This window comes from Hemitrygon akajei, chromosome 1, assembly GCF_048418815.1.
Source record: "Hemitrygon akajei chromosome 1, sHemAka1.3, whole genome shotgun sequence".
NCBI classification, from domain to species: domain Eukaryota; kingdom Metazoa; phylum Chordata; class Chondrichthyes; order Myliobatiformes; family Dasyatidae; genus Hemitrygon; species Hemitrygon akajei.
The window spans coordinates 209,299,760-209,876,475 of NC_133124.1; the positions used below are offsets into that span (position 1 = coordinate 209,299,760).

The 576,716-nt window shown below is 45.0% G+C and overlaps 2 protein-coding genes across 14 annotated transcripts; one reads left to right on the forward strand and one right to left on the reverse strand.

Annotated features, from left to right (window-relative positions):
- Positions 1-20,826: 20,826 nt before the first annotated feature.
- Positions 20,827-30,885, reverse strand: tmem230a (transmembrane protein 230a). Of its 2 annotated transcripts, none has more exons than XM_073059562.1 (4): positions 30,791-30,885; positions 28,608-28,724; positions 26,806-26,928; positions 20,827-25,486 (listed from the first exon to the last, which is right to left on the reverse strand). In XM_073059562.1, the coding sequence occupies exons 2-4, from the start codon at positions 28,704-28,706 to the stop codon at positions 25,346-25,348; spliced, it is 363 nt and encodes a 120-aa protein (XP_072915663.1). In that variant the 5' UTR covers positions 28,707-28,724; positions 30,791-30,885; the 3' UTR covers positions 20,827-25,345. The 2 variants fall into 2 exon arrangements, with proteins under 2 accessions (XP_072915663.1, XP_072915655.1); XM_073059554.1 differs by having other exon boundaries at positions 30,706-30,799.
- A 16,713-nt stretch (positions 30,886-47,598) lies between these two features.
- On the forward strand, positions 47,599-365,786 carry LOC140734898 (transcription factor COE2). Of its 12 annotated transcripts, none has more exons than XM_073059600.1 (20): positions 47,599-47,618; positions 49,026-49,104; positions 54,793-54,911; positions 56,736-56,892; positions 59,201-59,264; positions 63,806-63,861; positions 66,242-66,315; positions 93,382-93,450; positions 244,653-244,734; positions 259,809-259,926; positions 279,560-279,690; positions 281,675-281,801; positions 304,100-304,188; positions 309,513-309,578; positions 321,688-321,865; positions 333,244-333,429; positions 340,037-340,219; positions 354,445-354,545; positions 359,127-359,216; positions 365,495-365,786. In XM_073059600.1, the coding sequence occupies exons 3-19, from the start codon at positions 54,847-54,849 to the stop codon at positions 359,166-359,168; spliced, it is 1,788 nt and encodes a 595-aa protein (XP_072915701.1). In that variant the 5' UTR covers positions 47,599-47,618; positions 49,026-49,104; positions 54,793-54,846; the 3' UTR covers positions 359,169-359,216; positions 365,495-365,786. The 12 variants fall into 12 exon arrangements, with proteins under 12 accessions (XP_072915701.1, XP_072915683.1, XP_072915709.1 ...); XM_073059582.1 differs by lacking the exon at positions 47,599-47,618 and adding an exon at positions 48,250-48,340; XM_073059608.1 differs by lacking the exon at positions 47,599-47,618 and adding an exon at positions 48,594-48,613.
- The last annotated feature ends 210,930 nt before the right edge of the window (positions 365,787-576,716 follow it).

Consider the following 576,716-nt stretch of genomic DNA (forward strand, 5'->3'; position numbering starts at 1 on the left):
CCTTTCTTGAAAAGTGGGACAACATTAGCCACCCTCCAATCGGCAGGAACTGTTCCTGAATCTATAGAACATTAGAAAATGATTACCAATGCGTCCACGATTTCTAGAGCCACCTCCTTAAGTACCCCGGGATGCAGACCATCAGGTCCTGGAGACTTATCAGCCTTCAGACTCAACAGTCTATCCAACACCGTTTCTTGCCTAATATAAATTTAAATTTAATATGTCTGAACAGCAGATTGTATCTCGCATTAGGACCTCCACCATGCTGAGTCGCTCCGGGCCCAGATTTTGCTGCCAAAGAAGCCATTCTTTGCCTCTCCAAATCGGCCCGGCTCCCAGAGCAATCCAACCTCACCCAATCCAATCTGTCCGGGCTGGTGTTTAAATTGTCGCATTCTGAAAACAAGAGTGAAAGCTTTAATGTCAGGGCTTAGAATAATAGAAAAAAAAGACAGGGGCCCCTTCATCTGCAGAGCTGCATTAGGATTTTTAGCCTGGAGTGGCGCAGTTTGGCAGCAGATCCTACTGCCCACTGTGTCCATAAGACCATAAGACATAGGAGCAGAATTAGGCCATTTAGCCTTCTGAGTTTGCTCTGCCATTCCATCAGGGCTGGTTTATTTTTTTCTCACAGCACCATTCTCTGCCTTCCCACTGTAACCTTTTTTTTCTAATTGGGAAACTATCAACCTCCGCTTTAAATTTACGCAATGACTTGGCTTCCACGGCCATCTGTGGCAATGAATCCCACAGATTCACCACCATCTGGCTGAAGAAATTCCTCCTCTTCTAGGCTCTACAGGGATACCTTTCTATTCTGAGTCTGTAACCCCCAGTTGAGACTCTTCCCTATTGAAAACATCCTCTCTGTATCCACCCTGTTTAGGCCTTTAAATATGCAGAAGGTTAGAATAAGCTCCCCCCTTCATTCTTCTAAACTCCAGTGAGCACAGGTCCATAGTGATCAAACACGCTTCCTATGTTAACCCTTTCATTCCTGGATTATTCTTGTGACCCTCCTCTGGGCCCTCTCCGGTAGCAGCGCATCCTTTCTTAGACATGGGGCCCAGAACTGCTCAGGTTACTCCAAAATGTGGTCTGATCAATGCCTTATAAAGCCTTAAAACTACATCCTTGCTTTTATATTCTCGCTCCCTCAAAATAAATGCTACCATTGCATTTGCCTTCCTTACTACCAACACAGCCTGCAAGTTAACCTTCAGGGAATCCTACATCAGGATTCCCAAGTACCCTTTCACATCCAAGTTCTGAATTTGCTCCCTATTTAGAAAATAGCACTCTCCTTTAATCCTTCTGCCAAAGTGCATGACCATACACTTCCCTTACATTGTACTCCACCTGCCTTGCCCATTAAACTGGTCATTTGTTGGTTATTGTCGCATGGAGTCATAGAGAACCACAGCACGGAATCAGACCTTCGGGTTAGTTTCTCACTGTACTGAGATACAGCGGGAACAAAAATAACTTGCACGACATCCAGACAGATCATGTCATAGCAACACACACAAAATTCTGGAGGAACTTAGCAGGCTGGGCAGCATCTATGGAAAAGAGTAAACTGACTTTGACTCTCGTCCCAATAAAACCTTCACAGACTGAACTAAGTAAAAATGGAAAAGAGTAAACAGTTGACGTTTTGGGCCAAGACCCTTCAAGAGTGGAAAGAAAGAGGAGAAGTCAGAGTAAGAAGGTGGGGATGGGGAGGGGAGGAAGGAGTACAAGGTGGTGGGTAATAGGTGAAGTTAGGAGGGGGGGAAGGGGTGAAATAAAGATCTGGGACTTTAATCGGAGGAAGAGATAAAGGGCTGGAGAGGGGGGAATCTGATAGGAGGGGACAGAAGACCATGGAACAAAGGGAAGGGGGAGAGATAAAGTGTGAGAGAGAGAGGGAGAGAGAGAGAGAGAGAGAGAGGGGAGAGAGAGATGGGGAGGGGGAACAGGAATGGGTAATGGTGAAATTGGGGGGGAGGAATCATATCATACATGCGTACGTGGAGACAGCACAGAAAGCAAATAATGACAGAATGCAGAATATCGTGTTACAGTAAATGAGAAAGTACACCATGCAGATAAATAGGCATTACTGAGGTAGATTCAAAGATCGAGAGTTCATCTTTAAAGTATAACAGGTCCATTCAAGAGTTTTATATCTGCAGGATAAAAGTCCTTGTTGACCTGATGGTACGTGATCCCAGTCTTTTGTATCTTCTGACAGATGGAAGAGGGACAGGGGAGCATGCCCAGGGTGGGAGGGCAATTATGTTGGTGTTTTCCTGAGTCAGTGGGAAGTGTAGACAAATTCCATGGAAGGGAGACTGTTTTTTGTGATAGGGTGGGCTGAATTCACAATTCTCTGCAATCTCTTGCAGCCATGGGCAGACCAGTTTTCATATGAAGTTGTGAGGTACCTGGACAGGATTCTTTCTATAGGCCACCGATCCCATTCTGTTCTTCCAACATTCAGAGTTCAAAGTAAATTTATCGTCAGTCCAGTATACGGTACTGTGCAGAAGTCTTAGGCAGACACACGCACACACTCTATTGTGGACTGAGAGTGCGAAGGGGAATCATGGTTGGGAGAGGGGAGGGAGTGGGAAGCACCAGAGGGGCATTCTGTAATGATCAATAAGCCTATTGTTTGGAATCAAATGACCTTGCCTGGTGTCCCAGGGCTGGATGTGTCTTCACCCACGCCACCCTCTGCCCCGGCACTCCTTCTCCGCCACCTGCCCCTCACTCCTCTTGTGGCATAGCACCCTCGCCATTCCCAACATTCTTTGCTCTGGCCAGATTTACAAAATCACTCTCCATTCTACGTTGACATACGCTGTATGCACCCCAGCTATATATACGTGCCTAAGACTTTTGCACAGTACTGGATATTACCATATACTACGCTGAGGTAGTATATTTCATTTTCTCGTGGGCATTCACAGTAGGTGCAAAGGAATGCCCACAAGAAAATTCACCATCAGCGAACATAGAGCCCACCACTCTCCTACACACTGGAAGTAACTTACAGCAGCTAATTATCCTACCAGCCTGCAGGTCTTTGTGTAGCTGGAGAAAACCATTCCTCAATTCACTAAGTGTATCTGTATCAATTCACTAAATGCCTGTTAAACACAGCCGAATGTTTAGGAGGAAGCCTACATGGCCACAGAGAGAATATGCAAACTCCATACAGAAGTCAGGATTGAGCAAGGCACTGTGTCACCATACACTCAGGGGATACCTAATAAGCTGGCCACTGTGTGTATATCCAGTCTTAAAGCATTTTTATCTCCTATTATAGACAATACTTTCCATCCAACGTTTCCAGGGAGGATGCCTGACATAAATTTTGATTCATGGCAATTGATGTGGTCAGTGGGGGGGGGGGGGGAAAGATCACTGTTTTTCTTTCAGGTTTAATAATGCGTCAAACAGTCACAAGGGCAATTATCAGAGTCTGTATCTGTTCTCAAAGTTTTGAAAATAATTCTTTATTTGTGCCCACGCAGCATACCTCAGAGTACTCCAATATATGTCCTTTTTAAAAAAAAAATAATTGATGCTGTACAAGATGAGAAATGTTGGTGCAGAGGACTTACTATTTCAATAGCAACCGGAAAAAAATACACCCACATCCAGTGCAGATGGTCAGATGCTCCTCAATCCAAAACAGCAGGGCATCCCGTTCCTACACTGGACGGAGCTCCCTCTGGTGGCTCACTCGGGCATTTCCCACTTTCCCACAGTCTTCAGTCACTTTGTTCTATTTATATGCGCTCAGCAGATGTGTGTGTTACTGGCCTGGCCCCCGGCTATTGCCCGCCCTCTGGCCGCCTTCCAGGATAATTTCGGATTGGATGGTTAGCTTGCTGAGTGCCAGCGTTTCGTCCTCAGGAGTGACCCTGAGCTCGCCGTCTGCACCATCCTTTCCCCACTCTAAACCTTTCCTTCGGGGAGCCACGGTTGCGTGGCAATTGGCGCGATGCTAGTACCGCTCGGGGCGTCAGAGTTCAGAGTTCAATGCCGGTGCCATCTGTAAGGAGCTTGAGTGTTCTTCCCGTGGCCGCATGGATTTCCTCCCACAGTCCAAAAGTGGACCAGTTAGTAGGTTAAAGCGGCCATTATAAATTGTCCTGTGATTAGGTGGGTTGCTGGGCAGTGTGGCCTGTTCCACACTATATGTCTAAATAATTAAATACATTACTCCACATCTCTTTTCTAAGGGGATGTGGTACTCTGAAGCTGTGCCCCATGGTCCCACACAGAACACATCCTCTCCACGTCCGCCCCATCCGGGTCAATAACACATACGTCAGAAACAAAGCTCATATTCTGACGTGGTGCATGTTGCCATGACAGTGTGCTCTAGGAGGGGAAGGGCACCTTGCCATCGATCCTGGCTGTATGCACATGGCTCCCCAGAAGTAGCAACGCCAGTGCTGAGGCCGGTAAAGAAGGCGTGTGACTCATCTGCCTCCTTTGGCCAGGGTTTGGAGTCAAAAGAGCCAAAACGCCATCCTGCAGCTCTTTCGAACTTCGGTTAGGCCTCACTTGGAGTACGGTGTGCACTTCTGGCTGGCCATAGCAGGGAGGACGTGGAGATTGTGCAGCAGAGGATTCCCCGCATGCTGCTGGCATGCGAGCTATAAGGAGAGGCTGTGCAAATTTGTATCATTTTCTTTGGAGTGTCAGTGCCTGAGGGGGGACCTGATAGGTGTTTACAAAATCATGAGGGGTATAGAACGGGTAGACAGAGTCATTTCCCCAAGGTAGAAATTCCATATACTACAGGACATAACTTTAAGGTGAGAGGGCAAAAGACTGAAGAAGTAATTTTTTCATAAGAGGCACAGAAATATACAGGGAGTGGAGAGGTTTGGACCATGGGTGGGCAGATAGATTTAGCTTAATTTGGCATCGTGGTCAGACCGAAGGGCCTGTTCATGTGCTTTACTCTTCTATCTTCCATACTGCATTAAGAAGAGGGACGCCTCACGTCTTAATAAGCTGGTAAGGAAGGCGGGCTCTGTCGTGGGCAAAGTACTGGAGAGTTTAACATTGGTAGCTGAGCGAAGGGCGCTGAGTAGGCTACGGTCAATTATGGATAACTCTGAACATCCTCTACATAGCACCATCCAGAGACAGAGAAGCAGTTTCAGCGACAGGTTACTATCGATGCAATGCTCCTCAGACAGGATGAAGAGGTCAATACTCCCCAATGCCATTAGGCTTTACAATTCTACCGCCAGGACTTAAGAACTTTTTAAAAGCTATTATTAATGCTTTTGAGATAGTGATTTAGATGCATATCATATTTTTTTTTACTGAGTTAAGTATTGTATGTAATTAGTTTTGCTACAACAAGTGTATAGGACATTGGAAAAAAGTTGGAATTTCCCCATGGGGATGAATAAAGTATCTATCTATCTATCTATCTATCTATCTATCTATCTTGACTATCTTATATGTTACGAGGCCCGTCCCAAGGTTGGGGAACAGCCCATCTTCCGTCTGAGAGGATGCAGCCTTCCAGACTCAATACTCAGATTCCAGTTTATTATCACCGGCATGTGATGTGAAATTTGTGTACTGAATCCTCCAATGCCAGGTAACTTCCTTTCTGGCTCAGTCAGAACTCAGCTCTTCCATCTTTCCTCATTTCTCCTCAGTTATTCTTCTTTTCCTTCCTTGTTAGAATAGTCAGTTCTGCAATGCACATCCCACAGTCTTACCGTCAGCAATGCCCTGCACGGATACACCTGATCCTAACTGCTCCACAACTGGCACATTAAGCTGTCTGCTGTCACCCTATCAGAGATACTCCCAGAGATTCATTCCTCCCCCAGCTTCTCGGCTACCCAAAACTAACTTGTTTTTTTATCTCCCTGTTCAGATGAAGGGCCCTGGATCTGAAGCATTCTTTCACAGATAAAGATTGCCGATAGCTTTATTTGTCACGGGACCACAACCTTGTCATAGGGTTTGGAGGCTTGCGTGCCTCAATGACCTGGAGAGCTACGCTGGCTGGAGTCAGGGCTTTATGCTTTGGCTCTTGGTAGGGCCACCCATGCCAAACAGGTCAAAGGGTAGAGGACAGACTAAGAGCGGTCCCATGGTCCTCCAGGTTCGGAGGTTCAGGTCAGGGCTAACAACCCTGACCGGTCAAACAAAATGGTTATGGAAACAGGAGGAAGAATCCTTCTACATCTGAGTGAGACAGTGTTCCTGAGTCTCCACCTGGGACTTTCATGACTGACAGTGGCGGAAACTGAGAGGAAGCTACTGACACGATGAAGAGAGCCCTGAACACTGCCAGAGATGGAGGAGCTTCATTGATGCCCTAAACACCAGCAGCATAACAGGCAATAAGTAAGTAAATTATTTGCAATATGTACATCAAAACATATAGTGAACATATATCACTGTCATCAAAATATGGAGAAACCATATACCACTGTTGTAGGCCAAATAAAAGGTGGTACTGAATCAACATATAGGAGGGAGACTGAAAATCTGGCTAAGTGATGCCATAACCACAACCTCATTCAATGCCAGCAAGACAAAGTAGCAGATTATTGAAAGAAACCAGAGGTCCATGAGCCAGTCTTCATCGAGGGATCACAGATGGAGAGGGTCTGCAACTTTAAATTCCTTGGTGCTATTATTTCAGAGGACCTGTCCTGGGCCCAGCACGTAAATGCAATTATGAAGAAAGCACAGCAGTGCCTCTACTTCCTTAGAAGTCTGCGAAGATTCAGCATAACATCTGAAACTTTGACAAACTTTTATAGATGTGTAGTGGAGAGTGTATTGACTGGCTGCATCACAGCCTGGTATGGAAACACTGATGCCCCTTGAACAGAAAATCCTACAAGAAGTGGTGGATTCAGTCCAGTCCATCACAGGTAAGGCCCTCTCCACCACTGAGCACATCTACATGAAATACTGTCGCAGGAAAGCAGCTTCCATCATCAGGGAACCCCCACCACCCAGCCCAAGCTCTCTTCTCACTGCTGCCATCACCAAGAAGGTACAGGAGCCTCAGGACTCGCACCACCAGGTTCCGGAACAGCTACTACCCTCAGCAATCAGTCTCTTGAAACAAAGGGGATAACTTCACTCGCCTCATTATTGAAATTTTCCCAGAACCAAAGGACTCACTTTCAAGGACTCATCATGTCCTCGATATTTATTGCTTACTTACTATTGTTATTTCTTTCTCTTTGTATTTGGACAGTTTGTGTCTTTTGCACACTTCGCTCAAGTTGGGCGGTCTTTCATTGACTCTGTTATGGTTATTATTCTATGGATTTATTGAGTGCGCCCACAAGAAAATGAATCTCAGGGTTGTACATGGTGACATATATGTACTTTGTGTCTAAATTTATTTTGAACTTTGAACTGTGAAATACATCCTTTGTGTCAACGGCCAACACAGGTGAAGGATGTACTGGGGACAGCAAGTGTGACCACCCTTCTGTCGCTGGTATGGCATGCACTCAATTTACTAGCGACCTGTACTCTATGCCTTTGGAATGTGGGAGGAAACCAGAGCACCCAGAGGAAACCTACACAGTCATGGGGTAGAACGTATAAACTCCTTAGGGGCAGCGTCGGGAATTGAACACCAATCACTGTAGCTGTATAGCATTGCGCTTGCCACAATGTTACCATGCCACTCGTGGTGTCTGACCTTCTCGGTCTTTGCGGTATTTTCTGTTTCTAAGGGACATTGGCGGTTCTGGATTCATGTCTCGACCAAAGTGAGTAAACAGTATAGATTTCTCTTCCTGAAGAACTTCAGTGAAGTAGATGAATTTCTATAATCCTGTAGCTAACTGTTCACCATTTTGTGCTTCATTTCAGTTAAAAGGTTCGGAGGATTATTTATTGTTAAAGAGCCTTGTGACTGACTGGTAACAACTTTTCCTGAACCTGGTGGTGAGAGTCCTGAGACTCCTGTACCTGGGAGACCATGACCTGGGTGCTGGGAGTCCCTGATGATTGATGCTGCTTTTCGGTGACAACATTTTCTGTAGGTGTGCTCAGTGGTGCTGGGTGGGGCACCTTTACCCATGATGGACAGGGCTTCAAATGGAGCGAAGCCGAGGGTAATGAAGGCCTCAATGTTCGAATGCAAGAATCAATGGATAAAGACTCAGAAACTGCCAATTAAGTCAGAAATGAACTTATTAAGTGATAAGTGTGTGCAGGGCAATACCTTAGACAATACAGTAGTCATGCACTTGCAGTAGGTAAATTTCCAGCACACTCCAGAAAACTGGCAGTAAGTGTACATCCTATACTTTACTTACTTAGGTACTGTCTGTTACACCACTGGTGTTGAGGGCAGCAGTGAAGATCCTCCGTCTCTGGTGGTGTTCAGGGCTTCCTTCATCATGTCAGGAGCTTCCTCTCGGTTCTCACCACTGTCAGTCATGCAAGTCCCGGGTGGAGACTCAGGAATACCATCACACTCAGATGTAGAAGGATTCTTCATTGCTGTTTCCATAACAATTTTGTTTTACCAGTCAGAATTGCTAGCCCTGAGCTGAACCCCTGAACCTGGAGGACCGGTGGACCACTCTTAGTCTGGCCTCTCCCCTTTGACCTGTTTGGCATGGGTGACCCTACCAAGAGACAAAGCATAAAGCCCTGACTCCAGCCAACGTAGCTCTCCCGGTCATTGTGGGACGCAAGCCTCCAAACCCAGACAATGTTGTGGTCCTCTTGGAGGACAGCCGATACTTAACACAAGAATTAAGATGATCAACACCACAGGTTTCCCCTGGTTTGGATGTGACTGATTTCCTCAGGTCAGAGTGCACAAGGAGGGACCACCAGTTGCAAAGCTGGTGCTGAAGGGTGATTTGGAGAATCGGAATGGCTTGTTAGATCACGGAGATCTTCGCACAGTTCAAGAACCTATCATTCCTCTTTCTCACTGTGCATTTATTTATTTTTGTAACTTATAGTAACTTTTATGTCTTGCACTTTGCTGCTGCCACTGAATAACGAATGTCATGACACGGATTATGTCAGGGATGATAAAACCTGGTTCTGATTCTGGGTGATTTACCACAGAGGAAGGTCATTGCATCTTAAATGCTTTTCAGTGAAAGACGTGAGGCTGTAGCGAAGCTGGGCTACTTCTGGATTGCCTTTCGAAAGAGTTATTCCGCAGATGGACCATGGAGAACATTTTGACTCTTTGCAGCAGCATCCAACTTGGGGAGGCACCAGTGCACAGGATCCTAAAAACCAGCTGTGGAAGCTTCATCGTGGGCACTATCCTCTCCAGCACCGAGCGCACCTTCAAAAGACAATGCCTCAAGACAGCACCATCCATCATTGACCATCACCGGCAGAGGTTTATAACACCATGAGGGGCATAGACAGCTGTATAGCCAAAGCCTTTTTTCCCAGTGTAGGGGCGTCCAAAATTAGAGGGGAAATTTTTAAAAGGGAACCGAGGGATAGCTTGTTCCACACAGAGGGAGGTGGGTATTTTCACCCTCAAAGAACATGCTCTCTTCTCATCAGGGAGGAGGTACAGGAGCCTGAATGTGCCCACTCGATGTTTTAGGAACGGCTTCTTCCCTTATACCATCAGACTTCTGAACAGACAATGAACACAGGAACACTACCTCACTATCTTGCTCTCTCAAAATATTCAAAGGTTCATTTGATATCAGAGTATGTATACAGTATACAGCCTGAAATTCTTACACTTCACAGGCATCCAGGAAACAAGAAACCCCATAGAATGAATCAAAACACCAAAGGCCCCCCCACCCTCCCTTCATAAGCAGCCTCAAAAGCATCAACACCCACTCCCCCACCCACAGAAGCACCAACCCCCTACTTTGCACTACTTATTTATTTTTTATATGTCCCATATTGTACCTTACTGGCAAGGCCGAAGAGCTGATTGTGGACCTCAGAAAGGGTAAGACAAGGGAACACAAACCAATCCTCATAGAGGAATCAGAAGTGGAGAGAGTGAGCAGTTTCAAGCTCCTGGGTGTCAATATCGCTGAGAACCTAAACTGGACACAAAGGTCCTGATGCAGCTATAAAGAAGGCAAGGCAGAGGCTATAGTTCATCAGGAGGTTGAGGAGATTTGGTTTCCAACTAAAACACTTGAAAAACTTCTACAAATCTACCATGGGGAGCATTCTGACTGGCTGCATCACCATCTGGTCTGAGGGCAGGGCTACTGCCCCAGATTGAAATAAGTAGCAGAAACTTGTAAAACTAGTCAGCTCCATCACGGGCCTCCGCAGTATCCAAGACAGCTTCAAGGAGCAGTGCCAGAGGAAGGTTGCATCCATCATTAAGAACCCTCACCACCCAGGACATGTCCTCTTCTCATTGTTACTGTTGGGAAGGATGCACAGGAGCCTGAAGGGACACTCTCAGCAATTCAGAACAGCTTCTACCCCTCTGCCATCCAATTTCTAAATGGACATTGAACCCATGAACACCACCTCACTACTTTTAAATTTCTGTTTTTTTTGCATTATTTAGTTTAATTTCACTATTAATAGACTATATATATATTTACTGTAGTTCAGCTTTTTTCCCCTATATATTATTTATCATATATTTCATTCTATTGCTGTAGTAAAGTTAACTGCTGGTGATATGAGTCCTGATTCTGATTTTTATGTACTGCACTTTACTTCTTCCACAGAACAACAAAGTACATGACATACGTCAGTGATTAGAAATCTGATTCTGAACCAACTAAGACAAGTTGAGACAAATAGCCCCCATCTGTTAATTCTAATTCTTAATTCTAAGGCAAAGCAAATGACTTAGCAGCTTAATTCCCCCAGAGCCTTTCCCTGCCCAGAAAGATGGGTTGGGCAAGGTTTAATTGTTTACAGGAGATACTGAGTTAATCAGAATCTCCCAACTTTATCTTTTAGTTTGTGTTGTCTCGAAAACTAATTTAAAGTATTACTACATTATTCACTTCAATTTTGAGAAATAATCCACACCAAGAGAGAGAAAACCTAGCATTTATTGGGTGCCGTGACATCACTCTCACACTTTATTGAAGAACACCCAAGGGAATGGTATCTTCTAATGCAATTGAGGTGCATAGAGTGAAAATCTGTTTTCATCAGTTCAAACTATATTTATTATCAAAGTATGTATAAATTACACAATGATTTTGTGTAATTGCTAAACAAAGATGAACAGAGCTGGCTAATATGAGTCGGCTTGGACCTACTCCAGCTGTTCCAGGGAGCAGATCACAGGAGTCAATCTGGCTCAGAATGTTGTTGTTTGCTTTTATTGTTATATTTTTCCCTCTTTTATGGTCTTTTTTTTATTGGGTTTCTTACTTTGTGGCTGCCTGTGAGCAAACAAATCTTAAGCCGTATATTTCAGAATCAGAATCAGAATCAGGTTTATTATCACCGACATGGGTTGTGAAATTTGTTAACTTAGCAGCAGCAGTTCAATGCAATATAGAAGAATAAATAAATAAATTACTATACATATATTGAATAGATTAAAAATCGTGCAAAAACAGAAATAATATATGTTGAAAAAGCGAGGTGGTGTTCACAGATTCAATGTCCATTTAGGAATCGGATGGCAGAGGGGAAGAAGCTGTTCCTGAATCACTGAGTGTGTGCCTTCAGGCTTCTGTACTTTATAACTGATGGTAAAAGTGGGAAAAGGAGATGCCCTGGGTGCTGGGGGTCCTTAATAATGGACGCTGCCTTTCTGAGACTCTGCTCCTTGTAGATGTTCTGGGTACTTTGTAGGCTAATACCCAAGATGGAGCTGACTAAATTTATGACCCTCTGCAGCTTCTTTCAGTCCTGTGCAGTAGACCCACCCCCCCAATACCAGACAGTGAGTCAGCCTGTCAGAATGCTCTCCACCGTACATCTATATAAGTTTCTGAGTGTTTTTGTTGACATACCAAATCTCTTCAAACTCCTAATGAAGTATAGTTGCTGTCTTGCCTTCTTCATAGCCACATCGATATGTTGGGACCAGGTTAGGTCCTCCGAGATCTTGACACCCAGAAACTTGAAACTGCTCACTCTCTCCACTTCTGATCCCTCTATGAGAATTGGTATGTGTTCCTTCATCTTAACCTTCCTCAAGTCCACAATCAGCTCTTTTGTCTTACTGACGTTGAGTGCAAGGTTGTTGCTGCGACACCACTCCACTAGTTGGCATATCTCGCTCCTGTATGCTCTCTTGTCTCCATCTGAGATTCTACCAGCAATGGTAAAATAATTTATACATTCTTTGAAAATAAAGGTACTTGAGTCTTGAATCCCCAATCTTGAGATTTGTCTCTTTACAGCCCGCCAGAAAACTCGGTAAAAAAAGACCAACAAACACCCAATTGGGGGTAGAGAGGGAGAAAAAAAAACACAAATTATGCAAACAACAAAAGCAAGCAACAGCATTCAGAATGATAGTGAGTCCATAGATATGAAGCCCGGAGCAGGCCCATGGCCCCCAGCCTCAGTTTATCACACAGCAGAGCTTGCAGATGCAAAGCCCAGAGCTGACTCTCAGCCTCTGCCTTAGAGCGGTGGACAGCGGAGCAAACGTCATGGAGGAGTGAGCAGAGCCCACCCATTCTTGCCTCTGGCCCTGATGCCCTGCCTTTTCAATCCATTCATCCTGGCGTCTAAATTGCCCAGGAAGGGAATCTCATCAAGGAAGCAATGCCACTGGGAAACGCTTTAACGTATCAACGTGCCATTTTCAGGAGAGAATTAAAGTCGATCATATTACACTGAGTGTACAGTCATGAATATGCAGGTTACGTAAAGACAACAGATTCTTCTTCTGCCAAAGAATCTCATGAACCAAATGAGTTATTAAGTCAAATAGGTAATTTTGCAGTTATCACGTCTGATATGAATATTTATTCCCAATTTATTTAATTAAATTTACATTTCCCAGAGCACCATTGTGGGATTTGAACTCTTGTCTCCAGTTCATTAGTCTCAGAACCTGTGGATTATGAGGCCGGCAACATAACCACTACGCTACCATATCCCTAAAACATAACTTATAAGTAACTCCTTCGGGGGCTCATTAAACATGAGACATTCTTAGATTCTTGACATGACCTAAAAGCCCTCAAGTGAGACCTTGTCTATGCATTATGTTGATCAGGTTAGGCTGCTTCGTACTTTTGTGATCTGAAAGATTCTGTGGAGAGTACTCTTTATAAGCTGTGGAGTGCTTCACTAAATTAGGAGGTCATGGTGTGTCAGATAAATCAACACTGAAAAATGTCCCCTTTGGCCATCATGGATTTGTAAAAGCTGGAGATTCTTTCTTGCAAAGTATAAAGCTTCAAAGGTTCATTTTATTATAAAAGTATTACACAGAATTGAACTCTGAGATTCGTCTTCTCCAGATAGCCATAAAAAACCACGGATATAATTGAAAGAAAGATATCAACCTCCCTTCGCACGAGAAATTAAATGAAACAAAACTCACAAACCCCTAACCCCCACGCAAAAAAAAACAGCGACAATAAGATCAAACTCCCAACGTCTCTGTAGAAAACAAAAATCTAACAGATCGTTCATGTGGGAAAACATAAAACACCAACAAGAACCTCAGCCAAAAAAAGTAACATATCGCCAACCCACCAATCAACAACAACAAAGAAAACACAGAACAGCTGAAGGAGGCCAACATAAACTACAGTCTGCACCGATAATCACATACTGCATGTCTCGGAATGTGAAATGATAAGCTGATCCTATTCCGGGCGAACCATCTGGGCGTTTTACCTTCATTCCAGGCAGTCCTGAGCTTTAGACAATCCCTTCACACTTTAATGTTCGTTCCCTTATGTACCCCCCGCACACTGATCTATGACTACCTTGCTCTGATTTCGAACTGATCGAGAGGACAGAGGGATGGATGCTGGGTGATTATGTAAGCTGGCCCTGCTCTCTTCAGAATGAGAAGTTTGGGAGGTTGACATGATTGTTGTCTAAGATCCTTAAGGGAATTAAATGGAAAATGACAAACAATTTCACCTTATTCGGAGCAGCAGAATCCAAGAACGTGCCCTACTATTGAAGAGGGTTAAATTTGAAAACATTCATATAATGGGTGAGCAATTAGTTCATAGAACAGAAGGCGCCATGGTAAAATGGTGGTTAGTGTGATGCTACTGTAGTTCGGAGTGTTCCAAGGTTCAGAGTTATATTCCAAATGTCATTCTGTCAGGAGCTTCAGCATGTCCTCCCTGAGGAATGCGTGGGTTTCCCTCGAGTGCTCCAGTTTCCTTCTACAATCCAAAGCCGTACTGGGTAGGTTAATTGGTCATTGGAAATCGTGCTGCGATTAGGTCAGGGTTAATTGGGGTTATGGGGTTGCTGGGGTTTAATGGCTAAAAGGGCTGGAAGACCTAACCTGTACTGTAACTCTAAAGGGGGGGGGGGGAGGAGTAGGAGGAGGAGGAAGAGGAGGAGGAAGGGGGGAGGGAGAGAGAGAGATAATTGAATCATTTATACTCCGATAATAAATCAAACTTGAGATTTGTTTCATAGAACATAGATCAACAGCACTTTACAGTCAGCCACAAAAGAAAGAAATCCAGTAGAACCCATTAAAAAAGGCGGTCAAACACCTAATGTGCAGAAAAATAATGTGCAATCATTAAAAGTAAATAACATTCAGAACTGAAGTTCACAAAAGTGAGTCTACAAACATGAAGCCAGTCACAGCCGATCCAGGAGCTCGTTAGTTGCAAGCCACAGCCTCAATGCAGTGCAGAGTCGAGTCACTTAAGTATCAAGTAAATAAATGCTCAGGGAAGACATTTTTGGGAAATAGTTTATTCATAATTTGGTACATGTCATTGGGAGTTGTGTATCAAAGTTGACTTTGGGCTTTCGTTTTCCAAAACTCTCAACCACTTGATGCATACTTTATCCACAACAGGGTCAGCAATTGACTAACCTGCTAGCAATTGAAGAAATGAGCATCTATTGCTCATCAATAATTTCATTTTGCTGCTGTTAGTGACCATTGGAGTGGTGGGTAGTCTATAAGGGCTTTTGTCTACCAATCATGGTCCAGATTAGTCTTCTTCATTAAGCCAATGGCTTACATGCAGTTCCGATGAAGATGTTCCCATAACACTTTGATGAGGCACTTAAAGAATGTTGTCCCAGCAGCAATAGTGTGTAGAGCCAAAGGTGCACTTACTGCTGTCTTTATCCTTCTTGGGAGTAGGGTTGGATTTGGAAGGGGCTTTGGGTGAGTAACTGTAGTTCATTTTGTAGGTATTACACACTGCAGACACAGTGGAGGAAATGGATGTTTAGTCCAACTGAAGGAATGCCAGTCAAACAGGCTGCTTTATCCTGGATGGCATTGACCTCAATGAGATTTGTTACAGGGGTTAGTTGGGAATATTCCATCAGACTGATAGATAATGGATGGCCTTGAGCATCAGGAGATGGGTCAATTGTTACAGAATACTCAATTTCTGTCTTGCTCTTGTTGTCAAAGTATTGATATGGCCAGATCAATCCAGCCTCTGGTCAATGACTCTCAGGATATTGATGGGAGGGGATTTGCACTTTGGCACTTTGATGGCGACAGGGTGGTGTAGGGGTTAGCGCATGACTCCATTACAGATCAGGGCGTCGGAGTTCAGTGTTCAATTCCGCTGCTGTCTGTAAGAAGTTTGTACATTCTTCCCATGAGCATGTGGGTTTCCTCTGGATGCTCCGTTTTCCACCCATAGACGTACCAGTTTGTGGGCTAATTGGTCTTTGTAAATTGCCCTATGATTAGGCTAAGGTTAAATAAGTGGGTTGTTTGTCAGTGCCGCTCGTTGGGCTGAAAGGACCTGAACCACACCCTGCCTCTAAATATATAACAAATAAATCTGTAATCTCTAAGTAATACATATAAATATAATTTGCCACTTATCAGTCCCAAGCCTGAATATTCATAGAGTAACACAAAGACAGCTAGGTCTTGTTCAACTGCAGCCAGCGGATGTGTCATTTGCTCAGGATTTGCGTACAGACTTAAACGTTGCACAGCTATGAGTGAACATCCCTACTCTCTACCTTATGATGGATGGAACAGCTGATGATGGTCGGACTGAGAACACTGCTCTAATGAACTCTTTCAGTAATGTACTTGAGCTGATGGTTCACCTCTGACAACCACAACCTTTATGTAAGTCAGGGGTTCCCAGCTTATGGCCCACGGACTCCTTTGCCTCATTTTTTAATGCATTTTTTAATGCATTTTGACACTTGCATAAAAAAGGTTGGGAACCTCTGGTGTAAGTTATCATTCCAACCAAGGGAGTGATCTCCCTTTGATAAACATGGGTTTTAGTTTATTATTGTCACATGTACCAAGATGCAGGGGTACAGACAGTCATACAGATCAGATCATTACACAGGGCACTGAGGCAAAACAAGGTAAAGCAGTAACAATGCAGAATAAAGTGTAACAGCTAAGGAGAAAGTGCACTGTGGGAAAACAATAAGGTGTACAATCATAACTATGCTCAGGACTTTAGTTTCAAGCTTTTTGATACTATACTGTGGCCTTGCTGTCAAGGGCAGCCTCACCAACAGCTCCCAACACCTAACCCCTTAGATTGCTAATCCTTTCATACCCCCGCCAACCCTCTCCCCAATCGATCCCGCTCCTGCCTGAGAAGTCACCCCGACCAATTCTAACACATTTAAGATCTTGTATGGAATGATGGAATATTGCTGATGGTATCCATCTTTCAGAGCAGTCAATAAGACCTTGTACTTCAAGTCCACTTCTTCGGCTAATCCCCGTATCCTTTGAATCCTAATATACCCTGATTCAGGTTGGGGAATTTTCCATTCAGTACTTGATGTGTTCCGTTTTGTTGCGTTCTGCTGAGTATTGTGGGCGAGCTATGTGGGCACCAGAATGTGTGGTGACATTTGTAGGTTGCAAGTGCCCTTGGGGGTGCTGTTTGTTAATGCAAATGATGCATTTCACCGCATGTTTCGATGTGCATGTGGAAATAAATTTGAATCTTGAATCAGGCAGGGTCTCATTCCTGACCAAAGTCTTCTCGCACAAAGGTGTTGACTGAGAATACAGCCATGATAAGTGACACAATGCACAGATACTGAGCTGGTTGGAGGAACAGAAGGCCCTTGTCAATGTTGGGGAGCGGCTGGTAACTATGGGATACATCTCACTATGACTTAGCACTTCGGAGGTGAGTAAGATGCAATGTTCATAACTGTCTGCATTATTTATTCATATATCAGCTTGATTTCAACATTTAAGAGAAGTTTGGATAGGGACTTGGATGATAGGGATAGAGAGAGCTATGGTCCCAGTGCAGCTTGATGGGAGTAGGCAGATTAAATGGTTTGGCATGGACTCGATGGGCCAAAGGGCCTGTCTCGGTGCTGTACTTTCCTATGACTCTAACCCAAGTCAAAAATGCAAGTCATCCCACAATGATGAAGCATTACCAGTTCTCAGTGCTTGCACCTGGCCTCTTGCATAGCACAGAAAACCCACCTGTGAGGTTCATTAAAGATGCAAGGAGCTGCTAACAATACATTCTTTTTATTGAATAATAACATGGAATGATGTCAAGCAATAATGAAAGAATAGAACAGACCTGTCACCCTCAGTTAAAAATAGAAGCTGCTTAACATCTGAGAGCCTGCCCTTAACCAACATTGTTTATTGTTGGCGGCAGAATGTGTGGTGATATTTGCCGGCTGTCCCTTGCACACCCTCAGGTGTGTTGATTGTTAATGTCAATGGCACACTTCACTGTATGCTTCGATGGAGAGGTGATAAACTTCAATCTTAAATCTTGAGCAATTCTCTATTCTGAGGCCTTTTCTGGTCTGTCGATGTAAGCTTTTTGAAAACAAGTAGTAAAAAAAACCTGAAGGCCAGAAGGTAGAATTCTGACTGGCTTCTGATGGCGTCAGTCTCAACAGTGTTTGCTGGATCTTAGTGTCCAGTGGCTTGAATAATACTTTATTATTAGCTCGGGTTGGGCCTTTGATGTTGCAGTGTTCGTCGAGCTTGGCATTAGATCGGTGAACACCACAGCATCGAGCCCACTCCTGCGTGTTTTTACACCGACCAATCAGCCAATACACACTACATACTTCCTCCAATTCAGTCACTGACTGAAATGTTAACATTAACAGGAGAGTCAGTTGTCAAAAAAATATTCATCACCTACTTGTTAGAGGATCTAATGTGTTTCAAAGCAGGCTAGCAAAGTGAGTCAGCTTTTGGAATGAATACATCGCTAACCCATCATGTCACTGATCCAAGGCACAGTAGTTTAAGGTATAACAAACCAGGGGTGTCAGGAGTTTGACTGATAATCTGTCAAAGTGGAAATATGAAGAGCTGTTATTAAAAGTGAGAGCTTTAGCTATTTTCTTGTCCGTGACTTATTAAGGCAGGAACAAAACTAAGGAACGCATGAAAATTTTCAAACCTTCTTTCTTTAGCCTTACCAATAAAGAAACTAGGTCAATCAGCAGTCTGTCTTTGTGGAATTTTTCTGCTCTTGAAAAGCAGCTGGTATAACATACACAAAATGCTGGCGGGTCTCAGCAGGTCCGGTAGCATCTATGAAAGTGAACAGTCGATGTTTCAGGCTGACTCTTCAGGACGGAAATAAAAGGGGGGAAGATGCCAATAATAAAAAGCTGGGTGGGGGAAGAGGGGAAGGAGGACAAGTTAGAAGGTGATGGGCGAAGCCAGATGGGTGGGAAAGGTAAAGAGATGATGGAAAAGAAGGAATCTGATAGGAGAGGAGAGTGGATCATAGGAGGAAGGGAAGGAGAGGACCTGGAGGAAGTGATAGGCAGGTGAGAAGAGGAAAAAAGCCAGAGTGGGGAAGAGGGGAGGGGAAGGTGAAATCAATACCAGTGCCATCAGGTGGGGGGCTACCCAGATGGAATGTAAAGTGCTGCTCCTCCACCCTGACACTGGCCTCATCTTGGCACAAGAGGCAGCCATGGACCAACATGTCAGAATGAGAATTAAAATGTTTGGCCACTGGGAACTACACAAAGATAGTCAATATGTTCTCACAGCAGAGAAATGGACTACTCAGCCCAACTGGCCCCAGATGGAATTCACAGATCCTACATCCTCAAACCTCCTCCAACTCCTTTCATCTAACACATCCTTCTCCCTTTCAAACTGATTTAGCTTTTTTCCCTGAAGTGCATCTAACTTTGTTGCCTCTACTGAATTTAGTCTTATAGCCCTTTGGCCCAACTGGTCCACACTGTGACCAACATTCCCATCTAAGCCATTTCCATTGCCTTTAGTTCCAGCAAAAGGGTTCCAACCCTATTTTATGACATGGACCCTTACCATTAACAAAGGAGTCTGTGGACGCCAGGGGTTGTTCCCTTTCCTATCCATGTACCTGTACAATGTTGTTAATGTATCTGCCTCAACCACTTCCGCCAACAGCACATCCTATATACTGACCACCCACTGAGTGAAAAGGTTGTTCCTCAGGTTCCAATTAAATCTCCTGCACCTCGTGTTTTTGATTCCCTAACCTGTGAGAAAGACTCTTATCAATGGCTCTTGTGATTTTATACACCAGTATAAGATCACCCCACATTCTCCTCAGCTCCAGTTTGAAACGTCCTAACCTGCTCAACTCGTATTCACAAACTCAGTACTTCCTTGCAAATCTCCTCCTCTTTCCAGCTACTGGCACCTTCCCTATAGCAGGGCGACCAAAACTGAACATTCATTTGTGACCACATTATACCACTGCCCCAATTTTAGCCTCCCCTGTTGTGGGGAACATATGTGCTGTAAGCTATCCAAAGCAACCCCTTTCACAACCTCAAACAGATCGCAACCTGCTTAATCTCCAACGTACGGATCTTGGCTTAGAGAAGTGTGTATGCATGTGGTAAACAAAGAAATTATCCAAGGATTCCTTGTTCTCAAGGCGCCAGTCTAAACAGCAATAGGATAAGCTGAAGTAATACATAAACAAAATGCTGGAAGCACTCAGCAGGTCAGGCAGCATCTATGACAGTGAATAAACAGTTGACAATTCGGGCCAAGACCCTTCTTCTGGACTGATAAAAAAAAGGCAGGGGGAGAGGGGAAGGGATGATAGCTCAAAGGTGATAGGTGAAGCCAAGTGAAAGGTAAAGGGTTGGAAAAGGAATCTGAAACCTGGGGAAAGTGGACCTTAGGAGGAAGGGAAGGAGGGGAATCCAGCAGGAAGTTATAGGCAGGTGAGAAGAGGTAAAAAGCCAGAATGGGAAATAGAAGAGTGTAGGGGGAGGGTATGATTTTATTTTAACGAGGAGAAATTGATATTCATGCCATCAGGTTGGAGGCTACCCAGACAGAAGATAAGCATTGCTCCCCCACCCTGAGGGTGGCCTCATCTTGGCACAAGAGGAGTCCATGGACTGACATGTCAGATCTGGAATAGGAATGGGAATTAAAACGTTTGACCACTGGGAAGTTCCGCTTTTGGTGGATGGAGCGCAAATGCTTGACGAAGCGGTCCTCCGATTCATGACAGGTTTAAACAATCAGTCTTACATCATCAAAAATCAGGGAGAGATGGGGTCAGTCACAATCCCCACCTTTGCTCCAAGACAAGAATGGAGTGGGCCTGATAGGATCCATCCCTTGTTTTCCCTTTTGTGAGCCTGCACTCAAGGCCCAACTGTCAATCAATATTGGTGGCACTGCCGCACCTTCCGAAGAGATAAGAGAAATGAAAATGATAAACAAAATTCAAACAGGAAACCCTTTATTTTTTTAAAATATATATACCTTGCACTTGGCCCACACACACACTATGTTTTGTCCAGAGACAGCAATGTCATTCACAGAAAATTTCTTATGAATCAGATCTCTGGTTATGCTCACATTTGGTTCTATAAGAATTCTGCAAAGTACTCTGGATTTACACATTGATCATTGTTTATTATTATGAGAGATTCTATAGATGCTGGTAACCTAAAGCCACACACATGATGGAGAAAGTCAGCAGGGTCTCGGCACGAAATGTTGACTGCTTATGCCCCTCAAGAGGTTCTGTCTGACCTGCTGAGTTCCTCCAGCATTTTGATCATTGTTCATGAGTAGGGCAGTAAGATCAGGAGGCTCGGGGGTGTTGGTACATGTTATTTGGGAAATGTGCTGTGGCAGAACCTAAGATCTGAATTAAACCTCAACATTCGCTGCTGCCTGAGTGGAGTCTCATGTTCTGGTGAAAGGTCCCAGATCTGAAACATGAACTGTTTCTTCTTCCACAGATGCTGCCTGAGCCACTGAGCTATTGCAGTACTGTATTCTGTTGAATCTCCATGACACGCTGGTTGGGGTGGCCTAGCTGGCTACTTGCTTCCAATTGAAGGGCAGTGGCAGAATCTGGTGGGAGGCATTGAAATGAGGAAGAACAAAATAGAGTTAGCTGGGTGCTTGATAACTCAACAGTACAATGTTAAGGATCTGCCATACATAGTGGGAATAATAAGCTGCAGAGTAAACAAGCCAGGATCATTGTCACACATTGGGTTCAAACCATTCTATTTGCCCAGTATCTAAAGCAAAAAGCTGCCCATGATATTGTGCTGACCTTTTAACCTACTCTAACGATGTCCTCCTGCTTAGCATTCCATTTTTCTTTCTGCTTAAGAATCTTTTAAATGTCCCCAATGTCCCTGGTACAAGACTCAATAGTCCGCTGACCAAACTGCAGATGGGATCAAAAGATGGAGAATTTGAGCTGATTGAAGCGATGAATTGATGAGATGGGAGATAATTCTGGCCTATCTCCTCCCTTGACGTACGAAACAGAGGAGGGAGAGTTTGCATCGTTTGTTAGCTCCTGTTTAAAAAAGTGCTGCATAGTACAGCATTGCCACTGAAGGTCAAACTGATCATATGGGCCCCTTGTTTAATGGTATTGGTCCATGGCATAAAAAGGTTGGGACTCCCTGGTTTAGAACATAGAACAATGCAGCACAGGAATGGGACCTTTCGCACATGACGCTGTGCCAAATTAATTAAGGTTATGATGCCCAATTAAACTAATCCCTGCACACGGACCATATCCCTCCATTTATTGAATATTCGTGTGCCTGTTGCCCATCCAAGAGCCTCTTAAACACCTTGATCATACCCACTTCCACCACCAGCCCTGGCAGTGTATTCTAAGCACCACCTAAGCCAAGTACATCTTCTTTGAACTTTTCTTCCCATCTCCTTAAATGCATACCCTTTGATAATAGACATTCCAACCATGAGAACCAGCAGTCTGCTCTGTCTAAGCGTCTCAGAATTTTATATCCATACTTCCCATCAGTTCTCTCCTCAGCCTGCACTGCTCCAGTGAAAATAACTAAACCAGGAGGCATGATTTGTGTATCAGTACGTGTGGCGATCCAATGACAAGCATTGGGTTTCACAATACTGGAAGCATTAGGCGCAAGTTTAGTAACAACATAATGCATGTGGCAGACATGGTAGCATTGCAGCTATGGTGATACCATTACAACCTGGGGCATTCCAGAGTTCAGAGATCAATTCTGGTGCCGTTCTGTAAGGAGTCTATGTCCTCCCTGTGTGGGTTTTCCCCAGGTGCCCTGGTTTCGTCCCACAGTCCAAAGGCATATTGGGTAGATTAATTAGTTCTTGGAAATTGTCACATAATTAGGTTAGGGTTAATCGGGGTAGTGAGGTTACTGGGGTACGTGGTTCAAATGGCTAGAAGGGCCTACTCCACACTGCTTTGCTAAATAAAAAAATATAAAACCCTAGCTTGACTTTATAGCAAATGCCTTCTAATCCAGGCAGCACCCTGGTAAACCTCTTCTTCGCCCTCTCCAAAGCCTCCAGATCTTTTCTATAATTGGGAGAGAAAAAGTGAATGCAATACTCCACATGCAGCCTAACTAGAGTTTTGTAAAGCTACAACATCACTTCCTGACTCTTAAACTCAGTGCCATGACTTAATAGCAGCAAGCAGGTCACACATCTTCTTTACCATCTTATCAATGTGTGTGGCCACTTTCAGGTATCCATGGATTTGGACCCCAAGACTCCTCTGTATATCAACAATGTTAAGGATCTGTCATATATAGGGGAATAATGAGCTACAGAGTAAACAAGTGAAGATCATTATCGCACATGGGGTTCAAACCATTCTTGGGTTTTTGCTCAGTGCCTCCGAAGGAGAGTTGCAAGTGTCCGAGCCAGGTGGCTCCTCCAGTGACACAATGGATCTGTCAATTCAGCACGAGGTGCCAATGGGCAGCAGACTTAACTCGGGATGATCATCACCATAAGGTCATTCAGACCTGCCTCTTGACATTCAGGAAGCCCACTGATCACCAGAATGAACCCGGCTCAGTGTCAGCGGTGTAACTCCGCAATAGTGTTGACAAAGACTTCCAAGGCACACAATTCCACATGTCAATCCGTCCTCAGATGGAAACTTCAAATGAAATCTACAGGCCTATTCTGTGAAGCCAGGAGAAGAACATGACGGTGTTTTAGAGTCATGGAACAACACAGCATAGAATCAGGCCCATTGGCAGATCTAGTCCATACCTATCCTGCCTCATCACATTGACCCACAGGTGGACCATAGCCTGGACACATGCTTCAACTGAACCCCCATCCACCACTTCTGCTGGCAGCTCGTCCCACACACGCACCACTCTAAGTAAAGAAGCTCCCTCTCAGGTTGCTCTTAATATTTCACCTTTTACCATTAATTTACGTTCTCTAGGTCTAGTCACGTGTAGACATGGTTTCTTTCATCAGGTTGCAAATGTTCAAAATCTTTTTTCATGAACAAAATGCTATCATCAGGATGTCTAGCTCGTCTTCTCCGTTTAAAGTTCAGACTGTCTTTTCTTGACCTTACAAAGTCAATCATGAATGTGTGAAGTGCAGTCCCTTCTGTCATGTGGGTAAGCCAGCACCCACTCTGTGCACAGCAAGCTCCAAAAAAAAAAGGATAATTATCTTCTTCAGTGATGTTAAATAAAGGATAAATACTGACCAGGAAGTAACTCACCTCTTTGCAAGTGAATGGTACGGGAGGATCTTTTGATGATGGGACAGCCAGGTAGCATCATTTTAGGATCACCCAAAAGATGCCCTTGCTGAATTAGAATGGCACGGGAGATTAGCAGTTAGCATAATGCTGTACAGTGCCAGGAATCGGAAGATTACGGTTCAATTCCCGCTGTGCTGCTGTCTGTAAGGAGTTTGTACATCCTCCCTGTGACCGCGTGGGTCTACTCCGGGTGTTCTGGTTCCCTCCCACATTCCAAAAGACCTATGGGTTAGGGTTGGTAAATTGTGGCCACGCTACGTCAGCACTGGAAGCGTGGTGACACCCACGGGCTGCCTCTGGCACATCTTCAGGTTACGTGGGTCACAGACGTAATCAATGCATTTCACTGTCTCTTTCTATATATACGTGACAAATAAAGCTAATCTAGTTCTCCAGCGTCACATTGGAGACTCAGTCTAAATCTTTCTGCTCAACTCTCTGGAATGAGAATTCAAATCACAGTCTTCCGACTGAGATAGAAAGGCAGATGCTTGTGTGTCTCAAGGGGACTAAATTCATCCACAGAGTTCACACTAACAAAAATCTCTCAAATTTTGTGACATCAACACATCTGATTATACATTAAAATTAAATATGGTGGAATATATATATATGCAAATTCAACAAAATAAAAGTGAACAATATTGAAGAATAGCAGTAATTAATGGGGACAAGGTAGTCCAAAACAATGCTTTTCAAAGTACTCTCGCTTTTCTATTAGAAACTAATCAATTAAAGTTTCAATCGATAGTCTTGTTACGGCCTTTCTTGCCTCAGAGAGGTGCAGTATTGGGGCTATACGCCTTTGGGTTGCTCCAGTGTTGTCACTGTTGACGAAGCGACTGGAAGAATTGGATCAACACCCTTTGCTTCAGTGAGGGTTGACTCAGATAGTGAATATACCAACGGCAGAAAATCACCTGTGTGTCATATTTACAACTAGAGAAATCTTTTATGGAGACTGAGAAATACTTTGGAAACAGCTTCAATATCAATGTTTAGAAATACTTGAATCAGAGTCTCTTGAATTTGATTAGCTACAGAGCAAAGCAACCACTGACAAAAGCATTGTAACACTGCAGTTGTAATTCACTGTGAATAGAAGATCCTTGATAAAGCCATCATTGCTAGATCTAGAATCAAACTAGATGCAGCACTTAGCCAAAAGAAAAGAATCGCTTTCAGTCATCGAAGTCTGGGATGTCATCATAGGAGTAACCTCGGTATCCTCTGGAGGCGTAATATGCAATACGAAGGTGGTAAAAGCCAGGAAGAAAAACCAGAATCCCGATGATCAGCACTGGCCAGGTCGTGTCACTATACTGAAAGGGGATTAAAAAAAAGGGAAGTGATTTATCTTCATAAAAGTTTAGCATTTTGTTCAATAGAGCATCAACTTTGTGGTAACTGATGGGGTGGAGATTAATCTTTTATTGGTAGGATGTGTCTTTCAATCTAACCTCGACAGCAATGAGTCTTTGATGTTAGCTTGCAGACATTTCATTACCTGCTGGCATGACATAATCAGTGCGCAGTTGCTGGTGTTTCTCTCTGGGAATGCTCGTGTTTATTTAGCCCCCCCCACCTTGCCTCGGTTCTGATTGGCTATCACTTCAGTTGACCTTTTAATTCTAATTGCACACCTTTCTTGGGGGTTCGTAGATGGTGTCTATTTTGAAATGCTTGTTTATGGAGTTTGCCATCTACAAAACTCTTAAAGAGCCAAAGAAATGTGAGCCAAGCAAATTCAAGGGTCAACTGAAGGGGGTAGCCAATCAGGACCGAGGCAGGTGAACGGGGGCCTATATAAACACCAACAACTGCGCACTGAGGATGTCCGCTTGACTAGCGATGAAACGTCTGCAAGCTAATTGCCAAGCTTGGTGAATACTGCAACATCAAACACCTCAACCCGAGCTAACAATATTCACCACCATCCGCGGCAATGAGCTTTTGAACTTTCACCTCTACTTTGAGAGCAGATTGGAATTTGAATCAGAATCAGGTTTATTATCACTGACATAGGTCATGAAATTTGTTGCTTTGTGACAGTAGTACAGTATAAGCTATAAAAATTACTATGATACAGTAATAAAAAACAAATAAATCACGCAAAATGGGCAGTGTTCACGGACCGCTCAGAAATCTGATGGCAGAGGGGAAGAAGCTGTTTCTAAAATGCTGACTTTGTGCTTTCAGGCCCCTGTGTTTCCTCCCTGACGATAGTAATGAGAAAAGGGCATGCTCCGGTTGGTAAACGAGGTAAAGTTCCTCCCTGCGCTATTAGGCACATTGGGTGGTAACTTTGCCATTTCTTTAGTGTTTATCTGCATTACGAGACTGAGCTGCTAGCACAACACTCAACCCAGAGTGCAAGGAGCCGACTGGATTTGAACCCGGGACCCCTTGCTCTTAAGTCTGGTGCGGATGGCACTGCACCGCGGGCACAGACCTACTCTGGTTGGTGAGGATCCTTAACGATGGATACCGCCTTCCTGAAGATGCCCAGTTATCGAGCAGCAGACAAAACTCATGTGTTATGAGGATGCAGTAGCTGAGGTTAAGACGGAATGAAGTGACGGAATTGGGGTCAGCTATCCCTCCTCCGTCTCACCTGGTGGGAAGATGTCACTTGACTTACCGAACTGTCGATGTATCCGGTCAGCAGGAGAGCACCAATTGTGATCAGCAATGTGCCAATCAGAAAGAGAACAGCAGCCAGTGCAATAGCCTTGTATGGAACCTTTGGAGCATTCTTCTTAAACTGGAAAAAAACAGGAAAGAAACAAACGCCCTCAGTCAGGTAACCAGTCAGTACTGGGACCATCTGGTTTCAAACTTAACAGTAAATCTGACAAGCTAAGTTGCAGAGGTCTCCTCACAAACATTTCAACACCAATATTTAAACTGTATGAACTGTTCAGGCAACAGCCGGACACAATTGTTCTCACATCATTAGACTTACGGACAGAATGACAGCCTCCTCCACTATAATCTTTGGGTTTGGCCTGTCCCACAGCAGGACAAGTCTGCTAGAAGTGTTAGCACAGTGATATATATGAACCAGTCCGAGGAATTCTCAATATTGACTCCAGACCCAGGTGAAACAAGGCAAGGAAATGTCCACCTGATTACTAGCAATCGCCTTCCTCCAGTAGGTGTGGCAATTTGAAAAGCAGTTGGAAGAAACAATGAAAGCACCAAAGGCACATGATTGGAATGTCAAAGTCCATCACCATGAGTAGCACAGACCACGACGGCTAACCTTCCAGCAGATGTGCAGTTTAAACTGCCATTGTAGTCGGCATAGACATCACAGGCCAAAGGGGCTTTTCCTATGCTGTCGAGTTTTATGAAGACACTGGAGATGAGGGCAACACACAAAACCCTGGCGGAACTCAGTGAGTTGGGCACCATTTATGAAGGGAAATGGACAGTTGGTGTTTTGGAACACTGGACGGGGAATTTTGACCGTCCATCTCCCTCCATATATGCTGCCTGATCTGCTGAGTTACTCTGGCGTTTTTCATGCTGCTGTACTGTTCTACGTTCACTGAAAACTAGTGTCAGACTTCTGTTTGACGACACTCCTGTGGAGCCTCCAAGAGCACTCTGCTTTATTATAAGCTCTATTTAAGCAACGGGGTGTACGGGGTGTCTAGGGAGGGGTAGCACCTCGGGTGAAGGAGTTTGTAATGTCCATTCCAAGGCAGCTCACTCATCTTTTCTCCCCATTCAGACACTCAGCTCTCACCTGTGGCTCCAAGTAGCTGTTTGCATGTGACAGCAGCCACACCCCGGTGCACCATTTCGACTGGGGGCGGTGGGGGAATGGCTAAACCAGGTCTTCATACCCTGGTGAGATAGGGACATTTCTGTCTAAGCATGCAAAGTCAGCTCTGGCCAGCTGGGCGGCTGAGATCTACAGTGAGATCCAACGGCTGGGAAGGTGGTACTACAACGCTCTGTGGAGAGCGAAGAGCATGACAAGGCACAGAAGACGTCATGGTCATCCACTGCAAACAAGACTCCAGTTTGTGACACTTGTTCGTACCACTGGACCCGGACTTCAGAGGTCAAGAAAGTGGAACTGCCCCAGAGCAACGCCTTTCCCACTTTAAAAAATCTCCCACTGAGATTTTTGTCATTGGTGGACATGATGGACAACTATCACTGAAGTATTAATCAGTGTTGGCTCCTCTCTCCAGCAGTCAAAGTGAAACTAACTGGAGTCGAGACTGATCCTCAGATTCAACTTACTTTACATGAACCGGTTATCAAACCGAGATGACTTCTGGTGTGGATAGTCAGGAAGGGCACCGATCAAGGAATTCAGCAGAGCAGAGAGCTTTCAATCATCCTGCCACTATTACCAATCTAGCTCTGGACAAGGAGCCCAAAAAGAACATAGCGTTTGGGAAACCACCACTGTCAAATACCAACCTGCAGGTCAATGTAGCCATCATCGCTGTCGGCGAGCTTGGAGTACTTCACCTTGCTGTTGGAGACCCCAGCAGCGGCATTATTACGTGAAGGCATCATACCATAACTCGTCAACAGCTGGAGAAAGACGACAACGATGTTAGGCTGACAGGGGATCAGTGGTCATCGTGCACAAGAATGTGCTGGAACCTCATCACTCCACAACACAACCACATACAACGTGTGGTGCACTATGTTGGTTCATCACATGAAATGGTGTCCACTGAACCAGCATTAAAACTGGGAAATCCATGGAAGTCCCAAACAGATAGAACCACTTCCAGAAAGTCCCTTCACTCTGGAGCAAGAAGCATTACACTTCTCATTTGGCCTTGAACCCCGTGTTTCTATTGCCTGCTCGTGTGGACCCTTAGTACCCTCACCTTTCACTTCAATTCTCTCCCCTCCACCCTCTCAGTCCTCTCCTCCTTCCTCCCCTCCATGCCACTCCCCCACTTAACTCTGCTCCTCCTTCCACCACTCTGCTTCCCTTACCTCCCCACCCGCCAACAGGCCCCTCTTTCTCCTGCTCCTCCTTCCCCTTCCACAACCTGCCACATTCAACCACATCCTCTTCTTCTTTTGCACCAATGGTGGCTTGCACCTATCAGGAAAGTGCATTACCAATACCTACTGTAATGAGGTATGAAAGGAGCCATGATGGGGACCAGATCCTACCTCCCAAACCTGTTTTAATTTAAAAGTTCACCAAGGTCCTACTTGACTGAACCATCTCTGCCTCAGGTGCTGCAAGCTAGACACCACAGATCTATCCAATAATTGCCTAAACAGCTTTCTATGTCCTAACGAATATCTGTGACACACCATGGTCACATGTTCCAGCCTCTCTGGGACCTTACAAACTCACACCACCATTCCCATGCTTACCAACAAATGCCCACGTGGTGGGCAAACCCGCATGTCCAAACCGCAGTCTCGCCATTTCATCTCTAAGGAGGTCATCTTCCCTCCTATTCCTTCCCAAAAGGCCCCTCCCTGAATTGATGGAAACAAATTGTAATACCACCTCCCTATCCCACAATTTTTGCATTTCCAATCCCAGCCAACCTAATACAATATTTGGCTTCACACTTTCCCATATTAACTATAATATCTACCTCAGACTTTGTAAATGCCTGCTTTGCTATAACATCTGCCCTTCCATTACCCGATGCATCCAACAAAACTGTACTCCTATTCCCACACTCTCTGGAACATATAGATTATAATACACTTCCATCAACAGACCAAGTCTCCTTAAACACTCCAATTCCAAACTCTGCAGTACCGAGGTACAGTCTGAGCAGATCTCAGCTCTATTTGGCTTAACTTGTTCAACCCATTACAGATTAATGATAACGGCCATAAATTCTGCTACAGACAGACAACCCATCTGTCAGCCTTTTCCCACTTCAACATTAAACCAGGGGATATATATTCCAGAGCCCACATGGTTACTAACTGGCTCTTTAGAACTGCCTGTAAAGATAGGCAAAAAAGAAAATATACTGCGTCCGTAAATGACCAGACACCCTCTCACCACCACAGATAAGACCCCAGTGACGTTATCCTCCAGTAATGTTAAATCTATCCCCACATCTGGAAATTTCCAAGGTGGAACTCCTGGCCACGGTTGGGATAATCTGCAAATCCCCAAGACCATACTCCCCCAAATATTCCTTAACTATTCGTACGAAACATTTGCCAACTCCGCTGGTACGTTCCCAATAATCCATTAAAACAGAATACGACAAATGGGACCCTTCCCCCACTACCCTACAAAGAAAGTCCAGTATGCAAAGCTCAATTTTTCTCCCCACAGGTCAAAAGGCATTTTGCCAGGTTCAACCCCCGATGCCTCTCTTGGTGTGGTCCGGACTGCTCCACTGCAGATTCTAAGTGCACTGGCCTGCAGGACATCCAATCTATATATTAAAAAATGAACGAGCTGCCTCCCTATAAATCCTACAACCACGACCCAGATAAGAGCATATTAAAGTGCGACACACCCCTAGAAGCGCCCCAGCCATACAGCTCATAAAGTTAATGACCTGCTTACATTTATCCTTCAAAAACTTTATGTCTTCCCCAAGTCAGTCTCGCACCCAGCCATTGCCCCAAATACTATGAACACAGGAACTCACCCGGACATCAATTCCATTCGCTCACCACAGCCGCTTCCTGTCCGTGCTCCAGAAATGTCCGATGCAGCACAACAGCCAAACACTTTGGTTCCACCTCTCTGTATCTGTGAAATGCCCGGAGACGCTATTTGAACTCCACACAGCGGTTAACTTTCCTTTTGATATTGCTTTGCAAAGGAACAAACGTAATTCCCCCACCGTCAGTAGTACTGAGCGCACATTGCAGAGCTCCTAGGCTCTGTTTTATTTTTTTTCCCATTTTAAATCTTAACAAGCCGATACATTTTAAGTCTGCTTTCAAAATTCTCCCTCCATCTTAAGAAATATTTCACATAGATGGTCACAATTCTCCGCAAACTTTATCCAAGGGTAACAAAACTACCCCAGCTTTGAAAATGAAACAAGAATTGCAGATGTTGGAGATCTAAAATAATACAGAAAATGCAGGAAACTCTCACCAAGTCAGGCTGCATCTGGGCAAGGACTAAATGCTTTGGGTCACAAAAACATTTGTCAGGCCTGATGAATGTTTCCAACGGATCTCTCTTTCTATTTCAGGCTATTTCTGAAGAAGCCTTCAATTAAAACATTCACTGCTTCCTTTTCTTCAGATGCTGCGTGAAGCATCTGCCCGATGAAGGGTCTTGGCATGAAATGTCGACTATTTGCTGTATTTCCCTTCAAAGATAATGCCTGATCTATAAGACCCTAAGACAAAGGAGCAGAATTGGGCAATTCGGGTCATCAAGTCTGCTCCTCCATTACAATATTGAATTATTATTTCTCTCAATCCCATTCTCCTGCCCTTTACCCACAACCGTTGAAGCTCTTACATTCAAGAACCTATCAATCTCTAGTTTAAATATAACTTGGGCTCCACAGCTGCCTGTGGCAATGAATTCCACATTCCTGCTGAGCTCCTCCAGCTCTTTGTGGGTGTAGACCAAGAATTGGGTTCCCCTTTGTTTGTATCTTCCTCCCACTAGTCTTCATCTTCAATTAATCTTCCTCAGTAATTTCTGCCATCTCAATGACAGTCCATCACCAGACACACCTTCCTCCCTGACTGTCTGGGCAATATTCCAAATGAATCATTCCCACCATGATTCGATTTCCAGCAGCACTCACTTCTATTCCCACTGTATCTCCCCACTACAGCTTTCAGAAGTGTGCTCCCTGAAATCACTCCCTTCCTCCAAGGACCCAAACCTCTCAGGCAATTTAACTCTTTCCTTTCCTCTTGGGCATTAGTTTTCAAACTTTTCTATCTTTAGTTCTTGGAGCCGATTCACCAGTATCTTCCGATTGACCAGATTCTTATGTAGGATGCACTGTTGACCATGTTATAGAATGATGGTCATTGTCATACAGAGCAGTAACAAGCCCTTTGAGGAGAGGGTTCTTCTCCAGATCTTCTCTAAAGGTTTTACAGAGAACAGTACAGCACAGGAAAAGGCCATTCAGCCCTCAATGTTGTGCCAAATCAGCTACAAAAAAAACCAGAAATGCCCATGCACTAATCCCTCCTACTTTCATAATGCTCATATCCCTCCATTCTCCTTTACTCCCATGTGCCTATCCAAATGTCCTTTAAAAGCCTCTAATGTATTTGCCTCTACCATCACACCAGGCAGCACATTCCAGGCATCCACCACTCTTGAGTAAAAAACTTACCCCTCACATCCCCTTTGAACCTACCCCCTCTCACCTTCAATGCGTGTCCTCTGGTATTAGACATTTCTACCATGGGAAACAGATACTCCCTGTCTATCTATGCCTCTCATAGTCTTGTAAACCTCTATCAGATCTCCCCTCAGCCTCCGGCACTCCAGAGAAAACACCCCAAGTTTATCCAGCCTCTCATGATACCACATGCCCTGTAAACCAGTCAGCATCTTGGTAAACCTCTTCAGCACCCTCTCCAAAGCCTCAACATTCTTCCTATAGAGGGACGACCAGAAATGTATGCAATACTCCAGATGTGGCCTAACCAGAGTTTTATTAAAGTTGCAACATAACCTCTTGACTTTTCAACTCAATGTCTCCACTAATAAAAGCAAGCATTCCGGAATCCTTCCTCGCCACCTTATTGACCTGTGTGGCCACTTTCAAGGAGCTATGAACTCGGATGCCCATTACCCTAAACCTGTCCCCTCTAGTTCTAGACATTACTGCTGTGGGGGGGGAATGGTTTCTGCTTTTCTCCCTATTTATGACCCACATGATTTTCTATACCTCCATCAGGTCCTACTGTGGTGTCCTGTGCTCCAAAGCAAAACAAACCCGGTCTTTCAGGTAGACAGTGCCTGCAGATGCTGCCTGACTTGCTGAGTTCCGTCAGTATTTTGTGTGGGTATCTCATGTTTTCTAGCATCTGCAGCTTCTCTTGCGTTGATGAGCTTGCTGCCTCACAGCGCCAGTGACCCCGGTTCAGTCCTGACATCAGGCGTGTTCTCTGTGCAACTTGCTCACTTGGGTGTCCTCTGGGTGCTTCAGCTTCCTCCCGCACCCCACTTGTGGGTTGGTGGGTTAACTTGCCCCTAGAGTACAGGTGTGTGGTAGAATATGAGTGGACAAGTTTTGAATGAATGAATGAATGAATGAATGAATGAATGAATGAATGAATGAATGAAATTAATTTATTTTGGTCAGTGCAAGCATAACAAAAAGCATCATTTACAACGATGATTTCATAGGACAAAATTACAACAAAACACATAGATATTCTTTAAAACAGACCAAAAGGGTGTAGGCTGAAGCTACAGCTTATTATGCCCACCCCTCTTACTTATACAGCAACATATTTGGCATCAATCATCACACCAAAAACAAAAAAATCATAATCTTCTAACACAAAATCCAATTCCAAATATAGTTGATAGGAAAGATTCAAATAGTTCTATTATCAAAGAATGTATAAGATTTGTTTCCTCGCAGGCAGCCACAAAGCAAGAAATCCAAAGGAACCCAATTTTTAAAAAAAAATTTCTGGTTTAAGATGGTGCTTCCGAAGGCATGCAACAACTTACTGGTAGTTGGAATTGGGAAAGTGAGGGGAAAAATGATTAATACATGATCAGTGTAAATGGGTGCTAGAAGGTCAGTCAATGGGCTGAAGGGTCTGTTTCTGTGAGAAGAAAAGGAGGCTGCATTTTAGCACAGCAGCTTAACCGTGATCCACTCTGTGTTGGAGAGAATGGAGTGTAGGTGAATGTGTCACTGTGTACAGTAGGGAATGGAGTGTCTTTATGCCTATATATTTTATACTGGTGATAGATGTCTGATGGGATACAGGTGGGAGCACTGTAGGGAAGGGGAGTGGTTTTCTACCTTTATTCTTGGATGCTGAGAAATTTGAAATGCTGCTTTACATAGGTGGGAGTACAATTTTTGGAAACTTGTCTTGTTCATGGCGGAGTCTCAAACCGTGTTCCTCCTGTGCCCCATATTCAAGAAAAGATGTGCTGGCATTATATAGGGTCCAGAGGAGGTTTATGGAAATGACCCTGGGAATTAAGGGGTTAATACGCATTTGATGGCTCTGGGCCTGTACTCGATAGAGTTGAGAACAGGGGTTCCCAGCCTGGGGTCCGGGGGTCCCTCGGTTAATGGTAAGATCCATGGCATAAAAAAGATTGGGAGCCCCTGGCTTGGAATAAAGAAGGGGAAATCACATTGAAACCTACTGAATATTGAAAGGCCTGGATAGAGTGGATGTGGAGTGTATATTTCCTACAGTATGGGACTCTAGGACCAGAGGGCAGAATAGAAGAACGTCCCTTTAGAACAGAGATGAGGACAAATTCACTGCCATAGTTGGCTGTGGAGGTGGAGTGAAGTCAAGATGGTGCTAAATGGTGACTCCTTTGCCCAAGACCATAAAATATAGGAGCAAAATTAGGCCTTTTGGCCTATCAAGTCTGCTCCACCATTTCATCATGGCTGATCCAGTTTTCCTCTCAGCCCCAAGGTCCTGCTTTCTCCCCATATCCCTTCATGCCCTGACCAATCAACCTCTACTTTAAAAGTGCATACATAATTAGCCTCAACATTTGCCTCTGGCAAAGAATTCACCATCCTCTGGCTAACCTCCTCCTCTCCACTCTAAAGGACATTGAGGCTGTGTCCCCTGGTCTTAGACTCTCCCATCATTGGAAACCAACTCTCCACAACCACTCTATCAAGGCCTTTCACTGTTCAATAGGTTTCAATGAGGTCATCCCTTGTTCTTCTGAATTCTAGTGAATACAGGCCTAGAGCCATCAAACGCTCTTCATGTGACAAGCCATTCAATCCTGGAATCATTCTCGTGAACCTCCTTTGAACCCTTTCCAGTTTCAGCTCATCCTTTCTAAGATAAGGGGCCCAAAACTGCTCACAATCCTCCCAATGAGGCCTCACCAGTGCCTTATACAGCCTCAACATTACATCCTTGCTTTTATATCCTAGTCCTCTTGAAATGAATGATAACATTTTATTTGCTTTCCTCACCACAAATTCAAACTGCAAATTAATTTTAGGGAATCCTACACAAGGACTTCCAAGTCCCTTTGCGCCTCCGTTTTTTTGTATTTTCTCTTCATTTAGAATGTAGTCAACCCTTTCATTTCTTCCACCAAAGTGTACCAAAACTATATTCCATCTGTCATTTCTTTGCCCATTCTCCTAAACCAAGTCCTTCTGTAACCCTTTTACTTCCTCAAAACTACCTGCCCTTCCAGCTATCTTCATATCGCCTGCAAACTTTACAGCAAAGCCATCAATTCCATCATTCAAATATTTGACATATAACATAAAAAGAATTGGTCCCAACACAACCCCCTGTAAAACGCCACTAGACACCACTAGTTTAAACCCCCACTGTGCAGCATTAACAAACCTTCCTGCTAGGATATTAGTCCTGCTCCAGTTCAGGTGAAAACCTTCCTTTTTGTACATGCCCCACTTTCCCAGGAAGAGAGACCTATGATCCAAAAATCTTATACCCTCCCTCCTACACCAACTCCTTAGCCATGTACTAAACTGTATAATCTTCCTAGTTTCTAGTTCTGGCCTCACTAGCGTGTGGCACAGGTAGCAATCCTGAGATCACAACCCAGTTCCTGCCCTTTAACTTAGCACCTAGCTCCCCGAACTCCCTATGCAGAACCTAGTCACTCGTCCTACCCAGAAGAAATCTTACCGTGACTTCTGGCTGTTCACCCTCCCACTTGAGAACACTGAGGACTTGAAGTCAGATATCCCAGTCCCCGGCAGCCGGGAGGCAATATACCATCCAGAAATCTCATTCATACCCACGGAACCTCTTGAGCAACAGAGGCAGACTCAGTGCCAGAGTCCCGACCACTGTGACTTTCCTCTGTTAGATCATCACCATCTTCCTCCCCCCAACCCTGACAGAATCCAAGGTGATATACCTGCTGTTGACAGGATGGACCACAGGGGTACTCTGCACTGGCTCCTTAACCCCTTTCCCCTTCCTGACTGTCACCCAGTCCCTTGTGTCCTGCACCTTGGGTGTAACTATCTCTCTATATGCCCTATCTATCCCCCCTTCAGCCTCTCGAATGATCTGAAGTTCATACAGTTCCAGTTCCAACTCCTTAACACAGTTTGTTAGACGCTGCAGCCTGATGCACTTTTCACAGTTTCAGTGGTCGGGGATACTGGAGGTCTCCCTGCCTTCCCACCTTCCGTACGAGGAGCATCGCACTATCCTGCCTGTCATCTCTACCTAACTGAGCTGATGTAAAGAAGAGAAGGAAAAAAACAACTTGAGCTATGCTTTCTCTGAGTGAAGCCTCTCTTCGTGGAAGCCTGGAAGAGCTAAAGCTTTAAGATCATCACTCTGACTATGGCCACTCATACGATGGCCCCTGTGCTTACTCCCGCCTTCCTTTAATTTGCTCTTACTAATTAATCCCAAGTGCTAATTGGTCGCTGCTCAAAGCTCTATTACGCTGCCGTGAACTGCTCCTGCCTTTTATCCTCGGGTGGTGAACCTGACTGAAGTCCCCTCCTCTCCAAACTTCTGAATCCAGTAACGTACCCACCCCTATGACAGAACTTAGCTTTGCCATGTTTGTATTCAATTCCTCTACTATTCTGTTATCATTTCTAATTATTTGTTATATCTGCATAATATAACATTCACAAGGACACCCATATCCCATTGCATCACAGGTCTCTGCAATCTTTCACTATGTCCTTTATTTATTATTCCTGCGGTAGTGGATAATTTCATTCTACCCTCATTATACTCCAATTGCCAGATCTTCACCTATTCACTTAACCTATCTGAATCCCCCTTTTGCATCCTTTTGCCCTCTTCCCCATTTACTTTCCCTAATGATTTTTGAGCACCCTATCCAGATTCATCATGACTTGGTATGGCAAGTCATACCAAGCTCTGCTCAAGACCACAAGAAAATGCAGAGAGCTACAAATGCAGTCCAGTCCATGACACAAACCGTTCTCCTCTCCACTGATTCTGTCCATACTTCCCACTGCCTTGGGAAACCTACATAATCAAGGACACTTCCCACTCCGATCATTGTTTCTTCTCTATTCCAACAGGCAGAAGATGCAAAAGCTTGAGAACATGTACCAGCAGGCTCAAGGACAGGTTATATTCTGCTGTTAGAAGACTCTTGTTTACTGTTATTTGTTATTTCGCTCCATGCATTGTAGCACATCAGGCGGCAACCGTGTCCTTTCTTTAGCACTTTGTCTGTTTTTACGAGGCTGAGTTGCTAGCTTGACATTCAACCCAGCACGGATGGAAAACAGGAAGGAGCCGGCCGGATTTGAACTCATGACCATTCAACTCAAAGTCCAGTGCTGATGCCACTACACCGCCAGCCAGTTAATAACACTCTTGAAGAAACCACTTGTACAATAAAGGATTACTCTTGATCTTTCAGTCTACCTCATCATGCTCTTATACTTCATTTGTCCGCCTGTACTGCACTTTCTGCATAACTGTAACACTCTATTCTGCATTCTGATTCAGTGAGTCTCTATCCAGTAAACAGACTGCACAGAACACTGCTGCATCTGAGAGTGCAAGGGAATGGAGAGATGGAAGGTTATGGCTGTAGGAGAAGGAAAGAAAGAAACGAGAGCAAGATAGGCTTCCATTAACATAAAATAGAGGAAACACTCAGTAGGTCAGGTAGCATCTGTGGAGAGAGAACCAGACAGTCAAATGTCAACTTTATTTTGTTTTTATTTCAGTTTTCCAGTGTCTGTGGGTTTTTTTTGTTGTTTTTCATGTTTCTATTTAAATTATACCTTTCACACTCAATGATTCATAAAGAGCTTCTTTCCCTCTGCCATCAGATTTCTGAACAATCTACGAACTCATGAATTATTACTTCTTTGCACAATGTATTTATTTATTTTTGCAATTTATAGCAATATTATGTCTTTGCACAGTACTGCTGCTACAAAACAACACATTTCACATTGCTGTGTATTTAATGATTCAGTAATCTTGTATACACTGTATGTTGGTTGATTAAGCATTCTTGATCATCTAAATAATTCATTACAAGTTATATGTATAAATATGATAATAGCATATGTAATCACACATACATGATATGTATGTGCCTCACTTGAAGTAAACTTGAAGTTACACTCACATTTCAAGCTCCTGTTTCTTCCTTTGAATTATTTTAATGTTTTGACTTTACAAAATATAACAGTGGAAACAAGGTATTTTTAAAATGAACCCGAGATGGGTATCGACCTGTTAAAGCACAGTAGGATATTCGAACTAAAAAAAAAACTGCAGCGAGAGGAACGACAAGAAAACCACGCAGCCCAGCAGTGCAGAGATAGATGAATTTAAAAAAAGTGCAGCACATGTTCTTTGAAAGTGAAGACATGATTGAGTTTTTAAAAAGTCAGAAAACAGAAGAATTTGAATGTTCATAAAGAGTGAGTACTGGGTCATAATAATTATTTAAAAGAGAAGAAATGGCTAGCTACATTGGAAAGACAGACGTGTTTGATTACACAACAGATAATGGGATTTTATATACTGAGCAAATTCAACAGTATTTTGAAGCAAATTAAATAGTCAATAATAACTGTGTGCATTGGGTTTAAAGGCATACAGTTTGCTTTGAAGTTTAACTGCTCCAACCAAACCATCCAAGTTAAGCTTTGCTGATATTGTGAAAGTAATGGAGGAACATTTAGAACCAAGGCCACTGATGATTGCAGAATGCTTTAGGTTGCATCAAAAGGAAGAGGAATCCATTTCAGTTTCCATTGTTGAGCTGAAGAATTCGTTTGAGCGTTATCAGTCGGTGATGGTCTTAATGGTGCACTGAGAGATCACCTTAGTTTTGAAGGCATACAAAAACAGCTCCTAACTGAAGCACAACTTACACCTAAAAGAGCAGTTGAAATTATTGTTTCAATGGAAACAGCAGAGAGAGATGCAATTGTGTTGCAGTCAGGAATGAAAAAATTGCAAATGTCTGAACAGAAACTGGCCTGGCCGAACAACTTGTGTTACAATTGTGGCAGGAGCTCACAGTCACCAGATCAATGCAGATTTAAAGGAGAAACTTGTAGAAAATGCAACAAAGTAGGACACAGAATTTTGGGCAGACAAAAAAAAAAACTGGAGTTCACAGAGAAGAGAAAAAGCTAAAAAGTCAAGTTGCAGTTTCAAAAAGAACATGTTGTTGATGAAAAATCTGATAATGATGAAAGTAATGCAGGACTGTGTAGTCTTGAGATTGATAACGTGAAAACTAGCAATAGACAAGTAATTTGGCTTACACTAGAAGTGAATGGGAAAGTAATTAAAATGGAATTAGACACTGTTCAGCTGTTTCTGTCATTCAACAAAATGCATTTGTGAGCCATTTCAAAGATGCTAAGCTGAAGCCGGGAGATATCCAACTAAGGATCTACACTAGAGAAAAGATAACTCCCGTGGGAATGACATTCGTAACAGTGAAATGCAGTAACCAACAAGCCACGTTGACCTTGCATGTGGTAAAACCAAGAGGGCCAACATTGTGGAGACATGATTGGCTGAGACAACTACAACTTGGTTAGAGATCCATTAAAGTTGCATGCTACATCCCTTGCAAGCGAATCAAGGTGAAACCGAATTAAGAAAGGTACTAAATAATACTATAACAGTCTGCATGCTGTACGCCATGAACTGTTGGTCAGCAGAAGGCAAACAGGTGTTGGTGTCAACTCTGTGCCTCTAGTTGAGAAGCATATTGGACCAAGGAAGAACTATGCAGCTCAGAGGAATTGCGAAAGTGATGAAAGTAGTAGTCTGACTACAACAGTTTTTGTTGGGAATATGACTGAGAAAACTTCTGATATGTTAATCAGACCATTTCTTGCAAAATGTGGCTTGGTTTTAAGCTGGAAGAGAGCTTAGGGAGCTTCAGGAAAGTGCAAGCATTTGACTTTTGTGAATATAAAGAAGCAGAATCTACACTGCGTACATTAAGGTTATTGCATGAGTCTCAAGTGGGAGACAAAAAGCTGCTTGAAGAAGTAGATGCAAAGACCAAAGCCCAGCTGGATGAAAGGGAGGCCAAAAAGGGAAAGGAGTCAATGGAGATATGAAAACAGATGATTCATCACATGATGAAGAAACCAAGAGGAGAGATCAGATTTTAAAGGGAGCAAGAGAAAGTTTAGTTAGAGAATACTCCAGTGAACAAAATGCACCTTCCCAAGGTCAAGATGCACAAACTAGAAGAAGAAAAAGGAAAGAGTTGAAAAGTGCCTAGAGCTGTCAGAACCAATTCCTGCAATCTCAGAGTCAACTCCTACATCCACCACAGAGCAGGCCACAGTACCTGAGATTGTTTTCACAGCCACATGTCTCACCTGCCAAGTAGAGGGATTCCCCCTTGTCAGAAAAGATGTTATCCCACAAGAGTAAGGAAGCCTCCACAGTGATGAAATCATTTGGCCTGAATGGGACAATTTAAAATTTACTATGTTGTGGATGTCCGTATTATAATTGTATTATATAATATGCTGTTTATATAGTTGAGATATGTTCTCTATTGAGTTGGATCTTACAGTTAAGCAGGAAGGAGCGTTGTGCGTTTAATGTTTCAGTTATATTCGAGTAATCTTGTATCTATGTTGGTTGGTAAAGCATTCTTGTTCATTTAAATAATTTATTATGGGTTATATCAATGATTTAGATTATGGATTAAATGGTTTTGTGGCTAAGTTTGCGGATGACACCAAGAAAGGTGGAGGAGCAGAAAGTGTTGAGGAAATGGAAAGGTTGCAGAGAGACTTAGTTTAGGAGAGTGGGCAAAGAAATGGCAGATGAGATACAATGTTGAGAAATGTACGGTTGTACATTTTGGAAGAAGAAACAATCGGGCAGATTATTATTTAGATGGGGAGAAAATTTAAAAAATCGGAAGTGCAAAGGGACTTGGGGGTCCTAGTGCAGGATACCCTAAAGGTTAACCACCAGGTTGGATCGGCAGTAAGGAAAGCGAATGCTATGTTGGCATTCATTTCAAGAGGAATAGTGTATAAGAGTAAGGAGGTGTTGATGAGGCTCTACGGGGCACTGGTAAGACCCTATTTGGAATACTGTGTGCAGTTTTGGGCCCCCAATCTTAGAAAGGATGTGCTGATGTTGGATAGAGTTCAGAGAAGATTCACAAGGATGATTTCTGGAATGCAGGGACTAACATATGAGGAGCATTTGTCGGCTCTTGGATTGTATTCATTAGAGTATAGAAGAATGAGAGGGGATCTCATAGAAACATTTCAAATGTTGAAAGGGTTGGACAGAGTAGATGTGGAAAGGCTGTTTCCCTTGGTCGGTGAGTCCAGGACAAGAGGTCACAGTCTTAGAATTAGGGGGTTCCCATTTAAAACAGAGGTGAGGAGAATTTTTTTTAGCCAGAGGGTCGTGGATTTATGGCATTCGTTGCCACATACAGCTGTGGAGGCCCAATCATTGAGGGTTTTTAAGGAGGAGATTGACAGGTGTCTAATTAGTCAGGGTATCAAGGGATATGGGAAAAAAGCCGGAAATTGGAACTAGACGGGAGAATAGTTTAGCTCATGGTGGAGTGGCGGAGCAGACTCGATGGGCCGAATGGCCTACTTCTGCTCCTTTGTCTTGTGATATGTGCAATTACAAGAATTACATCATCATGCTTGCCACATTTATATTAAACTCAAAGTTAAACTCACATTTCAGAATCCTGTCTCTTCCCTTGAATTAGTTTAATGTTTTGAAGTTACAAAACATAATCCACATCATCTAAGTCAGTGACAACATATCTGACTCTGATTATGATTCAAACTTTGGAATGTTCTAAAGCACTTTACAAGATGACTAACAGTTTGTTCTACTGTAAAAGCCAGCAAGAGGCACTTGTATCTCTGAGTTTGAGGCTGTTGACTCAATTCCCGTTCCAGAGATGCCTACACAAAATCTGAACTTATAAAGCTTTGAAGTTATAAATAAGGCAGCATGGTAGTGCAGTGGTTAGCACAATGATTTACAGTACCAGTGACCCGGGTTCAATACCCGCCGCTGATTGTAAGGAGCTTGTATGTATTCCCTGTGACTGTGTGGGTTTTTTTTTTTAAAAAGGTGCTCCAGTTCCCTCACAACTTCCAAAGATGTACACGTTGGCAGATTAATTGATCACATGGGTGTAATTGGGTGATGTGGGCTTGTTGAGCTGGAATGGTCTTTTACCATGCTGTATCTCTAAATAAAAAGTCAGCCAGTGGTGTAGTGGCATCAGCACCGGACTCTGAGGCGAGTGGTCCCAGTGGTTGGATCCGGCCTGAGATAAATCGTTCCATCCATGCTGGGTTGAGCGTCAAGCTAGCAACTTGGTCTCATTAAAAAACGGACAAAATGCAAAAAAGATGGGAAGATTGTCGCCCAATGTGCCACAAGGCATGGAGAGAAATAAAACAAAATCTCTAAATGAAAATAATTCGGCCCTGAGAAGTGTTAGGTCCAGCCTTTAGTTCCTGCTTGAGAGTATTTCAAAGACGAACAAGGAAAGAATCCTTGTATTCTGATTAACAACATCACAAAAATGAGAAATTTGTTGTTAGATGTGTTGTTAAATTTGTGTTTCCTGATAACAATAGTGACTGCCAAGTTCTTCATTGATTGTACCGAACTTAACTTGTGAGAATCTGCTGTTTTAAAAGTGCAAATCTTTGCCCTACTTTGTAAGTCTGTGACTTGGTGCAGGAGATCCACTGGAGTACCTTCTTCGTGATCGCATCAACGTGTGGGACCCAAGATAGATCCTTGGAGATGTTAACAACCAGATGTTGTTGTTATCACACAGGGTGTTAGAGGCTCAGGCAGCAGTGCACACAGTCCAGCCCATCACAGGCACAGCCACCCCATCATTGATACCATCTACATGAGGTGTTGCCCAAGAAGCCAGTATCTATCATCAAAGATCACCACCTTCTGGGTCATGCCCTTGCTAGTACCTTCAGGCAAGAGATACAGAGGCCTGAAGTCCCATAATAACAGATTCAGGTGCAGTTTCTTTCATAACATCAGGTCTTGAACTAATCTGCACAACCCTAACCCTTTATAGGCAACAGAACACTACCAACCACATCTTGCACTACCACGGACAAGTCTCTGATTGTGAGGTTGTTTTTGCATTCAGGGCTTAAAAAAAAAACACAGCCTTTTCTTCTCTCTCTCATTCCGTGTGTTGTCTGTACCGCTCTGCCTGTGATCAGAAACTGTCTGCGAGCTTTCTGCTGTACCTACATCTCTTCCCACTAGTGCACATGACCACAAACTTGACTAAGCCTCCCATGTTATATGATGTTATCATCAACATCTCAGCATCTTTGGACTAAGAAGGAAAATTGTTTAGCATAACACTTCATACTTAGCCATTATCCCTGGGGGCAGTGAGAGGTGCAAATCTCCCTGGGCCTGTGTTTCAGCGTTTGCCAATGCTACATGTTTTGACTGGCAGAGATGCTCAGTGTGCTAATCTAAATAACAGGCATGAGCAAAAGTAGGTGCCAATTAGAAAATGGTTCCACCAATCCTGAGCAAGGCTCTGGGGAGATGTATTCCCACCTGCAACACTGTCCCTTGTAGGTTTGCTGCTGGACTCGGTGTGTCAGTGCAAGTCCTGGACCAGAGAACATGGTATGGAATTACTTTATTTTAATAGTCACATTGTTCTCTTCAATTCACTACTTGGTCTTCCTCTCCCCTTTACCCTCCAGTTGAGTATTCTTAGTCACTCCTGAATTTATTAAGACCACCAATGGCAGAGATGTCCTCAACCACAAAGTACAACATAGGACATCCTTCCTTAAGATCTCTTCACATCTCACCTGCAATCTCCCTTCCTTGCATCTGACCCATATGCCTCATAGCTTGGTATAGCAACTGTTCTGCCCCAGATTGCAAGTTGCAGAGAGTTGCGGATGCAGCTCAGCGCACAGAGAAAGCAGACCCACCTCCTACCCCAGAATCTTCTCTCCATCCAGTCCAGCAGAAGACACAAAGGCCCAAAAGCACATGCCACGGGGAGGGGGAATGGGAATGGAATCTTTACCATGTACCTTTCGGCCTTTGTCTTCTGCTGGATTGGATGGAGAGAAGATTCTGGGGTTGGAGGTGGGGCTGGTTGCTCTGTGCCCTGAGCTGCATCCACAACTCTCTCCAACTTCTTGCAATCATGGAACAGAATGATCTTTATTGTCATTATACATAGATACAATGAAACTCTGTTTGGCTTCCTCTCAGGCAATCAAACAAAGTAGTAGGCAAAAACAAGACAGTAATAGAAGAAGAGTATTAAATAGATAAGTAGCAGAAAATAAGTTGCAGCAGCACCAGAATGTCACAGTAATGCACAAAGTGCCGTTAGTGCAGGTATTTCAGTCCCAGTGTGTGCTCACAGTTTCAGTCATTGCTCTGTGGGAGTGGTGTGATGGAGGCCACAGCTCTGGGGTAGAAGCTGTTCCTCAGTCAAAGACCGAAACCTCTTGTACATTAAAGACTCAAAATCAGAAACATGATTATTATCCATCTTACATAACATAAAATTTGTTGTTTTGTGGCAACAGTACAGGGTAAAGATATGAAATTACTATAAGCTGCAAAACAAATAAATAGTGCAAAAACAAACCAGTGAGGCCATGTTCACGGAACATGCAGAAATCTGATCGCAGAGGGAAGAAGCTGTTTCTGAACTGTTGAGTGTGCATCTTCAGCCCCCACCACCCCAATGGCAGTAATGAGGAGAATGTCTGTCATAACGGGGGGGGGGGGGGGCAATGGGAATGGACCCCAAATGCAGGACACAGACACTGAAGTACTAGGAACAGGACAGGACAAAACTAAAAGACAGGACAGGACACAGACACTGAAGTACTAGGAACAGGACAGGACAAAACTAAAAGACAGGACAGGACACAGACACTGAAGTACTAGGAACAGGACAGGACAAAACTAAAGGACAGGACAGGACACAGACACTGAAGTACTAGGAACAGGACAGGACAAAACTAAAGGACAGGACAGGTCACAGACTAGGCTAGGGAAGCAGGACCAGGTTGAGGGACTGGAAACAAGCAGCCTGGGTGTGGACTCCAAGCCCGAGACTGGACAATGACCCAGAACCTGGGTCTTGAGTCGGGCTCAGACCCCAAACCAGGCAAAGACGTGACAAGTCCTGGGTTCTTGGAGCTAGAGGCCAGGGTCTTGAGGCTAGAGGCTGGAGCTTGGAGGCAGACTAAGAACTGTACATCAACATAGAGCCAGGGCTTCTCCCTCAACAAGCCAGGACTCCTCTTTAACAAGACACTAACATGAGACTGGACAGTACATAGACATAGAGCCAGGACTTATCCTTCAACAAGCCAGGACTCAACTTTCACTCCACACCAAGGTGGGGCAGGTCCATCCATCAGGTAACAGCAGAACAGCCTGACTTACCCCACAGAGGCAAAGACAAGACAGATTCCTCCCACAGGGCAACAGCAGAACAGCCTGATTTACCCCACAGGGAGAGACAAACACCAAAGAACAGACAGTTCCATCTCTGCATCAGCATTGCTCCGAGTGGCAGTTACAACCAGCAACCTTGGCTAGCTACAGAAACAACCTACCTAGCTCAGAGTGGCTGACAGCCACCCAGCTGGCCTGGGAAACAGCTGAATCCATACCACAATGACAGCACCAACTACCGACAGCAAGGCTCCAAGAAGCAATGGCTCTCCAATGCAGCCTAAAGATGGCAAGTGTCCATTCCAGCCTTCCACCAGCCTTTTGCTCCCAGGGAATCTTGACAAGATGACTCCCCAACCACACTCAATCCCAGGGCCACTTATATTCCCAGCCCTAAGATGAGCATCAGGTGCTTATGATTAAGTTCAACCGAAACAAGGGACAGCCAGAGGACCTGGAGTCTGGAGTATGTGGACCGGACCGTGACAATGTCCCAGATGGTGGAGGAACTTCGTGATGGATGTCATCTTCTTGAGGCACTGCTTCTTGAAGATGTCCTCAGTGGCAGAGCGGGTTGTGACTGCAATGGAGCTAGCTGAGTTTACCAACCCTCTGCAGCCTCTTGCAGTCCCGTGCACTGGAGATGAGCCCCTGACCTCACAATCTACCACTTCATGGCCTCACTCCTTACTGTCTGCCTGCACTACACTTTCTATGTAATTGTGACTGACATTATATTCTGCAAAAGCACAAGAGATTCTGCAGATGCTGGAAATCCAGAGCCACACACACAAAATGCTGGAGGATCTCAGCAGGCTAGCAGCATCTACGGAGAGGAATAAACAGCTGACGTGTCAGGCTAAGACAATTGGAAAGGAAGGGAGAAAAAGCCAGAATAAGAAGGTTGGGAAAGGGCGAGAAGGAGTACAAGGTGGCAGATGATAGGTAAGGCCAGGTGAGGGGGAAGGTAGGTAGGTGGGGATGAAGTGAGAAACTGGAAGGTGATAGGTGGAAAATGTAAAAGGCTGAAGAAAAGGGAATCTGATAGGAGAGGGGAGTATCACAAGCACTAGAAAATCTGCAGGTGCTGGAAATCCAGAGCAACACACTCAAAATGCTGGAGGAACTCAGCAGGCCAGGCAGCATCTATGGAAAAGAGTAAACAGTGGACATTTCATGCCGAGACCCTTCATCAGGATCGAAATTCTTTTCCGTGGATGCTGCCTGGCCTGCTGAGTTCCTCCAACATTTTGTGAGTGTCGCCCAGGAGAGGAGAGCAGACCACGGGGGAAGGTAAAGGAGAAGGGGCACCAGGTTGGTCAGGTGAGGAGAAGAGAGGGGGCTTTTCCCTTGTACTACCTCAATGGAATGATTATCTTTGTGGACGGCGTGCAAAAGGAAGTTTTACAATGTAACTCGGTACACGTGAAAATCATAAAACAATTCCAATTCCAAAGCTACCCTCGTGATATAATAACGCACGTTATGAAACAACTCGGCACGCTAAGGGCGCTATACAAATGAAAGCGGATGTTGTGGGGACGGTTCCTTCGGGCGAAGGGGAAGGTTGTTCCCGGGAACATTCGCCACGGCGCGGCGCTGCTCGCCCTCTGTAAGAGACTTGCAAACGCCCCCTGTGGGTTCTCAGAACATCTGCTCGAACAAAGGAGCCGAGACTTTGAATTGCGAGCAGAGTTAACCCATGGTGCAATATTGCTTTCAACACGCTGGGAAAGTCACTGAAGTGAATGCACTAATTAGAACGGCGCTAAATCATTGCAAATTGAAGCATCGGGAGTTCAGGAAACTCAACATATTGCACTGGCGCTGGTACGTATTTCTGTATCATCTTCCTGTATCGATGTGCTTCCTTGGGAAGCAATCTAGCGGGCAGCGCGTATCTTTTCAGGTACCTGTCAATTAATTCTTCCCTGACTGCTGGGGAGATCCCAATCTTTTTTTTCTAAGATGTTTGAAACCTCTCCTTCCCTTGACTTGTTCAGAGGTTAAGCCCCCTTACCGACTCGGAGCTGTCATATCATTTTCTGTTTCCTGCTAAACTTATTGCGGGGTGGCCCGTGCAAACGTTGAAATTAACCTGAGTTGGAGAGGAAGGGAGAAGTAACGGGGTTGGGGTTGGGGGGGGGAGGGGGGTTGGTGGTGGAGGGTGCCTTCCAAGGGACGGGGAGGGAGGGGTTAAATTGGCAAGGAACATTTGGAGAGGTGAGACCGCTTATCGGGAAAGGTGTGTCAAGAGTGAATGGGATGGCAAATGGGAGGATGGTAGTAATGGGGAGGGTGAATTTATTAACATCGCCAGAGAGCACCAAGTACAATACTCCCCTCTCCACTCTGACGGAAGGGGGGGGGGGGTATATAAATAATCCGCATTTATAAATAACCCATTACGTTTCGTTGAACTATTCGCTTCTAATTCAATTAAATACTTGCCCTTGTTTTCCGCGGAGATCCTGTGTGTTTATTAACGGTTTACGTCTGTTTATATTTTTTCTTGTCCCCACCTAAGAGGATGACATTGAACAGAAAATGAGGTGGGTTCGTTCTACAAACTTTGATTCCGGCGGTCAAAAATTGCGTATATTTTACGAATAATTTATATACGCCATATAAATAAATAACTAATCGGATCGATGAGTTTAAAAACTGTGTGTAATGAAACTTCGCCCCGGGCGGAGATATAACCAGACCAGGAACAACAAGAGGTCGATTATCTCTCGCAGTTTCAATATTCCGCGTTCCTGCTGGGATATGAACTGATGCTTGTTCATTGTAGGAGTCCGTGTAAAAAATATAACGATTATTGAGTAAGAGTTATTCAATCAATCTATTTATCTGCGTTCCCTGAACGTCTTATCGCTGTGTGTGTGTGTGTGTGTGTGTGTGTGTGTGTGTGTGTGTGTGTGTGTGTGTGTGTGTGTGTGTGTGTGTGTGTGTGTGTGTGTGTGTGCGTGCGAATTCTTAAATAAAATCCCAGCTCCCCCGTCCCAAACTGGCAATTTGTTTCCCTCCTACCTGCACACCGCAGTGGCTAAATAAAATAAATTTGTTCGCTAAAAACGCAAAAATGTTTACTTTGGAAGAAGGCAAGGTTATCCATAAGTAAGACGCAAAGGAACCGAGATCGGGGTTGAATTTTGATAATTTGCATATTAATGCCACTGTCGGTAACGCTCTCTGGCATCGCTGAATTCCGACTTTATGTTATTTGTTTCAAAGGGACCTGGCGAAGCCGGTTTTCTCAAAGTGTCCGGAGATCTAAAATGGGCTGACACGGGAAGCGAACGAGCAAGATCAGGTCAGTTTCGCAGTCCATTTATTTATTTCGTCTACACGGCGCGGTTCCGGATCGGGAGGCTTACGAAATTGGTTAGAAATTGGCAGGATCGTCTTTGGGAACGGGCAGATAAAATATGAATCCTGTTTGGCTGTGTAAACGGGCGCCCTGCCCTGCCCCACTTCCAAAAGGTGCAATTATTAATGAAATATTCATCCACCTCACTCTAAGAACGGTGTCAACATGGTTAACATTACGTAAAGGTGTACTTATTCAATTTATCGTGATGACCTGTGTCTCTCCGACCGTTTACTCCACGTTATGTGAAGGGTTTCTTGGGTGTAATCCGAAATGAATGATTGAACCTTGTTAGGTTTAATTTATGTCCAGTTCCCGAAATTGATGGCGACGACAATTAGACCTTGTTCACAGTTTGCCACATGTCGTATCACTGATATTATACCACCACACAGAGACACGCTATGAAACAGTTAACAAACTTTATTTCATCGGCATTCATTATACAATTCACCAATTGATCTTAAATAAACCGCTGGCGGGCGAACCGACTTATAGAGCAGAAAGGGAGAGATCTGAAGAAGTGAAATATGGTTTTGTGTTTGTTCGCCAGAATTGGTCACTGTAAATTCTTCCAAGAGTGTGGCTGAATTGTAGATTGTGGGGTGAAACGCTGAGAGTGCCAGCAGAGCAAAATTGGATTAGTGTGAATGCGCGTTTGACAGTCGGGCGGGGAATCTCTGGGCCAAAGGGCCCGTTCCTCTACTGACTAAAACTCTGATTATAAATTGGGACTTCAAGGTGCTTAAAGTTGTTAAGTCTGAGAAATAAACGTGAATGGAAAAGAGTTCAAAAAACATAGGGGTTGTGAAAATAGTCTTGCGGAATTTGGAAATATAAATTTTATTTAAACGCACATATCCACTTTGCTGACTTTCTCTGTGAGATCGTAGTGTATACGTACAACTACATACTGTATTGCAAAAAGTTGCCGCAAATGTAAGTTTTAAAGGACGGCGCTTGTTAAATGAGCTGTAGACGTGGGTATCATTGTTCCACGGGTTTTCCTGTGACAGTTGGCCCTAGCTGCCCAGGGGTGAGGGAACTGTGACCCGGGTGAATGTCATTTCCCCCCCACCCCCCGGCCTAATGGCCCATAGACAGACGCTCCCTCTGGCACACGCCTTCCCATTGTCCTCGGCAATACCAACCAGGATTGACTTCAGATCAGCCGGGGAAGAGAAGGGACTGGAGGGGAGAGAGGACGGGGAGGGGGGTTGGGGTGTGATTTGCATTGTCCGTACCCAGGGGGCCAGGGGCAGACAAATCCCATTGAAAACTGCTTTCCAATCGCGACATTGAAACTATTATTTAAACAATGAGAAAAAAAAACACTCAACTGCTGATTTTGAGCAGACTAGTCACTCTCTGTGGCCAGCTGTCCATTTGACTGCGCTTCAGCCCACTGCAGCGCCGAGCGACCACCATTTCGTTAACCGGCAGAGTTGAAGAAATAGTATCTGAACATTAGACAGTAACCACCGATGGCAAATTCGTCAAGAATCATGTTTCATTTATTAAACTTGTAATCAAGACCGGATTAATGAGAACCAGCCACGCAAAATCTACCTACATATTCGAATAGTATTCGGAGCAAAATAATTCATATTTAATCCGCTATTTTTTGATAAACATTGTCCCTCGCATTTAAATAATCTTGATATTTCCCTCTCATTTAAATATTTTCCTCTTATTTAAATCTAAGTGCTTTCTCATTTAAATAATCTAAGTATTTTTCAAACAGTCTACTTGCCCCTCATTATATATTGGCCATTAAATTCATTATTTTTTTAATTAAAAAGTTAAACTGCATTAAAATGGCAGATCGCGGAAATGCATAAGAGGGTCAGCAAAGGGGAAAAGAAACGCTTTAGCATAAAGTCAGAACTTGTGCACTGAAAAAGATCACCAAAAGTATATCAGGTATTCTTACCTCGGCTCCGGGATCAGAGCGCCTCTTTATCTGTCCTAATATTTTATTTTGATTCACTGGATTGTTATTAAATAAGACAAATCTTTATTCTGCCCATATAATCTTTATAACGCAAGTAAGTTATATAAGCACATGAATGTCGTCGATTAACCGATGCTGTGGCGGGCTGAATTAGTTATGTCTGAGTTGCCAAGCCGATTTTCTCCTGTAAAAATGATCAATTAATGATTACTTTTTGTCAAGCACAGTCAATGCTTAGTGGAAAATTTCGTCAGCCGTCTTAGCCCTTACTGTAGGTGGTGTTGTGATGTTAAAGACTGATGCATAATCGCTCTGTTCTCGGGTGACAGCATCTTAGAGTCAATTTGTTAGCTTCCGTCAAAAAATGTCATCTGGATTTGCCCCTTTAAGGGATCCGGCTGACAGCTGAGGGTCGGTCAGGCAGATGGTCTGTGAGCAGGGTTTTTATTGTCTGGGACTAAATCTGTTTACAAATCAGGCGTCCGCTTTTTTTTTGCGGCGCTCCGCCGTTCCGCGTTCAAATCCTAATGGGGAAGGGGGGCAGGGGTGCAAACCGGCCTAACAAGCTCGTATAAACCGCGCCAGTAAAGTTATTTCATCCGCATCCGCTGCAGCAGTTAAACCCTCCAAAACGGGCTGCACTCTGGCCGAGACAAATATAGCGGATGGTAGGGCACCAATATTCCCGGTTCTTCCCTCAGCGTCCCACGGCGGAGAAGTCACATCCCAGCTTTGAACGGTAAATGCCCCACCTCACCGAATCCCACTTTCGTTACCCGCCCGGTGGATTAGCGTCCCGAGACCACCGTCTCCGCATCCCCCAAACTCTCCCTAATTTAAAACCAACAAACTATCACTTAGAACAGACGGGGAATCGTTCACTCCTTAAAACCCAAACCCGACGAAACCATCGATATACATCGAAATAGATCTGTTATCAAGAGCGAAAAGATTATTTCCGCAGCTTCTTTCACAATCAATTTGTCCCCTGCCTTCCCCCTTCGCAGCAACTGCTTAAAACACAAATACGCGAGAAATACGTTTTATTTCTTCATGTATGCACCTCCAAAAAATTAACCAAAATGTTTAACACAACAAGAGAAATTATTTTTGCATAAACAATGACGTGATACGTCAAACATGCGTTTGCCTACATAAATCCATCTATGCTACATAAATTCATTTATAATGTTAGCAATAATTACGAGAACAGTTATATATTACAACTCATCACCATAACCAATTTATTATATTGTTACATATTAATCTGCAGTAACTCGAACTGTTATAGTATACATTATTACTAATCATCATAACCAATATATTATACCGTTACATATTAACATGAAATAGCTCCAATATGTTGCTGATATTGATATATATTTTGAGATATTAACTTTTAACAACGAATTTAGATATTTCCTGTCACTGCTACATATGGTAAAATTTAATATTATATATATTTAACAGATATAATTTTTAAGTCAGCATTTGAAAAATAAATCATTTAGGGAAAAGAAGAACTTCTGTCTCCCAGAAGCTTCGCAATTGCCTAGGTTGGAAATGCTTCAGCCAAACTTGCGGAATAATTATCGCAACTGCTGTCCTGAATTTTAAACTGTATTTGAGTCTGTCATGAAGACGGCGCAGAGGTATAGCGGTAGCTGCGGTGAATGAGCGGGGGGGGGGGGGGTACAGGGGTGCAGGGGGAGAAGCTACCGACGAGACCATAAGATATAGAAGAAGAAATAAAAATTAAAGTCAGCATCAGTTGTCAAAGTGCAACCATTCGATTTTTTTTCTCTCTGTAGCAACTGTCAGCTTAATGGACGTGGGATTAAAATTAGGAAATTGATTTACTCGAATGAGCGGGACGGAACTCAGTAGAACAGGTAGCCCCGGAGAAGCGGAAAGCAAAAGGCACTTTAAAATTGGATGGCACACAAAATGTTGGAGGAACTCAGCGGGATGTAGTGTTAGCTTTCGTGAAAATATCAGCACGAGAGAGGCGGGAGGGGTATCGGGCAAAAAAAAAGGTAACGGAGAGATGCAGACGTACGGGGTGAAAACAGAGATGGGGCAGTTACAAAGACTGACGGGAGCGAGGAGGATACAGTACTGTAAGGGCAAAACGCCACTGAAAATAATGGGGGGTGGGAGAGAGAGAGCGGGGGGGGGGCAGAGTTAGGAAGCCAGTGGACAGAAAGTAGAGGGTGTCAGAAAGAGAAGAGAGAATGGGAATAGGCGAAAGTAGAGGGCCTGGGGAGAAACGGAAATGTGATTGGAAGAGAAAGAAAGACCCGGGATACGGGGTGGGAGTGGGGGTGGTGAAGAGGTGCGTTGAGTTGGGGGGGGGGAAGGACATACACACATACACACAACGCGGCCATAAAAGTGGCGGAGGGGGGGGGGGGAGAGAGAGGGAGGGAGGGAGGGAGGGAACGACAGACAACACCACGGAAAGTAACTGGATCGGAGACAGTAGCCTCCAGTCTCAGGAGCACCGAGGAGATCCGGAAAACTGACAGAAAAGGAGAAAAAGAGAACATGACGGAAAATACAATGTGTCAGAAATAAACAGAGTGAGGCATAAACAGAGAGACAGGGTGGAAGCGGTGGACCCAGGGAGTGACAGGGTCAGAGGCAGTAAACCAGAGGATGACAGTAGCAGGGACAGCGATTGAAAAACTGTGGCCTGGTCAGAAAGACAGCTAATGACCGAGAAAAGAATTGATAGATTGAGAGCGCATGACCTCCCCAAGGCACACGTGCGCACAATAGATTCAACGCCCCCCAAGACTAGATCAATCTGTGTGAATCTTTGGATTAAGATTGTTTTAACTGACTTTGCACATCTTATTCCTGAATCATGGTAATAATGTGCATCTATTGGTGACAGCTGGCAGAAAGGGCGTGCATAAATCAAATCCCTTATCCAATCTGGAAATAGCCGACACCATCCAAAAAATGCGTAGTACAAGGAACCTCCTCCGCGCTCCCGGACCTGTCAGTTACTGCCGCGGCCCTCCCACAGAGAAATCATTCATTACACTCAAAGCTTTTGCAGAACGCAGTGTACCAATCGAGCCGGTGGGAGACGAGGGCCCTCAAATCTGCACCCCAACTACCTTGGATTAAGGACTTTCTGCGTCTGTGCGTGTGACAGTGTGTGCGCGTGTGTTGTGTGTGCGCGTCTGTGTGTGTGCGTGTGTGTGTGTATGTGTGTGTGAGTGAGTGTGTGTGTGTGTGTGCGTGTGTGTGTATGTGTGTGTGTGTGTGTGTTTGTGTGTGTATATGTGATATTTGTGAGTGCATATGTATGCCAGTGTGTATGGGTGTAAATGCGCGCCGATCAATTTCTTCCCAAACAGATGAAGCTTGTTAGACGGTGATCGATTTCTCGCCCGGTTGTTTTTTTTTTCGGCTTGAAGGATGACAACACTTAGAAGAAAATAAATCTATCCCGCACCCCCCACAAAAAAAAACTTCTCTGCTAACGCCTTGGTCATCTCTGCGCTCTGGAGATCTTCATTGCAACTCCTTTCCTGGACGCTGCGACAGAATCATCGGAGCTTTCGATCCTTGGATTTTCAGCGTTATTTATCCAGAGAAAAAAAAAAGAGACAGACTGAAGTGTTAATCATTTGCTCTTGTTATTTTAAATGTTTGGGATTCAGGAACATTTACCCAGAGGAGGGCCTGATATCAAAGACAAATCGACGGGCGGTGGAATGGAGGCGGTTAGATCTTGGGTCCGGACAGTTGGCGTAGTGGCGGCCAACGTTGCGGCTCAGAGGTAAGGTCCCGAGACTGGATGTCATCAGCTTGACAATTATCACAGGCGCGACTGACAGCCTCCTCGCCCATCCCACCTGCCACTGTACCCCGCATTCCAACCATCTCTTTAACTAATATTGACTCAAATAATAACCCTTCAGTTCCCGGTGATTTAAAATTAAGGACTTACAGGGCACAGGGTTATAATTCAGTGCGAGGTGTGTGTGTGTGTGGGGGGGTGGGAGCAGGAAAATATTTGTAGTACCTATGTCAGGAGTTCCATTCACATGTGACACAGCTTCTTCCCCAATTACAATGTAAGAGATCTCTCAAATATGCGTGTTTTAAAACTCTTTTAATACCGAGTCTATATAATAAAAGCTTAATCGCGCGCTGTTCTGTCCAGGGGGCATATTTAATATGATCAGGGCAAATTTTGACCCCAAAAGTGTTTGGGTTAGGAGTTTTGAGTGAGCGCCTCTTTCGTGAATATCCCCCCCCCCCACCCACATGCAACAGACTTGAAAGTCACAACATTGGCGGAATACCTTCTGTAGGATATAGTAGAGGGACGCGCGGCTGCAGCCGGCGACTTGCAATTGATTGATTTACAAGGTGCACCAAGATCGCGCTGACAGTCAGCCTAACACAAAACGTAATGTTTGGCAATATCTTAATCCGTTCCGTGTGCTTACTTAACGCACACACATCTCAACACTCGCCTTATGGGACGAGGGAGAACTGTGAATTACCTGATGAACCCGAAACTGAAACATATATTCTGAAAACTGGAGCTGAAATCAGAAAACGCACAAATCACTTATTTTTTCCCAACGTTTGCCCGACTTAAATTTGAACTTTTCTCTTTACAAAACCATACTATTTTTTAAGTATCTTTTAAACATTTCACATTAAATACGTTTTTATATTTTAAGTGAATAATCATGTTTTAAGGCACTGATACAAAATTATTCCCCTCTGTATTTTTTTCTCTCTTGAGAAAAACACCATACTTCCACCCACTGTAAAACTGCCAAAGCCGTTTAAAAGGTTCCACTGGGATCTTTAAAGTCTGTGTCCCTGCATCCAAGTCCTGATATGACCATTCTCTGGATGTATATTTCCAAGTTATACATTATTTTATTGAATTGTCTGAGCAGCTTTATTCCACTCCCCCCGCGCGCCCCGCCCCCGAAGATTGTTCTGTGCTCTTTTAAAAGAACACTTTCTCCATTAAATATGCCGTACTTCATTATTATATATTCCGGTTTGACTTTCATAATTAGCCACTGAAGGTAGCATGTTTGATTCAGATCTCTTCGGTCCGTTAAGCGTTCCTTTTCTTCAGACGTTTAAGTGATTCTGCAGTCTGCCGAACGACTGTTTTGCGCCGAGTTACTAAACTCGTACAATAGGAAGGGCAACTGTGTAGTTTACAAATAGTAGCAAAGATTACAGCGCTTAAAAGGCGCTAAATACAAATTTATTGAAATTATTTCTACAAACCACGCTCACCTCGGTTTCCCGTGAATTATTTAAGCACGATTTTGTTGTAGAACACAGCTGGCATAACTCAGAGACTAGCGGCAAATCTTCTTGGTCCTTCTTTCTGAGCCCAGCCCGTAGTTCTCGTTAGGGGGCCGGACAGATTACTGACGCTTCACTTTTATTTTAATGTTGGGAACGGGTGGTTGATAAATTACATTTATACGCAGCTTGTGGGAAACTTGGGCGATGGACTTATGCGTGTGCGAAGTTTGATAAGGAGTCACTAACGCGGGCGATTCCCACGACTCCAAGTGGTTGGGGAAAATGATTCCTGTTTTTCTCCCTCTCTTCCCAGCGGCGTAGCTCTGGCCAGAGCGCACTTCGAGAAACAGCCTCCCTCGAACCTGAGAAAGTCCAACTTTTTCCATTTCGTCCTTGCGCTTTATGACAGGCAGGGGCAGCCGGTGGAGATCGAGAGGACTACCTTCACAGACTTTGTGGAGAAAGATTTGGTACGTGCGACAATGGGAAACAGGGATATCTGTGCCGGAAAAAAGGAGCGAGCGAGCGAGCAGAAAGTCCCTAAATTAGTCAGGATCCCGGTCTCCAAACCAGCCCCCACACAAAAAGCCTCTACGGCGGGGTTGACACGAAAAATTCAAGCAAAATTTAAAAACATTGTCGGACCCTTTTGTTAGTTCTGTCTCGGAGTTTGAATGCGACCAAACGATAAGACTGAGCAAAAGTTTGAACTTGTGTGTAGCAGAGCTAGAATTAGCGTGCGTGGTTATGTACGAGTGAACTTGTGCAGATGTGCGAGAGTTTTGCGTGTGATTGTGAATGTAGGTGTGAGAGAAATTTGTCTGCGTGTATCTGAGAATGTTTATATGAATTTGTCAGCATGTGCGTGAGTTCAGAGTGTGTCCAAGTGTGTGAAAGAATGTTTTTGAGAGAGTGGTTATGTATGTGTGGCTGTGTGAGGAAGTGCGCGGGTGTGTGTGTGTGTGTTGTGTTCACGTAGGTGAATGATTTAGTGTGCATGTAAGAGTGTAATTGCGTGAGGAGTGTGTGAATGAGAAAGAAAGACAGAGCTTTGCAACCTCAAGCTACAGGTGGACTTTGCGTTGCGTTAACCGCTGCCGTAATCTGGGAGCTCCCAGCCCCGCTGCTCTGTTCTCCGGCGTCGTTATTCGTCGGGAGGTCGGACCGAGTCAGACGAGGAATAGAATTCGGTCTCAAGTAGGGAGGGTTGTCTTTGCACCACTGAATTTTGACAATTACTCAGACACGAGAAAATCCGCGGATGCTGAAAATCCAAAGCAACGCGCAGGCAACGCCGGAGGAACTCAGCAGGTCAGGCAGCATCCATGGAAAGGAGTGAGGTCCTGATGAAGGGTCTTGGCTCGAAACGTCGACTGTGTGCACTCACTTCCATAGATGCTGCCTGGCCTGATGAGTTCCTCCAGTATTTTCTGTCTGTTCCGTTGACAGTTTTCTCACCCGGCTTCGAGCGTAAGCCCCCCTCCCCACCCCACCCCACCCCATAGCTAAAGGCATTTATTAATATGTGAATGCCTGGCCCGGCGCTGGTAAAGGGACCAGCCAAAGCAGCCGAAAGGTCGTAACCATCCGCAGGCCTAGAAAACTCAAACTTAAACACTCAGTCCAAAATGTTTGCTGGAGACACCGTCCAACTCAATGAGTTCTGACTACCTGAAACGTTCATCCCGCTTCTCTTCCCACAGACGCTGCCTGACCTGCTGAGTCTTTCCAGGGATTTTCATGTCTATTTTAATTTCCACCATCTGTTGTGCTTGTTTCTATTTTTATCCAATTTATCAGATCCACCTTTTTTTGGGGTGGAGAGGGGACGTAGAGGTAATTCCCTCCACTTTTACATATCCCTCTTCCTGGCGGTCAAGTTAACACCGGAAAAGAAAACTTTTTTTGTTTAATGATCATGTCACTGCACCTCAGCGACGAACGAGAATGTCAGAAATAACCATATAACAATTACAGCACGGAAGCAGGCCATCTCGGTCCTTTTAGTCCGTGTCGACGCTTACACTCACCTAGTCCCTCTGGCCCGCACTCAGCCCATAACCCTCCATTCCTTTCCTGTCCATATACCTATCCAATTTTACTTTAAATGACAATACCGAACCTGCCTCTACCACTTCTACTGGAAGCTCGTACCACACAGCTACCACTCTCTGAGTAAAGAAGTTCCCCCTCGTGTTACCCTTAAACTTTTGCCCCCTAACTCTCAACTCATGTCCTCTTGTTTGAATCTCCCCTACTCTCAATGGAAAAAGCCTATCCACGTCAACTCGATCTATTCCCCTCATTATTTTAAATACCTCTATCAAGTCCCCCCTCAACCTTCTGCACTCCAAAGAATAAAGACCTAACTTGTTCAACCTTTCCCTGTAACTTAGGTGCTGAAACCCAGGTAACATTCTAGTAAATCTTCTCTGTACTCTCTCTATTTTGTTGATATCTTTCCTATAATTCGGTGACCAGAACTGTACACAATACTCCAAATTCGGCCTTACCAGTGCCTTGTACAATTTTAATAAAATAAACTGGGCACTTTGAATTCTATTTAAGTCATAGTAAAATATTACTGCATGAGAAGCTTTGTCACAAATATCATAATGTTTGATGTCTGTGGGAATCTCTCTCAAGTTTGCTCGGCGGATTACAGCGGGTTTAATTGCGTGTTTACATCCTCTAAAGAGTGAAGGTAGTGTTTTGTTAACGCAACAACAGCACAGAGTTGAGAATTTTCTGCTCAAATCTGCAAAATTATTCTTTCAGGAGCCGGGGAACGATAAGACGAATAACGGGACGCATTACAAGCTTCAGTTGCTGTACAGTAATGGTGAGTCTCTTAGATAACTCGCAGTTAGCTGAGCTGGGGATAGGTGGGCAGTGGGCGAGGGGGTCTATCAAGACAGCCCAAAACGTCGCACCTCAGCACTTCATCCTCCTTCGGTACAATCTAGTGCAAAGCGCACCGATTAAAGTGTTTGCGTGTCGGCCGTTCAGATAACCTCCTCACGCACCTTTAGTGAGCGGGGTTCGGATCCTGACCTCTGGTGTGGTCTGTGTGGAGTTTGCACGTTCTCCCTCTGACCGAATGGTTTCCCCCGGGTGCTCTGGTTCCCTCCCATATCCCAAAGATACGCGGACGGAGGGTTGGCAGGGCATTGTAAATTGCCGCTGGTGCGCAGGTGACTGTAGAACCTAGAGTACGGCGGGGGCAGGGGGTGGTGGGCAAGGACTGGTGACTAAGGTTCACGAAAAATGAATGGGGAATGGTTTTGCTCCACGAACCAGCACAGACTCAATGGGCCAAATGGCTTCTTTCTCTGTCGTAAGGAGATATGGAAGCATTGGGGTTGAAATGTTCGTGAAGCCCACCACCCCTCAAAATCGAGGGACAGCCTTAGTTCTACCTGTAACTTAGAATCGATCAATTACTTTCCAAATACCCGCGTAAGAAACTAGTCACGGGAAGAGCAAATGCTTCTCAGTAAGGACAGACCAGGGTTAAGTTCGGTCTCAGCAGGACGACTAAGTCAAAGATCTCACTGTGAATCTTTATTTTTAGAAGAGGTATTCGTTTTTCCTCCAAAATCACAATTTTGGAACAGTTTCCCAGTTGTTTTATTCAAGTAACGAATTATTTTCTGGTATAGAAAGGGAGACATTTCAAGATGTATAAAATACTGAAGGATTACTAGCGAACTCGAGTGCAGGAATTACAGAGACTGTGGCGATTCAAACAAAACCAAAGATTTATTACAAAAATTAACTAGAAAAAACTAACAAGAGCTCAGGCAAACAATACACGGTTTCGACGAACTGAAATGATACACAGAAGAGCTTGGTCTGAGTTTCACCCGACAAGGAACCACAACGACCCAACAAAGATAAGTGGCATGCCCCGCCCCCCACACCCCACCGAAAAACACCCTGGAGTACGTAGGAATTCCAGACATTGACAATACCGTGATAATTAAATTAACCCAAATTGAATACAAGACGTATAAAACCGAGTTTAACAACCTCCATTATCCCAAATGAGATACCTGCAAGACAAAGTGAAAAAAACGGAGTTCGTGTAAAGATAAAGAATTAGACGTAAAAGCTAACCAATCGAAGGGCAAAGCATACGCGCGAGAAAAAGGGCAAGTACAGTCCGCATACTAACTGACAGAAACGACCGGTACATTTCAGGCATAAACTGAGGCGCGTCTCAGGTGTGTAGAGTATCTGAATGGGCTAGATAGAGTTAATTGAAAGGAAGGAGACTTTCACTTCTTTCTGCTATTCAGTTCAGTTCTGCCGAAGAACTGAAAAGAAAAAAAAGAAAGAGTTAAAAGAACCGGTGGCAAGTTGTAAGGGACGGGTCTTAGTTTACAAACTTGATTGGCTTTTTTTTCGTGAAGGTGACGAGGGTGACTGATGAGGACAGAGGATGTTGTGGACACGGATTTTTGTAGAGTATTTGACAAAGTTCCTTACGGTAGGCTGCCCCAGAAGAATAATACACATGGGTTCCACTCGATCTGACCGATTGCGTTCAGATTTGGCTTGGCTACAGAAGACAGAGGGTATTGGTGGAGTTCTGTTATTCTCACTGGAGCTCCCTGTCCAGTGGGGTCCCGCGGGCATCAGTCTTCAGACTTCTGTTGTTTTCAGTATATACTAATGACCTGGATGAAAATCTATGTGCTCTGGCGAGTAAGTTGGAAGACAACACAAAAACTGGCGAAGAAGGTTGTCAGAGGATAGGGCAAGATGTGAATCAGCTGCAATTATTGGCGGAGAAAGGGCATTTTCATCGGGCAGGTGTCTGGTGTTGCACTTTGGGAGGTCAAATGTAAGGGAAGGGCCTTCACCACTACTCTGCACTGATTCTACAGATTCACTTTCAAAGACTCTTTACAACTCACGTTCTCGGCGTTATTTATTTGAAGCTTGTTTACTTATGTTTATCTTTTCAGTCTTCGTCTGAAGTTTTTTTTTGTAAAATTTTATTGTATTTTCCCCTAGAGATGCCTGCAAGGGGGAAATAAAGGAATTTCAGGGTAGTATATGGTAACATGTACATACCTTGAGAATAAATTTACTTTGAAGTTTGAGGGCACACAGTAAATGGCGGGACCCTTAAGAGCACTGATGTACGGATGGACCTTCTGGGTCCAAGTCCATAGATCTCTGAAAGTGGCAGCACAAGTAAACCAGGTGGTAACGAGGGCATGTGGGAAAAGCCCCTAGGACATAGGAGGCTATTGAATCTGCTGCGCCATTGGATTATGGCTGATTTATTAAACCTCTCAACCCCATTCTCGTAGCTCCTCACCGCAACCTTTGATGACCTTACTAATCAAGAACCTATCAACACGCGCTGTAACTAAACCCAACGACTTGACCACCGCAGCCGTCTGCAGCAATGAGTTTCACAGAGTCACCACCCTCTGTCTAGAGAAGTTCCTCCTCATCTTCTGTTCTGGGGCTGCGCCCTCTGGGCCTGGACCGTTGGAACTATTCCCCCCACCCCCGCGTCGACTCTGTCTAAGCCTTTCGATATTTGATGACTTTCACTGAGATTCCTCCTCATTCTAAAAAAAAAACTCCAGCGAGTACGGGCCCAGGGCCATCAAACGCCCCTCGTACGTTAACCCTTTCATTCGCAAGATAATTCTCGCGCACCCCCTCAGGACCCTCTCCAATGCCAGCAGATTCTTTCCTAGAGAAGGGGCCCAAAGCTGTTGACAGCACCCCGATCACGACCTTACAAAGCCTCATAATGCTTTAGTCACTTAGGACACCGAGCATGGGTTGGGACATTCGGATGCAGCTGTATAAAGCTCTGATTCAGCTGCACCTCGGGTGGTGTGTTCGGTTCTGCTTGCCCCATTATAGGAAGGATGTGAAGGCTTTGAAAAGGTGGCGGAAGATCCTCACCAGGATGAGAGGGTATTAGCCGATTGCCGAGGTTGGACAGAGTTGAGCTGTTTTCTCCAGAGCGTCGGAGGTTGAGGGGAGAGGTGACGGAAGTTTACAATGACAGGCTCGTCAGCAGTTAGGGTAGATAGTCGAAGTCTCTCTTTCCAGGGTAGTTATGTCAAATACAGAGCATATAGCTTTCAAATGATTGGGGGGGGGGGGGGGGAAGGTTGAGGGAGACGTAAGGGGTGATTCTTTTTAACACAGAGAGTGGTAGGTGCCCGGAAACGCACTGCCAGGGGCGGAAGCAGACACAGTAGTGGCATTTGGGCAGACACATTAACACGCAGAGAATGGACGGATACGGACAGGAAATAGGATTAGTTTAACTTGACGTCATGGTCGGTACAGGCATAGTGGGCCGAAGGGCCTGTTCCTGCGCGGTATTTCCCAAGTTTCTGAGGGAGACCGGGAAACGGAGGATGGGGTGCAGTAGTCGATGATTGGAATTCACTGCTCGAAACCACGATGAAGGCGGAGATTGTCCGTCCACCTGAAACAGTTTACCTCAGCGTTTTCGTTAAGTAGCGTGAACTGCGTGATAAAAATACGCTGCGTGGTGGTTGATCAAACTCAGTGACTCTTTGTCAATGGCCACGGCCAAAAAGGGCCGATTGGTCGCCCGATCTCAGCGCACGCTTTCTGGGCCAACCCAGCATCGTGCAGCACCGGTAAATGCTAATGCTGTACAGCATCGTACAGCGACGTGACCTGACTGTTATCTTCACGGCCCTTTTCTGCTTAGTTGGTTTAACACACGACGTTTCTATTGCTAGCGGGTACCTAACCTGACCTGGACGCATCATATTGATGCAGCTATAAAGAAGGCGAGGCAGCGGGTATACGTCATTACGAGTTTGAGGAGATTTGGTTTATCAACTAAAACACTCGGAAAGTTCTACAAACGTACCGTGGAGTGCATTCTGACTGGCTGCATCACCGTCTGAGACGGGCGAGGCGACTGCACAGGATCGAAACTTGTAAAATTAGTCAGCTCCACCATAGGCACTAGCCTCCGTAATATCCAAAACACATTCACGGACCGGTGTCTTAGGAAGGCGGCGTCCATCATCAAGGACCCCCGTCACCAGGACATACCCTCTTCTCATTCAGGTACAGGAGCCTGAAGGCACGCACTCAGTGATTCAGGAACAGCTTCTTCCCCTCTGCCATCTGATTTCTGAATGGACACTGAACCCGTGAACCACACTACTTTTTAATTTCTGTTTTTTTTTACACTACTTATTTTAACCTAACTAATAGCCATCCATATACTTACTGTAATTCATTATTTCCCCTATATTTATTTATCATGTATTACATTGTACGTAATGCCGTAAAATTAATAACTTCACAACATATGCTGGTGGTATTAAACTTGATTCTGATTCTGATTCTGTACAGGTGTGCGAACGGAGCAGGATCTCTACGTGCGACTCATCGATTCCGTGACCAAACAGGTACTGAGATTAATTGCACTTGCCTCCGCGTGACTCCCAGAATGTTACACGCAATTCTGCCAAACTTTCCCAAAGTCACAATTCTAAGTCAACTGAAGTGATGGATTAACCACAACTAAAACCCGGTGTACACTAACCTTGACTAACAAGGGAAACGGGGAGCTATTACATCGTGTAGGCTGCAGAAGCCGGTGACGACGCGACGGAGACGTTTGATGCAAAGGAGTTTACCCTCTGTAAAGTTGAGACGGTCTTAATTACTTTAGTGGACTTTGTGATCATAGGCAGTTCTATTTAAATTCAGACATGATTTAGAATTTTAAAAAGCTTTATACTTAACACAATCAGTAAATAGTTTTGAAAAGTTACGACCCCAAAGTTAAACCTGCCAAGAGCCAGGTTTAACTTTGGGGTCGTAACTTTTCAAAACTATTTCTCTCTTAGAGAAGTTAGTTGTAACTTCTATCACAGTCGGAGTTACGGGGAAAAATAAAGGTTAACTTGTAAATTAATCTCTCAACGTCCCGAGTACACACGATCATTATCAATCATGCTTTTTGTTATTCGATCTGTGCAGGTGAACTACCGAGTCATACGCACTCCTGGCGGTGGGTAGGGGCGGTGAACGGGTACCACATGTGATTTCTACATTTAAGACTAGAAAGGCAAAAAGCCATCCACTCTTCTTTTCACAGTTGATGGAATCAGGCTAGTTAAGAACCTGGTAGTCATTGCTCAGAGATCTGGAAATGACAAGGTTCTAGAGGGGTGATTTCATCGACAACACTGCCTACCAAACTTTTCCAGAAGAATAAGGCATAACAGGGCGGGAAGAGATATTGTCCACAGAGGTCAGGTGAGTCATGGAAAATGCACATTCTCCATGACAATCATTAGGGAGGGGTACAGGAGCCTGAGGGCGCACATTCAGCGATTCAGGAATAGCCTTTCCCTCTCTGCCATCAGATTTCTGAATGGACATTGTACCTCACTACTTTAAAAAAGTTGCACCACTTATTTAATTTAACCCTTTTAATATATGTGTATTTACTGTAATTTATAATAATGTTATTATTATGCATTGCAATGTACCTCTGCCGCATAACAACACATTTCACAACGTTTGCCACTGATATTAAACCTGAATCTGATTCTGGCGTGAATTGGGAGATGACTATATCCGAATTGTGACAATTTTTTTATATAGTGCCAGAGTGCTGAACTTGTCATTGATGTGAAATAATTTAATAATCGTTTATTTACGGGTTTGTTTTTTAATGTTGGTTATACATTGCCAACATCAATCATTTCTAGGGCAGGAAAATCTGTCCTTTCTCTGGCCAGCTCCTTGGGGCTCATACCTCGGTAGGATAGCAGGAAATTCACTCCTTGTGGCACATGCGCCTCTTATGAGTGAGACTGACCCTTTATGACAGGAACTGCACGCACGCTGGCTCCGGTAGGAATTGGCTGTGACACCCCCAGAACCGTTTCACATGGGGCACCAACAGACGGATCCTCGTTCCACTGGGGGATCGTCGCAGCTGCCGGCAGGAGGAAATCTTCATCCCGTCAGTCTGGGCTGAGTTGCAACCCAGGTCTCAGAGGTGAGAGGATAGCGTCTCACCCACTGCACCATCGAGTCCCCTGTGCTCAATACATTTAACAGCTGCGTACTTTATCCCGTGACGTCAATGCCTCTAGAAGCAAACGTCCCGCCGGGATGCTGCACGGATTAGCCTAGAATAAGCAACGCTTGAGCCAATTAGCAACACGTTTCCAACTCTTCCATCCATGTATTCATTTTACTTAACGTAACTTTCAGACCCCCTTTGTTAACCGCCATTGGCATCAGACGGTGCCGAGTTGGGCGAAGTAATTCCGGGTATCAGGAGAATTGGTGCGTTGAAAAGAAATTGCGAAGTCTGAGATCACGAAATTTTGAAGTTTAAAGCGAATCAAATTTAGTTTGGGAAACGGATAAGTTGGTTACTGCAGTGAAGGTTTCAAATCCTGTCGGATTTGGATGGGAGGGGAGTCAGAACATGGTCATCCAGAGGCCATTTTAGCTGGAGCAAAATGCTAAAGGATCTTCAATTGGAACAAAGACCAAAGGGTCAACGCAAGAGAGTCTTACAGATGCTGGAAATCTTAAACAACACATTAGGGAGGGGAATAAATAGTCCCGATGAAGGGCCTCGGCCCCAAACTTCTCCGGTTAATTCCCCTCCGTAGGTGTTGCCAGACTTAACTGAGTTCCTCCATTGTGTGTATGATAGATTGGCGCTGTTTACCAGTTTGACCAATGTCCTTGTTCCTAACAAACCCCGGTTTCCACGTGACGCCGATCTCATGAATAATTATCAAACTCTCTTTGCAGCCAATTGTCTACGAGGGTCAAAATAAAAACCCAGAAATGTGCCGGGTGCTTCTTACTCATGAAGTGATGTGCAGGTAAGGCCCAGCCAATAGCAGAGCTGTTTCTTGTTGACTTGTCCGTTTGTCTCAACTATGATGCAATATTCCAGAATCTAGAATTATGCAAGATGCACTAAGCATTTCCTTGGGTTAATAGAGAAAAGATTAAGAAATGCAAGTCCTTCAGAGAAACAAATGGCTTTAAGTTTCTTAATTGCATGGTGACTCAGAACCTTCAGATCTATAAGGAATGATTTTATGTTTCATAGAACAGGGCTTCTGGACTATATGTTCCATTTGGCAATGTGATAGGTGAACCTCCCCTCAAGCTGGTTTTCTGCAACCCCATGATATGGTGTAAATTGGGGGAAAATTAAATAATGTTAAAGACAACCATGTAGTCAAAGACAAACAGAAGCGTTGGATGAGCTCACATCCTTTCAAAGGAAATTCAGGTGGAGAACAGACCATTTGCTGCTGTGGTGTGGGGAAATGTGGCATCCAATTTGTGCAGAGCAAGATCCCACAGGATACAATCTTTCTAACTGAAAGTCCCATTACAGCCTGCTATGGTACTAGCATTTAGGGCAGCACTGAAGGTCCCCCATCTCTGTCTTTGGCCATCAAAACCAATTTTGGTCTCTGCAGTGTTCAGGGCATCCTTCATTGTGCCAGTAGCTTCCTCTCAATTTTCACTACTATCAGTTAGGAATACCGTGGAGACTCAGGAATACTGTTGCACACAGATATAGAAAGATTCTTCATTGGTATTCTGTAACATTTTTGTTTTTCCAGTCAGGGTTGTTGGCCCTGAGCTGAACCCCTGAACCTGGAGGACTGGTGGACCACTCTTAGTCTGGCCTCTGCCCTTTGACCCTACCAAGAGTCAAAGCACAAGGCCCCAAAACCAACCAACATAGATTTCCGGGTCATTGAGGCACTCAAGCCTTCAAACACCATGACAAGGTCATTGTCTTCTTTGAAGTTTAACTGAGAGTAATTAAAGAATAATTGGTGAGAATAATATTGAAGATTAGATTTATTTGTCACCTGTACATACAGTGCGACACATCGCTAATATGCTGGGTACACCCCCACAAGTGTTGCGTGCTTCTGTAGTTTTCGCTCAATTTACTATCTTGTATGTGTTTGGAATGTGGGAGGAAGACTAGGCGGTCACGAGGAGAATGTACAAACTCCTTACACACAGTAGCAGGAATTGAACCTTGATCTTCCTGCTGGCATTCTGTAAGGCATTGTGCTAACCGCTACACGAAAGTGTACTGTGCATTATGTTTGGAGTTAAGGAATGGGTAAAGGGTCATGAGCATTTTGAACTTGCTACATCTTTTTCTAGGCAATGCCATGTGATCTGCCTCCGTGCTTTCAGGCGTACAGGTGTAATGTTCAGTGTTTCTTCTAGTCATTCCTTCTGTGTTGATTTGCCAAACCATTACTATCTAATACCAATCTCCAAACTGATTCCATTGTGTACCGGATAACCATTCTGGATTGATTCCAATTTCCCTTATGAAAACACCGGAAATAAGGAATTGTGGGGAGGCAAAGGGGGTGATGGATTAGTTGGAAAATGTACCTTTAACTGTGATACTGAGCTAGTCAAGAGTTGTGAGTTTAGGTCTTATGTTATTGGTGATAGATCAATTGTTTGGAGGTGAGGTATCCGTGTGGACAATGGCTTGGCCTCCACAGTCATTGGATATATTGAAAGTAGAGGTTGATAGGTTCTTGATTAGTAAGGGCATCAAAGATTATGGGGAGAAGGCAGGAGTATGGTGTTTGGAGGGATAATAAATCAGGCATGATGGAATGGTGCAACAAACTCGATGGGCTGAATGGCCTAATTCTGCGCTCCTGTGTCTTATAGACTTCGACATAGAAGACAGGAGCAGTCTATTTATCCCTCTGAATGTGCTCCGCCACTTAAAAATGGTCACAGTTGCTACAATTTGCTGTTCGAGCGATGACTGATGGCTAGATCTAAGGCAAGCTGCCTTGATTTGTACAGGCAGAACAGTCGTATGGTGAAGGGGCAGGATGAGATGGTGCACCGCCATCATTTATTAATCCATTCATAGGCTGTAAATGCCAGCATTCATTGCCTATCCTTAAATGCCCCTGAACTGGCCAGACTTGTTAACGTACTTACTAACACTGCCAGTTACACTGCTGTCATTTAGGGAAGCAACGAGAGTCCTCCATCTCTATCTGTCCTTGGCCACGAAGTTTAGTCTTGGTCTTGGCAGTGCTTCCTTCATCATGCAGTAGCTTCTCCTCTGCTTTCACCTCTAGAAGCCATAGAAGTCCTGGGTGGAGACTCAGGAATACTGTTGCACTCAGATGCAGAAGGATTCTTCATTGTTGTTCCTGTAATAGTTTTGTTTGACCAATCAAAGTTGTTAGCCCAGAGATGAAACCCAGAACCTGGAGGACTGGTGGACCACTCTTAGTCTGGCCTCTACCTTTTTGACCTGGTTGGCATGAGAGACCCTACCAGGAGCCAAAGCATAAAGCCCTGACTGAACTGAAGCCGACATAGCTCGCTGGGTCATTGAGGCACGCAAGCCTCTAAACCTTAGTCCATTTGGAGGGAGATGAGTTAAGAGTTGACTATTGCTTTGGGGCTGAAGTCACATCTATGCAGGGTTTCACAAAATCGTGTAACACGAAAACAGGCCATTCTGCCCTACTTGTCCTTGCTGACCAGCAGGCACCCTTCCATTTTAATCCCATTATCCAAAACTGATCCATCACCTTTCAAAAGGTGACCCAAGTGATAATTTTACATTTTTATGGTTTTTATGGCAACCTGAGAGTTTTGTGATTAAAGTCACCGAGAACAGCTTTTTTCTTTAAAAAACCTCCAGCTTTAGCTAATTATCTAATTTAAATTGCCAAGCCACAATGGTGGGTTTCAAACACCCATCTCTGGATCAAGGCTCCAGCTGCCATCCAGTAACCTAACCACAGCCCTAGTGTACTGCTACCGAGCTAGAACACGGGGAACACAATGGGGGAAGGTGTGGCCCCTGGCATTGAGAAAACAAAGTGAGTTCAGCTCATTCCCCGCCTCCTTTCATTGTATTGACATGAAAATCGCACAGAAAATATAAATTCACAGGTGCAAGGTAGCAATTAGTGATGAGGCAGTGCAGCGGAACTCATTGTGGGTATGCGGCAGCCCAATCAGGTGCTGTATACCTGGAGAACAAACAGAGGCTTCTGCTCTCTAGGGACGGACTACGCCAGGTGCCTCTGTCTGAAATCACACTCGGTTTCAGATTTGCCCTGGTATCTTGCAGGGCTTCCATTTTTTTTTTTGGAGAACTTCTTTCAACTGAAACTGGTTCCGCTCGCCTGTGTTGCATTGACACTACTCAGAAGAGTTAAGGCTGCACGGTGACAGCCTCTTTGCCGTTTGGAGTGAATGCAGTCTCTTTATGGTGTCAGAGGTCGGGGGAGTTGGTAGGAGAACGGTGTTCAGAGGGATAATAAATGGAGGAGAAGATTTCAGGGCTGATTGACACAATTCTAGTCCTATGGGAACAAGGCACCCCCCCACCCCCACCAAACAACAGCCCATGAGTAACCATTACCGAAACTCAGTTAGTCCAGCCACATAAAGTATTGTGGCTGCTGTGGTGGGTTAGAAGGCATGCATCCTGCGGCAAGCCTCTCCACTTCTGATTCTCCAGGGCAATGCTCACAAAATGCTGGAGGAACCCAGCAGGCCAGGCAGCATCTACGGAGAGGAATTAAATATCTATATTTCGGCGGTGACCCTTCGTCACACCTGATCAATGATCTCGGCCTTAGATGTCGACAGTTTATCCCCCTCCATGGATGCTGCCTGACTTGTGGAGTTCTTCCGGCATTTTGTGTGTGTGTTGCTCTGGATCTCCAGCACCTGCAAAAACTCTTGTCTCTGATTCTCCAGAGCCTTCCCACCATATGCAAGGCACAAGTTAGGAATGTGATAGAATAGTCTCCACTTTGCCTTGGTGAATGCATCTTAACTCCTTGTAGGATAAAACTGGAAGTCTCCAAAAATAAAACGGCAGAGGCGTTTTAAGTTGAAGGAAAAACACAGAACGTAAAGTGCGGTTTTTAAAAAAAAAAGATTCGTAATTATGTCATCGTATCAGAGCAGCCTCTGAGAGTGAACCCCAACTCAATGTCAGTGGTTGTGAATTATGCACGTTTCCAGCTATTGCGTTACCCTAGGCAGGACCCCCAGAATTCACTGAAACTGGCATTGTCAGCCTGTCCAGGGCTTGGATGAGCTGCCTGGCTCGGGTGCTGTGTTTCTAGGGTGGAGTAACAGCAGGTGCCCCTGGCTCGTTCAGAGGTGTGTTGACACACTCACTGTCATGTTGCGACGCTAGGGGCACGGTAGCGAAATCCTCCAAATCTTGGTGGGCCGGTTCAAGGCGATCTACCAAAATATATTTAGGTTTACGCCCCATCTATAATAAATTCTTCTCTTATCCGTTCCAAACCACGGACATAAGGGGATGTCGGTGTGCGTCGCGGCGGATGAAAGCATACGAGGCAGATTGTAGGTCAGCAGCAACCCAAGAGTTCATCCTTCTGCTGATTACGTTACCCTACAAAGCACTCTGTTTAAAAAGCACCCATGCAATATCCCATCCCCAGAAATGCTGGTCAGTGGCTGCATTGTGTTCCATATACAAAATGCACTGCAGATTCTTGCCTCGGCTACTCCTGCAGCCCTTGTCAGACCCACGATCTCTGCCACCAAGGAGGCCAGGGGCAGCAGGAACATGGGAACAACGCCACTTGGAGGCACATCATCCTGACTTCCAATAATGTTGCAGTTTATTTTTTGTCCTAAACCTCCCTCCCCAGGAATATTGGGGGACACCCCCCCCCCCCCTCACCAGCAGGATAGCAGTGGTTCAAGAAGGCAGATTAAAGATTAGTTTTATTTGTCACGTGTATATCGAAACGCACGTGGAGATGTGTTCTTTACACCAAATCAAAACAGCGAGGAACGGGCCGGGCAGCCTGCAAGTGTGCCACGCTCCCAGCACCAACAGAGCATGCCCACAGCTCACTAACCCTAACCCTAAACGCACATCTTTGGAATGTGGGAGGAAACCTGAGAACCTGGAAGAAACCCATGCAGTTACGGGGAGAATGTACAAACTCCTTAGAAGCAGCGGCGGGAATTGAACCCTGACCTTGCAGCTGGCACGGTTAAGCATGACACTAACCACTACTCTGCTATGTCTTTATTGGGAAGGGTAAATAAATTTTGGCCTCGGATATCAAAGAAATGATTAAAGAGAAACCTTACTGATGCCCTCTGTGTCTCGGTATGCCACTGCGGCTCCTTAGGCAAGAAATGCCCAGACATCTACGGCTTCCGCTCTCATTTTCATCGTTCCTTTGTGGTTCAAGGCCTAAACCAGGTCTGCTTCAAGACTGAACTGAGGGAGTGGTATCCTGCTGTCGAACCTCTGGATGAGGCACGAACCGAGGCACCATCTGTTCTCTCAGGTGGATGTCAAAGATCCCATGACACTCTTCCAAAGAAGCGCATGGGCTTTTTCCCCAGTGTCCCATCCCACATTGAATGCTCCTAAAGCTGATGTTCTATTCATGATCTCATTGTTTTTGGGAACTGGCAGCGTGCAAATCAGCATTTCCTGTGTTTTAACCGTGACTACACTTCAGAAGTATTTATTTTGCTGCACAGTACCCTTTGGATGACGCGGGGGTTGAGGAGAGAGAGAGTAAGTCCAAGTTTAAAGATTAACTTTATCTGTTACGTACAACATCGAAACATGCAGCGAAATGCATCGCTTGCGTCGCATCAGCGAGGATCGCGCTGGGTAGTCCACAAGAGTCGGCACAGTTTCAGCGCCTTCGTAGCCCGGCCACTGCTCACTAATCCTAACCCGGAGGCCTTTGGAATGAGAGAGGAGCCTGGAGCACCTAGGGGAGACTCATACGGTCACGGTAAAGCCCTCCAAACCATTGAGCGCATCTACATGGAACACTGTCGCAGGAAAGCAGCATCCATTATCAGAGACCCCCACCACCCAGGTCGTGCTCTCTCCTCACTGCTGCCATCGGGTAGAAGCTACAAGAGCCTCAGGACTCGCACCACCGGGTTCAAGAATAGTTATTACCCCTCAACCATCAGGCTTCTGAACACCCTTTTGCCCATCCATTGAGATGTTCCCACAACCAATGATCTCACTTTAAGGACTCTTTATCTTGTCATTTCATGTTCTCATTATTTATTGCTATTTGTTTATATTCGCATTTGCACATTTTATTGTCCTCTGTCCTCTGCACTCTGTTTGATCTTTCATTGATCCTGTTATAAATACTGTTCTATAGATTGGGCATGGGCAATATGGTGGAGTAGTGGTTAGCACCACCCTTTACAGTGCCGGCGACCCGGGTTCAATTCCTGCCGCTGCCTGTAAGAAGTTTGTACCTTCTCCCTGTGGCTATGTGGGTTTCCTCCAGCTGCTCTGGGTTTCTCCCGCAGTCCAAAGATGTACTGGTTGGTGGGTCCATCAATTGGTCCCTGTCAATTGTCCCATGATTAGGCTAAGATTGGATCGGAGGACCACGGCTCAAAGTGCTGTAAAGGCCTATTCCATGCTGTACCTCAATAAATAAAATTTGCCGAGTATGCCCACAGGAAAATGAATCGCTCTGCCTCCCTTTCTCCATGCAAGCCTACGCTGGAAATCTCTCCATGGCCCAAAGACATTCCCATATTGTTCCCATCACTCTTATGTTGGTTCAACACTGTTGTGGGGGGTGGGGTGGTGGCTCTTTCTGGGGTTGATTCAGTACAATGAGATATCAAGAACCAATTTGCTTTTCTCTAAGGCCTCACCCTTGGAGCAGTTTGAAAGATTAAAGCAGATGCCAAATGCGGAGTGTGTGGTTATTTAAGAGCAGGAGCTGGATGTTTGCAGGTGTGTTTTAAAGAACATTATGGCTGGAGGGGCAGAGAGATGGCCCTAGTTCAGGGAAGTTGGCAAATGTTGATAATTGGGGGGGGGGGGGATCAAAAATTAACAATTTCAATTTCAAGTTCATTGTCATTCAACTACGTATGCAGCTAAATAAAATGTCGTTCCTCCAGGGCCAAGGTGTAAAACGCAGGACATCATATACATGTAGTTACAAACCAGCACACACAGTCTCAAAATACTATTTGTGTAATCCCCGGGTGACATAGTCCGAAGATTCACAGGTTGACATAAAGTGTGAGGTGCATGTGTTTGTAATGTTGTTGGCACTATTATAATGAAATAAGCAGTCGTGTAGTATAAATGTGAACATAAGTGTATTTATATGGTGTCTCTATGTTACACAATGTGGCATGATGCTTACTAAGAACATTATTGAGTGAAGTTTGATAACAAGTGAGACAAAGACCTTTTAAGACCGAAGGCCAAAAGCTTGGTTGAAGAGGTTTAAAAACTATCTGAAGGAGGGGTGAGACACAGAAGAATTAAGGGAGGTGATTGCAGGCCTGCAAATGATATGTTTTGGGATTTTGAGCTTCCAGAGAAATATAACAAATTCATAAAACTTTTAACCAGGATTGCAAGCCCCCCCCCACCCATCCCCCCACCTTTCAAAAGAAACGCTCCAAGATTCTGGTTCCCCTGATAAGCTTTACGCATTCCTGGTAAAGTTTAAACAGCACAACCTTCGAACTTTCGTCATTAACATCTGCAAAAAGAATTCTGTGAAGATCCCAAAATTCTGTGAACTACAGCATTTGAAACCATACAAAAGAAGACAACATTCTTCTACTCTCAGAAGAACGCATATAAAAAACTTTTCATTATTTTTGACACATTCTTTTTCCATTTGCATTGATTGCAAAATCCTTGTCCAGTTTGCAGACCTGTCCGCATCTGTCCATATTGCCCCAGTAAAAGCTGTAACACTGCTTTTCCCTCCTCAGTTAGTGACACCAACAAGTCCTGCAACCTCCAATCCTACACGTGTATCTGCCTTATCTCCATAGCTACCTCAAAAAATGCCTGTTTGAATTTACCCTCCCTATTCCCTCTCTAGAGCACAGAAGGTGATGGAGGGGCTGATCGGATAAATCTTGTCAACCTGGTACACAGTATGTTATTGGTTCATTATCATGTTTACTGAGATACAGTGGAAAATCTTTGTCTGTGTGCCACTGATGTTCATAAATACTTCAAGTTAGTAAATAGAAAGCAGATTGCAAAATATACTCAGTGGCCATTTTATTAGGTACTCTTGCTTATTAATGCAAATATCTAATTAGCCAATCACATGGCAGCAACTCATTGCATAAAAGCATGCAGGCATGGTCAGGAGGTTCAGTTGTTGTTCAGACCAACCCGAATAGGGAAGAAATGTGATCTAAGTGACTTTGACCGTGGGATGATTGTTGGCGCCAGATGGGGTGGTTTGAGTATCTCAGAAACTGCTGATCTCCAAGGATTTTTTTTACGCACTACAGTCTCTAGAGTTTACAGAAAATGGGGTGAAAAATAAGCAACATACAGTGAGCGGCTATTCTGTGAGTGAAAACGTCTTGTAAGTGAGAGAGGTTAGAGGAGAATGGCCAGACTGGTTCAAGCTGATAACAGGCGACGGTAACTCAAATAACCACACGTTACGACGGTGGTGCGCAGAAGAGCGTCTCTGAATGCACAACACGTTGAACCTTGAAGTGGATGGGCTACAGCAGCAAAAGACCACACCGAGTTCCCCTCCTGTACCTAATAGAGTGGCCATTGAGTGTATAATGTTTCAGAGAAAGTGCATCACAAGTAAACAAATAAAATGCAATGGCCACACCAAAGTGGTTTGGAAGATTGAGTTCATCTTTAATGAATCAGAGATCTGCTCAAGAGTTTGATACCAGTGGGGTTGATGCTGTCCTTAAGCCTGGTGGCATGTTCTTTCAAGCTTTCGTAACTTCTTCCCAATGGGAGAGGGCAGCAGAGGCAATTGCTGGGACAGATGGGGTCCTTGATTATGTTGGCTGCTTTCTGAAGTTAGTGGGAAGTGTAGACAGAGTGTTGGAGTTCTGGAAACTGCTGCCAGGAAGGGTGTTGGAGATGGAACTCCGAACCACCTTGAAGAGCTACAGATAAGGTCCAATAATCTAGTACACACAGAACTTTGGTGCTGCTGAGCCAGCAGATTTTGTGGACTACTGGATTTAAACGCAGCTGGGAATCAGATCCCCAGTCAGTCAACTGAGAGGGAGCGTGGCAAATATCTCCTGGTGTTCTACTGTGAATAATTAGATTCAAGGTTATTTATTGTCATTCTTCAGTGCACAAGTGTAAAGGAGAACAAAATAATTGTTACTTCGAATCAGACGTAGCATAAAGAACACAATTTTAAAAAAACCCCACAAAAACTGCTGGAGGAATTCAGCAGGCCCTGATGAAGGGCGTTGGCCTGAAATGTCGACTCGTTATCCTCTCCACGGGTGCTTCTGAGCTCCTCTGGCATTTTGTGTGTGTTGCTTTGGATTTCCAGCATCTGCAGAACCTCTTCTACGTACAGGAGGGGAGTTCGGTGTGGTCTTCTGCCGCTATAGCCCATCCACTTCAAGATTCAACCTGTTGTGCATTCAGAGATGCCCTTCTGTTATGTACGTAGACGGAATGTGCGTAACGTGATGCTAGGTGGTGTGTATGTAGTGATGGTGGGGTGGGTTAATGGGTGGAGAATAATAATAGACTTTTGGACCACCTTCGTACACCAAAACTTCCGGCACCACCCTCACAGATTTGAATCTGCTTACCAGATTCAACATTTTTAGCCAGCATGGACCCTTTGGGCCGATTGGCCTGTTTGACTGCTGGAAATCGTTATCCTTTTCTTTGAGCGAGCAACTTGTGCAGGAATGAAGAGCAGTATCAGATTTCAAGCAGTGCTTTACAGGGTTCTTTAGTAGCCCTGAGGAACATGATCTTTGAGAGTGACTGCCAAGTGTTGGCAGGGAGATGCTGGCAGTCAGAAGATGACCTTCCTGTTCCCTCACCCCCCCACCCCCCCAATGTTCTTGACCCCTGCTGTTCTGAATCCTAACCACTGCTCGGGCTGCACACCCTCCGCTCAACCTCTGGGCCCCCTGGCTTACGCTCTAGACTAGCGAGTGAGCCAAATGCTGCCCTGTCGGTGCTTCCTGAACAACTGGGTGCCGGATCGCTGGGGGTTTCTCTAGAGTCAGCAATAAATCCAGTGAGGAAGTGAGGGTAGAGTCCTCACTCGGGCAGGAATGTGGAGTTCTCAGGAGAGCAGCTCGGAAGCTGGGTGAGTGTACTGGGCGGAGAAGGGGATGGAGGAGGGGGTTGATATGAATTGGTGAGGAGGAGGCTTGTGTAGCATTGCTGACAGCAGGGCCCTTGCTAGGGCTGAATGGCTGTAAATCCAAGATGGTGTCTGCAGGGAACGAGGTGCGTGCAGTGTGCTGCCTGGACTCTGGGGCTCACTGAGTAGCAACCACAGACCACTCGGAGTGCTGCCTCAGAGAAAGGACTGGGTTGGGAACACGGAGAATGTTAAAGAAAATATCAGTGATGTCTTACTGATGCGTTTCCCTCCTCTCTCTCGGTCTCTTTCTCTCAGTGACTCCTTTGCTCACTCTCTCCTTAACAATTCCTTCATTTTCTCCTTCATTCACATTTTTCTCTCTCCCTCCTTGCCCAGATTTTCTCACTCTCCCTTGCTTTCTCTACTCACCCCCCCTTCCTTGCATTCTTCTTCATCTTCCCCCTCATCCTCCCCGTGCCCCCACTCTCTCTGCAATGATGCCCCACATTCTCTCTCCTCCCCATTCTCTCTCTGTTCCCATCCTGACTTTTTTCTCTTGCCCCCCCCACTCTCCATCTCACTTTTTCCCTCAGTTCCCCACCACTCTTCCCCTGACTCACTCCATCAATCTCTGCCACACTCTCTGCATCTCTTCCCCTCCACTCCCCACTCACTTACCCTCTCCCCTTCGCTCTCTCCCACCCTCTCCCCCTTCGCTCTCTCCCACCCTCTCCCCCTTCACTCTCTCCCACCCTCTCCCCCTTCGCTCTCTCCCACCCTCTCCCCCTTCGCTCTCTCCCACCCTCTCCCCCTTCGCTCTCTCCCACCCTCTCCCCCTTCGCTCTCTCCCACCCTCTTGCCCTTCCCCTTGCTCTCATCCACCCTCTCCCCTTCACACTCCCTCTCCCCTTCACACTCCCTCTCCTTCTAAGGATGCAGTTTGTCTGTCATTATGCGCTATTTTGTATGATGTAGCCGATCATGGTCCTGGCGTCAGTGGTCGCGTAACCAGGACTTGTGATATGGACCAACTGCTCATACGACTATCCACCACCTGCTCCCATGACTGGGGGGTAAGCAGGTGCTACACCTTGCCCAGGGGTGACCTGCAGGCTAGTGGAGGGAAGGAGCACCTTACACCTCCTTAGGTGGAGATGTATCTCCACCCCGCCACCCTGGATACAGAAGGAGAGTCATCAGGAAACTGGAGTAGCAATCAGAGATCGAAACCACTTCTCGGGGGGTGTGGACAACTGGGGAATTTAAATTCAAATAACTGAATTAATCTGCATTTTAAAGAAAACACAGCAAGTCGGTAACTATAAGACATATATGTCAAACTCAAGGCCCGTGGGCCAAATCCGGCCCGCGGTGGAATTATCTTTGGCCCGCGAGATAATATCTAATTACTATTAAAGCTGGCCCCAGTAATCGAAGCGCCTATGGCGTATGATATGGCTAATGCTGAGTTTATTCAGGTACCAGGTTTTCAGGGTTTTTAGTGTTTATTCGGCAGTCTTCTTCATAAGAAACGGAATTTGTAAAGTGAAACACTTTGTAGTTATAGCAGAGACTGAGACACATGAGAACAGGCTGAAAAAACGGAGGCAACGAAAGCTGCGTTCGCACGCGTCCGACTGATCCGGCCCGCATGAAGCTGCATTTTGCTCAATCAGGCCCGTGACCTAAAATGAGTTTGACACCCCTGCCTCAACTTCTGGCTTACAAAATCTCATCTGCCTGAGGAAGGGAAATGTCTTTCTTTCTCAGTCTGGTGAATGTGAGATTCCTGACCCATCACTGTGGTTGTCTTGTTTCTGTCTTCAGGAGTGCAGGAATAATAAAGGGTGGGCAATAAATCTTGTTGTTTCCAGCAACATCCACATACTACGGATGAATAAGTAATTAAAAAATCTCACAGTAAAACATTGCAGAAAAGGTTCTCATTGACCCTTGTTGTTGGATAAATTCACAATTGCAAGTTTCATTGGTTCCAGGAACATTCTTTATTGTAAGGCCAATAATTCTACTCTCAGAAATATTTTTCGAAAACAAGCATGTTCATATTTTACATTCAAATATGTAACCACTCCAGTGGGAAATTAGAACATTGGACCTTACTGATGCTTTGGCAACCAGGAGTCTCTCTGGCCGGAGGACCTAGGAGATCAACAGTGCTGGGAGAAGTGAGGCCCATGTCCTCCCATTCTGTGTGAATCTCACATAGATTACAAACTCATGACCCCAGTTCCCTCTGATAATGGAGTCTGGGATTTCCCAGCATTCAGTGGTGGCTTTGAAAGCCATCTATTCAATCCGCAAGGCTTCCGAAAGATTTGCAAGTGTAGGGTTCAGAGACGGGAAAGAGGGAGATTTAGAGATGAAGAGGAAGAAATCTGGAAGCCAAAGGAAGAGAAGAGGAGGGAAAAGTTGGTGGCGTGATTGTAACCAACTGAGAGGTCTAGATAGAGTGGACCTGGAGAGGCTGTTTCCCATAGTGGGAGAGTCCAAAACCAGAGGGCACAACCTCAGAATAGAAGGACATCCCTTTAGAACAGAGATGAGAAGGAGTTTCTTTGCCAGAGAGAGGTGAATCTGTGGAATTCATTGCCATGGATAGCTGTGGTAGCCAAGTCACTTGGTATATTTAAAGCAGAGATTGATAGCTTCTGCATTAGTAAGGCTGTCAAAGGTTATGGGGAGAGGAAAGAGAATGGGGTTGAGAGGGAATATAAACTGGCCTCGAGGGAATGGCAGAACAGACTCAATGGGCTGAATGGCCTAAGTCTGCTCCTATATTTTATGGTCTTGTGGAGTGCTACACTGTGTGTATTCAGTCTGTTAAGTTAGTCTTGCAAGGCTCCAGCCCTGGCACAATGGGTTAGATTAGCTTAGCTGTATTTATCACATGTACATTAAACCATACAGTGAATTGTCTCATTTGCGTCAATAGCCAGCACCTCTGAGGATGTGCTGGGGGCTGCCTGTAAGTCTCATTGCGCTTCTGCTACCAATATAGCAGGCTCACAGTTTACAAACTCTAAACCGTACGACTTTGGAATGTGGGTGGAAGCTGGAGCACCCGGTGGAAACCCACGCAGTCATGGGGAGAACTCACGGACAGTGGCAGGAATTGAACCCAGATCACTAATCGCTGGTGCAGTAAAGCGTTATGCTAACTGTGCCGCCCCCTACCCTACCGTGCCATACGGTTTGGCCTCAGGTTCAATAATTATCAGGTGGTTGTTGGTGGGAGCTTGCCCTCCACTGATTGGTTGTGGTACTTCCTACATCACAGCCGTGCCGAGATGCAAACTTCATTGGTTGAAAAGCCCTAAGGTCATTAGAAATGCAATATTTCATTGCTACCTTGGCTGTGGAATTCCCTCCGTAGAGTCTTCCATTTCCTAGCTCTCTCTCCTTCTCTGAGTCTTGACTTGAAACCCTCCACTTTTGAAGTTTGATTACACCCTGAGTGAACTCTCCTCAGAGTCAGGAGGAGACTGCTTACAGTGGACATCAGCTCTCTCTTCGGTCTGCTATTTGTCCCCGGGGTTATTCTTCGTTGGCCCCCTTGGGGGTCGAAGATGACTTGTTCTGTGTGTCCCGAGGAGACTTGAGGTCAGTGTGGGATCTCCATCCTTTGCCGCAGCTGAGCAGGAGCATGGATGCGTGAGGATATGTGGTTTGGCAGTTCTTCTTTTCCTTGGGCTTCCATATGCTTCTGACAAAGATGCATCAAATTTTCATATCATCACGAATGTTCCTTCTATGATTTGGTCGGTCGTAGGTCAGAGATTCCCAGGAATCAATCAGGAGAATACCTTTTTTTTTAAGGAGGCTTTGAGAGCAGTGTGATTAGGACTTCCTTGGCTTTTAGCAGTTGCTTCAAACCACAACTGCTCACCATTTCTGTCAGAGTAGGAAATCCCAGGAGCTTTCCCTCCCTGCCCCAGAAATTAAATTAATTGTTATTGGAGGATCTACAACTCTCTCCCATCTCTTAATGCTGTCCACCTGACGTTACCTCACCAGTACAGGCAACTTTTTAAGCAGAGAAACTTATGAACAGGAGTAGACAGTTTGTCTGTCTGAGCGTGTAATGCTATCCATCAGAACAACAGGCCATTCAGCCCACTGCACCATGCCAGATTTTTCACAAATTCTACCCCGATTCATTTTTGTTCTCCCCACGTTCCCATCAGCTCCCTGCAGATTCTGTCATTTTACACACTTTGTACAAGTTACACCAGTCATTTAGCCTACTATCCCCTTGCGTGTTTGGGTTCTGGCATACAAGGAAAGAGGGAGAACATGCTGTCCACTGATTGTTTGTGGTGCTTCCTACATCACAACAGTGCCAAGGTTCAGAAGTACTTTATTGGTTGAAAGAGGTGCTGAGGTCATCAAAGGTGCTGCAGAAATGCATGACTTCATTGTTGACTTGGCTGTGGAATTTCCTCCGTAAAGTCTGTTGTCACAGGAACAAAGTTACTGGAGAGAAGTACTGGAAGATCTGAAGCTGTCTGCTTACTCAACAAAATGAGACACAGCAGGACCCCCTTTCAGAGGAAAAAGGACTGCTTGACCTAACACTATAGGACATATTATGTGGTAAAGATCAAAGGATAATTTAGGACAATTCCATATTTATAAAGCTTTCTTTGAACTACACGCCACCCTCACACCTCCCTCTTTGCACCCACACTACAGACTCGCAAATAACAAATTAAAATCAGCATTGTCTGGTCTTCCAATTAATTGAGGTGTCTTCTAAATAACTGTGGTTCGTGGTTCTTAGGGACCAATTGGTAGGGTTGCAGTTTAGATTTGTATCAGAATCTGAAGACAGGTGGCTGAAGTGATTTGCTGTATGTGCTAACCCCCGAAAAACACGCTAACAAAGTCTTCCCTCCTTCTCCGGGCCTTGCCCCGAAACTGTCCACATTTGAATTTTGGTTGCACCCTGAGTGAACTATTCTCCTGAGAGTCAGGAGGCGCCTGGTAGCAGCAGAGGCCAGGACTGAACCCGAGTCTCTGGAGCCACAAGGCGACATCTCTGTCCTCTGCGACACTGTGCTGCCATGTGCTATAACCCTGGCTGACCTGCCATCTCAGCCCTGTATTCTCTGAACACGCCTTCCTCTAATCATACTGCCCATTGCAGCGATAGAATGGTCCAGTTTATCTCTGTACTCTTAGTAAAACAGGGCCCCATTAGGGCAGAACTATTATTTAGGAGATTCGTTTGTCCGACATTTTTGTCGTCCTGAGGGATAAAAGCCTGGCTTCCATTCGGCAATTGGCTCCAGCTGTGTGAGTGGGATCGGGAGTTTAGTGTGGCGTGGGTTCACAGGCATGGGACCGAGTCCCACCACCCTCTCCTGCTGCATTCCTCGGGCAGAGCAAAAGCCGGGGAAGGTGTGTAATCCAAAACGCGATTGACGATAAAACAAAGACAACTTTTTGCTTTTGTTTGCAAGTGAGAAGCACAAAACGAGTGAATTTGACATTGTCAGGGTGTTATTATATACTTCTTGACGTTCAAATTACTCCCAGAAGGAAAAACAGTTTCAGAATTAACTAAATTCAGTGCCTGGGCAAAAATAAAGATAGCTTTAACATTGCCAAATATCCTGGTCTGAATTAGAAACACTAAAGATGTCTATTCTAATTTGCTTTTTTGTAACCAAGGTCTGCTGTCTGATTTTTCCAAAAGCTCCATGTCTCAGCCCTGCTCTCCATCTTGTACACATTCAGCACAGGTAATTCAGTGAGGGTAACAGATTAATTTGGAGTTTGCTCTGTATCTAACTAATGGTGTCGCTTCTCTTGGACCAAGTAGAGGAAGATTTACTCTGCATCTAACTTGTGGCATCCCTGTCCTGTGACTCTGTTTGTGACAGTTGGAGGGAGATTTGCTCTTCACTTAATTGATCCTTCGCTGTTCTTGGGAGTGTTTAATGGCACAGTGTAGAGGGGGATTTGCTCAACACCAGCCTGAGTTGTCCGTGGCCTGGGAGTCTTTGATGGGACTGTGTAGAAGGAGATTCACATTTCCTCAGCTTATGCTTGATGCACCATCAATAACTCTCGAAGACGTGAGTTAAGGTAGGCTTTTATTAGCTGGTAGAAAGCACCGTCAGCAGCAAGAGACCATCACACAACATCCTGGAGACTGAGGGAGGAGCAGTGCCTCCAATCGCCTTTATACAGGGGTCTGTGGGAGGAGCCACAGGAGCAGTCAGCAGGGGGGCATGTCCAGACAGGTATATGTAGTTCACCACAGTGCTATCCCTGGCCTGGGAGTCTTTGATGGGACAGTGTAGAGGGAGATTTACTTTACCTTAACATATGCTGTCCTTGGCCTGGGGATCATTGTTGGGATAATGTAGAGGGAGACTTACCTCAGCAGATATTGTTGCTGGTGTGGGGGTCTTTGATGGGACAGTGCAGAGGGAGATTCATGTTGCCTCAGCCTGTGCTGTCAATGCTTTGAGAATGCTTGACGAGGCAGTGTAGAGGGGGATTTAGATTGCAACTAACTCATTCTATCCCTCATGCCATATGTATGTTTTGCTAAAGATTTCCAGCATCTGCAGAACCACTTGTGTGTATGATCGTGCTCTCCCTCTCTGGGACTGTTTGATGGGCCAGTGTAGAGGGAGCTTTAAAAGGCATATAGCCTCTTTTTTTAAAGCAAAAACTTTACTTACTTACTGCATCCTTGATTAAATCACTATCAACTTTTTACAGGATGTACTCCAGCCCCCACAGTGCCCATGGGTCCTCTCAACAGCCAGCAGGCACTGTGTGCCTCTCTCCAGGCCTGGCAGTAGGCATCTTTCCCTTGCTGGCACTGGTTATGTGTGGTGGGACGGATCAGTGCCTGGGCAAATATAAAGATAGTTTTAACATTGCCAAATATCCTGGTTTGCATTAGAAACACTAAAGATGTCTATTCTAATTTGCTTTCTTGTTAACTGAGTCTCTGCTGTCTGACTTATCCAAGAATTCCGTGCATCAACCCAATTCTCCACCCTGTCCACATTCAGCACATAAGATAGTCAGTGAGGGTAACAGATTAATTTGGAGTCACTCTGTATCTAATCCATGGTGTCACTTCCCTGTGACTGTTTGTTGAGATGTTTAGAGGGAGACTTGCTCTTCATCTAACCCACCCATCACTGCTTTGGGAACGTTTAATGGTATTCAGTAGAGGGAGATTTATTCTGCACCGGCCTGTGCTATCTCTGCCCTGGGGACTTTAATGTGAAAGTGTAGAGCAGTGGTTCCCAAATATTTTTGAGTTACCCTTGGCTCCCAAACCACATCTCCAGTGCCACCCTCTCGCTTTCGGGCCATTACATAAAAACTATTTGAAGTATTTTGATTTACGGTGTGCTATGAAAGAAAATGGGAACTGCAAATTCAAAGTATTTTTGCAAACACTTGCAAAAATTATTCAGATCTATTCAAAGCTACAAATAAAATTATTTATTTATTTAATTACAATAAAACAATTTTCATCAACAATTTTAGAGTGTACATTAGTAGTCCAACTATTCACTACTTCATTGCATGTTTAACCTTTCAATAAGATGGATGAGCATGGTGCAATGTTAGCAGCTTCTCAACTTCAGGCTGAATATCACTCAGAAGGAGTCTCAGATCCCCACGTTCAGTAATTTGCCGTCTCTCTTGTTGTTTTGAAAGAAGTTGGGTGACATCGCTCAAACCACGCTCCACTAAGTATGATGTTGGGAAGGCAATGAAGAAGATCTTGACTTTTTTTCCCACAGTGCAGGTCAGCGAGCAGAAATTTCATTCTGCAACCAAAAGTCCTGATGTGATTCTTTTGAACCTCTGATTCAGCTCAGAGTCATTTTGTAGCAAGATCAGTTCTTCCTTCACCCACGGGGAGCATGCCTTGTGAGAATAGGTTGAGTGAGCTCGGCCTTTTCTCCTTGGAGTGACGGAGGGTGAGAGGTGACCTGATAGAGCTGTATGAGAGGATGAGAGGCATTGATTGTGTGGATAGTCAGAGGCTTTTTCCCAGGGCTGAAATAGCTAGCACGTCGGGGCACAGTTTTAAGGTGCTTGGAAGAAGGTACAGAGGAGATGTCAGTTTTTTACGCAGAGAGTGGTGAGTGCGTGGAATGAGCTGCTGGTGGTGGCAGAAGTGATAGGGTCTTTTTAAGGGTCTCCTGGACAGGTACATGGAGCTCAGAAAATTAGAGGACTATGGGTAACCCTAGGTAATTTCTAAGGTAAGGACATGTTTGGCACAGCATTGTGGGCTGAAGGGCCTGTATTGTGCTGTAGGTTTTCTATGTTTCTATGTTTTCCTGTTAGTTCCTTATTACAAGTGGAGTTATTACCCAATCTGGAATTTGGATAGAGAGAAGATATTGAAATCTCTCTGACATGTCTTTACGCAGCTCATTCAATTGGCCACAGTATACTTGAAGATCATAATCTGGTAGTCTTTCTTTCTTTTCCAACTCAAAGAGGCTCGGAAATTGGAGAAGGTCGAGACGGCCAGTGTTGCACTTAAATAGGGTTAACTTGGACAGATATGTGGAAACAACTGATTTGACTTTGATAAGATTCACATCATTTCCTTGAAATTGAATATTGATTTCATTAAACTTTATGAATAATTCTGACAAATAACAATGTCATGCCTAATATTCTTGAGTCGATTACTGAATGAAGCATTCGAGTCTTCAGAGAATTTTATCATCGTTTCAAATAGCACGTAAAAACATCTCAGGCAGTTTCCTTTTCAGAGCCATCTGACTTCTGTGTGTAACTGCAAGCATTCAAACTGTTCAAGGTTCAAAAGTATATTTTATTATCAAAGTGTTTACAAATTATACAACCTTGAGATTCATCTGCTTACAGGGAGCCACAAAGTTTAAAAAAAACCTGAAATAATCCAATTAAAAAAAAAAGACCCAATGTGCGGAGAGAGGAAAAGAAACAAATCAAATCACGCAAACAGTAAAGCAAGAACAAAACTGAGTCCATAAGCCCAAAGCTGGGGCTGGAACAGTCAGAGATGGTCCACGGACTCAGACTCAGTCCATCACACAGAGGCAAATCGCCACTAGCTCGTGGTCACCGAGTCTGCAGCAGCCAGGGCAGAACACAGCCTCAGCCTCCGTGCCAAGGAGAGTGGAGTACAATATTGCGCAGCAACCCTTGCCACCTGTCCCAACACCTTGCCGTTTCAGTCCATCTGGCCTGGCATTTAAATTACCCACCCCAGCCCTGCCACATTGATGTGCTGGGGCTGCGTCTGGCCCGTACTCAACCTTTCCAAGTTGGTGTGGCGCTTAAGTGGATCAAACCTTGCTTCCAGTTTAGGTGGATCAACTCTGCAACCGCTCTGCTTCAGCTTTTCCCCACTCTGCTCGCTCCAGCTATGTCTTCGATTCTGACTCCCATCTTCTCCTGGACCACACCTTGACCTTGCTCTGACTCTGTCTCGCACTGCACGCCTCGACCCTCGGATCAGCCTCGTCTTCCCTCGCCCTTTCATCGTTTGCAGTGGTCATTTACCAAAATTTTCCATATAGAAAGTGTGATTAATAGAGTATTTAGTTAAATTTCTTGCTTTGAGATCCACCAGTAAGCTGTCGCCCATGTTCAGTAATGCCATCTTAAACCTGAGGTCTCATCATTCTCAATACAAAACTCTCAAAATAGTCAAGAAGTGAGAGCATGGAACTTGATTTTATGTACCGTTGTGACAACAGGATTTAATAATTTGAGCAGCTGATCACTTAGTTTTTTTTTGCCAGAAGTTGTTGTCTGTGAATTACTCAGTGAATAGTAAATATGTTAGGTACAGCTTTTTTTCAAGAAAGTAATAACTCCATGGTGGTGTCCTGTCATTGATGGTGTCCCATCTATTGCTCAAGCAAGAACGTTGGTGAGTTGGATGTCCTTCTCTTTGAAAAAAATTGTAAAAACCCAAAACATTGACCCCCCCCTCTTTGTACTGTATCTGTTTCTAGTACCCTTGCAAATAACCTTTGAAGTATGCTTTTATCATTTATGAAGCAAACATAACTAAGAATCAAAGATTCATTGACTCATTGAACTGCAGTGCAAATTCTGTTGTCCTAAGTATGTTGCACAACATGTTTTCCATATTCTCAGACATTTCATCTACTCATCTTTCAACAGTGTTGTCACTGAGTTGAATCACTTTAATTATTTGCTCTCCTGACTTATGCAAAACTGTACTCAGAACTTCTGGCACAATCAGTTCTCCAACTGTATGTGGCTTTCCAGATTTTGCAGTGATCAGTGAAACGTTGTACGAAGCACACAAGCCATCACTATTTTGTGGCAAAGTGTTGGCAAACATGGTTTGAAAGGTTTTCTGTTAAAACCAATTTTTTGTCTGTTTTATCAAAGTATATTCTCTTAAATCTTCAAGGAACCTTGCCTCATTTGAAAACAACTTCTCACAGCAGATACTTTGGCTGTTGTTGGTTGCTTGCTGCTGGTATAAATCCACATTTCTGATACACCACACTATACTGTCTGCACCACTTCTTCGTTTGGTCGGCTTCTGCCATTTTCATTATGGATTAACGACCACAGTCATTCGCCTGTTGTTCAAGTCCAGCCGCAAGCATTGCAATCAATAAAGTGGAAAGTAATCACATCATCATAGCTCTGGCAAAGCCTGACTCTCTGCTTGAAGGTACATCAAGTGGGGCAGCGATATCTTAGTTGAGCCATCGGTTAGGGAAATGTGGTCAATACCACGTTAAATGGCAGATTCTGAACTTGATCATTGTAATCAATTATGAGGCACTGAGGGTCAAATGCTTATAATAGATAACTAATTTCTTAAATTAAACCCATAATCCCTCAGATGCCCCTTGCTACTGAGGGATACCCCCTTTATCTTTATTGCCTCCTTAGAAACTCTCACTGCTCCCAAGGGGGCGATATTACCCACTTTGGGAACCACTGCTGGAGAGGGTAAATTACTATGCTGTCTCTGCCCTGGGAGTGTTTGTTGGGGCATTGGGCACGTAGAGGGAGGTTTATTCTTCATCATAGTGGAAGGTTTATTTTGTATCCAACTATTTTTTAGCCCTAATCTACAGGTCTGTATTTTGTGTTCTTTTTGTTTGCTTTCGGTCATTTCATAACTCGGTGAGTTGGTTTAATATCGTCATACAGACCAAGGTCCAGTGTAGAATTGTGTTTTGCGTGCCATCCACACAGACCATTTCATCGCACTGGTGTATTGAGGTTGTACCAGGGGAAAAACAATAACGGAATGCAGAATAAAATGTTGCAGTTACAGAGGAATTGCAGTGCAGGCAGACAATACCGTGCAAGGCCGTGACGAGGTAGATTGTGAGGTCAAGAGTCCGTCTGATTGTAGAAGGGGACCATTTACTAGTCTTATACCAGCGGAAAGCAATGGAGTCGATTGTAGACCCCTTCTCCAGGCCTCCAGGCCGCCCTTTCCATAAAAACCTCACCAAATTGCCTTGGAGTCAGCAAAGTGCTGGATCACTCAATCAGTCCAAAAACACACCATGAAACTGGAGGTCACAGGGTTCCAATGGCGTGCAGCTTAGTAGTAGGTTTCAGCTCTGCCTTCGATACTATTGTTCTGAAGTTGACTCCACGGTAAACTAATCCAGCTAGCTGTACCCTACAGTACCTGTCAGTAGATTATGAACTTCCTGACAGGAAGGAAGCAGTATGTAAGGCTGGACTCCTACTTGTCTGATCCAATGTCTATAAGCACAGGCACTCCCCAGGGCTGTGTTCCTTCACCCCTCCTGTTCTCACTTTATAAAAATGACTGTGCCTCCACAGACAAGTCCGTTAACATCTTAAAGTTTACAGATCCTAAAGTACAACTTTTTGTAGCTGCTTTTGGTCCTGTGCAGCAGTTTCCTTTTGCCAGTCAGTGATGCGGCCTGTCAGAATGCCCTCCACTGTACATCCACAGCCGTTTTCAAGTGTTTTAGGTGACAACCAAATTTCTTCAAACCCCCCTAATGAACTATAGCTGCTGTCTTGCCTTCGTTATAGCTGCATTGATAAGTTGAGGCCCGGCTAGATTCTTAGAGACCTCGAAACCCAGGAACTTGAAATTGCTCACTCTGTCCTCTTCTGATCCCTCTTTGAGAATTGGTTCGTGTTCCCTTGTCTTTCCCTTCCTGAAGTCCACAATCAGCTCTTCCATCTCTCTGAGTGCAAGGTTGTTGCTGCAACACCACTCCACTAGCTGGTGTATCTTGTTCCTGTACATTGTTCATACATTTTTTATGGAAAGAAAGCTGTGCAGTGCTTACTTTTCTGGTATTTTAACAACAAAAAGACGATTTGTCCTGAGGATAGTAAAGACGTGTTCACCACGTTACTGTGATCCTCATCTGGGAGTTTAATTGGAATAATCAGGATGAGTGTCATTTTCACGATTAGGGTACTTACTAAATCTTCTTGTGGGGAATTCTTTCGAAATGTTCAGGAAAATCTTCATCTTAAGGAGATAGCTCAGTCACACCTAGGATTACAACTGCATAGATGTAGCTGATGTTGAGGGATGGCACAGTTGATAGAGCTGCCCTCTCGTAGCCCTGGAGACCCCCGTTCAATCCTGACCTTGGATGCTGTCTCTGTGGAGTTTGCACCTTCTCCCTATGACAGCATAAACTTCTCCGGGTTCTCCGGTTTGATCCCGCTGCTCTGAGGGGTGCAGGTTGGAACGTTAATTTGCCAGTATAAATTGTCCCTGGAGCGTAGATTCTGAGGAGACTGATGGAAAGAGGGTGAGAATTAATTCGGTGCTCCCGATGCGGCCTCCTCTAATGGGTGAGACCCGTTGTGAACTGAGGGACAGCTTTGTCGAGTACTTCTGCTCCAACCGTCAAAAGCAGAACTTTCCGGTGGCCAAACATTTTAATTCCAATTCCAATTCCCATTCTGACATGTTGGTCCATGCCATGATGAGGTCACCCTTGATGGAGGAGCAATACCTTATGTTCCATGGGGGTGACCTTCAACCTGATGGCATGAAGATTGATTTCTCCTTCCAGGGAAAAAAAATTCCCTTCCCTTCCCGTCTTCTTCTGTTCCCCACTCTGGCCTCCTACTTTACTCACCTGCCCATCACCTCTCCCTGGCTTCCTTCCTTCCTTCCCTTTCTTCTATTCTACTCTCCTCTCAGATTCCTTACACTCCAGTCTTTAATCTTTCCTACCCACCTGGCTTCACTTGTCACCTACTAGCTATCCTCCTTCCTCTCCCTCCCACATTTTAATTCTGGCATCTTCCCCCTTCCTTTCCAGTCCTGAAGAAGGGACTCGCCCCCTAAACATCGACTGTTTACTCAGTTCTCTAGATCCTGACTGACCTGCTGAGTTCCTCCAGCATTTTGTGTGTGTTGCTGAGAATCAAATGGGATCAGTGTAAATTGATGGGCTGAAGGGCCTGTTTCCCCACTGTTCGAAAGGGTTAAGGATTTGAAAGAAAGAAATGCATTGGAATGGCACCTTTTATATCCATTTGTGAGGTCCATGAATGTTTTGCGTTTGGTGAAACGAATGAGAGGATTAGGCCCCGTGGCAATGTAAGCAAGGCTGAAGCTAGCTTACATTAGCGACTCTGCAATAACAGGAAGGTAATCCATTTTCTCTTTTTATAATATTAGCCGAGGGATCTACCATACCCTCGACACCTTTCTTTGTACTTCTTCAAAGTTTTTCTGTGATTACCACCACCTGATGCCTCCTCAGAATGAAAGACGGTGCCCCTGACTATGTAGCACTGCCCCAGTATTATACCCATATAACAACTACAGCACGGAAACAGGCCATCTCGGCCCTTCTAGTCCGTGCTGAATGCTTACTCTCACCTAGTCCCACTGACCCGCACTCAGCCCATAACCCTCCATTCCTTTCCTGTCCATATACCTATCCAATTTTACTTTAAATTACAATACCGAGCCTGACTCTACCACTCCTACTGGAAGCTCGTTCCACACAGCTACCACTCTCTGAGTAAAGAAATTCCCCCTCATGTTACCCTTAAACTTTTGCCCCCTAATGCTCAACTCATTTCCTCTTGTTTGAATCTCCCCTACTCTCAATGGAAAAAGCCTATCCACGTGAACTCTATCTATCCCCCTCATAATTTTAAATACCTCTATCAAGTTCCCCTTCAACCTTCTACGCTCCAAAGAATAAAGACCTAACTTGTTCAACCTTTCCCTGTAACTTAGGTGCTGAAACCCAGGTAACATTCTAGTAAATCTTCTCTGTACTCTCTCTATTTTGTTGACATCTTTCCTATAATTCGGTGACCAGAACTGTACACAATACTCCAAATTCGACCTTACCAATGCCTTGTACAATTTTAACATGACATCCCAACTCCTATACTCAATGCTCTGATTTATAAAGGCCAGCATACCAAAAGCTTTCTTCACCACCCTATCCACATGAGATTCCACCTTCAGGGAACTATGCACCATTATTCCTAGATCACTCTGTTCTACTGCATTCTTCAATGCTCTACCATTTAAGATGTATGTCCTATTTGGATTATTCCCACCAAAATGTAGCACCTCACACTTATCAGCATTAAACTCCATCTGCCATCATTCAGCCCACTCTTCTAACTGGCCTAAATCTCTCTGCAAGCTTTGAAAACCTACTTCATTATCCACAACACCACCTACCTTAGTATCATCTGCATACTTACTAATCCAATTTACAATTCAGTATTGTACTGAAACATCTGCCGAAGTCATTGTGCCCAGGTCTCCAGAGTGAGACCTGACCCCCACTCGGAGAGAGTAACCCACTGAGTTACAGCTCCAATCAAATCCGCTCCTCTTTTCGCACTGAGATCACTGGAGGGTCAATTCTGAGTGGCAGCGGTTACGCTGCTCCCTCTTGGCAGAGGAACAGAAGTTTAAAACAGAGCTGCCGTAGTAAGGGCCGTGATAATCCCTTGCTGAAAATGTGCTCCCTCCCCACTGCTGTGCGTCTGAAACTCTAAATCAGATGCTGGAAACTAGGTGTGAGCATCATAGATGCAAGAGGTTATGCAGATGCTGGAAATCTTGAGGAACACAACCAACCTGCTGGAGGAACTCAGCAGGTCAGGAGGGGAATAAACAGTTGAAGTTTCAATGAAGGGTCTCAGTCTGCAACATTGACTGTTTATTCCTCTCCGTAAATGCTATCTGACCTGCTGAGTTCCTCCAGCACTTTGTGTGTGCTCCTCAAGATTTCCATACAAACATAGGCTCATAGAGTGCTACTGCACTTCTGGCACCAACATGTCGTGCTGACAAACATAGGACGCCCACAATAATGAGCCAGTGCCAACAGAAAATGCCGGAAATACTCAGCAGCTCAAGCAACTTCTGTAAAAAGAGAAGCTGCTGGTCAATAACTCATTATCAGATCTTGCACTGTCAATTTAACTCAGTGACTCTGATTCCCTTTGCATAGAAACATAGATTCATAAAGTAATTAATAGAGTCTTGTGTGAAGGGAGGGGGTGGGCATCGGGACTTTGATGCGTTCTGTGAGGTTTCTTGTTTCATGGTTGTCTGTGAAGAGTGAGAATTTCAGGTCATATACTGTTTACATTTTCTGATATTAAAATGAAATTTTGAACTTTTAATATAGCATCGAGATAGACCATTCGGCCCAACTGCTCCATGCTAACTAAGCTAGTCTCCTTTGTCCATCTTTGGCCCATATCCCACTCATCTTTTCCAATTACCCCTTTCCTATTGTTGTACCTGCCCGACTTGTTGAGTATAATACATAGGCAAATACATTAGAGGCCTTTAAGAGGTATTTGAATAGACACATTGATGTAAGGAGGATGGAGGGGTATGGACATAGTGCAGGTAGGAGGGATTAGTGTTTGGGTGGTTTTGATTTGCTTTTTAGTTGGTTCAGCATCACATTGTGGGCTGAATGGCCTGTTCCTGTGTTGGACTCTTCTATGTTCTATGTATCTCCAACACATCCTGCAGTTATTGTAGAGTGTAGCCAATCCAGTGTTATCGACCATAAGTGCCTGGTAGACGGTGAAGGAGAGGACGACTGGACGCCTCCACAACCTCCATCACTCACCTAAAGACAGCTAATTAGAGCAGCGGCCTCACAACGCCAGGGAGCCGGGTTCAGTCCTGACCTTGGGCGCAGACCGTGTGGAGTCTGAGCTTTCTCCATGCGTGGCGTTCCTCTGGGTGCTCTGGTATCCTCCCACATCCCAAAGGTGTTCAGGTCGGGAGGTTAACTGGCCACCGTAACTTGCCCCTGGCATGTAGGTGAGAATCTGTGAGATTTGGTAGGACTGTGGAGGGTTGGGGGGGGGGGGGGTGGGGTTAGAGAATAAAAATGGAATTAGCACAGGATTAGTGTAAATAGGTTGGCACAGACTTCATTTGGTCGAAGGCCTGTTCCTATTCTGTATGTCTTTCTCACTCTAATGCTTTTCTGCCCGTAACCCCTATACCTCTCCCAGTTACAGGTCAAATTGGAACTGCATGTAGAGTGAGCAGAGGTTAGGAGAAATTATAGTTGTATTGGGTTTTATTTTAAGTTTCATTAGGGACACAGCATGGAACAGTCCCCTCCGGCCCAATGCCCAGCAACCCACCCATTTAACCCTTGGTTAATCACGCTGCTCTAGAACCCGGCTTTGTGACTGGTTGTATTGACTGTTCTCTCTGCCCTCTTCTAGCCGCTGCTGTGAAAAGAAGAGCTGCGGCAACAGGAACGAGACGCCATCGGACCCCGTCATCATCGACAGGTAGGAGGTGCTGTTCCACAATCCCGCCCAGCGAAGTGTCTGGAGCCTTGCCTGAAGGACTTGGCGGAGGGGTGGGGATGGAATGTGTTGCTTTGCCCTCCCGAGCCGTCGACCTGTGGTGAGAGCTGAGCTCCTCTCAGTGGCGTGTCTGTGAGCTGGTGACAGTGAGGCTGGCGCAGAGTGCAGAGTTCACAGAGGAAATGGCGCCCTGTTCGCTGGCGCTTGCAGCAGAAACCCACGCGTAAAGCAGCGCAGTAACAGCCCTACACACGGAGTAAAACCACACAGTGTGCAAGCTGTCCTCGGTGGTCAAAGAGTCAAAACAAAACTTGCGTTGGCTGGAAATCTGAGTAATCAGAGGTATCTGTAAATACTCAACAAGTCGTGCAACTTCTGTGAAGGCAGAAACGGTAAATGTTTCCAGTTGCTGGGGTTGAGACGGATAATAAATCAGCCAAGAGCGAATGGTGGAGCAGACTAAATGGGCTGAATGGCCTAATTCTGCTCATACGTATTATAATCTTATGATAATTATGGCGGCATCCACTTCAGAAGAAGTCTCAGAGTATATTGTTGTACTGCAGTCAAAACAAGTCCTCTGGTTGTGCGGTGGACGTTTCACACCCCATTTTCTAATGGGAGGGACTGCTGAGTCAGATGGTTGGTAACTATGTAAGATGAGAAAGATAAATGGGATGCCTTTAGCTATGTAATTGTATAAAATAAAAGGTTCTGATTAACCATGAGCTACAAGACTTGTTCAAGGAACTAGTGTTGCATCCCACAACTCTTCCAAAGTTATTTTGCCCCAGGACAGTAAAACTCGCTGCAGGGATACAACGATGATTGTTAGTTATTTGAACTACTTCCTGTGTTGCTGCTGCCAACTAGAGTTTCCTCAGAGGAGCTGGTTCAGAGCTTGTGGCTCCCTGTATGAGGTGAAATGATCGACATTGCCATTGTTTCGAGTCTCATTCCTTTTGCTGGACGGTTCCCAAAGAAGATAGTTCTCTTACTGTGTGGAACTGCAGATTAGGACCAAAGGGAGAGCTCCCCAACTGTCTCCTTGAAGTGGTTGGGTTGTGGGTTACGTAACTGAACTTCTCATTTAATAGTTAATGAACTTAAAATCAAACTGCAGATGCTGGAAATCTGGATCAAGACTCCTGATCAACAGCACTTAGCTCTTAACTGGAGTCACCTGTCCCTAGATCACTGGGTTCCAAGGTCTATACAAGACCTAAAAGGTCAACGTGCAAAGGTCAAACTAAAGTTCAGAGCCTGGCGGCTGGAGGTAGATACCTGAAGGTCAAAGACCAAAGTTAGAGGCTTGACAGAGTCACAAGGGCACGAGTCGCCGGGGTTGGAGGTCTGTGCCAATCTGGAGGTCAAGGCCCGAAGGTCAGGCCGTTGATCTGCGAGTCTTGGCGTGAAATCCAAAGTTGGAGGCCGGATGTCTGAGAGTCTGGGGACAAGGAATGGAGGCCCGGAGATGGCCTGTCCTGGGGCTTGGAGGCCTGTCAGTGTGTGTTAGTGGGTAGGTGGTTGGGAGGGATGGGAAAGAAGCTTGTTTTGCTGTTGCTTGTATTGTCTTCTTGAACATGATGGGCGTGCTATGTTGATGCTGGAATGTGTGGTGACGCTTGCAGGCTGCCCCCAGCACATCCTCTGGTGTATTGGCTGTTAATGCAGATAATGCATTTGCCTGTATGTTTTGATGTACATGTAATAAATAAATCTGAATCATAAATGGTCTGGAGAATCACAAAGGTGGTTAGAGTTGGCCAATAGATTCTGGCTTTGCAAATACCAGCTTTACCTAGTAAATGAGTGAATTAGTAGTAAATTAAAATTAAGGAAGGACCTTTGTCAGTGTTGAGGCTGAACCTGCCATTCACCAACACCCATCCAGTTGAGTATGATCATGGATTATGAGTTTTCAATGGAATTCCCTGTTAGTGAGACATTTGGAATGCGTATTGGATCCAACAAAGTTCTGCCCTGAAACTCCAACCCAAGTTGGGTCTCCAGTGGTGCAACATTTAGGGAAAGGGGGTCAATTTGTGGTCAACAGCAGTGACCTTAACTTGGCTGATGTCAACAGGCCCTTCTGTCCACTGATGGTCAAGCACCCATTTACCCCATGGTATAAAAAAGGTCCGGTCGTTTATACTGAGTCAGTTGGCTTCGGCTCTCAAATAAGCGTGGAAACTGGCCCTATTTTTACACTAATCCTGATCTTCTTCATTTTCATCTCCCAACACGTCCATTAGCTACTCCCTAGTATCTACCGCTCTTGTACACTAAGGACAACTCACAGTAGCTGATTAATCTACTAACTTGCATGTTTTTGAGATGTGGAATTAAACTGGAGTGCCCAGACGAAACACGCCCCATATGTGTCGACTCCACACGACAGAGCTGAGGTCGGGATTGAACCCAGGCCGCGGGAGCTGTGAAGCAGCTCCTGTACCCACTGCACCACTCTGACACCCTCTTGTAAAAGGGGACAGCCAACACCTTTTTTTAAACCAGGGTGGCCATGGATAATATGAGAGGGATTAATTTTAAGATGACTGGAGAAATATATGGGGAGATGTCAGAGGTAGGTTCTTTACACAGAGTAGTGGCTGCGTGGAATGTGCTGTCAAGGGTGGTGGTGTGCGGATACATTAGGGACTTTTAAGAGACTCTTAGATAGGCACAAGGATAAAAGAAAAATTGGGGCTGAATGAAAGGTTGGATTGATCTTAGAATAGGTTAAAACATTGGTACAACACTGTGGGCTGAAGAGCATGTGCTGTGCTGTAATGTTCTATGTTCGATGTTCTATTACCCTTCCAATGAGATACTTGTGTTGATGCTGTCGTCTTGTAGGAAATGTGTGTTGCAAGTCCTTACCAACAGGAATGTGATAATTAAAAACACAAAATGCTGGCAGAACTCAGCAGGCCAGACAGCATCTATGGGAGGAGGTAGTGATGATGTTTCGGGCCGAAACCCTTTATCAGGGGTGATAACGTTCATGTGGTATGAGGGGTGTTGAATGAGGAGCATCTTTAGGCAGGTTACAATGGATTGTTCCTCAGTTTCTTTTGCACATTGGTGGTTTATCAGTCAGTGTGTTGTTTCTCATTAATTCTATTGTATTTCGTTGTTCTACTGTGAATGCCTGCAAGAAGATGAATCTTAATGGTGACACCTACGTACTTTGATAATAAATTTGAACAGTCTTGTAAAAGAGAGCGCAGTGGGAGTCAGTAGAGTCATCCAGTGCATAAGGATTCTGGATTGGTCAAAATGAGCTGCCAACTCTAATAGCACCATATAGGAGCAGAATTAGGCCCTTTGGCCCATTGAGTCTGCTCCGCTATTTCATCGTGCATGATCCATTTCCCTCTCAGCTTCAATCTCCTGCCTTCTCAGGGAAAAGTACGAAAGAAATGTGGCAAATGTTTAGGTGCCATTTGTGTGGAATTCTGCATAGGTATGTTCCAATGAGACAGGGAAGTTATGGTATGGTACAGGAACCGTGGTGTACAAAGGCTGTAATAAATCTAGTCAAGAAGAAAAGCTTACAAAAGTTCAGAGAGCTAGGTAATGTTAGAGATCTAGAAAATTATAAGAGTAACAAGAAGGAGCTTAAGAAAGAGATTAGGAGAGCCAGAAGGGGCCATGTGAAGCACTTGGCGGGCAGGATTAAGGAAAACCCCAAGGCATTCTACAAGTATGTGAAGAGCAAGAGGATAAGACGCGAAAGAATATGACCTATCAAGTGTGACAGTAGGTAAGTGTGTATGGAACCAGAGGAAATAGCAGAGACACTTAATGAATACTTTAATTTAGTATTCACTATGGAAAAGGATCTTGGTGATTGTAGTGATGACTTGCAGCAGACTGAAAAGCTTGAGTATGTAGATATTAATGAAGGGGATGTGCTGGAGCCTTTGGAAATCATCAAGTTGGATAAGTCTCTGGGACCGGATGAGATATACCCCAGGCTACAGTGGGAGGCGAGGGAGGAGATTGCTGAGCCTCTGGCGATGATCTTTGCATCATCAATTGGGATTGGAGAGGTTCTGGAGGATTGGAGGGTTGCGAATGTTGTTCCCTTATTCAAGAAAGGGAGTAGAGATATCCCAGGAGATTATAGACCAGTGAGTCTTACTTCAGTGGTTAAGTTGATGGAGAAGATCCTGAGAGGTAGGATTTATGAACATTTGGAGAGGTATAATATGATTAGGAATAGTGGGAATGTACTTTTTCGTACATTTTTTGTACAATTCTTTCATACTTTTTGCATGGCTTTGTCAAGGGCAGGTCGTGCCTTACGAGCCTGATTGAATTTTTTGAGGATGTGACTAAACACATTGATGGAGGAAGAGTAGTAGATGTTGTGTATATGGATTTCAGCAAGGCATTTGATAAGGTACCCTATGCAAGGCTAATTGAGAAGTAAGGAGGCATGGGTTCCAACTGGACATTGCTTTGTGGATCCAGAACTGGCTTGCCCACAGAAGGCAAGGAGTGGTTGTAGATGGGTCATATTCTGCATGGAGGTCGGTGACCAGTGGTGTGCCTCAGGGATCTGTTCTGGGACCCTTACTCTTCGTGATTTTTATAAATGACCTGGATGAGGAGGTGGAGGGATGTGTTAGTAAGTTTGCTGATGACACAAAGGTTGGAGGTGTTGTGGATAGTGTGGAGGGCTGTCAGAGGTTACAGCAGGACATTGATAGGATGCAAAACTGGGCTGAGAAGTGGCAGATGAAGTTCAACCCAGATAAGTGTGAAGTGGTTCATTTTGGTAGGTCAAATATGATGGCAGAATATAATATTAATAGTAAGACTCTTGGCAGTGTGGAGGATCAGAGGGATCTTGGGATCCGAGTCCATAGGTCGCTCAAAGCAGCTGCGCAGGTTGACTCTGTGGTTAAGAAGGCATACGGTGTATTGGCCTTCATCAATCATAGAATTGAATTTAGGAGCCGAGAGGTAATGCTGCAGCTATATAGGATCCTGATCAGACCCCACTTGGAGTACTGTGCTCAGTTCTGGTCGCCTCATACAGGAAAGATGTGGAAACCATAGAAAGGGTGCAAAGGAGATTTACAAGGATGTTGCCTGGATTGGGGAGCATGCCTTATGAAAACAGGTTGAGTGAACTCAGCCTTTTCTCCTTGGAGCGACGGAGGATGAGAGGTGACCTGACAGAGGTGTACAATATGATGAGAGGCATTGATCATGTGGATAGTCAGAGGCTTTTTCCCCAGGGCTGAAATGGTTGCCACAAGAGGGCACAGGTTTAAGGTACTGGGGAGTAGGTACAGAAGAGATGTCAGGGGTAAGTTTTTTATGCAGAGAGTGGTGAGTGCGTGGAATGGGCAGCTGGCAACGGTGGTGGAGGCGGATATGATAGGGTCTTTTAAGAGACTTTTGGATAGGCACATGGAGCTTAGAAAAATAGAGGGCTATGAGTAAGCCCAGTAATTTCTGAGGTAGGGACATGTTCGGCACAACTTTGTGGGCCAAAGGGCCTGTATTGTGCTGTAGATTTTCTATGTTTCTAATAGGTTTCAGTATAACCTCTAGTGATGGGTTTACAGCTCAGTTGACTCGGATGTTTCCACTAGGCTCCAGAAGGAGTGTTAAACACCCAGGTTTTAGAGTTACAAGTGAATGAGAGTGCCGTGGCCAACCACAAATTGCCAAGAGCAGTCGACTGTGCAGAAAGCCGTGAGTGTGTCTGTAAGTCATTAACAATTGCATCCTGTAAGGGTGTTTTGGTTAGTAATGGGTTTCTGGTTAGGAAACAGTGAACTTAGTGAGGCCAAAGGGTTAACGCAACATGTTAACTGGTGTGGTTTTTGCAATTAGCAATCCAAACCATTATTACGCAAAGCCACCATTAGCACAGGCAGTTGGAGTCTACACAGTGCTCGATATTTTCTGTTCAAGTATATTAACTGAAAACACATTGTCCGTCCTGTGGAGCTCAGTGATTGTGTTTCTCGCTCACATTTTTGTACATGAGGATCTTTCTTGGCCAGAAATCCAAGACCCACTTCCCTGTAGCTGGGTTTCAGATTAACCAATGCTGGCCATTAAAGAAAGAGTCAACCCCAACCCTTTCCAGTTGGGAAATGAAATAACCAGATGTCTCACTGCACAAAGTGAACGCTGGGAAATGCCTGAAATGAAGTTTCTGAATATTTTTGTGAGGAACCCTGTGAGAATTACTGTCAACAAGAAAATCTGACCCAACACACTACATCTTTTAAGAAAAACAAGGAACTCTGTTTGACTCTCTACCCGCCCATTAAGAGCTTGGCTGCGGAACCTGGGAATGGCAGGATTTTCATGAATTGGAGTTCAGTCTTCGAAACATACTCTAAAGTACTTCTGCAGATCATCATTATACTGTAAAGCCACCTCAGGAATGAGTTTTATTTAGGGTGAATAATGTTTAACACAAGTAGTGTTTGCATTCATATAGCACCACTTGTTCCTGTCTCACACTCGCCTGACAGACCCCCATGTAGCCCCCACTTAGAGCTGAGGGGTTAGTTCACACTTCATTCAGTTCCCCTGCTTGAGGCCAGCTCTGATTCTCTCCTTGCCAAGTCAGAAATTTTCTGGTTCAAGTCCTACTCTGGAGACTTAAGCCCCATCCTTCAGAAGGTGTACTGATCAGAGACCAGGTTTACTCTCTCAACAAAGTATGGACAATTTACAGTCCTGTCCTACAGAGCAGGGAAGACATTCATGGTAATAGAACACAGAGCAGTACAGACTCGTTGGCACACTATATTGTGCCGATCTTTTAACTTACTTTAAGATCAATCTAACCTGTCCCTCCTACATACGGCTCCAGTTTTCTTTCACCAGTGTGTCTCTTAATGTATCGACCTCTACCACCACCCTAAGTAGTGTGATCAAGCACCCAACACTCTCTTTTTAAAAAAAAAACCCCTAAAATCGACAATCCCCTATACTTTCCTCTGATCACCTTCAAATCACGCCGTCTCGTTATTAGCCATTCCCGCCTTGTGGAAAAATCTCTGGCTGTTCACACCGTCTATGCCTGTTATTTATTTATTTATCCATCTATTTATTTATTTTATTGATTGAGATACGGCATGGAATAGGCCCTCTCAGCCCTTCAAGCAATCCCTGATTTAACCCTAGCCTAATCACGGGGCAGTTTACAATGACCAATTAACCTACTGTGCGAGGAAACCGGAGCACCCGGGGGAAAAAAAAACAGGCAGGGAGTCACAGGGAGAGCATCCAAATTCCTTACAGGCAGCAGTGGGAATTGAACCTGGGTCGCTGATGCCATAAAACATTGTGCCAAACACCATGTCGCCTCAATCATCTTATACATCTTTATCAAGCACCTCCCATCCTATTCACTTCAAAGAGAAAAACCCTTAACTCACTCTTCCTCTCCTCATAACATATGCTCTCTAAACCATCCTCTTTAATATAGCCAAATTTGGACACCATACCTGCAGGTTCCCCTCTAAGATATATTGCCCCGATCTGGAAATGTATCCATGTTCCTTCTTTGTCGACTGGAACTCCATCCTTAAAAGGGTGGCCTAGTAGCTTAGCGGTTAGCGCAGTTGCTTTAGAACGCTAGTGATCTCCGTTCGGAGAGCCTGTAAGGAGTTTGTATGTTCCACATGGGTTTCTTCCACGTGCTCCGGTTTCCTCCCACACTAAACAAAAGAGACATACGATTAGGGTTAGTAAGTTGCGGGCATGCTATGTTGGCCCTGGAAACGTGGAGATACTTGCGGGCTGCCCCCGGCCTGATCCTTGCTGATATGATTTGACACAAATGGTGGATTTCACTGTCTGTTTCAATGTACATGTGATTAATAAAGCTAATCGCTTATAAAGGTCATCTTTAAAAGCACTCGGAGGGGGCGAGGGGGAGTATCTTCACTGGACGGACTGCAATGGTTAAGAGGGTGCTCTCCACCGTCTTCTCAAGGGCATCTAGGGATGGGTTATGAATGGCTGCCGTAAACAAGAGAGGGGAGTAGGGGGCAGTGCCCCCTGCTTTCAGAAGGCACTTCTTGATGCAGTTTGCCTTTAAAGCCTCTGGATGGCACGTAAGCTCGAGAGCCACTGCCTCACGAAGCGTCGGTCGTATCATGTGCTGCTTGGGCCCTCAGGCCTTCACCTGTGCTTCTGCATAAGCCAATCCCCGCGGGCATTCCCACAATGAATAACATGAACCAGATCAGATTGGCACGCGTTGGCAAGCTATTCATCACCGAAGCTCAAATGAACTAAACAGAACAAAATTCATTGTGGCAAAGATTAATGAAAACAAATTCCTGTGTTTCCAGGGCCAAGTGACTTAAATTTCTCCCTTCAGAAATATGGCTTGAATCACAAAACATCTGACTGTTATAAAGTGGAATGAGAATATTGAGTATAACATTTAGGATCCAGTTTTCATCAACACATTATCCCTTGTACAAACATTAAAATATTCAAGTGCAGGTATACTGTGCGGGGTTAACAAACTTGTAGCTTAGATTGCCAGCATGTAATTTCCTTTGAGTCTGCTTGACCCAGTTTTCTCGTTGGCTCTGGCAGTAAAGACGCCACTTGATGGAGCTTTAGGACCTTCAGGCAAAAAGGTCGCTTGTCTTGTTCTCAGGGTCGGGCAGGTCTCATTTGGGGGACGCCGAGAGGCGTTCGTGGCTTGTCCACGCTGCTTTGTTCAAAGTTCAAAATAGATTTTATTCTCGGAGTACACATATGCCACCATATACAACCCTGAGATTCATTTTCCTGTGGGCATACTCAGCAAGTCTAGAGAATAGTAACTGTAACAGAGTTAATGAAGGATCAGCCAGAATGCAGAAGGCAGCAAAATGTGCAAATGCAAATATAAATAAATAGTAATAAATAATGAGAGCATGAGATAATGAGGTAAAGAGTCCTTGAAGTGAGATTATTGGTCCTGCGAACATCTCAGTGGATGGGCGAGTGAGGTTAGTTATCCCATTTTGTTCAAGAGTCTGATGGTTGAGGGGACATAAGTGTTTTTGAATCTGCTGGTGTAAGTGTTGAGGCATCTGTACCTTCTACCAGACAGCAGCAATGGGAGAAGAGCATGGCCTGGGTGGTGGGGATCTCTGATGATGGATGCTGCTTTCCTATGACAGCGTTTCATGTAGATGCGCTCAGTGGTTGGGAGTGCTTTACCCAAATAATTGACTGGGCCAAATCCACTACCTTTTGTAGGATTTTCCATTCAAAGGCATTGGTGTTTCCATACCAGGCTGCTGTGCAGCCAGTCCATACACCCTCCATTACACATTTATAGAAGTTTGGCAAAGTTTTTGATGTCATGTCAAATCTCCGCAGACTCCTAAGGAAGTACAGGCACTTCTGTGCTTTCTTTGCACTTATGTTCACGTGCTGGGTCCACGCGTTGCAGTGGGTTGCGAATGGGGTGAGGGTTCCCTCTGTTATCATTATCGCGCGTGAGCGTGTGTGTGGCCAAGCACATGCACACGTCGGTGTGTAAATGCACGTGTGTATATGTAATTTCTCTTGGTATGCATGTTATTTGTGTGTAAGTTAAGATTATTTTAATTTGTACATTGAAACATAGAGTGAATCACATCGTTCTCCATCAGCGACCAACACGGTGTGAGGATTGTGCTTGAGACAGCCCGCAAGTACTCTCACACCTCCAATACCAACGTAGAATGCCCACAAGCACGTGAAGGGTTAATAATGTACCTCTGTACGTTTTAATGTGTTTACATACACTCATGACAGTGTGTGTACACGCAAAAAATGTGCATGCGCATGCTGAAGTGTGTAAGATGGAGGTTAGGAAACCACCAACCCTCCCCTCGCCCGCCCGTGGGTGGCGAGGTGGAGGTCAGGGACCCCTCGGGAGTGTTGAGATGAAGATCAGGGTACCCAGAAGTGGGAAAGACAGGGATCAAGACCCGTGGGAGCGGCAAGATGGAGGATGGAGATCCCAGGAAACGTTTCTGAAGGCTCCAGGAGTGATGGAAAGGAAGCCATAAGCCATGGAGCATCTGAGGATCAAGTCAGAGACCCAGGGATCAGGAACCACTGTGATTAGCCCACGGTTCCCTGTGGTACTGCAGACTCCTCAGTATGATAACTCAGGTTGGAGGTTACTGATCACGTGTATTAATGATAACAAACAATATGGAGAAAGAGCATTACGGAAGACGGTCCACCATGAATATAGTGCGGGCTTAAAGGGCCGAATGGCTCACGTAAGCTCCTAACTCTGACCATCTTATGCTCTTCAGCCTTTCCTTAACCCACTCTTCTCAAAAGGATGCAGAGGCAGTCCGTCCAGTCTTTGCGCTTAATCCCTTCATCACTCTCATGCTGTTGAACGGCTTCAATGGTACGTTACGTGGAGGAGATGTGGTTTCAACTCTGGTCAGCGGGAGGAGGAAGAGCAGAAGGTTATTAAGGATGTATCAAGGCGTATCGATAACGAACACTCATCCCTGGGTACGTTGAACGCTCTGTGAATATTGTTGAGGATGGTGCCATAGTGACATAGCTGTTGGTGCTTAGTCTCACAGCTCCGAAGAGCTGGGTACAATTCCCATCTCAGCTGCTGTCCCTGTGGAGTCTGCATGCTCTCACTGTGACTGCATGCGTTTCCTCCAGGTGCTCTGGTTTCCTCCCACATCCCAGGTTGGTGGGTTAATTGGTCTCTGTAGATTGCTCCTGGTGCATTGGGTCATCACGGGATTGGGTAGGACTTGATGGGCCAAAGGGCCTGTACCTATGCTGGATGATTCTAAAACATTGAAAATTACTGCAGGTAATAAAATCCACTAACTTCCACAATATTGTCTGTGCTCTGCAATTTTAAAGTTCATCGTACAGTTTAAATTGGGCCTTAATTATTGGGTGTTTTCTTAGACCAGAGACATACATTTAATTGGAATTAGAAGGAAAATGAGAAGAAAACTACCATGCAGTGCAATGTGTTGATCTGAAAGGTATTGCCTGAATCCAGTTCAGTACAGGTTTTACAGATTTGGATCTGATGAAGGGTCTCGGCCCGAAACGTCGACTGTTTACTCTTTTCCACAAATACTGCCTGGCCTGCTGAGTTCCTCCAGCGTTTTGTGTTTGTTGCTCTGGACTTCCAGCATCAGCAGGTTTTCTCAGATTTGGATCTTCACTGGAAAATCATGTAGGATGAATTGATAAAAAAACACAAAATGCTGGCAGAACTCAGCAGGCCAGACAGCATCTATGGGAGGAGGTAATAACGACGTTTCGGGCCGAAACCCTTCATCAGGAGTGAAGTAACATGGGATGGTCGAGGGGGGATAAGAAGTGGGGGGAGGGATAAAGTAGAGAGCTGGGAAGTGATAGGCTGGAGGGAAATGGGCTAGGGGGAAGGTGGAGAATTATGGGAAATAAAAGAGAAAGAAAGGTAGGGCTGGGGGGAGAGATTATAGTGGGGGGGGGGGGGGAAGAGAGAGAAAGAGAACCAGACTAAAATAATTGATAGGGATGGGGGTAAGGGTGGGGGGCAGGGGTATCAACGGAGGTCAGTGAGTTGGATGTTCATGCTGGCAGGAAGGAGTCTAGGCGGGAGATAAGGTATTACTCCATCGACCTGCGTGTGGCCTCATCTTGACGGTAGAGGAGGCCATGGACAGACATGTCAGAGTGGGAGTGGTCTGTGGAATTGAAGTGTGTGGCCACAGGGAGATCCCACCACTGCTGGAGGACCGATTATTGTTGTCATGTGTACCACGATACAGTGAAAAGCTTGTCTTGTATGCTGTTCATTGAGATCAGATCGTTACACCGTGCATTGAGCTAGAGTAAGGTAAAACAATAACAGTGCAGAATGAAGTGTTTAAAAACTACTGGAAAAAGTACAGCTCTGCTAATGTATAAAATCATAATGAGATTACGTTTTGTAACTTCAAAACATTTAAACTAATTCAAAGAGAGACCCAGGAGTCTGAAAATGTGGGTGTAATTTTGTCTTTACGTTTTTTAAACCGATCACTCAAGTATTATTTGAAATATTAAATACACAACAGGGGTAGATTGTGAGGCTAAGAGTCCATCTTATCATACAAGAGGCCCATTCGGGAGTCTGATGACAGTGGGATAGAAGCTGTTCTTGAGCCTGGTGGGATGTGATTTTTGGCTTTTGTATCTTCTGCCCGATGGAAATCTGAATCAGAACCAGGTTTAATGTCTCCGTCAACACACACAAAATGCTGGTGGAACGCAGCAGGTTAGGCAGCATCTATAGGGAGAAGCACTGTCGAGGTTTTGGGCCTCCGGCATATGTCGTGAAGTTTGTTAATTTTAGGCAGCAGTAAAATGCAATACATGATAAATATAGGAAAAAGCTGGATTACAGTAAGTAGATATACATGTATATTAAATAGTTATATTAAATAAGCAGTGCAGAAACAGAAGTAAAACAGTAGTGAGGTGGTGTTCATGGGCTCAATGTCCATTCAGAGAGGAAGAAGCTATTCCTAAACCTTTGAGTGGGTGCCTTCAGGCTTCTGTACCTCCTTCCTGATGGTAGCAATGAGAGGAGGGCAGGTCCTGGGTAGACAGTGCCCTGGGAGAGGGGAGAAGAGCGAATGACTGGGGTGGGTGAGGTCTTTGATTATACTGGCTGCTTTACTGAGGCAGCAAAATGTCTCCGGAGAGTCTGTAGAGAAGAGGCTGATTCTTGTGATGTGTTGAACTGTGTCCACAGCCCCCAGCAGTTTCTTCTAGTCGCGTGTAGAGCAGTTGCCAGACCAAGCCTTTATGCATCCAGACAGAATGCTTTCTGTGGTCCATCGATTAAAAATTGGTAAGAGTAGATGGGGGGGAACATGTGAATTTTTTTTTTTTTTTTTTTAGCCTCTTGAGGAACTGGAGGTATTGGTGAGCTTTCTTGGCTGTGACATCAGCACGATTGGTCCAGGACAGGCCATTGTTAATGTCCTTTCAGGGAGCTGGCGTAGGCAGGATGGGCAGAATGGCCTCCTCCCGTGCTATAAGACCATAGCATGTGGATAGACCAATACTGCAGCATGCAGACGGTTCACTGGTAGAGGCATTGGTGAGCATTGTATCTTCAGGCAAGATTGCCTGTTCTGATCTTACAGTGTCAGTTATCAAACAAAGAACTCGGTACATTATGGCAAATTGCAGCAAGTTGTCAGTTTCCTTGCCTACTGGGAAGTGCGCCGGCTTGAATTCTGTGAGGGGGCAGAAATTAAACAAAACCCACACAAGACCGATCAAACACTTTGCACAAATATTCTGGGAGAAGAAGATTGAAGTGTGGGGAATTGCCCAGTGCTCTGTCTGATAGGAGGTAATAACCCTGTATAATTACTCAGGTACAAAACTAATTGGAAATATTGCAAATGTCAAGCAAAACTGGCATTTAAGCACAAATTCTGCGATGTTAATTGCTGAACAGGTGCAAGTTTGAATCTAAATGAGAGACATGATTAGACGGGCCCACAGAACAAATGTGGCCTGTGATTGAGTCAACTACACAAATTATTTTGCAATCTAGGCGACTAGTAAAGGTCGTGTTGATTTAACCTTTTGTTTGTGACAGGAAGTTAAATATAAATACGTCAACCCTGAACATTGCCTGCCTCCCCACCCTTCCCTGTACCCCACCCTTCCCACCCCAAGGAGCGCTGCCACAAGAAAGTAGCATCCATCATCAAAGACCCCACCATCTTCTCACTGCTACTAGGAGGCTCCACACCACCAGGTTTAGGAATAGTTATTGATTTCGAGATACAGGGCAGAATTGGCCCTTCAAGCCACACCATCCAGCAACCCCTGATTAGCCTACCACCATCTTGAACTTGCACGGATAACCTCAACAATCATTGCTCTGACCTGATTCTACGACCTGTAGACTCACATTCATGGACTCTTTACAACTCATATTCCCAGCACTATTTTTTTTTTAAATTTGCACAGTTTGTCTTCTTTTGCAAATTGGTTGTTTGTCAGTCTTTGTCTATTTGACTAAAGGTTTTTGTAAATTTGATTGCATTTCTTTTTCTTGCTCTCAATACCAGCAAGAAAGTGTATGTCAAGATAGTATATGGTAACATGTACCGTATGTACTTGGATAATAAATTGTGAGCTACTCACATCACTGCCTAGGCCTGTAACAGGCCTTGTTTAGACAAATTCAGAATAAGCTTGCTACTTGTTTCTCTGCATCTTTCTGGAAGGTAACCCTGGTGCTTGCTTGCTTTATGGTCCAAAGTCCAACACAAAGTAGTGGTTTTGGAAAATCCTACAAAAAGTAGTGTATTTGGCCCAGTCTATCACAGGTAAACAGTCCCAACCGTTGAGCACATCTACATGAAACCCTGTCGCAGGAAAGCAGCGTCCATCATCGGGGACCCCTACCACTCTGGTCATGCTCTCTTGTTGCTGCTGCCATCAGGAAGAAAGAACAGGAAACTTGGGACTTGCGCCACCAGGTTCAGGAACAGCTATTACTACTCAACCATCAGACTATTGAATAAAAGGGGATATCTTCACTTGCCCCCATCATTGAAATGTTCCCACAAGCCAATGGACTCACTTTCAAGGACTCTTCGTCTCTTTGTCTCGTTATTTATTGCTAATTACTTATGTTTGCATTTGCACAGTTTGTTGTCTTCCGCACTCTGGTTGAACGCCCTAGTTGGGTGGTCTTTCATGGATTCTGTTATAGTTACTATTCTATAGGTTGAATATGCCCACAAGAAAATAAATCTCAGTGTTGTATATGATGAAGTATTTGTAGCTACAATCTGTGTGTGGACCCCTAGCACGTGGGCACCCAAGTATCACGGTGGACCAAGATTCTGTTTCTGGTGTTGTGAAGGATGGCTTTGGCTCTGTGTGCTGCACTTTCACAATTGCCAGGACTTTGTCGCACTGCCTGTCCTTCATGGAAAAAGTTTTTCCAGACTAACACCTTTGACCACAAGTTTATCAGGCAGTGGTCAGAACGGAATGTCCTATGGACACTGCAGGAGAAGGACTCTATGGATGCAGTGGAGTCATTCCCCGGGCTGACTGTCCAGACCATCTGGCAGAATGCCTTATTCTCAGATCTCAGCAACAGGTACCAAGATCTTGCCTGACTGGTGGTGAGAGTACAGGGGATGGAATGTTATGTTGAAGTTGTATAAGATGTTTCTGAGGCCTAATTTGGAATATGGTGTGCTGTTTTGGCCACCTAGCTACAGGCAAGATGTAGATAAGGTTGAAGGAGTACAGAGAAAATTTACAAGGATGTTTCGAAGTTTGGAGGGCCTGAGTTGTAAGGAAAGATTGACTAGGTTAGGACTTTATTCCTTGGAACGTAGAAGATGGAAAGGAGATTTGATAGAGGCATACAACATTATGAGGGGTATAGATAGGGTAATTGAAGCAGGCTTTTTCCACTGAGGTTGAATGGAACTACAACTAGAAGTCATGGGTTAAGGGTGAAAGGTGAAATTTTAAGGGGAACATGAGAAACTTCTTCACTCAGAAGGTCGTGAGAATGTGTAACGAGCTGCCAGCACAAGTGGTGCATGCAAGCTCGATTTCAAAGTTTAAGAGATGTTTGGGCAGGTAGAGGTTTGGAGGGCTATTGTCCTGATGCAGGTTGATGGGAGTAGGCAGTTTAAATATTTTGGCACAGACTAGATGGGCTGAAGGGCCTGTTTCTGTGCTTACTTTTCTATGACGTTAGGACTCTCTGAGAAGGGCCCTCAATGTTAGGATATCACGCATTTCTGGAACATCACTCACTCAGTGCCCTGTGCATTAGATGACTTTAGTCATGGCAAGATGGTCGCTCACCTCTTTGCGGATGCTGGGTTTGTGAAGAAGGTATAGAGTAAGATGCAAGGGACTGTGTCACATTTTCTCCTGAGCTGAGCAGATTGGCTGATCTGTGAGCTCTTCCCAGGGACACACAGAGGGATGGACTCAAGCGGTGCTGGAAGACGACCAAGTCGGTGAAAGACGCCCATTGGTCTGTCCAAAACTTGTTGGTCAAGATGTCCATAGAGGAATGCTGCCAACAGGCACATGCGAGGCTACAGGAGTAAGTCCTGAGAGATTCACTGAACCTTGTTGCAGCCAACACATGGGCATGGTCAACCACAGTATCGGGTTCTTCCGCTACTGGACAGGAAGGGGTAGGAAGCCCCTAAATTATTGTGGTAGTGTGTCAGCCCAATGCCACATGGGTGGCAACTGTGCTCTTAGCTTTAGGAAGTATACTTGAATACTACTTAATGCTTTGACAATGAATGCAAGAAGGAAAAAGAAATGCATAGGTTAATCTTGTAAACCATTCTTTTGGAGTCATAAAATACTACAGCACAGAAACAGGCTTCTCAGTTCACCTAGTCCAAGCCAAACTATTGCTCTGCCTAGACCTGCTGACCTGCACCTGGACCATAGCCCGCCATATCTCTCCCATCCATGTACTTATCCACATTTCTCTGAAATGCCAATAGGAGTTGAGGTAAGTGAAGTTATCCATGCCGGTTTAGGAGCCTGATGTTTGAAGGGTAATAACTGTTTCTGAACCTGATGGTGTGGGACTGATGCACCATCAATAACTCACTCTGAGACGTAAGAAGTGAGATATCGGCTTTTATTGACTGGAAGAATGAACAACACTACATCCTGGAGAATGAGGCCGGGCTCAGGCCTCAATCGCCTTTATACAGGGGTCTGTGGGAGGAGCCACAGGAGCAGTCAGCAGGGGTCTGTGGGAGGAGCCACAGGAGCAGTCCAGACAGGTATACGTAGTTCACCACAGGGACCCAAGGTTCCTCTACCTCCTTCCCAATGGCAGCAGTGAGAAGAGATCAGGGCCTGGATTTATGGATGCTGCTTTCTTATGGCTGTGCTCCATGTAAATATACCGAGTGATGAGGAGGGCTTTACTAATGATGGACTGGGCTGCACTCACCAATTTCTGTGGACCTTTTTATTCTTGTACACTGGTGTTTCCATGCCAGTCTGGATACCTAAAGAAGTTTGCCAAGTTTTGGATGACATACTGACACAGCACAAACCTCCAAGAAAGTAGACTCACTGCCTTTGTAATGGGACTGCATTCTAGTCCCATGGCAGATCCTCTGAAATGATAACACCTCAGAAATGAGGAGTTTATAGTTGCCGACCCTCTCAATTAGGGGTAACACGAGGGGGAATTTCTTTACTCAGAGAGTGGTAGCTGAGTGGAACAAGCTTCCAGTAGAAGTGGTAGAGGCAGGTTTGATACTGTCATTTAAAGTAAAATTGGATAGGTATATGGACAGGAAAGTAATGGAGGGTTATGGGCTGAGTGCGGGCCAGTGGGACTAGGTGAGAGTAAGAATTCAGCATGGACCAGAAGGGCTGAGATGGCCTGTTTCTGTGCTGTAATTGTTGTATGGTTATATTATCCTTCACAAATTTAGGAAAGGCTGAAGAGGAAATTTGGGAGCCAGATTTGAGAGGGGGAAAAAAAAAACCAGGAGTTGAGTTCCTCCAAGAGATCGCTGCTCTGACAGCACGTCCCAAAGCCCAGACCCTCAATCACCGAGAAGGACGAGAGCAGCATGCCCAGGAGAGCACCCTCCAACTCACTCCGCACCCTGACCTGGGGTTATTTTATTTGGAGTTACAGCATTGGCAGCAGACCCTTCCCTCCCAACGAGCCCACGCTGCCGAGTTCACCTACTGATCCGAGTGCGGAAGGAGGCCGGGGCACCCGGTGGGAGCCCACGCCATCATGGGGAGAATGTGAAACTCCTTACGGGCAAATGAACCCAGGTTGATGGCACTGCAGTGGCATTACACAAACTGCTAAGCTGTCACACTGCCCCCTAATATAGTGCACTTCCTTCATTGTCACTGGGACCAAATCCTGCAACATACCCCTCAACAGCACGGTGGGGGCGGGGGAAGCATGCATTCACCCGAATGACTGCCGTAGTTTAAGAGGTAGAAGGCAGTAGTTTAAGAGCGTAGAAGAATGAGGGGAGATTTGATAGAGGTATATAAAATTATGATGGGTATAGATAGAGTGAATGCAAGCAGGCTTTTTCCACTGAGGCTAGGGGAGAAAAAAAACCAGAGGACATGGGTTAAGGGTGAAGGGGGAAAAGTTTAAAGGGAACATTAGGGGGTGCTTTTTCATACAGAGTGGTGGGAGTGTGGAATGAGCTGCCAGATGAAGTGGTAAATGTGGGCTCACTTTTAACATTTAAGAAAAACTTGGACGGGTGCCTGGATGAGAGGTGGATGGAGGGATATGGGCCAGGTGCAGGTCAGTGGGACTAGGCAGAAAAATGGTTCGGCACAGCCAAGAAGGGCCAAAAGGCCTGTTTCTGTGCTGGAATGTTCTAGGTGACTCAGCATCACCTTCTTGGGCCTCAGTTAAGGATGGGCAGTTAATCTGGCTTTGCCTCTGATATCCTCATTGAACTGAATGACTTTATTTTTAACATCCTTCATATACATGAGGAGTAAAAATCTTTGTTACGCCTCTGTCTGAATGGACAATGTGCAAATTATGGTAATTTGTAATGTATGTACAGTTATATACAGTATACAACAGAACAGTCAATACACATAGATTAGAAATGCAATTGTGTCAGTGTGAATTAATTTGAAAAAGGGGACAGAACTATAAAGTGCTTTGTTGGAGGAAAAATAGGTTGGGATACCCTGAGGTTTGGAGGGTTGAGATATAAACGTTGAGGTTTGGTGTGGTACAGTAGCGTAGTGGTTACCACAGCACTTTAGGGTTCGGGTGACCCGGGTTCAGTTCCTGCCACTGCCTGTAAAGAGTTTGTATGTTCTCCCTGTGACCGTGTGGGTTTCCTCCGGGTGCTCTGGTTTCCAAAGACGTACTGGTTGGTAGGTTAATTGATCACTGTAATTGTCCGGTGATTAGGCTAGGATTAAATTGGGGGATTGCTGGGCGGCGAGGCTCGAAGGCCTATTCCGCGCTGCATCTAGATTACTAAATGGATTCCGCACTTGCTTTATCGGCGGTGAATCAGCAGTGGAGTCTGCTGTCAGTGTAGTGACTCGGTGGAGGAGTGAGATGAAGGGGCTGTCAGGAGTGATTCTGTTTGATGTTCAGGCTCTGTGCCGCTCGCTCGCTGTCTGTCAGCCTCGCTGCAGCCACCAGGGAGCTGCTGGAGCTCAGGTTTCAGTGCCTGTGCATTAACCAGATCCCTCAGTGACTTGCTCTCGCAAGGCTGCCCGTGAAATGAAAGGCTCAGAGAGAATCTTTACCGAGCTAACAGTTTTGCACAGTTTAAACCTCTTTATCTCTGGCAGGGGTCCGCATTCTGTTTGGTTCTGTGTGATAAAGCCTGACTTGTGAGCACCCACTTAAACAAAAGGCTTTTGTACCAGTGACATGGACCTACACTCACACACTTGGCACGTGGGGGAGCATGTATATAAACACACGCATACTTACGCCACAAACACGTGCACACATACATGCGAACACACACACACACACACATTACAGGCCCTAACACATATACACACGCATGTATTCACACAGAAATACAAGCATGCGCACAAATACAAACAAGATTGCATGTACACTCTCACACACTCTCACACACTCTCACACACTCTCACAGTGGGGTAGTGGATGGATAGTTTGTCTCAGGTCAGAAATCTCGACCATTTTTCTGCTCTGAGCCAATAAGAAGAGGGATGGAATGACAAGTGCCAGAAGACTGAACAATTAGTTGATGTTTGGTGTGGGCGAGCCCCTGGCTGTGGTCCACTGAGATAATAAATATATTTTTTGACAAGGTCTGTGAAGCATTCTGAATCTCTCTAGGGCTATGGCTACCTTGACTGAAGACCCCTAGAGTGTGCAAAAGGACTTAATCTATAGAGAGATTCTGGTGGTTTACATGTTCAAAACGGGAGGAATGAGGTAAATATTGGATAAATTAAGGAGGCAGTTTGGTCTGGTGAAGTTTTTGGAGGAAATCACAGGCCAGAAGTAACCAGGACACGGGTCATGCCCCGGACTTAACTGAGGGATTCACTCTGAATTCCTGAGTGTGTCCTTCCGTTGCCAATCTGACAGCCATTCTCCGGAAGCAACTTTTCAATTCCACCCTTTAAGTTTATTTTCTGAGAATATAGCCTGTGAATTCCTGAAGCTTTGAGCATCCCACATGGAACTTGGCCAAACTTTAACATCTATGTTGGCTGCTGACTGCTTCCTCGAGGATGGCTTATTACTGTCTTACGCACCGAGATACAGTGAAAACTCTTTGCCCAGGCAGATTATCTTGTACATTAGTACATGTAGGTCGTAAAACAGAATGCATAATATCGTATTACCATTACAGAGAGAGTGCAGGGTAGTTAGACACATAGAGTGCATGGGCCACAGCAAGGTTAGTTGGGAGATCAAGAATTATTTAGCACACAAGAGGTCCATTCCGGAGGCTGATAACAGGAGGATTCGAAGCTATCTTTGAGCCTGATGCTACCTGCTTTCAAGCTTTTGTATCTTCCGGTACAAAAAATAATAACTAGTCCTCACTACATTCTACTCCCCAAATGGCCAAAATAAAACCAAAAAAAAAGGAGGTTCAAAATACTCTAACCCTCAAAGTGATACTCCTTTCATCATCTTAGTCCATGGAAAAATACAATCCGGGCCTGATCAGTCCTGACTGGGTCACCTGGGCAGGGATGTCTAGTGATTAAAGACCTGAAACACCCGAAGACTCCAGGTTACATTACTGATGATGTGTCCCAGTGCACGCCCGGTTGATTAAATCAAGTGGTGTTGGACCAGGTTAATGAAAGGCAGATCAAAGTGGCAGGATCAAGTGACACTGAATCTCGATTAGCGAGATCAAGAAGGATCATTTTCCCACTGCACGCATGATTGCGCCCTAACCCTAAACCTAACGTGGGTCTGGACACCCCCACAGACCCTTGGAGGGGAGAAGAGAGGATGTCCGGGCTGGGCTGGGTCATTGATTATGTCGGCTGCTTTCCTGAGGCAGTGGGAAGTGTAGTTTGAGCCGGTGGAAGGGAGGCTGGCTTATGTGATGGACTGGGCCGCATTCACAGCTCTGCGGTATCTTGCCCCACACCTCCTGCTACGTCAGGCTCACGGGGGTAATAACGCCAGCGTGCGATAGGTTGGCTCATGGTTCAGCAGTTTATCATAAGCAGCTGATGCTGACAGTCTGGAGTAACACACACAAAATGCTGGAGGAACTCTGCAGGTCCGTGGAGAGAAATAAATAGTCGACATTTTGGGCTGAGACTCTTGGTCAGAACTGGAAAGGAAGGGGGCAGAGGCCAGAGTAAGACGAAGGTGCGGGAGGTGAAGGATTACGAGCTGGCAGGTGATAGATAAGGGCCTGACTTGCTGAGTTCCTCCAGCACTTTGTGAGTGTGTGGTTCGCCAGTCTGCTTATTTACAACGCTGGCACGCGCCCGGAGAATTTTCAGTGACATCGTGTCCTGTCCCATTCAGGAGAGGAAAGAGGGAAATCTGTGCCAAATTTGTACTGCATTGTACACAGACAGGGATCACTTTACCAAAAAGGGCACCGGCAATTAAATAACCCGACCCCCCCTTTCTGTTTGAAAGCCAGCTGGTGCTGGCCCTGTACTGGTGGGATTTCACACTGTCTCTTGCGGGATGGCCAAGTTGGAGGCCTACCACTGTTACTGGAAACAGCTTGTCACTTAAAGGTTAGGTGCGGACTAAGCCAAGCTTGCTAATAACTGGAGGCTGATTGTAGTGATGACACTTGTTGCGTATTAGGCAGGGTTTGTAAATCTAAGAGGCTGGGGGGGGGGGGATGTGCTTAGCACCGTGGCAATCCCCTGCCCTTTCTGCATTCCACTGCCGTTTTGTCTCCCTTCCTGCTGAGCTGCGCCCCCACCACCCTGCCCCTCTCCAGTCTCTGCCAGCTCCTCCTGTGTGAGCCCCATTTCCCCAGCACCTGGGTCGTGCCCTCTGACGCGGCAGGGCTGTGATTTGTGACATTTAGCGGTCAGAGGTGACAGGTCAGTATGATTGACACTGCCGCCCCCCCCCCCCCCCAAAAAAAAAACAAATCGTTCCTCACTGTCCTGCCCCAAAAGAACGGGACCGGCCTAGAGGCGCGAGAGCCTGCATGGAGGTTGTTTCACTCTGCCAGGGCTGATGGCACCCAAAGGGGCCAGAGTTGATGTGGAGTGCTTGGCGGGTGTGAGCCGGCGGGAGGCTCTGTCAGCCGGAATGTTACGGCAACAGGCTGCAGAGAGGCCTGAGGTCAACAGTCTGATGGCCTTCAGCTTCCGGTGTCAGTGGCTCAGAGTGAGAGGTTCACTGCAGAGCTGACGTATATTAACATCCTTCCCTTAACAATAACCTTTGTGTTTGGGGGGTGGTGGGGGGGGGGGTGGTGGTGGTGAGCTGCAGAAACCTTCGAACACGGAGCAGCACAACACAGGACCAGGTTCGTCAGCCCGCTGTCCTTTGCTGATCTAACGAAATCAGTAATGAATCATTTAACTAAACTAATCCACTCTGCCTGAACGATGTCAGTATTCCTCCACTGTCTGTCTAAAAGTGTCCCAAATGCCTCTATCATATTATAGATTCAGAATTAGTTTCATTGTCACTGACTTAAGTCGTGAAACTTGTTGTTTTGTGACAGTGGTACCGTGTAGTGTGTCTCCACACCACCCCTACAGTTCATTCTAGGCACTCATGAATCTGTAAAAAAACAACTTGCCCTTGCCCCTTCTCACTTTAAATGCATGCAACCTAGTACTAAATATTTCAAACCTGGGGAAAGGATACAGCTGTCTAAAGGAGGGTTCAAAGGAGGTTCACAAAATTGATTCCAGGATTGAATGGCCTGTCACATGAAGATCATTTGATGGCTCTGGGCCTGTATTCACTCGAATTCAGAAGAATGAAACCTTTCGAATGGTGAAAGGCCTTGATAGAGTGGATGTGGTGAGGATGCTTACGATGGTGAGAGAGTGTAAGATCAGTGGACACAGCCTTAGAATAGAGGGGCATCCTTTTAAAAAGGAGATGAGGAGTCATTTCTTTAGCCAGAGAGTCGAGAATCTGTGAAATTCAAGTGGCTGTGGAGGCCAAGTCGCTGGGTATATTTAATGTAGAGGTCGATAGATTCCTGATTTGTCAGAGCATGAAGGGATACGGGGAGAAGGCTGGAGACTGGGGTTGAGAGGGAAAATGGACAGTCATGATGAAATGGGAGAGCAGACTCGATGGCCCAAATGGCCTAATTCAACTCCTTTATCTTATGGTCTACTCTGCCTGTGCCTCTCATGATCTGATGAACTTCCATCAGGTCTTCCGTTAACCACCCAGGAAAACTGCCCAAGTTTGTTCAAACCTTTGTATATTTAAAGCGGAGGCTGAAATGTTCTTGATTAGTCAGGGCATCAAAAGTTGCAGGGAGAGAAGGCAGGAGAATGGGGTTGAGGGGGAAAATAAAGCAGCTGTGATGGAAGGCTGAGCAGGCTTGGTAGGCCGAATGGCCTAACTTTGTTCCCATGTGTTATGTCGTATTGTCATATGGTCAACCTCCTCCTTGTTGCACACCGTACTGAATCTTACAGTGTCAATAAAAGCCAGTGACTATCTGTGGGGGCCGCCCTGTTCAATGGGTCCAAGATCAGTGGAGGATATTGATGCGTTGAGGAAAAATGGCGTAGTGCCTGTAACCATGGTAACTCGGTCAGGTCATTGCTGTCTGTGGAAGCTTGCTGTACACACATAGGCTGCTACCTTTGCTGTACTGGTGACCACACCTCATTGTAAAGTGATTTTGCTGTTTCTTTTCATTTACAGCAGCACCTTGTAATCCTTCCAATCTGACAGACAGACCCAGCAACCAGGGTCCCAGCCTGTGCTGGGAGCGTTGGTCGCGTGCCCGCTTGCAATGGGGTATCCTGACTGGCAATTCACTTATCAATGAAGGCACTGATTTCTCTGTAGATATACACTGGCACAGTGGTGGTAAAGGTAGGGCTACTGCCCCACAGCTCCTGCGACCCATCTTCAGTCCCGGGCTCTGGTGCTCTCTGTGTGGAGTCTGTATGATCTTTCTGTCGTCATGTAGGTTTGCTCTGCTTTCTTCACGCATCCCAAGGATGTGCTGGTTGGTAGTTTAATTGGTCACTGTAAGATGCTCGTAGCTTACAGGGAAATAGGGAATTTAACAAATTTATTTTGAGATATGGGGCTGAACAGGCCCTTCCAGCCCAATGAGACAAACTACCCAGGAAGCCACCTATCGGAGAATTTACAATGACAAATTAACCTATCAACCAGTATGTCTTTGGAATGTGAGAGTAACCCACACGCTTCATGGGGAGGGCATGCAAGCTCCTTACAGATGGCATCGGAATTGAACATCGAACACCACCTCAAGTTGTAACAGCATCACGCTGATTGATAAGCCATTTAAAACTGGCATAGATTTGATGGGCTGAATAGCGTCCTTTTGTTTTTATTCTTTATAGATACAGCACAGTAACAAGACCTTTCGGCCCAGCGAGCCTGTGCTGCCCAATTACGCCCATGTGACCAATTAACCCACTTTAACCCAAAAGTCTTTGGGACGCGGGAGGAAACCGCAGGACCCAGAGGAAACCCACATAGATAGATAGATAGATACTTTATTCATCCCCATTGGGAAATTCAACTTTTTTTCCAATGTCCCATACACTTGTTGTAGCAAAACTAATTACATACAATACTTAACTCAGTAAAAAAATATGATATGCATCTAAATCACTATCTCAAAAAGCATTAATAATAGCTTTTAAAAAGTTCTTAAGTCCTGGCGGTTGAATTGTAAAGCCTAATGGCATTGGGGAGTATTGACCTCTTCATCCTGTCTGAGGAGCATTGCATCGATAGTAACCTGTCGCTGAAACTGCTTCTCTGTCTCTGGATGGTGCTATGTAGAGGATGTTCAGAGTTTTCCATAATTGACCGTAGCCTACTCAGCGCCCTTCGCTCAGCTACCGATGTTAAACTCTCCAGTACTTTGCCCACAACAGAGCCCGCCTTCCTTACCAGCTTATTAAGACACATGGCCATGGGGAGAACATACACACTCCTTATAGACAGCGGCGGAAATCGAACCTGTGCTGTTGGTGCTGCAATAGCGTTACACTAACCACTACGCTACTGTACCGCCCCGAATCTTAAAAGGAATGTGAGAAATACACTCAGTAGCCACCTTATTTAGTCCACCTGAACACCTGCTCGTTAATGCAAATATCTCATCAGCCAATCATGTGGCAGCAGCTTAATGCATAAAAGCACACAGACATGGTCACCAGGACCTTGCCACCCAATTACACCCATGTGACCAATTAACCTACTAACCTGTACATCTTTGGGATGAGGGAGGAAACCGGAGAATCAGAAGGAAACCTGCACAGCCATGGGGAGAACGTGCAAACTCCTCACAGACAGAATTGAATCCGGGTTGCTGGTGCTGTTTTAACCTTGCGCTAACCGCTATGCTGCTGCGGCGCTCAGAACATGCGATGAAATGCGTTGTTTTTTGCGTCACCGTCCACGGTTGTGCGGGGGCAGCCTGTTAGTATCATCGTGTTCTTGGAAATCTGCAGATGCTGGAAATTCAAACAACACACACAAAATGCTGGTGGAACACAGCAGGCCAGGCAGCATCTATAGGGAGAAGCGCGGTCGATGTTTCGGGCCGAGACCCTTCGTCAGGACTGAGTCAAGAGTCAGGCCAATAGAAGAGCGAGCATTCAGCAGAAGCAATATTCAGCTGCGCACTGATGGCGTCACCTTGACTGGTGACGAAATATTTGTGACCTAACTTCCAGGCTTGGCAAACAACCTTACAAAAAAACACTGGAGCCACCTTGTTCATTTCAAACTTAGAATCATATAAGTAGCATTCACAAGAAAAATGCAGGGAGATGTTTCTCCGGGCTGGGGCTAGAATCATGGGTCACAGTCGCAAGAGATCAGTCTTTCATTTTAGTGAAGAGTAGCTCCTCTAATATAGGAACATACGAAAATAGGAGTTGGAGTAGGCCACTCGGCCCTTCAAACCTGTTCCGCCATTCAATATGATCATGGCTTTTCTGCTCTAGGCCTCATCTTCTGTTGTGGTTCTTCATAGCCTTCAATTTCATGATCAGAAATTTGTATGCTTCCGCTTTAAATGTCCCCGAAGTTGCAGACTCCGCAACCTTCTGAAATTTCCGGAGACTTACCACCTACCGGCACTCCTTACTTTGTATATGCAGTATAAAGTGGCCAGTGAGTGTACGTTCGTGGTCTTCTGCTGCTGTAGCCCATCTGTTTCAAGGTTCAGTGTGCTGTGCGTTCAGAGATGCTCCTGCACGCCACTTTTGCAACATGTGGCTCTTTGAGTTACTGTCGCCTCTCTGTCAGCTTGAAACAGTCTGACCATTCTTCTCTGACCTTTCCCACTGACCAGGTGTTTGTGCCCAGGGAACTGTTGCTCAATGCTTGTTTTATTTGCACCATTCTCTGTAAACTCCAGAGACTGTCGTGGGAAAATCCCAGGAGATCAGCTGTTTCTGAGATACTCAAACCACCCTGTCTGGCACCAACAATCATTCCACGGTCAACATCACTTAGATCACATTTCTTCCCCATTCTGATGTTTGGTCTGAACAACTGAACCTCTTGGCCACGTCTGCATGCTTTTATGCATTGAGTTGCTACCACGTGATTGGCTGATTAGATATTTGCATTAACAAGCAGGTGTAGCTAATAAAGTGGCCACTGGCAACGTGGTTCAATAACATCCCTCATTTTCCTGAACGCCAAAGAAAACAGCGAATTTATTTAATAACGCATGAACAAGAGATCTCCTGTCAGTTCTGCAAGCCTCAGTACTGGGGCTTGAACCCACCACCTGCTGAATCAGACCCATCCCTTAGCTGGGATGTTGTAGGGCATCAAACGTCCCGGTGGCTGTAACCAGATAAACCTGAGGATGGACAGTTGAGTTTTGAGCCTCCCCACCCCACCTTCACTCCCATCTTTTGTTTTTAAACACACCCCCCTCCCCCGCCACCCATCCGGTGATCTGCTGAAGCTGGGAACCTAAGAGCCTAATAAACACAAACACAGCCACTGCCCAGAGATTAAAATAAAATCCTTTTATAAATTCCATCTGGAACGACATTGTGGAATTTGAGGATTGACCCTCAGTATTAAGCGTGACAACTATCTGGAAACCACGGCCAACAAAACACACAGGGCTGGGACGAAGTGATTCTGACTTGGAACAGAGCTGTAGACACCATTTACAGCATTGTCAAATACAACATGGGCCCCTCAGCCCACTGAGACCGTACTGATCATCCTTTACACTCATCCTGTTCTGTGAGACGGGGTCCAGAGGAGGTTCGTGAGAATGATCCCAGCTATGAGAGGGATCCTGGGTATGCAGAACATATGAGGAATGTTTGATAGCTCCGGGCCTGTACTCATTGGAGTTTATAAGAATAAGGGAAGATCTCATTGAAATCTATTGAGTATTGAATTGAATTGACTTCATTGCTTACATTCTTCACATACAAGAGGAGAAGAAATCTTTACATTTCCATCTAAGTGTGCAATGTGCAATTTATAGTAATTTTAAAGGCAGATAGAGTGGATGTGGAGAGGATGTTTTCTGTAGTGGGGAGGCTGGGAGAAGGTAGCTGTGGGTTCCAGGCGCTTGGGAGAGAACCTCTCACGGTTACATTGAGCTGGGTCCCTGAAGGCCATAATGTTCTGGCAAAAATTGACATGGTTTGGGCTTGTGATGTATTCACTCACTCACTCCCCCTTCCTCTCCATTTCCCTCTAGTTTTCTGTCTTCCCCTCTCTCTCCCTCTCCGTCTTTGCCCCTCTTCCCTTTCCCTCTCTCTCTTCCTCTGTCTCAGTATCGCTCTCTCCCCCTCTGTCCATTTGTCTCTCCCTCACTCACTCCCTCTCTCTAACACTTTCCCTCTTTCACGCTCACATACTTACTCATACTTGCTCACACGCACACTTTCTCACACACAGATACTCACTTCCACCCCACATTCATGATTATTTTCATTTTCTCACTCACACTCAGTTCCCATCAACATACTCGCACTTAATCTATCTCCACCCTGTCCCCATCCCCTGCCCCCATCTTCCCCATCCCTGACCCCGTTCCCCACCCCATCCCCATTCCAATTCCCATCTCCATCCCCATTCCTGTCCCTGTCCCTGTCCACGTCCCCGTCCCCATCTCCATCTCACACATTTGATCAAGGTTTCAGTTACAAAAGCATTATCTCTCAAGAATCCATCTGCAGGTTGGATGGGTTCTAGGGAGGTGTTGACGGGGAGAGGGTGTGTGGGGAGCAACAAACATAAAGTGATCAGGATTTCTGCCCCAGTGAAAAGCTGCCTCATTAGGTGGTGGGATCAGCATCCCCCTGCAACACGTACTGACCACAGTGCCTTGACTGTGACACGTTCAGTGCATTTACCATTTCCTGGTGTGGGTTGTGGATATTCGTGCAAGCGATATGGGTCCAGAACCTCCCCACTCTAACCTGGACATTGCCAGGACCTGTTGATCTAAGTGATGAGGAAAGGTTGAATGGGTTAGTGCTTTATACCCTAGAGCGCAGGTGAATGAGAGATTTTATAAAGGTATGCCAAATTACGATAGGTATACGGCAGATAGGGTGAACGTATGAAGGCTGGGTGAGACTAGAACTAGAAGCCATAGGTTTAGGGAGAAAGGTAAAATATTTACGGTGAATCTGAAAGGGAACAACTTCACTTGGTGGGGGTTGTGTGAGTGTGGAATGAGCTGCCAGAAGAAGTGGAAGATATAGGTTCAATTGTACAGTTAAGAGAAATTTGGACAGGTACTTATAGATGAGTGGTTTGGAGTGGAGGGAGATAGGTCAGTTGTAGATAGTTGAGACTAGCAGAAAGTCAGGAGGGCATGGATGGAGTGGATGGGCCAAAGGGCCTGTTTCTGTGCAGTAGTACTCAATGACTCGATGTCTGATTAAGTCTGGCTTGTGACTAAACGTATCATCTGTCCACCTCTCAGTTGTCTCATTTGGCTTTGTGTATCACAATCATTCATTGAAGGCACCCCTTACTCATCAGGTCATTAAATGTGGATCGTTTTACCATAAATAACCCCATCTGCAAACTCCTACTCTGAGTCAGTGTCAGTAATGTAGCTAGTGACTTTCAGCAAATGCTCATCCCACTTTGGAATTTGTGTGGGACTGTCCTCTGCGGGACTGTCCTGATTTCATGGAATTCACACTGTTGTCACCACCCAGGGAGGGAACCCCCTACTTTCCACAATCCATGAATGGGGGAGCGAAAAAAACAAAAACCCTCTTTCTGAAGGAACACACACAGAATTCTGGAGGAATTCAGCACGTCAGGCAGCATCCATGGAAATGAATGAGCAGTTCCAGGCTGAGATCCTTCTTCAGGACTCCTCTTTCTGTTTAACTCTCTCTTGTGAGCCAAAAGGCCTGTACTATTTTTTAATGATCTTTGTTCTATGTCCAGTGGAGATACAAGAGACTGCAAGTGCTAGAGTCTGGAACTAAAAAAAAACCCAAATCATCAGAAAAACTCAGTTATTTGAGCAGTATCTGTGGAGGAGAAAGGAATCATCAACATTTTAGGTTGAAGCTCAGAAGGGGGGGGAGTGGGTGAGGCAGGGATTGGTTGGGCAGGTGATAAGAACTTCCTACTTGCACCATCTCACTCCCCCCCACCCACCACTCCTCTTTCTTCTTTTTTTGTCCGTTACGCCGCTGGTGTTTAGGGCAGCAACGAAGGTCCTCCAGCTCTGGCAGTGCTCATGGCTTCCTTCATCATGTCAGTAGCTTCCTTTTGGTTTACCGTCAGTCGTGCAAGTCCCAGGTGGAGTCTCAGGAATACCATCACACTCAGACGTAGAAGGATCCTTCATTGCTGTTCTGTAACAATTTTGCTTTCCCAGTCAGCGTTGTTAGCCCTGAGTTTAACCCCTGAACCTGGAGGATTGGTGGACCACTCTTAGTCTGGCCTCTACCCTTTGACCTGTTTGGCATGGGTGACCTGGCCAAGCACCTAAGTATAAAGTCCTGACTCAAGCCAACAGAGCTGTCCAGGTCATTGAGGCATATAAGCCTCAAAACTACGACAACTTTGTGGTCCTCTTAAAGACTCCTCTTTGTACCATCTGTCTATCCCCCTCCTCCTCCAGCTCTGATGCAGGGTCTTGACTTGAAATATCAGCACTTCTTCCCTAATCCACCCGTCTGGAACTCCTCCCCCACGTATGCTGCACAACCAGCTGACCCCCTCCAGCAGTTTATTTTTAACCCTGGGTACATCTTCCCTGATTGTTGCTTACCATTCTAATGTAAGAGATACCAAGTGCTTGAGGATCGCAGCAGGTTCGGCTGCAGCTATGGAGACGAATAAACAGTTGACGCTTTCGGCCAAGGCCCTTCTTCAGGACTTAAATTCTGATTTATAGCGCTTATTTTAAACCCCACACTGTAGGGATCAGTCTTTACCCCTTGGACTGAGGTCTGTAACACAAAGTGTTGGATTCATACCTCTTAAGCAGTTAAAAACTGGAAAATGCTGGTGTTCAGAGGAACCTCAATGTCTTCACTCATGAATCACTGAATGCTAATGAGACCATAAGATGTAGGAGTGGAATTAGACTGCTTGGCCAACTGAGTCTGCTCCACCATTTCAATATGGCTGATCCATTTTCCCTCTCAGCCCCAGTCTCCTGCCTTCTCCCCGTATCCCTTCATGTCCTGATCAATCAAGAATCTATCAACCTCTGCCTTAAATATGCCCAATGACTTGGCCTCCATAGCTGCCTGTGGCAATGAATTCCACAGATTCACCACGCTCTGGTTAAAGAAATTACTCCTTATCTTTGTTTTAAAAGGATGTCCCTCTATTCCGAGGCTGTTCCCTCTGGCCTTAGACTGCCCCACCATAGGAAACATTCTCTCCACATCCACTCCATTGAGGCCTTTCAATATTTGATAGGTTTTAATGAGGTCACCTCTCATTCTTCTGAATTCCAGAGAGTAGAGGCCCAGAGCCATCAAATATGACAAGCCTTTCAATCCCGGAAGCATTTTCGTGAAACTCCTTTGAACTCTTAATATGCAGGTACAGCTAACAATTAGAAAAACAAACTGTATATTGGGCCTTATTGCAAGATGATTTAAGTACAGGAATAGAGACATCTTGCTCCAATTATAGAGCATCCTGATAAGACTACATCTGGAATATTGTTTGCAGATCTGTTCTGTCTACTGAAGGAAGGACTTACTCATGATTGAGGGAGTGCAATGAAGGTTTGTCAGACTGATTCCTGAGATGGCAGGGGGTTAAATAGGCTGAGTTTGTATTCTCTTGAGTTCAGAAAAATGTGAGGTTATCTAAGTAGAACGTACAGCCTTTTCACAGAGCTTGACAGAGTGAATGCATCGGATGATGTTTCCCTTGGCTGGGGAAGGCCAGCAGCAATGCTTTAGAGTCTCAGGAAAAAGACTCAGCACAGAGATGAGAAGAAGTTTCTTCACTCAGAGAAGGTTGGATCTTGACTCTGCGGGCTGAAGGCTCTCATTCAAGATGGTGATCAATCGAGTTTTAGATATCGGGTTAGAACAGGAAAGTATTATGTGTGTGTGGGGGAGGGGAGTGAGAAGATTGACCATGATCTCAACAGGTTGTAGAGCAGACACAAGGAGATGAAGGGCCTTTGAGTCATTGTTATGTTTGTTCTTAATAAAGACAAACTTGACCGTGGCTTTATGTTAGAACATTTTATTTCTGAACTGCTCAACCCAGTGCGTGCGCGCTACCACTGTAGCTTCCAGTTCCGGGTGACCACGTCCCATTAGGAACTGAGGTTCTTTATTATGCACACAAGATAACCCACTCATAGAAGCGTACAGCACAGAAACAGACCCTTCGGCCCACATTATCCATGCTAACCAAGACGTCTGTCTGAGCTGCTCCCACTTGCCCATGTTTGACCCGTATCCCTTTAAAGACTTCCTATCCATGTATCGGTCCAAACGTCTCTTAAATGTTTATTGAGGTAGCGTTCATGGCATGGTTAATTGTTTGCTCATAAATCCTACAGTGGAGAAACAGAGGCCGTTCCTAATAAGTTGAACGTTCCTAATAAGTTACTCCTCTACCTCGTCTCTGATGGGAGTAATAAATAGAGAGTATGTCCCAGGCGATGGGGGTCTTTAATGATGAATGCTCAAAAATGTTGTTACTGTATCTGAGAGGAGAAAGATTTAAGGGGAGTTTGAGGAAACATTTTTCTTTTGGATGTGGAATCAGCTGCCAAAGGAAGTGGTTGAAGCAGGTATCAATAATATCTCTTAAAGGAAAGTTGGATGGGTCCATAGTTTGGAAATGTTTAGAGGCTTATGGGCCAAGCACTGGCAACTGGGGCTTGCTTGGATGGTGCAACTTGGTCATCAAGATCCATTTGGGCTGCAGGTCTGTTTCCATGCTATGTGACTCCATTTCCCAACCACTTCCTCAGGGCGATCAATTCCATATACTGATCGCCCTGAGAATATTTCCAGGGAACTCCTTCTCATATTATTCAAGTACAGGTCACGAGGAGAACCACTTGCTGGCTGCAGAACATTTTATCTTTGCCCCTTTTAGTGTTAATGCCCCATGGATTGTGCTTGGGCCAATGGTTCCATCTCCTCTTTTGAAGCCAGGGACCATACCTTGGCATTGGGTATCTGGGAATCCTCAGTGGGATCCTCTGTCCCAGTGGCCTGTGAGTGCTCAGCTGTGAAGATTTTTCCAAATCAAAGTACTGTACCTCCTCCCTCATTACTACAATCAGGGAGGAGGCCCAGGAGCCTGAAGATCCACATTCAACATTTTAAGAACAGCTCTGCCATCAGATTTATGAACTGTTCATGAACACTACCACCCCACCAGCCTCCGCGTCCAGCACATAATTTTCCGGAAATTCCACCATCTCCGGTGGGATCCCATCATGAAGCACATCTTTCCCTACCCCCCCCCCCCCCCACCACTTTCTGCTTTCTGTAGGGGTTGCTCCCTGACCGACTCCCTCGTCCATTTGTCCCTCCCCACTGGTCTCCCTCCTGGCACTTATCCTTGCAAGTGGAACAAGTACTACACCTGCCCCTATACCTCCTCCCTCACTACCATTCAGGGTCCCAAGCAGTTCTTCCAAGTGAGGCGACACTTCACCTTTGAGCCTGTTGGGATCATATACTATGTCTGGTGCTCTCGGTGTGGCTTTCTGTATATCAGTGAGACCTGACGTAGATTGGGAGACCGCTTCGCCTAGCATCTACGCTCCGTTTGCCAGAAGAAGTGGGATCTCCCACTGGCGACCCATTTTAATTCCACTTCCCATTCCCATTCCGATATGTCAACCCATGGCCTCCTCTACTGTCGCAATGAGGCCACACTCAGGCTGGAGGAATATATTCCGTCTGGGTAGCCTCCAACCTGATGGTGTGAACATTGATTTCTTGAACTTCTGATAATGCCCCCCTCCCCACCTTTCCCCATTCTGTTTTCCTTCTCTCTCTTCATCTCCTTGCCTGGACATCACCTCCCTCTGGTGCTCTTTCCCCCATTTTCTTTTGTCCATGGCTTTCTACCCTCTCCTATCAGACTCCCCATTCTCTGGCCCTGTATCTCTTTCACCAATCATCTTCCCAGCTCTTTACTTCATCCCTCCCCCTCCTGGTTTCACCTATCACCTTGTGTTTTTCTCTCTCTCCTCCCCGACCTTTTAAACCTTTCCCTCATCTTTTTTTCTCTAGTCCTGCTGAAGGGTCTCGGCCCAAAGTGTCGACTGTACGCTTTTCCATAAATGCAGAGTTCCTTCAGCGTTTTGTGTGCATTGCTTGGAGTTCGAGCATCTGCAGATTTTCTCTTGTGTGTGATCACAGTATTTTGCTTTCTTTTTGGACGTATATATTTATTTTTCTATTTTTTATTGCAGCCTATAATAATTTTTTATGTCTTACATTGCACTCCCCCCCCCCCCCCCCCCCCCCCATGAAGCAAGAAATTTCACAATACATGTCAGGGATTTTTTAAAAATTTGGATCTGCAGCACAATAATAGTCCCTCTCAGTCCATCAACTAATTGCACTGATGTGGCCGATGGACTTACTAAACCGTACCTCTTTGGAGTGTGGGAGGAAACTGGAGCAATCACGGAAAGAATAGTCAAACCAAACCTGAAACTGTAGCAGCCAGAGTACTGGGTGCACCAGTGAGGAAACCCACATGGCCACAGTAAAAACAGTCGAGCTCCTTGTGGACAGACGCGGAACTGAACGCTGCAGTAGCAGTGCTCTGTCTACATGCCGGCCCGTAAAGCTAATTCTGATTCCGAAATGGGGCATCCATCATCAGAGATCCTCACCACCCAGATCATGCTCTTTCCTCACTGCTACCATCAGGTAGAAGGTACAAGAGTCTCAAGGCTTGCAAGAGCAGTTACTACCCCTCAACCATCAGGCTCCTGAACAAAAGGGGCTAACTTCACTTCCATGTCCCATCATTGCGATGTTCCCACAACCAATGATCTCACTTTAAGGACTCTTTAACTCATTATCTCATGTACTCGTTATTTATTGCTATTTATTTATATTTGCATTTGCACAGTTTGTTGTCTTCTGCACTCTGGTTGATCTTTCATTGAACCTGTTATAGTTACTATTCTATAGATTCTATAGGTAGTCCCTCAATACCAGCTTCACAGCCAAGAAAGCTCAGCAGGGTCTCTACTTTCTGCGAAGGCTGAGAAAAGTCCATCTCCCACCCCCCATTCTCATCACATTCTACAGGGGTTGTATTGAGAGCATCCTGAGCAGATGCATCACTGCCTGGTTCGGGAATTGCTCCATCTCAGATCGCAAGACCCTGCAGCGGATAGTGAGGTCAGCTGAGAAGATCATCGGGGTCTCTCTTCCCGCCATTACAGACATTTACATTACACGCTGCACCCACAAAGCTATCAGTATTGTGAAGGACACCACGCACCCCTCATACAAACTCTTCTCCCTCCTGCCATCTGGCAAAAGGCACCAAAGCATTTGGGCTCTCACGACCAGACTGTGCAACAGTTTCTTCCCCCAAGCCATCAGACTCCTCAATACCCAGAGTCTAGACTGACATCTACATCATTTATTATTATTGTAATTTGTCCTCTACTGTGCCTATTGTCTTGTTTATTAATTATTGTACTGGCCTGCACTGTTTTGTGCACTTTATGTAGTCCCATGCAGGTCTGTAGTCTAGTGCAGTTTTTATGTTGTTTTATGTAGTCTAGTGTAGCCTTGTGCTGTCTCACATAGTCTAGTGTAGTTTTGTGTTGATAAACCAGGGTCCTGGAGGAACGTCGTTTCATTTTTACTGTCTACTGTACCAGCAGTCTATGGTCGAAATGACAATAAACTTGACTTGACTTGAGATTTACTGAGTATGCCCGCAGGAAAATGAATGCCAGGGTTGTATTTGGGATATGTATGCACTTTGATTAAAAAAAAATGTACTTTGAACTTTGGAGTTTGTTCATTTGTTGAGATAATGCCAGTGTTGAGGCCAGGTCACCTGCTGGTGCCTGCTCTGTCATGCTGTCTCAGAGCAGTCTGCTATGGAGCAGCAACTTTACCCACTTGGCATGTGTTTCACCTCCAGTTCAGTCACTCAGAACTGTACAGATGTTGCATCGTTCTGATGTTAACATCTTCACCCTGTCCCATTCCTCCACCACCTGACCTTCAATCACCTCTACCCCACACTGTGCAGCCTCTTTCAGGGGCCCCAGGATCCATCTGTACGTCAGCTCTGCTAAGGGTCCTGCCATGAACAATGGGCTGCCGTTTACATTGGATTTATAGTAGAGTCATAACATGCAGAAACAGGCCCTTTGATACCTGGCATTTTGTCACTGCTGCAGTCTTTTCTATTCCAGTTTGACTTACTTTATTTAAATTCTTTGCCATAGCCAGCTCTTGAGGCCCAGTCATTGGGTGTCTTTGAAGTGGACATTGATAAGTTCTTGATAAGTAAAGGTGTCAAAGGTTATAGGGCAAGGGCAGGAGAATGGGGTTGAGGGAGATGATAAATCAGCCATGGTGGAGCAGACTCAATGGGCTGAATGGCCTAATTCTGCTCTATGTCTTATGGTCTTGTAGTCTTATGGGGTTTGAACTCAAGGCCCTAGACTATTTGTGCTGCCAAAATCTGGACCCCAGTCATGAGATATGGGGCTAATCTCATTGAAACTTACCAAATATTGAAAGGCCTAGATAGAGTGGACTTGGAGAAGCTGTTTTCAATAGTGGTAGAGTTTTGGACCTGAGGGCACAGCCTCAGAATAGAAAGATGTCACTTTAGAACAGAAATGAAGAGGGTGGTGAATCTGCGGTCTCTGTTGCTACAGACACTGTGGAGGTCATGTCATCAGGTTGACTTAAATTGGAGGTTAATGGGCTCTTGATTAGTAAGGGCATCAAAGGTTACTGGAAGAAGGCAGGAGAATGAGGTTGAGAGGGAAAACGAATCCGACACGATTGTATGGTGAAGCAGAACTGATGGGCCGAATGGCCCAGTGTTGCTTCTTTGTCTTATGGTCTTAGCATCTGTGATCTGAGAGTGAAATGGATCAGCCATGATGAAATGTTGCAGCAGACTCGATGGGCCAAATGGCCTAATTCTGCTCCTATCTCTAATGATCTTGTCTGTGGTTGAGTGGAGGAATAGTTATAATCACGTTGGCTTGTCGGGCTCATTCTGACTTCTTTTGCAGGCCGGGGTGTGGTGGGATCTGAAACTGGAAATGCTTTGTTATAGAATCAGAATTAGATGGAGATGAGGAAGAACTTCTCTAAGTGCAGTGAATCTTTGTGTTTCTTCACCCTGCAGAGCAGAGCAGTGGAGGTTGGATCAGCAAAGGGAGGATAGAAAGATTTAGGACAATGAGGAGTTAAGGGTGATGGAGAACAGCTAGGAAAGTGGAGATGAGTCCACATTAGATCGGCCATGATCTTACTGAATGGTGAAACAAGTATGAGAGGCCTAATTGTTGATTTTTTTCCCTTTTTCTCCCCCGTGTACTTCGTTCAGAGGCGTGTCGATTTTGTGTGTGAGAGTACAAATGTCAGAAGAATTTACTGATGCAGAGGCAGCACCATTGCAGTTTCTAGGACCCACCTTTGAATTGTTCCAGAGAACGAGCCCTTTTTAGGTCACTGGCTTAAAGCACAGCTCCAGAGACCAGGGTTCAATCCTAATCCCTGGTGCTGTCTATGTGGAGTTTGCACATTATCCCTGTGGCTGTGTGGCTCTACAGTCCAGAGACGTGCAGACTAATTAGTCACTGCCCCTCATGAGGTGAGTGGTCCAATCTGGTGAGGAGTTGACAGGAATGATAATTAATGTAGGATCAGGGCAGGAGTTTCATGGACCCCTCTGTTAATGGTAGAGGTCCCTATCGTGAAAAGGCTGAGAACTCTTGGATTGGTGTTTGCTTGATGCAGTATTAGTGGGTTGAAGTCATATTAAAAAGTGTTAATTTGATCTCTAATCAACTTAATCAAAAACACGTGGAGTTCAGCTGTAAAATCCCATTTAGTTGTATTAGATTATCTGTCAATTTCCAGAGATGTGGTGGGTTGATGCTGGTAGTGGGGGGTGTGCTGAGGGGGATGATGCATTTGCTCACTACAACAGCTACTCATAAACACAAGAGATTCTGAAACAACAGATTTTTCTGAACTGTTGCTTCCTCAGTATTTTTGTTTATGATAGACCACCTGAAGCAGAACACAAATATAATTTCAGACTAATTGTATCACATAAGAATTTGGAGCAACAAGAAATTAACTTCTATTGAATATAAAGCATTTAATTGCACAATGGTGTTGATGCTTTGCAATAGTTCAACTGAGCTAAAAATGTTTTGTGATGATTTTCATTTGTACTCTGTGTCTGAGGCTCCTCGCTTAAGGGTCCAACAATAATCAGCCTGCATTAATGGTTTCCAGATGCCCCGATACTGTTTCTCCATGACTGCAAAGTCCTGGTGAAATCTTTCAGCATGGTTGTCACTGATTTGGAGGGAAGAAGTCTAACTGGGAATGCAGAAAATGAATCTTTAGTGACATGTTGCACTTCATGGTTTTGTATGCTTGAAGCATGTTGTCAAGCAGCTGTGTGTTAGGTATCTGCTCTATAGTTGCCAAGGAAAATTTCAACGACATCCTTGAATGTCTTCTGTGTGATTTTTCTTTTTCTGATCTCACTAGAGTTTCTTTGAATTTCCTAACATTGATGACCTGTTTGATTTGTGGACTAACAAAAATGCCTTCCTTTATCTTGGCATCAGTTATTCTGGGGTAACAACTGTCTCAAATATCGAAACCCTTCAAGGAAGTTTATAGCCTTTCTAAAACCTGTCCTGCCATGCAGCATCTGCCCTGCCAAAGCATGCCCAGGCATGCCTGGACAAGATAGAAAAATATCAGCTTACGTTGTGGGAAACATTTTAATTGACTTAACAAATACAGGCAATTTCCAAAAGAAGTGGTGCATGACAGGTAAATTCCATGGCGATTTCCATGATCAGCAGCCCAAGATCTATAAGATTCACCCAAAAGTATTCAGGAAGCAAAACCTTTTGTTGACCAGTGAGATCTTGAGCATCACACATGAAACGCAGGAGGAATTTCGCAAATCTGACAGCATCTACGGAAGGAGATGGAAGTGGATGTTTTGGGCCGAGACCCTTCACAGCATCAGGACAGCTATGTGTGCCTCAATGCCTCCATATTCAGAAAAGCTCCTCTCCACCATATCTTTTCTCTCTCTTGTATGTACCCTGGTTGTTCCAGCAGTCTCCAAACGAGAGTGATCACCACATTTCCACCATTCTTTGGGTGGGAAAAGTATCTCCTGGGTTCATCAGTGAGTCTCTAATCACCCTGGCCACTATTTCTGGTGTCCCCTGTTGGGAACCATCTTCCTTGTACCTTCTCTTCCATCTCTTGCCTCTCACTGTCTTCGAGAGTGGAGCCTCAACCTCCCCACTCTTCAAAGTCAAAGCTGCATTTTTTGTCATATGCTCAGGTACAATGAAAAACGTAGTTGCAGCAGCATCACAGGCATCATATAAGCAACATTCACAAGAAAAAAAACATTTTGTGTAAACAGAAAGACTGCAGACGCTGGAAATTCAGAGGAATATCCACAAAATGCTGGAGGAACTCAACAGGTCAGGCAGTGAATAAGCAGTCGACGTTTTGGGCCGAGACCCTTCATCGGGACTGAAGTGGAAGGGGGAAGGGTGAGGGGAGGGGAAGGAAGCTAGCTTTGGTGAAGCCAAGTGGGTGGGAAAGGGGAAGGAGGACTCTGATAGGAGTGGAGAATGGACAGGAGAAAGGGAGAGAGGATGGAGACCCAGGGGGAAGTGATAGGCAGGCGAGGGGAGGTAAAAGGCCAGAGTGGGGAATAGAAGAAGAAGAGGGGCAGGGAGGGAAAAAACATTTTACCGGTAAGATAAATCGCTATCCACATCATCAGGTTGGGGGCTACCCAGACGGAATATAAGGTGATGCTCCTCCACCCTGGGAGTGGCCTCATCTTGGGTCGAGGCGGCCGTGGATTGGCATGTCAGAATGGAATGGGAAATTATGCACAATTTTTACAAGAGAGTACCGTATACAATTAGAACAGGAAGAATCCATTGGGAGAGCCAAGTGACCATAATGATGCCGAACCGCAGTGATTAGGATTGTGGAGGTCGGTGAAAGGGAACCTCTTAGACGCTCGTTTGAGTCTTACTATTTGTTCCTCTGCCTGTTTTACAGTTTTGGAAACTCGGGGAAAACGGGGAGCACAAGGAAAGGAAATTTTGAGGCATGTCTACATGTATTAGAGGTGGAAGCCAAGCTTTGCTGGTGGATAGATATATCAACTTTCCACCATCGACCCACCCCATCTCTGCTAAACTGGAAAAGAACAGATAATTCAATACAAATAAATGGGATTTATAGGCGAGCTCCACACATGTTTTTGATTGAGTTGCTTAGGGATGGAATTAACACCTTTTAATCTCCCTACAAAGCGATTCTGTTGTTACATGGAACCTGACCGGCAGTAAACACAATCCCGAATTGGAACAGATTGGTGCCATCTGGCATTCCTGTCTCTGGATATTAAGCTAGGACAACAAAGCTGTGAGCAGAGCCCACAGGAAGGAAAGGGAAGGTTGCTGCAAGGTGAGGAGTGTCTTCGAGCCTGTGTCTGAGCCTGAGCCCAAAGCCTCCCTGGGAGGGAATTCAGACCTTTTATTTCAAAACAAAATTGGGTTGTTTTCTCTGGAACAGCGGAGATCTGACAGAGGTTTATAAGATTATGAGAGGGACAGTATCTTTTTCCCAGGGTTGAAATCCCTCTTACCAGAGGGCATGCATTTAAGATGAGAGGGGGTAATTTGAAAGGAGATGTGAGGGGCAATTTTTTTTTTACACACAGAGTCGGGGGTGCCTGGATTGCACTGCCTGGGGTGGTGGTTGAGGCAGATACGTTGGAGAGTTTTAAGAGACATTTAGATAGACACGTGAGTGTGAGGAAAATGGAAGGATGTAGACATTATCTCGGTATCAGTTTAATTGGTCATTTAATTACTATTTTAATTGGCTCAGCACAACATTGTGGGCCAAAAGGCCCGCTCTTGCAATGCAATTTTGTCGAGAGTGAACCCCCGGCAGCCCCCATCTCTCTCTCTCTCTCTCTCTCCCATGAGGGCGAAGAGCCCCGTTCGCTAGACACCAGGAGACATACCATCTTTAATTACCACAAAGTTCACTGAAGACTACACATGAATTAGAATATGATGCACCCCACAATGTAGTTACAATCACATTACAAAATCAACAGAAGTATCTACCTTGAATACATATGCACACTTACGCATCCCCATTACCAAAGAAACGGATTTCTCCACTGTGTCTGGCTGGAAAGGCACCATAAAGCCAACCAGAGCACATCAGCTTGGTTTAGGACCATTATGAGAATAAACTGGGGAAGACAGTGGAATGCGTGCACTCAATGTAACAACGGCAGAATGACAAGCCAATGTTCGTGTGTGTGTATGTGTGTGTGTGTGTGTAAATGCACGTGTGTAAGAAGTGCGTTTACCAAGTGCTCTCTGTCACACTCTCCTTATAGCCCTCCCGGCTGCATCCCAATAAGTCTCGTTTGTACCCTCTCCTAAGCCTCCAGATCTGTCCTGTAGATGGGAACCAGAACAATGGCAGTTGCAGCAGGCTGATTTACTACCTCCCCTCTCCACAGACGGCCACGGAGGCCAAGTAGTTGGGTATATTTCAAGTGGGGTTGGATAGGCTCTTGATTAATAAGGGTGTTAAAGGGAAGGCCGGAAAGTGGGGTTCAGAGAGTTAATAGATCAGCCATGATTGAATGGCAGAGTGACTCGATGAGCGGGAATGGTCCAGTTTTGTTCCTTTTTCTTATTGTGCAGTTGACAGCCCCTTGGCAGTGCCCCACAAACTCTACTCGAGTACAGCCCACTACACAGACTGCACCTGCCCTACTTGTTCATCCTTTCAGGGGGTCGCACCCGTGAGCTGTGGAGAGGATCTCTGTTTCAGTCATTTAACCTTCAGCCTGGCAGTTGGTGGCAAAGTCCTTTGACTCTCCATCCATCAGGCCCCGAAGATTCGATCGGGAGGATTATTGGCGGATTAAGACAAGTGGGATATTGATCTCAGAAGTCTCTGTTAAACACATCCATCACAGCAAGCAGACAAAATCCTTCCAAGACCGATTTTGCCTGTGGTGTAATGAAGCCTGTCTCTTGCATTGATGATACCGGAAGACAGCGGAGACTTGGTGTGACCTGCTGGATCGCTGTAGGAAGTTGGGAGCCAGTGAGGCTGGATTTTATGCTTTTCCTGATGGGTGGCACCTGGCTTACAGGAGAGTTTGCCCGCTCGAGTGCCAATGGGAAGCTGGTGCACATTCGACTGTGGTGCTGCTGGTAGTGGCTTGCCATACTCAACTCCACACTCGGTCAACCATTGTGTGATTTAAAGCCGTGTTTTTACGTCTTCTGATCCCTGAACTGAGGCAGTGTTGGGTTGAGGAAACTGTGAAATTCAGCAAGTTTCCCGGACGTGATCTGGAAGTGAGGGAGAGGTAGATGGGGGAGCCGGGGCTGTATATTGGTTAAGAGTTTTCCCTGCCTGTCCCATGTAACCCCACCTTTTGTGCTGGGCTGCTGGATTCATAATAGATCACAACACTCCACGCCTCTTCCATTGCCAAGTTTGTAAAGTTGAATTGTGCCACAACAGACAGCCCTGATTTCAACTCGAAAGGCACCAAACTCCAGAATTCAATTTCTAAAACTCCCTCCCCCTCCGCCTTCACCTTCCTCTCCCTCTCACACTGTATCTCTTTCTCCTTTCTCTCTCTTTATCTCTCCATCACCTTATTTCTCTCTTCCCCTTTCCCTGTGTGTGTGTGTGTTTCTCCCTTTCTGTTTATCTCACCCTTTTACTCTCTTTCCATGTCTCTTTCTCTCTCTACCTCTCTTCCTTATATCTTGCTCTCACCTCATCTCCCTCTCTTCTTAACTCTTTTCGCCTTATCTTTCCTTCTCCATCTCCTTTTCTGTCTCTGCTCATCTCATCCTACCCCTCCCTCTTCCTCGCCCTTTAAAACCCATGAATGGGACCAAGCTTTCGGCTGTCTACAGTAGTACCTTAAACATCTCCTTATGTGCCTCAGTGTCACTTTGTGATTGACAATACTCAAACATTTGGAGGCATTTTGCTCACATTGAAAACACTTCATGATATAGGTGGCGCTGCAATTTCCAAAATCGATGCAGCGTGTTAACTGAGAGCGACAATGGGGAACGACTACAATGGGCACACACTAATTACCAGACACATTTTTTCTTTAAGCAGACAGTTTTTGCTCCACATCTTTCTCCTGCTTCTCAAAGATCAAAGTCAATTTATTATCAAGATACATATACGTCACTATATACAACCCTGACATTAATTTTCTTGTGGGCTTACTCAATAAATCTGGAATAGAATAGCATGGTAGTGTAGTACTCTACGGTACAGGAGACCCGGGTTCAATTCCCGCTGCTGCCTGTAAAGAGTTTCCACGTTCCCCTCACCACCACGTGGGTTTCCTCCGGCTGCCCGGAGGATCACTGGGGACCCGAGTCACTCCAAACACAAACTGTTCCAGCTGCTACCGTCCGGGAAACGGTACAGCAGCATAAAAGCCAGGACTGAGAGGTTCCGGGACAGCTTCTTCCACCAGGCCATCAGACTGATTAATTCATGCTGATACAATTATATTTCTATGTTATATTGACTGTCCTGTTGAACATACTATTTATTATAAATTCCATGTTGCACATTTAGACAGAGAAGTAACGTAAAGATTTTTACTTCCCATGTATATGAAGGATGTAAGTAATAAAGTCAATTCAGTTCCTCGCACATTCCAATGATGTACTGGCTGCTAGATTAATTGGTCATTGTAAATTGCCCTGTGATTATGCGGATTCAGTTGGGGGATTGGGTGCTGTGTCTCAAAGAGCCAGAAGGGCTCACTCCGCACGGTATGTCAGTAAATAAACAGAATTAATGAAAACTGCACCAATTTGGGCATCCAAGCAGTGCGCAAAAGACAACAAACTGTGCAATGTACTCTTCCCTATCAGCACATTGGCGCCTTGATGCCAAACAAGGATGTGGAGAGATGCTGGCAGGGCTTGGCAGTGGCCCAGAGTTTCTATCTATAGGTAGAGGGGTGTGAGGGAGGGAAGACGATTGAACAGAGCCAAATACGGGCAAATGGGACTCGCTCAGTTAAGCAGCTGGTTGGCGTGAATGAGTTAGGCCAAAAGGCCCATTTCCATGCTGTACAGCTCTATGAATCTTGGATCAGCAGGGCAACATATCTGAAGTTAGTAGTTCTGGCTGTTCTTGGGCGAATAATGGGAGAACCACGAAGTGGTGTGACAGCTGGGTTGGATCCTGACCCCAGCTGCTGCTTGTGTGGAGTTTGCACGTTCTCCCTGCGACAGCTTGGGTTTCCTCCTGGTGCTCTGGTTTCCTCCCACCCTCCTACAGTGGTGCTGATGTTTATCTGGCCGATCTGAGTTACCCCTAAGTGGGGGTGGGGACAAGAAGAATCAGTTGGTGCAAAACGTGGGAGCATTTTGCGTGCCTTGCTCTGGATTTCCGGCATCTGCAGAAACTCTTGCATTTAAGAGTGAAAGTTGATGGGTATCTATGAGATAGAACAAGTTGGAGAGGTACAAGAAAAGAAAAGTTGGAACTAAGAGAAGTTACCACAGATTTAATGACATCCTGTATCATACGAGGATTTTCGGGCGTCACAGTAGTGTAGAGGTTAGTGCAACGCTATGACTGTGGAGTTTGGAGTTCAATTTCAGTGTCCTCTGTAAGGAGCTTTATATGCTCTCCCTGTGGAATGGATTGGTTTTTTCCAGGTGCTCTGGTTTCTTCCCACAGTCTAAAGATGTACCGATTTGTATTTTATTTATTTATCTATTTATTCAGGTACAGCACAGAATAGGCCTTTGCGGCTGTTAGAGCCTCACTACCCAGCAATCCCCTGATTTATCTCTAGATCCATCACGGGATAATTTACAATGACCAATTAACCTACCAACTGGTACGTCAGTGACGGTAAATTGCAGTGTTAAATTGCTCTTTATTTTGTATCCATGTCTCCTTCTTCACGACTCTCCCAGTAGTGAACACACCTCTAGGATATACCCCAGACACCTCAGTCAAAGCGTATATGTTTAGATAATCCCTCATCTTCTGAACTCAAGGGATACCGATTGCCCTAACTCAGGCCAAACTCAGGTTGAAGGAGCAGCACCTCATATTCCGTTCAGGTAGCCTCCAACCTGACGGCATGAGCATCAATTTCACTAACTTCCCGTTCTGATAATTTGTTCCCCCCTCCTCCTTTCTTTTACCCTTCCCCATTCTGGCTTCCCTTTTACCCCTTTTCTTCTCCTCACCTACCCATCACCTTCCTCTGGTGCCCTTTCTCCATAGGCCTTCTCTCATCTCCTGCCAGATTCCTCCTCCCTCAGCCCTTTACTTTTTCCACCTATCACCTTCCAGCTTCTCACTTCCTTCCCCCTGCCCATGTACTTATCTTCCCCCTCAACTGGTTTCACCCGTCATCTTCTAGCTTGTACTCCTTCCCTCTCCCCTGTCTTCTTACTCTGGCTTCTAACCCGGTGGCCACCCCGCCCGGCTTCCTTACCACGCCCGATGAAAGGCCTCGGCCCAAAACTGTTTATTCCCCTCCACAGGCGCTGCCTGACCTCCTCAAGCACTTTGTGCGTGTTGCTCCGGATTTGCAGAATCTCTTGTAGGTTGCTCTTTTCATTCTCTTTTGCCACCCGTATTTTTGACTCCCTTTATGTCCAACCACTGATCAGTTTTAGCCTTGAAGACAGTGTGTGAGTATCTACAGTCCTCTGGGGTAGCGCGTTGCAGAGATTGGCACTCAACTGAAAATATTTCATCTTGGCTGAGTCCTAAGCTGCCTTCCCCCGGTATCCGTGCACTGAGCCCGGTCTAGACTCTCCGGAGAAACTGCCACTCAGTATATAACCTGTCAAGCCCTCTAAGAATATTTTTTTTGCGTTTTCAATAAAATCATCTCTCATGCCTCTAATCTTTGCCAGCTGTGATTAATAATCTCGGCACTGACTGAGAGCAGCTAATTGTTTAAACATCTTCCTAGAGTAACGAAATTCCATCTTCCACTTGGAATAGAGGAGGCTGATATTTCTGATTAATTGTGGATGGACTTCTGTACAAAATATTCTGTTCCATGATAATCTATCGCCTCCACATCTGCGAGAGACATTGACTAATGCCTGGATTTGTTTGAAAATCTCTAATGTGATAATGCCTCTATTCTGGCATCCTTGCAATTAAAAGGCAGTTTCCAAATTTCCTTCAAAACCATGAGGGGATTACAGGATCACCTGAAGAACATAAGTCTTCCTGTTTGATTGTGTCAAAGTGTCACGTTAAAAATTCGGAATTTCATTCAATATTGATTCTCCTGCATGTCAGTTCATGCACCCCAGACATTACAACTGCATAATCTCGGGCATTTGAAAAAAAAAGAGCAGCCTGCCAATATTTCGAGCCAGAGGAAAGCTTTGCTCTCAGTGCAGCGTCCTTTGCCTGTCTAAGAAATTCACTGAGCCGCAGTTCTGTGTATCGCAGGGTGTACCTCTTCCTTTTGCACCTGAGGAGTGTGAACCTCAGAATTAGGATCAGAATCAGGTTTAATATCACCGGCATATGTCGTGAAATTTGTTAACTTTGCAGCAGCAGTACAATCCATGATAATATAGAAAAAAAATAAGTAAATCAATTACAGTATATATTTGTATATTAAATAGTTACATTAAAAATAGTGCAAAAACAGAAACAATAAAATTGAGGTAGTGTTCGTGGGTTCGATGCCCATTTGGAACTTGGATGGCAGAGGGGAAGAAGCTGTTCCTGAATCATTGAGTCTGTGCCTTCAGGCTCCTGTACCTCATTCCTGATGGTAGCAATGAGAAGAGGGCATGTCCTGGGTGATGGGGGTCCTTAATAATGGATGCTTCCTTTTTATAGCACCGCTCCTTGAAGATGTCTTGGACACTCTGGAGGCTAGATGGAGCTGACTAATTTTACAACTTTCTGAAGCTCCTTTCAGCCATACCCAGGTAAAGGGCAGATACCAGGTCAGCAATGTCTATTGCGAGAGACGTCATTTTTGGGTAATGAGAAAAGTGTAGGGGGCATATTATTGTTTTGTTTTATTTCACAGAGTGGTAAGATTATGGAAAGGGGAGGTGAAAGCGGCAGATAACGAAGATACCCTGGTAATGAGCAGTTACGATTTTACTGACATCGATTTTGTCTGTAATGTGGAACAGTACTGCATAGGCTTGCACTGGTGTGCCAAATCGATTAAATGCCTAACTGAACTAATCCCCACTGCCTGCACAATCTCCATTTCCCTCCAGAGTAACACACACAGAACGCTGGGGGAGCCCAGCAGGTCAGGCAGCATCTATGGAGAGGAATAAGCTGTCAACATTTCGGGCTGAGGCCCTTCGTTGGGACACTCCCGACTGTTTCTTCCTCTCCGTGGATGCTACCTGACCTGCTGAGTCCCTCTAACATTTTGTGTGTGTGACTCTGGATTTCCAGCATCTGCAGAATCTCTTTTGTTCTCCCTATCCCGCTAATCTCTATACGTTCAGGTGCCTACCGAAGAGCCTCCGCTGTATTTGTCTCCAACACCACCCCTGGCAGCACGTTCGAAGCACCCCCCACTCTCTGTGTAGAACAGCCTGTCCTGCACCCCTCCTTTGAACTTGCTACAGCCCCTCACCTTAAGTGCATGCCCTCCTGATGTAAACCGTTCAAGCCTCATGTCGCAAAATCCATGAGATATAGTAATTGCCAGTCTTGTATGTCAAAAGCATTGCTGCCATTTACAGGAGCAAGTATTTGAATACGTTGGACTTCTGAATTTAATATTTGGGAAGCTCGTCCTTAAGTAGAGCTTACTGCCCATTACGCCGCTGGTGTTTAGGGCAGCAATGAAGTTCGTCCATCTGTCTGTCTTTGGCCATCCTCTCTCTTGTGCCCTAGGTGTGGTTCAGGGTCCTCAGTCACACTCGGATGTAGAAGAATTGCTCTTTCTGTAACAGTTTGTCTTTGACCAGTCAGCGTTGTTAGCCCTGAGCTGAACCCCTGAACCCGGAGGACCGGTGGACCACTCTTAGTCTGGCCTCAACCCTTTGACCTGTTTGGCATGGGTGACCCTACCAGGAGTCAAAAGCACAAGGCCCTGGTTCCAGCCAATATAGCTGTCTGAGTCATTGAGGCACACAAGCCTCCAAGCCCTACAACAAGTTTGTGGTCCTCTTGCAGGGTTCATGATGTCCATAAGTTAGGAGTTCACAACTAGGGACTAGCCTGTAGTCCCAACATTTACCATTCATTCCAGTCATGTCTGAATGAGGAGTGTAATTGGACTATTTGATCACGGTAGACTATTTTTGTAATATTTATCAGGATGTGGCTTCTATTGGCCATCTGTAATTAACATTGAGCTGGTGATTGTGAGCCGTCGCTTTGAACTGCTACCGTCCTTACTGGTGAAAGTGTGTCATAGGAATGGGAGCTCCAAGACTTAGACCCTGTACAGGCCCAAAGGTTGAGTTGGGAAGATTGGAAGTCTGATTATCATGTTTTGTATATAGTAATAAAAACTAAATTACAGTAAGTGATGTGTAAGTCTGGTTAAGAATGGGGTTGTAGATATTGGAACAAGATTATGCTGGAATGACTGAATGGTGTGAGAATTAAACGTTCAGATTCAGGTTCATTGTATTTATCACATGTATATTGAAACGTACAGAGAAATGGGTTGTTTACATGAATAATCAATGCAACCTAAGGATGTTGCTACACATTCTGGCTCAAACAAAGCATTCCCTCAATGTTCAGCTAAACAACTCAAGCAACAACAACACAACAACAGTAACAATACAAAACAACAACAGAACAAGCCCCTTTCGTTTCTTCCACCCACCCACTCACACCTAGATTGGCCTCCAAACCCAGGACAGGCCACCTCCCGGCCTCTGACTTACAGTCCCTGGCCTGGACTTGCAGCCTCACAAAGATCGGGCCTCTGACTTCCAGACATGGCATCGGGCCCCCGAATTCGAGACACGCCATTGGGAATCTTACTTCTGGACACATCATTGGGCCTCTGACTTGCAGTCTTGTGGATATCGGGCTTCTAACTTCCGGACACACCACTGGGCCTCCGTCTTGCATATATCAGGCCTCTGACTTCCGGACACATCATTGGGCCTCTGACTCACAAACTTGGAGATATCGGACCTCCGACTCATAGACTGTCAGATATCGGGTCTCTGACTCGCAGCCATTGGGCCTCCAGACACATCATTATGGCTCCGACTTGCAGACTTACAGATCTCGGTCCTCTGACTTCAGGACACGCCAAACTAGGGACTTTGACATGCTCTGCGGTGTGTGGTGGGGGGGGGGGACTTTTTTTTCTGAGAGGTACATCGCTGTTTTGCATTGATTTTTGACATTTTCTTATGACATAAAAGGAGGCCATTTGGTACATCTAATCTATGCCAGCTTTCAGAGCGGTCCATCATTTCCTTTCCTCCATGTAATTACATGCAACCTCATTTTCCCTTACACGCCCATCAATTACACCCTAAGGCAGGGGTTCTTACCTTGGGGTCCACAGAATAGCATTGGTCCATAACTTAATAAAGGTTGGGAATGCCTGCCCTAAAGGATAAATTTATGAATAAGAAGTCAAATTCCATTCCAATGACTTCAGTTAATGATAGGATTGGATTTCTGGATTGTCTATTGGTTATTCCAATAAATAGACAATCGACAGTAGGTGCAGGAGTAGGCCATTCGGCCCTTCTAGCCAGCACTGCCATTCACTGTGATCATGGCTGATCATACACAGTCAGTACCCCATTCCTGCCGTCTCCCCATATCCCTTGACCCTGCTATCTATAAGAGCTCTATCTAACTCTCTCTTGATTGCATCCAGAGACTTGGCCTCCACTGCCTTCTGGGGCAGAGCATTCCACATATCCACCACTCTCTGGGTGAAAAAGTTTTTTCCGCATCTCTGTTCTAAATGGCCTACCCCTTATTCTTAGATGAATAAATTTAAATGTAATTGCATTTATATAGCAGCTTTTGTATCCTCAGCACTTTCCAACCTGCTTTATTCCAGATGAAGGACTTCTGAAGTGTGGTCACTGCACAATCAATCTGTGCATAGGAAGATTTCACGAACAGCACAATGATAACGTGCAGATAATCGATCTGAATCGTGTTGGTTCAGGAATATTAGCTGGATCACCTGGAATAATTCCACTGTAATGCTTAAAATAATATATGGTGGGATCTTTGAAATGGGCAATGGGGTCACTGCAAAAGCACGTAGAGATTTGGGTTAAGTCTCTTACGGAGGGTGCGCATCTCTAGCAGTACGGCACCTCACTGGATTTCTGCATTGTGGGGCTTGATCTCAGTCTGGGCATTTATGATCTTCAGGAAAGAAGGGACATAGCCTCAAGATTCAGGGGAGTAGATTTAGGACGGAGATGAGGAGGAACTGCTTTCCCCCGAGAGTGAATCTGTGGAATTCCCTGCCCAACGAAGCAGTGGAGGCTACCTTAGTAGGTATATTTAAGACAAGGTTGGATAGATTTTTGCATAGTAGGGGAATTAAGGGTTATGGGGAAAAGGCAGGTGGGTGGAGATGAGTCCGTGGCCAGATCAGCCATGATCTTATTGAATGGCAGAACAGGCTCAATGGGCCAGATGGCCAACTCCTGCTCCTATTTCTTATCTATGTAGGGCCTTTTATGCAGGGGTTTAGAGTCATAGACCAATACAACTTAGATACAGGCCCTCTGGCCCAAACATTCCACGGTGCCTCACCTATTTACCTTCCCATGGGGAATTAAATTGGGTTTGGAGGTAAAGTGGGCTAGGGGGTAATTGCCCTTCTTGATGTGTGGAACCTTAAAGCAGATTAATTGAGGATGTCACCAGTAAGTTGGGGCAGTTTGTCTAGTTGAAGATCATTCCTGTTGTTACCATGGCCATCTGACTCATTCTGCAGAAAGCCAAAGTCTGTTGTATTTCAGTGCACATCCCTGGGTGCGCTGGTACACAAACAACATGTGTCATCATCTGTTTTGATGTACATGTGATAGGTAAATCTGAATCTGAAGCACTTTGAGTGAAAAAGCTCCAATTGAAGTATACTCTAAACTTTGCTCTATGTTGTAGATTATTTCTCTTATATGAATCAATACATTTTATTTTATTTAGCAATTCAGCACTGAGTTGGCCCTTCCAGCCCTCTGACAAACCCAGTTAACCCTAATGTAATTACCGGACAATTTGCGATGACCAATTCAAAGTTCAAAGTAAATTCTATTATCAAAGTACATATATGTTACCATATACAACGCTGAGATTCATTTTCCTGTGGGCATACACAGCAAATCTGTAGAATAGTAACTATAACAGGATCAATGAAAGATCAGTCAGGGAGCGGAAGACAACAAATTGTGCAAAATCAAATATAAATAAATAGCAATAAATAACGTGAACATGAGATAATGAGATAAAGAGTCCTTAAAGTTGGTTGTAGGAACAATTCAGTGATGGGGCACGTGAGTGTAGTTATCACCTTCTATTGAAGAGCCTGATGGTTGAGGGGTAATAACTGTCCTTGCGAGTCCTGAGGTTCTTGTATCTTCTATCTGGTGGCAGCAGTGAGATGAGAGTGTTGGGGATCTCTGATGTTGCTGCTTTCCTACGACAACTTTCATGTAGATGTGCTCAGTGGCTGGGAGGGCTCTACCAGCGATGTACTGGGCCTTTTGTAGGATCTTGCACTGACAGGCGTTGGTGTTTCCACACCAAGCTGGGATGCAACCTAGCCAATACATCTTTGGACCGTGGGAGGAAACTGGTGGATGCGAAGAAAACCCACGTACAGAGACTCCTTAAAGAACGGCTCCAGAATTGATCTCCAAACTCTGGAACAGCCTGAGCTCTGATAGTGTTGCTCTAACTGCTACGTTGTCGTGGCGCCCATGTCACTGTGGAATATTTAATACTCTTATTGAAAACGCACTGACCTCTGGTCAGTGAATTCGACTCTTTCTGTTGCATGTCTCCTCCCAATTGTGTCACAAATGTCTCTTGTAGTCCTGTTAACAAATTAGGAGGTATGTATCTTTTACATTATAAGTGGGATAGCATTAAGAAATCTACACGGCCTGCCTGTCTGCTTCATTCTCCCATACTGGTTCCAGATATGTTTCTGTATTTGCAGCTACAGCACCGATGAAATATTAGAAATTTAAATGGTAATGACAGATTAAGGAAGTCGAGTTTGTTTTGTTTGGAAGGGTGTAGTATTTGGACTTTCTAGAGAGAGTGCTGACAATGCTGATTCGGGCAAATTGCTCGGTGTGGTAAATGTTTACATACCAACGTGTTCCAAGTTAGAATGGGCAGAGGACCCACTGAAATTTTTTCTTGCCAGTGACAAAAAGGGCTGTGGGCTAAGTTGGAAAGAAGTATTGGACAAGGTCGTTTTAAGGTGCCAAAGAAATGTTGGGAAGATGTTGAATAAGTGGGATGTTAAAAAGCAGTTGACTCATTGGACCTAATCACCTACAGCCATTCCGATCAAGTCCAATGTTCATCTGTGTGGACGGTATGCCACAACAGGAGCACTTTGGGACTATACTTATTGGGGATTGGAGCATGAGAAGGTGAGGCCAGTGATTCCAACCGGGATTGACAAGATGGATGCTGAGGAAAGATGATGTGACAGCGGGAAACCGTCGCTGGAAAGCAGCATCCATCATCGGGGATCCCCACCGTCCAGGACATGCTCTCTTCTCACTGCTGCTCCCAGGAAGAAGGTACAAGAACCCCAGGACTCGCACCACCAGGTTTAGGAATAGTTATTACCCCTCAACTATCAGTTTCTTGAACCAAAGGGGGTAAAATCACCATTCTTCACTTGCCTGCCATTGAAATGCTCCCACAACCTATAGACTTACTTTCAAGGACTCTTCATCACATGTTCTCAATACTTATTGCTTATTTATTTATATGATTATTTCTTTTTGCATTTACACAGTTTGTTGTCTTCTGCACTCTGGTTGAACATCCTAGTTGGACGGCCGTTCATTGATTCTATCATAGTCACTATTCTATAGATTTGTTGAGTATGCCCACAAGAAAATGAATCTCAGGGTCATATATGGTGACATATATGTACTTTGATAATAAAATATACTTTTAACTTTAAATGTAGTACTAGTGGACACAAGCATAGAACAAATTCAAGTCTATTTGTCACGTGTACATTGAAACATACTGTGAAATGCATCCTTTATGTCAACAGCCAACACACCCAAGGGTGGTGTGCTGGGGCATCCCGCACATTCCATCGCCAACGTAGCATGCCCACAATGCTCGGCACGACATTACAGAACTCAACACACGCCAAAACAACCCCGTTCCTCTCTCCCACCTATGCACACTCACAGCCCTCTAACCCAAGGCAGATTGTAGTTTTTGGCCTCCAGTGGCCTGGTTCCTTAATTTGGATTAAGATTTGGATTTTCCTTTGAATTCGGATCCGAACGCCTTCAACACCCCCCCCCCCCCCCCAACTCACGCCCTCTACAAAATCTTCAGTTATCTCCGCTCTGACACCAATGTGTCTCTGTGATGTGAAATAATCTCTCTGTGCGGACATTTTCGGTAGCAGATGTAATATCGTTTGGGAGGAAAAGGACCCCTGATGCAGCTGTGGCTGTGCTGGAAGCACAAGGCAGTAGTTTGTGGGTTTGAGTACCACTCCAAAGACTCGAGCAGCAGAACCAGCTCTGTTTGCACCAGTGCAGTGCTGCGTGGGTCAGGAGGGATCCCTCGGTAATACTCCAGTAGTCCTCTAGCCAATAGTTATTCTTCATCAAAAACTGAGAGCAGATTATCTGGTGAAAACAACATTTCTCTTGGATGTTGTATCTTGCTGTTCTTGGATTAAGCACTTACAACATTACAGTTGCGCCTTATCATCATTATGCGCCGTGTCATATGACGTGGGAGATCATGGCCTAAGATCATGATTGTTCTTGCCAAATTCTGCAGAAGTGGTTTGCTGTTTCCTCCTTCTGGGCAGCGTCTTTACAAGACGGGTAACCCCAGCCATTTTCAATACTCTTCCGAGATTGTCTGCCATAACCAGAACTTGTGGTGTGCACCATCTGCTTGTACGACCATCCACCACTTGCTCCCATGGTTTCACATGACCCTGATCGGGCGGGCAAAGCAGGTGCTACACCTTGCCCAAGGGTGACCTGCAGGCTAGCAGAGTGAAGGAGCACCTCACACCTCCTTTGGTAGAGACATATCTTCACCCCACCACCCAACAGCTGTGATTACACATCAGAAAAATAGTCGTAGGGCTTTGGTGTGCGATCCTGAAAGTTGCTTTGTTTGCTCCTCTCCCCACCCTTCACTTCAGTTTTCTTTTGTTCTTGCTTCGCGAGGGGGAGTCAGATGACAAGGTTGCCTCAGCCTGTCTCTAACCCCTTCTGGGCCCGGGGTAATGAGACTGAGACACAGCCTTTATTCCTCTGGGTGCAGTCTGACGTCAGTAGCTATTGACACTCTTACTTGTGAAAGGAAAATCAGTGAAGCTTTCGGCTTACCGTCTGGAATAGGAGAGAATGGTCTCTCCACGTTAGACCCAAACCCCGGCAGGAGTGAAGATCTGTGAGTCTTAAGACTGCGTGGGCCAAGGAGAGGAGCTTTACATAAATCAGCTCGGTTCATTAAGGGTTAATGGTGGCTGTGAGGGAGCCAGCTCTATACATTGCCTGCATTGTTTTCTCCTTCAGCACTCCCTTGGGCTCCAGGGTGACTTCATTCCACCCCGTGTCTGGGTGTGATTTCACCTCACCTGGGGTGCCTGGTGCTCAGCAGTGACAGGGCAAGGAAATGGTCCTTGGCAACGAGGCCCAAGACAACTGGAGACCGCGCACGGACACATAAACGCAAGCGCACGCGCACACACACTGATGTGTCCACATATACAAATAAACATATACCCACATACACATACAAGTGCAGATATAAGAACACATGTATACATATATGCACACTAATGTACACACATACAGATAGCACAGACTGACAATCGTACATGTACAACTACACACACGAACTCCACACACTCATATATACGTACACACACACAGGAAACCTGTGTGGGAGAGATTTAAAGTGGAAAAGCCACTGCACTGGGGCAGTTCCACTCTCTCAACCTCAGAAGCCGGGCCCAGTGGTACGAACAGGCGTTCCAAACATGGGTCTTGGGTGCGGCGGATGACCTCGTCGTGCTCTTTTGCTCTCCGTGGAGCGTTGCAGTTCTGCCTCCCTGGCCGTTGGATCCCGCTGTAGATCTCATCCACCCAGTCCGATGAAGCTGATTTTACGTGCTGGGGCGGGCGTGTCCCCCATCTCACCGGCTGCCCTCACCTGGTTTAGCCCGCCCGGCGAAGCGGAGTACCGGGGTGTGGTCCCCGTCGCAGGCAAACAGCTCCTTGGAGCCACAGGTGGGGACCAAAGAAGAGTGAGTTGCGCCGGAAGGGACAAATCCCTCCTAGGACACCCCGTACTCCCCAACAATATACACCACGGACGTATGATCTACATGCCCAGACACAGAAGCCTATGCACATTTGCTGATCATGTGCAGACTACATAAAGAAATAAGCACAGGCTTCCCATTCTTACCTAACTTACCGTTCTCCTTTGTTCCTCCCCCATCCCCTGACTCCTTCATTCATCCCTTTCCCTAATCCCCTCTCCCCTTCAGCTCCTTCCCCCCCCCTCCCCTCAGTGACATTGATGTAACATGATTTAACTGGTGTAGATTTTAATAGGAAATCAAATCGTTTTGCAGTCTCACTCGCATTGCTTAGTTGTTTCCTCAGGTCCATTGGTACGTTAGCTGTTCTGCATATGTTTCCTGGTGTAAAACTTCCTAGATGTGAGTATCGCAGGGTCCGATTACAAATACCAAGCTGATGAATGGTGGAACTGGACCAGGACTCCCACTCACTTTCCAATAACCATGTGGCAAAGTCATTAAACTTGATAATTCCTGGAGGGATCAGGCTCCTTGTCCTTTCTAATCTCAGCTTATTTGTTACTTTGACCCCAGCATTGAGTTGGATACTGAGTTCCCATACATACTTGCTTTAATTGAATACAGTCGATATGTGAGAGCGGTGAATGGTTTCCAGGTTTTTGGGACGATTCCTTCTTTTACAATCGTGCCTGTCAGAATGTATAGCTTTCTCCCATTGTAACCAGCTCGAGCAGATAAATAATTCCACATTGCCTAAAATAAATTTCTCGAACCCAGGCCTAGACTTAATTTATTGGGCACTTGTCTCCTTTCCCTTTGCCTTCTGAGTTGGGGTGAGTCATGTCATACATTTCCCACCACCCCAGACCGAGGTGGGAGCGGCCCCAGGGGCGCCGTGGCGGTGTAGCAGTTATTACAGATCCGGGCGCTGCGGTTTCCCCCCACATTCCAAAGGCCTGCCGGTTAGGAGGTTAACCGGTCATTGTAAAATGAGTTGTGATTAGGACGGGGTTAAATAGGTGGGTTGCTGGACGGCAAATCAAAAACACAGGAAAATCTGCAGCTGTTGGAAATCCAGAGCAAGCACACAAAGCGCTGGAGGAACACAGCAGGTCATGCGGTATCTATGGGAATGAACAAACAGTCGACATTTTGGGCTGAGACCCTTCCTCAGGACTTAAAGCTGCCTACTCCCATCAACGTGCACCGCGACCATAGCCTTCTACACCCTCACCGTCCGTGAATCTGATAGAGTCATAGAAAAGCATCCTCCAGCAACTTGCCCCAGATTTCCATCTTCTGCAGAATCTCCTGTGTCTTCTACTGTAGAGGCTCTGGGTTGAGGCATAGTCTGAACGGGGCTCTACACCTGGGCGGATGGAGTTGCAGAGAGGGCAATTTGCAATTCCTCCAGAAAGGAGTGAATGGAAGCATAGACTGGTAGTACTGTGGGAGATCTGCATTGTTGCAGTTGCCGTCTCTCAGAAGAAATGCAAAATCAAAGCCCTGGGTTCTCTCTTGGGTGGGTACAAAAGATCCCATGCACTATTTTATATACAGTGAGTGGGGGAGAGTTTGGGGAGAGATGTCAAGCAGGTGTTTTTACCCAGACAGAGGTTCAAAGGTTCATTTATTATCAAAGTATACAACTCTGCAAATTCTTCTTCTCCAAATAGCCACAAAACCAAGAAAACAAAGAATGGCAGCACAATCATCAACCCCCAAATCCCCCTTCCCCACACAAAAAAAAACGAGAAAGATCGGGTGAAAAACACAGAATATAAAAAAACTATAAGACTAAATAAAAGTCTATAGTCCAAGTCCACGTCCAACACACAGAAAAACCTGGGTAACATTATCCAGGCACAGTGGCAGAGCAGGCCTTTCCCTCCCGATCAGCGAGCGATCCCACCAGTGATTAAAAAGGCAGCCTCCCTTATCCAGCAGCAGAGCGATCTCACCAGCGATTTAAAAAGGCAGTCTGCCCTCTCCAGCAGCAGAGTGCTCCCCCAGCTATAATAAGGCAAGCAGCCGGTGATCACCTTCCACATTTGCCTCGATGTTTGAATCTCCCTCATCGCTATAAACAGCAAAATGGAGTTCAACATCAGCTTGCGCCCCCGTCCCGCAGCCTTCTTGCCATGAAGTTCCCGCACGCTGCCTCTGGCTCCCGGAATCCTCTCGGAGACGGCAGAGCGCTGAAACACCCAAACGATCTCCAAACTGGAAATCGCAGGCTCCAACAGTTCCAGAATCACAATCAAGGTGAAACGCAAACATAAAAGACATAAAAGAAGTGAAATATATGGTTTTGTGATCTATCCAGAAGATGTCGACTAAAGGAGCATTGTACACAGGTGCCATCTTGACCGGAAGTCAGGAGAAGAGTGGGAAATTGGAATGCATTGCCGGAGGTGGGAAGGGTTAGATTGATTGTGGAGTAGGTTTACATCAGTTGACACAACACCGTGGGCTGAAGGCCCTATATTGTGCTGTACTGTTCTATGTTCTATTTTGAGGAAAAGCAGTTGTTCAGGCCAAATGAAAAGTTAAAACTTAATAGCCTTGCTGTTGTAGTTTGTGGGAACTTGATGTGGGAAAATTTGCTGCAGAATTTCCCATTGTCACATTCAATTTTAGATTAATTTGCTGAAAAGAGCAAATTGTACAATAATAAGCAAAACCAGAAAGTACTCAGCAGATCAGGCACTGTAAGTGAGTGGGAACGTTAGCCTTGTTTTTCTCTCCATGTATGCTGGCTAGCCTGCTGAGTGTTTCTAGTACTGTACCTGAAGTATATTTTTATAGATTTTATGTGTGTTCCTTTCACACACACAAAGATATCAGAATTGATAAGTTGGTTTACGAGAATTATCTTTGGAATGAAAGGGTCAACATATGAGGAGTGTTTGATGGCTCTGTGCCTGTACTTGCTGGAGTTTAGAAGATTGAGGAGGGATCTCACTGAAACCTATTGAATATTGAAAGGGCTAGATAGAGAGAACATTGAGAGGATGTTTTCTGTAGTGGGAGAAGTCTAGGACCAGAGGACACAACCGCAGAGTGGAGTGACGTCCCTTTAGATCAGAGATAGGTCAGCTTACTAACTTTACTGATCTGTGTGTCTTTGGAATGTGAGAGGGAATGGGAGCACCTGGAGGAAACCTACGCAGTCACTGGGGGGCATATAAACTCCCTATGGGCAGTGGCAGGAATTGAACCCCAGTCACTGGTGCTGTAAAGTGTTATGTTATGCCACACTGCCACGTTGCCCTGGGTGGACAGCAAGGTCAGCGTGGACTAGTTAGATTAAAGGGGTCCGTATCTGTGCTCTAGTTCTGTCTGACTCTGACTTTCCTCTCCATAACTCTGACCTCATGAGTAACCACACCCCAGACGGCAGAGACGTCCAACCACTCTGTGAGCACAGAGTAGTCTACGGAGACGGGGCTGTCACATCTGGGCCCAGCACGTAAGTGCAATTACGAAGAAAGCACTGCAGCACCTCTACTCCCTTAGGGGTTTGTGGAGATTCGGCATGACATCTAAAATTCTGACAAACTTCGTTAGATGTGTAGTAGAGAGTATACTGACTGACAGCATCCCAGTCTGGTATGGAAACACCAGTGCCCTTCAGTGGACAATCCTACAAAAAGTGGTAGATGGGCCTAGTCCATCATGGGTAAAGCCCTCTCCACCACTGAGCACATCTACACGAAACACTGTTGTAGGAACGCAGCGTCCATCATCAGCAAACCCCACCCAGTCTCCCAGGTCGTGCTCTCTTCTCACTGTTGCCGTCAAGAAGAGGGTACAGGAGCCTTAGGACTCTCACTGCCAGGTTCAGGAACAGGCCTAGAGCCATCAGGCTCTTGAACCAAAGACTGAACTTGCCTCATCACTGAAGTGTTTCCACAACCAATGGACTCACTTTCAAGGACTCCTTATCTCGTGTTCTCAATACTAATTTCTTATTTATTTATTATTATTATTTTGTATTTGCACAGTTTTAATGTTTTCTGCACTCCAGTCGAATGCCCTGCTTGGGCGGCCTTTCATTGATTCTCTTACGGTTATTATTTTAAAGATTTACTCAGTATGCCCACAAGAAACTGAATCTCAGGGTTGGATACGTACTTTGGTAATAACATTTACTTTGAACTTTAAACATCCCCATTGGGGTTCTGAAAAATTTCCCATTGGCTTGGTGAATTTAATAGAAACTCTTCCATATAATTAATGGGAAATTTCGACTTTTGTAGCTCCGGGTGTGCTGGCGGGTAGCGCTGCTGCCCCACAACTCCAGGGTCGATCACAGGTGTAGTATCTGCTGAGATGTATGTTCTTCCAGCGACTTTATGGACGCTTCAGATTGTTCTCATGCCCCAGAGGCATGTGGGATAGTGAATTGGCTACTACTATAAGTTGTCCCTGGTGTAGCTTAATGGTAGAATATTTGTTTAGAGTTGACAACATAAAATACTCTGCAGATGCTGGGGTCAAAGCAACACGTACAACATCCTGATGCGTCCTGACTAAGGGTCTCGGCCTGAAACGTTGACTGCTCGTTTCCACGGATGCTGCCCAACCTGCTGAGTTCCTCCAGCTTGTTGTACGTGTTGATTAGAGTTGATTGTGTCTGAAAAAAATAAGTTGCAGGAAAATAAGGAGGGATGGGAGCGGGTCTGATGAGATGGTTAACCTGGCAGGCGTGGATCCTCTGCACTGAATAGCTCCTTTCCCAGCAATCAATATGGAGTTTTACACATTTCTGGGAGGGATCCTGAATACCTGTTCTCATCTGAGGAAGGAGTGAACAAGATTATCCCTCGGTCTCTGAGTCCAGAGTCCAGCGGTCACAAAGGGCTCCAGGGTTCTGGAGCATCAGAGATTGGGGTTCAAATGGAGGCTCAGGAAAATGATTCTGCCATTGAAAGGCTTATCATATGAGGAGCGTTTAATAGCTGTGGGCCTGTACTCAATGAGGGGGGGATCTCATTGAAACCTATCGAATGTTGAAAGGCCTCGAAAGAGTGGATGTAGAAAGGATGTTTCCTAAGGAGGGGCCGAGTCCAAGATCAGAGGAAACAACCTCAGAATAGAGGGAGGTCCATTTAGAATGGAGATGGGGAGGAATTTCTTTAACCGGAGAGTGATGAATCTATGGAATTCGTTGCCACAGGTGGCTGTGGAGGTCAAGTCATTGGGTACATTTAAGGCAGAGGTTGATGGATTCTTGATTAGTCAGGGCATGAAGGGATACAGGGAGGAGGCACGAGATTGGGGCTGAGAGGGAAATGGATCAGCCATGATGAAATGGCAGAGCAGACATGATAGGCCAAATGACCTGATCCTGCTCCTGTGCTCTATGGTGTTACTGTCTAATTCCTGCCACTGTCTGTAAGGATTTGTACATTCTCTCTGTGACCACGTGGGTTTCCTCTGGGTGCTCTAGTTTCCGCCCACGTTCCAAAGACGCAGGGTTAGGACTAGGATTAGTAAATTGTGGGCATGCTTTGTTGGCGATGGAGGCATGGTGGGCTGCCCCAAGCACATATACAGATACTGACGCAAACGACGCACTTGACTATGTATATGTATTGATGTACGCGTGACAAATAAAACTAACCTTAAGAAAGAAAGGGCCATTGGGGTCCCTCCCCTCTGGAGGCAACATGGACTCCGATGGGCTGAATGGCTTCCTTCTGTGTAATAATAATAATAATCAGATTTCTGCTCCTGATGTCTTTGGAGGGGGCTGTGTGTGGGTGTTGGATGAGGACATGGCTAGGCTCCCGGTTAGGTCCTATGTATGAATGGTGGGCACTGGGACAAGAGCTCTACGAATCCCTTGCTAGTAGAGACTCCAAGTGAGGAAGGGGAAGCAAAAAAAAACTCAGGGAGGAGAGCGCAAGAAAATAACTCCTCTTGCCTTTCTATTTGCAACCACAGCCCTTGGGAAAGAATTTTCCAAGTGACGTGAACATGATTTAAAGTCAGGATTGTCGAACAATATGTGTCCCATTCCTACTCTCATACACATCTGGGGTTGGTTTCCTGTGGGAGATTTGGATTCAGAATTCTCTCTCTTTCAGGCACCTGTATTTGCTCAATCGGCATGCCTGAGGGTGCCGATGAGTATATAAGCTAAGGGGAACATTTATTATGATGTATCCACTCATCTCTCTCTGTCTGCATCTTTACGAGGCTTTGCCAGTTTGTTAACGTTATTTGGCGTGTTTCTTCTGTTTAAGCACTGTCCCCCTTTCTACCTTCTCTCTCTGCTCAATGAGAAGACCAGTTCTAGCACCCTCTTTGGGCGGTACTGGTGGTGCTGTGGTTAATTTATAGAACGCACACTCAATGGCCACTTTATTAGGTACACCTGGGCACCTCGTTGATGCAAATATCTAATCAGCCAATCATGTGGCAGCAACTCAATGCATAAAAGCATGCAGGCATGGTCATGAGGTTCAATTCAAGCATCACGATGGGGAAGAAATGGGATCTAAGTGATGTTGACTGTGGAATGATTGTTGGTGCCAGATGGGGTGGTTTGAGTGTCACAGAAACTACTGATCTCCTGGGATTTTGATGCACAACTGTCTCTAGACCAGGAATGGCCAACCTGTGGCACATTGGATGTTTAGAAGTGTCGCATTGCACCCCAGTGATAATAATAAAAAAGTCAGCCTACTCATGCAAAAAGTATTAACCAAAAACCGATTTGTAGAAAAAAAATCTACAACAGGAATTCAAGTAGCTTAGAGCTAGAAATGGCTTTATAAGAATAAATCTAAATCACAATCATTTTTTGAGATTTTATTATTTCGTGCACATCTTTTGGCAAATGTTATCTTTTTTCACATTGAACATTTTTTTAATTGAAGACAGATTAATGAGTCAAACTAGGAAAGAAGGACTTTTGTTCTGCAGTCGTTCCATAACTGTTCAATACACGTTTGATACTTGTTTGATCCCGAGGCGCCAGGCGTCTGCACCGGCACCGGCAGTGCGTCGCAGGGTTTTGCCAGTCCGTTTACAATTGACGCTCGTGCGCTACGGAGTTGTGCCTTGTTCATCCTTTGTGAACATTTGCAGTTTTGTACTTTTTCAAAAATTAAGCCTTGTTTTTACATTCAGTTACCCATCACAGTGCAAAAGAAAATAAGCTGAGGAAAAGCAGAAAGTGATGGTAAGCGTGAATTCAATGAACAGTGGGAAAATGAGTTCTTATTTATAGCGGGCCCGTCAGGAAAACCGTTGTGCATTGTTTGTGAAAACACTTTCTCACATAATAGAAGACATGATCTTAATAGACACTATAAAACACAACATCAGACTGAAATAGGAAAACTGAAGCTAGTGCTTGGGTCTGAGTTACGGAAAGAATATGTGATTAAGAAAAAGGAAGAAATCAAAAGAAGACAAAATATATTTGTTAAAAGTCTCATTAAGGTAAGTAATGTTTATCTTGTTTGTATATTAAATCAATATATCATGTAAAAATGCTAAATATGTCTATATTAACATTTTTACAAGAATGGAGGTACAAGAGTTGTATAGTACATCTGAACTTGTGCGTGAAAGAACTGACGCATGGAATGTAAAAGGTTGGCCACCCCTGCCATAGACCAGTACCAATAATCGAGGGGTCAAGTTTGGAATCCCTACTCTGGAATTTTACAGAGAATGGTGTGAAAAGCAAAAAAAAATCTAGTGAGTGGGAGTTCTGAGGGGAAGACACCTTGTTAATGAGAGAGGTCTGAGGAGAAGGCCAGACCGGTTCAAGCCGCCAGGAATGCCCAACACGTCAAAACTTGGAAGTGGATGGGCTTCAGTAGCAGAGGACCACAAACGTACATTCAGTGGCCACTTTATTAGGTGCAGGAAGTAGCTAATAAAGTTTGCAGTGTGTGTATACTCCAGCACCAAAAACGAGCAATCCAAAGTTGTGAATTCGAATCCAATCTTGGCAAATATAGAATGTAAACTCAGTTGATTCGGATTCAGATTTATTTATTGTGTGCCTATCGAAGTGCGTCGTTCATGTTAACAACCAACACTACCAAGGATGTGCTAGAGGCAGCCTGCAGTGTTGTTATCACACATTCCTGCGCCAACACAGCAGGCCCACAATGTTCAAAAGCTGCTTAAAGGGAAATTACAGTCTGCAAGTTGGAGTGGGTGTAATTCAGAAAGGATATATTTGGAAGTTTTATAAGCAGCTCACAGAATGTCGCCACGGTTCACTGGTGCCAACTTGGCATTTTCCCCACAAAAGTAGGGATAAGGCTTAGTCCCTCACGGGTAAAGTCCTCCCTTCCGTTGATCATATCGACATGAAACGTTGTCACAGGGAAGAAACATCCATCTTCTGGTGCCCCCATCACACAGGACGTGCTCTCTCCTCGCTGCTGCCATCAGGAAGAAGGTACAGGAGCCTCATGACTTACACCATCGGGTTCAGGAACAGTTCTTACCCCTCAGACATCAGAGTCTTGAACCGGGGGGGGGGGGGGATTAACTTCATTTGCCCATCACTGAACTGTTCCAACAAACTACAGACTCACTTTCAAGGGTGCTTCGATATTTATTGCTCATTTACTTGTTATTATTATTTTTTTCTTTTGTACTGGCACCTTTTGTTGAGGTTTGCACAATGTTTTTTTTGTCCACCCTGTCGGGTGCAGTTCTTCACCCATTCTATTGTGCTTCTTGGATTTACTGTGTATGGCCACAGAAAAAAAACAAATCTCAGGGCTTGTAAATGGTGACATAAATGTACTTTGTTAATAAATTTGCTTTGAACTCTAAAATGTTCAGCAGAACCACACAAGCAGGAGAAAAATACAATATCATTGGGAAACAGAAGTTCTTGTTTAGTAAATTCTCTGGGCTGGGAAGTGCTGAATATTTGGACAAAGAGAGAGGGGGTCCATAGAAGAGAATAAAATAGCAGAACATTCCTTTAGAGCAGAGAAGAGGATTTTCTTTTCAGCTGGAGGGTAGTGAACCTGTGGAGTTCATTGCCACAGATGACTGTGGAGGCTAAATCATTTGGTGTACTTAAAGTGGAGGTTGATATGTTCTTGATTAGTAAGGGTCATCAGGGGTTACTTTATTTACTTAGAATGAGCCCTTCTGTCCTTTCGAGCTGCTCTTGCAGCCAACCCACTGATTTAACCCCTGCCCAATCATGGGATAATTTACAATGATCAATTAACCCACGAACTGGTACATCTTTGGACTGTAGGAGGAAACCCGGGCACCCGGAGGAAATCCACCCCTTCACGGGGAGGATGTACAAGCTAATTGCAGAGGACGCTGGGAATGAACTCTGAACTCTGACACCCTGAGCTGTGATAGCGCTACGCTGACCGTGGTGCTTCTGTGGCGCCCATGGGGAGAAGGCAGGAATGTACGCCTCCCACGGAAGTTTGGAAAACTCTGGGAGAGAAAAAATGAGAGATAGATCAGATAAAAGCGTGAAAAACTGAAATACATTTCAATACTGCTTGAACGTAGCCCACGGGCCAAATGGCTCTTGTGATGCTAGGCAATTGTGTGCAAGATAGTCTGAGAGAAAGCAAGATAGTCTGAGAGAAAGCAAGATAGTCGGAGAGAAGAACGACCTATGGTAAATCAAACACTATTGTTTATTCAGGAGGCAGACTTTCAAACAGCTCTGGTGTCTGTTGTCAAACCTAAAAGGCCAGAACAGCAAGATAATACATAGAAGAAATTCAATGTCACTCCAATCAGTGCAGAGCTTCTAACTCACTTGGGATTTGTTTGGTAGCTAATTATTAGGATACTACAAGTAAATAATATTAATTAAAAAGGACTTCTAAATTAGTTTTTTCACACCTGCTTACTACTTAATTAGCTGCAGGTCTAATATCGACAGCGTCTATCGTGCTCAATGCCCAGTGAAGCATGCCTTGCATTAGCTGAGGGGTTGATAACAGCCCCGTTCACAGTTTGGAATTCAATCATATTTTGACAAACGATGTTTACCAAAACTGGTGGTTTGGAAAACATCATGTGTTACCGTGTTTAAAAAAAAAACAGAAAGGTAAAAGGAAGCTGTTGTAACAGGCCAAAGCTTTGCAACAACATCATAAAGGAGGAATAACGCGGGGCATGTAATTAGCACACCGTGTACAGGCAGCCAGTCTCTACTGTGCAATCTTGTGCTCCCTCACCTCTCTAGTCTGGAAGAATCCCTCTCCCCCTCTTTCCTCCCCCCCTCTTTCCTCCCCCCCTCTTTCCTCCCCCCCTCTTTCCTCCCCCCCTCTTTCCTCCCCCCCTCTTTCCTCCCCCCCTTTCCTCCCCCCCCTTTCCTCCCCCCCTTTCCTCCCCCCCTTTCCTCCCCCCCCTTTCCTCCCCCCCCTTTCCTCCCCCCCCTTTCCTCCCCCCCCTTTCCTCCCCCCCTTTCCTCCCCCCTCTCCCCCCTCTCCCCCCCCTCCCCTCTCCCCCCTCTCCCCCCCCTCCCCCCTCCCCCTCTCCCCCCCCCTCCCCCCTCCCCCTCTCCCCACCTCTCCCCACCTCTCCCCACCTCTCCCCACCTCTCCCCACCTCTCCCCACCTCTCCCCACCTCTCCCCACCTCTCCCCACCTCTCCTCCCCACCTCTCCTCCCCACCTCTCCTCCTCTCTCTCCCCCCCCCGCCCAGGCAAATGGGTTATCGTTGGCATGTTGGGCCAAAGGGTCTACTTTCCTGCTGTATAATTCTGAATCTTTGAGGGAATGACATTGAATATGCACACAGCCACTCATATGCAAATGAGATCGGAGTTTACTGTTGAGTTTAGATAGGAAGGTAGTGTAAGGCTAACCTCCTGCACGTCTTCAGAGTCGACCAATGGAGTCCCTTTATCTCACTTTGATTCAGAGCAGAGCAGACCAAGCCTTGGTTTTATGTGGATGAGGGCATCTGCGGCAGTGTGATACTCTGTGTTACCTGGAGTGGGATGTTGGCCTATTCTGAAAGTGGGTGTGCTCTGTGTGCACTGTGGACTCGATGTTTTGGCCCCCTCAGTTTTACTCAAAGAAGGTGAAAGCTCCCTGAATCCTGACCAGTTCAGAAGAATATTGCTGGGACTGGAGGGTTTGGGTTGTAAGGAGAATCTGGATTGTCTGGAGATAGTGTAGGAGCCTGAGAGGTGATCTCATAGAACAAACCTGGGGACAGTAGACCCCTTGGTTAATGGTAGGGGTCTATGGCATAAATAAAGGTTGGGAACCCTTGTCATAGAGGCATATAAAATCATGACTCCAGTCTTTCAGCATCTACCCTGTCAACCCTTCTCACAAGGAAGATTAGAGAAGGTGCAGAGGAGATTGAAAGAGATCAAAGAGAGAGATTAGCTTTATTGGTCACACATACATTGAAACTAGCAATGAAATGCGTCATTTGCATCAAGTCGTATCACACTTCCTGCGCCATTTCATGCCCACCACCCACTAACTCCTCTTTTCACTGAGGGAGGAAACCAGAGCACCTGGAGAAAACTGAGGTGGTCACGGGGAGAACGTACAGACTCCTTCCAGGCAGTGGTGGGAATTGGCGATCGCTGGCGCTGTCTTGCAGCGCACTATCCGCTATACCATGGTGCCGCTCACTGTGGCGTATCATCAATTTTAAACACAGGAAAGTCTACGGAAGCTGAATAGCCAAGGGAACACACAGAAGATGCTGGACAAGCTCAGCAGGCCAGGCAGCATCTACGGGAATGAATAAACAGTCGACGTTTCGGGCCGAGACGCTTCATCAGGACTGGAAAAGAGGAGGGGGAAGACACCAGAATAAAAAGGTGGGGAGAAGGGAAGGAGGCCAGCTGGGTGGGGAAGGTCAAGGGCTGGAGAAGAAGAGAGTGGACCATAAATTGACCATTCTGCTTTCTGGATTGGAGAACATGTCTTATGAGGAAAGTTGAGTAGGTTAAAAGGTTGACACAACATGGTGGCCCAAGGGGCCTGTACTGTGCAGTAACATTCTCGGTTTTATGTTCTAACACTACGTGCCTCAATGGAATCACTCTTATTCTTCGAAGTTCAGCAACGTGATTTAATCTGCCCTTGAAGGACAACGTAACGAATGAATCTTGTGGATCTTCACTGACTTGAGGTCAGTGTGTCTTTGCTCAGGGACAGAGGGGACTGCAGAAAGTACTGCGGTGAGGTCTCACCACAAGACCGCAAAGGTGCAGGAGAAGGCCAAGCTGCCCTGTGCCGTTCATTAAGACCTTAGCTGATCTGACCCAGACATTAATTCCTCTTCTGTGTCAGTTTGCCTTCACCGTCATTTAAATAATTCCTCCTTATGTACCTCCACTGACCTAGCCCCCACAGGCCCTCAGAGTAGAGAATTCCAATTATTCCACACCTCTGTGAGAAGAAATTCCTACACCTCAGACTTAAGTAAACACCATCCTCACCCCCGCTCTTGTAACCATGTCACCTTGTGTCTCCCACAAGTGGAAACATCTGAACATCCACCATCTATTGTCACTTTCAGGAGCAGAAACATTTCAATAAAATGGTGTTTCTTATTTTTTTAAAGATCCAATTTCTTTAGCAGTTGGTGATTGGACAACTGGGTAGCTGGGTGGAGATATCTCTGTACCAAAGGAGGTGTAAGGTGTTTTTTTCCCTCTGCTAGCCTGCAGGGTAAAGTATAGCACCTGCTTAGCCCCACCAGTCAGGGTCAAGTAAAGTCATGGGCGCAGGTGGTGGATGGTCGTATGAGCAGCTGGTGCATATCACAAGTTCTGGTTATGTGACCACTGACACCAGGCAGACAATCTCTGAAGAGTATTGATAATGGCTGGGGTCACCCATCTTGTAAAGACACTGCCCAGAGGAAGGCAATGGCAAACCACTTCTGTAGAGAAAAGTTTGCCAAGAACAATCGTGGTCATTGAAAGACCATGATCACCCACGTCCTAAGACATGGCAAATAATGAATGAACGAACGAATAGACAACCTCCTCATCTCATGAATTCACTTGGTGAATCCCTTCCAGACTGCCTTTGATACCAGTCTATCTTTTTTTTTATAGGCAAGGGAACCAAAACTGTACACAGTGCAGCCTCACCAGTACTGTACAACTCAAGCAACTGTTTCTGAATCCAGCCTGCCTGCAATGGAGGCCAGTATGCCATAGCATCATTGAGTCATACAGCTCAGATACAGGCCCTTCAGCCCATTGAGTCTGTGCTGTTCTTCAAAGACCCAGGCTCATTTTGTTCTCCCTACATTCTTTTCAACTGTCCTAGATTCAAAGTATTATCTAAATATGAATATGTCACCAAATGCTACCTTGAGATTCATCTTCTTGTTGGCATTCACAGTCGAAAAGAGAAATGCAGAGATGTACGGTTAGGGTTAGTGAGTTGTGCACGTGTTATGGTGGCGCTGAAAATGTGTCGACACTTGCAGGTTGACCACAGCAGAATCCTCGCTGATGTGATTTAACAGAAATGATGCATTTCACTGTGTTTCGAAGTGCACGTGACACACAAAGCGAATCTTCCTCTTTGCTCTTTAAGTTAATTTGCAGGTCGAGCAAGCAATTAGGAAACCTGTGCGAATCAAGCCCCAATCTTACAACTGGTGCTGAAGTAGATTTACGCGGACCGTGCTGTTTCTTGTTGAATCTGTAACTTGACGTGTCTCGTGCTCCTGGCTCCCTCTGCTCACCGGGATTTGAAAACATGCTGCAGTTCAGGATGGAAGGTGTGCGATATGTTTGCAATAACTTTGGAATGGTTTATAATGGATTTTCCATTCCTTGGAGATTCATCCAGAAAGCTGAGGAGTGAAAGGATGATGGCTCTCGTCCAATGGGCCCAGATCCTGTTTTTCAGTGCAAAAGCAGGAGAGCTCACTGGAGGGTTCAGCTCACTGAAACAAGGTTTCTGTTCCTGGATGAGATTACAGGCTGGACTAGGGAAGATGGAGGAGAATGCAAGAAGCAGAAACAGGTGCTGCCTATTCAGCTCCGCAAGCCTGCTCTGCCGTTCAGTTTAATCATATCTAATCCCACTTCTTCAATCCACTTTACTGCTTGAACACCTACCTCTCATCCTGCGGTTCCCCATGTTCCAAAATTCCATTAATCTTAGACGATGCACCACAACTGAGGGTCCAGAAAGAAAGACATCTCTTTTAGTGTCTGTCCTCAACAGCTCACGTTTAGCCCGAGACATTGCTTGCAATGAAACGAGGTTTCTTCATCTCAGTACTTTGACTTTTTGTTCCAAGCAGAGTTTGTGTGTTCATTTAGAGTGGGACCACTACATTTGGGGTTTGTAAATAGGCATTAGACCAGGGGTCCATGCGGACCCCTCGGTTAATGGTAAGACCCAATGGTACAAAGTGTTGGGAACCTCTGAATAGACTGAGGAGCACGCGTCTATTTAAAATGTAAATCCTTTCCTTCTTCAGAGACTCCACTTCACTTGCCCGTGGATGGAGATGTGTTTAAAATTTGGTGGATTTCAGCACAGAAGTCAGATGGGCTCATCGTCCCTCAAGCCCATGCCAAACTGATATCCTGCCTAGTCCCATCAACCAGCAGATAGATCATAGTCCACCATACCCCTCTCATCCATGCAGTTACCCATACTTCTCTGAGCTATTAAAATAACATAATAAAAAATTTAAACAAAGTAAAAATAAACTGAATATTTAAAAAAGGAATAAATAATTTAAAGTTACTGTTAAACTAAAAACATTAAACAATAAAACAAACTAAATTAATTGCCATCTTACCTCCTAAAATGGAAATCTTTATAAGGAAAAATCAAATAGGTTAGGACTTTATTCCTTGGAACGTAGAAGATTGAGGGGAGATTTGATAGAGGTTTACAAAATTATGAAGGATATAGACAGGGTAATTGCAAGTGAGCTTTTTCCACTGAGGTTGGGAGAGACTACAATCAGAGGTATAGATTATGGGTGAAAGGTGAAAAGTTTAAGGCGAACATGGGGCGAAGCTTCTTCACTCAGAGGGTGGCGCGAGTGTGGAATGAGCTGCCAGTGTAAGTGGTGCATGTAAGCTTGATTTCAACGTTTAAGAGAAGTTTGATTAGGAACATGAGTGGTCCCATGGAGTAGGGAGTTTGTGATTCAGCATGGACTAGATGGGCCAAAGGGCCTGTTTCTGTGCTTTACTTTTCTCTGACTTTATGACTAAAATGATACTGCTGTTTAAGAAATCAGAGCACTTTCGTCTGTGACTCTTCCTCCAGACATGTTGTCAAATTTAAGAAATGAACTACTGAAATTGGAGATCTGAATTTATTTCCAAAAGTCTAAAATTCGAGCCTTCTCCTGTGTTTGTTGCTTAACTCATGAGAATCACTCAGACACTCCATCTGTTCTGGGTAGTCTGATGAAGGACTGAGCCAAAAACAATTCATTGTAGGAGCTCAGCTGGTGAGTACATTGAGCACATCTACAAGCAATGCTACCGCAAGGAAACAGCATCCGTTGTCAAGGACCACCACCATCCAGGCCATGCTCTCATCTCACCGCTGCCATTCGGAAGGAGCTACAGAAGCCTCATCCCACACCAACAGGCCAAGGAAACAGGTATTACCCTTCAACTATCAGGCTCCTGCACCAGCGTGGATAATTTCACTGACCTCAACACTGAGCTGATTCTACAGGCTATTGACTCACTTCCAGGGACTTTACAACTCATGTTCTCAGTATTATCTAGCTGTCTGTCTGTCTGTCTGTCTGTCTATCTTTTGTATTTGCATTTTGTCTTTTGCACATTGCTGGTTTATCAGTCTTTGTCTATAGTATTTCGTTGATTCTATTGTACTTACTGTGAATGCCTGCAAGAAAATGAATCTCAGGTAACATACACGTACTTCGATAAAGAATTTACTTTGAATAGCTCAGAAGGAGGGTCGAGTCTCGGTGTGCAGACCTGTGAGTTGATAATCGCGTGGAGATTTTGAATTTGAGTTGTGAGCCTTCCCAGTTTGATTCTTTCCAACTTTATCTTTAGCTGCTCTAGGTCCCACCTGGTGTTCTCCCTCCATAGACTTAAGTGTCAAGATTGTGGTTCAAAGTTCAAAGTAAATTTATTACCAAGCTATGTACGTGTCTCCATTTACCACCTTGAGATTCATTTCCTTGCAGGCATTTACAGGAGAATAAAGAAACAGTAGGATTTATGAAAACACCATACATAAACAATTGACCAATGTTAAAAAAAGACAAATTGTGCAAATAAAAAAGTTAATGATGAGAACATGAGTTGTAGAGTCCTTGAAAGTTAGTCTGCAGGTTGCAGAATTATTTCAGAATTGTGGTGAGTGAAGTTATCCATCCTGGTTCAGGGGCCTGTTGGCTGGCGAGAGAACTAATTCTGGGGATGAAGAGAGATTGATTTGAAACTTAGATGAATTGGACCACATGGCCCCCTTCCTTCGTCCTCAAGAGTTCACTATCGCAGCTGGACACGTAGAGCAAAGAAATGGGTCCTCTCGGTCCATCACATCCACACCAACCCTTTTGGCCATCCACACTCGCCTAATTGCTCGCATTAGGACCAAGTCCTTTGACGTCCTGCCTGTTCTTCACCTGCGCCTCAGTCTAATGTATATTTACAAACCCCACCAGAAGGCTAAACCTAAATGCAGTGGTCCCATTCTAAAGATAGAAGTAAATGAACACACAAAGTCTACCTGGGGGAAAATGTTTTGAGAAGATGTACCTCGTTTTAATGCAAACCATCTCTCAAGGTGAATGTTGGCCATTGAGGCGGACAGTAAAAGAGATTTCTTCTCTTTATGGATGTTCATTTGTTGTGTGTAGTCTAGGAAAAATGGAATTTTGGATAAGGGGGAATCGGAGGATGTGTGGGGGGTGTTGATTAAGCAGTAAAGTGGTTTTTATATTGGTCTCCTTCAGTTTTTCGGTGCTTTCTTTCTTGTGGCCGATTGGCGGCTGCGTGACCTGTTAATTTTTTGTGTGTGAGAAAGGGGGTTGGGAGGTTTTGATTCTATTGTCGCTGTTCTTTTCTGCAAGGGAGGAGGCTGGAGGTTTGATGCTGCTGTTGCTGTTTTTACTGTGACGGAGGGGTTGGGGGTTCTTGGCGTTTGTGAGTTTTGTTTCTTTTTCTTTTTCATGCCGGGTGGGGGTGGGGTGGGGATTAGTTGATGTATTTTATTTCAACAACGCCCACGGTCTTTCTACATTTCATGACTATCTGGAGAAGCTGAATATCAGAGCTGTATTGTGCATGAGTACTTTGACAATAAAATGAACCTTTGAAGAAGTGGGATTAGACATGATAAAACAGAATAAGTGGCACAAGCTGCTACCTCACGTATCGACGGTGCAATCTTAACCTTTAGTGCCGTCCCTAAAGGTCATGTGGCTCTTGTGGGATCTTGCTGTGCACAAGGGCGCTGCTGTGTTTCATTTCAGTATTCCCAAAGTTTGACCCCGCGTTGATTGGCTGCTCCCAAGTTACCCCTTGGTGCAAAGTTAACGGGAAAAGAGTAAGAGGTGTGTCTGCGCAAGAGAGAAAGTAGCGGGTTGCAGGGAAGTGGGAACGGGATTGATGGGAGCACTGTGTGAGTTGGATTAACTGCTGTGCAACTGTGAGAATGGGGCTAGGTGCCCGGTGATCACAGTACGGGAGAGTAGATGGAGGCAGAGGTAAAGATCAGCTTAACTTGCCATCCGTAGATGGAAACATCAGAACATGAAGTGGCATACGTCACTTGCGTCAGCAATCCAAAGATGTGTTGGGGGCAGCCCCTGAGTTATGTCACAAAAACCACCACAACTTACTCACCCTAACCCCAATGCGGGGCCGCTCGATAGTGTGGTGGTTAGCACAACGCGTTACAGTACTGGCAATCCCCGCCACTTCCGAAAAAGAGTTGGTACACTCTCCTCATGACCCCATGGAATTCCACCAAGTGCTGCGGATTCCTACCACAGTCCAATGACCTACCGGTTGATAGGGTAATTGGTCATTGTAAATTGTCCTGTGATTAGGCTGGGGTTAAATCGGGGGATTGCTGGGTGGTGTGGCTGGAAGGGCCTATTCTACACTGTATCTCAATAAATAAATAAAAATAAATAACTGTATGTCTCTGGAACTGGAGCACCCGGAGCCAACCCATATTGTCTGTGGAGAACATACAAACACGTTACAGAATATGGCGGAAATTGAGCCCTGGTGGTGTAATCTGTTGCTTGAACAGCTGCCAGATGATATGGTACAGAAACAGGCCCCTCAGCCCATCAAACCCGTTCTGCCCATCAACCAGCCGTTTAATAATCCAACATTAATCTCAATTTTTAGAAACATTTTCCCACAATCTCACTCACTCTCATCCACAACAGGAGCAATTTATTGCGGATGGCTAACCTACTAACCAGCAGGACTTTGGTAACCGGAGCATCATGGGTGAGTCTGTGAGGTCACAGTGTGAACACGCAAGCTGCACGCAGAAAGTGCCCGAGTTCAGGATTGAACCGGCCTCTCTGTCTCTGGTCCTGTGAGGTAGTGGCTCTGTGTCATCATGCCACCCAGACTGTGCATGAGGGAAGAAAATCTTAAGGCATTTATTGAAAGAAGCACAGTGTAACGAGCTACCACTTCTGTAACCACGGCCAAAATCATTGGGAATGATACTAGTAAACCTTGGAACTATCCAGTGAGGCCAACGCTTATTAATCAGGGTGAGTAGCTAAAGGCAGGCCTAGTCGGGGGTTCAAAGGGGAGGCAGGAACGCTTTTAATTTTGGATTCAAACCTGTTTGGGATCTTCCTGACTGTTAAACTCAAGTCTGGACTATTTCAAGTTTTAAAATCTCCATGTAAGTGACGATGAAGTCTGGTGATTCAGTGAAGCAGCAGAGGACAAAATTAATGGGCTAGCTGGTGTTAAACAATCTCTTCTCTACTTAGAAGCTGACGGAGGAAAGCAGCCTCTGTTGGCAACAGTTGTTACGGAACACAAACAATTGCAAACCACTGGCTTGTAACTAGGTGTTGGATTCCAAGATTCCTCTGTGGGGAGCCGGAATTGAAAGAAGCTGTTCTGCAATGTGCTCCATGCAGGGGAGGATCCAGTACAACACAGCAGAGGCGACACTAGGAAATGGGGACCTGGCGGGGGTAACTATCCGAACTGCTGAGAGGTGTCAGCGATAAGAATAGATAGGGTTTCAGACTCGCTGAGCGAGAGGAAATACTTGCCACCAATATTAGCTCAATGAAAGACAGATGTAGATGCTAGGTAGTGCTAAACCCAGTACTGGCTCATCAATATCAGACTTCTAATAGACTAAACTGCATTTTTTAAGGAGGTTTCAATTCAAATCAGGCGGAAACACCTCATTTAGAGAGTATATTCAGCTGTAGTCAACAATCAGATTTTTAATGTTCTTTTCCTGGATAGAATTACACTCTCTGTGGAATGTGGCACCTCCCGTGAATGCATTCCTCTTCGTTCTAAGGGATTAGGATCAGATTTGTTATCACTGACACAAGTGACGTGAAATTTGTTGTTTTGCGGGAGCAGTACATACAGTGCAGAGACATAAGATGATTATAAAGGCCAGAAACAAATAATTGGTGCAAAAAAAAAAGAATTGGAATTGGTTTATTGTCACGTGTACTGAGGTGGAGTGCAAAGCATGTCTCGCATATTGTTCATGCAGATCAATTCATTAAAAATAGTGCATCGAGGTTGTACAAAGGAAAACAATAACAGAATAAAGTGTAATGGCTTCAGGTAAAGTGCAGTGTAATAAAGTAGTGGTCATGGATTGCTCAGAAATCTCATGGCAGAGAGGAAGGAGCTGTTTCTGAACATTGAGTGTGGGTCTTCAGACTCCTCTATCTCCACTGTGATGGTAGTAATGAGAGGAGGGCCTGCTCCTGGACTGTTTGTCCCACTCCCATCAGGGAAGGGGCTACGTAGCATACACGCCAGGAACACCAGACTCGAACACAGTTACTTTCCCCAAGCAGTAAGGCTGATCAACACCTCCACCCACTAACCCACCCCTCCACACACCCAACCACCACTACTTCATCATTTCCTGTCAGTCACCACTCCATGTACAAACTTAATGGGCATACAGTCAATCTATGTATATAAGCTATCTTACATATTCATATTTATTGTGTTTTTAGAACATAGAAATCTAGAGCACATTACAAGCCCTTCAGCCCACAATATAAGGCCGAGCATGTAACCTGCTCTTGAAACTGCCTAGAATTACCTACCGCATAACCTTCTATTTTGCTAAGTTCCATGTACCTATTTAAGAATCTCTTAAAAGACCCTATTGTATCCATGACCACGGTCACTGGCATTCCACTTACCCACCTCTCTGTGTGTGGAAAAGCTTACCTGTGACATCTCCTTGGTATCTATTTCCAAGAACCTTAAAACTATGCCCCCTCGTGTTAACAATTGTAGCCCTGGGACAAAGCCACACAATCAAAGCCTCTCATCATCTTATACAACTCTATCAAGTCACCTCTAATTCTTTGATAATAATTTTTAAAATTACTATCCTAGTGTGTTTTTTTGTGCTGCGTTGGATCTGAAGAAACAATTATTTCATTCTCCTTTACACTGGTGACATTAAACAATCTTGTCCAGCATGGTGAAGGTTACTCATGATGGGTGCTACTTTTTTGAGGCATCACCTCTTGACCATGTCCTCGTTGGTGGGGAGGACTGTGCTGTGATGGAGTAGGCTGGATTTCAGTGCCATAAGAGGGCTTTGGATCTCCTCAGGCCCATGAGGTCGGTGTTGGGGGTGCTTGGGTTGGCTTGAGGGTCGTATGGGTGTGGATTCATCATCCTCTCTCTGATACTTCCCCAACAGGGGGGCTACCCATTGGGTCTTGGCTGAGTGTTCTCTTTGCTCAGCCACCATGCTATTTCCTGCTTCCTGTCCCCACCCTGTGATATTCCTGAGGGAAGTGTCAGCTCGGTAGTGCTGTGTTGCTCTGGAGTTGCATACCTTCCGATCTAGGCAGTGTCCTGGAAAACCTCCTAATTGGGTAGGCCAGTCCATGGCCTCTTCTACTGCCATGGTAAGGCCATCTCGTACTCCATATGGGTAGCCTCCAACCAGATGGCATGAACATTGATTTCTCCAACTTCTGGCAATTTTCCCCCAACTCTCCCTTCCCTCTTCTTCAATTCCCCACTCTGGCTCCCCTCCTATCTCTTCTCTTCGCCTCATCTGCCTATCACCTCCCCCCATGGCCCCTCCTCCTCCCCTTTCTCCTGTGGTCCACTCTCCTATCGGATTCCTTCTTCTCCAGCCCTTTACCTTTTCCACCTATCACCTCCCAGCTTCTTACTTCATCCTCCTCCCCCACCCACCCGGCTTCACCTATCACCTTCTAGCTTGTACTCCTTCCCCCTCCAATCAACTTCTTAGTCTGTCTTCTTCCTCTTCCATTCCACTCCTGAGGACGGGTCTGGGCCCAAAATGTCAACAGTTTATTCCTTTCTATTGATGCTGCCTGACCTGCTGAGTTCCTCCAGTGTTTTGTATCTGTTGATCCCAATTGGATTCTGTATATGAACCTATAGGTGGTGGGGTGGAGATACATCCCTGCCAAAGGAGGTGTAAGGTGCTCCTTCCCTCCACTAGCTTGCAGGTCACCTTGCAAGGTGTGGCACCTGATCAGGGTCACGTGAAGCCATTGGGAAGAGGTGGTGGATGGTCATACGAGCAGCCGGAGCACATCACAAGTTCTGGTTATGCGACCTCTGATGTCAGGCAGACAATCTCTGAAGAGTATTGACAACACCGCAAGAGAATTGAGAAGGGGCCTTTGGGGGTCACCCCTCTGTAAGAAGGCAATGGCAAAGCACTTCTGCAGAAAGATTTGCTAAGAACAATCATGGCCACGGAAAGACCATGATTGCCCATGTCATACGACGCGGCGCATAATGAGTGAACAATTTGAACCGAGTGAGAAAGGTCTGGCTCCAGCAGCCTAGCTCTACATCTGGCCTGAGCCTGTATTTGGCCTCACACAGAACTCTCAGGATTAACATTAATTATTGGTGGATCCCAGAAGCAGGGCAGCAGGAGGTTTTCCAGGATACTCCCTGGATTGGAGGGCATGCAATATGGAGAGATTGGACAAACCAGAGTTGTTTTCTCTGGACTGGCAGAGGCTGAGGGGAGAACTGATAGAAGTTTATTATTTTATAGGAGGCATAGATAGATATTAGCTTTATTCCAGAGTTAAAATACCTAAAAGTACATAGTGTTTCGATGGTTCCATTTAATATCAGAGATTGTATAAAATATATGTACAACCTGAAATTCTTACTCTCTGCAGACATCCTCGAAACAGAAGAAAAAATCCCAAAGAATGAAAGACAGAAAAAAAAATGTTAAGAACCCCAGGGCCCCCTTCTCCCCTTCCACGCATAAGTAGCATCAACCCTCCCTCTCCCCCCCACCTGTTCTAGCATAAAGCATCAGCTATAAGGTTGCAGCTATATAGGACCCTGGTCAGACTCCGCTTGGAGTACTGTGCTCGGTCCTGGTTGCCTCACTACAGGAAGTATGTGGAAACCATGGAAAGGGTGCAGAGGGGATTTACAAAGATGTTGCCTGGATTGGGGAGCATGCCTTATGAGAATAGGTTGAGTGAACTCGGCCTTTTTTCCTTGGAGCGACGGAGGATGAGAGGTGACCTGATAGAGGTGTACAAGATGATGAGAGGCATTGATCGTGTGGATAGTCAGAGGCTTTTTCCCAGGGCTGTAATGGCTAGCCCGAGAGGGCACAGTTTTAAGGTGCTTGGAAGTAGGTACAGAGGAGATGTCAGGGGTAAATTTTTTATGTAGAGAGTGGTGAGTGTGTGGAATGGGCTGCCGGCGACGATGGTGGAGTCGGATACGATAGGGTCTTTTAAGAGACTCTTGGGCAGGTACTTGGAGCTTAGAAAAATAGAGGGCTATGGGTAACCGGAGTAATTTCTAAGGTAGGGGCATGTTTGGCACAACTTTGTGGGCTGAAGGGCCTGTATTGTGCTGTAGGTTTTCTATGTTTCTGCGTTTCATTCCCACCACCCACCATGCAAGCAACAGTAAGCCCCCTGTGGTGAACTACATATACCTGTATGGACACGCCCCCTGCTGACTGCTCCTGTGGCTCCTCCCACTGACCCCGGTATAAAGGCGATTGAGGCCTGAGCCCGGCCCTCAGTCTCCAGGATGTAGTATGGTGGTCAACTACTGCTTGTTCTTTCTTCCAGTCAATAAAAGCCGATATCTCGCCTTCACGTCTCAGAGAGAGTTATTGATGGTGCATCACCCCCGCAAAGAGAGACCATCATGTGCAGTACATCGAAAACTAACTGTTCACTGCAGCATTTCAATATCACACAGGCCCTCTCTCTCACTAGCAAGGGAGAGGCAGTTATCACTCCTTGCACAGTGATGGGGAAGACAAGCAGTCGCTGTTTCAATGTTACAGATGTGAGGGGTAATTGCAAAGGAGGTGGCAGAGCAGGTTTTGTTTTACTCATTTGCCTGGAGTGCACTGCCAGGGAATATGATGGATGCCCATCTGAGTCCTGGGCTCTGAAAGTTTGCAGACCATTTGCTGTGGGAGAACATGATAAGCCATTCCATCTATCTTCAGGAGACACAAACACCAGCGACCAGTGGGTGTTAATCAGGAATAGGAAGGCAGCAGTTGGGTCAACTGCAGTGTCCGAAGGCTACTCAAGTCCACTTTATTTTTAGTTCCGTCTACAAAATCTCAAAATCACTCCAGTTGTGATTTAAAAATAAAATTTGATCTCCAGTTAAATCATGCTTACTTTATGGCGTCACTTGCAATTTAAATTTTCCCTCTGAGACTAAATTCCAGAAACATGGATAAAGCCATGTGGTAATGATATATATTTGGAATCACAGCAATGGGAACTGCCAGGATCTGGGAATAAAGAGACCCTTTTTGTCACATGTGGGCTTCTGTCTTTAAAGGGGCAGGACCTGTTAGAAGGAAGGCTATCTGCGCAGTGCCTTTAAATATTCCACTGCTCTTTCAGAAGGAGGTCTTTTTTGTTGGTCACTTCTAATTTAAAATGATAGCCATTGCTAAATAAAATAATGGAATAAAAAAAATGTGAACTGCTTTTATTACAGCAGGACCAGGGCCAGTCTTATCAAAGAGAAAATTGTATGAGGCTTAGATAGCTATCTTATGAAATCAAGAGTTCAAAATTCAGTGAATTTATTATCAAAGTACATATATGTCACCATATACAACCCTGAGATTCAATTTCTCATGGGCATACTCAATAAATCTATAGAATAATAATCACAACAGAATCAATGAAAGACCATCCAACTTGGGTATTCAACCAGAGTGCAGAAGACAACAAACTGCGCAAACACAAGAAGAAAGAAAGAATAATAATAATAAATAAGCAATAAGATAACAATTCCCCAAATGTGATTCCATAGGTTTTGGGAGCATTTCAATGCTGGGCACCTGAAGTTGAGTGAAGTTATCGTCTTTGGTTCAAGAGGCTGATGGTTGAGGGGTAATAACTGTTCGTGAACCTGGTGCTGTGAGTCCTGAGACTCTTGTACCTTCTTCCTGATGGCAGCAGTGAGAAGTGAGCATGTCCTGGGTGGTGGGGGGAGATGGTGGATGCTGCTTTCCTGTGACAACATTTCCTGTAGATGTGCTCAATGTAGAGGGCTCCACCCATGATGGACTGGGCTCCACCCATCATTTTTTGCAGGATTTTTAGTTCAAGGGCATTGGTGTTTCCCTGCCAGGCTGCAATACAGCCAGCCAATACACTCTCCACTAGACACCTACAGAAGTCAGTCAAAGTTTCAGACGTCAGGCCGAATCTCAGTAAACTCCCAAGGAAGCAGAGTTGCTGTTCTACATTCTTTGCAATTGCACAGGACAGGTCCTCTGAAATGATAACACTGAGGCTTTTAAAGTTGCTGACCCTCCCAACCTCTGATGCTCCAGTGAGGACTGGCACATGGTTCTCAACAGAGAACAGTTTTGGGATGTAATTCAATTAGAGAAACCCCCATAAGCAAACTGATATATTTTGATCATCCTTCAAGAACAAAACTTGGATTTCACAAGCATCAGCAACACTACAAAAGTTTTCCAGATGTTATGTCATCCTTTAGGAATTGGGATGGCGTTTGAATTGTTTATCTCAACGATAGCATTGCCCTCAAACTGATTCTGGAATATGACTCTTTACTGCTCAAGGGAGATATCAGAGTTTTCCTCTTGCTGGTTCCAGTTTATAGCTCCTATGCTCAGTCGTAGTTCATTGCTGTCTCTTTTGGGGAAAGAATTGCGAGGCTAGAACTTCCTCTCTTACTTTGTAGGACTTAGCAGAGCTGGCTTTGTTTACAGTGCCGACTTCAACATAACAAGCAAAGGTTAAAAAAAAAATTCACAGATGCTGGTAAATGAAAATAAAAACAGAATCTGCTAGAAATACTTAGCAGCTTGGGCAGCATCCACGGAGAGAGAAACGGTTACTGTTTCACGTCCGAGACTCTTTATTAGGACTGGAATGTTAACTCATTTATCTTCCTTCTGACCTTCTGGGTATGTCCAGCGTTTTCTGTTTTTATTTCCAAAATAGCAAGATTGATTAAATATAAAGGCAATATGTCTCCACTTCTTGCTCCAATGTGGAACGTTCTCCTCCATCAGGCCCTCAAATGATTGTGGGACTGCTGTGAGCCAGGTCACCAGTGACATCCGTCATTAATTATCTGAAGGATGTGGGGGTTACGGCAATGAAAACACTTATTGTTCACCCCAGATTTCGCTTGGAGTCTTGAATTGAGCACAGTGGTGTGTTTGGGATCTCACTGCAGCCAGACTGGGTAATAATGACCAATTTCCATCCCTGAACCAAATAGGTTTTTACAAGTCTGGTTATTATTACAGTTATTATTATAAATGATGGGTTTTTAATTTAAGATCTATTTAACTACTAGAATTTAAATCCCACAGCTATTGAGGTGGCATTTCAAAGTTCAAAGTACAAAGTTCAAATTACTCTAAATTTTATTATCAGAGTGCGTACATGTCACCACTTACAACTCTCAGGTTCATTTGTCTGTGGGCATACTCAGCAAATCTATAGAATAGTAACTATAACAGGATCAATGAAAGATCAGCCAGGGTGCAGAAAACAGAAAATGTGCAAATGCAAATATAAATAGATAGCAATAAATAACGAGAATATGAAATAACAAGATTAAGTGTCCTTAAAGTGAGATAATGCGAACATCTCTATAGATGAGTGTTGTTATCCTCTTTGGTTCAAGACCCTGATGGCTGAGGGGCACTGACTGTTCTTGAAACTGGTAGACGTGAGTCCTGAGGCTCCTGTACCTTTTACCTGATGGCAGCAATGAGAAAAGAGCATGGCCTGGGTGGTGAGGATCTCTGATGATGGATGCTGCTTTCCTACAACAGAGTTTCATTTATATGTGCTTAACAGTTGGGAGGGTTTTGCCCGTGATGCACTGGGCCGAATCCACTACCTTTTATTAGGATTTTCCGTTCAAAGGCATTGGTGCTCCCATACTGGGCCGTGATGCAACCAGTCTATATACTCAACACTACACAATCATACACTGCACTACACATTTGAATGTCCATTTGAAAATGGTCTTGTTCTCTAAGTGCTCATCTTTACATAAACTATTATGCTACCATGCCCCATGTTCTTTATATCTCCAGAATTCTACTGGTAGTGGGTCTTTGCCACTACTATTGTATAGTATGGTGTCATGTGGCGTAATCTGTTTAACATGTAATAGTGTGCTATATACTGGGTTATAGTGCGGTAGTTTATGTGTTAGTGTATAATACAATGGTATATTATGGTAAAGAAGGTGGGCAAGGGGAGAAAGAACTGTGGCAGGTGATAGGTGAAACCGGGATAGAGAGAGGGTGAAGTAAAGAGCTGGCAAGTTGGTTGGTGAAAGAGATAAAGTGCTGGAGAAGAGGGCATCTGATAGGAGAAGGCAGAAGACCATGGAAGAAAGGGAAGGGGAGGAGCATCAGAGGGAGGCAATGGACAGGTAAGGAGATGAGGTGACAGAGGAAAACAGGGATCAGAACTGGTGAAGGAGAGGATGGGGAGTGCAATTTCTGGGAGTTCGAGAAATCGATATTCATGCCATCAGGTTGGAGGCTACCCAGATGGAATATAAAGTGTATAACAGAATATAACAGAACTCTGGAAAGTGAGCTTAGGCTATTTTCCACTGGCATGGACATGAAGGGACAAATGGCTAGTATTCTATTCTTTGTGCTAAAGATGACTCTGGGCCTACCTGGATTGGTTCTAGTGTATCCTCAATGGAAGGCAAATGCAAGGTTTGCATTCATTTCAGGAGATTTTGAATATAAGATCTCAAATATGGTTCCATTGTTTAAAAAGGGTTCTAAGAGTAATCCTAGCAATTATCGGCCTGTAAGTTTGACGTCAGTGGTGGGTAAATTGATGGAAAGTATTCTTAGAGATGGTATATATAATTATCTGGATAGACAGGGTCTGATTAGGAATAGTCAGCATGGATTTGTGCGTGGAAGGTCATGTTTGACAAATCTTATTGAATTTTTTGAAGAGGTTACTAGGAAAGTGGACGAGGGTAAAGCAGTGGGTGCTGTCTATATGGACTCCAGTAAGGCCTTTGACAAGGTTCCACACGGAAGGTTAGTTAGGAAGGTTCAATTGTTAGCTATTAATATTAAAGTAGTAAAATGGTTTCAACAGTGGCTGGATGGGAGATGCCAGAGAGTAGTGGTGGATAACTGTTTGTCAGGTTGGAGGCTGGTGACTAGTGGTGTGCCTCAGGGATCTGTACTGGGTCCAATGTTGTTTGTCATATACATTAATGATCTGGATGATGGGGTGGTAAATTGGGTTAGTAAGTATGCAGATGATACTGAGATAGGTGGTATTGTGGATAATGAAGTAGGTTTTCAAAGATTTAGGCCAGTTAGAAGAGTGGGCTGAAAGATGGCAGATGAAGTTTAATGTGATAAGTGTGAGGTGCTACATTTTGGTAGGACTAATCAAAATAGGACATACATGGTAAATGGTAGGTCATTGAGGAATGCAGTAGAACAGAGTGATCTAGGAATAATGGTGCATAGTTCTCTGAAGGTGGAATCTCATGTGGATAGGGTGGTGAAGAAAGCTTTCGGCATGCTGGCCTTTATAAATCAGAGCATTGAGAATAGGAGTTGGGATGTAATGTTAAAATTGTACAAGGCATTGGTGAGGCCAAATTTGGAGTATTGTGTACAGTTGGTCATTGAATTATAGGAAGGATGTCAATAAAATAGAGAGAGTACAGAGGAGATTTACTAGAATGTTACCTGGGTTTCAGCACCTAAGTTATAGAGAAAGGTTGAACAAGTTAGGTCTTTATTCTTTGGAGCGTAGAAGGTTGAGGGGGGACTTGATAGAGGTATTTAAAATTATGAGGGGGATAGATAGAGTTGACATGGATAGGCTTTTTCCATTGGGAGTAGGGGAGATTCAAACAAGAGGACATGAGTTGAGAGTTGGGGGCAAAAGTTTGGGGGTAACACGAGGGGGAATTTCTTTACTCAGAGAGTGGTAGCTGTGTGGAACAAGCTTCCAGTAGAAGTGGTAGAGGCAGGTTCGATATTGTCATTTAAAAAAAAAATTGGATAGGTATATGGACAGGAAAGGAATGGAGGGTTATGGGCTGAGTGCAGGTCGGTGGGACTAGGTGAGAGTAAGCATTCGGCACGGACTAGAAGGGCCGAGATGGCCTGTTTCCGTGCTGTAATTGTTATATCGTTATATAAAAGCAAGAATGTACAGCTGAGACTTTGTAAGGTGGTGGTCAGACTGCGTCTGGAATATTGTGAGCAACTTTGGCCCCCGGGTCTAAGGACAGATATGCTTACCCAGGAGAGGGTCCTGAGGAAGTTCACGAGAACAGTTCCAGGAATGAATGGCTTAGTGTATGAGGAACATTTGAAGCCTGTACGCAATGGAGTTCAGAAGATGAGGGAGGAGGGTGTCAGGGTTCCTGCTGCTGCCTGTAGGAATTTGTTTGTTCTCCCTGTGACTGCGTGGGTTTCCTCCGGGTGTTCCAGTTTCTTCCCACAATCCAGGGATGTCCCGGTTGGTATTGTAAATTGTTCTTTGATTAGGCTAGGATTAAATCGGGAATTGCTGGGTGGCGTGGCTCAAAGGGCCGGAAAGGCCTATTCCAGGCCGTATCTCAAATAAATAAAAATAAATCTCCTTGAAAATGTACCAGACACTGAGATGGCCTGGATAGAGTGAATGTGGAGATTTTGTTTCCATTAGCAGAAGAGTCTAGGATCCAAGGGCACATCCTCAGAAAAAAGGATCATCCATTTAGAGCTGAGATGAGGAGGAATTTCTTCAGCAGGATGGTGGTAAATCTGTGGGATTCATTGCCACAGAGGGCCGTGGAAGCCGCTAGTGGGTGTATTTAGGTACAGATTGACGGAAAGGGCCTCGGCCCAAAACTTCGACTGTTTACTCTTTTCCTTTGATGCTGCCTGGCCTGCTGAGTTCCTCCAGCATTTTGTGTGTGCTGATAGGTTCTTGTTTGGCAAGGGGAATAAGGATTATGGAAGAAGACTGGAGAACGGGGCTGAGAGAAAGTAAAATCGGCCATGACTGAATGAGTGGTCTCAATAGGCCAAATCGCTTAATTGCAAACCTGTATGTTGTGGAAAGCAGATAAGAATATGTTTACTTTTCACATTACATTTTAAAATGAAGGCAATTTGGAACAGATGAACGTCAGGCCGGGCATAAAGTGAGCAAGGTCACAGAGAGATAGAGCAGTTCAAGCCCACACTGTGTACGGGAGCCAGCGTTTTCTCTGTCCATTACTATGGGAGGCATTAAATGGTTATATCTGACTGCAGGTCATAGACACAATGCTCAGGTAGTTGATGGATTGAACAGATGTGGTATGTCTCTTGTCAGGCAGAGTTAGGAAGACTGACAGGAGAAGAAGTAGGTAATTTGATCTCCCACTGATTAGTGCTGCCTCAAGCTGAGCTCTAAAGAGAAAATTAATCTTCTACATCGTCAAATAATCCCATCACTTGCATCTAATGCAATAATAAGGCTGCGGACTAGCTTGCTCACCCAGGCGGTTCACTTGAGGTGGGCCACGTCACCCTGGGACCGGGCTATGAGAGATTCTGACAGTTGATGGACAGCTGGATTCTTTCCTGGGACTGCTGTCTGAAATATCGAGGCCAGATGGAAAATCACAGCTCATGTTTAATATTCATTTTCGGGGAAGATAGAGGTCCCAATTCCCAGGAACGTTTCATAGTTGCACGCCGTGTATATTTTGTAAGCCTCTCTTTGTCATTTTGTTCTTCCTTACATTAGTACATAACCATGTTACATGTCAGCTAAAGCCATGTTCCTTCTCCTTAAAATGCTAACTGGGCTTGTCACACACTTCCAGAATGATTCTATCCAGTGCCAAATATGCCTTTCTATCAATGAGACAACAACAATTTCTATTTATATAGAGCCTTTAATGTCAGCATATGTCCCAGAGGGATGTTATCAGAGGACATTTGCCTTGGTAGTAAATGGCGGTATGATTATACAGCCATACAGTACAGAAACAGGCCCATTGAATCCACGTCAACCGTGAAGTGTTTAGTTATTTATTGATTGATTGATTGATTGAGATACAGCGTGGAGTAGGCTCTTCCAGCCCTTCGAACCATGCTGCCCAGCAATGCCCCAATGTAGTCATAGCCTAATCACGGGTCAATTTACAATGATCAATTAACACTCCAACTGGCACGTCTTTGGACTGCGTGAGGAAACCGGAGCACCCGGAGGTTAAATGATGTGGTCACAGGGAGAACGTGCAAACTCCTTACGGGCAGCAGCGGGAATTGGACTCTGGTTGCCCGCACTGTAAAGCGTTGTGCCAACCACTGTGCTACGGTGCCACCCTATGGCGCCACCGAACAGCGTGACCAATGCTGACAGTTCACGAAACTACTTTCTTTAAACTTCTTCTTTCAGATATGATTCTACCACTGAACTGCACGCGATTGGAACCTGAGGTTTACATTTTGATGGTGTGATTTGGGGCTGATTGAGTGATCTGGCTCCCACTCACTCAGGCACGGCAGCCGGTGGGGAACTGATCCCCAAAGCACTCACGCGAGAGTGTTTTCCGGTGTGGATGCTGTCAGCTTAACATCAACTGAGGATACCTAGTCTGGAACAGTCAGGGGTTGGGGATGAGGAGGGGTGGGGGGTGAATTCTTAAATAAATAACTGCTCAAAGAAATATGAATGTGCTTAGTGAAGGTTCTCTGGGTCATGTTGGTCCCATTCCAAAAGTCGCAGTCAATTTTAAATTGATGTGTTGTACCATTAGAAGAGAAAGGTGCAATATTATAAATATACATTGTTCCTAGATAGTTTCTTATCGTATAACCATATAACAATTACAGCACAGAAACAGGCCATCTCTACCCTTCTAGTCCGTGCTGAACGCTTACTCTCACCTAGTCCCACTGACCCGCACTCAGCCCATAACCCTCCATTCCTTTCCTGTCCATATACCTATCCAATTTTACTTTAAATGACAATATCGAACCTGCCTCTACCACTTCTACTGGAAGCTCGTTCCACACAGCTACCACTCTCTGAGTAAAGAAATTCCCCCTCGTGTTACCCTTTAGCTTTTGCCCCCTAACTCTCAACTCATGTCCTCTTGTTTGAATCTCCCCTACTCTCAATGGAAAAAGCCTATCCACGTCAACTCTATCTATCCCCCTCATAATTTTAAATACCTCTATCAAGTCCCCCTCAACCTTCTACGCTCCAAAGAATAAAGACCTAACTTGTTCAACCTTTCCCTGTAACTTAGGTGCTGAAACCCAGGTAACATTCTAGTAAATCTTCTCTACTCTCTCTATATTGTTGACATCTTTCCTATAATTCGGTGACCAGAACTGTACACAATATGGTATGGAAGGAGGCTATTCAGTCCATTGATTCTACCCTGGTTCTTGGTGCAATGCTGTTTTCTGACTATTTTCCATAAATTTACTTTGAACTGGTAGCCCACACACCAGGAACAACTTACAGCCAATTAGAACGCCAGTGCGTGTTTGGGAATGTGGGAGGAAGCTGAAGCGCGCAGGCTCACAGGTCAAAGTATGTTTATGTCAGAGTATGTATACATTATACCGCCTTGAGATTTGTCTCCTCACAGGGAGCCACAAAGGAAAGAAACTCTAACAAATCCATTTACAAAAAGATCGCCAAACACCCAATGTACAGAGAGGAAAAAAAACCCCAAATCAAGCGGAGGATAAAAACAGGCACATAATACTCAGAACTGAGGTCCACAGACACGAAGCCACAGCCTTAGTTCAGTGCAGAGCCGAGTAAATGTCATGGAACACGTCATGGCCGCCCTCAGGCCCCGACACTCTTCAGTCTGGCCTGGTGCTTAAATCGTCCAGACATCGGGTTCTGTCAAAACCCTCTGGGGCCTGGAGCCCTCCACCGCAATTCGACCTGCACCCGAACTTTCCAATTCAGCCTGGCGCTTAGACCGATTGAACCTCAGGTCTTTCCTCGCTCTTGGGGATGGACCCAGGCTCTGCTTTGACTGATCCTGCCCTCGACTCTACCTCTCCTCCACTCGCCTTGCCTCCTGGGGAGAATGTGCAAACTCAACCCAGTGAGTGCTCAATTAATGGTCGGGGTCCATGGCATAAAAAAGGTTGGGAACCCCCCGTGCTAGTCCTTTCTGGTGATGGTTCTGAATGGCCTTCCTCCAAGTGCTAAACCAAGATTTCATGATTGAATTTGTTGCTGTAGCTACCGTGAACATACCCCGTTTTTAAATTTTGGAGCGACTTCAGTTCACCAGTTAAATCGGACAGAGACAGAACAATATTTCACACTGTGAGACTCACTTGTCTGAGAGAGAGCTACTTTGATATTACTTCACTTTATCAATTGCTTAAGGAGGATGCAACCTGTAGAGTTCAAGGTCATTTTAATTGTGTTTGATGAATATACTCCTTACTGCATTGCAGGAGATATGTTTAGTCAGATTGCCTGGTGGGTGTCTTCCATGAAAATATTGTCAGCTGGGAAGCAATGAGATTTTTATTTGGTGCCCTTCCTTACTCAGTTGCCGTAAGAAGTAGGTTAGTTAGAACTCCAGGCTTGTTCTGCTGTTCCAGTAAGAAACAGAGCGAAGGGCCTTGCGTTTGAATGATCACTCTCTCTCTCTCCCCCTCAGTGAGGTCGGAGGATGGTGCTGGAGCAACGTTTAATCAACATGGTTTGTAGATTGGCGGAGTCTGGCACACTTTCCTTCATTGGTCAGAGCAATGAGTACAGGAGTTGGCAAACCATGTTCCAGGTGTACAAGTCATTGGTGACAGCACACTTGGACTGTTGTGTACAGTTCAGGTCACTTAGCTATAAGAAGGACGTCACTTAACTAAGATGCAGAAAAGATTCACAGATGGTGCAGAGATTGGAGGGCAAAGACTGGATAGGCTTACTTTTCACTGTCACTTTTAATTTTTCTTTTCTTTTCCACTTCCTGGGGTCAACGTCCCTCTCCCAGTTTTCCTTTTTAAGTTTCAAGGTATTGAAATCAGGTGTTGGGATGTTATGTTGAAGTTGCGTAAGAAGTTGGTGAGGCCTAATGTGGAGTATTGTGTGCAGTCAACAAAATTGAGAGAGTACAGAGAAAATTTGCAAGAATGTTGCCAGGACTCGAGGACCCGAGTGATAAACCATAGAAATCTACGGCCCATTACAGGTCCTTCTGCTCACAATGTTGTGCCGACCACGTAACCTACTCTAGAAGCTGCCTAGAATTTCCCTACCGCATAGCCCTCTATTTTTCTAAACTCCGCGTACCTATCTAAGAGTCTCTTAAAAGACGCTATCGTGTTCAATTCCACCACTGCCACTGGCAGTGCATTCCACGCACCCAACACTCAGTGTAAAAAAAACTTGCCCCTGACATCCCCCTTGTACTTACTTCCAAGCACCTTAAAACTATGCCCCCTCACGTTAGCCATTCCAGCCTCTCAATATCCACAAGATCAATGCCTTTCATCATCTTATACACCTCTGTTAAGTTACCTCTCATCCTCCGTGGCTCCAAGGAGAAAAGGCCAAGTACACTCAACCTATTCTCATAAGGCACACTCTCCAATCCAGGCAACATCCTTGTAAATCTCCTCTGCACTCTCTCTATAGTATTAACATCCTTCCTGTAGTGAGGTGACCAGAACTGAGCACAGTACTCCGTGGGGCCTTATACAGTGTAATAGTGAAAGGTTGAATAGGTTACCAGTTTAGTTCCATAGAGCAGAGGAGAATAAAGGGAGATTTGACAGAGGTATACAAAATTATGAGGGGTATAGGTAGTGTAAATGCAAGCAGGCTTTTTCTACTGAGGTTGGGTGAGACTAGAATTAGAGATCATGGGCTAATGGTGAAAGGTGAAATGTTTAAGGGAAACATGAGGGGGAACTTATTCACTCAAAGGGCGGTGAGAGTGTGGAATGAGCTGACAGCGGAAGTGGTGGATGCAGGTTCAATTTCAACATTCAAGAGAAATTTGGATAGGTACGTGGATGGGTGGACTATGGGTGGCTATGGTCCAGGTGCAGGCCGATGGGGCTAAAGAGATTAATATTTTGGCATGGACTAGATAGGCCAAAGAGCCTGTTTCTGTGTTGCAGTCTTCTATGTCCCTATGAGTCTATAATACCTGGAATTCTTCAAAAATGTAACAAACATTAATGTTACTCTGATTCCTGACATCTCATTACCTCAGGAGCAAAATAACATCGTGGTTCAGTTGCGAGGTTTGGCAAAACGTAAGCAAGTGTTAGACAGATGAGTCAGAGTCCAAATGTTACCCAAGCAGCTAGGGAATAAAATTATAAATTCTCAGTAGTGATGACAGTGACCGTGAAATTACTGATCGTTATGTTAAAAAACCAATACGAGTGGCGACTGCTCTTTAAGAAAGGGCTTGTCCGATTAATGTACGGCTTCTGGCCCACGCACATCATTTGGTCAATTCTGAACTGTTCACCAAGTAAACGAGGGAGGACAACGCAAAGCTGGCTTACAATGCACAGACTTTTTCTTCACCACTTTGCGTAGTTTAAGTATAATTTGTGATTCCGTGTGTTGTCTGCACCTGGTGCCGGTGATGCTGCTGCAAAGCAAGTTTTCCGTTGGAGCCGTCCCTCACCGTAATTGTGCGCATGATAAAAACCTCCCTTATATTCTCCTCAGAGACTGGAAAATGCTTTGATTGAAGTGAGAGCAGGTGTTACCATTTACAGGTGGTACTAGGACTAGGTGGAGATGCGTCTCTACCAAAGGAGGTGTAAGGTGCTCCTTCCCTCTGCTAGCCTGCAGGTCACCCTAGGGCAAGGTGTGGCACCCGCTTAGCCCCTTGATCAGAGTAACGTGAAGCTGTGGGAGCAGGTGGTGGATGGTCGTACACATCACAAGTCCTGCTTATACAACTACTGCCGCCAGGCAGACAATCTCTGAAGAGTATTGATAATGGCCGGAATCACCTGCCTTGTAAAGAAGAAGACAATGGCAAACTACTTCTGTAGAAAAACTTGCCGAGAACAATAATGGCCATGGATTGCCTGCATCATGTGACACTGCATTTAACGAATGAATGAACCAGGATGAGGAGACACAAATTTCAGATTTTTGGATACACTTACACAAGAGGATTATTCTTCTGTATATGGAAAATAAAACCTGTAGCACTGGCGGAAACAGAATCATCCAATCAAAGGCTTAGGAAAGGGAACTGGGTTAGGGATTTGGGAAACAATAACTCACAAGGCCATTGGGAGAAAGCAGGATGGGGACCGCTGGGATTGCTAAAGATAAAAGAGAGATTTATTTGTCACATGTACATTGAAACATGCAGTGAAATGTGCCATTTGCACTAATGACCGGCACAGTCCGAGGGGGCAGTCTCCAAGTATTACCATGCTTCTGGCGCCAACAGGAGCATGCCCACAACTTGCTGTTCCTCACCCCTACGCCCTTTGGAATGTGGGAGGAACTGAAACACCTGGAGGAAGCCTGGCGTTGTGAAGCGTGGCGCTAACCTGCGCTAACCACACCTCCCACACTGTACATGTTCTGTGAAAAGCCATCAGACATTAAATGGGCTAAATGGCCTCATGTAGGGAATCTGAGAATCTTACTTCTGCTCAGGCCATGTCACCAAAAACTAGTCATAACCGTGTGCAGACTGAGCTGTCTGTCGCTGCTCTGCCACCTACTCCTGTTGCCTCTCCACTACAGGTTGGCAGGAGGCTATTCCTTCTGTGTCTGGACGCTGGATTGGCGCTCATTTGTCAAAGACCGTTGTCGGTTGACTCTCCCACCGGCTTGCACAAGCACTGAAACAGTTTCCACTCGAGCTGCTGCTAATTAGCACGATCATTCTGATACCAGGCTAATGACTGTCAATTTGCTCTAATGCCATCTCGAACAGAGATCTCCAATTAGGAGCAAACCTGTTCAGGACTCCACTGTAATTATGGGCAAGCCATTTTTTTCATTGTGTGTGAACAAGTACCATATGATGCATTTATGGAAAATCTGTGCGTGATTGTTAAAAAAGCACATTGGAAAAATAAAAAAAGCTGTTGAGATGATGAAATCGATAGTGCCATATAATCTGTCTGGGAAAATAAGAATCCTCAGGATGAGGCAGGAGTATCAGAAATTAAAGACACAGGGTGTGTTTACAACAGGAATATGTTTTTTAAAGAAAAGCCCCTTCAGACATTGTCCCGGTGTTTGATTTTGTATTGTGAGAAGTATTGTATTTACTATTTGCTGGTTAAAGTTGAGTTAGCTTACTGTTAAGCATTTAGTTTAATATTTAATAGTTATGATACAATATATTATTAACTGAGTAATCACTTTATTGGGTAAACCTGCACACCTGCTCTTCTTATTTGCAAATATCTAATCAGCCAATCAAGTGGTGGCAACTCAATGCATAAAAGCATGCAGACATGGTCAAGAGGTCCCGTTGTTCAGAGCAAACATCAAAATGGGGAAGAAATGTGATCTGAGTGACTCTGACCGTGCAATGATTGTTGGTGCCAGATGGGGTGGTTTGAATATCTAAAAAATTGCCAATCTTCTGGGATTTTCACAGACATCAGTCTCCAGTGTTTACAGAGAATGGTGAGAGAAACATTAATGAGCGTTGTTTCTGTGGCAAAAAAGTCTTGATAATGAGACAGGTCAGAGGAGAATGGCCAGAGTGGTTCAAGCTGACAGGAAGGTGACAGTAACACAAAAAACCACACATTACAACAGTGATGTGCAGAAGAGCATCTCTGAATGCACAACACATCGAACCTTGAAGCAGATGGGCTACAGCAGCAGAAGACCATGAACGTACACTCAGTGGCCTCTTTATTAGCTACAGGTGGTCACCAATAAAGTGGTCACTGTGTATATGTATATCCTCCCTTTACCATTTGCGTGTAGACTCTGCGGTTATGATAATATTCAGGTTCTACCTGTTGTTTTCTTGAAAGCTATTCTTACAGTTAATCCATAATAAAGTGTGAATTAGAATTAACTTTTTATTTAAGTAAGGCATACAATGTTGAAAATACTCAGCAGGGGAGGCAGCATCTGTAGGAAGAGAAACAGAATTGATGTTTTGGGTTACACACACAAAATGCTGGTGGAATGCAGCAGGCCAGGCAGCATCTCTTGGAAGAAGTACAGTCGACGTTTCAGGCTGAGACTCTTCGTCCTTGGTCCTGCCGAAGACTCTCGGCCTGAAACGTCGACTGTACTTCTTCCTATAGATGCTGCCTGACCTGCTGAATTCCACCAGCATTTTGTGTGTGTTGCTTGAATTACCAGCATCTGCAGATTTCCTCGTGTTAATGTTTTGGGTTAATAGCCTTTCATCAGCCTCAGTGTTAACTCTGGCTCTCTCTCTCCACGGATGCTGCCTGACCTGCTGAGTGCTTCCAGCATCTACAGTTTTTGCTTGCTAGGTTGGCACCAGAGTGTGATGTGACACTTGCCGACCATCCCCAGCACACCCTTGGTTGTGTTGGTTGTTAATGCAAACAACACATTTCACTGTATGTACACATGATAAATAAACTTGAATCTTGAAGCTTTGACTTGTCAAGTTAAGGAGGAACTGCTCCACTTCCTCACCCACCACTGAGGGGGGTCCCAGTTTGCAATGTTGCAGTCTGGAAAATCCATCAGGAGAAGATCATAGGTTAAATCTCTGAGACTTTTGATGGCCAAGAGATCTAATCGGGATCGGAAGTGTCGCTTCCAGCTTATGCAATGACTAGCAGAGTGAATAAGTCTCTGCAGCTCAGAATGTGCTTGTGGCACGAGCCTGTGTCCACTGGAGGCCTGTCCTGGGGTTAGAGGTCAGTGTATGTACATGGATGGGAGATTGGAAGGGGGGGGGGGGGGCGCTTGTTTATTTGCTGTTATCTTGTTCCCTGTTATGCTCTGTGGTGTTCTGCTGAGCATTGTGGGCATGCTGTGTTGGCACTGGAATTTGTGGCAACACTTGCCTTCAGCATACCATTGGTTCACTTATTTATTTATTGAGATATAGCAGGGTATAGGTCCTTCCAGCCCTCTGACCCACGCCGTCCAGCGATTTCCCCCAATTTAACCCTAGCCTAATCATGGGACAATTTACAAATGACCAATTAACCTACCGACCAGTGCATCTTTGGATTGAGAGAGGAAATCAGTGCACCCGAAGGAAACAGAGAGAGCGTACAAACTCCCTACAGGCAAGGGTGGGAATTGAACCCAGGTTACCGTACTGTAAAGTGTTGTGCTAACTCATATGCCCATTGTCAACACAAACGAGACATTTCCCTGTATGTTTCAATCTGAATCTTGAATGAAGTAAAACGATACCGAAATTTTTTTCCAACAAGGTCAATTTCTTGAACTGTTATATGAAAGGTATTTCCTTCAATCAGTAACCTTTCACGTTAAGTTTACTATACTCTGCTTGAGAGGATGTTTAGAGTAGATGAGGTACACTGGTCAGTGAAGGAATTTAAACCTTTTCATAAAATATAAACTGGGAGTACAATGTATGAAGCTTGCATACTATGGATAGGTGAGGTGGAATTGTGATATTGTAACTTCAGAAATCTTTGCAGTGAGACTACAAACCGATCTCCAAGCACATTGGCAGCCAGCTGTCTTCCAGCCGCTGTTAAGAAGTATTTAAATGCGCATCTGTCTATCCCCACCGAAGCCCCCCGGATGCTCCCAATGCCAGGAGCAAGACGCAGAGTCGAACCATTATTATTTCATCACCATTTCCCGCATGCCTGGCTTTCCGCTCAGTGTATCATGGGTCTCGGGGCTCGAGCGATAAGAAGCAGCTGCCAAAAACGCAGTGCGGCTCAAATGAAGCGTCCAGGCCACAGCGTTGGTTAGCTCAGAGACTCTCGAAGGAAACGGAGTTGGCGGGGCCCTTCTCCCCCCCATTGCGCTGATGACTGCCTCGCAGATACAAAACCTGGTCTGAGTAATTTTTTTAGTAGCATGCTGAATGCCATTCAGCCCACTGAATGTGTGCTATCTCATTCAAAGAGCTTTCCATTTAGTCTCATTCACCAGTTCTTTCCTTATATCTCTGCTCTCTGTCCCCTTCCTTCAAGTGTTTATTTCTAGAAGACTGATATTGAGAACTTGCTTCGTTCGTACTATATAATATACAGTATTTCAGATCCTGGGGAAACAAAATCCTCAATTCACCTCTGTTTCTTTGAAACCAGTCACCAATATCTGGTTTCTGATGCCTTTTCTTTTCACTTGCCCCCCCTTGAATGTGCTATGGCTTGGTAGTGTAGTGTTTAACACAGCGCTTTACTGTGCCAGCGACCGGGGTTCAATTCCCACCACCGCCTGTAGGGAGTTTGTACGTTCTCCCCGTGACCGCGTGGGTTTCCCCTGGGTGCTCCGGTTTCCTCAAACAGTCCAAAGACGTACTGGTTAGTAGGTTAATTGGTCATTGTAAAGATTGTCCCGTGATTTGGCTGAGATTAAATGGGGGGATCACTGGGCAGTGAGGCTCGGAGGGCTGGAGGGGCCAATTCTGCGCTGTTTCTCAGTAAATAAATAAAGTGGGAAGGCTGTGCAGTACAGATCAAAAACAGCATCGAGTTTATTATCACTGACATAGGTTGAGAAATTTCTCATTTTATGGCAGCAGCACAGAGCAATACGTTAAAAATTACTATTATTTACAATAAGGAATATATGAAAAGTAATAGTGTAAAAAAAAAGAGAGGAAAATAGGTATAACATGAGAGGTTCTGCAGATGCTGGAAATCCAGAGCAGCAGACACAAAGTGCTGGAGGAACTCAGCAGGTCAGGCAGCACCTACGGAAACGATGAACAGTCGATGCTTTGGGCTGAGACTCTTCCTCAGGACTGAGAAGGAAGGAGGGAGACGCCAGAATAAAAAGGTGGAGGAAGGGGAAGGAGGATAGCTAGAAGGCGAGAGGTGAAGCCAAATGGGTAGGAAAAGTCAAGGGCTGGAGAGGAAGGAATCTGACAGGAGAGTAAAATAGACCTCAGGAGAAAGGGAAGGAGGAGGGACCCAGGGGGAGGTGATAGGCAGGTAAGAAGAGGTAAGAGGCCAGAGTGGGGAACTGAAGAAAAGGGGAGGGGGAGGAAGTGTCAAGGACCATTCAGAAATCTGATATCAGAGGGGAAGAAGCAGTTCCTAAAATGTTGAGTGTATGTCTTCAGGTTCCTGTATCTCCTCCCTGCTGGTAGCAAGGGGGCATGTCCTGAGTGCAGGGGGTCCTTAATGATGGATTCCACCCTTTTGAGGCATCGCCTTTCGAAAATGCCCTTGATGGTGGAGAGGCTGGTGCCCTTGAAGTAGTTGTCTGAGGTTTGAACCCTCTGCAGCTTTTCTTGATCTGGTGCAGTGGCCCCTCCATATTAGATGGATCCTTCTCGTCAATGAACCTGACGTGTGTGCATCTTTCAGTCATCGGGAAAGGGAAGTCCAGCTGGACTAGATCCTCCTGAATTCGGAATTAAACCCGTACAGTTTATTGCTGAAAGAGTCCTGACTGCTTGCAATGTGGTCTGTTACACCAGTCTGAATGCTCAGCAATTTAAGAAACTGCTAAGAATGGTAGTAGACTTAACCCCAAACGTCAAGGGCACATCCTTCTCCAACTTTGGTGGTATCTACATTAGGCGCTACCTCAAGAAGGCAACATCTTTGATCAAAGATCCCCAGCACCCCAGACAATGCCATTTGCTCATAGCTACGGAGGAGGCCCAGAAGCCTGAAAGCTATTCCCTTCAACCGTTTTCTGAACCAATCCGCGCATCCCGTACCATTTCTCAGTATAGCAACGCTGTGACCACGTTGTGCTGCAATGGACACTTTCTTTCTGTTCTCTTTGTGTTCTTTCTTTTCTCACTTGTGTTCTTCTTTGAATATTGTTCATGCTTTGTACAAGTAAGCCTCACATTGCACTTGTGCATGCATCGAATGTGGAGCGTAGAATGGTACAGCCCTTCAGCCCACAGTGTTGTGCCAGATCAGCTAAAAAGTCTATAAAAGAACCTCAAAATCTAATCTCTTCCACCTACACTGTGTCCATATCCCTTCAACTTCCTTACATCCACGTGCCTATCTAAACATCTCTTCAAAGCCTGTAATGTATTTGCCTCTACCACAGTACCAGGCAGTGCATTCCAGGCATCCACCACTCTCTGAGTAAAAGAACTTACCCCTCACAACCCCTTTGTACCTGCCCTCTCACCTTCAATAGATTCCCTCTGGTATAGATACTTCTACGCTGGGAAACAGATACTCCCTGTCTACTCTATCTCTGCCTCTCATAATCTTATGAAGCTCCATCAGATCTCCCCTCAGCCTCCGTCGCTCCAGAGAAACCGGACTATGTTTGTCCAGCCTCTCATGATAGTTCTCCTTCCTTTTCAAATCTTTTTATTATTATTATCCAAAATAACAAGAGTACATCGAAAAAAGTATGTCTCAAAAGGAAAAAAAACCCAATATTAAGGATTGAAAAATATGGTGACACAAAAAAAAAGAGAAGAAAAGAAAAAAAAGCCCTACTAAAGAAAGCCCTACGGGGAATCTCACCTGGTCCCTCAACACCAGCTCCATAGCAAAGAAAGCCCAGCAGCGTCTCTGCTTTCTGCGAAGGCTGAGGAAAGTCCATCTCCCACCGCCCCCCCCCCCCCCATCCTCATCACATTCTACAGGGGTTGTATTGAGAGCATCCTGAGCAGCTGCATCACTGCCTGGTTCAGAAATTGCACCGTCTCGGATCGCAATACCCTGCAGCGGATAGTGAGGTCAGCTGAGCAGATCATCGGGGTCCCTCTTCCCGCCATCACGGACATTTACACTACACGCTGCGTCCGCAAAGGAAACAGCATTATGAAGGACCCCACGCACCCCTCATACAATCTCTTCTCCCTCCTGCCGTCTGGGAAAAGGCTCCAAAGCATTCGGGCTCTCACGACCAGACTATGTAACAGTTCCTTCCTCCAAGCTATCAGACTCCTCAATACCCGAAGCCTGGACTGACACCTTGCCCTATTGTCCTGTTTATTATTTATTATAAATGCCTGCACTGTTTTTGTGCACTTTATGCAGTCCTGTGTAGGTCTGTAGTCTAGAGTAGCTTTCTCTGTTTTTTTTTTACAAAGTTCAGTCTAGTTTTTTGTACTGTGTCCTGTAACACCATGGTCCTGAAAAACGTTGTCTCATTTTTACTATGTACTGTACCAGCAGTTATGGTCGAAATGACAATAAAAGTGACTTGACTTGACTCGACTTAAAGCAAGAAAAAGATGAGAAAAAAAAGAACCTATTAGGTGTTCAACCCCGGAGCCATACGTAAAACAAAAAGCTTTTAAAGATAAACATCAAACCGCCAGATAGTTCTCTAAACCAGGAAACGTCCTGGAAGCCCTCTTCTGCATCTGTACTTGTGCATCTGATGCTAAACTTGATTTTGACTTTGACATTGAAACACAACCACAACTTGGCTTAGCAGGGGTTCCCAACCTTTTGTACGCCATGGACCCTGACCATTAACCAAGGGGTCTGTGGACCCCAGGTTGGAACCCCCGCTCAGAACAACTGAAGAAATGTTGGTGAACGGACACCTTCTGGTTCAAAGCACAAGCACAAAACTAACTGTGTGCACTGTTCAGAGCAAATTAAGGGAAAATAAAATGATTTACAATTATTTCGTCAATTTACCAACTCCTTCCCTTCATTGCCGAACCATTTGCCGCAAAGAAGACTTTGCCACAATTTGCGATCGAGCCCACTTTGTTAAGTTCCACCGCTGGGTAGCTAGCAGCAGACGCTCTGGTGAAAGTGCGGCTGAATAACTTGGAATCATTGTTCGGGTCGGCGAGCCCGTGCTGCACAACAGATGGGGAGGCAGTGATCTCCAGTGACCACTGCAGCATCACTGCTCAATTACCATCCTCCTCCTTGGAGCTATCGAGGATGCTGTTACTGGATTACTGGCTCATTAACACTTTCACGCCCAGGCTGCGGTGAGGATTTTGCACAGTTTTTGGCACATTGGTTGTCGGTCTTTTTGTGTAGATTTTCATCGATCTTATTGTATTTCTCTATCCTACTTTGAATGCCTGCAAGAAAATGAATCTCAAGGTGGTATATGTGACATGTATGTACTTTGATAGTATAGTTCCTTCGAACTTTGTCCAACTTTCCTGTGAAGGTGTATTTATCGGAATCGGCAGGTTTGACTATGAACAGAGCAGAAATACCCTTTCTCTCTGTGGAATTTCACTGTGCTATCAATTCAGGTCAAGTCAAGTTTTTTGTCATTTAATTCTATGCATGCGTACTGTCAAACAAAGCAACGTTTCTCCAAACCTGGGTGTAAAGAACTGTAGTATACATAAAACACAATAACTTATGAATGTAAGGATGAAATCTACAGATGGATTACACATAAATAGACAAACTAAACTGCATAAATTAAAAATTTCAAGGTACAGAACAGATTAACCAGTGACACTTTGAATGTGATGTGGCAGGGAGTTCCTAGTGGCCTCTGGTAAGAAGGGTTTCCCACCCTGACTGTTTTTGCTTTTATGCATCGTAGTCTCCTACCTGATGGTAGAAAGTCGAAGATGATGCTGCATGGATGGGTAGGATCCTTAATAATACTGAGGACCCTGCATGCACAGTGCTCCTGATAAATGTCCACGATGGATGGTAGGGAGACCCCGGTGATCCTCTCAGCTGTTCTCACAGTCCTTTGTAGGGACTTACGGTCCGATGCTCGACTGCTCCCGTACCAGTTGGAGACGCAGCTTGCCAGGACGCTGTCAATGGCACTCCTATAAAATGCAGTTGATGAGAGCCTGAGGGTGAGCCTCACTTTCTGCAGTCTCCTTTGGAAGTGGAGGCACTGCTATGCCTTGTTGTTTATGGAGGTAATGGGACCATGTGAGGTCATCTGTGATGTGAACTCCCAGGAACTTGGTGCACTTAACTCTCTCAATGGAGGAGCCATATATTCACGGGGGCGGGGGGGGGGGGGAGGGGTGGTGGTTCATCTGCACCTTCCTGAAATCCACCGAGATTTCCTTGGTCTTCTCCACGTTCAGACTTAGGTTGATCGTCTCACACCGGTGCACCAGCCGCTCCACTTCTCTGTACTCCGACTCATTATCATTGTTGATGAGGCCAACTACTGTCCTATCTATCCTGGATGGATTCTCTGTTCAGTGTCTGACATTCACCATGGTGACTTCTGATGAAGTAAGAGGCCCCTGTGACCAGAGGTGAAGAATGTACCTAAAGTGGCTATCCATTGACCATTCAATGGATTCTTCAGTCTTTTCCACTCAGTATTCCAGCAATTTATCTTTCTGGTTAAAAAATAAATTAATTTTCCTTCTCCACCACCCCTCTTCTTCTATTCCCCTCTTTTTCTATTCCCCTCTGGCCTTTTACCTCTTCTCACCTACCTATCACTTTCCCCTAGATCCACTCTTCCTTTCCTTTCTCCTATGGTCCACTCTGCTCCTCTATCAGATTCCTTTCTTCCAGCCCTTTACCCTTCCTACCCACCTGTCTTCACCTATCACCTTCCAGCTCGCCTCCTTTCCCTCCCCCCACCTTTTTTAAAATTCTGATGCCCTCTCACTTCCTTCTCAGTCCTGAGGAAGGGTCTTGACCCAAAACGTCGACTGTTTATTCATTTCCATAGATGCTGCCTGACCTGCTGAGTTCCTTCAGCATTTTATGTGTGTTGTTTTGGATTTCCAGAGGCCACAGAGGTTGCTTCTGTGCGACAAATTGCAGCAACCTATGTCGCTCATTTAGATCCTGATTTTCCTCCCATTTTTGTCTCTGCTGTCAACATTGTCATATACTCTCAACTGCGTGCAATTCCTTGGGATCAACCCCATTCCAGATAGGGTACAAGTCATTAATGTGCCCGCACTCAAGTTCTCTTCTTTGACAGTCACTTGGAACTTCTCTGATCCTGTGGATTCTGAGGGGCTGATGAGGCTGATGTTGGACAGGTGAGGACAGATGGAATGATTGACTACTCGATAGTGAATACATCGTTATGTATTTGGTAGTGTGCATTGAACACAGTACATATCAAAATACATAGTTTGGTCCTGAAGATAGCTTGAGTCCTGAAGAATGGTCTCGGCCTGAAATGTCGACTGTTTGTTCATTTCTATAGACGCTGCCTGACCAGCTGACTCCCTCCAGCATTCTGTGTCTGCTGCTTTAGATAGTCTGGTATCTAGAGTGCTCCCTCCACTCTTTACACTAGTGTCTCAATGGGATTTGTTTTCTCAACCAAATCCAGAGTGCTCTTCCTCCACCTTGAACAGTCATGGAGTCAAAGAGCAACACAGCACAGAATTTGGCAGTTTGGCCCATCTAGTCTATGCCGGCCTGGGGGTTTTGCCTAGTTGCATCTACCTGCACCTGGACCATAGCTCTACATACCCTTCTCATCCATTTACAGTACTGTGCAAAAATCTTAGGTCTTAAATCTTAAGATTTAATGCATACTGTATTATGTCTTTCCAGTTGCCCAAATAACACTTAATACTACTGAGCTAATATAATGTAACCCACGACAGCAGGATTGAAGCTGTCTTTGAGCCTGGCGGTATGTGCTTTCAGGCTTTCGTAGCTGCTGCCTGTTGGAGTGAGGGGAGAAGCAGGGTGGGAAAGGACTTCGATTATGTCAGCTGATTTTTAGAGGCAGTGAGAAGTGCAGAGGGGAAGCTGGGGTCCATGTCCAACTCTGCAGTTGCTTCCTGTTTTCACTGGAGGACGAGTTTGTGAGCAAGGTGATACGGCACCAAACTCAGGGACTGGTCATTTAAAGGTACAAACGGGGCGGGTGCTGGAACCTGGAACAACAAACAACCTGCTGAAGGACCTCGGTGAGTTCTGCAGCATCTGTGGGCGGGGGGGGGGGGGGGGGGCAAGGAATTGTCGACACATCTTTCCCTCCCTCGGAAGCTGCTTGACCTGTTGTGTTCCTCCAGCCGATGGTTCGGTGCACCCATTATCTAAAATTGAGATCCCTCGATGCCCAAACTGCCGATAAGGAGTTTGTATGTTCTCCCTGTGACCGTGTGAGTTTCCTGCGAGTGCTCCGGTTTCCTCCCGTGGTCCAGAGACATAACAGTTGGTTGGTTAATTGGTCATTGTAGATTGTCCTGTGGTTAGGCTAGGGTTAAATCAGGGGTTGCTGGGCAGTGAGGCTCAAAGGGCCAGAAGGGCCTATTCCGCGCTGTATCTCAATAAATAAAAGATCTATCTTCCTCAGGCAGTCGTGATTCTCTGGAATTCCCTGCCCTGGAAGATGGTAGAGGCCAGTTCATCAAATATATTTAAGATTCAGATGGACGTATGTTTGAAAGACTGAAGAACGGAGGGTTATGATACAGAAGAGGAGTTGAAGCCAGCCAGCGTAGAGCGGCCATGATTGTGTTGAATGGTGTGGCCATTGAGTTGAGTGGCCCACTCATGTGGTTGTTTTTCTTATGCACCTATTTTGGGACTGTCAGGTGAAGGTCATGTCTACTGGGCCTTTTAGAGGACAGAATTCACACTGCAGTTAGGGGAGCAGGTCTTTGGCCAATAACTAGAGGCACTTCAGGAGGATCCAGGTGAGGTCACTCTCGCCACTTACAGAGTTGCAATTCTCTTGAAGCTATTCAGTAGTATGGCATCTCCAGCATTTTCTTTTCCTCCAGGAATTCTGAATTTCTGTGCCGTTACGGACACATTCATAGCCAGGCAGCAAGAGTAATGTACCACACCAAAAATAAGATGGCCAACTCTCTGACTGCCTCCTCCATTATCTCTATCGCATAACCTCTATCTCGCTCTCTCTATTTGCATTTTCAAAATAAGCACCAGTCTACACGCTGTTGATGAAAAATCTGATTACGATGATAGTGACGCAGGACTGAGTAGCTTCGAGATTTACAATGTGAGAAGTAACAAGATACAAACAATATGGCTTACACCAGAAGTGAATGGGAAGTTAATTTAAAATGGAATTGGACACTAGCTCGAATGTTTCAGTCATTCCACAAAGTGAGTTTGAATGGCATTTCAAAGATACTGAACCGAAGGCTGCAGATATCCAACTAATAATTTATACTGGAGAGAAGATCGTTCTTGTGGGAATGACATTTGTAACAGTGAAATACAACAAACAACAAGCCACATTGGGCTTGTATGTGGTATAAAAAGATCCAGGAGAGCCAGCGTTGTAGGGCTATGATTGGCTGAGGCAACTGCAACTTGATTGGAGATCCGTCTTCCATTTGCATGCCACATCCCTCGCACCAGAGTCAACTGAAAGCGAATTAAGAAAGGCACTGGATATGCTACAGCAGTGTTCAAGAATGTCATTGGAAAGCTCAAATATATGAAGAGTAAAATAGTGTTAAGTGAAAATGACAATCCAAGTTCTATAAAGCCCATCCCATTCCTTATACTACCTGCAATAAAATAGCCAGTGAGCTAGATTGCATGGTTAAGGAATTCTTTCCAAGCCTGAGTGGAGCCCATGGGCAATGCCAGTGGTCCCGAGGCCAAGAAGGCTGGGCCTGTCAGGATCTGTGGTGATTCTAAGGTCACCATTAACCCAGGACTGAGAGTAGATCAATACTCTCTGCCCAGGATAGAGAATATGTTTGTAAAGAGGAAAACACTTCAGCAAAGTGGACAGCTGAGGCCTACATGCAGATGGAGATGGAAGAAATGTCCAACATGTTTCTCACTATAAACACTCACAAAGGGTTTTTGGAGCAACATCTGCACCAAAAAAGCTATGGACCAGGAACTGCAAAGCTGCCCAAAGTGTTCCCTGGATGACATCATTGTTACCAGTGATAATGACAAGGGACATCTCCAGAATCTCAAGGCAGTTAAAAAGATTAGAAGATTATGGGCTCAGAGCACAAGTGTAAATTCTTTAAACCAAGTATCACTTACTGTGATCACACCATTGACGCACAAGAATTACTTGAGTGTGCTGAAAAATTCAAGCGGTGGCGGATGCCCCCAGGCCAAAGGATGTGTCACAGTTGTGGTCCTTTTTGGGATTTGTCAATTACTATAACAGGTTCCTGCCAAACCTGTTTACTTTGTTCCAACCCTTGAACTCATTACTGCAGATCGGGAGGAAATGGCAAAGGACAAAACAGTGTGAGGTGACTTTCCAAAAGGTAAAGGAAGCAGTGATGTCAGAAACTATACTCACTCATTATGATCCACGTCATCCAGTGATTCCCTGCTTTATGGTTCATGTCGCATGTTATGTGTGATGGAAGTGAATGCCCCATAGCCTTTGCATCACGTTCCCTCACATTGCAGAGAAAAATTATGCGCAGAGTGACAGAGAGGCCATGACTCTGGGGTGGAAAACGTTTCAACCAGTATTTGTGTGGGAGAGAGTTTACCCTCATTACTGATCATCATCCACTAGTGCATTTTCAATCCACAGAAGGGTGATCCGCTACCAGCAGAGTGCGAATGCAGAAATCGGCTGTTTCTTGGAGGACACAATTCCAAGATCAAATTCAAGAGGACAATTAATCATGAAAATGCTGATGGATTGTCCCATCTACCCTTGGAAGAGTAAATAACCTGAAAAATTTACAAAAGAGGACACTCCTCCTGACGTGTTCTCCCAAATGCAAATCAAAGGCCTCCCTATTATGGCAGGGATCATCTAAACGGAAACCAGAAAAGACCCCACACTGCCTCAGGTCCACATGGTAAATCAAAATGGTTGGAAGGTGCAGCAGAAATTCCAGTTTTCCCATTTTTTTTTACCAGCACTGGGATGAACTTGCCCTTGACAGGGGTTGCCTTATGTTGAGATTGAGAATTGCTGTACCATCCAAGCTGAGAGCTCAAGTGTTGGAAGAGCTGATCACCTAGGTGTGGTCAAAATGAAAGCACTGGCTTGAAGCTTTGTCTGGCGGCCTGGGATGGACCAGCAGATCGAGCACTCTTCGGGATGCCAACACATCCAGAAGATGCCAAGAGCAGCCCACTCCACACTCCAACAACTCATCAGCCAAGCTGTTTCTGGATCGTCCCTTGCCTTCAAGTTTGAATCTCCTCAAACCCAATCGCAGAAGGAGTATGCAGGAGAAACAGTTGAGACAAAATCAGCGCTCCGAAAACAAGAAGGTTCAGTATTTAACTCCTGGACAAACAGTCCTGGTGAGGAACTAGAAAGGTGATCAAAAGTGTGGGTACTTGGGAAAAATTAAGGACAGAAACGGACCACTCTCCTACACAGTGGAGATTGTATCTGATGTCATCTGGGGTCATCAGTGAGTCGATTGTTGAAGTCCAGACCTGTCAGAAACATTCCTGCAGTGCCAGAGTCAACTCCCAGAAGCAGCACGGAGGTGGCCCCAGAACCTGAGATTGTTACCCTGCCACGAGTCTCACCTGCTAAGCAAAGTGACCACCCTGCCACCCCCAGTTAGGAAAAACATTATCCTATAAGAGTAAGAAATCCTCTGCAGCAATTAAATTTTCAAGCTTGAATTGGACAATTTAAAATTTACTCTGCTGTGGATGTCTATATAGCAGTTGTATTATTATATAGTATACTGAATATATGTATCTATATATATATTTATATATACAGTATGTTGTTATTGTTGTTGAACACCATTGAGTCACTGTCGGCCCCACTTGGAGTACTGTGCTCAGTTCTGGTTGCCTCCCTACAGGAAAGATGTGGAAGCCATAGAAAGGGTGCAGAGGAGATTTACAAGGATGTTGCCTGGCTTTGGAAGCATGGCTTTTGAAAACAGGTTGAGTGAACTCGGCCTTTTCTCCTTGGAGAGACAGAGGATGAGAGGTGACCTGATAGAGGTGTACAAGATAATGAGAGGCATTGATCATGTGGATAGTCAGAGGCTTTTTCCCCCAGGGATGAAATGGTTCGCACAAGAGGACACAGGTTTAAGGTGCTGGGGAGTAGGTACAGAGATCTCAGGGGTAAGTTTTTTACGCAGAGAGTGGTGAGTGCGTGGAGTGGGCTGCCGGCAATGGTGGTGGAGGCAGATACGATAGGGTCTTTTAAGAGATTTTTGGATAGGTACATGGAGCTTAGAAAAATAGAGGGATATGGGTAAGCCTAATAATTTCCAAGGTAAGGACATGTTTGGCACAACTTTGTGGGCCGAAGGGCCTGTATTGAGCTGTAGATTTTCTATGTTTCTATGACTCATGGCATTGTCCATAGGGTTTTTGTGGCAAGATACAGAAATAGATTGCCAGGCATTTCTTCTGACAGATATTGCTGCTGGCCAGTTTGGGACCCGGTGGGATTCAAACCCAGGACGAACCACCTCGAAGTCCAGTACTGATGCCACTACACTACCGGCTGGCCCAAATATATATATATATATATATATATATATATTCACACACACAGTATATTTACAGTATATACATTAATTTGAGATGAATTCTATATTTAGCTAAGCCAGGAGGAGTGTTGTGTATTTAATACTTTAGTAGTAATTGAGTAATTTTGTGAATATATAGTATTGTTCGGTTTACCATTCTTTGTTTACATAATTCATTATGGGTTATATGTAAAAGCAAGTAAATGGCATTCGTCATTATGCCAGCACGTCTTCAGTAAAGTAAAACTAAGTAAGCGCGTTTTCCTGGGCTCCTATATTTTTCTTTCGATTAATTTCTGGAATAGAGCATAACAGTGCCCTTGTCAGGTTTTCAAAAATGAAGAGGGTGCAAGAGAGTTTCTTGCGCTAATAGTACCAGCATTCAGCTCTCAGCTTTCACCATCAGTTTACTAAAGAGAAGTCCATCGAAGGTTTGGGTCATAGATGAGGCCAGAGTGCCCGATGGTGTTGCAGTTTTAATAACATCTAGGCTTGTATATTATTGCAATAAACTGTCAGTCTTTACAGGGCAATAAAATATTTATTTTGCTGTAAAATGCTAGCCCTTCATTGTCAATAGAACAGTGAATGTACTCCTGGGAGCAGTGCAATATTGGAGAAAATATTGACAGAGGATATGATTACACCACTTTGTTGCATTCACCTCCAGACAAGTAACTTGCTTGTTAGATTCCCACCTCTAATTGGGCATCAGAGTAGAGGGAAACTTTGTTAAGGAAGAAAATGCACTTAACTTACAATAGCACAGGGGATTATTCAGCCCATTAGATCCCTGCCAGCTTCCAGCAGAGCAATCTGATTTCCTCCTCCTCACCTCCCTGTGTCTCCACATATTTCTCTCTCTCTCCCATGCACACGCATGCTCCTCATCCCTCTCCCCTTACTCTCCCTCCCCTCTTACTCCCCCTCTCCCTGTCCCCCTCCCCTTTATCTTCCCCTTTCTTCTCCCTCCCCCTCTCTTCTCCCTCTCCACCCTCTCTCCCCCTTGCTCCCCACTGCTCGCTCTCCTTCTCCCCTTAATCTTCCCCCTCCCCTCTCTTCCACCTCCCCCCTCTCCCCCTCTCTCTCCTCCCTCTCTCCCCAGTTGGGTAAGTTCGTGGGGATCAGGTGGTATCTCAGGAGCCTCATCCTGGCATGACTCAGTGGCTAAAGAAGGCTGGAGCATGGGGAGTACTTGGGGAAAAAAAGTGCTTGGAAAACTAAGACCCGGCATTTTGAAGTAATAGATTGTGGGAGAGAGGGAACAGGAAGGCGTTGGAGATATGCAAGAACTTGTTTACAAAAGTAAATATCTTGGGAGTGCTTATGGGGCAGGGTGGGACTACAGTTATTGAATATGGAACAACTGTCTTGAAGCACATCCGGCCTCTATATTGTCCTGAGTGTAACTCAGTCCAGCCTGTGTTTGGCCTGTATGTAACTCACTTCAGACTTTGCATTGTAATTCAATACAACCTGTATATTGTCCTGTGTGTAACTCACAACAGTCTGTATTTTGACCTGCGTGTAACTTATTTGTCTGTATATTGTCCTGCGTATGTCACTCCAGCTTTTGTATTGTCCCATGTGTAACTGTTTGCATATTGTCCCATCTGTAAGATATTCCAGCCTGTATATTGACCCTTCTGTAGGACCTCCCACTCTGTATGCAGTCCTGTGTGTTACATTGTCCAATTTGTCTATTATCATAATACAGCACACTCTCATCTGTTAAGACCATAAGACAGAGGAGCAGAAATAGGCCATTCAGCCCAATGAGTCTGCTCCACCATTCCATTTATTATCCCTCTCAACCCCATTCTCCTGCCTTCTCCCTGTAACCTTCAATGCCCTTACCAATCAAGAACCTATCAGCCTCCACTTTAAGTATAGCCAATGTCCTGGACTCCATAGCCGTCCGTGGTAATGAATCCCGCAGATTCACCAGCTTTTGGCTAAAGAAATTCCTCCTCATCTCTGCTCTAAGCAGATGTACTTCTTTTCTGATCTTACATTCTCCCACTATTTGAAACAACCTCTCCATGCCCACTCTATCCAAGCCTTTCAATATTCAGTAGGTTTCATTGAGGCCCCCTTCTCCTCCCTGTTCTTCTAAACTCCAGTGAGTACAGGTGCAGAGCCGTCAAATGTTCCTCATAAGTTAACCCTTTCATTCCTGGGATCATTTTCGTAAACATTCCCCACGCAATTTCCAGTGCCAGTATATCCTTCGATACAGGGCCCAAAACTACTCACAATACTCCAAATGTGGTCTGAGCAATACCTTATAAAGCCTCAGCATACCATCCCCTGCATTCTAGTCCTCTTCAACCTATGAGTTTATGTGAAACACAGTCTTCATTATCCTGTATGTAAAAGTAAAGCACGCCATTCTGCCTGTTACCCTCTGTGTAACTTATTTCAGGCTATGATTTGTCCTATGTATAACACACATCATCATTATGTGCTGTGTCATATCAGGTGGGTGATTAACGTCCCATCACTGTGATTATTCTTGGCAAATTGTTTTACAGAAGTGGTTTGCCATTGCCTTCTTCTGGGCAGTGTCTTGACAAGATGGGTGACCCCAGCCAATATCAATATTCATCAGAGATTGTCAGCCTGGTGTCAGAGGTCACATATCCAGGAATTGGGATATACATCAGCTGCTAGTATGACCATTCACCACCTCCTCCCATGGCTTTACCTGATCCTGATCGGGGAAGTGCTACACCTTGCCTAATGGTGACCTGCAGGCTAGCATAGGAAGGAGCGCCTTGCACCTCCTTTGGTAGAGACGTATCTCCACCCCACCACCCAAATAACACACAGTGGTTTATCTATTCTCTTGTAGGTGCGATACTCCAGCTTACATCTTGTCCTGTCTGTGACACACACTCCTCTCTGTATGTTCTGGTCGTAATCAGACTGTACACTCAGTGGCCATTTTATTAGGTACAGGAGTGGAGCCCAGTGCGGTCCTCTGCGGCTGTACTGCCTCTTCAAGTTTCAATGTGTCGTGCATTCAGAGATGCTGATCTGTACGGCACTGTTGTAGTGCATGTTATTTGAGTTACTGTCGCCATTCTCCTCTGACCTCTCTCATGTACAAGGCATTTTTGCCCACAGAACAGCAACTCTCTGGATGTTTTTTGTTTCTTGCACCATTCTCTGTAAACTCCAGACACTGTCGAGGGTGAAAATCCAGGAGATCAGCAGTTTCTGAGATACTCAAACCTCCCCATCTGGCACCGACAACCATTCCACAATTAAAGTCGCATAGATCATATTCCTTCCCCATTCTGATGTTTGATTTGAACAACGACTGAACCTCTTGACCATGTCTGCATGCTTTACTGCTTGCATTGCTGCCATAGGTTTGGTTGATTAGGTATTTGCATTAGCGAGCAGGTGTACCTAATTGTACATTAATCGGTATGTAATTCGCTATTCTCTGATTTATTCTAAGTGTAACACATTTTAGTGCGTGCATCATCTTGTGTGGAAAGCGCCCCTGTCCACATAATACCTGCCCCATGTACCAGCGAACTCCTGTGCGTATGTGTTGCAGTCCGCATGTTATCCTGCATGCAACCCCCCTTCCCCCTCTACACAGTGAATTATTCCCAATAAATCATAGAACACAACAACTTGTAATTGAATTAAAGAGAAGGCCTGAAAGCCCTGCCACCATTCCCCGGGAACAGGGGGACTAACCTCGAGGCAGGCCTACACAGGTGATCAATGGAGAGTCACATTTATATTAAGGGATGGCAAAATGGATTTTTTAAGGTCAGTGCGGACATTTTTTTTAATAACTCATCCAGTTAGGAGTCATCAAAAAAACAAAGCAACTAGTCAGCAAGTGAAATTCTGCCTGTAACATGGTGATGTAGGCACTGTATGTCTTTTTTTAAAATAACGTGGACATCTTCGATTCTAGTCAACAGCGAAACAGATTGATTTTTACACAGATTCCACAATTGCCTAATTGATGGTGTCTCCATGTGGTCACAGTCTCCCAGCTTTATGGAGATCATGAATTAAATATGGTGAACCCTCCGTTGGGGGTGCTTGTCTGCAAAAAGAAAGATTGAGCAATATTTCTCTTAAAGACTTCATACAGTGTAACGAGTACAGGAGAGTTGGTATAAAATATAAAATTCATCCATCACCCTTTATTAAGTGTGAGCGGTGTACCATCAGATTGTATAGATTCCCTTTCTCTTTGTTAAATTGGACCAGATGTGACAGGATAGTGATGTTAATTTTACAGTCAAATTGTGTTCTATTCTGTTGGCTCTCTGTCCAGCATCTGAAACGTTTCAGTCAGGCTTTTGTTTAAATGCTGCTCCTGAATTTCTTCTGAAGCTCTTCGGTGTCTTGCCGGGTGACCACTTCGCTTCACTAATCTGGCCGATTGGAAATTGATCCGCACACCCGGCGCGTTCCTTCAGGTTAATGTCAGTTAACACACAGCTCGGGCAAGCGATTAGGCAGGCAAGTGCGATGTCGGCCTTCACAGTAAGGGTGATGGAGTGTGGGCAAGGAAGTCTTCCTTGCAACTCTGCATGCAGGTCTTTGACCAGTCTCACACCCTGAGTCTGGCGAGATGCCATTTACGAGGGGTGATTGATAAGTTCGTGGCCCAAGGTAGAAGGGGTCAGTTTTAGAAAACCTAGTGCATTTATTTTTCAATATAGTCCCCTCCTACATTTACACACTTAGTCCAGCGGTCGTGGAGCATACAGATCCCTTCTTTGTAGAAGTCGGTGTCTTGGACCTCCAGAAGTGGGCCGCAGCAGGGGTGATTGATAAGCTCGTGACCTAAGGTAGAAGGAGAAGAGTTATTAACTTAAAACACAATCACTCAAAGGGTTGAACAGCACGTGCATGTAACGAGAGTTGTACAACTCATCTCCTTCTACCTTAGGCCATGAACTCATCAATCACCCCTCATATTTATTTACTTAGTCAGCCCTTTTGTCCACGCGGCCCAGCAACCTACCAATTTAACACTAGCCTAACCACAGGACAATTTACAATGACCGATTAACCTACCAACAGTCCATAGTCTGTGGACTGTGGGATGAAACCAGAGCACCCGGAGGAAACCCACACGGTCACAGGGAGACCATACAAACTCCTTACAGGCAGTGGTGAGAATTGAAACCGGGTCGCTTGTACTGTAAAGCATTGCCACTGCGCTGCTGTGCTCCCTGGAGAACGGAGATTGCCGATGCTGGAATACGGAGCAGAAAAAAAAGCACAATGCTGGAGGACCAGTGAGTTGGGCATCTATAGAAGGGAGTCGACTGGGGCAGGGGTTCCCCAACCTGCGGTCCATGGACCCTTTGCTTAATGGTATTGGTCCATGGCATAAAGAAAAGATTGGGAACCCCTGGACTAAGGTCTCAACTTGAAACATTGACTGTCCATCTCCTTTGAAAGGTGATGAGATCCCTAAATGCTCGTGCATTGTGCTGCAGTTAAATTATGCTTCAGCTCAAGAGGTGTGGGTTCAAATCCCAGCTAGGTGGTTGTGAATGTAAATTTGGTTCATCACAATTAACAAGAAAGAAATCTAGTCACTAGGAATGCTGACCGTAAGATAATCGAGGTGCTGTACAAACCCATATCATTTATGGATGTTCTCCAGGGGAGGAAATCTGCCCTGCTTTCCTGGTGTGGACTATCGGTGACTACAGACACACCGATGCTTCGATTCTCAACTGCTTCTCGGTTTAGGTTCAAGCTTCAAGATTGTTTAATGTCACTTCCGTGTAAAGGAGAACAAAATAGTCATTACTCCGAATCTGATGCAACACAAAGCCAAAACACAAGAAGATAAAGAACGCAGAAATCATAAAAAACAATAAGTATAAATTCTTAGGATACCTTACATACAGATTGTATGTCCAGAGGTGACACTAGGCTCGGGACTTTCTGTACGTATGGTGACTGACAGCAAATGATAAATTAGTGGTGGTTGCTTGGGGAAAGTAGCTTGTTTTTGTGTCTGGTTGTCCTGGTGCGGCTGCTATGTAGCCTCCTCCCTGATGGGTATGGGACAAGCGTTCCGTGAGTAGTGTGGGAGGGATCCTTCGTGATGTTACTGGCCCTCTCCTGGCACCTTGAATGCAGGGAGGCTGGTGCCTGCGGTGTGTCAGGTAGTTTCGGCCACCCATTGTACAGCTTGTTGCGAGCAGTGCAGTTTCCATACCATGCAGTGATGCAGCCTGTAAGGATGCTCCCTACTGCGCATCTGTAGCACGGCGTGAGTATGGATGTGTACTGTCCAGCTCTCTTCAGCCTCCTCAGAAAGTAAAGGTGTTGTTGAGCTTTCCTGATTGTGTAGAGTGTGTTCTGGGACCTTGACAGGTTGGGCGAGATGTATACTCCTGGGAGTCTAAATTAGGACATTAAGTTTTGGCCTTGTTGGTTGGCATTCAGATTGAGAAAGTTAGGTAAAATTTTGGTCTTCATACCTTCATCGTTGCCCTGAAATGCATGTGGCCCAGATGTATTGAAGTGATCGGTGGGACAATTGGTTTTCTTAGAGCTTGTACGGCATGGAAATGGGTCCTTTGGCCAACGATCATTCAGCTCCCATTTATGTTAAACATAAACTGTCCCGTCTCATTGTGTTGTCCCCACACATCCTTCAGTGGCCTCGAGATTTTACCACCCACCTACACACCTGGGTCAATCTACAGCAGCCAGATTCCTGTCAACCCACACGTCTTTGGGACGTCTTTGGGTGCGGTAGGAACTCCTGGAGGATCACATGGTTACAAGGAGAACAGTACAGTGGCATAGCAGCTTTACACCACTACTGCACCAGTGACCCAGGTTCAATCCATGGCTGCCTGTAAGGAGCTTGTACGATCTACCCGTGACCACGTGGTTTTCCTCCGAGTGCTCTGGTTTCTTCCTATGTTCCAAATGTGTATAGGTTAGTGGGTTAATTGGTCACCTGGGTGTAACTGGGCAGCACAGGCTCATTGGGCCTGTTACCATGCTATATCTCTGAATATTGTAAGGCCTAGTTAGAGTGGACATGGAGATGATGTTTCTAATATCTTCAAGATTCAGAGTTCATTTATTATCAAAGAATGTATAAATTATACAACCTTGAGATTTGTTTGCTTCCAGGCAGAGTCTAGGACCTGAGGTCACAGCCTCAGTATAGAAGGACGTCCTTTTAGAACAGAGATGAGGAGGAACTTCTTTAGCTAGGGGGTGAAAATCAGTGGGATTCTTTGCCACACAGTCTCTTGGGGTCATATACAGTGTCCGGTGCTCCCGGTGTGGCTTCCTGTATGTCGGTGAGATCCGACGTAGATTAGGAGACCGCTTCGCCGAGCACCTACACTATCAGCCAGAACAAGCGGGATCTCCCAGTGACCACCCATTGTAATTCCAATCCCATTCCCATTCCGATATGTCCATGCATGCCCTCCTCTACTGTCGTGATAAGGCCACACTTAGGTTGGAGGAACAACACCTTATATTCCGTTTAGGCAGCCTCCAACCTGATGGCATGAACATCAATTTCTCAAACTTCCAGTAATGACCCCACCCTTCACCATTTCCCATCCCCTTTTCCCTCTCACATGTTATCTCCTTGACTGCCCATCACCTCCGTCTGGTGCTCCTCCCCCCTCCATTTTTCATTCTTCCATGGCCTTCTGTCTCTTTCACCCATGAACTTCCTAGCTCTTTGCTTTATGCCTCCCCGTCCAAGTTTCACCCATCGCCTGGTGTTTCTCTCTTCCCTCCCCCCCCCCCCCACTTTTCAAATCTACTCCTCAGCTTTTTTTCTCCAGTCCTGGCGAAGGGTTTCGCCCCAAAGCATCAACTGTGCTTTTCTCCATAGATGCTGCCTGGCCTGCTGAGTTCCTCCAGCATTTTGTGTGTGTTGCTGTTAAGTTTTTATTTCAGGTTTGTTTTTTTTTGTTTTATTTTCAACAACTTCAGACAGAAGTTGGGAAAGAATGATTTAACATTTAAGGTAATTACTCTGAGAGGGCCAGTGCATTTGAGATCCAGTTGGACGGACTGATGGCTGTTCTGTTTTCTCTGGATGCCAGTGGACTAAGTGACTACCATCGTCTGTATTTAGCTGTGGAAAGTGGAGGAATCCATCTGAGACCAAGACTAGAACTCACTACTCAAACACACAATTGTACAGATTAGGATCAGGAGTGGACCGGCGACCATTTAATAATTTCCCAGGAATCCGCTGTAACCCAAGCTCTTCATTCTCAGCTCATCCTGGTAACCTTTCACCCCAAAGATTCTGTCTATGCTAACATTAAAATATTAAAAGATGATGCTTCTATCACCCTTTGAAGAAGAGAGTTCCAAACACAGGTGAAGACAGTGCCTGGGTTTAATTCTAAGCTGTACCTCTTTATGGTAAAATTGGATAGGTTTTTTTTGTAAAGTCTATTCCATTTCTTTATTTTCCTGTATATGCTTGCAAGAAATTGAATCTCAAGGTAATATATGGTAACATGTACGTGCTTTGATGAATATGTTTTACTTGGTCAACATTGGCCAATTGGGCCAAAGCGCCAGTTCCCATGTTGTATGGCTCTATTAAGAAGGAATGTACCATCATTAGAGATATCTTTGGATAAGATGTTAAGGTTTGTAGATGCCAAAGGTCTGTATGTTCTCATTTTGGAAGAATGGGTAGAATAAGTTCTTGTTGTCAGACATTTGTAACAGTCTGGCCTGAAATGCTTTATTCCTTTCCACAGATGCTGCCAGCCCTTCTGAGTTCCTCCAGCATCTTGTGTGTGTTGCTCTGTATTTCCGGCATCTGTAGAATCTCTTGTGTTTGTGATTTGTTGACAGCGAATCTGTGAGGCAATGCTTGCTGCAGTGTAGTCAATGCTTTTTCCACTCTCTGTGCTAAAGGAAAGTTCAGAGCTCTCAGATCTTGAGGAACTGGCCATCTTGTTCTGGGAGTACAATTCCCAGCGCGCCACCCCATCCTGGAAGCCTTGACTTGCTTTCCTTCCAGTTTTTTTTTGCTCTTAACAGTCACTTATCAGTTTACAGAACTGGGTAAAGATCCTGTCAACTCCCTCACAAATAAATAAGAGGCTGCTTATTAATTATGCAGGATTAGTCTAATTATAATTCTGCAAAATTAATTTGCAACAGAAGGCGTGCAGAAACATTCTGGGAAATTTGCATGTTAAATGGAGGGATTGGAGCATAATATATGATAATGTATTCACATTTTCTTTCTTTAATTTGAAATTTGCAGCTGCATATGGTATAGGAGCAGGTGAAAAGTCAGTTTATGTTAAATGAAGCTGACAAACACTCGATGAGGCACTGTCAGTGGCAATGTATTGATCAGGGATCATTTTTTTCTCTGCCATTGATTAATCCCAACTCAAAACAACTCCATGTGCCCTGTAAATGTGAAGATTGATAAGATACCTGGTGGTGACATGCTAAAGCGCAGGGAGGATCATCTCCTGAAATTCTACGCACTTCCCTACACTCACTGACTGAGGGGTGAGTGGGGAGAGAAGGATCTGTAAATGGTGGCTGCAGCTTACCCACAAATCCATCCAAGTGCTGATTTTTACGTTGATTTTTATTTTGAGGAACAAAATTATGAGGGGTATGGATAGGGTAAACGCAAGTAGGCTTTTCCCCCTGAGGTTGGGTGGGGCTACAGCTAGATGTCATGGGTTAAGGGTCAAAGGTGAAAGATCTAAGGGGAACATGAGGAGAAACTTCTTCACTTAGAGGGTGGTGAGAGTGTGGAACGAGCTGCCAGCGCAGGTGGTGTGTGTGAGCTCGATTTCAATGTTTAAGAGAAGTTTGGACAGGTACATGGATGCCAGGTGTACGGAGGGCTATGGTCCTGGTGCAGTTTCAATAGTTTGGCACAGACTAGATGGGCCAAAGGGCCTGTTCCTGTGCTGTACTTTTCTATGACTCTATACAGAATGGGAACCGACCCCTCTGGTAACAGGCCTTTCCACGCCATTCAGTTGAACCCAGGTGACCAATTGACCTACTAGCCCGTACCTCTTTGGAATGTGGGAGGAATCCAGAGCGCCCGGAGGAAACCCACGCAGTCATACTCCTTACAGACAGCAACAGGAATTGAACCCTGTTCACTGGAGCTATAATAGCATTATGCTAACCTGTACACTATCGTGCTGCCCCATGTGTGAGGCTGGGCAGTGAGTATTAACAATAGAGTCTGATCCTTTTGCCTAATATTATGAGACTTCTCTATTGGGACTTTTTGGATTCCCATAACTTGTCTGAATGATTGTTTCAACACAGGATCAGCTGAGGAGCTGAAGTTTTTGCATGTCATCTCGAGCAAACAATTGATTCAGAAAGCTACAGAGGGAAGAGAAAAAAAAGACTACAGCAGGGTCTTGCAATAAGTACAGGCTAATTTTTTCCCCAGTGATTGTACGCATAACATCAAGCTCTCAGTCACAGCAGTGCAGTCGCCAGAAGAATTAGCCAATCAGCTCTAATTTTGCTGGTTGGGGTGTTATCCATGTGCGTTACCAGAAGGAGAGGGAGGCCATGTTGATTTTCTTCCTGGTTAGCCAATGGCAGTATTCCCTTGGCAAACCCGGCATGTTTTTGTTTACCGCTCTCCTAGTCTCATTGATACTTGGACTTGATTCAAGATTGCAATCCAACCCACCATTGAGAGGTAGCACTGATACATCCCCACTTTAATTGGCTCTTCATTTGAAGGCAATATTGTTACTCTTTGCTTCCTCAAGTAGCTTCACACAACCCCTTTTAGGCAAGGACAAAGTCCCCGAACCAACTCTCTCTGACTCACCCAATTTGCCTTTGATGAAAGCTTCTGCCTGCCTGATCTTGGAGGTTGGCACTGCAACAATATCAGTTAAAGGGAAAGCAACTCCATTGGTCCATCAATCACCATCAGCGAACACTGACCATTTGTGGGATCCTTCTCTGTGTAACCAGCTGATACAATACCCTATATAGCAGTTGAAAACACTTAAAGTTGAACATCAATCACTTTGATAAAATGACAATACTGATTTCCAACCTTTTCTCTTTCCATTCATGGTAAAGTTCAATGCTACAGACTTTTGGGAGTTTCTGCATCGGATGGCGTAGCTCCCCTGGGGAACTGCAGCATGTTTTTATAAGACCGTAAGACATAAGAACAGAATTAGGCCATTCAGCCCATTGAGTCTGTCCCACTATTCCATCACGGCTGATTTTTTTTCTGTCCTTCATGATTTGTAAAGGCATTAAAGGTTATGGGGAGAGGGCAGGAGAATGCCATTCTCCTGATTTCCCCTGTAACCTTTAACCTCCTTACCAATCAAGAACCCATCAACCTCCACCTCAACCTGTCTTTGGGAATGGATCCCATGGATTATCATCCTCTGGCAAAAGAAATAACTCCTTATCTCTGTAGTAAAGGGTCATCCTTGTATTCTGAGGCTGTCCTACACTCCCACAATATTGGAAACGGTCTCTAGGCCTTTCACAGAGATTCCCCCACCCCCTCATTTTTCTAAACTCCAGTGAGTACAGACCCAGAGCCATCAATTGTTCCCAGTATGTTAACCCTTTCATTTTTTAGTCAAATGTGACTTCATAGTTTACCGAGGACAGAGATGTCAGTAACGAGGCTTCTTGTCTGATGCAGTTAACGTGGTACAGGAGCATCCTGCCTTCAGCTGCAGCTATTCTTTGGCTTGGTAATGGTTGGTCTTTTGCAGAAACCAGTGACTATACAACCCTAACAGAGTGCTAACCTTACTATTTATTGTGTGTTTCCTGCCCTGGGAAGATGCCAGGAATTATTAAGAGGAAAAGATTCTACAAGCTAACATCGGCTCTGCTATAGGAACTCATTACAAAGATATCATCATGTTGATCAGAACTTTTAAGGAGGGGCCATTAGGTTCAACAGGATAAATCAACCCACCTCCCCAGCATACCCCAGATAAAATCTCTTTGCAGAAATTCTTCTAATTGATGCTTGAACCCATTTGTGCCATCTGCTTCTGTGTCTTTCTCTGGTAGCTGAAACTGCAGCTCTATAACTCTTTTCTCGGTTCTGTTCTGCCTGAGTTCTTTTAGATGCCTTCCAAATGCTCAACTCTTGAGCCTTGTTGTACAAGCTCCTGGCTTTAATGAACGGGTTGCCTCAAGTCAGCCATGTCAATTTCTACTGACCTCAAAGACTTCTACTGGGTCATATATAGCACACTGGCCAGCGATGACTCATGTTTTTCTGACAATAAAAAGCTCGAACGTGCACAGACTGTTGCTATGTAGGAAAATGTGATAAGCGTTTTCACTTAATGCAGTTTCTCCCATCTGTTATAACATCCCCAAATCCTCTTGCACCATTCAGATCTCATTTACCCCTTTGCTCTTTTTCCTTCGCTGTCCTTTGTTGTTTTGTTTTCATCTTTCTCGTTTTGACTGTGGGTTTGTTCCCAGCTCTGGAGTGATCCCTGGACTCTCCTTTTCCAGCTGTTCCTTTTTTTTTTCTGAGCAAAGCAAGAGCCAGTCACTTCAGCCTCATGTCGACTCCTCCCTTCCTTCAAGCGCTAGTCCTTTTGCTTTTACTTCCTTACAGAGGTGGCGCAGGTTTGCTGGAGCGACACTGTTGTTGATGTCCACTGATTAGAAACAGATTTGTCTTCTTTGCAACCCCAACACTTTGGAACTTCCGCTTTTCTCTGTAATCATTTTCTGGGAAGCCGGGGCTGTTGTTAAAAGATGCAATTTTGACGAGAGCTATTAAATGATTGCCATAATACTGTCGTTGCCGATTAACTGGTCTCTGAAAACTCGCACTCATTCCTCAATCACACTTTATTTACTTGGGCACAAGGAGAACAGCCCAGCCCCTGTCGCCACACGGTTCTGAATTCTAACAGAGAAAAGCTATTTTGATACTGAATTGACCAGTTTTATGGATAGTGAGCATTTTGTAAAATGTGTATGATTAAATTCCTTACTTGTAAGGTCAATTGCCATTCAGGTTGCAGGTGTTTAAAGCCAATTGAAACTACAAGCTGATAACGGATGATACTTTGAAGGTAGTACAAGAGTTGTCCCTTAGTTGGGGTGTGTGATCACTTGGATCACTTGTCTCCAGGCTCCTGGCGTGCAAAGGGAAGTAATACTCTTCAAACACCTTCCTTGCCCAGGTTGGTCGCACTGTATCAGCAATCGATGTTTGCTTGGGCATTATATTAACCCTCAGCTTAAGGCAACTTCCGCAGTAGTTCTAAGTTGTTCTGCGTTGAGGAGCAGGCCTTGTGACTACGTAACAGGCAAAGCATTATGAAGTACTACTGAGGATTCATTAGCCCACAGAATTCTACATGTGCTGTGCATTACTTTATGTAATGCAATAGTCAGTTCATCCATCTCTCCTGTATCCTGTCAGATCTGCAGTGTTTCTGAATATAATTTGATACTCAAAGTGCACATATCTTAGGAACAGCATAGGGATTTTAAAGTCCGTGCTCTGGTTTAGGTGATTGGAATTTATCGTTCGGTTTCATTTTTAGGAAGCTGAAGACATAAGCTTTGAAACCCTGAAGCTTTGAACCTTTTAAATACTGCAGACGTTGGAAATCTGAAAGGAAAATGAAAGGGAATTTTACAAATGCAAAAGGTTCTGCAGATGCTGGAGATCCAGAGCAACACGCGCAAACTGCTGGAGGAACTCAGCAGGTCAGGCAGCGTCTACGGAGTGCTGAAAGTTCAAAGCACTTTTATTATCAAACTGCATATATGTCACCATATGCAGTACAACCCTGAGGTTTATGTTCTTGTGGGCAGACTCAATAAAACTATAGAATAGTTAACCATAACAAATCAGTGAAAGACCACCCAACTAGGGCATTCAACAGAGTACAGAAGACAAAAAACTCTGCAAATACAAAAAGAAAGAAATAATAAATAAATAACTAAGCAATAAATATTGAGAACATGAGATGACAACTTCTTGAAAATGAGTCCGTTAGTTGTGGGAAAATTTCAATGATGGAGCAAATGAAGTTGAGTGAAGTTACCCCCTTTGGTTCAAGAGCCTGATGGTTGAAGTGTAATAACTGTTACTGAACCTGGTGGTGTGAGTCCTGAAGCTTCTGTACCTTCTCCCTGATTGCAGTAGTGAGAAGAAAGGTGGTGGGTGTTCCCTGTTGCTGGATGCTGTTTTCCTGCGACAGCGTTTCGTATCGATGTTCTCAATGGTGGGGAGGGCTTTACCCGTGATGGACTGGGCTGCATCCACTACTTTTTGTTATAGGATTTTCCATTCAGTGGCATTGGTGTTTCCGTACCAGACTGTGACAATACACATTCCACTACACATCCACAGAAGCTGAAAGTTTTAGAATTCATGCCGAACTTTTCGCAAGCTTCTAAGGCAGTAGAGGTGTTGCTGTGCTTTCTTCATATTTGCACTTATGTGCTGGGCCCAGGACAGATCCTCCAAAATCATAACACTGAAGACCCTCTTAATCTCTGATCCTCCGACACATGGGCTTGTGGTTTCCTTCTCCTGAAGTCAATAATCAGCTCCTTGGTCTTGCTAAGAGGTTGGTGTTGTGGCACCACTCACCCAGATTTTCAGCCTCCCTCCTAAATACTGATTCATCACCACCTTTGATTCGGCCCACAGCAATGGTGTCATCAGCACATTTGAATATGGTTTTGGAGCTGTGCTTAGCCACACAGTCATAAGTGTAAAGCGAGTAGAGCAGGTGGCTAGGACTCAGCAATAATATTAGAAACATTGCAGGAGTATTAAATACGCTAAGCAGGAAGGAGAAACAGAGATAACATTTCAGGATGGTGAGCTTGCATTCTAGTTTTACGATGCCTGTGGTGTCATGTCAGTTCCAACATGTGTAGTAACTCTTTGTAATTCCAATTGTCATTGGTGACCACTGCACAGAGCGCTAAATGTCTATGCATAATCATTAATTCAGTCTGTACAATTCTTTCGTATTAGAGTCATTTTTCTTTTAATAAATCCTTCCATCTGCAGGGTTAGAGGTCCCCAGTTTTGCTCATTTAACTTGCAGTGAGCTTGATGGTGCATTTGTTTACCGTTGTGGAAATCAGTGGTTTTAATAGTAAACCTGGACACTTGAAACTGAGTAATGGTCAGCAAATTTCCCCAGCAAGCTGAGCTCATGACTTCCCGGTGGCCAGACATTTTAATTGTGATTCCCATTCCCATTCTGAAATGTTGGTCCATGGCCTCTTTTTGTGCCAAGATGAGTCCGCCCTCTGGGTGGAGGAGCAACACCTTATATTCCATCTGGGTAGCCTTCAACCTGATGGCATGGATATCGATTTCTCCCTCTGGTAAAAAATATTCCCTCTCCTTCCCCTCCTTTTATTCTCGACTCTGGCCTCTTTCCTCTTCTCAACTGCCTATTACCTCCCCCGGGGTCCCTTCCTCCTTCCCTTTCTCCTATGATCCACTCTCCTCTCCAAACAGATTTCTTACAGTTCAGCCCTTTACCTTTCTCAACCACCTGGCTTCACCTATAACCTTCTAACTATCCTTCTTCCCCAACCCCCCACTTCTTTATTCTGCCATCTTCTCCCATCCTTTCTAGTCCTGAACGAGGGTTTCAGCCCGAAATGTTGACTGTTTATTTATTTCCATTTATGTTGCCTGACTTGCTCAGTTTCTCCAGCATTTTGCGTGTGTTGCTTATCATCAATTTACCTGGATTCCTTTCCTCTATTATACTAAGATGCCTTTATTCAATGTAAAGTGAGGTTTTTTAATGAACTTCTGCTTCAACTTGATGATTATATTGGAAAGATTTCTGAAGAACAATTAAAATAACTATGATGCTCTGATATGGAGTATAACCTGCGTTGGTCAGGGTTAATCAATGGTGTTGTGTCCTCGCTGTCTTGATATGCAAGCCAGGGCATGGAGAGCAAGCTGCTGCCCATGTAGCGACAACACACACAAAATGCTGGTGGAACACAGCAGGCCAGGCAGCATCTATAGGGAGAAGCGCTGTCGACGTTTCGGGCCGAGACCCTTCGTCAGGACTAACTGAAAGGAAAGATAGTAAGAGATTTGAAATCTTTCCTTTCGGTTAGTCCTGACGGAGGGTCTCGGCCCGAAACGTCGACAGCGCTTCTCCCTATAGATGCTGCCTGGCCTGCTGTGTTCCACCAGCATTTTGTGTGTGTTGTTGTTTGAATTTCCAGCATCTGCAGATTTCCTCGTGTTTGCCCATGTAGCGATCTTCCTCACTCCATGCATCTGATGAACCCAAAGGAATGGCAGAAACCAGCAGCGTCATCGGCATTAAAATCAATGTAGGATTGATTTAGGGACTCCAGCTCCACATTTCTCCCTCGGGGTTTACCCTCAAAGCCTTCCCCATGAGTGGGTAAAGCCACAGGGCAGCAGAGATTTGAGTTTTCCTTCCCCTAGGTGAGTTGCTGACCTCGGCTGAAGAGCTAGAAGCGACTGGTTTACGGTGCCAATAACTCGCCTTTGTCGCTTCTCCTGCCAGTAGAAAGAGTTCTTCCAGGCTTAGTTGCTTACCCACACGCGATGGTCAGTAGCTGGACTTGATTGTCAGAGGCTATTTGGGTCGCACGCCATTGGGAGCATTTAATAGGTAATGGGAGCTAATCCATATTACCAATCCAGCTATAAAAACCTTAAGGAACCTGGAGAAACCCTTATATTGTTCCACTGTTACTTGTGAGCAACTGTAGTCTCAACCTGAAAGCAACAAAGTTCAAACAATTTAATGTACTGGTCTGTTGGGTGGTTCATTTTGGGAGGAATGTTGGCCAAGAGAATTCTCTGTTCTAAGCTTTTCTTGGAGGAGTTCAATGGGATCTTTTATCCGTAGAATTCAATTGCGTCATCAGCTCTGCACAGGCTCTGCCCAGAGTGGGAGTTTAGCACAGAATTTGTAATTTGTATAAGATTTGTGGTTCCAAGACCAGCTGCAGTGATGAATTGGCTTTGTGGCTTGTGGACTCGCCTTCATGAACTTTAGTTCTGAACGTTATAAGTTTACTATTTTTATTGTTTGCACGATTTGTTCTTTTTTTTCCACACGTTGGGTGTTTGGAGTTCTTTTTTAATGGTTCTAATAGGTTTCCTTGTTTTGTAAGAAGACTGATTCACGGTTGTACGTAGTATACAAAGCCAGCCAGTGGTATAGTGGCATCAGCACCGGACTTCGGAGTGAATCTGGCCAGCTCCTTGCACGCTTTCTATTGAGCATCGAGCTACCAACTTGGCCTTGTAAAAAACAGACAAAATGCCAAAGAAACGGCAAGGTTGCTGCCCGGTGTGCCACAAGGCGCGGAGAGGAGTAACAAAATGTAGTATACACCCTTTGATAATAGATGTACTTCGAACTTTGAAGAGTCTCTGAGGTACAGAGGTGCTGTCTCAAGGCTCCCGCAGTCCAGGCCGCTGGTGCTGTCTCTGTGGTATCTGTGGAACATGTTGTAATGTCTGTAACTTCAGAATGTTAAACTAATTGAAATGAGGTCTGGGAACCCAGGAATGCAGGTTTAACTTTGTCTTTACTTTAGGCGAGGCGTGCACATGTCACATGGTAGCATGATGACATATGTCATTAACGTAATTATACATATAACCCATAATTAATTATTTAAAAGAGCAAGAATACTTATTCAGACTATATATATACATACTCAAGATTACTGAGATGTTATTGGAATATCAAATACACACCATATATTCTCTGTGTTGTTGTGCGGGTTTCTGCCACGTGTTCTCGTTTCCTCCCACTTCTCAAAAGGGTGCAGGTTGCAGTGAATTGTAAACGGCTGTAAGTTGTTATTATAAATTGCAGGCCATGCGAGTGAATGTCAGAATCGGGGGGGGGGGGGGGGGATGTTGCTACGTATGGAAGTGAGTAAACGTTGTGGGCAATTAAATGGTAGAAAGAGATTGCTTTATGAGTCAGCATAGACACAAAGGGCTGAATGGCCTACTTCTATCCCATAAGAATACGTGGGTGCAACCAAATATTCCGAACTGACACTCAACCGTGGTGGGGTTGTCCACAGTCACAATCTGTTTAATGTTTCTTGGTGGACAACACTTCAATGCACTATCATGTAATACTGATATGTACAAGCACACGTGGATTTCAAAGTTCAGAGTAAATTTTCTTATCAAAGTACAGACAGTATATGTCACCATATACAACCCTGAGATTCATTTTCCTGAGGGCATTCTCAGCAAATCTATAGAATAGCAGCTATATCAGGATCAATGAAAGATCAACCAGAGTACAGAAGACAAAACTGTGCAAATGCAAATATAAATAAATAGCAATAAGTAACAAGAACATGAGATAACGAGATAAAGTGTCTTAAACTGAGATCATTGGTTGTGGGGACATCTCAATGATGGGGCTCTGAATGTAGTTATCCCCTTTTGTTCAAGAGCCTGATGGGTGAGGGGTAGTAACTGTTCTTGAACCTGGTGGTGCGAGTCCTGAGGCTCTTGTACCTGATGGCAGCAGTGAGAAAAGAGCATGATCTGGGTGGTGGGGATCTCTGATGATGGATGCTGCTTTCCTCTGACAGTGTTTCATGTAGATGTGCTCAATAGTTGGGAGGGCTTTACCCATGAGGTACTGGGTTGAATCTACTTCCTTTTGTAGGATTTTCCATTTGTGTATTCTGTACTGCTGAGTAAATACTTGTACTTACATAGCACATTCTCATGCTCTTTTTAAATTTTTCCTTTCTTCTTTTGAAAATTAGTCATTGCTTCCTTGTGGCAGATGTGAGAGATGATCTGCATTCAGCAGTGTGGTAGATATTTATCTGAGACTCTGATATGACAACTTTGTTGTTAGTCATAGGATCATAGAGAGGTACAGCACAGAAACAAGCCCCTTGGCTCATGCCAAACTGTTATTCTGCCTAGTTGCATTGACATACACCTGGACTATACTGTTCCCATCCACACCCTTAACCAAAATTCTCTGAAATGTTACAATCGTACCTGCATCCACAACTTCTGTCGGAAGCTTGTTCCACGCTCTAATTAAAGAAGTTCCCGCACAATATTTTCACCTTTCACCCTTAAACTATGAACTCTAGTTCTCGTTCTTCATTGAAATACTGCACTGAAATCTTTCATTAGTCGTGAAAAAGCTGAAAAGGCTTATTGCCTCATCTGACAAATTGTATCTTCAACAATGCGGTGCTCCCTGGAAGTGTCCGCTGGGTCTTGTGCTCAAGTCTTCAGAGTGGGAATTGACATTTATCCTTCTGGCTCAGAGAAGAAGGAGCTGCCAGTTACACAGGAGCTTACAGTCTTCTGTAGAAGCGTGTTAATTAAAGATCAAGAATCAACTATATTCACCATATACATTTACATAGTTTAGGAATTTGCTGTGGTGCGTTGGTGTGGCAGGTAACCAAACCAACAACATTCAACAATTATTAAGAATTATATAAGAATAAAGTTAGAGGCTAACTTACAGATATGGAATAAAATGTGCATAAATACATAAATACCAGCATGTATTTACAATGTAAACAGCATTATAATAAGGTTTTGAAGTGATTACTGTGCATTGTCGTGACTGAGGTGATAGATAGAGGGGGTTGGGGAGGCTAACTAAAATGATTGATCAGATGAACTTCCTGGGGTAAGAAACTTTTAAGATGGTGTGAAGTCTTTATTTTAATAGCCCTCTGGTGTTTTCATTAGAGAAAAGGCAGTTTGCCGGGTGTGTAGTGCCTGTAATGAATTTTCCTGCCTGCTGCTTTATGCTGGACATATACAAATCCAGCGGTGGTAGTGGGCCGCAGCTTGTGACCTTTCCTGCTGACCTGATGTTTTGCTGTACTTTCCGTACGTTGTGCAAGGATGCAGCGCCAGCCAGGCGGTAACGGTTAATGTGAGGATGCTCTCTGGGATGGCAGTGTAGAATCACACCAGTATGTTCTGGAGAAGATACTGAGAAATACATCCTCTGTGGAGCCTTTTTATTAATGAAGGAGTTGTAGTTCTCCCACATGAGGTACTGCAGGGGAAAATATTAATTCATTGAGATACAGTGCAGAATCGGCCCTTCTGGCCTTTTGAGCCAAGCAATCCCCCGATTTAATCCGAACCTAATCTCTGGACAATTTACAATGATCAATTAACTGATTGTTTAATCCAGTTGGAAGAAACTGGGTCACCCAGAGGAAACTCACGTTGTCACGAGGAGAACATCAAAACTCCTCACTGGCAGAGGCAGGAATTGAACCCGGGTCTCCTATACTGTAAAGCGTCGTGCTAACCACTACACTACCGTGCCGCCCCATAACGATGGCCGGGAACCTGAATGCTGAAACGGTGCTGACTGTAGAGTTGCTGGTGGCGAGAGAGAAGACACGTTTCTCCTGAAGTCCATATGCAGCTCCAAGTTGTAGATCTGTGGATCTTTAATACGTTGCCATAGGGTTCAGTGCTAGATTGCGTCCTGCAGGACAGAATCAGGCCCTTTGGCCCATCTAATTCATGCCATCAGGTACCTGTTTACTCTCTCTACTACTCACCTACACACAAGGGGCAATTTACAATGGCCAATTTGCCTGACAATGTGGGTGTATTTCGGAAGTGGGTGGAAACTGGATCTCCAGGACGGTACCCGTGTAGACAGACCCAGAGATCAGGATTAATCCCAGATCACTGACAGTGTGAGGCAGCTGTTGTATTCATCTGCTGCCCCAACTATTTTAACTATGTTTATATGGGACTGGGTTTTTTTCTATCCCTGTGTAGTCCCTATATAAAATCAACTTCTGAATTTCAGACATACCCTCAGTGGCCAATTTATTAGGTACACCTGTACGTCTGCTTATTAATTCAGGTATCTAATCAGCCAATCGTGTGTCAGCTACTCAATCCATAAAAAGCATGTAGACATGGTCAAGAGGTTCAGTTGTTTGTTTAGCCCAAACAACAGCATGGGGAAGAAATGTGATCTAAGTGATTTTGACCATGGAAGCTTGTTGGTGCCAGATGGGGTGGTTTGAGTATCTCAGAAACTGCTGATCTCCTGGTATTTTCACGCACAAGAGTTTCTAGAGCTGACAGAGAATTAAGTGAGGAACAGAAAATATCCAAGTGAGCAGCAGTTCTGTGGACAAAAATGCTTGTTAATAAGAGAGGTCAGGGGAGAGTGGTTCAAGCTGACAGGAGGGTGACAGTAACTCAAATAACCACACGCTACAGCAGTGGTGTGCAGAAGAGCATCTCTGAACCTTAAAGTGGATGAGCAACAGCAGCACAAGAGCATGGACATACACTGAGTGGCCACTTTGTTAGGTACAGGAAGTACCACCTGTGCCTAATAAAGTGGCCACTGACTGCACGCGCTTTTCAGAATGAGAATCAGAATTAGGTTTAATATCACTGGCGTATGTGGCGAAATTTGTCAGCTTTGTGGCAGCAATACAATGCAATACATGGAAATATAGAAAAAATAAATGAATTACAGTAAGTATATACATGTACATTAAATATTTAAATGTAAAAATAGTAGTGCAAAAGCAGAAATAATGAAAAAGGGAGGTAGTGTTCATGGGTTCAAAGTCTACTTAGAAATCAGATGGCAGAGGGGAGGAAGCTGTTCCTGAACTGTTCACTGTGTGCCTTCAGGCTTCTGTACTTCTTTCCTGATGGTAACAATGAGAAGAGGGCATGTCCTGGGTAATGTCACATTGAAAAGTCAAAAGTCTCTCACCATTGCATACGAGTATCAGTCTAGGACAGGGATTCGCAACCTCGGGTCCTTGGACCCCTTGGTTAACGGTAGGGGTCCATGGCATAAAAATTGTTGGGAACTCCAGGTCTAGGTTCTCTGCTGGACTTTGTGCCATCTATAAAACCTTTACTTGCACTTGTAAAGTGTAATCCTATGAATTCCAATTCACAATGACTTGCGGATTGCTTTCCCTACAGTTGAACGTGTTTCATCCAAGAATGCTTCACTTGCACTTTGTGTACTGCAGTCAATTGACTCAACAGGACATTCCCAGTTTGGGAAAGGTTTCCAAATTTTGCATGGTCTTTATGGCTTCTGTTCTTAGTTAGGAAGATATTGCAATGTCTCAAAGAAAGGGGGTACATTTAGAAACAAGGATTAGCTTGGCTGTAGTGCGCACAAAATGCTGGAGGAATTCAGCAGGTCGGGCAGCATCTAGGGTGAGGAATAAACAGTCGACGTTTTGGGCCAAAGCCCTTCCTTCTGCATTTTGCGTGTATTGCCCTGGATTTCCAGCATCCGCAGAATCTCTCATGTTTACAATTAGCTTGGCTGTAAAAAGCTGCAGAGATTCCCAGAGGAGAGGATCGAGGGAGGAATGGAAAAGAAATTTAAGTGGGAGGCCTCATAATGAGACTTGACCTCAGCTTAGTGAGGATGGTAGGTGGCGGGTGGGGGGGTGGGGGGGAAGATTGGCAGCTTCAATGTGATATAGAAAAACTCAATAAAATGGACTCTGTGGGAAAACAAAGCAGAACTTGAGTGGTTCGAGAGAGAGAGGTAAAAAAAAAACAGCTGAAGGCTAGATGTGAGTGAGGGATTGATAATTAGATGAAAGTATTTTTCAGTATCCAGCCTCATAGGACAAAGGGGGTAGACGATGACCTTTCCAATTGTGGGAGCATCATTCTTAAGCCCAAGAAGGATTTGCAATCTTATATAGAAAGTACGGCTTGCTGTACTTCATCTGTCATACAAGTAATTAGTGGGAGTGTTTACCTGAAGGAATGGGCTCCGCTTTTCTGCAATAAAATTATATTGTTCTAGACAAGATAATTTCTCTCATCCGATGAAGAATTCTCTCTGGACTTTCTTTTGAGAACACTTCATTTGCAATTACAAACTCATACAGTCTTTAAGGTATAAATCGACACCTCAAATCTCAACCCAGGAGCTTTGGAATTATTTTCAATAATTGTGTCAGAATTTAATTTGAATATAAAACCATTGAGATGTCAGTTGAGACATCCATACTGGGACATTCGACTATAGCGAGCTACTTGCTACCAGAAAGAGAATACAACTTAACTCTCAAAAGGCCTAAATTAATATTTCTGCATCGCTGAATATTAGGAAGCAGGAAAAGAGTGGCACAAAAGACCAGAAGAAGATTTTTAATTAACTTGCTGATGACAACAACAGTATTTTAGGAGCTAGGGATGGGTTAATCTCAGGGGTGTTCTGTATGTTCAGAGCCACTTAAAATACCAGCCTCTGTAAAATTGATCTGTTTAACAAACAGCATTTATATAGCACCTTTCACCGCCTCTTAGACGTGGCTAACAAAGCATATTTTAGTGCAGTCACACTGTTGCATTGTAGGTGCAGCGCCAGACAGTGCACAGTAAGATTCCACTGAGTGCAACGTCTGTTCTTCAGTGATGTCGAGGAATAGATCGTGGCTGGGAAGCCTTTTACGATAGTTATGCACGATCTTTTGTGACTGCCTGAATGGGCAAGCGGAGCCCTTGTGTAATGTCACATCCAAAAGACAAAGTTCCCTCACCGTTGCATAGGTCAGGGTTACCCATCCAGGGATCCACGGACCCGTCGGTTAATGGTAGGTGTCCACGGCAAGGTGGGAACCTCTGTTATATTTTGTAACTTCAAAACATATAAACTAATTCAAAGGAAGACACTGGAGTCCATGAATATGGGTCTAATTCGAGTTTACTTTAAGCAAGGTGCACACGTAGCACATGGTAGCATGATGACATATACAATTAATGTAAATTTCCATATAACTCATAATTAATTATTTAAATGAACAAGAATTCTTAAACTATATATCTATGTACACACACACATACAATGTTGGTGCGTGGCCAGGTGGTTAAGGCGTTCTTTTAGTGATCTGAAGGTCGCTAGTTCGAGCCTTGGCTGAGGCTGCGTGTGTGTCCTTGAGAAAGGCACTTAACCACACATTGCTCTGCGATGACACCGGTGCCAAGCTGGATGGGTTCTAATGCCCTTCCCTTGGACAACATCGGTAGCGTGAAGAGGGGAGACTTGCAGCTTGGGCAACTGCAGGTCTTCCACAAAGAAAAACCTTGCCCAGGCTTGTGCCCTGGAAACTTCATGGAAAATCCATGGTCTATCAAGACTAACGGATATATAGTGTGTGTGTGTGGTAATTTTTTGTTAACTGTAAGACCCTTAGAGATAGGAGCAGAATTAGGTCATTCAGCTCATTGCCTGCTCTGCTGTTCAATTGTGGATGATGCTTCTCAAGCCCATTCTCCTACCTTCTGCCCATATTGCTGAACCCTCCTACCAATGAAGAACCTAATGACTTGGACTCCACAGCGCTCTGTGGCAACAAGTTTCACAGATCCTCCAGCATCTGGCTGAAGAAATTCCTCTAGTCTAATTTCTAATGGGGCGTCATTTTAATCTGAGGCCGTGCCCTCAGCTTCTGGACTCTCCTCCTAATGGAAACATGTCCACTCTCAATATCAGCTCGGATAGGTTGTTAGGCAGTGAAGTAATCTGGAATAGTATCAAGGTTAGCTTGCAGACTGTAGGATGAAATATGGTTGGGTAAGTTTCCCTGGAGTCTCATCTCAGCAGAGTCGATACGCGATTTCTCTCTCTCACAGCCCACAAAAGACACCTTAGCTTTCTGCAATATCTTCTGGCAGGAACCACTGCGATGAGTTGTTGGATTTGCAAAGGCACACTTACATCAGCAGTGGTGCAAACAAATGGCTCTGTCAGTGAGGCTGGGGGATTTCGCCCTCTTCCATCATGAATAATCAAGTACATCTGCTCAGCGGCTCACATGGTCCTCTCCCATCAATTTTAAAGACTTCCCTTTAATAGAGATTTGGGTTGAATTTTGTCCTTGATCCACTCTGTGAGCATTCCCGTTGTTAGGCCGGATTATTTACACTTGTGTCTGAGTTTAGGAACGTGCAAAATGAGCAGTATTATTTTTGCCACTCACTCCCCTGTTGAGATGTTGTTCTGAAGGTGCCTCCCATTCAAGCCTGACTGAGCAGGCTAAATCACCTGCAGATGCAGGAAACTTTGAGCAACACGCACAAAATGCTGGAGGAGCTCAGCAGGTCAGGCAGCATCTATGGAAGGGAATAAACAGTCAAAGTTTCAGGCCGAGACCCTTTATCAGGACTGAAAATCTCTGGAAATCTGATGAAAGTCAGTGAGGGCTAAACAAATCTAGCGGGTGCTTGGCGTCTCGTGGTCACGCAGAGGTTAGCAGACTTTGAGAGAGTGCGAAAGAGGGGAGAAAAGAGGAAGGAGTTTAGCACGTTGAGCAAACGGACATCAAGGAAGCCACCAGGTTCAGGAGTGCTAGGTCACAGAGTTACAGAAAAGTACAGCATAGAAACAAGCCCTTTGTCCCAAACCATTTAAACTGCCTACTCCCATCAATCTAGACCGGGCCCATAGCCCTCCATATCCCTACTATCCATGTACCTGCCAAACTTCTCTTAAGTGTTGAAATTGAGCTTGCATGCACCTCATGCATCTCAGAAAATAGGTTCATCGGTCAACGCTTGTTCATGGGTCATAACTGACTGGCCTAGAGCCTTCAACTGCTCTGTGGGTTTTTGATAGCGGAGCAGGTGTCAGGACTTTGGAAGTTCTTGATGCCTCTCCTCACAAATAGTATACTACCTGGCATTCAGTCCACTGGTGTACAGGACTGTATGGTGTTAGGAGCTAGTGGTAGGTATTTCTTTTGTACTTCAGATTCGGGCTAGATTATTGTCAAATTCACCGGGGTGCAATGAAATTACTTGCCTGCGTGAAGCTTACAGAGTAAACAAGGCATTAATAAATAGAATATTAAGTGCATCAACAAACGCAGAGCGGCATAATGATGCAAAGTTGTAGTGTACTCTGAGGCAGTGTGCAATGCAATGCTATAGAACAACTAAGGTAATAATTAAGGGTCTGGTGAGAGAAAGCGACAGCAGCACCAGGAAGGGGATATGAAAGAGGTGAGGATGTGAAAGAGGTGATTGTTCAGGAGTCCGAAAGCAGCGGTAAAGAAACTGCTGTTGAGTCTAGTTGTCCAGGCATCCATCCTCCTGAATCTTCCCCCAGAAGGCACGTGAGAGGGAAGAGTATGGCCAGGGTGTTAGGAGCACTTCCCAGCACTGTTAGCGTTCCTGATGCAACTTACAGTGAAGAAGGACCGAATGAGAGTAAGTGGCAGTCCATGATGGACTGGGCAGTGTTTATTATTCTCAGCATGGTTCCTCAGTCTAGAGGATATGTCCATATTGTACATATTCCATGGCAAAGTCCTACTTCATGAGGGCCCTTCTCCCATGGTCCACTGTCTTCTCCCATCAGATTCTTTTTTCTTCACCTCCTCCACCTATCACCTTCCAGCTTCTTACTTCAAGCCGATATATAGGTTAATTTATCACATGGGTGTAATTGGATGGTGCAGGCTCATTGGGCTGTATCTCTAAACAAATAAATAAATACATACATAAGACATCTACTTGAAGACAGTCATAGCTTTTTACAACCGGAAACAGGCCCTTCTGCCCAACCTATCCATGTTGAATTGCCAATGAAGTTGTAGAAGGCAACAGAACAAGTACGGATAAATGGGATTGATAGCGGATGGTGCAGACATGGGTTAACAGGCTGGCTTTGGCCCTGTTTGTCCCGATGACACGAATATATCGGGTGTAGTTCTACCAGGGCTCTTTAGCCTGGTAAAGAGAGCAAAAGAATTAATTAAAAATTAGGTTGTAGGAGGACTAATGACAGAAAGTAAGATGTTCCATGGTGTTGAGATCCTGGGGGGAGTTGCTCAACATTGCAATGAGTCCTGTTAATAGGCAGGGAGGGAGATGGGGGTATAACAAAGCTGGAGGAAAAAGAGAGTTATCATCATCATCATTATGTGCTGTGTTGTATGACGTGGGCGATGATGGTCTTCCATCTGCCTTTATTGCCTTTGGGAAGACTCTCCTCACGCTGTTGTTCTGACACTTTTCTCAATACATGACCGCGATTGTTCTTGGCAAAGTTTTCTACAGAACTGGTGTGCCATTGCCTTCTTCTGGGCAGTGTCTTTACAAGACGGGTGATCCCGGTTATTATCAACGCTCTTTGCAGATTGCCTGCCTGGTGCCAGTAGTCGCATAACTTGTGACTTGTGACATGCACCGGCTGCTCAAGCGACCATCCACCACCTGCCCCCAGGGCTGATCGGTGGGGGGGGGGGGGGGCTAAGCAGGTGCTACACCTTGCCCTCGGGTGATCTGCAGGCTAGCGGAGGGAAAGAAAAGAGAGTCAGCTCTAGGAAATGGGGCCAATAAGGTATAAAAGTTTGAAGCAAACACAGAGCGAAGGGAAGAAGCAGTAAAGCATTGGAGACAACAGCCCCTGAAACTGGATTGAAAGTGGCACACATCATATTTTAAGATTGAGATTTCCCTGCAACTATAGAATTCTTAAATGTGTCGAGGGAGTCTGCTCACCTCCTGAGATTTAATCCCTTTACCTGTGTAGGTACAAAACCTCTCCCCCTCTCCTACCTTCACCCATCTGGGTAAAGGCATCAGTGGTCCCTTGTGTATCGGGGCAGGCCTGCACTGATATAAATAAGCGCAAGCAGAAATTGTAGGCAACAGAAAATGAGGAAGGGAGGGAGAGATGATAATAATAGAACATAGAATGGTACAGCACGGTACAGGCCCCTCGGCCCACAATGTTGTGCCGACCCTTAAACCCTGCCTCCCATGTAACCCCTCACCTTAAATTCCTCCATATACCTGTCTAGTAGTCTCTTAAATTTCACTAGTGTATCTGCCTCCACCACTCACTCAGGCAGTGCATTCCATGCATCAATCACTCTCTGAGTAAAAAACCTTCCTCTAATATTCCCTTGAACTTCCCACCCCTTACCTTAAAGCCATGTCTTGTTGTACTGAGCAGTGGTGCCCTGGGGAAGAGGTGCTGGCTGTCCACTCTATCTATTCCTCTTAATAACTTGTATACCTCTATCATGTCTCCTCTCATCCTTCTCCTCTCCAAAGAGTAAAGCCCAAGCTCCCTTAATCTCTGATCATAATGCATACACTCTAAACCAGGCAGCATCCTGGTAAATCTCCTCTGTACCCTTTCCAATGCTTCCACATCCTTCCTATAGTAAGGCGACCAGAACTGGCCACAGTACTCCAAGTGTGGCCTAACCAGAGTTTTATAGAGCTGCATCATTACCCCGTGACTCTTAAACTCTATAATAATGGACTTAACATGAACAAGCAAGGAGGCAGACTGTCTAGCTCTCAGGGATTTGCACTCAATATACCCCCAAGCAGCTTCCGCTTGGAAAACCAAACTAATATTGCTCAAGTACTGTGTTTCATTGGCTGTAATCTACCATCTCTGCAAAACTTGTGTGTGTCCAGGACAAAGAAGAGGGTAGGGAAAATCATTTCAGACATGACCCTCCCTGCAAACTGCCTTTTCCAAAGGCTCCCTTCTGAAAAGCGCTATAGGGCCATTAAAGCGAAAACGTCACGTCAACTTAAAAGTTCTTTCCCCAGGTAGTTAAACTGAACAACGATTCTACTTATTCCACTCTTCAGCAATTAAAAAAATAACTCTCAAGAGAAAGGGAGATTTAATTGAAGAATTAAGCACAGAGGTACTATACTGCCTTGATTGATCCTGCCTTGTTCTTAAATCTCTCAAATTTATAGAGGAAAATGGCAGCAGGAGCTTTGGCACACCAAAATCCATATGCACTAAACACATATAAATCCCATTTTTAATGCTCTTGAAGCCCAATCTCACTCCTGAAACCCAAGCTCATCCTGCCCGTCCCAAACAGAGTCACAAGGGACAGCAGATGCTGGAATCTGGAGCAACACTCAGCAGGTCAGGCAGTGTCTGTGGAGGGAAATGGTTCAGATGATGGGCCTCGACCTACAACATTTCTGTCCAGAGATGCTGCCTGACCCGTTGAGATTTTTCCATTCCTATGTCTGTTGCTGCCAGGCCCCTCACCCCCAAAAATTGTTATTAGCAAAATCAGCCAATGTTCCTTCTCCTGATGTCCATTTTGTGTGGTGATGGGAATTGGCCTTGTTGTATTAGGCTCCATTACTGGATAGACCCCTCAGAACCAACTGTCTCCCATAGCAAGAAGGCCTCTCAGGTAAGCTACTGAGGACAACTTGCTTCTCAGAGCAAAGGAAAGGGAACTGAACAAAAGTTAAAACAATGGCCAAAATAAAGATGGCAACAGAACTGTACACAAGGCCATGTCGTGGAAAATGTTTTTAAATACAGAGCTAGAAGGAAATATTTGTTCTTTATAATGTCTTCATCTGGAAGTAGACTCCAATTCTGACTTTCCGACCAACTAGAACTCAAGACCTCTTGATTTTTTGATGCATTTGTCCAAAGTTGTAAAATGCACCAAGATTTTTTTTCTTCTGCTTAGCCTCCCCAATAAACCAGGCAAGGAGCTTTTCTGTTCACAAGTCTTGGGGAATCCAAGCCACTGCCTGTCAGCTGGAGAGCAGGAAGATTGCAGAGCTGTGTTCGTGTCTGAGGTTGTCTTGAGGGGGTTGCAGGACTGCGCTACAAAATGTGGTTGCTATGGTGACTGGAAAAAAAAATGAAACCACTTGGAGTTCACCTGGGACCAGCAGCTTCACATCTGCTATTTTAAGAGCTAGGCTTCTGGAATCTACCTTAACCCTTTCAGGTGATTGTGTCCTTCCTCTGTCCTGGACCCATTCCCCGACAGACTGCCTGACCCCTCCAACTCTCCCAGCCCTCAACAAGCCTGGAGTACCTCAGGTAAATGCCCCACACTGCCATCATAGGGTGGGTGTTGGGGGGTGGTGGACCACCGACGAAAGCAGGGCATTATTCCAAAGAATGAAGAGTGGGTTTAAGACCATAAGGCTAGAAGCAGAATTCGACCATTCAGCCCGTGTCTGCTCTGTCATTCCATCATGGCTGGTTTATTATCCCTTTCAACCCGATTCTCCTTCCTTCTCCCTGTAACCCACTGGGTTTAAGATCATAAGACATTCCTATAGACAAGGTGTTTATCATCCCTGTGGGGCTAACTTCCTAGTTGAGGAGGTTGCCAGGTAAGCGGTCAGAAGCAGGAGCTCTCTATTCTCAGCTTATCCATTCACCAGTTACTATTCTATAAATTTGATGAATCTTCCCTCAGGAAGATGAATATTGGGGCTGTATAAGGTGACATATACCTACTTTAATAATGAAACCTGAGCTACAACTTCAGAGACCTTGGCTCCACCTTCTGGTTCCACCCTCTGCAAAGACCATGTTGGGCTAGAGATCCAGAGTTGGGTGATGGGGGTTTTGATCAGCCAGATAGCTAATCCCTACTGCCAAATCTAGATATGCTGAAGATTGAATTAGTTTGGATCAGGGCTTGAGGCTTTGATTAGTGGGTGGGGAGGGACTGGTTGGGAAGAGGATCAGAGCTCTGGCCTTTGGTTGTGGTTTTGATAGTCAGGCATTGTGGAAGGCAACTAGAACCTGGGCCTAAGGTTGGTATGGAACTGGGAGCCTATGCCTGGCGTTTTTGGGGAGGGCAAAGGCATTGTGTCAATGATTGGCCAAAAACGATGGATGGGAGCCATGGACTGGATGTAGCCTGGAGTTATAAATGGTAGGAATTCCATCTGGAACATCAATAGGTACAGGGCCAAGTGATCAAGAGACTAGACGAGCCTGGAGATTAGATGGAGAGGGTGATAGGGTGATGGTGGGATGATAGGGTTTGGGCTGCAGAGATGGAGAATGAGAGAATGAAGGATGGAAACAGAGAAGGTGGTACAGTGGGCCTGAGTGGAGGTGGTGGGGGGGGGGGGGGTGGGGTGTTTGAAGACTGTGTTGGAATAGGATGCAGAATTAATGATTAGATTTTAATTTGTCACAGGTGTAGGAGCCAGGTATCTATTTTCTGTCTGTATTGTATTTTGTATTGCGCCATTATTACGGGTAACCTGTGTAACACGGGTAAGCGTGTTCGAAGCGAATCAGTATAGTTACAGTTCGTATTCATGTTTGTCCAAGTTCAGTTTAGCCTTGTCAGAGCCAGAGAAGAAGTCGGAATTATTTTTTTTTTGTGAACCACTAACACTACCGCTAGACCGTTATATCGCTAACGCAAATGCTCAGACCGTTTTATCGCTGGTTTTAGTTTTGCTAGTTTTTTTAATCACCACACGATTGTTCGTCTTTGCTGGTTTCGTAATAAAGGATGAAATGTACTTTTCTCGACTTTGGAAATTCATTATTATGGGAAGTGTGTCAATCAGGGTCAACACCCCCCCCCCCCCCCCCATGCTTAGTCTGTGCGGTTTTGGGTTGTTTTCGTGTAACTGCTACAACATGTATAGTGAAATATGTTGTTTGTTTCAACGAGGATGTGCTGGAAGCAGCACGCAAGTGTTGCCATGCTTCCGGTGCCAACACAGCGTGTTCATAACTTACCTACCCCAATCCATACGTCTTTGAGATAAGGGGGGAGTCTGGAGTGAAACCCATGTGGTCACGGAGAGAACGTATGAACTCCTGACAGCCCGGTGGGAATTGAACCCTAATCCATACGTCTTTGAGATAAGTGGGGAGTCTGGAGTGAAACCAATGTGGTCATGGAGAGAACATATGAACTCCTGACAGCCTGGTGGGAATTGAACCCTAATCCATGTGTCTTTGAGATAAGGGGGGAGTCTGGAGTGAAACCCATGTGGTCACGGAGAGAACGTATGAACTCCTGACAGCCCGGTGGGAATTGAACCCTGATTGGTGATCTCTGATGCTGTAAAGTGGTACACCAACTGCTGTGCTACCATGGAGCCCAAGGTGGTGATGGGAGGCCAGGAGTGAACTGAAGGGAAGCTAAAGTTGTCCCATTCCAGCTCAGTGTCAAGAAGTCCTGGTTATCCTGGGTACCCAGTGACAGACACTCCCAGAATAATTTAGAAGGATGAGGGGAGATTGCATTGAAACTTTTCGAATGTTGAAAGGCCTAGATGGAGTAGATGTGGAAAGGATGTTTCCCATGATGGGGGAAGGCTAGGACAAGAAGGCACAGCCTCAGGATAGAGAGGTGTCCCTTCAAAACAGAGATGCCGAGAAATTTCTTTAGCCAGAGGGTGGTGAATTTGTGGAATTTATTACCACAGGCAGCCGTGGAGGCCAGGTCATTGGCTATATTTAAGGGAGAGTTTGATGGGTTCCTGATTGGACATGGTATCAAAGGTTATGGGGAGAAGGCCGGGGAGTGGGGCTGAGGACGAGAAATAAAGGAACAGCCATGATGGAATGGCGGAGCAGACTCGATGGGTCAATGGCCTAATTCTGCTCCTATGCCTTATGGTCTAATAACTCAGCCAATTTCTCCCATGTGTGTCAGAAGGATCATTGCACAGGTTCTGACCCCTTCAGTTGCACCTCTCACATGGAGCAGTGGAGGATCACATCTGGGACTTCAATTCTGACCTCCGGTGTTGTCTATGCATAATATTCTCCATCTCCCCATGACTGTGTGAGCTTCCTCTGGGTGCTCCAGTTTCCTCCCTCAAGACATGCAGTTGGGTAGGTTAATTGGTCATTATAAATCTCTCTTCAAGTCAAGTCAAGTCACTTTTATTGTCATTTCGACCATAACTGCTGGTACAGTACATAGTAAAAATGAGACAATGTTTTTCAGGACCATGGTGTTACATGACACAGTACAAAAAACTAGACTGAACTACGTAATAAAAAAACAACACAGAGGAAGCTACACTAGACTACAGACTTACCCAGGACTGCATAAAGTGCACAAAAACAGTGCAGGCATTTACAATAAATAATAAACAGGACAGTAGGGCAAAGTGTCAGTCCAGGCTCTGGGTATTGAGGAGTCTGATGGCTTGGGGAAGAAACTGTTACGTAGTCTGGTCGTGAGAGCCCGAATACTTCGGTGCCTTTTCCCAGACGGCAGGAGGGAGAAGAGTTTGTATGAGGGGTGTGTGGGGTCCTTCATAATGCTGTTTGCTTTGCAGATGCAGCGTGTAGTGTAAATGTCCGTAATGGCGGGAAGAGAGACACCGATGATCTTCTCTTAGTGTGCTAGTGAGTGGTAGAGAGTTGAGGAAAATGACGGGAGAATAGAAAATGGGTTAGTGTAGGATTAGGGTAGTTAGGTGCTTTATGGTCAGTACAGACTCTGGGATTGAGTCAGGGGGATTTGGAGTCTGTGCTTTAGGTCAGGAAGTGGGAAGCAAGTGGGAGGACCGGGGTGAACAGAAGTGAGATTTATTTAGAGTTGTACCAAATACAGCTTGGTGTCAGAAAGTCTTGGCTATCTTGGGTACCCAACAACAGAAGCTTCCACAATAACTCAGCCTAGTTCTCCCATGAGGGCAAGGGACCCGTTTCTGTGCTGTGAAGATAGGTGGAAGGGCAGGTGGTTTTGAGGAAGTAGAGAGGCTACAGAAGGACTTTCACAGATTAGGAGAATGGGCAAAGACACGGCAGATGGAATATAATGTTGGGAAGTGTATGGTCTTGCACTTTGCTAAAAGAAATAAAAGCACAGAATATTTACTAAATGGAGAGAAAATTCAAAACTCTGAGCTACAAAGGAACTTAGGGGTCCCTGTGCAGGACTCCCTAAAGGTTAATCTGCAGATTGAATTGGTGCTCAGAAAGGCAAATTCAATGTTAGCATTCGTTTTGAGAGGACTAGATGTTGAGTCTATTTACGGCACTAGTGAGGCCTCACTCGGAGTATTGTGAGCAGTTTTGGCTTTCTTATTTAAGAAAAGATGAGCTGCCATTGGAGAGGGTTCAAAGGAGGTTCTCGAAAATGATTTGGGATTGAGAGGCTTATCATAGGAGGAGTTTCTGACGGCCCTGGACCTATACTCACTGGTTTAGAAGAATGAGGGGATCTCATTGAAACTTATTGAATGTTGAAAGGCCTCTGGAAATGTGGAGAAGATGTGTCCTGTACTGGAACAGTCTAAGACCAGAGGACACAGCCTCAGAATAGGGGAATGACAATACAGAATGGAGATGAAGAGGAATTTCTTTAGCCACACAATGGCGAAATGAACGCCAAATGGCCTAATTCTGCTCCTATAACTTATGGTCTTATGGTATCTTTCTAGGACTCTATCACTCTACCTAGTCAAGTGGCCAAGGTAATACAAAACGGGCTTGATGTTATCATGTTTCCACTCCAGATTATTAATCTTTGATTGTATAATAGTGAAGGAAGAAAACACCATCGGCAATTGTCTTATCATTATCTTGTTGCTGTCTGCAAGGGCTCACTGAGTGAAAATGGAGGTGTTTTTGACAATTACAATTGTGGCTTCACAGCTCTCTGGGACATCGTGAGTCAGGAGCACAAAGTAAACACTAATCTTCTGTCCTTTCTCTCTAATCTGAAAACACGCAGTTCTTCACACAACTTTCATCTGGACTTTTTTTTATAAGTTGTAAATGGTGAACCTCAGACACAACCTGCAGGAATCTCCTGTTGGGGTCCACTAGCTGATGTGTATATAGAAAGATGTGACTCCACTGCATCTCCTGTGTTTACTGATGAGTTGGACCTGGGTTTACCGAAAGGGATGGTTTGACTCTGCAACTCAAGTCCAAAAGAAAGGGGTGGTTATGTTTACCATCTTCCAATAGGACTACAGCATTGTTGTGGTTTGGAGGCTTGCGTGCCTCAATGACCTGGAGAGCTTTGTTGTCTGGAGTCAGGGCTTTATGCTCTGGCTCTTGGTAGGGTCATCCATGCCAAACAGGTCAAAGAGTAGAGGCCAGACTAAAAGTGTCCACCGGTTTGGGGGTTCAGCTCAGGGCTAACAACCCTGATTGGTAAGACAGAATTGTGACGGAAACAGCAATGAAGAATCCTTCCACGTCTGAGTGCGATATTATTCCCGAGTCCCCACCCGGGACTTGCGTGACTGACAGCAGTGAAAACCGAGAAGAAGCCACTGGCATGGTGGAGGAAGCCCTGAATATCACCAGAGATGGAGGACCTTCACTGCTGCCCTAAACGCCAGCAGTGTGATGGGCAGTTCAGAAGAACCGAGTGCTCTCAGATTCGGGAGAAAGGAAAGAAGATTAGTGTTTACACTGTAGCATAATTCCTTATGTCATAGAAGGCAATTTTGGCCCATTGGGCCATTGGGTCATTGGCAGCTCTTAGAACATCCCACTCCCCTCTAGTTTCCCCTGTCTCCCAAGCACCGCCCCCCCTCCAAATCTTGCCAGATTTTACCACTCATTTACACACTGAGGTAATTTACAGAGGCCAGTGAATGTTTCAACCCACGCACCTTTGGGATGTGGGAGGAAATGGAATTGTCTGGAAATCTTTCAGGGTTCCAAAACATTTTTCAACCATTGAGCTATTTCTGAAGAGAAGGTATTGTTGCAGAGAAGGTCATAACTGAAGTTAACCAGTGGTGTACCTGCCTCAGGACTGTTAACTGAAATAGTGTACAGGAAGATTTAGAAAGGCAATAAATGGCCGATGCAAGAAATCTGAACTGAAAGCAGGAAATGCTGAAAATATTCAGCAGGTTGGGCAGCTTTTTCGGAGAGTCAAAGTTTATTATCAAGGCACATGTATGTTACTGTAGACCACCTTGAGATTCATTTTCTTGCGGGCATTTACAAGAAAATAAAGAAATACAGTAAAATTTCAGAAAAACAATACACACCAAAGACTAATGAAGAACAAATGTACAGAAATCATTTGAATAATAAATAAAAATGTACATCAATAATATTGAGAACATGAACTATAGAGTCCTTGGAAGTGAGTCTATAGTTTGTGGAGTCATTTCAGCATTGAGGTAAGTGATGTTATCCATGCTGGATCAGGAACCTGATGGTTATAGGGTGATAACTGTTTCTGGACCTGATGGTATGGGACCTAAGACTTTTGTATCTCTTGCTTGATGGTAGAGAGAAATAGCATTAGCAATTCAGGCAGTGAACTTCCATCAGAACGAAGGGAGCATTACTATATAGCAAACCCTTACTATCCCTGCTTTGGGAATGTTTGATGGGACAGTGTAGAGGAAGCTTTGCTCTATGTCCAAACCATATCATATCTCCTGGGACTGTTTGGTGGGACAGTTAGAGGAACCTTTGCTTTACTCCCCAATGCCATTAGGCTTTACAATTCAACTGCCAGGACTTAAGAACTTTTTTTTTTTTAAAGCTATTATTAATGCTTTTTGAGTTAGTGATTTAGATGCATATCATATTATTACTGAGTTAAGTATTGTATGTAATGAGTTTTTGCTACAACAAGTGTATGGGACATTGGAAAAAATGTTGAATTTCCCCATGGGGATGAATAAAGTATCTATCTATCTATCTATCTATCTTTACATGCAAGCTATGTCATATCTGCCTGGGAATGTTTGATGGGACAATGTAGTGGAAGCTTTGCTCTATGTGCAGACCATATCATACCTGCCTGGGACTGTTTGATGGGAGAGGGTAGAGAGAGCTTGACTCTGTATCTAAACTGTTCTGTGCCTGCACTGTGAATGTTTGCTGGGAGACTACAGAGGGAGCTTTATTCTTTAATCAACATGTGCTGCCCCGCTCTGAGAGTGTTTGATGGTGAGACTGATTCTGAACTGTAAAGAACCCCTGTTACAGATATCTACAGGAGGCAAGTAAAATGGCAAGTTTTGTAACTGACAATCGCATCAGAAAGAGATTGCAACAGCAACATGGAAACAGAGTATGTTTTTCTTGTAAGATCAATTTAAGGTTATAATTCAAGCCTGTCCACCAGATATGGATCGAGAGATGCTTGGACTGGTTATTGATTGAATGTTGCCTTCTTCCAGAAGGCACTAAATCGAGCTGTGCTCGGAGAGGTTGAAGTGTGTAGGCTACGGCTCATTTAAACCTCCCGTCGAAACCTGGCACTGACCTCTTCGAGGTTTTCACAATCCATAACAATAGTTCGGCCGGGGAGGTCCAGCCTTACACTTCCGAGTTTGCTGGCAGTACGGCAGGGATTGTGCGCATGTAAAGAGGATTCGGGGCGATATGGGGGGGGGGGTAGGCTCGGTAGCATAGCGGTTAGGATGCCAGTGATCACCGATCAGTGCTCAGGTGCCACCACCGTCTGCGGGATTTTGTACATTCCCCCGGTGACCGAGTGTTCCAGTTTCTCCCCACAGTTCAAAGACTTGTGGTTAGGGTTTAGGTTAGAGCATTCTGGGCATGCTATATTGGCGCCAGAAGTGCGGCAACTCTTGCGGGCTTCCCCCAGCACAGTCTTTGCTGATTTGATTTGAAGAGAACTACACCTTTCATTGCATATTTTGATGTATATGCAACAAAGCAAATCTTCATTGTGGTGTGCGAGGGTGAGGACGTGGCGGACGGGTTACAGAATAATGTGGAAAAATGTGACATTATCCACTTTGGTGTATGTAACAGTAAAAAAATGAATTAAATGGTGAGTGATTTGGTAATGTTGATGTTCAAAGGTACCTGGGTGTGTTTGTACTCCAGTAGGACCATCGTGCAGCTGTACCAAGTATTAAGAGGTATATGAGTATAAAGCACTTCCTGCAATTTTGTAGAACCTTGCTGAGAATGCACCTGGAGTATTGTGGACAACTTTGTTCTCCTGACTAAGGAAGGATGTATTTATGAGAGGTCATTGAGTAATACAGCATGGAAACAGGCCTTTTGGCCCAACTAATTGACGCGGACCTGGATGTATTGGTTTATTATTGTCACATGTTCAAAGTTCAAAGTACATTAAAGCAGGTATAAATGATACAATCTTGAGATTCGTCTACTTACAGGCAGCCTCCAAAACAAGAACACAATTTAAAAAAAAGACCAGCACAGAGAGAGAGAGAGAGAGAGAAAACAACAGATCATGCAAACATTACAGCAAGCAACAGCATTCAGAACAGAATTGAGTCCCTGGACCCGAACCCCTGAGCCTCATCGTCTCAGCCTCAGTTCATCACACAGTGGGGCAAATCACATGTACTGAAATACAGTGGAAACTGTGCCAAGCATACTGGTCATAAGGATCAATTCATTACCCAGTGCACTGAGGTAGAACTAGATCAACAATAACGATGCAGGATAAAGAGTAGCAGCTACCGAGAAAGTGCAATGCAGCCAAATAATAATGTTCAAGGTCATAACGAGGTAGACTGTGAGGTCAAGAGCCATACTGTGGCCAACTGAGCTCATCCCATTTGTCTATACTTTTGTTCCGTATTGGAAAGAACTTCCCCATTAGAACGTAGAGCAATACAGCACAGGACAGGCTCTTCGGCCCTCAGTGCTGTGCTGAGCTAATTAAGCTAATGCCATCTAGTCACTCCTGTGTCAATATGGTCCATATCTCTCCATTCATTATATATTCATGTGCCTATGAGGGCAGTCCTCCAAGAGGACCACAGCCTTGTCGTGGGGCTTGGAGACTTGCGTGCCTCAATGACCGGGAGAGCTACGCTGGCTGGAGTCGGGGCTTTATGCTTTGGCTCTTGGTAGGGTCACCTATGCCAAACAGGTCAAAGGGTAGAGGCCAGACTAAGATCGGTCCACTGGTCCGCCAGGTTCAGGGGTACAGCTCAGGGCTAACAACCTTCACTGGTAAAACAAAACTGTTACAGAAACAGCAATGAAGAATCCTTCTACATCTGACTGCGATGGTATTCCTGAGTCCCCACCCAGGACCTGCATGACTGACAGTAGTGAAAACCGAGAGGAAGCTACTGACACAATGAAGGAAGCCCTGAACACCGCCAGAGATGGAGGACCTTCATTGTCACCCTAAATGCCTGTAGGAATGAGGCCAGTAAAGATTTACCAGATGGGTTTGCTTTAGGAACAGTGATTGAGGAGGCTGGGGCTGTATTCTCTGGACTTTAGAAGAATGATAGGCAATCTTACTATCAACATTTTTATCAGGCTTTATGGGATGGATGCAGGGGAATGCTTACCCAGCTGAGGAGTCTGGGCACATTAGACAGAGTGTCAGAATTGGGTGGAAGGTGAGGAGAAATAGTTTTGCTCAGAGTGTTGGTGAAACTTATGAATTCTGGATGATTGTGGAGACTAAGCCATTGTGGTCATTCAAACCAGAGATGGACAAAAAGGGAATATCAATGGACACGGGGTTAGTAAATGAATATGACAATGACCTAGATGACCATATTGAATGGCAGAGCAGGTTTGAATGGTTGGGCAGCCTTGGGGCAACATGGTAATGTAGCGATTAGCGCAACCACTTTACAGTGCCAGCAGTAGGATTTGCACCGCTGTCTTTAAGGGGTTTGTACGTTTTCCGTGTGTCTGCGTGGGTTTCCTCTAGTTGCTCCGGCTTCCTCCCGTCTTCAAAGAGATCCGGGTTATTAAGTTGTGGGCATGTTATGTTGCTGCTGAAATCATGGCAACACTTGTGGGCTGCCCAGCACAATCCTTGCTGATTTGATTTGACACAATTAACACACCTGACAAGTAAAGCTATAACCTTTCAAAAAAACTTCTTTACTCCTACTTTTTTCCTCATCTCCTCTTCCATCCTTAATTGACCTTAAGATTACAAGTCAGCTATGATGTAGGCAATCATGATTGTTCTTGGCAAACTTTTCTGCAGAAGTAGTTCATTATTGCTTTCTCTGGGCAGCGTCTTTACCAGACGGGTGACCCCAGCCATTATCAATACTCTTCAGATTGTCTGCCTGGTGTCAGTGGTCGCATAACCAGGACTTGTGATATGCACCAGCTGCTCATACAATCATCCCATGGCTTCATGTGACCCTGATCGAGGGGCTAAGCAGATGCTACACACCTTGCCCATGGGTGATCTGCAGGCTTGCAGAGGGAAGGACTACCTTACACCTCCTTTGGTAGAGACAATTCTCCACTCTACCACCCAAAAGGAAATATGGGTCGCAAATAACATGGTTGACGTAAGTGTGGGCAATATTTTAATGATAGGCCTGTTTTACAAATGGGAACCAGACGCAGCTCCTGCTACACAGTCTCATTGAAGACTTGACGTTGAAGTAGATTTGTCACCACATTGTGTAAAATAAATCACAGTAAAAGAGCCGCACATTAATAACCAGATACAGCTGTGTGCAGACCGAAGCAATAGGGTACTTAACCTCAGTATTTTTGCCAGCCCACTCATTATCAACTCGTTTTCAATTCCTGGAGCATATTAGAAACTGAACAGGATATTTTGTATTCAGGAAACATTTAGTGATCTATAAATTCAGTTATTTGTAAAGTAGTTATTGCAGTCTTGAAATGTTGTGGAATATTTTACTCGTTCAGGATGAAGCAGTAAATTGGATTCAGCATTGGCTTAGCAAGTAAAGGCAGGGAATGGTAGTAGAGGGTTGCCTCTCTGTCTGGAGGCCTGTGACTTGTGGTGTGCCACTGGTATTGGGGCTGGTCTGTTGTTGTTTGTCACAGATGATAATGTGGTAAAGCAGATCAGGAAATTTGCAGATGACACCTATTTGGGGGCATAGTGGACAGCGAGGAAGGCTATCAAAGTTTGAATTAAGTTCTTGACCAGCTGGGAAAATGGTAGAGGGAACTTAATGCAGGTAAGTGTGAGATGCGGCACTTTAGCAAGATAAACCAGGAGGGGACATGCACAGTGGTTAGTATGGCACAGAGGTGTGTGGTGGAACAAAGGGATCTGGGAATCTGTAAAAAGTGGCTTTACAGGTAGATAGGGTCATTAAAAGGGGGTTTTGGCACCTTGCCCTTCATAAATCAGAGCACTAAGCACTGGAGTGGCAGCATTTTCTGATTTTATTTTAGATTTCTGGGACGGCTAACGTAGCCGTTTTGTCCCGCTTGGTGGCGCAATAATATCAGCGCCGGACCCCGGAATGAAGGTTCCCGAGTTCGAATCCAAGTCGGGTTGAGTGTCGAGCTAGCAACTCGACCTCGTAAAAACAAGAATAGCTTGCTACGGAAACACCGTCACGACGGTGCCCCGATAACTCCACTGCCGAGTTAAGGGCTATTCTTCTTCTTCTTTAACGTAGCGGTTAGCCAAATGCTATCACAGCGCAAGTGAACCAGGTTCAATTCCTGCCACTGTCTGTGAAGACTTTGTATGTCGTCCTCGTGACTGCGTGGGTTGCCTCTGGGTGCCTTGGTTTCCTCCCACATTCCAAAGACATACGGGTTAACAGGTCACACACTGTAATTAGGTGGTGTAGGCTCACAGGGCCTGTTACCATGCTGTATCCCTAAATTTAAAATAAATAAATGAATTCTAGCATCTCCAGTTTGTCTGCTCTGTCCGCCAGAGAAAGCAGGATCTCCCAGTGGCCACACATTTTAATTCCACGTCCCATTCCCATTCTGATATGTCTATCCATGGGCTTCCTCTACTGTCAAGATGAAGCCACACTCAGGTTGGAGGAACAACACCTTATATATACTGTCTGGGTAGCCTCCAACCTGATGGCATTAACATTGACTTCTCTAACTTTGGTTTTCCCTCCCCTTTTTTTTCTCTCTCTCTGCCCATCACTCTGCCTGTTCTCCATCTCCCTTTGGTGCTCCCCTCTCCCTTTCTTTCTCCCTAGGCCTCCCGTCCCATGATCCTTTCCCTTCTCCAGCTCTGTATCACTTTTGCCAATCACCTTTCCAGCTCTTAGCTTCATCCCACCCCTCCGGTCTTCTCCTATCATTTCGCATTTCCCCCTCCCCCCACTACTTTCAAATCTCTTACTATCTTTCCTTTCGGTTAGTCCTGACGAAGGGTCTCGGCCCGAAACGTCAACAGCGCTTCTCCCTATAGATGCTGCCTGGCCTGCTGCGTTCCACCAGCATTTTGTGTGATCTGCAGTTTTTATTTTGTTTTTCCCCTCATGAGGGAGGAGAGAGAAGGAGGAAGGTTTAGGGAGGCAATTCTAAGCAACTAGAGGCAAGGCTGTGACTGGTGTAGTCACACACAGGGGCGGGTAGAAGGCCTAGATTAGAGAAGCACAGAGTTGCTAATGGATCTCAGAGCTGGAGGAGTTAACAAATTGAAGGGCAGTGTTTGTAGTAATCTATAACAGAGATTAGACAGTAAGAGTAAATGTTTTACTATTGAGGTGCTTCCTAACTAGGTCAGTGAGCTCAGAGATGCTGGGCGAACGGGTGGGAATTAGAACAGAGATTTGGACGACATGAGAGTTATGAGGAACAGATGGTGACAGTGAACTGGAATAACCAAGTCTGGATGTAAGCTATGATGAAGGATCTCGGCCCAAGACTTCGATTGTTTATTTCCCTCCGTAGATACTGCCTGATCTGCTGAGTTCCTCCAGTATTTTGTGTGCGTTAATCAAGGGCTGTTTAACAACAGAGGTAAAAGGGTAGGGGGTGGGCGTCAAAGTCAACTTAATATTAAAAGTATGCATATGTCACATATACTATCTTGAGATTCATTTTCAGGAAAATAAAGAGATACAATAGAATTTATGAAAACTCTTTACACAAATAAAGATTGACAACCAATGTGCTAAAGAAAATTGTTCAAATTTTAAAAATAAAGAGGTAAATAAATGAATGGATGATTCAATGTTTGGATGGAAGAATGGATGGGTGGATGGATGGATGAATAGACGGATGAGTGGACAGATAGACAGTTGGATGGATGGACAGATCGATGAGTGGATAGATAATACTGAGAATATGAGTTGAAGTATTTGGGGTAAGGTAGTGTTGTGATTAGATTATTGGCGAGCACCCCAAACATTGATCTGGAACTGTGAGTTCAAATCCTGTCACAGGAGTCGGGGGTACTTAAACACAAATAACTCTAGAATTTTTTTAAAAAAATAAGAATTCTCAGTAATAGTAGCCATAAAGCTTGGATTATCTGGTTGACTGGTGTCATTTGGAAAAGGTAATCTGCCACCTCAGGCAAGTTGACCCTTCGTGTGACTCGATACCACACCATTGATCCCATCTACACAAAGCACTACCACAAGAAAGCAAAATCCATCGTCCAAACCCCCCTCCACCCAGTCCATGCTCTCTCTCGCTGTAGGCATCAGGAAGGAGATACAGGAGCTTAGGTCCCACACCACCAGGCTTAGGAGCAGTTATTACCCTTCAACCATCAGGCTCCTGAACCAGTGTGGATAACTTCACTCACCCCAGCACTGAACTGATTCCTCAATAATCCTGATTCTGAAATACCTTGGTCTCAGGAACGACACTTTCAGTTTCGAGGAAAGTTGTGGCAGAATACATCCAGGAATTAGAAATGCATGGCGGCCCATAAACCTATTGTAGTCATCGCCCTCCTCCCATCTTAGACCACAGTCTATCCCCTCTACTGCATCCCCGCTTAACTACTAGCAGATCCTTGCCACATCTCTCAGTTTGTGCAACAGAGTGCTGTCTTCCTCCTCTCTTTACTGCACCTTCCTCTCCAGTCCTTTGTTGTGAACTACTGATCTCAGTTGCCAGTGGTCTGCACAAAGGGAGAATACAGTGGAGTAATATAGTGGGGCATAGCAGTTAGCACAATGCTGTGACAACACCAGCAATCCGGGTTCATTTTCGTCACTGTACAGTCTCCCTATAAGCACATGGCTTTCCTCCGGGTGCTCTGGTTTCATCTCACTTTCAAAAGACATATAGGTCACGTGGGAGTAATTGGGCAGTGCGGGCTCATTGCGATGGAAGGGCCTGTAACTGTGCTGTACCTTTAAATAAAAAATAAACAATTAAATTACCTAAGTTGGGTAGAACTGACTTGTACCTACTAGAGTTCGGAATGACTGGAAAGGGTCTTGATTGAAGTATGTAAGACCCTGAGGGATTTTCAGGGTGGACATGGAGAGGATATTTCCTCCTATGGGAGGATGTAGAACCAGGGGTCAAGGGTCAGCATTGAAACACAAGAGGAGATGACCTTTATCAAGGGCAATGATGTGATATGGAATAAATCTGAATTTAACAGAAATGAGGCCAACTTCTTTCTGTCAGAGGGTCATGAGTCTTTGGAACTCTCTTCCTCAAAGGAAGGTGGATGCAGAGTCTTTAAGGCAGAGGTCAATAGATTTTTGATAAGCAAGGGGGTGAAAGGTTCTGTGGGTAGACAGGAATGCAGACTTCAGGTTCCAATCAGATTGAACATGATCTTCTTAACTGGTGGGAAGATTTGAGTGGCTGACCGACCCACTCCCACTGCTGCTCCTAGTTACCACGTTCCCGCAACAGAGAATTCCCAGAGTTAAGGAAATGTGGATTTTATTGCAGGGTTCTTTGCTTCTTGCGGGGCACATCAGTGAAAAAGTATGTTTGTTTTATTTTCAGATTCTTCTTGAAGTTCTTCCTGAAGTGTAATCAGAACTGTTTGAAAACAGCGGGGAACCCTCGGGACATGCGCCGATTTCAGGTACTGTACCGTAAAGCATTCCCGCTCGCTCCGTATCACAGATTGAGGTCGCTATTCTGGTGAGGGTTATATAAGATCCGTGGGCAGGAGGTGATCAGGAATGCTATGGGGTGACCCCCCCCCCCCCCCCCACAAGCAACTTGCCTCTGGCGGAAAGACTGGACGATTTTTTTCAGCCTGCAAACCAGGCAACACCAACGATAGAGTGTGCCACCACGTTTTTGGATGGGGTCTGCTAACGCAGCCTCAAAGGTTGGGGCCAAACCAAAGGCAGTTGAGTAAATTGTGGCACAGTCTGTCGCTTTCTCCACTCCAAGTCAAAGGATAACAGCCCTTCAGACAAGCATGTTCATGCTGATTGAGATGTCCATCAAAGTTAATCCTATTTGCCAGTCTAAGCTAGCCCTGACCTCTCCTATCTATGTACCTACCCCGACGTCTTTTACATTCACTCAGTTAAACTTTATTACGTACACAAAAGGAACTTGATGTGGTCTTTTGCTGCTGTAGCCCATTCACTTCAAGGTTCGACATGTTGTGCATTCAGAGATGCTCTTCTGCATATCACTGTTGTAATGTGTAGTTAATGTTGCCTTCCTGTCAGCTTGAAACAGTCCGGTCATTCTCCTCTGATCTTTCATGAACAAGACATTTTCACCTTCAGAACTGCCGCTCGCTGGATGTTTTTTGTTGCTTGCACTATTGTCTGTAAACTCTAGAGACTGTTGTGCATGAGAATCCCGGGAGACCAGCAGGTTCAGGGAATACTCAAACCACCCCATCTGGCACCAACAAACATTCCACGGTCAAATTCACTTAAATTACATTTCCTCCCCATTCTGATATTTGGTCTGAACAACAACTGAACCTCTTGACGATCTGTGCATGCTTTTACACATTGAGTTGTTGCCACATGATTGGCTGATGAAACATTTGTATTAACAAGCAGGTGTACTGAATAAAGTGGCCACCAAGTTTATGTTCTTGGACCTGCTTTAATAGACTCCCCCGGCAGCTTGTTCCATATACACACCACCCACTGCATGAAGAAGTTGCCCTGGTCCCTTTCTGATCTTTACCCTCTCACCTTGGTCAGGGTTCCCAATCTTTTTTTATGCCATGGGGCCTTATCATTGAGGGGTCGGTGGATCCCAAATTGGGAACCCCTGCCCTAAGTTTTTGATTCCCTTTCCCTGGGGAAAAGACTGTGTGCATTCTATATCCCTAATGGTTTTACACACCCTGATAAACACCAGCAGCTTCTGGGTTCAAGTCCCCCTTCTTGAAGCATGAAAGTGAAATTTTTGTATGACCTTGTGGGAACAACACCAAGGAAAGTCTAAGATGTTGAAAACACCATCCACTGGGTGAGACACTAAACCAAGACCCTGTCTTGTTTCTCTATTGGATCCTGAGGAAGTACTTGGGAGGAGAAGCAGGGGTCCTGATCGATCTTTACACCTCAATTAACATTACACTAAACAAACAAGACAGATTATTTACTCACTGCAGCATGAAGGTCTGTGGGATCTTCCTGTGTAAAAATCGACTGCTGCAATGCTCCACTGGTGGCAACATTTCAGAATGTGCTTCCTTGTCAGTCAGATTCTTCAGAAAGCCCTAAATCAAAGGTGTAGTACTAAAGAGGGGATTGGCCAATGATGTACCTGAACATAAGGTGCATTTTGGAGCAGCTTGGAGATTCACTCCACATCTCACTCACATTGCAGCAGTTGCTGAGAAATGTTAGCCAGTGTAGGACCACTAATCCTGCCCCAACATTTAATATCTCAACTCCACCTCTGTCTACTTACTTGCTGCCCGTTATGCCGCTGGCGATTCAGGCAGCAATGTAGGTCTTCTATCTCTGTCTGTCCTCGGCCATCTTCTCTATTGTGCCCCTGGTGTCGTTCGGGCTCCTCAGTCACACACAGATGTAGAAGGACGCTTCATTGCTGTTTCTGTAACAATTTATTTTTTTGATCAGTCAGGGTTGTTCGCCCTGGTCTGGAGGACTGGTGGATCACTCTTAGTCTGAGATTCTTTTGGCTAGGAAGACCCTGCAAGAGCCAAAGCAGAAAGCCCTCACTCTAGACAACACAGCTCTCCAGGTCAATGAGGCACACGAGCCTCCAAAGCCAATGGATTTTTGTTTTAAACCATTCTCTGTAAACTCTGGAGACTGCTGTGCATAAAGTCCTTGGAGATCAGCAGTTTCTGAGGTACTCAAACCACCCCATCTGGCACCAACAATCATTCCATGGTCAAAGTCACTGAGATCACATTTCTTCCCCATTTTGATATCTGGTCTGAACAACAACTCTTGATCATGTCTGCATGCTTTTATGTATTGAGTTGCTGTCATATGATTGGCTGATTTGATATTTGCATCAACGAGCAGGTGTACCTAATAAAGTAGCCACTGAGTGTAGATTGTAAATAGCTGAGCCCCAAGCAATGATCCTCTTATCTTACCAGATTTTTCCTTGATCTATTGTGCAGTGCTCAGTGCATTAGGCTCAAACACACAGGTCCCTCACCTGTATTACAACCTTTTGTTCAGTTACAGCTTTATAAAATTATGTGTCTGGTTTCCCTTTAGCCAACATCTGAAAGTCAAAATCAAAGTTGAGTTTATTGACATATGCACAAGTGCAGTAAAAACTCACTTGCAGCAGTGTCACATATACAACCCTGAGATTTAGTTTCTATTAAATCCATAATAGAATAATAACCCATAAGAGAATCAATGGAAGACTGCACCAACTTGGGCATTAGAAAGATTCAAGAAAAATATGGATTAAAAATAAATTACATACGATGTTTACAACAAAGAGCACAATTCCAAGAACACAATTAGAACAAAAAGTCTATTTTAGTACAAAGTCTGTGTTGCTGAACTGTAGTGGTTAGGGTTGTGTCAGATGGTTCAAGAACAGAATGGTCGAAGGAAGTGCAAGTTCTTGATCCTGGTGATGTGGGACTTCAGGCTTTTGCCCCTGATGGTAGCTGTGAGAGGACAGCATGGCCTGGATGGTGAGGATTTTTGATGAAGTATGTTGCCTTCTTGAGGCAGTGCCTCCTGCAGACGTTCCCGATGGTGGTGCAGGATGTGTCCATCATGTATTGAGCTGATCCACTATTCTTTGAAGGTTCACATGCTCCCGCACATTCAACGTGTCGTACCAGGCCCCGATGCAACCAGTCAAAATAGCTTCAACAGTACATCTGTGGAAGTGAGAGTGCTTAGTGACAAATCAAACTTCCTTCACCACCACAGAAATGAAAGACTCTGTTGTACCTTCCTTGTTAGTGCAGCTACGTGCTGGTTTCAGGATGGGCCATCTGACGTGGTGGTACCCAGGAAGTTAAGGCTGTTGACTCTCTCCACTGCCAATCCCTCACTGTAGACTGAACTATGAAGGCTTGAACTAATCAAATGATTGCTCTGTTGCTCTGTGCCTCAAAATAAATTTCAGTGCTCTCTTGTCAATCTAATGACTGTACACCTTCTCCCTTCCTCCTGTTGAACGAGGTTATATTCGAAATGATGGAGACCAGTCCAGAACCCCGATAGTTCTAGAAGATAAAAATCAATGTATTCTTGTTCTCTGCACCCATTCATTTTGAAATCTTATAGCATAGGCGAGGAAACGTATAGGATTTCATTTCCATTCTTTTATTTTATATTGAGTTAAATTTTCTTAACGTCCTCATTTTCATTCAACCTTTCATTCCCGTTTTCCAGTTAAATTCTGTTATCTTCTGAGATGAAATGAGGTACAGAAGTATATACACGATGTCCTTGTTATTTCCGTTTCCTATAATTGCTTCTGTCTCTGCATGTAAAGGACCCATATCTATCTACTTTAAAAAAAATAAACCTGTCTCCCATTGGTAACATCTCGCTCTATTTCTCTTCTTCTGGTCATCTTTGTCAACTGCTAAGTCTCCCCATTCTCCAGGGCCCTTTGACAACATTGTATGCCTCTTTCCTTTCGATCTTTAACTTCTCCCTTAGGTCCTAGTACCAGTCCTCTTCTTGTGCCTTTTTTTAAAAAAAATTCCCTCAGGGAATATCCATTTGTTGTGTGTTTTGAATTTTGACCTTGTAAAGTCTGATAGGAGAGTCGAGGGAATGCTAGCCCACGCTACGTCTAAATTTGAAAGGGCAGGATAGAAGGAGATTTATTTTTCTTCTTAAAATATCCTGCTATTTACCTGGGAGTGTTTGATGAGATGGGCGCCATGAATGTTTACTGCCTTATTTTTATACTTTATCTGAATCGATGCAAACTTGTGAAGGAGGCATAATAACTGGCTCAGCGACATCCAATAACGCTGTGAAGTTGCACGAACTGCACAGATCGTGAGATCGTCGCGTGGATTTATGTTTAAACCGTAGCGTTCGCGTATTATACTTCTCTGGCAGAAAATAGATTGCTGCACAAGCAAAGAATGCAGATCATGGGAAGAGAGAGAGAGAGAGGGAGAGGGAGAGAGAGAGAGAGAAACCACCCTCAGTTCCCAAACCTGACCGCTTTCCCGAGATCCAGGAGATGTTGAAGTTGCCAGGATTGATGGCTGGCGTTATGGGGATAGGAGCGGGATTGGGTGCATTTGCGGTTCTGGAAGCCGGCGAGCGCGGTGGGGAAGGCGGCAGGAAATGGAGGGAGGTGTTTCAGGAAGTTGTCGGCGGATGACGGATGGACTCCAGATGGGTCGGGTCAACGCCAGTGACCCAGGACACTGACTAGGGGGACGAACGCTGGCACTGACCAAAGAGCTCAGCCCTCCCTACTGCAAACACATTACGGCAATCTTGTTTAAATGATTAAGTGGAATAATTCGCTCGTTTTACAGATTATGTTACATCCCAAGCATGAACCTTGCACAAATGCCTTTATGCTTGCCAGATGCAAGAAATTAATTTTGCTAATCCTTCCCCGCCTCTCTTGAAAACTGGGATGTTTTTTTCTCTCTCTCTCCTTGAGAAAGCTAGCTGCCCTCTGTAATCTCACCCAAACGGCAATTCCTCTGAGTGCGTGAGGCAATTAATTCAGAATGTGCCGAATATCAAAGCTCAGCCTGTTCGTAGCCCGTGTCCACACGATCAAGGTACAAGCCACCACTGGTTGTCTGCTCTCCGCCCGCTGCAGACAGCAGAGGCAGCTTCTAGCATCAGAAGGAACATTTCCCCAAAGCACAAGCGTTGATATTGAGAGGAGGCACAATTTCAGAAGACCCACAGGCGATGTGAAAAAGTGTTTCATCTACACGTTGGGTTTCTGTGATCAGTACTGGCATTGCCCAAGTGAACAATGACTCACTGACCAGGCCAGACTCATAAACATTAGGCTTTAGAATCTGGTAGACTAATTGGCCACTGTAAAACAATTGTATTACCACTGCTCTACTCTCTATATACACATGACTGTGTGGCTAGGCACAGCTCAAGTACCATTTATAAATTTGCCGATGATACAACCATCGTTGGCAGCGTCTCAGAGGGCATACAGGAGTGAGATATGCCAGCTCGTTGAGTGGTGTCGCAGCAACAACCTGGCACTCAACGTCAGTAAGACGAAAGGACCGATAGTGGACTTCAGAAAGAGCAAGACGAGGGAACACAAACCAATCCTCATCGAAGGATTCAGAAGTGGAGAGGGTGAGCAATTTCAAGTTCCTGGGTACCAATATCTCAATAACCTGGACCTAACATATTGATGCAGCTATATAGAAGGCAAGAGAGCGACTCACTGTGACTGCATCGGTTTCCTCCCCAGTCCAAAGACAGGAAGTTTAAAGGATTACAAAAGAATATATGAAAAACTATACAGAAACAAATAAAGACAGCCGAACATCCAATGTGGAAAAGGAGACAAGCTGTGCAAATAAAAAATAAAACTGAGAATGAGTTGCAAGGAATCTTTGAAAGTGAGTTTGTGGATCATAGAATCAGTGCAGTGGTGAATGTGGTTACCTACGCTGGTTCAGGAGTCTGATGTTTGAAGGGTAATAACTGTTCCTGAACCCGGTGGTGTGGGACCCCAGGCTCCTGTACCTCCTGTCCGATGGTAGTAGTGAGAAGAGGGCATGGCCTGGATGGAGTGGGGGAGGGTTCTTTGGTGATGGATGCTGCTTTCTCGTGGCAGCACCACATGTGAGTGTACAGAATGGTGGGGAAGGTTGTGCCTGTGATGGACCAGGCTTTCTGTAGCCTTTATCGTTCATGGGCACTGGTGTTTCCATACCAGTCTGCGTAACACAGAGGCGTATTCGAAGATCTGGTAAGTGAAACAGAAGACAGAGATTGCAAAAGGGCACATGAGCTATTTATTTATAAATAGTTAATTGGCGTCGAGCTAAAAAAAGGGCTCGTCTAAACAACCCTAAACTACACAGAACTACAGTACTGACCATTCAGTAGTCCTTTGTCTTGGTGGGTTCTCCATTAAATCTTCCCAAGTTTTAAAACTAAGAAGTAAGCGTGTTACAAACGAGTGCTGAGCTAAACAAACACAGGGGGGTGGGGGTGCGTGTCTGTATCTGCAGTGCTTCTTCCCAGTGGTCCCACAGCACCAGTCGTGACTTCAGCTTGGAGTGGTCAGTGAGACAGTGGAACGAGGAAATGTGATGAACGTGATGCTGAATTAAGCTAATTCTCTCCTTCCTGTGTAGGATCCACAGCCTTTCATTTACTGCGTATTCATGTGCCTAACTCGAGGCCTCCGTTGGCCAGGGTTGACCATGGATGTTGTGTCCTAACTGTCTACATGTGCAAGCCAGGGCAGTACAATGCTGAGAGCAAGCTGTTGCCCGTGCATCTGATGGAGGCAAAGGAATGGGAGAGTTCGATACAGTATGGCACAAGCAACGCTGCAGGAGTTGCCAGGCAGCATTGAACTCGACGTAGGGACTCCAGCTCCAGATTTTTCCCTCGGGGTTTACTCCCGAAGCCCTTCCCCATGATTGGTTATAGCCACAAGGCAGCGGAAGTTTGAGATCAGAGTTTTCCTTCTCATAGATGGCTGATGAGACCCAGCTGCCCAAAGCAACTAGTTTTAAGGCACCTGTAACCTGCCTTTGCCCCTTCTCCTGTCAGCAGAAACGGTTCTACTGGGCTTGGTAACTAAGCCCCACGTGAAGGCCAGGAGCTGGACTTGGTCGTCAGAGGCTACCTGAGGCGCGTGCCTTTGGGAGCATTTAATAGGTAGTGGGAGCTTGTCTCCATTACCACCCCTGGCTATAACAACCTTAAGGACCCTCTGCCTTACTCAGAGTGTCTTAAATTGTATCAGCTTCCAACACCACCTCCAGTAGCCCTGATCATGCACCTACCACACTCTCAGCTTAAAAATAAAACTTTGCCCTGCACATCTCCTTTAAACCTCTGCCCTCTCACTTTAAACACACGTGTCCCAGTACTCGGCGTTTCTGCCCTGGGAGAATCAGAATGAGAATCAGGCTTATTATCACCCGCATGTGTCGTGAAATTTAACTTAGCAGCAGCAGTCGATGCAATACATAATAACACAGAAAGAAAAAGTAAATCAATTACAGTAAGTATATATATGTATATTAAATAGATTGAATATAGTACAAAACAGAAATAATATATAAAAAAGTGAGGTAGAGTTCATGGGTTCAATGTCCATTTAGGAATTGTATGTTAGAGGGGAAGAAGCTGTTCCTGAATCATTGAGTGTATGCCTTCAGGTTTCTGTACCTCCTGCCCAGTGGTAACAGTGAGAAGAGGGGATGTCCTGGGTGTTGGGGGGTCCTTAATGGACGCCATCGTTCTGAGGCACCACTCCTTGTGTCTTGGATACTATGGAGGCTGGTACCCAAGATGAACCTGATTAATTTAACAACTTTCTGTAACTTCTTTTGGTCTTGTGTAGCGCTGTTCCCCCCCCTCCCCCCCACCCACCCCACTGCTGCCATACCAGGCAGTGATGCAGCCCATCAGAATGCTCTCCACGGTACAGCTATAGAAGATTTTGAGTGTTTCAGATGACAAACCAAATCTCTTCAAACTCCTAATGAAATATAGCCACAGTCTTGCCTTCTTTATAGCTGCATCAATAAGTTGGGACCAGGTTAGATCCTCAGAGATCATGACACCCAGGAACTTGAAATTGCTCACTCTCTCCACTTCTGATCCCTCTGTGAGGATTGGTTTGTGTTCTTTCATCTTATCCTTCATGAAGTCCACAATCAGCTCTTTCATCTTACTAGCGTTGACTGCAAGGTTGTTGCTGCGACACCACTCAACTAGCTGATGTATCTCGCTCCTGTATGCCCTCTGATCTCCATCTGGAGATTCTACCAGCAGTGGTTTTATCATCAGCAACTTGAAGGATGGTATTTGAGCTATGCCTAGCCACACAGTAATGGGTATAGGGAGAGTAGAACAGTGAGCTAAGCACACACCCCTGAGGTGCACCGGTGTTGATCATCAGCAAGGGGGAGATATTATCACCAATCTGCATAGATTGTGGTCTTCTTGTTAGGAAGTCAAGGATCCAATTGCAGAGGGAAGTACAGAAGCCCAGGCTCTGTAGCTTATTGAGCAGGTCTGCGGGAATGATGATGTCAAATGCTAAGCTATAGTCAACAAACAGCATCCTGATGTAGGTGTTTGCATTGTCCAGGTGATCTAAGGCCATGTGAAGAGCCAGAAGAAGAGTCAAAGGTTATGGTGAGAAGGCAGGTGTATGGGGTTGAGTGGGATCCAGGATCAGCCATGATGGAATGGCGGAACAGACTCGATGGGCAGAATGGCCTAATTCTGCTCCTATGTCTTATGGTCTTACAACATAACTTCCCTATTTCCACTTTGACAATCATTGTTTATATCCTTTAAAGATATCCCGATTTGGCAACTGCTCTCAGCTGGCACAGAATGCAGAGAGGGGTTCAGCCTTTACCCAGGACTCTCCCATCACAACTATTGAGCTGTCTGCAAGCCACTAAGCTGACTCACCTGTGTATTTCCATTTCCTGTGTGTCCTCGCCCACACACGCAATATCAGGAGGTCATTACTTGGTAAAGTCTCAGGTGCCTATTAAAAAATAATTAAATTCATGTACTGTGTAGAGTCCTAACAGACGTCATGTAATACATAAACGTTCCTGATTACAACTTGCTCAGTAATACATTAGTGCGGTATCAGTCATTCAAACAGCCCCTTCCATCTCACAGCAAAATATTCTTCATTCTCCCCTTCTCGAGCAATTTATGTTCTGCTGTAGATCTATCACCTCAGCAGAGTTCTTCCCACTCGGTGGAAGCTTTTCCCTGTGCAGCTTGTATTACAGAATCATAACTGTGAATCACCTTAGCTTTTTATTATGTCTGGTGCGTCAGCCGGCCAATGGTGTAGAGGCATCCGCACTGGACTCTGAAGTGGGTGGTCTTGGGTTCGAATCTGGTGGGGCCAGCTCCCTGAATGATTTCCATCTGTACTTGGTAGAGAGGGTTGAGGTAGCAACTCGGCTTCTTTAGAAAAACAGGCAAATGCTAAAGAAATGAAAAGGTTGCTACCCGATGTGCTACAAGGCGCAGAAAGGAACAATGACAATATCTATTGAATATTGGATAGGAGATTCGATGCAATTTTAGAGGAACCTGTGAAGACCGGGTTAAGCTGGTTTATTGCTGTCATGTGCACTGAGGTACAGTGAAAAATTTTGCTTTGCAAGGCTATCCAGGTAGATCACTTAATTGCAACCGTGATTCGAGGTAGAATAAGGGAAAACAATAACAGAATGCAGAATAAAGTTTTACTGAAGAAGTGCAGTGCGGGCAGACAATGAGGTGCAAGGCCATAACAAGATAGATCATGAGGTCAAGAGGCCATGTATTCCTACAAAAAGTAGTGGATTCAGCCCAGTGTGTAGGTTTCTGTTAGTCTCGATAGACCATGGATTTGCACCTTGGAAAGTTTCCAGGCCGCAAGCCTGGGCAAAGTTTTTTTTAATGGAAGACCGGCAGTTGCCCAAGCTGCAAGTTTCCCCTCTCCATGCCATCGATGTTTTCCAAGGGAAGGGCATTAGGACCCATCCAGCTTGGCACCGGTGTCGTCGCAGAGCAATGTGTGGTTAAGTGCCTTGCTCAAGGACACACACGCAGGCCTCAGCCAAGGCTCGAACTAGCGACCTTCAGATCACTAAACGAACGCCTTAACCACTTGGCCATGTGCCAACACATTCAGCCCAGTACACCGTGGGTAAAGCCCTCCCCACCACTGAGCACATCGACACGAAGCACTGTTGCAGGAAAGCAGCATCCATCAACAGGGATCCCCACCGCACAGGTCATGCTCCCTTCTCACTGCTGTCACCAGGAAAAATGTACAGGAGCCTCAGGACTCACACCACCAGGCTCAGGAGCAGTTATTACCCCTCACCCATCAGGCTCTTGAACAGAAGAGGGTAACTTCACTCAACTTCACTTGCCCCATCATTCCAACAACCAGTAGACTCAATTTCAAGGACACTCTTCCTCTCATGCTCTTTATTGCTATTTATTTATATTTGCATTTGCAGTTTGTTGTCTTTTGCCCTCTGGTTGGGTGGTCTTTCATTGATCCTGTTAATAATTAATGTTCTATAGATTTATTGAGTATGCCCACAAGAAAATTAATCTCAGGGTTGTATATAGTGACATATATGTACTTTGCTAATAAATTTTACTTTGAACTTTGATCTTGTTGTACTAGGGGACTGTTTGATAGTCTAATAATAAGAATTAAGCTATCCTTGAGCCTGATTATACATACTTTTAGACTTTTGTACCTTCTGCATGACGGAGGGGAGAGAAGAGAATATCCAGATTGGCTGACGTTGTTCGTTTGGCTGGCTGCTATACCAAGGCAGTGAGAAGTATAGACAGAGTTTGTGGAGGGGAGGTTGGTTTTGGTGATATGTTGAGCTGTGTATCGATAGCTCCTTCCAATGAACAAATCCATCCCCTCCGATCTAACCTTTCACTTCTTCTCACCTGCCTATTATTTCACTCTGGGTCCCCTCCTCCTTCCCTTTCTCCTAAGTTCTGCTGTCCTCTCCTGTCAGATTCTTTTTCCTCCAGCCTTTGACATTTCCCACCCACCTGCCTTCACCTGTCACCTTCCAGCTAGCCACTTTCCCATTTCCACCACCCCCCCCAGCCTTCTTATTCTGGCATCTTCCCCTTCCTTCTCAGTCCAAAAGAAGGGTCTCACCCGGAACGTCGACTGTTTGCTCTTTTCCATAGATGCTGGCTGACTTGCTGAGATCCCCCAGCATTTTGTGCGTGTTGCGTCAGAACCCCTTGCAGTCTCTCGCAGTCTCAGGCAGAGCAGTTGCCTCACCGAGCCAGATAGGTTACATTTTTATGGTGTATCAATAAAAATCGGTGGGAGTCAAAGGGCCTTGCCAAATTTCTTCAGCCTTCTGTGGAAATAAAGGCGTTATTGCACTTTCTTGGCCATGGCTATTGTTAACAGCTCATGTTTTCTATGACCACTCCTTTCAGAGGTTTTGTCTCAATGGCTTATTCAGCATAACACTCCGCATCTGACTCTCTTTGAGAGCTAGATTTGTGTAAGTGTAAAGGGCTGAAATGTAAGTTTTTTTGTTGAAGGAAAAATCGGTTTATGTTGGAGGTGGACGATAGACTTCACTCACTGAACACAAGGACAAAGGGGAACATCTGTTTTGTATTAGCAACCCTTGTCAAATTTCTGTTTCCCCATCACCCTTTCTCACTCAGTTCACTGGCACTTTAAAAGATACACACTTCACGAGATTGTTAGTGGGATTGGAGGGCTCGGGCTAAAAAGAGAGACTGGCTAGGCTTCCCCCCCCCCCCGGATTGCAGGAAGCTTTGCAGTAACCTTATAGAGATATATAAAATCAAGAGCGGTAGATAGAAGATAGATAGAGTTATTGATCCCAAAGGAAATTAGTGTCACAGTAGCATTACAAGTGCACATATAGACAAATATTAGAAGAGGAGAAAGAAAGAATAAAGAATAAGTTACCGCAAACAGTCGAACAGGAGGGGGGTTATCACTTCCCCGACTATAGACTGACTCATAGCCGAGGGTAAGAACGACCTCGAGCAGCACAGTTATCTTACTCTATTACTAAAAGTGTTCCTCTGTTCAACCAAGGTGGCGTGCAGAGGGTGAGAAACATTGTCCAGAATTGCCAGGATTTTCCGTGGGGTCCTTTGTTCCACCCCAGCCTCCAGTGTGTCCAGTTTGACACCCATAACAGAGCCAGCCTTTCTAATCAGTTTATTGAGCCTGTTGGCATCACCTGTGCTGACGCCATTGCCCCAGCACACCACTGCATAGAAGGTTTTACTGGCAACACCAGACTGGTAGAACATGTGCAGGAGAGGCCTGCATACTCCAAAGGGCCTCAGTCTCCTCAGGAAGTAGAGGCAACTCTGACCCTTCTTGTACAAAGCATTGGTATTGGTGCTCCACTCAGGTCTGTCATCCAGGTGCACGCCCAGGCACTTGTGGGCCCTCACCACATCCATGTCCTCACCATCAATAGTAACAGGGAGCAGTGCAGGCTTAGTTTTCCTAAAGCCCATCACCGTCTCCTTTGTCTTACTGATGTTGAGCTGCAGATGATTCAGCTTGCACCATTTGACAAAGTCCTCCACCAGGGTCCCTGTATTTATCCTCCTGTCCTCCCTTTATACACCCAACTATTGCTGAGTCATCAGAGAAATTCTGCAGTCAAGTCAAATCAATGATTCCATGACTCAGTGTAATACCTGAAGGCTGAGGTATACAGGGTACACAGGAAGAGAGCCCTTGTGGGGCCCCAGTGCTGTTTATAGCCATATTTGACACACAGCTCTGAAGCCGCACAAACTTTGTGATCTGCCAGCCAGGTAGTTCATTATCCAGGATACAATGGAAGTGCCAGTCTGCAGCGAACTGAACCTTTCTCCCAGCAGTGAGGGCTGTATGGTATTGAAGGCACTTGAAAAATCAAAAAAACATGATCCTCGCAGTACTGTCCTGCTTATCCAAATGGGACTAGGCTCTGTTCAGCAGGTAGATGACACCATTGCTAACTCCAACGTGCTCCTGGTAGGCAAACTCAATAGGCAAATTGATAACGTGATTGACCATGGTCATCTTTTCAGGGAAGAGGAGTCTGAAACTAGAGAGCATGTTGTAATCGTAACCATCCCAACTACTTCCTTCAGCACCTTGTCCCATTTGCCCACCTCCGTCTGTGTGAGGAAGTTGCCCCCTCAGGTTCCCTTTACATCTATTCCCCTCACCTTAAAGCTATACTCAGAGGCCACATTATTAGGTATACCTGCAGGCCGAATCAACTAATCAGCCTTTAATCAGCCAATCTTGTGACAGCAACTCAATGCATAATATCATGCAGACATGGTCAAGTAGTTCAGTTGCTGTTCAGACCAAATATCAGAATGAGGGAGAAGTGCAATCCAAGTGATTTAGGACCATGGAATGATAGTTAGTGCCAAATGGGGTGGTTTGAATATCAGAGAAACTGCTGATCTTCTGAGAGTGTACCTAATAAAGCGACCACAAGAGTAGAGCCCGATGTGGTTTTCTGCTGCTGTAGCCCATCTAGGATCGGAGTTTTCTGTGTTCAGAGATGCTCTTCTGCATGCCACTTTGTAACGTGTGGTTATTTGAGTTACTGTCGCCTTCCTGTCAGCTTGAACCAGAAATTCCACTTCAGGTGATGGAGCAGAGGTGCTCAACTTGTTCTCGGTGTGAAACGTCGACTGTTTATTCCCTTCATAAGCACAAGAGATTCTTCAGATGCTGGAAATCCAGAGTAATATCCACAAAAGACAGGGGGAAGTCAGCATCTATAGAAAGGTGTAAGCTGTTGCTGTTTCAGGCCGAGACTCTTTGTCAAGATTGGGTCCTGTTCTGATGACAGGACTCGGCCAGAAATGTCAACTCTTTATTCTTTTCCATAGATGTGCCCGACTGTGTGTGTGTGTGTGTGTGTGTGTGTGTGTGTGTGTGTGTGTGTGTGTGTGTGTGTGTGTGTGTGTGTGTGTGTGTGTGTGTGTGTGTGTGTGTGTGTGTGTGTGTGTCTGTCTTGCTCGGGTTATTGATTACTTCCCAGTGTTACGTTCCCCGTAACTGGGTGACTTACCAGCAAAGATAGAGAGGTCCGCTGAAGTCTGATGGTACTATTTTCAAACGTTTTTTATTTATAAAGGGGCACAAACGTATGGTTAATACAAAACATTCAGATCATATACATCGTCAATACTCAATCTAAAGCACAGGTATAGTAATAATCAATCAGAAATAAGCTCTATCGTTGTCTAGGGGATAATACTGAGTCCAATGGAAATATAAAAGTCACTCAGAAGTCTGCAGGCTTTTCCGTTTGGGAACCGCTGGCATTTCACATGTTGGAGAGAGGGATTGGTGAGAGAAAGGAACACTTGCCCGTTGTCTTTGCGAAGCAAATCCCTGTTGTTAGTTAAAAACGGTTTCTCCATTGGGAGCCACAGACTCCCGATCCGGAATCTAACGCACGTGGCTTCCTTAAAATTGGCTTCCCGCTCTGACAGGAAGCGCTATCGTGTCTTCTTCGTGTGTCTCCTTGGTGCGTCTGAGGGGCCGCCTCGGCAGCCCACCTTTTATCGGGACTTGCAGGGTTGTAGCTGTCAATCAGGGTGGGGTGAGGCAATCTCTCCTCATCTCCCAGCCCACGTTGCCCTGAGGGTTTGCACGTAACCCAGTCCCCATTCCACAAAGGTGTCTCCAAGAGACAATGGCTATTTCCGTGGCTTTTGTCTGGCTGAGAGGCCAGACCACATTCCAAAACCTTGAGGCCTCTCCCTCACTCTCCTGAGTCCAATTCAGCACGTCGCTCTCTCTCTTGGGTCATTGACCCCCCCCCCCCCCCCTTCACTAGGGCTCTTGCGATTCTCACAAAGGAGGGGGCTGGGGTCATAACACCAGGAAACACAGATTTGGAGTCTGATGTTGCTAAAGTCACTTTGAAAGGCAACACTCACAGCAAATCACTGTACTCTGCCTCTTACTTCACAGGTTGTATTATCTACAACCCTCAACGTGGATGGGCACGTGCTGGCCGTCTCGGACAACATGTTTGTGCACAACAACTCAAAGCATGGACGCAGAGCCCGACGCCTGGATCCCACAGAAGGTACTTTCCCATTTTTCCCAGTTCAATATTCATGGTTTCCTTAATGGTGTAGAGCAGTGGTTCCCAATCTAATGTCCATGGACCCCTTGCTGAATGTCTATGGCATAAAAAACGTTGGGAAGCCCTGGTGCATCTAACCACCTACTCTTAAGTGTTGATCCAGTGTGTGTGTGTGTGTGTGTGTGTGTGTGTGTGTGTGTGTGTGTGTGTGTGTGTGTGTGTGTGTGTGTGTGTGTGTGTGTGTGTGTGTGTGTGTGTGTGTGTGTGTGTGTGTGTGTGTGTGTGTGTGTGTGTGTGGTTTACTTATTTGGCAGTCTCTATGTGTTACTGGCAAGGACAGTATATATTATGCATCCCTTGTTATTCTTGAATTGAATGGCTTTCCATTTACCATAAGAAATAGGAGCAGAATTTGGCCATTTGGCTCATCGAGAATGCTGTGCTATTTCATCATGGCTGATCCATCTTCCCTCTCAGCCTCAGTCTCCTGCCTTCTCCCCATATCCCTTCATGCCCTGACCAGTCAAGAATCAATCAACCAATCTGCCTTAAATATATATAAAGAATTGGCCTCCACAGCTGCCTGTGGCAAAGAATTCCACAGATTCCTCACTCTCTGGCTAAAGAAATTCCTTCTCATCTCCATTCTAAAAGGACACCCCTCTATTCTGAGGCTGTGTCCTCTGGTCTTCGACTCCCCCACCATAGGAAATATCCTCTTCACATCCACTCTATCAAGGCCTTTCACCATTCGATAGGTAAATTCCTTGGTAGGTCTGGAATTACATGTAGGACAGATTGTGTAGGCATGAAGGATTTCCGTCCCTTCACAGCGTTATTGGCCAAGGTGCATTTTTGGAGTGATACAGCAAGGAGGCAACACCTTTGGCCCAACGTCTTGTAATTTCTGCCCCTCTCTCCCTTTCTCTTTTTCCAGTCCTCATTCTGGTTACCCCTTCTCCTCTCCTCACTTGTCCATCACCTCCCTCTGGCTCCCCACCACCCAAGCTCCACTGTCTTCTCCTATTAGATTGCTCCTCCTTCTCTTCCACCTATCCCTTCCCAGCTTCTTACTTCAACACCCCACCCTTCCCCACCTTCTCCCCCACCTCTCACTCCCCAGCTTGTACTCCTCCCCCTCCCAACATCTGGCTTTTGCCCCCTTCCTTTCCAGTCCTGATAGAGGATCTTGGCCCGAAACATAGATATTTTATTCCTTTCCACAGATGCTGTCTGACTTGCTGAGTTACCCTGGCATTTTGTGTGTGTTGCCCACCTAAGCCGGTCTCTTTTTCCTACATTGAAGCCTTTCCTATTGATTTTCTGTAGTCATCATGACTAATAACTAACCTTAAATATGAGGTGATTAAGAGAACTTGTTCCTTTGCTGCCAGGATGTATTTGGACTCTGATCACTGGATTGATATTAGCTCAGTGCTCCAGAGTAAATTAATCAGTGTGTAACCACTTTACCTCCAGTCTCAATCAACAAGATATTAGACCATAAGAAATAGCAGCAGAATTGGGCCATTTAGCCCATCAAGTATGTTTTGATTAACTGGAGTCAGGCCATTCATGAAAACCATAAGTTATAGGAGCAGAAAGGGGTGATTTGGCCAATCGAGTCTGCTCTGCCATTTCATCATGGCTGATCCATTTCCCTCTCCGATTTCCTCTCTTCACCCCGTATCCCTCCATCCCCTGACTAATCAAGAATCTATCAACCTCTGCATTAAATATACCCAATGACTTGGCCTTCATGCCCAGCTGTGGCAATGAATTCCACAGATCCACCACTCTCCAGCTATAGAAATTCCTCCTCATCTCTGTTCTAGATGAACGTCTCTCTGTTCTGAGGCTATTCCCTCTGATCTTAGACTCCCTCACCGTAGGAAGCAACCTTTCCACATCCACTCTGTCGAGGCCTTTCAGCATTTGATAGGTTGCAATGAGATTCCCCCCTCATGCTTCTGAGTTCCGGTGAGTGCTGGTCCAGAGTCATCAAACGCTCCTCATATGATAAGCCTTTCAATCCCGGAAACCTTTTTTGTGAACCCTCTCCAAAGTCAGCACATCCTTTGTCAGATAAGGGGCCAAAACTGCTCACACAGTACTCCAAGTGAGGCCTCACCAGTGCCTTATAAAGCCTCAGCATTACATCCTTTCTTTTATATTCTAGATCTAGAGTTATCACCTCTCTTCCTTCCAGGTGTACTAATTCCTCACAATCAATATTATTCTGTATGGGTTTCCTATATTCTGTGGGGTTATAGGGCACAGCCTCAGATCTCTTCAGAACAAAGATGAGGAGCAACTTCTTTAGCCAAAAGCGTGGTGAATCTGTGGAATTCACTGACGGCTACAGAGGCCAAGTCATTGGGAACGTTTAAAGTGGAGATTGGTAGGTTTGTAGGGGCATAGGACATCGAAGTTTATGGGGAGAAGGCAGGAGAACGGGGTGGAAGTCATGATGGAACAGCGGAGCAAACTCATTGTGCCGAATGGCCAAATTCTGCTCTGATGTCTTACGATCTTATGGTCTTAAATGTCTGAATTTCATACCTTTACTGGCTGTAGTTTGGATATGTGGATTGTGGAGCTAGTTCCATGGCGCTGTACACGTGTGGGCTGTTAGTTCCAACAGTTAGTATTACTGTAATGAATACTTACTTAAGCTAAGTATGCGAGTTTAAAAGGAAAAAAGGGAAAGGGAAAAGGGACAGGTTGTTGCCGATTCCCAAGTTGGGGTAACTCGAACGTGCGACACTGCAGACTGTAACATCGAAACGGCGAGCTGTTGGTCTCCCCTCCCACAACGGCAGGAGCGGTACCTCTCTCTCCCTCATTAGAAAGAGAGAGAGAACCTGTGGCATGTCGAGCTGCTGGTACGAACAGTGTTTTTTGATGGACTCTTTGGGGACTTTGCTGACGCTTCCTGCTGGGAAGGCGAAGGGTAGGGTTGATGCTTTGCTGGTACTTGTGCATAGGAGGCGGAAAGGGGTCCTTCGGGGTTCTAACGTTTCTTTTCTGTCATTCATTCTTTGGGATTTTTTCTTCTGTTTCATGGATGTCTGTGAAGAGTAAGAATTTCAAGTTGTAGACTTTAAATATTCTCTGATATTAAATGGAGCCCATGGAACTGTTGAATATATTGAAAGTAGATTTGCAATGTATTTTTGGAGAAATACTTCCATTGACTCCAAGCCTCGACTGAAGGATAATGGCTAATAGATTCAGAATTTGCAGAGGAAACAATTTGACTTGGGGGAGAGGACGGGGCTCTATGCAGCAAAACCCGGGTCAATCACAAACTTGACGTCGGAAAGAGCAGAGGGATAGTGAAACCGCCAGTAGATTGCATAGAAGGAAGGCTCGTCCATGTGTGCGGCTCTTGCCTCCATGTTTGGAGAGGAATTAATTACTTTTGCAGAGCTGTAGAGTAGCCAAACACAGCGTCCAATTTGTACTCAATTAAGCCCCATAGGCATGGAGATAAATAGCCAGAAAATGGCACTAACTGCATAATAAACGTTGGCAAGAATAAACCTGAACAGGTGATGTGGGTCTTGGTTTAAAACCTCGTGGGGGGACTCATCTATCATCAGCTTGGGTGAGTGTCAAACTTCAGAACCAATCCTGCATTAATCCCTCTTTTACTCTCCCCACATCCCTCTCATCTTCCTCCCAGATTCCATCACTCAGTCACACACTAGCGGCAATTCACAATTGTCAATTAACCTCTCATCTTGTATGCCATCATTGGGAGAGTGTACAAACTCCTTACAGGCAGTGGTGAATTGAACCCTGATCTTACAATTTTTGCAGCAAACGTTTATGCTAACTGTTATTCTACCATGCTGTTGATAATGTTTACATAGCATGCCTGTTATGCCGCTGGTGTTTAAGGCAGCAGTTAAGCTCCTCCTTCTCTGTCTGTACATGTTGTCACACACAGATATAGAAGGATTCTTCAAAGCTCTTTCTGTATCATTTTTTTTTTACCAGTCAGGGTTGTTATCCCTGAACTGAACACCCGAACCTTGAGGACTGGCAGACCACTCTTAGTCTGGCCTCTACCCTTTGACCTGTTTGGCATGGGTGACTCTACCAAGAGCCAGAGCATAAAGCCCTGACTCCAGCCAGCATAGCTCTCCGGGTCATTGAGGCATGCAAGTCTCCAAGCCACGACAAGGTTGGGGTCGTCTTGGAGGTCATAAAGTTTATTACAGGATAATTTTCCATTGCGGCCACACTGATGTACTACAATGTGGTGTTGCATCATAGATCCAGTGACCTGGGTTCAATCTTGACCGCTGCTACTGTCTGAGTAGAGTTCGCACTTTCTCCCTGTGACTGGGTGGGTTTACCCTGGACGCTCCAGTTTCCCTCCACTTCCCTAAAAGAAAACATGCAGGTTGGCAGATCTTCTTAACATTTCCAAAGTACAGTGAAAGCTTTACTTCTGGACCATCGATGAAGTCTTTCCTGCTGCCTCTAATGTGCTGGGGAGCCTTAAAAACTTTGCCGTGGGCACTGTGTGGGAACATGCGCCCATCTAGATCCGTCACAAAGATTTGCTTATATGCTGTAAGACCATCAGGTTTGCGTCGCAAGATCTCTGTTGGCTTCCACATTGGAGGAACAATGTAACACATATAAAATGCTGAAGGAACTCAACAGGTCAGGCGGCATCTATGGAGAGGAATAAACAGTCGATGTTTCGAGACAGGGCCCTTCTTCAGGACTGGATAAGAAGGGAGTAGGAGAGGAAAGTATAGAGACTGGCAGGTGGATCCAGCTGAGGGGGGGAGGTAGGTGGGTGGGGAAGGGGAGAGGTTGGAGTGAGAAGCTGGGAGTTGATAGGAGGAAAAGTAAAGGGCTGAAGGAGAAGAAATCTGATAGGAGAGGAGAGTAAGGACAATGCTTGTTGGAAAAAATGACATTGTCCCAAGTTATGCCCTCAAAGACTGTGTGGAGTTAACCAGACTTAATGGCGAAGAAACTCTTCTTGGGCTTCAAGTCGGGTACAGGTATCGATTATAACTGGCAGTTCAATGGTAAACTCTGCTATCTTCTTCAGGGATGATGCCTGGGTAAGTCTAGTCCAGTGGTATTTATACCCATATTCATATGTGCCAGGAAAGCACTAGATCCTTTTTCAAGACTTAATGGGTTAAACAATTGGACCATCGACATTTGACCATGAAACATGATTAAGTCAGTGAAGAATGTGCAGTGGTGTTAATTTCCTGCCACTGGACCTCTGTAGTGAATAAAGTCCCAGGAACCAGAGGAAGAAAACATGCCTTTCTTTTCTCTCTCCCAAGGCTGATTGAAAGTGATTGACTCACAGCTCAGACACGGCTCGAGCGTCTGGCCCTCTGCCAGGTTCCTACACTCTCTCCTCTGACCCTGTCAGCACAAAGTTGGAGGTGATGGATTGAGGCGGGATGCGGCCCTGAAACCATATCGCTTGTGACAGTGTGAGAAATCGCGAGGTTAAAGGCAGCCCTTGCCTGAGCTGCCGAGGAGCGGGTGGAAGCTTGTTCCCGGTGACGTCGTGTTAAGTGGGTACAGCTGAACTTCAGGAAGTGTTAGTCTGGGGATGGCTGCGACGGTGAATGAATGGCTTTTACCTGCCGCTGCTGAGCCTCTTGGTGATTAATCTACCGGCCATGTGGACAGGCACATTTCACCCCCTACCATTAATAATATAAAGGCTAATATAGACACAGTTGTGTTTTTGGTGGTTACAGTAGCAGCTTATTATGTTAGCCTAACAGCAATCCTGATACCTGGAACAGGAGATGTGTTCAGATCTATAGGGTATTTAAATTCTATTAAATAAATCTGGAATAAGAAACCAGCCTTGGTAATGGTGACCACAAAACTATCAAATTATCGTAAATGTGTGTTTGGTTCAGGTGGTGGCAGGGAGCCTTCCATCCCTCATCGGTTTCACCCATACGTGACTCTAGGCTGGCGGTAGTGTAGGTGACGTCTAACCGCCCTGTGAAGTGGCAAGGGAAACTGCAGGAGTGATGAATGATGCCCGTATCTGCTTGGATTAATGAAAGTAAAGTATGGATAAGGCAGCCGGCAGTCGTTCTGTAAGGATACCTTCTCGCTCTCGGGGTAATGGCCGAGCTCAGTCTTCCATCGCTGTTGCTCAGTAGGGTGTAACGCTGGTGACTCCAGGGCTGGCGAGGGAAGGAAGGGATTAGCCACCAGAACCGTGCAAGGATACAATAAACTTGCTCCGTGACTTATCGACAAATAGCAACTCTCCACCCGTTTTTAATGACGGTGCTTCTCAGAGGGAAAAGTTATCTCGGGCAGTGTCTGTGGGGAGGGGGGGGGGGGGGAAGGGATCGTCAAACGTTTCAGCTCAAAAGCTGAAGTACTGAGGCCGAGTTTCAATCTGAGATATCAGCAGTTACTTTCCTCCCGCAGATGCTGCTCGATCTGCTGAGTTCCTCCAGCAGATTGTTAACTTGGTAGGTAAAAACAAATTGATCCTATTTCAGATGCTCCCTCATGAATAAATGAACAAGTAAGACTCACTCGTGGGTAGTGCCCCCCCCACTTAGAGAGCCAGGAATTAAATAATATTAGCTTCAGTGTTGAACAGAATTAACTCCGTCTGGTTGGAGTCAAATTTATCATCGGTATGCACAACCATGTGTTCAAAGTTCAATGTAAGTTTATTATCAAAGTACATATATGTCACCATATACAAGCCTGAGACTCATTTTCTTGTGGGCATACTCAATAAATCCGATAACCATAATAGAATCAATGATAGACCGTGTCAACAGGGCGGACAACCAGTGTGCAAGAGGCAATAAACTGCAAATACAAAAAAAGCAATAAATCATAAATAAATAAGCAATAAGTATCAAGATCATGAGATGAAGATTCCTTGAAAGTGAGTCCATAGGTTGTGGGAACAGTTCAGTGATGGTGGCAAGTGAATTTGAGTGAAATTATCCCTTCTGGTTCAAGAAGCTGATGGTTGAGAGTTAACAAGTGTTCCTGAACCTGGTGGTGTGGGTCCTCAGGCTCCTGTATACTCAGGTGCAATGAAAAACTTACTTGCAGCAACACCACAGGCATGTAGCATCAGAGACACAGCCTTCACAGGAAAACACAGATTAAACATAAATTATACAAACATTAAGAAAAAACACAACAGCAATAAAATAAGTCCATTGTAGTGCAAAGTGGTCATATTGCAGCCACACCATTCCAAGTTGACTAACAATGGTTCAAAACCGAGATCAATACTCCTGGGTCAAGGAGATGAAGTAAATCCCCGCAAACACTGGTCCATGGCCTCCTCTTGTGCCATGAAGAGGCCACCCTCAGGGTAGAGGAGTAACACCTTATATTCCGTCTGGGGAGCTTCCAACCTGATGGCATGAACATTGATTTTCCTTCTGCTAAAAATAATTCCCTCCCCCTTCCCTCTTCTATTCCCCATTCTGGCCCCTTACCTCTTCTCCTCACCTGCATATTGCCTCCCCTAGTGCCCTTCCTTCTTCCCTTTCTCCTATGGTCAAGTTCCTTCCTCTCCAGCCATTTACCTTTCCCGCTTATTTGGCTTCACCTATCACCTTCCAAACTAGCCGCCCTTCCGCTTCCCTCTTCCTTTCCAGTCCTGAAGAAGAGTCTTGGCCAAAAACATCAGCTGTTTATTTGTTTCCACAGATGCTGCCTCAGCTGCTGAGTTCCTCCAGCGTTTTGCGTGTGTTGCTCTAGTTGTTAAGTGAGATGAGTAAGCAAACTACATTACCCTAGAACGTAAATAACTCTGCCTCCCATACATCCCTGCCTGCTCAAATAACCCCCCTGTGTCTTTCTTTACTGAACACTCTCTATACTGCACCATTCCCTTACCTCCTTCACCTTCACTTTCATTAGGAACTCATGGACTTCTATGCTACTAAGATGGTGACCATCAAGTTGAATGCCTCTTACCTTCCAAAGTTTTCTCTTGACCTGGTCCTGAATTCCTGTCCTTGGCTTCCCTTTTTTCTCTAATCTACCCCAAAGGAGTGATGGAGGGGAGCAGCAGGAAAGCAGACCCTTTGGCCCACTGGGTGTATGCTGGCCTTTAACGACCCATTTATCCCAACTCTACATTAGTCTCACACATCTGGTTCTCATCAGCACCCTCCCAGGTTCGACCACTCGCCTTGATACCAAGGACAAATCACTGTGTCTAACTAACCTACCGACACATATTGCATGTGTTTGGTTTGTAGAAGGACAACAGAGTACCCACATCGTCACAGGAAGATCAGGTAAACTCCTGGTTCACTGGAGTTGTGAGGCAGCAGCTCCATGAGATTCACCTCCATGTTTCCAATAGAGGGAGAGTCTAGGATCAGAGAGCACAGCCTCAGAATAGAAGGACATCCCTTTAGAACTGAGATGAGGAGGAATTTCTTTAGCCAGAGGGTGGGGAATTTGTGGAATTTGTTGCCACAGACCGCTGTGGAGGTCAAGTCATGGGGTGGGTATATCTGAAGCGGAGTTTGATGGGTTCTTAATTAGTCAGAGGGTCAAAGGTTTGGGAAGTAGGCAGGAGAGTGGGGTTGAGAAGGAAAATAAATCAGCCATGATCAAATGGCGAAACAGAATCGAAAGGCCAAATGGTCTCACCCTGCTCTTATAGTCTTATGATCTTATTGATACATCTATGTTTGTGGAGCCTTACACACAGTAGGTATATCATAAAAGGGACCTCATTTACTCTAAAATAATTTTTGGTGGATGGAGGTTGTGAACAGCACAGGGAACATTTATGGAGGGAAAACAACTATCGAACTTGTAATGTAGGAAAACCTTAATTATCAAGACCCTATCAGCCTCCACTTTAAATATACCAAATGACTTGGTCTTCTCAGCCATCTGTGGCAGAAGTTGCACAGATTCACTACCCTCTTGCTAACGAAACCTTCCTCATCTCTATACTAAAGGGATGTCCTTCCAGTTATAGGCTGTGCCCTCCGGTCCTAGATTTCCCCACCATATGAAATATCTTCTCTACATCCACTTAATCTAAGCCTTTCAATAGGTTTCAATAAGGTCACCTCTCATTCTTTAATTCATCTATTCTACAGGCCCAGAGCCATCAAACGATCATATGTTAACCCTTCCATTCCCACTATCATTGGCAGATCCACTCCCCCGACCCCCAACAGATGTTGTATGAACCACTGAATTTCTCCAACAGATCGCTTGCTACTCCAGATTCCAACATCTGTTATCTCTTGTGTCCCTGTCTTTCTTTACCATGTTGGCCGCAGCTCAGCCCCACGTTTGATTAGAGTCTTCAGCCATAGCAGACGAACATACACACACTACCCTTCAAGTGGATAATGAAGCGCAGCTGAATTGCTTAAAGACGGGATAATCACCTGCGAGTGCAGTTTCACAAAGGTTCACAGATTGAGAGTGTTTAGAAACAGTAATTTAGCCAAAGCTGTGCAAATGTGCACCTTGCTTTTGATAGCTCCTCAACCTCAATCTGTAGCATAGCAATTAATGCAATCGTTTTTGAGGGCTGGCTGCAAGATTGGGGTTCGATTCCCAGCGCTGTCTGTAAGGAGATTGTACGTTCTACCCGCGATTGTGCGGTTCCCTTTGAGTGCTCCAGTTTCCGCCCGCGTTTCAACGGCGTACGCGTTAGGGTGATGGGCATGCTATGTTGGCGCTGGAAGTGTGGGACACTTGCGCGCTGCCCAGCACAAATCTCCCTGATTTGATTTGACGCAAACAATGCATTTCACAGTAGCACACACAAAATTCCGGAGGAACTCAGCTGGTCAGGCAGCATCTACAGAAGGGAATACATTGCTGACATTTTAGGCTGAGACACTTCATCAGGTCCACATTAAGGACCACATCACCCAGGACATTCCCTCTTCACATTGTTACCATCAGGAAGGAGGTACAGGAGCCCGAAGGCACACACTCAACGATTCAGGAACAGCCTCTTCTCCTCTACCATCACATTTCTGAATGGACATTGAACCCATGAACACCACTTTGTTTCCCCTTTTTGCATTATTTATTTAATTTAGATGTTTTTAAAATATGTATATATTGACGATAATTTCCAGTTTTTTATTATTATGTACTGCTGCTGCATAACAATTATTTTCCCGACATATGCCGGTGATACTCAACCTGATTCTGATTCTGAAAGGAAGGGGGATGAAGCCAGAATACGAAGGTGGGAGAGGGGGACGAATACAAGCTGGCAGGTGCTCGGTGAAACCTGGAGAGGGGGCAGGTGGGTGGATGGGTGAGTGAGGAGGGTGCTGAAGTAAGAAACTCAGAGGTGATAGGTGGAAACGGTCAAGGGCCGTAAAGAAGGAGTATTCTGAGGAGTCCATAATGTATATCAGAAAATTTTGAAGGGTCATATTTTAAGATTTAAAATTGCTCTGTGGGGGTGTCTGAATTGCAGGCACGCTATCCCTCTTCTTGGAATCTTGTTCAGTGGAAAACAGGAAAAAGGAGAGAGTTGGGGGCTGGGGGTAACACAGAGATGATTAAAGGCAAAAGGTACTTTGATGGGTATAAGGATAACATTTTCTTTTACCCAGCGGCTGGAGTTGAAATGGAACTCTCTGCCTGTAAAACAGGATCGAAAAGGCAATTGACAGAAGTTACCCTGTAGGCTTGCAGGGAGGGCATAGCGGTGTGAGACGTGTGTGGTAGCATGAGAAAGAGACAGTTAGGCACTTGATGGGCCAAATGGCTAACTTCTATCCTCTAACAATTCTCCGATTCTGTGAGCGAGAAGGAAGTGATGTGAAAGAAATGCTTAGTGAAGCAGACACATTTTACTGTCATGTGATCAGTGAGGAGAAGTGGAATAGTTTTAAGCGATGTCAGCATTGCAGGGTTAAACCGTACAATGGAAGGTTTTACAGAATAACATACTAACATATCTAGTCTCCTAGTATAAATCCTCACACTGCTTAAACTAAAATACTTCTTAAAAAAAACTTTGCCAAATGCTCTACATGGTGTGTGTGTGTGTGTGTGTGTGTGTGTGTGTGTGTGTGTGTGTGTGTGTGTGTGTGTGTGTGTGTGTGTGTGTGTGTGTGTGTGTGTGTGTGTGTGTGTGTGTGTGTGTGTGTGTGTGTGTGTGTGTGTGTGTGTGTGTGTGTGTATATATATATATATATATATATTTATTTCTGGGTGTATATTACAAATTCTTTCAAAAGTTAAATCAGGATTAGGTTCCTTCTGAACAGAACTGGATCCAGCGAGTTGTATTACTGTTGCAATTCTTCCATATTTATAAAGTAACAGCTCGTTTCAAAATGGATTATCTTTCTAGCCTGAAGTTAGAGTGGCCACCAACAAACCACGTTCGATATCTAATGGTTTTATGCATTTAAATCAGTCACGAACACGACTGTTTACAGATCATCCAGGCCAATCACAGGAGTGAAAACCTTGTGGCCGTGGAAGAAAAACCTTGTACTGACATCCAGAGGCATGCAGAATCCTCCCTTTCCAGATTTTCCTTCCTCCTCCCCAAATCCACGCGAGGTTTAATGCCCTGGAAGTGTCAAAAAAAAAATCAGAATGTTCTGGAGAAAATCAATCTCCCGCCTCCGGCTCTCTCCCTGTGCTGATCCACTGACTCATCAGAGTTAGCCCTTTCCACAGGCAACCGCAAAAGGAAATGCTAGGTTCCCCCATGTCCCACTGCACTTCCAGGCAAACATACCAACACACAGCCTGTTTTGAACCTGTCACTCTTACACTAGTCAGCCATGGCTGCTTGCTCTGATTTGCACTGTATTGTATGACAGCACAGGCCCAGCCAATTCTGCTAATAACTGAGCCTTGAGGGAAGTTTATGAAAATGTACAAACCTTTCTTTTATCAAGTTATTTATTCCTCTGTTCTGGTGGTCTCAGTGGAATTCAGCCTGAAGGCCAAGCAAGTGACTTCTTCCAGGCCTCCATCAATTACCAGTTTGGCAAGGACATTTCCTCCAATGTCTTATGCCCTTTTTTTGGAAACCCTTTCGAGTACGGACCAAGTGGAATACGGTCCCTCTTGGATCCTTTATGGCACAGTCCTAAGGAGTATCAGATGGTCGCATGGATGTGGAGGGCTGAGGGGTTTCTGCTGCACCACTCTGTGACTCTGTATGAAATTAGGTGCCAAATGTCAAAGGCACTTGCCAACTTTAGGCCGTGCAAACAATGTTACTTGCATCTTAGCACTAAGTGAGCTGTTTGTATATGATCCAGATATTATACCACTTTCTCACTCTCCATTATTCCACATTGCACTGCCTCATTCATGACTGTCCAACTGTGTTCCCACCTGCGTTTTCAGTCTAACCCTTGCACTGCACAGCCCAGCTCTCTGTTATGTCATCCATAGCAATTTTAATTTAATTAAGGGTCAACGATATTGGCCTACCATGGAGCAGAGACTAAACCTCTGGCAGGATAAAATGTTTGAGAATCAAACCAATGAGTCAATGCAGGAATCATGTCCTGTTGTTGACAGAACAAGTCACAGTAAACAATGGTTAAGCAAAGTCAAAGTTCAAAGTACATATACAACCCTGAGATTTGTTTTCTTGTGGGCATACTCAGCAAATCTATAGGATAGTGTAGGTAGGCCTCCGTTAGTCTCGATAGACCATGGACTTGCTCCTTGGAAAATTTCCAGGGCGCAAGCCTGGGCAAGGTTTTTTTTATGGAAGACCGGCAGTTGTCCCAGCTGCAAGTCTCTCCTCTCCACGCCACCGATGTTGTCCAAGGGAAGGGCATTAGGACCCATACAGCTTGGCACTGGTGTCGTCGCAGAGCAATGTGTGGTTAAGTGCCTTGCTCAAGGACACACACGCAGCATAGTTATCCCCTTTTATTCAAGAGCCTGACGGTTGAGGGGTAGTAACTGTTCTTGAACCTGGTGGTGCAAGTTCTGAGGCTCTTGTACCTTCTACCTGCTGGCAGCAGTGAGAAGAGAGCATGGCCTGGGTGGTGGAGATCTGTGCTGATAGATGCTGCTTTGTCGAAGTATGTATATTTTGCCGTATACTACCCTGAAATTCATTTTCTTGCAGGCATTTGCAGAAAAATAATGAAATATACATTTATGAAAAATTTTACAAATGCAAAGACTGAAAAGCAACAGTAAACTAATGGTTGAGCTACTGAGTCCGAAGAAATGGACTCTCGAACCCTGAGGCACAAGGTTGAGTCCCATCATAGCAAAACGACTGAATTGTTGTTAAGAAAGTTTCAGAGTTGCTAATATCCTTAAGAGGAAGAGGTCTGCTAAAGTTCCAAGTTCAAAATTGAAAGCAAATTTCATGTGAAAGGATGCATATATTGTAAATATTTCCTTGAGATTCATTTTCTTGCAAAGTATTTTATAGGAAAAGGTGCAATATGTGTGGAAAACTGTACGTAAATAGAGATTTACAAATGACCAATGTGGAAAAGAAAACAAATTATGCAAATACATATAAAAATGGTAAATAAATAATACTGAGAACATGAGTTGTAGCGTCTTTGAAAGTGAGTCTGTAGATTGTGGAATCAGTTCTGTATTGAGTGAGTGATGCTATCCTCATTGGTTCAGGATGGTGTAGGGTAATAACTGCTCTGGTGGTGGTGTGGACCCCAAGGCTGTTGACCCTCCTGCCCAGTAGTAGTGAGAAAAGCGATGGGGCAGAAGTGAGTGCAGTTGGTATTACTAGGGAGAAGGTGCTTGGGAGCTGAAATGTCTGATGGTACGTAGGTCACCTGGACCAGATGATCTACACTCAAAGGTCCTGAAGGAGGTAGCTGAAGCGTTTGTGGAGGCATTCGTAATGATCTTTCAAGAATCACTGGATTCTGGCACGGTTTTGGAGGACTGGAAAATTGCAAGTGTCACTCTTCTCTTCAAGAAGGGAGTGAGGCAGAGAAAGGAAATTATAGACCAATTAGCATGACTACAGTGGTTGGGCAGTTGTTGGAGTCCATTATTAAGAATGAGGTTTCGGGGTACTTGGGGGCACATGATTAAATAGGCAAAAGTCAGCATAGCTTCCTGTAAAGATGGAATTATTTGAGGACAAAGGAGAATCGGTGGATACTTGGATTTTCAGAAGACCTTTGACAAGGTGCCACACATGAGGTGACTTAACAGGATAATGTGCGTGGTATAACAGGAAAGACACTAGCAAGGATAGAGGATTGGCTGATTGGCAGGAGGTGAAGGGTGAGAATCAAGGGAGCCTTTCTCATTGGTTGCCGGTGACTAGTGGTGTTACACAGGGTCGGTGTTGGGACTGCTTCTTTTTATGCTATATGTCAGTGATTCAGATAATGGAACTGATGGCTTTTTAGCAATGTTTGCAAAGGATACAAAGATAGATGGAGGGGCAGGTAGTGCTGAGGAAGCAGAGAGGCTGCAGAAGGACATAAACAGACTAGGAGAATGGGCAAAGAAGTGGCAGATGGAGTACAGTATAAGGAAGTGTATGGTCATGCACTTTGGTAGAAGGAATAAAAGCATAGCCTATTTTCCAAATGGGGAGAAAATTCAAACTTCTGAGGTTTAGAGGGACTTGTGCAGGATTCTCTAAAGGTTGAGGTAGTGGTGAGGAAGACAAATGTATTAATTTTCAGAGGACTAGAATATAAAAGTAAGGATGTAAAGCTGAGGTTTTATAAGGCACGGGTGAGGTTTCACTTGGAGTATTGTGAGTAGTTTTTCTGGGCCCTAAAGGATGTGCTGATATTGGAGAGGGTTCAGAGGAGGTTCACGAGAATGATTCTGAGAACGAGAGGGTGATCATCTGAGAATTGTTTGATAGCTCTGGGCCTATACTTGCTTAAATTTAGAAGAATGAGGCAGGATTTCATTGAAACCTATCGAATGTTGAAAGACCTATATCGAGTGGATGTGGAGAGGATGTTTCCAGTAGTGATACAGAGTAGGACCAGAGGACACAGCCTCAGAATAGAAGAACATCCATTTAGAATGGAGATGTGGAGAAATTTCTTCAGCCAGAGAGTGGTGGATCTGTGGAATTTGTTGCGGAAGTCAGGTCATTAGGTGTATTTAAGGCAGAGTTTGATAGGTCCTTGATTATTCAGGGCATGAAAGGTTACGGGAGAAGGCAGGAGATTGAGGCTGAGAGAGAAAATAGATCAGCCAGCTTGAAGTGGCAGAGCAGGCTCAATGGGCCAGATGGCCTAATTCTGCTCCTATAACTTGTGGCCTGGATGATGGAGTCCCTTGATGGCAGCACTCCTTGTAAGTGTGCTCATTGATGGGGAGGCCTTTGCCAGTGATGGACCGGGCTATATCCTTCACTTTTTGTGGACCCGTTCATTCCTGGGCATTGGTGTTTTTATATCAGGCCGTGACAAATATCTCACCACTGTACTTAAAAGAAGGAGGCCAAGTAGTCTGGTCTATACAAGACTCCAGTTTCCACAATGGATTTTAATGGATGTCGGAGTTAGTTGTGTTTACACAGAAAGAGGTGGGTGCGTGAAATGTATTGCCAGGGATGGTGATAGAGACAGATACATTAGGGACATGTAAGAAACTCTTAGATAGGCTAATGGATTGGAGAAAAATAGAAAGTCTTGCAGGAGGGAAAGGGTTGATCTTAGAGTAGGTTAAAAGGTCAGCAACATGAAGGGGTTACACTGTTCTGTGTTCTAATCGCTATTGGCAAAGACTCAGTCCAGGATTGAAAGTATATTTCTTATCAATGCATGTGTAACTTATACAACCTTGAAATTCGTCTGCCTACAGGCAGCCGCAAGACAAGAAATCCAAAAGAATCCAATTTAAAAAAAGACCAACATCCAATGCGCAAGAGAGGGAGAGAAAAATAAACACACATCATGCAGTCAATAGAAACGAGGAGCAGTGATTCCAAACCAAATTGATTCATACATCAATGAATCCTGAATCAATGAATTCATGAATCCTGGAGCAGCTGGAGTAGGCCCATAATAGTTTACCACAATTTATCTCAGAAAAGGTGTTATTGATAATGTTTTTTTGTTGCATTTCATGCCCTTTGAATTATCAGTAATGGGACGCCCATTTCAGTGGTGCCATCTTAAACTGGCAAGGAGTCTATGGGGCCTTTGGTGTAGGGAGTAAAATCAGACTTCCCACTGACAGCCACATCCCATGAATGGTTGAAGAAAAACGGCTCTGGTTATATTTCAGATAGCTAATTTGTTTGCTTGTGTAAGAGGACTGATTGCTTCCCATAACTCTCCAAACCGTACACAATGTAGAGCACGCTACAAACCTCTTCTTCAGATTTCTCCTGTTCAGCACTGTTTTGGAGAATTAAGTAGGACACTTACTTCAACACGCTGGGTTCATGAAGTACATCGTAAATCAAGCACCATGTCAGATTGTGACTTTGGTGTTGACACCCTTCATTACTCAAAAGCCTTTTTGGTTGCTGTAGGCTTCCTTTAACAACAAGTGCCGTATTTCAAACATCTAACTGAAACGCTTGCCTTCTGTTTAAGAGTACCTAGTACATCATTTTCACTTGGGTTTTCGCTTTGGAAATGTACCTGAGGGTCCGCGGTCCGTGTTACAGCCTCCAGTTTCAACAGAATGAATCGAACAGAGAACCGCGGTCTGTTTGGGAGAGAGGGAGAGTTTTCAGTCACAGAGATCAGATGCCAGGATAGGTTAAATAGGAAAATTGTGCCGAGGAACTGCAAATCATTTCCTTTCTCTGTGAAATACAGGTTTTTTAATATCAAAGTAAATTTATTCGTAATGAAACTTATTTACAAGAATAAACTGTGCAATGCTCTTTCATTCTTGCAATCATAGTCAATGCTTTAAGTTGAGCTCCATTATATTCCTTAAAACTAACAGGATTGTTGCCACTCATGTAGCCCCCTATGCTACTACAGTAATTCAAAGATTCAAAGTATAGATATGATCAAAGAATGTATAAATTATCCAACCTTCAGATTTGTCTGCTTACAGGCAGCCACAAAGCCAGAAACCCAAAAGAACCTAAATAAAAAAAAGACCAACACCCAATGTGCCGAGAAAGAGAGAAAAAAAAACACAAATCATGCAAACAGTAGAAGCAAGCAACGACATTCCAAACCAACTTGAGGGGTTTTCTCACCCAAGATGGCTCCTCCCTGTCCAGTAGTAGAAGGACCCTCTACTGTGGTCCTTTCCCACCTAGCCCTTGCTGTGGCTGCACTCGACCGCAGTGCCGTCCCTCAGCATGCACTCCTGCAGCCTGGAATGTGTCAGTCGCCAGCCTTCCTCCACGGACATCTCGACGTGCTGGCAGGCCAACAAGTTTCGGGCAGACGAAAGGGCATCTTTCACGGGCTGTCACGGTCATTTTCCAGCAGCACTTGATGTCCACCTGGGGAGAACTCACAGATCAGCCTGTAGATCTCTGTCATGGAGCTGCTCGAGATGAAAGTGCAGTGGTTAGCAGAATGCTTCACGGTATCAGCAACCTGGGTTCAATTCTGGACACTGTCTGTAAGGAGTCTGTAAGTTCTCCCCATGTCCATGTGGATTTCCTCCGGGTGCTCTACTTTCCTTCCACAATCCAAAGACGTACTGGTTGGGAGGTTAGTTGGTCATTGTAAATTGTAATTAGGCTCAGATTAAGTTGGGGGACTGCTGGGCGGTGTGGATCGAAGGACCAGAAGGGACTTCTCCGTGCTCTATCCAAATAGATAAATAAGTAAATGATAGTGACGCTGGTCCTAGCATCTTTCTCCTAGGGGTTCCCAAACTTTTATGCCATGGAGTCTTACCATTAACCGAGGGGTCGGTGGATCCCAGGTTGGGAACCCCTGCTCTGCACCCTCTTCTTGATGATCGACCAGCAGCACAATGGAGCATTGTAGACAGCTCTCTTCTTGGGCTGGATGAGTGCTGTTCCAATAGCACGCTACAGCTCTATGGGTGATACCCGCATATTGGCAATTTGCGTAATTAAAATTCACACAGAATTCACAAAAAAAACGTGAGATGCAGAATAAGATTTGCTTTCAAGTAATTTACGATAAATTGATTTGTTATTGTTACAGGTATTGAGGGTCAGTGAAAAACTTTGCTTTGCAAGCCATGCGCACAGATCTTTCAATGACAACAGTGCATCAAGGCAGTACAAGGAGCAGAGGGCACAGCCTCAGAATAGAGGGACGTCGCTTTAGAACAGAGCTGAGGAGGAGCTTCTTTAGCCAGAGGGTGGTGAATCTGTGGAATTCGTTGCCACAGACAGCTGTGGAGGCCAAGTCATAGGGTATATTTAAAGTGGAGGTTGATAGGTTTTTGATTTATAGGTGCCTCAAATGTTATGGGGAGAGGGCAAGAGAATGGGGCTATGAGGGATAATAAATCAGACATTATGGAATGGTGGATCAAACTCAATGGCTTAATTCTGCTCCTATATCTTATGGTATAATGGTAACTAGTGCACAGGGCCACCCACCCACGCTACTTCTGACAGCATCTCGCAAACATTGTGACCTCCAACAACTTGAATGAGAAAGTTAGCAGGGGTTACTACTACCTCTGAGTAACTGACTTAGAAATGCACTCAGTTGCCACTTTATTAAGTACCCCTGTACATCTGCTTGTCAATGCAAAATTAGCCAATCATGTGGCAGCAACTCGATGCATTAAAGCATGCAGACATGGTCAAGAGGTTTGGATTTTCTACACCCCAAACATTCGACTGGGGACAAAATGTAATCCAAGTGATCTTGTTTGTGGAATGATTGTTGGTGCCAGATGGGGTGGTTTGAGTATTTCAGAAACTGCTGATCTCCTGGGGTTTTACACAGAATGGTGCAAAAAATGAGAAAAAAAAATCCAGTGAGCGACAGTTCTGTGGGCAAAATGCCTTGTTAATGAGGACGGTCAGAGGAGAATGACCAGACTGGCTCAAGCTGTCGCGAAGGTGACAGTAAATCAAATAACCATGCATCATAACAGTGGTGCGCAGAAGATCATCTCTGAATGCACAACGCGTCGAACCCTGTAGCAGATGGGCTACGGCAGCAGAGGAGCATGAATATACACTTTGAATCCATTTTATGAGGTGTAGGCTATACCTAGAGAAAGGGCCAGAGTGTATAAAATCGCAGCTTTTTCTTTATCTAACTCTTGCCACATCCAACTGCACTGCAACGTGGCATTCCCTACACGGCACTGCAGAAGCAATTATAGGTTGCCGTGTTCCCCTTTCCCTTCCTGACCGTCGATGTGGCTGGTTTGGGAGGCCTTGGCAGAGCCGTCTGGGTGGGAGGCTGCTTCATGTTGCGGAGGACGCACGCTGGGCGTCGGGTGACTGAGGGCGTGTGCCTGCCGGATGTTAGACGGCGTGCAGTCCGAGCTGAGCGTGGTCTGTTTGACAGGGCTCGGCGATAAATGCCAGCCACCTGCCATTAATGATTCAATTAAAAAAGAAATACATAAAATTCCTGCTTCTCTTCCAGAGAAAAACTGCTTACGTGGATCTCGGGAGGAAGCATAGCCGCAGTGACTATGACAGTATTAATGATAAATGAGTCGTGAAGTACAAGTAATCTCATTTCTTTCTGCTTAGCTACGCCATGCATCAAAGCAATCAGTCCCAGTGAAGGATGGACTACTGGAGGCGCCATGGTTATCATTATTGGGGACAACTTCTTCGACGGATTGCAAGTCCTCTTTGGTACAATGCTGGTTTGGAGTGAGGTAGGTTACCATGGGAACAGCAGGGTAAATAAACCTGGGTGACGACGGATCAGGGTCTGGGATGGTGGAGCCATGGAACCAGGGTCATAAGAGAGTCTGCAGATGCTGAAAATCTAGAGTAACACTCAAGAAACGCTGTAGGAGCTCAGCAAGGGAGGTTGAGTTCCGATGAAGTGTCTTAGCCCGAAACATTGACTGTTTATTCCTCTCCCTAGATGCCGCCTGACCTGCTGAGTCCCTCCAGCGTTCTGCATGTGTTACTGATAAGTTTAAGCTGAGCTCAATAGAACCAATGCCAGGGGAAACCAAGACAGGTCTGCGGCAGTTAGTGCAACGACCTACAGTGCCAGTGATCGGGGTTCAATTCCCGTGGCTGTCTGTAAGGTGTTTGTACACTCTCCCTGTCATCGCGTGGGTTCCCTCGGGGTGCTCCAGTTCCCTCCCACAGTCCAAGATTAGGGCTAGTAAGTTGTGAGCACGCTATGTTGACATGGCAACACTTGTGAACTGCCCCGGCACATCCTTGGACCGTGATGGTTGTTGAAGCAAATGACACAAATTAGCATCAAGGGACCAGCAGCTAGTTACACTTGAGCAACACACGGAGCGAACTCAGCAGGTCAGGCAACAGGCTTTGAAGGTGAGAGGGGGTAGGTTCAAAGGGGATGTGAGGGGTAAGTTTTTTACTCAGAGAGTGGTGGATGTCTGGTATGTTGGTAGAGGCAAGCACATTAGAGGCTTTGAAGAGATGTTTATACAGGCACATGGATGTGAGGAAGATGGAGGGAGATGGGCATTGTGTAGGTAGGAGGGATTACGAGATTAGTGTTTGGGTAAAGCAACACATGCAACAAGCAGGAGGAACTCAGCAGGTCGGGCAGCATCCGTGGAAACGAGCAGTCAATGTTTCGGGCCGAGACCCTTTGTCAGGACTGAAGAGGGAGGGGGCAGGGGCCCCATAAAAAAGGTGGGGGGAGGCTGGGAAGGAGAAGGCCTGGTGGGTGTCAGGTTAAAAACAAGTAAGGGGAAAGATCAAGGGGGGAGGGGAAGCAGGGAGGGGATAGGCAGGAAAGGTGAAGAAGGAATGTAAGGGGAAAGCAATGTGTAGTAGAAGAAGGCAGAATCACGAGAGAGGTGATAGGCAGCTGGAGGAGGAGGCAGAGTGAAACTGGGATGGGTGAAGGGAGAGGGAGGGAATTACCGCAAGTTGGAGAATTACCACAGCATCTGCAGTGTACTTTGTGTTTAGAGTTTGGGTGTTTTTTGATTGGCTTTTTAGCTGGTACAGCACACCATTGAGGGCCGAAGGGCCTGTTCCTGTGCTGTACTGTTCTATGTTCTCTTTCACTGTATGTTCCAATGTACATGTGACAAATAAAGTGAATCTTTAACCTGGATGGGAAATTTACCACAAATAGCGTGTGTGAATGGCCGCAGTCCTGTCTTGATAATGGTGCAGTGTGGCAGCTTCCAGGAGGGCCCTCGGAGATCGGTCTGCCTGCCTTGTGTGGACCGGAGACAGGCGAGTGAGCGAACCCAGCACTAGCACCACCCAAAAACCAGTTCGGTCAGCACGAAGGGAGCAACATACATGCAGTGCTGGAGGAGCTCAGCAGGTCGGGCAGAGTCTGTGGAGAGGAATAAACAGCCGACGTTGAATGGAACCGTTGAAGTCAATAAAATGATTGGATTTGCTCTCAGTGAAATGAAATGGGGAAAGAAACTGGCTTGGCAGGGTAATGTGTTCAGTTGGAGTTATTGGGACAGACGTTGTCGTGGAAGGAGAGACTGGAGGCTCGTGGAGATCAGGCAAGGGAAGGGTGGGGTGTTAGTAAACAAAGGGTTTTTCCATTTCTGTCACCGTTTCTCCCATTCTAACGATAAACAGAAGCATTGCATGCCAAGAAGGTGGGATCGGGAGGACAGGTGAGATCTGTTGAGCCAGGGTCAAACCCCGAATTTCTGCCTCTGTCATGCCTTTCAGCTGATTACTCCCCACGCCATCCGAGTGCAGACGCCCCCGCGGCACATCCCCGGAGTGGTGGAAGTCACACTGTCCTACAAGTCCAAGCAGTTTTGCAAGGGTGCTCCGGGACGATTCATATACACAGGTGGGTGGACATTGCATGATGTTGAAAGGGTTTGGGCAATGGGGCTTGAGAAGGATGGCCTCTCATATATCTTATGCACGCGGTTTTACTGAACTTAACAGTCGGGGCTCGTTCTGCTTTTCTGCACTGTAATGAATTTGCCGTTTCCCGAGTTAAGTATGCAACAACACCCTGCATTTATATAACACCTTGTTAATATAACGCACATTGTTAATCATCCTTTGGCGAGTCTGCAGCCATACTTTCTCCGAGTTCTTTGTTCCAAGCATGAGGAGAGCATATTCAACCGATTCAGCGAAGGCATCTCAACGATGGAGAGCGGTCAGAAATGCTCCATGGGCCCACAAATATTATCTCTCTATTTGCACAATTTATTTATACTGGCTCGAGCTGACAGGAAGGGGGACAGCAACCGAAATAACCACGCGTTACAAAGGTCGAAGTTCAAAGTAAAACTGCATACATGTCACAACATACAACCCTGAGGTTCTTTTTCCTGCGAGCGTACTTAGCAAATCTGTGGAACAGTAACTCGAAACAGGATCAATGAACAACAAACTGTGCAGATGGAAATATAAATAAATAGCAATAAATAACAAGCATGAAGTTACAAGATAAGGAGACCTTAAAGTGAGACCAATGGCTGTGGGAAGACCAGAAATAGAATGAGTGTAGTTATCCCCTTTTGTTCAAGAGCCTGATGGTTAAGGGGTAGTAACTGTTCCTGAACCTGGTGGTGTGAGTTCTGAGGCTCCTTTACCTTCTGCATCGTGACAGCAGCGAGAAAAGAGCGTGGCCTGGGTGGTGAGGATCTTTGATGATGGATGCTGCCTTTCCACGGCAACGGTGACGTGCAAAGGATGGTCTCCGAACCCACGACACATCGAACCTCAGACGTGTACACCCTGCATGGACAGAACAAGAAGTCAGGATTGAACTCATTTGTAGGGAGATTGCTGGTTATTTTCTCTGGAGCAGCAGAGATCTGATAGAGGTTTATAAGATTACGAGAGGTATGGATAGAGTTGACAGGGAGTACCTGTTTCCCAGGGCTGAAATATCTAAATCCAGAGGCCATGCATTGAAGGTGAGAGGGGGTAGGTTCAAGGGGGATGTGAGGGGTAAGTTTTTTACTCAGAGAGTGGCCGGTGCCTGGAATGTGCTGCCTGGTATGGTGGTAGAGGCTTTTAAGAGACTTTCAGATAGGCACATTGATGGAAGAAAGATGGGAGGATATGGACATGGTGTAGGTAGGAAGGACAAGTGTCTGGGTGTTTCTGATTTACTTTTTAGCTGGTTCAGCACAACATTGTGGGCCGAATGGCCTGTTCCTGCACTGTACTGTTCTATGATCTCAGGATGCTGGGGGTGGTGTGAGGTGACAGACCTTCCTTCTGTGCCACGGTGCTGCTCGTCTGTAAGCTGTACAACAATTAGTACAATGCATCTCTAACCGCTAACAGGGACGCCACTGATGCTTTTAGTTGCCAGTGCTGTGATCTCATTTTTACTTTGAGGTAAGGTAAAATAAAGCAGATGGACTGATTACATCAAGCACCTGATTATTTTCTTTTTGTGGAGCTTTTGTTGTTCAGCCTCCCGAGCCGAACGACGGGCACTGTGAGATGAGTAAACTTGTCAGGAGAAGAACGCTGCTGGATGTTTAAACTCCCATGGAACATCAAAGGTTAAAGTGTAAAAAAAAATCAATGGTTTCCACACCTTTCATTTTGACAACCCCCTCATCAAATTAAATGGAAACTGTATCTGAATTTCTTGTCATATTTATATTACATTTTATTTAATAACTGCAGGAGGCATGAAGTTAAATATTTGACAAGCTGATGTGTTCATTGGGGAATTGGGTTGAGAGCAGCTCCATGAATATAGTCAATACTATACTTAGCATCACTTAATCCTCCACGGGGAGTGTTAAGGTTTGCTTTAGGACTTTAATAATGCAAATTTCAACTGAAAGAAAGTCAACTAATCTATACTCGATTGAGCCCGTGAAAGCCTCGGCATTATCCTGAGAATAGGACATTCCCACAACAATCCAGTATTGTTTGCATCACTCTGCATATCCCTCTCTCCTTCCGTCACGTGTCAGATATTAAATTACACTTATACAGCACTGTGCAAAAGTCTCAGGCACCCTAGATTTTTTAATGTGGTTTCAGATGGTATGGCCTCCACAGAGCCTTGATCTCCACGGATCTCCAAGGCTGTCTGGGATTACCGGGAGAGCCAGAAGCGAATGAGACAGCCAAGGTCTGCAGAAGAACTGTGGCAAGTTCTCGAAGATGCCTTGGAACAACCTACCAGCCGATTATCTTACAAAACTGCACGACCGTGTACCTATGAGAATTGATGCAGTTTTAAAGGCAAAAGGTGGTCACCAAATATTGATTTGGTTTAGTTTTTTACTGTTCACTGCTCTTGATAGTAAATTCTTTGATATTTTGAAGTGTTTCATTTCATTTCTTTTGAAAACAGCTTTGCTTTAGAGAATTCCTTTTACATTTGCCTGAGACTTTTGTACAGTACTGTATGAATTAAATACACTCTGAGGGTATAATCTGCCCTTCTGCTGCTGTAGCCCATCCACATCAACGTGTTGCGCGTTCAGAGATGCTGTTCTGCACAACACTGATAATTTGAGTTATTGTCACCTATCTGGCTGCTTGAACCAGTCTGGCCATTCTCCTTTGACTTTGACTTCTCTAATTAAAAAGGTATTTTTGTGTACAGAACTGTTTTTAATTTTTAAGCATCGTTCTCTGTAAACTCTAGAGATTGTCGTGTGTGAAAATCCCTGGAGATCAGCAGTGTCTGAGATAGTCAGATCACCCCATCTGGCACCAACAATCATTCCACAGTTAAAGTCACCTAGATCGTATTTCTTTTCCATTCTAATTTTTGGTCTGAACACCAATCGAACCTCTTGACCATGTCTGCATGCTTTAATGCATTGAGCTGCTGCCTGATGATTGGCTGATTAGATATTAGCATTAATGAGCAGGTGTGCGTAATAAAGTGGCCACTAAGAGTATATCTCAGTGGAGCGTTGTGTTGGTGCGTGGCCAAGTGGTTAAGGCATTCATCTAGTGATCTGAAGGTCGCTAGTTCAAGCCTTGGCTGAGGCTGCGTGTGTGTCCTTAAGCAAGGCACTTAACCACACATTGCTCTGCGACGACGGCCGTTGCCAAGCTGGATGGGTCCTAATGCCCTTCCCTTAGACAACATCAGTGGCGTGGAGAAGGGAGACTTGCAGCTTGGGCAACTGCTGGTCTTCCATTAAAAAAACCTTGCCCAGGCTTGCGCCCTGGAAACTCTCCAAGGTGCAAATCCATGGTCTATCGAGACTAACGGAGGCCTACACGCTACATCTCAGTGGAGATATCTGGCACGGTGTGGTAGTGTAGTGGTTAGTTAATTGCTTTTCAGCGCCAGTGATCACTATTCCATTCAAATCCCTCAACCATCTGTAAGGAGTTTACATATTCTTCGCATGGCCCTGTGGATTTTCCTCCAGGTGCTCTGGTTTCCTCCACATTCCAAAGACATGCAAGGTAGGATTACTAAGCTATGGGTATGATATATTGGCATCGGAAGTGTGCCAACACTTGTGGGCTGCCCAGCACAACCCTTGGACGGCACAGGTCATTGACACAAAGCGACACGTTTCACTGTATGTTTTGACATTTTGATGTTCGTGTGACAAATAAAGCAAATCGGAAATTGAGTCCTGAAAGCTGTATAGCATTATCAAAGTTCAAAATACATTTACTATCGAAGTATATCTGCAGGATACAACCCTGAGATTTCTCATCCTCACAGACAGCCACGAAACAAAGAAACACAGTGGGACCAGTTCAAAGAAAAACATCCACCACCACCCCCCACCCCATGCACAAAAAAAATTGCAAAACCACAGAATATAAAACACAAAATCGAAAGAGTCCAGGCATATTCAGTTCAGTTCAATCTAGTATGTGTTATTCATTATCTGCAGGCTTCCCCAATCAAAATCGCCCAGGAAGGAAGTGACCAGAAACCATAGACACACATAACGTGAACTACAGAGTGCAGTCCTCAAAGACTAAGAAACTGTTCCTCCTTCTTTTTCCATTCAGCTTTATTTGACAGAGTGTTAGAGTCTAAATATAAAGAGGTCAGAGAGGGAGAGAGAAGGAGAATTAAAGTGACAGAAGGCCGGAACTCAAGATCACCCCAGTGAACTGAACAGAGACATTCTGCAAAGCAGTCACCCAGTCTGAATTGTATTCATTCATATAATACTTCCCATGTGAGAAGAAAATGTCAGAAGACTATACAAAGCCGAGAGACAAGTACAAGAACTTATTGGTTCTGATGCTCGAGAGGTGAAAGGGGTCAAAGAAACAGGGAGATGTATTTAAGAGGATTTGGAGGCAGGTCACAGAAGAAAAAAAACTTGATTTGGGAAAAGTAATCCCAGAATATCAGGACTGATTGATCAGTCCCTGGTGGTGAAGACCGGCCAACAGCAGATGAACTGCACAATGCCTGCCTGCTCCCTTTAGTATCACCTCCCTGATTAAGAAAGCGCAGATTGAGGAAAGTGAGCCCCTCCCTACCCCCTCCCCAATCTTAACTGCATTCTGCAGGAGCGCTGTTGACAGCGCCCTGACAAGTTGCATCTCCATCTAGTACAGGAACAGCCGATCATCGGACCAGAAGTCCCTACATAGGACAGTGGGAACGGCTGAGAGGATCATAGGGGTCTCACTACCATCCATCGGGGACATTTATCACGAGCGCTGCATATGCAGGGCCCTTAGTATTATTAAGGATCCCACCCACCAATCCAGCATCCTCTTTGACTTCCTGCCATTAAGCAGGGGATGCCAATGCACAAAAGCATGGTCAGGATGGGAAACAGCTTCCTCCCTCAGGCCATTAGGCTTCTGAACTCCCTGCCGTGTCATATTCAAAGTGTCACTGGCTAATGTGTTCTGTACCTTACAATATTTAATTTATGCACTTCAGTTTGTTTATGTGTAATCCATCTGTAGATTTCATCCTTAAGTGTACTGTGTTATGTGTTATGTGTGTTTAATGGTAAGCATGTACATAGTCAAATGACAATAGACCTGACTTGACTTGATAATGGACCCAAAGCTACTTTAAGGCATTCGCTTCACACGTGGATGTGGCAGTGGGATGGGTGAGAGCAGTCACCCCATTCCCATTGCATTTTAAGACTATATCATTGGTCTTGCCAGCATTACATGAGAATGCAGAGGCATTTTCACCATTAATCACAATGAGATAGCGGTGTGAATTGTCAGTGGTTGGGAGGAGGGTGGGGGGTGAGGAACAACCAATCATTTCCTTGGGGCCTTATACATTTCCATTAATGGGGGAGGAACACATTTGTGACTGCTATGTACGCGGTCACATCTATTAAAGGCACTTTCTTTGCATTCCTCCAACAAAATGCCTAGGTGCAGACATCATTCAAAAGTTCTCAAGGAGCTTTATCCCAGTGCTGTTTACCGCAAACCAATCCCACAATCCCAAAGGCCGTCAAAGGACGAGACATGCACAGTTCGCATCTCACTGGCCAGGGTTGCTTCTGCTCTGTATTTGCAAAGGTCAATGCTCCTCTCCTACTTCTCTCCACTCTCCTTTTCTGGAAACTGGTTGAACGCCCAAGTTGGTGTGGTCCTTCATTGATTCTATTGTAGTTTTTATGTTGTGGTGTTACTGAGTCTGACAACAGGACAAAGAATCTCAGGGTTGAATATGGTGATATATATGTATTTTGATAATAAATTTACTTTGAACTTTGAAGCTAATACAACTTGGGTGCAGAATAAAGTCATCACTATTCTGCTCAATTCAGCCTTGCTGTTTTGGCTTTGAAAGGGAGTTTGGGGGACTGCTCTACCAGTCAGTTAAGCACAGCATAATTAGTAAGTCATATAGTTCACTCTGCACCTCTTAAGTGCCCAGCACAGTTTTGGGCCCCTTATCTAAGAAGAGGCATGCTGGCTTTGGAATGAGTCCAGAGAAGATTCACCAGATTGATCCTGGGAATGAGGAGCACTTGATGGCTCTGGACATGTTATAGCAGGAGATTAGAAGAATGAGGAGAGATCTCATTAAAACCTATAGAATATTGAAAGGCCGAGATAGAGTGGACGTGGAGAGGATGTTTTCTGTAGTGGAAGAGTCTAACAGCAGAGGGGACAGTCCAAGAACAGAGATAAGCAGGAATTTCTTCAGCTAGAGAGCGGCTCCAGGTATATTTAATAGTTTGACTTTAAGTTATGTAGCTGCTGAGGCTGGATTTAAATTCAGAATGGCAAATAGAAAATGTTGAGAAGTCTCAGCAGGTCATTCAGCATCTGTGGTGGATCTGGCTGCAGTGGATCCATGGCACCTTGCCATGCCATTCGCTCTCCACAAAGTGTTGCAGAACCGCCTTCCTGGCCGTTGGATCTCACTGCTGATCTCATCTGGCCCGTCCACTGGAGCTGACTTCACAGGCTAGGACAGGCATATCCCTTTCTCACTGGTATTGGTCCTGCCAGCTATTCTCACTTGGTTTAGCTCGCCTGTCAAAGTGGTGTAACCTGGGTGTGGCCGCTGTCGCAATGCAGCTACTTGGAACACCATAAGACATAGGAGCAGAATTAGGCCATTCCATCATGGCTAAATTAATAACCCTCTCAACCCCATTCTCCTGCCTTTTCCTTGTAACCTTTGACACCCTGACTAATCAAGAACCTATTAACCTCTTCCTTAAATATACCCAATGACTTGGCCTCCACAGCCGCCTGTGGCAACAAACTCCACAGATTCACCACTAAAGAAATTCCTCCTCATCTCTGTTCTATTCTGAGGCTGTGCCCTCTGGTCTAACACTCCCCCCACCAAACCATGGCGCCCCTGAATCTGAATCTGAATATGAATCTGTAGGTTGCTTCTGCTGGCCTTCTGAGGGCTGCTACGTGGAAGCAGATTCCTGGGTTTGGTGAGTGAGACAAAAGACACTGACTATGAATAAGCACCTTAATCATTTATATACAGACAGTAAATGATTTGATGAAACATTAAGTCCCTCCAAGTTATGCAAACTACAAAACTAAATATCCAACAGATAGATACTTAGCTAAGAGTGCGAATCCGGAGCAAAATTTCCCAATGGCTCTTCAGCACTGGTCGCAGCCTCAGTGTGACGAAGGCCCTGTGGATGAAAGGAAAGAGGCCAAGCCTCCTGACGTACTGGTCCTATACCCCTGAGGTGCCTGAAGCTGGACATTGGTGCCACGGCAACACGAGGCAACCAATGGGAAAGAGCTGCTGAAACCCTCAAACAGGCCGATCAGTGACTGGCACAGTAGATGGGGCTTTTGACCAACAAGTAAACTACCCCTCCCCACATGACAAGGGGACAATCGTAGAGCTGATTGTTTCTCTCTTCCTAATTCATGGCACCGTTATTTCGCAATGCTCAGAGTGGAGACGGTAATTGGTTTAATGTTGTCACAAGTACCAAGATACAGTGACCAGCTTTTGTTTGAGAGCCCTCCAGACAGAGCATTCCATACAGGAAAGATATCAAGGTAGGAAATAGGGAAACAGAATGCAGAATAAAATAACACACGCAAGATGCTGGAGGAACTCAGCAGGTCAGGCAGCGACTATGGAAATGAATAAACATTCGACATTTCAGGCCAAGGCCCTTCTTCTGGACTGAGAAGGAAGGGGGAAATTGCCAAATTAAAAATGATATGGGGAGGGGAAGGAGGCTAGCTGGAAGCTGACAGGTGAAGCCATGTGGGGTGAGTAGGAAAGATAAGGGGCTGGAGAGGAAGGAATCTGATTGGAGATGAGGGTGGGCTCCTGGAGAAAGGGAAGGAGGAGGGGACCCGGAGGAAGTATTATATTTACAGAGAAAATGCAGTACAGGCAGAAAAATTAAGTGAAGAGTCACAGTGAGGTAGATTGGGAGATCAAGTCTGTCCAATGATGCTTTGCATTTCAAGGGGGTGGGGATACGGGAATTCTATATCCGTATTGAATCCATCAAATGAGTAAAACTGAGGGAAAATATTTTGCATTGTGATTCTTTGAATATTGCTTTGAACATTCAAATGTTCTTTGAACATTAGACCTTCATTTTTTGAATAATTAATTTCTGTATATTGAGATCAACAAGGGTTTTTTGTTAAACAACTTTCCTTTTCTTTCAGCCCAGTCTTTGTAAACAGTCATCATCACTATTATGTGCCGTGTCATATGACGTGGATGATCATGGTCTTTCCATGACCATGATTGTTCTTGGCATATTTTTCCACCGAAGGGGCTTGCCATTTCCTTCTTCTGGACAGTGGGTCTTTACGAGGCAGGTGACCCTGCAGGCATTATCAATACTCTTCAAAGATTGTCTGCTTGGTGTCAGTGGTCGCATAACCAGGATATGTGATACACATCAGCTGCTCATACGACCATCCATTACCTGCTCCCATGGCTTCACATGACCCAGATCCGGGGGGGGGGGGGTGGTGGGTGCTAAATAGGTGCCACACCTTGCCCAAGGGTGACCTGCAGTCTAGTAAGGGAAGGAGCACCTTACACCTCCTTTGGTAGAGATGTATCTCCACCCATTGTAAACGGTAGCTAATTTTATCAAGACTGCATTTTCTGTCAGTTGGCCATATATTGGATAGAAGTTTTCCCAAATGTGAATTTTCCACCACATTTAATGGCAATAAACTATAAGTGTAACTATGTGTTTAAGAGCCAGATAAATATGCGGAGAATGGAGGAATATGGACCATGTGAAAGCTGCAGGAATTAGTTTAATAAGGTGTTATTAGCTTAATTAGATGCAACAAAGTGGGCAAAAGGGTGTGTTCCTGTGCTGAACTGTCCATGAATGATGGTTCATAAATCAAAACTGATTTATGATTGTGACGTTGACAAACTTAATTGTTGTTGTTCCTTTTCGTGCCACGGAGCAGCATTTTTAAAATGTCTTTAGCATCTGATTAGCTCGACATTCAGCCCAGCATGGATGTGTGTGTAGGCCTCTGTTAGTCTCGATAGACCATGGATTTGCGCCTTGGAAAGTTTCCGGGGCGCAGGCCCGGGCAGGGTTTTACGGGAGACCGGCAGTTGCCCAAGCTGCAAGTCTTCCCTCTCCATGCCACCGATGTTGTCCAAGGTGATGCACCATGAATAACTCTGAGACGTGGGTTAAGGTAGGCTTTTATTGGCTGGAAGAAAGCACAAGCAGCAAGTGACCATCACACAACATCCTGGAGGAAGGGTCTGTGCCTCCAATCGCCTTTATACCGGGGTCTGTGGGAGGAGCCACAGGAGCAGTCAGCAGGGGGGACACCACACAAGGAAAGGGCATTAGGACCCATACAGCTTGTTGGCGCCGGTGTCGTCGCAGAGCAATGTGTGGTTAAGCCTCAGCCAAGGCTCAAACTAGCGACCTTCAGATCACTAGACGAATGCCTTAACCACTTGGCTATGCACCAACACAAGCATGCAAAGAGCTGGCTGGATTCGAACTCGGGACCATTTGCCTCGAAGTCTGGAGCTGATGCCACTACACCACCAGCCAGCTAACACACTTAGCCACTGTAAATTGGTTAAAAATAAGCAGTCACAAGAAGAAGGAATTGAACCATTGACTGAAGCATGATACCATAAGGGACAGAATTTAAGTAGGCCCTTCAGCCTCTCATTCATGTTCTCCCATTCAATAAGATCACAGCTGATCTATTACCTCACCCACATTACTTTGCATTAGCCGTGAACTCCTTTAATATCTCAAAATTGATCGCTGCTGCGAATAACGGAACCTCCACACACCACTTGGGTAGAGAATTCCCAAGATTCGCCACCCACTAGTAACAAAATTCTTCTTGTTCTCAGTCCCGAATGGCTCCTTCTTTGGAGGACTGTTTGAGAAATCTTCTGTTCAGCCATTTCAGGTTCTCAAACAAGCCTCACATTGCAGTATGTTTCCTAACACTGAAAAGGGAGTACTTTCTGTGTTAAAAAAGATGTAGACAATTATTTTCCAGTCCACAAGAAGTATACAGAAACAGTTTTTCTTCAGTTAACAAACATAACCACGGCTTCAAGTATTAGAAAACTGGAAAAAAATCATGTGACTCCTTGAATCCATTCCTCTCTTCATTATAAACACAAGAGATTCTGCAGATGCTGGAAATCCAGAATAACATAACAATGCAGCTTCTATGGAGGGGAATAAACAGTCAGTGTTCTGGGCTGAGACCCTTCATCAGGTCCCCTCTTTCGATGCTGCCTGACCTGCTGAATTTCTCCACTCATTATTACAGCTTATTGCCAGCCTCTGTTCCTGATTCCATCACGCCCTACCAAAATCTCTTGATTTATTTTGTCCTCAAAAACTTATCAGTCTCAACCTCAAGCGGGCTTCATGAGTGAGTGATGGGATTCACAACTCCCTGGGCACCTCAGTCCTGAAGTATCGAGCCTTAATCCTGAGACCATAACCCTTACCTCTGGACACTCTGCCCTAGGGAAACTGACTCTCACCATTTGTCCTGTCAAAGCCGGGAAGTCTTTTATAGATTTGAATGAGATCAGCAGTCATTCATTTAAACTCCACAGGACAGACTGTATCATTGCAGGCAACGTGTGCAGTGTAATATCAAGTGTTAGGAAACACAGGCATACTGTCAGTTCGGGGTTTTGTACTGAAAGGCTTAAAGAATAAGTCGAGGAACAATTATTTACTTGAATTGCAAACTCACACGGAATCTTTAGGGATTCATGCACAGAGAAACAGGGATAAAGATGTGGAAGGTTATAGATTCTGCAGCAGTTGAAAATATTGAGCAACACACACTAAATTCTGGAGGAATTCAGCAAGTCAGGCAGCATCTGTGGAGTCAATGCTTCGGGCTGAGACCCTTTGTTAAGAGCAGAAAGGAAGGGGAAGAAGCCAGAATAAGAAAGTGGGGCTTGGGGGGGGGGGGGGAACGGACGGACAAATTGACAGGTGATAGGTTAGACCATGTGAGGGGGAGGGTTGGTGGGTGGATGGGGAGGGGAAATAAAGTTTAAAGATTGGAGGGTGTATGTGGAAGAGGTAAAGGGCTAAAGGAGAAGGATTCAAATAGGGGAGGAGATGGATCATGGAAGAGAGGGAGGAGGGAAAGCAGAGGGAGGTGATGGGAAGGTGAGGAGAGGAGAAAGGGTGAGAGGTTAACCAGAATGTATAATAGAAAAAGTGAAAAGGAGGGAGGGGGGGGGGAGAGGCTACCAGAAGTTGGGTAAAATCCAGACAGAATATGAGATTTTGCTCCTCTGACCTGAGTTTGGACTCATTGTGGTTGTAGAAGAGGCAGTGGGCGGACTTGTCGGAATGGGAGTGGGAAGTCGGATTGAACTGGGAGATCCTGCCATTTGCAGGATAGAGTTGCAGATCGAGGGAACAGGCCCTTCAGCCCACGGAGCCATGCCGACTTTCAGGAACTCATTTTTACTAATCCCATTGTATTCTTCCCACATTCCCATCAACTTCCCACAGATTCTCCCCCTCAAGTACATACAAGGGACAGTTTACAGTGACCAATAAACCTACCCCTCCCCCCCCACCCTGAGCCTATGGTTAGTGAGTATTGAGGGAAAACCCATACACAGTCATGGGGATAGTATGCAAACACCACAGAGACAGCACTGGAGGTGAGGACTGAACCCACCTTTCTGAAGCTCTGAGACGTCAGCTCTGCTGGCATGCCCTCTGTACTGATAATAAGTGTCTAGTGACTGAGTAGAGAACAAACGATGTAGATGGAGAACAAAGACCCGAACAAGGGAGATTTCTAATTAAGGAGAAGCTGCTTCAGTAGTTTTAGCTGCAAGTAATTACAACTAATATGAATATATTTAAATTATTTTTCATCTACTTGAGCTAAAGCAGTATATATTTTCTGAGTCTGCCCAGCAAAGCTTAAAGAAGTATTAATGACTCAAATATATACTTATCTTAACTCCTTCAAAAGAGCTGAAAGAGATTAGCTTTATTTTTCAGAACAGAATGTGAAATGCATCGTATGTGTTAAATCAAATCAGCGAAGATTGTGCTGGGAGCAATCTGCAAGTTGTTGCCAAGCCTCACTACTTGTTAATCCTAGCCGCATGCCTTTTGGAATGTGGGAGGAAACCAGAGCACCCAGAGGAAACCCATGTAGTGACAGAGAGAAAGGTACAAGCTCCTTGGCAATAGCAGTGGAAATCAAACCACTTTGGTGGTCATTGTGCTAACCATTCCTGGTCAGCATAGTCTGAAAACACCTCTCTGACCTTTTACCTTTTGCAACAGGATGGCCTCCCATCTCATGCAAAGCACTGGTGTTTCCACTCAATGTTTCAATTCATAACCTTCTTTCAGGGACTTATTTTTCACTAGCAATCTGTTAAGATAGGCACAGGGAGCTGATCACAGATTGCAAGGTCCCATCTTTGTGGTTATCAGGACACTCATGGGTACGTTCACTGGTTTCGCGGGTGGATTGGATGGACTTTAGCAGAGAGATCAGCGGGAACTGGGGCCAAATCAGAAGTCTGGAAGTCAAGGCCCTTTGGCTGGAATCCCGGATCTGTGAGTCCACGGGGGTAGTCGAAGGCCCAATATCAGCATCCAAGTCTCTGCATTCGCTGGAGGCTGAGGAAGACAGCCTACCTTGAGGTTAGAGGACTGTGTATATGTCTGAGTGGGAGGGAGAAATGAGGTCTTGTCCTGCTGTTGTTGTTTTGCTGCTTAATGTGTACTTAGCTGTGTTGGTTGTTAATGCAACTGACACATTTCACTGCACTTTTCAATGTGCATGTGATAAATAAAGTTGATTCTTGAATCTAGAGAGGTCTGACTGAGTTATGGACTGGAGAACAAACTCAAGATCCAGCCAGTTTCTGTTTTTATGTAATCACTTGGAGGATGTTCTGACAAGACCAGTATTAATTGTGACTACTTGCCCCAGGAGTTCAGAACCAGTCTCGTAGGTCAGTCTAGAATTACATACAGGCGAGACTAGTTCCTTCCCTGGAATAAACCAGATGAACTTTTACCTCAGTCTGTTACTGCTTCTGTTGCAAACTTTTGGCTCCAGGTATACTTAGTAGCTTGACTTTAAATAATGCAGCTGCCGAGGTTGGTTTGAATTCAGAACAGCAAACAGAAAATGTTGAGAAAACTCAGCAGGTCAGTCAGCATCTGTAGTGGAAAGAGGAACACTGATTCACCGAGTGTTTCCAGCATTTTTTTTTTGGTCAGGTTTTCACCATCTGCAGGTTTGTATCGAGATTACATACCTGCATCAGTTTGACCAAGGCTCTGCATGCCGGCCCGTACTGTTGGCTGTGACATTCTGCGCAGATGTACTGCCTGGTGGCATTTACAACCCCCAAAAGAATGGCCTTTGCGCTATGGGCTGAGAAACTGCCACCCCGGCCTGAGTGAGCTCCTACAGAAAAGGAGGCCAGAGAAAACAGGGAGGAAAGTTCTGAGCATAATAAGACACAAAAGCTGCTTTGAACATTGTAAAACCTGAAATGCTTAAGCTCCACAATCAATCAATCCTATCAGGTTGCCTAGAAACAGTTTCCTGATTTTTTTTTCTTTCCTGGGTTTGGTGGGGGTGGGGGGGGGGGAGTAGGGTAGAGAGAGATGGATCTCCCACTCTCCACACATTCCTCAGCCAGCCGTGGACCTTCCCCGAGTCTCAGAAGGGGTTAAATGTGGTTACCCATTCCAGCTCTCTAATTTCCCACCGGAGTGCAGCAACAATTGTGTTGCCGGGCTCCATCTGCAAGCTCTATGTTTCAGAGGCAGAAATTTATTAGGACAATGGACCCAAGGAGCAGAACAGCACTAAACCCTCCCCCCTTCCCTCCTCCCTTCACCTCAAGCGCCACATGCTCGTGCTCTGGGGAACCCTTTATCACTACGAGCTCTCCTGCAAGCATCTCAAGGAGTATGATGAACATTCTCTGATGATGTAATTGCCACTGGCATTTCCTCTCGTTGGTGAATTATTAAATTACTTGCAAGGATATATTTCTCAGTAACATTAAAATCACCACCTAGAGAATTGTTGGAAATTGTTAGCAAGTTCTTAATGAATAGAATCTTCCCTTACTTGGCTTTTCGTTCATCTTCTTTTCCGAAGTTCGGGCAACCATTCCGCCGCGTGCAAAATGGCTTAACGCTTCAGGAATTTGCCTTTTCCGCAGGAAAGCCTCGGGTTCTCGCAGCTGTTAAGAAAACGGGACAGGGTTTTTGAATGGTGGTGCTTTGATTGTTTTAGGATGAGGGGGAGCCCTGGACCAGAATTCATTGTAATGTGCTGACTTCTCCTCACCTCATATCGTCTACCCCTTCACCCTACCCCAACCCCCCCCCCCAGTCACGTGTCTACTATCAGCACCACCGTCCTCCAAGTACCATCTGACTCGGGCAGAACCCGCTGTCCCTCATCACATCACTAACCCACTCATCCATACCGCCAGCCAACTTTTCTCTGGGAAGATGATCTCGGAAGCACGGTGCTTTTTATCACTGTGAGGGCAGAAGAACTTGAAACTCTCTCTTTTTTAACTTGCACTACTTGGTCGCTGTAGTTCAGGGGCTCCGAACCCCTTTTTTTCAAAGCCATGTACGAATACCATTAAGCAAGGCATCCGTGGACCGCAGATTGGGAACCTCTGCTCTAGTTCGTCCATTCTAATGCCTTCACCTGCCTGGGAGAGAGAAATTATCTCTCAGATAGGGACATGAATATGCAGAGAATGGAGGAATCGGGACACTGTGTAGGTACTAGGGATCAGTTTAGTCAAGTGATGTATGTATTTATGTATTTATTTACTTATTTATCTACCTGTTTATTGAGACCCAGCGCAGACCCTTCAAGCCGCGCTGCCCAGCAGCCCCTGAATTAACCCAAACCCAATCATGGGGCAATTTGCACCGACCAGTTAACCCAACAACATCTATGGACTGTGGGAGGAAACCAGAGCACCCGGAGGAAACCCACGCATTTCACAGGGCGGACGTACGGACTTCTTATAGATGACATCGGAATTGAGCCCCGAGCTGTAATGGCGTCGTGCTAACCGCTACGCTACCCTGGCGTTACTAGTTTAATTGGTTCAGCACAACTTTGTGGGCTGAAGGGACTATTCCTGTGCTGTACTGTCCTCCGAGTGAGTTTGTTTCTGATGATTCTTAATGCAACAATGTTTGTGCCTAAGACTGGTCCCGGTTATGCTACAGTCCTAGCTCAGAGGCTGATTAAAGTTCACATGGTTGTAATAATTCATTTTGAGTTGGGTGAAGTACAAGCTTGAGTGGGTGAAAGGCTTCATTCACCATGGCTCTCACTTCAGAGTTAAATGTGTACAAAGTTCAAAGTAAATTTATTCTCAAAGTGCAATTATAGAAACATAGAAAACCTACAGCACAATACAGGCCCTTCAACCCACAAAGTTGTGCCGAACATGCCCCTACCTTAGAAATTACTCAGGTTACCCATAGCCCTCTTTTTTTCTAAGCTCCATGTACCTATCCAAAAGTCTCTTAAAAGACCCTATCGTATCTGCCTCCACCACCGTTGCCGGCAGCCCATTCCACGCACTCACCACTCTGCGTAAAAAACCTACCCCTGACATCTCCTCTGTACCTACTTCCAAGCACCTTAAACCTGTGCCCTCTTGTGGCAGCCATTTCATCCCTGGAAAAAAGCCTCTGACTATCCACACGATCAATACCTCTCATCATCTTGTACACCTCTATCAGGTCACCTCTCATCCTCCGTCACTCTAAGGAGAAAAGGCCGAGTTCACTCAACCTGCCTTCATAAGGCATGCTCCCCAATCCAGGCAACATTCTTGTAAATCTCCTCTGCACCCTTTCTATGGTTTCCACATTCTTCCAGTAGTGAGGTGACCAGAACTGAGCACAGTACTCCAAGTGGAGTCTGACCAGGGTCCTATATAGCTGCAACATTACCTCTCGGCTCCTAAATTCAATTCCACAATTGATGAAGGCCAATACACCGTATGCCTTCTTAACCACAGAGTCAACCTGCGCAGCTGCTTTGAGCGTCCTATAGACTTGGACCCCAAGATCCCTCTGATCCTCCACAGTGCCAAGAGTCTTACCATTAATAATATATTCTGCCATCATATTTGACCTACCAAAATGAACCACTTCACACTTATCTGGGGGTTGAACTACATCTGCCACTTCTCAGCCCAGCTTTGCATCCTATCAATGTCCTGCTGTAACCTCTGACAGCCCTCCACACTAACCACAACACCCCCAACCTTTGTGTCATCAGCAAACTTACTAACCCATCCCTCCACTTCCTCATCCAGGTCACTTATAAAAATCACGAAGAGTAGGGGCCCCAGAACAGATCCCTGAGGCACACCACTGGTCACCGACCTCCATGCAGAATATATCACCCTTTACTACCCTAAGATTTATTTTCTTGTAGGCATTCATGGTAGAATAAAGAAGTATAATAACCACACACCAAGGCTGACAAACAACCAATGTGCGAAAGACAAACTGTGCAAATACAAAGAAAAATAATAATAAATAATACTAAGATCATGAGTTATAGTCTCCTTAATTAGGTTATGTAATCAGTTCGGTGTTGGGCTGAGTGAAGTTACCCACACTGGTTCAGGAGCCTGATGGTTGAGGGGAAGTAACTGTTCCTGACCTTGGTGGTGTGGGACCTGAGGCTCCTGTACCTCCTGCCCGATGGCAGCAGCAACAGGAGAGTTTGGCCTAGCTGGTGTGAGTCCTCGATGATGGATACTGCTTTCCTATTTCATTGCTTCTTGCAGGTGCTCAACGGTGGTGAGGGCTTTGACCGTGATGGACTGGGCTGTGTCTACTATCTTTTTGTAGGCTTTTCCACTCAGATTTTACTCTGGAGACTTGAGTAAAATCTAGATTGACTCTCTGATGCAGTGACAGTGGGGGCGACCTCACAGGTAGACAGTGTGGTGAAGGAGGTATTTGGCACACTGACCTTCACCAGTCAGGATATTGAGATGTTAAGTTATTTTTGTAGAAAGGTGCACCTGTAATATTAGAACTTAGAACAGTACAGCACATTACAGGCCCTTTGGCCCACGATGTGCCCATCTTTTAACCAACTCAAAGATCAATCATACCCCTCCATTTTCCTATCACCCAGATTGTGGTGGAGCTGTGTTGTCCTGTTATATGGAAGATATCGTTAAGCTATGAAGGGTGCAAATAAGATGTACATGGATGTTGCCAGGACTCAAGAGCTCGAGTTATAGGAAGATGTTAACCAGGTTAGGACATTATTCTTTGAAATGTAGGAGGCAGAAGGGGAGGACTTTACAGAGGTGTATAAAATCATGAGAGGCATAGATGGGGTGAATGCTCGTAGTCATTTTCCCAGGGAAGGGGAATCCAAAACTAGAGGGTATAGGTTTAAGATAGAAGTGGAAAGATTCATATGGGACCTGCGGGACAACTTCTTTGTGCAGAGGGTGGCGTGTTTATGGAATGAGCAGATAAAGAACATGGTTGAAGCAGTTAAATTAACAACATTTAAAAGACCACACAAAATGCTGGAGAAGGTCATCAGCATCTATCTGATGGAGCAGGCTTGGGCAATACTGATATGATGGAACTTGAGGGAGCAGCCCTCATATTCTATCCGGGTAGTTTCCGAGCTCACAGCTTGAACATCATCTTCTCCATCTTCCAGTAATTTCTCCCGCCCTCCCCGTCTCTCTTTTCTCTATTCCCCGTTCTGGTTCCCCTGTCACCCCTTTTCTTCTCAGCTGATCATCACCTCCCTTTGGTGTCCCTGCTCCTTCCCTTTCTCCCACGGTCCACTCCCCTCTCCTATCAGATTCTTTCTTCTTCAGCATTCTAATTCTCCCACCTATCACCTCCCAGCTTTACTCACCAACCCCACCCCCTCCTAGCCCCCTCACCTGATCTCACCTTGGCAGCTTATACTCTCTTCTCTCCCCCCACCTTCTTATTCTGGCTTCTTCCCCTTTCCTTCCCAGTCCTGATGAAGGGTCTCGGCCTGAAACGTCAACTACATATTCCTCTCCATAGAATGCTGAGTTCCTTCAGGAGTGAGTGAGTGAGTGAGTGAGTGAGTGAGTGAGTGAGTGAGTGTGTGTGTGTGTGTGTGTGTGTGTGTGTGTGTGTGTGTGTGTGTGTGTGTGTGTGTGTGTGTGTGTGTGTGTGTGTGTGTGTGTGTGTGTGTGTGTGTGTGTGTGTGTGTGTGTGTGTGTGTGTGTGTGTGTGTGTGTGTGATAGATTTCCAGCATCTGCAGAAGAAAGACATTCAGACGGGTATGTATAGAAAAGGTTCAACAACCAATGCAATTAAGCAAGGGCCCCATGGACCCTAGGTTGGGGACCCATGGTTTAGAGACGTACAGACCAAACATGGCCAAACAGGACAAGCTTAGGTGGGCACCTTGTTCAGCAGAGGGCCCTTTTCCACTATTACTTCATAACTGCAGCTTTACGTGGGATCCTGTTGCTTACAAATCAAATGCTGATTTCCCTGCATTAAATCCGCAGTTCCACAACAGCGGCCCTTCATTATTTCTAAAGTCCACTGGGAGGCCCCGAAGAAAGCTAGAGACTGTAGAAATGCGAGCGTTCCCTGTGATTGTGTCCGTGCCTTCAGGGAATAGGAGAGGAACTGGAAATGGTTTATTATTGTCACATGCACCGAGATGCAGTGAAAGGCTTGTCTTGCATACCGCTCACACAGAGCAGATCATTACACAGCGCACTGAGGTAGTGCGAGGTAAGACAATAACGACGCAGAATGAAGTGTAACGGCTGCACTTTAGGGCAGCGCAGGAAAACAATAAAATTCAAGACCCTAACGAGGGTCGACGGGGACTTTGGGAAAAAAAAATAGGAGCATCTTGGTTTTGTAAAGCATCTTTAAAAATAACCCAGCTTCAAAGCCGAAGTCACGGAGTCAGAATCAGAATCAGGTTTATTATCGCAAATGTCTGTCGTGGAGTTTGTTGTTTTGTAGTAACAGTGCAGTGCATGATGTAAAAGATTACTGTAAGCTACAATAAGCAAGATACCCTCAGTGGACGCTTTACTGGGTATCTCCTAGCCCCCTCACCTGATCTCAGCTTATGATGTTGTGCCAACCATGTAACCTGCTCTAGAAACTGCCTAGAATTACCACTCTGTTTTTCTAAGCTCCATGTACCATTTTATAGTTGCCATTACTGATGTTGGCCTTGGCCTTGCTGGAATAGTAATGGAACCAGAAAAGCCGTAAAAGCATTTCTAGTGCTCTAATGTCCTCCTGCAAACAGCAATATGATTATCACTTTATAATTTAAAACTCAGCTGAAATATGAACCAGGGCACCAAGGCTTCACTCCCTGCTCCCCAGCTACGTTGCCATGGGATTTTCCTCTACGCACCTCAGCCGAGAGAACGGTTCCATTGACAGGTCAGCCCTGCCTTGAGAATGCATCAGAGAGTCAGCCGAGAACAGGGGTTTCCGAACCTGGGGTCTACAGACCCCTTGCTTAATGGCATTGGTCCATGGCATAATAAGAGATAGGGAACCCCTGGACTGGAGAATTGATCTCAAGTTTCTGAGGTGGAAGCTGAGCTCGGTTCCTTCAGGTTCGGGGGAAAAGCGTGATCCCCACTGAGCAACAGCTAGTAGGACTTGTGTATGAGTTCTGGCCTTCCAAACCCAGAACTTCTACTGACTGGGGTGGCAAACACAGAAGTATGACAGGGCTAACTTGTTGAGCGTGGAAGTTCATCATGAATGTGATCATCACAGATTCTAACTGTCAAAACTAGCAGAGCTTTGGGTTGGTACTACTTACCATAGCTCCACGATGTCTAGTTTCCATGGGGTGACATGGTAGTGTAGTGGTTAGCACGACGCTATTACAGCTGAGGGCTCTCTGGAGCTTGGAGCTCAAACCCGGTGCAGTTTTGTAAGGAGTCTCTGTAAGTCCTCCCTTTGGATTGCCTGGCTCCTCCTGTTTCCTCCCGCAGTCTAAAGAACTACAGGGTTGGTTAATCGGTCACTGTAAATTGCCCCGTGAATAGATTAGGGTTAATCTAAATAAACCCTTCTTGGGCTTCCAGCTGGGTACGGGTATCGACTATAATCGATGTTTCAATGACAAACTCTGCCATCTTCATCAGGGATGTGGAGTTTGTCATTGAAACATTGGTTATAATCGATACCCGTATATGCTGGAAGCCTGATAAGAGTTGATTCATCATATACACTGGGAAAGCACTATATCCTTTTTCTGGGTTGATCTGGTTTGTCAGGGTTTGGTGGGGGGTGTGGCTCAAAGGCCTGGAAGGGCCTACTCCATGCTGTATTGCTAAATAAAAAAAATAAATGGTTTACAGTGCAGGTCTCTGACTGAGGCAAGGACTTGGGTTATGAATCCCTTCATGTTATAATCTATGAATGTGTCAGCCAGTCTGGGGAGCATCAGTCCCCAGGAAAAGAACAGGCCCCAAAAATGGTGAATACAGCCCACTCCATCACAGGCAAAGTCCTCCCCACTAATGAGTACATGTACATGGAACACTGCCACAAGAAAACAGGATCCACCATCAAGGCCATGCCCAAAATGACCGCCACTACCATTGGGCAGGAGGCCGAGAAGCCTTTGGTTCCACACCACCACGTTCAGGACCAGTTATCAACCTACAACCATCAGGCTCCTGAACCAGCATGTATAATTTCAATAACCTACAGACTCACTTTCAATTGATGTTCTCAGTATTTTTCATTTGCACGGTTTGTCTTTTGCACGTTAGTTATTTGTCGGTCTTTGTTTAACAATAGTTTTTCACAAATGCTATTGTATTTCATTTCTTTCCTGTGAAAATGAAACCCAAGGTAGTACAGTATATGGCACCATCTTTGTACTTTGGTAATAGACTTACATTGAACTTTGGACTATATTCACTCACTCCTGAGCTCTGTACTGCCTCCCCAATCACAATCTCCAATGTCTGCAGCATCACTCTCTGCCTAACATTCATTTCCATTTCCTAGGTTTCAGCATAATCTAACATCCAACTTCTTATATAAAGGCTCGTTGTCCATCAAGTAGTGTGGCATGTTGTATAGCAGTTTGCGTAACACTATTACAGCGCTGGTGATCACTGCTTGGGGTTCAGTTCTTGCTGCTGCCTCTAAGGTGTTTGTACGTTGTCCCGGCGACCATGAGGGCTTCCTCTGGGTGCTCTGGTTTCCTCCCACAGTCCAAAGTCGTATGGTTATGGTTATGTTTTGGGCATCGTAAACAAAGCACACAGGGCAGACTGCAGTCTGACAAACGATCTGCGCACAATATTTCTAAGTGTGATCTATAAACACATTCTGTGTATCTCCTGACGAAGGGTCTCGGCCTGAAACGTCGACAGCGCTTCTCCTTATAGATGCTGCCTGACCTGCCGTGTTCCACCAGCATTTTGTGTGTGTTGTCTGTGTATCTCTATCCTGGACCTCACCTTTTGAATTTATTTACGTGTTCTTTTCGGAACAGTAATGAGGTGGTTAGCACAACACTTTACAGCAGCCATCTGTAACAGCGGGGTTCAATAGTCGCCGCTGCCTGTAACGAGTTTGTACGTTTCCCCCATGACTGCGTGGGTTTCCTCCGAGCGCTCCAGTTACCTCCCACATTCCAAAGATATATGGTTAGGGTTAGTGAGTCGTGAGATTGCTATCTTGGTGAGTGAAACATGTTGACACATGCAGGCTGCCCAGCACGACCTTGCTGATTTGATTTGATGCAAGACGTTGTATTTCACCGTTATGTTTTGATGTTTCGATGTTCTTGGGACTAATATAGCTACTCTTTATATTTATCTTTAAATAGACTGTGCCCAGTTTGAAAGTGGAGAATAGTCTAGCCCTCGTTTCAGCATAATGCACTATAAAGTCTCTGTGTTGTGTATCGTACAGCATACTTGTATCGACTTGTACGTGTTTAAGTGTGCCAACTATCTCCTCCCCAGCTTCTGTCTCAATAAAATTAAATCCTTCACTACACAGGACAAGAACTACTTCTTCACCTGTCTCCTTTTTACGGTGAAACCTTGTAGTTTTGACGACCCAGGTATTGACAGTGTATAACAACATTCAATTATGCCCGAGCTAACGTGGTCAAATTCTCGCTTGGTTCAACAGCCCTGAATGAGCCCACAATAGACTACGGATTCCAGAGGCTACAGAAGGTCATCCCACGACACCCTGGTGATCCAGAAAGACTAGCAAAGGTTAGTAGAAGAACACTGAGTAAAACTGGTGCATGCATTCAATGTGTGGAGCTCTGTTCTTACCACAGTAGGCACTTGCGAAGGTTTATACACGCAGTTTCTGACAGACAATTACATTTCCTTCATTCCCCACCCGCTCCACCGCCTGCCCGTCTAGTTTGCTAAAAGCTCTGACGTGATGTGATGGGTCATTCTTTAGACTGGAAGCCAATCGATATTTGACCATGAAAGGCATTGCAAATACTGTTCAGTTCAAGATGTAAACACACACATACACACACACACACACACACACACACACACACACACACACACACACACACACACACACACACACACACACACACACACACACACACACACACACACACACACACACACACACACACACACACACACACACACACACACACACACACCTCATGCCCGCGCACACGCACACACACACCCACACATCCAACAGCAATTAGAAATCTCCCTCCTTGCCTGTCCAAAGATGTTGAGACCAAATATGGCAAGCCAGTGGTGGAGATGAGCAAATTAGCTGCACAATAACAGTGGAATTTATGGCTCCTCACCAGTGTGGCACATCATTGCAATGCTTGGTCCATTAGCAGCTAAGCTGCCTGCAAAGTGTTTATAGTCTGCTGTGGGTGAAACCCGTTCCAAGGTACTGCCAGTGCCTTGGAACCTATGCGTATGTTCGCCCAAGGGCAGTGAACTTCTGGTAGCACAGGTCCCAAGGCATTGGTTAGTAACTGCATTCAGTAGGGAGAGAGATTCACTGTAGAAAGTTACACCATTCAATCTGTGCCTTCACCCTCCAGCTGCTCTCTTATGCCCCTGGGAGGAAGGGTGACGCTCCCATTGGGCGGGAAGGATGCTGTTCCTACATGGAACGAAGGGTGGTTCTTGCATTAGGAAGCAAGGATACTGCTCCCACTGGGCAGGAAGGGTGGTGATCCTACTGGACAAGAAAGATGAGGCTCCCACTCAGCAGGAAGGGTGGTGATCCCACTGGGCAGGAAGGGTGGTGATCCCACTGGGCAGGAAGGGTGGTGCACCCACTGGGCAGGAAGGGTGGTGATCCCACTGGGCAGGAAGGGTGGTGATCCCACTGGACAGGAAGGGTGGTGATCCAACTGGGCAGGAAGGGTGGTGATCCCACTGGGCAGGAAGGTTGGTGATCCCACTGGGCAGGAAGGGTGGTGCACCCACTGGGCAGGAAGGTTGGTGATCCAACTGGGCAGGAAGGGTGATGCACCCACTAGGCAGGAAGGTTGGTGATCCCACTGGGCAGGAAGGTTGGTGCACCCACTGGGCAGGAAGGGTGGTGATCCCACTGGGCAGGAACGGTGGTGCAGCCACTGGGCAGGAAGGGTGGTGATCCCACTGGGCAGGAAGGGTGGTGATCCCACTGGGCAGGAAGGTTGGTGCACCCACTGGGCAGGAAGGTTGGTGATCCCACTGGGCAGGAAGGTTGGTGATCCCACTGGGCAGGAAGCGTGGTGATCCCACTTGGCAGGAAGGGTGGTGATCCCACTGGGCAGGAAGGGTGGTGCACCCACTTGGCAGGAAGGTTGGTGCACCCACTGGGCAGGAAGGGTGATGATCCCACTGGGCAGGAAGGGTGGTGATCCAACTGGGCAGGAAGGGTGGTAATCCCACTGGGCAGGAAGGGTGGTGCACCCACTGGGCAGGAAGGGTGGTGCACCCACTTGGCAGGAAGGTTGGTGCACCCACTGGGCAGGAAGGGTGGTGCACCCACTTGGCAGGAAGGTTGGTGCACCCACTGGGCAGGAAGGGTGGTGATCCCACTGGGCAGGAAGGGTGGTGATCCCACTGGGCAGGAAGGGTGTTGCGCCCACTTGGCAGGAAGGGTGGTGATCCAACTGGGCAGGAAGGTTGGTGATCCCACTGGGCAGGAAGGGTGGTGATCCCACTTGGCAGGAAGGTTGGTGATCATACTTGGCAGGAAGGGTGGTGATCCCACTTGGCAGGAAGGGTGGTGATCCCACTGGGCAGGAAGGTTGGTGATCCAACTGGGCAGGAAGGTTGGTGATCCCACTGGGCAGGAAGGGTGGTGATCCCACTTGGCAGGAAGGTTGGTGATCATACTTGGCAGGAAGGGTGGTGATCCCACTTGGCAGGAAGGGTGGTGATCCCACTGGGCAGGAAGGTGGTGATCCCACTTGGCAGGAAGGTTGGTGATCCCACTGGGCAAGAAGGGTGGTGATCCCACTGGGCAGGAAGGGTGTTGCACCCTCTGGGCAGGAAGGGTGGTGCACCCACTTGGCAGGAAGGTTGGTGATCCCACTGGGCAGGAAGGGTGATGCACCCACTGGGCAGGAAGGGTGGTGCACCCACTTGGCAGGAAGGTTGGTGATCCCACTGGGCAGGAAGGGTGATGCACCCACTGGGCAGGAAGGGTGGTGCACCCACTTGGCAGGAAGGGTGGTGATCCCACTGGGCAGGAAGGGTGGTGCACCAACTGGGCAGGAAGGATATACTCCCGCTGGGCAGGAAGGGTGGTGATCCCACTGGGCAGGAAGAATGGTGCTACTACTAGGCTGGAAAAATTGTGATCCCAACGGGCAGTTTGCGTGGTGAACCCAACGGGCAGGTTGGGTGGTGATTCCAACAGGCAGGGTGGGCGGTGATCCCAACGGGCAGTTTGGGCGGTGATCCCAACGGGCAGGGTGGGTGGTGATCCCAACGGGCAGTTTGGGCGGTGATCCCAACGGGCAGGGTGGGTGGTGATCCCAACGGGCAGGGTGGGCGGTGATCCCAACGGGCAGGGTGGGCGGTGATCCCAACGGGCAGGTTGGGCGGTGATCCCAGCGGGCAGGGTGGGCGGTGATCCCAACGGGCAGGGTGGGCGGTGATCCCAACGGGCAGGGTGGGCGGTGATCCCAACGGGCAGGGTGGGCGGTGCTCCAGAGCACTTAGTTGCAACCAGAAGAGGCACTTTGTCACACGAGAAGAATGGAGCCTGATCATGGAACTGCTCTGGAAAGCGGGGAATCTGCTTCATCATATTCCTGACAGTAGGAACCCTGCACTTGTTGCCAAGAATGAACCTCCATGTCCCAGGATGAATAGAGTCTGAAATCCTCTTTGTTGGCCAGTGCTGCTGCTATTTTCAGCCCATTTCCAGTTGCACCCTCTCCTTTATCTTCCACTTCTTCCTCACAGAACATGGAGGAAGAACCCACATCTCAGTATCTGTTCAAACAGGCTGGGAGATCAGGAATTAAATCAAAGATCCTGGAGAAATGGAGCTTCACCTCAGAGCTCCCAAGTAGAGAGGTGTGCATTTTATTTCCCTTTGGCATCAAGGAAACTGCTTCTACTGAAGTGTTCGCCAGCAAAGAAGAAGCTCATTTCACTCACGGAAGTTAATTGGGCAGCCTTGGGGAGCTGCACCTGTGTGTTTCGGCAGTGTGGACAGTTCTACCTTGAAAGTCAGCACATCAGAGGTGCTGTGTGGGCCTCCAATCAGCTTATGAGGTGTTGAATTCTTCCGTCGCTTAATACAGTGCTGTGCGACACAGTTCTCCGTTTATATTACTGCCAAGCTGGGTGTGGGCGGCATAGATTTTCAGTGAGCCTTTGGCATTGATGCATTGGGGGTTTCTGCTCAGGAAGGTCTGTAGGTACAGCTTACACGCTAGAGACTCTGCAGATGCTGGAAATCTTGAGCAATGCAGACAAAACGCTGGAGGGAACTCAGCAAGTCAGGCCGCATCTACAGAAGGGAATAAATGTTTGATGCTGAGAGACTTCATCAGGACTGGAAAGGGAGGGGGCCGAAACCAGTGAAGAAGGTGGGAGTGGGAGAGTAGAGGAGGAGATGAGTACAAGCTGATAGGTGAGTCCAGGCGAGGGGGACGGTGGTTGAGGAGGGGCGGTGGGTGTTGAAGTTGAAGCTGGGAGGTGATAGGCAGAAGAGATAAAGGGGTGAAGAAGAGTGAATCTGATAGGAGAGGACAGTGGACCGTGGGAGAAAGAGATGGAGGAGGGACATCAGAGGGTGGTGATAGGCAGGTGAGAGAAGAGAAAAGAGAAGAGGTGAGAGGGTATCCAGAATGGGAATTGTAAAAAAAAAGAGAAGAGGGCGGGGAGAAATTACTGAAAGTTAGAGAAATTGATGTTTGTGCCACCAGGTTGGAGCCTATCAAGACAGAATATGAGGTGTTGCTCCTGAGTGTGGCATCACCATGGCAATAGATGAGGCCATGGAACAACAGGTGGGAATGGGAATGAAGTCAAATTGAAATGGGAAGCCATCATTCTAGAGATTTATACCCTCTATGACATTCCTGCACAAGGCTTTTTCCAGTTACTACTCCAACATGTAACTGTGTCCCAACATACGAGACCGTTTCACCAATAAAACCCACAACATCTACCCTGTGTAACACTCACTGGATCTTAAAAGTTTCATTAAGATCACCCAGCACTCTTTTAAACTCCGAGGAATGCAGGTGGAACTTTGTTGCCCATTTGTGACAAGTCAGTTATGACAAAGGCTTTGATCAATTTCTAAACAAAAGAGCGAATCTCGTGGAGAGATTCCATTTAAAACATGAGTCACTGAGTGAAGAAAAGGAGATGAAAATGGGATGGTGGGAGGATTGGTAGCTATAGAGCACTATAAAGAAGATACCTGGCGCTCTGTGCTACAGGTTCCACCACTTGCTGATTTAATTCACCTTCAGTCACTCTTGTTAAAATTGTACCTGAATATCATTTTGTAGATAGACTGCACGCTTGGGCCTATGCAGGACCATGTGTTTGTCAGTGAGTAAATATTGTAGCCAAGATTTTGGCATCTATCTAGCAGTGAATAAAATTCTGGGCACCTTCCACCATCTGGCACATTTCATAAGCCCGCTTTTCCCATCCTCAGAAAAACCGGCTATAATTCATGGCCCAGCTACCCCGAGGGTAGGAAACTTGGGTTTGTGGGACACTAGGAATGTCCCACCACTCCCTGACCTTCCAGAGGTGAGATGCTTGAGGAAGCTGTGACCTGCATTCTTCTCTCCGTGTTTGGCATAGGCGTGGGGGAAGGCCCACCTTTGAGCTGCCATTTTGACCCAGGACCCTCACAACATGGAAAATGGTCCCCTCTGCCTGCACAAAGCACGAGACAAGATCAACAGTGAGGCACAGCAGGGCTGGTGTGAAGGTCAGGCCACCCGGAGAAATACTGTCCGGGCCTGACAAGCCTATAATTAATGGGCTAAGGTGCTTGAGTTAAGTTCTGTGATCCTTTTATGACTTCATATCAGAGATTAATTGACTACTTTATCCCACAGGAAATGTTATTGAAGAGGGCGGCAGATCTTGTAGAGGCTTTATATGGAGGACCTCCAAATAATCAGGTACTGCAGAGTGTTTACTGATTGGACTGACTACATATCAATCAAATAGAGCCAGTCCTCAGAGTCCAATCACGACACAGGGTTGGACAAGTTGGTCAGCACAGCGGTGCAGGTCGAGGAGCTGCTGCCTCTCGGCTCCATTTACCCGAGTTTAGTTCTGACCTGAGGGTTGGCATGTCCCCCTTTCGACTGTGTGGGTTTCCCCCAAGTGCTCCTGTTTCCCCCCCCCCCCCCCCCACATCCCAGAGGTGGTTGGGTTGGCTGGTTAATTGGCTGCTGCCATCAAGTTGGAGTCTGTCCGGATGGAATATGGGGTGTTGCTCCTGGGCGCGGCCTCATCATGGCAGTAGGTGAGGCCGTGGAGCAACATGTGGGAATGGGAATGAGTGTGGAGGTACGTGCTGGAACCGGAGTGCCATGGATGGGAATGAAGGGAGACTCAAATGGGTTATTGTAGGATTACTGTAAATATGCATGCTTAATAGAGCAGCCTTGGTGAGCTGAAGATCTGTTTCCTTGCTGAGTCAATTTTTAACTCTTATATTGCTTCAGACCGGACAATACAATTTATAGCTGGGATATCTGAGAAGTATAATGTAATTGAGGCCATCCTCAATTTAGAACTTCATCTGAATTTCCGTAGGACTATGAGACCATAAGAAATAGGAGTAGTGTTAAATTCAATTCAGGTTTAATTGTCATTCAAACATACTTGAATACCCATAAATGCAGCCAAACGAGGCAGTGTTACTCTGGACCGAGGTGCAAAACGCAGTACCAGCAGTCATACACAGCACGACACACACATAGCACATAGAAGATAACAAGCACATGAAGATATCAGTAAGATACAGCCACGCAAAAAAAAATAGTTCAGAACCGAGCCCTGAATGCCACAGAAACCTGCAGTTGAGCACAAACAGGAGCAAATTTGCAGATGCTGGAGATCCAAGCAACACACACAAAATGCTGGAGGAACTCAGCAGGTCAGGCAGCATCCTTGGAAAAGAGTACAGTCGACGTTTTGGGCCAAGACCCTTCAGCAGGATTGTGCAGCTTGTCTTCCACCAAGCAAACACTAGGGGGCAGCACTGACTCCAAACTGGACGCTGTTGCACACCGCCATTAGGCCATTTGGCCCCATCACTTCTACTCTGCCATTTGCTGAATGTTGATTTATTTCCCTCTCAACCTCAATCCCCGTAACCATTGATGCCCTTCCTAATCAAGAATCTACCAACCTCTGCTTTCAGTATATCCGATCACATGACTCCCACAACCATCTGTGCAATGAATTCCAAAGACGCAGCTTACTCTGGCTAAAGAAATTCCTTCTTCTCGTTGTTCTAAAGGATGTCCTCCGACTCTGAGGCTGTGCCCTCTGGTCCTAGCCTCCCCCACTATAGGGAACATCCTCTCAATGTCCACTCTAAAAAGGCTTTTCAATATTCAGTAAGTTTCAATGAGATTCCCCCTCATCCTTCTAAGCTCCAGTCAGTATAGACCTAGGACCATCAAATGCTGCTCATATATTAACCCTTTTATTCCCAGGATCATTCATGTAAATCTCATCTGGACCCTCTCCAATGCCAACACATCCTTTCTTCGATATTAGGCTGTAAACTAAAAATTGAGATCTGAGCCAATGCCTTATAAAGCCTCTGCATTTCATACTTGCTTTTATGTTCCAGTCCTCTGGAATTGAATGCTAACATCGCATTTGCCTTCCTCACTGCTGCAACAGTTAACCTGTAAGTTAACTGTTAGGAAATCCTGCACTAGAACTCCCAAGACCCTTCGCACTTCTGATTTTTGAATTTGCTCCATATTAGAAAGTAGTGTTAATTTTTTATTTCTTCTGTCAAAGTGCACGACCAGACACTCCCTGCATTGTATTCCATCTGCCACTTTGCCCTCCTAATCTGTCCAAGTCCTTCTGTAGACTCCTCTGGTTATATTAAGAGGCTGCAGAGTCTCCTCTTAGAAACTCAATACAGTGATGCACTCTTGTTTTCTGTCTTGTGCACAAGTGCTGTCAAATTATGTATGCAGCCATTTTTGAATTGAATTGACTTTATTTCTTACATCCTTCACGTATATGAATAAGAATATTTATGTCCATCTAAATGTGCCATGTGCAATCATAGTAATTTATAATAAATAGAACAGTCAATGTAATATAGGGTACACTTGAATCAATGTGAGTTCATCAGTCTGATGGCCTGGTGGAAGAAGCTGTCCTGGAGCCTGTTGGTCCTGGCTTCTATGCGGTACCACTTCCCCGATGGCAGCAGCTGGAATAGATTGTGGTTGGGATGGCTTGGGTTCCCAATGATCCTTTGGGCCCTTTTTACACACCTGTCCTGGTAAACATCCTGAATCATGGGAAGTTCACAACTACAGATGCGCCTCTGTCCGCACCACTCTCTGCAGAGTCTTGTGATTAAGGGAGGTGCAGTTCCAATAACAGGCAGTGATGCAGCCAGTCAGGATGCTCTCAATTGTGCTTCTGTAGAAAGTTCTTAGGATTTGGGGGCCCATACCAAACTTCCTCAACCGTCTGAGGTGAAAGAGGCGCTGTTGTGCCTTTTTCACCACACAGCTGGTGTGTACAGACCACGTGAGGTCCTCGGTGATGTGGATACCGAGGAACTTGAAGCTGTTTACCCTCTCAACCCCAGATCCATTGATGCCAATAGGGGTTAGCCCGTCTCCATTCCTCCTGTAATCCACAACCAGATCCTTTGTTTTTGCAACATTGAGGGAGAAGTTGTTTTCTTGACACCACTGTGTCAGAGAGATGGCTTCTTCCTTGTAGGCCACCTCATTATTGTTTGAATTTAGGCCAATCAATGTAGTGTCATCGGTAAATTATGGGCACCTTGGGGAATTCAACCTGAGTACTTCTGAGCATGGCTGACTTCTGCCAGCTACTCACCATGGATCACACAGTTGGAACATCCCTCTGATCTTCTATGCCTCTTCATGACAAAACTAGGGGCAGATCAGGCAACGTCGACGAGAGAGGAGTCGAGCGGAGGGGTCAGTGGTGTCAGGTCAACATCCTGCACACAGCCTCACTTAGCCTCGCTTTTCAATGACCAGCCAGAACAACTCCACTGATCCAGAGTCTTCAGAGACCAGAAATCCCCAGGGCTTCCGAGCAATTCCCCAAGCTACCAAGAAAGTCTCTGTGTTTCCCAGAAGTCCCTGGGTCTTCCCCGAAGTGACTGCAAGTGCAATCTTATATGTGCAGAACAGTATTTATGCAGAAAGTATATAAAAATTGCATTCATTACAAAGTCCTGATTTTTTTAAAAGATTTTTGTTCTTTAAATTCATTTTGAGCTATGTGCAGCTGTTATCAGCTAAAGCTCATGTGGCAGTCTTTGTGGTTGGGACTGGGTTGGACATCGGCTGGTCAGCAATTTCCCTCACTTCTACGGCACCGGGTCTGTCAAGACAGGGGGCAGCAGCGAGCTTTGTATGATGCAACCCAACACTGGAGAAGCTCTGCAAGTCTGTGGAAGGATATGGGCAAGTCAACATTTCAGGTCAAGGCCCTTCATTTGGACATTATGGTTCCTGACATGATTTGCGCTTTTACTGCAAGAACTGGTGTGCCAAGTGCCAACGTAGACTAGTGGCCACTTTATTAGGTACACTTATACTCGTTAATGCAACTATCTATTCAGCCAATCATGTGGCAGCAACTCAGTGCATAAAAAAGCATGCAGACATGGTCAAGAGGTTCAGTTGTCATTCAGATCAAACATCAGAATGGGGAAGAAATGCTATCTAAGTGACTTTGACTGTGGAATGATTGTTGGTGCCAGACAGGATGGTTTGAGTATCTCAGAAACTGCTGATGATCTGGGATTTTCACATACAACAGTCCCTAGAGTTTATAGAGAATGGTACGTAAAACAGAAAAGCATCCAGTGAGCGGCAGTTCTGTGGGCAAAAGTGCCTTGTTAATGAGAGAGGTTAGAGGAGAAAGTCTAGACTGGTTCAAGTTGACAGGAAGGTGAGAGTTACTCAAATAACCACACGTTACAACAGTGGTGTGCAGAAGAGCGTCTCTGAGTGCACAACACATCGAAACTTGAAGTGGGTGGGCTACAGCAGGAGAGGACCCCACTGGGTTCCACTTCTGTACCTAATAAAGTGGCCACCAAGTGTACTTCAATCAGATTTTTGGGAGGCAGAGGTGCAATTACACCAGTTTAGCCCGGCACCGTGGAGGATGAACGCCAGCTTTTTGGGTGTATTTTACCGTTGTTAAATCAGTTTCGCGAACCCCGTCTTGTGAGGTTGTTGCCGCAGCCACGATGAAAACAGAACCCCGAACAGCAGTGGTAAAGAGCGCCTTGCCGAGGGAACAGCAACGACTTGGGCTTGCCTGTTCTTGTCAAACAGCAGATCATAAAAGTTTATTATCTTCTAAACCGCCTGAGAGGTGTTAAGAGTGAAAGAATAAATGGACAAATAAACACGTAGAGAACGCTGGAGGAGAGCAGCAAGTCAGGCAGCATCTATGGAAAGGAGTAAAGAGTCGATGTTTTGGGCCGAGACCCTTCATCAGGGCAAGTAAACCATTTGGTGCGTTCACCTTGAAGTGCACTCTTTCGTTCGTCTGCCTATTCACCGGTTGAACATCTTCCAGGTGAACCGTGATTACCTAAGGGATGATCATAGAAGAAAGCTGATTCATCCTGAGCTCCATAGTAGCTCCCTAAATTCTGCCACCATAAAATTCAAAAGCAGAACCATAAGACCACAAGATATAGGAGCAGAGTTAAGCCATTCCCTCCATCGAGCCTGCTCTGTTGTTCAATCATGGCTGACATTTTTCCCTCAACCTGCCTTTTTCCTGCCTTCTTCCCGTAACCTTTAACCCCCCCCTTTGTATTCTCTGCCTTAAATACAACTATAAATATGCAATGACTTGGCCTCCACAGCCCTCCATGGCAACGAGTTCCACAGATTCTCCACCCTCTGGATGGAGAAATTCTTTCTCCTCTCAGTTCTACAGGGGCACCCCTTTATTCTGAGTCTGTGCCTTCTGACCTTGGAGGATTAGGTTGAGATTGCAGTATTGGCAGCCCAACTGAAATGGTCTATGCTGAGATCGTAGAACGTGCTTCTCTTTACCCCAGGCTGGGTAGCTTGGCTTTTCATCGGCACCTCATGCAAGGATGCAACATTGAGGCCTTATGAAGCACTGGTAAGGCCTCACTTGGAGAATTGTGAACAGTCTTGGGCCGCTTATCTGAGAAAGGATGTGCTTTCATTGGAGAGGGTTCGGAGCAGGTTCTGTGAATGAAAGGGTTACCATACAAGGACCAATTGATGGCAGTAGGACTGTACCCACTGGGATTCAAAAGAATGAGGGGAGATATCAGTGAAACCTATCGAATGTTGAAAGTCCTCGATACAGTGGATGTGAAGGCTATATTTTCTATGGAGGGGGAGTCTAGGACCAGAGGGGACAGCCTCAGAATAGAGAGATGTCCATTTTAGCCAGAGAGTGGTGAATTTGTGGAATTTGTTACCACAGGAAGCCAAGTCATTGGGTATATTTAAGGTAGAGATTGATAGGTTCTTGATGAATCAGAAGCCAGGAGATTGTGCTGAGGGGGAAATGTATCAGCCATGATAATTGGTGAAGCAGACTTGATGGGCCAAATGGCTTAATTCTGCTCCTATATATTATGGTCTATGGTCTTATACTGCCTTGCAGGAGCGAGGACTGAGCCAGGAGTTTGTATCAATCATAGAGCAAGAAGAATGCCCTTCAGCCCATCAAATCTATGTCAACATCAACCATCCAATTATACCAATCCCATTTATTCCCTCTGCCTTCACATCAATTGCCCCAACATTCTACCACTCCCCGAAGCATTAGGGGCTATTTACAATGGCCATTTATCCTACTATTCTAATCTTTGGAACGTGGGAATATCCAGACCAACCACCTGGTCACAGGAGAGCACGTAAACTCCACACAGACTGCGTCTGCAGCCAGGATTGAACCTCGGTCTCTCATACTGTGAGGCAGTGGCTCTCCACCAGCTGTGGCACTGCTCGCAGGCTGCCTGTGTTTACCAGCTCCCACCAGCAGGGGTTACCAGAGAGCGATCCAGGAGATGGAAGGGATGGGTTGTTTCAATGGTGCTTCCGTCTTGTTGTACCTAAAAAGTCCCACCTGAGAGCTCCAACTTTGGGCCTAGATTAAAGCAACTAATCCGAAAATCATCTGCCTATCATTCCCCCTTCCACCAACCCCATTTATCGCCTGCCAGCTTTTGCTCCGCCCTTTCCTCCACTTTTTCATACTGGCTATCGCCTCTCTTTTGTTCCACTCTAGATGAAGGGTCTCAACTTGAAATATCACCTGTCCATTTTCCTCCATAGATGCTGCCTGACCCACTGAGCTCCTCCAGAGCTTTAAATGTTGCAAATAATCTGTAACCCTGAAGACAACAACTCAGACCAGCTAAAGCCTTCCAGCTCTAAGTGGTCTGAACCACTATCAGTGGTATTTTTACCACCAGAGCAAGCTTTATGTATTTGGTGTTGAAAAGAATAAACCTCACTAGCTATAAATTGATGTCAAACAAATGTGTGATTAATGATACATACTTTAGCTGCCTCTGTTCACTTGAGCTCACTGGCATTAAACCAATGCGGTCTTAGGCTTCCATCCAGATGGTTTTGGGCCTGTGGTTTTAGGCCTGATTCCAGGATGGTACATCTAATACAGAGCTGGCTGCTAAGCTACCAGCTTATTCATACTCTCATGAGTAACAACTCCTGGCATTTATGGTGACAGGAATTTTTTTTTTTGGATTCCTCTGGTCTACTCTTGTCCCAGATGGTAACTCATCGTTGATAACTGCAGCCTGGAGGATATCCCAGGGGACTTTGAGACTTAAAAAGTGGAGCTTTGGATGTGGGGACAATGGCTGTTTACAGGACTGGTGTTCAGAAGTCTTGAAGGATCATGAATCAATTTCAAGAATTAACTTTATTCGCCATATACGTACATTTAGACGTAGTAGGAAATTGTTGTGGTGTTTTGATACAACCTGCAGCAAAAAACAACATTCAACAATTACCCAGAATGAAGAATTATATGAAAGCTAAAAGTACAGATATACAGTAAAATGTTTAGAAATACACAGAGTGGATGTGGAGAGGGTGTTTCCTTTAGTGGGGGAGTCTAGGTCCAAAGGGCACAACCTCGGGATACAAAGACGTCCCTGTAGAACAAAGATGAGGAGGAGTTTCTTTACCCAGATGGTGGTGAATCTGAAGCATTCATTTACAAAGATGGAAGGCCAAGTATGTTTAAAGTGAAAGTTGATAGTTGAGGCCATCAAAGGTTTAAAGGCAGGAGAATGGGGTTGAGAGGGATAATAAATCTGCCATGATAGAATGGTGGAGTAGACAATGGGCTGAATGGCCTAATTCTGCTCCTGTGTCTTTAAGGTCTTATACCAGCATGTATTTACAATATAAACAGCGTTATAAAAAGTGGTTTAAAGTGTTTACAATGTAGTGACTCAGGTAATAGAGGGGTTGAAGAGGGGAGCTAAATTGACCAGATTATTGCCTAGGGGAACAAACTTTTAATGTGACGTGAAGTTTTGTTTTAATAACTCTATAGCGCTGCCAGGTCCTCTCAAACCTTTCAAGCCTCAGGTCCCACACAAACCCGGTCAAGGATCAACATTATTTACAATATACATTTCCATGTATTAGGAATTTGCTGTGGCATGTTGGTGAGGGTGAGACATGCATCACAAAACAGCATTAGACAATTAGACAGAATTATATAAAAATAAAGTACAAGCTGTTAATTATGTACTTATGCATATTTTATAGAATAAAATACCCATAACTTCTTCACACAGAGAGTGGTGAATCGGTGGAATTCTCTGCCACAGGAAACAGTTGAGGCCGGTTCATTGGCTATACTTAAGAGGAAGTTAGATATGGCCCTTGTGGCTAAAGGGATCAGGGGTATGGAGAGAAAGCAGGTACAGGGTTCTGAGTTGGATGATCAGCCATGATCATACTGAATGGCGGTGCAGGCTCGAAGGGTCAGATGGCCTACTCCTGCACCTATTTTCTATGTTTCTATGTTTCTAAATACAAGTATATATTTACAAGTATGCGTCATTAAAAGTGGTTTAAAGTTTTTATAGTGCAGTGACGGAGGTACTAGATAGGGGTGCTGGGGAAGTGGGTGACTAATTAGAATGGTCGACACGATGAACCACTGGGCAGAAGAAATTTTGAAGCAATGGCCTGGAATTGCAAACTGTAATGACTGCTTGAAAATTTAAACTCAGCTAATTAATAGAAATTGGGAATGCAATACCAATTATCAATAAGTGTGACCATGGTAATTCCAACTATGAAAGATTATTCGATTCATTGATCTTCTTTAAAGAAAACAATCTGATGTCCTTCCTTTCTCAGGCTCATAGTTTCAGGGGTCTCAGTTTCGTCCTGATTTTGATGCTGTGTGTATGAAGTCAGCACATTCTTCCTGTGACGAGCTGAGCTTCCTCCAGCTGCTCCAATGTCCTCCCATGAGCCAAAGCATGCAGGGTGGCTAATTAGGTTTTCTAATTAGCCCTTGGTGTATTTTAATGGGGAAAATCCAAGGAAAACGAGATCAATTAGAGTGATATTTAACAAAATGAAGAAAGGGAAGAAACTGCTGAAGTATTTTTCTGATTGTTTCCAGAAAAATAGTATGGTGGAGTCCTAGAGTTTCACTGCATGGAAAGAAGTTCTTCATTCCAGCTTTTCCATTGGTGCTTCTGCCTTGTTATATCCCAAAGCCCAACCTAAGAGCTCGAACGTTGGGCCAGGATCAAAACAACTAATGCGAATATCATCTGCTTATCATTCCCCCAACCCCACCCAAACCACAGCTCCACCTATCAAGTTCATGATATCTATCCAAGTTGGATCTGCATATTTTAATTTGGCCCATATCCCTCCAAATCCTTTCTATTTATATACCCGTCAAAGTGTCACATGGAAATGTGGGTGGATGGTATTGCTCTGAGAGCCAGCATAGATCCGATGGGCCAAAAGTTATTTATCCTTCTCCCTTACATGGGAGATATATTGTCATTGCTCAAGACAACGAGATTCTGGTGCTACTCCAATCTGTGCAAAGACAGATATTTACAATACATGCAGTATGGCTTAATTTAAAAAAATCCCATATATACATGCACCAAGTGACTTTGATAGTCCATAACCTTCAAAGGCCATTGGCAAGCTGGAGTGTAGCAGTATTCAGCTGCACAACAGCTCACGGGAAGAAACTGTTTTTCAGTTTTGCTGTCTTGGCTAAGATGTTTCTGTATCTTTTACCAGATGGCAGGAGATTGAACAGACAGTGTCCAGGATGGGATGGGACTTTAATGATGTTATGAGTGTGCCACAGGCATCGAAAGTTGTAGATAGTCTACAGGTCTGGTAGTTGAGTGCCAAGGTTGTGCTGAGCTGTCCTAATCACCCGTTGGCGTGCTTTGTGATCTGTCTTGCTGCAGCTAGAGTACCACACTGTCATCCCATATATCAATACGCTATCACACACCAATAAAAGTTGACGGGCAATTTTTGGGTTAGATTAGCTCTCCTAATGCTCCTCAGGTAGTATAGTCACTATTATGCAAATGCTATCCAGGAGCCATGCATGGTCCTTGAACTGGTGGCCACTATATGAGATTGAAATATTTTGGCCATCTAAAGGTTTAAAACAGTAACAAAGATACTGGAGGAACTCAGTGGGTCAGGCAGCATCTGTGGAGGGAAATGGACTGTTAATGTTTTGGGCCAGGCCCTTCACCTGAAGTGATAAGACATTTTGACTTGAATTGTCAATTGCTTATTTCGCTTCACAGATGCTGCCTATCTTGCTGAGACCTTTCAGCACCTTGTTTGTTGCTCCAGTTTCCAACATCAGCTGTCCCTTGCATCTCCACGATGTTTTAGCGCACCAGATTCAGGAAGCACACAGAAAATAAATCCCACCCTCGCCGTAAACCAACAGATTTCCCTTCACAATTGATTTGTTACTCAAGTTAAGTTGTGTCACGCTCAGAGCTTGGTGATCCGCCTGCAGGTGTTTGACTGACCAGCATTGTCCGGGGCACTTCGATGACCTCTCTTGGTTCTCCTTTAGGGTATCTGAGTATCTGAAAGAGGAGAGAGCCCTCAAAAGCCAGCTATGCCTCACAGCTTATCTGGGTTTGAAAATCGGTGTGGGAGGGCTCAGATGTTTCCATTTCAAAAGCAAGAACCACAATCAGTACTGAGGTACAAGGCCAGAAATTAAAAATGAATGCAAAAGGCAAAGGAGAAGGAGGCCATTGGATGATGTGGCCAGCAGGTGAGGTGTCATAAAGTGAAGGCGAAGCAAAGCATGTGAGACACAGACAAAAACCAGGAAATTTGGTAACAAAAACTTACATTTTGTAGGAGAAAGGGAACACCAAATACAAAAATATTCCATGGCTCCATGTTTATAGAGTAAATAAGGTGGCAGGGTGGAGAAACATCTCTAACAAAGAGATGTCAATGTCAAGGTAGATTTTATTATCAAAGTGCATACATGTCACCACATACAACCCTGAGAGTAATTTTTCTCCAGGCTTCCTCAGTAAATCTATAGATTAGTAACTGTAGAATATTTTACTATTAATTGATCTATAGAATAATTCAATGAAAGATCAATCAGAGTGCAGAAGACACCGAACCGTGCAAATGCAAATATAAATAAATAGTAATAAATAACGAGAACATGAAATAGCAAAATAAAGAATCCTAAAAGTGAGATCATTGATTGTGGGAACGTCTCAATGGATGGACAAGTGTTTTGTTCAAGAGCCTGATTTTGTTCAAGAGCCTGATGGTTGAGGGGTAGTGACTGTTCTTGAACTGGTGGTGTGAGTCCTGAGGCTCTTGTGCTTTCTACCTAATGGCAGCAGTGAGAAAAGAGCATGGCCTGGGTGGTGAGGATCTCTGATGATAGATGTTGCTTTCCTATGACAGATGTGTTTAATAGTTAGGAAGGCTTTACCTGTGATGTACTGGGCTGAATCCAACTACCTTTTGTAGGATTTGCCTTTCAGAGGCATTAGTGTTTCCATAGCGGAGGCGCTTCTTCCCTCCGCTAGCCTGCAGGCCACCCTTGGGCAAGGTGTGGCACCTGCTTAGGCCCCTCGATCGGGATCATGAGGCCATGGGAGCAGGTGGTGGATGGTCGTACGAGCAGCTGGTGCATATCACAAGTCCTGGTTATGCGACCACTAACACCAAGCAGACAATCTCTGAAGAGTATTGATCATGGCTGGGGTCACCCATCTTAAGACCATAAGATATAGGAGTATAAGTAGGCCATTTGGCCCACTGAGTCTGCTCCGCCATTCAATCATGGCTAATCCTTATCTCCCCACCTCAGCCCCATTTTCCAGCCTTTTCTCCGTGTGCCCAATCAAGAAATGATCAACCTTTGCCTTAAATACACCCAACGACCTGGCCTCCACAGCTGCCTGGGGTAATAAATTCCACAAATTCACCACCCTCCGGCTAAAGAAATTTCTCTGCATCTCTGTTTTAAATGTACACCGCTCTATCCTGAGGCTGTGCCCTCTTGTCCTAGACTCCCCCACCATGGGAAACATCCTTTCCACATCTACTCTGTCTAGGCCTTTCAGCATTGAAAAGGTTTCAGTGAGATCCCTCTTCATCATTCTAAATTCCAGGGAGTACAGACCCAGAGCCATCAAATGTGTCTCGTATGATAACCCTTTCATTAATGACTGCCCAAAAGAAAGCAATGGCAAACCACTTCCATGGAAAAATTTGCCAAGAGCAACACTGGTCATGGGACCATTATGCCTACGTCATACCACACAGCACGTAATGGAATGATAGGACAAATGTCAGGAAATGGGACTAGCTCAAGTATATAATTTAGTTGGCATAGATAAGGTGGACTGAATGTCCTCTTTCTAGGCTGTATAACTGTGCATTCCAGTCTGATAAATCCTTGCACGTGATGTATTTTCTACAGGAAATGATCCTGAAGAGAGCAGCTGACATCGCGGAAGCTCTGTACAGCGTTCCGCGCACCCCCAGCCAGCTTCCTGCCCTCTCCAACACTCCCAGCCACAGCAGCATGATGAGGATGAACTCGTACAGTGGCCAGCTGGGTGTCAGCATCTCAGAGTCCGCACAGGGCAACAGCCAAGGTAAGCCCGTACTCGGCCACTCACTGCCATCCTTACTGACAAATAGTGTTGACCAGACTAGCCGGGGTTCTGACGACTCAAGTCGAGCGGTGCTTAAGTCTGGAGGCTTAACTGTAAACCTCTGGTGTCGTTGATTGATTATTTCACAATTCTTTCTTATTTTGGGTACCTGCTGTGGCCACTACCTACCTTGCCAACAGCCTTTTTCTAAAAGTTCCCTTCTGGAAAGTACCATTAAAATTTTACACCATCTTAAAGGTTTTTCTCCCCCAGGCAGTTAATCTGATCACCCATTCTAGTTATCCCATTACGCCGTAGACATCTTAAACCACTTTTTATAATGCTGTTTGCATTGCAAATACATGCTGGTATTTAACCACATTTTTATTCCATATCTGCACTTCAACCTCTAAATTTATTTTTATATAATTCTTTATTCTTTATAGTTGTTGAATATTGTTATTTATTGCATGTTGTGCCCTGACCAACACACTGCAGCAAATTCGTAATACATGCAAATGTCATCGTCATCGTGATGTGCCTCGTTGTATGACGTGGGTGATCGTGGTCTTTGACCATGATTGCTCTTGGCAAATTTTTCTGCAGCAGTGGTTTGCCATTGCCTTCTTCTGGGCAGTGTCTCCACAAGATGGGCAACCCCAGCCATTGTCCGCCTGGCGTCAGTGGTCGCGTCACTAGGACTTGTGATCTGCACCAGCTGCTCGTACGGCCGTCCACCACCAACTCCCTTGGCTTCACATGGCTCTGATCGAGGGGCTAAGCAGGTGCTGCACCTTGACCAAGGGTGACCCTCGGGCCAGCGGAGGGAAGGAGTGCTTTACACCTCTTTTGGTAGATATGTGTCTCCCACCTACTGCTCAGACATTTAAATATAAAGTTGCTCTTTGATCCTGTTTTGGAGCTGAATAGATCCCCTGATGAGACAGACAGCCCTTCAGACCTCCGTGTCTGTATTGGTCCTCATTTACACTAATTCTACATTAATCTCATTATCTAATTCTCCTCACGTGCCCATCACATCTCCCAGTTTCTACCACTTACCGATGCACAAGGGGAAACTTACAGTGGTCAATTGATTTACGAACCCACCCATTACTGGGGTGTGGGAGGAAACCTGAGCACCCAGAGGAAGCTCACAGGGTCACAGGGAGGGCGTTCCGACTCCACCTCGACAGCAGAGAAGGTCACGATCAATGGAAAAGTGATGCAGGGGTTCTACTAGCTACGCCAATGTGAAAATAGATCGGCTTCCTTAATACTGAGTCTGAGGTCTCCGATGGTCAGGGTCGACCATGGATGTTGCATCCTAGCTGTCTAGATAAGCAAACCAGGGCAGAATGACATAGGGAGCAAGCTGTTGCCCATGTAGCAAGCTCCCCATCTCCACACATCTGATGGACCCAAAGGAACGGGAGTTACCGATGGAGTTTGGCACCAGAACCAGCACAGGAGTTGCCAGTCAGCATTGAACTGATTGTCTTAAGGACTCTAGCTCCAGATTTTTCCCCCTTGGGGTTTACTTCCGAAGCCTGTCCCATGAGGGAATACAGCTGAGGGCAGCGGAGATTTGCGGTCAGAGTTTTCCTTCTCCTGGCTGAGCTGTTAACCACAGCCGATGAGCCCCATCTGCCCGAAGAATCTAGTATTAAAGTACCAGTAACTCACCTTTGGCCCTTCTGCTGTCAGTAGAAACGATTCTGCCGGGTTTGGTAGCTAAGCCACACGTGAAGGCCAGGAGCTGGACTTGGTTGTCAGAGGCTATTGAAGAGTGGGAGCATTTAATAGGTATGGGAGTTTATCCCCTTTAACACCCCGGGCTATAACAGCCTGAAAGAACCTTCTTCCTTCACTAGCGGAGCTCTATATCCTAGAAATCTCTCACCAACAGCACAGAGGAAGCACCTTCACCAGAAGGGCCGTGGAAGGGTGACTTACCAGCTCCCAATAGTGATGGGCAGATGGCCTTGCTAGAAACTCCACTAATACCACAGTAAGTTGGGGAAGTTTCAAGGCCCGCACAGTTACAAATAGCTCAAAAGATCTTCCTTACGATTTGAGACAGGAGGTTTAGATGAACTTTCTTGCTTTTAACAGTCATTTTGTGCTCCGAGTAAGTTTAAAGACTGCAAAAGTATTAGCAGAATCCTTGCTGAAGACATCACTGTCCAAATTCCCCTCCCGTGATCTCAGGAAATCATCGTGTGTCATCGTGGCTGTGCAGATGTGCAGAGTGGGCGCAGGGTGCTGTGAAGTTATTCAACAATAGTCTTGTTGTGCTGGGAATGAGTTTAACACACACACACACACACAGTGATTGGGAGACTATTGGAGTAGCTTGTTAGCTGTGAAATCACTTATGAAGAATATGTTGGCCCTCTCTATAGTTCAGTCTTTGTTGTTATTACTCCCACTGAGAAGTTGTAATAAGCTCAACAGAGCCTGTCATTTGATCTATTAGTTTCCCAGTGTGTTCCAGTGCATGGTTTGGTGCCAAACCAAGGCGGATCAGAGAGAGAAGCGGAAAATAAAGGAGAGAGGAGAGTGAGAGAAAGAGGAGAGGGGGAGGGAGAGAGAGAGAGAGAGTGGGGAGGGAGGAGGAGGGGGAAGGGAGTGGGGAGGAGAGAGAAAGAGAGAGGGCGAGGGAAAGGGAAAGAGAGTGGGAGAGGGTGGGGTTGGAGAAAGAGATAGAGAGTGCAGAGTAAATTTATTACCAAAATACAGATAGGTTACGGCATACTACTTTGTGACGATGTTATGATATACTACTTTGTACTGCCCAGGCAGTTACAGGGGGAAAAAACACAACAGAATTTTATGGGAAGCTATACAGAAACAGACAAGCAACCAACGTGCAAAATAAGCCAAATAAAAACAATATTGAGAACATGGGTTGTAAAGAGTCCTTGAATGTGAGCCAGTAGGTGGTAGAATGTTGAGAGAGAGAGCGAGGACTGATGGCTTCACATTTTGCTTTGTGAGCAGGCCAGCAGTGTAACAGATACTGAATTGTGCAGATATTAGTAGAAACTTTTTCTTTCTTCCATGGTCCACTGTTCTCTCCTGTCAGATTCCTTTTCCATTAGCCAGTTACCTCTTCTATCACTTCCCAGCATTTCTCTTCACACACCTTTCTCCTCACCCGGTCTCACCTGTCACCAATCACCCTGCTCCTTCTCATTCTAGCTTCTGCTTCCGTCCTTTCCAGTCTTGAGGAAGGCTCTTGGCCTGAAAAGTTGACGGTTTATTCCCCTCCGTAGATGCTGCCCGATCTGCTGACTTCCTCCAGCATCTTGTGTGTGTGTGTGTTGCAGCAAGATCTCTCTGGGTGTTACTGGCCATCTTAACTCGGAGTGATTGCGAGAAGCAAAAACCTGCCACTGTCAAGTTCACCTCACCACCACACCTTCTCTGTGGTGCCATCAGCTTCATGAACCATTCAGTGTTATTTCAAGCACACTAAAGGAGCAAAGTTCACTGCACAAGTTTGCCTTGAAATGTGTCATACTTCCTGAGGCTTGTTTTCCTTGGCTTGACATTGCGACTGTAGAACTAGGACACCACAAGAAATACTAACTGTAGTCAGATGGCATAGCCTCAGATAGAGGGACATCCCTTTAGAACAGAGATGAGGAGCAATTTCTTTAACTAGAGGGTGGTGAATCTGTGGACTTCATTGCCACGGATAGCTACGGAGGCCAAGTCACCGGGTATATTTAAAGCAGAGGCTGATAGTTTCTTGATTAGTAAGGGTGTCAGAGGTTACAAGGAGAAGGCAAGAAAAGGAGGTTGAGAGGGATAATAAATCAGCCATGATGGAATGGCAGAACAGACCCAATGGGCTGAATGGCCTAATTCTGCTCCTTTTGTACTGTGCAAAAGTCTTAGGCATGTGTAAAAAAAATTCTGTGAAGTGAAGATGCTTTCAAAAATAATAAAATTATAAATTTCGAAATATCAAAAAAAAACTATAAAGAGCTGCAAACAGTAACAAACTAAATTAATCAATATTTGTTATGGCCATACTTCTGCCTTTAACACCACATCAGTTCCCTATGTGTTGTGCAGGTTTGTAAGAAAATCGGCTGGTAGGTTGTTCTTAGCATTCTTGGAGAACTTGCCACAGTTCTTCTGCTGGTTTTGGCTGTCTTTCTTGCTTCTGTCTCTCCAGGTAATCCCACAGTCCTGGATGATGCAGAGATCAGGGCTCTGTGGAGGCCATACCATCTGAAACCATACAAAAATCTAGGGTGTTTAAGACTTTTTCCACAGTACTGCATGTCTTAAGCTCAATTCCCTTTTCTATTCGTAGACCTGTCTAAATGCCTTTTAAATCTTGTCATGCTACCTGCCCAATCTTAATACCTGAAGGCACTGTGGAATTGGCACTGAGCAGGAGCAGATCAACTTAGATATTGGATGACAGAGAGGCCAGGTGACCCATTCCTGCCACTTTCTTGTATGCTCGTGGGTGCTTATTATTTCATGGCCAACCATGGTTCCCATTCAGTTTGTAGGTAGGCTGGGTATTGTTGATGTATCTTCTGGAATCACGAGGCAGTTCTCTGAGTTTATTGGATGGGCCGTCTGCCTGTGACTCAAAAAGAATTGGAAGTTAGACCATAGACCATATAACGTAGGAGCAGAGTAGGCCATTCTGCCCAATGAGTCTGCTCCACCATTCCATCATGGTTGATTTATTAACTCCATTCTCCTGCCTTCTCACCATAACCTTTGATGCTTATCAAGCATCTGTCAATCTCCACTTTAAATATACCTAGTGAATTGGCCCCAGACCTGTCCGTGACAACGGATTCCCATTTATTTATTTAATCTATTTCGAGATGCAGTGTGTGGAAGACACTTTTCCGGCCCAACGAGCCACACTGCCCAGCATCCCGTGATTGGTTTCACGGCACCAGTAATCTGCCTTTGCCTCTTTTCCTGTCAGTATAAAATGGTTCCGCTGGGCTTAGTAGCTAAGCCACAAGAGGAGACTGGACTTGGATGTCAGAGACTATTTGAGGCTCACACCAATGCGAGCATTTAATAGGCAGTGGGAGCTTATCCCCAATACCTTAAGGAACCTGAAGCCAGACATTGTTTCTGTAAAGAGCACAAAGAAGAATTTGTGGCTCTGTGTAAGAGGTACAACTAGTGAAGTGCCACAGTTAATCTACTGGGGGAAGACCGGTGCCGGTTTTCCTGATGAGGCAGTGTTGCCACAGACTTTCACCCCGAAAACCTCGACAATTCCTTCCCTCCCTCGGATGCTGCTCAGCCTGCTGAGCTTCTCTCGTGGATTGTCACTCTAGATTCCAGCATTGGCAGTCTCTAATGCCTCGTAGTGAAATAATCTTATTGATACCACACACACACACAAAACGCTGGAGAAACTCCTGAGCTGCTCTAGCATTTTGTGGGTGTTGTTCTGGATCTCCAGCATCTGCAGAATCTCTTGTATTTAATCCTATTGCTACTTGTTCAATGTTTCACCAGGTGCCTTGTCAGTCTCCAGTTTACATTTAGAGTCATAGAAAAGTACAGCACTGAAACCATCTAGTCCATGCCAAACTATTTAACTTCTCTACTCCCATCGACCCACATTGGGTCCATAGCCCTTCATACCCCTACCATCCACATGTCTATCCAAACTTCTCTTCAATGTTGAAATCGAGCTTGCGTGCACCACTTGAGTGACAGCTGTCATTTTACATTCTCACTGCACTCTGAGCGAAGAAGTTTCCCCTCATGTTCCCCTGAAACTTATCACCTTTCCCCCCTTAACTCAAGACCTTTAGCTGCAGTCCCACCCAACCTCAGCAGAAAAAAGCCTGTTTGCATTTTCCCTATCTATGCCCCTTATAGTTCTGTACTCCTCTATCAAATCTCCCCTCAGTTTTCTGCGTTCCAGAAAATAAAGTCCTAACCTATTCAATCTTTCCCTATGACTCAGGTCCTGTAGTCCCAGAAACATCCTTGTAAATCTTCTCTTTCCTTTCAAGAACCGCTTGGCTAACAGGTTTAACTTAGTGCACGGGCAATCCTGAGACCAAGGCCAACAATTCAGAGACCTGACTTCAAATCTGGAGACCTGTAGAATTTAAATTCAATCAATAATTTCAGACAGTGCCAGCAGCAATAACAAAAACAAGAAAATGGGAGGAACGGTGGTGCCGTGGTTAGCGCAGTCGTTTTACAGCAACTGTGATCACCGATCGGGATTTAGTTCCCACCGCTGCCTGTAAGGAGTTTGTAGATTCTCCCCATGACTGGGTGGGATTCATCCGGGTGCTCTGGTTCCCTCCCACATTCATAAGACGTATGCTTTAGGTTTAGTGAGTTGCGGGCATGCTACATTGGCACTGAACACGTGGCAACACTTGTGGGCTGCCCATCGCAATCCTCGCTGATTTGATTTGAGGCAGATGATGCATTTCACTGTACGTGTCAATGTTTCGATGAGCATGCAACAAATAAAACTCCAGTAGTAATAATGACCACAAAAACTATTGACTCTTCAGAAACCTCACTGGGTTCACTCATGAAGAGCAGGGAAGGAAATCTGCTGTCCTTACCTAACCTGGCCGACTCCAAACTCATCTCAGATGGTTGACTGTTAAAGTGGCCACTCGCACCCTCACAGCAGAGCTGGTGGATGCGAGTTTCATTGCAACATCTAAGAGGGGTTTGGCTAGGTACATAGATGAAAGAATGTTTTACTAGAATGTTACCTGGGTTTCAGCACCTGTTACAGAGAAAGGTTGAACAAGTTAGGTCTTTATTCTTTGGAGCGTAGAAGGTTGAGGGGGAACTTGATAGAGGTATTTAAAATTATGAGGGGGATAGATAGAGTTGACGTGGATAGGCTTTTTCCAATGAGAGTAGGGGAGATTCAAACAAGAGGATATGAGTTGAGAGTTAAGGGGCAAAAGTTTAGGGGTAACACGAGGGGGAATTTCTTTACTCAGAGTGGTAGCTGTGTGGAATGAGCTTCCAGCAGAAGTGGTAGAGGCAGGTTCGATATTGTCATTTTTAAAGTAAAATTGGATAGGTATATGGACAGGAAAGGAATGGAGGGTTATGGGCTGAGTGCAGGTCGGTGGGACTAAGTGAGAGTAAGTGTTTGGCACGGACTAGAAGGGCTGAGATGGCCTGTTTCCGTGCTGTAATTGTTATATGGTTATATGGTTTTATGAAAGGGGCATGGAGGGATATAGTCTGGGTGTGGGTTGATGGGTCTAGACAGTAAAAGAGCTTGGCATGAATTAGATGGGCCGAAGGGGCCTCTGTCTGTGCTGTAGAGATGAGGAGGAATTTCTTTAGCCAGAGGGTGGTGAATCTGTGGAATTCATCGCCACCGACTGCTGTGGCAGAGGTTGATTAATAAGGGCATCAGAAGTTACTGGGAGAAGGTAGGTAAATGGTCGAAAGGGACAGCAAATCAACCATGATCAAAGGACGGAGCATGATAAAGACAATAAGACCTCAGATCTAGGAGCATAATTAGGCTATTTGGCCCATCAAGTCTGCTCTGCCATTTCAGCGTGGCTGGTCCATATAAATGTGCCAAATGTCTCACTTTAGCTCCTATGTCTTGTGACTCTGTGACAATTAAGGACGGGCGATTAGTGGTGAGTCTGCGCTACAATAAAATAGAATAATCAATCATAACCTCTCCCCTTCTCCCTAGAGACTCCTGTGGGATAATAGAGTGATGCAGCGAGTAATTCTCCTACCTCATAGCTGCAGGATCTTGGTTCAATCCTGGGCACTGGTTCTGTCTGCATGAAGTTTGCATTTTCTCCCTGTGACCTTGTGGGTATAGCCCAGTTTCTCTAGTTCTTCCCGCATCCCAAAGGCATAGATCATTATCATCATCATCATGATGTGCCATGTTGTATGTCGTGGGCAATCATGGTCTTAAGACCATGATTGTTCTTGGCAAATCTTTCTACAGAGGTGGTTTGCCATTGGCTTCTTCTGGGCAGTGTCTTTGCAAGACGGGTGACCCCAGCCGTTATCAGCACTCTTCAGAGATTGTCTGCCTGTCGTCAATGGTCGCGTAACCAGGACTTGGGATATGCTCCAGCTGCTCATACCACCATCCATCACCTGCTCCCATGGCTTCATGTCGACCTGACCCGGGGCTGAGCAGGTGCTACACCTTGCCCAAGGGTGACCAACATCCTTGTGGAGAAAAGGCACTCCTTGCGCCTCCATTAGTAGAGATGTATCACTACCCTACCATCCAAAGGTGTAAGTGGCCACAGTAAATTGCCCCAGGGGTGGAATCTTGGGGGAAAGATGATAAACTGTGGGGAGAATAAAATGTGATGAGTGCAGGATTAGTTCTGAATGGTTGGCATGAAATGTTTGAGCTGAAGGACCGCGTTATATGACTCTGTGTGGGACAGATCACACTTGGCCATCGTCACTCTCAATACTTAGTCCTGAGAAAGAAAATAAAAGCCTTGCAGAGACTGAGTTTGAAATGGTGAGAGGGGTTTTCACTTTGTACAATTGGACCAGGACCGGAGAGAGATGATTGGGGTAGGAAGCCTCTCGTTGTATCCAGCTTGTCGCTGTCATCTGTGACCTTCAGAGTCCCACGTCCCATCTGGCAAGCAGTCAGGATCAATCAACAAAATTAGCAAATAGGAGGGAGGCTGCATTCTTTTGCAATAAAAACATTTTTCGTGACTCAGTTAATTTTAATTCCTGTCTATTATTCCTGCAACATGGCTGTCACTGGCTATCCCTGAGGAGTCACTAACTGTAGGTCTGGAATTGACGTGTAGGCCAGTTCATGTAACAAAACCACAAGAAACCAAGTTGTGGATGCTGTTTGGCACATCCCAGAAACCAGAGTCTCCTCCGCAGGCTCTGCCCATGCTTCTCACTGCCTCAGTAAACCAGCCAATGTACTCAAAGATCCATCCCACCCCAGACACTCTCTCTTCCCTGCCCCCCATTGGGTAGGCATTAAAAAAAGCCTGAAAGCATATACCTCCAAGCGCAAAAGCTGCTTCAGTCCTGCTGTTATAACACTACTGAATGCCCCCCCCCATTATGAGAAGATGGACTGTCGAGCTCACAGTCTACCACAATAAAGCCTTGTGCTGTATTGCCTGCCTGCACTGCACTTTCTCCCTAACTTTACTTTGCATTATTTTGAAAGGCCTCTGTAGAGTGGATGTCGAGAGGATGTTTCGTATGGCGGGGGAGTCTAAGACCGGAGGACAGAGCCTCAGAATAGAGCGACGTCCTTTCAGAACGGAGATGAGGAGGAATTTCTTTAGCAGAGAGTAGTGAATCTGTGGAATTCATTGCTGTGGAGGTCAAGTCATTGGGTTTATTTAAGGCAGATATTGATAGATTCTGGATTGGTCGGGGCGTGAAGGGATACGGGGAGAAGGCAGGAGATTGGGCCTGAGAGGGAGAGTGAATCAGCCATCATGAAACGGCAGAGTAGACTCAATGGACCACTTCTGCTCCTATATCTTATGGTCTTATTCTGTTATTGTTTTACCCTGAACTACCTCAATGCACTTTGGTAATGAAGTTATCTGTATGTGTGACACGCAAAGCAAAGTTTTTTTCCCTGTACTACCGGGAGGTCCAGGAGCCTGAAGACACACACTCGGTGTTGTAAGAACAGCTTTTTTCCTTTTGCCATCAGATTTCTGAAGAGGCAGTGAACCAACCCATGAACACCACCTCACTATTTTTGCTTTCTATTTCACTACTTTTTTAATTAAAAAAAATATACCTATTTCTTATAGTAATATATAGTATTTTTATGTTTTGCACTGTATTGTTGCCACAAAACAACCAATTTCATAATATCTAAGTATTGACAATGATATTAAACCTGACTCTGATGTGATGGTATTAACTTAATTTACCAGGCTACAGCAAATTTACTTTCCTGCTCTTCAGCAAGCATTTTGCCTAATTCAAGTAATGTTTCTGTTTCTTGAACTGTTTTGGGCTTGTCAACCAGTTCCATTCCTTCACTCTCTTTCTCTTTGGAGGTAGAGTGTCACATTCTTCTATGGCTTACCCAGCTGGTCTAAATATTCAGTCATGTGATTCACTGGAGAAACTCAACGGGTCAGGCAGTATCTATGGAGGGAAGTCGGCAATTCCTTTCATCTGGTCCCAGAATTCCAGACCTCCTCGAAACCAACTGATTATATTGGCACCTCGGTACACTAACCCACACACCACCAGGGTTCAGGAACAGTTGTTACCCTCAGCATCAGGCTCCTGAACCCATCAGGATAACTTCACTCACCTCAACTTTGAACTGATTCCAAGAACTATGGTCTCACTTTCAAGGGCTCAACAACTCATATTTATTTATTTATTTACTTACTCATTGCGTTTAAACAGCTTGTCTTCTGTTGCACATCTATTGTTTGCCAGCCGCTGTGTGTCGTTTTTCATTGATTCTATTGTATTTCTTTGTTCTACTGTGAATGCCTGCAAGAAAATGAATCTCAGGAGGGTATATAGTGACATATATGTACCTTGATCATAAATTTACTAGAAAATGAATCGCAGGATAGTATATGGTGACCTATACGTACTTTGATAATAAACTTACTTTGAACTTTGCGCTTTGAACCCTGCTCTTCCCCTGTATATGACGATGGCATGGTAGCATAGTGGCTAGCACAACTCTTTATAGTCCAGGTGACTCGGGTTCATTTCCTGCTGCTGCCTGTGAGGAGTCTGTACGCTCTCCCCATGACCGCATGGGTTTCCTCCGGGTGCGTCGGTTTCCCCCCTCTTTCCTACCCCAAAGAGATTAATTGGTCATTGTAAATTGTCCCGTTATTAGGCTAGCAATTAAATTGGGAGATTGCTGGTGCGGCTCGAAGAGCTCGAAAGACTAGAAAGGCCTACTCCGTGCTATCTCTCAATAAATAAATAGATATTATGTTTGTACCTTGGTACATTAGTCCCAGTTTCCTCTGTATACATTAACTGGGTTCATCGGGGCCATGGTACACTGACCGTGTTCTTACTCAATAGATACATAGAACATAGAATAGTACAGCACAGTATAGGCCCTTCGGCCCACAGTGTTGTGCCGAGCCTTTAACCACTCCTCCCATATATCTCCCCACCTTAAATTCCTCCATATACTTGTCTAGTAGTCTCTTAAATTTCACTATATTGACTAGTTAGCCTCAGTACATTAACCCTGTTCTTTGCCTGTATGTTGTTGTACTGCTGACCATTGTATTGATGACTCAGAGCTCTAGTTCTGTTTTCAGTCAGTGTATGCCGAGTGGTTATTTTGATGTCTCGGCACGCTAACGCTAATCTTCCTCTGTTTCTGCGGGCAGGTTACATCCACAACAGCAGCAGCATCTCCCCCCGGGGCTATGCACCCACCCACTCGCCACAACAGTCAAACTACAGCACGGTCGGTGGCAACATCAACGGCTACAGCAACGTGCCGATGTCGAACCTTGGCGTGCCCAGCTCCCCAGGATTCCTAAACAGCTCTCCCGCCAGTTCACCCTATGGGAGTAAGTGTCACTTTCCTTCAGCGTAACCCTACGAGACGGAGGCAGTCTCACTAACTTGTCTTCCTGATGTTTCTCACGTAACAGCCTGATGCTCTGGAGGGGTTTCAGTGAAGCTGGAGTCAATTATTTTAATGTTTCTTGTCAGTAGTGTGGTTTTGTGTCCAGATATTGGAAAGGTTTTGATTCTGGTTCCAAATGGCTTGTGGAGACACAAGAGATTGCAGATGCTGGAATCGGGAGCAAGCCACAAGAGGCTGGCGGAACTCAACAGGTCAAACAGCATTTGTGGAGGGAAGTGGACAATTGGCATCTTAAATCGAGACCCTTCATCTGGAGTCCAGATGAAGGGTGTGGCTTGAAATATTGTCCATTTCTTTCCGTAGATTTTGCATGACACAGTCAGTTCCATCAGTGTCTAGTGTTTGGCTCCAAATATTTCCTGTCATGTTTCAATCTTGGGCTGAGGGTGTGGGGTCTAGATACAGAGGGAAATCATAAGCACCACGAGATCCTGCAGATGCTGGAAATCCAGAGTAGCATGCACAAAATGCTGGAGGACATTTTGGGCCGAGACCCTTCGTCAAGAGCCCCGCTGAAGAGGCTCGGCCCAAAATGTTAACTATTTATCCTCTCCATAGACGTGGCTTGACCTGCAGAGTTCCTCCAGCATCCTGTGAGCATTACTGTGTTTGGAGAAGATCCTAGTTTTGGCTGGTGCTTTTCAATAAGGGAATCGTTCCTACTGTGAATCATTGTCCACTAATCCCAGTCCAGGGTGATGTCAGGCAAGGGCCTACAGAATGACTCTGAAAGCTGGCAAGATGTCACCTTAGGGTTGGAAATTCCTTAGCATGTGACCGGTGGGGTGTTGGACCACGTGGAACTTATGCTTAGCGGGAAGCTGGGCGTCGTCGATCCACATCCCTGTAAGCACCCCCGATTCTTCTTTCAGTTGACTACAACAGACCTTAGGCAAAGGTTCAAGAGTTGATTTATTATCAAAGTATGTATGCAGTATACATCTCTCAGATTCATCTTCTCCAGATAGCCACAAAACAAAGAAAACTGTGGAAGTTGTTCAAAGAAAAACATCAAACCCCCGACCACACAAAAAAAAAACAAATCTCGCAAGCCCCAAATCACCAACCCCTCCCTCACGCAAAAAAACTAACAGATCGCTCCACACTGAAAACTGCGACTAGAACATCAAACCACATACCTCCAAACCCCACCCCCCCGCACAATAAACTAACAGATCGCCCCACATGGAAACCGGCAACAAGGACATCAAATCCTGAACCTCCAGTGTGCCAGTCAGCAGCAAGAAAGAATGGGTGAAAACACAGAATACAAAAAAAAACACATAGAGCTGAAAGAGACCACTCATTACAAATGCTGCCTCTGTTGGTTCCTCTTCATAAAGGCAAGGTGTTCTGCAAATGCAGGAAATCCGGAACAACACACACAAAATGATGGAGGAACTCAGCAGGCCAGGCAGCAACCACGGAAAGGATTAAAGAGACGATGTGTTGGGCCGAAACCCTCCATCGTGGATGCCGCCTGATTTTCTGAGTTCCTCCAGCATTTTGTGAGTCCCAGCCTATGTCTTCTACCACTGGGGAAGACAAGGGCTGCAACCCCACTGCCTTGAGGTTCCTCTCCAAGACACACAGCATCCCAAATTGGAAACAGATCATCAACCCTTCATTGTCACTGGCTCTACCTCATGGAACTCCCTCCCCAACAGCAAGTTCACAAGAAGGTGATTTGTCACCACATTTTCAAGGGTTATTAAGGGATGGGCAAATAACGACTGGTCTGGTCAGCAGTGTTCCAATCCCAAAAGTCAGTAAACACGGTAAAGGAGTAAAATTGTTCATTGCTGAAAGACACTGTAAACCCACACAAAGCTTTGCTTCTGCAGTCTCAGTCTCTTAGTGTGTAGGCATAAGATCTTAAAGATTGAACTGGCACTGTGCTGTAATGCCGACTGCCCAGGTGTGAGGCATTGGAAAGTCAAGAAACCATGGTCATCATCATCATCGTTATGTGCCATGTTGTATGACATCATCATAATGTGCCATGTCGTATGACGTGGGCGATCATACCATGATTGTTTTTGGCAAACTTTTCTGCAGAAGTGGTTTGCCATTGCCTTCTTCTGGGCAGTGTCTTTACAAGACGGGTGACTCCAGCCATTATCAATACTCTTCAGAGATAATCTGCCTGGCATAGCCAGGACTTGTGATGTGCACCAGCTGTTCATACGACCATCCACCACCTGCTCCCTTGGCTTCATGTGACCCTGATTGGGGTTGGGGGGGGGGGGTAAACAGGTACTACACCTTGCCAAAGGGTGACCTGTAGGCTAACAGAGGGAAGCAATGCCTTACACCTCCTTTGGTAGAGATGTTTCTCCACCCGCCACAGATACCACGTTATAAGTGCGAGACAAAACTGAAGAAGGAAGGGTACTTATATTCATTTTCACCCAGGCCCAAAATCCCAGGAAACAAACTTTTCCTCCATCAGTTTTCTGAACAGATTGAGCTGTAGAAAATTAATCACATGTATTTTTGTTTCAAGAAACAAGACTGCAGAGCTTAAGTTGGCTTTGCGTTTAGATAAACCATTTGGATCCTTTCATCTCCTCTCACTTCGCACCATTAACCCCTCAGCAGGCACCTGTCCCCCTCAAACCTCGAGGGAATGACACCATTGTGTAATCTTCATAGGGTTCTCCTGCTCGCACTTTTTCTTCCCCTTCTTCCTTGAACCTCACGCAGGCTGGGATCTAGTGCCTCAAGAGCAAGGTGCCCTCTGGTACCTTCATCCAGTAGGCTCCCCTTAATATGTAATGTTAGAAAGTGAGACTTGGCATGCTGTTCATTCTCAGTGCTGTCCTGAGTAAGCTGTTTATTAACATATTGTATCAAAATATGACATTTGAATACATTTCCTCTTGCAGCTTCCACTGAATATAACATGGTCCTCTAAACCTGCAGTTTAATCCAAACCTACAGTCTGTTTTCCTGTGTGTGTGTTTTTACTTGTTTAAGGAAGTTTAGGAGATATCACTGCAGTCTGATGTTCCTTATATTTAGAGACAGACAGGATGGTCACAGGCTCTTCCGGCCCAATGAGCCTGCATCACCCAATTGCACCCATGAGACCAATTAACCTACTAACCTGTACGCCGTTGGAATGTGGGAGGAAACCGGAGCACCTGGAGGAAAACCCACCCATTCACGGAGAGAATGTACAATCCCCGAGCAGGCAGCTGCAGAACTGAAACCTGTCACTGACCTTGTAATAAGCATTAGGCTAACACCTCTGCAGCTGTGCCTCTCCCAGATATATATCATGGGGTATATAGTTCTTACATCAAGGAACGCTTTATAAATTCATTCCCATCTCTTGCTCTAAAAGTGAACGGAATATAATGGCTGAACAGTCAACTTAACTTTGTATGTGGCAGTCCAATTACCTCTATATATATTCTCCACCACTTTCAAAGATTACTACCCTGGTACAATATGACATCACATCTCAACTTGTAAAGCTCTGTACATTACTGAAGTGTAACCCTCCCAAACATGTTGTTGTAGAAGCACGCTGTGTGTAACTGAGTACCCAGCCCCCATCTTTAGCATATAATGCATATATAACATTGTGTATATAGTTCTTACATTAAGGAACACTTTATAAGTTCATTCCTCATCCTTCGAACTTCAAGAGAATGTAATATAATGGTTGTACGTACATCCACAACTTTTGATGTAGCATTCCAATGACGTCTGTATAACTGAGTTAAGAACAGTTAACCCAATCAATGGGAAACAGATTTCTACTGTGGTACTGGGGTGTAACACAAGTGTACATGTTAAATTATGATACACTTTGTGTTACTGTACTGTGTACTTATGCCATACAAAGCAACTTTCACCTGCATGCCTATAAGCTTTGCTTCTGTTCTATGAATAACTTGCCTTTATAAATTCCTATATCTACACGCGCTACAAAAATTTCTTATGTAAACGTCAGTTGTTAATACGATGCTCTCTGAGTGGTAGCATTACAGAAGTCAACCTGTATTATAAATTAACCTACTACCATGAATCCCAGAATAATCATGTATCTTCTTGATTTTATATACATATATTTGCTGAGGTCCTAACTAAATTATGTTGCAGAAATAGGGAAAATGTTTGCAATTACAGTAAACATGAAATTAGACCCATATTCCTGGACTCCCATGTCTTCCTTTGAAGTAGCTTAATATTTTAATATTTTAAAATATCTGTTTAACATTTTAACATTGGCCATAAAGTACTTTTCCCGGGACAGCTATCAACCTGTTGAAGCGCATTAGTTTAATGTTTTGAAGTTTGAAAACGTAATAGAGATGCCTGCTGCAGTGAGTCCAATTATTCCACGCATCCCTATTTCTGGGGTTCCATTCTTCCCTCAGACCTTTTCCTGGAACTTCTGCCTGCTTATCAGCCACCTTTGGGGCATGCTGTACGCCCAACCAGTCTCAGGCCCCAGGCTTGCTTGTTTCCGCTGTGGATCTTGGGAGACCAACCAATCGCATCCCTCGATTGAAACAATGAGTTGCAGTGCACCATGGGAAGTACAGTGCCTTGCGAAAATCTTAGGCACATATAGATATATCCAGGGCACCTAAGAATTTTGCACAGTACTGTGTATCGAGAAACAATAATAGCTGCAAACTGTGCCACAACCACAATTTAATGGCATAAACCATAAAATTACTGGAGCTGAATTAGGGTAAACGTGCTATACCTTTCAGACACGGCTGATTTTTCAGCAGTTTTCATGCGTTTTTCCAATAACCCTTAACCCCCTTACCAATCAAGAACCTATCCATCTCTACGTACACCCAGTGACTTGGCCTCCACAGCCCTTTCTGGCGACAAATTCTACTGATTCACCACCCTCTGGCTAAAAAAAGCCCTCCTCATCTCATTTCCAAACGGACAACTCTTTTCAATGAGGCTGTGCCCTCGGGTCCTGGACTCACCTACTGATGGAAACATCTTCTGCACCTCCACTTTTCCTGGCCTTTCAGTCAATGTCATGTTTTAAAAACTATTTAAGCAACTTCCTCCCAACCTTTGGAAATGGGCAGAAATAATAAACGTTCATATTACTTTTTTGGAACTTTGTGCATCTTATTGGTAAGTTGGCTACAATTTTTTTTAAAGTTCATTTACAAATCAGGCAGGGCCTTGATAATGAAGATACTATATAAAAAGAATGGAATACGTGACGTTGAAGTATGGGCTGAATTATATTTGCATACCTGATTATTCAATGAATTTTCTATCCTCTAACCTATTCTACCTGTCCTGTGGGAGAATGGTAATAGATTATAGTTATGATCATATGTCAGCGAAGTGCTCGATAGCTTCTAGCTCTGTGCAAGTGAGACCCATTAACGCAAGTGGAAGTGTGGTTATTTTTTGAATTATTTACAATTCACACAGCACAGGAAAAAAGGCCCTTCTGCCCATTGTGCCCACTCTGTCAACTATCAAGCACCCACTATACCAGGGGTTCCCAACCTTTTTTTATACCAAGGACCCCTGCCATTAACTGAGGGGTCCGTGGACCCCAGGTTGGGAACCCCTGCATTATACTGATCCCATTTACCAGCACTTGATATTTCTGACGTTCAAGTGCTCATCTGGTTCTTTCTTAAGCTTTGCGTGTCTCTGCATCCACCAAGACCTCACTGAGGTTCAAATGGTTCAATTTAATATCGGAGAATGTACACCGTATGCAACCTGCAATTCTTACTCTTCACAGACACCCATGAAACAAGAAACCCCCAAAAAATGAATTATCATAACTTCAGAACCCCAAAGCCCCCTCCCATGCACAAGCAGTAGCTTCCCCCCTCACTTAAACCAGCAGAGTCAACCCACCCATCCATGCAAGCAAAAGTCCCCAAAGAGACCTTGATCTAGAGTCTGTCAAAAACTACATTCCATCCCAACACTTTGGTATCACCAGTGAAGAGGGAGGGAGAGAGAGAGTGAGAGAGAAAGATATTTATAGGGGTAAATAAGAGGGCAGCGATCTGATAAGGAATTGTGGAGACGAGGAGGGGCTTTAACCAGGAACCAACATAAGGACTGAGCTGTTGAAGAAGTCGAGGCAACTTTTTGTTTTCTTGCTGTTGTTGTTCAATTACCTGCAGCCCTTCCGTTTGTAGCTGAAAGACAAGTGGCAGTCTTGGCACTTGAGATCTGCATACTCCACTTCGAGGGTGGACGAACCAAGTACGAAATGCAGACTGTCAAAGCGATGGCTGGATGCATTTCAAACGGATGAAACATTTCCTAAAAATACCCTTCAGTTATAATTTCTCTAAATTATAAACTCACAGCGAAATGGTGTCTAGGTGTACCTTCAGAAGAAAAGGACACAATGTATTGCCCTACAGAGGTAGTGTCCCTTTAAATTATAAATGCACCCAACTCCATTAATCCAATACTCCATTTCTGCAGGAGCCGTTGGGTCTTTATGTCTAAGACAGACCTGTTCTTTTCTTCCTCCTTTTTGTTTTATTTTCTTGCAGTTATGCCTCCCAGCCCGACCGTGGCCTCCGCTGTCCCTCTGCCCTGCAGCACCTCTGCCATGCTTCCCTTCTCATCTTCTGTCTTCCCTGCAGTGAAACAAAAGAGCGCTTTTGCACCGGTGATCCGACCCCAAGAGTCCCCCTCCCCAGCCTGCTCCAGTGGGAACGGAAGTGGATTCCGAGGTGAGGAGAACGGCGTTGAATTTGTGCGTGAGAGGGCGCGTGGCACAGGTGTGGAGGACCTGGCGAGGGGGCGGGTGGTAGGGGAGAGGCACGAGGGAGGTGGAATCGTCTCGGCGACAGCGCCCGAGGGGCGTTACCAGCTGCTTTAGCACCCTCCAAAAATCCTCCAAGGAGTAGTGGATAAGGCCCAATCTGTCACTTGTAAATCCCTCCCCGCCATTGAGCACATCTACATGATATGCTGTCGCAGGAAAGCAGCATCCATCATCAGGGACCCCCACCACCCAGGTCACGCTCTCTTCTCACTGTTGCCATCAGGAAGAAGGTACAGGAGCCTCAAAACTCACATCAACAGGTTCAGGCCCAGTTATTACCCCTCAACCATCAGGCTCTTGAACCAGAGGGGATAACTTCACTCACTTGCCCCATCACTGAACTGTTCCCACAACCTAAGATTCACTTTCAAGGACTCTTCATCTTATGGTCTTGATATTTATTGCTTATTTATTTATTATTATGATCTCTTTGTTCGTTTGTATTTGCAGAGTTTGTTGTCTTTTGCACACTGGTTGTTCCGCCCTGTTGGTGTGGTCTTTTATTGATTCTATTATGGTTATTGGATTTATTGAGTATGCCCAGTAGAAAGAAAATCTCAGGGTTGTACTTATACATACATTGATAATAAATTTACTTTGAACTTTGAACTCCCCAAGTCATAGCTTCATACAGCAGGGAAACAAGCCCTTCAACCCAGAATATCAAGCATATACTTAAAATAATCTTGCTTATAATTCTCCCAACACTCCTATCAACTACACTCCCAACATTCTACACACACCGATGCACCGGAGTCAAATTACGATGACCACTCAACCCTCTTGTTTTTGTTGTTATTTTTGGTCCTGTTTTTCTTTTGGTCCTATGGATGTAATTGGGCAGCTCAGGCTTTTTATGCAGGAAGGGCCTTTTACCATCTCTGAATAGAAAAGAAAACACCTACTCAGATCTGGGATGTTGGGTGAAAACCAGAGCAGTGAGAGCAACATTTCCTCTCATTTTCTTTTACAGCTGCGCGGACCAACCGTTGCTCTGAGCAGGAAATTTACCACATAACCTCTGACACCCTTTTACTAATCAAGAATCTATCAACCTCCACTTTAAATGCACCCAATGACTTGACTCCGCATTCATATGTGGTAATGAGTGCCGCAGATTAACCAGAAAGTATAGTCCTTTGGCATGGACTAGATGGGCTGAATGGCCTATTTTGGTGCTGTAGTACTCTATGGCTCTGCTGTAGTACTCTCTCACTCAATGTAGTCATGCATTGTGTGATTATATTAACCTCCCTCGAGCAACCTGTCACCCAGTCAGTAGAAAGTCTAGTGTGCTCTTGAGTGGTTTGAAAGCAAAGAGTCCTAGAAGATCGTGATGCTTATGAAGGGCTGTGGGAAAAGTGAAAGCAGCAAGCAGTTTGTAAGGTACAAGAGAGTCCTGCTGAAGAGTCTTGGCTAGAAATATCAACTGTTCATTTCCCTCCATAGATGCTGCCTGACCTGCCTAGTTCTAACAGACAGTTTGTGTGTGCGGCAATAGATTGTAAGGGGATGCTTGCTGCTGGATCTGAATCTAGGCACCATTATGTCAGGATACGAGGTCATCACAATATGAGGAATTTTTCCTTTCCTTTTTTAACTTAGTGCTCATAATGTAGAAGACCATTCAACCCCTCATTTCTATACTGACCATCAGAGCATTCCATCAGTCCCAATCCCCACTTGTTTCCCCCTAATCTATTCTCTTTCATACAGGCCCATCAGTTCCCTCCTCCGGATCTTCTCCCACCCTACCTACACTCACAGAGAGGCCAGTTAACCCACCCAAACTGCTTTGGAACGCTGGCGGAAAGTGGAACAGCAGGTGGAATCCCATGCGGTCACAGGGAGAGCGTAAAAACTCCACACCAACAGAGCCTGGGGTCAGAACCAAACTGGGCTCGCTGGAGCTGAGTGATGCCACCTGGCCACTCCTATATACACCAAACCCCTCTACCCCAGATGAATGCTCAGTCATCGAGTAGATTCAAGGCTGAGGATGGAGCAGGAAGAGTGCCAGAGGGTCTGGGATCAGGAAGGCAAAGTAGATGAGGCACAAGATTTTACTGAACTTTGGAGCTGGCTTAAGAGAATAGATGTAGTTATGTCCCTCCTATTCACATTAAACTCCAATGTTTCATTGAAAAGCACAATAAAAGTGGCAAGAAAGTGGCAAATGAAATATAATATTGGAAAATGCATGGTCATGCACTTTGGTGCTAGAAATAAATGAGCAGACTATTTTCTAAATGGGGAGAAAATACAAAAATCTGAGATGCAAAGGGACTTGGAGTCCTTGTGCAGAACACCCTAAAGGTTAACGTGCGGTTGAGGAAGGTGAATGCAATGTTAGCAATTCATTTCAAGGGGTCTTGGGTACAAGAGCAGGGATGTGATGCTGAGGTTTTATAAGGCAGTGGTGAGGCCTACAGCACAATACAGGCCCTTTGGGCCACAATGCTGTGCCGAACATGTACTTACTTTAGAAATTACTTGGCATTACCCATAGCCCTCTATTTTTCCAAGCTCCATGTATCTAACCAAGAGTCTCTTAAAAAGCCCTTGTGAACAGTTGTGAACACCTCATCTAAGAAAAGATGTGCAGGCATTGGAGAGGCTCCAGAGGTGGTTCACAAGAACGATTGTGGGAATTAAAGGGTAATCATACGAAGAATCTTTGATTGCTCTGGGTCTGTCTTCACTGGAATTTAGAAGGATGAGGTGGGGTGGGGGGATCTCATTGAAATCGTTTGAATGTTGAAAGGCCTTGACAGAGTAGATGTGGATAGGATGTTTCCATTGGTGGGGGAGTCTAGGACAAGAGGGCACGGCCTCAGGATAGAGGATCTTCCATTTAAAAACAAGATGCAGAGAAATTTCCTTAGCCAGAGGGTGGTGAATTTTTGGAAATTGTTATCACAGGCACCTGTATTTAAGGGAGAGATTGACTGGTTCTTGATTGGACATGCCATCGGAGATTACTGGGAGAAAGCCGAGGTGCGGGTTGAGGAAGGGAAAAGAGGACCAGCCCAGATTGAATGGCGGAGCAGTCGCGATGGGCCACATGACCTAATTCTGCTCCTATGTCTTATGGTCTAAAATGTGAAAAGCATTATGGGATTGCACAGAGAACAGCCAGGCTTCCGAGGACTGAGAGCAAATGTTCCCTAACGCTCCACTGAACGCGGTGGGTAGGGTATGATTCCTGTCTGCTCCAAGGGTGATTCAGGACAGCCCAACCACAGGAGGCTAGATGGGCCAGAGAGCATCATTGCTCTCCGATGTGGCTGCTTTTGTTTCTCATGTAGCTGAACCATCAGGGAAACAAGTCACTGCATGTTCTGTGGCTTTTTCTCAGGTCACTGATTTTGGGCATCGGGAATTTTGGGGGGGTTAATTAAGGGTTTGAAATAATTGCTACACACACACACGCACGCGCGCGAACGTGGTAGTGTAGTGGTTAGCAACAACACTTTATGGTACCAGCACCCTAGGTTTCATTCCCCCCCACTGTCGGTAAGGAGTTTGTACTCTCTCCCTGTTGTCCGCGTAGGTTTCCTCTGGGTGCTCCAGTTTCCTCCCATAGACCAAAGATGTACCGGTTGGTAGGTTAATTGGTCGTTGTAAATTGTCCTGTGATTAGGCTATTGTTAAATTGAGGGGGTTTGCTGGGCACCACAGCTCGAAGGGCTGCAGCTCAATATGTGAGTAATAAATAAATCACACAGAAAAAATGTTTTACAGTGGTTTATGGGATTGAGAAAGGTCTAAACCACTCAAAGAGGGGGAAAAAATGCCCCCTTTATGTCCTGACAGCTAGTTATCCTCCAACCAAAGCACTTCAAAAAGTTTATCCGGCTATGATCTCATAGCTGTGGGATCATGCTGTGTACAGCTGTTAAATTTGCCCTTGTAGTGAGTCACTGCAGTTATGGAGTATTCAGTGCCAATGTTTTGAAATGCTTCAGAAAGTCATAGTACTGTATTCTTGTAGTAAAACTTTTCATTTGTTAATTGATAGTCCGTTTTAATGTGTGAGATTGTAGAGTTTTCATAGGCTGTGTTCAAACCTTGTGTAAAGTAACAACTTGTGGACAAGAGGACACCTCCCTCTTACTGGTCACAATGTCCTGACTCAGAAACTACCTGTACTCCATCATGGCTGATCTATTTTCCTCAACCCTGTTCTCCTCCTTCATCACATAACCTTTAATATCCTTCCTAATCAAGAACCTATCAACCTCTGCTTTAAATACACCCAATGACCTGACTTCATCTGTGGTAATGAGTTCCACAGTTTCAGCAGAAAGTTTGGTCCTCTGACACGGATTAGATGGGCTGAAGGGCCTGTTCCTGCGCTGTAGTACTCTATGGCCCTGCTGTTCTACTCTTTCACTCAATGTAGTCATGCATTGCGTGATTATAATAACCTCCCTCGAGCAACCTGTCACCCAGTCAGTGAAAAGGCTAGTGCTGCTGTTGAATGGGTCAAAAGCTAAGAGTCCTGGAAGATTGAGACGCTTCTGAAGGACTGTGGGAAAAGTGAAAACAGCAAGGAGGTTGTAGGGCACAAGAGAGTCCTCGTGAAAGGTCTCGACCAGAAATGCCGACTGTTCATTTCCCTCCATAGATGCTGCCTGACCGGCTGTACCTTTCCAGTTGCAATAGATTGTAAGGGACTGCTGTTGCTTGCTCTGAATCTAGGCACCTTTATGCCAGGACAAGGCGTCACCACCAGTTTGATTATACCCAATGACTTGTGACTTGGCCTCCACAGTCATCGATGGCAACGAATTCCACAGACTCCCCACTCTCTGGCTAAGGCAGACACTTGATGTGCTCACTTAAGAGAGTATTATTTCTTTATTTTGTGTGTGTGTGTGTGTGTATTATGTCATTAAAGGTAAGTAGTTGGGGCTATGCTTCTGAGATATGCAAAGGCTTTGAACATTAAAAAAGAAATATCAGTCTCATTGTAATTTAAATTTGATTAATTTTAATTTACCATTAGAGTTTGCCATGTGTAAAGCACTTCAACACATGGAGAGCAGTACTCAGAGATGTGAGTTCACTTCCATTTTATCAAGAGATGAGTGGGTAATCTAATATTCAGTGGGCATATTTAAAGCAGAGGTTAATAGGTTCTTGAATAGTCGGTGCGTCGAAGGTTATGGGGAAGAGAGCAGGAGAATGGAGATGAGAAGGATAATGGATCAACTATGATGGAATGGTGGAGCAGACTTGATGGGCTAAATTCTTACGGTCTGATGGGATAGTCTCCTAATCTCCTAATCTAGGTGCTCTCTTGCGCTTCTTCCCCCAATTCCAGATGTTAATATGAGGAACAACCCTACCCTTTTCCGTAACTGGCAGAGTTGTGGTCACTGTCCCCCAAAGAGTTCCCTTACTGATATTTTCATCACCTTCCCAGTTTCAGTTTCCTGAGATAAGGTTGAGTCCTGCCCCATCTCTAGTAGTTGTCATCATTATGTGCCATGCCGTATAACATAGGCAATCATGGTCCTACAAGGATTCTTCATCTCATGTTCTTGATATATTGCTTGCTTTGCTTGCTTATCTGTCTATTTATCTATTCTTGATCTCTTTTTCTCTTTCTTTCTGTATTTGCACAGTTAGTTGTCTTTTGCAGATTGGTTGTCCACCCTGCTGGTGTGCTCTTTCATTGATTCGGTTATTAGAATTATTGAGGATGCCTGCAAGAAAGTGAATCTCAGGGTTGTATATGGTGACATATATGTACTTTGATAATAAATTGACTTTGAACTTTGATGGATGGCGACACATGAAGGGTCCCGAAGCAGGGCCCCGGCCCAAAACGCTGATTGTGCATTTCCCTCCACAGATGCTGCTGAGTTCCTGCAGCGTTGCATGCATGTTGATCCAACTGCAATATAGTGTTGCATGTACATTTACAGAGAAGTGCAGTGTAACTGTAACACTGTTCACAGGGAACTTGTCAGTATGTACACATTCGTACAACTCTCACCCCTTGCCTTGTCACATATTCTATGCAGCAAACAGATGAACATCACTTTTTTGTTTTTGTTTTATACACTTGTGGCCAGCAACGGCGAGAACTTTCCAGAACATTCTCACAGCCTTTTAGGAGGAAAGAGGAGGGTCAGTGTTGGGATACATTAAAACTAAGCAGTGAAGTTGAGAATTATTTTTCACAACTTTACGCATTTATTTGGTTCCTATTTTTAGAACAAGAACAGGGATTCAGATTGAATTATTTTTAATTTATCAGGTGAATTTGCCAGTACTTCCTCATTTCTTTGTTTCTCCCAATTTATTCCAATGGGAATTTCCCTGACAAATGTATTAGGGCAGGATGTCTATTAGCAACGTTTCAGGTACTCTACACTAGCTACAGTAAAATTTCTTTCTTTATTTTGGAGTCATGTCATTAAAGAATGGGAAATTTGATTTTGGGGAGATAATGGAGGGGAGTATGATCTACACTCAGTGACCACTTTATTAGGTGCAAATATCTAATCAGCCAATCATGTGACAGCAATCTAACGCATAAAAGCATGCAGACATGGTCATGAGGTTCAGTTGTTGTTCAGACCAAACATCAGAACTGAGAAGAAATGTGACCTAAGTGACTTTGATCATGGAATGATTGTTGGTGCTGGATGGGGTGGTTTGAGTAACTCAGGAACTGCTCATCTCCTGGGTTTTCATGCACAGCAATCTCTAGAGCAGAGGTTTCCAACCCTTTTTATGCCATGCATCGATACCATTAACTGAGGGGTCTGTGGACCCCAGGTTGGGAACGCCTGTTCTCGACTTTACAAAAAAATTCTGCGAAACGCAAAAAAAAAATCCAGCAAGTGGCAGTTCTGTGGGTGACAACGCCTCGTTAATAAGAGAGGTCAGGGGAGATTGGCCAGACTAGTTCAGGCTGACAAGAAGGCTGACAAGGACTAGTTCAGGCTGTCAGTAACTCAAATAACCACGTGTTACAACAGTGCTGTGCAGGAGAGTGTCTCTGAATGCACAGCATTTTGAAGTGGATGGGCTACAGCAGCAGAAGACCATGAATAGACACAGACACTCAGTGGCCTCTTTTCTAGGTAGAGGAGGTATCTAGTAAAGGGGCTACTGAGTGTATGTTTTGTAAGCAGTTTAGGGCCGTGAGTCCAGGATGAGGTATCTATCTTTGAAAGTTTAAACAAAAGGAACATTCTCTCATTGTGAATGTATCTATCTATCGCTCTCTCTCTCTTTATATATATATATATATATATATATATATATATATATATATATATATCTATATCTATCTATCTATCTATCTATCACTATCTCTCTATCACCTTCTATCTATCACTATTAATTTATTTCCTTCAAGTTGTCATATTAGTTAGCTATTCTCAATATTAATTAAACAGCTTGGCTTCACTCTGGATTGCTTGAAGGCTTACAAGCTGTGTGTTGCTCTATCCGAAATCCCTTAAAAGCAAAGAGAGCTAATGTTCTACAAATCACAAGCTTAAGAGTAGATGAAGAAATAAGATGAAATAATCTGGTAATTATCGTCTGTCAGGGCTCGAAGTTACAATTTGTTTTAGCCGACAGGTTGTCTTTGAAGTTCAGTTATGAGGTCTTGGAGGTACCCAAGTTGTCCACTGCGAGATTCCAAGCAACAAGGGGTTCACTGACCTACTGCGGGTGGAGGGTGGGGAGATAGGAATGTGAGAATCAGGAGAAGGGTGAGGCAAAACACTCCCACAGGTCTGCCACACCAGTCTCTCATTGGACAGTCTTCCATTGTGCTCCTTAGTCCTATTCCCAGATATTGTAGACAATCAGGAAACAGGGAGGACTCCCTTCTCTGAGCTGATTCTTCACATTGATCTCAATGAGAAGATGCTACATCTTAGAACGAATGACTCATGGAGAACCAGAGTCTTCAGTGTGCTGCCCATCAACTGCCCATTTACACTAATCCTACTTTAATCCCATGTTTTTTTGTTCCTCCTACGCTCTTCTCTCAGATTAGCCAACACTCAGGGCAATTTACAAATACTCTATAACCTACCAACCCGCGGGTATTTGAGAGGTACTTCTAGCTAGTCTTATCTACTTACATCATGTCTGTAGCCCTCCATGCCTCTCTCATCCATGTACTTAACCAATCTTTTCTTAAATGTCACAATTGAACCCACAACTACCCCTTCCACTGGCAGCTGATTCCATGCTCACATGATCGTCTGAGTGAAGAGGTTTCCCACCCAGATTCCCCTTAAATATTTCACTTTGCACCCTAAACCTATAGCCTCTGGTTCTGGTCTCACCCAACAAGAGGGAAAGAGGCCTTCATGTATTCACTCTCTCCATACCCCTCATAATTTTATGCACCTTTATAAGATCGCTCCTCATTAGCAGAAGGGATAGAAGAAAGATACTGTAGTTCTGAGTAGAGATTAGGTAAACTTTATATTTACAGAGAGACCAAGGGGAGATCAATAGAGCTGTGGAAACAACCACCTATTTCAATTTGACTTCCCATTCTAACATGTCAGTCCATGGCCTCCTCTGCTGCCACAATGAGGCCACTCTCAAGTTGGAGGAGTAACATCTCACATTCCATCTGTGTAGCCTCCATCATGGTGGCATGAACGTTGATGTCTCGAACTTTTAGTAATTCCACCCCCCCCCCCCACTCTCTTCTGGCACCCTTGTCACCCCTTCTCCTCTCCTCACCTGCCCATCACCTCCCACTGGTTCTCCTCCTCCTTCCCTTTCTTCCAAGGTCCTCAATCCTATAAGACCATTAGATATAGGAGCAGAAGTAGGCCATTCAGTGCATCGAGTTTGCTCCGCCATTCGATCATGGGCTGATCCAATTTTTCCAGTCATCCCTGCTCCTATCAGATCCTTCTTCTTCAGATACCTTTTCCACCTATTACCTCCCAGCTTCTTATGTCATCCCCCCTCACTCACCCACCTTCCCCTTTACCTGGCCTCACTTATCACCCTCTAGCTTGTACTCATTCCCCTCCCCCCCACCTTCTTATTCTGATTTCTGTCTCTTTCAAGTCCTGTTGAAAGGTCTCCTGTTTATTTCCCTCCATAGATGCTGCTTGACCTGCTGATTTCCTCCATCATTTTGTGTGTGTTGCTGAAGATGTAGAGAGTGGCTTTGAAAATCTACTGTTCATTGCAGAACTTAGACTACAGGGACCAGTGAGTTCAGAGTGGTTGACCCAACTCAAACAGCTCAGGAAACAAGCCAGGAACTAGAAGCCAGTAACTGGACTCTGGGCCAAACTCTCCACCTCCTAACATGATAGTATAGTGTCATTTCACCAGTACCAAGCCAATGAGCCCTTCCCAAGAAGCAGGGGCCCATGGCGTTTGGTTTAACTATAGATTGGAAAAGAGCACGGGAGCTGGAGATGGAGGATTTGTTGTGTAATGACTTCTTGGAGGAGGAATGCCTGTGAGATAGTGAGCTTGGAACTGCAAAGGATGAAAGACTAGCTTTATTTGTCACATGCACATACAGCCAAGTGCGCCGTTTGCATCAAGCCAAACCAGTGAGGACTGTGCTGGTCAGGCTATAAGCGTTGCCAAGATTCCGATCCCATCATAACGTGGTCACAATTCACTAACCCTAACCATACATCTTTGGAACGTGGGAGACAACTGGAGCACGCAGAGGAACCCCACACAGTCACAGGGAGAATGTCCTTCCACCGCCCGTAACACCGCTGGCGTTTAGGGTGGCAGTGAAGGTCCACCACCTTTGGCGGTGTTCAGGACTTCCTTCATCGAGTCAGTAGCTCGGTTTTTACTCCGGTCAGGCACACAAGTCCCGGGTGGAGACTCAGGAATACCGTCACACTCAGACGTAGGACTCTTCATTGTTGTTTCTGTAACAGTTTTGTTTTACCAGTCAGGGTTGTTAGCCCTGAGCTGAGCCCCTGAACCTGGACGACCGGTGGACCGCTCTTAGTCTCACCTCTACTCTTAATCTGTTTGGCATTGGTGACCCTACCAAGAGCCAAAGCATAAAGCCCCGACTCCAGCCAACATAGCTCTCCGGGTCATTGAGGCACACAAGCTTCCAAACCACGACAAGGTTGTTTCCTTTTGGCGGACAGACATAATGTACAGTCAGCAGTGGGAATCGAACCCCAATCCTACAGCTGGCTGCCGCAAAGCTTTATGCTACCACGCCAAGTAAATAAAATGAAAAACGTCAGGTCCAGGATAGAGACACGGAATGTGCTCGGTGCCCACGCTTAGAATAAGATCACTTTTTGGACAACAGACGCCTTTCGGGCTTTGTCTAGGATTGTGAGGGGCTTCAAAAGAGCAGCAGTCAAATGCGATCTGGAGAGCTGTGAATTTCTCCAAACCTCCACCCCAGGGACCTTCCTCAGCCAGGCTTTCCCTTTCGCCAGCACGATGCGTCCCTGGAACCCAGTTTGCAGCTTTGCACCTTTCTGCACCGTTGTGGGGTGCTCCATGTCAGCAAAGTCAGCTCATCCACCTTGACCCCAGACTGTAGCCCTCCAAACCCCTCCAATCCCCTCCAATCCCCTCCAAACCCCTCCAATCCCCTCCAATCCCCTCCACACCCCTCCAATCCCCTCCAATCTCCTCCAAACCCCTCCAAACTCCTCCAATCCCCTCCAAACCCCTCCAATCCACTCCAATCCCCTCCAATCCCCTCCAAACCCCTCCAATCCCCTCCAAACCCCTCCAATCCCCTCCAATCCCCTCCAAACCCCTCCAAACTCCTCCAATCCCCTCCAAACCCCTCCAATCCACTCCAATCCCCTCCAAACCCCTCAAATCCCCTCCAATCCCCTCCAAATCCCTCCAATCCCCTCCAAACCCCTCCAAACTCCTCCAATCCCCTCCAAACCCCTCCAATCCACTCCAATCCCCTCCAATCCCCTCCAAACCCCTCCAATCCCCTCCAATCCCCTCCAAACCCCTCCAATCCCCTCCAATCCCCTCCAAACCCTTCCAAACTCCTCCAATCCCCTCCAAACCCCTCCAATCCATGCACTTATCAAAAAACCTCTCTTAAATGTTGCATTTGAACCCAATGTTACCATTTCCATCGGCAGCTCTTTGCACACAAACACCACCCTCCGAATGAAGTAGTTCTCAGTCACATTCCCCTTAATATTTCACCTTTCACCCGAAATCTATGACCTCTAGTTCTAGTCTCACTCCACCTGAGGGAGAAAAGCCTGCATGCATTCACTTTATCCGTGTATCATCATCATTTTGCGCTGTGTCGTATAACATGGGAGCTCGTGGGTCTTTCCATGACCATGATTGTTTTTGGCAAATTTTTCTACAGACGTGGTTTGCCAATGCCTTTTTCTGGACAGAGTCTTTACAAGACGGGTGACCCCAGCCATTATCAATACTCTTCAGAGGTTGTCAGCCTGGTGTCAGTGGTCGCATAACCAGGACTTGTGATATGCACAAATGCTCATACGACCGTCCACCATCTGCTGCCATGGTTTCACGAGACCTTGATTGGGGGGGGGGGGGGAGCTAAGCAGGTGCTACAACTTGCCTAAGGGTGACCTATGGGCCAACGGAGGGAAGGAGCACCTTACACCTCCTTTGGTAGAGACGCATCTCCAACCCGGCACCCACACCCTATCTATACACCTCATAATTTTGCAGACCTGTATCAGATCTCCCCTCATTTGATGATGGCATAGAAGATCTGTGAGAGTTGTCCTCAAGTAACCTCCCCACCCCACCAAAAACAAAACTTTCAATGCAATTTAAAATTCCTTCAAAACCCAAGGGCATAGCTTTAAGGGGGGGGGGGGGTTTAAAGGATTGAGCACAGTAAGTTTTTTTATGTGGAGATTGCTGGATGCCTGGAATGGACTGTCTGTGATGGTGGGGGAAATAAATATGATAGTGTTGTTTAAGAGCCGTTTAGACACATGAAGAAGAAGGGAATGGAGACATATGGACATTATGGTCAGCACATACTTTGTGGGTTGAATGGCCTGCACTATAACCATATAACAATTACAGCACGGAAACAGGCCATCTTGGCCCTTCTAGTCCTGCTGAACGCTTACTCTCACCTAGTCCCACCTACCTGCACTCAGCCCATAATCCTCCATTCCTTTCCTGTCCATATACCTATCCAATTTTACTTTAAAAATGACAATATCGAACCTGCCTCTACCACTTCTACTGGAAGCTCATTCCACACAGCTACCACTCTCTGAGTAAAGAAATTCCCCCTCGTGTTACCCCTAAACTTTTGCCCCTTAACTCTCAACTCATATCCTCTTGTTTGAATCTCCCCTACTCTCAGTAGAAAAAGCCTATCCATGTCAACTCTGTCTATCCCCCTCATAATTTTAAATACCTCTATCAAGTCCCCCCTCAACCTTCTACGCTCCAAAGAATAAAGACCTAACTTGTTCAACCTTTCTCTGTAACTTAGGTGCTGAAACCCAGGTAACATTCTAGTAAATTTCCTCTGTACTCTCTCTATTTTGTTGATATCTTTCCTATAATTTGGTGACCAGAACTGTACACAATACTCCAAATTTGGCCTCACCAATGCCTTGTACAATTTCAACATGACATCCCAACTCCTATACTCAATGGTCTGATTTATAAAGGCCAGCATACCAAAAGCTTTCTTCACCACCCTATCCACATGAGATTCCACCTTCAGGGAGCTAATGTTGTATTTTTGTATGTTCCATGTTAACTCAGCAGGTCAGGCAGCATCTATAGAGGGTGGTTTCCTGATGAAGAGTCTTGGCCTCCCCATAGATGCAGCCTGACCTGCCGAGTTGCTCCAGCATATGGCGAATAACATGGGATTAGTGTAAATAAACGCTTGATGGCAAGCACAGAGTTGATGGGCTGAAAGGCCTGACTCTGAGACTGCAGAGATGAAAGTGGTTGTTGGCTCCACATGCTGCGATAGTGAGCTTAACTTGCTGGTGATACTGTCTTACCCTGGGGCAACATATCAGATGAAATTCCACCAAATGCAAAAAGCCAGGTGAATCCGAGACACCAGGTACGCGCTATCCCTCACAACTCTCTAGAAGTTATAGGAACTCCTACTGTTTTTAGTGGAGTTAGTGAGATGAATCCTCATTAGGACTGGACAAGAAGAGGTCAGAAACATTGTTGAACACTGACCTGCTGAGTTCCTCCAGCATTTTGTGTGGGTTGCTGAAGATTTCTCACTGCCTTCTGTAAGAATTTGTGCGTTCTCCCCATGACCACGTGGGTTTCCTCCAGGTGCCCCAGTTTCCTTCCACCATCCAAAGGTTTACCACGACTAGTAGCTGATTTGGTCACGTGAGTGTAATTGGGCGGCGGCGGTGGCTTGTTGGGCCGGAGGGTCCTGTTGCCGTGCTGTATCTCTAAGTAAAGATTTACAAAAACAATGTCAAGTGAGCAGAAATTGAACCTGTGACGCACTGGGCAGGCATGAAGAAAAAGAGGTTTAGTTTTACTTGTCACGTGGACATTGAAACATACAGTGAGATGTGTCATTATGCATCAACAACCAACAGAGTCTGAGGATGTGCCGGGGGCAGCCAGCAAGTGTCAGCCCAACAAAGCATGCCCACAACTTCCTAACGCTAAGCAGCATGCCTTTGGAATGAGGGAGGGAAACAGAGCACCCCGAGTAAACCCACGTTGCCGCGGGGAGCACGTACAAACTCCCTGAAAAGGCTCTGGCGACATTTAAGAAGTATTTTAGTCCAGCATTTGAATAGAAGACTATCAGACAGGAGTTGATAAGAGAGATTGTTGTAGATGGGTTCTCAGAGGGTAGTACATACCCGATGAGCAGAAGGGCCTGGTTCTGTATGTCTCTGTGCAACTATACTGTCAGACTGCAAATGTACCACTTTTGACACTGAGCAGAGCCTGCTGGGCTGAAGTTGTGGCAAGAGTACAGATTGCGTTAATCCCCTGATAGGAAAATTAGCTATGGACACAAATGTTAATTGTTTATTGACAGAAAAATATTTTATAAACGTTCAATCACTTTTTTTTTTGCTTTGAATCGAACCTCATCTAACCTCCAAAGACAGAAATGAGCAGAAATGTGGTTTATTTCAGCTCGGGAAGTGGGGACCTTGAGCTGTGTCAGCCAGGCAGACTGGGATCATATTACCTGCCCTAGACCTGCTTTCAACAGAGAGAATTCCCATGGGCAGCAGGTCTGTGATCACTCTTCACAAAATGCTTCATGAAATGGAGAACACTTAAGAATTTATTTTACACTTGAATCTTACCTTTTTAAGGTTCAAGATTGTTTATTGTCATTCTTCAGCACGCATATGTAAAGGAGAACAAAATCATCATTACTCTGGATCTGATGCAGCCTAAAAAATACAATAAGAATTTACAGTTAGATTATTTTTAGTAATCAATGATAAACAGGCATATTTTCTTTTAATCCCAATGTACAACCATTGATTAAAGTTGATTATTGCCTCTTCAAAATTTTAACTTGACGTCATGCTCTATGGCATATATGTCAAACTCAAGGCCCGCGGGCCAAATCCGGCCCGCGGTGGAATTATCTTTGGCCCGCGAGATAATATCTAATTACTATTAAAGCTGGCCCCAGTAATCGAAGTGCCTATGGCGTATGATATGGCTAATGCTGAGTTTATTCAGGTACCAGGTTTTCAGGGTTTTTAGTGTTTATTCGGCAGTCTTCTTCATAAGAAACGGAATTTGTAAAGTGAAACACTTTGTAGTTATAGCAGAGACTGAGACACATGAGAGCAGGCTGAAAAATCGGAGGCAACAAAAGCTGCGTTCGCACGCGTCCGACTGATCCGGCCCGCATGAAGCAGCATTTTGCTCAATCCAGCCCGTGACCTAAAATGAGCTTGACACCCCTGCTCTATGGAAACTGGTTCTTCTGTCCGCTTAACCAAATGCTAGGAGTAATTTACAGCAGTCTATTAACCTATATCTTTTGCCAGAGTGGTCTTGTCTAGAAATACAGCACTGCACATGTGCAGGTGAAAACCAAAATTAGGTGAAGTTGGTATCGGGAAGATTGGAAGCAAACCTCCACGGCAAAACCTGTGTGAGAATTGTATGGTTTTGGCTGAAGGGTTCCCTTGTCCAAGCACAGGAGATTCTGCAGATGCTGGATATCCAGAGTAGCATGAAAAGAATGCTGGAGGAACTCAGCACGTCAGGCAGTATTTATGGAGTGGCTGAGACTATTCACCAGGACTCATTCAGGTCTCATCGTCAGTCCTGCTGAAGGATCTCAGCCCAAAATTTCAACGGTTTATTCCTCTCCATAGATGCTGCCTGACCTTCTGAGTTCCTCCAGCATTTTGTGTGTTGTGTCCGAGCTTCACCTCATTACGATTACACTCTGATGATTTCAGTCATCTTGGTTCCCGGTCTGTAGCGTTCTACATTTTCCTTGAATGCTTTTATTTCTGGCAACTTAAGATGTTTGAGTTTAGACCAGTCAGTGTGTGGGATTCCCCAAAAAATCTGGGAGCTCCCAATGTGGAAACCAAATCCTTCTTAACTTTTGCGTTTCTTCACTAAGGAATATTTAATCCCAAGATACGACCATTGATTATACCTGAAGTTGATTATCAACTCTTCAAAAACTTGCATGGAAACTGTTCCTTCTGCCCATTGATGTATCAACCATTAAAAAATCAATAGAAATCATCATAATTAATGAAGTACAACAATGAATGGGGATAATAGGTTTATCTTGATGATAATAAGTTTCGAGCAGGGGTTCCCAATCTGGGGTCCACAGACCCCTTGGTCAATGATAAGGGTCTATGGCAAAAAAAAAGTTTAGCTACCCTTGGTTTGGAGGGATATGAGCCGAATATGGACTTGATTGGTTAGTACCATGGTTGGGATGAGTGAGATTAGAATCAGGATCAGGTGTATTGCTACTGACATTAGTCATGACATTTGTTGTTTTGTGGCAGCAGTATAGTGCAGGCATAACAAATTTACAATATTAAAGAAGTGTGAAGGAGGAATAGTGAGGTAGTGTTCATGGGTTTGTTGCTTACTGCCTGATACACTGCTGGCACCTAGGGCAGCGGTGAAGAGCCTCCCTCACTGTCAGTCCATACCGTCGCACACAGATGTAGAAGGATTCTTCGTTGCTGTTTCCATACCAATTTTTTGACCAATCAGAGTTGTTAGCTTCGAGCTAAACCCTCGAATCTGGACCACTCTTACCCTTTGACCTGTTTGGTATGGGTGACCCTACCCAGAGCCAAAGTTCAAGGCCCTGACTCCAGCCAGCATAGCTCTCTGGGTCATTGAGGCACGCAAACCTCCAAACCCTACGTCAAGGTTGTGGTCCTCTTGAAGATCATGGGGGTTCATGAACCATTCAGAAATCTGATGGCAGAGGGGAAGAAGCCGGTCTTACAATATTGAATGCACATCTTCAGGCTCCTGTTCCTCCTTCCTGATGGTAGTAATGAGCCCCCACAGTGAGGGCCTATAATGAGCCACTGGGTTTTGAAGATGTCCTTCAAAAGGCAGTGGGATGGGTGAGGGGTGGGGGGGGGGGGGGCTTGTGCCTGTGGTGGAACTGGCTGGAACTACAATCCTCTGAAGCCTCTTACTATCCTGTGCGTTGGTGCATCCATACCAGGTGGTGAAGTAACCAGTCTCAATGCTCTCCGCGATTCATTTTGTAGAAATCCTTCAAGCTGGGTCGAAGGATCTGATTCAAGCTGTATTTCTATGGTTCTATTAATTACCACCTCCTGATTCTATACGGATTCCATTTAGTCCCCAACTTTTCCATTATTCCCCAGATTCTTCCCTCACCTATAGACCAGGTGTAGCCTTGTGTTCTCCTATGTTGTGCCTTAAAGGTGCTTAGAGATGGGGCAAGTGGTCTAGCGAAGGAATGCCGGAGCTTAGAAAGAGATAAAGGCATGGCCATGCAGAGCGATGGAAATCAGGAAGGTACACGGCTTCAAAATTGGAAAACTGTAAGATGTGTTCAAGTTGGAGTGAAAAGCAGTGGTTAGGCAACGTGAGTGTTCATTTTGATATTGAGATACTGGGATGAGAAGCAATAATAGGCCAGTGAGACAAGTGGGTAAATGATATTTGGCATGAGTTAGGACGCAAACCTATAATTAAAGACAGGCTAGTATAACAAATAAATCCAGTTGGTCAATCGGTGATGTCCAAGATCCATCTCAGCAGTCTAACATTGTGGTGCAGAAAACCAACCTATTTTCCCTACACACTCAACTCTCCTGGACAAGGACACAAAGACCAGTCAGTGGGATCCCAACTTGTCTCTGCCTTGTCGAGATCAGGCAAGATGAGGGAGGTCGGTAATTGGCCCTGGCATGTGCAGCCCAAACAGTACAACAGGTCCGTCATTTACTCAACAGCCCACTTGGATAGCTAAGAGAAGGACCACAGAAATCCAGGAGGATTTGGTTTCCACATTGGAGGTTCGCAGTATTTTGGGGAATTCAACACACTGACTGAACTGAGCCCAGTCATTTAACTTGCCAGACATAAAGGCATTCAAGGGAAATGTAGGACATTGCAGACCAATTATCAGAGCTCAACTGTAATCAGGTGAAGCTTGAACAAGGATAACAAGCGCAATACACAAAATGCTGGAGGAACTCGGCATCAATAGAAAGAAATAAACCATTGACGTTTCTGGCTGAGATCCTTCATCAGGGTTGGTAATAAGACCTGAATGAGTCCCGGTGAAGGGTCTCAACCGGAATCGTTGGCCGTTTATTCCCCTCTGTAGATGCTGCCTGACCTGCTGAGTTCCTCCAGCATTTTCTATGTGCTACTCTGGATTTCCAGTATCTGCAGAATCTCTAGTACTTGGACAAGAAAATGCTTCAGCCCAAAACCACATGCTTCTCATACAGATTTTGGCCTTGGAGTTTTGATTCCAAGCTCCCCGATGACCCATTTCACTTGATATTTTTCCTCTGGACATGTGAAGTGCTGTATTTCTGGACAAATCTACCCTGGTTTCCTCTCACAGGCCAAATGTATAGGCTAATGTATTACTGCCTGTTATGCCACTGACATTTAGGGCAGCAATGAAGGTCCTCCATCTCTGGTGGTGTTCAGGGCTTCCTTCATCATCTCCATTGCTTCCTCTTGGTTTTCACTACTGTTAGTCTTGCAAGTCCCGGGTGGAGACTCAGGAATACAGTCACACTCAAATGTAGAAGGATTCTTCATTGCTGTTTCCTCCAGACATCCATGACTCCACTTGGTGAGGTCAGGTATGAGTGGATGGGAGACAATGCAACCAGACATATGAGACACATACAAAATGCTGGAGGAACTCAGCAGGCCAGGTAGCATCTATGGAAAGACATCAGGTCTTGTAAGACAAAATTAAACTCTGACAAACTGCATTAGATTCGTCTCTGCCATCTCATTTCTGAATGGACGTTGAACCCATGAACACTACTTCGTTACTTTTTATTTCTATTTTACACTACTATTTAATTTAACTATTTAATATATACTTACTGTAATTTTTCTCAATTATTATTTATTGCATTGTACTGCTGCTGCAAATGTAACAAATTTCATCACATATGCCAGTAATACTAAACCTGATTTTAATTACTCTGTTGTCCAAAGCTTTCATGCTGCCAAAAGTTCTTTTACTGTTTCCAATAGTGCATTTGCCTAAAAGCACAATCATTGGTTTAAGTTAATTAAAACCAACATTACTTAGAATGAAGTTGACAAATGAATATTTATCTTTTTAGTGGAAGTTGGTGGCCCGTTCAAATGCTGGAAATCAGATGTAGATACATCCAGCTTCCAGTAGCACCGTTGGACTTCGTTCTGCGAGACCTGTGATTATAAATTATTTATTTTTCTAACTTCCCACCTTCAAAGTTCTTCATATATTCATGTCCCCAAGTCCATCTTCTTTAGAATTCTATCCTTTCAACATGCTGAGCATAAGATCTTTAGATAACAGAAGCAGTTCACTCAGGACTGTCCCACCATTCTATATGATTGTGGCTAATCTACCACAGGCCTCAGTTCTTCTAATGTACCAGTTTCCCATTGCCCTTAGTACCACAATCTTTCAAATATGTACTTGGGTCTTCTTTAAGTTTTCCAATGTTCCGGCCTCCCCAGATCTTTGGATCAGGGGTTCCCAACCTTTTTTATGCCATGGACCAATACCATTAAGCAAGGGGTCCATGGAACCCAGGTTGGGAACCCCTGCTAGACTGGGTAAAGAACCCCAAAAGATTGCAAAAAGAAATTCACGTGTACCTCAAACACTACCTTTGAACAGGTTCCATTGTTTTCTTTGTAACATGGCTGTCTGTGGGAAGACAAATCTCAGGGTTGTATACGGCATACATACTTTGATAATAAAAGTACTTTGCACCTTTGAACATCCAGATATCTTGTCTCGCAAAGAACACAGAATAGTACAGCACATTGCAGGCCCTTCATCCCACGGTGTTTTGCCCTCTTAACCGACTCTAAGATCAAGTGAACCTGTCCCTCCCACATAGCCCGCTATTTCTCTCTCCTCCATGTTTCAATCTAAGACTCCCTTAAATGTTCCTAATGTACCTGCCTCTACAGCATGGCAGCATGTTCCACATGTAAGCCTTCATGTACTCTCATGATGTTACATGTTTCTGTAAGATGTTGTAACTTTATAAAACTCTGGTTAGGCCACATCTGGAGTACTGCATACAGTTCTGGTTGCCCCACTATATGAAGGATGCTGAGGCTTTGGAGAGGGTGCAGAAGGGGTTTACCAGGATGCTGCCTGGTTTAAAGGGCATGTGCTATCACGAGGGGCCGGATAAACGTGGGTTGTTTTCCCTGGAGCAGCGGAGGTTGAGAGGAGGTCTGATAGTGGTTTATCAGATTATGAGAGCCACAGGCAGAGTAGACAGGGAGTATCATTTTTCCTAGGGTTGAAATGTCTAATACCAGAGGGCATACATTGAAGGTGAGAGGGGGTAGGTTCAAAGGGGATGTGAAGGGTAAGTTTTTTACTCCAAGAGTGGTGCGTGCCTAGAATGCACTGCCTGGTATGGTGGGGGAGGCAAGTACATTAGAGGCTTTTAAAAGACATTTGGATAGGCACATGGAAGTGTGGAAGATGGAGGGATATGGACATAGTGTAGGTAGGAGGGATTAGTGTCTGGGTGTTTTTGATTTGCTTTTCAGCTGGTTCAGCACAACATTGTGGGCCGAATGACCTCTTCCTGTGCTGTACAGTTGTATGTTCTATGTTCTAAGATCACCCCTCATTCCTTTGAACTCCAAAGAGCATGGATCTAATTTTATTAGCCCCAGTTTTTCACATTTCTGTATCAGATTAGATGAGCCATATTTCACCAGCTTTTTTATTGTTTACTTGGTCTCTTACAATCCTCTTTCTTAATAATAAAAAAATTCTGCTGAATTATGATCCAAATTTACAAAACTGGTCCTTATAAATGGCAGCAAAGAATTCAAATGCTCCATTTAGCTCCAAAAGACCTCAGAGGAAAGCAACCACCCAGAGGGTAATAATTACCTCTGAAGAATTCAATGCATATTTGAAAGGGCAAGAGACTGACAGCATGTAGAAAACAGGAGGGGTTAAGCTAAGGTTAATGCCTTGAAAGGGAGCAATTTGGGGACCAGAGGAAACTATTTGGTAAGCAGTGTCTGAAGGTCCTTGAGGGTACTAGTGGACAAAGCAGATGAAATTTAACAGCGAGCATCGTAAAGTGATACATTTTGGTGGGAAGAGCAAAGCGAAGCAGACAATCTAGACCAGGGGTTCCCAACCTGGGGTCCACGCACCTCTTAGTTCATGACAGGGGTCCAGGGGGTTGTTGTGCGAATGAAGAATGAATTCACCGGAGAATAGTGCTGGTAGGTATGAAGCAGCCTCTTTATTCAAGAAAACAAGATACAGCAGGCTTCATATGGAGACCCTTTCAGTTGGGAAAAGGTCTGGCTGTCCCATGCTGCCTGATATTTTATGTGCTAAACATCAAAGGACAATTCCATATTTACAATACATCCACAATGCTTTCTTTAAAACTACACACAAACTTCACACCTCCTGATTCGCACCCACACCACAGTCATCTAAATGAATTTTAATCAGCATTGTCTGGTCTGTGATTCAAGGCTTTTAGGAACCTATTGTTCAGAGCTGCATTTCAAATTCAATCTACAATCTATCTTCAGATTTGAAGATTGGTGGCTGAAGTTATTTGCTAGATGTGCTCAACCCAAAAATTGCTGTAACACAGGACATTAAAAAAAGGTTGGGAACCCCTGATCTACAGACTGTACTTCTAAAGGACGCACACAATTAGAGAGAGGTGAGGTTAGATGTACGGGAAAGTTGCAAGTTGAGAAAGGAGGATCCTAGTCTTTTGCCCAAACCAACATTTCACTGATGTTCAGCATAATTTATGATGCATGAACTTAGTCAGTGACAGCATGGCTTTGTGCAGGGGAAGTTGTGCTTCACAATTTGATTGAGGAGGTGACGAAGATGATTGATGAGCATAGGGAAGTGGATTTTGTCTACGTGGACTTTGGTAAAGCATTTGACAAGGTTCTGTATCCTTCATAGTAGGCTGGTCTGGAAGATAGACACATGGGATCCATGGTGAGTTGGCAACATTGGCAGATTGGCTGGGGCAGAGAAGACAGAGGGTAGTGACGGAGGGATTTGTTTTGGCCAGAGGTCTGTGACCAGTGATGTTCAGCAGGGATTGGTGCTTGGACCTCTATTGCTTGTAATATACTCTCAGTGCCCACTTTATTAGGTACACCTGTACACCTGCTCATTAATGCAAATATCTAATCAGCCAATCATGTGGCAGCAACTCAATGCATAAAAGCATGCAGATATGATCAAGAGGTTCAGACCAAATATCATGTGGGGATCTAAGTGACTTTGACCGTGGAATAATTGTTGGTGCCAGATGGAGTGGTTTGAGTATCTCAGAAACTGCTGATCTCCTTGTATTTTCATCCACAACAGTCTAAATAGTTTACAGAGAATGATACAAAAAAAAGGGGGAAAATATCCAGTGAGCGGCAGTGCTGTGGACAAAGACACCTTGTTAATGAGAGAGGTCAGAAGAGAACTAGAACTAGGGGACATAGCCTCAAGATTCGGGGAAGTAGATTTAGGACAGAGATGAGGAGGAACTGCTTTTTCCAGAGGGTGGTGAGTCTGAGAAAATCTCTTCCCAATGAAACAGTGGAGGCTACCTCAGTAAATATATTTAAGACAAGGTTGGATAGATTTTTACGTAGTAAGGTAATTAAGGGTTATGGGGGAAAGGCAGGTAGGTGGAGGTAAGTCCATGGCCAGAGCAGCCATTATATTATTGAACAGCAGAGAAGGCTCGACAGGCCAGATGGCCTACTCCTGATCCTGTTTCTTGTGTTCTTAGAGAACAGCCAGACTGGTTCAAGGTGACAGGGAGGCAACAGTAATTCAGCTAACAACAGTGGTTTGCAGAAGGGCATCTCTGAACACGAAACATATCATACTTTAAAGTGGCTGGGCTACAGAAGCGGAAGACCACTCCCAGTTCCACTTCTGTACCTAATAAAGTGGCCTCTGAGGAATATGGTTTGGATAAAAAATGTAGGTGGGCTGATTAGTAGATTTTCATTCAACATAAAATATTGGTAGATGGTGTAGAATGAGGAAGATTGTCAAATGGTACAGCGGGATATAGGTCAATTGGGGACTTGGGTGGAGAAATGAAGATGGAGTTTAATGCAGACAATGGTCAAATGCAAAATAAAGTGTACGTTAAGTGGAGGAATGATGTACAGAGAGAACTTGGGGAGCAAGTCCATGGTTTATGAAAGTGGCAACACAAGTATAGTGTGGCGAAGAAGGTAAATGGCATTCTTCTTTTCTACAGTCGGACACATGAGTATCAACGTTGTCAAGCCATGTTGCAGCTATATAAAATTTTGTTAAGACCATATTTGGAGCATTTTGTACAAGTCTGGTCACCGTGTTGTAGAAAATACTTGGAAAAGGGTCTGAAGTTGTTCTCCAGAATGTTGCCTGGATTAGAGAGTATTAGCTGTAAGAAGAGTGGACAAACTTGAATCATTTTCTCTGGAGCATCAGTGCTTGATAGGAGTATAAATATTATGAGGGGCATAGATACACTTTGATAATCAATACCTTTTTCTCAGGGTGGAAAATGTTTTTTATTTGTACAGTTTGTCTTCTTTTGAACATTGGTTGCTTGTCAGTCTGTGTTAGTGTGTAGTTTTTCATTCAGCTATTGTATTTCTCTTTTCTTCTGTGATGGCCTGCAAGAAAATGAATCTCAAGGTGGTGACATCTACGTACTTATAAATTTCATTTGAACTTTGAACTTAAAAGATCAAGTATCGGAGGGCATAGATTTAGGGTAAGAAGGGGGAAGTTTAAAGAAGGTGTGCAAGGCTATTTCTTTACTCCGGAAGTGGTAGGTGCAGGGAACACACTGTCAGAGCAGGAGGTAACAGCAGGTATGATAGCACCATTTAAGAGGCATTTAGACGAGTAGATAAACAGGCTGGGAACCGAAGGATGTGCAGGAAAATGGGATTAGTTAGGTTGGCGTCATAGTCAGTGCAGAGATGAAGTGTCAGTTCTACGCTCCAAGTTTCCTGATATCCTTTTAGTAATGCTGGACCTTAGCAAAATGTAAATTAGAGCCAAAGTTAGCAAACCTTCCTTGCCACTTGACCCATCCCAACCCAGTGACCAAGAGTGACAGAAGGAACAGCTTCAAAAAATGCCAAAACAGCGTGAAGGCATCCATGGACAAGCCGGACTCATTGTGGAGGTGCACTGACCTGTGATCACCAGGGTCTAGGCTTTGCTTCCTGCGCTGTGTTGGGTTAGCCGATTGCATTTGGAATGTGGTAACCAGAGTATGGGCAAGAGAGGGTTAAACATTCCAGTTTGGGATGTGTCCTGGCTGTCTGAAAGAACGCAGGACAGTAGAAGCAGGAGTAGGCCACCCGGCCCATCAAGGCTGCCCTGCCATTTGGTTGACCTACCCCAGGCATCTTCTCTTCCGTGCCAGTTCCCTATTGCCCCGGCTTCGCCGATGTTTCAGAAATTTAACCACTTGCGCTTTAAATATTCCTCTGTACGTCTTCCCCGTGGAATGTGTGGGTTTCCCCCGAGTGCTCTGGTTTTCTCCCACAATCCAAAGACGTACCGGGTAGGTTAATTGGTCACTGTCCTGTGATTAGGTTGGGGTTGAAATCGGGGTTATCAGGGTTTGCTGGGGTGGTGAGGCTTAAAGGGCTGGAAGGGCCCACTCCATGCTTTATCTCTAAATAAATAAGTAAAAATAAGTTAATTTGGCAGGTCAGGCAGCATCTATGAAGGGAAATGGCCAGTCAAAGCTTTGGGTTGAGACCCTTCTATGGACTCGTCTCATCCAGTGCCCTTTCACCAGGCTAATACCCAGATTCAGAAAATCATCCAATCAAGAGAGGCTAAACAAGTTGGGTCTAGATTCTTTGGAGTTGAGAAAATGAGATGTGATCTTACTGGGGGCCTATAAGATCCAGAGTATGCAGCACATGATAATTGCGGAGATGTTTTCAATATTGGAACGGTCTCGATATAGTTACATGGTAAGAGGCTCATCATTTAAAATGGAGGTGCACAGAAATTACTTTTTGCAAATGGTGGTGAATCTCAGAACTTTTCTACCCCATGAACTGTGAAGACCAGATCATTAGAAGAATTCAGGGTAGAAGTGATGAGATTGTGGTGAACCTCTGGAGTTTTCTACCCCAGTGAATTGTAGAGATCAGATTATTTGAAGTATTGAAGGTGGAAGTGGAGAAATTTTTGAAACGTCAGCTAATCCAGGGCAATGGGGAACTGGCACAGAAGAGTTAGTGCCAACAGCAGAGATGAAGAGAAAGGGGGATACCTTGCTCACAGAGAATCTGGGACACTGAAAATGCAAACAGCAACAACAAGCTTATTTTGGAAAGATCTCAATATGTATTAAAATGTCTGTTTATTTAGTATCTATATGAAAATGATGGATGAACACATGTTTACCTTCGTTCCTATTTTCCCCTCTTGTCTTTGCAGCCATGACTGGACTCGTAGTTCCCCCGATGTGAGACTGTTCTCTCCTGTCACTAGTTCGCATTCCAAGGAGCAAAGTTCACCCTCTATGAAAACAGCATCACCAGAATCAACAGCTGTCAAAAATATTAGCAGCCTTCCCTCGGAAGTGGGAGCAAAGCTAACGTACTTTGTTGCCTGAACTGAACAAATTCCCCGCAGCATTGTAGAAAACTCGGCTTCATCCATACTTAAGAAACCTCGTACTCATGGAAGTGAGGGCAAAAGGTGGTGGCGGGAGAGACAGAACAAGGTTGATGGGTGGGTGTGGGTGGGAGGGGAGGGGTAAGAAATCTTTAAAAAATTGCAATTTTCTATTTTGTATAATGGTTAATGTGGCAATTTTATCAGCTTAACCCTTTGGATAAGAGCTGGCTTACGAACTAGATATTGAAGTAAAAGATTTTTTTTTAAATGCAGCTGAATAAAGTGTCAATAGATGGCTTGTTGTGAGTGGTAACATTAGAAGTTAAAGGTTTAAGAAAATTTGCAGTACTTTAAAGAAGCGGCATCCTTTATTGTCAGATTGTCTAGGCTGTGACTATTGAATATTAAGATGGTGCAGGGCTGTCCTGAGGTTAATATGCTTTTCAGCATCTGCCCTTGTGATATTCAACCATACTGACCACAGGGCATTGTTGTCTCAGTTACAGGTCAGCTGAACTTGGTTAGGATTGTGATGTGGTTATGTATTTGGACTCAGTTCTCCTGGGCTAGGGAAGGAAAATCGATTCAACCTAGACACGTGCACCCTGTCCAAGATCCTCCCCAAATAACAACATGTCTACCATTTCTCTGGTCTGCGTGGCAGGGCCAAAAGCTGGCTGCCTGTTTGTGGTACCTCTGTACAACACTCCTGAGTCTATAAGTGTGTGTAAGTTGCGCGCCTGTGAGGCATAAATTCATGTATTTTGCATGTGAGATCCTTGAATGAGGGCAGTGCGCATGTGTGGGCGTGCTTGGTGTGTGTGTGGCATGCGCGCAAGACGTGCGTGTGGTGAATGTAATTTGTGCATGGTACGGGTTGAGTATTTGGTACATGTGTATTTTGTATGGTATGCATGTGTATCTGTGCAGTATGTGTGTTGTCTGTGTTTTGTATGTGTGAGCATGTACCAGTGTGTGTGTGTGTGTGTGTGTGTGTGTGCGTGCATGTACCAGTGTGTGTGTGTGTGTGTGTGTGTGTGTGTGTGTGCATGTACCAGCGTGTGTGTGTGTGTGTGTGTATGAGTGGGTGTGGTGGAGTGCACAGAGGTGAGCAGTTGTGTGCATGCAGGATTAGATTTGACCCTCACATCTTCAGGGTTTGCCCCATTAATGAGGCACTCTGTCTAGGTTGATACACTGTCGCCCACTTTTCAGAGTTCTGAGTTTGTTTGACTGCCCCCCCCCCCATAACACTTCACACTCCAGGTGGGTTAAAAAAGGGGAGGAGGGGAGGAGGAGAGGAAGAATTATTCACTGAATCTCGAGATTGTAGTTTATGTCTTTCATCTAAAAAATGCAGTAGCGTTGTAAAAATTGTTTCAGACCTAACAGGCAGATTGGTGGTCACCTATCGAGCGTACAAAGTAGAAAGAAACTGTAGGGATGGGTCCAAACTTCTAACTTGGATAAGGTGAAGGTTGTCCACCCCCTATAGGGACGAGATAAAGTGTGTGGAGCTGAAGGATGATCATTAACTGGATTTGAGTTGAATTAATTGGATGAGTTGTCAAAGTAGAGGTCATTGTCAAATGCACAAGTACTTATCTGCACAGGTGCAATGAAAAACTTACTCATAGGTACAGAGCATCAGATAAGCAGCATTCACAATGAAAAGTGAATTAAACATGCTATACACACATTTTACAAGAAAAAACACAAATAGAACAAGAAAAATCTTTGTATTAGTGCAAATGATAAAAGTGGCAATAATATCACTGTACTATGCTGGCTGTTGGTGTTGTGGCACCCTCACCGGACTTCGAGACAAATGGTCTGGAGTTCGAATCCAGTTGCATGCTTTCCATCTGTGCTGGGTTGAGTGTCGAGCTAGCAACTCAGTCTCATAATAAAGCAAACAAAAAATGCTAACGGAACGACAAGGTTGCCGGCCAATGCGCCACAAGGCGCAGAAAGGTACAACAATACCGCCATACTGTTGTGATTAGAGTTGTGCAGGGTTAGTTCAAAAACCAAATGGTTGAAGAGAAGTAGCTGTTGTTGAACCTGGTTGTGTGAGACTTCAGGCTTCTGTACCTCCTGCTTGATGGTAGTTGTTAGGATAATCCATTAGCTAGGAAATACCATTTTTGACCTGGAAGTATTTGGTCCTGTCATGGGGTAGAGGTCAAAGAGCTTCCTCCCATTCCCAAAACCCCCTTCTATCGACAAACATTAACGTCAATACAAGTTATCTGAAATTACTTTCTTGGCTCCAAGCAAGACACCTATGACAATTATAGGGCAAATATAAGCTCAGAACATTTCAGCAATAATCGTGAGGCTGAAGGTTGTAGGAGATGTGGTATTGTGCATGTCAGAGAGAGCTTCAGTTGTGTATAAGATACTGGAAGTATTTTTCTGGGTAGTTGTTCTGTTCAAAACCTCCTCCAGAACATGTGCAAATAACTCCTTGCCAAGAGTTACCATTGGTCCATAAAGTCTCTTTGATAGATCCCTAGTTAGTGTATGCAGATAAACTGACGCACTGATCCCCTCTCTCCAAAATATAGCATTTGACTAACTGTGGAGGCGAGCGAGACAGAGGCTTGAGATAAACATTGGGAAAGGCTTGTATCCATTAAATCAGCTAATGGAATAATTATATTCATCTGAAATTCCTCACTGCAGTGTCATTCCAAGACCTGTGAGTTGAGACTAAGGATGTATCTTCCAATTTGAAAGCCCAATCTCTTCCACATGACAATTGGCTTCCAGCAGGTGAACTAAAGTGGGTTCTGTCACTCCGTATATAGAACATAGTACAACACAGAAAAGGCCAGACATCAGTATGATGTTGTGCCAAATTAATTAAGCTAATGCTGCCTAATCCCTTCTGCTCACACATGGTCCATATCCCAGCACTCTCTACATATTCATGTGCCTATCTAAAAGCTTCTTAAATGCCTCTACTGTACCTGCTCCCACCACTACCCCTGACAGCACGTTCCAAGCACTCCATGCCCTGTGTTTGAAAAATTTACCCCACTCATCTATGAATCATCTTCATCTTAAAAGCATGCCCTTTAGTATTAGTCATCTACACTTCTCAGAAATTTATAAACTTAGACCATAAGATATAGGAGCAGAATTAGGCCATTTGGCCCATCAAGACTGTTCATCCATTTCATTATGGCTGATCCATTTTTTTTCTCAGCACCGGTCTCCTGCCTTTCCCTATATCCCTTCATGCCCTGACTAATCAAGAGCTATCAACCTCTGCCTTAAATATACCCAATGACCACAGCTGCTCGTGGCAAAGAATTCAAGAGATTCACCACTCTCTGGCTAAAGAAATTCCTCCTCATCTCTATCTGGTCTCCCCTCAGACTCTGCTGCTCCAGAGAAAACAACTCTAGTCTGTCCAAACTCTTTTTATAGTACATGCCCTCTAAACCTCTTCTGAACTCTCTCCATAGCCTTCACATCCTTCCTAGAATGGGGTGAGTTGATCAAAATGAAACGGAACTGAGCCTGTAACTTACTGTATAATTGTTAGCTGAAAAAGAAAAAAAAGTGCTAGAAATAGTCCTTTGTACTTCAGATCCGCCATAGTTCTTTCCCTATATGGAGAATAGTGTTCCTACATTTGTACATTCAAACTCAAGCCCAGATTACCGCCAACCCTTTGCACCCAGGAGACAGAGGATAAAAGATGGTCAAGGCTAGTCTTCTGAAATCAAAATGAGCTTGCTGGAAATTCACTGTAGGTGAGACAGTAAGGGAAGGGGAGAAACCATGTATGGGGAATGACATTTTGATAGATCAGGAATGAATGATGCTCCAACATGAAGCATTTCTTTCTATAATATCCGCCAAGACAGATCTTCTTCTCACTTCAGCTCTGCTTCTTTCTAAGCTCCGAGTCTAGTTGTCCTCCTCGCCCTTTTGAAACCAGGCCTCTTTCCTTCACAGGGCATTCGGCTCTGCTACTCTTTAGCCACAATGTTTGTTCTCAGAATTCTAGACTGTCGTTTCCCCGAGCCCTGCTCACTGCCTGTTTAGCTTTGTCTTCCCCCCACTGTTCTTCACATTCTTAGTGGTAGCCAGCATTGTAGCTCTCTTCAACAGACATTGACTGGCTGTTGGGGTGTTAGATGGGGGATAATGGCACACCCGTCCTTCAAAACTAATAACTTTGATGTGTTTTGTATGTGGTTATGAATAGAGTCTGACATATGTGTTTTTTTTGCTGGGGGGGTTGGGAAATCTGTAATGAAATATTTATATAACCACTGTGTTGAAATTTTGTATTGCAGTACGATGCAAAGGGAAAATTTATTCCTCAGAAGAGATTTTTTTTGTAATAATTTTGTTGCACCTTTTGTTTTTATTTTGCATGTGCGATCCATGTAATTCTGGAACATAAACGCTTGTATCCCTTAATATTTCGTAAGGTGATTCAGTATATTTTTGTCTGCTAGCTTTGCGGTTCAGTTCAGCGAGCAGGAATCTGCTTGGCAGACTGAAATACCTGCTTAATAAGCATTGCGGGGTGGATGGGTCTCTGGTTCAACACCTGAGGGGTCGTCTCCGGAGAAGAGGGGCTACTGTGCGCCGTCACACTCACTCTGACTCCAGGCTGGGTGAGAATTGTACAGGCCTCCATCCCAGTGCCCTGAACCAGAGAGAGCGAGAGAGAGAGAGAGAGAGAGAGAGAGAGAGGGGACCATCCTTACACAGTGCCCCGGCTTACACCTGAAGATTAGCGATGGGTGGGGTACTGGAGAACAGGGAGCTATCCCTGGAAAACTACACTCTCCACCGCCGACCCCAGAAGGAGTCAATACCTTCAGAAAAGGGGGCAGCAAAGGTTGTGAGGAGACAATGAAAATGTGTTGAGAGAGAAAAGAAAACTATTTCTTTATGCAATTTTCATAGAAAAACTGGCTATTTTTTTGTCATTCTGATGCCTGTCCTGTTGCCCATGTGTAGCCAATATCGATTTTTAAAACCAGAAAATGCAAACGTTTTTATGTTTGTAAAAAGTTAAATTATCTGGAAAAAGAAAAGTTTTGAATAAAAAGTATTGGAATCAGAATGCCTTCTATTTCAGTTGGTATCAAACGTTCTGGGATTAGTGTGGAACAACTCTCCTTGTTCTATTTGCAAAGTGGCTCTCATCAGCTCTCCTAATACAGCTCATCCACAGGGTGAGCTTGACAATTCCCCATCACGACGCAGTTTCAATCCAGGAAGGGTTCACAGTAGACCGTGCACAGTTTTGGTTACCACGTTCACAGGAAAGACGCCATTAAGCTGGAACGGGTGCAAAGAAGATATACGAGGCCTCACCGACCTGCGGTATAGCAAGGGTTTGGGCAGGCAAGGTAGAAGACTGAGTGGTGACCTTATAGAGGTGTATAAAATCAAGAGGGGCATAGGTAGAGTGAATGCACATAGTCTGTTTCTCAGAGAATCATTATCTAGAGGGCATAGATTTAAGATAAGAGGAGAAAGATTTAAAACAGACCTAAGGGGTAATTCCTTCATACAGAGGGTGAAACGTATATGGAAGAAGCTGCTAGAAGTGGTGAGCAGGTACAATAACAACATTTAAAAGCCACCTGGACAGGTATAGAGAGGAAAGGTTTCAAGGAATATGAGCCAAATACGGAGAAGTGGGTCAGCATGGATGAGTAGGGCCGAAGGGCCTGGTTCTATGCTATGTTATGACACATTCATTTTATTGGATTAAAGGGATAGCGATTTCTCCTTCCAGTAAAAAAAAATTTCCCTTCCCCTTCCCTCTTCTTCGATTCTGCACACTGGCCTCTTACCTCTTCTCACCCGCCCATCACCTCCCCCTGGGTCCACTCCTCCTTCCCTTTCTCCTATGGTCCATTCTCTTCAGTTTGCTTTTCCTCCTCACCCGGCTTGACCTGTCGCCTTCTAGCTAGCCTCCTTCTCTTCCCCAAACATTTTTATTCTGGCATCTTCCGTCTTCTTTTCCAGCCCTGAAGAAGGGTCTCAGCCCAAAACATTGACTGTTTATTCATTTATCCGTAATTAAAGGGATCTTCCATTCCTTTGGACTAGTCTAGGCTTCTGGGGCTGTGCAAGAGTGATTTTATCTTTGCCTGGTCGTTGTTGTATCCAATGCCGCAAAGATAGTCCCTCACAGAGCTATTACAAAATATGTTTTATTTATTTATTGAGATACAGCGCGGAATAGGCCCTCCGGCCCTTTGAGCCGTGTCATCCAGCAATCCCAATTTAACCCTAGCCGAATCATGGAACAACTTACCATGGTCAATAAACCTAACAACCAGTACGTCTTTGGAGGAAACCGGAGCGCCCAGAGGAAACCCGTGCAGTTATGGGGAGAGCGTACAATGAGGGGATATGGGTCAGAGTCACTGCACTGTAAAACCCTGTGCTAGCCACTATGCTACCACGCCATCCAGCAATCCCCCGATTTAACCCTACCCCAATCATGGGACAATTTACATTGACCAATAAACCTACCAACTGGTACATCTTTGGACCGTGGGAGAAAACGCATAGTGGTGATGGGGAGAAAGTACAGACTCCTTACAGGCAGCAGCGGCAATTGAACCTGGGTTGCTGGTACTGTAATTCAGCTCTAAAGTAGTTGAATGGTGAAGTTAGCAGTGGTTAGATTGTCAGGTCAGTAGATATCAAAAGGTGCCCAGAAGTGTGTTGGATCCTGGTGATTTTGCGAACCAAAGATTCTTCGGAAGTTAAAAAAGAGGCATAAAACTTTTTTTGCCCACGGCCATTTATTAGATGCTATAAAAGCAAAGAAAACAGACAAAGAATAAGCAAGTTTTGGTCATCCTACTAAAACTAGGCTCAGACTAGACCAAACAACAAGAGATTCCAATGATAGCAATAATCTACAAAACAGGCAGGTTCAGTGCTGTGACACCTATTGCACAGCAACTTGTCAAAGAATAAAGAATCAGCTATAGTACAGTTACTGAAAATCTCACTGAACAATTACGTGTATATTGGGGATTACATACAAATACAAGCAAACAGGACAAAGTCTGCAGATGCTGGAAGTCCAGAGCAACACACACAAAATGCAGGAGGAACTCAGCAGGTCAGGCAGCGTCTATGGAGATGAACAAGTAGTCGATGTTTCAGGCCGAGACCCTTCTTCATGACTGGAAAGGAAGGGGGGAAGATGACAGAATAAAGAGGAGGGGAGCAGGGGAAGGAGGATAGCTAGAAGGTGATGGGTGGGTGGAAAAGGTAAAGGGCTGGAGAGGAAGAAATCTAATAAGAGAGGACAGTAGATCATAGGAGAATGGGAAGGATGAGGGGAACCAGGGGAAGTGATAGGCAGGTGAGAAGAGGTAATAGTAAAGGTTAAGCTATGAGAAAAATAACAATTTTACACTCAACTCCAACAAGTGCAATTGGAGCATAAATGGGACTAGCAGTCTGAATGGGGAAGATGTGGTGGAGCAGGAAACATGAATTAAGAATCAATACAGGGGAAATGGAGTCTGAAGCCAGCACAGGGAAAGTGGGATCACCAGGAGCAGTGGGAGCTGTCGCCTAGGCTGAGAAAATGGGATTGAGTATCTACATTTGAAAATGGAGTCAGGGATCCATGTGAGAATGTTGAGACTTGGACATGGGAATAGGGATTTTGAATTGGCGCTAGAAAAATGGGTCTTGATTCTATACAAGGAAAATTTGGCCAGAGTGCTGTCCAGGTAAAGTAACATCAATGAGGTATGGAGCTCAATTGTTGGTGCTGAGATCGGCGTGATTGTCCGTGGACGAGGGAGAGGAGCGTCGGCCAGGATCCTGACTGGGAACAACTCCTGTGAACACATCTGATCACACCTCAGCTATGAACAACTCAGTGGAGCTCATTCACACTGAAGACTTACACGGCCATAAAGTAACAGGGAGCAAGGGGAAGGTCACGTTTCCATGCAACTAGATTCAAATTCACATTCAGATTTATTCATCACAAGCACTTCAAAACAGATAAGAAGATCACAAGGCCATAAGATATAGCAGCAGAATGAGGCCATTTTGGCCCATCAAGTCTGCTCCACCATTCCATCATGGCTGATCCACTTTCTCAGCCGTATCCCTTCAAGCCGTGACCAATCAGGAATCTATCCACCTCTGCCTTAAATATACGTAAAGACTTGCCCTCCACGGCTGCCTGTGACAACATATTCCACAGGGTCATCACTCCTTGGCTAAATAAATTCCTCCTCATTTCTGTTCTAAAAAGACACCCCTCTATTCTGAGGCCATGTCCTCTGGTCCTAGACTCCCCCACCATAGGAATAATCTCTCCACATCCACTCTATCAAGACCTTTCAACATTCAATAGGTCTCAGTTAGGTCACCCCCTCATTCTACTGAATTCCAGTGAGTACAAGCCCAGAGCCATCAAATACTCTTCATGTGATAAGCCTTTCAATCCTGGAATCATTTTTGTGAACCTCCTTTGAACACTTTCCAAAGTCAGCACATCCTTTCTTAGTTAAGGGGGCAAAAACTGTTCACAATACTCCAAGGGCTCACCAGTGCTTTATAAACAAGCTCTTTTGCCATCCACCCACCCACTCACAAACACAGTCAGGCCCCCACCACAGGACATTCATTGCCACAGATGACTGCTGAGGCTAAGTCAGTGGGTGTATTTAAAGCAGAGATTGATAAGTGCTTGATTAGTAAGGGTGTCAAAGGTTACAGGGAGAAGGCAGGAGAATGTGGTTGAGAGGGATAATAAATCAGCCATGGTGGAGCAGACTCAATGGGTTGAATGGCTTAATTCTGCTCCTGTCTTATGATCTTATGGACAGTTACAGCTTTCCCCATCCACAACCATGCCGGCAAATACCTTGGGAGCGTTCAGTACTCTTAGAATGGACTAGCACAGAAAAAGGCCCTTCATTCCACCAAGTCCATGCCAACCATTGAGTGCCTAATTACTCTACCTCTCTTGTCCTTGCCAACCAGCCCATGAGCCACTGCATCCAACACATCATTCTCTGCAACTTCCACCATCTTCGAAGGGATCCTGCCAAACACATCTTTACCTCACTCCCCTCTCTACTTTCTGCATGGATCCAGGGATCAGTCCCTCCATGTTTCCCCTGTCCATTCATTCCCCCCCCACTAATCACCCTCACATCACCTATCCCCGTATGTGGCCAAAGCGAGACACCTGTCTATACAGCTTCTCCGTCAACTCCATTTGGTTCCAGGTGAAGCAGCATTTCACCTGTGAATCTGCTAAGGTCACCCATTGTGTCCAGTGCTCCCAATGCAGCTTCCTCTACATCAGTGAGACTTGTTGTATACTGGGGGACCGCTTTGTCGAACACGTCCACTCCATCCGCCAAAAGCGGATCTTCCCAGCGGCCAAACATTTTAATTATGATTCCCATTCTGACATGTTGGTCCATGGCCTCCCTTTGTGCCACGATGAGCCCACCCTCAAGGTAGGGGAGCAACACCTTATCTTCCATCTGGGTAGCCTCCAACCTGATGGCATGAACATCGATTACTCCTTCCAGTAACAAAAGTCCTGTCCCCTCCCCTCTTCTTCTATTCCCCTCTGGCCTCTTACCTCTTCTCACCTGCCTATCACTTCCCCCCGGGTCCCCTCTTCCTTCCCTGTCTCCTGTGGTCCACTCTCCTCTCCTGTCAGATTCATTCCTCCCCAGCCCTTTACCTTTCCCGCCCACCTGTTTTCACCTATTGCATTCTAGATAGCTCACTCCCCCCCCCCCACCATCTTTTCATTCTGGGGTCTTCCTCCTTCCTTTCCAGTCCTGAAGAAGGGTCTCGTCCTGAGGAAGCAACCGTTTATTCATTGCCATGGATGCTGCCTGACCTGCTGAGTTCCTCCAGCATTTTGTGTGTGTTTCTTTGGATTTCCAGCAAGTGCAGCCTTTCTTGTGTTTAATCCAATATGAATCCTCTTCATTCCCACAACCACATAATCTTCTCCAAGATTCTACCACTCACCTACTATCAGTGGTCAACCAACTTACCAGCTTGCATGCCTTTGGAATGTAAGAGGACACCAGAGTGTTCAGAGGAAATCCACAAGCCCAAAGGGAGAGCATGCAAACTCCACACTGACAGCATCAGAGGTCAGGATCGAGCCCGGGTCCCTGAAGATTCGGGACAGCTGCTCTACCAGCTCCACCAATTTGGTGGCCATTAACCTTGCATATCTTGATCTACCCTCCCACTGGTTTTGGCTTGGCTGGACTGGAGCCAGGGAATGAATCAGATGTTCAGTGAGATTATATCCTATGCTGACACTGGTAGTCAAGATCCAGAACTGGAGAGTCTTTGAGCTTTAAATTGGAGCAAATCATTTTCTTGATCAATGGAAGAAACTTCCACTTTCCAGGAAGTCCACTGGAGCTTCATCTCCTGACTTGGCCCGTCCTCTGATTGGTCTACCTAACTTGGACTTATCGGACTGATGACATCAACTTTAAAGTTCCTGTTCTTGCAGCCACAGTGGGCTGGGTTGGGAGACAGGGAAAACTGGACTGAGGAATATAAGGCTTGAGTATTGCCAGGGTTGTGAAAAATTCTGTGCATCGTGGCCTGACCAGATGGGTTCCGGTCACCTCCAGGTGGAACATACCCTCCTGTGCACATGTGACACTACAGGGAGGTCCCCCATCTCACACACACACACACCCACACACACACACTCTCTCTCTCTCTCACACACACACACACACACACACACACACACACACACACACACACACACACACACACACACACACACACACACACACACACACACACACACTCAGATATAGACACAAGCGTGGCCAAGTGGTTAAGGCGTTGGTCTAGTGATCTGAAGGTCGCTAGTTCGAGCCTCAGCTAAGGCAGCATGTTGTGTCCTTGAGCAAGGCACTTAACCACACATTGCTCTGCGACGACACCGGAGCCAAGCCGTATGGGTCCTAATGCTCTTCCCTTGGACAACATTGGTGGTGTGGAGAGGGGAGACTTGCAGCTTGGGCAACTGCAGGTCTTCCATACAACCCTGCCCAGGCCTCAGTCATCATCAAAAATCGATGGACAGCTGAAGAAGAGGAATAGACACACGCATATACATAGACATATGTAGACACTTCTGCATACACACACACCCTCGTGTGCTTTACAACACAATCTGGCAAACACACATACATTCACACGTATAATCACACACACATAATCCAATACACATGATGCAAAACACACTCTCAAACAAATATACACATTGGTACATACACTCATACACACATACATACACTTAGATTTCAAAGATTCCAAATACATTTATTATCGAAATATGTAAGCTAATACAACCTTGAGATTCGTCTCCTTTACAGGCAGCCGCAAAACAAGAAACCCAAAGGAACCTCATTAAAACAGACCAACAGACCCATTGTGCAGAGGAAGAAAAAAACAAATTGTGCAAACAATAAAAACAGCGTTTAGAACGAAAGTGAGTCCGTAGACACGAAGCCTGGAGCAGCCTCCACCTCAGTCCAGTGCAGAGCAGAGTGAAGGTTGTAGAACAGCGAGCAGAACTGGCCTGACTCAAATGTTGAGTTGCTCCCCACTCTAGGCCCCGAGTCCTGTCGCATCGATGTACTCTGCCTGTGGTACTCAGCCTGGACCCCACCACCCTGTTTAGGACCGCAACTTGACCTTTCCAAATTGGCCCAGCACTTAAATGGATCAAACCTCTCTCGCGGTGTAGGTGGACAGGCTCCGAAACTCCTCCTTTTCTCTGCTTGCTTCGACTCTGACTCCGTGTCAAACAAGCCTCAACCTCACTCCCACACACATGCTCCGACCCTCGACTCAGCCTCGCTTTTGTTCGCCTCTTCATTGTTCGCGACGATGATTTACCATGATTTTTACCCAAAAAGTGTTATTAATAAAGTATTTAGTTGTATTTCTTGCTTTCTACACTGCCTGTCAGTAGTTGCTCGTCCTAAGTAGCACCACCTGAAGCTCACACAGACAGGCAGTGTACCCATCCTATCCCCCCCGACACAAGTAGACAAACACACCAAACATGTATTACACTCACATCATGTACATACACAGTCACTCATAGCCACAGACACACCACAAAACTCATTCACATGTATACTAACGGACATCCATCTAACTCCCATGCACTCACGCGTGTGCTAAAGCTAATAAGCCCCACATCTGCCTCAATAGACATGCACAAGTCCAATCAGAGATCCTGGGAATGCTTTATGAATTGAATGCATTTGTTCTAACTTCAGAGGGACTGAGGGAAGAGGTGGGCCTTTGACTGCTGAAAGCAAGTTCTCCAGTGCAAGAGAGGAAAAGGGTTAGAGGTGAATTAAGTGTCCAGATTTGGAGGACTGCGCAGATCTTGGAGTACTGAGGGACAGAGGAGGCTACGGGGATACAGAGCAGCAAAAGCTCTGGGGGATCTGGAGCGGACTGGGAGAGGTTCATGGGGTAAATGAGACAACTGAGCCGGGAGTCCACGCAAGTCAGCAGCACAATGAGGGATTGGGAGTGCCAATGTGGAGCGAAAGGTCCCAGTAAAGATTCCACTTTCTACTATGACACGTGAAATGAGTTTCCTTGATGCTGTTCTTCATTTCATTTGTCAGTTATCATTACATGTCATGTTGTATTACGTAGGTAATCATGGCCTTGAGCACAATTGTCCTTGGCAAATTTTTCTACAGAAGTGATTTGCCATTGCCTTCTTCTAGGCAGTGTCTTTACAAAACGGGTGACCCCAGCCATTACCGATACTCTTCAGATATTGTCTGCCTGGCGTCAGTGGTCACATAGCCAGGACTTGTGATATACGCCAGCTGTTCATACTACCGTTCACCACCTGCTCCCATTGCTTCATGTGACCCTGATGGGAGGGGAGGGAAGAATGGGTTTAAGCAGGTGCTACATCTTGCCCAAGGGTGACCCTCAGACTAGCAGAGGAAAGGAATGCCTTACACCTCCTTTGGTAGAGATGTATCTCCATCCCTACCACCCACATTTGTCAGGACCTCTTCCTTTTCACCTTCCTCAAGGCCACCCATGAGATCTCCTCCATTCAGTTTCAAAGACACAAGCTGCCTCTTCGGTAACCTCTAGTGCAGGGGTTCCCGACTTTTTTTATTCCATGGACCCCTACCATTAACCGAGCGGTCTGTGGCCCTCAGGCTGGGATGCCCGTTCTGGAGGGATGGTGTTCACCCATTGCTCAGTCCTTCCCCTGTAGAACCATTCCCTCTCCAACACCAATATCCAGGGTGCGAGGCGTGGGAAAGTGAGAGCAGGTGCAGAGGAGAGATTGAGGGACTGGTAAACTGGTAAATTCGTTTATTAATGTCACTTATACCAAGGTACAGGAAAATCAACACACACAAGATACTGGAGGAACTCAGAAGGTCAGGCAGCATCAATAGAACTGAATAAGCAGTCAATGTTTCGGGCTGAGACCCTTCTTCAGGGCTGAGAAGGAAGACGGAAGACGCCAGAATAAAGATGTTTGGGGAGGAGGAGGAGGCTAGCTAGAAGGCGACAGGTCAAGCCGGGTGAGGAGGAAAAGCAAACAGAAGAGAATGGATCATAGGAGAAAGGGAAGGAGGAGTGGACCCGGGGGGAGGTGATGGGCGGGTGAGAGGAGGTGAGAGGCCAGTGTGCAGAATCGAGGAAGAGGGAAGGGGAAGGGACATTTTTTTTTACTGGAAAGAGAAATCGATATTCATGCCATCAGGTAAGAGGCTACCCATAAACACAAGAAAGTCTGCAGATGCTGGAAATCCAAACAAAGCAAGATACACAAAATGCTGGAGGAAATCAGCAGGCCAGGCAGCATCCGTGGGAACGAATAAGCAGTCAATGTTTCTGGCCGAGACATTTCTTGGGCCCGAAACATTGACTTGTCTACTCTTTTCCACAGATACTGCCTGACCTGCTGAGTTCCTCCAACATTTTGTGTATGGAGGTTACCCAGACAGAATATAAGGTGTTGCTCCTCCACACTGAGGGTGGCCTCATTATGGCACGTGAGGAGGCCGTGGACTAGTATGTCAGAAAGGGAATGGGAATTGCTTTGGGGCAAAGCAATTACAGGGAAAGGATCTGTTTTGTGTGTCACCCATATAGATCATTTTAGTACATTGAGGTCACACAAAGAAAGCAATAACCAAATGCAGAATTTAATTACAGAGAAGGTATAAAAATATTATAGAGTTGGGAAGGATTAGACCTGGGATTAGTGGGGAGGACAAAAATTTCTCTCTTCTCTGTTCTCAATGAGATAAGGAGAACACTAGACAACACCAAGTCCTGATGAAGGGTCTCGGCCAGAAATGTCGACTTTGTTCCTTTCCATAGTCACTGTCTGACCTGATCAGTTCCTCCAGCATTTTGTATACGTTACTCTGGATTTCCAGAATCTCTCGTGTTTACAACACTGAAACACTGCCTTGTACAGCCGAAGCAAATTTAGAAATACTGGACATTTCGTTTTTGTTATTTGAATTGCTCCCTGCAATTCAGTGGGGGAGAAATTTAAAAGCGCAGGAAACTCTCATTTATCACATTGTCTGGTAGCTCCACAGAGCCTGGGTCACTTGCCTTTGAAAGTAAGTCCAAGAACTGAGATGGCTCTGTGAGGCATCTTCTTCCCTACCCCTGGTGTGATGGCTTTCATCTCCTCCACATTGATAAATCAACCTCAGGGCAAGAGGGGAGAAAATGGGAAAAGTGTCTTTAAGGTGAAGACACCGACTGTCCCGAATGTGCCCTCTCAGCTAACCAAAGCCCACGGCTCTCCTGACCCACTGGAAGACAGCAGGAGGCAGTTCGCTGTTTGGAGGAGGGGCAGTTGAGACCAGTAGCGCTGCTAATTGACCGGTCCACCTCACAAGGCACTATCGACGTCCCCTGATAATAAATCAAGGAAGGCTGCGGTCTCTTAAAGGTAATAGAACCCAAGTTGTTCAATGGAGGAGCCAGCCTTGAACTGATAAGTCCCAGCTGTTCCTATCACTGGCATCCAGCTCACCGATCTGATCAATGGTTACATTACCTTCCAACTCCTCATTATCTCTGCTGTTAAAAGCTACCGAAAGAACAGCTGGGAAGGGTACAGTGCAACGTAGGTGGCACAGACACGACAGCACCAGGTTCTGACACCGTGCCGCACGGAGACAAGGTAATGTGATACAGTTAAGCAGACTAGGGCCGAATTTCAGAGATTACCACAACACTAATCAGGGTTAAGGAAGTTCCTCTTTCTTCCTCGGGTGCCCCCCCCCCCCCCCGATATTCCTGTCAAACTGACAACTGTTTATTTGACATATTCTACCTTCTTTCTGTCCATAACTTTAGCCCTGGATTTTCCCATTTGGTATTCCCCCGTGGAGCCCTAGAGGGAAATAAGCCTTTTGTCCCACCAAGCCCGTATCAGGAGTCCATTTACACTAATCCTGTATCAATCCCTATTTGATGTCTCTGAGCCTTTGATGTCTCTGGCCCTGTACTCAGTGGAGATCAGAAGGATGAGTGGGGGAGATCTCACTGAAACCTACTGGATACTGAAAAGCCTGGATAGAGTAGACATAGAGAGGATGCTTCCATTAATAGTTTCCCAAAGCACAGCCTCAGAATAAAGGGAGTCCATTTAAAACTGAGATGAGGAAGAATTCCTTTAGCCTGAGGGTGGAGAATCTGTGGAATTTGTTTCCGCAGAGGGCTGCGAAGGCCAAGTCGTATAAGGCTGAGATTGAAAGGTTATTGACTGGTAATGGGGTTAAGAGTTAGAGAAGAAGATGGGAGAATGGGTTTAAAAAAATCAGCTTCTGGGGCAGCCCATCTCCCTCAGCCAAATTTACATTCCTTGTGGTTTGGAGTTTCCATGCCTGAATTACAACCTGAACTATAATGAGATAGATAGATAGATAGATAGTTAGATAGATAGATACTTTATTCATCCCCATGGGGAAATTCAACATTTTTTCCAATGTCCCATACACTTATTGTAGCAAAACTAATTACATACAATACTTAACTCAGTAAAAATATGATATGCATCTAAAATCACCCTCTCAAAAAGCATTAATAATAGCTTTTAAAAAGTTCTTAAGTAGTTTACTTAAATACATTGAGTCCTAACCCCAGCACTTTAATTATAACCTGGTGCCACATCTGCAGAGTTACTGACTCACAACTTCAGAGATGGGGGTTCGATCCTGACCTCCAATGTTGTCTGTACGGTGTTTTCATGCTCACCCTGGTTTATTATTGTCAGGTGTACCAAGATAAACTGAAAAGTGAGAAGAGAAAAGACTGGGTGGGAAGAGTCCTTAATAATTCTCAAACACGAGGAAATCTGCAGATGCTGGAAATTCAAGCAACACTCACAAAATACTGGTGGAACACAGCAGGCCAGGCAGCATCTATAGGAAGAAGTTCAGTCGATGTTTCAGGCCGAGACCCTTCGTCAGGACTGGATAATTCTATCTTCTTATCTATCTATCTAATCTATCTATCTATCTACTTGTCCTGATGAAGGGTCTCGGCCCGAAACGTTGACAGCGCTTCTCCTTATTGATGCTGCCTGGCCTGCTGTGTTCCACCAGCATTTTGTGTGTGTTGTTTGAATTTCCAGCATCTGCAGATTTCCTCGTGTTTAATCTATCTATCTATCTACTTATTTATTTATCTCTCTATTTATTTTATCTAACTATTTATTTACTTACCTGCTGGTTGGTTAGTTAGTTAGTTAATTAGCTAGAGATACAGCCCTGGACCACCCAGCAACCCACCTATTCAATACACACCTAATCAAGGGACAATTTACAATGACTAGTTAACCTACTAACCAGTCTGTCTTTGGAATGTGGGTGGGAAATAGTGCACCAAAAGGTTGGCACCTTTCCCCATATAGCTGGAAATGTGCACATCACACAGATGGATCATTGCATACATAAGCACACAGAACTAGAAATGAGAATGTAGATATAATGTTTTAGGTACAGAGTAAGTGCAGTGCAGGTAGACAAATAAAGTGTAAATGCCACAATGAAGCAGCTTGAGGGATCAAGAGTTCATCCTTATTGTAAAAGAGTCTTATAACTGTAGGGTAGAAGCTATCCTTGAGCCTGGTCTATGTGCTTTGAGGCTTTTGTATCTTCTGCCCCTTTGGGAGGAGAAATGACCAGGGTGGGAGGGGTCATTGATTATGTTGACAGCTTTTCCAAGAAATCGGGATGTAGAGATGGGGTCGATGGAGAGGAGGCTGATTTTCGTGATGGACTGGGCTACGTTGATAACTATGTGTGTTTTCTTGTCATCACAGGCAGAGCAGTTGCCATTGACACTTGACCTGGCGAAGGCTCTCAGACCGGAAGCGTTAACTCTGTTTCACTTCCCACAGACGCTGCCTGAACTGCCGAGTATCTTTTTGCAGTATTTTCTTTTATTATTTTAGATTACCAGCATCTGAATTATTTTTCACTTAGTGAGGGATTGGGAATATCCTGATGGCTGGCATAGGCTTCTAATCCTTCTATAATGTAAGATGCCAAAAAGGTATAACAGCAGTCTGCTTTCCTTCTTTTTTTCATCGGATGGCGCAAGTGGAGATTGTAAGCAACAACTTATATTGGTTAGTGGTGGATGCCTGGAATGCGCTTCCTAGGGTGGTGATGCCTCAGGGATCTTTTGGGGACGCATTGCTAGGTACATGAAGGTGAGGAAAATGGAAAGCATTGTCTAGGCAGAAGAGATTAATGAGCCATTTGATTATTAATTTAATTGGTTCAGCACAACAGTGTGGGCCGAAGGGTCTCTTCCTGAGCTATACTGTGCTATTGTCAATGTTCTATTTTTTAGGAGATTAGGTTTGTAGATACAAACCCATGTTGTGGAACAGTGTGATGTAATATTAACATAGCTGTTCGTGAGTAAGATTTAGTGACTCCAGAACCTGGCAAGATCTCAGAGCATAGATTTCAGTGAACAATGCGGCTGAAACCTCTTTGCTCTTGACCCTTGGATAACACTGTGGTACGTTTTCCTGCAATCCCTTTCAGATTTTTCCGGTGTTTCCAAAAAGGTGTTTGGATGTGTGTTTTCCCAAAGTCCCAGAGAGGTGTTGATAGATTTACAGAGGTTTCATGACAAAAACACCACTCGGTAAGAATAAAACTAATCACGGGCAAGCAAATGCCTCAGACAAAAGTGAGTCATTAACTCCAGTATTATGATGGTGTACTTTTTTATTGTAAACACTACCTCTCTCAAGCCCTGGAAATGGTGTTAATGGGTGTGATATCCCCCTGACCCACACCTGACTGTGTCATATATTAGCTCCAGATTGACACAGATATCACAGTGTGCAAGTTGAAGAGAGGGAAGATGGGAAAGTCTCTTGAATAAGTATGCCAAAAGCTGTTATAATCTGCACAAAATAACACCAATTTAAAACGAGGTTACCAAATTCCATGATGTACAGAAACATAATCAGAATAAGGTTTAATATCACTGGCATTGTTGAGAAATTTGTTCACTTTGTGACAGCATTACAATGCAATTACACAATAATAAAGAGAGAAAGGAAACTATGAATTACAGTAAATATATATATATGTTAAATTAAGTAAGTAGTGCCAAAAAACAGGAAATTTAAGAAAAATAGTGCAATAGTGTTCATTGGTTCAATGTCCATTCAAAAATCGATGGTAGAGGGGAAGAAGCTGTTCCTGAATCATTGAGTGTGAGTCTTCAGGTTTCTGTATCTCCTTCCTGATGGAAGCAATGAGAAGAGGGCATGTCCTGGGTGAGGGGGAGGTCCCTAATGACAAACAGAAGAGATTCTGCAGATGCTGGAAATCTAAGCTCAAAGTTCAAAGTACATTTATTATCGACGTATGTATGCTTTATACAACCTTGAGGTTCCTCTCCTTCCAGGCAGCCACAACACAAAGAAACCCAATAGAAATCGCTTAAAAAGCAAAGAATGTCAAATGCCCAAAGAGCAGAAGGGAAAATAAACTAATCATGCAAACAATAAACATAAGCAAATAGCACTCAGAGCTGAAGTTTGAAAATGAGTACACAGACATGGAGTCCAGCATCACTGCAGCCAAACAGCCTCAGTTCAGCACAACACATGCAAAATGCCGGAGGAACTCAGCAATTCAGGCAGCATCTATGGAGGGGAATAAACAGTTCCGATTTTGGAGAGTCACAGCCTGAAATGTCTGACTTTTTGAGTTTATCGAACACTTTGAGTGTTCCTCTAACAGGTTAAATGAATATCTTCTAGTAGTACATGGAAGCTCTGTCAGGGAGATTTCTTCATGTGTACCTACGCACTAACTGATCTCTGCGGATAATGATCATGGAAGTAAAAGGTCATGTTTCAACCAGTCAAGATGCATCTACAGAAGTTTGTCACAGTTTTAGATGACATTGAGTGACTGAGGGAAATAGAACAGGTCTTAGGGGAGACAGGGCAGGTATCTGAGGGAGAAGGGAATTGACAGATGTAGATGAGGAAAGGCTTGAGTGGAGCATGGTAGTGTAGTGGTTAGCACAACACTCTACAGCACAGGGTTCAATTCCCGCCACTGCCTGTAAGGAGTTTGTATGTTCTGCACGTGACCGTGTGGGTTTCCTCCGGGTGCTCCAGTTTTCCCCTATAGTCCAGAGATGTACCTGTTGGTAGGTTAATTGGTCATTGTAAATTGTCCTGTGATTAGACTAGGGTTGCTGGGCAGCACGGCTTGAAGGAGCAGAAGGACCTATTTCGCACTGTATCTCAATTTTTAAAAATTAAAAATTAACACTGGGATGGACTGCTAGGGCAGAATAATTTTTGAGGATCTGCCATACATCCTGTTAACTCTTGTGACAGGAGCAGTCATTGATGCTAATGGCCTTTAGGATTACATGCAGAACCATACAATGAAGACCACATGGGTAGAGAATTGGAATTTGTCTCTCTGCTACTTCTTTGCTGCATCTTCCATGATTTAAACACGCATTTAGGGGGACAGAGGGAAGGAAAAGGTGGACACCTAGTGGAGAGCAACTCAGGAAGCAGGAAGTTGGAAGGGCAGGGAACTGCCCAGAAAGGTTTTTAAGGATCTGTTTGAAAACTGGGAGGTCTTGGCTAGGCAGGGTGGAATCAGAAGAAGATGACCATCATACAGGGAATTGGTCTGATCTTGTCCTGAAACGTTGGCTCTTTATTCCTATCCATAGATGCTGCCTGACCTGCTGAGGTCCTCCAGTATTTTGGGTGTGATACAAGGGAGCTTCCGGTGCCAGGGTGGGGCAAGCCCATTCGAGACTTATCCGAAAAGAACCTCTCACACACTACCCCCACCCCCCACCACAACAAAAAAATAATTGTGTGCGAGATCAGTCACTGGGGTAGCCGTGATACTCTATTATTCATCCTTTGTTTGCAAAGCGCTATATAATTGCTGGCGTAATTGGCTCAGCATGTGGAAAGGTTTGCGCAATTACCAAGCATTAAGATCGAGTAATTTATTGAGTGTCAGACAAGAACAACAGTTTAATTACTAAGGTTTGCAGTGATTAAACAGGCCACAAAAACACAATCGGAGGCAGCAATTTTTTGTGTGACTAGTACCAAGATGAAATGAGACATTAATAATTTAGTGGTTTTAATTGTCTCGATGAAGGGATTCAGATGTTGGAAGATACAGTACACGGAATTATTAATTTAAACACAACATCCTGATCTTAGGCTTATCCTTTCCTTGTTTGAATCTCAACGCTCTGCGATCGAGAGAAATGTATTTACTGGTCTCAATGAGAATCCTCCTGTGTCAAGGAAGATTTTGGCAAAGAAGAACGGACACCTAAAACCATACCACTCTCATCTTTAATGATACCAACACACCCTAAATGCTGGACAAATTCAGTAGGTCAAACAGCATTTAAGGAAAAGAGTAAACAGTCAACGTTTCAGGCCCAGACCACCTTCTTCTTTGCTGAAATCCTGATGAAGGGTCTCGACCTGAAATGTCGACTGTTTATTAGTTTCCATAGATGCTGCCTGGACCTGCTGAGTTCCTCGAGCATTTTATGTGTGTTGCTTTGGATTTCCAGCATCTGTAAATTTGCTTGTGTTTGTGACCTACACACCCTTTTTGCCCTCTTTATGGTCCCAGTGGATTGAAATATAGCCTCTTCTAACTCAGCCACATTAAAGAGATTAAAACCTCCTTTCCCAATTGTGTCTCCATTCTCCCTGTGATCTTTTTTAATTTTGTATTTTATTTATTGAGATACAGTGCAGAACAGGCCCTTCACCCTTCGAGCCACGCTGCCCAGCAACTGCCAATTTAACCCTAACCTAACCACGGGACAATTTACAATGACCAATTAACCTACTGGCCAGTGTGCCTTGGACTGTGGGAGGAAACTGGAGCACCCAGAGGAAACCCATGCGATCACAGGGAGGATGGACAAACTCCTTGGGGACAGTGGCGGGAAATGAACCCAGGCCACTGATTGTGAAAATCTTTAATGTTTAATATTAGAATCAAAGTGTCAGAGAGTTACACAATGTGGCAGCAGGCCCCTTGACCCAAGTCATCCATGCTGACCAAGCTGTCTACACTGAAAACCATTTCCTGATGTATGTTGCTGCTCCTTTTCGTACACACGTTCTCTTGGGACATGGGACAGAGTCTTCTGCCTGTACTTAACTGAGATGTATCCCTCTCTCGGTGTCCCAGTACAAGGTGCAAATTAGATCTTTCTTCAAGAAAAAAATCTCCCTTGCCTTTTTGGATGTCCTTTGTGGTCATGAAGCACGCCACCATTTTCTAGTGTGGGACATCTGGAGAGAGTTAGAATAGAATAACCTAGAGCCGGATTGAAGAAATGTAAAGAAACATTAAGCAGATCTATTTTGACAGGACATCATGTGGAACGCAAAGTCATCTTTTCTTTATTTCATTACAGGATATCAGCATATTACTCCCAGGATAAGAGTTTGGATTAGTTTTGTGAGGGGCAGGAAGAGGCAGAGGGGGAAGAGTTTACGCTTCTTGATGAGGTATTGAAACTTGAAGCACATTTTGTGAAGTCAAAGATGAGTTTACCATCATGTACACAAGAACACGTGATCAGAGGTGCAATGAAAAACTTGTTTGCAGCAGCATCCGGGCCAGTAGCATCATATACAAAAACCATAAATCAAGCATTAAATGAGATTTTTTTAAAAAAAGAACACAATTGGAACAAAAAAAAACAAAGTTCATTTTAGTGCAAAGTGGTCAAGTAGTCATTGTGATGCTAAACTCCAGTGATTACACAGGACAACAAATTTTTTTGAAAGTGTTGCTTCCACAGAATTATCTTTTGTTTATGATAAACTGCTTGAAGCAGAACACAAATATAATTTCAGACTAATTGTATCACATAAGAATTCGGAGAAACAAGAAATTGACTTTTATCAAATATAATGCATTTAATTGCATAAGCGTGCTGATGCTTTGCAATAGTTCAACTAAGTTAAAATTGTTTTGTTGATGATTTTCATTTGCACTCAGTGTCTGAGGCTTCTCGCTTAAGAGTCGAACAATAATCAGCCAGCACTGATGGATTCCAGTTGCCCAGATGCCATTTCTCCATGACCACAATGTCCCGGTGAAACCGTTCGCCATGCTCGTCACTAACAGCACCAAGATTTGCAGGGAAGAAGTCTAACTGGGAATGCAGAAAATGAATCTTTAGTGACATGGTGCACTTCATGGTTTTGTATGCCTGAAGCATGTTGTCAACCAGCTGCACATAGTTTGGTGCTCTGTAGTTGCCAAGAAAACTTTCAGCAACATCCTTGAACGCCTTCCATGTGATTTTCTCTGGTCCCACTAGAGGTTCTTTGAATTGCCTGTTATTGATGTCTTGTTTGATCTGTGGACCAACAAAAACACCTCCCTTAATCTTGGCATCAGTTACTCTGACTTGAATTATGAATTGAGATAAGAATTATAGGTGATTTTTTTAAAAAATGGTGCATGATAGTGAAATTTCATAGTGATTTTCATTATCAACCGTCAAAAATGCACTAAGATACACTTAAATGTATTCAGAAAGCAAAATCTTTGTTGTCCAGTATTATGGTTGTGCTGGTCAGTTCAAGAGCCACACGATTAAAGGAAAGTAACTGTTCTTGACCTTGGTGGTGTGAGACTTCAGACCTCGCAGTATCTGCAAAAGGAGGGAAAGGCCTAAATGGTGGGGAGGGATGTGCCCATGGTATATTGGGCAGAGTGCAATACTCTCTGCAGTTTCTTACATTCCTGCACATTTGAATTGCTGTACCAGACCATAATGCAACCAGTCAGAATGTTTTCAATGGTACATGCAGTGAAACCAAAGCTCTGTAATTGCCTGAAGTGTCATGCTTTCTTTGCGATTGTATTGATGTGCACAGCACCTTTAACACCTATCACCTCCGATCTTCTCACTTTACCCTACCTCCCCCACCTATCTACCTTCCCCCTTACCTGAATTCATCTCTCACCTTCCAGCTTGTCCTCCTTCCCTTCCTCCCACCTTCTTATTCTGGCTCCTTTCCCCTTCCTTTCCAATCCTGATGAAGGTTCTTGGCCTAAAATGTCAGCTCTTTATTTAGATGCTGTCTGAGCTGCTGAACTCCTCCGGCATTTTTTGTCTGTGTTTCTCCGGGTTCCCAGCACCTGCAGAACCCCTTGCATTTATGATTGTCGGCACAGCAAGCAATGTCCACATCTCATAAACAAGTGAATTATATGTTAAAAACAAACAAGGACTAACATCAAGATAACAGAGTGACCAGGCTTCGTGTGGCTCTCTTGTTTAACCCTAGGTGAAACTTCCCGAGTATTTCCAGAAATGTAGTGTCAATCCAACCATATGTGACTTCCAACAATTAAGGAAGTTAAGGAAATCAAGAACCTTTAGTTGTTGATTTCCAAGGTGAACAAGACCCAGTCTACCAACCTTCATTCACTATCTTTATAACGATAAGCCTGACTCATTCTGGGAATGTGTAGCTCCTATATAATCTGAATACAGAACCTCTTAAAGTGTTGGAGGTCTCCAGAGTGTCCTGTTTCTCACTCCTTCATGGACTCATTTGTAAGTTGAAAGTTATGAGATCTCATACACAACTGAGGCAACGCCTCAATGTTCAAGCAGTATTTTTTGGCTCCCTCAGATCTATTATCCATTATTGTATGTCTGTTTCCACTACACATCCTGGCAGTCTGTTCCAGACACTCACCACTCTCTATATGTAAAAAAGTTGCTCTGCACATCTCCCTTAAAGTTTAAGTAAAGTCTACTGTCAAAATGAATCCAAACTCAGGTTGGAGGAACAACACCTTATATGCCGGCTGGGTAGCCTCCAACCTGATGGCATGAACATTGACTTTTCTAACTTCCGTTAATGCCCCTCCTCCCCTTCTTACCCCATCCCTGACATATTTAGTTGTTTGTTTTTTTTTCTCTCTCTCTGCCCATCACTCTGCCTATTCTCCATCTCCCTCTGGTGCTCCCCCCTCCCCCTTTCTTTCTCCTGAGGCCTCCTGTCCCATGATCCTTTCCCTTCTCCAGCTCTGTATAACTTTCGCCAATCACCTTTCTGGCTCTTAGCTTCATCCCACCACCTCCGGTCTTCTCTTATCATTTCGCATTTCCCCCTCCCCCACTACTTTCAAATTTCTTACTGTCTTTCCTTTCAGTTAGTCCTGACGAAGGGTCTCGGCCCGAAACGTCAACAGTGCTTCTCCTTATAGATGCTACCTGGCCTGCTGTGTTCCACCAGCATTTTGTGTGTGTTGTTTGAATTTCCAGCATCTGCAGATTTCCTCGTGTTTGTCCCTTAAAGTTTATCCCTCTACCCTCAAATGCATGCCCTCTAGTACTTGACATTTCTAATCCGGGATAGAAACTCGGTTCCCTTTAGAACAGAGATGAAGAGGAATTTCTTTAGTCAATGGCTGGAAATTTTGTAGAATTTGTTGCCACAAATGGCTGTGGAGGCCCAGTCATTGGGTATATTTAAAGTGGAGGTTGAGAGGTTCTTGATTAGAAAGGGCATCAAAGGTTATGAGGAGATGGCAGGATAATGGGGTTGAGAAGGATAATAAATCGGCTATGGTGGGATGGTGGAGCGGTCTCGATGAGCAGAATGGCCTATTTCTGCTCCTATATTTAATGGTTTTATGGTCGAAATAGAGAATGGCAAGTTCCATCTGAGAAAGTCTTAATGGTGGAACGGAAAATAAATCCCCCAAGAGGACCACAATCTTGTCATGGTTTGGAGGCTTGCATGCTTCAATGACCCAGAGAGCTTTGTTGACTGGAGACAGTGCTTTCTGTTTTGGCTCTTGGTAGGGTCACCCATGCCAAGCAGGTCAAAGGGTAGAGGTTAGACTAAAGGTGGTCCATCTGTCCTCCAGGCTCCGGGGTTCAACCCTGACTGGTCAAACAAAACTGTTACAGAAACAGCAATGAAGAATCCTTCTATATGTGAGTGTGACAGCATTCCTGAGTCTCCAACTGGAACTTGCATGACTGACAGTAGCAAAAGCCAAGAGAAAGTTACGGTCAAGAGAAAATCTGCAGATGCTGGAAATCCAAGCAACACACACAAAATGCTGGAGGAACTCAGCAGGCCAGGCAGCATCTGTGGAAAAGAGTGCAATCAAGGTTTCAGGCCAGGTCCTGCCGAAGGGTCTCGGCCCGAAACGTCAACTGTACTCTTCTCCATAGATGCTGCCTGGCCTGCTGAGTTCCTCCAGCATTTTATAGGAAGTTATGGACATGATGAAGATCATTAGACTGCCTGAACATTGCCAAAGATGGAAGACTTTGATTGCGGTTTTAAGTGCCAATGGCGTAATGGGCAGTAAGTAAAGAAAATATATAGAGGGAGTGGGCTTTATGCTGATTCAGCCTGTGCTATAACCGCCTTGAAATGTTTTGATCAGGGATTCCCAACTTTTTTATGCCATGGACCTCCTACTATTAACAGAGGGGTCTGTGGACCCCTGGTTGAGAACCCCTTGTTTAGATGGTGGGGAGGGTGAATATACAGTAGAACCCACATTAGTCCCGGGAGTGTTTGACAGGACACTGTAGAGGGAATTTTACTCCCTTCCCAACCCATACTATACCTGTTGTGTTTAACCGAACATAGTAGAATGGCTTGATTTTGTACCTAACCCATGCTGTACCTGTCTTGGGGTCTTTACGTAGTTCTTTAGGACCTGAATCTGCCCTGCACACGATGCTGAGAACAGAAAGCTGAAAGAGAAAATCTTTTCTCCCCAAAATCCGCACCCTTGAAAGAGTTCAACATTCAGGACCCTAGAAGCCTTGCCACACGATGTAATCTAACATACAATCCAGCAAAATCCCAGCAATAAATCAACAAGCTTACCTTAAACACTCAAATACCATCCCTGACAGCATAATGCATCTTATAAGCAAAACACATGGCATACCAGGCTGTTGTAAAAAGAAATATTGAAGACTTAGTGATTTAGGTCCACACAACTCATTTATATCCTGGGTTCTGAAACATTTTATTATTGAAAAATAATTGTAGCATAAGTTTGCAAGAAAGAGTAGCTGTCGACAGGGAGTACATATGGAGCGCAATACCACTCGGGATAAGAGGAAGGTACATCTAATTAAACAGGCTAAGGTTGTAGATAGGTTTTATTGTTGAACCACAATACCCAAAAGCACTAGAGTTGATGAGAGTGGGGACTTGGGCAAGTCAACAGCTGGAAATGAGGTGATGCCAAGCTTTGGGTTAGAAGCACTGAGTAAATTAGAAGTGAGGGACAACATACAGAGTTAAAAAGGAAAAAGATAAAGTTAGCTGTACGAAGAAAGAACATTCAAAATAGGGAAAAATGGGGTGAATCATGATTTGAACAGAGCTAAGGTACAAGAAGAGTAAGTTATTTGTGTTTAGACAGGGCCTACAATTCTGGAAAGATTATTGAAGCCATTATGATGGTATTGCAAAGCCCTAAACTCAATTGGAGGTTCTAAAACCTATCCGATATAGGTACAGTGTCTCAGGTACCCTCACTATTGGGAGGTTAGTCTGCGTCATCCTACCCTTCAAAGACTAGCTTACTTCTGGGCCTAGTCTCTGCGGTGGAGATAAGCTATCAATAGCTGCTATTTGAGCAGTGGGTTCCTCATCCCTACCAAGGAGGAGATATTTACAGTTTATACACAGCTTATTGTATATTTAATGATGACAAACATTTAACAGAATCAGGATCAGAGTCAGGCTTAATGTTACTGGCACATGTCATGAAATTTGTTAACTTTGTAGCAGCAGTACAATGCAATGCCTGATGACAGAGACAAAAAACTGAGAATTACACTATATATATAATAGTTAAATAAGTAATGCAAAAAAAGGAAATAGAAAAGTAACGAGGCAGTGTTCATGGGTTCAATGTCCATTCAGAAATCAGATGGCTGGGGAGAAGAAGCTGTTCCTAGATCGTTGAGTGTGTGCCTTCAGGCTCCTGTACCTCCTTCCTGATGGTAGCAATGAGAACAAGTCATGTCCTGGGTGCTGGGGATCCTTAATGATGAAGGTTGCTTTTCTGAGGCATTGCTCTTTGAAGATGTCCTTGATATTATGGAGGCTGGAGCCCAAGACGGAGCTGACTGATTTTACATCTCTCTGAAGCTTACTTCAGTTCTGTGCAGTAGCCATCCAGCACCCCCATACCAGACGGTGATGCACTCAGAATGCTCTCCATGGTACATCTGCAGAAACTTGCGAGTGCTTTTGGTGACATACCAAATCCCCTCAAACTCTTAAAGAAATATAGCTGCTGCCTTGCCTTCCTTATAGCTGCATTTATATGTTGGGTCCTGCTTAAGTCCTCCGAGATATTGACACTCAGGAACTTGAAATTGCTTACTCTCTACACTTCTGATCTCTCTTGGAGGACAGGTGTGTGTTCCCTTGCCTTATCCTTTCTGAAGTCTACAACCAGTTCTTTGGTCTTATCAATGTTGAGTGCCAGGTTGTTGCTGCGACACCACTCAATTAGCTGGTATATATCGCTCCTGTATGCCCTCTTGTCACCGCCTGAGGTTCCGCCAACAATGGTTGTATCGTCAGTAAGTTTATAGATGGCGTTGGTGCGTGGCCAAGTGGTTAAGGCATTTGTCTAGTTATCTGAAGGTTGCTAGTTCGAGCCTTGGCTGAGGCTTGCGTGTGTGTCCTTGAGCAAGGCACTTAACCACACATTGCTCTGCGACGACACCGGTGCCAAACTGTATGGGTCCTAATGCTTTTCCCTCGGGCAACATCGGTGGCGTGGAGAGGGGAGACTTGCAGCTTGGGCAACTGCCGGTCTTCCATAAAAAAAACCTTGCCCAGGCTTGTGCCCTGGAAATGTTCCAAGGTGCAAATCCATGGTCTATCGAGACTAACGGAGGCCTACACTTATAGATGGCACACAGTCATAGGTATAGAGAGTAAAGCAGTTAACCCTGCACCAGTATTGATTGTCAATACTCACAGATGATTTCTGATTTATCATAGCTTTCTAAATTCCAAAAGATTTACCAACTATAAATGATTATCAAACACAGGTACAATTCTTACGACCTGAAGGAACATACCAATGAGTTGTAGATGAACAAATCACAGAAACCAAAGGCTGAGAAATAGAATTCTAGTTCTTCTTTCTGTCCTTCTCCTTGTCATTCCGAACAATTCCCAGTGCTTTCTAACATTTATTCTGCTTTGCTACAAGTTGACATTATCTGCATGCTTTTCAGATACCTTTGCTGGGACTAGGTGATTCACGCAGATGGTCTAAAAGCTTCTGGGGACAGAGATCCTAGACACCCCAAATTAACACTGTAAGGGCTGACTCTCTGAGTACACAAAATCCCAACCATAGATTGATCATACCTGTGACCATGTTTGATGCATTAAGTCCAAAATAAGCCCAGTCTGGAATCTTTCTTGATCTCTATCACAAATAGTCCTGTTGTAGTTGCCTTGTTTGCTTGCAAAGCTGTCCTTCTGACTTCAGACTGATTATTGCTGGAAATTAGTCAAGAACTGAAGACTGGTTCTTGTTTGCAACGAGGAATTGAGCAAGGAATATTGGTTAGAAATTTAACTTTGTCACAAACAACTCTGACCCTTTGGAAAGATCATGCTGCTGTGCAACAGATCTGAGGTTAGCAATAAGCCCTTTGGACCCTGGAAAGAGAATATCTATCATACTATTAAGAAATTAATGCATTTGAATGCGGAATCCTAGCTGATTCATCCCAGTATATCAACAGTAAAGCCCTCCCAACCATTAAGTACATCTACTTGAAACAATGTTGTAGGAAAGCAGCATCCATCATCAGAGATCCTCACCACCCAGACTGTGCTCTTTTCTTGCTGCTACCATCAGGTAGAAGCTACAAGAGCCTCAGGACGCACACCACCAGGTTCAAGAACAGCTACTACCCCTCAACCATCAGGCTCTTGAACAAAAGGGGATAACTACACTCACTTGCCCATTCATTAAGATTTGTGTTGTCATTATTTATTGCTATTTATTTATACTTGAATTTGCAGAATTTGTTGCCTTCAGAGCTCTAACTGATCTTTCATTGATCCTGTTATAGTTACTATTTTATTGATTTGCTGAGTATGCCCACAGGAAAATGAATGGTGACATATATATGACCATATAACCATATAACAATTACAGTACAGAAACAGGCCATCTCGGCCCTTCTAGTCCGTGCCGAACGCTTACTCTCACCTAGTCCCACCGACCTGCACTCAGCCCATAACCCTCCATTCCTTTCCTGTCCATATACCTATCCAATTTTTTTTTAAATGGCAATACCAAACCTGCTTCTACCACTTCTACTGGAAGTTCGTTCCACACAGCTACCACTCTCTAAGTAAAGAAGTTCCCCCTCCTGTTACCCCTAAACTTTTGCCCCTTAACTCTCAACTCATATCCTCTTGTTGTTATGGTTTGGTCCGGAGCCTGCATTCCAGGTCTTGATCCAGTCCGCGGACTCCGGACTCCGGGTCTTGTAGCCGTCTCTCCTTTCGCCCTTGAGCCCAAGTAGTCACACCTGTGGATCATTGTGGCTTGTTGGGGCTCAAGGAGGCGCACCTGATGCCCATCGGCTGGCGGTGTATATAGGGGGCTCTGGCACTGAGTGGAGTTGGGGGTTGTCCTGTTGTTAAAGATGAGTTCTTTGAGTAAGTCTGGCAGTCACCCTGGACCTAGTTCCCTTCCTATCCCTTGCCACTGTTGGGCAAGCCTGGCTGGACTGCCATTGCCTGGTGGGAGACTCTGCCCCTACCTATCCCTTGCTGCTGATGGGTTGTGCCCTGCAACCTACCCAGGTGCCCTGTGACCTGCTCAGGCCCCCGTGTTCCTGCCTGGGAGGTCTGGGCCCTGCCCAGGAGTTATGTGGCCTGTCAGAGGTCTCTGCCCCTACCTATCTCTTGTTGTTGATGGGTTGTGCCCTTCTACCTACCCAGGTGTCCTGTGACCTGCCCAGGCCCCTGTGTTCCTGCCTGGGAGGTCTGGGCCTTGCCTAGGAGTTATGTGGCCTGTCAGAGGTCTCTGCCCCTATCTATCTCTTGTTGTTGATGGGTTGTGCCCTTCTACCTACCCAGGTGTCCTGTGACCTGCCCAGGCCCCTGTGTTCCTGCCTGGGAGGTCTGGGCCCTGCCCAGGAGTTATGTGGCCCGTCCAGTGAACTCCTAGACCCTGCTTTGCCTGAACTCTGGGATTCTGCCTTGCCTGAACTCTAAGGCTCTCCCGGAACCCCAGAATCACCTTGAATGTCACGTCCCTCATGCACACCATGGTCTCCACGTCTTGTCTCTCGTTTAGTTGTTCCCATCCTGCCCCTAGTACTTCAGTGCCTGTGTCCTGTGCTTGGGTCCAGCCTCCTGTCCCCTTATGACACTTGTTTGAATCTCCCCTACTCTCAATGGAAAAAGCCTATCCATGTCAACTCTATCTATCCCCCTGATAATTTTAAATACCTCTATCAAGTCCCCCCTCAACCTTCTATGCTCCAAAGAATAAAGACCTAACTTGTTCAACCTTTCTCTATAACTTGGGTGCTGAAACCCAGTTAACATTCTAGTAAATCTCCTCTGTACTCTCTCTATTTTGTTGACATCTTTCCTATAATTCAGTGACCAGAACTGTACACAATACTCCAAATTTGGCCTCACCAATGCCTTGTACAATTTTAACATTACATCCCAACTCCTATACTCAGTGCTCTGATTTATAAAGGCCAGCATACCAAAAGCTTTCTTCACCACCCTATCCACATGAGATTCCACCTTCAGGGAACTATGCACCACTATTTCTAGATCACTCTGTTCTACTGCATTCTTCAATGCCCTACCATTTACCATGCATGTCCTATTTTGATTAGTCCTACCAAAATGTAGCACCTCACACTTATAAAGTTATCACACTTATCATATATGTACTATGATAATAAAATTTTCTTTGAACTTTGAAAGTAAATCAGATGTTGTACTATGTAAACTCCATCATGGGAACAATCCTCCCACTATCTAGGGCATCTTCAAGAGGGGGATGGCTTAAGAAGGCAGCTCCCATCACTAAGGACCCTCACCATCTGGGACATGTCCTCTTCTTGTTGCTAAAGTCAGAGAAAAAGTACAGGAGCCAAAAGATTCCCACTCAACATTTTAGGAACAGCTTCTTCCCTTCAGCCTTCAGATTTCTGAACGCCCACAAACCCATGAACACAACCCCACTATTTGTCTTTTCTCCACTATTTATTTATGCCTGTAATTTATAGTAATTTTGATGTCTTTGCACTGTACTGCTGCTAAAAAAACAACAAATCTCAGGTCACATACAGTAAATCAGTGATAATAAATCTGATTCTGGTTCTGAAATAATCCCAACAAGTCTCATAAGGACTTAAGGAGGCTTTACAACACATTTAGCACAGGCTTACTTGGAAAGTTCCAATCATTTCTGGTCACCACTCTACAGGAGACTTGTAGAAGTGACGCTCAAAGATTAGTATCTCTTGGTCACATCTCTCAACTTGAAAGAGTGAGCAATGAGGAGTGTTTAGAGATTTTCTTCAGTCTGATGAGTTCACGTGAGAGCAACACTGGGCATACTGAGGAAATAAAGAAAGATTATCTTTATTTGCCACAGGTGCATGGATACATACAGTGAAATGTGTCATTTGCTTCTAATCAAATCAGCGAGGATGGTGCTGAGGGCAGCCTGCAAATGTGGCCACACTTCCAGCTCCAACGTAATATGCCTCGCAACTTACTATTCCTCACCCTGTCCATCTTTTGGAATGTGGGAGGAAACCAGAGCACCAAGAGGAAACCCACATGGTCACACGGAGAACGTGCAAACTCCTTACAGGCAGCGGCGAGAATCGAACCCCAAGCTGGGGCTACCTTGCCAGAGTTGAACAACAGAACTGGGGACATTCTGAGGGCAAAATTAAAATTTAAGCAGAGAAAAAAAGAGTTAAGTTAATAAAAAATAAGTTTAAAACACAAATGTTAGAAAAAATAACGGAATGTGAAGAACATAGAACAGTACTGCACAGAAAAAAGGATCTTTGTCCCGTAATGTCTGCACTGAGCCTGATGCCAAATTAAAGGAACATCTTCTGCCTGCACGTGATCCGCATCCCTCCATTCCTAGCATGTTTTATACCTATCTAAAAACCTTTTGAATACCATTATTGCATCTTCTTCTACTATCACCCCCGGCAACTCGATGTAATGTGGAAGGTTCACTTATTAGCTGACCGAAAATTGCTCCGAAAGTCACTTCAGCTGCGTTGGCTAATGAACGTATGCTCCAGGTATATAGCCGTCATCCTGTTGGTCAGCTCCCGTGGCCTGCGGCATGGATTTCTCGTCCCAGGCCACGTGCTGCGATACCTGCGACTGGCTTCCGGTCCTCAGGTGTATAAAGGTGATCACGTGAGCAGAGCTCTCGCTTTTTACCCCGAGCTCACTCCAGGCTGTGCGGGAGAAATCATTTGGAAGGTGTGTTGAAGTTAATAGGGGGAGGAGCTCATGTATTTGGCGCACACCTAGTTAAGTTGTTGCTTGTTGAGTAACTTGGCCAGATTTAACAAATGTTTTCAATGTTTAGTGTTGTAGTTTCTATAGTTTCCATGACTTGGATGAGTGTTAGTGTGAATTGCATGTGAGTAAAATGTTCTGTTGCTGTACTTACTATCTCTTCTTTCAGTTAGTCCTGACGAAGGGTCTCGGCCCGAAACGTCGACAGTACTTCTTCCTATATATGCTGCCTGGCCTGCTGCGCTCTGCCAGAATGTTGTTGCTTGTTGCTGTACTTACCCACCATCCGTGAATCTATACAACACTCTTTCCAGACACCTACCAATCTCTGTGTAAGTAACTTGCCAAACACATTGCTTTCAAATTTCCTCCCTCTCACTTTAAAGCTATGCTCTGTGCTAGTCAGCTTTTCTACCTTAGGGAAAAGACTCTGGCTGTCTACCCTAGTCTTTGTTTTGTGACTGCCTGTAAGGACACAAATCTCAAAGTTGCATATAGCATGTAAACATACTTTGAAAATAAATGTACTTTAAACTTTGAACTTTGAACCTAGTCAGGCTATGCTACAGCAAGTTCTGCTACAGTTATTTCTCAATCATAAAATGGTTGGGAACCCAAGACGCAAGCTATCTTTTCACCTGAGTGATGAAAAGATTCTCGCAAGCATTGTTCCTTGTAAAGAACACCAGCGGTGGCACGGTAACGTAGTGGTCAGCACTATGCTTTGCAGTACAGGCAACCCAGGTTCAATTCCTGCCACTGCCGGTAAGGAGTTTGTGTGTTCTCCCTGTGACCATGTGGGTTTCCTCCCACAGTCCAAAGGCATATCGATTGGTAAGTAAGTTGGTCAATATAAGTTGTCCTGTGATTAGGCTAGAGTTAAATCAGGGGATTCCTGGGTGGTGTGGCTCGAGGTGGCTGGATGTGCCTATTCCGCTCTGTATCTCAATAAGTATTGTGAAATGAGAGGCAGTATCTAAATCAAAATCAGAATCAGGTTTACTCTGATGATGCTGAGATGCATCCTAGAATGTGCTGGGTCACATCATCGGTGATGTAACCTGGGGTTATTTGGTGTTTGGGATCTTTCAACATCAGACACCCTCACCCAGGTGACCCAGCCAGGGTTGATCAGGTCCTGGCTTGTGTCCCTGCAGCATTGGTCTACGGGTCACACCTCTTGATCCACAGCCATCTGGAGACTCGCTCAGCAGCCTCTGTGATGGTCCCGATGGCTCTTTTCTTTGCATTCCCCCCCCCCCAATGCCAAGGAGTGGGTAGGTTCTGCAGAGCGAGCAGCCAGCAAAACCTCTACACCCCCCCCACCCCCACAGGCTTGCAATGTGCCCTCCACACTGCTCTCCGGCACTGTGAGAAATGTGAAAAAGCACATTGTCACTGAGATAGAAATGAGTGCAGAGTGAAGAACAATGAATAACCACACGTCTTGATTTTACTCTTTTGTATAACTTGACAACACGTGACATCATGTATGCAATGTCATTCAGATACTACTTATTCTCCTTTAAAGTTCTGTAAATTGCCCCCAGTATGTGGGTGAGTGGAGGAAACTGCTGAGGCATTGAATCTGTTGGGAATGCGAGAGAATAAACACATGTGATTTGTGTACATGGGTGTTGATGGTCACAATTGACTCTGACTCCAAGAAAAACTTAGAACTTTTTATTTTATTATTTTATCTTATTTTATTTCGAGGTACAGCATGGTAATTTCTAAATTAAGGAGATGATTTACCTCTTCCAGCCTAAGAAGTCGCACTGCACAATTACACCCACGTGAGCAATTAACCAACTAACCTGTACATCTTCGTAACATGGGAGAAAACTAGAGCACCCAGAGGAAACCCAAACATCCTTACATACAGCAGTGGGAATGAACCTGGGTTGCCAGTATTGTAAAAGCATTACGCTAACTGTGCCGCCTCTTTTCTGTCCTTTCATTACTCTTAATAGAATTAAAAATCCAGTCTCAGTAACGGTGAGCTTATGTCTACCGCCTGTTCTTAAAAATTTATTTGGCTTGATTTATCTGTCCCTCTAGAGGACCACAACCTTGTCATAGGTTTTGGAGGTTTGCGTGCCGCAATGACTGGGAGAGCTATGCTGGCAGGAGTCAGGGCTTTATGCCAAACAGGTCAAAGGGCAGAGGCCAGACTAAGGGTGGTCCACTGGTCCTCCAGGTTCAGTGGCTCAGCTCAGGGCCAACAACCCTGACTGGTCAAAAACGATGTTGCAGAAACAGCAATGAAGAATCCTGTATCAGTGTTCTTGAGTCTCCACCCAGGAGTTGCATGACCGACAGAAGTGAAAACCAAGCGGAAGCTACTGGCCTGACGAATGAAGCCCTGAACAGGCAGAAATGAGGACCCTGAATCACCATAGAGAAGATGGCCAAGCACAGACAGAGATGGAGGACCTTCATTGCTGCCCTAAACGCCAGCGGTGTAACAGGCATTTGGCGATAATGATGATGGTTATCTGTACCAGGTGAGGAAATCTGCTGTTCCTCACCCACAGTATTTTACATGTGACTCCGAACCAACAGTGACATGGTTGACTGTACAGGCCAGAAAGCCACCTAATTGTATCATAACTGCTGCGTCACTGCAGTGGTTCAAGAAGGCAGCTCAAAATCATCTTCTCAGGGCAGAGGAGGTTGAGTATTAAACTCTGGTCTTAACAGATGATTCTGATTTATCGGTCGCATGTACATGGAAGCATACAGTGAAATGCACCACTTACCTTAACAACTAACACACCCAGTGATGTGCTGGGGCAGCCCGCAAGCATCGCCAACGTAGCATACCCACAATGCTCGGCAGAGCGACACAGAACACAACGGAGCGGAGCATACCAAGTGACAGCACAGCCCCTGTTCCTCCCTCACTCACACCCACACACGCACACACACAGTCACATCCTGAAAATGCAAGGACAATCTCTCGAGATAATTTTGCAAGACTTTCCACAGTGATACACCAAGGAGAGAGTTTAGGATAGATCATTTGGAGGTGTAACATCATTTGTAGATGTTGGAGGAATAAGTTAACAAATTGAGGAGTTACAGGAGGACGGGACTGGGATAAGTGTACTTAGTGCCAAAGGCACTACAGAGTGCCAAGGGAGCCAGACAACTGGAGCCACTGGAATTTATCCTTAAACATAGCAATGATAGTGTTAAATGCAGTTGTAAAGGGAGATAGAAAAAAAGAGCTGTCTCTTAAATCACAGCCACGGAAAGGAGATGCATTAAACAAGAACTGGAGAGGCTGATGAAGAACGTGTTATAGAGTGGGTTCCTCCAGCTCTCTGATCCCACTGAAGGCAGATTGATAAGAGGAAATAGCCTACCTTTGCCTGTCAACAACCACACAGCACACAGAGTGTTATTTATAAACCAGCACGGACTGCAAAGCAGTGAGCTCAGATATAATTAGCAGTGGGCCCTGGGGAGAAAGGCTGATGTTGTAGTGTTTGGGAACCCAATTTGGTCGCCGCTTCTTTGATCTCGGCTTTCATGTATCAGGAGCAGGCGTGTTGGTATCACGCACCTCACAGGAGAGTTGGGATTTGGGCTCTGGCAAGAGATGTTTGCCAGGAGGTTGTCTACAAAAGAGTTTAAATTTCAGTGTCCTTGTTCATTATTGTGTGCTGTGTGGCGTCCCAGTCTAAAATAAGCTGAAGGTACACCCCAGTCGGGTTCAGTCTCCTTTTACAAGGTAGAGCCTAAAATCATTTATTAAAAATAAGTGCTTTTAATTTTTTTATCTGATAGGGTTCTGTCTCAAGGGTGTTAGAATCCTTCACTGCCAAAACTCTATGGCTAAGTCCGTTCAACCCATAGGAGAAATTTTGGAGAGATGTTTTTATAACCTTATCCTGTATTCTGAATCTCCACTTAGAACCTAACCCTTTAATTGATCTGTTTGGTTTCTTGGGTGAAACAGATATACGCTTGAGTTCGACTAAATGTCGAATATTATCTTTTGCTTCTCTCCTGGCTAGACTTTTAATTCTTCTTAGATGGAGAGATGTTGCCCCGCCCACGCATGCTCAATGGCTTAATGATATCATGTCCTGTTTAGACCTTGAAAAAATTCGTTATTCAATTCTTAATTCGGATATAAAGTTTCATAAGGTCTGGGGACCTTTTATTGAGTATTTCCATAACTTTCCTTTTAATTAAGTTTTTTTTCAATCCCTTGCTTTCAGCTTTTTTTTGGTAGTAGGCATTATTATCTTCTGTTTTCAATTGTATTTACAGTTTTGGGGGTTTGAATGTTCTGATTTATATTTTCTACATTTTGTTTTGGTTGGTCTGGAGTTTTTTTTGTGGGGTTGGGGGTGGACACTAACTTTACATGACTTAAACTTGGGTGCTTTTTCAATTATTTTATTTTGTATTATATTACTATTGTATGTTTATCTTGCACTGTACTAATTTCCTATTTTGTTTTTGGGTTTTTTTTTTGTTTGTAGTGTTGTAGAAAATGCATTAAAAAATCAATAAAAAAAAAGAATCCTTCACTGTCAAAACCCTATGGCTAAGTCCGTTCAACCCATAGGTGTTTCCCAGATACCCACTCGGTGGCCACTCTATTAGATACTTCCTATACCTAATAAAGTGGGCACTGAGTGTACTTCATAGTCTTCTGTTGCTGTAGCCCATCATTTTAAGGTTCAATGTGTTGTGAGATGCTCTTCTGCACACCTCTGTTGTAACGTGTGATTATTCGAGTTACTGTTGCCTTCCTGTCAGTTTGAACCAGACTGGCCATACTCCGCTGACCTCTCTCATTAACAAGGCGGTTTCACCCACAGAAACGCCGCTCACTGGATACTTTCTGTTTCCCACGCCAGTCTCTGCAAACTCTTGAGACTGCTGTGCAAAAAAAAAATCCCAGGAGATCAGCAGTTTCTGAGATACTCAAACCACCCTGTCTGGCACCAACTATCATTCCACAGTCAAAGTCACATAGCTCACATTTCTGCCCCATTGCGATGTTTGGTCTGAACCTCTTGACCATGTCTGCATGCTTTTATGCATCGAGCTGCTGCCACCTGATTGGCTGATTAGATATTTGCATAATTGAGCAGGTGTACAAGTGTACCTAATAAAGTGGCCACTGGGTGTATACTTACATACATTCTACATCAGATTGTCTAAACCTTACCAATTATACCTTTCTGCTCTGCATAGTTCAGTTGCTGGGAGATGTGTTGCACAAGTGGCCATCAACAGAGATTGCAGGAGTACAGAGCTGGATGCAGTATTAGCAATACACAGCTGCAGAGATTTGTCCAGCTGCACTCCATTAATCAGGTAAACTGTTATTTCTGCTTTTTCCAGGAAATCCCCATTCCCATTGCTATTTGTTTGTCCAACCCTGTAGTAAATGGGACTTCTAGATTGGTCTCCAGAGTTGACCATCACCTTTAATGGGCCAACTTGAATTACAATGGTGTGGATCCTAGAGTATTGTAAGCCTTTACTTCATTGGGCCACATCACCCTGGGAACTCTAACCTCCCTCTTGGCTCTTTGAACTTTCAGGTTCAAAGTTCAAAGTAAACTTATTATCAAAGTATGCATATGTCGCCAAATACTGTGCTACTCTGAGATTCATTCAGTTGCAGGCATTCACAGGAATTGTAGTGTAGTGCTTAGCTTAACGCCATTACTGAGCTGTGTCCTTCCTCTCTGTGGCTTGTGATGCACCAGGTAACAACCTGCCCATTTCTTTAGCATTTGCCTGTTTTGTTTTTACGAGGCCAGGTTGCTAGCTTGATCCAGCACAGATGGAAAGTGTGCGAGGAGCTGGCCATTTTCAAATGCGGGATCATTCGCCTCAAAGTCCATTTTGGATGACTGAGGTAATGAAACCGGCTCAACTCCTGCCGCTGCCTGTTAGGAGTCGGTACATTCTCTCCGTGACTGTGTGGGTTTCCTCTGGGTGCTCCAATTCCCTCCCACTCTCCAAAGACGTGTCGGTTATTAGGTTAATTGATCACAGGGGTGATATTGGGTAGTATGGATTTGTTGGGCTAGAAGGGCCTCTTACCAGGCTGTATCTCTAAAAAAAATCGATAGTGTCAACAAAAAACCCCACACACACACACACACACACACACACACACACACACACACACACACACACACACACACACACACACACACACACACACACACATAATACTGAGGCCAACAGTTGCAGAGTCTTTCAAAGTGACTGTAGGCTGTGGAATCAGTTCAGTGTTGAGGTGAGTGAAGTTATCCACACTGGTTCAGGAGCCTGATGGTTGAAGGGTAACAACTCTTCCTGAACCTGGCGGTGAGGGACATAAGGCTCCTGGAACCCCTTCCCGGTGGCTGCAGTGAGAAGACAGCATGGCCTGGACGGTGGGAGGTCTTTGATAATGCACGTTGCTTTCTAGGAGTCTCTCACCTCTCACTGACCTCCATCCCAACCACACTAGTGGTTGATAGTCTCCACTTCAACTTCTAGGTGTCCCTCTCCCTCCACAGAGTCACCCCTGTGATCTGTGGCTCCCTCGGGCCACTCCCAGGTTTGCTGTCTGGCCATAGAACCTAGACTCACCAGCACATTCCCAGATGGGAACAGTCAGCTACAGCTCATGACCCGAGGTCCAGTCCTGAACTTAGCCACTGACTGTGTGGAGACCGCACGTGTCCAAGGGATTTTCCTCTGGGCAATCTGGTTTCCACCCATATCTCAAGGACTGTTGGATTGGTAGTTTAATTGGCCACTATAAATAGCCCCTAATGTGCTGATGAGAGAAACAGAACCTGGGGGAAACTAATAAAATGTGTGAAAATAAATAATGGGATCATTTTTCGGATTGGTATAAATGGCTTGGCATAGACTCAATGGGCTGAAGGGTCTGGCTCCTTACTGTATCTCTCTATGACGTTGAATTAGTGATAATTATTTAGGTTAAATATTCACAAGCAGTAGTTAAATTTCCTTTGAAAAATATGGCTTATACAGTCTGAGTTGTTTGCCTCTACAGTATGGGGGTGCTTAGCGTATATTCCAAGTTACTGCAATTTGTGTTGCAGTTAGCGTAGTGCTTTACAGTGCAGCTGTAAGATCGGGGTTCATTTCTGCTGCTGCCCGTAAGGAGTCTGTACATTCTCCCTGTGACTCTGTGGATTTCCTCCGGCTGCTCCAGTTTCCTCCCACATTATGAACGACATCCAGTTTAGGGAGAGTAAGTTGTGGGTGTGCCATGCTGGTGTCGGAATTATGGCAACCCTCTCAGGCTGCCCCCAGCACAGTCCTCGCTGATTTGATTTGATGCAAAACGGGGCATTTCACTGTACACTTTGAAGTACGTGTGACAAATGAAGCTAATCTCTCTCTCTTCAGTCCTGTTCTAAACTTTGTCCATCATCCTTCACCATTCGCTTACACAGGTAAAGTCAGCAGTTTGCTCGGAGCTGAAGCTAAACGTTGTTAAAATAGACAAAAGTCAAGGCATTGTAGATGCTGAGAGTAGAACATAGAAGAGTACAGCACAGGAACAGCCCCTTCAGCCCACAATGTTGTCCCAAACTAGCTGAAAAACAAATCAAAAACATCCAAACACCAATCCCTCCTACCTTCAACCATGTCCCTATCCCCCCATTTTCCTTACATCCATGTGCCTATCCAAACGTCTCTTAGCCTCTAACATATTTGCCTCCACCACTGTACCAGGCAGCACATTCCAGGCATCCACCACTCTCTGAGTAAAAAACTTACCCCTCACATCCCCTCTGAATCTACTCCCTCTCACCTTCTTGCATGGCCTCTGGTATTAGATAGTTCAACGCTGGGGAATAGATACCACCTGTCTACTCTATCTATGCACCTCATAATGTTATAAATCTCCATCAGATCTCCCCTCAGCCTCCGGCCTCCAGAGAAAATAACGCGTTTATCCAGCCTCTCCTGATAGCACATGCCCTCTAAACCAGGCAGCATCCTGCTAAACCCCTTCAGCACCCTCTCCAATGCCTCAATATCCTTCTTATATCTGGAACAAAAACTGAAAGTGCTGGTGATATCCAGCAGGCCAGGCAGCATCTGTGGAGAGAGAAACAGATTTAAGCCCAGGATCCTTTGCCAGAACTGGAGAGTAGGGAGAAAGTAGAAGAGTCCAGGATCCAGGGGCACAGGCTCAGAATAAAATGCTATCCCTTCAAAATAGAGAAAAACATTATTGCAAATGAAGATATAACTTTAAATACTCCTAACCTACAGGTTTTAGTTTTTACCTCTCTTTTAGCAAGGAGAGCAATCTTGCTTAAATGGAAGGAGTCTACCCCTCCTACACATCTTCAGTGGCTATGTGATATTATGTCTTATTTAAATTTAGAGAAGATCTGTTGCTCAGCCTTAAATTTGAAACAATCTTTTTATTATATCTGGGGACCTTTCCTAAATTACTTTTCCAATTTATGAAGTTTAACAGTGTACAGTCTTTTATGTATATTTCTATCTTCTCTTCTTAAGCGAATATGTTTTTTTTCTAATTATCCATTATCATCCATCAGCTTTTTTCTTTGGTAGTTGGTAGGGGGTTGACTTTTTTTATATAAAAAATTTCTTTTATAATGTATGACCTATCTTTAAATTTTTGATTACAGGGTTATAAGGTGTATCACATATACACCTTTATGTGATATGCTATAACATTTTGATCAATTTTATTACAATATATGAATGTACACAATTCATGTTGAGATGTATCTATGTGTTGCACTCTGTAAATCTTGTTTTTTCTTCTGAATAAAAATATTGTAAAAAGAAAAACAAAGGAATTTCTTCAGCTAGGGGACAGTGAGTTTGTACAAACGTGCTGCCACAGTTGGCTGTGGAGGCCAGATCATTTAAGCAGAGACTGAGAAGTTCTTGATTGGTAAAGGGGTTGAGGATTACAGAGGGAACGTGAGTGAATGAAGTTAAAAAGAACAGCCATGGCAGAACTGATGGGATGGGCAGGCTTAGGAAGCTCAAGGGGCCGAATGGCCTCAGACTTAGGGTCAACAACATGTTTGTTTCCAGTTGCAGAGGTGGTAAGTGACAGATAGTCAGAACAGGAATATCTCTGACGGGCGGAGACCAAATTTGTAAATGTAACTGCTATATTGCAGTTCCGATCTAATTAAGCTTCTTTGTGTAATGCATTGCTAACAGTAAGGGTATTAAAAAGGATAAACATATAAAGTCGTTTCTTAATTTAGCAGCAAACCCTAAGCCTCTTTGTCAGTTAATAGGATATGCTAATCATCCATTCTCTTTTAATCTAGCTACTCAATCAGATTCCTAAGGTTGTCGTAGCCGGGGGTGCTAGTTGGGGATAAGCTCCCACTACCTATAAAGTGCTCCAAATGACAACAAAGTCCAACTCTTGGTGTTCACGTGTGGCTTAGCTACTGCACTGTTTCTACTGACAAGAGAAGGGGCAAAGGTAGACCGCTGGCACCTCAAAGCCAGTCGCTTCGGGCAGGTGGGGCTCATTAGCCTTGGACGGCAGCCCGCCCAGGAGAAGGAAAACTCTGATTTTAATCCTCTGCTGCCTTGCGGCCATACCCACCCATGGGAAAGGCTTCGGGAGTAAATCCCGAGGAAGAAATCCGGAGCCGGGGTCCCTAAGGCAGTTTGATGTTTACAACTTCACTCTGGCAACCTCTGCGACGACACTGGTGCCAAGCTGTATCGGAGCTTGCCCTTCCCTTGGACTACATCAGTGACGTGGAGAGGGGGAGCCCACTGCATGGGCAACAGCCGGTTCTTCAAATCTTCCCACCCAGGCTTGCACCCTGGAGAGGACACGGTCCACCAGAGGCGCAAACCCATGATCCCCTGCGATTGATAGCTGCCTACTACTCAATCAGAAATTTCCATAAGTTGTGGTGATTCTGTTACTTATTACAATGTACAATGTTTTAGTTTCTGCATTTAATGTGCCCAAAGACTTGGCCTCCACAGCTGTCTGTGGCAATGAATTCTATAGATTCACCACCCACTGGCTAAAGAAATTCCTTCTCCTCTTTATTCTAAAGGGACGTCCTTCTATTCAGAGACTGATCCTTGATTCGCCCACTATAGGAAATGTCCTATCCATGTCCACTTTATCGAGACCTTTCAATATTAAGTAGGTTTCAATGAGATCCCAATTCATTCTTCTAAACTCCAGCAAGTACAAACTAAGAGCCATCGGATGCTCCTCATACATCCCCAGGATCTTTCTTGTGAACGGAGATGAGGAGGAACTTCTTTAGCCAGAAGGTGGTGAATCTGTGGACTTTGTTGCCACAGGCGGCTATGGAGGCCACGTCATTGGGAATGTTTAAGGCAGAGGTTGATAGATTATTCATTAGTCAGGGCTCGAAGGGGAGAAGGCAGGAGATTGGGGCTGAGAGGAAAATGGATCAGCCATGACAAAATGGATGAGCAGTCTCGATGGGTCAAATGGCTTAATTCTGCGGCTATGTCTAATGGTCTTATGAGTGTCCTCTGGATTCTCTCCAATGCCAGCATATCCGTTCTGATATCATTGTGACACTCATCAAGGACACATGTCCTTCAGTGCATTGAGTCCATGTACTATCAATCATCCATTTGCACTAATCTTACACTAATAACAATTTATCTAATCTAGTGAGCAAAAACTCCCTCCCCTCCTCTATTCCCCACTCTGATCTTTTACTTCTTCTCACCTGCCTATCATTTGTCCCGGGGGTCCCCTGCCCTTTCCTTTCTCTTATCATTCACTCTCCCTTTCCATCAGATTCTATCTTCTCTGGCCCTTGACCTTTCCCACCCATCTGGCTTCACCTTTCACCTTCCAGCCAGCCTCTTTCCTAACTCCCACCCTCCAATTCAGGCATCTCGCCCCTTCCTTCTCAGTCCTGAAGACGGGTCTCAGCCCAAAACATTGAAATGTCGACACCGTCTGACCTGCTGAGTTCCTCCTGCATTTTGTGTGTGTTGCTTTGGACTTCCAGCATCTGCAGAGTTTCTCTAACACTAATCTAAATTTATTGTCCCCATATTCCCCATTAACTAAGCCCCCAGATTCTACCACTCAACATGCACACTAGGGGCTACTCACAGTGGTCAATTAATCTACCACACTACGCAGTTCTGGGTTACGGGAGGAAATCGAAGCACCTGATAGAAGCTCACATTGAGAAGCCCGCAGGGAGAACATGCAATGCTCCATGTCTATGGCTAGATCTGAGCCTGGATTACTGGAACTGTGAGACAGCTGGTCTACTAACTGCCTCCGGCCATACCATCAGTTAGGCAATGGCTTTTTAACTTCTACGGTGTTCCTGTCCTTTCAAAAGAAGTCAAAAATCATTCGGAATGTGTATGATCTGCCAGGAGCTCAACTGTCAACCTAATGTAATGCAAACCATATACTCAGTCCGCTGCCCAAGAAGTGCTTTGCCTCATGCAGCTGTTCCCAGCTAGAATTCCGAAACATAAGGCACTCCTCAATCACACCTACTGTCTTCCAAATGAGAAGTGGCAGGCAACCAGAGGGAATTTGCTGTCTTCAGACAGGAAACATGAAGTTCCTTTGGTCAAACTTCATCTGGAGAAAACAGGTAGCAGCAGCTGATATGTTAAGAGCTTTAGTCAACACCTACTATTTGGTCTCTTTGATGGTAATTCAAGAGATATGAGGTGCAGCCATTAAATATACTTCTTGTAAATTATTATCCGTGGCCAGTGTTCGTGAGATAGTAGAAGCAGAATTTATTTTATTTACAGTGAAACTCCGATCATTCAACAACCCATTCTTTGACAATCCCGCCAGCCTGACATTTGGCTTTCTAGTCCCATTTACGGAATTTCCTTTAATCTCACTAGGCCTTGTCCTTAGGATTCCCTTTCAATATATACATCCTGCCTCTTGGATTCCCTTTCAATGTATGGACTCTATCTCTTGACTCCCTTTAAACGTATGGGTCCTGTCTCTTAACTTCCTTTAAACTTAAGGATCCTATCTCCTGACTCCCTTTCAATTTATAGGTTTATGGATTATTGGACTGTAGTTCAAATTAGTTGTGGTTCATATTGGCCTCTCAGTTCTGTTTCTTCTGTGTTTTCGTGCTTTCTTTGTTGTTGCTGATCGGCAGGCTGGGTGTTTGGGTTTGATGTTCTTGTTGTTTCTCCATGAGGGCGATCTGTTAGTTTTTTTTGCACGGGGGACGGGGTTGGGGGGCTAAGGGTTCGTGAGTTTTTGTTTCTCCTTCATTCTGTGTGCAGGGGGAGGGATGGTTCTGATGTCTCTCTTTCGATGACTTCCATGATTTTTTCGTTGTTTCGTGGCTTTCTGGAGAAGACGAATCTCAGAGGTGTAAATGCATCCACGAACTTATGGGTCTTGTCTCTTGGACTCACCAAGCCCCATTTCCTGCACCCCCTTCAGCTCTACTGGGTGCAGTCTTTCGTGCTGCCGTTATTATTGTGTTTTTATTTTTTTCCTCAGCTCAATCTGGTAAAACTTGAGATATTGGCATAGCCAAGCACACTCATTTCTCAATTACTCTGAACTTTTAGACTATTCTAGTCGTGTTTAGTACTGTGGAATTCTAGAGATTTGTATAAATATTACTGTGGAGGCCTAATCATTTAATGCTATTGTGTACTGCTTTTGTGATTATCTCAATTGTAGATATTACTATCAGGACAATGTATATCTTGTTCATGGTCCTAAGTCTTTCAATTTCCTCTTTTAATTCAGCCTATTACTGTTTTTTTTTGTATTTACAGACCTGCAATTTATATGTGTTTGGAATGGCTATATCTATTAAGTAAGTTGCTCTTGCTTGTTTTCCTGGAATATGATATCCAGACAGTTGTTAATGGATTGTCCTACCTGTAATAATGGATCGGCCATAATACAGTTTGTAAGGCTCTGATTCTAAAACTGGGCTTGTATTTATAGCATGAGTTTGTATTGTAATGCAAAATTCTGGTGAATGATGTTTGCTGCCTGATTGTGTAAGTAATCAGAATGAGCTAAACTTCTTATTATAGTTTTATTTTTTTCTCAGCTCAAGCTGGTAAAACCTGAGGTACGGGCATAGCCGAGCACGCTCATTTGTCAATTGCTAGGAACTTTCAGACTATTCTAGTGGTGCTTAATATTGTGCCTTTCTGGAGATTTACATAAATATTGCTGTGAAGGCCTAATAGTTTAATGTTATTGTGCAGTGATTTGGGATGATACCAGTTGTAGATATTACTATTGGGACAATGAATACCCTGTTCAGGTTCATTATTATTATTATTATGTTCATGATCACTGATATGCGTCATGAAGTTTGTTGTTTCTGTGGCAACAGTACAGTGCAAGGCATAAACATTGCTTTAAGTTATGGTTAAAGAATAAATAAATAGTGCCAAAGAGGAATAATGAGGGAAGTGTTCATGGGTTCAACATAGAGCATATAAGAGTACAGTGCAAGACAGAGGCCATTCAGCCTACAATGGTGTGCCAAACCAGCTAAAAAGTAAATTTTACCCCCCCCCCAAAACTAATCCCTCCTAGTACACAATGTCCGTATACCTCCTTCTTCCTCATTTTCATGTGTCTATCTACATTTCTTTTAGAAGCCTCTAATGTATTTATCTCTACTACCATACCAGGCGACGCATTCCAAGCATCAGACAAGAGAAAATCTTGGGAGATCTCTTCGCCAAGCACCTACGCTCCATCCACCAAACAAAGCAGGATCTCCCGGTGGCCACCTATTTTAATTCCACTTCCCATTCTCGTTCTGATATGTCAAATTACGGCCTCCCCCACTGTCCTGATGAGGCTACACTTAGGTTGGAGGAACAACACATTATATTCCGTTTGGCAAGAACATCGATTTATCAAACATCTGGTAATGCCCCCCCACTCATCTTCTTCACCATTTCCCATCCCCCTTCCCTCTCACACCTTAACTCCTTGCCCACCCATTGCATCCTTCTGATGCTCCTCCCCCGCCTTTCCTTTCTTCCAGAGTCTTCTGTCTCCTTCACCAATCAACTTCCCAGCTCTTTACTTCATTCTTCCCCCTTCAGGTTTCACCCATCACCTCGTGTTTCTCTCTCCCCTCCCCACTCCTTTTAAATCTACTCCTCAGCCTTTTTCTCCATTCCTGCCGAAGGGTTTTGGCCTGAAACATTGACTGTACTCTTTTCCTAGATGCTGTCTGGCCTGCTGAGTTCCTCCAGCTTTGTGTGCATGCAGCTTGCATTCCAGATATCCACCACCCTCTGAGTAAAAGAAACTTACCCTCACATCCCCCTTGAACCTCTCCCCTCTCCCCTTCAATGCATGCCCTCTGGTATTGCATATCTCTACCACTGGAAAACGATACTCCTTGTCTACTCTATCTATGCCCCTCATAATCTAATAATCTTCTATCTGAGCTCCCCTCATCCTCTGCCACTCTAGAGAAAACAACACAAGTTTATCCAGCCTCTCGTGATAGCACATGCCCTCTAAACCAGGCAGCATCCTGGTAAACCTCTTCTGCACCCTCTCCAAAACCTCAACATCCTTCCTGTGGTGGGGCGACCAGAACTGTATGCAGTACTCCAGATGTGGCCTAACCAGAGTTCTATAAAGTTGCAACGTAACCTCTTGACTTTTCAGCTCAATATCCTGACTAATAAAAGCAAATATTCCATAAGCTTTCTTGACCAGCCTGTGTAGCCACTTTCAAGGAACTATGAACTTGGACCCCAAGATCTCTCTGCTCAGCAACACTGTTAAGAGTGTTGCCCTTGTCAGTACACTGTCTCCTGGATTTGCCCAGCAAGGTGCAACACCTTATGTTTATCTTGGTTAAACTCAATCTGCCATTTCTCTGGATATTCAGAAATCAGATAGTGGAGGGGAAGAAGCTGTTCCTAAAATGTTGAGTGTGTGCCTTTAGGTGACTTCACTGATGGTAGTAATGAGAAGATGGATTGTCACAGCTGGTGAGGGACCTTAATGATGAAAACACACCGTGTCCTGATTCCGGCATTTCCTTTAAACTCACTGAGTTCACTGGAAAATTCACTCCATCACTGTGCTATTGCCTAAAAACAAAGTGAGTTATATGTTTGTGGCAGTATGTTTGGAAATAACATCCCAGACTCTGGAAAATCTGCCATTCATGGCATCACCAAACTGCCGAGGTCACCAGATTACTGGAGTTTCCGCAATCAGTCCCAAGACAGCTAGCAGTTCATTTTGTAGAGGACGTTTCCTTTAGTGGGGGCAGTCTAGGACCTGGGGACACAAGCCTCAGAATAAAAGGATGTTCCTTTAGAACAGAGATGAGGAGGAATTTTTTTTCAGCCAGAGGGTGGTGAATCTGTAGAATTCATCTCCACGGACAGCTGTGGAGGTTGATAGGTTCTTGATGAAACTCACTGGAGTTTAGAAGAATGGGGGGGTGGGGGGGATCTCATTCAAACCTAGCAAATATTGAAAGGTCTGGATAGAGTGTATGTGGTGAGGATCTTTCCTATGGTGGGGGAGTCTAGGACAGAGATCACAACTTCAGAACTGAGGGACTCCCATTTAGAACAAAGATGAGGAGATCCCAATGGGTGGTGAATATGTGGATTTCTTTGCCACAGATCACTGTGCAGGCCAAGTCATTGGGTATATTTAAAGCAGAAGTTGGTAGGTTCTTGATTAAACAGGGCATCAAAAGTTACGAGGAGAAGGCTGGAGAGTAGGGTTGAGAGGGACCATAAATCAATGGTAACTGAATGGTGGGTAAACTCGATGGGTGGAATGGCCTAATTCTGCTCCTATGGCCTATGTCGTATGTCTTTATTCTTGTGTTCTGTGCAGCTGCAGCAAACATTGGCCTCAGTAGCAGTAAGCTAACTGTTCCTCATCCTCCGTCTTTCCAGAGTTAAGATCATCCACAAATAGGAAGATGAGGGAGAATTTCTTCCCTCACAGGGTAGTGGATCTCAGCCCAGGTAGCTGGTTTGCTGTAGTCACTGAAGATATTCAAAGCTGAGGTGGATAGGTTATTGAACCACAAAGGAATCAAATGTGGGGAGAAGATAGAGCTGAGAACAAAGTCTCACTGAACGGCAGAACAGGCCTGCTCTGACTGGTCTTAGCCAATGGTTCGTATGGCTGTATCAGCCCTTAATTCCACCTGAAGTCTGTACACATGCTGCCACATCCCGGCAAAAGCCAACAAACCGTAATCGCAATCGCAGTCCACTTTAACACAAAACTCCCACCGAAGCAAATTCAAAGTTCAAAGTAAACTTACTATTGATGCATGTATATTTTGAAATATCTTGAGTACTACTTTGAGATTCATTTTCAGCTGTGTGAAGGAGAAAGTGTGGAAAATGTGCTAAGGGCTGTGTCTGACATTGGTATCGGACCCAGTGTCTATGTTCAAATATTGCGACACATACACTCAGTACTCACTTTATTAGATACCTCCTGTGCCTATAAAGAGCCCTCTGGATGTACGTTCATGATCTTCTGCTGTAGCGCAGAGAGGTTTCAGCCACGTTGTTTGGGCTTTTCAATGAAATCTACACCCTGAGTCAGGCTCTGGAGTCACTAAACTTTACTCACAGGAAGTTTTGTTAACATTACACCGCATTGGTCCACAAAAGGAGTCCGTATCTACACACCAAATCTAAAAAAACGTAGAAGTCAATCGGGGTACAGTTTAGATCCTCCATTTGCTCAGCCCGATGACAAAGGAAGAAGAGCAAGATGCGCCGAAATGAAGTTTAGTCTCTTTGTCAAGGTTTGGCATGTTTTGCATTCAGAGATGCTCTTCTGCACACCACTGTTGTAACATGTGGTTATTTGAGTTACTGTCACCTTCCCGTCAGCTTGAACAAGTCTGGCCTTTCTCCTCTGACCTCCCTCAGTAACAAGTGTTTTAGCCTACTGGATTGCTGCTCACTGGATGTTCTATCTGTTTCGCATCATTCTCTGTAAACTCTAGAGACAGGTGTGCACAAAAATCCCTGGAGACCAGCAGTTTCTGGGATACTCAAACCACCCTGTCTGGCATCAACAACCATTCCACAGTCAAAGTCACTTAGATCACATTTCCTCCCCAGTCTGATGTTTGGTCTAATAAAATAATAAAATAAAAAGTTCTAAGTTTTTCTTGGAGTCAGAGTCAATTGTGACCATCAACACCCATGTACACAAATCACATGTGTTTATTCTCTCGCATTCCCAACAGATTCAATGCCTCAGCAGTTTCCTCCACTCACCCACATACTGGGGGCACTTTACAGAACTTTAAAGGAGAATAAGTAGTATCTGAATGACATTACATACATGATGTCACGTGTTGTCAAGTTATACAAAAGAGTAAAATCAAGACGTGTGGTTATTCATTGTTCTTCACTCTGCACTCATTTCTATCTCAGTGACAATGTGCTTTTTCACATTTCTCACAGTGCCGGAGAGCAGTGTGGAGGGCACATTGCAAGCCTGTGGGGGTGGGGAGGGGGGGGTGTAGAGGTTTTGCTGGCTGCTCGCTCTGCAGAACCTACCCACTCCTTGGCATTGGGGGGGGGGATGCAAAGAAAAGAGCCATCGGGACCATCACAGAGGCTGCTGAGCGAGTCTCCAGATGGCTGTGGACCCGTAGACCAATGCTGGTGGGACACAAGCCAGGACCTGATCAACCCTGGCTGGGTCACCTGGGCGAGGGTGTCTGATGTTGAAAGATCCCAAACACCAAATGACCCCAGGTTACATCACCGATGATGTGACCCAGCACATTCTAGGATGTATCTCAGCATCATCAGAGTAAACCTGATTCTGATTTTGATTTAGATAATGTCTCTCATTTCACAATACTTGTTGAGATACAGAGCGGAATAGGCACTTCCAGCCACCTCGAGCCACACCACCCAGGAATCCCTTGATTTAACCCTAGCCTAATCACAGGACAACTTATATTGACCAACTTACCTACCAATCGATATGTCTTTGGACTGTGGGAGGAAACCAGAACACTGGGAGGAAACCCACGTGGTCACAGGGAGAACACACAAACTCCTTACCGGCAGTGGCAGGAATTGAACCTGGGTTGCCTGTACTGTAAAGCATAGTGCTGACCACTACGCTACCATGCCACCGCTGGTGTTCTTTACAAGGAACAATGCTTGCGAGAATCTTTTCATCTCTCAGGTGAAAAGATAGTTTGCGTCTTGGGTTCCCAACCATTTTATGATTGAGAAATAACTGTAGCAGAACTTGCTGTAGCATAGCCTGAGTAGGTTCAAAGTTCAAAGTTTAAAGTACATTTGTTTTCAAAGTCTGAACAACACCTGAACCTCTTGACCATGTCTGCATGCTTTTATGCATTGAGTTGCTACCACGTGATTGGCTGATTAGACATTTGCATGAACGGGCAGTTATGTACCTAATAAAGTGGCCACTGCGTGTATCTGGAACGAAGTAAATGCTGGAGGAAGGGAGAAGCAACTCCTCATGTGTAGTAGCCTGCAAATTAAACCTTTCTCTCACTCAGTACTATGATGAGATGAAAGAAGCATTTCACCACATATATCTCCATCAGTTAGTTCTTGTCTCTAGAGTCAGGGTAATATATTACAAGAATGATGTCAGCAGGGAAATTATACTTAAAGAGGGACACACCTGGAAGTAACTATTGAGATTCAGGGGCAAGCTTAGGGGTTTGAACTTGACTACTTGGAGGGTATTTTAAACAAGTGTATTATGCATATTGTGGTTAATAACTGTTGGGAAGAGAGAATGGGAGTAATTCTGCTGACTCCCCCAGCCCCTCTACATACCCCTGAGAGGAGTTAGTGTTTATTTTACCAAGGCTGGGACTGGAAGAAATGTTTTTCCATGAGACCGTGACTGCTGCAGTCAAATCCGTGTAATGTCAAATATCCTGGGCACTGCTCCACAGCGTGCAACACCGCCTTGGGATCGGGAACGGCGTGCTTCCACTCCGGTCCGGATGGATGAGGACAATGTGGGAAATGCAGGCTCTTCCACAGGCAGAGCAGGAGTGAGGTGGGCAGGTTGTGAGGGCCTTGCTCCCTCAGTATGTACCATTGGGGTTCTGTATGGACCTGAGGGTCTATGTACACACACACACACACACACACACACACACACACACACACACACACACACACACACACACACACACACACACACACACACACACACACCTATAAAGTATCTTGTTGACACTTCCAATTTCAGACATAAATGCATTTTGATTTGATTTACACACCAAGACTATTTTAACTGTAAAGAGACGACTCTGGACGAGCAACTGGATCACACCAGAGCTGGTGCATAACCGTGGAGAGAGCTGGAGTCAGACAGGCCTCCTGCTCCAATAGACGGTGGAGCTCCCTTGTAGGAGGCTGCTGGATGTGAGAGGCAGTCTGCCAGGTGAGGTGAAGCGACTTTGCTCCTCAGTGACAATCTGGGCCTGAATCTCCAGACCTTTCGATCATTCCCTCATTTCCAGTGTGCTACTTCCCTCGCTTCTTCGTTCTGAGTAGTCGCCGGCCGACCAGCTCCTGAAATTAATATCTAACGTATACCTTTTCATGGAGGCTCCGAGAACTGCTCCCTCTGCACTCTTGTCATTGTTTCCATGTCAGGGCGCAGAATGCTGTGGCAATTTCGAGACTCACGCAGGTACAGCCTGACCTGCCGAGTATTTCCAGCATATTCTGCCTTTTTTTTAATTTCAGGTTTCCAGCATCTGTAGTGTTTTAGTTTAGATTTCCATTCATGAGCCTGGTGGCAATGAAACAATCACAACCCACACACGTTCAGGATCAGATTTAATATCATTGGCGTATATCGTGAAATTTGTTGTTATGATACAGCAGTACATTAAAATGCATTAATAATAGGAACTGTAAATTACAGTAAGAAGTATATATAGATAGAAACATAGAAAACCTACAGCACAATACAGGCCCTTCGGCCCACAATGCTGTGTCAAACATGTACTTACTTAGAAATTACCTAAGGTTACCCATGGCCTCTATTTTTCTAAGCTCCATGTACCTATCCAGGAGACTCTTAAAAGACCCTATCATTTCCGCCTCCAGCACTGCCATTGGCAGCCCATTCCATGCCCTCACCATTCTCTGCGTAAAAAAAAAACTTACCCCTGACATCTCCTCTGTACCTACTTCCAAGCACCTTAAAACTGTGCCCTCTTGTGCTAGTCATTTCATCCCTGGGAAAAAGCCTCAGACTATCCACACGATCAATGCCTCTCATCATCTTATACATCTCTGTCAGGTCACCTCTCATCCTCTGTTGCTCCAAGGAGAAAAGGCCAAGTTCACTCAATCTATTGTCGTAAGGCATGCTCCCCAATTCAGGCAACATCCTTGTAAATCTCCTCTGCACCCTTTCTATAGTTTCCACATCCTTCCTGTAGTGAGGTGTCCAGAACTGAGCACAGTACTCCAAGTGGGGTCTGACCAGGGTCCTAAATAGCTTCAACATTACCTCTCAGCTCTTAAACTCAATCCCACGATTGATGAAGGCCAATACACCATATGCCTTCTTAACCATAGAGTCAACCTGTGCAGCAGCTTTGAGAGTCCTATGGACTTGGACCCCAAGATCCCTCTGAACCTCCACACTGCCAAGAGTCTTATCATTAATGTTATATTCTGCCATCATATTTGACCTACCAAAATGAACCACTTCACACTTATCTGGGTTGAACTCCATCTGCCACTTCTCAGCCCAGCTTTGCATCCTATTAATGTCCCACTGTAACCTCTGACAGCCCTCCACACTATCCACAACACCTCCAACCTTTGTGTCATCAGCAAACTTACTAACCCATCCCTCCACTTCCTCATCCAGGTCATTTATAAAAATCACGAAGAGAAGGGGTCCCAGAACAGATCCCTGAGGCACACCACTGGTCACCGACCTCCATGCAGAATATGACCTGCCTACAACCACCTTTTGCCTTCTGTGAGCAAGCCAGTTCTGGATCCACGATGCAAGGTCTCCTTGGAATCCATGCCTCCTCACTTCTCAATTAGCCTTGCATGGGGTACCTTATCAAATGCCTTGCTGAAATCCATATACACTACATCTACTGCTCTTCCTTCATCAATGTATTCATTCACATCCTCCAAAAATTCAATCAGGCTCCTAAGGCATGACCTGCCCTTGACAAAGCCATGCTGATCATTCCTAATCACCTTATGCCTCTCCAAATGTTCATAAATCCTGCCTCTCAGGATCTTCTTCATCAACTTACCAACCACTGAAGTAAGACTCACTGGTCTATAATTTCCTGGGCTATCTCTACTCCCTTTCTTGAATAAAGGAACAACATCTGCAACCCTCCAATCCTCTGGAACCTCTCTTGTCTCCATTGATGATACAAAGATCATTGCCAGAGGCTCAGCAATCTCCTCCCTCACCTCCCACAGCAGCCTGGGGTATGTCTCATCCGGTCCTGGAGACTTATCCAACTTGATGCTTTCCAAAAGCTCCAGCACATCCTTTTTCTTAATATCTACATTCTCAAGCTTTTCAATCCACTGTAAGTCATCCCTACAATCACCAAGATCCTTTTCCGTAGTAAATACTGAAGCAAAGTATTCATTAAGTATCTCTGCTATCTCCTCCGGTTCCATACCCACTTTCCCACTGTCACACTTGATTGGCCCTATTCTCTCACACCTTATCCTTCTGCTCTTCACATACTTGTAGAATGCCTTGGAGTTTTCCTTAATCCTGTCCACCAAGGCCTTCTCATGGCCCCCTCTGGCTCTTCTAATTTCATTCTTAAGCTGCTTCCTGTTAGCCTCATAATCTTCTAGATCTCTATCATTACCTAGTTTTTTGAACCTTTCATAAGCTTTTCTTTTCTTCTTGACTAGATTTACAACAGCCTTTGTAAACCACAGTTCCTGTACCCTACCATCCTTTCCCTGTCTCATTGGAACGTACCTATGTAGAACACCACGCAAAATCCTCTCAACATTTGCCTCATTTCCCTGAGAACATCTGTTCTCAATTTATGCTTCCGAATTCCTGCTTGATAGCTTCATATTTCCCCTTACTCCAATTAAACGCTTTCCTAACTTGTCTGTTCCTATCCCTCTCCAACGCTGTGGTAAAGGAGATAGAATTGTGATCACTGTCTCCAAAATGCTCTCCCATTGAGAGACCTGACACTTGACCAGGTTCATTTCCCAATACCAGATCAAGTATAGCTTCTCCTCTTGTAGGCTTATCTACATATTGTGTCAGGAAACCTTCCTGAACTCACCTAAAAAACTCCACCCCGTCTAAATCCCTTGCTCTAGGAAGATGCCTATCAATATTTGGGAAATTAAAATCTCCCACCATGACAACTCTGTTATTATTACACCTTCCCAGAATTTGTCTCCCTATCTGCTCCTCGATGTCCCTGTTACTATTGGGTGGTCTATAAAAAACACCCAGTAGAGTTATTGACCCCTTCCTGTTCCTAACTTCTACCCACAGAGACTCTGTAGAAATCCCTCCGTGTCTTCCTCCTTTTCTGCAGCCGTGACACTATCTCTGATCAACAGTGCCACGTCTCCACCTCTTTTGCCTCCCTCCCCTTCCTTTCTGAAACACCTAAAGCATGGCACTCTAAGTAACCATTCCTGCCCCTGAACCATTCAAGCCTCTGTAATGGCCACAACATCATAGCTCCAAGTACTGATCCACGCTCTAGGCTCATCCGCTTTGTTCATGGTGCTTCTTGCATTAAAATAGACACATCTCAAACCATCAGTCTGAGCGCATCCCTTCTCTAGCATCTACCTATCCTCCCTCTCTAAATATATATATTTAACAATAAGTTAAATTTAATAAGTATTGCAAAAAGAGAAAAAAGGTGGTGAGGTGGTGTTCATGAGTTCAATGTCCATTCAGAAATCAGATGACAGAGGGGAAGAAGCTGTTTCTGAATTGTTGAGTGTGTGCCTTCAGGCTTCTGAACCTCCTACCTGATGGTAGCAATGAGAGGACGGCATGTCCTATTGTTTCCTATGGTGGGGGTGTCTAAAAACAGAGGACACAGCCTCAGAATAAAGGGACCTCCATTTAGAACAGAAATGAGAGCAATTTCTTTAGACAGAGAGTTGTGAATCTGTGGAATTCATTTGGCTGCGGTGGCCAAATCTTTGGGTATATTTAAGGCTGAGGCTGATAAATTCTTGATTAGTCAGGACATGATGGGATACAGGGAGAAGGCCAGAGATTGGGCTGAGAGGGAAAATGGATCAGCCAGGATGAAATAGCAGAGCAGGCTGATGGGCCAAATGGCCTAATTCTGCTCCTATATCTCCTATATCTCCTATGAAGAGGGACGCCTCACGTCTTAATAAGCTGGTAAGGAAGGCGGGCTCTGTCGTGGGCAAAGTACTGGAGAGTTTAACATCAGTAGCTGAGCGAAGGGCGCTGAGTAGGCTACGGTCAATTATGGATAACTCTGAACATCCTCTACATAGCACCATCCAGAGACAGAGAAGCAGTTTCAGCGACAGGTTACTATCGATGCAATGCTCCTCAGACAGGATGAAGAGGTCAATACTCCCCAATGCCATTAGGCTTTACAATTCTACCGCCAGGACTTAAGAACTTTTTAAAAGCTATTATTAATGCTTTTTGAGATAGTGATTTAGATGAATATCATATTTTTTTACTGAGTTAAGTATTGTATGTAATTAGTTTTGCTACAACAAGTGTATGGGACATTGGAAAAAAGTTGAATTTCCCCATGGGGATGAATAAAGTATCTATCTATCTATCTATCTATCTATCTATCTATCTATCTATATCCTGAGTGACGGGGGTCCTTAATAATGGATGCCATCTTTTTGAGGCATCACTCCTAGAAGATGTCCTGGATGCTGGTGAGGTTAGTGCACGTGACCGAGCTGACTGAGTTCACAGCTTTCTGTGGCTTATTTTGATCCTGTGCAGTGCCCGTCCCTCATACCAGTTTTATAGAGCAATGGGAGATCTGTTTGATAATGCAGAAGCAATTACCAGAGGGTGGGCAGCTCCGACTCCCTACCACAAACAATTTATCTGGGATGTCAATGCAGCATAGAGCAGGGGTTCCCAACCTTTTTTATGCCATGATGCCTTACCATTAACCGAGGGGTCTGTGGACCCCAGATTGGGAACCCTCGACACAGCGGGATGACAGATTATGATTGAAGTATAAAAGTTATGGACCATTATTTAATCCACCACTCCCCTCCCAACATCACCATCTGAAGACTGACCAAAAATCAGACCTTATACCACAAACCTTCTCTGGAGGATCAAACCAGTCTTAAGCAACACAAACAAATGCTGGAGGAACTCAGCAAGTCAGACAGCATCTATGGAAATGAATAAACAGTTGACATTTTGGGCTGAGACTCTTCTTTAGGACTGGAAAGGAAGGGGGAAGACACCAGACTAAAAAGTCGGGGGAGGGGAAGAAGGATAGTTAGAAGTTGATGGGTGAAGCCAGCTGGGTAGGAAAGAGAGGAGAAAGAATCTTAAAGGACAGGGACGGACTATAGGAGAAAAGGAAGGAGGAGGATGGGATTCAGGAGGAGGAGATTCTGGGATTCAGGAGGCAGGTGAGAAAAGGTAAAAGGCCAGAATGGGGGATAGAAGAGGGAGGGGGAGGGATTTTTTCCCCAGAAGGAGAAATCAATATTCATGCCATTGGGTTGGAGGCTACCCAGACGGAATATAAGACGTTGCTCCTCCACCCTGAGGGTGGCCTCACCTTGGTACAAGACGAGGCCATGGAGTGACATGTCAGAATGGGAATGGGAATTAAAATATTTGGCTACTAGGAAGATCCATTTTCAGTGGATGGAGCAGAGGTGCTCAATGAAGCGGTCCCCCAATTTATGACTGGTCTCTATAGATAAAGATTAAAGCATAGCTTTATTTGTCACGTGTACATCAAAACATACAGTGGAATGCAGAGTTTGTGTCAATGACCCATGCAGTCCAAGAGTGTGCTGGGGGCAGCCTGCAAGATCGCCACACTTTCAGCACCAAGCATAGCGTGCCCACAGCTCACTAACCTGTGTTATGGGAAGAATGTACAAACTCCTTACAGACAGCAGCAGGAATTGAACCCCAGTCGCTGGAGCTATGAAGTGTTACTCTAGCCATTACACTGTTGCGCCACACTTCATAATGAAAGGCAATTGGATCTCCTCCTTTTGATCAACATATTGATGCAATTACAAAGAGCCTACACAGAAAATTTATTTGGAGTCTGAGGAGATTTGGTATGTCACCAAAGGTTCTCGAAAATTTCTACAGATGTACTATGGAGAGCATTCCAACTATTTGCATCACCATCTGGTACGGAGAGGCCACTACACAGGATGGGAAAAAAGATGCAGAAAGTTGTAAACTTAGCCAGCTCCATCATGGGCACAAGCCCCCCCAGCATCGAGGACATCTTCAGGAATCAAGGCCTTAAAAAGGCAGCATCCATAATTAAGGACCCAAATCACCCAGGCCATACTCTCTTCTCATTCTACCATCAAGGAGGAGGTACAGGAGTGTGAGGTCACCTGAAAGCACTGTCAATGTTTCAGGAATAGCTTCTTCTTGTCTGCCATCAGATTTCCAAGAGATCATGAACATTATCTCACTATATTTTTCTTTATTTTGCACTTCTTATTTATTTTAATTTTATCTATATATTTCTTGTAATTTATAGATTTTATTGTTATTCATTGAGGAGTACTACGGACACAAAACAACAAATTTCTCGACATATCCAAGTGATATTAAACCTAATTCTGATTCCTCTTATACAATCCTTACAGTGTTAGGCAGCTCAGTATGACCAATATGACCTTATAGCAATTGATAGGATGGTTGTCTGATCTGGAATATCTAAAGCCAGGGGTCACAGGCTCAACATGAAGGGTCCGTCATTCAGGACCCAGATGAGAATGTTTTCTTCACACTAGGGGTAATGAGTCTTTGGACTCAAACATGTTTACGGAAGGTCAGTCCCTGCGTAAATCTAGCAGACAGGTAGATTTTTAGATATTAAATTGGTAAATGCATTTATTATTGTCACGTTTTTAGTTTTAATTTTGTAATGAGCCCATTCTGCCCAATTACAGTCATGTGACCAATTAACCCATACGCTTTTGGAATGTGGGAAGAAACCGGAAAACCCAGAGGAAACCCACACTGTCACCGAGATGAAAGTGAAAACTCCTTACAGACAATGGAATTGAAGCCATGTCGCAGGCGCTATGATAGCGTTACGTTAACCACTACGCTACCGTGCCATTGAGGTACAGTGAAAATTTTGTTTTACATACCAGGCATACATATAGTTTAATTGGATCAGCGCATTGAAGATATAAAATTCAAGTGTCACTCATTCAGTCATTATGTGCCATGTCATATTACGTGGATAATCATCTATCTGTCTTTAATCTGAGAAGTTCTAATAAGTTCTTCACAACTTTTGTCTGTCCATCCCTTGATGTAATTCTTGAATGTCATGAGCTGTTAACTGGGACTTTTTCTTCCATCAATTTTTCCCATCACTGCAAGATGTTCAAGCTTCTCTTTCCTCAGTAATTCATAAGAAATTCCCAGAAATTCATAAGAACATAAGAAATAGGAGTAGGAGTAGGCCATCCAGCCAATTGAGCCTGCCCTGCCATTCAACAAGGTCATGGCTGATCTGTCCATAAACTCAGCTCCATCTACCTGCCCTTACCCCATAACCCCAATTCCCCCACTATGTAAAAATCTATTTAACTGTACCTTAAATATATTTAGTGAAGAAGCCTCAACTGCTTTCCTGGGCAGAGAATTCCACAGATTCACCACTCTCTGGGAAAAACAGTTTCTCCTCAACTCCATCCTAAATCTTCTCCGCTGAATCTTGAGGCAATGTCCCCTAGTTCTAGTCTCACCTACCAATGGAAACAACTTTCCTACTTCTATCTTATCTATCCCTTTCAAAATTTTGTATGTTTCTATAAGGTCCCCTCTCATTCTTCTGAATTCTAGAGAGTATAGTCCCAGGCAACTCAAACTCTCCTCATAGGTTAACCCCTTCATCCCTGGAATCAACCTGGTGAACCTCCTCTGCACTGCCTCCAAAGCCAGTATATCCTTCCTCAAGTATGGAGACCAGAACTGCACACAGTACTCCAGGTGTGGCCTCACCAGTATCCTGTATAGTTGCAGCATGACCTCCCTGCTCTTGAATTCTATCCCTCTAGCAATGAAGGCCAACATCCCATTAGCCTTCTCAATAACCTGTTGTACCTGCAAGCCAACTTTTTGCGATTTATGAACAAGCACGCCCAAGTCCCTCTGCACAACAGCTTGCTGTAGTCTTTCACCATTTAAATAATAATCTGCTCTGCTATTATTCCTTCCAAAGTGGATGATCTCGCATTTACCAACGTTGTATTCCAGCTGTAAGTGTTACAGTTACAGACAAAATCAGAGTCAAGGTCTTATACTGGAGGACCATTCAATAGCCTTATAACAATGGGACAGACGCTGTCCTTGAGTCTGGGGGTACATGCTTTCAGGCTTTTGTATCTTCTGCCTCATTGGTGGGGGAAGCAGGGAGAATGTCTGGGGTAGGAGTGTCATTGAGTATCTCGGAGGCTTTACCGAGGCAGCAGGAAACAAAGAGTCATAGTTCGAGTGCACTACAGTACCGAACCAAGCTCTTCAGCCCATCGTGTCCTAGCTGACCTGGTTCTCTGCCCTCTTCCATCTATCTGCACCTGGACCATAGCCCTCCATACCCCTCTCATCCATGTACCGATCCAAACTTCTCCTAAAAGCTCCAGTTGAGCCCGCATCCGCCACTTCTGCTGGCAGCTCATTCCACCATGAAGATGCCCCTCAGGTTCCCCTTAAATATTTCACCCCACGCCTTGAACCTATTAGCTCTAGTGCTAGACAACCGTAGGGGAAAATGCCTGCATTTATTTACCATATCTATAACCCTCATGATTTTGTGTGCCTCGATAGGTTCTCCCTTTATTCTCCTACACTCCAGGGATGTGTAGACAGAATTACGGGCTGGCCAGGTAGTGTAGCATTTAGAGTAACACTTACAGCGCCAGTGACCCGGTCTCAATTCATGTCACTGTCTGTAGGGAGTTCATACATCTTTCCTGTGAGTGTGTGGGTTTCCTCCGGGTGCTCCAGTTTCCTCCCTCATTCCAAAGACAGGATAGTAGGTTAATTGGTTACAAGGGTGTTGGGCCGGAAGAGTCTGTTACTGGTCTGTATCTTCAAATAAAAACAATTTATTAGGGCCAGATCAAAGTTCAAGGTAAATCTATCATCAAACTACATATATGTCACCACATGCAACACTGAGATTCATTTCTTGTGGGCATACTCAATAAATCCATAGAATAATAACCATAATAGAGTGAATGAAAGCCCACCCAACTTGAGCATTCAGCTAGATTGCAGCAGACAACAAACTGTGCAAATACAAAAAGAAAGAAATAATTGCAAATAAATAAACAAAAAAATATCAAGAACATGAGATGAAGAGTCCTTGAAAGTGAGTTCATTGGTGGTGGGAACATTTCAATGATGGGGCAAGTGAAGTTGAGTGAAGTTATCCTCTTTGGCTCAAGAGCCTGATGGTTGAGGGACAGTACCTGATCTGAACCTGGTGGTGTGAGTCCTGTGCCACCTTCCTGATGGCGGCAGTGAGAAGAGAGCATGTCCTGGGAGCTGAGGTCCCTGAGGATGATGGTGTTTTCCTGCAACAACGTTTCATGTAGATGTGCTCAATTGTGGGGAGATCTTTACCCATGATAGACTGGGCTGTATCCATTACGTTTGGTAGGCTTTTCAGCTCAAGGGCATTGGTGTTTCCATACCAGGCTGTGATGCACCCAGTCAATATACCCTCTACTACACATCAATAGAAGTTAGTCAAAGTTTAGCTATTATGATTTTTTAGATAGAAGGTAAGCCATTATTGTATAGAATGGTGGAGCAGGACAAGGGTTGAATGACTTCCCTCCTCTTATGTTCCATTATGCTTCTCCCTCGTTGGGATGAATATTGTTTATTATCAGGAGGCCAGTGGTTGAAAGGAATGCTCTATGCTTGTAGTCAGAAGTTGTGAACAAAAATAATTACAAGCAATAATAACATTATTCCACTCTGTCTCTGACTCTGTTGTAGCATTCAATGACTTGGCCTGCGATAAAGAAAAAATTGGCATTCTTGCAATTCCTGCAGCTGGAACCATCTACAAAGTAATATTCATTACCAATAACACACATGCAAGTCTTATAGTTACTTCCATGTTCTTACACTATGCTTCAAAGTGCTTTACAGCCAAAGCTTATTAGTCTCGGTCACATTGTAATGAAAGAAACATGGCCACCAGAGCATGAACAGAAAGCTCCCAAATCGTGCCAGCTTTTCCTTTGAGAATTGTAGCTGGGAGATGAATGTTGGCTGTGATGCATCAGATGACCCTTTGCTTTCAAAATTGGCCTTAGGATGTTTTACATTCACCTGCTTGGCCACAATAGATGACATTTTCAAAAGCCGGTGCCTCAAGAAGGCTGCATCCATTATTAAGGATCCCCATCCCACAGGAAAGGCCCTCTTCTCGTTACTACCATTGGGGAGGAGGTACAAGAACCCAAAGACCCACACTAAACGTTGTAGTAACAGCTTCTTCCCCTCTGTCACCCGATTTATGAATGGTCCATGTATCCATGGACTTCACCTCACTATTCCTCTTTTGCACTGTTTGTTTATTGTAACCTATCATAATCTTTATGATTCACACTGCACTCATCATCATCATCACTATGTCCCGTGTCCATTGACGTGCACAATCACGGTCTTCACCAAGGGTGACCTGCAAGCTAGCGGAGGGGAGGACCGCCTCGCACCTCCTTTGGTAGAGACGTATCTCCACCCCACCACTCGTCTTGACAAGTAAGAGCGCTAAAAGGTTTCAGCCAGTAGGCGGCAGTGCGAATTTGAGCTTGCAGTCAGGTCAGCAGCGACTTTTGGTTGAATGAGGAAACAGGACTGAGTGGCTGAGTGATTTAATGCATACTCCTAATGCATACGCAGCTCCAAGAAATGTTGATAGGCTGGGTGGGAGGACATTCCATATGCTTCCTTTTCCAAGAACTGGGGTGGCCAGAAAATTCAGTGCTGGAAATAGACAGGAAGCCCAGAAGAAAGCCAGTGGTATTTCCCTGTTTATATTTGTAACCCAGCCCCGAGATGTCCTGAGCCGTCTCTGACCATCAGCTCCAACAGACTGCAATGATGAGAACTGTTGAAGTAGGTAAGCAGACAGACCAGTCAGCTCTCACTCAGCCAATTGCTAGCACACAAAGTGCTGGTGGGAACTCAGAAAGTCAGACAGCATCTGTGGAAGGATATAAACAGCCGACATTTCTGGCCAAGACCCTTCATACTGTACCACAGAAGTTACTGTGTGCCAATCATGTGGTACCATCGCCACAAAACCACAAAATTTGACGGCCTATGCCTGTGATAATAAACCTGACCCTGATTCTGAGTTTAAAACCTCACCAGAAAAATTGTGGCCGAATGCTTTGGTAATGAAATAAAAGTAGGAATGCTGGAATAGGAGCCTCTGGTTAGCCGATCCAATGGGTTGTGATCTGTTTAGCTGACGGATTGAAGTACATGATATGCTGTGAAAAGAAAAATAAAGCCCTTTCTCATAGAGGCCAGCGTAGTGGAGTTGAAACTAAGGGACACAGGTTTAAGGTGAGGGACTAGGCCAAGGGAACCTGAGGGTGCAAAATTTTCACACCGAGGGTGGTGTGTATATGGACCTAACTGCCAGAGGAAGTGCTTGATGCAGGGACAGTTAGCTTTATCAAAAATACATAAATTAATATATATTTAAAGAAAATGGATAGGAAAGTTTAGAGCAAGAGCTTCCAACCTGGATTCCACAGACCCCTTGGTTAACGGTAGGGGTTCATGGCATAAAGGAGGTTGGGGACCCCTGCTCTAGAGGATTATGGGCTAAACTCAGGCAACTGAAACTAGCTTGGTTAGGTCACTTGATTGTAATTGATGAATTGGGCTAATGTTCCTGTTTTCACATTGTATAACTCTGCGTCTCGATAACTGCTTTGTAATCAGAATCTGGATAAGCGAACCTGTGAGGTTCCCCTTGGTAGTAAACAGTTTGTTGACTCATCTGCCCAGAAGCAGGTGGAAAGGAATGGCTAGTTGACATCTCTACCAATGGAGGTGTAAGGCACTCCTTACCTAGGCAAGGTGTAGCACCTGCTTAGCCCCCTGATCAGGGTCACGTGAAGCCATAGGAGCTGGTGGTGGACGGTCGTATGAGCAGCTGGTGCATATCACAAGAACTGGTTATGCGACCACTGACGCCAGGCAGACAATCTGTGAAGAGTATTGATAATGGCTGGAGTCACCTGTCTTGTAAAGACACTGTCAAGAAGAACCAATTAGATGGAAACATTTGCTAAGAACAATCATGGTCACAGAAAGACCATGATCGCCCACGTTGTATGACATGACCCATAATGATTGAGGATGGGCAGTGTTCCTGGAAATGTATGGTAGTATGGAACAGGAAAGAGGGAAGCAAAGTAGACCATTAGGGTGGAAAATCGGCTGGAGACTAATGATTAATCAAATCAAACGTGGATCCATTTTGTTACATTGTCCAACGTTCAGCTTAATGTGACAGCCTTCACCACACACTTGCTCGTACTGTGCCAAACATATTTCACTTATTAGCCACTCCTGTACTAAGTTTATTTCTAAGTTTGGGCCATTCAGCCCATCTAGGCCAAGCTGTCTTTTGCACAATCCCCCACCTACTCTGTCCCCTCCCCACACTTAACTTATTTTTCAAATTTTTCGTCAGTTTGCATTTCATAATTCTGACACCTAAAAATGCTTCACTGATGTTTATGGTGACTTTATTTTTTTTCCACCAGCATCATAACATATTTCTACTTACCCAGATTAGATTTGAACCAGGTTCTGGAGATGGGATTGAAATCCCACAACTGTATTATTTCCAGCTCTTTTCATCCCAGAACTTTGAACCCATGAAACGCCTCATCTTCCTTTGTCAGCCCCTCCTTCTGCTGTCTGTAGGCTTTTAAAATCAAACTGGAGTTAATCGCTAGTTTTTCTATCATTTTGCCTAACCTCTTCCACTTTGGCCGTGGCCTTTACCATGACTCCCTGACCCACTGTCTTCCCCTTTCACCAAGAATGCTTGATGAAAGAGGAGCTAATACTGAGAAACATCCCCAAGATTAAACAGAGTAAACAGAAATGAGTAAATTAAGAAGAAATAATTTGCCGGCACCAGGCTTGGATTTCTCTTGAGAAAAAGAGGGTTTTGGGCTGCTGGCAGCGGGGAAAGATTGAAAATTCTCCCTCAACTTGGATGTCTCGATCATTTTTGTTTTGTAATGTTTGTCCTGGTTTCATGTTAACAAGTCTGGATCTAAAGCCTACAGCCATCTCCTTAATAAAGCACTGAAGGAGTTAATGCGATGCTGTATTGCTCTGTTCTTGGAGGCATCTACAGAAGAAGATAATTAGTGTCTAGCTCTATCTGCCATACAGTGGAGCCAGCACTTACGCAGCCAAGAAGAAACCCTTGGAGACCATGAGATTGGTTGGAACTAGCCCAGTAAATCTCTTCTGAGTCATCATTACTAGCTGTACACTCTCCTGGGGGTGAGCTGAAGTTACAGAGATGAAATGTTAGGCTCCAAATATGAGCACACAAAAGGCAACAGTATTGTCAAATAGGCATCATAGGATTAAGGAGAATGTTAGCTTACTCTCCTGCACACTAAATTCACTCGTAAGGTAAAACAATTCTCCACCAAAAGCAGACATTTTTGTCGTAACCTTTCCCAAAGTTCAAGTCGATAGTTCACGTTTCTAGGAATTCATTAATGTTGGATTTGGTGAAGCGTTCAGTGTTTCAGGAAGAGAGCGGGTTCAGGCTAGTCAAAGGTCAAGAAGGGTAAGGCTTGTTGCAAAAGGAATCGTCAATTAATTGTAATTCATCTCTGTAATGCCATTATTTTCACTGTGAATCCACCCCCTGCTTTAGCAGATACCAACTAACCATTTGCAAAAAAAAAAATTATACAGTGTGTTTACACCCAGTAATAAATTATTCAGGCTACACCCTACAATATTTATCAATTTTCAGTGATATTTTCACTTCTATGTGTAGATGCATTCTTCACTCTCTTGTACATACTTAAGTCGACACACAGAGGATATCACACACAAAACTTACACTTTACATTTTACAAAAGTTATAAATTCTTAAAGACTTCCGGGTTACAGATACGTTTCCTCAAATCCCAGGCTGCAGTGGGGAGAACATACCAACTCCTTACAGACAGCGGCAGGAATTGAACCCTGATCGGTGATGGAAGGTGCTGTAGAGTGATTTCTCTAACCACTCTGTGACTGTGTCACCCTGCTGGGCAGGTCACTAAGGCTCAAGGAAGAGTAGTTTTATTATTACAGGTCCATTCCTTGAGTTTGAAGGTCTCATGGCTCATGAAGACAAGAAAATCTTTGTGCTGAGTTCTCTGGGTGCTTAGACGTTGAGTATAATCAAGACTGAACTATTAGGCATAGAAAGTCACAGAACATGGGAAAAATAAATGAAACTGGGTTGATATTTATGAAGGTCAAAGGGCAGAAAAAAGATTGAGAAGCAGAGTGGACACCTGTTCCTCTTAGCAGTTCAAACAATCGAGTCAAGTATAATGTTCTTCTAAGAGATTGTCCTCAAGTGACTATAGAAGCCAATCCGTGATCCACCTCATCGGGGATATTAGGTAGATTCCCTTAATGGAGAATGCCTGTGCGTAGTTCTGTTTAACGTGGGGAGGATGATGTACAGGCAGCCACCACACAGTCCTTGACAGATTGGGGTCAGGGTCCGATGGTATGGAATGCAAGATGACTGGGAAACCTTCGCTGCTGCATCCACCTTCCACCGTCACTGCGGTTGTGATGTGTCTTCATCTCCTGCCAGCTCCACTATTGAGGTCACTCATGGTTAGATCTTTATCTGGAGCCCACCCCCCTTGACATTACCACCATGGGTGACCCTAGCAGGAACTAAGAGCCAGATGGCTCAACTCCAGCCAGCCTCGCTCTTGGGATCACAGGAACCCGTATGTCTCTCCACCACGACAAGGTGATGGTTTTCAGAGAAGTGTTACTACTGAACAGTCTGACCTACTCAGCTTGTGGATGCAGCTGCATCATTTGCTGTTCTGGAGACATGGACAATCCTGCAAAAAGCCTGATTGGCTTCAGAGGGTAAAAGCTCATGATATCATAAGACCAGTGTGTTCTGTCTGCACTTTTGTACGGGACAGAGAGCGACCTTGCCAAGCTGTTGTTGTTCCACACAGTGAGGCTTTGGAATATCCTCTGTATTTTCTAGCCAAGAAGGATCTCCAACCATGCTGTATTCCTTCACCAAGAGGACATGGCCGCAATCGTCATGAGGAAACTGTAGAGATGGATTGGGCACGTGATGAGAAGAGAAGCCAACTCCATCATCAAGATGTACAAACTAGCACTTCATTCGACCCCTGAAGGGTGGCGGAAACACGGGAGACCAACGATAACTTGACACCCTACAGTAGAGGCAGAAATGAGGACCCGGAACCACACCTGGGGCACAGTAGAGAAGATGTCCAAGGGCAGACAGAAAAGCAGAGCCTTCATTGTTGCCCTAAACACCAACAGTGTAGCAGGCAGTAACTAGCATATGATCATAGGAGCAGAATGAGGCCATTTGGCCCATCTATCTGCCTTACCATTTAATCATAGCTGATCTTTTTCTCAACTGTTCTCCTGCCTTCTCCCCATTACCCTTAACCACCTTACCAATCAAGAACCTACCGGTATCTGCCTTGAATACAGTTTCATACCACATCCCTAAAGTATGAAGTTTGGTGGGTTAGTTGGCCACTGTAAATAATATCTAGAGTGTAGTGGAGAATTTAGATTAGATTAGATTTATTTCTTAGTCACATATATGTTGACATATACTGTGAAATGTGTCATTTGCATTAGCAACTAGTACAATCTAGTTGTCTTTGGTTACTCCTTCTATAATTGCTAGTTTGTACAATTTTGATTGGGGCAGACCGGCTCTGTGGCCGGCAGTCAATCGCCAACACAGCACTAAATTGAACTGAACTGACCTAAACTGAACATTCCAGGACTGTTCCAATGATTTTGTGGTTTGATGTTTCAATATTATGTTTCTCTCGCTGTTTTTTTTTTTCTGTTTGCATGATTCGTTCTGTTTTTGCACGTTGGGTGGTTGATATTTTCTTTGACCGGATTCCATGGTGCTCCTTTGATAAATGGGCTGCCTGCGAGAGGACAAATCTCAGAGTTATATTCCGTATACATACTTTGATAATAAAGGTATTTTGACCCTTTGAATCCAAGGATATTCTGGAGGCAGCCTGCAAGTCACCACACATTCTGGCACCAGTGCAGAGTACGGTACAGAAACCATAGGCGCAGGTAAAAAAAAAATTGTAAAGCAAAGATGCTATCAAAAAAAATGAAATGAAAAGTTTATAAATATCAAAGAATTTACCATACAGAGCAGTGAACAGTAAAAAACTAAATCAAAACAATATTTGGTGTGACCACCCTTTGCCTTTAAAACTGCATCAATTCTCAGGTACACTGTCATGCAGTCTTATAGGAAAATCAGCTGGTAGGTTATTCCAAGCATCTTGGAGAACTTGCCACAGCCCTTCTGCAGAATTTGGCTGTCTCACTTGCTTCTGTCTCTCCAGGTAATCCCAGACAGCCTCAGTGAAGTTAAGATCAGGGGTCTATGAAGGCCATAACATCTGAAACTGGATAAAAAATCTAGGGTGCCTAAGACTTTTACGCAGTATTGTAGCATGCCCACAATAAACAGCACGCAGCCAATATACAACAAGCACCAACAACAAAACAAGCCCCTTTCTCACCCCACACACTCAGCCAGACCTCCAACTCCAGGACAGACTGCGTCTGGGCCTCCAACCTCCAAATCATAGCCCCAGATTCACAGACGTTTAGCCTCTGACCTCTGGACTCATCAACCTTTGGGCTTCACCCTTCGGGCCTCGACCCGCATGACTCAGCAACCTCAGGGCTTTGACATCTGGTCCTCTGGTACTTGCTGACCCCTGTACTCACAGATCACATGCCTCTGTCCTCAGGACCTGCTGGCCAACAAAGCTCCACCAATCCCGAGACTCACTGTCTCCCTTCCATCCAGCCCCAGGACTCATCGGTCTAGGGGATCACCAACCCTTATTCTCAGACCTTGAAGCTGCAGGAGCATGGAATGAGATTATTGTAGGACTGATGTAAATGGGCTGAAGGATTTGTTTCCATGCTCAATGACACTGTGACTACTTATATCAATGTATATTGAACCCTACTTTACACAGGTGAAAATCCTCTTATTTATATGGTTTTATTTCATGTTTCTTTAATAACTGAACATTGGAGATGAAAATACTGAAGATACAATCAATAATAAAATCAAATAGTATAGTTAGTGTGATCCTGACGTAATGTTACAGACAAAGCCCAAGTAAGAAAGAAACGGGGTTTAAGATTATGTGGAGATAAATTAATGTCCAAAACATATCAAGATCCCAATTAAAGGAGAAATGGAGACATTCGGGATTATCATAATCAAATGCGCATTTTCAGATTGTATTGTGAACTTCATACCATAGGAACATGCAAACAGGAATAGGGCGATGAATTCCTCAAGCCTGTGTTGACATTTATTTGGACTAGCAGATCACTAAGTATCCAACACGTTTCCTAGGTTAGCCTTGATGGTTGTGATGCCAAAGGAACAAGGGTTCCTCATGTATTTTGTTCTGATAGCTTGTTTTCTAGTGTCTAGAGCATTGCTACTTTTTCAGAGTTTGAATTTAGATCATAGGGCCATAAGTTTTTTTTTAAATTTTTTAAAATTGGATAGGTATATGGACAGGAAAGGAATGGAGGGTTATGGGCTGAGTGCAGGTTGGTGGGACTAGGTGAGAGTAAGCGTTCAGCACGGACTAGGAGGGCCGAGATGGCCTGTTTCCGTGCTGTAATTGTTATATGGTTATATTTAAGTGATAGGAACAGAATTTGGCTATCTGGCCCATCAAGTCTGCCCTGCCATTTCATCATGCCTGACCCATTTTCCTTCTCAACTGCATTTTCCTGCCTTCTCGCTGTAACCTTTAACGCCATAACCAACCAAAAACCTGTCAGTCTCTGGAGTGGCGGGTGGAAATACATCTCTACCAAAGAAAGTGTAAGGTGCGCCCTCCCTCTGCTAGCCTGCAGGTCACATTACGGCAAAGCGTAGGACCTGCTTAGCCCCCTTCCCCCTGGAATCAGGGTCACGTGAAGCCATGAGAGCAGGTGGTGGACGGTCATATTAGCAGCTTGTGCATATCACAAGTCCTGATAAGATCACTGACGCCAGGCAGACAATCTCTGAAGAGTATTGATAATGGCTGGGGTCACCCTCTTGTAAAAACACTACCCAGAAGAAGGCAATGGCAAACCACTTCTGCAGAAAAATTTGCCGAGAACAATCATGGTCATGGAAAGACCGTGATTCCCCCACATCACATAACAAACGGTCAACCTCAGCCTTAAATACACCCAATGACTTGGCCTCCACAGCCACCTGTGGCAACGAATTCCAGATTCCCGACCTTCTGGCCAAAGAATATTTCCTCATCTCCGTTCCAAATGGACATCGCTGAACTCTAAAGCTGCAACCCTCTTGTCCTAGGCTCCCCCACTATAGGAAACAGCCCCTGCACATCCGCTTTATCTAGTGGATTTCTCCAAATTTGCTCGGTACCTATTGGCATTCAAATTATTTTAAGTCCTGCTCGCTACCTATCTCATTTGGGATGCAGATATAGTCAAGCTCATTATTTTTGCACAGTGAGCATAACAAAACAAATCAAACAAGTGAAATGGAGGATAAAAGCAGAGAGAAATTGCTCCAACTGTACAGGGTATAGATGAGACCACATATGGAGTACTGGTATCCTTATTTAAGGAGGAATACAGTATATGTGTATTTCACAAGAGTTCGGATAGGCACATGAATAATAGGGGCATGGAGGACTCTGGTCCTGGTGCAGGTTGATGGGACTAGGCTGTTTAAATGTTTCAGGACAGATTAGGTGGGCCAAAGGGCCAGTTTCTGTGCTGTACATTTCTATGACTATGACTCTACAGTAACCTCTTGTAATCTATCAATTACTTCCCCTCCTCCTCCCCCCTCCTCCTTCTCTCTTTTTCCATTTCCCACTCTGGCTCCCACTTACCACTTCTCTTCTCCTCACTTGCCCATTCCCCCTTTCTGGTGCCCTTCCTCATTCCCCTTCTTCCATGGCCAACTGTCCTCTCTTATTAGATTTCTTCTTTTTCAACCCTTTACCAGTTCTGTTTATGTCCTTCCAGCCTCTCATTTCACCCACCTTCCCCCTCACCCAGTTCCACCTATCACCAGCTCCATTGTCCTATTCTGGCTTCTGCCCCCTTCCTTTCCAGTCCCGACGAAGGGATTTGACTCAAAATGATGACTGCTTATCCTCTCCATAGATACTGCCTGACTTCGAGTTCCTCCAGCATTTTGTGTCTGTGTTACTCATGTGTTTGATATTCCGCAGATGCTGGAAATCCTGAGCGACACACACGAAGTGCTAGACGAACTTAGCTAGTGAGGGTGCATCTATGGAGAGGAATAAACATAATGGAGACACCTCAGATAACTATATTGATTCATTTGATGAAAGGATTGTCTCATGAGGAAAGATTGGGCAGATTAGAGCTATTTTCTGGAATTTAGAAGAAGGAGAGGTGATCTTACTGAAAATTATGCGGCTCTGAGGAGACAACGAGGTGGACATTGGACAAGTATTATTCCTACAGGGGAGATCTAGAACCAGGAGCATTTGTCTCAGAATAAAAAAGTTGCCCCTTTAAGGAGGAATCTCTTTTCTTGGAAGGCAGGGAATCCCAGAGAGCTGTGAATTCTGATTCAGGTCCAAAGTTAAAGATTAATAGATCATTGGACAAGATAAGAATCCGGCGTTAAAGTGAAAGAGGATCTAACACCAAGATTATTAATGGAACAGGTTCAAGTGGCTATTTCTTTTTTTATTTATGTATTTGGCGGTTCAATATAGTTGCTAATCACTGGCAGAATTAGCAATTACTGTCCATCCTTGCTTGCCCCCCCCCAAAAAAAACAAGGTCCATTTCTACCTGAGCTCAAGAGCAGGTTTTGGAATTTTTCATTTGATTTGACATGATGCACGATGTTTTATAGATTAGCTCAAAAATCCTATTTCAATGTATTTTAAATTTAGAAACTGAGACAGGAAAATGTGAAAATAGTTGTGGGGGCTGAATGTCTTTTCAAGGCACTGAAGAAGGCGAATGCAATGTTGGCATTCATTTCTAGAGGAATAGAGTATAGGGGCAGGGATGTGATGTTGAGGCTCTATAAGGCACTGGTAAGACCTCACTTGGAATACTGTGTGCAGTTTTGTGCTCCTTATTTAAGAAAGGATGTGCTGACATTGGAGAGGGTTCAGAGAAGATTCACTAGAATGATTCCGGGAATGAGAGGGTTAACATATGAGGAACGTTTGACCGCTCTTGGACTGTACTCCTTGGAGTTTAGAAGAATGAGGGGGGACCTCATAGAACATTTCGAATGTTGAAAGGCATGGACAGAGTGGATGTGGCAAATTTGTTTCCCATGGTGGGGGAGTCTAGTACGAGAGGACATGACTTGAGGATTGCAGGGCGCCCATTCAGAACAGAGATGCGAAAAAAAATTTTTAGCCGGAGGGTGGTGAATCTATGGAATTTGTTTCCACGGGTGGCAGTGGAGGCCAAGTCATTGGCTGTATTTAAGGCAGAGATTGATAGGTATCTGAGCAGTCAGGGCATCAAAGGTTATGGTGAGAAGGCGGGGGAATGGGACTAAAGGGGAGATTGGATCAGCTCATGATGAAATGACGGAGCAGACTCTTATGGTAGTGCAGTTTGTGGACATGCTCCAGTGGTGGGGAGGGTTGTGGGATCTTGCTGTGCACAGGTCAACTGCTGAGCGACGGGTTAACCATCATCGAAGAGACTGCAATAGTTTGTGAAGACACTTGCCGCTACTGTCTCAACAGCGACTGGAGACCCAGCTAGTAGAGGTGATGACTCGCGTCTCCGGTGGCTCAAGATCAATCCCGACCTCCGGTGCGTGGAGTTTAGCACCTTCTCCCTGGCACTGCGTGGGCTTCTTCCAGATGCTCCACTTTACTCCGACTTCCCGAAGATGTGGAGGTTGCTGGGTTAACTGACCACAGTAGGTTGCCCCGAGAAATTGGAGGGAGTTGACCGGAAGGTGGGGGAGAATAAAATGGGGTCCATCTGCAGCTAGGGTAGTTGGGCATTTAACAGGTTAGTGTGGGCTTGATGGGCCGAATGGCTGTGTCCGTGCCGCATATCTCCAAATATTGGACATAAAATCCTGATTCAAATCCTGTAAATGAACTTTTTAAAATTCCTAATTAACATCAATGGTTTTTCATTGATTCTAAAGCACTTTGTAAAGGGCTGAGCTTCAGAATCAGAAACAAAATTTATTATCACTGACTTACATGATGTTTCTTGTTTAGCAGCAGTGCTGTACAGTGAAGTTGCTATATATACATTTAAAAAATAACTAAATAGTGCAAAACCAGAATAGTGAGTTGGTGTTCCGGGGTTCATGGACCATTCAGAAATCTGATGGCATAGGGGATAAAGCTGTTCCTAAGTCTATTTTCCTCCAGCGTCTAAAGAGTCAATGTTTCAGGCCTAGAACCTTCGTCAGGACTGTCAACAACCCAGCTGAGGGGTGTCAGCCCGAAACGTCAACTGTTCACTTCCCTCCATAGATGCTGCCTGACCTTCTGAATTCCTATAAGATCATTAGACCTTACAGGTGTAGAATTAGGCCATTTGGCCCCTTGAATCCATGGTTGAATCATGGTTGGTCCAATTTTCCACTCAGCCCCAATCTCCTGCCTTCTCCCAGTATTGCTTCATGCCCTGACCAATCAGGAATCTAACAACCTCTACCATAAATATACATAAAGACTTGTCCTCCCCAGCTACCTGTGGCAAAGATGTCTGCAGTCTCACCACTCTCTGGCTAAAGAAATTCCTCCTCATCTCCATTCTAGAAGGACGCCCCTCTATTTTGAGGCTGTGTCCTCTGGTCTTAGACCCCCCCACCATAGGAAACATCCTCTCCACATGCACTTTATCAAGGCCTTTCACCATTCGATAGGTTTCAATGAGGTCACCCCTCATTCTTCTGAATTCCCGGCCTGGAGCCATCAAATGGTCTTCATATGACAAGCCATTCAATCTTGGAATTGTTTTCGTGAACCTCTCCTGTCTCAGCACATCCTTTCTAAGATAAGGGGCACAAATCTGCTCCCGATACTCCAAGTGAGGCCTCACCAATGCTTTATAAAGTCTCAACATTACATCCTTGCTTTTATATTCCTTCAGAATTTTGAATGTTTTTTTAGGCTTTCCAGCATTTGCAGAATCTCTTTTGTTTTCAGTCCAGGTGAAGGGTCTCGACCCGAAATATAGACTGTCCGTTTCTCCAGATACTGGGTCTTCAGGCTCCTGCAACTCCTCCCTTATGGCAGTAATGGGAAGGGAAGGGTCTGGAAATCACTGGCATATGCAAGACATTTGTTCACATCATAATCCTAAAAAAAATGCTCCGAGTTCAAACATTCCCCAAACCTGAAACTGAAGTTCTTTTGCTGTTCATTCAATCAAATATTTTTCTGCCAAGGAAACTTCTCAACTCTGCAAATATATCTCAGGTGAACTGATCCCCTGTGTCTGCATCTGGATCGGGCCCAAGAAAGCAAGTCAGATTTACCAAATTTAATAGATCCTTTTAACAATCTGAAAGGCAGCTACACCATGTTTATCAGGACTCCAGGGACAGGGCAAGTGTGCATGAAGTTTGCCCATTCAAATTTATCAATGAGGAAAACTACAATGCAGCCAAAGCAACTCTCTATATTACCAGAAAGACTTCTAATAAGACCATAAAGCATAGTGGGAGTATTAGACCATTTGGCCCATCGAGTCTTGCTCCACCATTCCATTATGATTGATCTATTAACTCTCTCAACCTTGTTCCCCTGCCTTATCCCCTAACTTTTGACGTCCTTACTAATTGAGAATGTTTCAACCTCTGTTTTAAATATACCCAACAACTTGCCCTCCACAATTGTCTGTGGCAATGATTCTCACAAATTCCAACATCTTCCCAACCACTGAAGTCAGGCTAAGTGGCTTAAACTTTCTTGTCTTTTGTCTCCCTCTCTTCTTAAAGAGTGGAGTGACATTTGCGATTAAAGACCACTTGTGTTATAATTTGGAAGGACAACCTGATTCTGTTTACTGATTTCAAATCCAAAGCAACACACACAAAATGCTGGAGGAGCTCAGCAGGCCAGGACGCATCTATGGAGAAGAGTGAACAGTTGACATTTCAGGCCGAGATGAGAAGTTCGAGCAAGAAGGTGGGGCTTAGGGAAGGAAGAAGTACTAGGTGGTAGGTGATAGGTGAAACAGGGAGAGGGGGATGGGGGTAGTGAAGCGCTGGGAAGTCGATTGGTGAAAGAGATAAAGGGCTGGAGAAGGGGGAATCTGATTGGAGAGGATATAAGACCATGGAAGAAAGGGAAAGGGGGAGAAGCACCAGAGGGAGGTGGTGGGCAGGTAAGGAGATAAGGTGAGAGAGGGAAACGGGAATAGAAATGGTGAAGTGGGGGGCAATTACCAGAAGTTCAAGAAATCGATGTTCATGTTATTAAGTTGGAGGCTAACCAGACAGAATATAAGGTGTTGCTCCTCCAACCTGAGTGTTGCCTCATCACAGCCAGAGAGGAGAAGATGGACTAACTTGTCAGAATGGGAGTGGGAAGTAGAATTAAAGTGGGTGGCCACTGGGAGATCCCGCTTTCTCTAGCGGAACGTAGGTGTTTGGCAAAGCAGTCTCCAATCTGCTTCAGGTCTCACCGATATATAGGAGGCCACACCTGGAGTACCAGATACAGTAGATGACCACAACAGACTCACATGTGAAGGCTTGCCTCGCCTGCAAGGGCTGTTTGGGGCCCTAAATGGTAGTGAAGGAGGAGGTGCAGGGGCAGGTCTAATACTTGTTCCACTTGCAAGGATAAGTGCCAGGTGGGAGATCAGTGGGGTAGGATGAATGGACAAAGGAGTTGCATAGGGAGCGATCCCTGCGGAAAGCAGAAAGTGGGGCGGGGGGGGGGGGTAGGGAAAAGTGTGCTTGGTGGTTGGACCCCGTTGGAGATGGCAGAAGTTACGGAGAATTATGTGCTGAGCGTGGAGGCTACAGGGGTGGTAGGTGAGGACAAGAGGAACCCTATCCCTGGTGAGGTGGTGGGAGGATGGGGTGAGGGTAGACATGCGCGAAACGGAAGAGATGCGGGTGAGGGCAGTGTTGATGGTGGAGGAAGGACAGCCCCCTTCTTTGAAGAAGAAGGACATCTCATCAATTCTGGAATGAAAAGCCTCAACCTGAGAGCAGAAGCAGTGGAGACAGGGTGCTGGAAGAGCCTTATTCTGAGTGCAGATGTAGCAGAGCAGAGGGGGAGTCCTCCCCTTCCATTTCTTCCATAGTCTTCTACACCGTCCTATCAGATTCCCCCTTCTCCGGCCCTTTACCCCCTTCACCAATCAACTTCCCAGCTCTTTACTTCACCCCTCCCCCACCTCCTGGTTTCACCTATCACCTACCACCTGGTACTTCTTCCTCCCCTCCCCCCACATTTTTGCTCGGACTTGTCATCTTCTTTTCCAGTCCTGATAAAGCGTCTTGGCCTAAAACAGCAACTCTTTACACTTTTCCATACATGCTACCTGGCCTGCTGAGTATTTTGTGTGTGTGCGTGTGTGTGCGTTGCTTGGATTTTCAGCATCTGCAGATTTTCTCAACTTTGTGCTGCTGGTTTGTAATCTGCTGAATTAGTGCTTCTATTTTATTTATTTATTTATTCATTTGTTGGTTTGTTTGATACAGCACGGAATAGGCCCTTTCGGACCTTCGAGCTGTGTGGCCCAGCATTCTCCCGATTTAATCCCAGCCTAAACACAGGACAATTTACAATGACCTATTAACCCACCAACCGGTACGTCTTTGGACTGTGGGAGGAAACCAGAGCACCCGGAGGAAATCCATGTGGTCATGAGGAGAATGTATGAACTCCTTTACAGGCAGCGGCGGGAATTGAACCTGAGTTGCCTGTAAACGTTGTGCTAACTACAGTGCTACTACGTCACTCCACATTGAGTGCAAAGGTGGTATACTTTGGTCAGTCTTAATCCAGTCAGATGTGATAGATGCACAAGAAACTGCAGATGCTGGAAATCCGGAGCAAAACATCACGAAAGTGGAGGAACTCAGTGGGTCAGGCTGTATCTGCAGAAAGAAGTCAAGGCCCCTCATCTAGACAATCGATTCTGCAGCTGCTGGAAGTCTTAAGCAATGCATGCACAATTCTGAAGGAACTCAGCAGGTCAGCCAGTATCTATGGAGGGATGCGTACAATTGACATTTTGGGCCAAGACCCTTCATCAGCCACAAGGCAGTGTGCCGGCTCCATTTCAGGGATATTTGTCCACCATCGAAAGCATCTTCAACAGGCAGTTCCTCAAGAAGGCGGCATTCATCGTTAAGGACACGCACCATTTGGGACATGCCCCCTTCTCATTACCAGCATCAGGGAGGAGATACAGGACCCTGAAGGCCCACAATGTTTTAGAAACAACGTCTTCCCCTCCGCCATCAGATTTCTGAACAGTCCGTACACCCATGAACTCTATCTCACTATTCCTCTCTCACACTATTTATTTATTTATCTATCTATAGAAAATAGGTGCAGGAGTAGGCCATTCAGCCCTTCAAGCCTGCACCACCATTCAGTATGATCATAGCTGATCATCCAACTCAGAACCCTGTACCTGCTTTCTCTCCATACCCCCTGATCCCTTTAGCCACAAGGGTCATATCTAACTTCCTCTTAAATATAGCCAATGAACCGGCCTCAACTGTTTCCTGTGGCAGAGAATTCCACAGATTCACCACCCTCTGTGTAAAGAAGTTTTTCCTCATCTCGGTCCTAAAAGGCTTCCCCATTATCCTTAAACTGTGACCCCTCGTTCTGGACTTCCCCAACATCAGAAACAATCTTCCTGCATCTAGCCTGTCCAATCCCTTTAGAATTTTATACGTTTCAATAAGATCCCCCCTCAATCTTCTAAATTCCAGTGAGTATAAGCCTAGTCTATCCAGTCTTTCTTCATATGAAAGTCCTGCCATCCCAGGAATCAATCTGGTGAATCTTCTTTGTACTCCCTCTATGGCAAGAATGTCTTTCCTCAGATTAGGGGACCAAAACTGCACACAATACTCTAGGTGTGGTTTCACCAAGGCCTTGTACAACTGCAGTAGAACCTCCCTGCTCCTGTACTCAAATCTTTTTGCTATGAATGCCAATTGTTTATCTATTTATCTATCTATCTATCTATCTATCTGTTTGTTTGTTTGTTTGTTTGTTTATTTATTTATTAATTATTGGTTGTATCATAGTAATTTTTTATGTTCTACTGCCACAAAATAATACATTTCACAGCATACCCCCAGTGCCCACTTTATTGGGTACACCTGTAGACCTTATTCATAATGCAAATATCTAATCAGCCAATCATGTAGCAGCAATTCAATGCATAAAAACAAGCAGACATGGTCAAGATGCTCAGATGTTGTTTAGATCTAACATCAGAATGGGAAAGAAATGCCATCTAAGTGACTTTGATTGTGGAATGATTGTTGGTGCCAGATGGGGTGGTTTGAGTATCTCAGAAGCTGCTGCTCTCCTGGGGTTTTCACACACTCTCTTGAGTTTACAGAAAATGGTGCAAAAAAAATGAGCTTTAGTTCTGGAGGTGAAAATGCCTTGTTAATGAGAGAGATCAGGGGAGAATGGCCAGACTGGTGCAAGCTGACAGAAAAGTGACAGAAACTCAAATATCCACACGTTACAACAGTGGTGTGAAGAAGAGCATCTCTGAATGCCCAGCACTTCGAACCTTGAAGTGGATGGGACTAAGCTGCAGAAGACCATGAACGTACACACAGTGACCACTTTATTAGGTTCTCGAGGTTTCAATAAATTTGCTCCTCCTTCTTCTAGACTTCTACAAAAACAAACTGAAACTGTCCAGTCTTAGAATTACAAGTCATAAAGTCTCACATCATGGATGTAGGCACCTTGGCCCAACTTGTCCATGCTGACTGTGTGGCCCAGCGAGCTAGTCCCACCTGCCCTTGATGGGCCAGCAGTCTCATCCCAGAAATTCTCCTGGTGAATCTCTCTCGGGCATTCTCCTGTGCTAATACAAACATTTGCTTAGGTAAGGTGACAAAAATGGAGCACCAGGTGAGCCCTCGGCTTGTACAAGTGTAACAGAATTTGTCCGTATCTAAACTTAAAACTCTTTATAATGAAGGCCAATGTGCCCTCCTCATGACTGCACACATTTCCTATGCATAAGGCACCCTCGGTACTTTGTATGTTTGCGGGCTCTCATTTCTAAAAATGTTTCTATTTAGTGATGTGGCAGAGTCACAGCCCCTTCTGGACCAACGAGCCCACTCCGCCCAACTCCATCCATGTCACCAAATGGCCGACTAACCCCTGCATCTTTGGCATGCGGGAGGAAGCCATTCCAACGCTGTCTGTAAAGTGTTTGTACGGTCTCCCCGTGACTGTATGGATATCCTCCGGTCGTTCCAGTTTTCCCTTGCATTCCAGAAGCGTACGGGCTAGTATTGGTCACAGGGATGCAATTGGGTGACACGAGCTCGTTAGGCTGGAAAGAGGGTGAATCTCTGAAGAAATTAATAAAAACCACCCGCGCACCCAGAGGCAACCCATGTGGTCATGGGGAGAACGTATATGTCCCTTAGAGACAGTGGCGGAGTTGGACTGTGGGCATTGGTCACTGAAAAAGTGTTAAGCTAAACCACCACACTTTCACAAACATGAGAAGATCTGCAGATGCTGGAAATCCAAAAGCAACACACATAAGTTGCTGGCGGAAGAGGGGTCTCAGCCCGAAACGTCGACTGCTTACTCTTTTCCATAGATGCTGCCTGACTTGCTGAGTTTCTCCAGCAGTCTGCGTGTGCTGCACCATCATGTTTGCCCAAATGTTAAAACAATTCAGCGCTTGGATTCCTTATCTGATAACTTTGAACAGGGGTTGAGTGAGGAGGGGGAGGAAAGGTTATTGAGTGCGGGAGGGGCACTGTCCAGTCTCACGTATCAGAGGGCAGTGGGGCACATGAGGGAAAGAGAGTGAGAGAGAGAGAGACGAGGGGCAGGGCTGGAACAGAAATGCTCAGGGTGGTGTATTTTGTCTGAGGTAAAATGGCAGTGAGACTTTGCACACTGTTCCTGCTCGTTCCCCAGCTTCTACCCCTTTTCCCCATCAATTTAATGGGACATTAGCGCCGTGAATGCAGGATGATAAATGCACCGATGTTTACAACCATGGAGAGATATTGATGATAAACACCAACAAGCGTGCCTGCTGCTCATCACTCACAGGTACCTGCAGCGTTACGCTCGGAGCTGGAAGCACCCAAGGGTCCTGCCTGTGCCCTGCTAGCTCTTGGGGAATTCCCACTGCTATCTCAGCACTTTTCTCCCTGAGTTCGAAACTCTCTGAATAAAGTCTGTCCGAGCTCCGGCGACAGCCACGCGCTGTCCTGTGCAGAACTCTTAGGCACACACATATATAGCTAGACACACAAACTGCTGGAGGAACTCGGCAGGCCAGGCAGCATCGATGGAAAAGAGTAAACCGTCGACGTTTCGGGGCGAGACCCTTCTTCAGGACTGGAAAGGAAGGGAGGAAGTGAGAGTAAGAACGTGGGGGAAAGGGAGGAAGAAGTACAAGGTGGCAGCTGATAGGTGACACCGGGAGAGGTGGAGGGGTGAGGTAAAGAGCTGCAAAGTTGATTGGTGAAAGAGGTAAAGGGCTGGGGAAGAGTGGGGGTGGAATCTCTTGTCCACAGATGCTGCCTGGCCTGCTGAGCTCGTCCTGCGTTTGGTGTGCGTTGCTTTGGATTTCCAGCATTTGCAGATTTTCTCATATTTGTTATATAAGACCTTTCAACGGTACAGTCTCTACCAACGTAGAGCGGAGAGCGAGTTTGTAAATCTGGCAGGAGCAAAGGATGTTGGGAATAGCAAGGGTGGAGTGCCGCAGGAGGGATGTGGGACAGGTGGCAGAGAAGGAGAGCCAGGGACGGGGCTGATGCAGGTGCAGGCAGCCCCGACACGCTAGACAAGGTGAAACAATTGGCTTATTGATCATTGCAGAATGTCTCTCTGTGTGCTTCCACTCCCTCCCCTCTTCCTTCCCCTTTTCCAACCATGATTCCCCTCTCCCTTTCCCCCTTCCCACTCTCAGTCCACAACGTATCAGAATCAGGTTTATCATCACTCACGTACGACATGAAATTTGTTTCTTGTGCGTCAGCAGTACAGTGCAATATAAAAAAATTACTTCTTCCTCTTCGGCTGTCCGTCGATTTTGATGTTGACTCCGCTGAGAATTTAGTCTCTACAGGCATGTTTATGGGCCACAAGACCAGCGTTGGATCGGCATTGTCTCCCACATCGGTGGCATTTGTAACTTGACTGGTCTAGCACCGAATGTCTGCGTTCATGACCTGCTTCATATTTCTTCTGCCTTTTCTCCTCGATAGCTGGAATTGACTTCTTGACAACGCAGTACCAACTTCTTCCGTCCAAAGCATCTTTCTCCCAGGTGCTGACCTGGGAGAAATTTACTACTGGGTAAAATTACTACAGTACTGTGCAAAAGTCTCAGGCACCCTAGTTACAGTATATATATATATATATATACACTTAAGACTTTTGCACAGTAATGTGGCTCCACTCTGGGAAACAGCCCCTTCCTCCAGGATGTTAGACCTACAAACATCTTGTTGCTACCCAGCACACACGTACACCTGTCTGAATGCTCCTCTACCTCCCTGATACACCACCCCAACACTCCACTCTCCCTAACTCACATACACACTCTCATTCTGCACTGGCCACTTCTCATCTTTTATTGCTGCTGTTTCACATATTTAAACAACTGCATATTTTATTATAATAGTGACCGTAACATCATACTGTCTTACATAAGCATGCACCTTGCACGTCACGGCACCTGTCAGCCTCCAGGCCATGCCACCCAGGGACCCGTGCTGATGTTATTCTGTGACTTTGCGTGCTGGATTGTAACTGCAGTTCATGTGTTGTGTGTGACTATATATTGAATTGAATTGACTTTATTACTCACACCGTTCAAACACATGAGGAGCAAAAACCTTTACAATACGTCTCCGTTCAAATGTGCAATGCACAATTGTAGTGGTTTATAATAAATATTATGTACAGCAGGACAGGCAATATAACATAGAAATACAGTTGCGTCAGCATGAATTAATCAGTCTGATGGCCTGGTGGAAGAAGCTGTCCTGGAGCCTGTTGGTCCTGGCTTTTATGCTGCCGTACCATTTCCTGGATGGTAGCAGCTGGTTGGGGTGACTCGGGTCTCCAATGATCCTTCAGGCCCTTTTTACACACCTGTCTTTGTAAATGTCCTGAATAGTGGGAAGTTCCCATCTACAGATGCACTGGGCTGTCCACACCACTCTCTGCAGAGTCCTGCGATTGAGGGAAGTACAGTTCCCATACCTGGCAGTGATTCAGCCAGTCAGGATGCTCTCAATCGTGCCCCTATAGAAAGTTCTTAGAATTTGGGGAGCCATCCGAAACTTCTTCAACTGTCTGAAGTGAAAGAGGAGCTGTTGTGCCTTTTTCACCACACAGCTAGCATGTACAGACCACGTGAGATCCTTGGTGATATTTATGCCGAGGAACTTAAAGCTGTTCACCCTCTCAACCCCAGATCCATTGATGCCTATAAGGGTTAGCCTGTATACTGTATATACACGTGTTTCAAACCTTGACCCCAGAAGAATGATGCTTCTGGGATTTTGTAATTCCAAAACATTAAACCAATTCAAAGGAAAATAAGAAAGCTGAGAGCTGTGAATCTTAGGTGCACAAGTATCACGTGGTGCCATAGTGACATAAGCAATCCGCATATTCTTGCATACAACCCATCGTGAATTATTTAAATGAACAAGAATGCTTAATCAAATAATAAATTTACAATATTACTCAAATATTAGTGAAATATTAAATACACAACAGTTTGGTTTAATTTGATCTTGAACTTGATCATCTGAATCAGGGCAGTATTAAGAAGGAAAAGGTGTTTGGTGACATGAACTCCAAAAGGTTTGAGATTACAGTACTGTGCAAAAGTCTTAGTCACATACGGTATATGCCCGTGTGTATATACGTGTTTGTTTGTTTATTTATTTATTCATAGCTTTTTCAACCATTGAGCACATCTACATGAAACACTGGCGTAGGAAAGAACCATTCATCATCAAAGATCCTCACCACCCAGACTGTGAGCTCTTCTCACTGCTGCCATCAGGTAGAATGTACAGGAGCATTAGGACTCACACCACCAGGTTCAAGAACAGTTACTACCCTCAACCATCAGGCTCTTGAACAAAAGGGGATAACAACACTCATCTGTTGAGATATTTCCACAACCAATGATCTCACTTTAAGGACTCTTTATCTTGTTATTTCAGGGTTAGTAAATTTGCTGATGACACAAAGGTTGGGGGTGTTGTGGATAGTGTGGAGGGCTGTCAGAGGTTATAGCAGGACATTGATAGGATGCAAAACTGGGCTGAGAAGTGGCAGATGGAGTTCAACCCAGATAAGTGTGAGGTGGCTCATCTTGGTAGGTCAAATATGATGGCAGAATATGGTATTAATGGTAAGACTCTTGGCAGTGTGAAGGATCAGAGGGATCTTGGGGTCTGAGTCCATAAGACACTTAAAGCTGCTGCGCAGGTTGACTCTGTGGTTAAGAAGGCATACAGTACACTAGCCTTCATCAACTGTGTGATTGAGTTTAGGAGCCGAGAGGTAATGTTGCAGCTATATAGGACCCTGGTCAGACCCCACTTGGAATACTGTGCTCGGTTCTGGTCGCCTCACTACAGGAAGGATGTGGAAGCCATAGAAAGGGTGCAGAGGAGATTTACAAGGATGTTGCCTGGATTGGGGAGCATGCCTTATGAGAATAGGTTGAGTGAACTCGGCCTTTTCTCCTTGGAGCGACGGAGGATGAGAGGTGACCTGATAGAGGTGTACAAGATGATGAGAGGCATTGATCATGTGGATAGTCAGAAGCTTTTTCCCAGGGCTGAACTGGCTATTATGAGAGGACACAGGTTTAAGGTGCTTGGAAGTAGGTACAGAGGAGATGTCAGGGGTAAGTTTTAAGAGAGTGGTGAGTGCGTGGAATGGGCTGCCGGCACCGGTGGTGGAGGCGGATACGATAGGGTTTTTTAAGAGACTGCTGGACAGGTGTATGGAGCTTAGAAAAATAGAGGGCTATGGGTAACACTAGGTAGTTTCTAAGGTAAGGACATGTTTGGCACAGCTTTGTGGGCCGAAGGGCCTGTATTGTACCATAGGTTTTCTATGTTTCTATGCTCTCATTGGCTATTTGCATTTGCACAGCTTGTTGTCTTGAATGCTCTTCTTGCTGTTTCATTGATCCTGTTTATAGATAGATAGATAGATACTTTATTGATCCCAAAGGAAATTACAGTGTCACAGTAGCATTACAAGTGCACAGATAGAAATATTAGAAGAGGAGTAGAAAGAATAAAAAATAAGTAACCACAAATAGTCTATAGGAGGGGATCATCACTTCCCCAGCTATAGGTTACTCATTACAGAGTCTAATGGCCGAGGGTAAGAATGACCTCATATAGCACTCCTTGGAGCAGCGGAGTTGTCTTAGTCTATTACTAAAAGCGTTCCTCCATTCAGCCAAGGTGGCATAAAGAGGGTGGGAAACATTGTCCAGAATTGCCAAGATTTTCCATAGGGTCTTTTGTTCTACCGCGGCCTCCAGTGTGTCCAGTTTGACACCCATAACAGAGCCAGCCTTTCTAATCAGTTTTTTGAACCTATTGGCATCGCCCGAGTTGATGTCATTGCCCCGGCACACCATCGCATAGAAGACTGGTAGAACACGTGAAGGAGAGGCCTGCATGCTCCAAAGGACCTTGGTATTGGTGCTCCACTCAAGTCTGTCATCCAGGTGCACCCCCAGGTCCTCACCACATCCACGTCCTCACCATCAATAGTAACAGGAATAGTTACTATTCTATCGATTTGCAGAGTATGCCTGTGGGAAAAAGAATCTCAGGGCTGTATGTGGTGTCATATATGTACTCAGAACTTTGATATATATTTAGCTAGAATGCCTATGCCTTTTACATAATACTGTAGTAATTTTATGTATTGCACTATACCGCTACCAGAAAAAAAGCAAATTCCATGAGATTAGTGAGTGATGATAAACCTGATTCTGATATGGGTCTCTATTGTGAACTGAGAGTGGGAAGGGTGCAGGGAGAGGGGAATCACGGCTGGGAAAAGGGAAGGGCCAGGAACAGAGAGACGCGCTGTAATGATCAATAAACCAATTTGAATTAAATGACCTTGGTGTCCCAGAGCTGGATGCGTCTCTACCACCCGCCCTTGACTATTCCTTCTCTCCCACCTGCTCCACACTGCGCCCACGGCATTCCAACCTTGCCATTCTCAACATCCTTTGCTCTCGCCAGATTTTCAAACTTGCTTTCCGCTCCAAGTTGACAAATACGGGATTGTGTAAAAGTCTTAGACACCCTAGCTATATATAAATGTGGCACAAAACTGTGAGGACCTGTATGTCCAAAGACTAAAGTGTCAATTTTTCTTATTGCCATGGGGAATTAGTAAATGGATTTATTATTGTCACATACAGTATGGTGCAGTTAAAATCTCAGTTTAGTGTGCCATCCATACAGATTGTTTGATCACATCAGTGCATTGAGGTAGTACAAGGGAAAGAAATAATAGAATGCAAAATATAGTGTTGCAGCTACAGAGGAAGCAGGAAGACAATAAGACCATAAGATATAGGAGCAGAATTAGGCCATTTGGCCCATCAAGTCTGGTCCACTGTTTCCTCATGGCTGATCCAGTTTCCCTGTCACCCCTATCGCCCGCATTGTCCCCGTATCCCTTCATGTCCTGACTAACCAAGAATCTATAAACCTCTGCCTTAAATAAACCCAATGCTTTGGCTGGCTGTGGCAAAGAATTCCACAGATTCATCGCTCCCTGGCTAAAGAAATTCCTCCTCATCTCTGTTCTAAAAGGACTGCCCTCCATTCCGAGGCTCCGTCCCTCTGGTCTAGGACTCCCTCACCATCGTAAACATCTTCTCCATACCCACTCTGTCGAGGTCTTTCAATATTTGAGAGTTTTCAATGAGGTCACCCCTCATTCTTCTGGTTTCCAGAGGGTATTGTGCTCAAGTCCGTAACAAGGTCGATTGTGAATCAAGAGTTCATATTGTACAAGACTTTCATTCAACAGTCTTATAAAAGCAAGGTAGAAGTCTGGTGATATGAGTCTTCAGGCTTTTGAATCCTCTGCCTGCTCGGAGGGAGGAAAAGGGGGAATGACTGCAGTGGGAGGGGTCTTTGATTATGCTGGCTGCTTAAGTGAGAAGTGTAGACGGAGCCCATGGAGGGGAGGCTGGCTTCTGCGATATGCCAAGCTGCGGCTACAACTCCCTGCGGTTTCTCGCAGTCTCAGGCAGAACAGTTGCCGTACCAGCTCGTGATGCATCAGAGCGGACGCTTTCTATGCTGAAGGTCAGAGGGGGATATGCCAGATTGAATACAAATGCAGGGGAAGATGCTTCAGTTATTTGGGGGCACTTATTGGACCACATGTGGAGTACATCTTGGTTTCCATATTTAAGGAAAAATGTAAATAGCCTGGAATCTGTTCAGAGATGGGTTACTAGGCGGGTACTTGGAATTAGTGGGCTCTCTTACGAGGAAATATTGCACAGGCTGCTGTAATTAGTAAGGTGAAAGGGGACTTAACTGAAACATATAAGATCCTAGATATATTGTCTCCATTTATGGAAGAATCAAAATCTATGGTTCAGTGTTCAAAAATAAAGGGCCATGTCCTTTTGCAGAGATGGGATGAATTTTTGGTCTCTAAGAGGGTTGAGGATCCATAAGACCATAGAACAGGAGTAGAATTATGCCATTTGGTCCATCGAATGTGGCATCTGTGGAAATGAATTCCACAAATTCACCACCCTCTGGCTAAAGAAATCCCTCCTCATCTTTGTTTTAAAAGGATGTCCTTTTATTCTGAGGCTGTGCTCCCTGGTGCTAGACATTCAGACTATAGGAAACATCCTCTCCATGTCCACTCTATCTAGAGCTTTCAATATTCGAAAGGTTTCAATGAGATCCCCCCTCATTCTTCTAAGTTCCAGTGAGCACAGGCCCAGGGCCACCAAATGCTCCTCATACATTAACCCTTTCATTCCCTGGAACATCCTCTTGAACTTCTTCTGGATTCTCTCCAATGCCAGCATATCTTTTCTGGGATAAGGGGCCCAAGAGTTCTTTTCCTTCAGTAGAGGCAGAATCTTTGAACATTTTCAAAGGTGGACTGATTCTTGATGGGCAAGGGGTGAAAGTTTACTGTGGGAGCATGGAGGTTACAATCTTCCTTGACTTTATTGAATGGCGAAGCAGAATTGTGGGGTCAGGTTGGCACATAATATATACATTTCTATGTTTACAGTTGTTATATTTACAACAAAAATTGGACTGAGACCCATTTGGAAGCCATTATCAGTACTCAGACTTGGATCAGATTTGGACTTTTTGAGAGAACATTGATCAAATGTTAACATCACACACCTGCAGTATCCTAGAAGCTCACAAAGGTAGGGTACTGTGTGGGTCTGCTTAGTGATTTGAGGATGATAGAGCCACATTTATCTGCATACATGTACCTGGTTTAGCATTGATGTTACTCTCAGTGGCCATTTTTTTAGGTACACCTGTACACCTGCTCGTTAATGTAAATATCTAATCAACCAATCAAGTGGCAGCAGCTCAATGCATAAAAGCATGCAGACGTGGACAAGAGGCTCGGTTGTTGTTCAGACCAAACATCAGAATGGGGAAGAAATGTGATCTAAGTGACTTTGACCGTGGAATGATAGTTGGTGCCAGACGGGATGGTTTGAGTATCTCAGAAACTGCTGATCTCCTGGGATTTTCACACACAACAGTCCCTAGAGGTTACAGAGAGTGGTGTGAAAACCATCCAGGGAGTGGCATTTCTGTGGGTGCAAATGCCTTGTTAATGAGAGAGGTGAGAGCAGAACGGCCAGACTGGTTCAAGCTGACAAGAAGGCAGCAGTAACCCTAATAACCACATGTTACAACTGTGGTGTGCAGGAGAGCACTCTGAATGCACAACAGTCCGATCCTTGAAGCGGATGGGCTACAGCAGCAGAAGATCCCAAACATACACTCAGTGGCCACTTTATTAGGGGCATTAGTGGCCACTGAACGTAAATCACTAGGGTAGCAACCAGAACTCAGGACTGCTAGTCAGGGGAACAAGGATGAATCCTTAGGTAGGACAGCTGATGAATTTAAATTCAGCAAGTATATAGATGTGGAATATTCTAGCAAAAGTTCATTGCAGTGACAGTAACTGTTTGCACCCCTGCACTGCATTAGTTCATCAGCACTGCATTTTCTCTGTAATGGTAACACTATGTTCTTTTCTTTTGGCCACTCTGAATGAAATAGTCTTCATGGATAGACAACAAATAAAATTTATCACTGTATCTTGGTAGGTGTGACATTATTAAACCAATAAACCATTACACTGTAGGTAATATAACTGGTAGAAATGTACATAATTCACATCAACCAACATTGAATTGGGATTCACTTTAAGAGGTTGGTCTGACGTGATGACATAATTGTGTAAAGTACTTTTACCATGCTTTATGTTCAGTGTTAAAGTACAATAAATGAGATGTTATGGTTTCTCTTAAACATAAAACATCTCACATCTTTCTTTTTTGTGAAAACCTACCACACTATCAGACTGTTACTTAGAGAAACATCTTGTTCAGTGTAGACAGTCCTGACGAAGGGTCTCGGCCCGAAATGTCAACAGTGCTTCTCCTTATAGATGCTGCCTGGCCTGCTGCATTCCACCGGTATTTTGTGTGTGCATCTTGTTCAGTAATGTGTTTCAAAGGAGGAAATCTGCCAGCCATACACGTAAAATGGTGGACAAACTCAGCAGGTGGCATCTATGGAGAAAAATAAATAGTCAACATTTTGGACCAAGACGTCAACTGTTTATTCCTCTCCACAGATGCAGCCTGACATGCTGAGTTCCTCCAATATTTTGTGTGTGTTGCTCTAGAGTTCCAGTGTTTGGAGAATCGCTTGTGTTTATAATTTGCCAGCCTTAACTCCAGACCATTGAATGTAGTCAACTTTCAAGTTCAAGGCTATAAAGGATGTACAATAAATGCTGGCATTGCCTGTAATATCTGCATCTTATGAATAAACTCTCAAATTCCTTGCTGGTTCAGCTTGAAATTGTCAGCTGACCACTTGAAAATTTCTTTAGTAGTTTTTGGCCCACTGTGTAACTGTTCATCACAGAGTACCATTATAGAAATGTACTGTGGAATGTACAGTTATGCCAAGGGCCAAAGTCAAAGTCAGATTTCAGTTTATTGTCGTATGTACAAGAAAAAAATATTTCTTGCAGTATCGGAGGTGCATTGTATCATATAAGCAGTATTCACAAGAGATGAAAACATAAATTGAACATAAATTATATGCAATTTTTATAAGGAAGAACATAATGAGAGCAAAAAAAGAGCAGTTTCCATAGCAACACACAAAATGCTGGAGAAACTCAGCCAATCAGGTAGCATCTAAGGAAATGAACAAATAGTCGACGTTTCAGGCTGAGAGCATTCTTCAGGACTAAGAAGGAAGGGGGAAACTGCCAGAATAAAAAGGTGGGGGTGCAAAATGATTATAGTGTGGCTATACCGAGGTAGTAATTAGCATTGTGCTAATTAGTTCTTGAGGCAATGCCTCCTGATGGTAGAGAGGCAAATGCTCATGATGTATTGGGCTGAATCCACTTCTCTCTTCAGCTTCTTACGCTCCTGTACATTTAATTGCCATACCAGACCATGAAGCAACCAGTTAGGGTATTACAGGTTAGGTTGAGAGTTTTTGGTGACAAGGCAAATCACTGTGCCAGGCCTAGGACAGGTCATCCAATGTGTTATCACCTTGGAATTTAATGCAGCTGGTTCTCTCCACCACCGATTTCCCCGGCGCATATTCGTCCTCCTTTCCCTTCGCAAAGTCAACAATCAGATTCAGATTCATTTATCACGTACTCGTTGAAACTCGCAGAAATGTGCCACTTGCATTAGCAGCCAAGAGTGTTGATGCACCATCAATAACTCTCGGAGACGTGAGGCGAGATGGGCTTTTATTAGCTGGAAGAAAGCACTGTCAGCAGCAAGAGACCATCACACAACATCCTGGAGACTGAGGGAGGAGCAGTGCCTCCAATCACCTTTATACAGGGGTCTGTGGGAGGAGCCACAGGAGCAGTCAGCAGGGGGGTGTGTCCAGACAGGTATATGTAGTTCACCACAGGTGTGCTGGGGAGAAGCCTGCAAATGTCGCCACACGTTCTGGCGTAAATGTAGTGCATCCACAATGCTTGGCCAGGCAACACACAACGCGATCTAGGCCTCATATGGAGCCAGTGATCATTAATGGAGAATGTGTGGAGCAGGTTAAGACCTACAAGTATCTGGGAGTACAGTTAGACGAGAAGCTAGACTGGACTGCCAACACAGATGCCTTGTGCAGGAAGGCACAGAGTCGACTGTACTTCCTAAGAAGGTTGGCGTCATTCAATGTCTGTAGTGAGATGCTGAAGATGTTCTATAGGTCAGTTGTGGAGAGCGCCCTCTTCTTTGTGGTGGCGTGTTGGGGAGGAAGCATTAAGAAGAGGGACGCCTCACGTCTTAATAAGCTGGTAAGGAAGGCGGGCTCTGTCGTGGGCAAAGTACTGGAGAGTTTAACATCGGTAGCTGAGCGAAGGGCGCTGAGTAGGCTACGGTCAATTATGGAAAACTCTGAACATCCTCTACATAGCACCATCCAGAGACAGAGAAGCAGTTTCAGCGACAGGTTACTATCGATGCAATGCTCCTCAGACAGGATGAAGAGGTCAATACTCCCCAATGCCATTAGGCTTTACAATTCTACCGCCAGGACTTAAGAACTTTTTAAAAGCTATTATTAATGCTTTTTGAGATAGTGATTTAGATGCATATCATATTTTTTACTGAGTTAAGTATTGTATGTAATTAGTTTTGCTACAACAAGTGTATGGGACATTGGAAAAAAGTTGAATTTCCCCATGGGGATGAATAAAGTATCTATCTATCTATCTATCTATCTATCTATCTATCTATCTATCTATCTATCTATCTATCTATCTATCTATCAACAACCAACAAAACAACAACAGCAAAACAAGCCCCTTTCTTCCCTCCTTCCCACCCATTACTGAAAAAGTTGCAACAATTCCGGTTCGAGTGTATTCCTCACTAATCCTCAGAAGTGCAGCTCTCTCTGTGGCCCCAGGTGACAGTGCCTAATTTTGATGGTTCACCCCCAATGTCCTGCTCCATATTATATCTGTTAACCAGCAGGTGATAGTTTGACCATTCCCGAACTTCAACCTGAATTCGAGGGTCAATTTCAAAATTCACAGCAACGTCCCAGGTAAAGCAGACAAAACAACAGAGAGAAATTAATCGTGATATTTTTAGGAAGTAAAGCAGATTAAATTTATAAACCCAAGAGATTTTGCAGTGGCTGGAAATGCAGAGTAACACACATAAAATGCTGGAGGAGCTCGGCAGGTCAGGCAGCATCTATGGAAAGGAATGAGGAGTCAATAAAGAATCAAAGAAGGTGGAAGAGTTTGTCATCGGAAGGTCAGTTATAATCGATACTGTACCCAGATGGAAGCCCAAGAAGAGTTTATTCGTCTTGTACACTGGGAAAGCACGAGATACTTTTCCAATGCATGCCCTGTTCATGTTCCAAAGTCTTTCAATTTCCTCTTTTAATTCGGCATGTTTCAGGTGTTTTTCACGTATTGATTTCTGTATGTTATGTGAGTTTGGAATGGTTATATCTATTAAATAAGTTGTTCCTGCTTGCTTATCTTGTAATATTATATCCGGCTGGTTACTATGGATTGTCCTATCTGTAATAATGGATCGGTTGTAATATAATTTGTGGGACGCTGGCTCTAAAATTGGATCAGGCTTGTATAGTAAGGTATGGTGTCTTTTGAGAGTTTGTATTTTAAAGCAAGGTTTTGGTGAACAATGTTTACCTCTTGATTGTGCCTATGTAAGAAATCAGGTTGAGTTAAACTGCTGCAGGATCCTGTCGTGTGTTGGACTGTTTCTGGTTTCTCTTATTATTATTAATATAATTTTTTTTTTGTATTTGCGCAGTTTGTCTTTTTTTGCACAATGGATGCACATCAGTTTTTGTGTGTAGTTTTTCATTGATTCTGTTCTGTCTCTTTGATCTACAATAAATGCCTGCAAGAGGACAAATCTCAGGGCAGTATTTGGTGACATAGATGTACTTTGATGATAAATTTGCTTTTAAATTTAAACTTGGTACAACAAGTCTGCTCCTCCTTTCAATAAGGCCAATTTTAACCCCAACTCCCCCTCTTGCTAATTTTGCAATACAAATCTCCTCATCTGCTGTTCCAATCAGAAGTGGCATTGAATTAGTTCCCAGAATCCCCTGTTGTTGCCCCACACTGAAGGCCAAGAGCTCTTAAAGACACACTCCCCAAGTCAGGCAGGAACAAGCAGCAAGAAGTGAAGGGGAAACAATAGCCAAACGCAGAATGAAGAGTTGCAGTTACAGAGAAAGTGCAGTGCAGGCAGTTAATACAATTTAAGGCCACAACAAAGCTGACTGCATGGTTGAGTCCTTCTTGTCATATAAGAGGGTCACTAAATTATAACAGCTGGATAGAAGCTGTCCTTGGGCCTGGTGGCATGTGCACCAGACATTTGTATCTTCTGCCTGATGGGAAGGAGGAGATAGAGAATGTCAGGAGTGGGAGAGGCCTTTGATTATGTTGGCTGATTAAATAAGGCAGTAAGATGTGTTGGCAGAGTCCATGGAGGAGGGGTTGGTTTTCATGATGTGTTGAGATGTGGCCTGTCACGTTGTCTCTTCCTTGCTCTGTACTGCCTGGCCCAAATCAAATCAAATCAAGTTTAATTATCATTCAACCATACATGGATACAGCTGAACAAGACAGTGTTCCTCTGGGACCAAAATATAAAACATACACAACACATTCAAAATAGCGAGCAAAAAAAAACGTAGTCACACAAAAACACACATATATAGTCCCAAGACCCTGAGCGACATGTCCCGCAAATTGATGGTTTTGTTCCCAGCAATCTAGCCTGTTATTCTTCCGATTGAACACGAGAGGGCAGCACTGAACTGAGAGGCCAGCCCCACCATCCGAGCATAGATACCATGCTACACCAGCTCTGACGCCTCCTCGCCTGGACTGCAGCAGCAGGCAAGCTCACAGCTTGGGGCCTAGTTCTTGCGACAACTGAGACTACACAGCACCCACGCCGCCTGTCTCACCACCAAACAAGGGAAACAGGCCTGCGGCATCTCGCATTACCAATGTCCAACAGGGTCTTGCGATCGCAAAGTTCATTTACTTAGAGATGTTTATTTAGAGATACAGAGCGGAACAGGCCCTTTTGGCCTACAAACCACGCTGCCCAGCAACCCATCTATTTAACCTTAGCCAAATCACAGGACAACTTGCAACGATCAACCCACTAACCGGTATATCTTTGGACTGTGGAGGAAAACTGGAGTCCCCAGATGAAACCCGACATGGTCACGAGGAGAACATACAAACTCCTTACAGTTGGTGCCAGGATTAAACTCCGAACTTCGACGCGTTAACTGCCACGCTACCATGGTGCCCCTATAACTGGGTATGCTTTCTTGAGCTGCCGGTATTGCAGACATTTTTGTAGAGCTGCAAAGCTGTCTCCCTTCAGACAGAGCTAACATTGATCTCAAATCTTGCTGTGCACTCCGTTAGCAATGTAGCATTTCTTCTGGCTTCCCACCACACGAGGTTACGTCTCAGTGGAGGGCATTAGACGATATTGCAGTTCCCACATTCCGAATGTAGAGAGCCTCAGAAGTGATCCTCTAGTGGGCAGGGATAATTAGCAGGCTCACAAAGCCTCTGGTAAGCGTGTAATTACACGTTCAGCTCGGTGGCCTGTGGGCCGAGAGAGAGTGTAACCCCCTCTCTCATTGCTCAATCTCTCACATTTAAGCAGTGGTGTGAGACTGGGAGAAGCCTGGCCGGCTCGTCTCTGCAAACTGCCTCTTTGCCACAAAATAGCTCGCTTACCTGTACACAGCTCACTGAACCCGAGGAGGGGCTTCTGAACTCTGGCCCATCAGACAGGATTCTGCCGTGTAGCTGTGCATCATGTAATTGGGGATCAGACATTACCGCTACAGTGGCAATGAGAGAAGCAAAATAATTGAAAATAAGGGGGGTCACACATTTTGTCTCTGGGCCTTCCGTTGGTCAGATGGGACCTAAATCCAGGGAAACACAGACTCCGATGCACAGCTTCGCAAGATTCTATGGAGGGTTGGAGACCCAGCCAGCTCCATCACAGACACAAGCCTCCCCACCATGAAGGACATCTTCAAAAGGCAGCTCCTCAAAAAGACGGCCCTTACATTTTGTCACTTCAAAACATTAAACTAATTTAAAGGATGGCACAGGAGACCGGGAGTGGGTCAAACTTCATGTTAACTTTTAAGCGAGGCACACATATTGATGCACCATCAATAACTCTCGGAGACGTGAGGCGAGAGATAGGCTTTTATTAGCTGGAAGAAAGCACTGTCAGCAGCAAGAGACCATCACACAACATCCTGGAGACTGAGGGAGGAGCAGTGCCTCCAATCGCCTTCATACAGGGGTCTGTGGGAGGAGCCACAGGAGCAGTCAGCAGAGGGGCGTGTCCAGACAGGTATATGTAGTTCACCACACATATCAAATGATGTCATATGCAATTCACGTATTTATACGTATAACCCGTAACAAATTATTCAAATGAACAAGAATGTTTAATCAAATAATATATATATACAAGATCACTCAAATATTATTGAGATATTAAATACACAGCAGTGGCATCCATCTTCAAGGATCCTCAGTATCTGGGACGCACCCTCTTCTCATGACTACCATCAAGGAGGAAATGGAGGAGCCTGAAGACCCACAGTCATTGTTTGAGGACAGCTTCTTCCCCGCCAACATCAGATTTCTAAACGGTTCATGAGTACTACTCCTCCATTGTCATTTTGCAGAAACGCACACACAAAGTGCTGGAGGAACTCAGCAGGTTTGGAATTGAATTGACTTTATTTCTTACATCCTTCACATACACGAGGAGTCAAAATCTTTACACTATGTCTCCATCTGAATGTGCAACGTGCAATTTATGGTGATTTGTAATTAATAGTATGTACAACAGGACAGTCAATAGAGCATAGAAATACAATTGCATCAGCATGAATTAATCAATCTGATGGCCTGGTGGAAGAAGCTGTCCCGGAGCCTGGTAGTCCTGGCCTTAATGCTGCGGTACCGTTTCCCAGATGGTAGCAGCTGGAACAGTTTGTGGTTGGGGTGACTGGGGTCCCCGATGATCCTTCAGGCCCTTTTTACGCACCTGTTGTAATCTGATTGAAACATATAAGATTATTAAGGGATTGGACACGCTGGAGGCAGGAAGCATGTTCCCGCTGATGGGTGAGTCCAGAACTAGAGGCCACAGTTTAAGAATAAGGGGTAGGCCATTTAGAACAGAGATGCGGAAAAACTTTTTCACCCAGAGAGTGGTGGATACGTGGAATGCTCTGCCCTAGAAGGCAGTGGAGGACAAGTCTCTGGATGCATTCAAGAGAGAGTTAGATAGAGCTCTTATAGATAGCGGGGTCAAGGGATATGGGGAGAAGGCAGGAACGGGGTACTGATTGTGTATGATCAGCCATGATCACAGTGAATGGCAGTGCTGGCTAGAAGGGCCGAATGGCCTACTCCTGCACCTACTGTCTGTTGTCTGTCTTTGTAAATATCCTGAATAGTGGGAAGTTCACATCCACAGCTGTGCTGGACTGTCCACCCCACTCTTGGCAAAGTCCTGCGATTGAGGGAAGTACAGTTCCCATACCAGGTCTACCATACCTGTCATCAATGGTAGAGAGAGACAATCAATGTTTTGGGCTGAGACCCTTCATCAAGAGGTTTATTCTCCCTTCATAGATGCTGCCTGACCTGCTGAGTTCCTCCAGCATTCTGTATGTGTTTTATGTTCAAGATTTCCAGCATCTGCAGCACTTCTGGTATATATTTATATTATTTCAGCCTAGAGGCATTTTTTTTCATGTCTTGCACTGTACTGTTGCCACAAAACAACAAATTTAACAGCATTCAGTATGCTCATGATAATAATGCTGATTCTGATGCTGACATATGCATTATTCTGACGACGTGCCTCTGCTGCATACTTTGTGCGCACACCAAATCTTTTACACAAATCTTGCATTAAACCAATGTAGTTAATCTCTGGAGCCCTACAGGATTTCCTTCTTGGTGCCTTTGGCCATGGATCTGGATGATCCTGACGTGCGCTGAGCTTCCCACTGCAAAGACCGAGCTCCTGTCTAGAGTCATACAGTCACGGAGAAGGCCATTGGGCCCAACAGCTCCATGCTGAACAACACCCATCTAAGCAAGTCACATTAACCTGTATTTCGCCCATATCCCTGTAAAGCAGGGGTTCCCAACCAGTGGATCCATGGATCCCTTGGTTAATAATAAGGATCTATGGCATTAAAAAAATTTGCTCTAAGTATGTCTTACCCATGTGACTGTCCAAGTGCCTTATAAATGTTGTAAATACACCTGCCTTAACAGCTTCCTCTGGCGGCATGGTAGTGCAGTGGTCAGCACAACGTTTTACAGTCCAGGCGACCGGGGTTCAATTCCTGTCGCTGCTTGTTTGAATGTTCTCACTGTGACCGCGTGGGTTTCCTCCGGGTGCTCCAGTTTCCTCCCACGGTCCAAAAACGTACTGGGAGGTAGGTTAATTGCTCGTCGCAAATTGTCCCATGATAAGGCTAGGGTTAAATTGAGGGATTTTGGGCAGCACAGCTTGAAGGGCACGAAGGGCCTGTTCTGTGCTGTATCTCAATAAATAAGTAAATAAATATACCAAATAGACATTCTTGCTATTGAGGGAGTGCAGCGTAGGTTCACAAGGTTAATTCCCGGAATGGCGGGACTGTCATATGTTGAAAGATTGGAGCGACTGGGCTTGTATACACTGGAATTTAGAAGGATGAGAGGGGATCTGATTGAAACATATAAGATTATTAAGGGATTGGACACACTGGAGGCAGGAAGCATGTTCCCGCTGATGGGTGAGTCCAGAACTAGAGGCCACAGTTTAAGAATAAGGGGTAGGCCATTTAGAACAGAGATGCGGAAAAACTTTTTCACCCAGAGAGTGGTGGATATGTGGAATGCTCTGCCCCAGAAGGCAGTGGAGGCCAAGTCTCTGGATGCATTCAAGAGAGAGTTAGATAGAGCTCTTATAGATAGCGGGGTCAAGGGATATGGGGAGAGGGCAGGAACGGGGTACTGATTGTGTATGATCAGCCATGATCACAGTGAATGGCAGTGCTGGCTAGAAGGGCTGAGTGGCCTACTCCTGCACCTACTGTCTATTGTCTATTGTCTAACTATTCTTTGAGTGAAGAAGATGTCCATTAGGTTCTGATTAAATCTCTCCTCTCTCACCTTAAGCCTATGCTGTCTAGTTGCTGGTTCTCCATCCCAGGGAAAGGGCTGCATGAATTCATCCGAAACACAACAAAGTCTGCGGATGCTGGAAATCCAAAGCAAGACACGCAGACCGCTGGTGGAACTCAGCAGGTCAGGCAGCATCTATGGAGAGGAATAGACAGCCGATGTTTCAGGCTGAGACCCTGAATCAGAACTGGAAAGGAAGGGGGAAGACACCAGAATAAAGAGGTGAGGGGAGGGGAGGAAGAGAGCTAGAAGGTGATAGGTGAAGCTGGGTGAGTCGGAGAGGCTGGAGAAGGTGGAATCTGATAGGAGAGGCGAGTGGACCACAGGAGAAAGGGAAGGAGGAGGAGCACTTCCAGGTGAGAAGAGATAAGAGACCAGATTGGGGAATAGGAGAGGGGGAGGATTTTTTTCCCGGAAGGAAGATATTTATGCCATTGGGTTGGAGGCTACCTGGCTGGAATATTCGACATTGATCCTTCACTCTGAGGGCAGCCTCATCTTGGCATAGACTGACAGGTCGGAACAGGAACGGGAATTGGAATTATAGCGTTTGGCCACTGGGATGTTCCACTTTGGGCGGATGGAGCAGAGGTGCTCAATGAAGCAGCCCCCCAACTTACGATGGGTCTCACCAGTGTAGAGGAGGCCACAACAGGAGCTCGGGACACAGTAGATGACCCCAGCAGATTTGCAGATAAAGTGCTGCCTCGCCTGGAAGGACTGTATGGGGCCCTGAATCGAGGTGGGGGAGGAGGTGAATGGGCAGTTGTAGCACTTAGGCTGTTTGTAAGGATAAGGGCCGGGAAGGAGTTTAGTCGGGAGGGATGAATGAACAAGGGAATCGTGGAAGGAACAATGTCTGTGAAATGCGGAGGGGGGAGGAGAGAGAAAGAGATATTCATCATATCTATGCTACACATGATTTCAAGGTTCAGTATTCAAAGTAAATTTTATTATCAAAGTACATATACACATGTCACCATATACAACCCTGAGATTATTGTCCTTTGGGCATATTCAGCAAATCTATAGAATAGTAACTATAACAGGATCAATGAAAGATCAACCAGAGTGCAGAAGACAACAAACTGTGCAAATGTAAAAATAAATAGATAGCAATAAATAATGAGAACATGAGATAATGAGATAAAGAGTCCATAAAGTGATATCATTGGTTGTTGGAACATCTCAATGATGGAGCAAGTGAGTGTTGTTATCCCCTTTTATTCAAGAGTCTGATGGCTGACAGGTAGTAACTGTTCTTGAACCTGGTGGTGTGAGTCCTGAGGCTCTTGTATCTTCTACCGATGGCAGCAGTGAGAAGAGAGCATGGCCTGGGTGGTGAGGGGCTCCTGATGATGGATGCTGCTTTCCTACGATAGCGTTTCATGTAGGTATGCTCAATGGTGGGGAGGGCCTTGTCCGTAATGTACTGAGGCGAATCCACTACCTTTGGTAGGATTTTCCATTTAAAGGCATTGGTGTTTCATACCAGGCCATGATACACTCTATAAGATTACTACTCAATCTTTTGTGTTGGCGCGTGGCCTAGTGGGCAAGGCATCAAACTAGTAACCTGAAGGTCACTGGTTCGAGCCTCAGCTGAGGCAGCGTGTCTGTGTCCTTGAGTAAGGCACTTAACGACACATTGCTCTACGACGTCACCGGTGCCAAGCTGCTTGGGTCCTAGTGCCCTTCCCTTGGACAACATCGGTGGCGTGGAGAGGGGAAGGCCTGCAGCTTGGGCAACTGCCGGTCTCCCATACAACCCTGCCCAGGCCTGCGCCCTGGAAACTCCAGGCGCAGATCCATGGTCTCTCGAGACCGACGGATGCCACCACCACTCAATCTCCTCCACTCCAGTGAATAAAGTCCCAGCCTGCTCAAACTCTCTCTGCATAATCCAGTCAAGTCCTGGCAACATTTGCATTGAAGTCCTGACAGCCACCTCAAATGTCCTCACTGAAGCTATTAAATGGACTCACAACTTGACTCACAACTTTACCCTCCTGCAACAATATCTATAAGCAAAAAGAAGGTGAGAAGTAGGAGAAAAACTTCTGGTTTAAGATGGTGGTTACCAAAGATGTGTGAGAATTTACTGGTAGATCATAAGGCAAGAGATTCAAAACTAGGAGCTGGTTGTGGACTGCAGGAGGAATGGAGACGGGCCTAACCCCTATTGACATCAATGGATCTGGGGTTGAGCAGGTAAACAGCTTTAAGTTCCTCGGCATCCACATCACCGAGGACCTCACGTGGTCTGTTCACACCAGCTGTGTGGTGAAAAAGGTACAACAGTGCCTCTTTCACCTCAGACAGTTAAAGAAGTTTGGTATGGGCCCCAAATCCTAAGAACTTTCTACAGGGGCACAATTGAGAGCATCCTGGCTGGCTACATCACTGCCTGGTATGGGAACTATACCTCCCTTAATCGCAGGACTCTGCAGAGAGTGGTGCGGACTGTCCAGCGTATCTGTAGTCATGAACTTCCCATGATTCAGGACATTTACAAGGACAGGTGTGTAAAAAGGGCCCGTAGGATCATTGGGGACCCAAGTCGCTCCAACCACAATCTATTCCAGCTGCTACCACCCGGGAAATGGTACCGTAACATGAAAGCCAGGACCAACAGGCTCCGGGACAGCTTCTTCCACTAGGCCATCAGACTGATGAACTCAGGCTGATTTGAATGTACTCTGTATTACATTGACTGTTCTATTTATTATAAATGACTATGATTGCACATTGCACGTTTAGGTGGAGACGTAAGGTAAAGATTTTTACTCCTCATGTATGTGAAGAATGTAAGAAATGAAGTCAATTCAACTAAAAACATTACTTGTAGTTCTGTTCTGCAGCAACCAGTGGTGGACTATCACCGCAGACAGTGAGGAGGTCTGCAGAGGTGAGGCTAGTTCAGGGATGAGCCGCGTTGGGGCTGAACGATGCTCAACGTGTTCCAGCTGGAACCCGCGTTGTTGCTGGAGATGGAGTGAGCGTTTTGGAGAGGAGTGGATATGGAAGAGTTTTGACGCCCGTCCGCCTCAACCTGGATGTGAGGTTGGATCGCTCCGAGATCCGCGCCGATTTGGTGAGATTGAGAACGGCTTCGAGCTCCTACACCCGGACCGGGGTCCTAGAGCAAGGCGCTACCCGGTGCTTGGGCAACTTAAGCATCAGCCCAGATGACGTCCCCTCCTGATGAAGAGTCACAGCCCGAAACGTCGACGGTTTACTCTTTTCCACAGATGCTGCCTGGCCTGCTGAGTTCCTCCACCATTTTGTGTGTGTTGCTTGGATTTCCCGCATCTGACGATTCTCTGTGATTTGAGTGTTACCTTCTTTGTGCTTCCCTCTCGGGGAGGACCTGTTTTCCTAATCCTCACTCTCAGTTCGGTTTATTATTGTCACCTGTATGAAGGACAGTGGAAAGCTTGTCTTGTTCATACAGGTTCAAATCATTACACTGTGCGGTAAGGTAAAATAAGGTGAAACAATGAGAACGCAGAATAAAGTGTAAAAGATACAGAGAAAGTGCAGTGCAGCTAAACGATACGGTGCAAGAACGTAACAAGGTGGATTGTGAGGTCAAGAATCCTCATATCATTCAAAAGGTCCATTCCAGAGTCTGAAAACAGAGCAGAAGCCCAGAATCAGGTTTAATATCATTGACGTATATCGTGAAATTTGTTCTTATGCGGCAGCAGTACATTTCAAAAGGTTACATTGAAAAGCACAAGTCAGGTACGTTGGAAAAGGTTATTGAAAAGCACAAGTCAGGAGATGGTTACAAAAAAATTTTCCAAGTCACTGAATATCCCTTGGAGTGCAGTTAAGTCAACGGAAAGAATATGGTACAGCTGTAAATCTGTTGAGAGCAGACAGTCCTGAAAAACTGAGGACTAGTGAGGGAGGCCAGCAAGAGACCTACGACAACTCTAGAGGAGTTACAAGCTTCAGTGGCTGAGATGGAGAGTCTGTGGCCCGGTTGCTTCACCAATCGCAGCTTTATGGGACAGTGGCAAAAAGAAAGCCACTGTTGAAAAATTCTGACATGAAGCCTTGACTAGAGCTTGCCTGAAGGCTTGTGTGAGACTCTGAAGTCAGCTGGAAGAAGATTCTATTGTCTGATAAAACCAGAATTGAGGCTTTTAGCCATCAGACTAAGCCAATCACTGCACATCATCAAAGCACACCGTCCCTACTGTGAAGTATGGTGGTGGCTTCAACATGTTGTGGGAATGCTTCATTGCAGCAAGCCCTGGAAGGCTTGTGAAGGTAGAGGGTAAAATAAATGCAGCAAAATACAGGGAAATCCTGGAAGAAAACCTGATGCAGTTTGAAAGAGAACTGCCACCTGGGAGAAGATCTGTTTTCCAGCAAGACAAGGACCCCAAGTGTAAAGCCGAATCTACACAGGAATGGCTTTAAGCAACAAAGTTAATGTCTTGGTGTGGCTAAGTCAGAGTCCAGACCTCAATCCAATTGGGAACTTGTGGCTTGGCTTGAAAAGGTCTGTTCACTTACGATCCTTGTGCGATCTGACAGAGCTTGAGCAGTTTTGTAAAGAAGAATGGGGAAAAATTGCAGTGTCCAGATGTGCAAAGCGACCTATCCACACAGACTCAAGGCTGTAATTGCCTCCAAAGGTGCATCTAGTAATTATGCAATCAATTGTTTCGTATTTTATACTTGTAACAAATTTAGATCACTTTGTAGAGATTTGTTTCACTTTGACATATTAGCCATTTCCACCCTGGGGAAAGACTCTGGATGTCCACTCGATCTATGTCTCTTATCTTGTACCCCTTATCAGGTCACCTCTCATCCTCCTTTGCTCCAAAGAGAAAATCTCCCAGTTCGCTCAACCTGTCTTCATAGGACATGTTGTCTAATCCAGGCAGCAGCCTGGTAAATCTCATCCACACCCTCTCTAAAGCTTCTACATCCTTCCTATGATGAGACGATCAGAACTGAACACAATATTCCAAATGTGGTCGAAAGGGTTTTATAGAGCTGCAACATTACCTCATGGCTCTTGAACTCAATCTCCTGAGTAAGAACAGTTACTATCCCAGAACCATCAGGCCCTTGAAGAAAAGTGGATAACTACACTCACTTGCCCACCTGTTGAGATGTTCCCACAACCAAAAATCTCACTTTACCCCCACTACTTTCAAATCTCTTACTATCTTTCCTTTTAGTTCGTCCTGACGAAGGGTCTCGGCCCGAAACGTCGACAGTGCTTCTCCTTATAGATGCTGCCTGGCCTGCCGTGTTCCACCAGCACTTTGCGTGTGTTGTTTGAATTTCCAGCATCTGCAGATTTCCTCGTGTTTGCTGGTTAAGGACACTTTATCTTGTTATCTCATGTTCTCGTTATTTATTTATTGCCGTTTATTTATATTTGCATTTGCACAGTTCGTTGTCTTCTGCACTCTGGTTGATCTTTCATTGATCCTGTTATAGTTACTATTCTATGGATTTGCTGAGTATGCCCGCAGGAAAATGAGTCTCAGGGTTGTATATGGTGACATATATGTACCTTGATAATACATTTACTTTGAACTGATGAAAGCCAATAGAACAAATGCTTTCCTCTCCACTCTGTAACTGTCCATAGATCCTTATCCATCTTTGTTGGTGTGTAGTTTTTCATTGATTCCATTGTGTTCATTTGTATCAGCTGGTATGTCCACAAAAAAATGAATCTTAGGATCGTATACAGCACTTTCATAATAAATTTACTTTGAACTTTGAAGTTGTCTTTGCACGACAACTGCGACGGATCTACAGATGTTTCTTTGGCATTTTTCATTTTTAACCCAAAAAGATTAATACGCTTCTTCCAAAGGTTATTTTTCAATTTCTGGGTCCCACTGGCATTTATTAGCCATCCAAGTTTTTCTCAAGCCAAAGGGATTTCTTCTGCCATTTTAAGGTTACCTTGTGGAGTGGGACTGGATTCATGTACAGACCAGTCAAGGAAAGGACTGAGATTTCCTTCCCTCTAGTGAACAAGATTTCTTTTTTTACAACAGTCCGGTAGTTTCTGCTAATCATTTTAACTATGTGGATTTAAATCCCACAGATGCTGTGATAGGATTTGGACTCACAAACATGGGAAAATTTGCAGATGCTGGAAATCCAAGGCAAAGCACACAAAATGCTGGGGGACCTCAACAGGTCAAACAGCATCAATGGAGATGAATAAACATTCAATGTTTCAGGCTGAGACCCTTCTTCAGGACTGAGGAAGGGTCTCAGCCCTAAATGTCAACTGTTTATTCATTTCCATGGATGCTGCCTGACCTGTACAGTTTGGAATGTTTGAGTAAGCCTCAGGAATACAGACCCGATAATTAAACCACTTGACCACCAGCATGTATTAAGACCATAGGACATTTAGACATAGGGTCAGAATGAGGCCATTCAGCCCATCAAATCTGTTCCACTATTCCATGATGGCCGATTTATTATCATTCTCAATCTCATTCTGCCAGCCAGTGGTGTAGTGGTCTTCAAGGCGAATGCTCCCAGGTTCTGGGTTCAAATCCAGCCGGCTCCTTGCATGCTTTCCGTTCATGCTGGGTTGAGCGTTGAGCTATCAAAAACAAAGAAACGCTAAGGGAACAGCAAAAAGTGCTGCCCAATGTGCCACAAGGTGTGAAAAGGAACAACAAAACCAACCCCATTCTCCTGTCTTCTCCCCGTAACCTTTAATGCCCTTACTAATCAAGAACCTATCAACCTCAGCTTTAATGACTTGGCATTCACAATGACTTCCATAGGTTCAACGCTCTCTGGCTGAAGAAATTCTTCCACATCTCTGTTCTGAACATCCTTGTATTCTGAGACCCTCTAGTCCTAGACTTCTATAGGAAATAATCTCCACATCCCCTCTGTCTAAGCCCATCAATATTTGATAAGTTTCAATGAGTTCTCCATTTTTCTAAACTCTGCCAAGAGCCTTCAAAACCCTTTTATTCCCAAGATCATTCTAGTAAACCTCCACCAGACCCTCTCCAATGCCAGCACATCCTTTCTCAAATAAACGGCCCAAAACTGCTCACAATACTCCAAGTGTCATCGAACCAATGCCTCACACCTGCTAGAACATCAGACCAAGCAGCCACGGAGTCGGGACCAGTTGTGATTTCTCTCACAGTTAAGTAGCGCCGTATCGCACATAGAGGATGCCCACCGAGGGACAGATGCCTGAAGCCTGCCGTGGTCAATAGATCAGAACCTCAGCAAGCGTCAGAAGAGGACAAAGAATGGAAAGAAAAACAAGAAATATTCCAAGAGGAGTCCTTCAGAAATAGCCAAAAGCATCCGGTATATAATAATCCCAAGACACAGAGCCTGGGACATTGAATCTCCACATTTTGTGATCTGTAGGATTAGGAATTTTAATAAGATTTATTGATTTTGCTAAATTCATTGAATTTTCAAGCTCAAAACTGTTTTTATTTTCCCCAGACGATGCCATGACCCCCAACCCAGTCTCGAACCCCTCGAGTATATTGCAGCTGCAAAACGGAGCCCTGATTTTTAACCTTGCACCATGCTCACATTCCATTTGGTTGACAATAATTTTATTCAGGAGGAAGGCCTTGTCGTTTCCAATTAGGCCCCAAACTGGCTGAGCTAGAACTACTAGGCCAAAGGCTTCAGCACTCCCCAAACTGTTACGCTTTAATTTGCAGTGAAAGCATAATTTTTTTCCCCCTCCTCTTGACCAGGATCCTGAAAGGACCTGATCAGAGCAATAGCTCGGTAATAAATCACTTGAGTCCAGGTGACAATTTATGGTGAGAATTTACTGTTCAATAAAAGAACAGACGCTACCTTTCAACACTCGGCTGACCTGGGCTAATTGACCTCAGCGTGGTCTCGTCATTAATCATCTTGGCACAGGGCAACCTTCAGGCTTACATCATCAACTTACAAAGTAAATAAAATACCGGACAAACCATTCTGATATGTTTTACAGAAATGGCAGAACTCTCTTTGAGTGCATTATTAAAATAATAATTCAATACAGGTTTTAGGAAAGAAAGACGCTACATTGGAGATTTTAGCTGGAATTTTGGTTTGGGTTGCTAAAGTGCAAACTCATAAGCCTTTGTTTGAAGTTTTCTATAGTAGTTATTTACAGGCGTACTTATTTAAAAGGGTCAAATTTGATGCTAAAGCTACAGACGGAGATTAGAGTCTTCAAGTTTGACAGTACAAGAACAGGCCCTTCAGCCCATCTGCTCTTTGGTGCACAGAGGCTGAGGCTGCGGGCCTGCTCCGGGCTTCAGGTCTGTGGGATCCGCTGCATTTACTCCGCTATGTGCCAAACTGAGGCTGAGGCTGTGGGCCTACTCCGGGTGCTCCGGGTTTCGTCTCTGAGTACTCACTTTCATTCTAAATGCTATTTGCTTACTTTTATTGTTTGCACGACTTATTTTTTTTCTTCTCTCTCTCTCTCTCTCTGCACATTGGGCATCTGTTGGCTTTTTACAGGTTCTTTGGGTGTCTTGTTATGTGGCTGCCTGTAAGGAGACGGACCTCAAGGTTGTATAATGTATACATACTTCGATAATAAAGGTAGTTCGAACTTTGCCAACCAAATTACCTACCTGAGCTGGTCCCATTTGCCTGTGTGTGGCCCATATCCCTCTGAACCTTTCCTATCCATGTACTTGTCTAAATATCTTTTACATGCTGGACTTGTACCCACCTCTACCACTTCCTCTGGCAACTCTTTCCATAGACCTACCACCCTTTGTGTATGACGAGGTTGTCCCTCAGATCTGAATACTATTTACTTGCTTTTATTGTTGCATAATTTTTTTTCTCTGCATATTGAGAGTTTGATGGTCTTCTTGTTTATCATGGGTTCTTTTGGGTGTCTTTGTTTTGTGGCTGCCTGTAAGGAGACAAATCTCAAGGTTGTATAATGTATATATACTTCGATAATAAATGTACTTTGAACTTTGAAGTTTGATCCTGTGGTCTCGAGCCTGCTCCACCATTCAATAAGCTCGTGACTGATCATCTCCCCAAGTGCCCCACTATCCCAGAATACTTCAATTCCTCAATATCCAAAAAAACTTTGGATGACTTTTTAAATATCCTCAAGAAACGGAATGATTTCTGATTCAGGCAGATCAGCAGATGCACTATGGAACAGAATGCAAAATAAATCTCTCCATATTTCCCCACCAAGCTCCCTCCCTGCATTCTCTCCCCACTTCACAACAATGGGGGGGGGTGAAGGAAGTGAAGTCAAACACAGAACATGGGGCGTCACAGTATCATAGTTGTTAGTGTAATGCTTGTACAGCGTCAGCGACTCTGGTTCAATTCCACTGCTGTCTGTAAGGAGTTTGTACATTCTCCCTGTGACTATGTAGGTTTCCTCAGGGAGCTCTAGTTTCCTCCCACTTTATGAAGTGGGTTGGTAGGTTAATTGGTCCCATGGGTGTAAATGGGTGGTGCAGGCTCACTGGGCAGCAACAGCCAGTTACCGTGCAGAATCCTAAATCAATAAAATTAATTCTGCTTTAGATCCATCCAGCCAACTTGATGGTGCTGCCTAGGAAATGGATTTATCCAGTGAACTAACGGTGAGAAGCCTCTACTCCCAACAATCAGTGGTCACTGAAATTTATTTTTATTTTATTTATTGAGATGCACAGACCCTTCAGGCATTTGAGCCATGACGCCCAGCAACCCCAAGTTTAATCCTAGCCTAATCAGAATTTACAATGATCAATTAAACTATCAGCTGATGTATCCTTTGACTGGATCCACGCACGGCCACGGGAAGCCCGTACTAACTCCTTATAGGTAGCGGCAGGAATTGAACCCGGGTCACTGGTATTGTAGAGCGTTGTACTAACCACTACGCTACTGTCACGCCCCAAATGGGTACAATCATCACTATTATGTGCCGCGACGTGCGATGTAGGTGATTACGGTTTTCCATCTGTCTTTAATCTGTGAAATTCTGATAAGCTCTTCAAAAGTTTTGCCTGTCCATTCCATGAATGTCATGCACTGTCGACTGCAAGTTTTTCTTCCATCAGTTTTTCCCACCAATGCAAGATGTTGGAACTTCTCTTTCCTCTGTACATGTCCCAGACATTCCAGCTGCTGTTTCCTGACTGATGACATCAGCTCTCTCCTTCTTCCGGCTTTTTGCAACATTTCCTCATTTGTCACTCTATATCCTTCCACAATATTTTCATCATTCTTCTCAAAAACCACATTGAGTCTTTCCTCGTGTTGCTTTGATATTGTCCGACATTTGCTTCCATTTGTTAGTGTGAATACCATCACCTTCAAAACCTGGGTTTTCCACCACATTTTCTGCAGGAACAAGATCTGTATGACTTACGACTTCAGCTGCAATAAAAATTGCACCACAGGTGAGCAAAGCCATAGGACAGGAAGCTGAGTCATAGGGTTAGATCCTAGAGAGGAAAAACGCGAAAAGTGGGGACGTTCTGCCAGTTCCACCCTTTGACCTGTATCAGACTGCATTTAGAGAACTGTACACAGTTCCGGTCACTGCATGACGAAGATGTAACGGCGAGGATGTAACAGAGAAGAAATTTGACACCTTCCCGTTCATCCTTGGCAATTTTTATAGACCAAGCGCATTCTGTATGGATGTACGATGGCTTGGCATGGCAAATGCTCTGCGATGTCTGCAAGAAACTGCAGACTCTCATGGGCATAGATCAGCACATCACAGAAACCAGCCTCCTCTCTATGGACTCTGTAATTCTCACTCTCTCAGTAAAGCAACCAGTGTAATCATAGACCCCACCCATCATGAACACACTCTCCCATCCAGCTGAAGATGCAAAAGCTAGAAAGCTTATACTACCAGGCTGAAGGAGAGCGTCATCCCATTGATATTAGACTGCCAAATGAAACCTCTCATGCAATAAAATGGACTCCTGGCCTCAAAAGCTCCATCTTTACCTTCCTGCATGTTATCGTTTACCTGCACTGCACTTTTTCAGTGGCTTTTCCACTTTATTCTGCATTGTTATTGTCTGACTTCGTTCTACCTCAATGCGCTATGTAATGATCTGGTCTGTATGAACAGTGTGATAGGTGTGAATCAGCATATAGGAGGAAAAATGAGAACCCGGCTGAGTGTGTCACCGCAGCAACCTCTCGCTCAATGTCAGCCACACCAAGTAGATGATGATTGACTTCAGGAAGAGAAAACCCGAGGTCCATGAATCAGTTTTCATTGGGGATCAGAGGTGGAGAGGGTCAGCAACTTTAAATTCCTTGGTGCTATCATTTGAGGATCTGTCCTGAGGCCAGCGTGTAAGTGTCATTACAAAGAAGGCTTGTCAGCGCTTCTACTTCCTTAGAAGTTTGCGAAGATTTGGCATGTCATCTAAACCTTTGACAAACTTCTATAGATGTGTGCTATACTGACTGACTGCAATATGGCCTGATGTGGAAACATCTTTGCCCTTGTACGGGAAAAGCCTACAAAACGTATTGGATACAGCCCAGTCCTTCACGGACAAAGCCCTCTCCACCTTGAGAACATTTATACACAGCACTGTCGCTATCCATCATCAAGAACCCCCACCGTCCACTCCATGCACTCTCCTTGCTGTTGCCATCAGGAAGAAGATACATGAACCTCGGGACTCACACCACCAGGATCAGGAACAATTATCACCCCTCAGCCATCAGAGGGGTTAACTTCACTCACCCTACCACTGAACTGTTCCCACAACCTATAAACTCACCTTCAAGGACTCTTCATTTCACGTTCCCAATATTTCAGACTTGTTTACTTATTTCTCTTTCTTTTTGTGTTTGCACAGTTTGTTGTTTTTTTTTTACATTGGTTATTGTTGGGTGCAGTCTTTCATTGTGTTTCCTGTGTTTACTGTGAATGCCTGCAAGAAAATGAATCTCAGGGTTGTATATGGTGGCATTTATATACCTTGATAATATATTTACTTTCTACTTTAAATGTGACAATAGTAAACCAATATCGATACCAATGCAAAGACAGTTTACAAGGGCAGATTCAGTTTACTCATCAGGGAAGGATGAACAAACTGCGTCTCCTTTCTCAAAAGAATTCTGCGTGGCTGAACCAAGCGATGAAGGATTTTGATAGCCTGCAGAGGGAACATTTCTTCTTCTATAGAGGTCACTGATATAAGGCTGCCATCAAGAAACCCAATAGGGAATTCAAAGGGAATGACTTTACACGAACATCAGTGAAGGAAGGAACGCACTCCCATGGGGCGAGGGTGAGGTGACCAATGTCAATATACTTAGGGAGGTCGAAGAGACATATGAAGGTGAAGGGACGAGAGAGGCACGCTAATAGAATTAGATGAAGAAAAACAGGACATGGCTTGATGGCTGATTAACACCAGTATGGATTAGTTGGGCTGAATAGCCTTTTACTGTTCAATAGCCCCTATATAAGAGATAGGAGCTGCCATTTCATTGATGCTAAGAGTCATGGGAAGTGGGTTAGAAACCAAAAGGGGTGCGTCTGTGCCAGCCACATTGGCTCCAGGAAAGGCTGCAGTGGAAATGAGAGGAAGATAAATTAGGGACAGCACGGCAGTGTAGTGATTAGCACAGCACTTTACAGTGCCAGAGATCCCGGTTCAATTCCTGACTCTGCCTGTAAGGAGTTTTGAATATTTTCCCCATGATGGCATGGGTTTCCTCCAGGTGCTCTGGTTTCCTCCCACAGTCCAAAGGTGTACCGGTTGGTACATTAATTGGTCTCTGTAAACTGTCCCATGATTAGGCTCGGGTTAGATCAGGGGTTGCTGGCCTCGAAGGGCCGGGCCTATTCTGTGCTGTATCTCAAAAAGTAAATTTAAAAAATAAATAAATAAAAGATTATAAGATTAGATTTATTTGACACATGGACATTGTGATATCAAAGCATGCTCTGAAGAGCACCCTTAGCGTCAATAACCAACGCATTCTGAGGATGTGCTTCTGGTGCCACAACTCTAACCCTAACCCTATTGTCTTTGGAATGAGGGAGGAAACCAGAGCATCTGGAGGAAACCTACGCGGTCACAGGGAGAACGTACAAACTCCTTACAGGCAGTCATGGGAATTGAACTCCAATCGTTAGCACGGTAAAGTATTGCGCCAACCACTACGCCACCATGGAAGAGGGAAAGCGGCTTCAAAGTGTGCACAGCTATATCCCTACGCAAACGTGCCACCACCCTTTTCTGCCCTCAGCACCACTGTCAGCGATGCAGAGGTCATGGTATCTCGAGCTTGTAGGGATCACTGTGTGCTGTGCGCTCTGTTTCTGAGCATTCACTGACACACGGCTCAAAAGCGACTTCCCTCAGCGTTAGAGACTACCCCGATTAAACCAGGCGTGTGCACAGACAAACACCGCAGTGCCTCGGTTAGCCACGTTTTTCTGTGTTCGCCACAGAGCTAAAAAAAAAACAGTCTCCGGTCTAAGAATCGTGCCTCTTGCTCATTGACGACGTCATTGCATGTGTGGATGACATCAGCACTGAAGCGCATTGTGAGAGGAAGTCCCTCCTCCCGTTTGCAGTGGGTAAAACTTTGCCAGAAAGTTAGTTTCATGCTTTGGCAAACAATTTTGTGCGCTCATTTTACACAGAAAAACAACAGGTGCAAATGAATTCAATCTCTGCCTTCCCAACCCTTAATGACATTTTTCCAACTTTGATACATCAATCCAAATTTTCAGTTGGTCTCGATTAGCTAAAACATGGGTTAGAAATGATGTAAAACTTCCTCTAGCTTTGTTTGTGCCAGATTCAGTGTAGGAATGACATGATGCAAGCTGCCCCCGCTCTGCTCCAGTATTTACTCTTGATTCTTTCTGACTTTATGCTCCAAGCTTTGGGTGTTGGCTACTGTTCAGCTGGCACCATCTTGTCTCTAAGTCAGATCATTCTGGTTTCAAATCCCACTCAAGCGATTTCAGTAAACAATTCTAGAGCAGAGACTCCAAGTGAGGGAAAACTGAATTGTTGGTGAGTATTGTCTTTCAGAAGCTGCATCACCCTTCCCAGTTGCATAACAATAAATCCCAAAAATACTGCCGTGCAGAAGACATACCCAAAGCTATCCCTGGGTCCTGGGATTATCATCATCATTATGCGCCATGCCTTACGGCGTAGTGATCACGATTTTGATTTATTCATTGAGGTACAGCATGGAATAGGCCCTTCTGGCCCTTTGAGATGCGCCACCTAGCAATTCTCTGATTTAATCCTAGTCTAATCATGGGACAACTTACAAATACCAATTAACCTACCAACCAGTACATCTTTTGACTGTGGGAGGAAACCGGAGCACCCACAGAAAGCACACATGGTCACGGGGAGAACGTACAAGCTCCTTACAGAAAGTGGCAGCAATTGAAATCAGGTCGCTGGTAATGTAAAGTGTTGTGCTGACCACTATGGTAACATGCTGCCCAATGACATCATCGTGGTTAGTGCCAGGGAACCGGGATGTCTATGCCAGTTGTTCCCGGGAAAATCTACACAAGTGGTTTGCCGTTGCCTTCTTCTGGGCAGTGTCTACAAGACGGGTGACCCCAGCCATTCAGAGATCATCTTCCTGGCGTCAGTGGTCACATAACCAGGACTTGTGATATGCACCAGCTGCTTGTACGACCATCCACCACCTGCTCCCATGGCTTCACCTGACACTGATCGAGGGGCTAAGCAAGTACCACACCTTGCCCAAGGGTGACCTGCAGGCTAGTGGAGGGAAGGAGCACCTTACACCTCCTTTGGTAGAGACGCATCTCCATCCCGCCACCCAGATTCACACACTCGACATTCCCAAAACAGTTTATCTAGTCATTATGGCAATGAGGCTTGTAGGATCTTGCTGTGTACAAGTTAGGCAGATTGATTCAAATGCAACTCACTCAAAATGCTGGAGGGACTCAGCAGGTTTGGCCACGTCGACAGAGGGGAATAAACATTCGACATTTCAGGCCACAACTCTTCATCGGGACTGGAAATGTTCATGAAGGTCATGTTGTTGGCATGTTTAGGCCAATTTCTGGTGGACCTCCTGCCCAGGCGCTCCCTGCCATGATTCACCTCGGTGAACACCCCATCCCCCGGCTGTAAACCACAATGACGTCATGGAAGTGTACTTCTTGTATCGTAAGACCGCTGACACTTTAAAAATACATCGCTGGCAGTGAGAAGCACAGTGGCACATTCTGAAGGAAATGTAGGATTGCTATATGAATTCAAAACTTGCTTTCTGTTCATAAAACTTGCTATGTGGTAAGTTCCCACTTCACCACAGCAGTCTGGGCTTTTTTTTTAATATTTCCCACGGAAAGCATCCAATTTTCTTCAACTCTGGGCTGAATTAGAAACAGTACATAAGGATCTAAAACCAGAAGAAATTTTATTTAGTTAGTTACTGCCAGCATTTAGGGTAGCAATGAAAACCCAACAAGGATTCTTCATTGCAGGTTCTGTGGCAATTTTTTTTTTTGACCGGTCGGTGTTGAACCCCCGAACCTGGACAGGTGGACCGCTCTTAGTCTGGCCTTTACCCTTTGACCTGTTTGGCATGGGTGACCCTACCAAGAGTCAAAGCACAAGGGCCTGACTCCAGCCAACATAGCCCGCCGGGTCACTGAGGCACGCAAGCCTCCAAACCCTACTACAAGGTAGTGGTCTTTTAGGGTAAGGGATAGAAGGGTTAGAAGGGGGTGCGAAGATGAATATTTTTCACACTGGGAGTTGGGGTGGTAACTGGAGTCTGAAACACACTGCCTGAGCAGGCAGTGGAGGCAAAAACATTCACAATATTTAAGCAGTTACACATGGTGGGGTGGAGATACGTCTCCACCAAAGGAGGTGCACGGCATTCTATCTCTCCGCTAGCCTGAAGGTCACCCTTGGGCGAGGTGTAGCACCTCCTGAACCCCCCAGTCAGGGTCATGTGAAATGAACGGAGCAGCTGGTGCATATCACAAGTCCTGGTTATGTGACCACTGACACCAGGCAGACAATCTCTGAAGAGTATTGATAATGACTGGGGTCATCCATCTTGTAAAGACACTGCCCAGAAGAAGGCAATGGCAAAATACTTCTGTAGAAAAATCTGCCAAGAACAATCATGGTCATGGAAAGATCATGATCACCCACATCATACGACATGGCACATAGTGAAGATGATGATGACAATGATAAACACAAATGTGAGTTAGAAGATAGAACAGGAACACTGCAGCACAATACAGGCCCTTCAGCCCACAGTGTTATGCCAACCCTTTAACCTACTACTCCAAGATCAATCTAACCCTTGCCTTCTATATAGCCCTCTATTTTTCTGTCATCCATGTGCCTATCCAAGAGTCTCTTAAACGCCTCTAATTTATCTGCTTCTACCATTTCCCCTGCCAGGACATTCCACACGTCCACCACTCTCTGTGTAAGAAAACATCCACCTTATACCTTCCTCCAATCACCTTAAAATTATGCATTGTGGCATTAAGCATTTGGCTCTGGGAAAAAGTCTCTGGATATCCACTCGATCTATGCCTCTTATCATCCTGTACAGCTCTGCTAAGTTACCCCTCATATGACTTTGCTCCTAGTTTTACTAAAGAGAAACCCTAGCTCACCCAGCCTACAGTGTTGTCAGAAGAAGTGTTCTCTAATCTGGTCAAAGCATTCATGGCAATGAACCCAGTACAGGTTAATGAGATCAGTGTAGAAATGTATTTGATGGTTGTCTGGTTTAAGATGATGCTGGTGAAACACAGTGACGACTTACTGGCAGCAAGCAAAACTACAACTTACTTTATCAATAACACTTTCTCTGCCATCGATAGCCTGTAACTTCCCTTTCGGAGTTGAGCTCTTGAACCGCCTGTGCGACTTGGCGTTTCTGCAGTGCGTGTTGAAGCCTGGAAGGTTCAGGACGGTTACAGTGTGGCCGGGTATGGGCCAAACGGGGGCGGCAGGGTCCGGGCCCGAGAGCGAGGAATTAGGCAGTTGTTGGCTCTGGCAGACGTGGGGCCAATTTGAACAGAGTCGAGGCGGTGGAGCTCTGGCCCGAGAGCGAGGAACAAGCCGATGTCTGACTGATTTAAGCGCCGAGCTAGATTGGAAAGGTTGGGTACAGGCCCAAAAGCATATTGTGGTGGCAGGATCCGGGTCTGAGAGTGAGGAATGACCTGCTGTTTGGCTGATTTCAACATTATTTGCTTACTTTTATTGTTTGCATGTTTTTTTTTCTGCACTTTAGCGTGTTTGACAGTCTTTTTAAAAAGAACTTAATCAGGTTTCTTCGTTTTGCGGCTGCCTGTAAGGAGACGCATCTCAGGGCTGTATATAGTATACGTACTTTGGAAATAAATGAACTTTGAACTTTGATAGCCAGCATGGACATGTCGGGCCAAAGGGCCTGTTTCTGCATTGTGTGACTATGGCAGTGCCACACTGTGAGCGAACGTAACCAGAAACTGAGATTCCCACCTTCGTAAAAATCTGTTCTTATGCAAACAAAATATACACTCAGTGGCCACTTTATTAGATACACCTGTACACCTACGTGTTAATGTAAATATCTAATCAGCCAATCATTTGGCAGCAACTCGATGCATAAAATCAAACAAACATGAGCAAGAGGTTCGGTTGCTGTTCAGACCAAATCAGAATAGGGAAGAAATGCGATCTAAGTGACTTTGACCGCGGAGTGATTGTTGGTGCAAGACGAGGTGGTTTGAGTATCTCAGAAACTGCTGATCTCCTGGGATTTTCACAGCAGTCTCTAGCGTTTACAGAGCATGGTGCGATAAACAAAAAAGAAACAACCAGTGGACGTCAGTTTTGCGAGCAAAACTGCCTTGTTCACGAGAGAAGTCAGAGGAAAATGGCCAGACAGGTTCAAGCTGACAAGAAGGTGACAGTAATTCAAATAACCACGTGTAACGACAGTGGCGTGCGAAAGAGCATCCCTGAATGCCCGGCACTTGAAGTGGACGGGTTACAGCAGCAGAAGTCCACACACACACACACTCAGTGGCTAGTTTATTAGGTACAGGAGATACCTAATAAAGTGGCCACTGAGCATCTAAGCGGGAGCAGGTAAATTTAGTGAGAGACTAGTGCTGAATCAGCACTAATGCATTAAGCAGGCAGCAGTTTCAGTGAGTTTTGAATTCCACAGGGGATCCATTCCGACTGGGTCCGAGGCTACATTTTTTTGGCAAAAAAAAAAGAAAATTGCTGCTAATTTGGGAAATGGAGAAACAGAATTCAGTTTCTCTGGCTCTGTAAAGACTTTTCCAGTCCACTTATTGTTTTGATGTATGTCTAAATCCCATGTTATTCAATTTACAAAAATCCTAACTGTACACAGATTTATAACAAAAACAGTCGTAGGTACGTTCTAGTCCCACATCCTTTCATTTTGCAATACATAAGTGTTGATCTCCAGAGGAAGGTTGCCAAGGATGTCTATTTGTGGTGTTTAGCCTCAGATGGGAAAGGCTTGCGTTTACATTGTGCCTCTCTGGTCCCCTTGCCCAAAATCACACATGATTTTCTGCTCTGTAGAAACCACACCCCCCCCCCCCCCACAAAAACAAAATCACTGTAAGGTTATCTGTGAGTGGTCTTAATTGAGGGAGAAATGTTGGCTGTGGAATCAGCGATAACGTGCCTTCATCACCCCTAAAAGAAGACCACAAGGTCATTTAACGGCTATGCCTCATGAGGGCGTGAGTTTGTGCCCTCTGATGTACTGGGGGGGTGGTGGGGTGAGCTAATCTCAGGTGGAGGCAGAGGGGGGAGGGGAGTCCACTTGTCCTTTCCTAGAAAGCCCCTGCCCATGTGGGGCTCCTGGGTGAGGGCAACTCACATCCCAAAGCCCTTTACCCCTACTCCCCCACTCCCCACTCCCATGCACCCCACAACTGTCCACCCTCCTCATCCACACTTTGCTTTCCCCTCACCCTACAGCCCTTTAGCTTCCACCCCTTCCTTCCCCACACGTCTCACCACTCCACCCCTCAGTCCCACGTATCTCCACCCCTCTCCCACCATCCCACCCCCTCTACCCCTTCTCCCCCACACTCTCTCCCCTACATCTCACACCTCTCTGCCCACTGCTCACCCCTCCCACCCCTCTCTCCTCACCCTACAGCTCTTTACCTCCTCCCGAATACCCCACACACCTCACATCCCTCATCCCCATTCTGCACATCCTTTCCAACATTTCACACCCATCCCCACCTTCCCTCACCCTCCAGCCCTTTGCCCTCCTCCCTCACAGCCCACACCCCTCCCCTACATCTCACATTCTTCCCCTCTCCCCTCACTCTACAGCCTTTTACCCTCCTCCCCAACACCCCATGCCCTTCCACCCCTCCCCTATACCCCTACAACCCACATCCCTCCACCCCCTCCCTTCAACCTAGAGGTCTTTACCCTCCTACCCATGCCCCACCCCTCCACCCATGCCCCACACCCCACACTCCTCCACCCCTCCCTTACATCTCACATCCTCCTACCCCTCTCCCCTCACCCTACAGCCCTTTACCCTCCTCCTCCACACCCCCCATACCTCTCACCCATTCCTAAAGTTCCTAGTGCTCCTTTGCTCCTCCTCCACAAACTCCACCCTCCAACCTTCTCTCCCTCAGCCCACACCAGTCTGCTGCTGCCCAGTAATCACATCGCTCCACCCCACCCCTCTTTCCTCGCCCCCACACCCTCCAACTTTCCAACCCATTTCTACAAACACCATCATCCCTCCACCACCCTCCCCTTCCTGCCTCCACCCCTGACCCCCACATCCTACACCCCTCCTGCATACAAACCAAATCCCACACTACCCAACCAGCACTCCTCCATGCACACTCCAACCAGATCACCATTCCATCCCAATCCCCAACCACCACATCACCCCACTCCCCCACTCCAAAACCCAACCTCCCATCACAATCACCCCTACTCAACCCATGAACCCCTTCAACCCATCCACACCATCCCCCAATTGTTTTCCTTGGACTTCATGAAAAAGCTTCCACTGAGCTCAAATCAATTAACTTCAGGAACTTTCACCCCCGACACAGTGAGCTGATTCCTTGTACTGTGTTTCAAACAGATTGCACACACAACAAGCTTGATATGCTGCTATGTTACCATTAGTAAGCTGACCCCTGACCCCTGACCCCTGACCTGAAAGTGGAGGATTCAGTAGCCCCCACCAGGAAATACCTACGCCAATACTCAGTGGCCACTTTTTTATTATTTACCTCCCGTCCTTAATAAAGTGGGCGTTGAATCATAGTAGATTTTGATGGGGCTTTGCCATTTCTTGCCTGGTGGGAGGTGGGGATTGATGCTTTTGCTGGAACAAGTGAGGGGAGGGGAGGGGATGGGAGGGGGGAGGGTTGATGTTTGTGCTGTTGCTGGTGCATGGGTGGGGGAGAGGGGCTTTGGGACTTACGTTTTTCTGTCATTCATTCTTTGGGTTTTCTGTTTCGTGGATGTCTGTGAAGAGTAAGGAACTGAGGTTGTATACTGTCTCCATTCTCTGATATTAAATCAAACCGTTGAAATATTGAGCTCTAGAGACTGTTGTGTGTGGAAACCCCAGGAGATCAGTCGTTTCTGAGATACTCAAACCACCCCATCTGGCACCAACAATCATTCCATGGTCAAGGTCACTTAGATCACATTTCATCCTCCATTCTGATGTCTGGTCTGAACAACTGAACCTCTTCACCATGTCTGCATGCATCGAGTTGCTGCCACACGATTGGCTGATTAGATATTTGCATTAATGAGCAGGCGTACAGGTGGATTTAATAACGTGGCCACTGAGTGTATATCTACATCTACAGTCCATCTCTCTCTTTCTCTCCCCCATCACTCACCCTCCACTCCAGCTCCTGTGGGTGACTGACTTTTTACTTTCTTGTATTGTGTTTCTTCCCCCCCCCACCCTTGACCCCAACACCCTTATATATCCTCCCACCTCTCTCTTTCACTGTCTTTCTGTCTTTTTCCTCTCTGTCTCCTGGAGGACAGATCATGGGATAAGCTAAAAAAAAAAGTAGCCGCCTTTTTGTAAGATGGAGGAATTTGAGGGCTGTGGAAAACTGGCACAGAGAAGCATACTAAATGCTAGGCCAGGTTTGAGGGGCCGAGTGGCCTGCTCCTATTTCCTTACATTCTTTCTCTATTTCTTTTAATCCCTCAAATAATTTTTCTGCCCATGTGGGCCTTGAAAGAGTGTTTTTTCTCTCTCACTCTCTTGCTCTCTTGCTCTCGCCATTTAGCGATCGGAGGTGCCCACCAAGCATAGGTCCCCTCTAGTGCGGCCATATGACCAGTTGGCAGAGAGCTAGCTCAGCCTACACTCCAAATAGCTGCAGCTGGCAGACACGCCAGGTAATGGAGTAATTGATAAATGCCAGTGTGTGCAGCTTCCCTCCTGGGCCCGGAGGAGGGAACAAGACTCAGAGATAGAAAGCCAGGCGGGACTGAGTCCGGCTGCCGTGTTTTCAGGATTAAGTGCTTACTGCTGTCTTTTTAAGGATCCTATCTTCAGATAGATGCTGACTGTCACAGTATCAGTCAGGCAAGAGTTATTCAATTCTCATAAGCCCCGGGCAGCCATTTCAAGCTCTCTGCTTCATCCATTCCTGTTTATCCCCCACATAAGGGCTAGGTGCTCCCTTGAACAATCCTTACCAGCGTGGCAAACATCCTGTGCTCTTTCCTAGGGGATCGAACCCATGGGCTCCTCAGCTTGCTCCCTCTCCCTGTTGCTATGGAGACTCCACACACTCTGAGCCCAACCTGAGCATGATGCAAAGAAACAGGAACAGGAGTAGGCCTCAGCCCTGCTCCAGCCATTCAGTATGATCAAGGCTAATATACACCAGGCCTCATCTCCCCTTCTATAACAGATCTCCAGAGCCCTCAGGTCCCCGACCTTTGAAAACTCAATCCACGTCCATTTAGTGCATATGACATGCTTGTCTTTATTCGCCAAGGCGCTGAGTTTAAGAGTCAAGAAATTCAGTCAAGAAGTACTTGGGAGTATTGTGTTCAGCTTTGGTTGCCTCATTATAAGAAGGATGTAAAAACTTTCCAGAGAAGAATTGCCAGGATACTGCCTGGATTAAATAGCAAGCAAGGGCTTTTCTCTTTGGAGTGAAGGAGGATGAGAAGTGACTTGACAGAGGTGTATAAGATTATAAGAGGCATAGATAGAGTGGAGAGCCAGAGAATTTTTTCCCATGGTGAAAATAGCTGGTATGAGGGAGCATAGTTTTAAGGTGATTGGAAGAATGTATAGGAAGATGTCAATGCAAGGATTTTTACACAGAGAGTGGTGGGTGCCAGGGATGGTGGTAGATTAGGGGTATTTAGGGATTTCTTAGATAGTAGGCATGTGGATGAAAGAAAAATGGGGGGCTATGTAGAAAGGAAAAGTTAGTTTGATTTTAGAGTTGGATGAAGATTCGGCACAGCATTGTGGTTTGAAGGAGTTGTGATGTGCTGTACTCTTTTGTGTTCTATGTTCTACTAATCAATTGAATAGCTCAACCAGACCATGATGCAGCCAATCACGATGCTTTCAACATTACATCCATAGATGTTTTTAGAGAATACAATGGGAATCTGAACCTCCTCACCCTCCTAATAAAGTACTGCTATGCTTTCTTTGTACTGAGACCAATCCAGATCATCTGACATGTTAACGCCCAGGTTGTTAAAGGCTGCTGGCACTCTCCACCATAGATTCCCAATGAAGACTGGTGCATGTCTGGCCTCTTCCTCCTTTCCTAAAGTCCACACTCAGCTCTTTAGTTTTGCTGATGCTGAGCGAGAGATATTTGTTGCGGTACCACGCAACCAGCTGTCTTATCTCGTTCCAGTCAGCAGACTCACCCATCGCCTCCTGTGAATCATCCAACAACAGCAGTATCATCGGTGAATCTGAAGATGCCATTGGAGCTCATGCCATGCTAGCGTTGAGTAGAGTAGAGTAGAAGAGTAGAGCCGGGGGTCGGGGGTGGGGGGTGCGAAGCACATAGTTTTGAGGAGGAGATGCTGTTACCAATCTTCAGAAGGTTAACTCTGCAGTTAGTAAAGCATATGGTGCATTGGCCTTCATCAATCGTGGGATTGAGTTTAAGAGCGGTGAGATAATGTTGCAGCTATATAGGACCCTGGTCAGACCCCACTTGGAGTACTGTGCTCAGTCTGGTCTCCTCACTACAGGAAGGATACCATAGAAAGGAAACCATAGAAAGGGTGCAGAGGAGATTTACAAGGATGTTGCTTGGTTTGGGGAGCATGCCTTATAAGAATAGGTTGAGTGAGCTCGGCCTTTTTTCCTTGGAGCGACGGAGGATGAGAGATGACCTGATAGAGGTGTATAAAATGATGAGAGGCATTGATCCTATGGATCGTCAGAGGCTTTTTCCCAGGGATGAAATGATTGCCAGAAGAGGACACAGGTTTAAGGTGCTGGGGAGTAGGTACAGAGGAGATGTCAGGGTTCAGTTATTTTCTCAGAGAGTGGTGAGAGTGTGGAATGGGCTGCCGGCAGCAGTGGTGGAGGTGGATATAGTAGGGTCTTTTAAATGACACCTGGACAGGTACATGGAGCTCAGAAAAATAGAGGGCTATGGGTAACCCTAGGTAATTCCTAAGATAAGGACATGTTCGGCACAGCTTTGTGGGCTGAAGGGTCTGTATTGTGCTGTAGGTTTTCTATGTTTCTATGTCCTCAGTGACTGAGGTCTATCGATAAGAAAGTTGAGTACCCAGTTGCAGGAAGAGGAAAGGAGGCTTCATACCATGAAGCCTGATGATGAATTTGGATGGGATGATTTGAATGCTGAGCTGTGGTCGATGAATACCAGCCTGATGTACGAGTTCCTGTGAACTAAATGGACCAGATCAAAGTAAAGAGCCCAGGAAATCTCATTACCTGTTGTGGCGGTAGGCAGACTGGAGCATCTCTGAGGAAGGGGTTGATCCGTACCATAACCAAGGAAGGATGTGATTGTGCTAGGGAGATTGCAGAGGAGATTCACCAGGATGCTGCTTGGAGTGAATAGGCTAGATTTATTTACCCTGGAGCAGGGTGGCCTGATAGAGAGATGGAAAATCATGAGGAGGATAGATAGCGAGAATCATTTTCCTATGGTGGGAGTGTAAAAGACAAAGGTTTATGGTGAGTTCAAGTTTAATTGCCATTCAACCATACACGTGATTACAGCCAAACAAAACAACATTCCCCTGGGGCCAAGGTGCAAAACACAGAACCAACAGTCACACACAGCACAGAGCACACGCAGCGTATATGACAGCAGAGAAACATACAGTTACAGAAAATAATAATAGACAATAGGTGCAGAAGTAGACCATTCGGCCCTTCGAGCCTGCATCGCCATTTTGAGATCATGGCTGATCATCTACTATCAATACCCGGTTCCTGCCTTGTCCCCATATCCCTTGATTCCCCTATCCATAAGATACCTATCTAGCTCCTTCTTGAAAGCATCCAGAGAATTGGCCTCCACTGCCTTCCGAGGCAGTGCATTCCAGACCCCCACAACTCTCTGGGAGAAGAAGTTTTTCCTTAACTCTGTCCTAAATGACCTACCCCTTATTCTCAAACCATGCCCTCTGGTACTGGACTCTCCCAGCATCTGGAACATACTTCCTGCCTCTATCTTGTCCAATCCCTTAATAATCTTATATGTTAAAAAATCTTAATGTTAAAAAATATAGCCCAGGTCCCTGAGTGTCATGGCCAGCAGGTTGATGCTGTCCTGAAGCCACGTTTCCGCAAGGGCAGGCCACAGCAATTCCCCATTTTGTGCAGTCGCAGATGAATGCAATCCGGCTTGTCTGCCACTGATCGAGCACTGGAGGGCAGTACGGACAGGAGGAGCCAGTACGGAATCCAGCAGCACACAACCGACTCCAGTGTCTCTGTCTTTGGCAGCTGCAACCACGAGGGGCCTCGTCCGCACCACAGCCAAGGCCACGCAGCTCCCCCGCCATCAGTTCCACCAGCGTACCAGTGAATCGGAATCGCAAGTATTCTACATTGCCAATGTACAGCAGGGCCTTGCCGTCACATCAAAAAATGTCCAATGCAATCACCCTCACCATCGGTTCGATTGCGCCTCAAGGTCCGGGCTGAAGCACGAGACGCAACAAGTCCAGCTTCCCTGCTGTCCAGCTACTCGCCAGTGGGGTAGAACCGCTGAACTTGATAACCAACACTGCCGAGTGACTGTGAAAAAGATGTAAAGGACGAACGATTACACCTCTGGCTGGACTCACAGAGACTGCTGGTTATGAGCGGGCCACCATCTTACTGGAAACATCTTTCCAGTGGGGACGGTTAAAGGGGAGCCTCAGTCAGAGTCTTCAATGAGCTGCCTGATAAGGTGGAGGAGGCAGAGTCTTGCACATTGTGTGCAGAGCGTGTAAGTGGTTGATGAATCACAAGGCAGAGACAGCTATGGAGCTAACACAGGTAAAAGGGATTTGTGAAAGTGGGTACAGGGTGGCGGGGTGGAGATTTGTCTCTACCAAAGGAGGTGTAAGGTGCTCATTCCCTCCGCAAGTCTGCAGGTCACCCTAGGGCAAGATCTTGCACCTGCTTAGCCCCTCGATCAGGGTCATGTGAAGCCATGGGGGCAGGTGGTGGATAGCTGAACGAGCAGCTGGTGCGTATCACAAGTCCTGGTTATGTGACCACTGACCCCAGGCAGACAATCTCTGAGGTGTGTAGATAATGGTGGGGTCACCCATATTGTAAAGACACTGCCCAGAAGAAGGCAATGGTAAACCACTTCTGTGGAAAAATTTGGGCAGAACAATCATGGTCATGGAAAGACCACGATCACCCACATCATATGACACAGCACGTAATGATGGTGATGATGAGAATGAAAAAAGGGTAAAACAGACAGCATCGGCATTGTGGGATTGAGGACCTGCTTTGTACGACTCTGTGAGGTCCTTGTGGATGCCGGCTCAATGTTATTAATGCAGGAAACACAGCAGCGAATTAATGCTCTGCGAATTTTATAAGCAATGATGTAACAACGATTACATTCTGTTGACAAGCAGTGATGTAACAATGATTCTATAGGCAGAGACGTTGTCCAAGATGCTGAAAATAACTGCTTTTTTCAGAACAGTGGCATCCTTAACGTCCACCAAGGGGAGCTAACAGTGCCCTGGCGTTACGATGTAATATGATGCACGCGCTCCTCTGACAGAGCAGCACGCCCTCTGGACTGTACGAGAGCCCGCTGCGGTTCCTTTCGGTTCAGGTCCCAGTCAAGGTCAGAAAGCCTCAGGATGTGTTTCATTTGAAATGGGTTCCCATGAGCAGCACTGTTGCAATTCCTCATTTAGACCAATGGACCATAAGACATAGGAACAGAACTAGGCCGTGTGGCCCATTGTGTATGTAGAATCCAATAACAATTATCCTAACCCATGGCATCCGGTAAGATGGCAGCGCACAAGGATGCATTTGGCATACCAGGTCCAATCAAATGTGAAACTGTTCATTTTCTAATGTCTTTTTAAGACACTGCTAGTTATCAAGAACTTCACTACTGCAGGTCTGGGGTGTGTGGGGTGTCAGGGAGTGGTAGCACCTCTGGTGGGGGTACATGTCATGTCCTTTTCAAGCGGTTTGTCCACCTTTGGTCCCCACCTGGCACTCAGCTCTCACCTGTGGCTCCCCGTAGCTGTTCACATGCGACAGCGGCCACACCCCGGGCAATGGCTTCGACAAGCCGGCTAAACCGGGTGAGGGTAGCTGACGGATCTCAAATCTCAGTGAGATAGGGAGTTGTCTATCCCAGCATGTGAAGACAGACTCCGGCGGACTGAGCGGACGAGACTAATGGAAGGTCCAACGGTCAAGAAGGCGGTCTTTGCAAGCGTCGTGGAACGCGTAGAGCACGATAAGATACAGAAGACGTCCTGGTCATCCACTGCGCCTAGTACCATCTCCAGCCGTCTCGACTCTTGTCTTGCCACTGGATCCAGATGGGAATTGGGAAGAGAGAGTGAGGCTGATGCTGCGCAACTCTCCCTCACTTAAATCCAAATCAAGCGCTAGTCTCCACACCATCATCATCTCACTAATGGGGTCATCATCGATGACGATGGACAAACAACTGCAGGTCTACTCCATCAGCGAATTGCTCAAAAGCAATGGACCTGGACCTGTGTACTGTTGTTGCGTTGTCACCTGGCCAAGACGATGTCCGGTGCGAGCGATGGTCTTGGTCGTTTTTACTGTGATTGCAACACCCTGTTAGACATTGGTAATGTGATGTACTGCAAGTCCAGTTTGGTTGGTCATCGGCAAGACTGATTGCCGGGAGCTGTGTCGCCTCAGTTGTGGCGAGGACTAGGCCCTTGGACCGCAGAGTCACCTGTTGCAACTGTCCGGGTGGGGAGACGCCGAGGCGGTGTGAGAGAGGGCAGAGGCCTATGGGGGCTGACTCCTCCCATCAGCAAACACGAGGAAATCTACAGATGCTGGAAATTCAAACGACAACACACAGAATGCTGGTGGAACACAGCAGGCCAGGCAGCATCTATAGGGAGAAGCGCTGTCGTCGTTTCGGGCCGAGACCCTTCGTCAGGACCAACCGAAAGGAAAGGTAGGGCTGTTCTTCCGTGTTCGCTCAGTGCTGCCCTCCAGCGGTCACGGTGGAAGAACAAGCTGGACCTGGACAACTTGACATCAATGTGAAGACCATGCCACTCGGGGATTTGGGCTATGTTATTATGTTTTCTTTGTGTGACTGCATGTTGTTCTGCCTTTGTAGCTATATGTGCTATTGGTCCTTGGTGTTACGTGCAGTGTGCTTCGTGTTGTTCGTAATTTTTTTGGAGGAAGACTATCTTGTTTGGCTATCTTCACGTATGTGTTCCTTAAGGTTGTCATAGCTGGGAGAGGTAGTGGGGAAAAGCTCCCACTTCCTATGAGTATTTCACTGGTGTGCGTCTCAAATAGCCTTGGGCAACCAACTCCAGTTCCTGGCCTTCACGTGAGGCTTAGCTACTAAGCCCGGTGGAACAGTTTCTATTGACAGAAGAAAGGGCAAAGGTGGGTTCCTGGTGCCTTAAACCCAGTCGCTCCGGGCAGATGGGGCTCGTCAGCTGTGATTGGCAGCTCATCTAGGAGAAAGAAAACTCTGATCTCAAACCTCCACTGCCTTGTGGCTACACCCACTCAAGGGGAAGGCTATGGGAGTGAACCCCACAGAAAAATACGAAGCTGGGGCCCCTAAGCCAGTCCTACGTTGAATTTAATGCTGATTGGCAACTCCCACGATGCCGTTGTTGCCAAACTGTATCGGTCTCTGCCATTCCTTGGATTCATCAGCTGCGTGGAGAGGGGGAGCTTGCTACACGGGCAACAGCTTGCCCTCCACGTTGTACTGCCCTGGCTTGTGTATCATGTAGCTAGGCAACAACATCCGTGGTCGAACCCAACCAACAGAGGGCCTCAGTTCGAGTATGGTTGAATTGATAATTAACTTTCAACTTTAACTTAGTGCAGCAAAGGTGTTGAGGAGATGCCAGAGCCTCTACTACCTGGGGCTTTGTCTTTGGAAGTAAAAGTGATGTTATGGAGACCTCTGCACTAAGAGTGCAATAGTCAGGAGGATATATTATTGGCTACAGTTCTGAGTAGACACCCATTGGCCACCATAAGTACCTCCTGTAGCTTCTAAAGTGTCCACTGAGTGTTTGTTCATGGCCTTCTCCTGCAGTTCAAAGTTTGATGCGTTAAGAATTCAGAGATGCTCTTCTGCATACCACTGTTGTAACGCACGTTACTTGAGCTACTGTTGACTTCCTGTCAGCTCGAATTAGTCTGGCCATTCTCACTGACCTCTCCCGTTCACAAGATGTTTTCACCCACAGAGCTGCGGCTCGCTGGATGCTTTATAGTTTTTCAGACTGTTGGAACAGTTTGAGAGGGCTTATAGGGGCAAGATATGCCAGCTGGTTGAGCGGTGTCGCAGCAATAACCTTGCACTCAATGTCAGTTAGACCAAAGAACTGACTTCAGAAAGGGTAAGACAGGGGGAGCACAATCCAATCCTCAAAGAGGGTCAGAAGTGAAGAGAGTGAGCAATTTCAATATGTCCAACATATTGATGCAGCTATAAAGAAGGCAAGACAGCATCTATATCTCATGAGATCTGGTAGTCTGCAAAAACTCTCGCAGATTTCTACAGATGTACCGTGGAGAGCATCACTGTCTGGTACGGGGGAGGCGACTGCACAAGATCAAAGTAAGCTGCAGAGAGTTGTGAGCTTAGTCAGCTCCATCATGGGCACTAGCCTCCGTAGTATCCAGAAGATGTTCTGCCTTAGGAAAATGGCATCCATCATCAAGCATACCATCACCCAGGACATGCCCTCTTCTCATTGCTACCATCAGGAAGAAGGTACAGAAGCCTGCAGGCACACACTCAGCGATTCAAGAGCAGCACCTTCCCCTTGGCTACCCGATTTCTGAATGGATATGGAATCCATGAACACTACCTCACTACTTGTTTATTTCCTATTTTATGTAATTTACAGTTCTTTTATTTATCATGTATTGCATTGTACTACTGATGCAAAGTTAACGAATATCATGACATATGCCAGAGATATTAAACCTGATCATGATTCAGATTCTCTGTAAAGTCTAGAGATTGTTGCGCATGAAGATCCCAGTAGTTCAGCAGTTTCTGAGATTCTGAAACCTCCTCGTCTGGCAACAACAACCATTTCACGGTCATTATCACATAGATCACATTTCTTCCCCATTCTGATGTTTGATCTGAAGAAAAACAACTGAACCTCTTGACCGTGTCTGCATGCTTTTATGCACTGAGTTACTGCCGCCATGACTGGCTGAATGTATGTTTGCATTAATGTGCAGGTGTACAGGTGTACCTAATAAAGTGGCCACTGAGTGTAAAGGTTTGACTGTCAACTGCAAATGTTAATTTATCTACAAACTGAAACAAGTCAGATTCCTTTCTGGTTTCTGGATGGAGAATCATGTTGCTCCTTGCAACGATCTTTGGCAAAGATTGTCTTAATACATCTCCCCCACTTTGAGAGGATTAATCTTTAAGTGCAGGGCTTGTTATACGTACCCATTCACAGAGTTGTATGTCTAGTTTGGAAGTTGTTACATTAGCTGGAATTTACCTCAGCAAAGTTCAAAATGTTGAACCAGAATATGACTTACACAGTCAGCGCAACATCCTGGGAGTGTCGTGGAGCAGAGAGTTCGGGGAATGCTCTGAAGCACTCATCTCTGGGAGTCGTCACCCTTCTCATGGTGGAGAGGTTTGTGAGTTCCCGAGGTCCTGAGAGTGATACCATCTGGAGTTAGTCATCTGGCGCTTAGTGCCTTGTAGGGTCACCCATGGCAGTGAGGTCAAGGGGGAAGTTCCAGATGAAGACCGATGCAACAAAGACCAAAGCGGTGGAGCTGGCGGAAGATGATGACGTGTCACAATGGCAGTGAAGGCGCAGGAAGGCTGCGGCAGTGAAGAATCCCCAGTCGTCTTGTATTCCATGTCACTTGACTACGATCCCAGTCTGGCAAGGACCGTGTGGTGGTCCCTCATCACATTAAACAAAATTAGGCACAAGCATTCTCCATTAAAGGAAGCTACCATAACAGGAGATGTGGAAACCATTTCAACCATCTGAGGATCCAGCATTAGGCAACCCCTTTGGAGGACATTATATGCCACTCGAATGGTCACTTGACTACTGCTCGGAAGTATAAAATAAACAGTTACATTGCATTAGTGTATTAGGTGAGTACAAAGTAAATTTATTATCAAAGTACATATATGTCACCTTGAGATTAATTTTCTTATGGCCATACTCAATAAATTTATAATAGAATAATAACCACATTGGAATCAACTTGGGCATTCTAGCAGAGTGCAAAAGACAGCAAACTGTGCAAATACACAATGAAAGAAATAATAATAATGAATAAATAAGCCATAAATGATGAGAACATGAGATGAAACGTCCTTGAAAGTGAGAATATAGGTTGTAGGGACATTTCAATGATGGGGCAAATGAAGTTGAGTGAAGTTATCCCCTTCGGTTCAAGACCCTGATGGTGAAGGAGGTGTCGACAGTAAACTTGATTGTGGCATTGGAGACATGCTTAGCCATACAGTTGTAAGTGTGATGGCAGTGACAGTTAGTAGCTTTGATGGATATTAAGCTGGGACAATGCTTCTCTTCCCCTGGATGGTCACCGGGGGAGCATGGCTCAGACAGACTGAAGGGAATTTCAAGAGCGTGGAGAGTGTGAGGTGGTAAAGGAATGAGGGAAGAATTGTTGATTGGGGGAGAACAATGATAAATGCAGGAGTACAGGTGGTGAAAATGTAGGAAGGTGTTAATGGATTTAGAGATGGGCTAGCAATTAGTTTGGGTGATTTTGCTAATATAATTTAGACAATAAGACCATAAAATATAGGAGCCAAATTGGGCCACTTGGCCCATAAAGTCTGCTCTGCCATTTCATCATGGCTGATCCATTTTCTCTCTCAGCCCCAATCTCCTGACTTCTCCCTGTATCCCTTCATCCCCTAACTAATCAAGAATTTATCAGCCTCTGCTTAAATAGAAACCTAATGACTTGGCCTCCAAAGCTGCCTGTGGCAATGAATTCCACTGATTCATCACTCTCTGGCTGAAGAAATTCCTCCTTATCTCTTTTGTGGAAGGACTTGCTTCTATTCTGAGGCTGTGTCTTCTGGTCTTAGACTCCCCCACCACAGGAAACTTCCTCTCCACATCCACTCTAAGGAGACCTTTCAACATTCAGTAGGTTTCAGTGAAGTCTCCCCTCATTCTTCTGAATTCCAGTGAGTAAAGGCCCAGATCCATCAAATGCTTCCCACATGACAAGCCTTTCATTCCCTGAATCATCTTCGTAAACCTCCTTTGAACCTTCTTCAATTTCATGCAAAGGTCACGAAGGTATGGTATTGCAAAAAGTATTAAAGCATTTAAGAAAAGTGGAATTTGTAAAGAATAGTTTGGCATTGTGAAAACTTTCAACGCCATTCTGATGATAATATGTTATTTATTTACTTAGGCTTCTGATAGTTTGAAGGAAGCTCCTTACCATTTTACCCATTGGCAATACTCACTGACGCTTTCAGTGTGTAAGCACGACCCTTGCTTACAGGGTTTGCTAGTTGCGCAGTAGTTAAGTAACTGGACTTGTGATCCAGAGGCATTGCCTAATGGTCCAGGGATTTGAGTTCAAGTTCCATTATGGCAGCTGTGAATTTTAAATTTAGCGAATACTCGAGAATGCAAAAAAATAAAGAATAACAAGCCTTAGTAATGATGATCACTGAACTACTGGCTTGTTGCAAAAAAGCCCAAGTGAGTTACTCAGACCTTCAAAGGAAGCCTCCCACCCCTAACTGGTCTGAACTTTATGTGACTCCAGACCTTGTGCAAAGCGGGTGAGTCTATATGGCTGAGAATCCGTTCCACAAGCAATTAAGACAGGGCAATAAATGTTGGCTTTCCAAGAAGCGGACACACGCACACACACACACACACACACACACAGATAAACAGTCAGAACCACATAACATGGATATCATCTTCCCAATAAGGCAGATTCTTATCACGGAGCTATGCAGCGTGCACACAGGCTTTTCAGTCCAACCTCAACACTCAACTGATTCCACAACCTATGGACTCACTTTCAAGGACTCTACAACCCAAGTTCTCAGTATTATTTATTATATTTTTATATTCACATTTTTGCACATTGATCGTTTGTCTTTCTGTGTAGTTTTTAATTGATTCTATTGTGTTTCTTGTATTTACTGTGAATGCCTGCAAGAAAATGAATCTCTGGGTCGGATATGGTGACATGCACGTGTTTTGATAGAAAATTTACTTTGAACGTTGAATTGGTTATCTACCCCTTTTCAGCAAGTTCTGGCTCGACTTCAGCCCCACGGTCCTGATCCACGGTCACCCAGTACAGAAGGGTTGGGTCACTTGGGGGATCTCCTGCCGGGCTTGTTCCTGGGCCTGACCAGGCAGCCTATTCACAGGTCCAGTCGAGGGCTCCCTTCCAGGGTTACGTCTGCGCCTGGGTCTCCTTGGAGAAGGAGCACGTGGTCTCTGCAGGCACGGTGAGGGAGTTCCGGCAACAGAGGGCCCCTCATGAGCTTGAATGTTTTGCAGATAATAATTTTCATATTTTAGTTTGAAATTGTTAATAGATTTATGAACCCCAATCATTGTACATATTTTCGTGAGTGAATAAACTTCTGTAGTCTTTTTAAAGTGAATGCATAATATTTTATCTCAATCCAAGAAAATATCTTTTCTTGATTGTTTAAATGAAAGCTAGACTTAAAATCTTAGATTCCTGAAAGCGTAGTTCTGTTTCTCTCTCTGCAGACGCTGCCTGACCTGATAAGCTTTTCCAGAATCTTTTGATTTTTCTTAGGTTTCACATCATTGCAGTTCGTTGTTTTTTTTTTCATTTTAGGCTAGGAATTACTGCTGCCAATTATAACAACTTACATAAAACATCTCTAAGTTGCATTCCTCTTCCAGGGACTTTCAATCCTTTCACGTTTAAGAAGGTGGAACAGTGACAAACAGAATGTTGTACAATCTCCTTGCGTATTCTCTGCTTTTGTCATGAAAGGAAAGCATTTCAGGTTGTATATTCTGTGCATTTCTCTGACATTAAATTGGACTTTTGAACCTTTGAACAGTATTTCTCTATCTCTCATTGTAGACTATGAAAGCATAGCAATCGCAGCTAACTACACACAGAGGCCACTTTATTAGGTACACCTGTACATCTGCGAGTTAGCGCAAATATTTAATCAGCCAGTCATGTGGCAGCAACTCAATGCATAAAATCATGCTGACATGGTCAAGAGGTTCAGTTGTTGTTCAGACCAGACATCAGAATGGGGAAGAAGTGTGATCTAAATGCTTTGACTATGGAAAGATCATTGGTTCAAGTGTCTCAGGAACTGCTAATCTCCCAGGATTTTCACACACAACGATCTTTAAAGTTTACAGAGAATGGTGCAAGAAACTAAATACATCTTGTGAGCAGTAGTTCTGTGGGTAAAAATGCCTTGTTAATGAGAGTGGTCAGAGGAGAATGGCCAAACTGGCTCAAACTGACAGGTGACGATAATTCAAATAACCACATATTATAACAGTGATATCATCCCTGAAAGCACAATACATCGAGCCTTGAAGTGGATGGACTACAGCCCCAAAAGACAATGAATATACACTCGGTGGTGACTTTATTAGGTACTGAGTGTGGTGTCAGAAGTTACCAACAAAGACCAAGTATCACATCTATTATAGCTGCTGCCTGTAAACCTGGATTCAATGCTGGCCTCTGCTGCTGTCTATGTGGAGTTTGCACGTACTCCCTGTTGACCACAAGGCCTTGACCCAAGTGTCCCAGTTTCCTCTCGCATACCAAGCACGTGCAAGTTGCGAGGTTAATCGGCCAGTCGACATTGCCTTTAGTGTGTAGATGAGGGGTAAAATCTGGGGCAAGTTTGCTGGGAGAATAAATTCACATTAATTTAGAATTAATATAAATTGACGCTTCAAGCAGATGGGTCTCGTCAGCTGTGGCTGGCAGCTCATCTAACAGAGGAAAACCTCTGATCTCAACACTCCACTGTTTTGTGTCTAAAACCCAAGAAAATCCCAAAGGCGGTCCTATGTTGAGTTCAAGGCTGACCGGCAACTCTTGTGAGTCCACAGACGTCAAATTGAATCCGTCTCTGCCGTTTCTTTGGATTCATCAGATGCGTGGAGAGGGGGAGTCTGCTGCATAGTCAACAGCTTGCCCTCTAAATCGTACTGTCCTGGTTTGCATATCGCCTGTACTTTACGTAAACAGCAAAGACGACCCCAACCAATGGAGGGCCTCACAAGTGGATGCTTAACAGACAGAGTGGGCTGAAGGGCCTGTTTCTGTGCTGTATGACTCAATGATTCTGCTGTTTGTACCTGTGAGGTCAACATAAAATAAGGCACAGCAAGTCAGTCAGCCTCTGCTGAGGAAGAACTTAATGTACGCTTTCCATCAGCTATGTTCTGTGCTTTGAAGACTTGGCCCACCGTTATGTCTTTCCAACTTTCATAAATCATCATCGCCATCATTATCTCCTGTGTCATATTGTCCTTGGCAAATTTTTCTACAGAAGTGGTTTGCCATTTCCAGCTTCTGGGCAGTGACTTTACAAGACAGGTGACCCCAGTCATTATCAATACTCTTCAGAGATTGTCTGCCTGGCATCAGTGGTGGCATAACCAGGACTTGTGATACACACCAGCTGCTCATACGACCACCCACCACCTGCTCCTACGACTTCACGTGACCCTGATCGGGGGCCTAAGCAGGTGCTACACCTTGTCCAAGGATGTAGATGCAAGCTAGTGGAGCCTACATGATCGCCTACATCATATGACAGGGCACATGATGATGAAGATGATGATGAGTCATTTAAAATGAGCTTGTTGTTGATAGGTTCACCTTAATAATTGAAGACACAAGAGACTGTGGATGCTGGAATCTGGAGTAATAAACAAGATGCTGGAAGAACTCAGAGGGTCAGGCAGCATCAGTGGAAGGAAATAGACGGTTGAAGCTTCGGGCTGAGACCTGTCCATTGGGATTGAGGGCAGATGGACAGTGGAGCAAGAGCTGGTAGGTGATAGGTGGGTCCATGCGAGGGGAGCTGACAGGCAGATGGAAGGGGGAAAAGTGGGAATTGTGACAGAGTTTGGGAGGTGATAGCTGGAGATGATAAAGGGATGACGATGATGGAAAGTGATAGGGAAGGAAGATGGGACACGCAATTAGGTCACGGAAAAGTACAACACAGAAGCAGGCTCTTTGGTCCTTCTAGTCTATGCAGAATCATTTAAACTGTCAGCTCGCATCAATCTGCATTGGAACCCTAGCCCCCTGCATCCCCCTCCCATCCACGTACTTATTCAAACTCCTCTTAAATGTTGAAATTGAGCTGTATGCACCATTTGTGCTGTCAGCTTGTTCCACACTCTCAAGAGTCTCTGAAGTTTCCCCTCATCGTCCCATTAAACTTTTCATCTTTCACCCTTAACCTATGACCCCTGGTTGTAGACTCACCCAACCTCAGTGGAAAAATCTGCTTGCATTTACCCTATCTATACCCAACATTATGTTGTATGCCTCTATCAAATCTCCCCTCAATCTTCTATGTTCCAAGGAACAAAGTCCTAACCTATTCAATCCTTCCTTATAACTCAGGTCCTGCCATTCCGGAAACATCCATGTAAATTTTCTCAGAACTCTTTCAACCTTATTTACATCTTTCCTGCAGGTGACCAGAACTGCACATAATACTCCAAATTAGTCCTCATCAATGTCTTATACAATTTAACATAACATTCTATCTCCTGTACTTAATACTTTGATTTATGGGGGAGGTAAGGAGGGGCACATGGGAACAGTATGAGGGTCCCAGCAAGAAATGTGTGTGTAGGTGATGGACCGATGGAGAGAATAGATGGAGGGGGAAGAAACAGGGTGATGATAAGACATGGGAGAAGAGTTAGCCCGTTCAGCCTACCGAGTCTGCTCCACCTTTTGATTGGACCTGATTTATTAACCCCCTCAACCCCTTTCTCCTGCCTTCTCCCCATAACCTTTAACACCCTTTCTAGGGGGTTGATAGGCTAGGGTGAGTGTGGGAACAGAGGAAGAGAGGAAAGGGTCAGAGGGGGAGAAGTTCACCTTATTAAAAATAACAGATTCCCATGAAGATTTCCTCCATTGCATTTGTTGTGCAACTGAACTGAACAGTTGAAAACTTCTTTGGCAAGGAAGAATTGAATATAGAGCCAAAACGCCAGAAAAAAAATTAAGACTTTCGTGAGGCAAAAATAAGTTCAAGATCCAATAATAACCCAAATCACATTCATTGTGTTCACAGTCTTCATCAACCAAGATTCATGGCTCCGGTCTGTGGGATCATCAGCTGCAGTAAATGTGGTAGAGATATAGACATGGCCAGGGACAAAAACAGCCCAGCAGGCACACCACCAAGACAAATTCTGTCAGAAACTGTTGTTAATGGAGAGAGCAGTGAGAAGAACAACTCTGATAAGTACAGAGAAAGGACATCATTGTCAGAGAGAGAGCAGGAAAACACAGCCAAGGAACAGGGCAATTCTGCCAGAGAGAAGGGAACAGCACCAGGGAGAAGAAAGCCTGCCCGGGAGAAGGGAAACACTGCCAGAGAGAAAGGAAATACTGCCAGAGAAAAGGAAACACTGGCAGGCAGAAGGGGAACACTGCTAAAGAGAATAAAACACTGTCAGAGAAAGAGAAAAAAACAGCCAGAGAGAAGGAAACACGAACAGAAAAAAAGGAACAGCACTAGAAAGAGAAAGATATTTTCAAAGGGAAAGAAAGACTACAAGATTGAAACCCACACTACAGACAAAACAGTGCATTTCTGTATAGAAGAAAAGACTTGGAGAGGAAACAGACATGGTGAGTAAGAGGAAGGCCCCTGCCAGCGAGAGGAGAACAGCGCCATACAGAAGAAACATTACCTCAATAAACAACACGCAGAGAGAGACATCACTGTAGAAACACACACGCACAGAGACAAATACTGCAAACAAGAGGCAAAAACTCCCGTGGGAAATTCTTGCAGTGGGAGAAGGAAGCTGCAGCGAGGGGACACAGCTGCCAGAGAGAAGAGCACACTGCCAGAGGAAAGAACGCAGTGCCAGAGAGAGGTGGACATTGTCAAAGGAAAGAGCACAGTGCTAGAGAGAGGCACATTGCCAGAGGAAAGAGCACAGTGTCAGAGAGAGGTGGACATTGTCAGAGGGAAGGACACAGTGCCAGAGAGAGGCAGACATTGCAGAGAAATTGCAAGAGAAAAGTCTAGTCATTGCGAGAGTGGGAAACATTCACAATCTACTGCCGGAGAGAAACTGCTGGTGACAGACGAATAGCCCAGGACAGAGGAAACACTGCTGGGGAGGAGCAAACGCTCTTAGAGGAGGATGAACACTGCCAGAGAGGGAAAAGCACTGCAAGGGAGAAGGACACAAGCAAATACGTCAGAGGAATGAAGCATTAACAGAAAGTGGTGAACATAGGCAAAAAGGGGGGGGGGGGGGGTCATCACTTCCCCGGCTATAGGTTGACTCATTATAGAGCCTAATGGCCCAGTGTAAGAATGACCTCATATAGCACTCTTTGTTAGACAGTTGTCTTAGTCTGCTACTAAAAGTGCTCCTTTGTTCAGCCAAGGTGGCATGCAGAGGGTGAGAAACATTGTCCAGAACTGTCGAGATTTTCCGTAGGGTCCTTTGTTCTACCACAACCTCCAGTGTGTCCAGTTTGACTCCTATAACAGAGCCAGCCTTTCTAATCAGTTTATTGAGCCTGTTGGCATCACCTGTGTTGATGCCATTGCCCCAGCACACCACTGCATAGAAGACTGTACTGGCACCGACAGACGGGTTAACCATTTGAAGGAGAGGCCTGCATACTCCAAAGGACCTCCGTCTCCTCAGGAATTAGAGGTGGCACTGGTCATTTTTGTACACGGTCTCAGTGTTGGTGTTCCGCTCGAGTCTGTCATCCAGGCATCCAGGTACCTGTAGGTCCTCACCACATCCATGTCTTCACCATCAATTCTAACAGGGAGCAGTGCAGGCTTCGTCTTCCTGAAGTCCATCACCGTCTCCTTTGTCTTACTGATGCTGAGCTGCAGATGATTCAGCTTGCACCATTTGACAAAGCCCTCCACCAGGGCCCTGTATTCACCTTCCCGTCCTCCCTTTATACACCCAACTATTGCTGAGTCATCAGGGAATTGCTGCAGATGACATGACTCTAAAGCCCGAGGTATACAGGGTAAACAGGGAGCCAAACAGGAAGGATAGCTAGGATGCAGCATACGTTCTTGGCCCTAACCGACGGAAGTCAAATATGTTGTCAGTGTCTTTGTTTTCACCACTCTCTCAGGCAGTGCATCCTGGGTGTTCACTATTCTCTCAGGCAGTGCATCCTGGGTGTTCTCCACTCTCTTAGGCAGTGCATCCTGGGTGTTCACCATTCTCTCAGGCAGTGCATCCTGGGTGTTCACCACTCTCTCAGGCAGTGCATCTTGGGTGTTCACCATTCTCTTAGGCAGTGCATCCTGGGTGTTCACCACTCTCTCAGGCAGTGCATCTTGGGTGTTCACCACTCTCTTAGGCAGTGCATCCTTGGTGTTCACCATTCTCTCAGGCAGTGCATCCTGGGTGTTCACCACTCTCTCGGGCAGTGCATCCTGGGTGTTCACCACTCTCTCAGGCAGTGCATCTTGGGTGTTCACCATTCTCTTAGGCAGTGCATCCTGGGTGTTCACCACTCTCTCAGGCAGTGCATCTTGGGTGTTCACCACTCTCTTAGGCAGTGCATCCTGGGTGTTCACCACTCTCTCATCCCTTCAAGCCCATCTAACCCGTTACCCTAATTTGGTGCCCTGTCGACTGATCTACCTGCAACACGGGAAATGTCTCCTGCAGTCTACCCCTGCATATAAGGGTGAAAGTTGAAGTGGTTAAGGCAGAGGTTCCCAACCCCTCAGTGAATGGTTGGGGTCCCTGGTATAAGAAAAGGCTGGGGACCTCTGGCATGAGTGGGAGCTTCTTCACTCCGAGGGTGGTGAGAGCGTGGGACGAGTTGCCAGAGGAAGTGGTGGATGCTGGTTCAATTGCAACACCTGCAGTTCGGAGAAGTTTGGATAAGTACATGGATGGGGGGTTTAGGGGGATGGAGGGCTATGGAGTGGGCGGTAGATCGGTGAGAATTAGGCAGTTTGACACAGAGTAGATGGGCTGAAGCGCCTGTTTCTGTGCTACAGTGCTCTATGACTCTACCACTATACCCCTCATAATTTTACATGCCTCAATCATTTCCCCTCTTAACCTCCTCCACTCCATTCGGAGCAACATCCTTATGTTGGAGTCTGGTGCTCACGATGCGGCCTCCTCTACATTGGTGAGACACCTTGTACGTTGGGACAGCACTTCGCCGAGCACCTCCAGTCCATCTGCCAAGGGCGGGACCTGCCGGTGGCCAGACATTTTAACCCCCATTCCGACATGTCGGTCCAAGACCACCTTCTGTGCCGAGATGCAGCCACCCTCAGGGTAGAGGAGCAACACCTTGTATTCGCGTCTAGGTTAGGCTCCAACCTGATAGCATCAAATTCTCCTTCCAGAACAAAAACTGTTTCTCTCCAGCTCTCCTCTCCTTCTCCTCTACTCTGGTTTGTTACCCTTTCACGTGCCAGTCACCTCACCCGGGACCCCTTCCTCCTTCTCCTATGATCCAATCTCCTCTCTTATCTCCAGCCCTTTACCTTTCCCACCACCTGGCTTCACCAATCACCCCTCCAGCTAGTCCTCCTTCTCCTCAACCCCCACCTCCCCCCCCCCCCCACCTTTTTACTCCCCTCTTCCTTTTCAGTCCCGAAGAAGGGTCTTGGCCCAAAACGTCAACTGTTTGTTCATTTCCACAGATATAGTCTGACCTGCTGAGTTAGGATATAGAACGTAGATCAGTGCAGCACAGGAACAGGCCCTTCAGCCCACAGTGCGGTGCTGAACCAGCTCGAGAGCAAATCAAAAACATCCAAACCGCCACAACGTGAATATCCCTCCACCTCCCTCACACCCACGTGCCTATCCAAACCTCTCTTAAAAGCCTCTAATGTATTTGCCTCTACCACTGTACCAGGCAGCACATTCCAGGCATCCACCACTCTCTGAGTAAAAAACTTACCCCTCACATCCCCCTTGAACTTACCCCCTCTCACCTTCTGATATTAGACATTTCAATCTTTCTATAATCTTGTAAACCTCTATCAGATCTCCCCTCTGCCTCCGGCGTTCCAGAGAAAACAAGCCAAGTTTATCCAGCCTCTCTTGATAGCACGTGCCCTCTAGAACTGGCAACATCACGGTAAACCTCTTCTTCAATTTTCTCCAGCATTTTGTGTTTCCAGTTTCTGCATTCTTTCTGGTGCTTATCCTAGTATTCAGTTGGCCATTTGGGTTAGATCCTGTCAGTAACTTCTTCCTATGGTCTTGATGCGTGGTTGCAACCCCACCCCCAACCCCTCACAGCCGCTGCTCAGCCTGTTCGGTTTCTCTCACTGAAGTTTAAGGATTGCAATGCAGAGAAGGAGTCACTTCCAGGGGAGGGGTGCCACTGTCAAAGAGAGGCAAAGATTGCCACAGAGAAAGAGAGAATCCCTGCCACTGAACACCTTCCCTTTACCAGTGTCTCCTTCCCCACTCCCAAAGGGAAGGAGACATTGTCAAAGGGAAGATAACACTCCTAGAGACGGGAAGCAGGGCCAGAGAGAGAGAGGCAAATGCTGTTGGAAAGAGGCATATGCTGCCCAAGGGAAGGAAGCTTTGCTGGAAAATGGCACAAGCTGCCAGAGGGGATGAATATTGCCATTATTCAATCCCTCCGACAGAGAGAAGCAAACACTCATTAAGGGAAGGAAACAGCCACAGAGAAGGTTATAATACCAGGATGAGGCAAACTCTGCCAGAGGAATGGAAGCTGTGCCAAGAAGAGGTTGGCATTATCGGAGAGAATTCAGACAATGGCAGAGGTGCAGATAAAGACCAAAAATGCCAAAGGGAAAGAAATCACTGGGAACGGTGAAACACTGGCAGAGTGGGAAAGCGCTGCTGGAGACTAGGGCTTACCAGCACAGAGAGAGAAATACTGTCATGAAGCAAATGAATACTGGCAGAATGGAGGAGTGCGCCAAAGAGAGGAAAACGTGCCAGAGAGAGATGAATACTCTCATAAGGTTGGTAGCACTCTAAAGAGAAGGGAGATGCTGCCAAAGAGAGGTAAACATGGGCAGAGAGAGATAAATACTCCCAGAGAGAAGGGAAGCACTGCCAGAGAGAAGGAAACAGTGCCAAAGAGAGGGGAACACTGCCAGAGAGAGAAGGAAAAAGTGCCAGACAGGAGGAAACACTGCCAGAGGGAAGGAAACAGTGCCAGATGAAGGAAACACTGCCAGAGAGAAGGAAACAGTGCCAGATGAAGGAAACACTGCCAGAGAAAAGGAAACACTGACAGAGAGAAGGGAAACACTGCCAGAGAGAAGGGAAACACCGCCAGAGAGAAGGGAAACACTGCCAGAGAGAAGGAAACACTGCCAGAGGGAAGGGAAACACTGCCAGAGAGAAGGGAAACACTGACAGAGAGAAGGGAAACACTGACAGAGAGAAGGAAACACCGCCAGAGAGAAGGGAAACACTGCCAGAGAGAAGGAAACACTGCCAGAGAGAAGGGAAATACTGACAGAGAAGGGAAACACTGACAGAGAGAAGGAAACACTGACAGAGAGAAGGAAACACTGCCAGAGAGAAGGGAAACACTGCCAGAGAGAAGGAAACACTGCCAGAGAGAAGGAAACACTGACAGAGAGAAGGGAAACACTGCCAGAGAGAAGGAAGCACAGCCAGAAAAAAAGGGAATTACTGCCAGAAAGAAGGGAACACTGCCAGGGGAAAAGGGAATTACTGCCGGAGAGAAGGAAACACTGACAGAGAGAAGGAAACACTGCCAGAGAGAAGGGAAACACTGCCAGAGAGAAGGGAAACACTGCCAGAGGGAAGGGAAACACTGCCAGAGAGAAGGAAACACTGACAGAGAGAAGGAAACACAGACAGAGAGAAGGAAACACAACCAGAGGGAAGGGAAATTACTATTAGAGAGGAGGAAACACTGCCAGAGAGAAGGAAGCACAGCCAGAGAGAAGGGGAATTACAGTCAGATGGAAGCAAACACTGCCAGAGAGAAGGAAGCAGAGCCAGAAAAAAAGGGAATTACTGCCAGAAAGAAGGGAACACTGCCAGGGGAAAAGGGAATTACTGCCGGAGAGAAGGAAACATTGCTGGAGAGAACAAAACACTGTTGGAGAGAAGAGTAGCCTTGCCGGAGAGAAAGAAATGCTGCCAGAGAAAGGGAAGCATTGTCAAAGAGAGATAAACAGTGCAAGAGTGAAGTGAAATCCTTCCAGCGATTGTTAAACAGTCCTGGAGAGAGGGAAACAGAGCAAGAGCAAACTAAATATTGCCAGAGAGAGATAAACAGAGAGAGTGAGGCAAATATCAGCAAGTAGAACGAGACAAAGGTTATCAACTAAACTCAGGACAGAGACCAAGGCTACCAGAATATAATGGGAAGGATTGTGTGCATTAGTCCAGCAGTGAAGTAGTTAACAGTGAAATTATGAACACATCTCTGGTTCTGTCTCTTCAGGGAAACCATACTGTTGGTTCCAAATATTGTGGACATCATAAAATCACCAGAAGCATCTGTCAGCACGCCGAGCAGCTATTTTCATTGTCCAATAGCAAATTTACACAGTCAGGAACACCTGGGCTGGATCGTTGTTTGACTAATTGTCACGGGACAGTAGTCTGCATTTGTCTTCACTCCAGTTTCCTACCCTCCTTCTCAAACATGTGGTTTCACTTTTCTCCTCTGGTTCCAGGAAATAACAGGACAGTGAAGGCAGAAAAATGATTTCTCTTTCCAAAAGGTTGCCTCCTTCGAGGCCGTTCCAAAAATAACGGCCACGTGATAAGTCATTAATCATTCCGTGAGTACCAGCTCGAACCACAAGGGCTTCATCCTGCGGGGCTGCCTTTGCAAGTGCCTGAGGGAGAAAGACGTTGTGGATTGAACAAAGGAGACTGGCCACACAACTTGATGGCCGAGGGTCTTTGGATAGCCATTTGCTTTCGGGTTTGGATAGGGCAAGGACAGCACTGGGAGACTCTATTAGTTTATTCACGGTTTTGCCTGACACTAGATGAAGTCTCTGTGTATTGTAGTCAGGCAAATACTCAGACACCTGAGTTACTGCACTGTTGCAGGCTGGTGTATACATAAATGGGTTTATGCTCATGTCTGTTTGTGTGTGCATGCATGCCCGTGTGTGTGTGTGTGTGTGTGTGTGTGTGTGTGTGTGTGTGTGTGTGTGTGTGTGTGTGTGTGTGTGTGTGTGTGTGTGTGTGTGTGTGTGTGTGTGTGTGTGTGTGTGTGTGTGTGCGCGCGCGCGCGCGCATGTGCATACGTGGCCAGGTATGTGTTTACATGTGCATTTGTGAGTGTACGCATGCTTGTGTGTACGTTTGTGAATAAGTGTTTGTCAGTGTGTGTGTGTAGTGTGCTTGCATGTGTGTGTCTGTTCATGCATGTGTGTGTGTTTATATGTTTTGAGTGTATGGGTGTATTTATATGTGAGTTTTGAGAGAGAGAGAGAGAGATAGTGTGTGTGTGTGTGTGTGTGTGTGTGTGTGTGTGTATGTGTGTGTGTGTGTGTGTGTGTGTGTGTGTGTGTGTGTGTGTATGTGTGTGTGTGTGTGTGTCTTTGTGTGTGGCTTGGCCAGTACCACAGGACAAGTTTGATTCAAGCGAAGTACACCCTCCCATATCATGACAAGATGGTGTTTCACCACACATGGCCTCCTGGCCTTCATATCCCAGATAATTCTACAGTGGGGAGGCCCTCGCACAGAGTACACATCATTGGCCACCATTGCCTGGTAGATTGGCACGCCATTCTCCTGTGGTACACTTTCTGAAGCATTTTGCTCAAAAACCCTGTAACTTAAGCACAAAAACCAAGGGGAACACTTCCAGTCGATAACTGAGGTCCTGCCCTTTAGGAGGAGACATTAATTTACCATCCTGCCGGCTGCATCAGGCCATTAGAAACATCCCATAGCGAGAGAGCAGGAGCACTGGGTGGAGTGTTTAACCTTTGCAGGATTTTTTCACAGTAGTTACACAAGAACTTGATCAATATGCTTAGAGATACTTCGTCTTAGAGGTGTAATATTTATTTACTTATTTGTATGTCTATTTATTTATCTATTGAATTACAGTGTGTAATAGGCCCAGCAGTCCCTCAATTTAACCCTAGCCTAATCACGGGGAGATTTATAATGACCAATTAACCTACCAACCGGTACATCTTTGGACTGTGGGAGGTAACCGGGGTATCCAGAGGAATCCCATGCCCTCACGAGGAGAACATACAAATTCCTTACAGGCAGCGGTGGGAATTGAACCGGGGTCGCCTCGACTGTAAAGGGTTGTGCTAACCACTACGCTACCATGCCGCCCAAATGAGTGTTCGTAGAGAGAAGGAAGAGTAACGTCAGGAGGGAAATCTAAACTTAGGATCACGGATATTCATGGTAGCGTACAAAATTATGAGTATAGATAGGGTGAATGCATTTTCTACTGAGATTGGGTGAGATCAGAACTAGAGGTCAAGGGTAAAGGGTGAAAGGTGAAATATTTAATGGGAACCTGAGGGGGAATGTCTTCACTCAGAGGGCGGTGAGAGTGAGGAATAAACTGTCAGTGGAAATGGGGGATAGGGCTTCGGTTTCAAAATTTAAGAGAAATTTGGTCAGGGACATGGATGGGAGTGGTATGGGCCTGGCACAGATCAATGGGACCAAGCAGATAACGAATTTGGCATGGAGCAGATGGGCCGAAGGGTCTGTTTCTGTGCTGCAGTCTTGTATGGGGAGCACAGTTACAGATGGAAGAGTACTTACATTCAAGCATAATCAGAAAATCTACACGGGAGTCAGCAGAGACTTAGAGACTGGGAGAGTTGGTGGAGGTTACTGAGGCAGTGAGAACTTTAGAAAGACTCAGACACCCAGTGCGTTCACGGTTACACCATGGAGAGAGAGCGGAGGGCCTGAGTCCCTTTTTCCTTTTATCTTAGCAACTTAGTATGGACCAGTTGGGCCAAATGGCCTGCTTCCCTGTTGTATGATTCAATGCCTCTATTGCAAGTTTATCCAGTGTTAGGAGTGAGATCAGATTCCATCCGTAGTCTCACCAGGGCCTTATTATAATTCCAGTAAGATATCTTTCCCATTGTAATTATACTGGGCTTTCCATGACCTTAGGGCATCCCAGAACACTCACAGCCAATGAATTGCCTTTTGATTTATAGTCACCATAGGAACCAGAATGGCCAATTTTGGGAAGGAGAAACAAAAGCTTGGATAATTGGCTGCCCCTCTGGCCCATCCAGCAGAGCGCTCCTTGCTGAGCTCGGGAAAATTTGCCCAGAGACATCGCCTTTCTCCTTCAGCCATTTTCCTCAGATCAGTAAACGTCAGCATCCAGGTTAATCCCGGCAGGAAATGGAGAGACACAAGAGATGGAAGATGCTGGAATCTGGAGTCACAAGCAATCAGCTGAAGAAACTCAGGGGGTCGGGCAGCGTCTGTTTGGCGGAGAGCAATTTTGGGTTAAATACCTGTATCAAGACCACAGCAAGAAGTTACTGACACAAAGGAACTGATGGTCAATTCAGAGATGCAAAGGGACTTGGGAGTCCTCGTGCAGGATCCCATTGGTGGCAAGGAAGGCAAATGCAAAGTTATCATTTGTTTTGACAGGACTAGACTATAAAAGCAGGGATGTAATGCTGAAGCTTTATAAGGCATTGATGAAATTACACTTGGAGTATCGTGAGCAGTTTTGGGTCCCTTTTCAAAGAGAGGATGTGCTGGCTTTGGAGAGGGTTCAGGGAAGGATCATGAGAATGATCCCAAGGATGAAAGGGTTAATGTTTGGTGCAAAGTTCCCTGAAGCTGGAATCTCATGTGGATAGGGTGGTGAAGAAAGCTTTTGGTATGCTGGCCTTTATAAATCAGAGCATTGAGTATAGGAGTTCGGATGTCATGTTAAAATTGTACAAGGCCAAATTTGGAGTATTGTGTACAGTTCTGATCACCGAATGATAGGAAAGATGTCAACAAAATAGAGAGAGTACAGAGAAGATTTACTAGAATGTTACCTGGGTTTCAGCACCTAAGTTACAGAGAAAGGGTGAACAAGTTAGGTCTTTATTCTTTGAAGCATAGAAGGTTGAGGGGGGACTTGATAGAGGTATTTAAAATTATGAGGGGGATAGACAGAGTTGACATGGATAGGCTTTTTCCATTGAGAGTAGGGGAGATTCAAACAAGAGGACATGAGTTGAGAGTTAAGGGGCAAAAGTTTAGAGGTAACACGAGGGGAACTTCTTTACTCAGAGAGTGGTAGCTGTGTGGAATGAGCTTCCAGTAGAAGTGGTAGAGGCAGGTTCGGTATTGTCACTTAAAGTAAAATTGGATAGGTATATGGACAGGAAAGGAATGGAGGAATGGCTTGAGTGCAGGTCGGTGGGACTAGGTGAGAGTAAGTGTTCGGCATGGTCTAGAAGAGCCGAGAGGGCCTGTTTCCATGCTGTAATTGTTATATGGTTAATGTATGAGGAGTGTTTGATGAATCTGGGACTGTACTCGCTGGAGTTTAGAAGAAGGAGGGAAATCCAATTAAAACCTAACCAAATATCGAAAGGCCTTGATGTGGAGAGGCTGTATCATACAGTGAGGGAGCATGGGACTAGAATTAAGGGACACCCATTTAGAACAGAAATGAGAAGGAATTTCTTTAGCCAGAATCTAAAGAAATTAGATTCAGTGGACAGCTGTGGAGGCCAAGTCAGGGTATATTTAAAGCAGAGACAGGGCATCAAGGGTTATGGAGAGAAGCCTGGAGAATGGAGCCAAGAGGGAAAATAAATCAGCCGTGATGAAATGGTGGAGCAGATTTGATGGTCCAAATGGCCTAATTCTGCTCCCATGTTTTAGGGTTTTATGGTCTAATTGAATATAATGATGCTGCTGGGAATTAAGTGAAGGCTAAGAGGGGACGTGACTGAGGGATGTAAAGTTATGAGGGGTATGGGGGTATGAAAAAAAGGAAACTTTATCTCATATCATAGGTAGATATATCTACAGAGCACAGAATTAAGGTAATGGGTAAGAGATTTAGAGGGGGCTTGGGGTGGTGGCATTCTCACCCAGTGAATGGTGAATACTTGGGACATACTGCCTGAAAGAGTGGTGGAAGAAGAGTCCCTGACATCATTTAAGAAGTGTCTGGACGAGCATGTGGACAAGCACAGGCCAAGTGCTGGAAAATAGGCCTAACAGGGATGGGTGCCCACCGGCTGGTGGGCCAAATGGCCTGTTTGCCTGCTGCGTGACTCCCGATGACCAGTGAGATGGTACCCCTGAGGTCTCCCTGGGCTGCCGGCTGTACGACGAACTGAAAGTTGTTGGTGGTCGGGCAATATTTTTGTGTGCTATGAAGAGCCAATCACCAAACAAAATTGTGACCCTTGTGAACAGATCTAGTAGTGGAAGCAGTGTTTTCTCTCTCTCTCTCCCTCAAATGGGAGGAAGGAGGAGGCTTTGAGGTTCTAACATTTTTCTGTCATTCATTCTATGGGCCTTTCTTCTGTTTCGAGGATGTCCGTGGAGAGTAAGAGCTTCAGGTTGTATATCATATACATTCTCTGACATAAATGGAACCATTGATCCATATAACCCATTTCCTCCCTGGGAAAAAATGTCTAGCTCTTTACTCAATCTATGCCTGTTATCACTTTGTACAATTCTATCACGTCACCTCTCATCCTCTTTTGCTCTAAAGAGAAGAGCCCTAGCTCGTTCAGTCTATCCTCATAAGACACGCTCTCTAAGCTTCTTTCTAAAGCAATAACATCTCCTCCACAATCTCCATCAGCACAGGAGCACCTTAGAGCTGTGTGCTTAGCCCCCTGTTCTACTCGCTTCACACTTATGACTGTAAGGCTAAGCACAGCCATATTTAACTTGACTTGACTTGAACTTTGCTGATGACACCACTGTTGCTGGCTGAATCAAAGGTGGTGACAAATCAGCTTATAGGAGGGAGATTGAAAATCTGGCTGAGTGGTGCTACAACAGCAACATCTTACTCAAATTCAGCGAGATCAAGGAGCTGATTATTGACTTCAGGAGAGGGAAACCAGAAGCCCATAACCCAGTCATCATCGGAGGAACAGACGTGGAGAGGGTCAGCAACTTTAAATTCCTTGGCGTTATTACTTCTGAGGACCAATCCCGGGCCCAACACTTCAAAGTGCAATTACAAAGACAGCACAGCAGCAACTTGACTTCCTTAGAAGTTTGCAAAGATTTGGCATGACATCTCAAACTTTGACAAACTCCTATCGATGTGTGGTGGAGAGTATATTGACTGGCTGCATCACTGCCTAGTATGGAAACACAGACGTTGGGGCCTACCATACGGCTGAACAGAGCGAAGGCATTCATTTGAGATACCAGAGACTGCAGATGCCGGAATCTGCAGGAAACACAAAACGCTGGAGGAAAACAATGGGTTAAGCAGCACCTATGGAGGGAAATGGGCATTTGTTTCCCACCCTTCTACCCTAATGTTTCAATGTTTCCTTTTATTATCGGAGAATGTATACAGTATACAACCTGAAATTCTTACTCTTCACAGACATCCTCAAAACTGAAGAAAAATCCCAATGAAAGTGAATGAAAGTGAAAAAAATTAAGAAACTCAAAGCCTCCTACTCCCCTCCCACACACAAGCAGCAGCAAGCAGCTTCAAACCTCCCCCTCCCTCATCCCCACCTACTCTTGCATAAATCTTCAACGTTCCCGCCACACATCATGCAAGTGACAGCAAAGGCCCCCCCGGGACACCATGTTCTATAGTCCATCAAAAACTAACATTTCAACATCACACAGGCTCTCCCTCTCACCAACAAGGGTGAGGCAGTTATCGCTCCTTCCACAGCGAGAGGGGAGACTATTCCGATGTCACACTCGAGAATTGGCGGCAAACTCTCCCTTACCACAGAGATCGATCACCAAGTGCAGAGCCCCCGACCGCAGCCCTCGCTGTCGTCAATGTTCCGTCTCCTGCTACGCTTCAGTTGGCAACACCGGTGAGAATTCGTGTCCATATAAGGCCGTAACAAAAAAGGCAGCCTGTTTCAGGATGAACCTGGACATATCAAAATGCAGCCGATCAGTGAGTTCCAAAACCAGGAACGTGCCACCATGCAAAACCATTGTTTGAGTGCCAGTATAGACCAAAGATCCCGACAGGATCCCAGCCACCCTGAAAGGAAAAATCGAGACATTAGAAGAGGAAAAATTTAACTGTTTCCCTGATGAGCTGGGAGATGTTGCCCCCCCGACGCCACCTTTATCTCTCCCCATCTCCGCAGTCAACAATCTGGGTCGAGACCTGCGGTCCAGACGAAGGATTTTGATCCAAATTGTCAACTGTCCATTTCCCGCCATAGATGCTGCCTGACCTGCTGAGTTCCCTCAGAATCTTGTGTGCAGCTAAGAAGTTCAATGTATTGTCAGAAGAGGAGGGAATTCTGACAGGAAAATTGAAAAAGGCTCCTGAGAGCGAACTGGCATTTCTCACATCCAAACACGTTTAAAATTCTTGTCTGCTTGGCAAGAGTCCCGGCACTGACACCGATACAATTCCAGAGTTCCGGATCATCGTCAGGCCTTTCCTGTACAATCCATAGCTTTTTTCCTTTATTTCCTGAGCAAATTTCCTTTCATTCTTCCTCTGTGCCCACAAGAGTGTAAGAGAAAAAGAAACACCCTGCTAAATATGGCAGGGAGGCAGAAGTCTGACATTTGTGGCTTCAATGATCCACAGGTTCTATTGTTCGCCAGTTGTCTAATACACAAGGAAACCCGGGGCCAGGTTCAATGAAGAGGTCAATACATACAGGAAGAACTTCTGTTTGACATCTCAGTAATGGAGATAAAGACGAGGGCGTTGCCAGATGTACGTGGAACTTTTCTGATCCTGGTCTCAAAGTACCATGAAAGACATCTGACCAAAAGCAATGTGGTGCACAGGATCACCTGTGGAGACTGGAACAAGAACTAGGTCAGCCAGACAAGACGTACATTCTCAACTCGTTTACGGGAACACAAACTGGCGGTACGGAGACATGATCCAGCGTCACCGATCTCGTTACACGAAGACCAGGAAGGACACCACTCTAACTGGGACACTGTGGGGGTTCTGGCGCAGCCAAAAACGAAGCAGGCATGAGGACTTTTAGAAGCATGGTCCTCTTCTGATAACTTTGCAGACAAACATATCAAAATTGACATCATCTATGAACCCCTAAGAGCCAAAAAATGTGAGCCAATAGAATTCAAAGGTCAACCAAAGGGGTAGCCAATCAGGACCGAAGCATGTGAATGGGTAGGCCTATATTAACGCAAGCACATCCAGAGAGAAACTCTAATAACTGCGCTCTGAGGATATCATCTCGACTGGTGATGAAACGTTGGCAAGTTAATTGCCAAGCTCAGTGAGCAACACAACATCTAGCGCCTGAACCCGAGCTACCAATATTCACCACTATCCTAAACAGTTTAACCAAATAAAGCCCGAGGACTCACCAGAAAAGATCACTTGCGACCAACCCCCTCCCCACCGCACATTCTCCTCAAGTATCATGGTGGTCTGTTCCACAACTGAAATAACCCTAGCAACCTTAAAGGTCAGCTGTCCAAAACAATATGCAGATCTGGATATGCAGATACCCAGCCTGCTCTGCTGTGCTGATTTTAGTAGGAACACAATGCACTTGATCAAACCACACCTTCCCCAGATGGATATGAGAACAGCAATAGGGTTTACACCAGTCCCTTACTCCTGGTATTCCCTGTCTCCTAGTCCTTATTCCAACAGCACAAACAATAACTCCTGATTTTCTTTCATAACAGTTCAGGTATACACTCAGTGGCCATTTTGTTAAGTATCTCTTGGGGGCGTCTTTTCTATCCGCTGCTCCCGATGTGGCCTTCTCTACGTTGCCGAGGCCCGATGTGATTTGGTGGACCGCTTTGTAGAGCACTTCTGCTCCATCCGCTAAAAGTGAAATTTCCAGGTGGCCAGCCATTTTAATTTCTGTCCCCATTTGCACTCCGACATGTCGGTCCTTTTGCAAGGGTGAGGCCATTCTCAGGGAGGAGAAGCAGCACCTCACATTTCATCTAGGTAGCTTCCAACCTGATGGCATGAGCATCGATTTCTCCTTCTCGTAAAAAAAATTCCCTCCCACTTCTGTTCCCCACTGTGGCCTCTTACCTTTTCTCCTCTCCTGACTATCACCTTCCCCGGTCCCCCTCATTCTTCCATTTTTTTCCCCATGATGCACTCCCCTCCCTTATCAGATTTAATCTTCTCCAGCTCTCTACCTTTCTTACCCACCTGGCTTCACCTATCACCTTCTAGCAAGTCCTCATTCTCCTACCCCCTCCTTTTTATTCGGCATCTTCCCCCTTCCTTTCCAGTCCTGAAGGGGGGTCTCGGCCTGAAATGTCAACTACTTTCCATGTCCATTGCTGCTGCCTGACTTGCCGAATTCCTCCAGCACTTAGAGTGTATCGCACGTACGTTTGTGGTCTTCTGCGGCTATAACCCATCCACTTCAAGGTTCGACATGTTGTGCGTTCAGAGCTCTCCTACCTATCACTGCTGTAGTGTGTGATTATTTGAGTGGCCGTCACCTTCCAGTCTGGCCGTTCCCCTCTGACCCCTCTCATTGACGAGGCATTCTCACCCATAGAACTGCCACTCACTGGATTGCTTTTTGGTTCCTTTGCACCATTCACTGTAAAGAGACTGCTGTGTGTGACAATACCAGATCAGCAGTTTCTGAGATACTCAAACCACCCCATCTGGCACCAACAATCATTCCACAGTCAAAGTCACTTGGATCACATTCCTTCACTATTCTGATGTTTGGTCTGAACAAAAACAACTGAACCTAGGCTTCTACTTACCCAGGAAAAGGTAAGTGAGTCTGGTCCAAAAGTTGCAAATACTTGTTCAATTTAGGCAGTATCTGTGGGAGAGAAACAAAGTTAATGACACTCGAAAATGTCTAAAGATTACTATGGAGAGCATTCCAACTGGCTGCATCCCCATCTGGTATGGGGGTGGGGGGAGTGTCTACTGCACAGGATCGAAGTCAGCTGCAGAGAATTGTAAACTTAGTCAGCTCCATCATGGGCACTGGCCTTTGTAGCATCCAGGACATCTCCAAGGAGTGGCACCTCAGAAAAGTGGCAAGCATCATTAAGGACCCCTATCACCCAAAACATGCCCTCTTCTCATTGCTACCATCAGGAAGGAGGTACAGGATCTGGAAGGCACACAGTCAACAACTCAGAAACAGCTTCTTCCCATCTGATTTCTGAATGGGCATTGAACCCATCAACATGACTTCACTACCTTTTTTATTTTTGCACTACTTCTTTAATTTAACTATTTAATATACAGTGCCTATAAAAATACTCCCCCCCCCCCTCCCTTGGAAGTTTTCATGTTTTATTGTTTTACAACATTGAATCGCAATGGATTTAATTTGGCTTTTTTTGACACTGATCAACAGAAAAAAGACTCTTTCATGTCAAAGTGAAAACAGATCTCTACAAAGAGATCTAAATTAATTACAAATATAAAACACAAGATAATTGATTGCGTAAGTATTCACCCCCTTTAATATGACACACCAAATCATCAATGGTGCAAGCAATTGGTTTTAGAAGTCACATAAATAGTTAAACTGAGATCACGTGTGTGCAGTCAAAGTGTTTCAATCGATTGTGGTAAAAATACACCTGTATCTGGAAGGTCCAACTGCTGGTGAGTCAGTATCCTGGCAAAAACTACACCATGAAGACAAAAGAACACTCCAAGCAACTCTGTGAAAAGGTTATTGAAAAGCACAAGTCAGGAGATAGATTCAAGAAAATTTCCAAGTCACTGAATATCCCTTGGAGTACAGTTAAGTCAATCATCAAGAACTGGAAAGAATATGGCACAGCTGTAAATCTGCCTAGAGCAGGCCAACCTCAAAAACTGAGTGACCGTGCAGGAGGGGGACTAGTGAGGGAGGCCAAGAGACCTGTAACAACTCTAGAGGAGTTACAAGCTTCAGTGGCTGAGATGGGAGAGACTGGGCATATAACTGTTGCCTGGGTGTTTCACCAGTCGCAGATTTATGGGAAAGTGGCAAAGAGAAAGCCACTGTTAAGCCAACCACTACACATCATCAAAATTACACCATCCCTACCATGAAGCACGGTGGTGGCTGCATCATACCGTGGGGATGCTTCACTGCAGCAGGCACTGAAAGTGTTGTGAAAGTGGAGGGTAAAAATGGATACAACAAAATACAAACAAACAACAAATCCTGGAGGAAAATCTGATGCAGTCTGCAAGAGAACTGCATCCTGGGAGAAGATCTGTTTTCCAGCAAGACAATGACCCCAAGCAGAAAGCCAAATCTACATAGAATTGGCTTAAAAACAATGAAGTTAATGTCCTGGAGTGGCCAAGTCAGAGTCCAGACCTCAATCCAATTGAGAATTTGTGGCTGGACTTGAAAAGGGCTGTTCACTCGCGGTCCCTATGTAATCTGACAGAGATTGAGCAGTTTTGTAAAGAAGAATGGGGAAAAATTGCAGTGTCCAGATGTGCAAAGCTGACAAAGACCTATCCACACAGACTCAAGGCTGCAATTGCTGCCAAAACTGTACCTATTAAACACTGACCTGAAGGGGGTGAGTAATTATGCAATCAATTATTTTGTGTTTAATAATTGTGATAAATTTAGACCAATTTGTAGAAATTTGTTTTTGCTTTGATACAGGAGTCTTTTCTGTTGATCAGTGCAAAGAAGCCAAATTAAATCCATTGTGATTCAATGTTGTAAAACAATAAAACATAAAAACTTCCAAGAGGGTGGTGAATACTCTTTATAGGCACTGGATATATATTTACTGTAATTCTTGTCCTTTTTTCCCTCTAATATTATGTACTGCTGCCACAGAGTTAACAAGTTTCACAACATATGGTGGTGATATTAAACCTGATTCTGATTTTGATTCAGGTCAATGAAGTTTCATTAGAATCAGCAGCGTATTTTCAGCACTCCCCTTTATAACGAGCACAGGAGATTCTGCAGATGCTGGAAATCCAGAGTAGCACACACAAAATATCTACACTTTGTAAGGAGAATGAGGCGTGCAAGGCTCTCCGCCCCAGTTCTAACAACTTTCTACAGGACCTCCATCAATAGTGTCCTGTCTGGCTGCACCATTGAGTGGTATGGAAGCTGCAAGGAATTGTAGGGACTGTAAGGCCCTACAGAGGATAGGGAAAACCGCCATGTTTGTGGGAATATTTTAGTTTTATGTGCTGCATGTGATATATGTTTTTTTTTTGGGTGAACAAAGATCCAGAGGGACATTGTTAGCACTGGGGAAGGGGCTTGTCACGTGCATTCTGGGACAGCTCACTCACCTTTGGTCCCCACCGGACACGTAGCTCTCACCTGTGGCTCCGAGTAGCTGCCTGCATGTGACAGCGGCCACACCCCGGTACACCGTGTTGACAGGTGGGCTAGACCAGGTGAGGGTAGCCGGTAGCCTCACACCCCAGTGAGTCTGGGACATACCTGTCCCAGCGTGCGAACTAGGCGGGTGAGATCGACAGTGAGATCCGACGGCCAGGAAGGCGGTACTGCCACGCTCCGTGGAGAGTGAAGGGTTTGACAAGACACAGAAGACGTCATGCTCATCCATTGCAAACAAGAAAGACTCCAGCTTGTGATGCTCGTTTGTACCACCGGATCTGCATTCTGAGGTCGAGGGAGTGGAACTGCCCCAGTGCCACGGCTTTTCCACTTCAAAAGCTTTCCCGCACTGGTTTCCTGTCCTTGTCAGACGTGATGGACCACCATCGTCAGACAAATGACAATAAATTTGAATTTGAACAAAATGCTAGAGGAACTTAGTAGATCATGCAGCATCCACGGAGGGGCCAAAGTTTCGGGGGTGAGACCTGTCATCAGGATTTGTTACACCATCTCCAGTATTTTGACGTTGCAAGTACAATTTGTCCAGATGGACTTAATTTTAAGGAAGGACCTACTTGCATTGGAAGCAGTTAAGAGAAAATTAACAAGATTAATTCTTTGGACGAAAATCTTATTGCAGAAAATCTGAGCAGCCTGGGAATCTAGAGGAAAAAGAGTTGACTTAGGTCAAACATATGGCATTCTGAAAGGGAGTGACATGGCATATTGTACGCTGAGAGAACATTCCCCTGCCTGCTTCAGACGGAGATGAGGAGGAACATCACCTCTCACAGCTTCGCGACGTTTCGGAATCTCCTACCCCGGAGAGCCCAGCGCCATCACGTTTTGGTCTGATATCACTTCGTGGAGAGTGTAGTCATGTCACTGACACCGAAACCTAAGCGTTGCTGCTGTTATCAGAGAGCTTAAGGATAGATTAGTCTGATTTTTCACATGTTAATCGCGACATTCAGTGACATGCAACGTTTGCGTCAACGCCCAACGCAGCCTGAATACGCCCTGGGGGCAGCCCGCGAGTTCCGCCATGCTTCTGACGTAGCGTGCTCACAGCTTCCTCAGCCCCGCGGGCCCGCGCGCCTTTGGAACGCGTGAGGAAACCAGGGCGCCCGGAGGAAACCTGCCCGTTCACAGGGAGAACGCGCAAACTCTTTTCAGGCAGTGACAGAGAAGTGAACCCCAAGAGACGGCATTGTAAAGCATCATGCCATCCGCTACACGACTGTGCCATGCTCAACAGGCATACGTATGAATGATTACCATATCACATAAGAATTAAGCCATTCAACCCTTCAAGCCTGCTTTGCCATTGTCGATTAATTATCCTCCTCAAACCCTATTCTCCTGCCTTCTCCCCGAAACCTTTGACACCCTTACTAATTAAGAACCTATCAACCTCCGTTTTAAATATACCCTATGACTTGCCCTCCACAGCCGTCTGTGGTGATGAATTCCACAGGTTCACCACCTCCCAGCTGAAGAAATTCCTCCTCATCCCTGTTCTTATAGATAGCGGGGTCAAGGGATATGGGGAGAGGGCAGGAACGGGGTACTGATTGTGTCTGATCAGCCATGATCACAGTGAATGGCGGTGCTGGCTAGAAGGGCCGAATGGCCTACTCCTGCAGCTACTGTCTATTGTCTAAAGGGATGTCCCACTATTCTGAGGTTATGTCTTCTGGCCCTGGTCTCCCCCAAACATCCTCCCCATGTCCACTCCGTCTAGGCCTTTCAATATTCAATAGGAACACTCACCCCCACACCCCGCCTCCAAGCGGGACAGGATTACAATTCCTAGAAGATGGTGGGAACAGGAGGGAGTCATCTGGCTACTCAACCCAACTTCAGATTATGTTAGAGCCAAGCTGTAATCCATTTAGCCGAGATCTGTAGATATATTGCTGGCTTTGTACCTTTCCTCGATCTGAAAAAAATATTCAGAGCTCCATTGTTATTCAAAACAGGGGCTGATACACCAGCGACCGTAAATACTTTGTGGCTTTCTCGGAGTGCGGGTGTCAGGGAAGCTTCCACTGAGCCTAGCCCCAGCACTGTACGAGCCAGGGAGTCGCCAGGTTAACAAGTCTCGGCCGACGCCCGGACGCAGGGCCTTGGTAGCTGTGGGCTGGAGACAGAAGGAACCATGACCCGCTCTCTCAGTGCCGGGCTGGAAAGCCATCCACGCTGAGATCGGACGGGGCACGCTGCCTGTCATCTCTTATCAACAGTGGACCCACTTGAGTTGGGGAGAGGGGGGTGGGGGGGTTTGCTGGCAGGGCCTTCGGGAATGTTTCCCAGCAAGCTTCACCGGAGAGCAGAGCAGAAAATTGGCCAAGGAAACAAAAAAAAAAATCCTTTTTTATTAAAGTTTAAAGTGATGCTTTGCTGTAAGACCGCAGTGGTAACAGACCACCCCCTGGAGGATATTTCACAGGCAAGGCAAAATCCAAATTTACTCAGGTTTGGACATTCCAAGGTCAAATTCCTCTGCAGCTAAAGAAATTGCATGCAGCAGATCTGGCCTTAGAGACTCTGTACAGTGCCAATTAAAAATCTCTTTATTGATTCAAAATGTTGGCTTGCTTTTCCCCTGCTCAGCTGCTCACCTCCAGTTTTTCAGGTTCAACTTGCCTTGCTGTGTGCAGCCTCAGCCACAGGATGGAGCCAGTGAGCCAGCTCCCTCCTTCCCGGTCCTGAAGAGAGGGCACAGTATTAGGAATGTTTGGGAACTTGCCCCAAAATCTCTGGCAATTTTTCAGAAGTTGACTGGGAAATCAGTAGAGAAATCCAGGTGGAGAGGGACCTTAAAGAAGGTTTAGAGGCTCTTAGAATAATTCTGGGTCATCAACGATGAAGAGGCAGCTTGTCGAAGGGTTAGAGGTTCTTGGACAAACTCCTAGACACGGAAGGTGGAGAGGGTCCTTTTCTTGGTGTCAGACAGAATGGACAAGGTGGTCAACAGAATAAATAATTCCACAACAAAGTGCTCCACAAGAGCTGCACAGATAAAATGCTGGAGAAACTCAGTAAGTCAGGCAGCGTCTGTTGTTATCGTCCACCATGCCACTGGTGTTTAGGGCAGCAATGAAGATCCTCCGTCTCTGGCGGTGTTCAGGGCTTCCTTCATCGTGTCAGTAGCTTCCTCTCGGTTTTCACTACTGTCAGTCATGCAAATCCCGGGTGGAGACTCGGGAATACTGTCACGCACAAATGTAGAAGGATCCTTCACTGCTGTTTCCATAACAATTTTGTTTTACCAGTCAGGGTTGTTGGCCCTGAGCTGAACCCCCGAACCTGGAGGACCGGTGGACCACTCTTAGTCTGGCCTCTACCCTTTGACCTGTTTGCCATTGGTGACCCTACCAAGAGACAAAGCATAAAGCCCTGACTCCAGCCAACATAGCTCTCCGGGTCATCGAGACACACGAGTCTCTGAACCCAACAACAAGGTGGGTTTGCTTGGAGTAGGCAGCATCTATGGAGAGAAACAAACAGTCGACATTTCAGGCTGAAAGCTTTCATTAGGACTAGAAAGGTAGGGGAAATGAAGCCAGAATAAGAAGGTGGGAGAGGAGGGGAAAGACTACAGGCACCCAAGGTGATAGGCAAGGTGGGTAGGGGTAGGGGGGAAGAGGCTGGGAGGTGAGAGTTGGAAGAGGCAAAAGGCTGAAGATTGTGGAGTCTAATGGAACATCAGTGAAATAAACAGTTTTTGTTTAAGCACACACATAAAGCACTGGAGGAACTCAGCAAGTCAGGCAACATCTATAGAGGGAAATGAATGGTCACCATCTGGGCTAAGACCCTTCATCAGAATTGGAAAGGAAGGGGGCAGAAGCCAGAATAAAAAGGCGGGAGAAGCAACGTTCCCTCTAAGGTGTGTTCATGTCATGTGCTCACATCTTTTGCCACTAGCACACAAAGGAATTTAAACTGCGCACAAAAGGTTGTCGTCATCTACCTCGTTAGCATATTAAGTATTTTTCACGATCGTCCACAATCACACTTCCTTTGCCGGTTTCTGTTGACAACGTGGAGTTTGCGATGATTTCTGTGTAGATTTTAAAACTGGCTTACTTGTACTGATTGTATTGATGAAATTATTCAGAGTACACTTGTTGTTGTCACTGGGCAAAAAAAATGACACAGCACAAGATTTTTATGCACACTGGTCATTACAAAGTAGAGGGAACATTCAGGAGAAGGGAAGGGGCACAGGTGAGTTCCCATGAGGGGGAAGGTGGGTGGGTGGGGGAGGGGTGGTGAAAGGGAATGATGTGAAAACCTGGGAGGTGATTGGTGGAAGAGGTAAAGGGCAGAAGAAGAAGGATCCTGATAGGACAGAACAGTAGACCATGGAATAAAGAGCAAGAGGTGGCAAACAAGACGGAGGTGATCGGCAGGTTGGATGGGTGGAGGGGGGGAGAGATGGGGTGAGAGCACCACCAGAATGAGGGAAAACAAAGAGGGAGTGGGGTGGGGAAACAGAGGAGAGGGTTGCTTGAAGTTTGAGAAATCAATGTTCATGCCATCAGGTTGGAGACGACCAAGACGGAATGTGAAGTGTTGCTCCTCCAACCTGTGTTTGTCCTCTTCGTGGCAGTAGAGTAGGCCATGGACAGACATGTCAGTGTGAGAATAGGGAATGGGAACCACCGGGAGACTCTGGCAGTTGTGGCAGACAGACTGAAGGTGCTCAGCAAAGTGGTCCTCCAATCAGGTCCCAGAAATGTAGAAGAGGCCACTCAGGGAGCAATATGAGATACCACAGTTATACAGAACAAAAGATTGGCTTGCATGTTTAAAAGTTGGTGCAGATGTGTCAGACAATGCTTAATACCTGGAATGGGTGGATTGTATTCTGAGGAAACAGTGGATAGGCTGGGCTTGTGAAATTTGGAAGAGGAATTGAGAGGAAACATAAAATCCAGAGAAGTCTTGACAGGGTGGATGTGGAGAGGATGTTTCTCTGTGTGAGGAAATCTAGAATTGGAGCTCTCTGTTGTTGGATTAAGGGGCAGAATTGTTACTTCCCTTGTAGCCTAGCTTTCCTATAGTTGTTTGTATTTTTATATGATCACCTATATAGATGGCTGGCCGGTGATGTAGTGGCATCAACACTGGATTTCGAGGCAAGTGGTCCTGGGTTCAGATCCGGCCAGCTCTTTGCATGCTTTCCATCTGTGCTGTATTGAGTGTCGAGCTAGTTTCTCAGCCTTGTAAAAAAAAACCGGACAAAATGCTGAAGAAGTGGCAAGGTTGCCGACCGATCTGCCACAACACACCCAAATAGATGTAAATTGTTCCGTGAACTTTCCAGCAATTACGGTGCAGTTGTTTCTGTATTTTCCCAGAAACTTTTGTTTTCTTTAGCAGGTGTCAGGCCAATTGAATCTGGAGATCTGATAGGTTAATGGTTATCTCTGGGATTTTGTTATCTGTAGTCTGAGTGTGAGATGACAACGACTGCAAAGATCGGGAAGGCACCAGGTTCCAACTTTGATTAAAAAGAAGGGGGTCATCCTTTTAAAACAGATCATTCTGTATTGATTGCTCTTTCTTTATGCCATTTGCACAATGTTTTTTTTTAGCATGGGGGGGGTGATGTTTTTCTTTGAACAGGTTCCATGTTGTTTCTTTGTTTTGTAGCTGTCTGTGGGGGAGACGAATCACATGGTCAGTATACTGCATAAATACTTTGATAATAGATATACTTTGAATCTTTGAAGAGTCAAAGTATTTTCTCTCGGACAGTCATGGATCTTTCAAAATCTTCCTCAAACAATGGTGGAAGAATATTAAAGCATGTTTAAGATGGGATAAATAAATATTGAAAAGCGAGGGGGTGAAAAATTGTGGCAAAATATGGAAATGAAGAGTTGAAGTCACAGTTAGTTCAGCCCTGATCTTGTGAAATGGTGGGAAAGGTAGAGCTTACAATGGTTTACCCTGCCCCTGATTTGTGTCTGCAGTCCGGGAGGTCAGAGAGATGTTAATGTATGCCTGTGAGTGTGTGGTGGGGGAGGCGGTTGGCACAGTGGTGCAGTTAGTAGAACTGCTGCATCACTGCTCCAGCGAGCCAGGTTCAACCCCACTGCTTCTCGCTGCTGCCATCAGGAAGAAGGTGCAGGAGTCTCAGGCCTCACACCACCAAGTTCAGGAACAGTTATTACCCCTCAACCAAAGGGGATAACTTCACTCAACTTAAGCACCCCATCACTGAGCTGATCCCACACCCTAGGACTTTCAAGGACTCTTCATCTCATATTCTCGATATTTATTGCTTATTTAATATTATTATTTCTTTCGTTATTGTCATTGGCATGTTGGTTGTTTGTCCGTCCGTCCTGCTGAGTGCAGTCCCTCATTGATTCTGTTACGGTTCTTACTGAAATCACATCTCAGGGTTATATATGGTGACATATTCTGTATGTACTTTGACCATAAATTTACTTTGGACTTTGAGCTTGGATCTCGGATGTTCTGGAGTCCACAACTTCTCCCTGTGAGCACATTGGTTTCCTCCAGGCACTCCAATTTTCCTTCCGCATCACAATGGCGTGTTGCGTGTTGGTGGGGCAATTTGCCACAGCAAGTTGTAGGTGGATATCAGATTCTGGGGTTTGCTGGGGAGATGAAGTGGGGATGAGAGGTTACAGGGAAAACTAATGGGGCAAGAAGATAATGGACTGATTGCCCTCCTATGGAATTAGAACATAGAGCACTACAGCACAGGACAGACCCTTTGGCCCATGATGTTGTGCTGACCTCTTGACCTACTCTAAACTCATTCTAACCCTTTGCTCTCACATAGCCCTCCATTTTTCTATCATCCGTGTGCCTACCTAAGAGTTCCTCAAATGCCCCGGCAGCCCGTTCCACGCACTCAACACTCTTTGTGTAAAAAGTAATTGTACGTCTGCCATTTCATTCCCCCTCCCCATGTTTTCCTCCGATCACCTTGAAATCATGCCTTCCACTTCTGCCCTGGGGAGAAAGCCTCGGGCTGTTCACTCCACCTCTGCCTTGAGAGATCAAAGTTCAAAGTTCGACATGAATTTATTATCAGAGTACATGTATGTCACCATTTACAACCCTGAGATCAATTTTTATTTATTTATGGAATACGGCGTGGAATAGGCCGTTCCCACCCATCAGGCTGTGCAGCCTTGTCACCCACTGATTTAAGGCAGATGGAGTTCAACCCAGATAAGTGTGAGGTGGTTCATTTTGGTAGGTCAAATATGATGCAGAATATTGCATTCATGGTAAGACTCTTGGCAGTGTGGAGAATCAGAGGGATCTTGGGGTCTGAGTCCATAGGACACTCAAAGCTGCTGTGCAGGTTGACTCTGTGGTTAAGAAGGTGTATGGTGCATTGGCCTTCATCAACCGTGGGACTGAGTTTAAGAGCCAAGAGGTAACGTTACAGCTATATAGGACCCTGGAGTATTGTGTTCAGTTCTGGTCACCTCACTGCAGGAAGGATGTGGAAGCCATAGAAAAGGTGCAGAGGAGATTTACAAGGATGTTGCCTGGATTGGGGAGCATGCCTTATGAGATCAGGTTGAGTGAATTTTGGCCTTTTCTACTTGGAGCAACGGGGGATGAGAGGTGACCTGATAGAGGTGTATAAGATGATGAGAGGCATTGACTGTGTGGGTAATCAGAGGCTTTTTCCCAGGACTGAAATGGCCAGCACGAGAGGGCACAGTTTTAAGGTGTTTGGAAGTACGTACAGAGGAGATGTCAGGAGTAAGCTTTTTACGCAGAGAGAGGTGAGTGCGTGGAGGCAGATACAATAGCGACTTTTAAGAGACTCCTGGATAGGTACATAGAGCTTTGAAAAATAGAAGGCTATGTGTACCTTTAGGTAGTTCTAAGGCAAGGACATGTTCGGCACAGCTTTGTGGGCTAAAGGGCCTGTATTGTGCCGTAGGTTTTCTTCGTTTCTATGTTTATTAACCATAGCCCAATCACGGAAAAATTATAATAATCTATTAACCTACCAACCGGTATGCGTTTGGACTGTGGGAGGAGCACCTGGAAGAAACCCCACACAGTCAAGGGGAGAACGTACAAACTCCTTACAGGCAGCGGCAGGAATTGAACCCAGGTCACCCACGCTGTAAAGCATTGTGCTAACCACTACGCTACCCATTTTCTTGCGAGCATACACAAAAAAGAAATCTGTAGAATAATAACCATAACAGAAGGAATGAAAGATCGCCCAGCTTGGGGTCCCCAAGATCCCTCTGTTCCTCCACACTGCTAAGAGCCATGCCATTGACCCTGTCTTCTGCCTTTGTGTTTGGCCTTCCAAAGTGTAATATGATTATATCGAAATAACCCTGCAGCTTAGTCAACCACGCCACATTGAGAACCCAGTCACTACGCTTGGTAGACTGAATGTGGGGTCTGCGGTGTGGAGCTGGTCTCTTGCAGTAACTTTAGGATCCCTCCAGTGCAAGGAGTGGACATTAGCAGCAGACCTTAGCAAGAACCCAGTATACCAATGGTTTAATATAGTGTGTCGCGCACCAGGCTAAAATGTCAAACCACCAAGCACATATGGCGAAGGAGCACCAGTTTATTCACGCTGTTTATTCTTTTCTTCCACAGATATCGGAGTTCATCGCGGCAGTTCTCGAGCCCCATCTGTCCCAGGAGACCAGCCCACCTCCATATCATTGGTGGTGGTTTCACTAAAAAATCTGCAGTGCTCAGCATTCCCTGGGCAATTTTCCCAAAACAAAGCTCCTAGACACTGCCAAATAATCAGCACAATCCTTAGACAAACACGGCTGGAGTGAGCCACACAATTCACCAGAAAGAGAATGAGATCGAGTGTAGGAGTAGAAACCCATTAGAGAGCTAAGTGAACTCAGGATTAACATAATGAACTCCCACACAGCAGATGTTGCATGTTTTTTTTATATATATCAGAAACCATCTCCAGCACTAGACCACACCAAAGTCTGCTATTTAATAGTCCAAGTTTGCAAGTTGACCAAGCAAATTAAAAACAACCTGAATTTTATTTAAACACAAGAAAGCCATCAGATTCTTCATGGCTGTACCATCATCAGCTGATAGAACTGCAGCTGTCCCCATATCTGTAAATACCATCTCTTCAGAAACACATCCAACTTTTCTTGAAGTAACCATCATACCTAATTTAACGGGTTATAGTGCTGGCTTCGTCCACATTTACAGTATATTTGAGTTAAATAAATTCTGTCTGACTTCCTGTGCCTAGTTTCCAACTTTTAACTTGTGTACTTGAATCCTTTGCCACAACGAATAACTTGTCCAAATCACTTCCCTCCATTTCCTTAAAAATGTTAAAGGCCTCCATCAGATTTATTGCTTCCAAAGGAAACAAGGACAATCTTCTCCAAACTGGAATTTTTTTTTCCCAGAATAGTCACTGTTGATTCCATCAGACCCTGACAGAGGCAACAGTATTAGCTAGCAGGATTTAGTGGCTGTGATCCATATATGGTCGGATTAAATCCAGACAGAACACACACATATGACATGGAGGCTCAAGAGAAATGAGAAACGGAGGTTGAAAAAATGCCATTGCACGGATTTACCAATAGATACAAATTTATGTTGCCAAATGATACCAGAAGAAGATTCATATCAATTAAACTTTCAAATTATGTCATGTTGAGGCTTTATAAAGCACTGGTGGGGCCTCACTTGGAGTATTGTAAGCGGTTTTGGGCCCCTCATTCCAAGATGTGCTGACATTAAGGAGGTTCACAAAAATGACTCCAGGATTCAAGGGTTTATCATATGAGGAGTGTTTGATGGCTCTGGGCCTGTACTCGATGGAATTCAGAGGAATGAGGGGAGATCTCATTGAAATCCATGGATGTGGAGAAGATGTTTCCTTTGGAGGGAGAAGTTAAGAGGACACAGCCTCAGAATAGAGGGACATCCTCTTAGAATGGAGATGAGGAGGAATTTCTTTAGCCAGGGAGTGATGAATCTGTGGAATTTATTGCCAAAGCTGGCTGTGGAGGCCGGGTCATTGGGTATATTTAAGACAGAGTTTAATATATTCTTGATTGGTTGTGGCATGAAGGGATATGGGGAGAAGGCAGGAATTGGGGCTGAGAGGGAAATGGATCAGCCATGATGAAATGGCGGAGCAGACACGATTGGCCAAATGGCCTAATTTTGTTCCTATGTCTTATGGTCTTATTAATACGAAAAACTTCCAAGTGAAGCAACACTTCACCTGTGAGCCTGTCGGGGTCATCTATTGTACCCAATGCTCCTGGTGCGGGTCCAGATCAGTGAGACCCAGCACCGACTGGGCGATCAGTTTGTCACGTACCTTCTCTCTGTCTGCCACCAAAGGTACGATCTCCTGATGGCTACCCAGGATTGGAAGAATTTAGAGAGTGGAAATAAAGACAAATTTTCTGATTGGTTGCCGGTGACTAGCAGTGTTCCTCTATGGGCCAGTGCTGGAGCAGCTTCTATTCATGTTATATGTCAGTGATTTGGATGGCTGAACTGATGGCTTTGTGGCCAAGTCTGTGGACGACTTGCAGTATTATTATTAAAGTATGTATATTTTATACAACCAAGAGATTCATCAAGAGTATTGTGTTCATTTCTGGTCACCTCATTATAGGAAGGATGTGGAAGCTATGGAGAGGGTGCAGAGGAGATTTACCAGGATGTTGCCTGGTTTGGAGAACAAGTCATATGAAGCAAGGTTAGCAGAGCTGGGACTTTTCTCTTTGGAGCATAGAAGAATGAAAGGGGACTTGATAGAGGTCTACAAGATTATGAGAGGCATAGATAGGGTGGATAGTCAGTACCTGTTTTCCAGGGCACCAATAGCAAACACCAGAGGGCATATGTACAAAAATTAAGGGAGGGAAGTTTAGGGGAGACATCAGGGGTAAGTTTTTTACACAGAAGGTTGTGAGTGCCTGGAATGACTTGCCAAGGATGGTGGTAGAGGCTAAAACATTAGGGGTATTTAAGAGCCTCTTGGACAGGTACATGGATGAAAGAAAAATGGAGGGTTATGGGGTAGTGTGGGTTTAGTACTTTTTTTAAGGATTATATTGGTCAGCACAACATGGAGGGCTGAAGGGCCTGTACTGTGCTGTAGTGTTCAATGGTTCTATGGTTCTATCTCCTTACAAGCAGCTACAAAACAAAGAAACCCAATACAACCCTTTAAACCAGAAGAAGATTGTCAAACAGAGAAAAAAGAAAGGAAAAAACGCGAGCAAGCGATAGAAGTAAGCAAATCGGATTCAGAACCGAAGTTAACAAAAGTGAGTTCACACTGTGATAGATGTAGACCACAGCCACAGTTCAGTGCAGAGAAGAGTAAACCTCGTGGAGTGACAAGTTGAAGCTGTCAGAGCAAAGACGATGTGGAAGGGCTGGTGATCCTGAGGAAGCAAGGAGTCTGCAGAAGGACATCGACCGGTTGGGAGAAGGGGCAAAGAAGTGGCAGGTGGAATGCGGTGCAGGGAAGTGTATGGTCGTGCACTTTGGTACAAGGAATAAAGGCGGAGATTGTTTTCTAAGCGGGGGTAAATTCAGAAATCAAGGGTGCAAATGAACTTGTCAGTCCTCATGCAGGAGTCCCCGAAGGTTAACTTGAAGGCTGAGTTGGTGGCGGGGAAGACAAATGCAATGTTATCATTCATTTCAAGAGGACTAGAATATTGAAGTAAAGGATGTATTGCCAAGGCTTTATAAGGCATTGCTCAGACCGTACTTGGAATACTGTGAGCAGCTTTGGCCCCTTATCTAAGAATGGATGTGCTGACATTGGAGAGGGTCCAAAGCAATTCATGAGAATAATCCCAGGAATGACAGGGTTAATGTATGACAAGTGTTTGATGGCTCTGGGCCTGTACTCACTGGAATTTAGAAGAATGAAGTGGGGGGGGAGAGAATATCTCATTGAAACCTATGAAATATTGAAAGGCCTAGATAGAGTGAACACGGACAGGATGTTTCCTGTAGTGGGTGAGTCCAGGACCAGAGGGCACAGCCTCAAAATAGATGGACATCCCTTTAGAACAAAGATGAGGAAATTCTTTAGCCGGAGACTGGTGAATCCGTGGAATTCATTGACACAGGTGGCTGTGGAGGCCAAGTTATTGGGTATTTTTATATTTTTATTTTATATTTTTAGAGATACAGAACAGAATAGGCCCTTCCGGCCCATAGAGCCACACTACTAAGCAATTCTATTATTTAACACAAGCCTAATCACAGGGCAATTGACAATGGCCAATTAACTACCTGTTACATCTTTGGACTGTGGCAGGAAACCAGAGCACCTGGAGGAAACCCACACACAGCCACAGGGAGAAAGTACAAACTTCTTATAGACAGCGCTGGAATTGAGCTCTGAACTCTGGAATGCCCCAAACTATAATAGCATCACACTAACTGCTACACTACTATGGCACCCTATGAGCTTAAAGCAGAGGCTGATAAGTTTTTGATTAGTAAGGATGTCAAAAGTTTATGGGTGAAGGCAGGAGAATGGGGTTGAGTGGGATAATACATCAGCCATGATGGAATGGTAGAGCAGACTCGATGGGCTGAATGGCCTAATTCTGCTCCAATGTCTTATGGTCTTATATCTATCCATTGCTTTCTCTATTGCCACAATGAAGCCAACCTCTGGTTGGAGGAACAAATCCTTATATTCTCTTTGGGTAGTGTCCAATCTGATGGCATGAGTATCGATTTCCCTAACTTCCGATAATCACTCTTCCCTCCCTCCTTCTCTCTTTTTCTATTCCCTTCTCACCTGTTCTCTTCTCACGGCCATCTGGTTCCCCTTCTCCTCTCCTTTATTCCATGGTCCACAGTTCCCTCTTATTAGATTCTTCTGCCCTCCTCTTGTTATACAGCTTCATTCCCTCCTCTTTCACCCACTCATCTTCCCCCCTCAGCTGGCTTCACCTCTCAATCGTCAGCTTGTACTTTTTCCCTCCCTCCACTTCCTTATTCCGGCTTCTGTCCCTCTCTTTTCCTGTCCTGATGAAGGATCTTGGCCTGAAACATAGAACATAGAACGTAGAATAGTACAGCACATTATAGGCCCTTCGGCCCACAATGTTGTGCCGACCCTCAAACCCTGCCTCCCAATAAACATCAACTGTTTATTCTCCTCCATGACACTGCCGGACATTTTGTGTGCTTCACTTATATTCATTTCTCTCTCTGCCAGGTTAACAGGCACATTAACCAGTCCATAATTAAATATGTGTGAAATGCATGAATCCAGTCAGGTCTTTTCCCCATCCTGTGTGTAATTCAAATATCCGGGGTTGGTACCGTAGCGTAGTGGTTAGCACAACACTTCACAGTACCAGCAACCTTACTTCAATTCTTACTGCTGCCTGTAAGGAGTTTGTACGCTCTCCCCGTGACCACGTGAGTTTCCCCCCGGGGCACTGGTTTCCTCCCACAGTCCAAAGATCTACGGGCTGGTAGGTTAACTGGCCATTGTAAATTGTCCCGTGATTAGGCTAGGATTAAATCAGGGGATTGCTGGGTGGTGCAGCTTAATAAATAAATAAAACTGTGAATTAAACATGCCAGCCTGTGTTCTATTCAATTAAATTACCCATGATTCAATGGGCTCCTGAACCAGCATGGGCAACTTCACTCACCACAACACTGAAATGATTCCACAATCTGCAGACTCACTCTCAAGGATTCTACAACTCAGTTCTCAGTATTATTTATTTATCAATTAATGAATCTGTTTATCTGCTTATCTGTTTGTTTATTTGCTTACTTTTGCACAGTTTGTCTTCTTGTGTACGCTGGTTGCTTCTCAGTCTTTGTGTGTAGTTTTTCATTGATTCTATATTGCATTTCTCTGTTCTACTGTAAATGCCTGCAAGAAAGTGAATCTCAGAGTAGTGTACAGTGTCCTGTACATACTTTGAACTTTAGGTGTTTCAGTTGTCCAGTGCACCAGTCTCCATGTAATATTGAGTGTAATCCACGCTGACCTGCGTAATCCAATCTGCATTCAATGATGGTCTTGCATTTGCTGGTTTGTGTGCAGTACACTCAGAAGCCACCTTATTAGGTACACCTGTACGCAAATATCTAATCAGCCGATCACGTGGCAGCAATAAAAGCACTCACACATGGTCAAGAGGTTCTTGGCACGGCCATTTGATCCATACAGTTGATTGTAAATTGATCATTACAGAATGTCTCTCTGGTGCTTCCCGCACCCTCCCCTCTCCCTTCCTCTTTTCCCAGACATGATTCCCTCTCTCGGTCCACTAAAGAGACCCATATCAGAATCAGGCTTATCATCACTCACATATGAAATTTGTTTTGTGGCAGCAATATAGTGCAATACCTAAAATTACTACAGTACTGTGCAAAAGTCTTAGGCACCCTAGCTATATATACTTTTGCACAGTGGCTGGCTGGCAGGGTGTAGTGGCAGCAGTGCTGGACTCCGGGTTCGAATCCAGCCGGCTCCCCTGCACGCTTTCCATCCGTGCTGGGTTGAGCATCGAGCTAGCAACTCGACCTCTGGAGAATACCACAGAAATGCTACATGATGAGCAATCACCAAAAGATTAGTGCAAAAAGCTTGTCATGATGGTGCCCCGATGACTCCACCAGGAGTTAAGGGCGTTCTTCTTCTTCTTTGCACAGTGCCGTATGTGACCATAGAATGATTGCTGGTGCCAGATGGGGTGGTTTGAGTATTTTAGAAAATGCTGATCTCCTGGGAGTTTCATACACAACAGTCTACAAAGAATGGTGCAAAAAACAAAAAATTCCAATAAGCAACAGTTCTGTGGCCAAAAACGCCTTGTTAATGAGAGAGGTCAGAGGAGAAAGGTCAGACTGGTACAAACTGACAAGAAGGTGACAGTAACTCAAATAACCACACGTTACTGCAGTGGTGTGCAGAAGAGCATCTCTGAATGCACAACATGTGGATGGGCTACAGCAGCTGAAGGCCACGGACATACACTCAGTATTAGGTACAGGAGGTTGCTTGATGAAGTGGCCACTAAGTGTGTGTTCTAATCCTTCTGTTCTATCACCAAAACAAACTCCATCTAGTTTTTGCTGCCTTATGCAGAGCCCATCTGATGTGTGACATGCTCAGGACTGTATTATAACCCCGAGTATATAACCTGATGACTATTTCACTCCATCCCTGGGACTTCTGCTGTGCCCAAAAATATTCTGCTACGATCTAATCAGGTTAAAGCTTATAAAGCACGGCATGTTGAAAATATTCAGCAGGTCAGTCAGCATCTGTGAAGGATGAAAGCCAGCCAGGAAGGCAGGATACATGCATAGAGTATTCTGTTCTGACCTAATGAAGTTAAAACTTATAAAAAGAGAAAATGCTGCAAAGATTCAGCAGGCCAGTCAGCTTCTGTGGAGGTTGAAAGTCACCCAGGAACTTAAGGTGCATATATGCACCAGATGAGGCCGGAAGATATTTAGCATTGGAAAATGCATAACCTAAAGGAAGGCTGGTAGGACAGCCCTTTAAGTACGAGAAACGCAAGTTCAGAAGTCAAGCAAGTGTTGCCAAGATAGAAAAACACAGGGGAGGTTGTAATGTGGTCTGGAATTTCAGGTAAAAGATGGATCAGCTGTCCATTTGTATGGTTCTTGGTGAATTCTGGAGCAACACACAAAAAGCTGAGAAAATTCAACAGGGCAGGCAGCATCTATGTCTAGGAATTGATGATCAAGACCAGTCATGGATGCTGCCTGACCCACTGAGTCCCTCCCAGGTCCCAGCATCTGCAGTGCCTCATTCTTTGTGAATTCTTGGAGAGAGACACCTCAGAACTGGGAACATTTTTCAATATCAGGCATACATCGCAAAGACTTGTGAGGAATTGGAGAAAAGGAAGTTTTTCGGCAAGAGAGAGGGGAAACTGGGATTTTCGGAGGCAGTTTTATGTCCTGCATATACAATGATGTATGGCACCGACCACATATCGATCGGATTTCCAATTACCACATTAAAAGTGATTTAATAACTAAGAATAGGGAGAATTTGGGGAGAGCAGAAATACGAGCCTCTACAAGAGAGGAAATATGAGTGCCTTAACAAACTAAACACACACAGGAAGCGAGTGGGCATTACAAGATATAAATAGGACACTCGGGAATGCTGGATTCCAAGAGGCTGATGTCAAGAAAGCTCGGCACATGCAGGTGTGTGTGTGTGTGTGTGTGTGTGTGTGTGTGTGTGTGTGTGTGTGTGTGTGTGTGTGTGTGTGTGTGTGTGTGTGTGTGTGTGTGTGTGTGTGTGTGTGTGTGTGTGTGTGTGTGTGTGTTATGATTAGAAGATGTGTGTATGCATATGTGTGTGTGTGTGTATGCATATGTGTGTGTGTGTGTGTGTGTGTGTGTGTGTGAGAAAGAGAGTGAGTGTGCATTTGTGTGTGTGAGTTTGTGTGTGTTGGGTGTGTGCGTGTGAGAGAGTGAGTGTGAGTTTGTGAAAGAGAGAGTGTGTGTGTGAGTGTACATGTGTGTGAGTTTGTGTGTGCTGGGTGTGTGCATGTGTGCGTGTGAGAGAGTGAGTGTGAGTTTGTGTGAGAGAGAGGGAGAGTGTGTGTGAGTGTACTTGTGTGTGAGTTTGTGTGTGTGTTGGAGTGTGAGTGTATGAGTTTGTGTGTGGGGGGGGGGTCATGGTAGTTAGTACTGGAGAACAGCACTTGGCTTTCTTAACAACAGCTTAACATGCTGGAGAGGGAGGCTATGGCCTGCAACAGAGGTAATTGGAAGCATAAGGCCATAAGGAATAGGAGCAGAATTAGGCCATTTAGTCCATTGAGTCTACTCCACCATTTCATCATGGCTGATTTATTTTCCCTCTCCTGCCTTCTCCCTGTAACCTTTGGCACCCTGACTAGCCGTGAACCTATCAGCCTCCACTTTAAATACACCCAATGACCTGGCCTCTAAAGCCATCTGTGGCAATGAATTCCACGGGTTCGCCACCCTACAATGGAGTTTCTGAGTGTGGATCCGCCAGTAGCAACAGGGTAAGCACTGGATTCATACACCTTTCATTCTCCACTCTCAGTTAGCCAGGTCTCATCTTCTCCAGACCTCCGCATCCCTGCTGGGAAACTACTCCCCAGCCCCTCACTCAAGCAACCATAAATGCAGGCTTTGCATGTTACCAATTAGTGGGCCTATTAACCTGCAGTTATGTTATGAAGCCAAAGATTCAAAGGCAAGAATTAATAATCCAAAGAATCTCATTCAAATCCCACCATGTTAGCTGAGGAATTTAAATGCAGCTAATTAAATAAACATGGAATGAAACTTTTGGTTTTATTGGCCTTGCAGTGTACAAATTTCCCTAAAGCTCTGGTTTGCCACTATCCCTCAGGGAAGGAATAAGGAAAAGGCAATTCAGCCCATCGACATCATTTAAGAAAGGAAATCCCTTCACCGTACGTGAACCCAACGCCATAGGAATGTGGTCCAGTATGAAATGCTGTCTGAGATGACGTGAGGCCTCCATCGGTCAAGATCAACCATGGACGTTGCGTCCTAGCCGAGAGCAAGCCATTGCCCATGTAGCAAGCTCCTCCTCTCCACACATCTGATGAACCCAAAGGAATGGCAGAGACTTTTGCAGTTTGGTGCCAACAGTGTCGCAGGAGTTGCCAGTCAGCATTGAACTCAACGTCGGACTGCCTTAGAGACTCCAGCTCCGGACTTTTTCCTCAGGGTTTACTCTCGAAGCCTCCCAATTTCCCTCAGTGAAGGAACAAGGTTTTCAGAGCCTTCCTTATTGTTCTGCCTTCTGCTGATTGACCGCAAGTCAAGGAGACCCACTGGACCAAATGCATTTTGCAAGGAGACTTGAAGAACATCCTTGAATATTGGTTGTTATTATTGTTTGTCCGTCGTTGTGTGTCATTTTTCATTGATTCTGTTGTATTTCTTCGTTCTACTGTGAACGCCTGCAAGAAAATGAATCTTGGTCTAGTGTATGTTGACATTTACATACTTTGTTAATAAGTTTACTTTGACTTGGACTTTGACTGTCCACGTAAACCTACAGTAAAGTGTTTTGGGGTATTGGGAGTGAATGGATTGCATTCCGTCCAGTTGAGCTGGCTGAGTGTAATTAGAATCTGGATGTTGAGCTTTGAAGTTGGGACCCCACTTCTCATCATTGCTCACGACCATTCATGTTTGTAGAACTTTGATCTGATCCATTAGCAGTTAAAATCACTACCTCTGACATTACTAAGCTACCTCTGAGAGCACGTAAGTGCAATTATGAAGCAAGCACTGCAGCGTCACTACTTCCTGAAGAGCTTGCGAAGATTTGGCATGACATCCAAAACTCCGACAAACTTCTATAGATGTGTGGTGGAGAGTGTACTGGCTGGCTGCATCACAGCCTGGCACGGAAACACTAATGCCCTTGAATTAGGGAAACCCTACAAAAAGCACTGGATATGGCCCAGTCCATTAGGGATGAAGAACCCACTCCAACCCGACCACAGAGCACATCTACGTGCAGCGTTCTCACAGGAAAGCATCACCCATCATCAGGGACACTCACTGCCGAGGACACACTCTCTTCTCACTGCTGCCATCAGGAAGAAGGTACAGGAGCCCAAGAATTCACACTGCCAGGTTCAGGAACAGTTATTATCCCTCAACCATCAAGCAACAAACAGGTGCCAACACACCCAGCCCCGAGATACCAGACAAGGTAATTTGATTCCAAACAATTAGTTGATTGATTATTACAGAAAGTCTCTCTGGTGCTTCCCCTTTCCCCAACCATGATTCCCCTCTCCCTGCTCCCTTCCCTCTCTCAGTCCACAACAGAAAGTCATATCGGACTTTTGCTTTTCTCCAGTCCTGCCGAAGGGTTTCTGCCCGAAACGTCGACTGTGGTTTTTTCCATAGATGCTGCCTGGGCTGCTGAGTTCCTCCAGTATTTTGTGTGTGTTGTTCAGATTTCCAGCATCTGCAGATTTTCTCTTGATTGTCATTTGAGTCATATCAGAATCAGGCTTATCATCACTCACATACGCCATGAAATTTGTGTCTTTTTTTCTGGCTGCAGTACAGTACAATACTTAAAATTACTACAGTACAGTGAAAAAAAGTCTTAGTCACTCTAACTATAAGTATGTGCTTAAAACTTTTGCACAGAATGATACGTTTGACATCACCTCATACTTTGTTCCAATCACCTTAAAGTTATCCCCCCTGTATGAGCCATTTCCACCCTGGGAAAAAGTCTCCGGCTGCCCACTCAATCTATGCTTCTCGTTTCTTCCAGGATCACAGAGACGATGGAGCTGGTAGGTTCATTAGCCACTGGTAGTTACTTCTACTAGGTACACTCACCCTGGACACTCCCTCTCCCCCCTCTTCCATTGGGCAAAAGATACAAAAGCCCAAAAGCACTCACTACAGGAAGGATGTGGAAACCATGGGAAGGGTGCAGAGGAGATTTACAAGGATGTTGCCTGGATTGGGGAGCATGCCTTATGAGAATAGGTTGAGTGAACTCAGCTTTTTCTCCTTGGAGTGACGGAGGATGAGAGGTGACCTGATAAGAGATGTATAAGATGATGAGAGGCATTCACAGTGTGGATAGTCAGAGGCTTTTTCCCCAGGGCTGAAATGGTTGCCACAAGAGGACACAGGTCTAAGGTGCTGGGGAGTAGGTACAGAGGAGATGTCAGGGGTAAGTTTTTTACTCAGAGAGTGATGAGTGTGTGGAACGGGCTGCCGGCAACGGTGGTGGAGGTGGATACGATAGGGTCTTTTAAGAGACTTTTGGATAGGTACATGGAGCTTAGTAAAATAGAGGGCTATAGGTAAGCCTAGTAATTTCTAAGGTAGGGACATGTTCGGCACAACTTTGTGGGCCAAAGGGCCTGTATTGTGCTGTGGGTTTTCTATGTTTCTGTGTTTCTAAGCACATGCTACCAGGCTCAAGGATATTTTCTACCCCTGCTGTAATAAGTCCTGTAGTACAATAACTTCAAATCCTCCCTCGTTATGATCTTGCACTTTCTTGTTTACCTGCACTGCACTCTCTCTCTGTAGCTGGTACACTTTATTCTGCATTGTTGTTGTTTTACCTTGTTCTACCTCAATGTAATGATTTGATCTGTATGAACAGTACAGAAGACAATCTTTTCTCTGTACCTTAGTACATCTGACAATAACAAACCAATTCCGATTCCATTTCCGATATTGGGCAAGTGAGTGGCATTTCAGACAGCTTCTGGCTTCTTCCTCCTTCATTTCCAGTCCTGATGAAGGGTCTCGGCCCAAAACATCCACTCTTTATTCCACTCCATAGATGATTCCTAACCTGCTGAGTTCCTCCAGCATCCGTGTATGTTATTTCAGTCAGGTTCCTTAAGGTTGTTATAGCCGGGGGGTGGTAATGGAGACAAGCTCCCACCACCTATTAAATGCTCCCAAAGGCGTGTGTCTCAAATAGTCTCTGACAACCAAGTCCAGCTCCTGGCCTTCACGTGTGGCTTAGCTACTAAGCCCAGCGGAACAGTTTCTACTGACAACAGAAAGGGCAAAGGTGGGTTACTGAGACCTTAAAACCAGTCACTTTGGGGAGATGGGGCTCATCTAGGAGAAGGAAAACTCTGATCTCAAACCTCTGCTGCCTTGTCGCTATACCCACTCTTGGGGAAGACAGACAGACAGACAGACAGACATAATTTATTGATCCCGAGGGAGATGGAGATCCCAGTAGAGATGGTTGAAGGAGGCACTGAACTTCCCAAAGAATAGAACCCTAGTCGCATCAAGACTTCTTGTCCCAACTGTAGGTCCCATGAGCGTCCAGTCAGAAGCCACTTACATGGAATAGAAGCAAGTCTTCCTTGATCTTGAAAGGTTGCCTATGGAAGGAAGAAGACTGGGATGTAGGTTGATTTCTAACACATCTTGGCATTTTTTTTTACCATGTAAAGCTAGTAGTCTAATGTTTAAAGACAAAGTTTAGCTTAATTGTCACACGTACATCAAAGCATTCAGTGCAATGCGTTGTTTGCATCAAATCGAGTAATCAAGGATTACGCTGGGCAGCTCGTAATTGCTACCACTCTTCTGGCACCGGATTAGTATTTCCACAACCTTCTAACCCTAACCATTCATCGTTGGAACTTATGGCTCCATCAGACCTTGCCAAATTATGGCTTGTTCTGGTTTGTCATCACTACTTGAAGAACTTCCCTCTCCTAAGAGTGATGACAAATTGCTGGGGCGTATTTCTGGTAATCCTGCTCCTGCCCCAGTCACACCTTAAGGCCATTTATCACGTGGGGCGATGGTTGTGGAGAGGTCACCTGCGTCCCTAAGCTCACCACATTCACGTTCTGAAAAAAAAAATCAAGTGCGTGCACGTAGAATCCCAATGGAGAAGATGGAAAGGGTGCTGAATCGCTCAAACAACAGCACCCTAGCCCTATCAAAACCTCTTGGCCTAACTGCAGTTCCCACTGGAGTCTGATCAGAAGGTAGGCTTTTTTGGTGTGTGAAGTTCTTTGATAGGCACATGGATTACAGAAAATTGGAGGGAAGAGTTGGGTTGACCTTGGAGAAGGTTAAAGGGGCGGCACTGCATTGTTGATCAAAGGGCTTGTACTGTCCTGTGTTCTATGCACAAAGGATGAAACTCCGGAAGCTCCAAACTGTCTCCGCTGTTGGCCAACCTCGTTTGCAACATGGGCGTGGTGAAGGTACAACAGACTGGCCCTAATAACATCTCCAGCGTCAACGTTCATGAGCTGGTCACGTCTATCGTGAGCAATCAGAGGAAGTCAACAGTTGGTTAAATTCTCAGATGTAAACTGGAAATGCCAAGCGGTTCCAGGTTCCAGGAGCCAGAGAAAGACTTCAGATTCAGTTTACTGTCATTTAGAAACCACAAATGCTATGCAGTTAAAAAAATGAGACAACGTTCCTCCAGAATGATATCACAAAGGCATATGACAAAACAGACTACACCAGAAAATCCACGTAACATTTGGCAATCCCCAATCCAGAGTCCGGAGAGGCTGTTGCGTATTAATATCATGCTACCGTCTTAGCGCGTTCCCCGGAAAGGAGCTCCAAATCCACCAGACAAACAAGACCAAAAACTAAAGCTACAAGACCTGCACAAAACCACATAGTTACAACATATAGTTACAACAGTGCAAACAATAGCATAATTGATTAAAAAAAAACAGACCATGGGCACAGTAAAAACAGTCCAAAGATGTTAAAGGACTGTAAGTTCAAAAGAAATCACCACAGTTTCCACAAGTCCCCAGGGTCCCGACAGACTCGCCATCCCACACCGGCGGCAGAAGGGAATACCCCCGCTATGGACTTCCACGGCGCCGCCCGACTCAGCCTCGCAGACGCAGCACACAATGAAAGCTCCGTCGAACCCAGCCTCGCAGACGCAGCACACACAGAAAGCGACCTGACCGCAGCAGACTCCGAGTCTGTCGAACCTCCGAGCCGATGACCATCCCCTCCGGCACAGCTTCTCGAAGCACCATCCTCTGCTGAGCGTATTAAGACGGCCCCGCCAATGGCCATCGGCAACGCGACCTCAAGGACTGGGGGGGCCTGTTCTTCCCAGCAGAGTCCTGGACTCTGCTTTCTGTAACCATAGCCCTTAATTCATTCCATATCACTGTTAACTAAAAAGAAACTAAAATATGAGCTGCTGGAGGAGCTTAGCAGGTCATCGAACATCTGTCAGGTCAATGTTTCAGGTTGAGACCCTGAATCAGGAACTCTAATTTCCAGATTTGCTCCAGATTCCAATAGCTGCAATCTCCTGTATCTCCATCTGAAGAGGAAGGCACAGTTGGCCTAGAATATAGTTTACCTGGACTCTTTTGATAATCAAAGGGTTAATATATACAAAATGCAAATTCACACCACCGCCACCAACTAGTTCTTTATCCAAATAACTAGCAGTGGCCTAAACTTGGAAAACAGACAGTTACCATTCTCAGAATAAATATTACCACAATTTGTGTACCTCTGTTTCTAGAAGACTAGAAATTAAAAGCAAGGATGTGATGCTGAGGCTTTGTAAGGCTTTGGTCGGACTGTATTTAGGGTATTGTGAGCAATTTTGGGCCCCATATCTAAGAAAGGATGTGCTGGCATTGGAATGGGTCCACAGGAGGTTCACGAGAATAATCCTGGGAATGAAAAGGTTAACATACGAGGAGTGTTTGATGGCTTTGGGCCTCTACCTACTAGAGTTTAGAAGAATGTGAGGGGATCTCATTGAAACCTACTGAATATTGAAAGGCCTAGATAGAGTGGATATGCAAAGGATGTTTCCTACAGTGGGGGAGACTAGGACCAGAGGGCACAGCCTCAGAATAGTAGGACATCCCTTTAGAACAGAGATGAGGAGGTATTTTTTTTAGCCAGAGGGTGGTGAATCTGTGGAATTCATTGCCACCGACGGCTATGGAAGCCAAGTCATAGGGTATATTTAAAGCAGAAGTTGATAGGTTCTTGATTAGTCTGGACATCAAAGATTATGGGGGGAAGGCAAGGGAATGGGGTTGAGAGGGATAATAGATGGCAGAGGAGACTCAATGGGCCAAATAGCCTAATTCTACTCCCATGTCTTATAGTTTTATAGTCTATTGATTTAAAGTCTTACACTGTACAAAATAAACTTGTATTTATCTTTCTACTCCACTCTAAGTAGCCCACTGATTATTTTCCCTCCGCAAGAATTTATCCCAATCTGTTAGTATTTATGTTGGCTGTGAACTGTTTCTAGGCTGAGGAGGATTAGCTGTCTTACTGTTTTGCACTGTAGCATTGAGTTATGCTCCCACCAAGCAGATAGGAACGAGTATCCAGTTTGAAAAAGATTTTCCTTTTGTTTGTTTTCTTTGGCCCGCATCTCAAGTGGAACAGTTTCTACCTCATCTTGACTGGGCAAAGGTTTGGAAATATGGACCGTTTCAATCATTCATTATGTACAGTAGTTACTGGTCACTCCTGCACAAACAAAATGGCTGACTCCTTCCAAATCTGGATGGGGCTTTGGAAGATGAGGGTTAAAGTTGGCTGGAATCGATCCAAGAAAAACTTGGATCTGGAAGGGGAACAGTTCTGCCGCTTATCTCCCAAACCACATTCCATGATTGCAGTCATAAATAACTATAGTGTTGTAGAGGGTGTGAAATCAAAACTTAATGCATAGAATCTAAATAAAATGGTGTTTTTTTTATGAGGAAGTGTCACTGTGAATTATAGCTTCCCCGTTTGCTTCGTCTTTTTCTTTTTCTTTAATTTTTATTCAATTAAAATATAAATTGATCATGCTGATCATTTAAGTACAATTCAATTCAAGTTTAATTATCATTCAACCATACATAAAAACCCATGAATACAGCCAAACATGACAGTGTTACTCCAGGGTCAAGGTGCAAACGGCAGTACCGACAGTCACACACAGCACGTACAAGATAGCAAGCACAAATGCTATCATAGTCAAGCAATAGAAGAGTCCAAACTCACTCCATCAATCTGCAATTGACCACAATAGAGGTAGCTTTCTGCCACGTGAACGCTGGTTGGCGGGGAGGGGGGGGGAGTGGGTGGGTGGGGAGGGAAACACTGACTCCAGCCTGCTCCAACCGGTGGAGCACACCCGCTTGGATGCTTCTCTCAAGCAACACTGCAGCATGAGGCCTTGTCCACTTATATGCAAGATAACAAACACAAAAAGAACAGCAGTGAAATGCAGCCACAAAAAAATATATATGCGTATATAGTCCAGACACTTCAGTCCTTTGAAATCTTCAGTCAGCCACAGTAGAGTTTGTACAATTCCACAGGTAGAAACTATTGGGTCACAACGAGAAGATCTTGCATAAAGGGGCCATTCTGCTCTCCTCTGCTTGTTGGTTGTTCAAAGTTGCAGCTTCAGGGTTCGACCAAAGGCCAGAGAGGAGATGTTTGGAAAGTTCTCCTGTTAAACGAATGATGCACACTGAAATTCTAAAAGCAAAATGCTACAGATGCTGGAAAACTGAAGTAAAATAGAAAATGTGAGCAATGCTCATCAGAAGTGGAAAGAGTGAGCAAGTTCAAGTTCCTTGGCATCAACATCAACATCCCTGAGGAGCTAACCTGGACTTAACAGAGCGATGCACCACCGAAGCTACATTTCATTAGGAGTTTGAGAAGATTTGGTATGTCACCAAAGACCCTCACAAATTTCTACAGATGTATCGTGGAGAGCATTCTAACTGGCTGCATCACCATCCAGTACTGGGGGCTACTGCACAGGATCAAGATAAGCTGCAGAGAGCTGTGAACTCAGTCAGCTCCATCATGGGCTCGAGCCTCCCCAGCAACCAGGACATCTTCAAGGAGCGGCGCCTCAGAAAGTCGGCATCCGTATTAAAAACCCCCAGCATCCTGATCATGTCCTCCTCTCATTGCTACCATCGGGGAGAAGCAACAGGACGCCACTCAATGATCCAGGAAGAGCTTGTTCCTCTCTCCCATCCAATTTCTGATAGGACGTTGAACCCATAGGCACTATCTCACTACCTTTTTTGCATTATTTAATTTAAAACACACACACACACACACACACGTATATATGTGTGGTAATTCACGGTTTTTATTATTATGCGTTGCAACGTACTGCTGCTGCGTAACGACAATTTTCACGACCTATGCCGGGGAAATTAAACCTGATTGTGATCCTGCTGTCAGACAGCGTCTCTGAAGAGAGAAATGATTTTGAGCGGACACTGAACCCATGAACACTACCTCACTACATTTTCATTTCCATTTTTGCACTACTGATTTAATATATATACATTTGTGCAATTCATGTTTTTTTTATGCATTGCACTGTGCTCCTGCCACAAAGTCAACAAATGTCACAACATATGCTGGTGCTATTAAACCCGATTCTGATTCTGAAATGTTAACGTGTCAGGATGAAAAGCCATCAACCTGAAATCTTTTTTTTAATGTCTCCATTGAAACTATCTGACCAGCTGATAACTTCCAGCGCACTTTGTTTTACTCCTTAAGTGGCTGCAATTGATTTTTGCAGTAATGCGGGCATTAATCTCGTTTAACAAGACAATTTTCCAAACATCTCTTCAGCACAAAGTTTGAATCCCTAAGTAGCAACTTTAACTTTGTGCATATGACTGTCCTATTCCAGGTGCTTCAGTAGCACTGCAGTTCGTGAAATACTATTACAGCTCAAGTGGGTTTCCTCCAGGTTTGCCAGTTTTCTCCCACATTAAGTACATCATCATTATCAATTGCAGTTAGGGCAGCAATGAAGGTTCTCCATCTCTGTCTGTCCCTGACCATCTTCTCTATGGTGTCGTAGGTGTGGTTCTTCCAGAGGCCCTTGGTCGTGGCGGTGTTCAGGACTTCTTTCATCGTGTCAGTAGCTTCCTCTCGGTTTTTACTACGGTCAGTCGTGCAAATCCCGGGTGAAGTCGCACGAATACCCTCGCACTCAGATGTAGAAAGTGTCTTCATTGTTGTTTCCGTAACATTTTTTTAAATTTTGCCCAGCCCTGAACTGTACCCCCGAACCTGGAGGACCAGAGGACCATTCTCAGTCTGGCCTCTAACCTTTGACCGGTTTGGCATGGGTGACCCTCCCAAGAGTCAAAGAACAAGAACCTGACTCCAGCCAAGATAGCTCTCTGGGTCATTGAGGCACACAAGCCTCCAAACCCTACCACATGGTTGTGGTCCTCTTGGAGGCACATTAATTACAAACGTACAATTTTTGGGCAGCATGGTACCATAGTGCACTGGCACTGTAATAGCATTACACAACCCATTACATTACTGCACTAGTACTGTAATAGCATTACACAAACATTACGCTACCGTGCTGGTACTATTACCGTGTAATAGCATTACGCAAACTGCTACAGTACCTTGCCACCCCAAATAGTAAATTTCACTACCTTCCTGTCAACCTCTGGATCTCTTGACTTTGTCTCTATGCAACAATCCTTGCACCTCAAGGACTATAATGGTTCAAAGAGACAATACCACTGCCATCCCAAAGGAAGCTAAAGAAGGGCAATAAATCAATCAATGTTGGCTTAGCCTACGAAGCTCACATTCCTTGAATGAATATATTTTTAAAAAATCAGTCTCTCAGTCCTAAATAAAGTAATAATATTTATATATCAGGCAGAGCTGTTGTCATGCAAAGCCACAATATACCTGAGCAGCGTACTTTCTATCATCATCATCATTATGTGCCGTGTCATATAACGTGGGCGATCATGGTCTTCTAACCATGATTGTTCTTGGCAGATTTTTCTACAGAAGTGGTTTCCCATTGCCTTCTTCCGGGAAAGAGTCTTTACCAGATGGGTGACCCCAGCCATTATCAATACTCTTTCAGAGATTGTCTGCTTGGCATAACCAGGACTTGTGATGTGCACCAGCTGCTCATACGACCATCCACCACCTGCTCCCATGGTTTCATGTGACCCTGATCCGGGGGGTGGGATGATGGGGGAGCTAAGCAGGTGCTACACCTTACCCAAGGTAGCGGAGGGAAGGAGTGTCTTATACCACCTGTGGTAGAGATTTATCTCCACCCCACCACCCAAATACTTTCTACGGTCCACCCATAAAAATTGGTGAGATGTACTGTGGATATACCAATTGTCTTTAGCCTCCTGAGGAAGGTGAGGCACTGGTGCACGTTTTTGATCCAAGTATCTATGCGGTTGGACCAGAACAGGTATGTAAGACCATGGCCAGGACAGAGTAAAAAACATCTAATAAAAACATAAAGTAATAGTGAGATAGCAGTTCACAGGGGTAGCAGGAAGGCTAAAGCTGAGGTCTGCACAGTACCGAGGCCTTGTGAAAGAATGAAAGAGATGATAGCACAATGGACAACTCTCAGCAATAGAGTGTACCTCAGGAGGACACCCCAAGACCAACAAGTGAATGATGCTCATTGAGAGGAATCAAAAGAACTGGATGAGTGGGTTTTTAAAAGGACAATGATTTAAGCGCCGGGCCAAATTGGAAAAGTCAGCTACAGGCTGAATTGAAGCTGCGGGATCCAGGCTCCAGAGTGAATCAAGGCAACAGAAACCGATGTTTAGATGACAATTTAAGCGCCAGGCTGAATTGGAAAGTCAGCGTGTCGAGGCGCGAGGCGAGGGACGGGATGTTCAGCTCACTGATCCACGACATTTACTCAGCTCTGCGCTGAAGTGAGGCTGTGAAAAGAATCTCTTTCATGGTCTTCAGTTCTGAACAATTTTTCCTTGCTTTTATGTTTGTACGACTTGTTTCTCTCTCTCTCTCTCTCTCTCTCTCTCTCTCTCTCTCTCTCTCTCTCTCTCTCTCTCAATATTGGGTGTTTGATGGCCTTTTTCTTAAAGGGTCCTTTTGGATTTCTTTGTTTGTGGCTGCCTGTAAGGAGATGAATCTCAAGGATGTATAATGTATTCATACTTTGATAATAAATATACTTTGAATTTTGAAGTTCTTAAAAAAAGAAATTATTCTACTTCTTGTTTGGTGCCCCTTTGAGTCATAGAGTCATACAACCGTGAAACTGGCCTTGTGATGCAAATTGCCCATGGTACCCACCAAGATAGTCCCACTTTCCTGCGTTTGACCCATATCCCTGTAAACCAGGGGTTCTCAATCTTTTTTATGCCATGGACTCCTAACATTAAGCAAGGGATCTGTGAACCCCAGGCTGGGAACCCCTGCTCTAAACCATGTACTTATCCAAATGTCTTTTAAAAGTTGTTATTGTACCTGCCTCAACTATTTCCTCATTCCTATAAGCACCACCAACTGTATGAAGAGGTTGTCCCCTCAAGTCCCTCTTAAATCTTTTACCCCTCACCTTAAACGTATACCCTCTAGTTTTTTGTCCTCTAACCCTGGAAAAAAGACTGAGTGTAATCAATCAAACTATACCCTCATGACTTTATAGACCTCTATAAGGTCACCCCTCAACCTCCTGCATTCCAGGTACTAGACTTTGGGTCAGCACGGTAACGTAGCAGGTTTTTTTCTGCATTGGGGGGGGACTGATGTTTTTCCCTGAATGGGTTCCAGGGTGTTCTTTGTTTCATGGCTGTCTTTGGGAAGGACGAATCTCAGGGTTGTATACTGCGTATAATGTATAATGTATAATGGCAGGCTGTTATACATACTGTGACAATATACGTACAATGAACCTTTGAACACTATTATGGTGTCAAAGAAACAGTTTCAATTCCGCCACTGCCCGTAAGAGTTTGTTCGTTCTCTCCGTGACCGTGTTGGTTTCCTCCTCACACTCCAAAGACATATGGGTTTGTAGGTTAATTGCCTGCATGGGTGTAAGGGGGTGGCATAGGCTTGTTGGGCCTTGAGGGCTGTTACTGTGTATCTCTAAAAAGAAATAAAATGCTAAGGTTGCCCAGCCTCTACCTGTAGCTCAGGGCCCCAAGTCCTGGTAGCATTCTCGTAAATCTTCTCTGCACTCTTTCCAGTTTAATGATGTCTTTCCTATAACGGGGCAACCAAAACTGTCATGAGCGTCTATAGCCTGGTCTGAAGATACAGTATGCAGTCAGTGTTGAACCAGATGGGGCTTCCGGCCACATCTTAACAGCAGCATCTAAGTGCAAATTACCCCCAGTTAGTAACAAAAATACTGACATGAGAGTGCACAGTGTTAAAAGTAATTTTATTGCCATTTTAGGGATCATAAAATGGAAATGTGCTTTTCATAAAAGAGCCCTCGCTGGTTTCACCTCGCGAACGAATGAGACGATTAACTAACATGGGCATAATGGCCCATATCTGTCTCCTTGCAACCCTCCGCAACAAACTGCAAGACGATTTTAATAGATTTAGAGAATAAGCAAGCAATTGCCAATTATTCTTTGACTGTAGATCAGTGTGAAGCATTTGAATTCGGCCTGAGGTGTAAGAAGAAGGCAGTAAAAATCCAAATCAAAATCAGTTTTAATATCACTGGCATACGTCATGAAATTTGTTGTTATGCAGCAGCAGTACATCGCATTAATAATAAAAACTGTAAATTACAATAAGACTTGTGTATATATATATTGAAAACATTAAATTAAATAAGTAGTGATTGGCTTGAGTTGTTCTCTGATCTTGGCAATTTGTTTGCAAACATTTCATCACCATACGAGGAGACATCTTCAGTGTGCTGTTGATTGTGATGTATCCTACCTCTTTACAACTCCTCCCTTGGAGTGTCAGACACCCTGAGCCAATAAGCTGGTCCTGGACTTATTTCCACTTGGCATGATTAACTTATTATTATTTAATTATTTATGGTTTTATATTGCTATATTTCTACACTATTCTTGGTTGGTGCGGCTGTAACGAAACCCAATTTCCCTCGGGATCAATAAAGTATGTCTGTCTGTCTGTCTCCAAATGCTTGGCCTTTATAGACCTTTCGTTCAGCTGATTCAATGTCATTCCGGAAAATCAAATGTGATGCGGGGGGATTATCTCACTGTTGATTGGCTGTGTGGTGAACTTTGTGGATCCATGAACATCAGCTGGTTGTAAAGTGAACACATGAACAGCTCTCTCTAGTCTCTACCCATGAAGATCGAGAGGGGCCCAAATTCGGCTGGGCATCAGTGAAAGTCATGGGGCAAGCAAACGCGTGGCATGGAAGAAAATTCCTGGAAGCATGGTTTTCCACAAACAATTCTGTAAGCAAACACGTAGACCCCGATCGTATTTATGAGCCGATGCGAGCAAAATTCCAGACCACAATGCATGAAGTTCACCACACAGCCAATCAACAACGAGATTTCCACCTCACATCACAACTGGGTTTCCGGAATGTCGTCTCATCAGCTGATTGAAAAGTCTATAAATGCCAAGCATTCTGAGGACACACCACAATCAAAAGCAGACCGGTGATATCTCCTCACATGGCGATGAAATGTTTGCAAGTAAATGGCCAAGATCGGAGAACAACTCAACCCAACTACCAACCATCTGAGCTACACGTCTTCCCAATTATTTCCTTAATAAGTAGCCCAAAAAGAGAAGAAAATGTAGTGAGGGAGTGTTCATGGGTTCAATGTCCATGGCAGATGAGAAGAAGTTGTTCCTGAATTGTTGAGTGTGTGCCTTCAGATTTCTGTACCTCCTCCCTGATGGTAGCAATGAGAAGAGGGTATGTCCTGGGTGTTGGGGGTCCTTAATGATGGATCATTCCTTGAAGATTTCCTGGATGCCAGGGATACTAAAGGCTAAGGGGATCTAGAGATATGATCTGATGAATTACCCATGAGTGGCTCAGGCCAATCAAAATGCGAGCACAACACTGGCTTCACTCCTTCACACACAATAGAATAAAAAAAACTTAAAATTGTGTTAATATTGGTTCGATTACTGCCATTTTGGATAGTGAATTCTAACAACTCAATACACTCTGGGTAAAAAATAAGTGTTCATCTCTATCCTGAGTAGACGACCACATCTGACAGATGTGGTGAGGCACCCCAGCCAAGCCAGGGATCAGCTCTGTTTTCACCTCATCGAGTGTCTGAAGGGTTCCGTATATTTCCAGATGCTGCCTGGATTGCAGAGCATATCTCATGAGGACAGGTTCAGCAGGCTGGAGCTTTTCCCTTTGGAACCAAGGAGGATAAGGGGAAACTTGATAGAGGTGTATATGATGATAAGAGGCATAGAGTGGACAGGGTAGAAATGGCCAATATGAGAGGTTCGTTCATTATGCGCCGCATCGCATGATGTAGGCGATCATGTTCTTTCCATGACTATTATTGCTCTTGGCAAACCTTTCTACAGAAGCGGTTTACCTTTGCCATCTTCTGGGCAGTGACGGGTGACCCCCCCCCACCCCCAGCCATTATCAATACTCTTCAGAGATTGTCTGCCTGGCATCAGTGGTGGCATAACCAGGACTTGTGATGTGCACCAGCTGCTTGTATGACCATCCACCACCTGCTCCCATGGCTTCACGTGACCCTGATCGACGGGGGTGGGTGGGGGGAGGGTCTAAGCAGGTGCTACACCTTGCCCAAGGGTGACCTGCAGGCTAGCGGAGGGAAGCCTTGCACCTCCTTCGGTAGAGACATATCTCCACCCCGCCACCAAACTCACTTCACCTGAGCAAAAGAAACTTGAACGCCAGGAGTTGTACTGCCAGCACAAACAAGAGGAAAATCCATCTCCTTTAAGACTGGGGCAGGATTACAATTCCCTGCATAGAACGGGTGAAAAAATGCTCTGCGGTTGCATGCATTCGTCAGATTTAATTTTGCAGTCAAACTTCTCGCACAACACTTTCTGCAGATGTCGGACTGAAAAAAGTTGCAGATCTTTGTTTGCAAAGCTGGAAAACGCATCAAGGGTTCAATGGACCATAAGCACCATTTTACCAGGCCGTGTCATGATCTCTAAAGTCTCCAAAAGTAGCTTGGACACCGTCCCTTGATGCACAATTTTATTAAGGTTGGCTTTCTGGAGGAAAGAGGGAGCTAAAACCGGAGCCATTTTCAAATCAGGATATACACTTGAAGACACAATGGTCATAAACCAGAACCACAAAGAGAATAGAAGGGAAGCTATGAAATCATAAAAAAATTCTGTGGTATCTTGTTTGGGTGAAATGCATTCAGTTTCTATGAACTGAAGTCTCGGAGACAAGTCATAGAGAGATATAGCAATGGGAACACGTTGTTACCCATTGAATCGATAGCAACAGTAAGACACCCATTTTACGTTAATCCCTTGTTAATCCTACACTCACTGGTCACTTTATTAGCTACACCTGTTCGTTAATGCAAATATCTAATCAGCCAATCATGTGGCAGCAACTCAATGCATGAAAGCATGCAGACACGGTCAGGAGGTTCAGTTGTTCTTCAGACCAAACGTCAGAATGGTGAAGTAAGTGACTTTGACAGTGGAATGATGGTTGGTGCCAGATGGGGTGGTTTGAGTATCTCAGAAACTGCTGATCTCCTGCGATTTTCACCATAGCAGTCTCTAGAGTTTACAGATAAAGGTGCAAAAAAAAACCAAAAAAAAAATATCCAGAGAGTGGCATTTCAGTTCTGTCATGGTTCGTCCCAAGCCCAGCGGCAAAGTGAGGAAGGTTGGGCTTGGGGTTAGCAAACCTATCCTGTAAAAACCGAAATGCCAATGGAAGCTCCGAAGCCCTCATCCCTGGGAGAGGAAGGATCTTTGCCAAGGTGATGATGTGGTGACAGAGGAAGCCACAGGGATTGATCAGCCTTCTGTCGGCCCAGGGCGGAGGCCTCTGGCAAGCTGCTGTGGGCAGCCTAGGCCCCAGTAGGAGTGATGCGCTGAGGGAGAAAGATAAAAGGCTGCAGTTCTGTGCAGGAAAATGCCTTGTTGATGAGAAAGGTCAGAGAAAAATGGGCAGGTTGAAGCTGACAGGAAGGCAACAGTTACTCAAATAACCACAGCAAAGGGCATCTCTGGACACACAACACATAGAACCTCAGAGTGGATGGGCTAGAGCAGTAGAGGAACACACTGGGTTCCATCACTGTACCTGATAAAGTGGCCACTGACTGTACATATTTACTCTCTCCACGTTCTCGCCTTTCCCCTGTAGAATCTACCACTCGCCTTTCACACATGGGGCAACGTACAGCGGCCAATTCAGAGCCTGCGACATAGGGGCAGAACTAGGCCATTCAGCCCGTAGATTCTGCTCTGCCATTCCATCATGGCTGATTTATTATCCCTCTCAACCTCTTCTTCTGCCTTCTCCCTGTAACCTTAGGCACTCTTATCAATCAAGAACCTATCAACCTCCACTTTTAATGTACCTAATAACTTGGCCTCCACAGCCATCTGTGGCAATGAATTCCACAGGTCCATCCCCTCTGGTTAAAAAAATTCCTCCTCAACTCTATTCTAAAAGGACGTCCTTCTATACTGAGACTGGTCCCCTGGTCCTAGACTTACCCACTGTAGGAAACATCCTCTCCACATCCACTCTATCGGGGCATTTCAATATTCAAAAGGTTTCAGTGAGGTTCTCCCTCATTCTTCCAAACTCCGGCAAGTTGAGGCAGGGAGCCATCAAATGCTCCTCATGCATTAACCCTTTCATTCCTGGGACCGTTCTCTGAACCCAAGCAACCTAACCATTATTAGCAACACACACAAAAAATACTGGTGGAATGCAGCAGGCCAGGTAGCATCTATAGGGAGAAGTGTTGTCGACGTTTTGGGCCGAGACCCTTCCTCCCGACGAAAGATCACACACATTTTTTGTGTGTGTTGCTTGAATTTCCAGCATCTGCAGATTTCCTCATGTTAACCATTTTTAGGATGTGCGAGGAGACCGGATCAGCCAGGGAAAGCTCGTGTACCACAGGGAGTCTGAATTCCACCAGAACTGTGGGTCAGGATTGGACCCATGTCACTGAAGCTGTAAGGTGACAGCTCTATCCTCTGCACCACACTTTGTAACTTGGATGTTATCCCCTGATGCAGGAGAAATTTCCAGAAAGCCAAAGCACTGGGTTAGGTCTTAATTCCAAATGTTAAAAGTTTTTTTGTATAACACCAGATGTCAGGCAAAAGAACATAAAACAATCCTAGGTCTTTTGGGTTATGAGGATTACTTAACTGTTGACTGAAATTTGCATTTATCCTCCGTATACTTAAAGCCGGGTGGAGATAGATCTCTACCAAAGCAGGTGTAAAGCCATTGGTGTAAACCCAATAGCCTGCAGGTAAGCCATTGGGCAAGGAGATGCCAGACAGAAACTCCCTGAAGAGTATTGACAATGGCTGGGGTCACCCATCTTCTAAAGGCACTGCCCAGAAGAAAGCAATGGCAAGCCAGTTCTGTAGAAAAAGTTGGCAAGAACAATTATGGGCATGGAAAGACCATGTTCGACCATGTAATACGACATGGCACATAATGATGATGTCATATGACATGGCACATAATGATGATGTCATACGACATGGCACATAATGACGGCAATGATACTTAAAGCAAGCGCCTGGTCTAGTGATGCTGCATCCATAAGTAAAAAGGAGAATTAATTCCCAGCAGTGACTGTGTTGGAGCTCTTAAAAAAAGTGTATTTTTAGATCTTCCTTGTGCCAAAAAGATAGATAGATAGATAGATAGATAGATAGATAGATAGATAGATACTTTATTCATCCCCATGGGGAAATTCAACATTTTTTCCAATGTCCCATACACTTGTTGTAGCAAAACTAATTACATACAATACTTAACTCAGTAAAAATATGATACGCCTCTAAATCACTCTCTCAAAAAGCATTAATAATAGCTTTTAAAAAGTTCTTAAGTAGTTTACTTAAAACATTAAATACAATCAACCCCTGCACTTTAACATATCTTACTCCTGGCGGTTGAATTGTAAAGCCTAATGGCATTGGGGAGTATTGACCTCTTCATCCTGTCTGAGGAGCATTGCATCGATAGTAACCTGTCGCTGAAACTGCTTCTCTGTCTCTGGATGGTGCTATGTAGAGGACGTTCAGGGTTTTCCATAATTGACCGTAGCCTACTCAGCGCCCTTCGCTCAGCTACCGATGTTATACTCTCCAATACTTTGCCCACGACAGAGCCCGCCTTCCTTACCAGCTTATTAAGACGTGAGGCGTCCCTCTTCTTAATGCTGCCTCCCCAACACGCCACCACAAAGAAGAGGGTGCTCTCCACAACTGACCTATAGAACATCTTCAGCATCTCACTACAGACATTGAATGACGCCAACCTTCTAAGGAAGTACAGTCGACTCTGTGCCTTCCTGCACAAGGCATCTGTGTTGGCAGTCCAGTCTAGCTTCTCGTCTAACTGTACTCCCAGATACTTGTAGGTCTTAACCTGCTCCACACATTCTCTATTAATGATCACTGGCTCCATATGAGGCCTAGATCTCCTAAAGTCCACCACCATCTCCTTGGTCTTGGTGATATTGAGACGCAGGTAGTTTGAGTTGCACCATATCACAAAGTCCTGTATCAGTTTCCTATACTCCTCCTCCTGTCCATTCCTGACACACCCCACTATGGCCGTGTCGTCAGCGAACTTCTGCACATGGCAGAACTCCGAGTTATATTGGAAGTCTGATGTGTACAGGGTGAACAGGACCGGAGAGAGCACGGTCCCCTGCGGCGCTCCTGTGCTGCTGAGGGGTTAGATAGAGATGAGTTACTAACCCACGTTTTGTATCCAACATTGCATAACCTGTTTACAATCGTCATAATCCAAATCAGAATCAGGTTTAATATCACTAGCATATGTCGTGAAGTTTGTTACCTTTGCGGTAGTAGTACATTGCAATACATGATCAAACAGAAAAGAACTGAACTGTAGTAATTATATATGTACATTAGATAGTTAAGTTAAAATAACTAGTGCAAAGAAATTTTTAAAAAGTATTGAATTAATGTTCATGAATTCAATGGCCATTTAGAAATCAGAAGGCAGAGGGGAAGAAGCTGTTCCTGAATTGCAGAATGTGTGCCTTTAGGCTCGTGTACCTCCTCCTTGATGGAAGCGATGAGAACAAGGCATGTCCTGGGTGATGGGGTCCTTGAAGGATACCACCTTTCTAAGGCATCGCTCCTTGAAGATGTCTTGGACACTATGGAGACTAGTACCATGATGGAGCTGACTAATTTTACAACTCTCTGCAGCTTATTTCGATCCTATGCAGTAGCCCCCACCCCTGCCCCATACCAGACAGAATACTCTCCACAGTACATCTGTATGTTTTCAAGTGTTTTAAGTGACAAACCAAATCTCCTCTAACTCTTAATGAGATACAGCCACTGTCTTCCCTTCTTCGTAGCTACATTGATATGTTGGGATCAGGTTAGGTCCTCAGAGCTATTGACACCCAGGAATTTGAAACTGCGCACTCTCTCCACTTCTGATCCCTCTATGAGGATTGACTCCTGTTCCTTTGTATTAACCTTTCTGAATTTTACGATCAGCTCTTTGGTCTTACTAAAATTAAGTGCAAAGTTGTTGCTATGACATCACTCAACTTGTTGGTATATCCTGCTCCCATACACCCCTTCATCACTATCGGAGATTCTACCAACAATAGTTGTATAAACAGCAAACTTATAGATGCCATTTGAACTATGCCTAGCCACGTAGTCATGGGTGTAGAGAGAGTGGAACAGTGGGAAAAGCCCATAAGCAGGTTATGTTATCTTTTCTTTATGTTTTATGTTATCTTTCAGTCTCATCACTGATACAGTTTGATGCCCAGTGTCCACATTGTTCTTGAGAGTAACTGTAAATAAGAGCTGGTTGAAGCCTCCGTAGCTCAGGGTTGACCATGGATGTTGTGTCCTAGCTGTCTAGGTATGCAAGCCCGGGCAATACGACATGCAGAGCAAACTGTCACCTAGAAACCCACCTTTGTCGCTTCTCCCATCAGTAGAAACTGTTCTGCTGGGCTTAGTAGCTAAGTCACACACAAAGGCCAGGAGCTGGATTTGGTTGTCAGAGGCTGTTTGAACTGCACGTCATTGGGAGCATTTAATAAATAGTGGGAACTTGTCCCCACTACCGCCCCCAGCTACAACAACCTTAAAGAACCGTAAATAAAAGGAGATTTGCGTTATATACACCTCTATCATCGTTACCATCAGGAAGCAGGTACAGAAACCTGAAGACACACACTCAGCAATTCAGGAACAACTTCTACCCCTCTGCCATCCGATTTCTAAGTGGACACTGAAGCCATGAACACTACCTCACTACATTTTTATTTATTTCTTTTTTTTACTATTTTAACTTAACTATTTAATTACGCATACATATATATAAAATTACTGTAATTCAATTTTTTTCTATATCTATCATTGCAAAGTTAACAAATTTCACAACATTTACTGGTGATATTAAACCTGATTCTGACCTTTCTCATACCTTTCAGGATATCTCATAGCTCTGTATATCCAATTAAATATTTCAGGGGTGTAATCACTGTTGCAGTGTAGGAATCTACAAGCAAGGATAATTACATAGAATGTAGAGCAACACAGGAGCAGCGCCTTCAGCTCACAATGTTGCGCTGGGTAATTAAAAGCCTGCTAAGCTAGACATTACTGCTTACATGAGTCCATATCCATTCTCTGCATACTGATGTACCTATCTAAGAGCCTCTTAAATGCCTCTATTTTATTTGCATCCACTGCCACCCCAGCAGTGTGTTTCAGGCCTCACCCCTCTCCGTGTAAAACAATTGCCCCACAGCTTTGCTTTGAACTTAACCACCCCCCCCCCCCACCCTAGTATTAGACATTTAAGTCCTGGGTAGAAGATTCTGGCTGTCCAATCCACGCTTCTCATAACCTTAAGAACTTCTCCCAGCCTCCAGTGCTCCAGAGACAATGGCCGTAGTTTGTCCAACCTCTCCTTGTAGCTCTCTAAACCAAGCAGCATCCTGGTAAAACTCTCCTGCGCCCTCTGTACCGCCTCATTATTCCTCATATAATAGGGGGACCAGAACTTAATACCATACTCTAGATGCAGCCTAACCAGAGTTTTATAAACTTTCTGACTTTCAAATTCAGTGCCTCAACTAATAAGGGCAGGCATGCTCTAAGCCGTTTTACTGTTGTTGCAACTTGTGCAGCCACTTTCAGGGAAATGTGGGAATTCATTATAAACAGCATGATAGCTATTTATGGAATAAATTTTGGCCAAATCAGGCAAAATACTGCATCTTCAGAATGCTGCTACGAAACAAGATTCAAAGATTCAAAATGCACTTATTACCAAAGTACATATGCAGTCTACAACCCTGACATGCGCCTTCCTGCATGACAGCCACAAAACGAAACAATATAGAACCTGTTCAAAGAGAACATTGAACACCCAACACACAAAAAGACAACAAATCATGCAAACAGCAAAATATGAGTGAATAACACACAGAATATTTAACATCAAACTGCAAAGTCCTTGAAGCGCGTTCCGTGTAGTTCATTTCAGTTCAATTTAGCGCTGTATCATTCATTGACTGCAGGACACAAAGCCAATCCGCTTTGAAGTGCCCCGATCAAAATCGCACAAAACAGCAACGAAAAAGAGTAACCAGAAACAAGAAACACATATAACATGAACTGCAGAATCCTCTAGACACAGTCCAATAAACAGACGGCACCGATCAAGATTCAGGATCCCAGTTACTTTATCAGCTGTACCGTGCATCAAAAGTGAAAGGGGGTAGTTCAAAGCAGATGTGAGGGGCAAGTATTTTACACAGGGAGTGGCGGGTGTCTGGAATACATTGCCTGGGGTGATGGCAGAGGCAGCTAGATTAGAGATTTTTAAGAGCCATTTAGATAGACACATGCATGTGAGGGAAATGGAGGGTTATCCGTTGTGAATTTAATATTTCAGTTATTCTTGAGTAATCTTGTATATATGTTGGCTGTTCAAACATTTTTGTTTGTTTAATTAATTAATTACAGGTTACAGATAAAATACATTAAATTGCATACGTCATCACCAAGTAATAAGAATATGCCTCGCTTAAAGTAAATTCGAACTACGCCTGTATCTTCAGACTCTTGTGAGTTTGTTTGAATTAGTTTAGTGTTTTGAAGTAACAAAGCATAACATTATGGACATTGTGTATGCAGAAGGGATTAGTTTAGTTGACCACTTGTTTACTACTTTAATTGATTTGGCACAACAAAGGGCCTGTCCTATGCTCTATGTTCTGAAACATACAGTAAACGACATCATTTGCGTTAACAACCAACACACGCGGGGCAAGCCTGAGGGTGTCGCCACACATTCAAGTGCCAACATAGTGTGTCCAAAATACCCCGCAGAACCACACAAAACACAGCAAAACAGAACAGAGAAGGAAAAAAAATAACAAGCCCCATTCCTCCCCCTCCCTCACCCACACACATGCAGAGTCCCCTGACCCCAGGCTGCAGCCTCCAGCTACTTGCCAACACAGATGCCTTGTGCAGGAAGGCACAGAGTCGACTGTACTTCCTAAGAAGGTTGGCGTCATTCAATGTCTGTAGTGAGATGCTGAAGATGTTCTATAGGTCAGTTGTGGAGAGCGCCCTCTTCTTTGTGGTGGCGTGTTGGGGAGGAAGCATTAAGAAGAGGGACGCCTCACGTCTTAATAAGCTGGTAAGGAAGGCGGGCTCTGTCGTGGGCAAAGTACTGGAGGGTTTAACATCGGTAGCTGAGCGAAGGGCGCTGAGTAGGCTACGGTCAATTATGGAAAACTTTGAACATCCTCTACATAGCACCATCCAGAGACAGAGAAGCAGTTTCAGCGACAGGTTACTATCGATGCAATGCTCCTCAGACAGGATGAAGAGGTCAATACTCCCCAATGCCATTAGGCTTTACAATTCTACCGCCAGGACTTAAGAACTTTTTAAAAGCTATTATTAATGCTTTTTGAGATAGTGATTTAGATGCATATCATATTTTTTACTGAGTTAAGTACTGTATGTAATTAGTTTTGCTACAACAAGTGTATGGGACATTGGAAAAAAGTTGAATTTCCCCATGGGGATGAATAAAGTATCTATCTATCTATCTATCTACTTAGCTGAGAGAGCGATTGGGGTTCATCAGACAGATTCGGTCTCCGGATCAGGATCCAGTTTATTATCGCTGAAATTTGTTGCTTGGTGGCAGTGATACAGTCCAAGTCCTCCCAACCATAAACACTGTCGTAGGAAAGCAGCATCCATCTTCAGAGATCCCCACCATTCAAGTCGTGCGCTGTTCTCAATGTTGCCTTCAGGTAGAAGGTACAAGAGCCCCAGGACTCGCACCACCAGGTTCAAGAACAGTTACTACCCCTCAACCATCAAGTCTTTACTAGAAGAAGAGACTACACTCACTTGCCCCATCATTGAAATGTTCCTACAACCAATGATCTCACTTTCAAGGACTCTTTATCTCATTATCTCATGTTCTCATTATCTATTGCTATTTATTTATATATGCATTTGCTCAGTTTGTTGTTTTCTGCACCCTGGTTGATCTTTTATTGATTCTGCAGTAGTTTACTATTCAAGAGAATTGTAAAGTATGCCCACAGGAAAATGAATCTCAGGGTTGTATATGATGATATATATGTACTTTGATAATAAAATTTACTTTGAGCTTTGAGGACATAAAAGTTAGTGTAAGTTACATTAAGAAATAAAGTAAGTAGATTTTGTAAAGAAAAATGGCGAGGTAGTTCTCATGGACAATTCAGACGCCTAATGGCAGATGAGAGGAAGCTGTTCCTTGAAAAGATGCACTTAAGCGTCATCTTGATTTTTGTCCAGAGTGGAAATTGATCCCGACATTTTCTGACTCAGAGGTAATTATACTACCAGTGTAAAGCCACAGTAATAAACCACAGTAGTCTTGGAACAGTGGATAAAGATGCAGACAAAATTTCCATTCCTGCAAGTAACCCTATTCAAAAGTCCCTGTGAACTGGCCTGAGGCTGCCTTATTTACCAGTCACTAAATAGAGTACTAATTCTCAGGAAAATCTTACAATCGGTGTGGTGTATATGTTGTTACAATGTGTGCTGGCAATGTCAGAACCCAAATGCAAGGGAAAGACGACTCCGATGTAGAGACGGTGACCAGAGTTTATTCATAATAATTCCAAAAGAACATCGGTGAGTCGGCCAAGTGATACCACGAGAAGTAATATTCTCAAAACTAGGACCCCGGGATGGTCACTAATCAGGCATCTGCTTAAATAATAAACCCCGAGCCTACCTAAATAAACTTAATAAATTTAAACAGAAAGTACCAGGAGACCACATTACAAAGCACAAATCACTCAAGAAAAACACAAGGAAATCTTAGCAATTAACAACTGCCGTTAAGCAACAATTAACCAGTTCAGGTGCTCTAAGAACCTTGGAGCCCGCCGATCTTCTGCTCCCTGCACAGGCCTGGACAGCTCATTACTTACGTACATCACCGAAGTTCTAAAGGCGTACCATAGAGAGCATTCTAGTGGGTTGCTTCACCATCCGGTGTGGAGGGATCACTGCACAGGGTTGCAAAATGGCTGCAGAAGGCTGTACACTCAGCCAGCTCCATCGTGGGCACAAGCTTCCCCGGCGTCAAGGACAGCTTCAAAGCAAAATACCCCAACAAGGCAGCGTCCATCATTAAGGACCCCCACCACCAGGACATGCCCTCTTCTCATTACTAACAGCAGAGAGAAGGTACAGGAGCTGAAAACATTCAATGCTTTAGGAACGGCCTTCAGATATTGGAATGATCCGTGAACCCATTAACACTCGTTATGTGCCATGTCATATGACAGAGGTGACCATGGTCTTTCCATGACCATGATTGTACTTGGCAAATCTTTCTATAGAAGTGGGTTGCCGTTAGCGCCTTCTGGGCAGTGTCTTCACAGATGGGTGACCCCAGCCATTATCAATATTCTTCAGAGATTGTCTGCCTGGAGTCAGCGGTCACATAACCAGGACTTGTGATGTGCACCAGCTGCTCGTATGACCGTCCACCACCTGCTCCCGTGGCTCCATGTGACTCTGATCGGGGTAGGGAAGGGGGAACTAAGCAGGTGGTACACCTTGCTCAAGGGTAGCAGAGGGAAGGAGAATCTTACACCTCCTTTGGTAGAGACAGATCTCCACCCCAGCACCCACATTAACACTAACTACCACACCATTCGCACTATTTTTCTATACTAATTGCACTACTAATTTAGTCAAAACCCAACTCATGGGTTTGGTTGGCTTTTGCAGTACTGAGGGGCTGCTACTAAGAGGCAGGGTCATAGAAACATAGAAAATAGGTGCAGGAGTAGGCCATTCGGCCCTTCGAGCCTGCACCACCATTCAGTATGATCATGGCTGATCATCCAACTCAGAACCCTGTACCTGCTTTCTCTCCATACCCCCGATCCCTTTAGCCACAAGGGCCATATCTAACTTCCTCTTAAATATAGCCAATGAACCAGCCTCAACTGTTTCCTGTGGCAGAGAATTCCACAGATTCACCACTCTCTGTGTGAAGAAGTTTTTCCTCATCTCGGTCCTAAAAGGCTTCCCCTTTATCCTTAAACTGTGACTCCTCGTTCTGGATTTCCCCAACATCGGAAACAATCTTCCTGCATCTAGCCTGTCCAATCCCTTTAGAATTTTATACGTTTCAATAAGATCCCCCCTCAATCTTCTAAATTCCAGTGAGTATAAGCCTAGTTGATCCAGTCTTTCTTCATATGAAAGTCCTGCCATCCCAGGAATCAATCTGGTGAACCTTCTCTGTACTCCCTCTATGGCAAGAAGTCGTTGAGATCAGTCTCCTGTCCGAGTGGGTGAAGGCTAAAACACATTCTATGGGAATTCGTGAGGACTGAGTTTGTAGATTACAAAGAAAGAAGGATCAGATGGGGAAGCAGAAAGGCATTTGATGCTGTGTGGTCTGGGTTCCTAGTGTGTCATCGTGGGCGAGGAGCAGAAGAGATTTAGGAGCTCAGAACAAAAAAAAGGCTGTTCATGCCAAGCTCTCCAGGCTGGCTCAGTCAGCAGGGTCACTGAGTCATGCAACACAGAAACGAGCCCTTCAGCCCATCACGCCCATGCTGAACTAAACCTCCAGTGACCATTGGTATCACCTAGAGAACAGTCAAACTCAGGAATCTGTACCGAACAAGGTGGCATCTTTAAAACACAGTCACCCTTCAGCAGTCAGTACTAAACTGCTTGCTGCCGTTTGTCACTCAATCCCAATTGACACCGTGACATCAGAATCAGATTTATTTATCACTGACTACGACGATGTAAACTTTGTTGTTTCGCGGCAGCAAAATAGGCATTTATTTGTTAACACAAGAGAGCCTGCAGATGCTGGAAATCCGGAGTAACATTCACAAAATACTGGAGGCACTCAGCAGGTCAGGCAGCGTCTAGAGAAAGGAATAAACAGCTGCATTTTAGACCAAGACCCTTCATGGGAACTGATGAAGCGTCTTGGCCTGAAACATTGGCTGTGTATTCCTTCCCATAGATACTCCCTGAGCTGCTGAGTTCCTCCAGCATTTTGTGCGCATTACATTTATTCATTTGTTTGTTTGTTTATTTATTTATTTGCTTGCTTGCTTATTTATTTCTTTACAGGTACAGCTTGGGCCATGTGACCAATTAACCCACTAACCCAGGGGTGGCCAATCATGCGTCAGTTCTTTCACGCATGAGTTCAGATGCGCCATACAACTCTTGTACCCCCATTCAATTCTTGTAAAAATATGTTAATATAGACATATTTAGCATTTTTACATGATATATTGATTTAATATAAAAACAAGATAAACATTACTTACCTTAATGAGACTTTTAACGAATATATTTTCACTTCTTTTAATTTCTTTTTCTTAATCACATATTATTTCTGTAACTCAGACCCAAGCACTAGTTTCAGTTTTCCTATTTCAGTCTGACGTTGCGTTTTATAGTGTCTATTAAGATCATGTCTTCCATTATGCGAGAAAGAGTTTTCACAAACAATGCACAACGGTTTTCCTGATGGACCCGCTATAAATAAGAACTCATTTTCCCGCTGTTCACGCTTACTATCACTTTCTGCTTTTCTTTTGCTCACTTTCTTTTGCACTGTGATGGGTAACTGAATGTAAAAACAAGGGTTAATTTTCGAAAAAGTACAAAACTGCAAACGTTCACAAAGGACGAACAAAGCACAACTCGGTAGCGCACGAGTGTCTATTGTAAACGGACTGGCAAAAACCTGCGACGCACCGCCGGTGCAGACGCCTGGCGCCTCGGGATCAAACAAGTATCAAACGTGTACTGAACAGCTATGGAACGACTGCAGAACAGAAGTCCTTCTTTCCTAATTTGACTCATTGAACATTTTTTAAATTGAAAACAAATTAATGTGACAGAAAATAACATTCGCCAGAAGATGTGCACGAAGTAATAAAATCGCGAAAAATAATTGCTAAGTTTTAGATTTATTCTCAGTAAAACCCATTTCTAGCTCTAAGCTACCTGAATTCCAGTTATAGATTTTTTTTCTACAGATCGGTTTTTGGTTAATACTTTTTGCATGAGTAGGCTGACTTTTTTATTATTATCACTGGGGTGCAATGCGTCACTTCTAATCATCCAATGCACCACTTCTGGCGCATGCGCCATAGGTTGGCCATCCCTGTACTAACCCATACGTCTTTGGACTGTGAGAGGAATCCGGAGCACCCGGAGGAAACGCACGCAGTCACAGGGAGAGCACACAAAGGCCTTACAGATAGCAGCCGGAATCGAACCCGACTCTCTGGTGCTGTAAAAGTATTATGCTGCCATGGTGCCCCATTTACATCCAGCCTTACAGTTGGCGCTGTAAGGAGGCTACATATACTCAGCGCCAGCTGATTATATCAATCGACTTGAAAGCTCCTTACACACAGGGGTGTAAAGGTATTGTAACATCAGTGGCTTTTGATTTTTGAGATTCTCCTTCCATCCCTGCTTGCTCTGCTTTAGTTTCCTCTCATGAGCAAGTCCCGTTTTTTATATCAGTATCATCATCATCATTATGTGCCACGTCATATGACATCATCATTATGTGCCATTGTTGTATGACGTGGGCGATCATGGTCTTTCCATGACCATGATTGTTCTTGGCAAATGCTACAGAAGTGGCTTCTCATTGCCTTCTTGTGGTGAACTACATATACCTGTCTGGACTGCTCCTGTGGCTCCTCCCACAGACCCCTGTATAAAGGCGATTGAGGCCTGAGCCCGGCCTCATTCTCCAGGATGTAGTGTTGTTCATTCTTCCAGTCAATAAAAGCCGATATCTCACTTCTTACGTCTCAGAGTGAGTTACTGATGGTGCATCGCTTCTTCTGGGCAGTGTCTTTACAAGGTGGGTGACTCAGCCATTATTAATATCCTTCAGAGGTTGTCTGTCTGGCGTTAGTGGTCACATAACCTAGACTTCTGATGTGCACCAGCTGCTCATACAACCATCCACCACCTACTCATACAACCATCCACCACCTACTCCCATGGCTTCACATGACCCTGACTGGGGGCAAAGCAGTTGCTACACCTTGTCCAAGGGTGACCCACAGGCTAGCAGAGGGAAGGAGCGCCTTACACCTTCTTTGGTAGAGACCCCACTACACAAGTCTTTTATGCTGCTATGCCAATGCTTGTTGTTCTCAATTGTATGTATGTCTCAACGCTGAAACTCTTCAGTGGGGGTATCCTGAGAGAATCTTTGAATCTCCTTTCCCATCGTTTTCCCTTGGTCAGCTTTCCAGCTGGTGGCGCAGTGACATCAGCACCGGACTCCAGAACGGAGGTTCCCGGGTTCGAATCCAGTCGGGCCATTCCCCATCCTCAACATCACAGGAACCACTCTCTCCTCATCGGAATCTGTCTAAATTTCTCGCTGCCTCAAAATCAAAGACCCCACCCACACTGGACACACTCTCTTCTTCCCTCTCCTATCAGGCAGAAGATACAAAAGCCTGAAGGCATGTACCACCAGGCTCAAGGACAGCCCTACGTTCTATCCCACTGTTGTCACACTGATGACATCTTGTATGATAAGATGGACCCTTGGCCTCACAGTCTATCTCTTGCACTTTATTCTGCATTGTTATTGATTTAGCTTATTCTAGCTCAAGGCACTGTGTACTGATTTGATCTGTATGAACAGTAGTCAAGATAAGCTTCTCACTGTATCTTGGTACATGTGACCATCATGCAAGAGAAAACTCATTCCACACCGTGAACCTCTGGAAGATCCTCTGTATTTTCTGGCCAAGAAAGATCTCCAACCACACTCTACTCCTTCACCTAGAGGACATGGCCACAATCATCAAGAGGAAACATTGGAGATGTTGGCCAGGTGATGAGAAGAGAGGCCAACTCCATCGTCAGTGGACTCCTGAAGACTGGAGGAATCACAGAAGACCAAAGACAACTTGCTACCATACCATAGAGGCAGAGATGAGGACCCTGAACGACACCTGGGGCATAATAGAGAAGATGACCAAGGACAGAGAGAGATGGAGGACATTCATTGCTGCCCTAAACACCAGAGGCGTAACAGGACATGTGACAATAATAAACAAAACCAATACCAATATGTTATGATAAATAAGAAATCGCATCTAGCATCGCCTTCAGAGCCCGTGAACTGTGGAGAAGCAGGAACAACGTGTAGGTACTCGTTATTATTCTCCAACGTGCCTGTAGCGGAGTTCCCTGCCTGACCACAAAGACTTGTGTGATTTCTAAAATTAAATAAGTTTCACAGCCTTGTTACGTGAGCAAAGGGATGTGTATAATTCTTGCATCTACATTTATTATGTTATGGCCTTTCGATTCTTCTCCTTCCTGCAAATGAGATGAATTCAGAATAGAGTCCACTGAGTCGTTTTGTTGAAACATGTGTAATGGGTATTAGAATATTCATTTTGGATCCGTGTGTGTAAAGTTCCTGCCCAAGTTAGATGTTGCATGCTAAGCTGCTTTTAACACTCGTGAAAAGGAACCTGCTATTAATCAGTCTATTCTTCACAGGGTGTGGGACTGTAAGATTCACTTTTGGAACAACGAACAGTATCAAAGATACCTCTTTCTCTCGGGAACTGGACTGAGAATACTTTTTCTTTGGCAGAGAGACTCAGGTTTGAACTCAGCCCAGACACATGGGAAGAAGGCATCCTGTTTTTCACGGCTGCCAAGTAAAAGCTGACCAAAGTTAAACGTTCCAGTCTGAAGGAATAATCGAGTGGTTCCTCCAATTACTTGAAAGAGAAGTGGTGAGAGCTATTGCATACTTTTAGAAAACAGTTAGAAAAAAATGTTCTCTTAGGGTGTGAACAATGGATAATTGGTTTTTTGGCTGCGTTTTGGTCTCTATTGCTTGCAATTAAAATTAACTTGCACTTAACTCGAATGTGTGATCTCTTTACCATCTGTTGCCTTGCCTTGATTTCTACGTTTCATAGTTAGCATTATTAACCCAGACTAATCCTGATGCCTCCCTTCCCAAAGCTGTCGGTCATTACACAGAGTTGAACAATGACTTCCTGGGCTTTCAGCACTGAGGGTCCAAATAGGCTCATCCTTGTCTCTCTGGTCAGAAATAAGAGTAGGTTTTACAAACATGTGGTAGATAGTCAATGAGTATTGGTGGGGCAATCACCCAGAATCCAATCTCAAAGAGGGCACACCAGCAGCTGTATTTCATTAGGGGTTTGAAGATACTTGGTAGGCCACCAAAGACTTGAGCAAATTTCTACAGATGTACCCTGGATAGCATTCTGACTTGTTGCATCACCATCTGGCATGGAGGCTTGTAGACACAACCAGCTCCATCATAGGCAATTGTCTCCCCAACATTGAGAACATCTTCAAAAGGTGAAGCCTCAAAACAGTGACATCTATCACTACGAATGCCCAATAACCAGAGCACACCCTCTTTTCATTACTACCATCAAGGAGGAGCCCGAAGACACACACTCAACATTTCAGGAACTGCTTCGTCCCTCTTCCATCAGATCTTTGAACGTTCTATGAAACCATGAACACTATTGGACTGTTTTTGGTTTCATTTCACTCTACTTACTTAATTATATCTGTGCTGCTAACATTGGAGAGGATTTAAAGGAGGTTCAAATGATCCCGGTTTTGAACAGGTTATCATATGAGGAGTGTTTGATGGTTCTGAGATTATGCTCGCTGGAATTCAGAAGAACGAGGGGGATCTCGTCCAAACCTATTGGGTGTTGAAAGGCCTCGGTAGACTGGATGTGGAGAGGTTGTTTCCTTTGGTGGGGGAGTCTGAGACCAGAGGTCATGATGAAATGGTGGAACAGACTCGATGGGCCAAATAGCCTAATTCTGCTCTTATATCTTGTGGTCTTATATACAGTATATGTTTGTCTATCTAGATATATATAGGTATATATTATGTACAGTATGTATACAGAATAGAGGGATATCCATTTAGAGTAGAGATGAGGAGGAATTTCTTTAGCTAGAAAGTAGTGAATCTGTGGAATGCGTTGCTACAGACGGCTGTGGAAGCCAAGTCATTGGGTGTAGTTAAGACAGAGTTTGATAGATTCTTGGTTAGTCAGGGCAGGAAGAGATGCAGGAAAAACGCAAGAGATTGGGGCTGAGATGGAAAATGGATCAGCCATGATGAAATAGTGGAACAGAATCGATGGGCCAAATGGCCTAATTCTGCTCTTATATCTTGTGGTCTTATATACAGTATACATTTGTCTATCTATCTAGATATATATATATATATATATATATATATATAGGTATATATTATGTACAGTATGTATACAGGTTGAGCACCCCTTATCCAAAATGTTTGGGATTGAAAGTGGTTCATGTTTTGGATTTTTTCAGATTTTGGAATATTTGCATCTATATAATGAGATACCCTGGGAATGGAACCCAAAGTCAAAACACAAAGTCCATTTACATTACATATACAGCTTACACATATACCCTGAAGATGGTTTTATATAATATTTTTAATAATGTGTACATTGGACCATCAGAAAGGTAAGCTTTCACTACCTCAGCCACCTAGATGGCCAGTCAGTGGCTGTCTGGCATCACCATCATTCCCAACTCTTGAATTTATGTGCTATCGGTAAGCAGTCTTTGACTTACACTTGTTCATCACACGTACGTACTTACAGTAAAGATTATTACATACCATTAATATAATGAAAATATAGCGTGTGTGGCGGGGTAACAAAGTAGCTTCCGGAGAATTCCTGAATCAGCTTTTGAAAACAACTGGCTCTATCAGAGACCCACTCAGGGTAGGTGAGGTCACTTCATGGAATTATCCGTAATGTGCAGGGACCTGTGCATCACCTGGGAATCTTCCCAGTGCCTTGTGGGAATTTTTCATTTGTGACATCATGTCGGTGCTCAAGAACATTTCCGATTGTGGAGGTTTATGGATTTTGGGTTCTTGGATAAGGGGTGTTCAAATAGTGTATATATACAGCATATGGTATACAATATATACATGTATGTGTGTGCTGTGTGTGTATATGTGTATGTATTTTATCTGTTTATTTAATTATTTATTTATCCCTACCTACATACAGCAGACACGAGGAAATCTACAGATGCTGGAAATTCAAACAACAACACACACAAAATGCTGGTGGAACACAGCAGGCCAGGCAGCATCTATAGGGAGAAGCGCTGTCGACGTTTCGGGCCGAGACCCTTCATCAAGACTAACCGAAAGGAAAGATAGTAAGAGATTTGAAAATACTGGGGGGAGGGGGAAATGCGAAATGATAGGAGAAGACCGGAGGGGGTGGGATGAAGCTAAGAGCTGGAAAGGTGATTGACGAAAGTGATACAGAGCTGGAGAAGGGAAAGGATCATGGGACGGGAGGCCTCAGGAGAAAGAAAGGAGGTGAGGGAAGCACCAGAGGGAGATGGTGAGATGGGAGGGAGATGGGAGAAAACACCACAGGCAAACAACTAAATATGTCAGGGATGGGGTAAGAAGGGGAGGAGGGGCATTAACGGAAGTTAGAAAAGTCAATGTTCATGCCATCAGGTTGGAGACTACCCAGCTGGTATATAAGGTGTTGTTCCTCCAATCTGAGTTTGGATTCATTTTGACAATAGAGGAGGCCATGGATAGACATATCAGAATGGGAATGGGATCTCCTTCCTGGCACTTATCCTTGTAAACGGAACAAATGCTACACCTGCTCTTACACTTCCTCCCTCACCACCATTCAGGGCCCCAGACAGTCCTTACAGGTGAGGCGACACTTCACCTGTGAGTTGGCTGGTGTGGTATACTGCGTCCGGTGCTCCTGGTGTGGCCTTTTATATATTGGTGAGACCCGACGCAGACTGGGAGACCATTTCGCTGAACACCTACGCTCGGTCTGCCAGAAAAAGCAGGATCTCCCAGTGGCCACACATTTTAATTCCACATCCCATTCCCATTCTGATATGTTTATCCATGGCCTCCTCTATTGTCAAAATGAATCCAAACTCAGGTTGCCTCCAAACTGGGTAGCCTCCAACCTGATGGCATGAACATTGACTTCTCTAACTTCCGTTAATGCCCCTCCTCCCCTTCTTACCCCATCCCTGACATATTTAGTTGTTTGCCTGTGGTGTTTTCTCCCATCTCCCTCCCATCTCACCATCTCCCTCTGGTGCTTCCCCCACCTTCTTTCTTTCTTCCGAGGCCTCCCGTCCCATGATCCTTTCCCTTCTCCAGCTCTGTATCACTTTCGCCAATCACCTTTCCAGCTCTTAGCTTCATCCCACCCCCTCTAGTCTTCTCCTATCATTTCGCATTTCCCCCTCCCCTCACTACTTTCAAATCTCTTACTATCTTTCCTTTCGGTTAGTCCTGACGAAAGGTCTCGGCCCGAAACATCGACAGTGCTTCTCCCTATAGATGCTGCCTGGCCTGCTGTGTTCCACCAGCATTTTGTGTGTGTTCTCTACATACAGCAGATTCCAGTTAATTGGGACACATTGGGACCAATGCATTTCAGCCCAATTAAGCGGCTGCCCCATTTAGCTGAAGTTTCATGGAAATATTTCAAAAGTATAGAAAAGACAAACTACAATTTAACTGAGTAACAAACTATGTATTGAAATGAAATACAGAACAAATTAGAACACTAGCAATATCTACAGTATTATAAAACTGTGTATTAGTTCCTATTAGCTATCAATGAAGGAATTCATTCAGTGTACGCTGCCGTGTTCTTTTGATTTTGATTTTGTTCTTAGATGAACAAAGTCAGCACAAACACGCAGTGCAGATAATTTACTGCTTTCATACAATGCCTTAGATGATTGCATCCTCCAAATATTCATTTTCATTGTAACATTCAAGATGATTTCCGATACCTTCAAAATCTTTGTAGTTCCTAACTTGTAGAAGTAGTGAAATCATTTCATTTTCATTCTCGGCCATTTCAGGCATCTCCAAGCCTAAATGCTTGAAACCCTGGTGACGAACACAGATCTAAATTGTCTTACTGCTTCTTTCTCAGCAAATATCAGTGACAAAAAAAATTACGGCTTTTTGAATACAAACACATGCAATTGACGATATTTTTAAGAATTCCCTCTAAGCACAGTGTAGTGTCTAATGGCCGTGCAAGTTTACATGACTGACGCTAGTTAGAAAGTGTTCAGCGACAATCTCTTGCCCCAATTATGCAACACAGAGTCCCAATTAGACAAACTAAACTAAAACAAACTAAACAACTAAACATCTACTTTATCAATTTAGTTTTTGTTCTTTTAGAGCTCCACCAGAATTCACTATATATAGAAAATGTGTGTGTGTGTGTTGGTGCGTGGCCAAGTGGTTAAGGCGTTGGTCTAGTGATCTGAAGGTCACTAGTTCGAGCCTCAGCTAAGGTAGTGTGTTGTGTCCTTGAGCAAGGCACTTACCACATGTTGCTCTGCGACGACACCACCAGGACCAACATCGGCCCTTGCCCTTCCCTTGGACAACATTGGTGTCTTGCAGATTGGGCAACTGCCGGTGTCCCACACAATCCTGCCCAAGCCTGTGCCCTGGAAACTTTCCAAGGCGCAAATCCACCGTCTCTCGAGACTAACGGATGTCTACACATGGCTCATGGAGCAGAGATACATCTCTATCAAAGGAAGTGTAAGGTGCTTCTTCCCTCCCCTGGCCTGCAGATCACTCTTGGACAACCCCCTGATCAGGGTCACATGAAGCTATGGGAGCAGGTGGTGGATGGTCGTACGAGCAGCTGGTGCATATCACAAGTCCTGGTTATGGGACCACTGACACCAGGCAGACAATCTCTGAAGAGTATTGATAATGGCTGGGGTCACCCGTCTGGTAAAGACACTGCCCAGAAGAAGGCAATGGCAAACCACTTGTATAGGAAAATTTACCAGGAACAATCACGGTCAAGACTATGATCACCAACATCATATAACACAGCACAAAACGATGACAATGATGATGATGCTGGTATCATCTTATTATAATTTACAGTATATTTTATGCATTGTTGTACACTGCTGCTGCAAAACAACAAATTCAATGACATATCAGTGATAATAAACGTGATATCACATCCATTCACAAGGATAGCCAGATTTTAAAAAAACAAGGATGGTAATCCTGACACAGTTTACATCCACACTCACGGGGAAGGTGAAGGTAAGTGTTATCCAATACAAAATCAAGGCCCGGGCTTTCTGGTTTGGAAAGGATGATGATGGTGGAAGTGCTTCCAAGGTGCTGAATCAGCACCGAGCAACTAGGTGTTGTTCGGGCATTCCCAGCAATCTCAATGGAGCAACCTCCACTTCATTAGAATATTTTATCTTTTCCCCCTTCAGTTTTTGACTCCAAGAAAATCATGTTGTCCATTGACATGGGGGTTGGAATGATTTAATGCTGTAAGTTCACACTGTTGTGTATTTAGTATTTCAGCAATATTTGAGTAATATTGTAAATATATTGTTTATTGACATACAGCGCAGAATAAGTCCTTCCAACCCTTCGAGTGGTGTTGCCAAGCATTCCCCAAATTAAATCCTAGCCCAATCACAGGACAATTTACAATGACTGATTAATCTACCAACCGGTACATCTTTGGACCGTGGGAGGAAACCGGAGCACCGGGAGGAAACCCACACAGTCACAAGGTGAATGTACAAACTCCTTACAGACAGCAGCAGGAATTGAACCTGGGTCACCTGTACTGTGAAGCATGGCTCTAACCACTACACTACTCTGCTGCATTTGATGAAGCATTCTTTGCTGGTTATATAATTCATTACGGGTTATATGTAAAAGTACGTGAATGGCATACGTCATTACGCCACCACGTCACCAAGCCTGCGCCTCACTGAAGTAAGCTGGAGAGAACACGAGTATGCCCGTCTCCTGCCTTTTTCTTTTGATTACTTTTTGAAGTTACAAAACAGAAAATACACCTTTGAAGGACAATAATCAAACCATTTCTTCTGTGAGTCTGCAAGCCCAGGCCAGGGACTGGAAGGCTGAGGACCTGATGTCTGTAAGTCTGAGAGTTTGGGCCGGGGAGGGGGAGGTTGAGGGTCTGATATCTGTGAGTCAGAGTGTCCGTGGCCAAGGACTGTAGGCCCACATGCGGCCTGTTCTGGGGTTGGCGACCTGTCTGTGTTCGTGAGCACGTGGGCTGGAAAGACGCCCGCCTTGCTGTTGTTGCTGCTGCAGACATCGTGAGCACGCTATGTAGGCACCAGAATGTGTGGCCGCACTTGCAAGCTGCTCCCAGCTCATCCTGGGGTACGTTGCTTGTTGATCCATGTAACTCATTTTATTGTATTTTGCAAAGAACCGAGCCTCTGCTGGTCACGGTCAACCATGAATGTTGCATCCTGGCATCTATATACACAAGCCTGGGCAGTACGATATGGAGAGCAAGCTGATGCCCGTGCAGCAGACTCCCCTTCTCCACGCATCCGATGAACACAAGGGAACGGCAGCTTGGCACCAGCATTGCCAGTCTGTAGCACTGCCTTAAGAACTCCAGCTCTGGCTTTTCCCCTTGGGACTTACTCCCCAAGCTACCCCACGAGTGGGTATAGCCACAAGGCAGTGGAGATTTGAGATCAATTTTCCTTCTGCAGAGTTTCAATGTACATGCGATGAATAAATCTGAATCTGAATTTTAATCTCTTCGGACCCCAGTCAGCTCAAGGAGCAGAAACTGAGTAAGGGAAAAAAATAACATTTGTTACGTATCAGCCTTGAATAATAAAAAAAACATTTGCCACAGTGTGGGTCTAATTCCCTAGTTATATTTTGCACATGATATTACCAACTATATTCCCACCACGTCTCTGATGCGCAGATATTGTATTAAAAAGAATCACCTATGATCTTTGCATCCTATTCACAACAGAAACCATATATGAATTGTGGTGCCCCTGTTGGGAGAGGTTTTCAGATCCCACCCATTACTAGTAGCCCTTCGTGTTTCTGCTTATCTCCCTCCTACTGTGGTTTCTAAACTTCACCCTCTGCTTCCCCCACTTTGTTCCACTTGCCTCTCATGTTTCCATCTTTGTCTGTCTCCAGCCATTGTTCACCTGCCACTGTCCCCCAGCTCCAACCTTGCTCCCTCCACTACCTGGTACAACCTATCTGTCGCCCCACACCCCAGTTCAGAGTACAAATCTCTGCAGACTAAATTCTCACTGCTGCCTTCTCCTCTCTACTCTACTCTCAGTCCTGATGCAAGGTTTTGACCTGAAAAGTCAACAATTTCTTTCCCACTGCCGTCAGATTTCTGAATGGCCAATGAACCCCTACCTCACTAACATTTTCTTTCTTTTTTGCTCTCTTTTTGAACTACCTATTTAGATAGATATAGAAATATATACAGTATATGTCTAACTATCTATTGATGGTGAACACGTGGGTGTGGTGAGGACCTACAAGAACCTGGGAGTACACCTGGATGACAGGCTTGGGTGGTCCACCAACACAGAGGCTGTGTACAAGAAGGGCCAGAGTCACCTCTACTTCTTGAGGAGACTGAGGTCCTTTGGAGCATGCAGGCTTCTCCTACACATGTTCTACCAGTACAATCTTCCACATAGTGGTGTGCTGGGGCAATTGCATCAACACAGATGATGCCAACAGGCTCAATAAACTGATTAGAAAGGCTGGCTCTGTTATAGGAGTCAAACTGGACACACTGGAGGCTCTGGTAGAACAAAGGACCCTACAGAAAATCTTGACAGTTCTGGACAATGTTTCTCACCTTCTGTGTGCCACCTTGGCTGAACAGAGGAACACTTTTAGTATTAGACAAAGACAACTGCGCTGCTCTAAAGAGTGTAATATGAGACCATTCTTACCCTCAGCCACTAGGGTCTGTAATGAGTTAAACTAGAGACTGGGAAGTGATGATCTCCTCCTGATACGAGGAAATCTGTAGATGCTGGAAATTCAAACAACAACACACACAAAATGCTGGTGGAACACAGCAGGCCAGGCAGCATCTATGGGACGGGAGGCCTCAGGAGAAAGTTTCCCCCCACCCAACTTTCTTTCTCCCAAGGCCTCCCGTCCCATGATCCTTTCCCTTCTCCAGCTCTGTATCACTTTCGCCAATCACCTTTCCAGCTCTTAGCTTCATCCCACCCCCTCCAGTCTTCTCCTATCATTTCGCATTTCCCCCTCCCCCCACTACTTTCAAATCTCTTACTATCTTTCCTTTCGGTTAGTCCTGACGAAGGGTCTCGGCGCGAAACATCGACTGTACTTCTCCCTATAGATGCTGCCTGGCCTGCTGTGTTCCACCAGCATTTTGTATGTGTTGTTGTTTGAATCTCCTCCTGATAGACTGTTTATGGTAACTTATTTTTTATTCTTGCTACTTCTCTTGTAATATTTATATCTATGCACTTGTTCTACTGTGACACGGTAATTTCCTTTTGGATCAATAAAGTATCTATCTATCTACTAGCTATCTATTTATTTGTCTATCTATCTATTGCACATTTAATTATGTATTGCAATAGACAATAGCAATAGGTGTAGGAGTAGGCCATTCGGCCCTTCGAGCCAGCACCACCATTCAATGTGATCGTGG

What these genes read in the sequence shown, in the direction of transcription:
- tmem230a (XM_073059562.1), bottom strand. Translation starts at nt 28,706, where the DNA reads ATGATGCCTTCACGTAATAATGCCGCTGCTGGGGTCTCCAACAGCAAG. An exon ending in ATGGCTACATTGACCTGCAG is followed by an intron (nt 26,929 to 28,607) that starts GTTGGTATTTGA and finishes GTTTTTTTCCAG; the next exon opens with TTTAAGAAGAATGCTCCAAA. An exon ending in CCGGATACATCGACAGTTCG is followed by an intron (nt 25,487 to 26,805) that starts GTAAGTCAAGTG and finishes ATCCCCTTTCAG; the next exon opens with TATAGTGACACGACCTGGCC.
- LOC140734898 (XM_073059573.1), top strand. Translation starts at nt 54,778, where the DNA reads ATGTTTGGGATTCAGGAACATTTACCCAGAGGAGGGCCTGATATCAAA. An exon ending in GACCCCGTCATCATCGACAG is followed by an intron (nt 93,451 to 244,652) that starts GTAGGAGGTGCT and finishes TTTTATTTTCAG; the next exon opens with ATTCTTCTTGAAGTTCTTCC. An exon ending in ACGCCTGGATCCCACAGAAG is followed by an intron (nt 259,927 to 279,559) that starts GTACTTTCCCAT and finishes CTTTCTGCTTAG; the next exon opens with CTACGCCATGCATCAAAGCA.